The sequence below is a fragment of the Xyrauchen texanus genome, chromosome 17 (genome assembly GCF_025860055.1).
Source record: "Xyrauchen texanus isolate HMW12.3.18 chromosome 17, RBS_HiC_50CHRs, whole genome shotgun sequence".
NCBI lineage: Eukaryota > Metazoa > Chordata > Actinopteri > Cypriniformes > Catostomidae > Xyrauchen > Xyrauchen texanus.
The window spans coordinates 38,473,630-38,896,988 of record NC_068292.1 but is presented as its reverse complement, the minus strand read 5'-3'; the positions used below and the strand labels follow the sequence as shown (position 1 = coordinate 38,896,988).

Sequence of the window (423,359 nt, the reverse complement as noted above, 5' to 3'; positions counted from 1 at the left end):
CTCTCACCCACCTAGATAAAAAGGACTCATACTGTAAATTCGAATGCTGTTCATAGACTTCAGCTCAGCATTCAACACAATCATCCACAGCACCCGATTTGAAAGATGAACCTACTGGGCCTGGACACCTCACTCTGCAACTGGATCCTGGACTCCCTGACTGGGAGACCTCAGTCAGTCCGGATCAGGAACAGCATCTTCACCACCACCACACTGAGCACAGGGGCCCCCCAGGGCTGTATGCTCATTCCCCTAGTGTTCACTCTGCTGACTCACAACTGTACAGCATGCACAGCTCGAACCACATCATCAAGTTTGCTGATGACACGACCGTGGTGAGTCTCATCAGCAAGAACGATGAGTCAGCATACAGAGAGGAGGTGCAGCGGCTAACGAAACTGGTGTAGAGCCAACAACCTGTCTCTGAATGTGGACAAAACAAAAGAGATGGTTGTTGACTTTAGGAGAGCACTCACCGCTGAACATCGACGGCTCCTCTGTGGAGATCGTTAAGAGCACCAAATTCCTAGGTGTTTACCTGGCGGAGAACCTAACCTGGTCCCTCAACACCAGCTCTATTACCAAGAAAGCCCAGCAGTGTCTCTACTTTCTTCGAAGGCTGAAAAAAGCAAATCTCCCACACCCCATCCTCACTACATTCTATAGATGGACTATTGAGAGCATCCTGAGCAGCTGCATCACTGCCTGGTTTGGGACTTGCACCATTCTGGACCACAAAGCCCTGCAGAGGATAGATCATCGGGGTCTCTCTTCCCTCCATCAAAGACATTTACACAAAACGCTGCATCCGCAAAGCAACCAGCATTGTCGATGACACCACACACCCCTCACACAAACTCTTCACCCTGTTGCCATCTGGCAAGAGGTACTGAAGCATTTGGGCCCTCACAGCGAGACTGTGTAACAGCTTCTTCCCCCAAGCCATCAGACTCCTCAATACTCAGAGACTGGACTGACACACACACACACACACACACACACACACACACACCTGTAAACCATGTCCAACTTTTGCACATGTACAGAGTTGCACTTTAATTCATTGTAAATTATACCTTGCTGCTACCTCAATAACTGCTATGTCCATAGAACACTATTTCATAGTATGTTATGTTTACATTTGGCATTTTTAGAAAGTGTCATCTTTTTGTACTACAAATGTGTACTGGTTGGCACTGCACTTTCTCTTACTGTGCCTGTTGTCCTGTTCCTTTTAGTAATTTATTGTACTGTCCCGTACCTTTTTGCACACGTTTGCAGGTGCACTTTATGTAGAAATGTATTTAGTCTGTGTAGTCTCATGATTTATGTAGCACCATGGTCCTGGAGGAACGTTGTCTCATTTTGCTGTGTACTCTCCTAACTGTATATGGTTGAACGACAATAAAAAACACTTGACTTGACTTGAGGGGTGCATTAATGCATGGGCTGATACAGGCTGAAGCCCAGGGGTCTACGACTCCCATTGGGCCCAGCGGGAGGAGCGCATTTCAGGTACCTCTGTGTCCACTGAGCCCATGGGCCCAGAGGTACCTTAAAGCACCCCTGGTTGTCTGAACCAGTGTCAAAAGCAGAGCTGCAAAAGAGAGTGTGTGTGTATGATAGAGAGAAGGACCTGACAATTCAGCAAGCCGCGGCAGGTATACTTGTAGAGACTGAACGGCAGCAAGAAAAAAATTATAGTTTTGAGATTTTAAACTTCAGCAAATTAAATATCAGTATTCAATATGTTGTATATCTGTAGCCATAGTGTCTAATAATGCAATGTCAATGTACACTTATGTTTATCTTGCCAATAAAATTCTATATGAACTGAATCTGCCCATTTGAGCCTATTAAGTCCACTGTAAAATGCCATGTATACATAAACACGAATCAAAGATTAATATCTGTAAAATTGTGTCTAATTAACTGTATCCACACACACACACACACACACACACACACATACAAAAATGTAACATTTGAACAATTAAAATGATATAAAAATAATTCAAATAAATAATGTCCAAGTTCTTTGGAACAAAGTATAAAGTAAATTTATTATGATCATATTTTAAATATTTGTTGTACTGTATCATGTAATGTATCGTGATTAATTACAGAAAATATTGCAAATAATTAGTTTTTAAAAAATGTATCAATTCCCAGCACTTATATTTTGATATATCTGTAATTTAGAAAGTGTAATTTTTGAGGGCAACAGATGTAGGCTGTTTTTTATTTTGGTTTGATTGCTTAGTCTGAACCCGAGTTCAATTACTTACCCCACCATTCTCTTTTCTCGTGATACTTTTGGGTCTGAAGCACATAATGTTTGTGTTATCAATGTGAGAACAACCTGTAATGTTGGTCAATGAAGATAGGTAGCGACTCAGGGGAGAAGATGCCAGGTTTTTACTATGATTGTTTTCATACCATACAAACAGATTTGAGTGCACACCACTAGTGTGAAAGTGGCCTTAAATTTTGAACCGATCAGTAAACATTTGACCGTGATACAAAATAAATGGAAGCAATTCCACAGCAAAGATTGATCTGGCAAAGGCTACTCCTACAGCATCTTTACACTGCTAAGCTATGGCAGGTCTGTCATGACAATCAATGTGCACCTTGTTTTCTGTCATTGGCCCCTAATGCCAAAATGCATAATGAGGATTGCGGTGGTGCCCATTCTACAGTGTGTAACTGCATGAGCAATGTGTCTGCGTTTTGGCCAAGCTTTTGATTGGCACAGTTCAGTCTTGTGTGGTGATGCCATGTGTCCTCGTGTTGGGTGTGCCAAAGGGGCTCTGTTGCCCACTCCCACAGAATACCTTGAGCTCTTATTGGTTCTTTTCAGCCTCACAGAATGGATTCCTAGAGCTCCTCACCTCTTGTCTACTCCCTTTTTTCATCTTTATTTCCTCAATTTTTTTTAGCCTCAAAACAGTGCAACAGTCACTCTTTCTCTTTCCCAGGCTGTCTCAATGACAGCTCTTACTCTCTCTGCTTCCAAAACACTGCAAATGACCACAGAATGAGTGACTAAGAGCCATTAAAAGAATATTTCAGCCAAAAATGAAAATTTGCTGATAATTTACTCACCCTCAGGTCATCCAAGATGTATTTGAGTTTCTTTCTTCATCAAAACAGAAGTTAAAATTTTTAGGATTTCATTTCAGGCCTCTTCCTTCAAACAATACAAGTGAATATACTAAATTTTTGACGGTCCAAAATGCATCAAAATAATCCACACAACTCCAGTAGACAAATAGATTTCTTCTTAACCCGAACGATTTTAGAAACAAAACAATACTTATATACTTTTAACTACAAATGTTTGCTTCCGCACACCTCTGTTACACACACTCATGAGAGGGATGACGTAAACTCATTGGTAAGGTCACTCGTCACGTGGAGGAGGAAGCAGGAAGCGCTTCTTTGTTTACATGAAGGAGCGCTGCACAAAAGTTTAATTGCCCCTGATAATTTTAGACCATTGAAAAAAAACAAAGGGTCGCTCTCTGAATTCATCGGCTGTGTGAAAACTTGGTCATTGTCACACCCCCCTGGGCTCTGCAGCTCCCTTAGTGCTCCGTTCCTCATCACTCGATTTCGCCGGGGCAAGCTGTGCTGTAACGCCTCAGTCTGTTTATTTACTGCCAAGAACTGCTGGGCAAAGTCCTCGACATGTCGCCAAAAAGGCCAATCTGGGAGATGGGTGCATTCAGGAAGCGTGCCTTGTCAGCCTCCCTCATCTCGACCAGATTCAGCCATAGGTGCCGTTCCTGGACCACCAGGGTGGACATCGTCTGCCATGACAGGTTCCTGCAACACATCGGGATCAGAACTACCCTTGTGCAGTTCTTTCAGTGCCTTTGCCTGGTGGACTTGCAGGAGGGCCATAGCATGCAGGATGGAGGTGGCCTGTCCAGCGGCACTGAAGGCTTCCGCCGCCAGAGACGATGTAGTCCTACAGGCTTTGGACAGGATTGCTGGGCAACTCCACCAGGTGGTGGCGTTTTGTGGGCACAAGTGCACCGCAACCGCCTTAACCACCTGAGGAATCATGGCATATCCCTTGGCCTCCCCACCGTCGAGGGTAGTGACAGCGGACGAGCTGAGGGGTCTGGTTCGGACAGAAAAAGATGTCCCCCATGACTTCATCAGCTTGTTGTGCACCTCCGGGAAGAAAGGGACCGGGGGAGGCATGGTTGTGTGTGGTGGTCTGAACCCAGGAACCAATCACCAAGCCGTGAGTGCTCAGGGGCGGGTGGAGGGTTCCGCTCCAACCTGACACTCTCAGCGGCCCGAGCAAGCATGGCAGTCAGTTCCGCTTCGGCCTCAGACTGGGCAGGCACACTTGAGGGTGCTACCCCAGTTGAGTCCTTGGCATCCGACATCATCAAGGTGCTCTTCGATGCAGCAATCGAAAGCTCATCCATCTTGCAAGCTCCGAAAGAGACATAAGGCTGGCATTGAGGTGACCTGCCTGTCTCATCCCAGAACTGGACCAGAACGACAATGCTCAGAAAAACAGTGCTCAGTTGCACTCACACAAACACTAAACACCATCAGGTTAACACATGTGAAATTCAAATAATGCAGTTAACATTAACTAAATTATATTAAACATAAAACAGAACACCCCAATGTACGTATCTGATTTTAAAAATAAGAAGAAACATAACTATTCCCATAAAATATAATGAAATATGATGGGTCATGCAGGGAATTGTGGGCATGCCCAATTATTGTTTTTCACTGTAATTTTTACAATAATTTACTGTAAAAAACTTCTGTATTGTCTATTCTCTACAGGCAAAACAGAGTAATCTGAGAATCTGCATAATGAACTTTCGGTGTCAAATTTCCCATAGCAGATTTCCCATGGAGTTCAAGTTTGATGAAATTTGACAGACAAATTTGTGGTGTTGACCAACAGGAAGTTGCTTGGTTTGGTGGGTACCTCTGTTTGGGCAGTGCTTTCTACACAGCTACACTGAATAGACAAGAATAGAATTTAAGCACCAAGATTCTTTTTAACGTCATTCTCCCAGATTATGAAATGCAGCTTTAAAAAAAAAAGCTGCTTGGCAATTCCTTTTTTGCTGGTTTCACATGTGCTCAACATCCGCCCATGCCATCTTTGACAGTGGAATGCCCTCTTTTTCAGACCTGAAAAAGTATCCGGCCGGAACTTCAAAATTGGCTAAAAATGTCCAAGATTTGGCTTTATATTCATTTTGATTTGCTCTCTAAAGTTAGGACTATCATACATCATACATGCGCATCAGTTTTCACGTGTTTAGGTGTACTTATGTGATTATTCTGGCTGAGAGCAGCAGAGCACCCACTCTTCAAAGTACTTTTTAAGCCATTTTTTTACACACTCTTTCTTGCTCGCCCGTGCACTATACAGTATGTGTGTGCGGAAAAGCTAGCCATTGTGCTCTGCCGCTCTAAAGGCGGGTGCCCACTGTACGATTTATAATAGTCCTTTACGATTGTTGCTTGTCAGACTGTATGATATGAATGTATTGATATCGCCATGGCACACTGTGCGACATTATGTCAGACTGCACGATATGCATCGTAGTCCACTTTGGTCCCAATCGTTCCGATCAGTGAATGTGACTCACGTTACGGGAATGTTGTGGAACAGAAGCAAATTTTCCCATCATGGAGGAGCATTTTTTTCTCCCTGAATGTCAGGACATCAGCATTTCCATTGCTCCAATACCACTTCATCACGAGCATAGGCTAACATTTATAAGAAAGATGGATAAATTGTTAAATCTTTCTATTTTAGTTTATTTATTTATTAATACATAAAATTGGAGTGGTGTGAATCTTAACTAAAGAAGTTTACAGATGTTTAAAGTAAATGTATTAAAAGTAAAATAGTAATTATAATAACGTTGTAAAGAAAATGCATGAAGAAAAAAAAAGAAAATGCAATCATTTATTTATTTTCATTTTGTAGCCTAAGCTCTGTATTTAAGCTTTCATATTGCTGAAGTGTTACACTTTTCTCCAAGCATTCTCTGCTTATTTATTTATTATAACTTTTTTATAAAAAAAAAATGAAAAGAAAAAAAAACATTGAGAGAGTTTGTTTAGAGTGATAACTGGTCACAAATGTTGCTTTGGTGGTGCGGACACGGAGAAGGTTTTTTCCAAGTTAATTGGGGTGCGAGAGAGGAGCAGAATATCACATCTGGTCATCGTAATAGCAGTCACACTATACGACTAAGATGCTAAATTTCAGACACTGCCGGAACTTCGCCGGAGGCTGAAGATCATCGCAAAGGCTATTAATTGGCCGTCTGTGAACATGTCTCACTGATCGTTGTAAGATTGCTGATTTTGCCTTACGATGGCAGAAATCCTTTAGGATTCCCAAAATTTGTCTCAGAATGCAGAATTGTGGCCAAAATCATCAGTGTGCACCCACCTTAAGCCAGGAAAATCAATATCGTTAGTATGTTCCCTAACTGTGCTAATTATTAAATAGAATACCCGTTTTATCAAACTTACCCTTACAGTGCATCTTTATTTTCAACAAAAATTTTTGACTACCTGTATATTGAGACAAATACACTACATACCAGGTGCATTTTAACTAATATTTCGGATATTCTGATAAAAATAGACCATGATGGAAATTTCACAACTCGATCCGTCAGATAATTGTTGCACAACCTATGAATGTGACATGGAAAGCTTGCATTTGCGTGAGGTGCTGTAAATTATTTTGGGGAAATATCACTCATAAAATGTCCCTTGATGGATATCATGATAAATGCCTACAAAATTCCACCTGTGTCCCTAGACAGCACTATACTCTGTAAACAGTTATGCACACAGCCAGAACTTTTCTAGCATTGTAGCATTTTTCTAACATTAGATTTGCTGATGTGTCTTTTGAGGGTGGGGTTTTGTATAGAGTGCGTTTAAGCAAAATGGCAAAAAAGTTAGCAAAACAGCTAAAATAGCTTGCAGCACCTATTTGTCAGTACAGTGATTAAAATAACCTTTTCACTTATAATTCATTTGAATTAATCAAGACAAAATTGTCTTTTGATGTTTTGCAGTGTAAAGGAAATTCCATGTTCAAGATGACAAAGACATACGAAGACAACCAAAGTTTTTATGGAATTCTCCAAAACAAGGTCCAACAATAGCCAAGGCTTAATGCAATAATGTGAAATGAGGTAAACATGTTACCAGAGTGATGTTTTGGTGGTGCACAAAAGTACATTGGTAGAGCCATATTTCCTTTTGAAAGTGTGTTACATTAACAGTTTCTGACAAAGAATGTAATGTGTAGCATTATGTAGTGTAGCATTATCTGTTGACATTGACAAAGACTCTAAAACGGCTTTTTTTTTTACTGTTTACTGTGCACAAAAATTGGTCTTTGACCTTGAAATTTCACACAAATAAAAAAAATTGTGTTTGGGGTTTGGAAATTGCATATGAAGGAGGAAGGAGTGGGGTTGGGTGGAGTCATGCTGATTAAATGATTGGAACCATTGATTCACTGAAGCGTTATTCCTCAATCCTGCAGATAACATTGTCTCTGCGCTCTTTATTGCTCTTCTTGAACTTCTTTTAAACTTCCCTCCCACACTCTCTCTTCATTACACTCTGTCCTCTTCCTCTTCCGTCCACTTTCATTATGAGACTTATCTCATTCACACTTCCGCTGTCACTCCCGTCATTGTGTGGCACGGATTTTCTTCTTGAATCTGTCACATTAGATTGTGGCAATATAACTACATATATATTTTATACAACAGTTAGTTCTGGTCCTCTAATCTGATTGGACAAGTGGCATTCCAAGAGTGCTTATATTTAGTTTAACCAAATGGGGTCGCTGCGTTGCTTTGTTTCACTCTTCTGGTCTGTGTCCATAGTGTTGCAGTGTTCTCGTTCACTGTCATTGACTCACAAGTACATTTGTAAAGTGTGTGACTGCTTATGGGGCTCCTTACATGCAGTTCTGATGTAAAATGTCCACTGTGTGGTGCTAAAAGTGAGTTACATTTTCTCCCAAACAGAGAAAAAAAATGACACTTCAATGACACTTTCCATTCAAGTGTCGACTTGCATGTTCTGCTGGATTCATACTTCACACTACCTTACAATTTTATCGCACTTGAACAAACTTGAAATGTAGTTGGTTATTGTGACAGGGTTGAGGGCGGGGCCAGGTCATGATTCTACACACCCGGCCTCTTATCAGGCTAATCAAGCCTCTGAGAGGGATAAGGGCTGACTGCGGACAGTGGTGCGACAGAGAGAGAGCGTTTACGGGCAGCTTCCCCGTGTGTGCCTTTTATTTAATTAAATGTTGTTTATATCGTCAAGCAGGTTCTCGCCTCCTCCTTTCCCTTGTTCCCTTTACACTGGTGCCGATATCCGGGAAGGAGGAGGGATGCGCCGTAGTTCTCGACGCTACCATCAACCCCAAAGGAGCAGACGCGGCCATCCGCCGGAAGACGGAGGAGCACGGCCGCCTGGAAGCGGAGGAATGGCCACTGACCGCGAGGGGAGGAGGGGCTACCAACCAATCGCCTGGAGCAGTTACCGCTGCCAGGGGCGGGGGAGACCACTAACGTCCACCAAAAACATGGCGGGGCATTCCGTCTGCAAGGGGCCGGAGGACTGCCTCCGATCCACCCGGGGAGGCATGGCTGTCGTCCACTAGAGGGTGGAGGAGGGGCCAAGGACCAGACTACGGAATATCGGAGAACCGGCGAGTAAGTGTTTTATTTTATTTTTCTCTCTCCCACTGCCGCTCTGCGTTGGCCTTTTCCCTCTCTTTTAAATGTTACAGTTTTTTTTTTTATTATTAGTACTCCCCCTGTCCCCTCCCAGATTCAGGAAGGCGGGATGACCTGCCGGCAGACGGAGCATAAGGCACGCCCTCCCCCCAGGGAAAAAGGGGTGCAGATGTACGTAATGCCGGCCTGAGAGAATGAGGGAGAAAAGTGACAGGGTGGAGGCGGGGCCGGGTCGTCATTCTACACACCCGGTCACTTATCAGGCTAATCAAGCCTCTGAGAGGGATAAGGGCCGACTGCGGACAGTGGAGAGCGTTTACGGGCAGCTGCACCTTGTCTGCTTGTATGTGTCTTTTTATTTAATTAAATGTTGTTTATATCATCAAGCCGGTTCTCGCCTCCACCTTTCCCTTGTTCCCTTTACAGTTATGTAATGCAAATGTACGATGTATCACCTTATACTGTAAGTCATGTGCTATAGTAGGCCTAAAAGTGTTTAGATGTCATAATATAGAAACAAAGTGTTTATGAATTGCTAATCAGTGATTTTACTCAATATTTGTGTTAATGGGATAGTTTATTTAGAGTAAAAAAATTAATTAAATTTGATTTGTTTCTCACCCACACCTATTATATCATTTCTCGAGATATGGGTTTATCCCCTAGAGCATTTTTAGTTACTTCTATCTTTCCTTTATATGATTTTTGGAGCAACAAATGTCTGATCTCCATTCACTTGCATTGTATGGACCTGCAGAGCTGAGATATTCTTCTAAACATCTTTGGTTTCTTTCTGCTGAAGACATATACATATAGAATGGAATGAAGGTGAATAAATGATGAAAGTTTTAATTTTAGGGTGAACTTTCCCTTTAAATTGAATAAAAGAAATGCTTGTTTTAGCACCTCTAGTGTTCATTTCACAAGTAAACAGCAGCGATACGTATACAAGCCTCGTAAAATGTAGGTAAAGTTACCTGATTCTATGAGACCAGGCTAAAGAATGGTTTAACAAACCATTTACACACAAAGTTGTTCACTGCACGAATCTGAACAAGTCTTTTTGGTGAAACGATTCAAAAGATTTGAATGAACTGCATGAATCAAAATCCCTACTACTAAGTCAAATAAACTCTCACACACTAAAGCCTTTTTCATCTGATAATGTCCATCCTGTAGTCTCTGTTCATGATGTAATTTCATCATTCAGCACACAGGTTAAGAGTGGTAATAACATTTAACACATTCTTTTTTTAATGTGCACATTTTCGCACAAAGCACATCTCCCTGCTGTTTTAATAACTCATCTAAGACCTGCGATCTAATCGGCATGTACAGCAAGTAATTAAAGTTGAAATTAATTACTGTCTGTGCTGATATTCTAATCAAACAGCCTTGGAGTGTTTTCTAGCAGAAAGTTGATATTTTGTCATCCTCGTTTTATCTTGGACAGTGATTGTCAGTACTTACAGATTATTCATTTTGTAAGGAAAAGCTTAAGAAAATGGCTGATAAAGTGCAAAATTTCACATTTTCTTTTGTCCTAGCTTTCGATGTGACCTCTCGACACTTCTCATCCCTCGCTACCCTCCACCATCCCTCCCTGCTTCTTTTAAAATTCCTTTATCATGACAGTATTTGGAGAGATAGGGCAAAGGCCTCGTGACTACTTTTGATGGAAATTAGACAATCGTTCATTAGCGAGTTAGATAAAGTCTCTCCTCTACTCCCGCCCGGCTGACAGTCGTCTACTTGCAGCTCCTCGGGGAGCTCATTTCCCACCGCAAGCCTGCCGTGGTGCACACGTCGCAGTGGTGGAAGTGACTCCGGCTCGCTAGGGTCTCATATGAGTGTGTCTCCACAGACAATGCCGCTGGAAATGTCAGGAAGAGCCATGTCGAGTCCCTTACTCTAACAAGCTGAAGGGTTCTCCCCGCGGGGCCTGCTGTGTATGAAGATCCACTCTATTTCTCATTCTAGTCTCTAGTCAAGCTCATCAGGGAGCACGCGTGTTACCTCCAGAAGATTTTGTTTCTACCGTTGGGAGCTCTCCCATTCATTTAAATAGAAGTGGCCCACCTCTGCTAAATAGTCTCTGCTTAAATGTAAAAATGATGTGTGTTATTGTTTCAATGTAAAATAAATGTTTCATATCCCAGTTCAATTTGCAGAGAACTGTAAGTCAGCTTATTTGAAGGTTGATTCCCCGAAAAGCATCAACACCAGGGCTGGACTGGGAAGAGAAATCAGCCTGGGATTTTACATGGCAACTGGCCCAAAGGTTGTTGAGCGGGGGGTGGTTTGTTCGCTGTCCCTATCTGCATATCGTGCCTTTTTCTGGTCCATTCTGCATAACGCGGTGGCTCGTTTTTGCTTATCATGGCCCATTCGGCACATATCGCGGCCTACACACTGTCCCGCTCAGTTCACCTGCTGGCCAGTCCACCCTTGATCGGCCCCAAAGTGCGTCGGCCCACTGGGAAAATGCCCGGTATGTCAGATTGCCAGTCCAGCCCTGATCAACACTATGGCTCTGTGGCGATATCAAAACAATGTTCATTCAATCATTCAGGATCCTGGGCACTGCCATCTCACAGGAACAGAAGTGGGAGACCCACATTGACTCTATTGTGAAAAAGGCCCACCAGAGGTTGTACTTCCTGCGCCAGATGAGGAAGTTCAACCAGCCACAGGTGCTGCTAATACAGTTCTACTCAGCAGTCATTGAGTCTGTCCTCTGCACTTCAATAACTGTCCGGTTTGGTGCAGCAATGAAATCGGACATCAGAAGACTACAAAGAACAGTTTGGATTGCTGAGGACACTATTGGTTTCCCACTGCCCTCCCTTCAAGAACTGTACACTTCCAGAGTGAGGAAAACGGCTGGAAAAATCACTCTGGACCCAACTCACCCAGCTTTTTGGGGTGACATCATCAGCACTCAGACGCTTCACTCTATGTATCCCTCCGCGTGTTTGTGCCATTCTAAACTAAAGTGTAAGAGCAGTGCATAAACTGCTATTGAATTTAACAGAAATACAAGATGCACATCAAAAAAGTCATGTGACTGAATAATGCATTCATAACTGCACGAACATGCAGACCAATCATCACATCCAAATTGTTGCCTTGGTTATTCTGAAAAAGGCCTTTATCACGGTCTGCATGTCGTCACATCCAGCTCTGAATAGTAACCTAACAAAACATCCGCCCGTTAATCTGTCTATGGACAATCGTAGATAAATTATTAGCCAACTTTGATACACTTGGCAGTAAACATCAGATGTTTAATTGATTCTTTGGATTAACACAGCACTTTACCATATGTGTCATTTACCACTTTCGTGTGTAATGATATCTGAGCACAAAGTTTTCCCAGTTCTTGGGAAACATTGGAAACAGTTGTGCGTGCTGGTCAGCTTACTCTCAGAGGATTATTGTGCACAAAGTCCGAAGAGACAGCGTTTATGTGTTGTAATGAAGTTTATTTCACTATTGTAAATATAACACAGTTGTAGATAATGGGACATTTTCATCTTCATGTTTTATTTACATAGCATTCGGTCGCGACTCGTGAGTGGACGCTTCCCCAATCGTCGAACTTAAACTACGAGCATATAACTCCATGTATACAATGATTAAACCAGTTATTTTCTGTAATCGGACTCTGGGATGGAAATTTTTCTTTATTTAACATTTTTTAAATGGATCTTATGTCATATATGAAGATTACAGTAAGTAAGTAAATGAAAGCAATGTGATCATTATCATTGCAAATACTCTAGTCTAATATAATCTTTACTCTGAATATACTTTTTTTTTTGTGATTTACTGTATACCCCTGTCTTGTTCTAATGCTTTTTAATTTGTAAATGTACTCTTGTTTGTAAAAAAAATAAAAAAACAAATTATACTCTGCGATGTGTTCCCTTCTCTCATCCATTCTGTTAAAAATAATACATTTTAATACAATTACATTTATTCATTTGGCAGATGCTTTTATCCAAACCGACTTACAAAAGAGGAATAACACATAATATGTGATTCATCTTAAGGAGACAGTGGTACGAAAAGTGCTGCATTTCAAAGTTTCACTAGCATCATAATAGTAGTGTCCAAGACAGATTAGAGTGCAACAAGGATATATATAATTTAATAAAAAAACAAAAAACATTTATGAGTGAATGGTTAAGTGCTCATGGAAAAGATGTGTTTTTAGCCATATTTTGGAACGAGGCTTTATCCACACATTGTTTTTGCAGTATTCTGATTTTTCGCATAAATTATTTTCGCAAATTGGATGGAAACATAGCTATGGTTATACAGTATATCTAAAATATTTTCTTCTATAAATAGCTTCAATGTAGTTAAGAAGCTACTTTTTGTTGTAATAGCTTTTTGTATAACTACCTTTTTAAAAGAGCAGCTTGACTGTAGTACCTTAAGTTGTGAGTGGCTTGTAGCTTGGAAAGCTTCAGTTTCAAAGTAGCTTCCCCAACACTGCATTTGCTAAACCAATATCCTGAATTTGGAGCAGGACTACCGGTTTGTCAAACCAATGGCTGACGGGGGAAATTCTTGGGGAAGCTGTTAAATAGTCATTATCTTTGAAATTATTTTGGTGCTCTACTGGTACAGAAATGACACACTTCACCTTTGATTGTTATGTGTCAGTTTTTTTTTTTTTTTTAAGTATTAACATTTTCTCAAATGTTTCTCCTAAAATTCCTTTGGAAAAATTAAATGGACACAAATGACTCAATTGTTAACCTACAAAAAGAGTGTAGAGCTATAAAACTAATTTTGATGGTTTTAATTTGGATTTGAGAATTTTGGCCATTGCTTGGTTGGTTTGCAGTCAGCTCAGGGGTTTTGCATTTGAATCAGCTTGCATAAAATAAAACCATCTAATTTTCAGTTAGGTTTACTGATGTACTGCTGGCTAAATTTGCAAGCAAGACGTGTTGATTAATGCTTAATCAAATGTTCTCAAATCATGTACTATATTATGTATTAATTTTCCTAATGACAAAAAGAGGCAACTTTTTAATTATTAGCCAAAACCCAAGCTGAACGCAAACAGCTTTTGTGACGGGCAAATAGAAGTTAGAGTCTCACTCTGTAAAGTTTGGAAGTTTCTGACAAACAGCTTCTTTCCTTCATATCTTTCGATGTCTGCAAGGCAAAACCATTATGTGCCGAAGATCAACAGTCTGAGATACCGGCAGAAAGACAAGGAGACAAGCGTCTAGAATCTGGCCTGTACATCAGAGCCAGTTGAACACATATAATCACAGGCAACTCCAAGCAAAGCAGACATGCCCTTTCTGTCTCACTCCCTCGCTTTTTTCTCTTTTAGCCCTTTAGATATGTAGAACAGATCAGAGGCTTCCATTCAGGCCTGCAAATGTTTTCCTGCATTAAAACAGGTCTGACAAAAGTTTTCAGAGCTTTCTGATGGCATTCAGCATTTGCCACAGTGAAAATAACAGACTGGTTGCTCACTTTGTGACCCACTGGAGTGATTTAATAGACTGGAATAGTCCCCCTCCACTTTTTCAGTCTTTAAGTATTTTTCTGAAACATTTTCTCCATTGTGATTTCAAAACATTCTTCAATAAAGAATTCTAAGTTATGAACTGATCAAACAATCTCTGAGATAAATCACATTAAAACGTTTTTAAGCCAAATATTAGGAAAACATGTTTCCGTTTCATGGTTACAGCGACTTCTCTGATTAGCATATCTTACGTCAAGGTTTTTGGGTAGTGTATTTTTCACTTGGGTTAGGCTATTAAATAAGAAAAGATTTTTTACATTGAAAACACACTCGCTGTGTCCGAATATCCATACTTCTCTACTGTCATCATCACCATTTGGCAGCAAGCACGGGTTCGCAGGCGCACCATATTTTTTTCCACTTGTATCTTGTCGGTCGTAGGCAGTGTCTAATGATTTATCAACCGCCCGATGTACTTGCCATATGCTAGGTCTTCTCTTGCCATGGCTTTGCGCTGGCTTGTAGAGCACGTACTGATAGGCGAGTTCGGTTGATGGATTAATAATACTGTGGCTGACATACCTCAATTGCCGCTGCTGTACGGTGTTGGGTAGGGGCTCGATTTTCAATTTGGTGTAGATCTCAGTGTTCGATATGTTGTCTGAGTGTCTTATTCCAAGCATAATTCTGTAATAGCTTATGGTGTAGATATTCAGACTTGTTTGGTGATGATCCAGTCCTCGTAGCCATTTAGCAGAATTGAGAGACAAGCTGCCTGGAATATGTCGCGTTTCAGGTAGATTGAGATTGTGCGTGAGTGAAAAAAAGTCCTTCATTTTCCAGAAGGTGGCCCATGCTCGGCCCTTTTGTAATCTAATGTCAGAATTGCTCAAAGTACCATTGATTCTAGATACTTGAAATTGTTGACCCAGGCAATTTGTTCTCCATCTAGGTCAAGATACTCATGCTGGTCTATCGGTTTGTTCAGGCTAACATGTTGGTGTAGGCTTCAGTCTTCTTGATATTGATTATGAGTCTGACTTCTCTTGCCAGTTTCGACATGAGATTAAGTGCTACCTGGGCCCTTTCGAGAATGCCTTCTTGTAAGAGAGCTATGTCATCGGCAAAATCAAGGTTGAAAATAGACATGGCTGGATTCCTGGACGATTGTCTGGGTTTGATGATAGATGCCGCAGATGCCGTTCATCTTGTGCCATCCTTCAGCTCTTGAGAATGTAGTCCATCACAATGATAAATAGGAAGAGGGCAAGCACGTCACATTGTTGAACGGCAGTTGTTACGTCAAATTCCTCTGATTTCTTACCTTCAGCTAAGGCGCCGCTCCTCGAATTGTTGTAGAAGGTTTGTCTTGCTTTTAAAATCTTGCTAGGAATTCCATATAGTCGTAGTATCCCAAACATAACAGACCTCTTGATTGAGTCAAATGCTTTCTTGAAATCGTTTGCCGTTTGCCCCTTCGATTAGGTGTCATAATATGTGGACTTGATCTATGCAGTTGGGTCCTCTTCGAAAACTGGCTTGGTTCACTCTTAGATCCTTGTCGATCCTTGTTCCCTAATCCTATTTAAGAGGACTTTGTTGTACACTTTGACTGCCATAGATGTGATACTGTCTCACCTGTATAGTCTGCCAAAAACAGTATACCAATAAAGAGAAAATCTAATCCTCAGTATTCATGAAGCAGTAAGCCAGAAATACCCAGATGACCTACTATTTAAGGCAAGATTCTGAAGTGCGTATTGACTGGACAATTTATAGTCACATAACTCCTCGGGAGCTAAGGCGATGTCACATTTAAAACGTTGGATATAAAAGAATGTTGATGATCTGTGAGTCGGCGGTTGTTGTTCTTATGTCATGTATTCAGGACACAGATCATTGTCAACATGCCCTGATGAAGTATAACAGAGATGTATTGATACTACTCTTATGTATACCTAAAGACTGTACAGTTTTGCCACCCAATAAGTGCATCCTTCATCAAATACAGTACATATTGTGACAGTACATGCTTTCGGACGTAGGGACAGACTTGTGGCTTCTGTAGAAGCATATACCATCGCTTACAAATCTCAGAGCTTATGGTATGCCTGCCTTGAAAGATTTCTACGTTGTTGTTAAAAATCAAGAAACAAGAAAATCGTGAGAATATATGATTATTATTATTATTATTATTATTTACTTTTAGAGCCCTATTGTTGCACTCTTTGGATGACTTAACATGCAACACAAAAGGAGATGTTGGGCAGTATTTAGCCTTTGTCACCATTCACTCATTATATGGAAATACATTTTTTGGAACAACATGAAAGTGTGAGTAAATGTCAGAATTTTCATTTTTGTGAGCACTATCCCTTTAAGTCTCCATTGAAAACAACAATAAGCCCATTCGTTTTCCCTATTTTATTGTTTCTTAATTTTTAATAATAAATTAACCCTTAACGTTCACTAATCCTTTAACAGATGGTGGGAAAATATATTTAAAGCTAGTCGTGTATTTTATAATATTATTGTTTTAGACATCTAATAATTTCTTGATTTTGCTCTCCATAGGTTTGATGTTGAGAACATCACTTGCTCTTTACAGGTGGGTAGGAGGTGAGGGGTGGCTCCAATTGCACCAGCAGGGAAAGTTCCCCCCTTGCAGTGCCTGAACCTCGACTGAGTCGGGTTGCAGCCTCCCATTTGTTAAATGCTACATGAGGTGACTGGAGCTTCTCCGCCAGTTACAGAGAGGACAGATGGAGAGGCCACGAAATGTTCTGGAGAGCGATGGTAATTAGGAGCCAGTAGCAGAGCCGGTGGCTTCCGGAGGGACCAGGCCACAGTAGAAGCGCTCGAGTCGCTTGGGGTGTTGTTTGCCCTATGGCTGCTCAGCATGCTGTTGTTCTGTGTGGTGTTGGGACTGGCATTGCTGCACATTTATTCGTCTTTACATCAATGAAGCATGTGTGCGCATAGTGTGACATTGAGTTTGTGTCATGCAAAGCTCTGTCATAATTTATTCTCCCTCATGTCGTTCCAAACCTGTATGAGTTTCTTCATTAAGAGGAATGCAAATGGAGATGTTTTAGTCAATATACCTTTCTGCACTGGCAGATGATAGTGTCTCAGTTTAAAGCTTCAAAAAGGTCCCAAAAGTATAATAAAAATAGTCCATGCAACTTGTGAGTCATATTCCAAGTTTTAATGAGACATATGATAGTTATTGGTGAGAAACAAGCTTTCAATAGAAATTTAAAGGCAAAAAAAAAGATTTTGTCATTGTTTTATTACGCAAGAACCGGGATTTGGCATCAGTGTTGTCAAATGAGATTTCAGAGCTTCTGCATTATTTCATAAAAAGTTACAACTTTTATTTGTATGCAAAACTAATTTCACAGACTTAAAAGTTTGTTCGTCCCAAACCCATTTCACTTTCTTCCTGGAGCACAAAATGTAATTATAATGTGAGCCTCAGTCACCATTCACTTTCATTGTTTGGATAAAATATTCATTGAAAGTGAATGGTGACTGAGACTATAACAATCTGCCTAACATCTCCTTTTGTTTTCCTTGAAAGAAGTCATATGTGTCTGAACAACACGAGGGTCCCTGAATATTTTTTTATTTTTAAATCCCTTTTTAAAAATCTGTGATAAACACAAGCTAAGTATCTTGTTATTGTACAATAAAGCTGCATATTCCTAATGGCCCTTTTCAAGTGGACATGTTCAACATCTGAAATGCTTCACATCTTTAGGTGATTAATTACTTTGTCAGCCATCAGTCTCACAGCCTCATCAAAATGAGTGGTGAAGGAGAAAGAGAGAGAGAGAGAGAGCATAGCTTTCAGGATGCTGAAATGAAGAGCTGCAATCCCCACAGGGGCTCTTATTAATGAGGGTGTAGAGAAAGTTAACAACTCGCATTAAGCACTAATGCATTCTGTAATTAATTAAGCGATTATTTATAAATATCCAACACATCATGTACACGTTCAGTCAAACTTAACAATAACATATTAACAATTGCTGTTCCAGGCATAACATATTTAAATGTCACCGATACTCCAACGGCTAGAAAAACATACTCCTAAACTCTATTAGCAGCATTAGGTGATGTCTGGGGCAGCGCGAATTCCCATGCAATTCAGTCCAAGTTGTAATTACACATTAATTTCACATTTAATGTGTGAACATAGTCATGGTGAAATTTTAATTAGTTATTAAAATACATAGTTCAAAGTCAAAACTGAGCAATTTTGGTCTATTAAGTGTAATAATTTTGTAGTTTTTTTAAGACAGATTTGAACCTTTTTAAAAGCAGGTACTTAGACCTGGATAATGCATTTTAAGGTGCACTCCATCTTAATTAGCTAATTCATATGGCAATTGTTCCTCAATAAAACGTTTTATACGTGAATAATTAATAGTGCTTTTTAAAAAATGTATTTAAATTTTTTAATGTGTTGCAAAATATTGCAACTTTTTCCCATTCCTGAAGCAGATCGGAAACATTAGGTTGAATTTTCTTTAAGTAAAATCATTCAGGTGATTACAGAAATTTTAAACACTGCCCCCAGTGTCCAAATCGGTAAGTGTTGATCGCGTGTGATCACGTGTGAGCTCCATTTTTTGCTTAATGTCCATGGAGGGGCGCCAAAAGTGAGTTTTGAAGCCAGTTGTTTTCAGCTCTAAAGGCTGTAATACAATTTATAAACTGTACCCCCCCAAGCCAAACCACAAACATAAACCTAACCATCAGTGTGGCAAAAATGTAATGTTAGTGGGGAAAATGCAACCTCCAAATCACGCTCATCACTGATTCTGCAAACACGATTATTTGCTTAGTTTCAACGCTGGATCCAAACCTTGGTCTCCCACACTGCTGATGCATTATGCTTTTTGTAGCCCCACAAGGGAATTGAAACACACTGGAGCCGTTAAAAATATCTGATATGCCCTTGTCAGTGAATCAGCATAATGTGGCCGATCCTAAGATCCAAGACTACTGTTATAACGGCCAGCACAACCTTAAAAAATTATAAATAAATAAGTGCATCTTTAAGTAACCCATTTATAAGACCACGGAATTTGTGTTTTTAGCGAACTGAAATGGTGCTGCCACAGTGCATGTGGGCATCATGTGCCATCTTCAAGTCAGACAGAACTGCCAGTGTAAATGCAAGAACACACACACACACACACACACACACACAGCTGCTGCCATGGAGCATTTACTCACCCTTATGATATCCCAGATGTGTATGACGTTCTTTCATCTGCTGGACTCAAATGAAGATTTTTAGAAGAATTTCTCAGCTCTTTTGGTCCATACAATGCAAATTAATGGGTGCCAATGTTTGAAGCACCAAAAATCACATAAGTCAGCATAAAAGTAATTCATACGACTGCAGTGGTCAAATCAATATCTTCAGAAGCGATATGATAGATGTGGGTGAAAAACAGATCGCTTTCACAGTCTTCTTCTTGTGTTTTTGGTGATTCAAATTCAAAAAAAGGACTTAAATATTAATCTGTTTCTCACCTACACCTATCATATCACTTCTGAAAATATCGATTACTTTTATGGTGTCTTTATGTGCTTTTTGGAGCATAAAAATGTTGGCACCCATAAGTTTTATGAACCTACAGACCTGAAATATTCTTCTAAAAATCTTAATTTATGTTCTGCAGAAGAAAGAAAGTCATATGCATCTGGGATGGCATGAGGGTGGGTAAATGTTGAGAGGATTTTCATTTTTGGTGAACTATCCCATTAAGAAGAGTCTCGGAGTTACGTTAGCAAAGTACAAATGAAGAAGATATCAAACGGAGCCCACATAAAATATTCTGGGGTTTTAGGGGGAAATTGTTTACTAAAAACATCCTTGTTAATTTTAGATAAGGGCAAACTCTGTATTATGCCATTCCAGTTTTAGGCCAACGTGATGACTGAGAAGGATAACTTGATAAAGACTTTGTGTGCATCGTGTTTGAACATATAATGTCTTTGAAAATATTCCACTGGGTTAAATTCAAAAGAATCACTTAATGCTCATCCAAGCATGCTGTTTATCCTTAGTTTATTTATTTAAGAAATACAGGAATACACCTCTCACATAGCTATTTGTTAGTATTCACACATACTGTAGACAAAGAAACATACACGTAACCGGTCCTGTTCGACCCACAGCGATCGGGATTCGAACCGGTGTCTCCAGCATGGGAGGCGGGCTACAGCCTCTAGCGTCAGTCACTAGTGCGCTTCTTGAGGCCAGGGGAGTGAGGTTTACATACTGCAAAGCTACCTAGCAGCTGGCTCCCATTACATACACATAGCTAAATATTAATTGGCATGCATAGTCAGAATGTTGACAAGAAACAGAAAACAACCGTCAAGATGTCAACAATTCTGAAACTCAAAAATAAAAGCAACCTTGTTAATAGAATGCTTTGTACAAAATGCCTAACGAGCGTCTCTCCAAGTCGGTTTCACCATGTCTGAAATCAATCAGAATGTTTATGTCTTTGGAACCAGACAATCTGTCTAGCACAACACGGTGTGTTGCAGAGGAGAATTGCATGGAACTGCACCTCCTTTCTCCTAGAGCCCTGCAGGCTACTTACTCCTCAGTCTGCTGAACGTGTGTGTGTCTGTGTGTGTGTGTGTGTGTGTGTGCGTGTGCGTGTGCGTGTGCGTGCGTGCTGAACAAAGGCATAGATTGTTCACATCAGTGTAATTGGTCATGGATGGTTCTTCACCTGCTGGAAGAAAACCAACCAAAAAACTCTGAAGAAAAGAAATGGGCAAAAGTATATGAAAAGTATCACTCAGTTTGACTTGATTGATCATGTCATTTGGGAGGAAATAGATATTAAATTACTATTATTTTATATTATAATATAACACGTATCTTTATATTGTGGCTATGCTTTTCAAATATAGCATGTATTTTAATGTTTATGGACTGGCCCCATTCACTTCCATTGTAAGAGCCTTACTGTAACTGCAAATTGTCCACAAAATCCCCGCAATCTCAGATACACCTTTCCATGCAGTATTTTTCTTAAAAATGTCCTTGTACGTGGGAAGAGACATATCATAGAGCACTGGGAAATTTCTAACAGCAAGAATTAGCCTTTCATCCATCTTTCCGTTACTGCAGGAGCTGAGAGCGAGAGAGAGAGATGGATCACGTGAGCTCTCCCGTCTTCTCTCCTATTGGCTGTCGCTTCCGTAAGTCTCTCTTCATTTGAATAAAGTTGAACTTGTCTCAACTTTGTCGCGTCGCTGGACACGCCCACATCTAGTCGCCAAGTCGCTGTGCTCTCATTGAAAATGAATGGGATGGAGTCACTGTTGCGCGCGATGTCGCTGGCAGTGTGTACGCACCTTAAAGATTAAAAAATCTATATATATTTTTATTGAATATTGATGAAGCAACATGATTTGTGTGAAAATAAATAATATGATGTTTGAAAAAAAAAGGTGGTGAGGGAGCCTTTTACCCCATGTGAGAGCAAGATGATTTTTAGAGTTACAAATTAAGATGATGCTTACTCAAAATAACTACTTCAGAACAAGTCAACCATTTCCTGGTAAAATTCAAACAAATTTGCCATTTTATTACATCTCAAATATTCTATAAACAAACGAATCCCTATTATGATTGGATGAGTCAATGTGAGCCCACTTTGAAAATGTTTCAAAACAAATCTATTAACCCCTCTCAAGAAAAACAATGTGTTTAATATAGGGGCCTTTAGACCCTGCAACTATCCTTCACTTATTGGACAGTTATTGCATTTTTTAATTTTTATTTAATGGCCTTAAACAAAGCTGTAAATGATAAATAAGTATTTTGTCTAAAAAGAAATGTGTTAATTTTTGGCAAATCATTAGTTACATAAATTTGCAACATTTTAAATAAATTATAAAAAAAAATAGATCAAATTGCCTCAAAATAAACCTATATACCTATAAATATACCTATATATATATATATATATTTCAGCAGGGGAAGGTACTTTTGTCCTTTATCATTTCTTAAACTCATCCTCGTTTGATTATGATATATGTTTCCTTTTACTCTTACAATACAGAGAGGTGATGAAGAGCAGGTGGCCTCGTTTATGGAGAGCACTTCCTCAGTAGTAGCCGCCATTGGTGAAAGGTGCCATGCTTATCCTGGCAGACTACTCAGGCATACAGGCTCCATATGGTTAGTATTAGGGCGGGGTTAGGACACCTGCTGCCTCCCAGGAACAAACTGAGGCACCTTTTTACAACGGGCCAGAAGTGGAACCTTCACTGTATCCTCTTCCTGACCGTGACTGTCGAGCAGTAGAGGGCGATTGCACTCCCCTCCCGCTCCGCCTGTCCGCCTGTGGGACCTGCTCCGTGGGCTTTTCATCAGCTGCCATTTTCACCAGCATGCAGTAATTTCATGGCTCATTGCAAGCGCTGAAAACCTTTGAAACTGCAAATGTTAACTTTTGCCTGGCCCCGAGCCATTTAGAAAGCGATTAATTCGGCAAACAGACGTGAGCCACTTTCTCCTCCCAAGTTTTCGCATAATTTTACGACCCTTTCTATCAGGATTTGCTTTGCAGGGAACTCGCAGGACGAGGATAATAACAGTTTCTGTTAATTGTGGTTTGGTTAAGACACAAGGCCTGATGCTCTAGAGAGGTTGATCTACTCAGCTCTCTTCATTTTAGTCCTGAATGTGCGGCACCAACAGAAGTACAGAAGTACAACAGAAGTACAGTACATGGCTCTCTTCATTGCTCTCAGTGCAAGTGAATGATGGACAGAACTTTGAAGGTCCAAAAAGCACATAAAAGCAGCATAAAGTAATCCATATAGACTCCTGTTTTTAAACCCATGTCTTCAGAAGCAATATATTTTCTTTTTAAAGTTTCACATTCTTCATGCACATCAGCACCTACTAGGCATGGAGAAGAATTTTTAGTAAAAAAGGACTTAAATATGAATCTGTTTCTCAACCACACGTATCATATCGCTTCTGTATATATGGATTTAACCACTGAAGTCTTAAGGATTGCTTTTATACTGCCTATATGTGTGCTTTTTTGGACCTTAAAAGTTCTGGCCACCATTCAGTTGCATTGAATGGGCCAACAGAGCTGAGCTATTCTCCTAAAAAATTTATTCCTCTCTGCAAGGCGGGCAAAATGTATAATGTACCTAAATCTCAACATGGTGACATACTTTGATGAATTCATTTTTAATGCTACCTAAATGTAATGAATCATTTTAAATCAATGAAATAAACATTTCTTTCGTTTATTTATGAAATGTATAAGTATTTTAGAAATGAAGGCATTTTCTCTCAATGCACTAGCACTTTGGCTTTTTACTTACAGAACAACAGAGACACGCCAACGCAGAACTATAAATGCAAACCAGCACATAGGCCATGTGTAGCAGCTGCCCTGTAGGTTTGAGGCAGATGTATAAATCAGCCTTTAGGGCACACATGTGTTCCAAACTTTTCAAGATGAGGAAGAGTATCTTCCTCAAAAAGGGTTTGCTAGATAACATGTGTTTTATAGTTTCCACCACTAGTTCAAGTGCATTAGAATTACACAGAGAACTGAAACAATTATCAATGTTTCCAAACATCTGGAGTTACAAATTCACACTTTAATCTGTCAACACAATCAATCAGAGCACTTCATATGAATGTTGAACGTTGAAGGTACAGTATGTGTTCTTTTTTGCAGTAAGAGAGAGAGAGTGCTGTGCAGTAAAGCGTGAGAGACGCAGACGGCTGTGGATTGGCCAGCCGTCCCCCACAGCTGTCCATCTGCGCTCTGGCACCCACACACGCTTACAAAACCCAAAAACTAATTCTGCCGCCTGAACTCCATTAATTTCTCTTTGCTGGGACACTCACCACTTTGACAGTGTAACATATAGCTTGTTATCGATACGAAAAGATGGTCTTCCTTAAAATAGGTAGGCAACTAAAAAATAGGGAATATTGTATAAATATATTTTTATCCATGGGCTCTAAAGTATGAGACTTATAAACCCTCTGAAATCTTAAATGATAATTTTATTATGCTTTTTATAGGTGTATTATCACAAATAATAATAACAATCTTTTTTTTTACATTAGGACTCAAATAACATGTTTTTGTTCATAATATTGCTTTTATGTTACATTATAAAGACTGTATCAGTAACATTTGTTAACTACATTAGTTATACATGATTTAACAATTATCAATACATTTCCATTTCCGTTTTAGACACTTTTCATTGGCATAATATGGAAAAGTGTGGCCAGGATATTCTTTAATAAATAATCTTCTTTGTTCGCCAGAGGAAAGTAAATCATATGGTTTTAGAACAACATCAAGGGGGGGGGGTGGGTGGGGGGGGGGGTTATACTGAAGTGATCGGAAGTGATAATGTTCATTGCACTATAAACTTCGAGATAATGTTGTCTTTCCAGGCAATTTTGAGTCTCCCTTTCCACTACAAATATGTCAGCAAAATTATGCAGTCCCTATTAACCACAAGCAATAGATGGGCTTGGTATATGAATCCTTGTGAAGTTTGTAGGAGACCTTTTTTACTCATGCATTCAGATTTTAATGGGAGACAAACTTGCATCACAGCACTGTTGCACAGGAGTGTGAAAAATAAAAGAGGCCACCTGGGATTTGTTATGGCTGCCCAAATCTTTCTAATGAGAATGAATTCAGCTGTTGGGATACAGTCCTGACAAACACAGTATACTTTTTGCATGGATGTATTTCCTGTGCGTATTTCTCTATTTGGCTACAAAATTCCAATCTGCTTCATTAATCAGCAAATTTCATAATATGACCATTTATTTGGCATTCTTTCATGCAGACAACATAAGCAGATGCAGCAGTAGCAATAGAAGTAGCAATAAAATATGAAAAGAGGAAAAAATAAAATTCTGATTGATTGCAGTGTGAATTTGGTGACAGAAGGACAATAGTTTAGCAGCTGAAACCAGTCTGCACTTACCGAAGTTTGAACCACTTCCCCCAGTGGTTGAAACTGGAAGTATTGTTGAATGAATGGGGACATGTCAGCACCAGTTTCTGGGTGAAATATGCTCAGAGTAGCACCAAATGCAAGTTTTATTTTTTTAGTAGTAAATTATGCAATACAGTCAACAGAAATGTATATTTTATTAACCCTACTACCTAAACCAAATCCCAACTCTAAGCCTAACTGTCAGCTGAGTACATAAGTGATTTTCAATGGAAAATGAGACCTCCGAATACTCTCACCATTGTTTAAGTAACTTCCTGGTTTCCACCGGACCACAGTCTGTGGCTCTGAATTGTCATATACTAGGGAATAGTGATCACATTTGATTGATGCAAAAATGTCAGATGGGGGATGACGCTTATCAGGAACTAACAACCACTAATGATAAACCTTTATAATGGTGACATAGTTGTGATGAAATATGACAAAGTTTATTTTTAATTGTTTATATTGTAATTGTACATTGTAGATTATTGTAGTGCACATTTTATATCCCTTATTTGCTTGAATGAGCAGCTGGGAGCAGTGAAGCGCATACATTTCAAAATAATAGCATTTCAGCCTTTAAAGTTAAAATCAGCGCTATGAATCAAATCTTATTTATTTATTCTTGGTTATTGGTATTTTGGTTGCACCATAAACTGCATCTGGAATTTAATTCAATTTGGATTCTTGAAGCCTCTATCTGGCCCTCTCCATCACAGGAAGAAAAGACTTTGGACATTTAATACAGGCTACCAATTAAAAAAATATATATTGGCAGATTAATTGCCTTTCTTTCAACACATTATCATATCAGCACAATCCAATATCGGTAGATCTCTAATTTGTATTTATTTGTATAATGTTACATAAACCCATTTTAATGTGAAATATATGTGGTCTGTGATACATGATTTAATTTGAGATTTGTTTTGGTATGGGGATACAGTATTCATTTTATTTGTTCAGGTCTTAAAAAAGGTCTCAAAAAGTCTCAAATTAGATTTTAAAAACTCTGCAACAAACCTGACGTGTAATACAGCAATTTGGGTTTGCAAAAGTGTGGCAATAAACACGTAATTGTCCTGAGATCAGGCTGAATACTTTCATTTGATTTATTATTTAATTAGTTTAGTTGCTTTTGGTTGACTATTTTTTCTAAAACTTGGAAAATATTCTCAACAAATAATGAGCAGGTGTGTCCCAAACATGACTGGTACTGTCAAAGCGCCATGGTTGTACCATCTATACCGTTGTGATACCATCACAATACTTATTTGTTAGGAAATAGGCAACATGCTATTGAGGAATTGACAGTGAGAAACATATAAGTGCAGTATCTAATACCCTTGAGTCTGGTTGTTTAACACGGTGATCATGGTATTTAAGAAAAGGCTGCTTCTTTACCTGGCCGCCCAACAATCACATCTGCATCCTTCCTGAGTTAACGGTGCAGTCCAGCAATCTCCACGCCGTTAATTGCGCTGGAAGCCACTGAAGTCACCGTTACAGATACCGGCCAGTTTTATTTTACTGCTTATCATAAAGGTTCCACATGTCTCAGTTCCAACACCAAAATAAAAACAGATAATACTGTCTTAATTGCATCCCTTCAACAATGATGTCCGACAGCCAAACATATCAAATTATATTTTGTTTTTGTCTAGCGAAAGGCTAGTCAAGGTCTTTTATTTCCAATGCAGGTACATTGTCTGATAAACAGGGGGAACGAAAAGAGTAATTACTGGGAGGAAATTACATCAGAAATGAAGGAGTTCGTGAAAGGATTGGTGCTTAAACGGGTTTGAGCGGAGCGTTAAAAAGGCCATTAGCTTGTAACCACACAGGTGTTACTTACTCTGAACAAAACAAACAGGATGCAAGAGAAAGAAAAATAAACAGAAACATTTATCACGTAAAATAAGTTGTCATTTCAAATGTGCACTACTTTGGAATCAGTTTGCCAAACAAATGAAAATGGAAAAAGTCTCCTCACTAAGGACCAATTCATATAAAACTCAAATATTCAACGAGTGTAGCTACACAATTTCAGTCTGATGATTTTTGTTTTGCCCTTGTTGTGAAGAGCATTTGTTAATTTTTTTTTTTTTTTTGGCTAAAGATTGAGTGCAGTTGAGACAAACTTAGATTGATGCAGATTTCTTAACTCTTAAAACAGCATGCATTTATGAATGTAACCACATGGCCAAAACAATGATTGACATTGTTTTTGGTTTTAAACAAGTGATACAGTAGCTTTAATAGGAGGGTTCAGTCAAATGAGTTTTCTCTCATCTATTGAACACCTCTGAGTCATTTGAAATAACTTATTAAGGCTGATATGCAAATCATAACAAAAGTGCAAAATTAATTAAGCTCATTATTAAGGTAAGGGTAATTATAGGCCTTTGGTGCCTCTAGACTGACGGCTTTGAAGTCAGGGTTAAGTCTTGCATTTCTCTCACTGAAACTTTTTCTTTCTGACAGAGAACTTAGAAGATCTTTGTATCATTTCCTAGGATTCTGAAGCTGATTAGATGTTTCATTTAGAAAATGTATTAATCAATGTTGAAGACTGGAGTATTTGTGTCAAGAACATGTGAATGTGAGTGTATAAGTTTGGGATTTTAACCGAGACAAAATATATTTTTTTATTTAGTATCTCAGGAATATCGAAATGCTGTATTTTAGATTATTTTGATTCTACAGTGTCAACATTAATGTGGCTGAAATTAGTGGAGTAGCCAAGGGTGGGCCAGGGGGGCCTGGGCCCACTCAAATTAGACCCAGGCCCACCCAGAATATTCTAGATTTTTCATTGACTTAAAAATATATATTTATTAAATAGTTTTAAAAATGTATCAATTCTGATTTCGGAAATTATGAAAAAGTTGTTTGAATATGCCACTTCTCTGTTGTTAAGGAACATTTTCTTTAAAAAAAAAAAAAAATTGGTGAAAACTTGGCCCATCCATATTTATTGAGGCCCACCCAAAAGTAATATTCTGTCTACGCCCTTGGCTGAAATGAAATCCCTGCATTGCTAATTCTAGTTTCAGCCAGACTTTTGACTATTGGTGTAAACTCTGGTCCACTTTGCTGCTAATTCTGGCCAAGGACCGCCCCCTTTTTTGACTGACATGTAAAGCCACCAACCACAGTTTTTGTTGTTAGGCATGTTTAGGGGAAGGTTTATCTAAAGAAGTGTAAACCACTATTCAGAATAGGATATTGGTGTTGGCAGACTAGATCTGATATGCTGCTGCTGCAGTACAAGCACTGAGAGTTACTACTTCTAGAAAATACTAAGACATATTGAGTTAAGCATGTGGACATGCTACTGCTGCATAACATGTCCGAATGGAAGACATGCTACATCGAGCATGTAGGACATGCTGCTGCACAAATTCATTTACAAACAATCGCCATGTAGCAGATCTAGACAGGTAAAGCTGGGGAGGAAGTGAGTTTCTGAGAAAAACTCTTGCCGCATTCTGCAGTGAAACCAGCTTATCTGCAAAACTGATCAATTTAAATATTAGACAAAGAGAGAGACGCAGGTTGGTTGGCTACACGATTACATGTAAAATGCAATGCCTAAACACCATTCAAGCCGATTGACTTAACATGTCACATGTGAGTGAGCCAATTGGGTAACAGATAACAAATAAGAAGAACCTGTCGGCTAGGAGCCACATAGAGTTATATGGCTGCACTTGGGTCATTAATAGACCAACATGGAACAAACTCATTGAAATAAGTGCATGGAAGTTGCATAAAATCAATCAGATTAGAGCTTGTCAGATGGAGAAAGTCTCTCATATTCTTGAACTTTGCTCCTGTTGTCCACACTTTGAAAAATGTCTCACTTGAGACAAAACCTTGGTTCTCTGAGGAGAATGAGACGCTGCGTATGATCGCTATGGGACACCATCCGAGTGTCACGTGGTCTGAAGCTCTTAAATAATCTCCCCTAGGTTGCTATGTCACGGGCTACATAAAGGCACTCGCTTTCATGCCATCGAGTCAGATTGGAAAAGGAAAAAAGGGAGCAGCCTACGAGGCATAGTCATGCTTTGGCCTGCTAAGAAGCAGTCGTCCTAGATGAATTTATGATCCTCTGACTTCATTTCCTCCGGCCAGTCCAGGTGCAGCTTCTCCACTACATGTGTAATAACCTCCAGCAACTCCGTATAGTTACAGAGGTCCTGGAAATCTCTATCCCTAATGTCGGATAGGAGGCAAGGCATCAGCCTGGCTGCAGACTAAATAGTCGGAGTCCGACTATGTCCTCAGCATCAAAGGAAACCGCTGTGCGGGCCTCAGAATGAGCATGCGGTTTGACTGAATCCCTTCCAAAGTAGGCTAACCTTTCACGTAGCATCCTGACATTCATCAAGTAACACTGCAGGCAATCAGAACCTTCCGATGCAACCTCCGCATGGCAAAACCCCAGACAGGAAACACACATGTCATGGGAATCCTCACCGACGATAAACCGCATACACGGAGGTAAGTGTGAGTCACTAGTACAACATGGGCCAGATGAGATTGGGCACTGAAGAACAGAAAATATGACTCGATGTCGTGAAAGCGAGTGCCTTTATGGAGCCCGTGATGTAGCTCCCTAGGTGGCCAATAAATTGGTGTGATTGTATAAGGGCTTCAGACCACGTGACACTCGGACGGTGTCCCATAGTGACAACCATTTAGGTTCCAGTGTCTTTGCCATCTTACAACAGGTCGGCGCTCATGGTCTTTGAGACTTCAGTAACTTTAGTTTCTCCTGAGGTTTCCATGGAGTGTGAATGCAGGAGAGTTTAGTGTTTTAGTTACACGGCAGAATCACATAATTGTTCAGTGTTCACCCTTTCCACAGGTGTCTTCCAGTGATAAGATAAATACAGAGCAGAGAGTCAGAGCTCTCTAGATTACACCAGTACAGGCCTCCAGGGCTGATCAATTTATAGTGAGAGAAACACCAGGAAAAACTTGGAAATGACTTAATGGACCAAAACTCATGTGAGTTTTAAATGGATAGTTCACCAAAAATTATAATTCTCTCATCATTTACTCACCCTCATGATGTCTCAAACTTGAATTTGTGTTTTTACTTTCTCTCTTTTGCAGAACACAAATTAAGATATTTTGAAGAATCAATGTTTATTTCTAGTGTTTTTGTCCATACAATGCAAGTCAATGGTGTCCAAATGTTTCAAGTTCTGAAAAGGACATAAATGCATCCTAAAAGTAATCCATAAGCCTCGATTGGTTTAATCCATGTCTTCTGATGTGATATGAATTCTTTGGGTGAAAAACTGAAAAAAGAAAAAAATGGTTTATACATATTATATTGGTGCATTAATAATGAATGCAGCATAAGGTGAACGTAATAATGAATAGATCACAAAAAAGTTCACATTTCACCACAAATTCAAATTCTAAATAATAATAATAATAAATATATATTTATTTATAATTTTATCCATGAATTATCTATTTGTATAAAGAAAGTGGGTAGCCTGTTTTAAGATCGTTGATTAATTAATTAATTTATTTATTTATTTATGCATTGTGACATTATTTTCATGCCAATTAAGCATAAGCCTCATTACCTTATTGTGTCCAGATGTTTCGTTTTTTTATTAATTACTATTAATGTAATTTTAGTCTCATTAATGTAATACAGTGCTTTTTACTGTATCACTAAATTTTTTAAACCAGCAAAAATAAAAAATAAACTTTCATAATGTATAAATATGTCACAATTTTGTGTATTTTTTGCTTTATGTTAATGTGAATTTTGAGGGAAATGTGCTTGAAAGTATGAAAATGTCATGAACTTTTTCAACAACTTTTTACAAAGCTTTCTTATAATTTAATTTCACACAACATTTGTTGTTTCATCATTATTCAATTGTGGAGGTGGGGGCGTGGTGGAGCGCCCGCTTGTGAATGGAGAGCGAGATCAGGAGATGAGAACGATGTCGTTCATCATCATTGATTATCTCTAACAACTGTTTGTCATTGCAGCGGCCTGTTATTGTCCACCCTGATGCTGCCTATTTAACTGGATGGACATCTGAATTTTTTGGTAATTTAGTTTGACCAGTATGACTAATACAATCTTTAATATGTCCCTGTAATGATGAAACAAGTTCCAAAGCCGGAATGTCACTGAAATGTAGGAATGACCCATTTTAGATATGTACAGAGTTGCAGTTCCGTCGCTCTATACACAGATTACACAGTCTACAGTAACAGTAAAGTACAATCAGTGGTAACAGACACAAACATCAGTATGTTTGGACAGGGTGGAACTGTGTGATTGGCTGTTCAGTGGTTACAGGCGGGGCTAGAGAGACACCTGCGGCAATGACATCAGCATGACAGAGATCAGGGGCCACTTGGTCTCTCTTCTCCTCCATCTGTCACATGTCCTATTATCTGTGATCATGTATCACCTGCAGCTACCCGTCCAACTGGAGGAGACAGATTTCATCTGTCATCTGCGAGTGGATCTCAGTACCAGAATTGAGTCCGTCCAGGAGTCCATGTCCAGCGGCCGTCCTGCCACAGCTAATCTCATAGATGAAGCGGCTCCTTTTTCTGCTCAGTCATGTTGCTGTGTGGAAGGGGGAAAGGTGAGGAGGCACTACAATCAGTTTTGTCTGTTATTAGAACCTCCATCTGAGGTTAAACAGGCCAAAATGTCTTCTAATAGGGATAGTTCACACAAAAAAAAAAAATATGTGATAATTTTTCTCACCCTCATATTTTTCCAAGCCCTTATGACTTTCTTTCCACCATGGAACAGAACATTATATTTTTGGCAAAATGTTTCGGAATGACAGTCTCAGTCACCATTCACTTTCATTGTATGAAAAAAATATGCAATAAAAGAGAATGGTGAGTGATGCTAACATTCTGCCTAAAATCTCCTTTTGTGTTCCACAGAAGACATACAGTCATGTAGAATTGGAACTACAATTCTTTTGGGTTGAGTAAATGATGGCAGACTTTCCATTTTTGGGTTATCTAACCCTTTTAACGTAATGCTGCAGTTTGACACATTTCTTGCAAACACACACCCACATGAATGCATTTCCGTCTTGAGTTTACGTATCTGTGGCGTCAAGGGAGCGTGCTTTAATTAGAGAGACTAATCGCAGTTAACGTCTTCATATTGCTGACAGTAGAGTGACACGTCTAAGACTCAGTCTCGCTATGAACTCCTCTACAGTCATTGTGTTAGCGTGTTTCGATGCAGTTGCAGATGCCCACCCATATATCTGCTAATTGCAGGACTTTGCCCCTGAGCGTCCTCACAGTCACCGAGACAACAGGGAAATTTGGTCTGTTTTAGCTCTGCCACTTAGAATGAAAAAATGATGACACTTGATGAAACAAGGATGTCTCCACCACCCTCTGTTAGCTTTGCAGAAGTAATAATCTTTTTAGTGTGTGAATGGTTTAGGTGAAAAAAAAGTGTTGGGTGTATTCTAACGACTACTTAGTTACTGTAATCTGATAACAATTTTAGAAAAGTATTATGTAAATTGTAGTGGATTACTATTCTTAAGTAATTTAACACAGATTTTACTAATGCTATTGGAGCAAATATGAAGGCAAAAATAATATTTAATGTGTTCTCCCATTCACAGCTACAGGCTGTGGCTCAGTTGGTAGAGCGGATCGGCCACTAATCGTGGGATTGGTGGTTTGAATCCTGGCTCACATGACTCCACATGCTGAAGTGTCCTTGGGCAAGACACTGAACCCCAAGTTGCTTCCAATGGCAGGCTAGCACCTTGCAGAGTGTGTGAATGGGTGAATGTGTCACAGTGTAAAGTGCTTTGAATACTGTTAAGGTTAAAAAGGTGCTATATAAGTGCAGACCATTTACCATTTAGAGTTTTCCGCTATAACGTGTTGCTAAGCTAATGTTGCAATACTCTAATAAGCTTTGAAATACATCACGCTTACAAATATAGGTAAAAGTAGTCAAATATTAGTCAGTGTAAACTATTTTGTTATCACTATTTTTGTGGTATTTATTGGTTTTTAACATCTCGTTATGTCTGACATGCATTTGCTTCACTGAGTTAGTTGCAACGCATTCTGAAATTGCCTTGCTTGTGCAATAACTGCAATACTGCCTTAGTCTTTGACAGAAAGCAGTGTCTTTGAAGTACACTGCCTACCTTTAGGAACTGCCTTCATATTGGGAGCACATCTATAATGCCTTAAAACAATAGTTCTGAACCTTTTTGGTTCTTAGGCCCCTCATTGTGCAAGACATTTTTTTTAAACCAGTGCGAGGGTTAGAGGTTTTAAAAAAATGATTCCCTTACCATTAATATGATAGTCAATAGTCATAAAGATGCTTGTCTTATCAGGCACCATCAATAATGAGATGTTAATGGCAGTGTTTGCATAGCTTGTTAAGAGTTCTGAGTTCCTGGCTGCACACTACATTTAATCTGAGTGTTTTTTTACGGAGTCACTCTTCACCCTCTTAATAGAAATATGAAACTTTTCCATTCAAACGGAACCAACTAAATCTTTATTATTTTCTCATTTAATCGGACTCTGATTAATACTGTTACATTCCTAAAAGCCTTGTCCATCCTAAAGCCTATTGGCCATAGGTTCGAAACAATCATTTGTTTTTCAAGAGTTTCTTGAGCAGTGAAAGCTCTTCAGATAGTAGACGAGCAGAAAGCCATGAGCTGATGAGTGGAAATCCCTCTACTTTCTAATTAATAGAGGTACACAGGGCCAGAGGATGAGGCGGATCAGGGAAATGACATCAAGAGGGAGATAGCATCACTCATTTCTCCGGTCCATTGTCGCCCCACGGGATCGGCTGAAATGAATCGCTCAAGCATTCACAGATACATTTGAATGGTGGAGAAAAATTCATTGTCCGGTGGAGAGTTTTCGATAAGGATCTCATCCCCTCTCTCTCATTTTGCCCTCCACTTTACCTCTTTGTTAGAGAGCATCCGATCAAAAAATGAAATCATGGCATCGGCAACAGATGCGGTACGTCCCTCAAAGCTGCGAAAATCTTTCAAATGAACTGAGATTTCGTCTACACCGTTGTTTCTTTCATCCTATGATCTCTTTGAAAAGGGGCCGATGTTAGGTGTTTCAGGAAGTAATATTTAGGCAAATCTTTAGGATGCAGGACAATTCATCATAGTGTGTGCAATTTAAGTGTGTGTAGCTATTCAGCTCAAAGAGTCAACAATAAATATTTTCTATGTTAATCAGAGTTTTTGTCCTAACCAGCCATGACGAGCGACAGGACATTCTGTCAATCGCTTGGTTTCTATTTTCGCCATGGCACTGGGGTAACCCCTCCTGCTATGAACTGATACCGGTATAAAACCTTTTTCATAACAGTTTATTAAAGCCTGCATCTCACTAACGACTTGAATTTGGCCAATAATGTAGCACCTAATGAATGTTTTCTCTGAGGTATCCCTCTCTTCAGTCAGAGGTCTGTCACGAACGCTCACCACTGGTTAAGAAAGGAGAAGAGGTGACAGACATTCCCTCTGCTATCTCTCTCTGTTTGGTTGAATACTCTATTACAAACAAATGATACTGGGCATAGAAATGCATCTATTCTCCGACTACAACCTCATCAGACACATTTAATGTGTTCGGTTCTCTGGTTTGTGTGCAGCTGCGTTGTGTTCTGTTGTTTCTATCGCTGTGGTGGACCCGTTTTTAGATAAACAAGATGAGTTTTCACTCGAATGCCCCTTCTTGTGACATACTGCTTTTGTGCAATCTCATGAACACGTAGAGGAGTTTAATGGTCGGTCAACAGTTTCACTAATAAAACGTTAAAGGTTTTTGGTTTGTTTCCCACCAAACCTCATTGTATGCTTTCATAACAACCGTGAGTCTCATAGAAAAATGTATTAGACTTCTGAATTATACTGGTGTGTTCTTTTGAAGCTTGAAGAGGTAGTCACCATGAATTGCCATTGTATGACATCACTGAGTACAATAACTTCTCACAATTTCTCGCTTTGTGTTGAGAAAAAGTAAGAAAGCCATATTGGGTTATAACAACAAAGGGGGGAGTAAACAATGACTGAATTTTCATTTTGGGGTGAACTAATGCTTTAAATGAAAAGTTTGGAAGGATCTAGAGTAAGTCTGTGGAAATTCTTAAAGGAGATTTTTGTTTTGTTTTATTGTTTTTTTATTTTTTTTATTATGGATGGACATGTTCCTTTTAAAACCTGTCGGGGATTGCTGGCAAAAGGACAGTCACTTTTGGTGACAGAACTTCCATGATCCTTGCTTTTGTAGTCATAATATTCAAATGTTTTGGCTCAGACGGCAATTCTCACAGAGTGACAAACCTACATATAAATGTATCTTCAACAGAAAGAAAGAAACAGCAGAAATCAGGTTCTGTTTTGGATTAGCTGCACAACCTTGTTCCTGTTTCAAGAAACACCAAACATGTCACAAACAAAGAGCTTCGCTATGCTGTTAGTACTGCAAAATCCCAGTTTGTCTTAATGCAAAAACCAAAATGACCCATCATTCTGTATTATGAGCCGTATCTCTTTAGCAAAAATACTGCCAAATGTCTGTGTGCCCATATCAGACATGCTCTGTTGGGATTTGCATAGCCTATCCATTGACGTTCCCTTTCAAACTTCCTGACGAGAAGTGAAAACTTAATGCAGGAGAGCATATATTTACCTCCCTGTTCACATGGTGTAAATAAGTGCAGTCTTGAGCTTTTATAGCTTTGTTTTGCTTGGCTTTTAAATTATAATTTAAGTTTTCTTGCCTGTCTAAGTAGTTCTGTCCATCCCTAGAGTCCTTCATCCCTTTTTAAGAAATGTTTTATGCCACCACCTCGCTCTTACCCCTATGCTGATATTTAACACATAACCACTCATAGTCTGCATATGAGATATGAATATAATTGTATGTTAGTTTTTAATTACAGGAAGAATCTAACTTGTAAGACGATGAGCTGGAAGGTGCCACTGCATTGTTATATTTTTTCATCCTGCTTTTTCTGATTATGTGAGCTGGGCTCCTTTGCTAAGCGTTGATAAGCAGAATTTCCATGTTCCCTGCATAATTAATCCATCTCTGCCTGCCTTCCATGCCAACTGCTCCGTTATCGCTCACACATGCCTGAATTGCAAAATAATTCTCTCTTCAATTGGAACTTATTGATATTCTGCAAAACTGGAAATCCTTAAATTTTAAGCCACAGATTGGTAAATGGATTAATTTTGCGGCAATCTCAGGCATCTAACGCGGGGAGACAGGCACAGCGAATCCAAAGTGTCTCCCGTTTGTGAAGTTTTAGTCCCAAATGATAGGGTTTATTGGCATCTTTTTTCCCCTTTCTCCTCCTTAGTCAAAAATTACCATTTATTTGCATCGTATAAAATACTTTTATATGGTCTGAAATTCAGAGGAATGTCTTTCAATGCCTGTTGTTGGGCCTCCCGATAACAACTTCGGCCCCGCACATCTGGAGCCTTTTGATACTGGGTGAAAGGGATGACTGAATATTTAATATTTTTATCTGTTTTCATCGAAGGTTTCACCATTAAGGAAGGCAGTGCTATTTGCATGGAGGCTGGAAGATGTAGATTTGCTTCTTAGAGCTGTCTACAGCCTGCCTTTCTGTGAATATACTGGATACTGATGCATTTCATTCTTATTTTTCTTCTTTGCTTTGCTCTGCTGCCTATCTGACTGTAGTGACCAAAACCATCACACCATTGAGTGCTACATGCATAGTGCTGAATGAAATAGAGGCTGGTTGCCCCAAGGGCTGTACACTGTAGAAAGTGGTACCCTGCCAATCTTACCTTAAGTGGCCATTTTTACCTGATCTGACCCTTAAAATGTATATATTTTTTATGTAAACAAAAGCCAAAACTTACTTTGCGCAAGTACACAAATACAGACGCAAGTGCTTGGCCAATGCATGATCCCGTTGTACATACATTACGTACACTCTTGCATTGCTCTGGTGGTTACAAACCTCAGACCACAAGAAGGCAATCGATTTTTTAGGTGTGACCACGAAACCTGATGTGGTAGATGAATCGATAGTTGAGGAATGGGGAGACATGGAGAAAAAACAAGTTTGTTTGAATGGGGACAAAAAGTGGTATATATTTTTCAAAAAGATTAAACTCAAATTACTGCTCAAGTCCGCCATGACAGTTGTTGATTGAAACAGGAAAATCCACTCTAGCATCCCTTGTGGCAACGCTGAGAAATGTACTTGCGTTGTGTTATGAATTTGAACGCTGAAACATTTCACAACGCAATGATGCGTGAAATCGAGCTTGTGTTGCAAGGTGCATCTGTGTTCATGTACTAGTGTGCCACGAAAGATTGTCAGGTGTGCCGTGGAAAATTAGAAAATTCCACAAATTAAATAAATACATGAAAATAATAATAATAATTTCAGGGATCCAACCTCCTCACCTTTTGGAGACATTCTCCATTTTGAAACCATAATCAGTCACTTTTGTGATTGTGAGGAGCAATGATTAATGTGCAAATGTGACTGATATTTATACGTGTTAAGGGTCTTTCACATGACTCGCATCAGTGCTGCAAAATACATTCAAGTCTATGAAGTGACGTAAGACCAAAGTGTTTTTCACACACACGTTTTTGCTTCAACAATAATGTCTTTGAGAGTATTAAGCAACAAGAAATATTTAAAAACTGTCCAAATTTGTGAAGAGACATTGAATGTCTCATAATTTCTTTTAATTAAATATTACCTCGTCGTTTATGAATATCAGAGACCCCAGTTATTGAACTCATTTAAATTCACCAAGAAAACACTTAGACCTAAACATAAACGAGTCCTTTTATTACTTTCTGCTATCAAAGCAATTGCAAGCTTTGTTTCTCTCTTCCAAATACATGTTTTCAATGTTTATTGTACCCCTCTGTGACGCTTTCTGCAAATCTTGTCATGTGGAGGGCAATACGATGTTTGACGCTGGTGTTGAACGGAACGTTGACGCCTCAACTCAGCTCATGTGAAATGCACATGACGAAAGAACATTATTGAAACTCAAAATTATTATTATTTGTCTATTATTGTGGTCTTTTCTGATAAATGCTCAGCAGTTTAAATAGGCTACTGTGGCTGTCAGTAGATTTGAAGCCATGTAAGTTTTAATAAAGGAGAAGGTAAGGACATTATTGAAACTCACTATTATTAGACTATTATTGTTGTCTTTTTGGATGAAAAATAATGCTCAGACTGAAGGAAGACTATAGATCTGCTTTGTTCTTTTAATGCTTAAACACTATAAAGTCTCCTGGTAGATTTCCGTTATGACTCAAAATGACTCAATGATTCAATGACTCACTCATTGCGCATAAGACGCTCATTTGTCGCCACCTAGTGACATTTCCAGATGGGGTCACTGAACTAATCAGTTAATAAAATTTTACAAATTTGTGAAACAGAAGCAAGCCTCACCAAAATACTCTTTATTTTGCAGCTAATTCTGCACAATTGTTAACTTGAATAAAATTGAATCACTAAAATAGCTGGAATTGGTGCTTTTAGCATGTTCTTTAAAAAATAAATATCCCCAGAAAAAATGCATCCCTGTAATTTGTTGTGGCTTTCATTACCCACTTAACGCTCTTGCCACCTGTGATCTGTGACCTCACACAGCGTAGACTACCATTGTGACTTGTTTTTTTGTTGTTGTTTTTTTTGTTTTCCTAGCCGAATTTCAAACATTACAAGTAAACACGCTACTGGATGGACAGAAAACATAGACAAGTTCTTGAAAAGGAAAAATATTGACGATGGTTAGCTTATGTGGAATAGTGGTGTGCCATAGAATTTTTTTGTCGTAAAAAGTGTGCCATGGCAGAAACAGGTTTGGGTAACACTGACATAGAGTATATTTGGGCCTTAAAGATATTCAGGTTGATTCAGTGGTGTTAAATAATGTTTTTGACTTTAGTCAAACAAGTCAATTTAGATGTTACCACATGGAGCACATTTTTTCAGTGTTAAATGTATAAAGTGGCACCCTTCAGTTGTTACACTGAACAGCTGTTTTTACCTAACCAAATTTTATATATTTTTCATAAATATTAAAATGAAATCTTTCAGCATGTTTGTCAGTAACTGCTGTATAAGGTGAAGTCAAAAGTGTAATTGCACAAATGCGTGTTTTGTTGGTTTCAAACACCTTGTTCAAAACCTTTTAAAAAAACAGTATTTTTTATTATTCATATTGTATATTTGCTATAGCTATTAACTATAAACAAGCGAACTCAATAAACCCACTCTGACATACATTTACCCAATGGTCAATTATAAAATAAAAGTCGATTTTAGTAGAAAGAACTGTGTTCTAAGGACAAAGTAATTTGTCATACATGTCAGGTTGGGGAAAGTTGTCATATATGTCTTAAATGTTATAAATCTACACAATTTATTAATTGCAGTATTTAGCTATCAGAACAATGGTTTGATTTGTGTTATGTTTTAAAACAAATCTGTTTTGTGAATTGTTTCATACTAATTTTGCTGTTCAACTTTTGCTAAAATAGGTTATTTATAAGCAGATTCCATTGTGACAACTTGCCCCAACAGAAGATCATTGCATTTATTTAACTGTCTGTTTTCCTAGGCAATAATGGTGAAAATGATCAATTCTATTTATTATTTTTTTTTTTTTGTAGCTGAGACTTTGTTTGTGGCTGTACAGAATTTGTCTTTCAAAATAAACTAACCCTGAGCAATATTAACTGGATTAAAAAGTGTGACAACTAGCCCTCATCTCCCCTATATTCCCTTAATAAGCAATTAAAAATATACGTATAAATATAAACTAGATATAAAAATCCAAACACAAACATATGGCCAGATGTTTTAATCCAAAACAGAGATGAAAATGGCTTTCGTCAGAGAAATATATTCACCGGATATTTTACTGGAGATAGCAGCATTAGAATAAGTGCCTTTGATAAACTGGCAGCTCTGCTTAGATATATGATATTATACTGTTTTTGTTACATCTGTCATGGGCACGAGTGCTCACTGCAAGCATGTAATTAACCGCAACTGTTGTGGACTGTGCCCGACCATTTGTAATCTAATAATTATAGATTAATCAGCTCGATATTCTTTGGATTTTCCTCCCTTGGCAGCCTTTAATGAAGGTATTGCAGAATTGTGTGCAGCTTTATTTCAATACAATTATTCTGTCAAAGCAAAAAGCCCAGTCTATGTGCATTCAGCAGTCATATGCTGTTTGTGACTGATATCCACTGAATATTATCCGCACAAACCCAAACAGAAAGGAAGACTTCAAATAAATCAGCAGAGGAGGATATTATGCTATACCGGAGATAATAACGTTGCAATCAAAGGATATGGTGAAAAATAAAGATTGACTTAATTCACTGGATGTTGATAATTTGCTCTAGGATGAAATATATACTAGATGTGCAAAGCAAGAACAAATGGAGACATATGACAATGCAGTGGCATGGATTACAAATGTTCCAATGACCAAAAATATACTCAAAACAACCGTTTACAGTTTAAAAAGGGTCAGTTTCATAACTGTATAAAATCTGGTTCTCTATAAATGTGTCTAGTGCCTCTACATGCTGTTTCAAAAGTGGTTAAATGTTTAAACATTTTACAAGTAATGCAATTCATATAACTAATTCAAGTCAATTAATATACATATTTTAACAATTTATTTTTTATAATGGTGTTTTACATATAATAGTTTGTCTACATTGTCCGTTATAGCTATTTTGTAAATGCACTTTAATAACATTTATTTTTCAATTATGACAAGCAACTGGATATTCTTTAACTGCGGATACATTTAAAATTTGATATTTTTCTAGTTATGGTTAACACAGATTGAACATATAGATCATCACCAAAGATACCTTTTATTATTATTATGAATATACATATCTATTAGACCTACATAATCTTTCCCCCAATGAATCTGTTAATCAGTTGAATGCATATGTGACTAAAAACTGTAAAAAAAAAAAAAAAAGGTTTTAATTATTAATAAATCAGTTGAATGTTAAAGTAAAATAGTAAATGTATCACATAGTAAATGTATGACAAAATCACAATATGACAAAAATGTCACAAATCACAATAAATTGAAGGAATGACTACATTTTTTAGGTTTAAAAATGTTCGGAATATTTAGTGCTTTTGCTAATGTTATAAATATTTCTTATCAGAAAAGTGATTGAGAGAAATTGAAGCTCAAATAAATTAATAAATAATTATCATCATCTTTGTCATCTGTTTATATTTTCAACTCTTAAGGGGGGAGGGGGGCATGAACTGAAGAAGATCTTAAAAATGGAGAGATGTAAATCAGAAGAGAGGAGAGGATGAGTTTAGAGAAAACAAAGAAAGCTGAAAAAACGGAGAAGGAACGAAAAAGAGAGAAGGTGTGGAGCAGCAGAAGTGTGGAAGTGTGTTGCTGGGCAGAGGGCTGGCACTGAACGCTGAACGGGTTGGCAGGCAGGGTGGAGAAGTGGGCTAGCTCACAGACATCTGTTGGCGTGCTGCGGCTGCTGGGGGCACAGTGCCATGTCCAGCAGCAACATGGCACACTGATAAAGCTATAGCTATATGAAGTTTCATAATACATCTGTACAGAACGCCACATACGTGGCATACAAGCACTTAAGGTACAGTAAGAGACATCTACACAGAGACACCACACACATGTTGCTGATCAAACTATCATAATTGATAGCTTTCAGGTTCTCCTAAAGAGATAATAGATATGTCATCATTTACTCACCCTCATGTTTTTCCAAACCAGTATATGTTCAACACAACAGCAGAAAAAAAGACCAGCGACAGCATTCTTTGACAATTCTCCTTTTGTATTACACAGAAGCTAGAAAGTCATACGGGTTTCAAATGGCATTTTTTTTGTGAATTTTCCCTTTATTTTAGATGTTAATACAAGAAGCAGATTTTGTAAGTGACTTGACAAAACATTTTTTTTCAGTCTGTCATTTCCAAGTGAAATTATTCTCAGTGTCATTTGCCCTTTATTAATTTTATCATTATCAAACCTTGCGCCTTTTTTCAAGCAGATGGGCATGAATGCATGGCCTTGATGCTGCCCACTCCTCCAGCTGTCTATTAGTACACATACACACACATGCACACACTCATCACCTCCTCTGGATTGCATCCAGTCTCATAATACCAGTTGGTGTGGCATCATACGGCAGAAAATCAGTCTTGCGTCTTCAAGAGCAGCTGTTGATGCTGATGCTGAACTTCAGATGGCAGTAAATCATATTTAAATTTGCTGAAGGCAGACACAGATATGTTTAGCTGCACACACACCTTGGTTACAGTAATTCTGTACTGTAAAAGTGAAAATGTGCAGTTATGACTTTAAAGGAATTGTTTACCCATCAAGAAAATGTGACCCAAATTACTTATTTTCCCATAGAACACAAGAAGAGACATGTTGGAAAATGTTGACGCTGTTCTTCCATACAATAAAAGTGAATGGTGACTAAGGCTGTCAATCACTTACATTATACCTAACATATCCATGAAAGGAAGTCAAACAGTTTTGGAGCTGCATGTGGGTGAGTAAATGATGACAGAATTGTCTATAAACTATCCCTTTAAGAAGCTATTTCTGCTTGAATTGAAGAGGATGACTCATCATTGTAATGCCCTGAATATCGCAACAGTTACATAATGATTGAAAATTTTTTTTTAGATTTTGTGTCTGCTATTTTCAGTCTACTGCTGTTGTGCCAACATTTGTTTCTCATTTATTTCAACATTTACATTTTGCAGGATATACTGTGTGTCCTCAGGTGCATTTGTCATCAAAACAATAACTGTTCTAATGTGGCTGAACAAATATAACAACATTTATGTCTCTCTCTGACTTTATTTTCACCAATGATATATGAAGTATTATTAGTACGGCAAGTCTATGACAATGCATTGCAGTACAATCCCATATGCTTTACACAGTAAATCCCTTCATTTTATGTTACCATTAAACTCTTCACTGTGTATGCATTAAAGTAGCAGCGGCATGATCTCTGTGCCACTGATTTCCCCTGCGATGAGAACAGCATCATGTTAATTATTTCGACCATCTGCTGCAGCCTGTGATGAGGCGCCCTCCACCTCTTACAGATTTGTACCTGTCAGTCAAATTGTGTGCCCAACGTGGCACAGTAGTAGCCTGAATAAGTTCCAGCGCATGCAGGGGGTCCTGAGGGATCGAACTGTGGATTGAAATTAATCCAGACTTCACAATTTATCTGGACTCTCTAAATTTACACTCAAAGAAACCTCAATATCAGACCATTTTTGTATCCATAATGCAGAACTTTGGTATTGTGCGCTAATTTAGCTTGAATGGGAAAGTGCTTGACCCATCTTGGGTTGTATCGCCGATACTGATCTAGTGTGGTTGATGGCCGATATTTTGCAAATTAAAATATAACATTGATATAACATAAAACATGTATAGCAAATAAGATGTGCAAGCTCATTCCTGTCATGTAGTAACTGTTGAACTTTGTAACTTTTAAAAATGAATATTCTTGTGTTGTAATTTAAGTAAACATTTCATGGGAATAACAGACTTTTATAGGCCATTAAACTTTAAAAACTTGATTATTTACACAGTTATATAATATAATATAACATAGTATAATATAATATAATATAAAATAATGTAATGTAGTGTAATGTAATGTAATATAATATAATATTAACAAGATTAAACCTAACAGGATGGAAATAAAGAGGTAAAGGTGAATTGTTACAGTATATTTTTAATAATATTTTAAAATATTAATATAATTGGTAAGTTTTAATAATTTTATAAAAATGAACAGAATGTTATAAAGTGAGATAAATCAGTAAATAACAGGCATCATCACAGAATTCATCAAAACCATTGCTATAAACTGATGTTTTTTCTTTTGGTCTCCCACCAAAAATGATGTCATCTTTAAAATGTGTGAGCTTATAATATTCTATCTAATGTATTAAGTGGATAGGATGGTGACTGAACTGCTTAGTAAAAATGACCCTGCACAAAACTGCTGAATTTTAAATGAACATGTATTAAACAGTATTTACTCAAATAAAAAATACATTAAAAAAATTGAAAACAGAAAACACTTTCCATTAACACGGCCATCTGCAGATTTGCAATTGACATTGTTGTCAATCCAAAAATCCTCAATGACTCATTTTGGAACAGTTAACTAGCTCAAAGTCTAAATTTAACTGATAAATCAGCCTGGACGATTTATTGGTAGATCACTCAAAGGGAGCAATCATACAGCCAATGATGTTAAGCAATGCAATGTTGACAAATGCAGCTTTTTCTCATTTGAATTGCATGCAGCAGTGGGCGTTGCTTTTTCTCTTGTGTGTGGTGTGATTTTACAGAATATTCAATTTCTTAGAACCATATTTATTATCTGACCTGATGTGTCTGGATTTATTTAATCTGCCCTGAAACAAAATACAAGGTTAAATTAAGAGAGCAGCATTTCCTGATACCCCTGAGTGATACTGCGTCACAATTACACACAGAGGCCTTTCAATCTCCTGCAGCACAACACTTTGATTCAATTATTGATTGGTTAAAACTGCCTTTAGTTCCCTTCATATGTGCTCACAGCTTTTCAAAGAAAGGCAAATATGTTTTCCAGACATAATCTAACCTTGAATGATGTGAAAAGAGAGTATAGAAGGAACAGGGTGGCCCTGCACTTGCCCGGGGTCACTTAATTCATTTGGAGTAATTAATTACTAAAAACCACAAGCGCTAGCAGTGACCTGCCATGGGAGATCAATGGTGTGTTGAAAAAGTAATATTCAACCATTTGTAGAATTACCTGAATCAACAGAATGCAACACCTGTAACACCTGTAACACCTTCAAATTACATGTTAGTGAAAAACTTGTGAGCACACAATAGGTATGAACATACATAGACATCATAATAAACTTAATTTAAAGGGGTTGCTCAAGGGAACAGCTGCGAATAAGATTACAATATAATGTGCTTTGAACACTTGTAAAATAATGATAAGCATGTAACAAAATTGTCAGAACAACTTGGCCTGTATGTCCTGACTGAAAGCTTTGGAAGTTTGCAAGAAAAATAATTTCCTGCTGAGAGAATGTACATGACTATTTTGACACCTTCACCACTTCAAAATAAAATGTTCTTTGAAATGTGAAAGAATGCAGTGTTTTGAGAAATTATATACAGTATATGTAATGAAACCATACAAATCCCAAAGAAATCAGCTGAAACATTTATATTTCAAAAGGTAATATAAATGATAAATCATCTTTTAGAGGGCTCTTTCTAGACGACTAGATCTAGCCTGAACCACAAACCAGCCCAGAATCGCTCATGTTATTCCTCCATCATGGCATGAATTCACAGCCCACCAGCGCTGGAGTAGGGGAGGCTGGGAAGAGCACACTTCTTGCCAGATTGTAATGGCTGGAGAAAGCAGAAGCAAACTGCACAGAGGCAGATAAAGGCTTCCTCAAGGTGCAGCTCTGTTGACTAGTTAACCCCTTGAAATTATGCCGTAGTTTCAGACTCCGTTCCAAAGTCCTGGAATTGGGTTACAAGATAATTTCACAGACGACTTGCTTGTCTGTCTTGGCAGTTCAGCTGGCTAATTGAAGAAGGCGATTTTTGGGTCCCAAAACTGTTTAAGAAATGATACTTCAAATCATAGTAAGGGGATTTTCTGTGATGTGGAAGTTTCAGGATTTTAAAATAAATATGAGTGCATTTTTAATAAATGGATATTGAAAGTAGCACAGTGCTCTTCTTATTGAAAGTCTTGAGTTTGTTGAAAATCATATACATTTTGGGGTGAAATGTATGCTACAACTGTAATCTTTTGATTTAATACCAGTGTCCAGAAACTATTAAAGATTTGATTAGTGAAAGTGCTATAGCACATACAATTTTACTGCACAGAATTGAATCAATAGTACCTTTCTAATCCATTCACAAAATACTCAGTAGAAAAAAATAAATAAATGAAGACTCCCCCACTAGCTTCATAAAGATGTGTAAGCAAATAACAGAAATGAACACAACAACCTAACTCCTAAAACCTAAATTATGTATTTGAAATACAGAGACTTCAAGTAATGATTTAAAAAAAAAAATTTAATTGTATATATTTCTGTTGTATAAATGGTACATTGCTTTAATAAATTTCAATCGTTTTACTACCGCCATTTTGGTAACTTCGTGTACACGCCCTCTCTCAAAAACCCCGCCCTCTAAATACGTGTCAGCCAACCCTATGCCAGCAAACCCAAACGCACTCAGTGATTGACAGGCAGATAGGGTTTCTAATTGGCTAGTTTTCTAATTGGCTAAAAAGATGGGGCTCATCTGACCCTGTTTTAGCGCTTGTCACGGAGACAGGTGTGATTTCAGTAAGATATCTGTCAGGTAAAAGGGAAATTCTATTCCAAAATAATAACAATAATAATAATTATCACACACACACACACACACACAATCCAAGGTTGGGAAACCTTGACATTAAGAAAACATTTGAAGAGAAAAACACCATTGATGGGCATCCAAACTTATACGCATCAACTTTGGGTTTGCAAAACAGTATCTGTCATGAAAATCTGGCATGAGTTAATTGTTATCTTAGATTTAGGGCTATTGCAGTTTTATACAAGCAGACAAAGGGAATAAACAACACGTTTGACGCGAGTTTTGAGAACAGCAATCTAATAGAGGAATACATAAAGAAATGAAGTTTATCATTTACGTCTGTGAGGGAAATTGTGTACGTACGGCGCCTGCGGTGGATCAAACTTCATGTTCAAACAAAAGCGCGAAGCGCCTTCTCATCCGCCGTCAGTCCGAGCGGACCGCAGCTCCGCACACACACACTCATTCAAGCACACACACGTTTACACACACACACACTCGCTGAGCGAGGTGTACGCGTGTGTGAGAGCAAGAGCCTGTGAATAATCGGCATTCCTTCTGCGACCCGTTAGGATCTTGGATGATCCATTATTACCTTTCATAAGAATCTATAACACCAATAATTTATAATCAATCAGCGTCTGGATCACGCCAGCATGTCCCGCAGAAAGCAGAGCAACCCCCGGCAAATCAAACGTAAGTTACGGTGTTCATTACTGTTATTGCTTATTTCTAAGCCGAGCGGAGAAAAGTAAAGTTGTATGGAGAGAGAGAGAGAGAGAGAGAGAAATCGGAGATCAGTTTAATATGACAACTGAATTCAGCAGGTGCAATTATTCTTACAGTCTTGTTTTTGTTAAGTAGGCTAAAGCACGTTGAGATGTTCTCCCATGATACAGTAAATGTGAAAACTTGGATGTTTGAATTTCTTTATGTATTTCTTTATTCTTCGTGCTTAGACTTGATGTACTTTGGCTTGGCAGGCATTTTAAATGCACGTTTTCGTTGTCTGGAATTTTTAAGTGCATTTATTGGCTAATAGTGATGCAATGAACGCACCTATTTAAAGCTGAAAGTTTTGAAAATGCACGAGCCAATAGGCTACATTGTTGTTAGTGTAAAGTAGATTTTGTATGAAGATGTATGATTCTTCGAAAGGCTAGAGGGTCTCAGTGGTCTATTTAGACTTGGTCCATCTTTCAATATTTTTTGTTGGAGGCATGTCGAGATTTTACCTATGATGGTGCAGTGAATGTGACGTTTGGAAGATTTGTCATTTATTTATTCATTTTATGCTTATTTTCATTCTATGTGCTTGGCTTGCAGAATTAAAATCTATGCAATTTTGCGTTTTGTTCTGGATGTAAATGGCATTTATAATAGCAATGCATGTACTCATTTAATGCTGATAGTTTTATAGAGAGAGATTTGCACTGATTTACTGTTTTAGTTCAAAGTAGGTTTAGATTGGAACACGTCCAGCTTTCTCCTGTAAAATGAAGAAGGTCCCAAGAGTCTGTTTAGTGTCAGCTGTCTGTATCATTAAAAAAATATGCACAGAATCCCTCACACATGAGATGAGCATACAGAAATATTCTTGCTAATAAATTCATGATAATGCAGTTAGAGAAAAAGACTAATAAATAAATACTTGCAATTATACAAAAAAAATAAAATAAAATATATATATATATATATATATATATATATATATATATATATATTTGTATAAAGAAATTATAGGATTTAGTTTTACTTAGTTTTCAAATAGGGTCTGTTGTTATTTCTGTGGTCTGAAATTAATTTCATACTCAATAGTTATGACACAATTTAGCCTTGAATAATCTTCAAAACTTTGAGTTAAACAAGTAATGTGTTTTAGAAAATCCCATACATTTTCATTTTGTCAGGCCTATTTCAGGACACCTGATTTTTTGCAGCACTTCGTGAAGTTAAGTGATCAAATTCAAATTACAGTTCTGTCATTCAAACAATAATTAAATGTGCTGGCTAATATTGCATTCATCTGAACGAGACAATTGTCTGAAGTGAGATCGCTGGTGAGGGTCTTCAGCAACAGCCTGTGTGTGTGTGTGTGTGTGTGTGTGTGTGTGTGTGTGTGTGTGTGTGTGTGTGTGTGTGTGTGTGTGTGTGTGTGTGTGTGTGTGTGTGTGTGTGTGTGTGTGTGTGTGTGTGTGTGTGTGGAGCACAGGGAGGAAGAAGGAATCTTCTGTTGTGAAATGTTTTTAGGAAGAGGCATTGGGTCACCATAATGTCATTTTGATGGGAAGCAGCAAGATAAACTTGTTACACAATTCTGAAAGCTGTATTTCCTTTTATTGCAGCCCGATATTTATATGTGTGTCGTCATGTATGTTCCAGTGAATAAAAGTATTTATGTTTCTCTGTGTGTGTGTGCATGTAATATGTCTTTGTTATAATATTGAGCTGCAAGTAAAACTCTCATGCAATTTTGAAAATACATTTTTAACATGCATAATTTCTACAGCTGCAGTCACTTGATATATCAAAACATATTGCACTGAAGATGTTAAGCTAAAATATTTTGACAACATACAGTACATATAAATACAATGGAAGATTTGCTGCAGCTATCAGTCAGTGCAAAGCAATGTTTGCAAAAAATTTTAATGTGATACCTTTGGCCAGCTCTTTTGAAAAACATGACCGGTTTTGAGTACCAGACATGAGCTGTAGTTATTAGAGTGTTGACCAAGGTGTTTAAATCGATCAGTGGTTTCTTTCGAAATGCAAGATGTCCAGGAACGAGCCGAGGTTTAAGTTGTCTGATAGCTCTCACAGCACCATTACCAAAGCATTCAGAGATGCTAAAATCATGCTATTGTCTCTGGCTTTAAAAGGTCACATGGAGCGCATAGTTCCTCTCACAAGCACTTCAGGAAGAGGAAGAGACCATCTGATCCAGTCTACAGAGAGAGAGAGACTGAGAGTCATTCTAGAGGACAAAAAGGTTGTTGGGCACTGTCCAGACCCCCATCTCCGCCATACATTGTTTGGTTATCTAAAATTGTGATTTATGCAGTATTTTAATATTTTGCTTATTCACTCCCCTTGGGTGCTCTCTGAGCAACGATAAAAAGGCAGTGTTGAAAAAGCACCATTAATTTGCACTGATGCCTGTGAGATAGGGGCAGATAATGGGATAGATAAGGCAAGGAGATATACCATCAGAGCTCCGATTATTACCATTAAAATTCCAACCCAGCAATCTGCAGCAGGCTGATAATTCCCTCTCCGTTTCCACTACTTTGGATGATAAGGCAAAAAGTAGTCATCCACTGCTCCTTGATTAGGCTGCCTGGATATTCCGATAATACTGTGATAAATTATGTATTTCTCCTCCTTGTTTTTTTACCCTGAATTGTTACATTTGATTCCATATTTATTCATATTTATTTGGCGTTCAATTTCATCCCCGCCCCTACTGACAAAGCAGATACCTCTCTAGCACACCTCTCTTTCACTTCTTCTCTTCTAAATAGGAGTTTGATAGAGAGGTGATGGAGCGCATAATGTTTTGTATGGGAGCTCATATCAGCATTATCAGCTCATCTCCACAATCGCCTGCTGCTGCTGTTGTTTTTAACCCTTATCACCTCATGCCAATATGCCAATAAATTGGCCCGATTTGTTAGCTGAGCCAAATCGAGGCCAGCGGAAATTTATGACAGGAAGAGATGGAAAATATTGCTGATGTTGGATGGAGTGCGATTAGCTTTGCAGGAGAGTGTGATGTCTCTCTCTCTCTGTTCCAAAGCCTGAAATGTGAAGCTGCCTCTGTAGGCAGCATTTTATGCCATAATAAGGGTGCCAAATGGTAGAGACCATAATATAGCACAACAGTCTGGTTCTGAAATTAAAAACGTAATTATTTTGTTCCATAGGGGAATAGATATTTTTACGATAAATCATAAACCTTTAAAGACAGACCTAACGTGATATCTGACGTTGTTGATCAATGGTATATACTTATGTTAAGTCATTAGTCTCTGTTATTTCAACTTAATTTTTAAAAAATTGTTTAATAGTGTAATTCTTAGTGAAGAACTAAACTACCCATTATCCTTGGGGTGGAAATCCACCAATCAGAGAATTGCGGCAATCAAGCCATGACAAAAGAGCCCAGCATTGACCACCACTTCCATTATGCAATCGTGTCGGTATCCCTACACATGTATAACTGCATATATTGTTATATTGTTCAAACAACAAAGTTAAATCAATAGTTTTTTATTTGTTTACATCATTCGCAATGCTTCATGAGATTGTAGTTCATTCCCTCTGTAAAGACATTAAGTACACAGTGTTGTGGGGAACTTTGTCTTTTTGTCAGATTTTCAAATACTTTTTTGCTTCAAATTAAAGATTGTATTGCGGTTTACCTAGGAGCTGGTTCGTTTGGATCATGGCTAAGAACTCTTTTATGAAGTATGTTATAAAACCTCTATGGGAAATATACTTCTGGAACAAGACTGCTGAAAAAGTTGAGGGTCACTGTTGCACTCTATTATGCTGCCTGGTAAGATACCTCATACAGTATGTGTCCTTTACAGTGAAGGCAATCCTAAAAAAGTATTATGTTGTGATCATTGAAAAAATGAAAATCCAAGATGGCAGACAAAGTGAGACAAATATCGATTGTGAAAATAATTATGTTCCATTCATTACAGAAAATATAGGTAATAAAGTTAAATGTAATTTCAAATGTACTATTTTGCCCAATATTTATTGTGCTATGTATTTTTATGCTTATTTGAGTATCGTGTAATTAGCTTAGCAACATGCTAACATCAGACTCCATTGGGATCAATTGCGAGCCGAGTCTCCTGTGTGGAGTTGCTGCCTATGTACAGCATTTCAAATCAGTCATTTACAAGGTTTCATCTGGGTTAGGATGCTACCTAAGAAGGCAACTACCTGTATAGACAACAAACAGCAAAGGCAGCTCACAAGGATTCAGAACGTCCGCGATTGATTGGGTTTTCACTGAGCTTGAATGGGATTTTGTTCTCTAATGTACAAAGAACACATGCAATGCTTAGAATTTGGACAAAACAAGGTATCTTAGAAGGCAGCTTAATGTTGTTGCCTAGCAATTGGAATAGCCTTTGTGACTCTCTAGTTAGGCAGCTCACTAGGTTTTGGAACAGAACCTTTCTCTGGACCACAGTTCTAATTCTGATCGACAGGGGTTAAATAATAAGAACATATCAGGAGCAAATAGATCATGTTTCATCTTAATTTTGAGTTGAAAATTGACAAAGGAAATGCAATTTACAGATATGCAGCTACTTCTAAAATGTTTGTTTGAAATCCATTGCCAGTTCCTAGAGGATGTGACAGTGTTCTGTGCAGGAATCTTGGCTCCGCCCAGCAGATTATGATGTCATATGAGAGCTCCGTCAGGCCCATCAGGTGACACATCTATCTCTAGAAGGGGTTTATCACAGACGCAATTCATAATGGAGCAACGAGAGTGTTTGCTGACTTGACTGCCAACATGTCTGTGTGTGTGTGTTCATGGATATATTTATGTTAGAGATGAGAAGGATTGATGTGCACATAATTTATAGCTAGATTGGGGGCAAATTTGTCCCCAGAAATGAGCTAAATATGACATAACCTTTTAGGGAAAAGGTTTGGGGATGCCTTCAATTGGAAAAAAATACATAAATAAAAGATTAATAAATTAAATATATTTGAATTATGTTTTCAAAAAGTTTAAGATAAAGACTATAGTAACCATATTTGGCTTTATATAAAACAACTGATGTCTATGGTACAGTATCTTCCATTTTAGCTAAATTGTTTGGAATTCTCTCTCTCTCTCTCTCTCTCTCTCTCTGTGTGTGTGTGTGTGTGTGTGTGTGTAGACTTTGGTCTTTGTGGTTTCTTCTTACACTCTGATGCTGATGTGTTTCCTCATCATGGAAAATCTGTCCCTGGGAAACATGGAAAAAGTGGTGTTTTTGTGTGCGTATTGTGTGTATCTCAACAAAATCGTTGTCCAAACCAGCTCAAGCATGCAATGGTTTTGTAGGAAAAACATCATATTATGGTAATATCAGAAGTCCTTTGAGATGGCTCTCTCATACTTCAGTCCTTTTTTTTCCCCACTGATGAAATTGTGTCGTGCTGTGTTCCTCCATAGATTTATGTTTTATGATGAATAGCTGCTGGATGCCAACTTTCCTTTCGACATCTGTTGGCTGCCAATAACAGCTTGTTGTTTTGCTCCATGTATGCTGAAGGAGCTATTTGCATTCACGCACTTGCATAGAGTAGTTTTGCGGTTTTGCCTTGTTGTTAACATTTTCACTGGTTGTCTGAGACATAGTGCAACCGTCTGGTTTCAGAAGTACAAATCCCATAAATTTTTTCCACAGGGGAATTTATTTCTGACTATAACATAAAAATAACAGACAGACCTATCACGTGCTCACAGGTTGTTAATAGATGATATACTGTATGCTTCTGTTACATTTACATTTACATTTATGCATTTGGCAGACGCTTTTATCCAAAGCGACTTACAGTGCACTTATTACTTGGTGGTTCTGGGGCTTGAACCCCTGACCAAATTTCTGTTGAAGCCATTAATCTGTGTTATGTGAACTTCATTATTTTGTTTTATAAATTGTGGGATTCCTGGTGAAGAACTACACTACCGATGACCCTGAAGGGAAACAATTCACCAATCAGGCAAATAAGCCATGGCAAAAGCATCCTGCAGTGACTTCCCACTCCCATGATGCACTGTGAATGGCACTGTGAATGAGTCAATCTTCCTACACTCTCAAATGACTAATACGCATGCACACTAGTACTGTATATACATGTTTATATTGTTTCTATAATTTTAATAAACCACTTAAACAATTGTACAGTTTCAGAAGGTGGAGGTCACTTCCTGCCACAATGGATGATTCCAGACAGTTTGCCTTCCTTGCCTATGAGGAAACGGAAGAAAGAAAAGTTGTAAATGATATCATCAATCTGAAAAATGCTCATCAGTTTAAGGTTGTCACTTTGGATTTACATTAGTTTAAACTCTAAATTTATAATTCACATGAGCCTGTTAATTGTTAATCATTCAGTCATTTTCCTCTCAGTTAATGATAAAAAAAAGGAACCATTCACCCAAAATAAAAATTTGGCTATTGTTTACTCGCCTCCATGGCATTCCAAACCTCTATGACTTTCTTTCTTTCGTGGAACATAAAAGCAGATTTTTTTTAAGAATTTCATTTTTGAAACAATGAAAGCAGATGGTGATTTATACTGTCAAGCTCCAAAAAGGCACTATAAAAATAGTTCACATCACTCATGTGATATATTCCAAGTCTTCTGAAGACACATAGACCGATAGCATGTGTTCATCTCAATGTCTGTTGTGGTCACTACCCTGATGATGTGCCAGTTTGAATGTGGAAGTGCAAATGAGATTTGACAGTTATGACAGAGGGCAACATTTTCGATGAACAATGACATCAATTCCATCCTGTTCCTCACACAAAGCTATCACATGGTTTTTGAAGACTAGGAATATAGCGAATCATATGGACTACTTTTATGGTTCTTTTTAGGAGATATTTGGTACTTTTAGGAGCTTTACAGCCAGTGGTTATTATATGCTGTTGTTGTATAGAAAAGAGCTGCGTGAACATTCATATTTTTTAGGGTGAACTGTCCCTTTAAGTCAACTTTTCATTCCACTCTGTCTTGAAGGACCTAACAAGATCAAATCACAGAAATTGTACTTGAATAATCTGTGTCGTCTGTTGTTTAGTTTATTTAGCTGTGATATCAGTGATCAGTCTATTGAGCCCCAGGTAACAATTGACTTTCAGCCTTAGAGTTAATAGCCTTGTGTCTTGCTTGTACAGATCAATATTGGTATTAATTAATCAGCTCTATCAGCCGTGCGATCTGGTTCTTCTTGTTGTTACATCTGTGTAATATCAATAGGGAAAGTGTACTCCCTGATCGCCATGGCAACTTCATCACTCAGGTCAAAGAAAAATACACAAAGTTTATCTTATCTTGCTGCCGTGAGTGGCAAACTGCTTAGAAATCTAGTTTAGACTCTCAGATCATCGATTGGACTCTCTCTCTCTCTCTCTCTTTCTCTCTTTCTGTCTGTCTGTCGGTGTCTCTCTGTCTCTCTCTTTCTCCGCCTAGCCTGCATTCCGATCAAGATGGAATAAGAATATAATTTTTTAGAGTCTGGTGCCCTAAGAAAAAAAAAGAAACGTCTTAAACATCAAAATTTTTTCTCCAAGACACCAATGATTACATGGATTAAATGAGATTTTTTGGAATATTGGTTATCCCATACGTGTCTCCTGTAGAGTTCTTAACAAAGTCTCAGACTGTGCTCAGGTTTTCCAAGATTCTAAAATCGTCAATCAAAAATATGAGATCTCAATGTGAACTCTGAACGCTGCCCACATTCATGTTAGAGCACAAGCGTGATTGCCCACTTTTTTTTTTTTTTTGACATCTTGGTTCGGGAAGTATTTTTGCCTTTTTTCATGGGGATTTCATCAAATCCTTCATAAAGGAGTTTTAAGCCATGAACAAAACAAACATTACAAACTTTGAATAAAAAAAAAAAAAAAAGGTATTTGAAAATTGGACGAAAAGACAAAGGTGTGTATTTAAAGGAATATACCTGGTTCAAAACAAGTTAAGCTCAATCGACAGCATTTATGGCATAATGTTGATTACAACAAAAATTTTATTTGGACTACTCCATCCTTAAAAAAAAAAAAAACTATATCGAGGTTACAGTGAGGCACTTACAATGGAAGTGAATGAGGCCAATTTTTTGGGGGGTTTAAAGGCAGAAATGTGAATCTTATAATTTTATAAAAGCACATACATTTATTCTTCTGTTTAAACTCATGTATTATTTGAGCTGTTGTTTAGATTATAATTTGACAGTCATTTTAGGGTTTGTTGACATTACATCGTAATGACAACAAAGTTGTAAAATTGTCTATAAATTTATCCAAAAAAGGTTAGTAAGTGATTTTATTGCACTAAAATTGTTAACACGCATATTGTTTATGTCTCGTGGCTATACTTTTGAAACAGTGAGTATTTTAACGTTTATGGATTGGCCCCGTTCACTTCCATTGTCAATGCCTGTAAATGGGAGAGAGAGAGAGAGAGAGAGAGAGAGAGAGAGAGAGAGAGAGAGAGAGAGAGAGAGAGAGAGAGAGAGAGAGAGAGGAGGGAGGAATGGGTCTAAATTAGTTTGAACTTATCAATATTATGTCACAAATGCTGTCGATTGACCTTAACGTTTATTGAACTTGGAATATTCCTTCAATATCTTTATTGAACTACAATCCCATAAAGCATCGCAAATGATGTAATCGAATTAAAAACAATGGAAAAGTATAAAACTATTTGTTTAAAATAGTTGATTTAGTACAGAATGCATTCAGTATATTACAAAATATTCTGATATACAAATATATAAGTAGTTTGAGAGTGTAGGGGGACTGATTTCAGATTAGATCAAGTCTCACTTATTCTTAGTGTGTATCTCTGTTGATTTTCAAGAAGCACTGGAGTGTGTGTTTGTGTGCATTTGCTTGTCACACTCGCAGAGAAATCAAATCGCAGAGATTTAACTCAAGTCAATATCCATATTCATTACATGTCAAGATTTCCACTGATAAAAGTTTGGCGGGCAGATTGGCAGTCTAACCCGTGAAACGCACTTAATTGAGCGATATCTCCATGGCGGTGATGTTCGGAGCCAAGGTGAAGGAGATGTGGAAGTGAAATGAGTGAATTCATGATGTGGCCCCTTCACTCTCTCTCTCTGGCTGTTTCCCCTTTTGGCAAGGACCAAATAGAGAATGTTAAATGAAGCAATTGTGTCCCCTAGGCAGGAGGGTAAATAAATGTAAGCGTCTGTGTGTTGGGCTCCCCGGGGTCTATTCTGAGCCTGATGAGCTATGTAACCACGCTGGAACCAAACCGCAAACTGGGCAATAACTGGGACCTGTGGGCGAGAGAGTGAGTGAGAAAAGTTGTTGACACAATGCAAGCTTAAAGGGATAGTTCACCTAAAATTGAAAATTGTCATCATTTACTCCCTGCACCCTCATGTTGTTCCAAACCCGAAACACAAAAGGAGATATTGGGCAAAATGCAAAATTTTTTTTTTATTCACAGTATGCCGCTGGCCAAATTGATGCCCTACTCAGAGTTCCAAGTGGACGTGGGTGGGGAGGTGGTTCACGTGATATGAGTGCAAAGTGATCATCTGTGTTCCGCAACTGCTTTCGGGTCCTTGAATAACATATAACGTGTAAGTAAGGGTAGCCGGTGGACTTTCTGGTGCCCTCCTATGGTAAGATGGTGCCCCGCTAGGGAGTTTGTGCCCTACGCAGGCTGCATAGTCTGCTTATTAGGAGCTGCGGTACTGTATATTCATCAGGAAGGGGATGTGAATTATGTTAAATTGAGCTTTTATTTTGGCAGAAAATCTAATTAAGCTGTATAGTTTGTATGTTTTTGACGACAGCTTCCCACTTCCAGATAAGCTTTATGGCTTAATGTGCTTATTAAACCACAAAAGGCTGTGATTTAATTATATAAATGTATAGTCTGCATGTGCTGTGTGCTTCACAGTGAATAAGTGCTCTGCTCTTTGTCATCCACACACACACACACACACACACACACACACACACACGAGCGCACAATATTTTTGACATGGTAGCCAACTGCACACATTCCCTTTAAAGTGCATAGCACATGCAGACTGAATATTTATTTAATTGGTAGTTTAATCATCATACTAGGGCATATCACGATTCTACTTTGACTAATTTTGCATATCCCAAATATGTCAGATTCAGTGACATTCCGCCATTTATAGTTGGAGTAGTTCACCCAAAAATTAAAATTCTCTCATCATTTACTCACTTTCATGCCATCCCTGATGTGTGTGACTTACTTTCTTCTGCAAAGTGAAAGTGTGGATTATAATAAAAAAAAATGATTTAACTACTGGAGTTTTATGGATTACTTTTATGCTGCCTTTTTTTACCTTTGGAGCTTCAAAGATCTGGTCACCAATTCTCTTGCATTGTAAGGATGTAAAGAGCTGTGATATTCTTCAAAAAATATTGGTTTGTTTTCTGCAGAAGTTTTTTATTCAAAGTTTGTAATATTGTGATTTTTCTTGCAGCTGGTTTGTTTTGTTCATGGCTTAAAACTCCTTTATGAAGGATTTGATGAAATCCCTTTGAAAAAGGGAAAAATACTTCTACTCCTAACCAAGATGTCTAAAATACAATGGGATGGCTTGAGGGTGAATACAGGATTTTCAGTTTGTAGGTGAACTATCCCTTTAATTCTGTTTTTATGACTGGATTTTTGCAACCAGTTTAAATAATCTGTCCACCATTATCAAGCAAGCATACTGTTTCATTTATGTACTAAAATGTTTAAGCAAGCATGCAGAGTTGCATATATGTTATAAACAGATGTGGATTATTTGTCCTGTCTTTTTTTCATGGAACATAAAGGGGATATGAAAAACCATTACTTAAGTGATTACTTAAAGCAGATGTTCCCAATGAAAACAAGCCCAAATACAATGTGACAAAATGAGCAACTCTTGGGTCCCAATGATCACCAAGTGCAACCTCTGTCAGTCAATCAGTGTGACTTATATGTGTTTTTTTTTTCTCTCAACATTGCAAATTTGAACAGGTGCTTTTATATCCTGGTGCAACTTTATTTCTGGAAATTGCAGTACTTTGTTAGTAATTTGTAGCTTGGGAAGCCACGTAACCGTGGGCTTTGAACAAGCTAAATTATTTCAGACACTTTCACAGGTGAAAGTTCACCAAGCTTGAACTTTGGTACGCAGCGGAATGCATAATTTTGAATGTGAAGTGTAGATAGGTTTGAATGGAGCATGATTGTAGTGTGGCCACGGATTTAGGTTCCTTTTGGGGCGCAACCGAGTCCGCTTGAAAGGTTGGCCTGGGTTACAGTTTGTGTGGTTCGCTGCTGATATTAACGCAATCCTACCAAAACGTGGAAGTGAACCGCTATTTATGACGTATAATTTGCAGCTTTGCATGCACCCAATTGCAATTATTATGGTTTAATGTATTTCTTATATATTTATTCCAAATAAATCACCTTCAGAAAGCAGCTCACATCCTTCACATCTCTTGCAACAATCCCTGGGCTCACGCCAGACAAACGCTAATATTCTCCACATCATTGCACATTCAATGCATCTGTGGCAGACATACATAATTGTCATTTTGTGTAAAGTTTTGTTGGTAAATCCAAAGAGATGAATACTTTAACAACACAGCGAAGCTGATGGCTTCTTGGGTTGTTGCCTAGTTACAGTGGTAAACAGCTGCCAGTTGTACTCACTTTGATGACGTAATCGGACCACGGTTCGGACCCAAAAAAATATTTTGTGAACTGAGACCAGCGGGGGCAGGGGAGGGGGGAGAAACCTAACTCTGGTTCGGTCTAAGCAATCGAACCAAGTGTGAAAGAACACTTAGTGTCCCCAACACTGGTCCACACACTGCTATGGGGTTCAGTGCCAGCTGGCTAAACTGGGAAAAACTGACCTGAAAACCGAATATTAAAAATGTATTTTAATTGATCTATATATTTGTTGAGTTTCATTTATTTGTGAGTGTGTGTTTGTTTGGTTTGTGTTGGTATGTCCTCTGTGTTGAACTGACAGATGGGCACATTTCATTAAAAAAACATCAAGAGTTTAAATAACATCAGGCTCATCTTTTGCATGTCTCAGAGAACTCCAGTACTTCATCTCACTGCTCTCAAATGGCTTTTAACAGAGCCATCTTTCTGAAAAGATATGCTGTACAGTAGGTTCTGCTCCAAAACCAAGTGAACTGCCTATGTGGGCAGCATTTTATGGCATCATAAGACTCTTCCAAAAAGTAGGAATCATAATTATGCTGCCATCTAAGATACGTAATTTCTGCCCAATTCTAAAGCAGAACTGCATGCATACTTCATGAGAAATACAATCGCAGAATGCATAATATCACGCTCTCTAAAAATAGACACAAATGAGACAATTGTTGACAGATAGCAAGAGTATAGAAGTATAGATTCATGTAGATGGCATAGCTTGGATAGTATGGTCTTGGAAGGATTTGTTGGGAAATATTTGAGTTCATATTAAAATCTCTGACATTGATTGCAGACTTGTGGTGTTAGCAAATATGAGCTGAGATAGGACTGCACAATTAATATAAATAAAATCTAAATCGCTTAAATAAAAAGTCTGCTGGCACTGCTTGCTTCAAAGTTTATGCATGCTACTCTGTACTTATTTTGTTTTTAGAGTGATTCTGTGTTCAAAAACTAAGTTTCGTGCTCAAAGTAAATAACAGATGTTCTAAGTTCAGTTCCGTTTTCTTATGTTTGCGGAGTGCTTCATAATTAAAGCGCTCCAGATTCACAATGAAAAAAAATAATATCACAGTTCAAATCGCAATTGCAATATTTCTCAAAATAATCACAATATGAATTTTGTCCAAATCGTGCAGCCCTAGTTGGAGACGTTGTTGAGATCTATTCTGGAACCCAAGAGGAGGCACATGTGAGATTATTGGAGTTTTTTTTCTTTCATGAGAATCATCTGAGACTCTTATTGCTGCCTATATTAAAAACTATTATATATAAAAGATATTAAAGAGACCTCATCTAGGCCAGCGAGTATTGACGCTGACTGGAATCACGAGTTCGAATCCAGGGCATACTGAGTGACTCCAGCCAGGTCTCCTAAGCAACCAAATTGGCCCGGTTGCTTGGGAGGATGGTGGCACATGGGGTAACCTCTTTGTTGTCGCAATTAGTGGTTCTTGCACTCAATTTGGTGCGTGGTAAGTTGTGTGTGGATCACGTAGAATAGCATGAGGCACCACATGCTGTGAGTCTCTGCAGTGTCATGCACAACGAGCCACGTAATAAGTTGCATGGATTGGCTCTCTCAGAAGCGGCGTCAACCATGCATGTTTGCATGCAAAATCACTCGAGGTAGACCGATATATCGGTTTTGCCAATTAATCGGTGCAGATAGTTGCTTTTTAGAACTATTGTTTTTCACAAAAACATCAATGGTAGTAGTTGCTTTCATCATTCCATCTTTCAAAATAAAAGTCCCTTTGGAGTAGTTCGGACTTAAAATTAATTTTTTTCTGGTTATTTTTGGTATTTTGGTTGAACAATAAACTGCATATGGGAATAATTTAGGATTCTTTTCTTCTGTGGTCATCATATTAATGAAAAAACAATCCACTATCGGTCGACCTCTAAAAATCACAATGTTGTACACTTTCTCTTTCTCTCTCTCTCTCACACACACACACACACACACACACACACACACATGTTGTGTTTCCATGTTTTATGGGGACTTTCCATAGACATAATGGTTTTTATACTGTACAAACTTTATATTCTATCCCCTAAACCCAACCCTACCCCTAAACCTAAACCTCACTGAAAACTTTCTGCATTTTTACATTTTCAAAAAACATAATTTAGTATGATTTATAAGCTGTTTTCCTCATGGGGACCGACAAAATGTCCCCACAAGGTCAAAAATTTCGGGTTTTACTATCCTTATGGGGACATTTGGTCCCCACAAAGTGATAAATACACGCTCACACACACACACACACACACACACACACACACACACACACACACACACACACACACACATATATAAGCTGATTGCAGGAATAGTGACATTTTTTTTTTTTTTTGGCAGGAATTAGCCAAGCTAATGTGTATCTGATTGAGGGGTTAGGGTATGTCTTGGGAAACATCATTAAGGAATAGGTGTTGGAGAGGATTATATATCAGGCCTTTCACTTCAATTTGTAGATCAGCATTTCCTTGAGCCTGTAATGCAAATCGGACATCATGTTTCAGACTGGCTGGAAAATCACTGGAGACAAAGCTCTGGAAAGTAAACAGACCAACAATTTACGTCAGAAATGTATGAAACAGGAAAATAAACTTCCAGAACATGTTAAGGCTTTAAGATGGGTGTGTTTTCATGTGGAGGAGAGCAAAGCTATGCATTGATTTGACAGAACCGCATGTCTGAGGAATGTCATGATATGGAATTTCTTTAAAACCTTGTTTTATCCTCTGATTCATATACAGCTTTCATATGTAGAGTTATACAGTGAAAGTGAACAGTGATTGAGCTTTAAAGGGATAGTTCACCGAAAAATGAAAATTCTGTACTCATTTACCCTCATGCCATTCCAGACCTGTATGATTTTATTTCTTCTGTAGAACAAGAAGAATAATTTGAATAAAAATCGCACTGCTCTTTTCCATACAATGATATCATAAAGGACTATCAAACCCCAAAAAGGACAAGAAGCAGTCCTTATAAGTCCATATGAGTTTTTCACAATATTCTTAATCTTCTGAAGCCATCTGATAGCAATTTTAGTCATGTAATTAAAAATTTTTTTTTTATTCAATACTGATTTAAACAGATATTCATCAGTTTTCATTCCTTGGTGTGTGTTTGTCTATTAGTGTGTGTGTAGGTTTGTATGTGAGCTGGGATTTGCAGAAACAAACATTTGACCATCATCAACTTTCTTAAGCCAGAGAACCAGGATAACACATGGGTCAGATAATAAGAACGGCTCAAAAATCAGAAGCGCTGTTTGATTGATGTCTGACTCTGCATTTGACAGCGAGTTTCGGATCAGTGTGTTTGATACCCTCTCTCAGATTGAAGCTTGGCAAATATGAAGGACAAAAAGGTCACAGGGAATCGTCTTCTCCTTTCTGTCTGTCTCCACTGGCCTCGTGAATCTGTAGTTTTGGTGCAATGGTCTGGCTTGCACGTTGAACTGCATGTTCTGTTGCATAAGTGTGCATGATGCTCTTGTGAAAGACCTCATGGAAACATAATTGGAGTTTTGTGGGTTTTAGTATGTACAGTTGTCCTGACAATTGACAAAATAAACTTTTGCATGATAGACACGTTCAAATTCACATTCACTAATCAGCCTTAAACTCATGAGTTATCGGTTTGAATTGATTTTAATAACGACTCAAACAAACTTTTGAAAGATATGCACAGATCAAATGTACTGTCTCAATCCAATTTTTCAACAAATGACTCTCATAAGCAAGTTAATTTTAATGAATCGGTCAAACACTTTTAGAAGATATACGTATGTAAAATGTAGTCTCAATCCAATTTTCTATCTATTTAAATTATGAGTTATTGGTTTTAATTGATTCAATTAAATTTACAGACTCAAACAAACGTTTAAAAGACATACAGATAACATTTACTGTTTCAATCCTATTTTCGAACAAATTACTCATATAAGCAAGTTCTTCACACATTTTGTTAAAAATAAAAATGTTTGTTTTTGTTTAGTGTTCTTCTTTATTATAGTATAAAAATACAGAAAGCTTGCAAAAATTCCTCTCCATGGAAATCTTTAGTGAGATTGTTTGAAGGGGCTAAAATCAAGGACGTGTCCTGCCCAGCTTAGATAAGGTTTAATCATAATGATCTTTGTGTCCATTCATTTCTCAGGCTTTCCTGAAGAATAGGTCCTTGTAGTGGTCAGAAATGTACATTTGAAAGGACTTTTAATGAATGCGGTGAAATTACTTTCTCTGAATTATCTCCAAACAAAACGTTCTTTGTTAGATAGATAGCAGCGCTACTGGGAACCTTTAGACTGCACACGTCTATCTCTGTTTTAAAGGATTTTTTTCATCTGTATCATCATAACATTTTTCTCCCTCTCTCTCTTTTTCACTTACTTTCTTTGTGGCAATGCAAAGGATTTTTTTTACATGTATAATTTTTCAGAGGTTTAAAGACTATTTAAGATTATCTTTATCTAGATACAATGTGAAATTTTGTGTGTGTGTGTGTGTGTGTGTGTGCATGTGAAAGAAAAACAACAGAACTTGATTTGCTGATTTAAAGCTAAATAAGTCTTGAAGCATGCAAAATTACTTTGGACTGGCAACAGTATATGATGTCACCGCTTCTGCTTTGAATACATATTAAATAGGGCTGGGACGGGTATCGATGCAGATTTCCAGATTTGATTCTGATTAATTTGGGTATATTTCAGTAGTAATGTCCATTTTGCTGACACATGGAAGAAATCATCTCGCAGTTAATGCTGTAAATTAGACAGGAAACCTTCTAACTTGGAACATTATGAGAATATTCATTTAGAAAATTAACAGGGCCCAAAGCTATGCAGTTCAATTTATTTATTTAACAGATATAGTAATCAATACAATCTAAAACTGAAGTAAACCTTTAAGTAAAAGTATAAGTTAGATCTTGGGATTTTAAGAATTGATTGGGGTTATTCAAATAAAGATTGCGATTAATCGAAAAATCTATGTTTTTACCCAGCCCTATTAAATTATAAATAGAGTGGTTTACACATAATGTGTCCATGGACTTTTGGAGTTTTCACAATTTTTAATCAGCGGTTCTCATTTACTAGTACACATGTCATTTTTCATTTAGTATAAGATCATTAAAGAATCATAATAATGATAAAATTAATGTAAGTGCAGTGTAGTTCTAGCGGGAAGACTATCAGCTGTACATCATCGCACCATTAGCTTGGTAATTCCCAGTAAATCACATGTAAGCCATTGCTTTATAAGCCTGCTCACAATCGATCACATTGCTGTTTCTGTGTGCTAGCATGGCAACCTCCACCACCCCACCACCACCAGTTGAGACCTGTTCTGCACGGGGGTAGGCTCCTCGCCCCTGCCTCCTATCTCCGGCAGGATATGACGATTCCGAGTACCGCCAGAAGGGGTCTACGCCAAAGAGAGTCATTACTTTTCTTTTTTATATTCATCAAATAAATGTCATCTTAAATTTCACTGAAGTCTGCAAGTCTTCCTGATAGAAGTAGTAAACTGCTGTGTTAAAATAGCTTGAGATGCAGTACAGCAAAACACCAGTGTCAACTTTCCTGAAGTATGTCATGTACTATCCAATTACAAATAATAATAACTTCAGAATATAAAAATATCTACTCTACTTGCCTGCAGCATTGCAAACCATGCATCTATATATTCTTTCTATTGAGTCAAGAGGTGAATCTGTGATGTTTAGATTCTCTATTGGTTAAACGTATTTTCGCTATAGGAATTTGCAGGTCATGCTGTTGTTGACAAATGTATACTTAAGTATGCTATTGCTTGGAAGTGAGTGGAACACAACGTCTCGTGCTGCTTTAGTGTGGATGCATTCTGATCCGGATCTGAGGTGAGAATGTGTCAGTGGCCACATGGTCACACTGAATAGGGGACAGTGTTTGATTGTACCCTGTATGTGTCTCTGGTGTTCAGGTGTGTGTGTGGGTCTATGTGCTTCTCTCTGGACTCTTTGTTCAGCACCTATCGGCATATCAGCAGAGAGTCCTTCAGCCCGGGCCTCTAATGCACCATGTATGGCTTTGTAGAAGCAGCCAGGATTGTGGGCAGTGCTGGGCAGCAGGATCGCTGCAAGCCTTCTCTGCAGTCAGTGGATTAGAGGTGGCCTGCTTTTAAACACACACACACACACACACACACACACCGGTGTGAAATCGGGCTGTGCTCTTCTCTCCTCAAATGCTAAAGCCTCTTCCCGACCATCTGTAAAATCCTCCAACTCTGTGTCTAAGTTGAGTTCAGAGTCCAATCTCCACTGCCAAAGCCTGAGAGAGAGAGAGAGAGAGAGAGAGAAGAAAAATAAAAGAAACAGTAAAAAGAGTGAGCTGATTGACAGAGGGTAGTGAGGAATAAGAAAAGGAGGAAGAGACAGAGGTTATGTTCAGAATGGAATATTAGTGCATACCGACTACTGCACACGCACTCAGTATATATACAGTATTCTGCCTACTGTTTTTTTGTATTTTGTATTTTTTAAATAGTATATGGATTAGTCTGCAACATGCAATGATACATATTTTAATTGCTACATTGTTGGAATGAATGGGGAAAGTATGGTTATTGTGCATTTTTATAATCTAATTTTGTGTAAAATGTCAAAACATTTGTCAGTCTCAAGTATATTTAAAAATGTAGTCATGAAAGAGGTGTTACAAATTACGGCAGTAATTACTTCCAGTTCTATAATATTCAGTGCAGTGTACTGTATTCTGTTGTATACTTCATATTTATTTTGGAAAATGTTGTAAGCCATCTGGGTATTTTCAATGCATTCAGAAAATATGCATACTATGCACGGTATTCACACTACATACTGCAAAAAAAGTACAAGTAGTATAGCTAATCTGAACAAATAAAATGGCAGATTATCAATTAATAAATTAAATTCTTGCCCTGTTCCTCACTTAAAGCTATCTTATGACATCTAAACACTTTTACTGACATGTAAGGCGATACATTTTAATGTTTGCTTTACATAACCGACTACATTTACAAGCTTCTTCAAGCACGATTAAACTGCCTAGTAGTCCTGAAGTCCAGAAGTGCATGAGTCAACAGCAATTGTGTTTTTCATGACACATTTGCTTTTTCTGACTCTATTAGGTTTATGTTCGAGGTTTATGGAAAGGAGGTTGGTTTTGTTGACTTAAAACTCAATAGAGGATCAACCTCATCCGTTTGGTAGAAAATGTACAGAGCGGACAATTCACTTTGGATCTGCTGCAATTACGTAATGAAACACGTAATATTATTTTTGTGTTTTCATCAACAGGCTGATGAATTCGTAGGTCAGAGTTCACCAACTTTGTAAAGATGTAACTTTAATCAGAAAAATACTCCACAAAAGTTCGCAGACACGAGCGCTTGGCCAACTCATGGCCAACTCATGGTCCCGTTCAGGGCTGGACTGGGAAGGTAAATCGGCTCGGGCCCATTCGACACATTTCGCGGCTGACCCACTGGCCCACTCGGTTCTCCCGATGGCCAGTCCGTCCCTGATCGGCCCCAAAGTGCTTCGGCCCACCGGGAAAATGCCCGGTATGCCAGAATACTAGTCCAGCCCTGGTCCCGTTGTACATACATTACGTGCGCTCTTGCGTTGCACTGGCGGGTACAAACCTCAAACCACAAGAGGGCAATACATTTTTTTGGACATGGCCATGAAACCAGTTCTGCATCTGAAACCACGAAAATGCTGCCTTCGTAGGCTGCCTACGGCGGCAGGATGAAAATAAGGTGCTTTTCAAACTGTTCAAAGACCATTTTCCTTTAGAGTTCCATTCATTCTAAACAGCTGTCAGTTAAGCCATTAACTGATTAGACAGCAAGTCAGCTGCCTACGTTTTCAGATGCAACCCGGATGTGGTAGATGAGTCGATAGTTGAGTAGTGGGGAAGAGACACAGAGAAAAAAACTGTTAGTTTGAATGGACTGGGGACAAAAAGTCATGTATATATTTTTTTTAAAAGATTCAACTCAAATTTCTGCCCAAGACCGCCATGACAGTTGTTGATGTGGCAACGGTGAGGATGCAGCACATACTTGCATTGTGTTATGAATTGAGCGCTGACACATTTCACAACGTGTAAAATCGAGCCTGCATATCAAGGTGCATCTTTATTCACATACTTGAATAGAGTTTGTTTGGGCCTTTATTCAGGAGTCCTTACATTCAGCATGCATAATGTACAAGTGGGAGAGAAGAGAACACAAAGTCTAGAATTGCCGTACTATGAGACTTTGACTTTTGTTAATTTTCGAATCGCTCTCAAGAACATCAGTTATATCAAATCTGACAACGATCATTTAATTTGATTTGTTGAATTTAAAATGTCTCATATTCACAGTAATGTATTTCATTGATTTGTTTATAATGTTATCTGTAATTTTGTTGGCGTTTGCCTAATCGCCTAAAAATCTAGATTTGTGTTTCAAAGCACACTGAGACAAGTTGCTAAAACGAGTGTGATGTGTCTTAAGAACTCTCGCATCTGTTCACAGCACTTAGGCAGTAGGACTGATTCTGTGGTTAAGCTCTGAGCATTTTTTTTTCTCCATATTTTGACATTTGCAAGTCAATGTAACACTCCTCAACATCAGCTCTCTCCGCAGCTGTAACGGGAAGTGGAATAAAAGAGTCTATCATAATCACGATACAAATTATGTCCTTTTTTTTTTGTTCTGTAGCTGTGGAGTTGAGATGCATGCCTAATCTTTAGTGATGGTGTGGCATTTAGGGGGGTGCAGGGGGTTGGGAGGAATGTTGGCCTTCGTCTCAGCCAGCACTTCATCTTTCCATTCTCGATGTGAATCATGCTGTCAACGGACTCATCAGAGATGGAACGTTGATTGCTTTTTGACGCCCCTCCAAAATGGACCCAGTCCTGCATACATCATCTAATTTGAACCCACCCAAAGTTTTGTGTGTGTGTGTGTGTGTGTGTGTGTGTGTTAGCTCGCCCTTTTCTCCTTGGAAACACTGATTCCAAGTGCTTTCTTAGTGAGACCAGTGTGTGTGTAAGAGACAGCCTCATTATAGTGAGGTCAATATCATCATTATTATTGTTTTTGATTCTATCTATCTATCTATCTATCTATCTATCTATCTATCTATCTATCTGTCTATCTGTCTATCTGTCTGTCTGTCTGTCTGTCTGTCTGTCTGTCTGTCTGTCAACATGGAAGTTTGGAATTTATATGACACAAAACATTGTTTTATGAAAACCATTTTTTAATCTAATAATAAAAAGTAAAATTATGATATGCAAAGCACTATCTCATAAAAAGTGTTGATTTAAAATGTGGTTGACATCACATTTCAAACGGTTTTATTTGTAAAAGAAAAGTGATTTATTGCATTTAGCCTAATTGGCATAATTCGAAGCAAAAGGGGCTCAATGTTTGGAAGTCTGGGAATTATTTTGAATATTTATAAATGCATTGTTATTATTGTCCCTTCAGTATTTCTGCAGTAAATGCTGTGATATGTATACCGTGCATAGTAAATGTATAAGCACAGAGTACATTTGCCAAATGTGCATTATAAAATAAGAGCAAACTGCATCGAATACCATCTCTGACAATGCAATGCACTTGACATTCCATTTCCAGTGTGATGAATTAACAAGATGTAGTTTAGCTGCTTTTCACTGTAGTATACTACTGTTGGAAATGTTCATAATTGCATTAGTACTCTTTCCCAAGCTATTTAAAAAAATAGCAATTATGCACAGTAGTATAGAAGTATGCTGGTTTGCTAGTATTGCATTGTGAACATAGCTGAAGTTGCTAAAAGCATATATCTTGTCTGATTTTGACAAGATTTTAGGAGAGTAAATTTAGGAGAGAACTGAAATTGGGTTAACACCACAGGGCTTAACAACAAACATCTGCTTTATTTTAAGCGATGACCAACGGGACATTGAGCTTTGAATGAGTTTGAGAGCTTAATTTTAGTTTCCTCCTACCAATGTCCTCCGGGTGTGTAAATGAGCTCTTTGTAATTGGTGAGCATAACAAAAGGGGAGGAGAGTCGCTTAAATAGGCAGCACAAATTAGTGCATATTATGTTGTCTGCTTTAATGAAATTACTGCAGACTGACAGCATGCCAAGCAAAACATGACATGTCAACATAAATTTGTTAGGTTTTAAATTATAAAACAATAAATATACTGTGTACATATGCAATGTATTATACAGTATAATATACTGTATTTGGACACTTTCTGGTTGTCAAACCACATTGTTAATGTGCTGAACTAGACCTGTGGTTACTCTGCTAAGACGCATGTGTGAACTTGAGGGGAATTGACTTCATGCATTAAACATTGCACCACTTATTAATTTCAAAAATAGCTTAGAAAGTGAAGTTGGCTCTAAGAAAAGGTCTAGCATCATTTGTTTGGAGATGCCATGTTCATTGGTATTTTGTTATCTAATGCAATGACATTCAGATATTTTGAAGTGTGGCTTAAATGTCCAATTACTTTTTGAGGCCACTGTGCTCCGTGCAGTTCTGGGATCTCTTACTAAAAGCTTTTGCAGGTTGTATACGGAGCACAGGTGCAGTCTCTTCTTTTGCGCGATGTGTTAGAAAAGAGAGAAAAAAATAATAATAACACAAAGTGCAATATCGTCCTCAACACGAATCATAGTGCTGTTTCTCCTCGTAATCTGGACACTGATCTTAATTCCAATAAAATGTTTCCTTTTTTCGGGGCCAGGAGCACTCCAGTCGTGTTTCTGTGGTCATACTTTATTGAATATCATTTTAGATAAGAATATAATCCTTTCAGCTAGATGATGGATATTGACCAGCTTTTTTTATTTTTATCAATAATAGTGTACAAGGCTAGAGACCTTTAAAGTGGAGTGTGATTTTGTATTTGTGTGCAGACTGTAGTTTTATACTGTTGACTTCTGATCTATTGCAATAAACCCATATGATCTGTAACGGGGTTCTTGCATCACAGTAAAGGGGTTTATTTTGCAATAATGACAAGCTCACTGTTCATTATCCTGCTTATAACATGGCTACTTGTCAGATAAATAGATAGATGGACATAGACTATTGACTTGAATTTAAATTATTGTTTTATTTGTGAAGAAAGAAATCAGTATGAAATGGATTCCCTGGAAGAATGGTCAATTATACAGTTTAGCAGGCATTATTCAAAATATTTAAATGAAGAATACCACAATTGACATATTTAAAAAAAATAAAAAAAGAAATTATAATAAAGAACTATGTTTTTTTTTTTATGCTGTTCCTCGTGCCATAACAGAGGGAGCACCTTTTGTGCAATTGATGACTAGTCTCTTAAAATGGTTACTCTGTTTCAGTGGCCTCAATCACAATATGATACAGACTGGAGACTCATAATTATAAGCTGTAGATGACCATTTTGGTCCATACAGAACCCTAAAGAGAGAGCATAGTCTCTGAAGCCCAGACACTTATTATTTTGGTATTCGTTATTTATGTATTTCTTAATTTAGTTTATCAGAAAAAAGAAGGTTTCGCTCACCAAAATGCAAAGCTCTGCCCCCAGTGGCCGAAGCAGGAAGTGTTTTTGAATATAAGGGCATTGTGAACACCAGTTTGCAGATGAAACGCCCACAGTGCCAAAAGCAAGTTGTTTTTAGCTGTAAATTATGTAAAGCAGTGAAGAGGAATGCATATTTTATTTGACACTTGATAACGAATATGAGATGAAAAAGACACATCATGATGATAATTAAACAGTTTTATTAAAGCATACTGTTAACAAAACTGACGAGAAAAAATAATACAAGTTATAAACAGAAAAAGAAACCTCTGATAATAGAAGGATCTATTAGATATCGATTCGTCTAATCCAATAATCCAGTATGTGGGGGATTTCCCCGCTTTACTTTTGAGAGTTGAACATGCTAATCACCTGCAAAATGAACTGCTTCAAAACATGTTAATTACCTCACTCAAATGTGTCCTTATGATGTCATAATTTGTGTAACTTGTCTTGTGAATACACTGTTTCCATAAAATAAAAACATGTATGTATGTATGTACATATACGCTGTGCAATATCCTAAACTGGCTAAACATGGAAAATAAATTACTGCCTCTAAAGCATGAAGGATTCAGAATACTATAGGCTAATTTCTAATGAGTAGCTACTTCAATATATTCATTAAATTCTAGCCATGGGGTCAGCAACCTATGGCACGTGAAGAGGTAATCACTGCAATGCCAGCAATGCCGAGAGAGGAGCAGACTATTTTATTTCTATGAAATGTCGCTCCTGCATTCCAGTCTACATCTTGATGTAATCCTTCCTCATGATTACACAGCGTGTTTTTTATGAGCTGAATGGGAGGCTAAACAAAAAGTTAAAATGTGACGAGTCTGCAGTATATCCCACAGACTTGTGCAGCGCGTGCAAGCCATTCACGGCAGCGCTTCACTTTCAGTTACTCACACGAGTAAACGTGCCCGCTTTGCTTCGGTCAGTTTGCGCGGATGACAGCCTACATCCCATGTTTCATTTGTTTCTTTTTGTTTTCAGAACAACACGTGATGCAATAAGAAAAACACCGCTATAATCGTTGAGGTTTCCAACACTACATACAGGTACACCCTCCTTAAACCATAGTCACTTTTTCGAAATGACATTAAACGATTAAAAGAGAAAACATAAACCCACATTGTGGGGTTCAAAAATCTGAGTCTAATCAAAATATACATTCAATCTGGAACGTTTTAAAGATTTTGTGAGTGCGATTCACCGAAAAGTGCTAAATAGTTTGATCGGCTTGAGATGCGCAAATGCTTGCACGTGCAGCGTAAGTTTCGCCAAACTTTAAAAGTGTTTATCCTCCCATTCAACTCATGAAAACACACTGTGTGATCATGAGGAAGGATTACATCATGATGTAGATTGGAATGCAGGTGCGAAAAACCTCTTAGAAATAAAATAGATTTGTAATGATATATTGGCACAGCATTGACCAGGAAAATAAAAAATGGCACGTCATGTCAAAAAGGTTGCAGAGCCCTTTGCTAGCCTATTATTTCAGGAGCTCTGGTTTTCCCAGAAATGACTGTTGTACCTTATGCAGTGAAAAATGTGAGATCTCTGTATGAATGCAAACGCTTCTCATCAAATTCTTCCAAGATCATCTTCTCTGAACTGTGCTATCCATATTTATTTTATAGCTCTATAGTCTTACTGTACAGTATGTGTCTATTTAATTACACCTCAGAAACTTTAAGAGAAACATCTGAGATGGTTGATACTTGAATGAAAAGAATATGAAAGCTCCATTTAAGTCTCTTGAACCCTGAATGAGCAACCGCTGAGAAAAATAATTTTCCTCATCGTTCATCGGTTCTTGCTGTTGGCTTGGGATGGCTCCAGATTGGAGCAGGTCTTCTTGGCAGATGTCCTCGTATGAGTCCACACTGAGGTGACATCTCACCCCAAAACTTCACCCAGGAGGAGGTCAAAATGTGTGCATTTTAGATTTCCACCAAAACCAAATGCTTGTTTTATAAATCCTCAAAGATATCAGTGGGCTAACATTCTGTTTCTTTTTTGTATTGTTTTTTGTCTCCACCAAAATCTGTTCCCCAAACCTTCTGTATTACTCCAGAATACTGCTCTCTTCTGTATCTTTCCCACTCTGTATTCCACTTTTATCTGCCTCCGTTTGATCTGTGAGGCCTGTCTGGTATCATCCCAATTAAGTGATGCAACCTCAAATTTCCAGTGATGGCTTCCATGTGCATCTTTGCGGATTTCAGGCACCGAGAACTTTTTCAAATGCCGTTATCCGGTGGTTCAGAGCATTGCATTTCTGTACCCTCAGATGACTGAGGCACTAGATGAGCATTGACTTCATCCTTTCAGTGTATGTAGAAACTAATGAGAGCCAAAAAGCATGGTGTATTAATAATTGAACAGATTCTCAAAAATCCTTCCTTATGGAAAAAACATTCTTCCTCTTCTGAAGTCAAGCATGTCAGTGATTTCTGAAATATTTCTTTCTTCTTCTTTAATTTAGAGGGTTTTCTTCTACAACAAAAAAAATACAAATTCATAGACTCTATGGAAGGTTGAATGTATTGAACAATGTGTATCACTAAAATATCTCAAGCCCTGAATAATAATGAGGGGGAATATTTGGCTTCTGATGGGCCACTTTAAAGGTAATCCTTCAGAAAGACATTATTAAACATTTAGATTAAATATGTTTGCAGCATGTCTGTAATTGTTTTGTTTCAGATTATAAATGTTACATCAGTAAGACTTCATTTCTCAAACTAGATTTGCATTTCCTGAGCAAATACCAACTCTTACAATAGACAGTTGCCCAAAAATTGTTTACTCACCGTCTCTCTTCTGCTTGTGGAACTCAAAAGGAGTTATTAGTAGAGTTGGTGTACTCTAGTTCGGACTCGGAGTCACAAGTCCAATTTTAATGGACTTAAAGATGTCACCGATTCTGATGCATTTTTAATCGGACTTGACTCAGACTCGAGCCTTTCGGACTTGGGATTTATTTTAGAGTCCAGCTGAGTCCATGGCATTTGTGATACAATGAAAAAACAAACAAACAATCAAACAAAAAACATTACGTAACATAGGGTCTCTTATATACGTCCTCTTTTCCCCAGACATGTCCTCTTTTTCAGACGTGAAAAAAGCGCCTGGCCTGGATTTCAAAATTGGCCTCTAAATATCCGGGATTTGGATTTGTCTTCATATTGATGTGCTCTCTATAGTTAGTACTACCATATATCGGTGTATTTGATACTGCGCATCAGTTTTCACACGTATATTGTTCCACGTGTGACACATTGTTCCGTTCATAAGTTTGAGGTCACTTGCCTGAAATGTTTCTCATGATCTTAAAAATCTTTTGATCTGAAGGCGTATGTTTAAATGTTTGAAATTAGTTTTATACACAAAAATAGAATTGTGCCAACATGTTAATTTATATCATTATAAAACTAAAATAGCTAAAAAAAAAAAAGTTTCTGAAATGGATGACTTGGGCTGAATAATTAAGAAGTGCCCAGCATATAGATGGGAACTCTTTCAATACTGTTTTAAAAGCATAAAAGAAGTTGGTTGAGAAAATGTCAAGAGTACATTTCTGCAAAATCTAGGCCACTTTGAAAAGACTAAAATATAACATAGTTTTGATCTATTTTAGATTTTTTTAGTCACAACATAATTCCCATATTTCCTATTCTATTATTCCATAGTTGTGATGACTTTACTATTATTCTATAATTCTATAAAATGTGTAAAAAATTAAATAAAGAAAGATAGAAAGAAATCAATGATGTAAGTTCACTTTAAAAAGTACGTTCCCCAACTCTGCAATTTATTATATAGAACACATGTTTTATCAGACTCACACTATACAATGTCATTTCTAACTAAAAATGTTGACTATATCGAGACAAAATCAAATTTACTACATATCAGGGACATTTAAGCTAATATGACATATGAAATAGATAATGAGGGAAATTGTATAACTCAGTCCATCACATATTTGTAGCGCAACCTCTAAAAACACATAAAAAACAGTGTTCAAAACAGTGTCCATACCTTACCTCAATTCACTATGGTAAGTCTGCAAAAATGTATTTTGAGCTGTCGGTCGGATTTGGCATGAAATCCAGGCTTATGCTGTTCATCCTTACGCCATTACATAATGTCCGTAAACACAGAAAAGAAGCACCGGCTGTCACGTGTTCCGGCTGTGAAAACGATGCTGTTCAGTCAGTTAGTCATGGTCACGCAGTTCAGGACAGCAGCGCTGCAGTCTGGATGGATGTTTATCTGTTAACTGTTTGGTGAAGATCTTTACTTGCTATAAAAATGGATATGTTGTCTTGTAAGGGTTTTGAAGCTGATATTGCTTGTCATGCTCGTATTAATCGAATAATACTTGTGTGTGTTAACCGATTGCGATGTATCTACATTTTCCAGTGAAGTTAATGTAACGTATACTAATGTATTTTGTAACATTGCTGTAGTTTTCAGTTTTCCATTAGAATTTGTGCTGCTGTTTTCTCATTTATTTTGCCCCAGTCGCAGGAATTCACAAGCTACTGTATTACTTATTATCCCTCTGTTTGCATTATATAATCATTTCAAGTTGTTTAAAATGTACAGACTTCAATGGACAGTAATGTACATATTAATTTGTTTAGTGTGTAAACATTAGGGATGCACCGATACCACTTTTTCTTTTCTGATCCGATATCGGAAATCTCAGTATCGCCCAATACCGATCCGATACCAGTGTTGTTTTTTTGCAAAATCGGTTTAGAATATCTTTACATTATTGTGTGGAACTAATAGGGAGTACTCTTTAATATGTAAAGAAATGCAAACCTCTAACTACACATTACTTCTATATAAATGTATAGAAAAATTAACAGTAATCCCAGTATAAGTCATCAGTAGAAAAACATTTCAACTTGTATCTGGACTTTAAAGGATTTGAGACATTGCTCACTTTTCATTCACCCAGTTATTTTTTGGAACCCATTCAACTTAAATATTATTATCTTTATAAACAAATAATGATAATAATATAATAATAGTATTATAATAGTAATATATAGTAATATATCTCAATCATGCGCCTTTAACTTTTAAACCCTCACGCTTTTATTTTGACATTCTGAACTCTCCAGGAAGTCCTGGATGTGTCTGTTTGTAGGCAAGTTCACAGTAGATGAATTAGCTTCTTATTCAAGTTCTGTTAAAATAAAAAAAGCACCTCCAGTGCCGTTCTAAATGCATATTATAAGTGAACCAAACTTTTTCCGAGCAGCACCATTCACTGACACCCTGGAGCTGCGCATACATTTTATGTATTTACTTATTAAACACAGCCTTTTGTGATTCACAGAGCTATTGCATGTCTTCAGGTGGCTTTGTTTAAAACGCACGAGTCATGTTTTAATGGTTATTTTATGTCATTTTTTGAGCTTGACAGTAACAAACATGACTAACACACAGTATCGGATTTGGATCAGGCTTGTCGGACCGATACCCGATCAGTCTAAAAGCTTCAGTGTCAGCGCCGATACCGATCCAGGTATCGGATTGGTGCATCCCTAGTAACCATCTATCATTATAACTTTACTGATAAAGAAATTATTAATTAAACCTATTATTGTAATTTTCATATTGTTTAATAAAGTATTAAGTAATAAATAAGTAATAAAGTGGTTCATGTAGGGGGTTCGCTGTCCTTTTCTGCATATTGCGGCGCCGTTTTGTGCTCCATTCTGCATAACTTGGCGGCTCATTTTTGCCCATTCGGCACGTTTCGCGGCCGACCCACCGGCCCACTCGGTTCACCCGATGGGTGAAAAGTGCGCTGGCCCACCGGAAGAATGCCCGGTATGCCAGATTGCCAGTCCAGCCCTGCGTATAGGCTGTGTCCAGGTAAGCTCAAATCATGAGGATCATCTGTGCAGAAGAACAGTGCCAAATCACATCTCACTTCTGCAAATTACTTGCAATTTTAAGTTTCAAACACAGATGTCACTACAGAGCACAAAGTTCCGTAGTGCAGCTTTAAATATGAATAAATGACCTGAAGTATCACAATTTGTATGACAATTAATCGTAAAAGCCCTTAAACAGACAATCAATCATCATAATTGTGATTATTTATTTTTTTTAATTTGACAATTAATCGTCAGCCAAATTTGATAAATGTGACAGCCTTTGTTTTGGCAATCCGTCCACATTGAGATGGTGTTTTTGTCCAGTAAAAACTGAGCTTTTTAAAAACTCTCTACCAAGTTTATACTTTTGAAAATGCTGTCTTCTTGTTGTTGTGTGGACTGAAAAAACTACACTGACATTGGAAGACAGTGATGTATTGGTTGTCCAACCCAAAACATTCAAGATGGCGGCCCGTGTTGTAGCGGTGTTGTTGTTTGCCATCCACTTTGATGTGTGTAAAGATAAATGTTACCTTGAACAATCTAAGCATCCCTTACAAAAAAATTTGACTTCTGGCAAACTTGCCACAGATTTGCAGCAAATTTGACACTTATTATTTTCACATGCAAATGAGCTTGTGATTTACCGCAAATGTTTGCCAGAAGTTTGCAGCTCTTCACCGGTAGCGGTAAATCAGTTGCAAACCATTGGCAACAATGGACAACTTGCCACAAGTTTGCCGCAAAGCTCATTTGCATGTGAAAATGATCAGCGGCATGTTTGCGGCACACTTGCCATGAACTCTCGATTTTTGTAATGAATTGCATTCATTCATTAGAGACGGGAAGTTTACTCGGAATTGGTGTCCAGCGGCAATTGCTTTTCAGACCACACATGGAATGTTTATTTTTTTTTTTAATTATTATTATCCTTTTTTATACATTGTAAGGGGTTTTAAGCTTTTTAATACATTTCAGTATGGGCAGCAACATTTTAAAAACATTTGTAAAAGGCAGTGTAGACGGATAGCATTTTAGAAATTAAAACACCGTTTTCACATTAATCTGGATTAATGTAGACGTAGCCTTAGATTATTTTGTGAGGAGCTTTACTAAAGCACTTCATTTTATTAAATAAATACATGTTTTGTTAAAACATTTAATTGTTCTATTTTCATTTGATTAAAATTTGGATTTATTTTATTAGACAATTTTGATGAAAAAATAAATAAATTCAATTACTGTATACAGTGAGTAGTCATATCCTCTACATCCTATACATAAACTAAAGAAAATATAAATTATATATATATATATATATATATATATATATATATATATATATATATATATATATATACACACACAGGGTTGGGAGGGTTACTTTTGAAATGTATTTCACTGCAGAATACATGCTGTAAAATGTAAGTTGTAATGTATTCTGTTTAAATACTTTGGATTACTTCTTCAGCACCGGTAGATATTTTTACTTGTTTTGACTATAAAAACTCTGCCAGTACAGTAAGACAAAATACACATGTTAAAAATACATTCTCTGAAAAAACTAAATATCTTATGCAGTGTTGTTTCTAAAACAAGATTAATCAAATTGATATTGTTGTAATGATTTTTAGATATTTTTACAGGAAAACAATACAAAAAGTATTATCACGAATATGATTGTTGCCCTAATATCAAAGATCTTACTAGAAAAAAAGAAATTATGATCTAACGTGAATTTTTTTGATAAAAAAATGATGATCGTGTCTGGTAACATGTGCATGTAAAATGGCTAGAAATAGCATTTTAGTTTAGCGTAAAGCTGACAATTTACACAAGGTTTATTTCTATTTCTTCTGCTCCAAACTTACTTCAAACTTACTCCTCTGTCTGCTCATATGAATGTAACACATCATAAGAAAGTGTTTCACCGCTGTTCAAATGCACTTTGGATCACATCATTTATATGTATAAATATTTTCTATCTGAAAGCACTAAATATTAAATGAAACAAATGACAATAAAATGCAAAGTAATCTCTTCAGTAATCAAAATACTTTTTGAATGTAACTGTATTCTAATTACCAATTATTTAAATTGTAACTGTAGAGGATTACAGTTACTTATATTTTGTATTTTAAATACGTAATCCCATTACATTTATACCATTACTCCCCAACTCTGTGTGTTTGTGTGTGTGTGTGTGTGTGTATATATATATATATATATATATCAGATCATTTAGATAAAAAGACATGCTTAAAGTAAGCGTGTGTAACTTTTAACATGTGATCTGTACAGCCTTAATACTCATTGTGTTCAAACAGAGTTTTTACATGTGACGGCTCTCTCAGGATCAGCTGCTATTGTTGACATGATCTATGGAGTGTTCGCATGCGTATTGTTCTTATACGCTTCCGACAGCTTGAGGAAGCGAGGGAAGAATGGAGAGAAAGTGTGACATTATCCTCTCTGTCTTTGATGGCGACTCGTGTTTCAGCACTGGCTAATCTGCTGCTCTAATCTCTCTGGCAGATAGAAATAAACAAGCAGGTCTGTGAATGAGGTACCACGCATGGGTGAACCGCACAAGGATTATGGTAATTTTAGGGATAAGTAGAAGTATTTGAAACATGGCCGATCTAATAGAGAAGTTGCTTTTTAGTAGGTGAGAATTCCATTTAAAAACGATTTTCTTGGATTTTTGTTCAATATATTTGTGAATGGTATAGAAACTTGTCTGCGGTCCCAATAAGTATTTGGACACTTTTGAAAGTCCCTCTTAAAATATGATATACCTGTATTTTATTTCAGTATTTCAATAGACAGCTAAACATAATACCAAGTGGCTCATGCAAACAAATTGAGCTTGAGCTTTTATTAGTACATGTTCAACTAATGTTTTTGTCTTGATATCTATTGTTTTATCATTTTAAACCTTGCACACTTCTTTTAGTGATTTTTTTCATCTTTTTTTTGGCTTGAAAAGTGTGCTTGTACTATCTTTCTGTTGTCATATGATGCAAAAACATTCATACATTTTTGTGTGAACTAAGTGTCCAAGTCCTTTTTGGTGGCCCAGAATTCTCTTTCTGTTTCTTTTCTGTTGCTTTTTGGTTTCCTCTGGCCCTGTGATGCCAGTTGATATTGACGGAAGGAAAAAGAAAAAAACTTTCAGGCCTTCGCAATTCGGAAATTCTGAAATCAATTATGAGTTGCAGCTCAAATGAAAGGCAAGGAACCATACGACTTAAAAGTCAGGCTGGCTCGCCTTTAACCGGGTCCATTACAAAGGGAAAAGGAAATCACACTGCATACCTGATCTACCAAAAAAAAGCTCTTTTGAAATGGGCTGCTGGGTGGCTTCCAGCCTGGCAAACATAGCGGGCATTGATGGCACAGCCCCTGGGCTGCTTGGCCCAGACGCGGCGATCCTGGGCCCATATCAGTGGGCTCTGGCTCATCCGCTGGGAGCTCCTAAGCCATGCTGTCTGAAGGAGAATCGATGAGCTTGGCAGCACATGTGGGCATGTGGCGCCTGCCTGCGTGGGCACCCGATGTTATCGCCTTGAGCCACCAAATGCACCGCCTGCCTCTCTGAGCCTAGCCCAGCTGACCTCCATGACTGCGGCACACACAAATACCTCCATTAGAACTTTCCAAACAAGCTTTTGCTTTCGCATTTTGTATTTTTTTATTTTGTCATTTCTTTATTTATTTAGTATGCTTTTTTCTTTTGGTAAGTGAATAAACTCAAAATGCAAAACAGCCAAACGGCCTTCATAGATGCAAAACTAAGCGTGTCAAATGTCACTCTTGCTACGTGCTTTTATTTGCTTCAAAACGACCATGAATTTTGACTTTAAATGAAAATAAATAACCTCTACCGAGAAGCCAACTCATTTTTTGATCCTCACAAAAACCTGGATGGCGAGTGAGCTGATGAAAGCGCGGAGAAAGCAGTGGGTGGGTGAAACGGTGGCCCTGCACTTTAAAAAAAACTCTCACGGCCCTTCTCTAGAGGTGAGGGGCACGCTCTCTTCGCTCAGCTGTCTTTGCAAGACTGCTGCCAGGACATATCTTTTGTCTTCCGTTATCTTTATTTCCTTATTATATAAAATGGCCGGATTTTCCCCTCTCCTTTGCTCCAGCGGTCTTTTTTGATATCCATTTAGATTGGAGGTTCATTAAAAAAAGCTCAGACAATAGAGTGACTTCTAATTAAGAGCACCAGCATCTGGCCTCTGGCACTGTATCCCACTGTTCCATCTCTTTTGCTGAGGAGAATTCATTTGTTTCTTAATTAAGAAAAACACCAATAGTGTGAAAAATCTGCTTATGTTACCTGAATCCTAATTAGTTAAATAGTGAGTGCAAAAACACATTCCAATAGCCTTAGAAATGAACTCGGAGCTGATAAAAATGAACTAGCCTTGCATAAATCGAAAGTGTGCCGTCATTACGGCTAAGACGATATGCAAACTATCTTCAAAGAAATCAAATTGCCAGAATGTTTTCATTTGCATGCATTAACCATTAACATAATGAGGGGAAGTGACACTGGACCCGGATTGCACGTTTGCTTGGATTGATAACTCCTACATCTGCAAATAGTCTCTCTGTTTGAAAAAAGTGCAACCAGTCAAACCGTCTCTAAACTGTGGAGCAGTGGGCGTGTGTGTGTGTGTGTGTGTGTGTGTGTGTGAAATTGACTAAACCTGTCTCATTCCACTCCCTAGTTCCCTATGATGTGAATCTGTAATATTGTGAACACAAATTAGGTGCTAGCACCTTGATACACATGGACCCTATTCACAATTCTGGGTTTGTAATGCAGATGTAAACTTAAGCAGGGAAATGGAGCCATTGGTGCGTAGAGGTAAATGGAAAAACTTTGCAAATGTTTTTACAGAATTCCCTTTTAAAAGAGAGAAAGCACCAAATATACTGTCACTCAACAGCAACTGAATTTAAACCCCCTTCACAACCGTGTTTTTTATCTCAAAGTATATTGATCTAGATAGCTAGATGTATTCTGCTAACTTTCAAACAAATCATCTGTTGCCATCAAACAATGCATTTATGAATAACATTGCCATATATTGTAGAATGACTGGCATTCTTGTGGTATAATTTGATTTGTTTATTGTGTGCCTTTGTTGAAACTTGTAGCTTAGTTGTACTGTTATACAATATACTACATTGTAGGCCTGGGGGATAAAACAATATCTTTTATATCTTAAAAAAAAAATCTTTTTTGAAATCGATGTTAAACTTAATGATGATAACGATGATTGAGTCATTTTCGATATTTAGCTCATGTTCTACATCTAGACAATCGTATCAGGTTTGTGTCGCTAAAAATGCAAGCAGTTCCGCTGTTATACACACAACTAGCTAACTGAATCACAGTCATGAAATTAGCCCGTTAGGAAGTAGCAGGCTAGCGCTAGCCGGGCATCCGGCTAAAATGATTTCGTTGGGTACCAAACAAGACCGCTATCAACTGAACACAACAGAAACTTCGACATCAACACTTTTTCTGCTTATTTATGTACTATTTAGATCCAAAGAGCTGTCGCATGTAAGAAAGTGTTTCTTCTTCTTGCGATGTTAATGGCGGTTGGCAATCCAGCTTATGGCGTATTACCGCTACCTACTGAGCTGGAGTGTGGAGCGACACACCCTTACAAAAAATCTAGTTGTCGCTAACTTGCTGCAAATTCACCACTCATTATTTTAATTTGAAATGAGTTTAGGGCAAACTCTTCCTTTTCTAGGTATAGAATGCCCTACATATGGCTCACTTCCTAGACTGTACTTACCTCTTAAATAGGGAGCGAATGGAGACACACCCATTATCTCCTGTTAGAGAGACTACACAGAAACGAATGGAGGTCTGTGAAAGAGGGGACCATACTTTCAGGCCCCCAAACACATAAAAATAGCACTTATTTGTCCTTTGGCGAGCTCTGCTCTGTCATAACGCAGGCAGCCAGCCAAAAGCAACGCTGCATGCACAAAATTCAACTGTTTTAAAATCCAAAACCATTTTCCCTTTTTTGCTACATGCTATTGCAGGCGATCAGCCTCTCAGGTCAAATGATTCAATTAAGTGTCTGTTTATGACTGATACCAAAGCATGGTGTCGTCTTCACTTATCACCTTTTTTGCAGATCGGTGTTCTCCCAGAATGCCACAGGAGAGATTGCTGGGGCTGTAATTAAAATGGCACGGAGACAAATTTGATGTAGGGGCTAACAAGCGGTAGACAAATCTGTCAAAGAAGGAGGAGGAAGCTTTTCAAAACAACTTCTGCAACACCGTTAGCCAATTAAGAAATGGACAAGTTTGACGGTAGGAGAGTTTGATAGAGTCGGTGCAGATGAACGAGGGTCATCGCTTGGAGGTTTATTGGCTCTTCGGGATGTCATCGTGTCAATGATATCACTTGATTAATTGTTTTGGGTTAGTTTAAATAGTATAGTACTCATGAAAGGGATAATTCACCCTAAAATGAACATTCTGGCTTTGATTACTCTCACTCACGTTGTTCTAAACTCATTTGGCTGGTGTGGTTCACCATTCCAACACAGACAAGTCGCAATAATAATCCAAAATGGGGATTGCGTAAAAAATATAGTCTGAGTTGGCTTGTACAAAACATACAACTTTTACTCCCATAGAAGAAAATGAATGAATCAGTGAACCATGTTATTAAATTGTTTCCAAAGTTTAACCCTTAACACAAACCTAAACCTAACATTGATTTTAATAGGACAATTACTTTTATACCATTGAAGAAAGAAAACGTATGTGTTTGGAAGGTGATGAGGGAAGTGTATTACATGTTATTAGCATACATGAGTCATTTGTAATGAGTAGTCAAATTTGTTTCTTAAAATAAAATGTTGGATAGGAGGCTAGCTAATGCTTGTATTGTAATGTTTTGAAATTGTATTTATTGATTGGTTGGTTTAAAAGGCGAAAGAGACAATTCGTACAATATCTTACAATTTTTCATGAGACTATTGCAACATTCCTTTTCATTGTATGGAAAAACAATGCAATTAAAGTCAGTGGTGACTAAGGAAATGGGTTTGAAAGAACAACGTGTTTGAAACAACTTGACATTGAGTAAATGATGAATTTTCATTTTGGGGTGAACTAATCCTTTAAAATACCCAGTGAATACCACTTTGTAGGGCACTGTCGACAAATGGAATGCCCCCTTAGAATAGCTAAATGTAGACCAACAGCCCGGTCCTGATGGGATCCTGATGGGTTGTTGACATGGGGCCGTGTGTGGCCCTGTTTGGATGTTCCTGCCCAGAGTTGAGTCCCTACTGTGCCACATCTGATGCACGATTGGCAGGAAGTACTGTAGTCGCACATGTACCTTGCATGTCGTAGCAGCCGTACCTTTCAGCAATGGAGACATGTGACTCCTTTTGGAAGTCAGAAAAAAATCTAAAGCGCCAATAAGCGGCGGGAATGAGAGATGAAATAGGGAATAACAAGAAAGTGCTGAAAAAAAAAAAAAGACTTTGGATTTTCGGCTGAAATCTTCTGCAGGCTTTTGACAATTTGCATTGTTACCACCGATAAGGCTGATGTTTTGTACATTTTCGTGTGAAATATTTCAAGTGTAAACCGAGCGAGCGCTGCCTTAATGAGGACGGGATCCGGTCTCTTGCCGGTATGGAGTCTTAAGTAGCAGCTTGCTGCTTTGGATGTCTGATATCTGAATATTTAAAAGAGTTTCAAGCTCATCTGCAAATGTGATTTGCACATATCACACTTCTGCAGTCATAAAGCTGCCACATCGACGGGCTTCTGAGCAGAGACGAGAACACAGGGGGGGTGGGGGGTGGGGGGATGTTGCACATATGGGTTGCTATTGATGTATTCCAGTCCTGACCTAATTTAACTCGCTGCCAGCAAGCTCATATGGATACTGTACATTTGCTAAATTAGAGAGCACAAACCTCGGCTTTCTCTTCGAGACAGGTATAAACAGCATTGTTGTCATGATGCGGCCGCAGTAAATATGATAATTGTGTCACGATGCGACAGAGCACAAAATAATTTGGCCATCATATTGATGCCCGGGGGCCCAGGAGATCGCCCTCAGGAAGGAAGACAGCCCATTGACATGCGGCACACACAGCGATATAATTATGGCTGCCCATCTTTGTTTCTCGCTGGCGTCTTCACTCTGCACCAGTAATTTGCTTGTAATATGGAGGTATTTAGTAAAAATGGTTGTGGAATTTAGGTGGGAGAATTTTCAGTCTACCTCAAATTGACTACTCCAGAATGGACGAGATCTGTATTGCAGAGCTCAAAGCTGTTATTTAAGAATACTATATTACATGTAAAGGATGTTTCTGTTTTGTACAGCAATAGTATTTTTAATTATAGTTAAATTTTATAAACATTTAAATGAATATTAACCTTCATTATCATAATAATATGTTTTTTTTATTATTTAATTTTAAAATGCAACTATTTAAAATACAACTATTATATTTCTTTATTGATTCTATTAATGACAATTATTAACAATAACAAACTTGTTCAGGAAAGAGTTTAAAGATTAATGTTAACTAATATTAACAAATTTAACCTTATTGTAAAGTGTTACCAGACAAGATAAATTAATCACAATTATAGAATAGAATAGAATCTTGCATTGCCACACAGCAATTTAGTTGAAGGTACAGCTGTGTGACAGTGTGTGAAGATGCAAATGAATGCATATATTACACTATGCACAATGTAGGCTATAAAACAAAAAAAAATTCATTCAGGTGGTTCTAAAAATACCTGTCAAAATAAACAAATTATGTGTTGAATGTAGAAATGTAGCCTATATTAGGACCATTAAATGTTTTTTACATTGTGACATCATTTTCAGGATAAATATGCAAATTCTTCCCCCGCAATGCACACGAATAAAAGCTGAATATTGTAATATTCGCATTACCAAAAATGAAAAGTATTTATACATCATTGCAGTACTCCTTTGGTATTTCCTTTCTTTTTATGTATTTAATTTAGTTCTTGATTTATTGATTTTAATGAAAAGATCATTGTTCAACAGCATCTTTTCTATTGTAATACCGAAACAAAAATTCTGAGTTATGGTAATGAGAACAATGACAACAATTGCAATAGGAAATTGTTCGGCAGTAATGATATTTGGGGGTATAATGTGGTTACATGTCCCGGAAATTATGTCACAAATGCTAAATATAATTTATTTTTTATTTTGTCGTTTATTTATTTTTTGTGTTGATTTGAGATTAAATATGACCAGGACATCTTCTTGACAGTTTCGTCGGGAATTAATTTTAAGTATATTGAATATTATAGACAAGACAAAAACATTGCACACTAAACAATATACACTACATAATACAGTACAAAATACATCACAAAACACTGTTATATTGTACAGTGAACATTGATCATAAGAGCTATATCGTTACTCTAAGTGTGATATTGCAAACGTGCATCAGGCACCTCTCTTAGTTTCTGAAATGCTGTCTTATGTATCTGTTGAGTAGGTTGCATTATAGACTCTGTGTGTGCGTGTGTGTGTGTGTGTGTGTGTGTGTGTGTGTGTGTGTGTGTGTGTGCGCGTTTGTGTGTGTGTGTGTGTCCTGTCAGGAGGGCTGCTGTCATCTCTTAAGGAGTCTTTTGATGGAGGTCTCTCTCCCGAGCTTTAGTTAAAGGTCAATGTGCTGTCTTCTGTGTGTTACAGAGGGAACGTGTCTCTCTCCCTATGGAGGTGACATCTCCCTTCCCAACACAGAGCTGTTTGGAAGCGGTTCTTCTTGCAACTGTAAGGAAATGAATAATACCAAAGAGACTTTAGTGTATTCCGCACGCTTTTGTATTTTACCACTTAGAGTTCTTTACATTCAGATTAATATTCAATGATCAATTAATATTCAATGATAGATTTCACCTGTGTCGTTAATTATCCTCAAACATTTCTGAAACGCATGAAATCAACCGCATACTGTCCTTAATATTTACCTAGGTTCTTATTGTACGTAATTTATGAGTGGAAGATATAGGAAAAGAATCATTAAAAAAAATTGTTATCTTTCAACAAATATATAATAAATTTATCCTCCTCAAAACGACTTGTTTTATGCTGATGTGACCAAGGCCATGGGGTATGGAAACGAATATTAACCAATAATGTCATATGTCTTGATGTCTAAAATTAAGTCTTGCATTATTTATTTTTTTATTGCAAATTCTATTTCACTCTGGAGTAATATGTGTAATGATGAAAAACATAAAGCCCAGATATAAACACATAAAAGGTGATTATCTCTTTTACCTGTTAGGTGGGATTTTCTTTTCTACATCCTTTGACCATTGGGGGTTCCAATTTCTTCAATTCATTTTAATAGAAGTGGCCCGTCACTGCTAAATAGTCTGTGGTATTGCGCCTTAGCTTAGCAACATGCTAAAACCAAACTCTCTTGGAATCAACCATGAATCGAGTCTTCCTGTGCGTTTTGCGTGAGAATTACTATTTGTATGTGTTGTTGCCTATCTAAAGCATTCAACACAATCCAGTTATGATGCTGCCTAGGCAGTAGAGAGCACGGTAGTTTACTATGTTTTCGAACAGAGCGTATGTTTGTCTCTGATGACATTAAAGTCGGCATGAAATGAAAATTCACACATCTATTTTCTAAATGCATGTTATTGATCTTATTGTGAATGATTCATCCATGCATATTTTATTTATATATTTATTTTATTTTTACCTCAATCTTTAATACAAATTTCATAACTCGATCTACCGATGAAATTACAGACTTCTCTCTTGCGTGGGGTGGTGGTGGCGTAGTGGGCTAAAGCACATAACTGTTAATCAGAAGGTTGCTGGTTCGATCCCCACGGCCACCACCATTGTGTCCAATGGCATTGAGCAAGGCACTTAACTCCAGGTTGCTCCGGGGGGATTGTCCCTGTAATAAGTGCCCTATTAAGTCGCTTTGGATAAAAGTGTCTGCCAAATGCATAAATGTAAATGGAAATGCTTAAACCCCACCCCTTTCTTATAAATACCACAACCTTGCGTAGAGTTGAAAAAAGCATCAATTGCATGTTGGTGAAGCTGGCAAGGTGTATTTTAACTATCATTCCATGTGTTTTTTCCTGTATATTTAGTGTATTGTGATTCAAAACATTAAAATATAGTTGTTTTAATCACTGTTTTTTCAATGGATACAGCCTCTTTGTAAGCAAAGACCGTGATGTGCTCATGCATTTATGTTGTCATTTTGATCATAAATGTTTTGAGATCGCTGCTCAATTTCACAGACAACCGGCTCTGACTCAAGCAGCAAGGTCATAGTGGTTTGTGTGTCCTCTGCAAACTGGCATTCACATCTTCCTCCGTTCCTCTATGCAACGGCCATATTTTTACAATCCAATCAACAACCAATGGATAAACTCAAATCCTCACCCTACATTTTTTTTCTTGTTCGATAAGCTGTATCATTCAGAAATACATCACAATACGGAAGTAAAGTCGGTTGCAATTTCTGTTTCATGCCGACTTTAAACATGTTACAGACTTCTCTCCCTGGCTCTGTCAGGATCATTAAAAGTGACACTGCTGGTGCTCTATAAAAGTGGAGTGTAAATACCCTCTGGGGACGCTGTGGAGACAGTAGGTGAGGCCTCCAAGGGCCCCGGGCTCAGTTGTTTGAGAAACGGTAAACTGTGACACTGCAGGAGCATCTCCGAGTTCTGTGATACATGATGAAATCAACACGAAACCTTTATTTTTATTAGGCTTCAACTGTGAAAGTTGTAGTGAAAGGTTTCTAAAGGTGTATAGGCTATTGGCTTTTTCATAACAAACACTACCATTTTATTTTTAGAAAAGACTATCAACTTGAACCTAACCACAGTAATGCGAAGCCACCCATGGTCTTACCTATTGGCCTTGTCATTACATATGCCACTGTGAAACAATGGTAGAACAATGGTAAACTTTCATAGGCACGTACATTTTGAAGAGGTTTAAACTTCCATGAACTTTGGAAAAATCATTTACAAATGTTCCTCCTGTTCTATCCTACTTCTATTCTAACTGGCATTTTCCTTTGGATGTTTTATAGGTTACTTAAACCATTAAGTGTCCTAAGTTGGGGGGTTTTGGCGAGTGAAAATGCTGAGTGGCTTGTGACCTTGGATAACTACCAGCCACAGTGGCCGGTGAACCAAAAATTTAATTTCCAACCCTGCTCCCAAGGTATTGTATTTGAAACATAGAGACAAAAAGCTGATACATAACTCTATTAAATCTTCTGAGCTATAAAAGAGCAACCTCTGAGCAATACATTTGCACAGAAACAGAGTAGCCAAAATGAATGCAAGCTATCAAAGAAAAAGAAAGTATTTCACACTTGACCAAGAATTTAAACAGTCAGACCAACAGTGCAATCAAATAATGACCCAGGGAAACTCCACAGATACGGCCGCCCAGTAGGAGCCACTTTCCCCAGTGCAGCAGGTCTTTACGAGGGAAAGCATGGCCTTCTGCCTCGACCACTGTCTGAATTCTAATCTCTCTCTGTAGGCTTCACACAGCCACATCCAGTCTTAAGAACCAGCCAGAAACCCCCCCACCCTCTGTCTGTTTAAAAGGACAGCACTTTGAATGTCATTTGACAATTTCCTTTTAATTAGAGCTAATTTACAGAAAGATGCCCACCAGCTAATCTTTACAGGATAATTAGCTTCTATTTTCTTTACTTTTAATTAAAAAGTGGAAAAGATTTAGCTGATCCATAAATAATTGTTCTTTTGAAATGTTCATCAGACTTCTACACTTCGCTTTGGCATGAGTAATATTTAGATCTTATCGTGAGTTCTGTCTCCTTAGAGTTAGAGCAGCGGTATTTTTATTTTTTATTTTTTTATCTGGGGTATTAAGAAGTGGAACTATCAATAATAGAAATAGGAACCAGAGGCAAATTAGAATTTAATTAATGGGGAATTTATTGCTTTAAATAAAACACCTCTTTCTTGTTGGAATAAAATGTAAATCTCTGGCATATCCATTTCAGAAATTGTTCCTTGATGGAGAAACATTGTTTTATCTACATTGTTTAAGACTAACATCACTTTCCTATAAAAGCTCCTCATTTATTTCCTTGATATAAAATGGTCTTGATTTAAAACCGAAGCGCTGAGAGCTCTGGAGCATTCGTTCTTCCTCGGTCATTTACCTCAGCCTTTGGATGGTCAAAAAAATGATGTTACACCATGTCCTAACCAGGCACGACACCACAAGTTCCCATCTTGTAAGCAAGTTTTCAAACAATTTGTCCACACTGAAAGTGAAAATGCTGCATGATGTGACAAAATCAAAGCCAGTAAGAACATATATGATGTTTAGTGCTCAGGAGTGGGATTTTGGATGAATGAGATCTGACTTAGTGAAATTCGAATCACTTCATCCCCAGTAGCTGAAGGTGGAAGTGTTGTTGAATGTACAGATGGGCAGGTCTTTGGACGTATGGGCAGGTGTGAGGTCATGGATCAGGTGTGAGTATTTTTTGTTGTAAATGATGGAATACAGTCAATAGAAATGCACATTTTAATAATCATTTGTCCTAACCCAAACCCCAAAACCCAACCCTAGACCTAAACACGACCTTATTTTAGAAGTGAAAATGCAACCTTCGAATTGCGTGCACCATTGTTAATGTGAAAACGATTACTACCTGGTTTAAATGGAACAGAACCTGCGTCTCGGCAGTTCACTGCAATGCGAAATCAGTATCACTAGAGAAATGTGTTCATGCTTAAACTAAAGCAAAAATGCCTGATAGTAATTCAGCTGAATTGGGTTGATTTCAACTTTAACCTTAACTTTTGGAAGTAACATGTCGATTTCCCATGTGACAATGTTGCAGCTGGCTACAACATAAACATAGATTTACGTAGAAAAATGTGGCTTGTCACTATCACGTTGCACCCGGTTAGAACATAGTGTTATGCCGTGGTCACAAGACTTTGGCTCCATTTATTTTCATCAATACAAGCAGAAACACAAGCATACAGTAGAAGTTTAGTTTTATCGTAGCAAATCAAAGTTCAAGTTTGGGAAGGGAAATTGGAGTAGATAGCATATTTTAAAGTCAACGTGAAATGCCGTTCACAACGTTACATACCAGAATGGAGCCAGTAAGTTGGAGGGGAGGGGTTTAAAATAAGAGGAATTTGTGACATCAGCAAAAAAAAAAAATTATTATATCAGAGGCAGAACCATTTGTTTTTTCATTATTAATTAATTAAATAAAGATTTTGAAGCTAAACATATTTTTTTCTTTTCTTGGAATAACAAGTACCAGAGCGATGTAGCATTCAGCGAAATAACCCGCTCCATTTGTGTGTGCTCCGCTCAAACGCTCACGGCCTAACTGAACGCTCCACTAACATACCGCTCAAGCTCGCCGGTAAAAAAGGTTAGCTCAAATCTCGCTCCTACATTAAATTTCTCTGTAATTTACTTGTTTACAGTCATATACACAGGGAGGTAGCTACAATGGCCCGAGCAACAGCCCCTTTGCCCACACGACTGAGGTGTCCCTCTGTGTGAAACACATAGGTCGACATTTATTAAATGATCAAATGCTTTGTAACGTACACATCTGATATTATGTGATTTTTTTTTTTTTTGTTGTGTTTTAGTATATAAAATCTCGCTGTTTATTCTGTAATGGTTTATAAAGGCTTTTAGATAATCAGGTCTACCAGATCTTCGTTATCATTTGTAATCTGTCAAATAATTCTCTGTTAGAGCATTTCATTGAACATCTTCAAATTTTATTTAAGTTCTAAATTACCTTTATTTACCTTTAACAAGTCATCAAACATGCCTCTACAAGTGCTAAGTTGCCGCGGAATGCATATATGACCTGAGTGACACAACTGACCCAGAAAACCACAATATTTTCAACTTTAAAGTTTGTTCGAGTCGTTAATGGCAATAATGAAAACAAGGACTGGTACCAGGAAAAATATTACAGGTAAAAGTGAAATTCATAATTGTTCTTCAGTTGTCTCCATGGAATGATTATTAGTCTACTGTAGATTTGATACTTGAATAGGTTACTGATTTAATGCTATCAGATTTAGGTCTGTAAATTAAAATGAGCAATTTCTCATCAGTTTGGTTATAAAGGGTGTATTAAGTCATCCAGAAATGAGCAGTGAATGTGTTTCTCTTTTTCAGTATTGTTGCTTGATTAATATTCCATAAAAGTTTATATGATTTGAATGCAAAAGGACTGTGGTTAATTATATATTAATAATTATATTAGTAGATACCATGTTCCCCCTTTGGTTTTCCTTGATATTTTTAAAGCAGCATAAATTTAATCTGGACTTTATATGCATCAAACAATCATGTGTTGTTTATACAATCTTTATGTTTTCTGCAGGGTTTAACTATTCGTAATATTCGTCTTGAATAAAGTGAGATTTTGTCCATTATTTGTTTATATATATATATATATATATATATATATATATATATATATATATATATATATATATATATATATATATATATTAGATTAAATCATGTTTAAAGGAACAATATGTAACATTGACATCAAGCGTTTAAAATTGGTACTGCAGCGGGTTGCCAGGTTGTGGACACGCAACAGGAACGAGCAATGGCAAGTGACGAGCCTTACACTATAAGCTGATCAGCTAATGTATATGTTTGCAATGTTTTTATTGTTTGCAAAATATGAACCAGCTCATGTGGATTTTGTATAACTCTGTCAATGTTAGCTAGGCTTCCATGGCTGCAGTGCGCTGTTTGCTGTCAAATCTGGCAGACGGGGGTGTCTAAATACTATTGGGAAATGGGCATTGTGCGGGATCACACAGGCCAAAACACAAACAGAAATTCCGGCCCAGAACGGACATTTCAAAGTAGAATATACTGGCTGTAGCATTGTTTTTGGAGAAGCCAGTATTTCAACTTACCATGTTGCCTAAATCTCTGATAAAATATTGTGATAATTTTATTCTTTAGTACAGTAAATATATTACATATTGCACCATTTATGATCCCAAAATAAATAAAAATGACCTAATTCACAAATTACACTGCCTTCGTTTAAGATTTTTTTTTTCCTAATGTACAAATATTTATAGCTTGATTATCTGCGCATTAATGCATCAAGCGACGTCAGAATATGTTATCCACATTAACTAATCTAGAGTCAGTTTTTTATGTTTCACTTATCATTAAAGTTTGGATTTGGCTTTGGAAAACTGACCAATAGTTACTGTATGTGCCACTTTATCCCAAAGCAGAAATCGAAAGCAACAGGCAGTCGGTTAAGTGAGATAATTCTGCTAAGAAATTTTCTATATGAGAGCGGAAATCTTTACCAATCAAATGCTCATTTGTACAATGGAGTTTTGAAAGCAGAATACTGCGCCTGCAAATTAGGACACACTGATCTGCAAGATCATACAAGTTTATTAGTTTTGATGCAGGGATTTTTTGTGTGTTCGCTGGGATTTAAGGATATATGCTTTGCCAATATACAGAAGGCTATAATTAAACTCACATATTCAATTGAGGGTGCTCTAATGTTTGCAACCATGCAGAACCTGGCCTGCATCTAGCTGGCAGCTTCACTGAAATGTTTGCAAAACAACAAGATAACTTACTATCGTATCTATTCATTTATTATCGAATGGTAGTGGAGCCTACTATATCACCTTTTGCTGCCCTACCATGTTCACTTAGCACATCCTTGTGCTTTCTGGCTATGTGACGCGTACGATTCCAAAAGGAATATTTGCTAATTCTCACAGTCTCTCCACACTCCCTTTCAATTTCCTCATTCTTTACTTTGATTTATACTTTGCATTTATGTAGGCTATAAGGTTTGCAACTTCACTAAAACAGTGCTTGAACTCCATAACCTCTTGCTTAATTCGCAGGTCGTAAACCAGCATATCATTCTGGGTTGAGTAAGTGGAGTGGAATCTTCAAAAAGACGCTTTCCTCTCAGGTGGAATTACCACCACTCCACTCACGTGCTCTGACATGTACCTACACAGTAACTCTGTATCGCTCACAGTAAGACCTAGGGCTGGGTATCGTTCCAAAAATTTCGATATCTTGACTTCGATACCGGTTCCTAAACTATACTTTTTTTCGATACCAATTTTATTAAATCAATTTTAACAAGATTACAAACTTTACCTCAAAAAACATTTTTTTTTCAGTTTGTTGACATTTTTACTGACTCAAAGACTCCTCCTGAGCCGTCTGGTCTCCTTATGTCAGGGTCGGCAGGGGCAGAGGCTATAACATTAATGTGAAGAGGAAAAAAAAAAAAAGAAAGGTAAACTGTTAATTCAGCCAACCCTAAGGATAAGTACGGTTTAACAAGATAACTAGTTTAATGTACATTAAACTTGCTCATTTACTTTCAACCTTAAAGCATTTTTAGCATCGATAGCTATCTGTAGCCATACATCCAAACAATATCTAACGTTACGTAGGTCCCAGTTTATAGGACTATTTCACCGCGCACAGAAACGTTAATTTAACAAGTACACAAGCATGTACCACTACAAGTTAGCTGATTTTGTTTGTTGGTTTTTTGCTTAACGTTAACCTTACATGCCGGAGTCCCAGTCATAGTGCCGCTGCATTCATCAGTAGTTTTGGAGGAGGACTCGTGGTGGGAATGTTCAAGGAAGTTCTGTGGCAGGATGACTGCACCTGCTCGGTCTTCTTGCAGTCGAAGACGGAGCAACTTTCTGCTCTTAAGTTTATTCCGTGCACTGTCAAGGGCTTCATCAGATTTGTCGTGTCGCCGGTCTTGGCAGCAATGATCTTGTCGCAAATATTGCATTGCGCGCTGTTGGCATCGAGCCTGGTGAAATGTAACCACACTTTTGATCTTTTCTGCATCTTTTAGATCTATGGGGGTTGGGACGCATACACACTACAGCCTCACATGTGAGCCGCGTCTCTGGGCTTAACTGCCGTAAACTAGTGTTTTTCCATGATGCCTAAACGCAGCCAATCACCAGCACTTTTAGATTTGGACACATCTAGCATACTATATGCTTGTCACTGACGTTGACGAGATTAACCCCGTAGGTATTGAAATTTGGTACCGAACGACAAGACGTTTTTTGATACTCGATAGCCTAAAATGTATCGAACTCGATACCCAGCCCTAGTAAGACCCGTAATGTGCAGTAAGAAAGTAAATTAGGTAGAATTTGTTTTCATGTTTACTTTAGCATTTTGATTGTACAATTATTTGTTTGTTTATTTACTAATTAAAACATTAGCCCTAGAGCGTGATATCAAACCATGTTGCCTATATTGCTGGGTCTGAAATCGTTGCGATTCACAAAAATACTGTATGCAGAGGCGGACTGGCCATCGGGAGAACCGGGAAATGGTGCCACGATATGCCAAAGTGAGCCGGCGTATAATGGAGGCTGTGATATGCCGAAGGGGGCAACGATATGCAGAAGAGGACAGCGAAACGCGTTAACACAACCAACTGCCAGTTGGGTGCAAAGAGAGAGGCAGAGAGAAAGGAAAGGCTCTGGGATCCTGGCATCTGCTGAAGCCCAACAGCCCGCTCAGATATGCCTCCAGCATTTTAATGGCCTAGTCAAATGCCATTCCTGTTTTAATGCCACTTTAATTCCAGTCGACTAAATGCCGAACACAAGATCTTTCACTTTCATATGCACATGGGGAGTGTTCTCACTGGACAAATCAATGAGTTAAATCTAGTAAATCTTAAAGTAGCTCAGAGTTTCTCAGTGTGTTCACGTGTGGTTTTCCATGGTGATTACGAAAAGCTATGTTGAGTTCTTTATGGACATTAAGCTGCTATAGTAATTGAATCTTTTAATCACAGATCTGACTTTTTAAAAGCATTTAACTGCAACCCAGAAAACATGACCTAATTAAGAGACAACCGGGTGTTGTGCCCTCATTAAGTATAATGTTTAACACTGACAAATGCAATATTGTTATTTTATTAAATATTGTATTGCATTGGCTGGAAATTGCTTTTTGTGAGTACAATCTCTTTAAAATTATGTTTAAAACTTCCAATAATTATCAACTGAAAAAGTATTTGGTCAAAAGATATAGGAAACCTGATTCTTATTGTCTTAGTTTAAAAATGCACAATGGAGTTCTCATTTTCACCTTAAAAATTCAAAATAAAGTTGTAGATAAAATTCAAATAGACACGAGACAACTGTTAACATACAGTGCAGTGTAAAAATGAATGCGACTAGCATAGCTCAGATAATCTGGAGGAAAAATGTTTGAGTTCATATTGAGATTTCACTTCTGATTGCAGACTTCTGTATTTTGCTAATCTGAGCACTGACATTTTTGAGATCTCTTCTGAAAATCAGACTTCAGCTAAAGTCTCAATCTGAGACAAAATTCTGATATTTAAAGAGATCTCAGTTGTACTTTTTCTTATAGAATGGATTTCTGTATTTACAGTAGAGGAATTTTCTTAATTTCTTCTCAGTACTAATGCTCCATTAAAAACATTTCAGGGTTGTGCTGAGATTTGTGTCTATTGGGTTTGTGTGTGTGTGTGTGTGTGTGTGTGTGTGTGTGTGTGTGTGTGTGTGTGTGTGTGTGTGTGTGTGTATGTGTGTGTGTGTGTGTGTATTTATCACATTGTGGGGACCAAATGTCCCCATAAGGATAGTAAACCCCAAAAATGTTGACACTGTGGGGACATTTTGTCTGTCCCCAAGAGGAAAACAACTTATACATCATACTAAATTATGTTTCTTGAATTAAAAAATTCAGAAAATCCATTGTCTATGGAAAATCCCCATAGGACGTGTGTGTGTGTGGGTGGGGTGGGCATGTTTATGTGATTTACGAGGACAATTTTTATGTTACAAACTGGTAATTACAAGGGTATAATGCTATAATTGTGGTTTATGAGGACATTTCCAGTGTCCCCATTATTTAAATAGCTTAAAAAAACAACTATGTTTTATTGAAAATGTAAAAATGCAGAAAGTTTTCTGTGAGGGTTAGGTTAGGTTTAGGGGATAGAACATATAGTTTGTACAGTATAAAAATCATTATTTCTATGGAAAATCCTCATATTGGTAGGTAGACCAATGTGTATGTGTGTGTGTGTGTGTGTGTGCATGTGTGTTCTAACCTGAATCTCCTAGCACCACACTAAAATCTGTCTTTGGCCCACAAAAGGCCAGTTCCCGTCCAAGTCTGGCAGGGTCTAGATGTCCCTATAGGCCTTTACGTGGCATTATGTATTCGTGTTGGGTCTCAGATTCTTGCAGTGTGTTTTATACCCTGGCCAAGCTTGGTCCCGTTTTCAATGGCACAGCCAGATGAAAAAAACGGCTGCTGTAGGTGCTAGCAGAATGATTTCCACGCTTGTAGAGATCTGTGGCTTTGTTCTATGTGATTCAATTACCTCTACCCTAATTAGGAGCCATAGTGAAGACCCAGTCTGTGATGGGACTCCACACTGTGGCTTTTGCTGATAAAGTATGCTATCACCATCAGAGGCCCCAGACAGCCTCCAAACACACACACACAGAGACACATGCACAGCTACACCGGCAGCCAATCACAAACAATATTTTTTTACGTTTATAATTCAGTCTCCAAATAATAGTCTTCCCTTTGTTGAGACTCGTCCATATTCAATGTGAAATGCATTTCGCAACCAATATTACTACTACTTTGTCATATTTCAGAGTAAAAACATGGTATTTAGTGAGAAAAATGTAGGGCAGAACTTGATTTTATCCATTGGGATTTGATTGGGTTGTGAATAGTGGGTATTTCAGTATGCATACCAGAATAAATTCAGGTGTTTGGAGGGGAGGGATTGAAAAGTAAGAGGGCTTCGCAAAGTTAGCTTAAAAGGAAAGAGCAAGTTATTACATTTTGATGAAAGAAAACAGAAAAAAAACTTTGAATAACATTAAGTGATAAATCATTCACAATAACTAGGGACGTTAACACAAATGTATTATTTATCTACAACTTATGTAGATGTGTGGAACACAAGGAGAAATTCTGAAGAATGTTCTTTTTTCATCAGTGTAACAAACAATGCTGCGCCAAACACCAGTTCAAGTTTTAAAAAAGTATAATCAAATTGTCCAGGTGCATAGACCCAAAAATATGCAAGAGGGAAGAGCAAAAGATGTGCAAAAAGTGCATAAAAGTGCCAAGTGTAGCAGCAAAACTTTTTTGGGATCACCCCTTCATTGCTGCTAAATACCTGTAAGCAACACACTTGCAACTCTTTATAGTACAAGCATCATATTACACCTTCTAGTATTAGGTATACAACTAGATCAAATGTCAAAAAGATGTAGTTTTGCTTTGTCAGTTCAAACAACTCTGGCCATTCTTTGTTGACCTCGCTCATCAACAAAGCATTTCCGTCCACAGAACTGCCGCTCACTGGATGTTTTTGGTTTTTGGCACCATTCTAAGTAAATTCTAGAGACTATTGTGCATGAATATACCAGGAGATCAGCAGTTACAGAAATACTCAAACCAGCCCGTCTGGCACCAACAATCAAGCCACGGTCCAAATCACTGAGATCAAATTATTTCCCCATTGTGATGGTTGATGTGAACATTAACTGAAGCTGCTGACCTGTATATGCATGATTTATGCACTGCACTGCTGCCACACGATTTGCTGATTAGATAATCACATGGATTGTTGGTGCCAGATGGGCTGGTTTGGGTATTTCTGTAACTGCTGATCTCCTGGGATTTTCACACACAACAGTCTCTAGAATTTACTTAGAATGGTGCCAAAAACAAACAAACATCCAGTGAGTGGCAGTTCTGTGGACGAAAATGCCTTGGTAATGAGAGAGGTCAACAGAGAATGACCAGACTGGTTCGAATTGACAAAGTGTACGGTAACTCAGATAACCGCTCTGTAAAATAGTGGTGAGAATAACATAATCTCCGAATTTTTTTCTGAGATGCGGGTTAGCGCTGTTGTGGCGTCACAAGGGGGACCTACACAATATTAGGCAGTTGGTTATAATGTTGTGGCTGATCGGTGTATATACAGTATATATATTCAGATAATTAAAATGCATTATATGATTGTGGTAGAGTAGTTAAGCATCGATAAGTCAATACATAAAGCGGCTTTTGAATCCAATGTCTTGTGAGTTTGCATATTATTAAACATAAGACAATCATTGGCATACAGATCACAGCAATCCATTTCACAAGTGAATTTGTCAATCAGTAAGAGATTTATTATGTGGGCTAAGGACCCGTCAATGTACACCTGCATCAGACGGAGGCTTTTAGAGCAACTCACTTTGAATGAAAACTTTTATATGACTCGAAAGAACGAGTAGTCTCAGAGAGTGATTCATGAGCTGTGTCACGTTTCGAAGGCTAGGACATGTCCTTTGAAGGCTGCAGTATACAGAGCATCCTCTTTTAAACAAGCCTCATTTCAACGAGATGGCCTTCGTAGGACAAATGGAAACAGAACTCATCATGGTTGCTATGACAGCATGCCACTTTTTAACAAGCTTGAGTGCTTTGAGTGAGAAGGGAGTGTATTAGGTACATTTTAGGAGAGTCATAGTGATGAAGAGAGAAAATAAAATACATTTTACAGTTGTACTTTCAGTCTCTAATACTTTATTTTAATTATATATTATGCGTATACTCTGCACCCATCTACTGAGGTACTTCAGCTTGGGAATTAACATTACTTGTGTTTGGACATTGTATTTTCGGCGAACTGGCATAATTTTTTTTCAGACAAATGATGTTAATTTCCATAGAAGCAAAGAATTGTGGGTTGTGAGTGCACACGAAGGATACACCTCATGCATCCTCCGAACTCCTGTGAAAGAATGTCGCATTTGAAGGCTGCATTTGGAGTGTCCTACTCTCTTTTCTGAAACAAGACAGCCTCGATGACGTATGCGACCTACAAATGCAACCTCCAGAGGATTCAGCCTTTGAAACGAGACTGCTGTTCATTTTATCATGGCTGCTCATGCGCAAAATTCGTGCTTTCGTGTTTCGTTCATTTGACGCGGGACAGCCGCATAGGCTCTGTACGTGAAACGGAATGTATTATTTCCCTCCCGTGTCTTCGGGTATTAGTCTTTCATTCATCTGACACTTGACAGCATCATAGATACTCATAGGATCGGTACAAGAAACAGAAATTATTAGTTCACCTCACGAGTCAGTCTTTGGGTATGAGTCTTTCATAAATTTTTCACGTGAAAGCCGTATTGGATCTGTACAGGAATCAGAATTGATTAGTTAATCTCATGAGTCGGACGCTGTATTGGAAACCGAAATTAGTTCATACTCCCAACCAGGGCTGGACTGGGAAGAGATATCGGCCAGGGATTTTACATAGCAACTGGCCAAAAAGTTGAGCAGGGGGTGTTCGCTGTCCTTTTCTGCATATCGCGGCTCCGTTTTGTGGTCCGTTCTGCATAACGCGGCGGCTTGTTTTAGCTTATCGCGGCCCATTCAGCCCATTTTGCGTCCGACCCACCGGCCCACTCGGTTCTCCCGATGGCCAGTCCACCCCTGATCAGCCTCAAAGTGCGTCGGACCACTGGGAAAATGTCCAGTATACCAGATTACCAATCCAGCCCTGCTCCCAACCTACCTTAAAAGTGGCTAGTTTGATTGTATTTTTGCCTTTACAGTTTCACGGAGCACTTCTAGTCTCACATTTTAGCTTCTTTATTACTTGCAATGTATAATTTTGTGAATGTTTCTGTCATGATGGTTATTTTCCATAACACTGAATCTGGTAATAAAGTGTTAGTTGAAGCTTTAAACTTTCTGAATGATGGGAAAAAATTACATTTATAAAGCAAGATGCCTTAAATTGAAGCCCAGTCCTAAACTATGCAACATTCAATATTTGCAATATTTTCTTCATAAAATATCATATACTACAAAAGCTATTAGAAAACCCCATATTAATGTCTTGCTACTTAATTGATTTTGAATAAATTGTCATTTATTTTCCCCTTATATTGTATCCTCTTGAATTATTGATGTCCTTATTTTGAACTGTACACCCAAACCAAGTATGCCTTAAAGAATTTCCCTTTGAATTTACTGATAGTCATCAAAGACAATTTTACTTTAATATTTTGTAACCACTTCCTGCATTAAATACATGAATAGAATTCATCATGACAGTTCTTATGATTTTTAAATGTATTTTATTGCAACAAAAAATGCCATTTTTAATCCTTTTACTTAACGATTATTTTCAAGAAAGAAAGCTCTCGTATCCATAAGCAATACAAATACAATAGATGGGGATACAAGCTTGCAGGTAAGATTATAATTATTATTAATCACTCAAAACCTTTTTTATTCTCAATGAAGTTTATTTTCACAGCGTTTAATCATTAAACGTATGTGAAGCTTAAGATGTCAAAACATTTAAGAACCGATGAAGCGCTGTTATCACAGCCATGTTTGTTTTTCATGTTTCACAGTTGTAGCTCGTTATTTTACATTCAACTGAGCTTTTCATTCTCCACAAATGTTTGCCAGAAGATTGCAGCTTTTCGCCAGTAGTGGTGAACAACCACTGGAGTGGTGGTGGTGTAGTGGTCTAAGCACGTAACTGGTAATCTGGTAATCAGAAGGATGCTGGTTCGAGCCCCACAGCCACCACCATTATGTCCTTGAGCAAGGCACTTAACTCCAGGTTGCTCCGGGGGGATTGTTCCTGTTATAAGGGACTCTGTAAGTCACTTTGGATAAAAGCGTCTGCCAAATGCATAAATGTAAATGTAACCAGCAAACTTCGACAACAATGGACAATTTGCCTCAATTTTGCAGAAAAGATCATTTGCATGTGAAAGTTATTACTGCCAAATTTGCTGCAAGTTTGTGGCAAATTTGCCATGAACTCTCGATTTTTGTAAGGGACGCAGCATCAGATCAAAAGACTGAGAGTGCATCTCAATCAGCTCCCTTGTTCAGTAGTCAGGGCACTGACTGGTGTCAGCCAGTTTTAGGGCTGTCTCAATCACAAATAGTTCCAGTGCACTGAAATGTTTGCCCCCTAAAAAATCCCACAATTCAGAGTAAAAACAAGGGAGCATCGTTGCTCACAATGTTCCCTTAACGGGAACGTCATCATGTCTTCTAGAGTCTCTCGAGTCATTAGGTGATGAGCACAAGTATAAAAATATGAAGTCCAAGTCTTATTTTCTCTTCAAAAGAGATGTTGTTTGTAATGTCTTTCATTCATAAGTACCATGCAAGTGAAACAATCTTTTAAATATTTAAGTTGTAAAAATGCTTAAAATACACTCCTATATATTTTCATTTCTTTATTTATGCCATTTATCTGTAATAATAACACTGTACATTTGAATATCTTCAAGGAAAATGAAAGATAGGATCATTTACACAGTGATGGTGCTGATGAATATCAGCTGTGCTTGAATGTGCAAGCTCCTTATTGTGTCGCAGGTGATTGAGTCATAAGTGTCCCAATGTTCAGTGGATCAGTATCCTTAGTACCCAAATTCGTGTTCAAGATATACTGATTCATGACATAGGGATTTAGGGAGCTGCCTGAGACAAAGGGCAAATCGGGAGGTGAAAATCAATTCTGTTTCCTGTAGACTAATGAACGAAATGACTTGAATAAAGATTCATTCATTTTGCTGAATGAGATTCAAAGATCCAAGTCAGTAAAATGATCCAATCTTCCTCACTACTCTGTATATAAGCAGCATGTTGCCTATACAGCTGAAGTTTCGCTTAATACCCCCTGTAGAAAACAGGTGGTACTTCGAGCTTGTGCTGTTTCCAACATAGACGTTGTGAACAGTTTTATCTCCACATGAATGTGATAAAGATACAAATCTTTGTTTGCTTAACACAGATCAATTTCCTCTGCTAGCTGAAATACTGCAGTTTGTCAATAGACCTCAGAATGTGTTTTGTGTTAAATGGATCACAAAGCCTGTACAATGCACATGGCTTCTAACCAGATTCGCTCTTATCTGATACTAGATCTCATGTCTCATTGATGATCTTTCTTGTGTTTCTAGCAATTATCTGATGGTGTAAGAGGCGATAAGGGCGGTGTCCGTCACATTCGACCCCTCTCAGCATCTGCAAACCGCATCCTGCATTCAGTTGTCAAGTGATTGATCGTGACAGTCTTTTAAACAGTACACAACTAAATATAGCAGGGGACAGTACTATCAGAAAATGAGCTAGGAGTGCGGACCTAGTCGTTTAGAAAGTCATTATTCTTATCGTTTGCTGTCTCTGAATTTATTTCAGGTCTCTTCATGCAATGAATGCAGTATAATGAGCCAAACATGTCGAAAGGGTTTGAACTTTGGCAATCAGGTCAGGTGAAGTAGCATTTATTCATAGATGTATCTATGATGGAAAAAATGGCAACTCCTGGAAAAGTAAAGTGCTTTTACACATGCAAGACATGCGTTGCCAGTGTCACTTAATGGCGATATGTGTAGTTTTTCTGCTACTAGAATCACCAACGGGATTGCAAAAATAATAGCTGTCAGATATTCCTGCCAAAAACGCACGCCATTGGTTTAGCAAATGTTAATGTGTTGGGTTCCTGTAAAAAACAGTGCAACTGTTTGATAGCGCCACAGTGTTAGTTGTCTTTGCATAATATACAAAGGTAGGAGAAAGCATTTTAACATCGAAAGAATAACACACTTCAGCTTTAAAACCATTTAAAGCTGTAGGTGATGTTAATCAGGACACCTTACCCTCAATTTTGTTTGAAGAACTGTTTTTAGATGCGTATCAAGCTTAACGATTCAGAGCAGCTCATATATCTCTGTCCATCTTTTTTTAGCATATTGAGATGATCTGAGAGAGTGTGAGACGCTGCTCTCCTCTGCAAGCCCGTGAAAAGCCTGAACGCGATAAGATCGTAAAACTGTAGACTAATTTAAACGGCGTCTCGCCAGCACTTCACACCGTGTCTATTATAGATCTGTCCGCTAATTCTTTTCATGTAGCATGAGTCCTGCAGAGGTAGCACACTATAAAGGAGTCATTTAGCAGTCTTAATGAACAGAGAGGGCCATTTGGGAAGATCAGGCGCTGCTTGACGGTACTGTGCTCAGGAGGAAAGAGCTCTTCACTAAAATGATTGCTTTATTACAGAGAGTGACTAGCTCACATCTTACAAACGAACAAAATAGCATGTTAAGTGCTGCACGTGAGATGTCAACATAAAGAGGACATGTCTGTTCGTCAGTTTAAAACCTCCCTATGGCAAGTTTAAAGGGGTAGTTCACCAAAAATGAAAATTCTCTTCTCATTTACTTACCGCCATGCCAGATATCTATCTGTCTGTCTGTCTGTCTGTCTGTCTGTCTGTCTGTCTGTCTATCTATCTATCTGTCTATCTGTCTATCTGTCTATCTGTCTGTCTGTCCATTTTAAGTTATTTAACACACATCACCCATGTGATAAACTAACTGCCCCCTTAAACTTGAGAGCTGGTTGTGCCACCTTTAGCAGCAACAACTGCAAGCAAACACTTCCGATGACTGGAGATCAGTCTTAACAACGCTGTGGTAGAATTTTGTAGTTCTGCCATATTGGAGGGTTTTTGAGCATGAACTGTCCATTTAAGTTCTGGGTGTGTCTAGTCTAGCTGAACCCCTTTATGAATGCAATTTCCTAGATTTGGGGATTATACTATTTTACACAGGCCCAGTTGATATTGGATAACTTTTTTCTTAAATAAATAACATTATCATTTAAAAACTGTATTTTGTGTTTACTCAGATTGCCTTCGTTTTATGTTAGATTGTATTTAAATTTTTTAAACAATTTAGTATGAGATATACACAAAAACCAAAGAAATCAGGATGGGGGCAAATACATTTTCACAGCACTGTAAGTCCTTTTTTACTCTAAATCTCCTCTTAAACTTTCACTTTGTGATGTGAAAGTGAAACTAAAAAGGCACCACATGTGGCTTTCAGATATAAAAGTGAAAGTGGCGATTTAGAGTACACTTAAATATCTGTATCTCACCCACACCTATTATATCCCTTATGAAGATATGCATTTTACCACTTATGGTACAATTTTATGTTTCCTTTGTGATTTTTGGAGCTGCAAAGGTCTGATCACCATTTACTTGCATTGTGAGGAACAACAGAGTTGAGATATTCTTCAAAAAAATCTTTGTTAGTGTTCTGCTGTCATACACATCTGGGATGGCATGAGGGTGTGTAAATGATGAGTGAACTATCCATTTAATAATCACAGGGCCAAACTGGCTTATTTTGATGCTTTTTAATATGATAAAAACATAATAAAAATAAACTACATTTACATTTATGCATTTGGCAGACGCTTTTATCCAAAGCCACTTACAGAGCCCTTATTACAGGGACAATCCCCCCGGAGCAACCTGGAGTTAAGTGCCTTGCTCAAGGACACAATGGTGGTGGCTGTGGGGATCGAACCAGCGACCTTCTGATTAACAGTTATGCGCTTTAGCCCACTACGCCACCACCACTCAGCAAACTAGATTTCCTTAAGAAAATATTATACCACACTTAAACCCATTTTTGTTTGTGAACTACATTTTCAATTTCCTTATGTCATCATTTTACAAAGTAAAATGCAGTGTGGATAAAGGTCGTAAACATGGCAAAATGTATGAGTTTTTAAGTAGAAACGTGTTAGTGTGGAACTGTGGACCTGGCCTTAGTTAGATTGTTTGTCAAAACTCATCGTCATGAATCTAAGGTGTTGAGGGTGGTTGACAGGGTGTTGCTATGCGGTTGCTAAGGTGTTCTGAATGGTTGATACCGAGTTGCAATTAGGGGTGTAATGATCCAATGACCAATTATCCAATGTTATCAAAACAACGCATAAATATCGATATATAATTTTTTTTAGATGTACCTTTTATTTCCAGCAGGCGAAGAAGCAACCTTATTACATTCATTTGACTTTGAGTGCTAAATATGCTTTTCATGTGGGACACGGAAGTGCGTGGGGTCTTTGAAGCCAAATTGTGCTCTGCTATCCATGCGCCATGCAAATATGTCAACCGAAATGTGAGCTCCATTGACCGTATTCGTGCGAGCGAATTCGTGCGAGCGAATCAACTCTTTAAAATATGAGCTCTCGTGACAAACTCAGAAACACCTGCTCAGCTCCAGCATCAGTTATAAGACTTTAGACATCTACACATCAACACCCTTACTAACATTTATCCCAGTTAACTGTTAACAGAATTTTTCATTACAACTGTGGAAGCTGTAGCCAAGAAAACCCCGGATAGCACGGATACTTGGTAACAAGTCATGGGTATGTAAGTATTTTGAATTGGACTAAACTGAAAAAAAAAGACGAGTGATGATCACATGTGTGACATTATCTTTTATATTATTAATCTGTATAATTATGTTTTGGTTGCATTTGAGGACTGAATCGAATCCTATCACGGCAGACATTGAAGTATCTGCAAATATAGGATCGCAGGCCAAGAAAATCGATTCAAGATTGTATCATGATGAAACGTCTGATTCACACCCCTAGTTGCTATGAGGTTGCTGGGTAGTTACAAGGGTGTTGCTGAGTGGTTGCTATGGTGTTCTTTGTAATTGCTAGGTGGTTGCTTGCCCACCCACATGTCTCTAGTCTCTTGTTAATAGATATGGTTTGTGTCTCTCCTTCAATTTAGATGATAATTTCAGCATTTTATTTTATTGGGTAAAAATTGCAAGTCAGATAATTTAGAAAAAGTACTTACGCATACCTTCTTAAGAGTCACACGATTTAATGATGCACTGAGTAACCTCGGTCTTTGTCATCTTGGACTTACACTGGCACCTGGTGATTTGGATGCAGCATCATTTAAAATCAATAGTTTTCAGTTTTAGATGCCACTGAAGAAATGTAGTATTCACAGTCTGACATGATTACTTTAATAAATTACTGAATGTGTCGAATAACAGGATGGTTACTGAGATTAATTGAGAAGTATTCGGATGGTCGTGTGATTATAATATGGCAGCCCCCATGTGCGGACCCTCTCCATATAGAATTAAACAGCTTTTATAAGGTTATTAGGGTCTTCATTTTAATGAGAGTGGTCATGATAACCTACATATATTGCAAAACTACAATTCATTTCTTAAGGAGAACTTTTTAATGAGGAAAACATTACAGAGTGTACCTTTTAAGTTACCATTAATTTATATTTACATTTATGCATTTGGCAGACGCTTTTATCCAAAGCGACATACGGTGCACTTATTACAGGGACAATCCCCCCAGAGCAACCTGGAGTTAAGTGACTTGCTCAAGGACACAATGGTGGTGGCCGTGGGGCTCGAACCAGTGACCTTCTGATTAACAGATATGTGCTCATTGGGTAGCACCGTCACCGCACAGCAAGAAGGTCCCCGGTTCGAGTCTCTCCTTGTTCACGCTCTTTCTCTCTCTCTCTTTGAGGGGTAGCTCAGTGAGTATTGATGCTAACTACCACCCCTGGAGTCACAAGTTCGAATCCAGATTGTGCTGAGTGACTCCAGCCAGGTCTCCTAAGCAACCAAATTGGCCCGGTTGCTAGGGAGGGTAGAGTCCCATGGGCTAACCTCCTTTTGGTTGCAATTAGTGGTTCTCTCTCTCAATGGGGTATGTGGTAAGTTGTGCGTGTATTGCGGAGAGTAGCATGAGTCTCCGCAGTGTCATGCACAATGAGCCATGTGATAAGATGCGCGGATTGGCGGTCTCAGAAATGGAGGCAACTGGGACTTGTCCTCCACCACCCGGATTGAGGTGAGCAACCACACCACCACGTTAACCTACTAAGTAGTGGGAAATGGGCATTACAATTCTAAAATAATGTTATCAAATGGAACCTTATTGTAACGTGTGTTTTTTTTTATGTCATTGTTTTCCAAAGTATGTGGTAACAGAGCATTTTGGAAAGGCTCCATTTTCAGGTCAAGAATAAATGCTGTTTCAGTGTAGATGATGGGTGTAAATATAGCAAAATCAATGCGTTTTCAAACTAAAACTTTTTAGTGTGGATATGGCCTTAGTTATCCGAGAAAAATCATCGTTACAATTCCAGGGTGTTTAATTTCATTGCCAGGGCATTTCTAAGCAATTGCTGAGGTGTTCTGAACAGGTCCGGCTCCACAGGTTGGCCTGGTCCACCCAATTATGAGCTTGGCCCACCTTGACAATCATACCCACACCCAACTGTTCGGCCCACTCGGAGGGTACTATGGCCCACCTTACATCTTGTGCAAGAACTGGAGCCAGGCCTTGTTCTGAATTGTTGTTAGCACAGTAATATGAGGTTGCTAGGGTGTGCTTTGTAGTTTCTAGCTGCTTTTTATTACTGGCCCAAATCTATAAAGCCCACTCCCAAGTCTCTATGACATTTTAGTCTCTAGATATCATTTGTGTCCCTCCTTCAATGTAAGTATGTTAGATTGCTTAGAACATTAAACATACAGGTCTCCTCTACACACGGCATGATTTGAGGTATCATTCATAAAGCACAAACACTTTAGGATGAGTTACGCACCAAAGCATAATTCCATATTTTTGAAAAAACCCTCAGTATGAGCACTAATAGTGATGCTTGCCTTAGAAAACACCACTGTTAAGACTTTTCTGAAGTTTTTATACCATAATGTAATGATACAGTATTGCTAAACAAAATGCACTATTATTTGTATAGAGATGTATTCAATTTTTCTTTGGTGGAGTTGTAGAAAACACTTTTTCAAATGTGGTTTAACTGCTTTTTTTCTTTAGGTTTACATGTTAGGTAGAAGCAATTCCACCAGTGCCTTGATTGCAGCAAAATCGTAATATGCAAATACCAAAAAAATAAAAGACAGCTACAAGCTTAAGTCAAGAAATATTTTAGATAAAAGAAAGAAAAAAAAAATAGCATTGCAGAGAGCGGAGAAAAAAATTAATCATTGGGAACAAATGTCTCCTTTAAGATTGCACCGGTGTATTACCTGGAGGCATGAAATGTAAATGGAAAATCAACATTGTATCCTGTGATAAGGCAGACAAATTAATAAAGGCATTTTCTGTCCTTCGCTCCTGCTGATGCTGGTGTTAAAAGTCAGCAGGTCATGCGAGAGGAACTTTTCTCCAGATGAAGAGGGTTTATATGGTTTGACACAGGCAGCTCGAGACACGTGCATCAGCGGTCATAAGGCGACTCAGTCAAGTGGGCCAGGCACAAAAAAACGCTCTTTCCTGAGAAGATATTATTAACCATGTTGAGAAATGGAATCCTGCATTCTCAACATACATTTTTTTAAAACAGTACAGGTAGGCCTATGTTATAAAGTATGCAGTATGCAAAGATAAATGTGTTAAATAGTAGAGTTCTACATTGTTGCAAATGACCCCATGACTTACAATTTCAGATCAAACAAGTCAAAAAGGAGATGTCTGCTCACGGCATAGGCAGCTGCTTTCTAACTGTAATTGAACTTCTTAAGTGACTGATTTGAATAACTCTACATAGTTGTTAGTTTGGCAAGCGGTCCTTTTTAATTGGATTCAACTTTTCTTATATTGCTTTTTTCTGGAATGTAATTATTTCTATGTATGTTTACAATCTGGGACAGTCTTCTTTGTGAATGATTTCACAACGCTGCTTTCAAATTTGTACAAAATGAAAAATAATTAAAAACTTTGAAAAGGTATCTACAGCCTTCGCATGTTCATAATGATTTCTCTGATGGCAAGTGAATGTTCTGTGTTTAGGTCCACTGGACGGAGGTCTGGAGGAGGAAGAGGAGGAGTGTATCTCAGACGAGCTCGCAATGAAAGAGGAGTTTTCGGTGGAGGACAATTTTGCTGCTGACTTTGAGCCAGACAACCTCACCTGCGAGGACATGGAATACTTTTGTGGCAAAGGTCAGCCATAGCATGCCTCTCACAACCCTACTGAAAAAAAAAACCTGGCTGGTTTGCAGGCCTTAGATTGTCTCCTAGCTTTGTCAGGCTGGTCTGTTTTGCTGGTTTTAGTAATGTTTTGGGCATTTGTCAGCTGGTTGGGCTGGGAGACTGGCTTCAACTCGACCAATCAAACTAGCTTAAACCAGCTAAGACTGGCAAACCAGCGGCTCATTTAAGATGTTGTTAAAGTAGGGAAAACAGAGCCACAAGCAAGCCTTTCAATATTCATCAAAGTACATATCTTGGCGAACCAAAAGTAGCATAACATTTGTACGATCTTAAAAAATGTATGTAATGCTCAGAGATTGGAAATTAATTTCCATTTAAGGGCCTGAAATATACCTGAAAACCGGAGTTTGATCTAAGAAATTTCAACCAAATTAGGCCAGGATTTACCATGGGAATGTAAACGTAGTTGGGGCTTTTGTGAATATCCCTTAAAGGGTTAGTTCCCCCCAAAATAAACCATTCTGTCATTTAATCACCCTCATTATTTTCCAAACAGTTTGACTTTCCTTCTTCCGTGAAACACAAACTGAGATGGATAGTGGAATGTTGATGTGTCCTATGACTGTAAAGTTCTGAAAATGACAAAAATACTCCATATGTATGTTCCACAAAGTATTCCATATGTGACTTCTGCACTATTTATCTGAAGGCATACTTAAAACATCAATGATGCCAAACAGCATTGGCAGCTGAGCATTGAGTTTGAATTTGCACAAGCTTGAATGAGGTTCTGTAGCTAGTGTCAAGGGGAAGATTTTAAGCAAATAATTTACATTTTGGCCTGTTCTACATTGAAAGCTGTCATATGACTTCAGAATACTTGTAGTTGAATGACCTACTTTTATTATACTTAAATTAATTTAAATTCATCCAAAATTAATTTTTTGGTGTACTAGACTGAGGCCTCAAAGTTCATGCTTTGCATTCTCAGCTTTGCCGTGTTCTTGATAATGAAGAGTTTGCTTTGAATGTCCCTCTGCCTCAAGCAAATGTTTTTAAATAACATTTCTTTAAAAAACCTACAGTGCCCAAAGGGATTTCATTCAAGGACTGTCTTTGAGGAGCAGAATCTTTTTAAGTTCCACTCCGCTATGATTTTCCTTTTGTTCTTCAGGAAAAGGCATAACATGTCTGAACCTTAGAACTAATGGCAGTTCGGCACTATTTTATTTCACTATTTTTTTTATTTTACTATTTTAATTTTATATTTGTCTCATGCTGTTTGTCTAAATGTAATGGCCCTGCAGATAAATAAATATTTTGCTTTGCTTTGTTTATGAAGCTTTATTCAGAGGCAGATGGCTTGGGGATATAATACAGTATTTTTCCACTAACAATAAAGTGCCATTTAACAGCGTTTATTAGACATGGATTTGGTACCATAATTATACTGATGATAATACCATGATAATAATAATAATAATATATATATATATATATATATATATATATATATATATATATATATAAATGTGATTGCGTTTTTTTAACACGTTATTTTTTATAAACTTAATCACACAGAAATAATGCATTAAATCGGTTGTCGTTTAATGTGTTATTTCTGTGTGATTACGTTTATAAAAAAATAACGCGTTAAAAAAATGTACGCAATTAATCGCAATGCCCCCAGACCGTAATAAGGAAGATTCCTGAGAAATGCAAGCTTGTAGTACCACCTGTTTACTCCAGAGGGCAGTAAGTGAAACTTCAGCTGTATGGGCAATGCGCAGTTTGTACAGTGAACAAAACAACCATCCAGCAGACAGCACAACACAAACACGCGTTACGTTCTTGCCGTATCACCCTGCAGCTATTGCCTGGTTGCCCACTAAAGCTAAGCAGGGTTGAGCCTGGCCAGTACCTGGATGGGAGACCTCCTGGGGAAAACCAAGGTTGCTGCTGGAAGTGGTATTAGGGAGGCCAGCAGGGGGTGCTCACCCTACGTTCTGTGTGGGTCCTAATGCCCCAGTATAGCGACAGGGACACTATACTGTAAAAAAAAGCACCGTCTTTCGGATGGGATGTTAAACCGAGGTCCTGACTCTCTGTGGTCATTAAAAATCCCTAGGGCACTTCTCGTAAAAGAGTAGGGGTTTAACCCCGGTGTCCTAGCCAAATTCCCCCATTGGCCCCTATCTATCATGGCCTCCTAATAATCTCCATCCCTGAATTGGCTACATCACTCTACCATCTCCTCTCCACCAATAGCTGGTGTGTGGTGGGCGTTCTGGCACACTATGGCTGCCGTCGCATCATCCAGGTGGATGCTGCACACTGGTGGTGGTTGAGGAGATTCCCCCTATACTATGTAAAGCACTTTGAGTTTGAGAAAAGCGCTATATAAATGTAAGTTGTTGTTGTTGTTGTTGTTCTTGTGTTCAAAACACTTGATGGAGCGCAAATTCGAACTAAGGGATCTCAAGATGTGTTCTAAGTGTTAAACTATATTTATTTTGACACGGTGACCTAAAACATTTATGTTTATGACACAACGCACCCGAGATCAGCAAATATTTGTACATGCGATTAATTGTGATCAATTAATTGGGACACCATGTAATTAATTTGATTACAAATTATATATAATATATAATGATTAAACAGACATATACATTGTTTCTATCCAAATGGCTAATGTATATCAAGACATTCAATAAAAATTTATAATATTGTTTATATGATTCCATTTTAAATGTATACTTGTATACACTAAAAATGTACCAAAATATGGTTTTTGGACATGGTACCTTGGTACACCATGTAAATACCATGGTCATTCAGTACCATAGAAAACATCATCTGATTCCATCACTGTATCATGGTAAATGTCACAGTACTTTTTTTTCTCTAAGGGTTGGACCAAAACTCTCACATTCTGGAGTTAGTTACTTAGTATGTACTTGAGTCAAAGCCATTTGATGGCCCTTTTGTTGTGGGCAGCACCATGTATTAGCAAATCTCCTCTTAGATTCTGTACTTTTTGATGGCTTTGCTAAAACGAAGACCGATGGTGGTCCAAAGTTTAAACTTGTTTGCTTCCAGGATGCCCAAGTAATCTTTCCATTGTCATACGCAAGGAGTTTATGTCAGATTTTTCAACCGCCCCATCACAATCCTGCACTAAGTCTTCCATGTCCTCAAATTCTTTGGACAAGTTCCCATTCTCTTCCATTTAACAAGTAGTACAAGCTCATCAGGTGTAGTCATTCCCTCACGATCCTCTGCTCAATTAGATCTCTTTAAAGCGCATTTAGCAATGAGTGGCTTAAATTCACTCCACTTATGAGAAAGTGCTGTGAATTAATGCAAACTCAATCCTGGTGGCATTAAACGGTTTATGTGTGTTATTCCTCAGCTATAGAACAGTAGAGAGGGTTCTCTTGATTAAGTAAACCCTCTCAAACGAGATGGCGAGCTTTAATTATCCCAGAGCAGAGTTAAACGTTGGCTTTAAAAAGCAGTCACTCATCCCTGGGCCTTTATCTGTTCTGAAGAATAAGGTCTCCTGTGTGAAGTTCCTTGCTGGCAGGCAGTTGCTCCACTGGTCACTCAAAGTTCAGTGTTCGTGTATCTCTGTCGTCATTTGCCGAAAACTAGCTTGTCACGAGAACCTAAAACCTTCATTAAAAGTTTCAGCCCATAATAGGTATTAAAAAGCTGTCGGAACACAAAGAGAAATCGCACATTTTCATTAACTTACGAAGCCCTTATTAACTTAGATCGGACAACGGTGAAGTAGCAAAGCAGCTTAAATTCACAGAGTTCAGGCAGTTGGATGCCAACAAAGTCTCTGTCATTTTCTGAAGTCTTCAAGAAAGGATATCTGTTGTGCTTTGCAGTCAGAAGCTAGAGGCCCTCATAAACCTGGTTTGATTAGAGCTGGTTTGGCCTGGTTTGATGCTTTAAGAGGGATTTTGGGCACTTGTCTGAAAGTTGAAGACCAGTTTACCAGGTTAAACCAGCAAAGACCAACAAACCGCTTTAGATTGGTTTAAGATAAGTTGTTCAGTTGGGTAACCCAGTTTTGCCAAACTGAAAGGCCAGCAAGACCAGCATAAATTAGTGAAGACCAGTAAACCACTTGAGACTGGATTAAGATGTGTTTTTCAATAAGCCTAGACAGGAGACAAAACTAAGCCTAACTGAGAGACAAGCAAGGCCATCTTAAACCATCAAAGACCAACAAACTGTTTTAGACTAGTTTAAGATGTGTTTTTCAAAAGGGCAAGACAGCTTGTTCAGGCTGGGTTATCAGCAAGATAAGCTAAGACCAGCAAAGACCAAAAAACTGCTTTAGTCTAGTCTTTGAGTTTTTTAGTAGGGCAAAACAGTTTGTCCATGCTGGGAGACCAGCTTAAAACTGTGAAGACCAGTAAACCACTTTAGACTGGTTTAAGAAGTGTTTATTCAGTAAGGCAACCAGCTTAGCCAAGCAGAAAGACCAACAAGACCAGCTTAAAACAGAAAATACCAATAAACCACTTTAGACTTGTTTATGATCTATTGTTCAGTTGCGAAAACAACATTTGTCGCACCTTAGACTGGTTTAAGATGTGTTTTTCAATAGGTCGAAACGGCTTGGCTAGGCTGGGAGGTCAGAAAGACCAGCTTTAACCAGCAAAGACAAACAAGCCACTTTAGACTGGTTTTTGCTGGTTTTTGCTCAGCAAGGACATACAGTATGGATATGATGTTCTGGTGTCCACATATTTTTAGCTGTTTTGTGATTGTAGCTCAAGAACCATCATGCATTTTGATCATCAAATCTTTCTTTGAAATGGTGACTTTTGAGCGAAACACACATCTCTGCACGTCCCTCATTTCAATTCCAAACAGCCTTTGTTGAACCAAATACCCTGAAACAGTGAGGGGTCCCTCTCCGAGGCCATCCTAAACTGTTTGGAGAGGTTCTCGGCTTCAGTGGCATCATTGGACACTCATGTACCATGAAATGATTGAGATGCTTCCGTCAATGGCTTCATACAAATGGTTTCGAAACAGTGTGCGCAGTGTGAAATTAAGTCTCTGCCAATGAATGGGGTGAATCTAGCGCACAAACGTGAATAAACATGAAACCTGAGGCCTTACAGAGGAGATGGGCCCCCTTATTTGAAAGAGGAAAAGAAGAATATAAATAGAAAAAAGGCACTCCTGGTACTCCAGCGAGACAACCTTGTTGTCTCCTTGACAATTGATGTACCCCCAAAAAACATCCTTTCCATGCTTAATTTCACATTTATGGAGCTGTGCTTGTGAACAAGTTTCAAACTGAAATTTACAAGCTTCGGTCACACTCGCCACTGTAATTGTTAGAATGCTGGTGTCGAATTTCCCCAAGCACATTTTTCTTCTTTTACAGAAATTGTGAAATTTGACCTTGCTTACGCATTTGTCCAGTCTTGTAAAAGTTTTAGTTGACAGCAGATGAGTTGGACTTTCATGAGTGCAGTTGCATCAAAGTCACGTTAAGGCAGGTCAGGTCACTCGCCGGCCATATTCACAGCGCCTCTTGGCCTTTTGTAGGCATACAAGCACTGCTCCTGCAGTATCTACTTGAATGAGGAATGACCAAAATCGCCAAAACTGTTAATCAAGATTATGATCAAATAGCATATTATCAAAATCTAAAAACAAATAATGATATCATAAATTGAGCTTCTTTAGCTCAGATCATATTCTGAGCATATTCTCATAGCTCATATATATATATATATATATATATATATATATATATATATATATATATATATATTATCCCACAGTCTGTTTTCGCTACTTTCCTGCCTGATTTTATTTTTATCTATCAACATGATTGGCTTGGGAGAGTCTCGTGACTCCCATCCAATCAAATCACACTTAAAAAACTTGATTGGCAGCTGCAGATTTGGTGCCATCTGTGGAGAATGCCTCAAGCACAGTTTGTGGCTGAACGTATCCGGCCGCACATGGAAGGGCTTTTCGCAGTGAAAAATGCAAATTTCTTGATAGTGTCTTGTGATTTTAACTTGCTCAAGCCAGATATCAGCATTAATCCTGCCTCTAATTTGAAGAAACGTATCGAGGTAAATTTAATATTTCTGTTACTAGATTCTGTGTGTCTATAATGTAGCCAGTAATTGAACTATCTATAACTTTAGATTACTATATTATACTATACTATAACTACAGAGATGCTAAATTAGTTTATAATTATGCTTAGCCTTTATAAAGAACTAAATCAATCAAAGGACAATGTGTCCCATTATGCCCATATATATATATATATATATATATATATATATATATATATATATATATATACTGTATAACGTATCTATATACATGTCTATATATACATATATTAGATGTTACTAAGAAAGTCCAACAGTGTATGTACATGTATCCTAGGAGCTTGATGACATTTTTATTCCCCTAGAATGTTAGACATTCTTTCAACACTGTCATGTCATCCACATCTAAAATGCTGTAAATAAAAAAAAAAAGAAATAAAAAAAAGACTTCTTATTGTTGCTAAGGCTAATTTCATAGCTATCAGTTATGCATCCTAAATAAAGACAATTAAATATTATTTTCTTATTTTTTACATATTTTTCAAAATTACAACTTGATTGGAAATGATGCCCAATAACTATATTCTGCTCACAAATCATATTTACTCTAAATGTTATATTTTGTCTCCTCTTGTCTTATATTTCATCTCAGGCATGCTTTTCAATGAAACATTTGTCAACATGTTCAACAATTGCACAACTTTTATTAAAAAAGAAAAAAAAATTGGTTTGTTTGGTTTGTTTATTTCACCCATTTTTTATTATATTATTGTTTTAAACATAATAGTTTGTATTTTTGTTACAGATTTTATTGTTTGATATTGTAAGTCTAGGTTGGACAAGGTGCTTGATTATTGCCTCTGCTTATTATAGTGCATGTGCATTACAATACAACATTAGAACTATTGGCCACGGTAACATGCAGGCAGTCATCTTAAAAAAAACAACAAAAAACAACAACAACAACATAAGAAACCCACATTTACACGAGACTTGAAATCAGTTGATTATTCTCTGGTTTTCACGTCAAATCTTAAACTGTCATGTGCACAGCTTATTGAGCATAATTGGTGCAAAATTGTGCATGTAAACACACTTAGCTACACATTGGAAAAGGTAGCTTGTTAATGAAAAAACTACACTGTTTTGAAAATGATTGTTGAAAATGGTGCTAAATTAGCGGCACTGCTGATTTAAGTAAGCTATTGGCCAAAACTGGTTGTATGTGACATAGCATGCTGCATTGGTTTCCCTTCAAACAGAATTATAAATCGTGGCAGGTCAGACAGATTTGAGCCTTGATAATATAGTGAGCATTGCACAGTGGCCTTGGTAGCAACAAAGTCACTAATTCTCATGAAAGCAACAGCATAAACTTGTTCAATATGAATTAATTGATCTCAATGACAGTGATTCTATTCTTTTCAGATCTTGTCACAGCTGAGAAAGAATAATTATTAGTCATTTTAGCCCATAGCAAGGTGCCACTTATGAACAAATCCTTTAAAATCCAGGCGGCCTTGCGACTAAAGCCAATAAACAGAAAGCAAGAGAATTAATTACGCTCCTCTTTGTACGATTTCCTCGCTAATCGGGATCTTCGGCAACAGAAAGATCTTTTCAATATATTTTCCCATTGCTGTTGCTGTGCGCAAGAGAATATGGGGAACGCTCATTTGCCGAGCGATAAGATGAAAGACACATCCCTTTAGCCCCATTTGACTCTGCACAGGAAATGATTCATTAATGTTTGTTTTGTATGACAATCTAGCCAGGCCAGATCAACATACTCCAGACAGCATTGCGCGAAGAGATAACGCAGGCCGGCAGGAGCCAGAAAAGAGCCACAGCCAGTTCCTGTAATGACGTGGAATTTATAGGCCTTTAAAGAGATAGTGCTGAGGCCTTCTACTAATCACACACTGCGCTGGGGTGCTGGGTGGGATTTTGTGGGGTTATTTTCCTTTGTTTTTTTTTTTTTTTTTAACATTCTGGAGGCATTTATAAAAACTATTTTATTCAACCGCCAAATGTTGCATGCCAATGCAGATTTTTGGTCCGAAAACGAAACTATGGACTTTGAGCATTTGATTGGTGGAGTTCCATCTGTAGTGCAATTTTTATACAGATGTTTCTAGTTTATTTTACACAATCTCAATTACTACTGTTTTAAATGGAGGGTAAATATTAGTTTCCTAAGTGGCCACCCATTACCAAGCATAAACATATTAGCATGTTATCTTCAAAACACACAGGATACATAATCCAACAGGTCCCATTGTTAGAAAACAATCCAACAAGGCAATTTTGGTCTTGTAATTTGTCTCCTTTTACCTTGCAATGTAATAACGGCACAACTCACATGAAGCAAGTACTTCATATGACTTCGATTATTAAACATGAATACAAAGGATATAATACAAGTAAAACATTAACAACACAACTCTAGTTTTATTGGAAAATAATTCTGGTACTTTTAAATGTGAATTCTTGATATACAAACACCCATTGCCCTTATAAAAACGTACTGTGCAATACAGTGGTACTACGATGGTATCGGATGGTAGTACCATGATTCTTTGATATTTAATGCAGTTCAGAACTCATTTTACTTCTGTTATCTGAAGTATTACAGAGTGAAACAGGATATTTAATGGAAAAAATAAATATAGGGTGGAACTTGATTTTATCCAATGTAATTGATTGGATCGTGAAAAGTGGGTCTTACATAGGTTGGAGGAAAGGGATTGAAAATTGAGAGGGATTTGTGACATCAGCTGATAAAGAACATTGGAGCAATTTGTTTTTATTATTATAATTATTACAATAAGATTATGGAAATACATTTATTTTTTTATTTTTGTTTATTTTTGGATTAATGCACACCATTGAAACAGTGTTTGTTTGTATTAGCCATTAGAATCGAGACAATGTAATTGTCTGTTTGATCGTTGTGTCTCGCTTTCGGTTTGCTGGGATTAGAAAGCTCAGATCTCCTTAAAATCACCCTTGCCAGATTGATATTTTCAAGGGCTTCCTTGTACAACAGTGCTGTGAGGAAGCGAAAAGCCAATATGACTTTGTGTCTACCTTGCTGCAGGAGCTGTTTGTGTAAATCGCCTATAAGCTTATTGACCCGCATGCATGTCACTGCCATTAGACAGAACAGAGGAGCTGCCTTCTGATTGACTGATTGCACCAGCTCACTAACTCTATCCTAATGTCTGACATACAGTGCATTCAGAAAGTATTCAGACCCCTACATTTTTTCACATTTTGTTGTGTTGCAGCTTTATGCTTAAATGCTTAAAATTATATATATTTTCACATCAATCTACACTCCATGCCCCATAATGACAAAGCAAAAAAATTGTTTTTGATAACTTAGCAAATGTATGAAAAAAAAAAAAAAAAAACTGAAATATCACATTGGCATAAGTATTCAGACCCTTAACTCAGTACTTAGTTGAAGCACCTTTGGCAGCGATTACAGCCTCGGGTCTTTTTGGGTATGGTGCAACAAGCTTTGCACACCTGGATTTGGGGATTTTCTGCCATTCTTCTCTGCGGATCCTCTCAAGCTCTGTCAGGTCCGGGCTCTGGCTGGGCCACTCATGAACATTCACAGAGTTGTCCCTAAGCCACTCTTGCGTTGTCTTGGCTGTGTGCTTAGGGTCATTGTCCTGTTAGAAGGTGAACCTTCGGCCCAGTCTGAGGTCCTGAGCACTCTGGACCAGGTTTTCATTAAGGATATCTCTGTATTTTGCTGCATTCAGCTTTCCTTCAACCCTGACCAGCCCCCAAGTCCCTGCCACTGAAAAACACTCCCACCCATGATGATACCTCCACCATGCTTCACTGTTGGGATGGTATTGTGCAGGTGGTTTCCTCCAGACATGACGCTTGAGATTTAGGCTAAACAGATCTCTGGAGCGCAACCAGAGTAACCATCGGGTTCATGGTCACCTCTCTTACCAAATCCATTCTCCCCTAATTGCTCAGTTTGGCTGGACAGCCAGCTTTAGGATAAGTCCTGGTTGTTCCAAATTTCTTCCAGAAGAATTATGGAGGCCATTGTACTCATGGGAACCTTAAATGCAGCAATTTGTTGCCTTCCCTAGATCTGTGCCTCGACACAATCCTGTCTCTGAACTCTGCTGGCAGTTCCTTTGACCTCATGGCTTGGATTTTGCTCTGATATGCATTTTCAGCTGTGAGACTTATATGGTGTGTGCCTTTCCAAAAATCTGTTTTTTGCTTTGTCATTATGGAGTATGGAGTGTAGATTGATATAAAAAAATAATAATTTAAAACATTTTAGCATAAGGCTGCAACATAACAAAATGTGAAAAAAATTAAGGGGTCTAAATACTTTCTGAATGCACTGTATGCATGCATGGATGCACTCACACACACACAAACAACATCTACAAGGCTTCGAAACAAGTCAAGATGAAGAAAACTTACTAATAAAAGGAAACTTCTTTTAATGTGGGTATGATTTGGATTTTAAAAAAAATTCACCAAACTGAAAACTACATTCTATTACATTCCAGTCATATACATTTTATGTTGGTCAATGGTGCTCCTCTGTACCTGTTGGCACGATGTTTTCCTGGCGGATTTCAGCCATTTTCCTGAAAGAAATTTCAAGCCTCTGTGACATTTGTTCCCAGCGAGGTTGCCTTGGTGATTGTGTTTAAAATGCATTGCGAACAGTGTTAGATAGAAGGCAGAAAATCCTTAATCGCTGCTTAATTAATGAATCATCTTGTAGCTTCATTTCCTGAGCGGTAATTAAACAGTTCCAATGCATTTTGTTACAGGGCTTAACATGTTCGCCGGAGATCAAGGTAGAGTCTTTAATGTTATCTCGATGCTTTTCCAAACTCACTACACTAGAAAGGAACTGTTTATATTGGCTTTTGTTATCCTTATGGTAATGCTCAATGAGAATGCTAAGGAGCTTCTCGAGGCCTGACAATACAAAAAGTGAGGCAGTTTTAGTGAGAGAGAGCGAGGAGGACAGAGTGAATAAAAAAAGCTGATCCCTGGCATGCTGGAAAATAGGTCAGAGTGACCTCATGTGCCGTAAGTAGGGCAGTGTAGCCCTCTCTGCTCGCCCGGGTGTGCAGAGGCAAGCAAGAAGCTGCAATCCTTTTGGCCATGTTTACTTGCCTGCCTTTGAAGTGAACCACGTCTTAACGGGCTTAAACACAGCATGGCGAGAGAATTTGATCTTTAGATTAACCCATCGGGATGGAGCAGTGTGTGTTTGAGGATCATGGTGAAGGCCTTTCCGCTGCGCTACAGGGTCGGCTATAGAGTGGCTGTACCCAAAGTGTGACTGTTGTTGGATAAACTTATTAAAGAAGACCCACATTCAGTCATTCATTCACTGGCCTTACCTGAAGTGTTGTCCTCTATCTTTTAGGTGGATTCATAAGACCCTGTTTACAGATACAAGTAGACAGACAAGACACATCGACATTTGTATCTGGTTGTTGTATTTGTCTCTTTGACCACTTGTGGTCAGATTTCAACGACATTCATCAATCATTACGTCAGTGTGCAACAGCATGATAAAAAAAATGGTGCAGTGTTTCTCACAATTACACTTGCATTTAATCTTAGCACAACCATGATGTTTAGAGCACAATACTACCTGTATCTACCAGTACCAGTATTGACTGGGCTTTGGGTATTATCTACGCTTTGGGTGTGTGCACCTAACATCTGTGTTACAATATTGAGTTTAGGTATACTGAAAGAAAGTATTTGTCCATGTATATGTATGCACTTTTTAAAATTTTCAGATTGGACGACTATTTTCAGTAAAGCTACACATTCGGTAAAGCTACACAGTTTGAAACGCTTGTTTTAGCACAGTAGTTGATTGAAAGGTGAGTTTGCGGTTCTATTGCACCTGTTCAAACACATTCAAATTAATGAGCATTGACACTATGAGCCCAACGTGGTCATTTGTGTTTGTGACCACCTCCCACTTGCTTGAAGTGGACCACGTTTACACCTGTCTCTAGCGTTGTTCCATTTCAAACGGATCACCCAAATCGCATCTTAATACCAGGTGTAAATGGCCCATAAAAACACATCAAGGCATTATTTAGATGTCAGCATTTTAGATTGGATCGAATACATCATTGTCTCTTTGATACCATTGCTTCATATTTGCTGTAAGCTGTAAGTGTCCATTAAGAGCTGTACAGGAGATTTGTCATAGATTGTGTTTCAGTCATCCATCCATCCATCCATCCATCCATCCATCCATCCATCCACTCTTTATGGACTTTATATCATCCAACCGTCCATCCGAGTGTTTTTGTGTATTTACACCTTCACAATTATAAATGATATTTTTAAACCAATACACACTGACAATACAGTATGAATACATTGTCTATTAAAATCAATCAATTTATTGTTTGTTTGATTTTCAGGGGAAGAGAATCGCAACAGAGAATTGGGAGAGAAAGAGATGGAAACAGACACTGAGAAGGTCAGACACCCCCCTCTGGAGCCAGAGGAATGGGACGGCCCACGTAAGAACATTCTGTTCATATATACCTCACACGTGTGCTTGTGTGTGTCACAATAGTGACTTTATATCTCAGATTCTATTTTAAAAGAATTACAACTTTACAATCTCATAATTGCAACTTAATATTTTGCAAATGCACTCATCAAGTGACAGAAACAAATCAAACTGGTGTAAGTTTGCAGTATGTTGCTCTTATTTTGTCATCTATTGTGCACAAACTACTGTACCTCTTGTTGATATCTGCACAGACATATATTTAATTGTCAAACTTATTTTGATTTGTGGTCAAGCATAAATTCCCAGTCATTTGCTTTTAAATATTTAAAGCAAATCTGCATGGCTTGATTCATTCTGAACGTTGTGGCAATGCATTTCAAAGCCACAAATATGGATAAGAAGTTACAATTGTGTGATGTTAAGTTGCAACAGTGACAAAAAACAACAATAAAACAATTGGAAATTGGAAACTTAAAAAAATTAAGTATTGTTGAATAAAATCAACGTTCAAACAATGAGAAATTAAACTGCAAATATAAGAAATTGAGTTGTGAGATATGAAGTCAGAATTACGAGAAATAAACATGCAATGAAACGTGATCACCTACTGTATTCTTACTGTACTATAAAAATCTCCCTGAAATTACAATGTCAAAGAACAGATAGTCTGAGAACAAGAATATCACAATAGAGCAACAGTACGCAGTGATATGACACTCCGTCCTGAAGGTCTAATCCAAACCAGGATCATTCCTGGCTCTCCTTTAACCATTTAGCCCATTAGCTAGCGCCCAGTAATCACTTGTAAGCGGCTCATTATGACACGTTTTAAATGAATCCATCTGGGATCAGGGGATTTTCAGAGCGCTCAATAGCAGGACATCTAAAGATATCCTTGACAAGGCCACCCGACAGAGGTAAAACTCTCGGCTGCTCTTTAAGACTTGAGCTCTTGAATTCATTTGAATTCCAACTTTTATGTTGAATGGTCCTGATTTTGATCACAGTCTTGCTATTTTAACATGCAAAACATTATCAATGTAAAAACAAATGTTTGTTAAAAGATTGTAAATTGGTGCATTAGATATCCACTCTAGCATTCATGAAGTCTGCCATGATTACAGGTTCAAAATGCACTTCCTAATGTAGCATTTTACACTAAAAGTGTTCGTTTGATCTATTTGTCCTAGATTTGTTTGTTTTACTCATGTGGGTCAAGGAGTCATAAGTTTGGCTGATAAGTGACCTTATTTGGACATATGAACAAGTTTTGTAAAGAAACTTATTTTCCCTGCTTAATTCCTAAACAGTATGTAAGCCATCTTGAATCTTCAGTTGAATGGAGTAGATTAAAAAGCTTTGCTTCAAAAAGTTCATTCACAGTACATCTTTTGATGTTTTAAAAGTATGGTTCACCCAAAAGTGAAAATTCATGTTCACAACGCAATTGTGAATATGCAGAAGTGCAAATGAGATTTGAGAGTTGAGTCAGAACAATGAATTAAATGATTGTTTTGTTCTATTTTTTGAGTTTAACAGCACCTAGTCCCAAAATGATTAAATTGCATGAAATAAGAGCCATGTAAAGTCTCCTTTTGTTTTCCATGGAAGAAAAAAGGAAATCATGTAGGCTTAGAATGACCAAAGGGTCAGTAAATGATGACATAATTAAACATTTTGGGTAAACTATTCCTTTAAGATCCAATAGAGAGCACAGAACAGACATAAAAAACAGCTATATTTTCTTTTCCAAGAATCTCGTCTTACCATGGACATTTTCTCTTGCTGTCTCAGTAGAAAGAGAATGTTTTATCTGTCTTTTCGCACTTCTTAAAAGTCACTTAATCAAAGTGATGGATAATACATCAAACAAGATAGCAACACCAGCAATTACTGTTTAGCTGTGGTATCACATTGTAGAATACACAAAATATGATTCCCTGTTTAATGCATATGACCTCCAGAATTTATTGCAGGTACATACAGCACATTTAAAAGAAAGTGGATTTTGGCAAGTTGGCACCGGTGAGCCCCCACCCCCGGGATGTGTATTTTATACTGACAGCGAATCAGAGTTATCAGCACCAATCAGATAATGCATTTATCATTAAATTTCACATTTGCATTTCAATCTGGGAAGGAAATGAGCATTGGCAGGGTAAGATAAGAGAGGTAGCGACTGCGGTAATAAACGGTTCCTGTGATCAGGCAGGCAGTGGGGCTGAGGGGGTCACTCACACAACGACAGGGGCAAGCGCATAGAAAAAGAGGCATCATAGCCCAGTTAAGGCTTTCCGGGAAAAAAATGCTCAGCTTCAAACTGGTGCTTTAAAAAAGGAAGAGGAGGTGGGGGGTGGTGATAGGCCTAATGTTACTTTGATTATTCATCCTGTGAAGCTGAGAGAGAGGCAGTTATTTGGAATGCTCATTGCATGCGTAACTGGGAATAAACTTGCGATAGCTTCACATTTGTTGGTTTGTGGCACTGACTATCTACAACTGACTTTACTAGGTGTGTCAATCCATAAACTTTTATAATTAACTTGATTACATTAAATGACAATTAAATAATCAAATGAATGGCAATATATCGCATGTATCAATGTTAGCTGGACATAGCCCCCAAATCAAGATAATTCCAAGACTTTTATTTCTAAGATTATTGTGGCAGGGAAACTTTGCATTGAATAGACAAAAAGTCTGGAGTGGAGTTGTAGGGTACAATGGGACTAAAAGCCCCCAGGTTTAAAGGCACCATTGATTATTTTCTCCAAGAACACTTAAAAGCAACTAAAACTACAACAGCACTTTCCTAAAAAGATGTATGTCACTATGCACTGCAAATTATTCCTGCTATTTAATGCTGATGAGAATACTGGTCAATAAGTGAAAGGAAAGTATTTGGGACCCCGATAAATTAAATGTTTTTTTGGTACTTGTTTTTAGATTCTCCCCAATTTGGAATGCCCAATTCCCAATGCGCTCTAAGTCCTCGTGATGGTGTAGTGCCTCAATCCGTGCAATCGGGGCAGTGGTGGCTCAGTGGTTAAGGCTCTGGTTTACTGGCCAGAAGGTTGGGGGTTCAAGCCCCAACACTGCCAAGACACCACTGTTGGGCCCTTGAGCAAGGCCCTTGACCCTATCTGACCCTGCACTCTGTGACCCCAGCTTAGCTGAGATATGTCATATCATGTGGCATGTTAAGCGTGTTACCACGGAGACGGAGCGCATATGGAGGCCCACGCTATTCTCCGCGGCATCCACACACAACTCGCCACACACCCGAGAGCAAGAACCACGACCACGAGGAGCTTACCCCATGTGACTCTACCCTCCCTAGCAACCGGGCCAATTTGGTTGCTTAGGAGACCTGGCTGGAGTCTCTCAGCATGCCCTGGATTCTAACTCACGACTCCAGGGGTGGTAGTCAGCGTCTTTACAGGCCGAAAGTTCTTACCTTATGCCATGAGAAATATGAGAGTGAGTAGACAGCGTCAGAATTTTCATTTTCGCTGAACTCTCTCTTTAAATCAATTTCTCTAGATTCATCTCAATGCTGAACTGCATTTTTACCTCCCATCATGATTACTCGGATAGCTCTGATGGGTGCTAATGCTGCTGATAATCTTGTTACGTTACACAGATAAGATCTATTCTACATGCCCCATTTCCTCCTCACAAAAACATCTCTGTCAAAGTCCTGCAGGAATGTGGGTTTCTGAGAAAATAGTATGCAAATGAGAATTCCCTCAATGTGTCTCAACAGGAAACAACCTTCTCAGTGTACAGGATATGACATTGCTCACAGAGCGACATCACTGTTTCGCAGACAGGAGTACAGTGGACAGACATTAATCTGTGCACGTAATAACCACATTCGCTTTCATGTCATGACCGCTTTAGAAAGGCCATTTCTCCCTTTCCTTTTTCCCATTGTGTTGAAAAGTCAGATGGGCATGTTATAATTTGAATGAAGATGGAATCACATCATCATATATGAACACCTCAAATGACATGACTTCCTGTTCGCAGCGATTAAAAGCAAATATATTTAGTTTGAGATAGACTACCATGTTATCACTCTTTATTTAGTTGATTATTTTTGTATGTTTAACTCTGAGATCTTTTTGTTACCTTTGTTATTGTCTGGCTTCATTTAGAGGTTATGTGTTTCATTTTTCTCAATGTGAAAATACTTGTTCCTATCCCAGCTTAATATGCAGAGACAACTGCACTACAAAAAAAGAATTTGCTTAATATTTGCCTTATTTTTCTATTACAAATATTTAAACACCCTTGAAACCAGTTACATTTAGAAGCTAAACAAAATGGTGTAAAATGATAAGGCCTGTTTCCAAAGTCTATAGCTTGAATTATTACATTTTTTTATATACTTTCCTATTTTTTTGGCATCAAAAGCTTCAGATATATTAGCGTAAATTTAACTGAAATGTTTACATAAAAAAAATAATCAGCACAGCTGTGACTACCTGGAAATTATGGAATGGTATTCAGTTCAGCATTACTCTGGCTTATGTGATATTGCTTAATTGTAGTGCCTGTGTAAACCTGAATGGGATATTTGATGGTGAGCACTTCAAAAGAAGGACACTATCTACTGTAAATTAAGATACTCGTCCAGGTTCCACTTGCTGTGAGAAACCCTTTAAAACTGATTCTGAGTTTTGTCTTTGGCATATAAATGTCCATTGCCCTAATTTTACTTATCAGTTTGCATGCTTCGATGTTAAGCACTTGAGTTCAACAAGAGTTCTTCATGTTGGCTTAAAGCATCCGTTTAGTTCCTGTGATGAAAAGAACATCCACTCTGAGCTTTTAAAGCAAGCGGTCCATTATCTCTCTGTCTCCTTCATTCTCTCTCGTCATGGGCATTTGCAGTCTTCTGTATATTAGTGGTAATAGCCTGTATAGCTAATTATCATGGATATCTTTGATACATATCTTGACACACTCCCTTAGGCATAAAGGAAGTTTATTTGGAGGAACAGAATGGGAGGGAAGCATAATGCATTAATGAACTTCAGTCCTTATCACTCAAATAGAACACTTTCATTTTAACTTAAGGAGCCATATCATGGATTTTTCTTGCTCTTTTGAAAGATTTGAATGTATTCTGTAGGCATACTGTCACAGGGGTTTTCAAACTGGGGTCTCAAGACCCTCTGGGTGCCACAAGTGGGTACTAGCTTGGGTGTTTGTGGAAAATTTTCTAACTAAAAATTTATTAAATTTGACATTATTAATATTTCATTCTGATTTCTAAAGACTGTTTGGAGATCATGAGATTATATGCTTTCATTTTATTCTATTTACAGCCATAGTTTCTCCTTACTGCAATGTACAGTAAGATAATATTTCCTGTAAATCTGCTTTGGAACAAATATTTGGTGAAATGCACTATACAAATAGTTGAATGTTTCTTTGCAGGATTATACATTTTCTAAACGGCAAATTTAATTTGGGAAATATTGCTGTTTTGTGTCCTTATATGTAAATATACATCAGTATATACATACAAATAAATAGCTGCATTTATATTTTAGGAAGGTCCATTGCAAGGGGAGCATCATATTTTGGGGTCCTTGGCATAAAAAGCTCCCACAGTCAGGGCTGGACTGGGAAGAGAAATCAGCCCGGGATAGCATAGTGGGTTTGGGATGTTGGGTTCACTGGACTTTTCTGCATATCGCAGCGCTGTTTTGTGGTTCGTTCAGCATAACACGCTGGCATATTTTAGCTTATCGCAGCCCATCGCAGCAGACCCACCGGCCTGCTCAGTTCTCCTGATGGCCAGTCCGCCCCTGATCGGCCCCAAAGTGCATCGGCACATTGGGAAAATGCCAGATTACCAGTCCAGCCCTGACCACAGTCCTAAAAGTCCCCATTGGCAAATATTTTTTTCTGGTTTTAAGCAGAAATCCAACCAAAAACAATTGCTTGTGCTTTAAAAAAAAGCATTTTTTTGGACATTTTTCCAACAAAAATTAACAATTCAGGATATATCACAAAGACATATTTTGCAAAGTGATTTTTTTTAAGGATGGGCCATATAGGGGTGTTTCATTTCGCATGCGAAAAGGTTAGCCAATCATGACATGAGTCGTTTATATTGAAGTCCTACAAGTACTGAAACATATAAAAGTCTGTTTAATTCTTAAGATCAGAGAGACTGTGAAAAATAGAAAATAAACTAAATTTCAATCCATTTTGGTGCAAGAAAACTTGACTTGTATTATAAGTAGATGTTGGGGTTTAAAACCTAATTCCACAAAAGTGCAGGCTATGGCCCCTTTAAAATGGCAAAAAACCCAGAGTAAAGATAACATTTATCTTAGATCTTCAGGTAATTAATGGTTGAAATTGAATAAATTCTGAAAGGAAATGATGATTAACAGAGTATCTACATCAACCAAAGAGCATTCAATAACCCTCAGCAAGAGCCAGGGATTGCCACACCTCCACATGGGCGGTTCTCTGGGCTCATCAGTGCATGTCGGACACAGTCAGTTCCGTCTCTGTGTGCCAACTGGACCCGAGCCACGAGCAGAACATGGGCAGGTTCTACTAAAGAAGCCCTGGAGTCAGACATCCAGTTGGAGCTGTATCTAACCACCTCTTTCTCACTGTCAGAAATCATGTGGCTTAGATTGCATTTTCTTCTCAGCCCACCTGTACGTCTAGCCGACACCGACCGCCCTTGACTGGACCCCCTAATCTGCACCACACAATAGCCACTTCAGCGTTAATGCACATATGTCATGCTAAGTGAATTTGTGGAGCAGATGGGCGCAATAGCATGGCAGGTGCCTTGACAAATGTTTGCGTTTGCTGTGCTGCTATTTATAGCGCCACAAAACACAGTGGCACAAATATTTGCAAAAGGCCATTGGACATTTTTGCATTGTGCGTCACTGTGATTAACGTGGCTTTTTTGTTCTTCCCAGCTTAAATTAAACAGATGGTGGTTATGGGTTCAATGCAAACTGCCTTAAATTTTTGTACAGTACTAATATTAATACGCAGTGACCAAGCAAAGATGGATGAAGAAACTTAAAGGAATAGCTATGCACCACAGTTATGAAATCAGCTGAGAAACTGATCAAGACATTAACCATGTCTCCATCTTCAAGTCTTAATAATATGTTATTTAGGTATGCAGGTGAGTTGTATGAATTGATTTCGGACATACTTCATCCAGAAACATGGGTATTGACCTGTGACCCGACTATATGACTTAAGAACAACAACCGCGGAAATAATACACTCTGGTTTTGTAATACAAGCACCATTTAAGCAGAAGGAACAACTTTTTAGATGTGTGTGTATATATATATATATACATATCACTTACAATTGAAAAGAACCACCAACTCACTACCATGCTTTTAAATCCAGTGTTTTGAACGTGACGTCTCCTCAGCTTCTGAAGGATCATAAAATGTGACCATAAAGTGTCGAGTCGATCCACACTACAGAATCTCGCCGGAAATGCTAGGTCATTCGGGTATTTCTCGCCTCACTTATTGCTCCATAAATACTGAGGATCCAGACATACTAATCCCTTGGCATAGTGTTTTTAACTGACTTTATAGTAGAGAAGTATTGATATTCTGAAACATTTTTTAGACATAACAAATAACAAATAACAAACTTTTTTTAACACAATAACAAATGCCTCTGGAGGTTGCGTTCATTCAAATCAGTTTATATGTCTTTACCTCCAATGCCAGGGACAGTCAAGAACGCAAAATATTTAGCAATGACCTAGAATCCAGGGATTAAACGCCTAGTTGACTGCAATCATCATCCCATTGCAATTGTCTTTCATGTTCAGGCTTGTTGACAGCTTTTGAATGACATTCTTTAATACTGGGCCATCAGATGAACATCATACTCACACATGCACATAAACAAATTGTGGCTAAAACAAGCAGCTTCCAGATGGAAAAGTCCAGTGACTAGGATTGGTTTGAAACACCCAAACCGCTCCACTGCTATAATCAAAACGCAATTTTGGTAACAAATTCACCACCTTTGCCCATTGTTTTTCAAGACAATTTCTTTCAGACTTTGTCTACTGTGAGCAGTGATCCCACTATTATGCATATTCTGTAGGTCTCTTTTTTTGTGTTGCCTAGGATAGTTATGTACACTAAAAAGTTTGAGATGATTTAAATGTTTGTCAACGTCACCAGTCCTAATTGACTGCCCCGAGCGGGATTTGAACCGGCGATCCCCGGCGTGGGAGTCGGACACGCTAGCAAGACGAGCTAGAAAAGCCATGGCTCTAGCGCCGGTCGCTACAGCATCTCTTAAGGCCAGGAAAGTGATGTTTACACACTGCACAGCTATCATGTTCCAGCTGGCTACCGTTACACACATGCATACTTACTGTACTGTATGTAATTGCTCATTACGTGTGCAGCCAGTGTTGGGGAAGCTACTATTTTCTTTTTGAAAATCAGTCAAAAGTAGTTAGCTACACTAACTAGTGGTGGTGGCGTAGTGAGCTAAGGCACATAACTGTTAATCAGAAGGTTGCTGGTTCAAGCCCCACAGCCACCACCATTGTGTCCTTGAGCAAGGCACTTAACTCCAGGTTGCTCCGGGGGGGATTGTCCCTGTAATAAGTGCTCTGTAAGTCGCTTTGGATAAAAGTATCTGCCAAATGCATAAATTTAAATGTAAATAACAACATTTACATTTAACGTGTTTAATTATTATATATTAAATGTATTTAATGAATAGTAACGTTAATACAGAAATGGCCATAAAATACAACAGTATAAAATAAAAACAAAAAAGATCAGATGCCATTAAAAACTCTTTTTTTTTTATACTTCACACTTTTCAGTCCTGCTGTGGCCAGGTGTAGCCTAATTTCACATACTATTTAGTGTGGATAATATGTGAATAAAGACTCAGGGCTTGTTTCTCCCCTCACCTGGGTTCATGCTCATTGTATTTTCTGACTGTTTTGCCATTGACATGCAAGTGCCAGCTTTACAGGTCACATACAGAGGTTGGTCTACAAATATTTGTCGCTTTGTTCAGGTCCAAAAAAAGTGGACGGATGGTCATCCTAGATTGTTGCATAATAATACATGCAATAAATGATTTATTTTACCAATCATTTTATATATTTCACATGAAAATAATAGTTAATTAAATGCTAAGAAATGGAGAAATCAAATAGTTCTGCATGATAGTAATTTTTATAATAATAAATACTGTATATTTATAAATATTATAATAATAATTCACTCGCTGCTCCCAATAACGCACCGATGATGAGAAGTGAAATAAACATATTTAGAACAGAAACAAAATCCCACAAAATGCAATAATAACTTTTTTAATTATTTTATTTAAAATAGTTATGGTAAATATGATGTTGTGTGATCTATTAAGAACAAAGTGTCTGTATATTCATAGAAGAATATAATGGTGTTCGTTTTTCATTTTCAGATTTACCCACCCCTGTATGTCTTGTAAAGGTAAACAAACTGTGGTTGCTCGCTTTACATAACCATCAGACAATCTCTTCTTATCCAAGTGAGCTGTAATAAGGACTTGCTTTGAAAATTTGTGATTTGCACATCCCAAGACTGCCCTCATGACACCTGCTTATTCATGTCTAATGACTAAAGCAACACAGGCTGCAGAAGTTTCTCATCTTTCTTTACGTGTTTGTATCTTTTTCTCTAATAATTCACAGAAGTCTGTTAAGTCAAGTTGCCGTCCGAGGGGAGGGAAGGGGGGCCCAGATGCAGATTAGGCTCCTGAAGATGGGGGTCTAAAAGGGATTTAATGGTAGAATGGATTAGAGAAATCCTTGTAACAATGTTAAATAATTATGGTTCCAGCCGAGATCAAAGCAACACTGATTGAACCCCTCAAGCCTTTAACACGGAGAAAAGGAAACCAGAGAGAAGAGTGAGAGAGTCTTGGAAAGCAAAGATTGGTAAACTCCTACTTGGGCCGCAGTGGCTGCACATGTGGATTGGAGAGGGAAGCGTGTGGATAAAAGATGTATCCTTTAGGAGAGCTTTGTCTGGCTTTTGTCACCGAAGCCGAAGATCCATTTGAGACGTCTGATAACTGCGCAGCGAACTCGTGAGGGAAGGTTGTCAAAGGCGCTCACGCTGATACCTAAGCATTTTAAGACGACTTATAGACAGACCGAAATTTAATGTATGCAAAGCACCTAGTTTGAGCGGAGGCTTTCAGTCGGAGTTGTTTATTTCCCATGTAATCAAGAAATTTTGACATGCCTGACTGCCGCTCATTTTCAGAGCACGTCATTCGCAGAATGTGTCATACGGCGCTTTCACTCATCTTACTGCGGGTTTTCTCTGCTGGTCTTGCATAGATGAGTGGTATTGTGCAAAATCAGATTGCCGTGAAAATGTGGTACAGTGGTGTTTGGTAGTGAATGAGCAAGGGTTATGTAGACGAGGTTGGTCATAGAATCAACGTGTTTAAAACGACCGGTTTGTATTTAACTAAGATGCATAAATGTGTTTTCTTTTTTACATGAATGATGTATTGCACTGAAGTAATACATACAGAAGAAATTCTATTTAAAGCTTTAAAAAGGACCCACAGTATCATAATAGCAGTCCATGAGGATAGTGTGTCAGATGTTAAGTCTTTTGAAGGCATCCGTAAATGTAAATACATTGTTTGTGGAAATCTTGAAGTCTGTTGCACATTCATGAGAGAAGTCCATCAGTAACGGTGCACATATGTACACATTGTTTCACACTATAAAATCAATGCAAGTTCTCACCTTTCAGATGTAGATATTTTCAAGATTTCCATTACAGTGATTTTAACCACAAGTAATGGGTGGTGTTTGATGTAAAAATCAATGTTATGTATAACCTTGAGTTCATTATTGCTTTTAAAACAATGTAGTTCCTTAGCCTTAGGCTATTTACAATAACCAAGCATCATAATGGCGCATTGGTATAGAATTTAAAGGATGTGCGGTCACGAGTGTGTGTAGATTGGCTGTTTTAAGACAGCTTTGAACGCTCATCCAATTAAAATTCAGTCAGATATTAATGTTTTGTAAAATGCATACATTATTTAGTTACAAATGTGCACAAATGCACTCACTATCCAACAATATTAGTCAGAGTTTAATGATTGTGCTCATGAAATGAGAAAGTAGAGATTAGTTAGAACTCTCCGCTCATAGTCTCAAAGTGTCCTAATGCAAATTGCAATACTTATCCGAGATCTTAAGAGGTTTAAGAGCAATATCTTCATGCTTGTTAACATAGAATCAATCTGAATGTGAACTAATGCAGTCTCAAAGCCTTAAACACACTAGAATAATGCTGCTTTCTGTTAATATCAAACATAGATGCTTTTCTATTGAGATGTTTTTATTATTATTATTATTATTGTGAATCTCTCTCCTGTATTATCTTAAAGACATGTTTCTAGAAAATGATTATATGATTTTATTGTAATTGGTATTCTTGTATTTTAAATTAAATATATACATAATGTATATATATTTAAATAATGAAATATTTTACAACTAAAAGCTTGGAGATAATACTAAGTAAGCTAGCACTCATACATTTATTTTTATTCGTTAATTACACACTTTTCATTTATTATTTTTTTTATCATACATTCATTTAATATTCTGACTCTGAAATCAACTGTAACCATGAAAAAGACAGAAAAAGTGTTACTAAAAAACAAATGCATCTTTAAACTAAAGCAGATGTTCGTCAGATGTTCTAATAATTCAGAATGTTAATTTTGAATTCTAAAGACATACATTTTAAAAGATGATGTCTTATTGCATGATTTCTTATTGTTTGTTATGGTATCATATAGAATGCACACACATACACATACACACACACACACACATGCATTTTACAGTTTTAAAAAAAAGATTTTTAGGATGTTTTTAAGTGATTTGAATTATGGGGACACTAGAAATGTCCTCATAAACCACATTTATAGCATAATACCCTTGTAATTACCAATTTGTAACCTAAAAAAGTCCTCGTAATCCACTTAAACCTACACACACACACACACACACACACACACACACACACACACACACACACACACACATACAGTCAAAATGCTCTAGCCCAAAGCTTAGGAAACCTGTTGGCAGCATGTGGAAAATGGATGGAATTAAAGCAAGAGAGGGAGGGCGAACAAGTAGTGTTTTGAGAGAGGTATCCATTTCAAAGTAAACCCCCCTTATTTTGGGGAAGATCTGAATTTTTTCCTCGTCCATATTACCCCCAAACAGGATTGCATGAAACTCATACTTTCTGGTAAATTTGTGTGTGTGTGTGTGTGTGTGTGTGTGTGTGTGTGTGTGTGTGTGTGTGTGTGTGTGTGTGTGTGTGTGTGTTTTTTCAGTATTCAATTATACAATTTCTATTGGCAAATTAATCATCTTTTCAACAAACAAGTCAGCGTTAATTAAAGCAAAGTATGGACAAAGACGTGTGACTGGATCATCACTCTGTTTATCACCGTGCACAGAGCCAGAGTCAAATAAATTCAGCCTGTGAGAGGAATTTCAATGTCTGTCCTTCTTTTCCACATCATCTTAGTGAAATTGTGTGTATGAGACAGAGAGAGAAACTGATGTGTGTGTGTGTGTTGTCATGGTAGCTCTTTTTTTTTTTGTATGGTTCTTGACTAAAGATGAATTGAGTCGTTGTTAAAGAGTGGGGTCTGATGGTAAAATCTCCTGATTTTTTTTTTACTTATATTGCTTAGAGGATGGTCTTTATTTGCTCAGCAGACCTAATGGAGTTCATATTTGAGCATTAACTTTGGCTGTGGATGTTTCTCCAGATAATCTTCCTGAAAGGAGAAATAGAATTAGAAACCAGTAATACAATTGCTGGCATACGGTAGAGATCTGCTGTAAATGCAAAATGAATGTGTGTACCACAGCTCAGATAATTTAGTCTTCGAAGAATTTGATGAAATATTTTAGTTTTGATTTATTTGATGTCAACTTTAGGATTTTGGCAAATGTGAGCACAGTTGGAGACCATGTTGAGATCTCTCCTAAAAAATGAAATACTAAGAAATATTAGAATATTAGTTATTTTTACTCAAGAGAAAATAATGAGATGCAGGAGACTTGAGCACATTTTACTTCCCATTTAATATCATTTCTGTCTGGGGGAAAAACTATTGAGATATGACAGAGTGATCATTTTAATATTTGTATTTTTTATTTGTCTTTGCAATGAAAACCAATTACAATTGGAAAGGCCAATCGCAACTGGGTGTGCAAATTTTACATAGATGTCAATGGGAGAGTTTCAGACATTTAATCTTGAATTTGAAAAAGTATAGTTATTATATTTGCTAATTAAATCAGTGGTCATACTTAGGGTTTGGGTTTAGGACAAACCCTGGCCAGAATGTTTGAGGAGTTTCAATATTTACCAGCAATCGCTGTAAATATATATTCATATATGCATGATCAGACTGTAATTCACTGGCAGGGATGCTGTTCAGACAGACAGAGCTGTACGAGGCCTGTAACTCCAGTTGTGGCGGTTCAAGCGTGTGTGGTGCCGCCAGCTCTCTTCCTCTCTGACTTTATCAGCACACACACTTGTGGGCGAGACGAGGGCGAGTCTCACCCTCTATACCTTAAACACAAGATCTTTGTGGTTTGAAGCACTCGGCTGCTTCTCTGTCCTTCAGCGACGCTTCTCTGCCAATCTGAAAGGCAAACAGACCTACACTGGAGACGCTGAAATCACACATACACAAACCCGATGAGTTTCTGCTGTGTTAGCTTGAATCTAAATGCACTCGGAACAGAATGATGCACAGAAGCGAAACCTGTTCTCCATGAAGACAGTCAGACAGAGAGGGAGAGAGGGAGAAAATGAGAGAAAAAGATGGAAACCAGAGTAAAAAAAAATGCCACATTACAATGGCGGAGAAAAATCAGAACATTTTCCAGCGAAAGATGGGCCATTTCCAAATCCTTGTGCCCTATCAGACAAATTAAAGTAAATCAAGCATGAAATGAAGCAGGAGAGCCCGAAGATAAGACTCCTTTAAGTCCTTTCCAGATTAGGATAGAGTGAGAGAGAGGTGCATCTGCTCTCTGCCAGCCGAGGAGGCTAGCTGCTTCTTTCACAATAGCAGCCTGTGTATAAGATTACTCCTCTGTCATAGACACACACACACACAAACACACACACTCGCAGTTCAAACATGCCCTTAATGCGTCGTCTCAATAACTTGTTGTACACGTTTTTGACATGTTGGTGCGGCTGTCCTTATGAGGACTCTCCATAGCATAATGATTATTATACTCTACGAACTATAGATTCTATCACCTAACCATAACCCTAAACTTAACACACACACACACACACACACTTTGATTCTTTGACATCCCAGGCAACTTCTGAACTAGTCTTGACCCCACAGGAACAAAGGAACAAAGGTAAATATTATACCAATGTGTTTTGGGAACTTTCACATACTCACAAAAGTTTGAACAATGTTTACTAATATAATAATTGTGTGATAAATAGCACCGAAAATGTTGTGAATGGTTTATAATATAGTCAAAATAATCAATAAATAATATTAGTTTAGTTTCAAAGATCCTAAGAAGTACAAAACCCGTTCTAATTACTAGAAATCAAGTTAACAAAAAGACCTAATGCAATATCTAGTGAAAATACTCCATATTCATAAAGAGAGATTTAATGGGCCGGTCACAAATGTGACTTTCTTACTAAATAAAAGAGTTAAAATAAAAATTCTGGTTAAACATTAAAACAAAGTAGTGTGATAAACAGAACAGAAAATTGTATCTATGGTATTTAAAATAGTAAAAATATCCATAGCAAAATGCTTTTTTTAATGCAAAAATCGAGTTGCATTAGCTAAGGTCATTGAGGCCTTTTTTCACAAAATTCCAAAAAGAGATACAGAATCTGCTCTAGTAACTACAAATCAAGTAAAAAAAAAAAAATCTAATGCAATATTTTGTCACGATCCCCTGTTGTCTGCCCCGTGTTTCACTTGTCAATTGTCATGCACTACACTTCCCATGATTCCCGGCCCTCATCACTGCCAGCCCTGTGTCATTGTTCTCACCTGATTGTCGTTTGTCATGATCATGTCTCCTGTCTATTTAAACCCTGCTGTTTCTCCATTCCCCTGTCGATCGTTGATGAATGTAGATGTTTGGATGTTACCTTTACCCTCCGTGAATGTTTTACTCCTTGGATGTCTTTCGTGTTTTTGTTTTGATGTTTTATTTGTTCCAGTGTTGTTTGTCTAGTTATTTTGTCAATAAAACTGTAACACTCTCCAATCTTAAAGTTGAGTTTACACTATTTTGGGATCTTCCGTACCGTTTCTAATGATAGGTTGTGGAGTGGAGAAAATAAATATAACAACACCGATGAAAAATCAATAAACCCAAGTGTATTTACAAAACCAATAATATTTACAATAATAACAAACAAAGTGTATATACATGTAAAAGTGAAGTCCAGAGTGCACAGAGATATCAACAGTGTTCGGATCAGCCTCACCGGGTGTTTGTATTGTCCGTGAGCGTGATCAAGTGATGGAGTGATGAATTGATGAATGCCCAAAGTCCTCTGATAAAAGGTAATCCTGGCTACGAGCCAAACGAAATACCTCCAGGAGGTGGCGTGGTGGCTGGAGGTAACACCGATGATTGATTTTTCATCGGTGTTGTTATATTTATTTTCTCCACTCCACAACCTATCATTAGAAACGGTACGGAAGATCCCAAAATAGTGTAAACTCAACTTTAAGATTGGAGAGTGTTACAAAACTGCATTTAGATCCGCACCCCTCGTCTGCCTTCACCTGCCTTCGTTACATATTTAGTGATAATATATGGATTATGAGAGATTCATAAACCATATATATGGATCGTCATTTTGACCCGGCAACACAAGGAGCGGTAGCCAATGAGGAACATAGCACAAGGGTTAAGATACATTTTTTTCAGTAATGACAACATTAGGGTTCACAGTGTGAAATGGAACTTAAATATAAAATTACCATGACATCACACAGCAAGCAACAATGCTTCTGGGCTCTTTTGAGCAGCAATAGTGGATTTGAGCAACACTGCAATTTTAATAATCTTTTAAACATAACATAATGTAATAATGATTGTTCATATTATCATAAGTTATTAGAAAGGGATATCTAGAAATATATCACCAAACCAGTTTTAACTTGATTCAGTAGGACTTCATGATAATGTCAGACATGTAACATTTTACTGAAGACACTTCCTCACACATTTAACACACTTCTAAACTAAGAATGGATTACTTGGTTGTTTTTGCATATTAAGCTGGGATAGGAAAAAGTACTGTATTTTAACCTCGACACCTTTAAATCCATTCCACAGATTTCCACAGATTTTAGTGCACAAATCAGTCTTCAGATTCTGTCTGTGTCTGGGCCTGGTCATGATTCATGCCTCTAGCTTCCCTTTTGGTTTTTCCTTCATCAGAAGATTTTAGTTATTAAACGGCATGGCCGTGACCTTCTACGCTCCGTGTCAGGTTTAGGCGCTCTATCATCCTCTATCTCCAGCCATTTAAACACTCCTCCTCCTGAAAGTGAATGATTTACCCTGCTTTTACGCCGTTCATATCAAAACCGGATGAGAGAGAAGGGGAGAGTGGGGGGAAAAAAACCTTAATCCATCTTATCTGTTGACTGTCAAACTGCTGGAGCTAAGACCTCCTCACAAAAGACAACTGGGTCAGGCAGGCAGGAGCGGGCGGATTTGTGCTAGAGGAAAGTTTGAAATGTGGTAATTGACTGGAGGGGCAGCTGTGGAGTGAGCTAATGACCCGCTCGAGCCGCTGGAGAGAAACATCAGCTGTAAACGCACAGGAAAAAAAGTTGCAGGAAAACAAATGCAGAGGAGATATGTGAGCTATTGTGTGACCCGTGTGGTTATTAACACACCCGCTGATAAGTGCTCCGTTTATTTGAGTACATCTACTGGAAACAAAAGTTTCTCCTTCAGATCATTGGGAACGCTGCAAGCGGATAAAAGCAGCATTCTTATTTTTCAAACCACGTGTGAATGTGTCCAGTGAAAGCAGACACCATTAGTCAGTCCTTGTTGACAGGAGAGAGAACAATTATTTCCTACAGGAACACTTTAAATTTGTAGACCATCACATTTGTTAGCTATAAAAACTCCCCTCTAGATTTAGATGGTTCGTCTTCATCGAGTTATCATTTAGAGCTTTTTTTGTTTGTTATTGGTAATTGTTGTTGGAATGAGTTTGTTCGAGTTTTTATCAAAATTAGATCGAGGGAATTTGCCGATTGTGTAACATGAAGCTCGCTTTTAGTACTTTTTGTTTACTGAGTTTTGTAGATGTACAAAGTATATACTGTTCTATACCGTGACAAGTACTGCATTATTACTCCTGCTGCCTGATCTTGAAGTTGGTAAATGAATGTCGTTATCATTAATAACCATACCAAAGTACTATGTTATTACCACAATTGTACAAATAAAATGTATAATAAATATTTCAGAAACTCTTCCGGGAAGAGAAGAACACAAGAAAGGGTTAGTTAGTTAGTTAGTTAGTTAGTTAGTTAGTTAGTTAGTTAGTTAGTTAGTTAAGTTAAGAAAGAAAGAGAGAGGGACAGATAGAGCAAGGTAAAAGGGTCCTTGTGTGTTTTAAAACAAGTGTCTGCTGAGAAGATAATGGTAAAGCCATGGGATAAAAATGATGCATTTGCTTCTCTTCAGCTGATAAGGGGGGTTTGGGGGAGTTGGAGAAAAGTTCATCGTTCGCTTATCAAAGCGTTCTGACATTTCTCCTTCAGCTGTAAAATTTCAGATCACATATCTCCTTCAGAGCTCCTGCACCTTTTGTGGAGTGATACAGAGCTCTCCATTTCTCTCCATATGCCCCTCACAGTATGTTAATTTGCTTCATAAGCTGCTGGGGATCTTGATATGTGACTCCTTGATTGTCACACATTGCTGTCGGGCGTCTCAACCTTCAAACACTACAAATTCATATGACCCTCCTTTTTAAACATCTATCCTGATCTGAACATGATCATTTTTGAAGGGTAAATATTTCTGGATATCCAAAAGGATTTCAAGGGTTAAAGTAATAGTTCCATAGCAAATTCTCAATGTTTAATCACCCTGATGCAATCACAGATGTATATGACTTTCTTTCTTCTGCAGAACATAAATTAATATTTGTATTAATTAATTAAGTAAATTAAGTATATTTCAGCTCTGTATGTCCATACAGTGCAAGTGAATGGTCACCAGAACTTTGAAGCTCCAAAAAAACACATAAAGGCAGCATAAAATTAATCCATAATCCATACTCTGGACTCCAGAGGTTTAATCCGTCTTCAGACTATATGCATAAAGAATGGGGCAGTGGTGGCTCAGGGTTACTGACCAGAAGGTTGGGGGTTCAAGCCCCAGCACCACCACCACCAAGATGCCACTGTTGGGCCCTTGAGCAAGGCCCTTAACTCCAGGTTGCTCTGGGGGGATTGTCTCTGTAATAAGTGCACTGCAAGTCGCTTTGGATAAAAGCGTCTGCCAAATGCATAAATGTAAATGTAAATAAGTGCAAATCGCCAAAAAACAAAAGACAAATTTGGAAGTGCCCAGTAGGTTGTAGTAAAAACTGACTTTTGAAAGAATATTGATCTGTTCCTCACCCACTCCTATTATTAGAAGACATGAAACCACTGGAGTCGTATGGATTCAATGGTGCCTTATACGTGTATATATATATATATATATATATACACTGCACTACTGGTCAAACGTTTTGAAACGCACTCATCTTTATTATATAATTTTTTTCTTCACATTTTAGAATAATAGTAAAGTAATCAAAACTATGGAATAACATAAATGGAACTATGGGAATTATGTTGTGACAAGTGTTTAAAAACTTTTGACTGGTAGTGTACATATATATATATTATTTTTTTATTTAATTTTTTTAGCATCAAATTTCTGTTCACCATTCAGTTGCATTGTATGGACCTACAGAGCTAAGATAGTTTTTTTAAATTTTTTTATGAAATAAAGTCATGCACATATGGAATGGCATGAGGGTTAAAAATGGTGAGAGAATTCTTTTTTTTTGGGTGAACTTTTCCTTTAAATACAAATAAAGTTAATTTACAGTGGTTTAACTCTACCTGAATGTGATTAATTTAAATTTAAATGCAAAACTACATACATTATTTGACTCTATAAAATGGCTTGATGAGCGCAGTCCTCTTTTCTGTGTTAAATTTATATTTATTTATTTTTCAATAGCCATTTGGGGCTGTTTAGACCATACATGTTTAGAACACAATGCAGGTGACTCGAGACTAGTTTTTAAAAGTTTAAGTTCTATTCAACTTTAGACGGCATCTGAAAAATGTGATGCTCATGCATGAGATGCTGAAGAAACAGCGAGATGTGGCGCAATGATCAAAGTTATCCATCTACTTTGTGAAAACATGGATAAATAATTGAAAAAAGTGCAGACAGAGACAAAAACGTGTTCGTGTTTGATTTACTCATAATAATTAACTTATCCTAAACACCGTTGTCCCTGATTAGTTTTTGTCTGTACTTTAAAAGGTGGGAGATCTGACCCCCCCTTCCCCCACCTATCCGTCCCTCTGTCACAGGGGGAACAAACAGTTGCCCCATGCAGCATCTTTTCGGAACTATCAGAGAAAGATCTGTGGACACAAAAGGGACATTCATGGGACTGCCAGGCATCTGTGGTGAGGGGGAGCGGTGGACCCCGGAGAAGAGCGACAGATGATCTTATCAAGGGAGGAGTGGAGAGATGGGGGATGGAGTTCTTTGCACTCATATCAACAGCTCCTCTGTGCCAAGATGTTGGCATTTCAACACTGGTTGATGAGAAAGCTTTTGAGTGTTTCCAAACCCTAAGTTTTGTCTCTTGAATGAGCTTGCACTTTCTGTTATCTATCGCAGGAAATCTCAACTGGTGTGTTGCAACCCAAAAAAATGGGTTGCAGGTGTATTCTGATGTTCAGGGACAGAAGGGAGAAAATGCTATATATAGCTTTACAGTTTACAGGATTTTTTTTCAGTAGGGTAAAGATATAAACTAGATACAGTGCATTCAGAAAGTATTCAGACCCCTTCATTTTTTCACATTTTGTTATGTTGCAGCCTTATGCTAAAATGCTTAAATTATTTTATAATTTTTTTCACAACAATCGACACTCCATACCCCATAATGACAAAGCAAAAAATAAATTTTTCATAACTTTGCAAATTTATTAAAAAGAAAAAAATGAAATATCACATTGACATAAGTATTCAGACCATTTGCTACAAAGCTTGAAATTTAGCTCAGATGCATCCCATTTCTCTGGATCATCTTTGAGATGTTTCTACACTTGGATTGGTGTCCACCTGTTGCAAGTTCAATTGATTGGACATGATCTGGAAGGGCACACACCTGTCTATATAAGGTCTCACAGCTGAAAAGGCATATCAGAGCAAAAACTAAGCCATGAGGTCAAAGGAACTGCCTGCAGGGCTCAGAGACAGGTTTATATCAAGTCACTGGTCTGGGGAAGGCTACAAAAGATTTTGCCGTCATTAAAGGTTACCAAGAGCACATAATCCTTAAATGGAAGAAATTTGGAAAAACAAGGAATCTTCCTAGAGCTGGCCAAACTGAGCAATCGGTGGAGAAGGGCCTTGGTAAAAGAGGTGACCAAGAACCCGATGGTCACTCTGGTATAGCTCCAGAGATCATGTGTGGAGATGGGAGAAACTTGTGAAGGACAACCATCACTCCAACACTCCACCGATCTGGGCTTTGTGGCAAAGTGGCCAGACGGAAGCCTGTCCTCAGTGCAAGACACAAAAAAACACCTAAATAACTCTCAGACTGCAAGAAACAAGATTCTCTGGTCTGATGAAATGCAGATTGAACTGTTTGGCCACAATTCCAAGCATCATGTCTGGAGGAAACCAGGCACCGCTCATCACCTGCGCAATACCCTCCCAACGGTGAATAATGGTGGTGGTCAGGGTTGAAGGAAAGCTGAACACCGCAAAATACAGACATATCCTTACTGAAAACCTGGTCCAGAGCGCTCAGGACCTCAGACTGGGCCGAAGGTTCACCTTCCAACAGGAAAATGACCATAAGCACATAGCCAAGAGTGGCACATTGACATCAAGTCAAGTCAATTTTATTTGTATAGCAGCTTTCACAACACACATAATTTCAAAGCAGCTTTACAGAGATCAGGCATTAACAGACGATAAAACTCTAATGTCTATAATGTCAATGAATCATCATTGTGAAATTAGATAAAATACAATTGTAATTGTGTTTAAAAATAAGTAATTAAATTTGTATTAATAAACCCAGTGAGCAAGCTGAAGTTGACTGTGGCAAAGAACACAAAACTCCACAAGATGCCGACCAATGGAGAAAAATATCCTTGGGAGAAACCAGACTCACTGTGGTGGCCAGTTCCCCTCTGGCTAACATCATGAATATAATGTAAATATTACTTATGTATAGTTAAAGTCATGGTTTAAAATTATTAAACTAAGTAAGTGTTAAGGGTCAGTGTTTAAACATCGATTTTGTTTGAACCGTAAGATTAATGACCAATGTCTTTGAAGTCCATCCTGGATTAACTGCAGAAGTTCATATAGATGCAGTTGTCCTTGTTAATTGGCTGATGAAGGCTTTGTTGGCAATTGTTAGTCTATGCATTCCATTTCAAGATCGAAGTCCATCAATAGACTGAGGTGATGCAGGCAGAGATCAGGGATGTGAAACGCAGTTCAACCTGGCCGGTAATTTTGGTGTGGTCCATCCTTAATCCAAGGTTCAGACAATAGCATATGAAGTATCCCATGTCTTATGGTTGGAGTTGGCACCTGTTCATCCTCTGAAGTCCATCATAATAGACTGAAGTGATGTTTGGCTTGCACCGGCTGCATTTCAGTCATCATCATTCAGCGACACGTAGCAGTGGAGTCCAACATGAAGGAGGAATGTTGCTGGATCCAGCCGGTTCTGGTGACCTCAGGATAGGAGTTTACATTTACAAATTAATTGCAGAGCAAAGGCTTGAACAAAACAAAAAAGGCAATTATTTATGAGGTTGAGACAGGGAAACAAATAAAATATTATAAGCATAGATGCCATTCAATTTATTGCAGATATATAAATCATTATCAATGTTTCTGGTTCCGGCAGACTAAACTAAAGCAGCCTAATTGTGAGTTGAATGATGTGATGAGTCTTTAGACTTAAACTGAGGGAGTGTGTCTGCATCTCGAACAGTGTTAGGGAGGCTATTCCATAGTTTAGGCACCAAATATGAAAAGGATCTACCTCCTTTTGTGGATTTTGATATACTAGGAACTATTAACAGGCCAGAATTTTGTGACTATAATGAACGTGATGGAATATAACGTTGTAGAAGGTCACTTAAGTACTGCGGAGCTAGACCATTCAAAGCGCTGTATGTAGTTAACAGAATTTTTAAATTAATACGAAATTTAACAGGTAGCCAACGTAACGGTGATAAAATGGGGCTAATATGATCATATTTTTTGGTTCTCGTTAGCACTCTGGCTGCTGCATTTTGAACCAATTGAAGTTTATTTATTGAACTTAATGGACATCCTCCCAGTAATGCATTACAATAACCTAGTCTTGAGGTCATGAACGCATGAATTAGTTTTTCGGCATCAGCAACAGAGAGCATGTGCCTTTTAGTTCACATAAACTACAACACATAGAGACTGTATATCCTAGATATAATATAGAGACTGTGTTTGTTACCCGAACTACCAAACACAAAACTCTGACTAAATAATTTAGAAAAAGATTTATTATGGTAAAACGAAGAAAATAAATTAAGATAAACATCATATAAAGGTAGGGGTACTAAACATTAGATCTCTTTCTACCAAAGCACTAATTGTAAATTAAATTATTACAGATCATAGTTTGGATGCACTCTGACTGAAACCTGGCTTAAACCAGATTCATATATTAGTTTAAATAAATCTACTCCAGGTTATTATAAACATGATTCTTGTCTGAAAGGTCAAGTAGGATGTGTTGCTACAATTTAAAGTACATTTTTTGATGTTACTCAGAGGACAGGATATAAGTTTAAGTCTTTTGAACTAATAATGCTTAATCTGACGCCATCAGATATAAATAAAAAAAAATCTCTGTTGTCTTTTCCCTTGCTACGGTATTTATGGTGAATCATATGTAGTATATAGAGATTTAATTGTTGGTGACTTCAACATTCACATGGATAATTAAAATAACACATTGGAATTAGAATTTATCGATATTCTAAATTCTTTTAGAGTCAGACAAAATGTAACAAGACCAACTAATTGCCATAATTATATGCTAGATTTAATTCTGTCATGTGGAGTTGATGTTGATACTATAGAAATTGTACCACAGAGCGATAACATCTCGGATCATTACCTCGTCTCTTGTTTGTTGCGACTAGATAATGTCACTCAATCTACACCATGCTATCATTCAGGTAGAACTATTCTTTTCGACCACTAAAGATAGCTTCACTAGTAATCATCCAGAATTGTCTCACATACTCTGTGAGCCAAAAAGCCTAGAAGAACTTGATGTAATAATAGAAAGTATAAATACAGTCTTCTCTAGTACTCTTGATAGTGTCGCCCCCCTTCGATTAAAGAAAATTAAAGAAAAAAGCCTTGCACCATTGTACAATGATCACACTCATGCTCTCAAGAGAGAAGCTCGGAAAATGAAGCAAAAGCGGAAGAATACAAAATTAGAGGTATTTTGCAGTGCATGGGAGAATAGTGTCTGTACAGACAGGCACTAAAAACTGCCAGGTCAGCATATTTTAGCAAACTCCTAGAAAATAACCACAACAATCCTAGGTGTTTATTCAGTACTGTGGCTAAATTGGTTAGGAATAAAGTATCGACTGAATCAGATATTCTGTCGCAGCACAGTAGTAATGACTTCATGATTTTCTTTACTGAGAAAATTGACATAATCAGAAATAAAATTGGAACTATGCAATCAAATAGGTCATGAAAAAACTTATCAACTTTCATGACCTCAAGACTAGATTATTGTAATGCATTACTGGGAGCATGTCCAGCAAGTTCAATGAATACATTTCAATTGGTTCAAAATGCAGCTGCCACAGTGCTGACTGGAACCAAGAAATATGATCAGCCCCAATCTATCGTCGTTACATTGGCTACCTGTTCAATTTCATAATAATTGTACAATACTATTAACTACATTCAAAGCTTTAAATGGTCCACAGTACTTAAGTGACCTTCTGACACTCTATATTCCGTCATGTTCATTATGATCACAAAATTCTGGCTTTTTAATAATTCCAAGAATATCAAAATCCTTTTTTCATACTTGGATCCTGAACTATGGAATAGTCTCCCTAACACTGTTCGGGATACAGACACACTCTCATAGTTTAAGTCTAGACTAAAGACTCATCTCATCAGTCAACAAACAATTAGGTGTGCGCAATACAATTAAAAATGACTTGACTTGAACGTCCTTGAGTGGCCCAGCCAGAGCCCGGACTTGAACCCAATTGAATCTCTCTGACCTGAAAATGTCTATCCACTGACGGTCCCCATCCTACATGACAGAGCTTGAGAGGATCTGCAGAGAAGAATGGCAGAAAATCCCCAAATCTATGTGTGCAAAGCTTGTTGCATCATACACAAAAAGACTTGAGGCTGTAATTGGTGCCAAAGGTGCTTCAACTAAGTACTGATTTAACTGTTGTTTCAATGTGATATTTCAGGTTTTTCTTTTTAATAAATTTACAAAGTTTTAAAAAATCTGGTTTTAGCTTTGTCATTATAGGGTATGGAGTAGAGGTCGACCGATTGTGGGTTTTGCGGATACGACAACTAAGGTGGGAAAACAGACCGATAGCTGATTAATCAACCGATAGTTTTTCAAATGTATTATTTGTATTAAAACTTTACCCTCAATGTATAAAAGTGCCGAACTTTAGTATTATTTACTTGGCAATACTTTAATAAATTTCTCCCACTCTGGTACCTTCTTCAAAGCCTTTGCCATCTGAAATGAATGAAAATATTAATTAAAATATTACAGGTTAAATGTGTTTGTTGTTCAGTAGTAACATAAAACACTGCTTTATAAAGCCAAATAGCGACTATATGCTTCATCACTACTGACAAAATGTATTATTTGGAGTGGTGGTGGCATAGTGGGCTATAGCTCTAAACTGTTACACAGAGGGTTGTCTGTTCGAGCCCCACAGCCACCACCATTGTGTCCTTGAGCAAAGCACTTAACTCCAGGTTGCTCCGGGGGGATTGTCCCTGTAATAATGTAAGTCGCTTTGGATAAAAGCGTCTACCAAATGCATAAATGTAAATGTAAATTATTTTATTTTATTGTCATTTTAAATCTATAAATGATATGAACACATTTTATTATATAACAATGTGCCCTTTCATGAATATCAAATTTATTTCAAACAGATATATTTTATCATGCTCTTGAGTTTTTTGTACATTACTACATCATAAAATTTAGACTGATGTTCATTTTGTCAAAAATTTTAAAACTTTGAACAAACTTTATTGTCAAAATATTGTGAAACTGTTCCTATGGGCGTGCATTCACACAATAAACCGTGCCTTTTCTTCTGATGCAAACAAACAACTGAGTAAAAACAAAAACAAGCAGCTTATTCATAAAAGTTTGCCATTAATGATCGATTTATAACTGACAAGTAACTTATAAATTCACTTTCAAATCAGAAACCAAACCTCTTCATAGTGCTTATGTTTATAATCTGACTGGAACAAACTGGACACACCTCTATCCCAAAAAAAAAAATATTTCAATCAATGGATATGCACACATTCATTGGTGACTTTTGTATTCAAAACAGCGTATTAAGAGGAAATAAGAGGAAGTAAGCAGTTTCCATCCTTGACTTTGGAACATTGTTCTGACCATTTGAACAGCTAATGTCTACTGTTTTTGCCTGTCCTATCCACCTTGTCATCATTGCAATTCTCCAGTGCAGCAAACCAACTTTGGTTGTTTTAAAGGACTGATTTATTGTACAATGACAATCTGTTGATGTTTGGTCCATCTATATAAATAGCCTAGTCATGTTGCACAACAAACTCCATGTGCTGGCCATGGAGAAATTAAATCAAAAATAACTATCGGAGTTGTTTTTTTTCCCAATAGCCAATATAAACTACTCTATGATGAACTAATGAACTAACTAAATAATATAGTTAATAATGCATTAACTCATGTAAACATATACAGTTTATATGTAGAAATTAACATTAACCAATATTAATAAATGCTGTAAAAGTAATGTTTATTGTTAGTTTATATTAACTATTGTGTTAAATGCATTACTGAAATTGTATTTTTAAGTAGATTGCATGGCTGTTTGCTTGATCTTATGCACCTGTTTGTGATGGGTGTAGTTGAAGTAGCCAAACTCATTTATTAGAAGGTGGCATCCACTTACTTTTGGCCATGTAGTGCACATGCATATCTTTAATCCAGTGGCATGGCCAACATTCATTGGCATCCACACCAGATCAAAGCGGATAATCTCGGACTGTACATCTTGATCTTGTAATCTGTGACGAGTCAACATCTAAACACTGGTGGCAAACATGGCCGATGGTGGCAGGCTGGCACATTATGCACCCAGAGCCATATGCCGACGATCTGCCTCTTGGGCTTGTGTAGTAGCTGTAAGAGCTAGGACAAGCCAGCTGGGACACGATGTTTCAAGACAAGCCTTGGAACGGTCCTCGGATGACTGGCACGTTCTTACTCTCCAACGTTATGACTTCAGATATCCTCACGCAACATGCATGTCCACCTTCCTCATAGAATCGCAGTAAAAAAAAAAAAAACAGATTCATACTCAACAACAGTGTAAGATACATTGTCAAGCAAGGCTAAACAACCAATTGTGGCAAAAGACCATGAGGTCTTAATCAGAATGGACATCAAGAGAAGATGGGCATTGTTGCAAATTCTAGTGAGCTGCGTTGGCAGCATTTGAAGACATTGTTTGGCTGTTCCAAATGGTAGGCACCCTAATTATGCCATCTTCTTTTGGCCAAATTCTAAAGCATCAAGCGATATATCCTTCCTGAAGAAGGCAACCCCATAATACATCCCATAATACAGTGAGAAAATCCATCTAAGGTTGTGATAGCCTTATTGACACCCATACAGAAATCTGATGTATGGCAATAAATTATATGCAAAACACAAAACAATCATATAATATGCATATTCATGTATGGTTATAATCTAATATTTATGTCATGGGGGGTTTTCACTAATATAAAAGTCACATACTTGAACATAAATGCCACATATATTTAAAAGTACATCAAAAATATTTCCATATCGTTTTCATAGATGTAACATCGGCTATATATTCCCCAAATTATAGTTGAATATATACCTATATGCCATACTACAGTATATGAACTATACTTTTTCTTATATGGCCTTAAATCTTAAAATAGATCTGCTTATTAGGTACCTCACACAATACTCCAGCAACATGCTCTACTGACATAAATCGTTAGTCAATTAATTGTGCATTTCACAAATTAGTGCCATTTGTATAACGAAAGCGTTGCTGCCTATGTAGCACGTTACCAATTGTTCACTTCTGAGATTACGTTCAATTTGGATGCTTCCTATTTAGGCTAGGCGGGATATCCTCATGCTACCTACACATCCGCCCTCCTCATACACTTGCTAAGAAACCCACCCAAAAAATATATATATAAATTTGTACACTCCACCACAGTGAGGTATGCCTGGAAGACTTCGACGAAAGTGTCAGGTAGGGCTAAAGAGAAATTTGCACGATCATGGCGAAAGGCTACAAGGTCTTATCAGAATGGGACAGAACACATCAAGCGGTGGTGGGCTAGCATAGATTTAGCCTGCCTGTGATGTGGACCAGCTGCGCTCCAATGCTTAATTATTTTCCTTTAATGAGGTTCCCCACCATCCAACAGGCTGGCAGGAACGTGACAGGCTTCAGAGAGACCCCCCATCCCCCAAAATTCTCCCACTATCGCTGCTGAGCTCCATAACAAGGAGTGAAGGCATTAGTATGATCGCAGGTTGCAGAAAATAACGTAATCATTCTTTGAATCAGTGCATTTTTCTTTTTAACTTTTTGCACAAGCTGTTTCAGACCTCAACAGAAAAGTACTCTGGGGGTACCATACCATGGCACACTGATGATGTCAGATAATAATACCATGGCAGTTTGATATCTACCAAGGTACTGAATGATTACCATGGTATTGAATAGATGTGTAACTGTTCACAATTTAAACAGTTTGGTTAGAAATATTTATTATTTGTAGCTATTTGGGGTGCACCGATTCTATTAGTTTGAAGAAAATGCCAATAACCAATATATTTTAACACTCTGATTGGCCTAAACCAAAATTGTTTTGGAACAGTAATAACCATGGTATTACTATAACACTGGTCCAAAAAACAATGGTATTTCCTTAAAGGAATTTTCTCGGTTCAGTACAAGGTAAGTTCACTCAAGCATTTGTGGCGTAATGTAGTTTTCCGGACAAAATTATTTTGACACGTCCCTTCCCTTTATTTATATATATATATATATATATATATATATATATATATATATATATATATATATATATGTATATATATATATGTATATATATATATATATATATGTATATATATATATATGTATATATATATGTATATATGTATATGTATGTATGTATGTATGTATGTATGTATATACTCTACCCACTAGTACCAAAACTAGCATGAAGTTATCACGCACACCATTTTTATCGATAAAAGGCCATTTGAATGGAAACTTGAGATGGCAAATATTTTTTTTTTTTAAGATTTAAGCATTTTCACTTTGTCGGTAACAAAATAAATGGTAAATGGTCTGCACTTATATAGCGCCTTTTTAACCTTTACGGTATTCAAAGCGCTTTACACTGTGACTCATTCACTCATACATTCATACACCAATGGTGGCAGAGCTGCCATTCAAGGTGCTAGCCTGCCATTGGGAACAACTTGGGGTTCAGTGTCTTGTCCAAACGTGGGCTGGGATTCGAACCACCAACCCTGCGATTTATTGGCCGACCTGCTCTACCAACTGAGCCACAGCCGCCCCGGCACAAATAGCACGGGACAAAGTGACGGTGTGTGCATGTGATTTTACTGATAAAATTGCCCTCTAAACGTCTGCGTAACGTTCTATCCAATATTACAATTACGTTATCATGTTGGTGTAACAGCAGCCCTGTAATCTGGAAAATGCCGTAATGCTGGAAAATCCCTGATTTCAATCACACTAAAATCATGTTAACACACATGTTGTTTACGTCTTGTGGCTATACTTTTAAAAACAGCTTCTTTCTATGTTTATGGATTGGCCCCATTCACTTGCATTTTAAGTGCCTTAATAAAAGCAAAATGTTTGCTTTTTTGTGAACAAAAGAGGGACAAATCTAAATACGTTTTTGTGGAGATTAATATTATGCCACAAAATATTTTGATTCATCTTAACTTGTACTGAACCCGGAATATTTATTTAACACCTGTCCAAAAGCCCCTAGTACTGTGATACCATAACACCTGTTGAAAAAGCAATGAAAATACCATGGAAACTTTTTTTGAAAGTGGTACCTCTGTAGTTTTCACTTACTAAAGTCTCTTTGTTTTGATATTTAGCAAATGACTGGGATTAGAGATACAGCGTTGTTTATTCAGTTGCAGGGGAGTTCCCATACAAGCAGGCTAGCATGTTACAGATAAACAGCTGATATCTGCAGTGAAAAACACAGTCGAATAGGTCATTTTAAAGTTCAGTCTCTGCTGTAGTGCTTTCAGCCAACAAAGAGCATGCAGAAGATCATCTCAGAACCAGCTTTTATTTACCACAGATCACAAGACGTGTTGTGCTCCTTAAAGACCTTTATGTTTGAGTGGTGTTGTCTGACCATAGTCAAACCTGTAGAAAAGAAAAATCGCAAATTATATCTCTTTAATATCTCAATTATTTCTTCTAGACAGCAATGATAAAAGGAGAACAAATTGAGACTTTTGAAATTTCTAGCTTGAAGCGCCATCTGTGGAGTTTTAGAAGATATGTCAACGTGTCTCAAACTTTTCTCAAATTTGTCCAAGATAACAAAATCAACAATCAATTATTTCTGTTTTTTTTTTTTTTTACCACATAAACATGCGCTAGACAGACATCTTTGACCTTTGTGATGCATCTGACAGCTTCTTCAACATCTCACGACATGTGTGCCAAATTTTTAAGGTCACTTGTTATGTTAAAAGAAGCTTAACATTTAAAAACATGTCTCAAAATGTTTGTGTTCCATTCTGTTGGATCCTGTAAGGATCGTGAGAATCCAGGCCATATGTGGCAAGTATATCCAGGCAAGTAGACTGATCTCACTGTGAATTCAGCAATAGTAGGTCTAAAGTTCTGCTGCTGAAATTGGTCTGTGTGTACCAAAATTCACACCACTGCCCCAGTGTCCGAAGCTGAAAGTATTGCTGAACGTATGGGCTCTAGTTTGTGGTTAAAATGTCCACAGATAGGCTGCAAAAGAGAGTTGTATTTTCTTTTGGTAAATGAGAAATGCAAAAGGTTATTAATCATATGCCCCAAAACCAACCCTAAACATATCCATCAGTGGAGTAACATTTTTATTTTAGACAGAAAAGGAAACTGAATCACAGTCACATTGTTTATGTGAACGTGATTACTTCCTTGTTTCCATGGGACCAGAACCCGTATCTCTGAAGCTACTCGCACAGCACTCTTCAAGTCGTACAACAGGAAAAGGTAAATGCATTGAAATGATGAATAGATGTCTTATGGGAGATGCCTGCTTGTCAGTAATTTGGCAGATCGAGGACAATTTCAGGGTACCGAAACATACATTAGCAACATGTTGATTTCCCGTGTGATCATATTGCATCAAGGCAGCTCATAAAGTTTTAGACTGAGCCATGGATCGGTTCAGGATATAGAAATAAGTGTTGTGAGTACGTTCATACAGCATACAGATTCTCAGTCCCTGTCTCCCGATAAAAAGCCCTTGTGTTGGTATGAGTGCTATGACACATCCAAACAGGATGCTCATGGGAAGATAAAGCAGATAGCACTCAAGCTCTGAGGGATAAATCTTACTCAGTCACAGGTCAGCCCTAAAACCTCTCTGCATCACCATGAAATCCAGGCGGAAGTCTGCACTCAAGATCCTCATGTCAAGAGCCCCATGACCTTTCCGAGACGAGAGTCATAACCAAGCAGTCCATTATAATAACTGTTTGATTAATCACTACCCTAAAATAAGCACACAAAATCTTAACTGATTAGATAGCGGCGCTTGGGGAACTTGTGAGGCTGGCTGTGCTATCCCATGACGCGGTTAATTAACTCGGCCCCTTCCTGGAAAAACAGAAATAGAGCCCTGCATGCCACCTGTAACATCTCAGTGAGGTTTTATCACAGAGCAAAGGACATTCTTTCAAGAGGAGTTAGTATCACAGCAGATTGATGTGCACCATCTGACCTCCATCAACTACGAGAACAGGTGCTGGAGTCTGTATGAAATTCTACTGTCCCGTCCATCGGATGAGACGTTAAACCGAGGTCCTGACTGTGATCATTAAAAATCCCAGAACACTTCTCGAAAAGAGTTGGAGTATAACCCCTGTGTCCTTGCCAAATTCCCCCCATTGGCCCTTATCAATCATGGCTTCCTAATAATCCCCATTCATTAATTGGCTCTATCACTCCACTCTCTCCTCTCCACCAATAGCTGGTGTGTGGTGAGCATACTGGCACACTATGGCTGCCGTCGCATCATCCAGGTGGATCTTGCACACTGGTGGTGGTTAAGGAAAGTCCCCTGTTTACTGTGGTAAATGGTCTGCACTTATATAGTGCCTTTTTAACCTTTACGGTATTCAAAGCACTTTACACATTCATACACATTCACACATATGCAAGCCTGCCATTGAGCAACATAAAGTGTTGCTGGTAGCAACTTGGGGTTCAGTTTCTTGCCCGAGGACACTTCGGCATGTGGAGTCATGTGGATTGGAACCATCAACGCTGCGATTAGTGGGCGACCCGCTCTACCAACTGAGCCACAGCCATCTGTAATGTTCTGTTTCTGTGAAATCTGTTTGGAAAATATAAAAGAAAAAAGTAATAAAAGAAAAAGAGAGAGAGAAGGCTATACCTGCAGGCAGATCTCCAAAAGGGGTGGGAGCACCAAACCGCCAGCAAAATATAGCGATATAGAGAGAGAGACTTGGGCCTAACCCATTTCCCTGCTCTAACCATGTGTGGAGGAGTTGCCTCCTTTTGGATTTGGCCCAGCCCCCTTTTGTGGTAACCCCACCCACTTGTAGAGTGGAGTGATGGTGACGTAATGGGCTAAAGCACAGAACTGGTAAGCAGAAGGTTGCCGGTACGATACCCACAGCCACCACTATTGTGTCCTTGTGCAAGGTTGCAAGGGGTGGATTGTCCCTGTAATAAGTGCAATGTAAATCGCTTTGGATTAAAAGGTCTGCCAAATGCATAAATGTAAACGTAAATGTAGAGTAACTATGCCCCCTTTAGAAGAATCCATTTTAGATCTCTAGCTTGCAGCTGTACCTACCTGGAGAAAAAAGGAAACATTTACCAAATTTGACTTCATTACAGTTTCATTTGCCTGTCTAGAGTCTACAAATAGAATGTAGTCTCTAGACAGTTAAGCTAATGAACTACATTCCTTGGCATAAGAATTGTTAATGTAATTATGACTTTTATTCAATCTGATTATGTTTTGAACATATGTGTATTTATAATCATTTTACATCATTTATTGTGTGACAAGACTTACTGTCCTGTCCTATCTTATAGGTGAGCTGGACCTGTTCAACAAAGATGGAGAACGACGGATTCACAGCCGCCAGCAGCTTCCTGTCGGAACCACTTGGGGGCCTTTTGAGGGGAAAATTGAGCTGAACACAGATGGAAGTGCTCAGGTACTTTAACCCTAGTTTATTAATGCTGGTGTTTAAAGGAGAAGTCTGTTATTTCTGTGCTACTTAACGACAATGCACCAATTGAATCTGAAATCTGTTTGAGCAAAATGACTCGAACAATGGCGTGAATTTGGGGTGGGGTTACCTGTTTGGAAACTTGTCTGTGCAATTGTTTGATGCCGCTAGAGGTTCAGAAATTACAAACTTCACATTTAACAGAGTCTCAGTGTTTGTAAATCAGTCTGTGAACCTGTTCATTATTAATGGTGGGGTTTATTTTCCTTTTAAGTCCATCATTTGCACACTGATGTACTAGAAAGTTTACAGAATGCACACAGATGTTAAGTATGTTACATATCAACCTTAACCCAGTGCTCTTCAACAGTCCCAGAGTCAAATTGACCTCAAACACACAGCTTTGACATGCTTTAACCATTTAATTAGCATATTTTAACAGTAAAGACTTGACTGATATTCTATCTACTAGAGTTGGAACATCTAACTACAGCCCAAATGTTCGCTTCATCGTATATAGAAAGAGGCAAAAAGAAAAGAGTGTTGACCTAGCTACACAGGCAGATAGAGAAATCCTTTAGGATTTAACATTCCATTTTGAAAGTGGATTAATTAAGCAATACTTATTAAAAATTGTAATGAATCTCATATTTATCCTGTTAAGAAACGTAAGGGAAAGTCTTCAAGGAGTTTGGACTCTGAAGCCCTTTTCTAGGGGATTACTTTAATGCATAACTTATGAATTTATTAAAAATATATATTTCCTTTATGTTTTCAAACTGTTTTCCTCCCTCTGTACTGCCCCTAGAAAGTACACACAGAATAATGTGTGTGAAGCAATTTAGTTGTTGTCTGGAATGAATCAGGATGCTTTTGCATTTGAGATTAGATCATAAAACACTTTGGAACCCATTTACACCCCTGGTTGGACCCTTGTTTCCAGCAACAACAGCTTTGAGATCAGATCACCCGAGACGGATGTTAATGCCAGGTGTAAATGGAGCCAGAGAGTCTGAAAAGAAAGAAAGTGAGCAAGAGCCACATGACAGAAGATCTTGGCATCTGCAGGGCAGAGATAGCCACATGATGAGGTTTTATCAGTGCAGAGGGCACATCGCTCATCTGATGTACCGTTGAAGTCAGTGGATACCAAGGGCATCTGAGAGTTTACAATGCCATGCTCTGCTGTGTTTGTGTTTATTTGAGTGTTTAGGCATGAATCTCCCCAGCCTGGACTCTGTCCACTTCTGTTCCGTTCAAACGATTCACCCAAATGATTCTCAACTCAGTGAGTCATCTCATCATCATATGAGAGTTATTGATTTAACACACCACTGTTTGAAAAGTGAATCATCTATAGTTACGGTGGACTCTGTTATTTTGAAGACGGTGATATTATGGTTTGTATTTTGTACTCATGGTCAGAAATAGTTCCCTTCAAAGCTTGACAGAAGTGAGTTTAGACACTTAATATCTGGAACCAGCTAAGACCAGCAAACCAACAGGCTATTTTAAGCTGTATATATATATATATATATATATATATATATATATATATATATATATATATATATATATATATATATATGTATATATATATATTTTTTTTTTTTTTTTTTTTTTGCTGCAGGGCATCCAAAGGTTGTTAGCTGGTCTTTCAGCATGGCCAGTCTCATTAGGCTGGTGTGTTTTGCTGGTATTTTTTTTTCCTCCATCCCTGGTCAGCTGTGCAGGCTGGAAGAACAGTTAGACTAGCTGAAGACCAACAAATTAAGTTAAACAGTTTTAAACTGTTTAGGCTTGTCTGTTTATCTGGTTTTAAGAAAGGGGGATTTGGCACCTTGTCTGCTGGTCAGGTTGGGAGACCAGCTGGCCAGCCAGCTAAACCAGCTAAACTATAGCTTTTTCAAAGTCAAGTCCTTTTTCAACACTGCTGCTAAAACAAGCACAAGATTCTTTGCTGGTCTTAGCTAGTTTAAGCTGCCTTTTATTTCAGCAAGGTTGACCAGCTAAACATCAACTTGGCCAGGCTTGGGTACCAGCAAAACCAGCTTAAGCAAGCTAAGAACAACAAATCGAACTGGGCTGGTTTCAGCTGGTCTTTTGCAAGACAGCCTAAGGTGATTAGCTGGTCTCCCACCCTGGCCAACCTGGTTAGACAGGTCCGTTTTACCGGCTGAGGTCTTGTCAGTTTGGGAGAATAGCTACAGTACACCTAATTATTTTCAACCCAGCTGGAAAAAAATAAAAACATATAAATAAAAAAAACTGCTAAAAACAGACCAAGGTTGTTTGCTGGTCTTTTTGCATGTCAGCTTATTTAAGTTAGCTGGTCTCCCACCCTGGCCAAGTTGGTAATCTGGTATGTTTTGCTGGTTTTAGAAGGGTTTTGGGCCCTTGTCAGGTTGGGAGACCAGCTACACCTCATTTTTTTCAACTCATTTAAAAAACAAACAAACAAACAAACAAACAGCTTAGGGTGGTTTAAGATGAATGTGGCTTAATGTGGTTAGCTGGTCTCCCAAAGTGGTTAGGCTGGGTTTCTTTTTTTTTTTGCTGGTTTTGTTTGGACACTTGTCAGCTGGTCAGGCTGGGAGACCAACTAAACCAGATTAAACTGACTGAGACTAACAAACCAGCTTGGGCAGGTTTAAGATGGGTTCTTTTATTGCAGGTTAAATCCAGCAAATATCTTTAGGATTAAAACAAATTGGTTTTAAAATAATTGAAGCTAAATAAAATATGATAGCCAGTCCTTTCTGTTGGGTTCACTCGTTGTGTAGAGCTTTGGAATATCCGGACGTTTTCGAGACAAGCTGCTTTAACAGAGAACTTTGAAATGTGACCAAATGACTTGCAAATTTATTTAAGATACATTGTGGTGCCAGTGTCGGATGGATGTTTAAACTGCTGTGTCTACAGAGCACTTCCTCTCTGGAGTGGTAGTCAAGCGAACTGTTTTTGCTCTCTTGCGCTACTGCCGATCAATCAGGCTATTAGAGCCCAATTACCCAGCAGCCCCAGTGCAGGTGAGTGACGAGCCCATTCACCCCCACCAAATTAACACAAATTAATAATGACACTCAGACATAAATGTCTGCCATCTGTGGTCCGGGAGGCCAGTCTGGGTCGAAGCTATTGAGTAGCAGGTGTCTTCATCACGGTAATTACCGGGCCTGGACGCAACCCTGACTGCGGCCCGTGGCTCTCTGTCTCTCTCACTGCCTAGTGTCCAGTTGCTAATTTATTTGGAAACAAGCTAATAATGAACTACAGATTTAGGGGCCTCTTCCAAGATTGCAGTTTGTTAAGTATGGCTTTTTGTTCTGTGTTCTAATGAATGAACTTGACACTAATTAAAGAGCTTTGTTAATAGGCTGTGATAAACAAGTTCCCCTCTATGCCTGTGGCTTAAGCCACACAATTAAACTCTCTAACATAGATCATATGTGAGGACCACTCACATATGTATTATCTAATAATAGATAATTGCTCAGCAGCATTTTGTCTTCATAAAAGAGGATGCATGTCTCTTGATGATGCTCTAGCTTTCTTCAATGGAACACAAAAGGAGATGTTAAACAGAACTTTAGCCTCAGTCATCATTCACTTCTTTTGCATCTTTTTGCCATACAGTAAAAGAGAATGGTGACTAACGGTGGCTAGTGAATGGTGACTAACGGTGGCTAGTGAATGGTGACTAACGGTGGCTAGTGAATGGTGGCCAGTTCTCATCTGGGGAGGTTTCATGTGACAACACTGAGTGTGAACCATAAGTCAAACAATCTTTGGTGCAAACAGTATAGACAGTGCTGGTGGATGTTTCTTTGTGCTTCTTGCTTGGAGTTGACGTGGCTGCAGAAATGTCATGCTATAGAGCGCAACAGGCTGTTTCCAGAAGTAATAATCATATTAATTAGTTTTTCCATAGGGGAATTAATGGATAGCGATAACTTATAACCCTTTAAAGACAGACCTACCATTATCTCAGAGATTAAGCGATGGAATTTGCTTCTGTTGAAGCCATTAGTTCAGTTATTTAGCTTTATTTATGTGTGTAGTTTCAACCTCATGTTTAATAGGGAAATTCCTTGGAAAAGAACTACAATATCCATGATTCTGAAGAGAAAAGAGCTACCAAGTAGAGAATCCCGGCCAACAAACAGCACCAAAAGAGCTCTGCAATGACCGCACACTCCCATGGTGCACTGTGAAGGACAATCATATTTGTACTCTCAAGCTACTTATACAGTATATTTGCATATATATGAATATTTTGCAACATAATTGAAATATATATTGTTTCTATACTTAAAATCAACTACTTTAAATCAGTAGTTTTATATTTTTCCATTGTTTTTAATTTGATTATGTCATTCAAAATGCTCCATGGCTTTGTTGTTCATTCCCTCATTAAAGATGTTAAGTTCACAGTTTTGTACTTTTTAAATTTTTTCAGATTTTTGAATACTTTTTGGATGAAATTAAAGTGTGTAATCATGTGGTTCACCTCAGAGCTGGTTGGTTTGTTTCATGGCTTAGAACTCCTTTATGATTATTCTTTTGAAATCACTACAGGGGGAAAAAAAATGAATGGCAAAAATAGATTCAGAACCAAGAGAGCTACAAAAAAAAAAAAAAATGGTCCGGCCCTGTTGCAGTCTTGTCTTCATTTACAGTTGGTAGAGAGCATTTCTGTGACTGGTGGACTTCTCTAATGTTTTAATGCTGTAATTTAAAAGAAAACCAGTGTACCACAAGAGCACGAGGAATAACTTCAGCCATCATCCTGCTTTATCTTCTCCTCTTCTTTCTACTCGTCCTCTTTATCATTCTCGTCCTAAACTTGAACAAGTGTTAGTGGGATTTTTTTTGTCCAGACTGAAATTATATTTTTCTTCTTGTCATTACTTCATTAATCAAGAGCTGGGCCTTTTTGAAAAATGTTTTGTTTTGGGGTCTGCAATCTATTTTCTGGGAAGTGTGGGGACGTGTGTGTGTGTTTGGAAGAGAGAGAGTGAATGTGTATGTGTGTGTGTGTTGTTAATCTGTGCCCGTGGCAGGTTTCCCCTCCGAAACGCAGCACTAAGCAGCAGTATCGCATGCCTATTGTTGTAGCCTCTGTCATAGCAAGGAGAGCCTGATGCAGCCTGCGCTGCTCTGATAAGGAAAGAGGATTCAACATGGCTAGAAAGACGAATCTGTGGGACTTGAGAGTCGAGCACACACGCACACACACACACACACCCACACACACACACACACACACACACATACACAAACACACAGACAAACATCATTCTTACGCTGGCACATGCATAACCAATTATATACACTTACGTCTAATTATATATGCAAGCAAGGTTTATTTTCTCATAAGCAAGTCAAACTCACATCTGTATATTTGGCACATTGCATACATATTACTCACATCAAAGGCTATATTTATCAGAGAGAACATCTCCCCCTTTTGTAATGTTGCCTGGTAGTGAGCTTTAAAGGGATTTTAATTCCTTGTTGGACACAAAAAATGATTTTGGCACACAGAATGTGGCTTTATCTAATGAAATAATAGGCCCAAAGTTTAGGCGGGGAACCAATTTGTGATTGCATGCATCAATTACTTTGGCGCTAACCAGTCACAAAACCAGCATCGTGTCTGACTGCTAAAATGAAAACGGCTGGGTTTGTAGCATCTGAGGTGGAGTATAGACAGCGAAAAGTTCACAGAATCAACATATAACTAGAAGGCAAAGTGCGTGGTGCTTGTTTGTGTAGGGGTGGTTTCACATATAGTACTTTTGGTAACACTTTGAAAAAGGTTCCATTTGTTAACATTAGTTAATGCATTAAATATCATGAACAATATATGTTTTACAGCATTTGTTATTATTTGTTAATGTTAGTTAAATAAAATGAATGTTTTCATTGTTAGTACATTGTGGCAGGGCGGAGGGTTGGGCCGGGTCGTGATTCCGCACACCCAGCCCCTAATTAGGCTGATGAAGCCCTAGAGGGATAAAGGCAGTGCAAGAGAGAGAGAGAGAGTTACGACAGCTGTCCGACACCTGTGTGTGTGTTTGCCTTTTTGGTTAAGTTCATAATTAAACTATCAGTTATATTGTCAAGCCAGTTCTGTGTTACACTGGTGCCGATAACCCTTGAAAGAGGAGGGATGCGCCATAGTAGAGTCCTGGAACCTTATTGTAAAGTGTTACCGTACTTTATAAATTAACCAATCCCAGTTCAGTTAAAGTGAACCAGAAGAAAACCAGAAGCAAATGATCTTACTGTTTTTGGTGTTCACAATGTAAGTGGACTTAAAGCACCCAGTTTCTTTTTTTAGTCCTCTTAGCGTTGATGTGTTTTCAGACTCCCTGTTGTTCACACCACAACTCCTTATAAACTCCTTATAAAGTGTCAAACATTCACTGTAAATGATTTTTGTTGTTTTGACAGTATTATTGCTGTATTTCCAACTGTAACTTACTGTTGAAACTGTTTACAGTATTTTACTGTCAAACGGAGCTGTATTCTTCATGAAAAAATGAGTGTGAAAATAATGACAGTAATTCGCTGTTAAATTGCATGAGAACTGCCCAATCCCAAACCTGCACATACACAATTTAGAGGGGAAATGTGTGGGGTTATTCAGTGATCTATCATCAAAAAGACAAAACACTGGAGATGTCTTCTCTGCATTGGACTTACTCAAACAATCGCATAAATAGAAGAACTGTATGGGAATGCACCTGGCAACTTGAACATTGAGCCTGCACTCGACGACTCATCACTTCAGCCTTGAGAAGAGCAAAAGCCAAGCGATCTATTTTGGACTGAAACAGGCGAGCATCAAAAATCACACAAACCATCTTTTAGCAGTTTATAATATTTTTTTTCAAGCATTCATCATTTGACAATGAAGATCTGTACTTTTCGACAAGTAGTTTTGTAATGATAAAGTTTACGTTCTCAAACAGATATTAGCATTAGTTATAACGCCCATTCTGTTTAGTACTGAACTATGCAATTACAAGTTTTGAAGTACAACAAGTAACCAAATTACCTTGTTTGAACAAATGTTGCTTTTACACCAGTCGAGCGTGTTTAACACGCTGGACGCCCCATTTCATTTATTTTGATGTGCTGCGGAGTTATACCGGCCACTTTATTTGACCTCTCCATCTAAAATAAAGTTATGTTATGTACAAATGTAACATATGTAAATATTTTGCTCTGAATTTTATTCGATATGTACTGTATGTAGTAACTTGCATCTCAGTCCTTTCAGAATGATGCACAACCTTGGTTGTTGAGAGTGTATTCTCTCCCTTGTAGCTTAACTGCCATGTTGATATAAAAGCCAGACTGAAGTTTCATGATATTAATAGATTTGTTTTGTATTTTATTCTCTTGGTCTGGACAGGCAAAGAATTTGAGATTGATCTTTCAGTCATTTGGACATCAGGTGAACTTAATATTGAAGTTTTTGAATGGAATTTTATGTGTGTAGTCATAATTGGTCTTATTGAGTAATATTAATGTTATATTTGAGTTGTCATTGTGTATTAAATCTTCTGTTTGCAAAAAGGCCTCAATTGTTTCATTATTTGTAATAGATTAAAAAAAGTTGGACCTGGAGTTAAGTGCCTTGCTCAAGGACACAATGGTGGTGGCTGTGGTGCTCGAACCAGCATCTTTCTGATTACCAGATTACCAGTTATGTGCTTAGACCGCTACACCACCACCACCATACAACATACAGTCAATTACCATAATGAATTTTACAGTACAACACTTACTGTAAATCATTATACAGTATGCTGTAATATACTGTAGATAATTAACAGTAATTTTACTGTGGTATAGTATACAGCAGCTTGCTGGCTATTTGTTACTTTTATGTTTACTCATACTAAGGTGTATGCCTGATTAATAGATAGATACAGGTCAGGATATTTAGTTAAATTTCACATCAATTGTCAGAAATAGGAAAATATATGATCTCAGTGATTTCAGCCATGGCATGATTGTTGGTGCCAGACGGGCTGTTTTGAGTTTTTCTGTAATCGCAGATCTCCTGGGATTTTCACACACAACAGTCTCTAGAGTTTTCTCAGAATGGTGCCAAAAGCATAAAAAATCCAGTAAATGGCAGTTCTGTGGACAGAAACGCCTTGTTGATGAAAGAGGTCAACAGAGAATGGCTAAACTGGTTCGAGCTGGCAGAAAGGCTAAGGTAACTCCGATAAATCCTCTGTACAATTGTACTGAGCAGAATAGCATCTCAGAATGTAAAACACGTCGAACCTTGAGGCAGATGGGCTACAACAGCAGAAGACCACGTCAGGCTTTTTATTAGGAATGTAGTGTTCCTTATAAAGTGATTGGTGAATGTAGAGTAAGCGGCAGTCTCCTCCTGGGTGTCATTAACACTGCATGTATGAACCCGAAACGACCAAGAACATTTGCCATCATGCAAACGTTAAATTAAAGTGAAACGGAGCACTTTGCATTCACTATCAAAACCCTTGCTTGTATTTTTGCAGGAGTTTGGCACGAACATCTGTAGACGGCGCATGCATCACTGCACGCTTCAGAAGCTGCTCTGAGTGCAGCCAGTCCGTGGTTCCTTTGGAGTTCTCAGATAATGATCGTAATGACATGACCAGAAAATGAGAATGGTGTTCAGACTGCTTTTTCGCACCAAAAGAAAAAGCCCAGTCCAAAGTCTCTGTTATATTCTGATCTCTAAATACTTTAAGGTTTGGGTCCCACCCTCAGTGTGACATTATACTAGTGATAAGTAATGCTGCCGTTATGTCATCACAGGACATTCTTATTTACAGGTAGGAACTTCGCAAATCATAATTTTGTGACGTGCCTTCAAGTGATTTTGGTTCCATGTGTTTGCAATGCCAAGGTCATGGGTTCAATTCCCAGGAAATGCATTTCTATCGGGAAGACACGCATGCTTGAGTGAGGTTTAAGATGCCATTTATTTGATGAATGTAAAACAGAAAAGTTAAGTCTCTCTTTGGCGTAGGCCCCGTCTGGCAGTCCAAGGGAGTTGTACTCAGAACCATCATATCCTGTCGGAGATAGGAGGCAGGGGCGAGGATCCTACCCCCGTGCGGGACGGGGCTCAACTGGTGGTGGTGGGGTGGTGGAGGTTGCCGTGTTAGCACACTGAAACAGCAATGTGATAGATTGTGAGCAGGCTTATAAAGCAACGGCTTACATGCACTTGGCTAGGAGTCACCCAGCTAATGATGTGATGATGTGCAGCTGCTAGACTTCCCGCTAGAACTACGCTGCGCTTCCATAAAGTGATAAAAAGTATAACTTGAATGCACTGTAAGTCACTTTGGAACATCTGCCGAATGCATTACTATAAATGTAATGTAAATGATTTCAAGTCTATTTCTTGAGGCACTCTGAAATATTCATATAAAAATGTAAGTAATTTTTTAAAGCTTCCTTGGGTTTTTATACTCGAGTAAAGACACAAGACTCTATTATAGCTCCACTATTCATGTCATTTCTTCAGTAGATTTACCAATTACATGTTTAGCCACTTTGTTTCAAGGTATTCAAATCCAACATACAGTAAAGTAAATTATTGTATTCTAGTCACCATGTTAATAAAGACATATGAATAAAATGTCAAATACGGAGCCCAAGGTGATGTGTTCTTTGTGGCATCATTAATAGCTGTATGTGTTTCAAAATGATCAAGGACAAAGCTGAAAACCCAGTGAAAGAATAAACGTGTAAATGTGTTTTACATGGGCAAAAGAGATAGGAAACAGACAAAGGAATAATTCGTTTCTTTTGAAAGCATATCTAAATGCTATTGATTTGATATTAATCACCGCAGGAGGTTTCAGTGAGGTCCTGTATTGAGGGTGTTGGACTTTTCAGTGATAACCAAAGAAGGCTTGAGTCAGACTGAAACAAACCAAATTAGGGTGGTTATCTGAGGAATATTTACTTCACGAATTGCTAGAGTATATGCCATATACAGTATATTATCTAGTGATGATTAAATCTCCACTGTTTAGATGAAGTCGCCGAGTCTTTGCATTTGTCATATAGCTAGGAGTTCAGGATGAATTTGTATCGCTTTTTCAGGATTAAATCTTGCGATATATATTTTATAATAAACTTTTTTTGTTTAAAAATCTGTCGAAATGTGTGCAAATATCATTAGAATTCAAATAGTTGTATATAAATAGTCAAATAGTCATTCATAAAGTTCTACACATCCCACACCACTGGTCAATTGCTTTGTTTGAAAAAACAAATACACTGAAGTCTGCATGACCAAAGATTTCTGGACTCTTAAGGGGCCGTTCACACAGAACAAGATAGACACAGTTGCAGCAAATGGAACCGAATGTAGATGTCTCAAAATTCACTTGAAAAAACTTTTTTTTTTTTATCTAAAAATGCTGCACTCATGTGTGAGGCAAACAGCAAGACAAGACAAAGCGGTCAAAAACATCCATCTACTATGTTTACATAGAAAACAATTCCAAACTAATCTTTTCTGACCTGAATCCTTTCAATATCTTCAAAGTAATTTTCTTGACTGATCTCACCTCTTAAAGGAATAGTTCACCCACAAATTATGAAATTCTCTCTTAATTTTCTCACCATCGTGTCGTTCCAAACTACATTTATGACACTTTTGGATACCTTTTCTAGCTTTAAAGTGAGGCACAATTCACTGCCATTGTATTGTGTTGTTCATTAAACATCTCCTTTTGATTTCCACACAAGACAGAAAGTCATATGGGTTTGGAATGACCTAAGGGTGAGTAAATAATTGAAGTATTTTAATTTCTTGGTGAACTATCCCTTTAATTATATGATTGTAATTCATAGCCAGACCAGAGCTGTGTGGATGAATTCAAGGGACCTGAGGTCACGACCTCATGGTGGAGTGCCATTTGGGATTTATTCCATCTCTCTCTCTCTCTCTCTCTCTCTCTCTCTCTCTCTCTCTCTCTCTCTCTCTCTCTCTCTCTCTTCTCTCTCTCTCTCAATTCAATTCAATTCAATTCAATTCAATTCAATAGGCTTTATTGGCATGAAAGTTTCAAAAACAATGTTGCCAAAGCATCATATAGAATAAATAAAATAGAATAAAAGCAAAATAAATTTGGTCCAATAACTTGGACCGTATATAATATCATTATTAGTAATATATAAATAGCAGCAATATATACATTTTCTCTCTCTCTGTCTCTCTCTCTCTCTCTCTCTCTCTGAGGGATCCCCTCGCCCGTCTTCAGCTCTATGACAGAAAACAGGGTGTGTGTGTGTGTGTGTTCCCTCCTCACAGTTCCCGGGGCCACAGATGACTAGAACTGAGATAATACATGCTCGACTTGATCTACAAGTGAACCTGACATTTCCCCCTTCTTCTCTTCATCACAGCATGTCCCAAACAGGCAAACAGATAGTGAAGGCAAGCGATAAGCGGCCGCTGCATTGTGACTGAAGTAATGGCTACATAGTGTAGCACAATCAGGGCAAAGACACCGTTAAACACCGAGTCACAATTCATGGTGTCAGGTTTGTGAATGATACATCCACATAGATGCTTTGACAAGAGCCCTTTCAGTTGGTGTGTTACAAACTGACTGTTGTATTTTTATTGAACGCAAGCACCTTGGGTTGTATTAAGAGTATATTAGAGGTAGTATTAAAATAAAACAACAAGCCAAGAGAGGCTGTGTGTTGCAATGATTTTACTATGGGTAGGGTGTTTTTCTAGGGACAACGTGAAACGTAAGTGGCTTAAACCTCCTTAACTGTGGTAAAATCACTGTAACTTGCAGCCTTGAGTGGCTTATTGCTTCTTTATTGCAACAGCAATATGATAAAAGACACCAACGTTAATAATAATATTTGGAATGATCTATTCTTCTGTCAAGTAATGTAGTTTATTAGTTTAAATGTATGCTATATACAAAATATCAATTTTGCAAAGTCATATACTGTACAAAGTGCGCTCACAGGTGTGCATTTATTTATAGCTTCAAATTTGAGTTATCCAATCAGAGTTGGAACTATCTGCTTTATAATAAACAAATTCATTTAATTATTAATTATATTTTTAATAATATAGTTTAATAATTGGCATAATTATTATTAATAAATGTTCAAAAAGAATATTTATTTAAATATTAGAAATTATTCATTTTATTTATAAGTGTAATAAAGTGTATTAAATTTGAAAAATCATTATTATGAATCATATATGTAGCTATTTAATGAACATTGTTGTCGTTGTCATATTTTTGTTGCAGCCATTTTATTAAAGGAAATGTTCTGGGTTCAATACAAATTGAGCTCAATTAACAGCATTTGTGATGTAATGTTGATTACCACAAAAAAAAAAAAAAAAAATGGTAAGAACCTACAGTGTCTTCAGTGAGTCACTTACAATGGAAGTGAATGGGGTCAATCCGTAAACATTCAAATACTCACTGTTTAAAAAAAATGTGTGTTAACATGATTTTAGTGTGATAAAATCACTTGTTAACTTCTCGGTGTAGTTTAGAGGTTTGCTCAAGGACCCGTACCCGAGACCGTATTGCCCGACCCTACCCGCCCCGAATGAGACCATCAGATTTTAAGCCCAAACCCGAAATCGCTTAATATCTAAATTCTTCTCCTAGCAAGTACTGTTGCAATAGGCTGTATTTTATTCAAGCATATAGGCAACATTCATAACACTACTAAAACAGTAAACATACCAGTTTGAACAAGGCACAGCAGCCCCTCAATACACTAGAGCAGAAGGGGAAAAATGCATTGCCTTTATGTTTACTTGCTGAAACATCACTTGGTGCTGAACAGTCTGGAATAAAATGAAACAATGACACAGTCCTGTCCATGCAGCCTGAACTTGTTCAGAACGTTTCATCTTTGTGACAACTGCACTAAAAACAATCTAGGCACAGCGCAAAGAATGAAACAGAGCGCAGGTGTCCTAACATGCGTTTTTGAAAATTTGAAGTTCTCTTTAACTTGACATGGTGTTTAAAATGTGAGGAAAAAGAGAGACACAGTGCAGATATCAAAGACATTCGTCCAGCATGTGTTTACATAGGAAAACAATAGGAAAGCAGAACAGATGCACGCAAAAACATGTTAAGTGTCAACGGCCCTTTATACGTCCGTTTGTGCATGTCTATGAGTTAGAGTAAGCCTGTTTATTATTTCACTCATTACAAACCCGAAACCGAAGTCCTACTTGAAAAACTGACCCGAACCCAGCCCGAAACCCATCAGGTTCTCAGGTGTCATCGGGCCCGTGTCAGGTTGTAGTTATATCCAATTTTACAACTTAATTTCCATGATGACATAATGCCGTAAACTCCATATTTATGCCACAAATAATGCTGATTGAAGTTGAATTGAATGTGAAATATTCCTTTAAAGCAATGTAATGTCAAAGCAAAGTTCATGCCACCATTCTATGGCAACATCCCATGGAATTTGCAGGAAACAAATTCTCCCAGGCCTGGTTATTTTATAACGAGTCTTTATGCTCTTTAAAGTTGTTTCAAAACAATTACTAGTCAAACATTCAGTGTTAATAGACATAGTTTTGTCAGTGGTTTTGGATTAGGATGCATTGTTTTTTTTTTTCTGAAACAAAGTAAAAACGAACACCTGCCTGAGCGCCCTGAAGTTTGATATTTTGCATAACCCCAATCAAATCTGAATTAGCAAGAAACAACATAAGTTTGTCCACAGTGTTGTCTCCCTTGGTTTGCATCACTTCTTTGCCAAAGGTGTTGGACTACGCCACGGCAGAATCCATGGCGGGGGGGGGGGGGGAGCTAGCACGAGGGAGAGGAGTTTGAGCATTGCCAGCTGCTTTGCCATCTGTCACTATCATACTCCACTCGTGGGATACTGAAACAACTTCCTTGAAAAGTAGCAGAGATAATCCACAATAGTTTTCTCTTGCAATCTCGATTCCCCTGTTGGAATTCAACGTTCCACATATGCGAAGTGGAGATGGTTAATTGGTGGTGAAATCGAGGAGACGTTGGCTGTCCTTTCATGTACATGCACATATTTTAAAGTGTGCAATGAGCCAGTCTTGGCAACTAATTCTGCTATTGTCTTTCAAGTGAATAAACGTGTGATATATTGTCTAGTTTTGTGCTTCGAGCCAAGTTAGGCTGTAGTAAAGGTAGTGCATGAGCAGCTATTTTTTGTATGTAAAAACTTGTAACCCAGATTCTGGTTCTTCTTTGTTCTTTTATGATTGCTAGACCCTCTTTAGGAGGGTTTCAGCCCTTAAAAAATCTGTGATTATGTGATTTTTCTTCATATTTGTTGAAATAAGGGGCTATGGTAAGCCATCTGTGAGGTTATTTCACTGAGACTAACATTCTGCCGAACTTCTCCTTTTATTTTCCACAAACTAAAGAAAGGCACGTATGTTTGGAACAATATGAGGGTAAATTAAGGCAACATTTTTTTATTTTTGTGTACTTCCATTGGACTTTTGACTCCAGATCTCATTGTTACTGGGATATAGCTATTGTGACTATTTCCCCCTTGTGACAACTAGCCCCCGTTGCCACTATTCCTATTCCTCCACTATTTAGGAGGAGTAAAGCCCCCCTATGACTGAAATCCTAGAAACGCCCCTGTTTTCTGTCCTGAGAAATCTCAACCTTAGTCAGGCTCACTTCATCTAAGGCAAGAGGTCCTTACTGTGGGTCCACGTCTTTTCTGACATCCACAGATCTTCTCGCCTTCTATTTTGTCACAGATTTAAAACACAAACGCTCATCAAATCAGTCCAGATGGAGGAGCAGCACCAAATGAAAGTATTCAGTGTGAAAATCGCAGATTTTGTTGCCACGGTCATCTGGTGCGCTATTACAGAAGCCTTTTGTGAGATAGAAACGCTTGATAGAGTCTGGACAGCGTCTGGCCGTCTGGCCCGGTGGTCTAGCACATTAGGCAAGAGTTTTTGAGCTTGTCAAAACAGGAAAATTAGTCCAAGGGGTCGTCAGTAAACTAATTGGGTAACAAAGAGCAAATGCAGCCCTGCAAACCCTTCTTTAGCGGTTGGTGTGCAAAGACTCTGATAAGACAGTTCACAGCTAATGCATTTGGAGGGGATGAGTTCGCTCGTGTTTACTTACCTATGACTCTGTATCGCTGGGCTCTTGAATAGGTTTGGGAAGACCCTTTCTCTGAATCGCAAATCATGTTGCACTTTAATGCTGTTCCAGTAAGATTATGCACATTTTTGTCACCTCTGTAGGACAATGCTGAGCATTGACAAAATCAAAGTGAAACAGTTCGTAACCCATTTTACCTTCAGAATATGACATGTGTCTGAGTGAAATGGTATATTCAACAAGAGAAAGTGTAGGCCAGAACTGAATGCAAGTTAAATAGGTATACAAATACTGGAAAAAAAGTTATATCTGATTATGATTCTGATTATCATTCATTACCTGCACAAAATGCATCTAACAATGAGAAGAATCTACTCAATGCAGGAAGGCTGTCACTGGCGGTGCATATTTCCTTTTTTTTTTTTTTTCTCTCGTGTTGCCTGCCAAATTGAGATTGGTTGCCCGGCAGATGCCACCTGCCTCCCGTGCCTCCAGGTATGCAGATATCTGTACAGGTGTACAGGATGTACAGAGAACACCTTGTTATTTGCCCCATTTGCTGCTTCTTGCTGTAGGAGTCGACTGCAAGTTGCATGCAAAGATCAAAGAAGCCAACAATTGGATTCAAAGTGGAAATTGAAATTGAAATAGGCAGATCTATAAAGAAGGCACACCATTTAATGAGTAGAATCTGAGCACAAGAGCAGGGCTTGTTCCTCTGCCTTCTAGACATTATTACAGTGCAAAGCAAACATTATGAATTCAGCATTGCCATGTCCTCTTCCAATAATATGCATGTGAGTTATTCGCTATGTGCATTGCACTTCACACAAATCGGGGAATCTAACACTGTACCTTTGTTTGCTTTCAAGTCTGGTTGAATTTGTTCAGGTTATTTGTCTGTTTTCGTTCACAGTCATTTTAGTCTGATTTAGGCACGCGCTTGTTGCATCTACACAATGGCGGATGCTTTCTACCGATGTATATTAAGTTTGGGAATTATTTAATTAGTTGTTTACATGAACTTTGGTACTGAGTCGATACTTTAAATGTAAAAAATGTAAAAAGCTGAAGTATGTACATTTGTTCTGTTGTAGAATACATTCTTCTATCCGAGCTTGATATACAGAGACTAGAAGTAAACAATTTAGAGGTCTACTTTCCTGAAAACTGTAAATACTGTCTCTCTTTTTGTTTGTTTTGATTGACTTGTTTAGACCCCGCCCACCAACTTTATTCAACCAGTGTAGTCATTTGGGGGTGGGACTATATCTTTGTTTGACAAATGGCAGGCAGGGGGTGTATTCAGAAATCTGCTAGTTTATTTTTGCAATTCCATTCGATGGAGCTAGTGTCACAGAAATGGCATACTTCAGCTTTAACAATACCAGTAATTCTGTGACATTGGTATTAATGAGTAATGACTCAATTCACTACCCAAGTGCTGTCTGACTAAAGATGAGTGTATATGAATGCTCAACTATGTAATAATGAGAATACACATGTCAAAACTTGGTCCAAATGGCTGTTTTGGCTAGGTATTAATGTACACACAGTCAGTTTGTCTCAAGTGAATGCAAACAGGAGGGACAGAAACTGGTAATGTGTCAAAATATTGGATTTGTGCATTAGGTATTCTAAATAATGGAATCATAAGGAATTTAAGGATTCAAGTTCCACTACAGATTCCTCTTCATAATTCTGGTTCCTTAACATTTCCGTTTACTGTTCTTTTAGTTCTTTTGAGGAATACCCAAATAAATATTTGGAAATAAGAAATGCAATGATTGCGTACAGTGTGTAGGACCTAATGCCCTCAGCAGTCTGATACCAAATTTTGTGAGAACAGATCCTTGTAGAAGGTGTGTTTACAAATACTTTTTCTATGATATTTTATTTATAATGATTTTTAATAAAATATCAACAATTACAACAAAACTCAATGTGTATATTTAGAAGAATCCTTTATTTGGTCACACATTATACACACAGTTTTTTGCATATATACAGTGAAATGTATTAGTTTTTCACATTTCACTGTGCAGGGTCAGCCATGATACAGAGCCCCTGGAGCAGATAGGGTTAAGGGCCTTGCTCAAGGGCCCAACAGTGGCATCTTGGTGGTGCTGGGGCTTGAACCACCAACCTTCTGGTCAGTAACCCTGAGCCTCAACCACTGAGCCACCACTGCTCGTTTTACTATACATTGTAATGCCTAATCAGTAATCACTCCGATTTAAGTCTCACGACAAGCAAAATAAATGACTTGCAGGTCAGATGGTTTTTGATTCTCTTAAATGATCCAGTTAATAAAAATCATACATTTGGAAATAGCAGTGTTATACATTTATATATAACATTTGTTTTGCAGTGTATAGATTCAAAAGTTTGTAAATCATAAGTATCGTTCATTCGGAAATCTGTCTGAACGGCTTGAGCTCTATGTTTGAATATGCTCTGTATTCAAAATAACTGGCTCATATGAATCAGGCTAGACTGTTTGTGTGTTGTATGTTTCGAGTTGTGAATGGCATTGTGGAGCCGCTGAATAACAATGCAGGAAACATTGAGAGTTTTGTGTTTTATTGTTTACAGAATGTTCTATTTCATGTATTTTAATTTAAGGTGTATGTTCAATAGCATATTATTTTTCACTGTGGTATCGAAATTTGTTTTGAGATTCATGAAATGTATCTGGTGTTGGAATAGCAACTATTTTGTAAATTTGGGGATTGTGACAACCCAACATTAAATGGATAGTTCACCCAAAAATGAAATTTCTGTAATCACATACACACTTCATGCTGTTCCAAATCTGTGTGACTTTCTTTCTTCCATGGAACACAGAAGAGAGAGATATTAGGCAGTATGTTAGCCCCAGTCTCCATTCAATTTCAATGTGTGCAGGAAAAAAACTAAATTATGCAATAGAAGTAAATGGTGACTGAGGCTGTCATTCTGCTTAACATCTCCTTTTGTGTTCCACAGAAGACAGACAGATGTGGAACAACGGTAAAGTGAGTAAATGATGACATCATTTTTAAAGCATTTTAAAGATAGCCCATCGTAGTATATCGCAGAGTGCAAATGAAGTCCCCACCAGCCAGCTGACTGTAAGATTCAGCCCTAGAGGAGAAACAGAGAGACAGACAGGAAGAGCTTGTGTCCTGGAGGGTAAGAGCTCATTAAACCAGATGGCATTAGAGCAACCTTTCAGTGCTGATGCTTGAAAATATCTAGAGATGAAAATAAGTGAAATGTTAACATTACTCTTATTTTAAATCCATCCACTCTTTTGTTGGTCAGGGTTGAGATGGAGACAGAAAACCGATAATCGGATGAGATGGTCTGTAGTTAAGATCAGGAAATGGCCATTTAATTGTAGTGAACTGCGACAAGAAATGACAGCGGCACATTTCCACAAAACTTGTTCATTTGATAGGGAAATAGCATGTTACAGCAATGACATCACAGTACAACATGACAGTTGTTTGTAATCTCGATTAACATCCACTGTAATCTGTGTAGAGTCATTTTTATGTTTATTTTAGGCATTGTTTAGGGGTGTAAATAGGACATTTTCCTTCTCAGAAGAGATTGCGATTAAATCAGCATGAAGTAGAATGTTTTTGGTAAGGTGATTTTGAATAAATATGCATGGTTCCTATAGCAACGGTGAACACTGCGAAACGATAGGCCCGAGTGAACCTCAATGGGTGTTCCTTGGTAGAGCCGCAGTGATTCTCAATTTAATCGATTTCAAACGAAAAAGTCAATTTAACAAAGTTGAAAAGAGAAAGCCGCAGCAAGGAGAAGAGGGGATGGGGCAGGAGGGGGGGGCCGAAAGCATTCTTTTGCACTCAAGCAGTAAACTAACTATGGCACGCGGGCTGAGATTTCTTCCCCATTATCCCCCACCTCACATTTGCTCTTAGGCAAGCAGTTTAAAAGCCAAGCGATTGAGCCAGTGATCCAATTTGAAATGCAGAAATGATTAGAGCAGCTTGCCTCATTTCATATCGGAATTCTCTGATTTATGACAGGGCAGGCGCCAAGATCTATCTCCAAAGGGAATTAGCATGCAATTTCTCTTTTTGCATATTTCCGTTATTTAGCCTCCCAATAGCAGATGCTTGCATGAAAAAAAAAACAGCAAAGAAGAGGAAGGCACCAAGGAGGAGGTATCTTTTCATTTTAGGCGATGAAACACTGCCATTTTAAAAGAGGAGGCTTGAACGGATGACAGACATGGGAATGTATTTTCTGGGCAAGATAGTGATTTTGAAAAATTACAATTATAATATTGGCTTTATTTAGTTTGTCAAACAGCACATGAAAAGCAAAAGCATTAGGGTTTATTTTTAGAGAATGCATGTTTTGGATTTGGACATTTAGTGCATGTAAAAATGTCCACCAGCAACTTGCCCATCCACCAGCATGCCCAAGGAAATATTCATACAGAAAGATAACGAGGGCTGCCTTAATGAAATTTCCAGTTGACCACATGCAATTTGTTTCATCGTGGTGAGCAACTAATTGAAGTCGCCATATTGAGGCTGTGTTATGTTGTAAACTCTCGCACATGTCAGCCTGACACACAGCAGTCCTCGATTAAAAAAAACTAAACAAAACATTCAATCTAAACTTTTTTTCTTTCTTTTTTTTTCTTCAGTTTTGCAGTTTTTTTTGTCATTTATTGAAATGTAGTGCTATGAGGACATCCAGTACATCCAGTAAATAAATCTATTTATTTATTTGTTTTGGTGACCTCAGAATTCTTAGCTACTTATTAAATCTTAGTTACTTTTTTTTTTTTAACCTGGTTAAAGGGCAAAAGGTTAGTGACTAACAGGCTAAATCAAAGCAAAGTTGTTCTTTCCAACTAAAGACTAAAAAAATAATATCCAGTTCAATTTTCCATCTATTCAAATGTAGCTAATGAGGAACATAAATACAGCAATTATTATAAATAAAAAAAATTAAAAATAAAAATATTTATGACCCCTTGATGCATAGTTACTAATGTATATATAATTCTTAGAGTAATTAATTTATTTTTTTCCTGGTTAAAGGTTCCTAACTATCATTCTAAATCACAACAATGTGTTTCATTCCAAATAAAAACTAAAACAGAATGTAAAGATTTATGCACATGCAATTTACTCAAATGGAGAGAAAGACATAAATCTACTAACTATAAATCATAAAAAAGATTATTAAAAAAAAATCCACAAAGTATTATAAATTCCATGTGAAGTCATGTAAGTAAATGTATACAGTGTAACAAAATTTTGAGAATGTGTATTATATGAAATATAAATATAAATTAAATATTTTTACGTTAATTTTTTAATACATCTATTAACTTTCACAGTCTAATATAGAATAAAAACAGACCATAATATACAGTAATTATACAGTATTAAATAAAAGCTTCATTTATAATATTTTGAAGTATTAAAGTGTAAGGTGTCTGCGTAATGCATGTAAAAACAGAAAATTGAAATGGTCCCTTCCAGAGATAAGTTATGTATTCTCAAACTATTACGTAGTGTTAATTTTGAGTGTTTAGCATGGTAGTGCATGTCAGAAATCCCGATGTAACCATATATATATATATTTATTTTTTTTTTCTGACTGCAAGAATCTTGCACTTACCAAAAGTATTAAATGTGCTAAATCACTTAGTAGATTTAAGGCTTAAAATCAAAAGGTAAAACACACTTTTAATCTTCTCCTGTTCACTGTGATAGCACAAACGAAGAGTACATAATGTGGGCAGCTTCCCACAATCTCAAGGAATCATTTCTGCTGTCCCTGTGAGCTGTGTGTTCGAGCGTGCTGGGGACCGTGGCAGCGGTCAGCAGTGCTATTATCCGTTGTTTACACACAGGCCTGGAGTCAGGGTGGCTTGCAGTGTCACCAGCCACTTTCTTCTCTCCACCTCCTTCAGCTGATCAGAGGATCAGGGTATCAAGGCCGGATTAGCGGCGACTTGGGATTTGTGTGATTGGTTAATTTAGTGCGGCGATGGCGGGTCTTTCATCTATGGCAATATTTAATCAGCTGCCGCCACACAGGCTATTACAGGTTAGCTTCTTTCTGCGGGCCTCGGCACCACTGCCATCAGCTCCATCACAATTCCCCCTGAAATTTCCAAATTATCTGTAACAGGCTTTAGCGGCTCTGTAATAAAAATTAGAGCTGATTCCTGATAGAAGCTTTCGCTCGTACCGGGCCAATTATAAATAGTACAGCCGCAGCTCAGAAAAAGGTGGAAGAGAAGGGGGAAAAAAAGGAAAGAGAAAGGGGAAGGAGGGGAAAAATCCAACTCTGAGGGATGTTAGCCGGGAACTTATCGGCAGCCCCTGCTTCCCTGCTCTGATCCAAATCCGACCAGCTGAAAATTTATATTAGATTGTATCACACAGGACCAAAGTCGTGGAAAATCAATGAAGGTTATCTTTTATGTTGCTGCAACTTGTGGAAATATTGATTTTCATTTTATAGTGAATTTGGAGCATCAGTTTGTAATCACTCGCTCGCTGACTACACTGTTTTGGTCACTGTATCTGTTACACATGGAGAGAGAGAGAGAGAGAGAGAGAGGAAACCAATGGAGGGAGACTAGAGATCTGTTACTAACTCACAGCGCCTCAAGTGAAGGTCTTAAATCAAGCATTATCTGTCATTAAATTACAGACACTTTTGATTCACTTAAATATTTTTGTGACATACCAAAACATTAATTACTGTTTTATTATGCATGCATTCGTTTCTGTGATTTTATGTTACAAAACTGGCAGATTTAGTGTCAACCTTTGATTTTCAGATGTTTTAAAAACATCAACGATAAGATTGCAAAATAACGGATTACATGTTTTACATTTTACTTAACAATATTTACCTTGAGGTGTGTTTATTTAAACATATTTTGTGTCTGTCTTTGATTTATCAGACGTTTCAAAAACATTTAGGTGCGAAAAATAACAAATTGCACATTTCAAATTTTCTTTAACAATATTTATTTACCTATAGGAGAGTTTGTTTAAACATATTTAGGGTCGTTTGTCCAGTTCTGTCATTTTATGTTACAAAACTGGCAGATTTAGAGTCAACCTTTGATTTTCAGATGTTTTAAAAACATCTTTTAAAAACATATTTTCAGATGTTTTAAAAACATCAACGATAAGATTGCAAAATAACGGATTACATGTTTTACATTTTACTTAACAATATTTACCCTGAGGTGTGTTTATTTAAACATATTTCGTGTCCGTCGTGAATTTTTCAGATGTTTTAAAAGCAATTTGGTGCGAAAAAAATCATATTGCACCTTCACATTTTAATATTTACCATAAGGACATATTTAGAGTCTAGCTTCGATTTTTCAGATGGTAAAAATAACATATTGCACTTTTCACATTTTACTCATCAATATTTCCCATGAGGAGTGATTATTTAAACATATTTAGAGTCTGTCTTATTTTATTTTTGCTATATTTTATTTATTTATTTTCAGATGTTTTAAAAGCAATTTGGTACAAACAAATGTGACTACAGCTCATACGAAAACATACAACTTTTGTTCCCATTGAGACAAACCAATCAACAAACAGAATTTCAAATAAACAAAATTCAGGCATCATATTTTACATAGCTTTTCAATCAAGACTAATTTACGTAAGGAAACCTCAGTGAACAAATTGCGTTTGTTGGTTGGTTGATTTTTCTCATGGGCAATAGAAGTCGTATGTGTTTACACAAGACAAATCATACAAATTCTTATGATTACTGATTGACTCAAAATTCTAAATTAGACCATGTTGTTCAAACAATAGCAGATAACACCAAGTACTATATTTGTAATGAATTGTCAGTTTCTATAGATGCAATGTATTTCAAAGTGTTTATAAAAAATCAACTAAGTGCAGAATAGCATACCACCATGCTACTCTTACTATTATTGCAGTATGCAGTATGTATAACCTACTTTGATCAGTATTCAAATATTCTGTATGCATTACTAAATTTGCCAAAATGTGAAGTGTTCAAGACCACATAATGCATGGAATACTGTATCCTACAATGCAATGCTCTTGACATGACCTTCCATTTCTACAGTAGTGTGACGAATGAACAAAGTATTATCGATTGTATTTTTTTTTATTGTTATTTTTGGTTCAGTATTTGATGGGACTGCCAAAAATTTAATTCTTATTCAAAATTATATTAAACTACTAAATAATTTCCACCATGAAATCTGGAAGCCAATAACATGCAATGCAATGAGGTCATGTGACAACAATGTTGCATATTACTATTTAAAACATTTAGTGTTGTTTACTGTTTCACTTACTAGTTTTGAAGTAGGAGGCCGTATCCAATATATAGCAGTAAGCAGTATGCTAGTATTGCATTTTGAACAGAGCCTATATACAATATTTGTGAACAGTAGGATTTGATATGTTTGATACATATCTGCAGCATTTCATAAATTGAATGATATTCATTAGCTGCTATTGCTGGGAAATTTCTGGGCCTTAAAAAGGTTCCTCAGAGACACCGAGAGAGACAGACAGGGAGGACCTTTGCTTCTGAATAAGAGATGACTCCAGACGGTGGGGATCAGAGAAAGGGTTAATCCGATTCTCATTTTAGATAGTTGTCGTGGCAACAATCAGACGGTCTCTGGTGCTCTTTGACAGGTAAAATTCTCAGGTCAGTCTGGATATAAGACGTTATTGTATGGCTAATTTGAGATGTGAAACAGGAGCCGTCTTAAATGACCGAGGCTTCTCTGTTTTGCTGCCAGCATGAGGAAAGACACCCGGACATACTTATTATTCAGAAAGTAATATTCTGTCATCATTTACTCACCATCATGTTGTTCTAAGACTTTCTTTCTTCCATGGAACACAAAAGGAGATGTAAGGCAGAATGTTCAGTTTCACTCACCATTCATTTACTGTGCATTTTTCCCCCATACAATGGAAGTAAATGATGACTGAAGCTGTCAGTCAGCCTCACATCTTCTTTTTTGTGTTTTCACAGAAGAAAGAAAAGTTAGAATGGTTTGCAATAACATGAGGGTGAGTAAATAATGGTCAGCAAAGTTTAAAAGGAGAGCAAATGAAGAAATAAAATGTTCTGCGTCCTATAGGGATCATTTTCAGGAGTAGGCGGTACTAGAGGGCATTTTCGAAAGTCGCCATTTTCAGTGGAGGAAAATGCCATTTCAGTGTGGATGAGAGACATAAACATAGCAAAACTGATGCGTTTTTAATATTCAACTAAAAATGTTTTTAAAAAACTTTTGACATGGGCCAGTAAGCAGCCACATAGCAACCATGCAAAACTCCCTAGCAACCACTCAGAACACATTAGCAAACACATTGGAGAACAACCTAGCAACTGCTAGTAACCACACCTTAGCAACCACATACCACATAGCAACACCCTGGCAAACACCCACAACACACTAGCACCATGGTGGTGAGGTTTGAGTTGTTTACATTCACATGTAGGGTATGTGAGCGAATTACAACAGATCACCAAATGCAAAAATGCATAGGAGATGTGGACTCAGGAAAGGAAATGATGTCACGTGAGCAGAGCATGACTTCTGTCCATTTTCACTTAGCTCAACTATTTCTGCTGCACTCTAATGAAGGTGTGCCTGGGGTGTCCCGTCTAATGGCCCAGAAAGACAGACATTTTGCCTGCCAGTAATGGGCTACTGTAACAGCTGTCCAAGATCTCTACCAATCCTGCCTCGGAGTGAAGCGAAGAGGCTTTCATTGCCCTTTAAAAAAGCCATTTGAAAAATGAAATAGAATAAAAACTCGTATTGAGAGAACAGCCGGGCAGCAGCAGCCGGCCTTTCTTCACAAAAGGGTGTGAGTGCATTTTAGTAGATTTTTTTTTTCTATTTAACTGCTTTCAATCTTATAGATAGAACCTAAAGCACCACGTTTCGACCCCAACCAGAAAAGAAAAATTGCGTTACACATTCAGAATAATTTGCTGGAGCATTATGAAACGTAACCTCAATCGGCCTTTGAAATGGATACTGATTCTTTAAATTCTTCACAGCCCGTCGCAGGAAATAGTGAGATGGCAGCGATAGGAAGGTACAATGTGGCCAAAGTTCAGTACTGAGCACTCGCCTTCTCTCCGTCCACATTCTTTTTGCAATTCCCAGGCACCTGAGATCAGGCTGTAATCGGAGAGATCAGAAACTGTATCGTTGGAAAAAAATTAAGGCGGATAATTCCACACTATCTGGAGTTAAATTAGAGACGACGCAGGGCTGCGGGGGTCACTGCGGTTGAGGGGTTATTGATACTGAACACTGACAAGAAGCCATCAAACTCTAGAAACTGCATGTAAAGGTTTACTTTTTTATATTTATTTTGCAGGATTAAAGGTTTTGTTCATCCAAAAATGAAAATTCTGTCATCATATACTCATCCTAGTATCGTTCCAAACCTTTATGACTTTCTTTCTTCCATGGAACACAAAAGGAGATGTTAAGCAGAATGTTAGGGACTGACAGCCTCACCATTTTATGGAAAAAGTTGCAATGAACGTGAACGGAGAATGAGGCTGTCAGTGCCTAACAATGATGAGCAAATGATCACAGAAATGTTATTTAGTATAATGCATGCAAATGCATGTCTAAATTTGGTCCGTCAACAAAAATAAATATTTATATGTTAGGATAGGACTTGAACCCAGGCCTCCTTGCATGCTATTTGAAAATGATCCCACTAGACTAACACATCTACTTAGTTGTTAAAGGAACAGTTCACCCAAAAATGAAAACACTGTCATCATTTACTCATCCTCATGTTGTTCCAAACCCATATAACTTTCTTTCTTCCTCATCTTTCACTATCTTTATTTGAAAATAAATAAATGAAAAAATATGCAATGAACGGTGAGGCTAATATTCAGCCTAACATCACCTTTTGTGTTCCATGGAAGAAAGAACGTCATAGGGATTTGGAAAAAAAATGCCTCCAATTGCTAAACTGTCCCCAAATAAACTAATGATAAGTGTGTGTGTGTGTGTGTGTGTGTGTGTGTGTGTGTGTGTGTGTGTGTGTGTGTGTGTGTGTGTGTGTTATCTCCACCTCTGCAGAAGACGAAGTCACATGTCCCGTTGGTGTTGAACACAGGCCCCAGGTGGCTGCAGGATGTCACTTGGCAGGGAACAGATGACAACAAGAACAACTGTGTGGTTTACAGCAAAGGTAAGAGGACACTTTATCTGCCCCGTAACACACGAAACACAGCAGCTCCACACACTTCTACTCTCTGCATCTCTTTTAAAGACCCCATGAAATGGCCTAATGAGGGCAGTTTTCTGTCCTGTGTATGTCCTATTAAAACAGGAAGTTTGGGCAAGGCATATGGAAGGGACCATCCCTTTTAAAAAAGGTCAATAGACTTTAGTTACACACACACACATGAACCATAATTGAATACTTTTCATTAGCATTTAATTGGACAAAATCTGTGTAGTGCAAGATGAGTCATCAATACTTTTAGTCTACTTTTTTGTAAGTGAAAGACTGTAAGATTCATTTGGTCAACTTTTAGGAGTACATTAGCATATTGATAGCTTCAAGGCTAACAGACATAGACTAAAATCCACAAAACTCCTATTTTGATTGCATGGGGTGTTTCATTTCTGTGTGTGTGTGTGTGTGTGTGTGTGTGTGTGTGTGTGTGTGTGTGTGTGTGTGTGTGTGTGTGTGTGCAGCTCATGTTCAGAGAGCGACGTGTTTAGTGCGGATTCAACCCCCGTGTCTTTTACATCTATTAGCAGTGCAGGCTGTAATGTAAGGTCAATGGATCGCAGGTCATTGTGGCTTTGCTATGACAAATGTCATTCGTTGACATTTGCTTGTTGACATTATTTTCCATGTGTGCAAATGCATGTAAACAGCGGATGGTCCAAAGACAGATGTGACTGATAAACGCTTTCCTTAACATACACCACTAATAGCTGTAGTAACTATGTCATTTTATGTAATATATTTTACTATGTCATTTACCATGGTGTATTTTTGTAGGGGAAGCATGTAAACCCTTTAACTCTTTCCCTGCCAAACACAGAATTTTCCGTGTTTTATGAAAAAACGCTTCCCCGCCAAACACGGAATTTTCCGGGTTTCCGTGTTTTAGGTGTTATACGGTAAGGAAGACCCCTCCGCATGTTTTGAAAGAGTACGCAACTCTTTGATCAAAGAAACAGACTGCGATCGTCTCAAACATGAAGAAGTGGAGTATTGAGAAGCTCAAAATATCAGACATAAACATGCCTTTTTCTCAGCTTTTTGTCTGAAATGTTGTTTTTGACAAAACCGACCTCTGTTCAAGTCGCAATAAAAAGAACAAATGAAGATAAAATAAAATCGTTTTTTTTTTTCCCAAAAACCAAGGGCCAAATCTTTATTGTTATATATAGCATCTTCATATATTCATGGAAGAAAATATTCTGCGGGCCATTAAAATTTAGCGAAAATCGTCAAAAACCCTGGCGGTGGCTGGCAACTTTTTTTTAAAAACGCTGGCGGGGAAAGAGTTAATAAATACTGTAGGTTTTTAGTGGCCCAAACTTCTTTTCTACCCCCTGTACTGCGTCCATTTTTTGAAGTTATGCCCACACTTGTTTAGTCTTCCTAAACCATTCTCTCCTGAATAGTGTAACCAAAAAAAAAGGCAAAATTGCAAATAATATATATTTTTATAATTGCTTAAATACCAAAAGTTTATAGGGTCATTAAATACCTGAGATATGTAATAGTGTTGCTTTTAATTTGTGCATCCATAAAGCATCTTTTTTTATGATTAATATCTATTTCTACAGTTAATATCTGTTCACATCAACCAACAGTATGGGGAAAAAAGTGTGATCTCAGTGATTTCGACCGTGGCATGATTGTTGGTGCCAGATGGGCTGGTTTGAGTATTTCTGTAACTGCTGACCTCCTGGGATTTTCACACACAACAGTCTCTAGAGTTTTCTCAGAATGGTGCCAAAAACAAAAAGCATCCAGAGAGCAGTTATGTGGACAGAAACGCCTTGTTGATGAGAGTGGTCAACAGAAAATGGCCAGACTGGTTCGAGCTGACAGAATGGTTAACTCAGATAACCCCTCTGTGCAACTGTATTGAGCAGAATAGCATCTCAGAATGCACAACACGTCGAAACTTGAGGCGGATGGGGGTTGGGGTGGGGCGTGTAAAGCACAAGCATTACAAACTAGCAAGAGTTACATTTAGTGTCAGCCCAATTTATGGAAGAATGGAATGGAATAAGCCAGTGATGGGAAGTCCGATTCATTTCTGCGAACCTGTTCTTTCAGATGGTTCATTTAAATGAACCGGTTCAAACAAATGATTCAGCGGTTCTTTTACATAATGTAATGATGTCATTAATACGTAATTCTAACATCCTGGTGTCAAGGTATTCACACTTAAACATTCAAATGAAGCCATATGTAAATGCATATTGCTGATTATTAACTTTTATTAAATTAAGTCATATTAATAAGGGTGTTTATAGTCATCAGTGTTTCATTCTGTGATCCTGCATGCATAATAGCCTTCGACTGACAAATATTGATAACATCTTAAGTTAAGTTTTCTACATGAAAGTGTGCAGGCATTGCTGCATGAACGGGGATATGTTCTACATGTCTAAAGCATGTAAAGAGAATAAACTAGTCTTAATCAACTCACCAGAAACCATAAATCGGCTTACTGTATATAAACTTAATAATTATATATTAAAAAATATAATCTGCATGCACAATAAACAATAGTAAAATGTATTTACATCTGTCGTCTTAAAGTTTTTGAACGTTTTAATAAAAATGTTATTGAATAAAAACAGTCTTAAGCATATTTTCAGTAAGTTTTGTTTGTGAAACTTCCATTTCACCCCAGGCTTGTTCAAGTCCTCGGTACACAAATGCTCATAGTATCAGCAGCTCACTAATCAGACTCTTCGTTAATCCTCGGCTAGCTTCGGCAGTTATTTGGACCGGCTGATTTGATTCTTTTTGAGTCAGACTTGGACACGAACGAAAAGCTGACTTTCGATTGCGCCTGTAGGTTTGATTAGTTAATTTTCAAACAGGTTCTTTAGTTCAATAACCACAAAAACTCGGAAGTGCCACCTAGCCTAGCCTAGCCTAGCCTAGCTATGAGTCCAACTCGTTCACTTCAAACTCAGTCTCAGGTCTCAGGCTACTAGTCGTCTGCTTTTAGCGTTGTTTTTGAATGTTTTTGCTTATAAATAAGTTAATGAAATTCAGATTTCTTGAAAATGTCCATCACATACAAACACAACTAGAAAACGAATATATTATTAATAATATTAATTATTATGAGTAATTAATAATATGAGTTACTTCTGGGAATCGGCTTTAAAAAACAATTCGTTCAAGAATCAGACATCACTAGAAGCCGAACAAACTGCAATGTTATAGCTACGATCTCCTCATCATGCATGCACAATTGTAAACGGAAAAAAAAATGTCATGTCCAAACTAGACCCACGTTTTAGTTTTAGCCAATTATCAACGCTCTTTGAATAGCTTAGTTCTTCTAGGTCAAGAATTTCACAGATCACCAAACAAACACCTTAGCAGAACAAAAACGTCATTGCGTTTAGCAATACATTTCATTCAAACGAAAGTAAACCTGTTCGACCAATAAGAATGACTTAGCCCTAAGCCGTATGTTTTTGCGGATGATTACCCATGACTCTCCTCTGCGAAACTGTGAGTTTTCTTCCCCGCAAAGTGACCGCAAGGCTGATGTGGGATTTTTGGTTATCCCAGCTCTCATCTTCTCATAACTGCACTGCATTTGGGGACTGATCCTCTTTACCAGTGCTTCATTTGTGCTCTTTATCTACAAATCATTAAAGTTTTGATAAGCTGTTAAAGAAGATTATAGAGTTCTTTTAAAATCATCTAATCTCTTTTGCCAGGAGACTGAATATGGGAAACAAAATGGCTAATAAAAGGATTTCGGGAGTGTTCTGTTAAGTCTCTATAATTTCTTCGCCTCCTTCATATTTATTAGCGAGAGAGAACGTTTCCACTGCGAGGTCACTGATTCAGCTGTACTTGACTCTATTTTTTCAAATTTGTGATTTGTGGCATCCCGTTCTAGGATTCCATGTTCTGTTATTGCAATATATTTTCTGTTATTGATTACATGTATAGGACTATGTAAGGGATAATGTACAGTCAGTCGGTTGTTATCGCAAAATAAACATAGACATGGTGAGCAGGTCCCCTACGTGAAGCGGAGGAGTCTTTTATCAGCCTGAAGGGATTTATTTTACGATAACAACCTACTGACTGTACCTCATTCCAACTATTATACGGCTCATGCCAAATAAATAAATACATGGGAATAAAATATTGAATTGCGTTGAAATGTTTTAATTCTGTGGCAAGAGTCCACCTCCGGTTTGCATTCTGATGGGGTTTATTTTGTAATAAATGAATGTCTGAATGCTGATTGTCTGAAGATTAATAATGTTTCCAAATAAATAAATAAAAGCACATGATTTGAGTTGAAATTATGTTATTAGCTTACATGTAGAGATCGCACAGTGATCCAAGAAGCAGGAAAGATGGCTCACAAATACATGGATGAGTGGTCGGATACATGGAGGTTACAGAGAAATATCAGTCCGCTAGATGGTGCCATGGACCAATCAGAATTCAGTATTTCAAAGAGCCATGTAATCATTCTTTTAAAAATCATGCCTTTACCCCTTCCCTGGTCTTGCAAAACTTTCAGACCCATTTAAATGACCCACAAGACCACAGATGGGTTTAATCACTGCTGGGATACAGGCATGATGCGCTAACAACTGCCTTTATTCACTATATACATGTATACAGCTATATATCATGATAAAATCATCAAAGTATCATGATATTGTCATTTGATACCATGGTATAACTACAGTACCAGGGAGGAAAAATTAAATGAGTACATTAAAAAAAATAAAAAAGACTCTGAGGAAGTCAATGATTGATTGTTTCCGTAATGCCTAGAATTATATCCTTATTTAGGTTACAGTGGGGATTTACTGACATGTCTCTGAAGCCCAATATGTTCACAGTCCATTCCCTGCACACAACATCATCCTTACCACGCGTAAACTGTTTCTAAAAATATGACATGGTGAAAATGGGAATTGTGTGGTTGCCCTAGTAATACATGTATTCCACAATCCTGTACAGTTTAATCTATTATATTCAGGCCTGTTGGGCATGTGTGATTCCCTGCGGGCAGCTTTGGGCAACCGATGGAGGACTCGCACTGAAATTAGAATGGTGAGAATTATCAGGGAAACTAGGGACACAAAAACACTGTCGTTATTTTCCTCCATCTTCTCCAGCCTCGTCTAGTTCAGTTAATTTTAAATGGTTTTTTTTTCACTAATGTTGAAACGTAAACAAAATCTAAGTCTGTAGTGTCATGGGATATGAGCAGGATGAAGAACTATGTTGACAATGTTTTCAAATATTATGATATTTTGAATCAAAACAAACTACTAGATTTGATTGTGATGTCAGCGGAATCAAATATTCGAAAATTACTGAGAGTTTTGTTTGAGTTACTAAGTAACTAGTGAGCAAAACTGTAAACATACTCTATTTTCTGAGTTATGTCTGAGTTACACACATTTTTGCTAATTCTTTTGGTGTTTTTTATGTGCAGCCAGTAATTATTTGAATTTTTTCGACCTCACCATAATTATGACCCATTTCACAGTCTGTGATGACGCATTTCCGCATTTTCCGCATTAGTGTAAATCTGTCAAACTTTTTTATATTTGCAATTTTTTAATTATCTAGTGTAAATTTACAACTTTATACTTTGTATTATATTACCTTGGAATTAGTAAAAAAAAAAAAAACTTAACACTATGCAATGAGGTTTCTAAAACAGCTATTGAGGGAGTGACAGTAAATTTGCCATCTCTCTTCTGACAGTCGTAATCCACCACTGTCTATTTTTTATTTATTTGGAAACTTGTTGTAACGTGCATATTTCTTTTGATGTTGGAGCGAATGGATTAGCAAAAATAATATTTGCCACGGTCTCCCATTCACTCCCATTCACCGCTATTAAAGTTTTCACTGCAATCATTTTCTTCCATGTTCCAAAACCTGGTAGTATAAAAAGGGTCAATTGCAGATAAACCCCATCCCTAAACGGCAAGCAAAAACAAACTGTGTTTTGTTGCTTGCTTTGCATGGCAAGCAGATGGTTTCTTCCCATTTGAGCGGGCAGTTCTTGGCCAGACTGCACCTGACTTTATGCCGATTGTCAAAAGTGTGGCTTTTTGAAGCTATTTCTATGGCTTCAAATCATTACGAATCTGGCAGTTATGTAGCCATAAAGCCAATATATATAACTTGAATATGTTGGTTCTTCGTGGAACTCAGTTGGATTATGTTTTACCAGTTCTTAATGTGCCTGTCAGACACTAAAATGACAAATTCTCACTCAGCAAAATCACATTTATTCTGTTCAAACATGGCCATCAGGCAGCTGAGCTCTCGTGCGTTTGGACAGTAGATATTCAGCTCTAGTGTGTCTGATTAGTTAAAGGTCACCAAATTTTTTCCTCTAAGCCTCTTAGAAGCAGGAACAGTCAGATAGAGTGTGTCAGAGGAGTTGAGGGGGAAATTTGGCCATTGTGCGTGTGGAAATTGACCAGTGTAACGAGAGTGTTTTACATAAGCTCATAGAGCGCACGACTCTACTATTTCACTGTCTTTGTGCTGGTCATATTCTGTAATTCCTCTCCATCTGATTCTGTGAAACACATCTCTATATTGTATTTCCTGAGACAGTAAGACTAAAGACATGTTACCTTGACCTCCATCACTGCCTTGACCTTGAATATTTTTCTCATCTGCTCTCTGTTTATATTGACACTAGGTATGGAAGTAAGGAATTTAGCGTTTCTGATTCTAATATTGCTTCAACATAATAATTCCGGTTCCAGTGGCACCAAATGGAATTGCAATCTGTTTGAGCAGCCGGATTAGACTGGACATAACAACATTTGCTGAACCAGTGGCATTGGTTTGGAGCTGTGCTTCCTGTTTGCTCTACGGGGCAGAGTGGAAGTGCCAGTCAAAGTATTTGGGAAGCCTGTTTGGAAACCAGCAGTATTCTTTGCAATTTTTGGTGCCGTGAGTGGTGCAGAAATTATAAAATTAATGCTGCCATTTAGAATTCTTTAAAACTTTTACGGAAGACCCTCCACTCCCGTAATCATTTTGTCCAGACCATATACCAAACACAAATCATTTGCCCAATCCCTTACAATAATTGAGATTTAATGGCAGATTTCCCACAAAGTTGGCACAAATTCGCCACTTATTATTTTCACATGCAAATGAGCTTTGCAGCTAACTTGTCCATTGTTGCCAAAGGTTAGCTGCAGGTTCACAGCTACTGGTGATGAGCTGCAAACTTCTGGCAAACATTTGTGGCATATTACAAGCTCCTTTTCATGTGAAAATAATAAGTAGCAAACTTGTGGCAAGATTGCAGATAGTTTGTCCAAACTGAATTAATTTAAACTGACAAAACATGTTCAAAACTTTTTGACTGATTCACTAAAAATAATGTCTCATAAGGGTCATTCAATTGTGAATCAAACTACACTGGTTGCACTCCTATAATGGTAGCTAGAGGTCATGGCCTTTAAAGCCTCCTTGCTAGTGCATCCGGCACCCATGCCAGGGAACACCGGTTTGAATCCTGTTCAAGGCGGGTTGAGTAGGGCCTGTTACACTGGTGCCATGAACCGGATTGGAGTGAGGTTTACGGGGGTGAGTGTATTGTTGCATTGGTTGCACTGGTTGCACTCCTATAATGGTAGCCAGCTGGTACGTGATAGCTGTGCAGTGTGTAAACTTCACTCTCCTTGCCTTAAAAGACGCACTAGCGACCGAGGCTAGAGGCCATGGCTTTTAGAGCGTTTTTGCTGGCGCGTCCTGTTCCCATGCCAGGGATCACCGATTCGAATCCCATTGAGGACGGGTTGAGTATTGCCAGTGACACTGGTGCAATGATCCAAATAGGAGTGAGGTTTAGGGGGATGAGTTTAACGGTAGCCTGCTGGTACTTGATAGCTGTGCAGTGTGTAAAACTTCACTGTCCTTGCCTTAAGAGACGCACTAGCGACCGAGGCTAGAGGCCATGGCTTTTATAGTCTCCTTGCTAGCACGTCCAGCTCCAATGCCGGGGATCACCCACTCGGGCAGGTCGAGTAGAGCCGGTGACACCTGCATGCCTGTTGTTGCGTTAAACCAGCAAGGATAACATAGAGGAAAAAAATATAATTGTCTGTTTTCTCTCCGCTCCCGTAATAATTAGCATGAAACCAGTGAGGATGATTTTTTTCTGTGGTGCTGTAGATACGGTAGTGATACAGTTAAACTTTCAGAGGATGTTAGTGTTGAAGAACCATTAATGAAACCAAACTTTTGGAAAATCAATTGTTTCATATAAAAACAAAAAACAAAAATGGAACCAATCCTTGATTCCCAACCCTAATATGCACTAAACTATTTCATCACTGTACAAACTGAACCTTCAAACTTATATTTATCTTCATTTCGGTGTGTCTTTGTGTAAGCGCAGTGTTGAGTGAGGGGTTTCATGCTGACAGTAAAGCGTTAGGAGACAGACACTTGCCAGCTGAGTTTGGAACAACACACAAGACAAATGCTGTCATGTTTTAAATAGTTAAGGCCATTAAATTGTTTTCGTTTCATCTTCCCCTTTGAAAGGCATGAAGGCAAAGCACACGGAGGTGCCAGGTTTATTATCTCTTATCTTTGAACAGCGGAAAATACTGCAACGCATAATAACCAAACAACTGCACACAATGTAAAATTTCATTATCAGGGTGTTAAAACTGGATTTTACCCTGAAGGGGCCCCACCACAGCTCTGAACGCCAGCATAATTATGTTTAATTAAAATACAACAGAGATCAACAGAATCATTTTCATTTGGAAATTATTAATGATTCTACCGTAACAATAATTGATTGCAGTGAGCCGGGCTGCAAGAACAGACGGTCAAAGAGAGAGAGTGCACACACACACACACACACACACACACACACAGAAAGAATTGCATAATTGTAAGTTAAATAGATGGTTTAATGCACACACACACACACATACCCTGCTTTCCAAAGGCATCAATTATGCCTTCAGAGGGCACTTCGAAGGGAAAGCAATGATGATGGCCATGCTGTAAGGCAATTCCAAACCAAATTTCCAATAAAAATTACTCACATATCATGGTACTTTGATATTTAAAATACTAGTGAATGATTACCTTACTGATGATGTTTCACCATGGTACATGTCTAAAATGTTTGGTATTACCATGCCAAATACAATCTATATATATAAAACTTTATTGTCATGGTGTATGTTAAATAAACATATTATTAATATGGTACAGTAGGCTACATGTATGAAAACCATTGTATTATCATGATATTCCTTAGCACTTGACCAAAAAAGAAAAAGAAATACATGGTATACACTGATCAGCCACAACATTAAAACCACCTGCCTAATATTGTGTAGGTCCCCCTCGTGCCGCTAAAACAGCTCTGACTCGTCGAGGCATGGACTCCACAAGACCTCTGAAGGTGTCCTGTGCTCTCTGGCACCAAGACATTAACTGTTTGTTATGTTCGTCAAACCATTCCATGAACTATTTTTACAGTGTGGCAGGGTGCATTATATAGCTGAAAGAGGCCACTACCATCAGGGAACACCTTTGCCATAAAGGGGTGTACATGGTCTGCAACAATCTTTAGGTAGGTGGTACATGTCAAATTAACATCCACATAAATGCCAGGACCCAAGATTTCCCAGCAGAACAGTGCCCAGAGTATTACACTGCCTCTGCTGGTCTGCCTTCTGCCCATGGTGCATCCTGCTGCCATCTCTTCTCCAGGTAAATAACGCAAGGACACCTGGCCGTCCATGTGATCTAAAAGAAACATGATTCATCAGACCAGGCCACCTTCTTCCATTTCTCCATGGTCCAATTCTGATGCCCATTGTAGGCGCTTTCAGTGGTGGACAGGGGTCAGCATGGGCACTCTGACCGGTATGTGGCTACATAGCCCCATCCGCAGCAAGCTGCAATTCACTGTGTGTTCTGACATCACAATTTGGCCCTTGTCAAAGTCGCTCAGATCCTTACACTTGCCCATTTTTCCTGCTTCCAACACATGAAATTCAAGAACTGACTGTTCACTTTCTGCCTAATATATCCCACCCCTTGACAGGTGCTATTGTAATGAGATAATAAATGTTATTCACTTCACCTGTCAGTGGTTTTAATGTTATGGCTGAAATATTATTATGGCAAATGCCCACAAAATATGGTATTCCCATGGTACACATCCATAAAATATGGTATTAACATGGGTATATGTTCATAAAAATTGTATTTGCAAGATATTATCATGACACATGTCCAAAAACATGTTATTACCATGTTATATCTTCAAAAACATACTGTAGTATTAAAATGACATTATCATAATCCATGTCCAAAAACATGTTATTACTAGGGAATATGTAAAAACAAAATGTGGTATTAAAAAGATATTATCATGATACATGTCCAGAAACCTGTTATTACCATGTTATATCTTTTATCAGTATGTAAAGCGTGTGTGTGTGTGTGTGTGTGTGTGTGTGTGTGTGTGTGGGTGTGTGGGCAGGTTTGGGTGGTTTACGAGGACTTTTTTTTTTAGGTTACAAACTGGTAATTACAAGGGTATTATGCTAAACATGCAAGAAACTTTTTGTGAGGGTTAGGTTTAGGGGTAGGGTTAGGGAATAGAATTGATAGTTTGTACAGTATAAATATAATTATGTCTCTGGAGAGTCCTCATAAGTATAGCCGCACCAACGTGTGTGTGTGTGAGCGAGAGAGAGAGAGAGAGAGAGAGAGAGAGAGAGAGAGAGAGAGAGAGAGAGAGAGAGCTGCCTCCAGCTGCTACTATTAATTATGATTCAATTGTGTAGAGCTGAAGCTGCTAAGAGTGATGTTCAACTCCCCTGTGGCATTTCTAATCAGCTCATGAAGTACCTGCACCTGGTGTGTGTGTGTGTGTGTGTGTGTGTGTGTGTGTGTGTGTGTGTGTGTGTGTGTGTGTGTGTGTGTGCGTGTGCGTGCGTGCGTGCGCGAACCTCCTCTCTTATAGAATGTGTGGACTCGATGATTTAACCTGAATAATTTTATAATCGATGCCGAGAAATGCCTGTGCATCAATTTCCAGTGGGCAGACAGATCTGTGTCAATGAGAGAACTGTGCTTTACAACACTGTATGGAGCTGAGCTTTCAATGGAGAGTGAGAGAGAACGAGAAGAGAGAGAGTAAATATCGAATTCCTGTATCTCGCAAAACATCATCAAATTCTGAAAACCTTCTGTTACGTCTGTGCTCTTGAACACTTAACATTGTTATTTACAGAATTTTGGCTTGAAAGGGGTAGCAAGCGTGACCTGGTCAGAATTCAGAAACAAATAGGTAACTATATTATTCAGTAAGAAAATGAAACATGTTTTTAGGATGATTAGGGTTTTTAATTTTTTTTGACAATTTAGCACATTTGCCCCCCCACATATCCCTTCGGCAGAAGACTTTCTGTCTTTTGCTGAACACAAACATAGATTCTTAGAAGAATATTTCAGCTTCTGTTTCAGACAGTGTTGTGGTACTCGAGTCCGATTCAAGTTGCAATATTGATGATTCGTGACTCGTCTCGGACTTGGACACTAATGACTCGGACTTGGACTTGGACTCGAGCATTGGGTGCATTCTGACTGGGAGGAGAGGGCTCGTTACAACCATTTACTTTTGTATTCTGCCCTTTTATGGCTTGAGATCACATGCATGTCATGCCATGTACCGGTTGTGCAAGCGGTTTTCCTTTGCTTTCATTGGACACGCACTCTCAAATCTCTCTTCTCTCGTTCAGAGCACGTGTGCCTCTCAAAGCATGTCATGTGTACTCGCAAATCTATTATAACGCAAAATAACTCTGCGTCTGTTTATTCATATAAATATTCTGTTTCTCTAGACGTGGTATAGCGAGGGAGAATACTGAAGTCACCATTTGGTTGGTGGTGCATAATACATGGTTAAAGTCATTATTACGAATAGTAATTATAACAGGAACATACGATCATGTTGACATGTGTTCATGCGTTTATAGCAGGTGCAGGTTTACATAGAGACAGAGACTGGCTCGTGTGATGCGAGTTTATCACAAATGTAGGCTAAAAGAGTTAAGTAATCCCATTGTTAAAAGGACAAACATCCATCCATGAAAAATCTGTGAATTGCTGCAATGCCTGTATTATAATTAATTTTGATAATATGACACTAGAGAACAATACCTGAAAAAATAAATAAATAAACTTCAAATAAATGCCAAGAAGTAGTGGAAAGTTCTTTTTCTGACATCTTATTTTTTATTTCCTTGATTATTGGATAGGCCTGTATATAACAATTTGATGATAGATGGATGGATGGATGGATGGATGGATAGTTTAACACTTGGGACATTCACCCTTGCGGCCACTAGAGGTCGCTAGAAATATTTAGACTTTTAGTTTGAAGTTCTGTGTTTTCGTTGTGTCTCTGTTCTCTGTGTTCCCTTGATTTATCCCAGATATGTCTTGTTAACCTTGTTAGTTGTTGTGCATATATTGCCCTCGTGTTCTCTGTATTTGTCAGCTATTTAACCATTCATTGATGTAACTGTTTTTTTCGGTTGTTGTGTTTTGAGTTCTTTTATGTTTTTTCTCTGAGTTTTAATCATAAAGTCTGCACATAGATCATCCTTCTCAAGTCTGCAAACATTACAGAACAACTGACCATACAATGGATCTAGCGGCTTTTCAACTGTTTGATCTCAAACAAGGAGAGGGGTCCATCGAGCAATATACAGAGCAGTTCAGTCTTGCCCAGGATTTCAGTTGTGGAGATATTTATCTCAAGGACTGCTGTCGTTTCGGACTGAATAAGCCTGTGAAATCATGATATCCAGGAGGCAGATGTGAACTTTCCCTCGAGTTCACTGACTATGCTTTGAGGCTCACATTCTCCTATTACGCTGTGGGGTATAGCAGTAATCCCGTGCCGATGTCAGCGCCCACGCCTGCCACGGTCAAAGAGCCAGTTCCTGAAGCCTCGTCCGTCCCAAAGCACAGCCAGCGCCAGCAGCCTGGACTCACGGCCACGGAGGCCATACCCCTGTCGCAGTCTGCACTCATGGCCACTGTGGCGTTTCCCTGTCACAGCCAGTGCTCATGGCCATGGAGGCCATTTCCCTGCCGCTCCCTGAGCTCACAGTCACAGAGGTCATTCCCCAGTCACTGCCAGTGTTCATGCCACAGAGGCCGTTCCCCTGTCGCTGCCTGTGCTCATGACCATGGAGGTCATTACCTTGTCACTGCCAGTGTTCACAGCCATGGAGGCCTTTCCTTTATCAGTGCCTGCGCTCATGACCACGGAGGTTGTTCCCCTGTCACTGCCAGTGCCCACTGCCATGGAGGATTGTTTCACAGTCACTGCTAGCGCTCCAGTTCCCCGAGGTTGTCGACGAGCCTGTCCGGTTCCCCGAGGTTGTCGACGAGCCTGTCTGGTTCCACGAGCCTGTCCGGTTCCCCGAGGCTGTTCATGAGCCTGCCCGGTTCCCTGAGGCAGTCAATGAATCTGTCCAGCTTCCAGTGACTTTTGAGCCTGTTTGGTCCGCTGTGACCGTCAATGACCCCTGTCCAGCGATCGTCATCCAGTCTGCTGATCCCTGTCCTGTGACTCTGCCTCCAGAGCCTCCACCTCATGTGGCTCTGTTCCCTGAGACTCCTTTGGCTCCAACCCCTGGGCAGTCGGCTTCTGCATCTCCGCCCCCTGAGTCTCCGCCTCCTGCAACTCAGCGCTCTTGAGTCTCCGCCTCCCTGGCTGCCAGACCTTGCTCTCTTCCTGGAGCCACTTTCCTGGCCACCGGGTCCTCCCTGGTCCCCTGGTCCACACCTGCCTCCGGGCCCTACACCGGCTCCGCCATTAACTATAGGGGGGTCTGTAACACTTGGGACATTCTCCCTAGTGGCCACTAGATGTCGCTAGAAGGATTAAAACTTTTATTTTGAAGTTCTGTGTTTTCCTTATGTCTCTATTTTCTGTGTTCCTCTCGATTTATCCCAGCTGTGTCTTGTTAACCTTGTTAGTTCTTGTGTATATATTGCCCTCGTGTTCTATCAGTCTTTATCAGTTGTTTAACCTTTCATTGATGTAACGGTTTGTTTCTGTTGTTGTGTTTTGAGATCTTTTGTTTATTTCTCTTTTTAATTAAAAGCCTGCACATAGATCTTCCTTCTCACGCCTCATTCCTGCAAACATTACAGATAGATAGATAGATAGATAGATAGATAGATAGATAGATAGATAGATAGATAGATAGATAGATAGATAGATAGATAGATAGATAGATAGATAGATACAATTTTATTAAGTTCACAAGTCGTTATTCAAGACAAAGAAACAGTTAATACTAAAATAAGAACAAAGAAACAAATGAAGAAAACTGCTAAACATTCAAGTAACATTTTTGAAAAAAAAAACAGAGATGGTATTGTTATTGTGTGTATTGTTTCTTCTACAATATATAATGAAAGACTGAATGAGTGTGTGTGTGTGTGTGTGTGTGTGTGTGTGTGTGTCAATAAACTTAAAATGGCAACAAAATTTAGATTTTTTTGCTTATTTTATGACATATACAAGGACTTGTAACTGACTGTATGCGGTTATTGGTGAGGACTTGGACTTGACTCGGACACAATATTGGTGACTCGGACTTGAGCAGTGAGGACTCGGACTCAAGATCTAGTGACTTAACTACAACACTGGTTTCAGGTCCTCTACAAGTGAATTGTGACCAGATCTCAGAAGTTCCAAAAAGTACATAAAGGCAGCATAAAAGTAATCCATATGACTCCAGTGGTTAAATCCATGACTTCAGAAGTATAATAGGTGTGGGTGAGAAACAGATCAATATTTAAGTCATGTTTGTCTATCAATCTGCATCTTAGAATAGCCCCAACGAGTTGGTGTCTGAATGTCAAAGTGAAAGTGTAGATTTACAGTAAAAAATGGCTTAAATAGCTGTTTCTCACCTTCACCTATCATATCACTTCAGATGATATGGATTTAACCATTGGAGTTTTATGGATTTCTTTTTTGTTTTCTTTGTGATTTTTTTTTGGACCTACTAAGTTCTGGTCACCATTCACTTGAATTGTGAGGACCAACAGAGCTGAATTATTCTTTTAAAAAATCCTTGTTTGTGTTTTGCAGAAGAAAGAAAGTTATACACATCTGGGATGGCATTAGGGTGAGTAAATGATGAGAGAATGTTCAGGTGAAGAATCTGTTGAGAATCACCATTGAGAATACAATGAGAAATAAATATACATTTTTAAATGTATTTAAACTCCATCAAATGATGGTCCTAAAAACTGAACAGGCTTCATGTTTTATTTTTATGCGATATTTTATAATTATAATTGTTTTGTATATATATATATATATATATATATACTCTACCGGTCAAAAGTTTCTAAACACTTTATAAAAAAAATTTTTTTTTTCATATTTTAGAATAATAGTAAAGTCAGTCACTATGGGAATTATATTGTGACTAAACAAAATCCAAAATAAATCAAAACTGTGTTATATTTTAGCATCTTCATCATAGTCACCCTTTGTGCTCTTAGGGGGCTTTCACACTTGGTTCGATTGCCTGTTCCGAACCCGAGTTTGATTGCTCCCCCCTCCCCCCTGCCCCCGATGGACTGTGTTCACATTATATATTTGTATCCGAACCGCGGTACGCTTGCATCATCAAGCTGCAGCTGGTGCGTAATCGTGTTGCTTGATAACCGCGAAATGAAAAGGCGTCAAAATTCAATGAATAGACTTGCTCGGTTCACATTTGTTCTTCTTTTTTTTAACCTTTGGTTTTGTTTTCAACATCAAGATACAGAAACACACTTGCGTCTGTCTGCCGCAAAAATACTGAAATCGTTCAAAAGACAGCGGGCTGTCCGCCGAAGACAATTTTTGCGAAGGCAAGCAGAAATCATCTCTCTTCTTGCAGTGCGTGTGCGTCAATCCCGCTTTTCGTCAAGGTAAGTGTATACACACGCACGCGCGAAAGTAAACCCTTTCCGCTCATTTTGAAAGTGTCAGGTGTGAGACTGACGACCACATTATACGTCATCATTAGCGGTTCACTTCCGCGGTTTGGTTCGATTGCGTTCATATCAGCAGCGAACCGTACTGGAGTTCACATGAACCGTACCCCAGACCACCTTTTTAAGCGGACCCGAGTACGGTTCGCGGGTGCGCACCCGAGTTCGGAAGACAGCGTTCACATCATCCAAACGAACCGAACTGACGTCATTCGAACCGGGGTGTGCACCAAAAGTGCTAGTGTGAAAGCCCCCTTAATGTAACACTTAATGTACTCTTAACAACTTCTTGAGGTTTCACCCTGGGGGTCTTTTTAAACAGTATTGAATGTTATGTTGGGCACTTATTGGCTGCTTTTCTTTATTATTTGTTCCAAGTCATCAATTACAAAAAAAAATTTTTTATTACATTTTAATTTAAAATGAAATAAATTAATATGGTGGTACAATTATATTTTGTCTACAAAACTAATTTCAAACATTTAAGCATATACCTTCAAAAAAAAAAAAAAAAAAAGTAAGATCATGAGAAATATTTCAGCCAAGTGTTTCAAAGGTTTTGACCGGTAGTGTACAGTATATACTGTATATTTAAGGCATGTAGCGACACAAATGTCATGATACAATAGGATGCATTGCCTCACGATATGATATGACACGATACAATAAGATACGAGCACCCACAAATGTTTCGCTCAAACTAATTCAAGGATTCAACATAAATATCTTTTAAATCATTAATGCCACAAAAGTGTCTGAAATTGGCAACAAAAAGCAGAACACTAAGAAACTTAAACAACAGCACAGCACTTTTTTTTGTTTGACTGTTGAGAAAACTAATATGAACTCACAATTTTCATGTTTTTGTTGAGAAAATAAGTGTTTGTCTACACTCGTGTTTTTCATTTATATTTGTATAGCCCTTTTCTCAATATACATAGTTTCAAGGCAGCTTCATAGAAAATCATGCCTTGTTATCTGAAAGCCCCCTGTGAACAAGCTGAAGTGACCATAGCAAGGAAAAAACTCCTTTCAATGTTATTTATTGGTGAAAAAAAAAAAACTTGAAAGGAACCTGACCTCTGGTTTTACGATGTATGTACATAATCCAAAATTATTTTGCGGCTTGAGGAAAACCCGATCGGCACACAAAATACTTTTTGCCCTGTATATTAGTGAATTTATCTGTTTACATTAGATATTTATTTACATTATTGCACTATGGGGAGTCCTGAAGGCAGTTTAATTGTTCCTGTTGTAAATGGCCTGAGGGTAAAAAGTGTTCTTGTGCTGGTTGTCCTGCTGCTGTGTGCTCTGTAGCGCTGGCCAGAGGGCAACAGTTCAAATTGATGATCAAAGAATGATACCTGCATGTTTCCTCACTCTAGGTCTTGTAGGGTGGGCATGGGGGCACCAATAATCCTCTTAGCTGTCCTGACTGTCCATTTGTAGTTTCCTTTTGTCTGATTTGGTGGCTGAACCAAACCAAACAGTTATAGATGTACACAGGACAGACTCAATGATGGCTGAATAGAACTGATTCAGCAGCTCCAGTGGCAGGTTGAACTTCCTCAGCTGGTAAAGGAAGTACAAACTCTGTTAAGCCTTCTTCACATATTTTATTTTATTTTTGGGTCAAATATGGCCTGGACATGTTCTTGACAGGTTTCATGAGATTCACCCAGTCACAAACTTAGAAATAGCCATTGTTCGGAAACCACAGTATTTACATTCTTCAGGACATCAATCTAAAATTCAATCAAATTCAAGGCTCTGCTGCTGGCATACAGAACAGTCACTGTTCCAGCATATCTTAAATCATTTCTGCAGAGCTACATTCCCATCAGAAGCATGCTGTTTTTTTAGCCCTTTTTCTCCCCAATTTGGCATGCCTAATTCCCACTACTTACTACGTCCTTGTGGTTACTCGCCTCAATCCTGGTGGTGGAGGACAAGTCTCAGTTGCCTCCACTTCTGAGACAGTCAACCCGTGCATCTTATCATGTGGCTCGCTGTGCACGACACTGCGGAGACTCACAGCATGTGGAGGCTCATGCTACTCTCCGCGCTCCACACACACAACTTACCACATGCCCCATTGAGAGCAAGAACCACTAATCGCGACCACAAGGAGGTTACCCAATGTGACTCTAACCTCCCAAGCAACCGGGCCAATTTGGTTGCATAGAAGACCTGGTTGGAGTCACTCAGCACATCCTGGATTTGAACTCGCTACTTCAGTGGTGGTAAAAAAAAAAATGTAACCTGACTAAAGTCACATGGGTTTGGAAGAGCATGAGCGTGAGTTTGATGAGCGAAAGTTCATGAATTTTCATTTTTGTCAAACTATCCCTTTAATTCTAATGGTCAGAGCAAAAAATGGCCTTGAAAATTGTAATTATTGCTGTTGTGGTGCAAGAAACTTTGATTAACATTATATGTGGACTTCAGGAGGACACAGTACCTGATGGTGATCAGGAAGGGATCTGATCTTGGTCTGTTGAGGTTGTTTATCTTAATGTCAGAGCCACTGATGGTGGTACATAAGGGAAGTGTGTAAATGTGTGTCTGTAACGTGTATCTGGCATTAGTGACCTCTTGGAGGAGGTATACATGCTGGCTGACAGTAATTTTATGCTGCAGAAAGAGTGCTGTGGCCGCAAGTAATGCTGAAGAGACAATCTGACCTCCATCCGTCCACATGCAGTGGGCGGTAAGTGACCTGCATGATGGTTTTATATCCATTTGCTCTCTCTTTCCACTCCCAAACCGGCTCACAAGATCACTTTACCCAAGATGAGTTGTGTTTCGTCACGGACGCTGCACTCAAATCAAATACGTCTTTCTTCAGAACAAAACTGTCTTTATGGGTTTATCGCACGAGCCGTTAACTCAAGACTTTACAGTGTTTTGACAATTTTACGTATATGTTTTAATATTTTTGTATTTGCTTCAAACGGGTGTGTATTTGCTTTATAAAAGTGATTTGATTTGTCAATCCGAGGAAGCATCATTTCAACATTTCCGCAGCCATTGTGAAATTCAAAGAGAAATAAATCTAGTTTAAAATAATGAAGGCATGTTTTTCTTGGTTAATGCAAATTTCAACATAAACTAATATTTTCTTTTTATTATTATTAAAAGTTGTATATGTCAGCATTAGCTAATGCATAATGAACTAACATGAACTGACAATGATCAAGTATTTTGATAAATTAACATTAAACAAGATTAGTAAAGTGTAAAGTGTGTATTGTTCATTGTTAGTTCATGATACCTAATGCGCAGTGTTGGGAATTGCAGTCGGGTAATGATTACAAATTACATTACAAAAATTGCAATCAGTAGTGTAATCTTGCAGATTACATTTTTGGAGAGATCTAATCTGATTACTTTTGGATTACATTTTTGACGTCACTTACATTTCCTTTGGAATTTTCTAGAAATATGTTCCATTTCCTGTGGCACGTTACACAAATGCGGTGATGCAATTTCACCATCCTTGTGTGGTAAGAGATTGGACCAGTTATATTTTGGAGTCAACGTCACTAAAACAGCTCAAAGTTATCGCTAAAGCAAAAGTAAATTTTAAAAGCCAAGTACAATAACAATTCATGAAACAAAAACTATTTTTACGCTGTTAATGCAATTGCATTACATTGTGAATGTGAAATTACGTGTAGTTGGGCATTTTGATGCGTTTGATGGACAAAACCCTTCTAAACGCATAGTGACACATGGTTAAATTACACAGAGCGTTTTAATTCAAATAAAACTTAAAATATGTTTGTCAGGAGTTAAGAAAACATGCAAACATATCTTCAAATGCTTTAAATTTGACGTTGCATTATTTGCTGTTGAAAGGATGTTAATCTTTGGAAGGCAGAGTTTACATTGCACAGTGATGTTTTCTTCCCAGTGTCGTCTTAAATGTTAAATTATGTCTGTACATCCAGTGATCAAATGCTGATTTAGACCGCTCCATCTTCACCTAGCTAATGACGAGTATCAGATCTGTGTGCAATTTGACAACCCTCCCCCTCTTCATCTCTTCCGAAAACACTCGGAAGGTGTGGCGGTGGTGTAGTGGTCTAAAGCACAAAACTGGTAATCTGTTAATCAGAAGGTCGCTGGTTCGATCCCCACAGCCACCACCATTGTGTCCTTGAGCAAGGCACTTAACTCCAGGTTGCTCCGGGGGGATTGTCCCTGTAATAAGTGCACTGTAAGTCACTTTGGATAAAAGTGTCTGCCAAATGCATAAATGTAAACACTCGAAGAGTTACTGAACATAGATCAAACTTAGGCTGAGTGAAAAATGTAAAAGATTTTAAAAAGAGAAATGATCAGTTTACTGCTGTTGCCTAATTAACATGCAATCATGTAATCCATAAGAAAGTAACTGTAGTCCAGTTATGAGTATTTTAAAATGTATGTAATCAAATTACAAGTACTTATTTTTTGTAATCTGATTACATAATGTAATCATTTAATACCCAGCACTGCTAATGCATTAACTAATTCAAATAAAGAGAACTTTATTTTAAAGTGTTAGCAAAAATAAAATAAAAAAATGCAATGAAAGTGTGGCTCATTTTCTCCCTAACATATCACAGAAGGAAGAAAGTCATACGGGTTTTGAATGACATGAGGGTGAGTAAGTAGAGAGTGAGTGAAAAGTGAGAGAAAGATGGGTGACGAGGTAATAGGTAGCACCATCTGTCCAGTCTCTGTGTCATAAAGAGCATAATGTTGTAATAATCCTTGCATGGCAGAGGTCATTAGCGTTTATAGAGACACATGAAACTTTATGGTAGGTGAACTTATGCTGCTATGAAGTGGAAAGCAATGAAACAGGGTCTGAACAAAAGACACTAAATAAATGATCACGACACCACCACATTCTGTATATTAAATCAGTAAAATACGTTTTGTGGGAGATAAAGTAGTGGGAATATTCTGCAAATGGGTGTTTCGAAACAATCGATTTCATGTGTTTTTGGAGTCATGATATAATTTATTTATTTGTTTGTTTTCCCCTCGTTGATTGTGATATTTATGAACTTTGCTTGGAAAGTATAAAACATAGTTCAGACACGCTTTAAAGCTAATTTCCAGGCCTGCAAAAGTCATGGACATTAATAAAATCATATTAAAAATCATGGGAAAGTATGTAGTGAATATACTGTATATTTCTTCTAGTTTTTAATAAAAAAAAATAAAACAATTTTTTTGCTATTTTTGAAGCATATGCATAATATCATGAGCACTCAAATGAGATGAAGACTCCAGGCATAGTAGAAACCTTATAAAAGCTGTTTAATTTGACATGGTAAAAAAAAGGTTAAATCTAGCTCTGCTACTTTCAAAACATTGCTCTCTTTGTTTGAGCAGTCTGACATGTCAACTTCTGGCTCAGCCAATGGCATGAGTATCTCCACATGTTGTCCCAAACAATGGAAGACAGGGGTGGGGTAAAATGGTCAGTAGGAGTGCTTGGGAAGCCTGTTTGGAAAAATAGTCATTATTTTTGCAATTCCATTTAGCTACTGTAGTGACGTATAAATTAACCCTTTAAATAATTGTTTCTCTCAATGAGCAGCAATTTAGAATAGAGCAATGCTCAGCAACTTGTATGTTCCTCATCCTGCTGTAACACCGGCTCACACCACTGCTGCGCTCATATTGAAGATTACTGGCAGGTTTTGATTCACTCTCCGTGTGCGTTTGTAAGTGTGGGTGATTTCTGGGTTTCGGAAGCTGTGAGGTTGCCAGCTTTTACTCGAGTCAGGTTCCGGGTTGATTTAAAGGCCGTTAGGAATGGCAGTGTGAGAGAGAAGACAAAAAAAATGGTCAACAAATCATCTCGCTGCAAGGCCTCTCAAGGTTTCAGCTAAAACCTATTCAGCAGGAGAACAGAGAAAAATATATGTACACTTTATCCTGTCATGGGCTTTTGGCTTATCTTGAGTGACTGTCAAGGCTTGGAATATCAGGAAACAGACAGAAACATATAAAATTAATAAGCTCCTGGATGTTGTCGGAAGTTATGATGCTTCCATAAATCCTGGTTTGATCAGAGAGGACAAGGCTTAAATCCAGAGCTGCCTAACGCACACGGTGAGAGTTTTTTTGGGCCTGGCTTCTCATTCTGTTGGCGAGATAGAAGCTCTTAGCTGAAGAAATAAGATTTATCTTCCAGCCTCCTCCCTTCTCTTTCAAGACTGACAAATCTGAGAAAGCCGAAGGCGACTTGGCAGCCATTATTACCTTTAATAAAGGGCACGGGCTCAGCAAGGTGAAACTTGGGCCAAAGGCAAAAAAAAATTGCAGCAGGAAGAGAACAAATGGTGCTTACTTATCAGTTATATGTCCTGTGTTGGGTGAAAGGTCAGAGAGCTTTTTGTTTGTTTGTTTCTTGAACAGAAAGGATGGATGCTATCTGTCCCAGCATCCAACCGGCAGGCTTTCTGGAGTTGTGCAGGTAATATTTCATGTCAGGAATTAGGCAAGTGAACCTCTGCGTATTTCTTTTTTCTCCAGTGGGTGGCAAAGAAAAACATTGATCATCGTCTTAGCAGTGAATACAGATACTGTGGCTTTTTACAGAGGATGTTCTGCACTGCTAGTACATTCATTGCGGTGTAATTAAATGCTGAGGTCACGTGTGTGTGTGTGTGTGTGTGTGTGTGTGTGTGTGTGTGTGTGTGTGTGTGTGTGTGTGTGTGTGTGTGTGTGTGTGTGTGTGTGTGTGTGTGTGTCACTTTGTGGGGACCAAATGTCCCCATAAGGATAGTAAAACCCAACATTTTTGACCTCATGGGGACAATTTGTATATAAAACAGCTTATAAATCATACTAAATTATGTTTTTTGAAAATGTAAAAATGCAGAAAGTTTTCTGTGAAGGGTAGGGGTAGGGTTAGGGGATATAATATAAAGTTTGTAAAGTATAAAAACCATTATGTCCATGGAAAGTCCCCATAAAACATGGAAACACAACATGAGTTTGTGTGTGTGTGTGTGTGTGTGTGTGTGTGTGTGTGTGTGAGAGAGAGAGAGAGAGAGAGAGAGAGAGAGAGAGAGACTGTGTTTACTTGGCTTAGAGAGAGCTGCCTCCACACACTACCTCCACAAATTCTCAAACCTCATGCCACAGTTTTCCAGTTCAGCAGAAACAGATCAGATGCTGGTGTTACTGGGGGAGGACCATCATGCATCAGTTGCAGCAAAATTCATTTTTGAGCTGCACCTCCTAGAAACCAATTACTGCCTTAATGTACTTCATTCACAGTACTTTTATTCCCTTATGCTCATAATGTCATGTTAAATGCTTATTTTATTTAATTTTGTATAGTGTATATTGTTATTATAGTTTTTATTTTATTTGATTCATTACCTGGCACCTTATTTTAATTCTATCTTTATTGCTATTTGTTACCATTTTATTATTATTATTTGTCTTGTCATTATCTGTTTTGTGTATTAATGCTTTGGCAATATTGTATGTAAACACAATCATGCCGAGAGAGAGAGAGAGAGAGAGAGAGAGAGAGAGAGTTTTTTACTTTGTAATTGTTTTTTTTTTATTATTATTATTATTATTATTATCATTATTATTCATTTATTGTATATACATGTTGTTGTTATTATGTTTGTAATGTGTTTATTACTCAATGCTTTGGCAACATTGTACACTGTATACAGTCATGCCAATAAAGCTAATTATTATTTAATTTGAGAGAGAGAGACAGACAGACAGACAGACAGACAGACAGACAGAGACTGTGTTTACTTAGCTGTACATTCATAACAAAACTGTCACCTGAACTGAGCTAAATCTGACTAAATTGTTTGGGGTCATCCTGGTAAATGTTTTGTGTTGTGCTTTTTATTTTGTTTTGTTTCATGTTGTGTTACATGTTTTGTTTTTGTGTTTTGTTTTCATATTGTTTTATTTTGTGTTTAGTGTTTTGTTTCTAAAAAAGTTAAACAAGTTGTCTTGTAGTAGTGTTGGTGGCTAGTATATAGTAATTATAGTAATAGAAATGTATAGTATGTTCCCATTTATATAGTGAAATAAATGTGTTTGTGTATATAGTGAAATAAATAAACTATTTGACTATAGTTTCACAAAAAAGCTGTACTCCTCAAAACCAATATGAGTCTGACAAAACCTCCATCTGGGGTCAGAGATGTCCTCATTTGAAATATCATTTAAAATTGGATATTAATAATCAAGCCAACACTTTTGTTTTGTTTGTTTTTTATTCTAAAAATGCTAAATGTTTTCTTTGATGGTTAAGGGTAGTCTTTAGTAAATATACTAAGCTTTGAATTAAAACAATAGAAGTCTACAGCATGTCCTCAGTCAAATAGCTAATTAAATGTGCATTTGTGTGTGTGTGTGTGTGTGTGTGTGTGTGTGTGCGTGCGTGCGTGCGTGCGTGCGTGCGTGCGTGCGTGCGTGCGTGTGTGCATGTGCGTGTTTCATACACACCCCTTAGCAGTCTTGAGCATGTAAGAGGCTGTGATTGTCACCAGCGGAAAATGACAACAATAACACTTTAATAATGTTTGCTGGACCAAATCAGAGAAACTGTCATTTCAATTTGAAAGTTTGCATTGAGAATAGGCCATGCCTTCTGAGCATGACTGTCAATAATGGCACACAAATACAATGTTTTTGACTGCAGTGAAGAAATAAATACATGTATTTCATTCAAAACATCAATAATTGCCTCCGATATCACAAACACATGAGATTAAAAGAAACAGTTCACTCAAAAATGAAAGTTCTGTCATTATTTATTCTCCCTCATGTAATTTCAATCCTGTATGCTGTTATTTATTCTGTAGTGCACGAAAGGAACATTTGGAATAATCTCCATGCAGCTGTTTTTCCATACAATGACCATGTCAAACTCCAAAGACGACCTAAAAGCACCATAAAAGTAGTCCATGTGACTTGTGCGCTATATTCCAATTCTTCTGACACCATACGATGACTTTGCTTGAGGTAGAGGCTAAAATCATGATGTCAGACTTGTGTAGAGTGTGAAACCTCTCCTTTTGTGTTCCACAGGAAAAAATGGCATTTAGGATTGGAACCCATCTTTTGAGTTGACTGAAGGTCTTATAAATGTATTCTATGAATGAGTGTTTTCTAGGAAATAATTGAATTGAGTTTTGACATCTGTGCTCTGGGTGCTTTACTGCTGCTCTGCTTCAGAGCTAAAGTCTCTCAGATTATCCTGTGAATTGCTCAACCTGTGAAGTCTCTACCTCGCCGATGGCTCTTCTGCATGAATTATTCAGATAGGAGAAGTCCTCACAAAATGCATGTGAAGGCAGTGAAATCTGCTCACTGGTAAACAGATTTTTTGCGATTTTCTGCTCCGAATCCCTTCTGCGTTGGGTTGTGCCTCAGTGCCAATGCCAGATAATTACAACACATCTTTTCTCTTCAAACCCCTTCAAAGTTTCCCCTGAACCCACTGCAACTCCCACAGATTGGCCAGCACCCAAAATCATCATCACTTAGCCTGAGAACATTAGAAATTCTAAATGAAAATCCTTACATATAAAGGGATAGGTTATGGTGCTTTTTCATAAAAACATTTCAGCCAATGGCGAATGTATGCTTTTGTTTCTGCAAAATATCTCCTTTTGGGTTCTATGGAAGATAGGTGTCAGCATAGTGTCCAAGACCACTGTCATATCAGCCAGTGTATCTACTGTGTGTGTTTTTGGCTGGGCTGGGCTGGGCTGCGGTGTGACCTTCACTCAGGCAGTATTTGGTAGGGCACATCTGAAGCAGCTAACCCGTGCTGGGCAGCACTAGAGAGGCAACAGCAGACATGAAGGTGTGGAGTTTGGCTGGAGCCCAGCCGGGGGAGAACACACGACCCGACTCACAGCTTGGGCATGAGTGTGTGTATGTGTATGTGTGTTTCAGATATTATGGACAGCATCATGAAACGCCTACTGCTGCTGGACAGAAAGTTCAAAGCAGCTTCAGCATTCCAGGGCAGATGGGGAGGAAGCACACACAGACACACTGTTTTTGATAAGAACGACAGGCAGGAGTCAACAGCCCCACTGGAGCACACTAAAGGCCTGGATGTCATGTGGTTGTCTCACTTATTTACATGTTATCCTAAAGGAGAATTGTATTGCTCAGAGGTTGCTCTTTTGTAGCTTAAGACACTTAATGGAGATCACAGTTATGTTTTATTTAAGCTTAGACTTTCTCACTGATGTTTGTCCCAAAATTCCTTAGGAGGATTAAAAAAGACTCAAACGAGACCATTGTTGATATACAGTATGAGTAAAGGGCAACAGAATGAATGTGGCTAACCATCAGCAAGGAAATCATAACATTTGGCAAAATATCCAAGGAAAGGAGACTCCTGATATGAAGAATGGTAGCTTGGAAGGTGATACATCTTGGCTGCTTAGAAGATCTGGTCATGACGGCTGTCACCTGGAACATAAAGCCACAAACAGAAGAGTACACAGAAACTTGGCCGGCTAAAGCTATGCTTAAACAATGGAGACTAATACATACGGAAGGTAGCTGGAAAGGAGGTGGGTTGTTGTCAGGTGCTTGGCTAGGCTGGGAAGAATGCTGTGTTGAATATAAATATATATAGGCCGTCCTTGATTGATAGACTTCTGTGATTGGAGGAAGTAGGTCAGCTGGGTGTCAGCTGATGCTGAGCTTGCCTATCGTGGCCTGACTGAGCTAATGCTTGCGCTCGATGATATTGCTTCTGAAGTCATGGATTAAACCACTGGAGTAGTATGGATTACTTTTATGCTGCCTTTAGCTCACATCTGGGCATGCTCAGGGCTGCCAGATAAGAGATGCAACACCCCCAATTTGAGATTTATACTTAAATAGCCCAAGTTGGAAATATTCTGCCTAATGTTGTACTTATTTTGTGAAATCTGGCAACCATGCACACGAGTGCACTTTTTCTAGCTCTCGCATTCCCCTTTTAACAAAACCATTTGTCGCCCACTTTGCGACAAACATTAAAAGTTCTAAAATTTTCAAATGTTTTTATTAAAACAGACCCATGATGTAGAGAGTGTTAAATTGAATAATAAATGAACAGGGAAGTAGAGATGGTAAAATAAATAATTTACAATAAGCTCAGCCTTTATTCAGTTTTTTAATGCCTGATAGAAAAGTATCTACCTTTCTAGAGCAATATAATATTTTAGGCAATTGCAGAATAGACCCATTAGTCACAGATACACTTCAGAAAATTGAGTACACAACTATTTCTGGGCTTAAAAGATACAAAAACGTCAATGCGGATCATTGAATCTCAAAAGGAATACAATGTGTCCCCCTATGCACTACTTCAAGCCCAATCTGCCCCCTTTACTAAAATAGATGCCCACCCCTGCTTTAGATGCTTTTTGGAGCTTCAAAGTTTTGATCAACATTCACTTGCATCCACAACTGAGCAGAAATATTCTTTTAAAAATCTTTGTTTGTGTTCTGCAGAAATTTTTTTTTTTAATTTTTATTTATTTATTTTTTTGTGACTTTTCTACCCTATGGATCAGAATATGAAGTCAAATATGTATTTGAGTTGATTATATTTTTTATTTTGATCTCCATTTAGTCTAATTTCTTGTCTATGAGAAACAATTGACTCATTAAAGAGCTCTCAATTGTGATTTGTTTTTTTTCTCTGGGTCAGGATAAAGTCAAATATGAATTTTAGTTACATAATATTTTTCTTTTGATCTCCATTTAGTGATCAGGATATTTTATGATAACTATTGTATACAGTAAGGTGCAGAGAAAACCATGAATTATTTATTTTAATCTCACCATGCTCATCCAAAAATGTAATTGATTTGACAAACAAAATGTTCCTATAATTAATAAACAATTTGCAATTTTATCTCAAAATATATATTCAGCAGGTTTAACTTTTTTGGTTTCATTGGTTTGTTTGTTTATTCATTATTCAGAATTGTTAACATTTCAAAGCAATCTTATTAAACCCCGTTTGTGCAGTAATTGAAAAGATTTTGACTGGAATCAAGGCCACAGATGGGTATCATTTTTCTCTCCCGCCAGTTGAAAGCTAAAACAAACATTACCCACATGTCCAACTCCGAGCATTTGATTATATTTGCTTAAAATCGTCAAAGGACTCGCTACTCCTTTTAGTGAACATTAGCCGGTTAAAGCTGTTTACACACAGCGATCAAGGGCGGTGACTGCCTTTTACCACTTCACAGATAAATAAAGCCCAAAGTTTGTTTTCCTACTTTGTCTTTGAGCCTCTTTTAGAATGAAGAAGAGGCCAAAACCCCAAAGATGGTGACAGGGAAATGCTCCCATATGCCGGCTTCGTCATCACGCTTGAAGAATTTCTGTTTAATGTACTGTAATGTGGAATTCAGCAGGGACCAATTTAATTGAGTTTTACACAAACCAGTTGGGAGCGGTGCTGGAAGCAAGGTGATGTTGAGGTTCTTAATCTATCTCTCCATAGAGGTTTGTTGACGTAGTGGTTCTTTCTCTTTGTACCGGGAAAAAAGAGGAAGCCAAGGAAATGATACATCCGTGGATAAAACCAATTGGCAACCCTCAAAGGGAGTGAGGTTGATAAGACAAATCCAGCACTTGTAGAGAAATAAAAGAATCCCACTGTTCATTAAACACGGAAACAAAACAGGCGATTGAGAAGGCAGGCCGGCCGGTCGGAAGACAAGAGAGAAAAGGCAAACAGAGATGGCTGCTATCTTAGGGAAGGATTGAAAAAATAATCAAGGATTTGTCAGCTGAATTAATAAGACAAATACTGATGTTTTTTTCTCCCGCCTTCTCTAAATTAGGAAGGGTGAACCACAATTATCTAACGCTGGAGAATAGTGTTTAACTGTACCCCCTTCTAATTATGAAAGATAGCTCAAATATGTTTTTTTTTTTAGTTCACTCAGGGAGTTGAATTTGGTGTCAAGAGTTAAATGCTATGTACCCAATGGAAATAAAAATTACAAATAGTCTTCAAAGCTGAAGTGTGTAATATTTTGTAGCCTATAATGCTTAGACATCTATGAATAAGCAATGCATTATAAATATACAGTATTGGTACCAAAGTCTTTTGAGATTTCTATATGAACTTCTCATCAAATTCTTCCAAGATATGGCTATTAATATTATTTTTAAAGCTCTATACTCTTAGGATGCTTTCACAGTTTTTTGGCAATTTAGTGCACACCATGGTACCGAACCAGAGACTACCTGTATGAGATGGTCTGAGGTCGGTTGCAATGGAACTATAGCACGATTCGCATGTATATGAAAGCAACTTGTACTCGGGTGTGCACTCGTTCAGGAAGTAACCTGAACATGCATTTTTGCCGATGACGACATCATTCAAGGATCCACACATTCCTGAAAGTCCCAAAAACTAATGACATCACATTGACATACAAGTACAATCAACACTATAAATACTGTCTGTCTGTCTGTCTGTCTGTCTGTCTGTCTGTCTGTCTATCTATCTATCTGTCTATCTGTCTGTCTATCTGTCTATATGTCCACCATATAAATACTATATATAAATACTATTATAGGTTATAAATATAGGGTATAATAGGAGATGAAAGTGGCTATAACTTCACTTTGGACACGAGCGTAAGCGTGCAGTGTAAACAAAATGTAAATGAATTCCTTGCAATCAGTTGTCTCCTCAAAAAATGCAGTTTACGAGCAGCAACAAGCCGCCTTCCCCTGGACATCTGATGAGATACGCCATGAAGCGCACATATACGCAGTTGTCATTCACACTGCTTTTTTTTTTTTTTTTAAGTATGAGTCACATTGTCTTCACCATGTGTGTTTGTGATTATGTAAGATGAATGCAAATGGACCGGGGTTCGATAGAATCAAGTGAGTGAGAAAACAGACCAATACTGCGGGGGGCACCGGGAACAATCGCACTCGGAATCGGACCACAGCAAACCACAGTGTGAAAGCCTCTTCACTCTATATCAACAAATTTCATTTGTGTCTGTTTTTTTAGGAGAAACTTTCGAGATAAAGTTCAATAAGAACATTATGTATCTTGAACTAACCTCTGAGCAATACTGTTTTCTTCTGGTTATTAGCGCAAAGTCATATAATGTTGCTTTTGACACATGTGTATCCAGAAATGATTTCCAGGGCATTTGGAGTGTGCATTAGAACTAACACAATGTAATTAAGCGAACGAGGGTGTGTGACCGCAGTACTTTATCAACTGACCGTAGCTGTGTAATGAGAGTGCTTCCAACTGACTGTGGTATAAACAAACACACACACATAAACATACAGTAATCAGCAATTGTGTGATCTGCACGCTTTGACATTCCATGGCTGTTTCGTGTGAAATAAAGCCATTCATCAACACATCAATAAAAATATAGAGCAGATTATTATTGTGTCGGCTGCCCCATACAGCTTCAGTCGTAAATAATGGCCTTCCCGCTGCTGCTTTTATTAATTAGAGGTAGAATGCAGATAATGTGAAGGTTCTTTTATTGCAGCGAGCTGAATCAATTTTACAGTGTTATTCAGACTCATGCAAGGTCAAGCAAAGTTGTCGAGACGAGACGCGTCCCTTGTAAAACAGCATTTCTGTGATCAGCCACTGCGACCTGTGATGAGTGCAGATGCAAAGATAGAGTGCAAATCATGACGAGCTCAACACTAAGTCTGGCACTGACAGTTTGATGGGCATCGTGCATGCATGCTTTCATGTTTCTGTGTATAAGCACAGTGATTCTCAACTGGTGCGTTGTAACCCAAAAATGTGATGCATGTCTGTTCTGATAGGGTCACGGACTGCAGGGATAAAACAATTCTAAATGCAAATATTATATAACCATGCATTTAAAGGGATAGTTCGCTAAAAAATGAAAATTCTCTCATCATTTACTCACCCTCATGCCATCCCAGATGTGTATAACTTTCTTTCTTCGGCAGAACACAAATTATGATTTTTTTTTTATATATATCAGCTCTGTATGTCCATTCAATTCAAGTGAATGGGTGCCAAAAGGTTTATGCTCCAAAAAGCACATAAAGGCAGCATAAACGTAATCCATAAGACTCCAGTTTTTAATCCATATATTCAGAAATTATTTGATAGGTGTAGGTGAGAAACAATTTCTCTGCTCTTTTGGTCCACACAATGCAAGTGAATGGGTGCCAAAATTCTGGGGGTAATTCACATTCTTCATGCACATCGCCCCCTACTAGGCTGGGAGGAGAATTTCTAGCAAAAAAGGATTTAAATATTTATCCGTTTCTTACCCATGCTTTACAAGACATTGATTTAACTATTGGAGTCTTGTTGATTACTTTTATGCTGATTTATGTGATTTTTGGAGCTTCAGAATTTTGGCACCCATTCACTTGCATTGTATGGACCAAAAGAGCAGAGAAATTCTTCTAAAAAATCTTAATTTGAGTTCAGAAGAAAGAATCTCAAACATCTGTGAAGGAATAAGAGTAAATAATTAGAGAATTTTTTTTGTCATTTTTGGGTGAACTATTCCTTTAAGAGAGCGAAATAGGCTTATTAATTTTTAAAAGGAAGGAGGACGTTCAAGGTTGTGCAATCAAACTCGTATTTTGATACAGTTTTATTTTTCACTTGGTTGAAGGTAGTTTAATTAGGCAATTTATAATAATTTTTTTGTTTGTTAAAATACACAGTCACGGTATAATGTAATTTTTTTTTTAAATATTATAACTAATAAAAACAGGTAGATAGTGATAACGCAACATCGTTAAACAACGTATTGAAATTATTTCAGATGCTTCAACTTCAGCCTAAATTTACTAAAGCAAAAATTGAAGGGATAGTTCACCCAAAAATAAAAATTATGCTATTATTCACTCACCCTCATGTCATTCCAAACCTGTATGACTTTTGTTTGATGTGTTCAATCAAAATCTTGACATCTGTTGCATGTTTATGGGCACTATGCGAGAAGCTTGTTTACTCAAGTTCTTTTCATGAGCGCTAAATGCAAGTTTGCGTGTGAAAAAGTGAGCCATTGTGAAGAAGCTTCTGTCAGCGCTCATGAAGATGCAACAAACGTCAAACATTTTTCTGAAAAATAACTTGAATTTCAGGTTATTTCTGACCTAAACTTATCATATTCCTATCAGAAGACTTGAAATATGATGCATGAGTCGCATATACTAATTTAATGATACATTTGTGTCCTTTTAAGCTTTAAAGCGAGTCATATCCACTGCAATTTTATTTAAAAGATTGGGCCCCATATTCATTCAAATATCTCCTTTTGTGTTCCACATAAGAAAGTAAGTCATACGGGTTGGGAACGGCATGACAGTTATGTCAATTTTAATTTTTGGATGAACTATTCCTATGGGTGAAACAACAAATGTACTGAAAAACTAAAGCTAAAACTAAATAGTAACAGTCATATAGTGAACACTATCAAATCTATAAAAACTAAATATATAATTTGAAGCTATATTAACTGCAGTGTTGACTTGGAGGTGAACCACAGGGGTGAATGTTTTACTCTATTGAAGGACACCTACACATCCAACTTGTTCTCTGCATTAATTAGGGAGAAATTGTTGCAGTCTCTGCTGGTGAATATCAGACTGCCACACTGTTTTCTGAAAATGTCTGTATCTCTCTCTCTCTCTCTCTCCTGTATGCTTATCCAAGCGCTGACTCCTGTTAAATCTTGATTATGGATGACTTCGTAAATGACTGGAGGATCGGGTGGGATGGCAGAATCCGTCAGTAGAGTCCATCTCAGGCAGAGAGGCTTCATTTTCACTCTGCTGCCCCTGTTATGCATGCAAAGCATACTTGGTGATAGATAATCGTGTAAGGTTTTTTTGCAGACAGCTTTTCAAAGGATTGAAGAAAAATGATGTACAGTACTGTATATTACATTTCTGTCATTATTTTTACACCATCATGTTGTTTCAAACCTGTATGCTGTTTTTTTTTAAAGAATCTTCATACTTCACTTCTTTTCCGTAAAAGGATAGTTCATAGAGACTATGGCTGTCAAGCACCATAAAGGAACTAACTGAAATTTAAGTTGTTGTTCATTGAAAAACTTCCCTTCCGCTTAAGCTCTCAAATCACCTTCTCCATTCCACATATTCTGATGTATCACGTTCAGTAATGGCCAGGTGCGACACATCAGCCCAACAATTTTTGAATCTGTACCCCAACAGATCTGTAACTGAAAACTATTGATTTTGAAAGTTGCTGCATCCACACCACTAGGTGTCACTGTAAATCCAAGAGGACAAGAGCAAAAAGTTACTGAGTGGACCTTTAAGTATTTATATGAATCGGGTCAAATTGACCCATGACAAATTTGTTACTTTTTTTCTAGTGTTGTTTATAAATACAAGAAATAAATAATTTTGCATTATCAGATTCAAATCACCTCCATGGAGGATGTCATGGAGTTTCAGGCTGAAAAGTTTAAGTTAAGTTGATGTAAATTACTGTAAAATTTTTCAAACTGGTCAATTTGACCCGTAATTGCATTTAAGGGTTAAACGTAAACCTGAACAATATTGTCATAAAAAGCAAATGCGAGCAAATTGTATACAGCAAGCCACATACAGTCATTGTTGATGTAGAACCTCTAGTGTTTTCTACAGTAGGAAATTTAAGCCTAATAAATATAAAATATGTACAAGGAGCCATGTAAAAATCTTTTGGCAAAAATGTAGATATAGTAACAGGGTTCAATGAGAACAGGTTGGAGATTTCAGAGCTTCAGCAGTGGACATTTTCATTGAATAACAACTTAAATTTCAGTCTGTTCCTCGCACAAAGCTATCGTGTGGCTTCAGAAGACTTAGAATATATAACGCACAAGTCAAATGGAATACATTTTTAGTGTTGTATTGTCCTTTTGGAAGCTCGATAGTCATTTTGAGCTGTTGTTTTATTGAAAAGCTGCATGAAGATTCTTCAAACGGTCTCTTAATTTGTTCCTCGCATATAGGTTTGGAATGTCATGATGGTGAGTAAATAATTACCTTTTTGCTTTCATTTTTTTGAGTGAGCTCTCCTTTTAATATGGCGACAAACTGTTTCAAGCAAGAGGAAAGACAGCCATCTTATTCTGTCTTCCACCTTCTCCCTCTCTCTCCGCTTTCAGAAGTGCCTCTAGCAATCGCGCTCCCAGAGGGCCTGAACTTGCTTGAATATTCTTGAAGATTCTTCCCAATTCTCTCTCTCTCTCTCTCTCTCTCTCTCTCTCTCTCTCTCTCTCTCTCTCTCTCTCGCTCTCTCTCCCTATCTGCCTTAAAAAAGTTTGCAGCACCTGTCACCTGTCAAGTTTCCGGTTATTTTTCATTGGTTTTCAGCTGCTCTTTCATATTATGGCTCATTAAAGCGCAGCGCAGTCCGCGGCTGTATTTACGTAAGGCTGGCTGGAGAGTTTTCATTTGTGCCGATACTGAGCATGACCGTAACTGAGGAGTGCGACGCCACAAAATGACTTTCCTCACTTGACATCCCCCTCAGAAAACACCGAGCTGAGCTTAATTGCTTGAACAGGGCCACAAAAGATGGAGACGGAGCCCCTCGCCAAGGGACCAGGGGGCCGAGGCTGCTGCTGGGGCTGCCCGGCTCCTCATTGGTGCTGGGCGTTCTAGTGAGATATTATTTTACATGATGTGACCATCCCATTAACCCTCTCAAACTGCCTCAATGTCTCTTTCACTACTATTTTTTTCTATTGCACTCATGCTTTTCTGATCCAGCGATTTTTCAGTACTTTGCGTTTCTTTGTTAGATGTAAAATTATTAATATAATGTTTTAATATTAATAATGTTTAGTGTCCTGGACAGGGTATTAAAGAAAGATTTCATTGTTTAGAGTCTTGCTCTTTCACAACTCGGGAGACACAAGTAGATTTAAGTATCAACTTTGTTCGATTTTTCTCCAATATTCCTTAGAAGAAATTAAAACAGACACAATTGAAACAACTGTTGAAATACATTAAGAGTAAAGAGCTTTTAAAATAATGTGGATAGCATTGCTCAGATCATTTGGTCTTGGAAGTACTTGATTAGAAATATTTGAGTTAATATTAAGATACTATTTATTGCAGACTTTGGGATCTTGGCGAATCTGAGCACAGTCTGAGACTGTAAAGGGGTTCAATGAAAAGGAGGGGTGAGAACCGACTTGACGATATAAATAATAGTGTAATAAAGAACTAAATCAAAAGACACAACCACACATAGACCGGTTGGCTGCCCATAAACGACCTCTCTCGTCGCACCACCTTCCGCAGTCGGCCTTTATCCCTCTCGGAGGCTTAATTAGCCTGATATGGGACCAGGTTTGCTGAATCACCATCCAGCCCCGCTCTCCGCCCTGTCACAGAGACATTATTAAGACCTCTTCTGAAACTCTAGAGGAGGCACGTGAGATTTTTGGGGTCTTTTTCTCTGGAGAAAAATCAAAGCAAGAGACTCGTCATTTGTTCCCCATTCAGTCTCATTGCTGTCTAGAAGGAACGTTTGAGATATTCCAGAGATCTTGTTTGTGATTTGTCTTATGCATATGCAACATATGGTGGCCAACATATGAATGAAAATCTCACATGTTGCTCTTTTTTTGCTCTGGAGTCATAATTGAGTTCTTATTTACTTTAATTACTTTAAATGTGATTTACTTTGCTTTCTCTCTGTTTTTCTTTCTCTTTGTCCTTCTTTATCCTATGCTCACTGTTACAGTCTCTAGATCAGCTATTGAGCCAAAATATCGCTGATGTGCTTGTTTGCAACAGACACACACACATGCACACAGACTTTTTAAATCAATCACCAGCAATGGGGTTTGGCTTTGTTCTCGCTCATAAGCCACATACACACAAAACAATTCCACCATCAGCACCAGCACTGGCGTGCTCGGAATGCGCTGCGTTTTTTTTAGAAAGCATATTGTATCCTTTCACCAGCTGTCCTGGTAGTGGATATGGCTGGGCCTGTTCACCGTCAGCTGCTTTCAGGTGACGCAGATACAGCATGTTCTTTCTGGACCGGATCAGCATGGAATGAATCGCAACAGAGCCTAGAGGGGTCGCCGTTGAGCACAAATATCAGTGCAGGTGGAATAGGTGTCTTCACAGATAAATATTTAGCATTGAGTCCAGATGTATTTTATCATTCAAAACCAACATGCAATCATGATTGACTCTATCGATGGTCAATTTTCACAATGCAATCAATTCTCGAAGGTTACATTCAAATCCCATCCACCATTTATTCGCGTTTAATATTTAGCCAGATTATTTATTTATTTTTTTTCATTTTTGCAAAATGACATTACGTGGTTCATAGCAGGTATTGTGGCAGTTCTGAGGTGAAATTTCCACTGAGTGGAATGTTAAATGTTCTCTCAAACACATTGAGTTTTAAATCAACAAATCCTACCTCCCTACCCTAAACCTAACCGAAAGTGTCATAAAAAGCAAATGTGAAGTGAAAAACGTGATTGTTGAAGCAATCACATCATTTTGAAGTGCTTCTATGACCCTTTCAGCTCAGCTGTAGCCATACCCCAGTCCTTTGCATCAAATGTGCAACATTCTTTCAGTTGAGCTACCGAGCAATTTGATCGCACTCAAATAAGCTTGTAAATGTTGATATTTGTGTAATACAAACGTTCATTGTGTGAAGGACAGGCAAATGTAAGTGTTTATGAATGGATAATATGCCGCTTTACTCATGGTTTGTGTGATGGGGAATAAAAGTCGTTGTTGTAGCACTACAAGCCACTTAGAAATCAGTTAGAAAAATATAGGTATAGTAACTAAGCTTGGGATCTATGTCTTTTTCACGCATCGATAATCAGATAAATGTCCCGATGATTATCCATCTAGATCAGCATTTTTTCAGATATAAATGGGGCTAATCTTTGCACAGACTCTTTGTCTTTTCATACATACAGTGATTCTCAATACAACTTTGGTAAAGTGTGACAGCAAGGTAACTAAAAGGGGGTCGGACACCAGATGGCATGGCATGTTCTAAGATTCAAAACATTTATTTTCTTTGAAGGTACAAACACTACCGCAGTGTCCAGCTATGTCTCCGGAGATTGCAAATTTCTGCATCACCTCAGAACTTTTCCATTTTCCATTAAATTCGACCCAAATCTTTATCAAAGGACATCGATTTTTACTCTAGCCATCATTGGATAATATATTGTGGAATGTATCTTTAATTTAGCCTACACAATGTATTTTCCATTACAAGTATGTATTTTTGTGGTTTGTCAGCTTCTATGAAACATATTCAAGGCTACATACAGAGAAATTGCGTAATAAACTTTGCCATTTCTAATCGTTGAGTTTGTGCAGTTACATCAGTTTTATAAACTAACCTGCAAATTCATCAATGTAATTTTGTTCATTTTTGAAGAAGTACAAAATCCTTTATAACTTTTGTGTGTATGGTGACTAGATTCACAAATTTGGATTGCCACCTGCACCACATCGACAAACGGTAAATGCTATATCTCCCCCTTGTGGTCTCCCAATGCAACTACGCCAACTACATTAAACTGAAGGCCAACTGACAGTGAATTGGAAAGCACAAAAATGTGATTTCTAATATAAATGTTGGCTAATGTTATTATATCGATGCCTCAAAAGCATATCAAGAAAATAACATGCTGATCAATGATCGATGTAACTATATTTTATGACATTCCTAATAGTAACTTGATTCTGTGAAACCAGGTTGACCACTGTACTGAATGATTCGCATATCCATATAACATAGTATTTAGATGGTTCTGTAGCTGCTGGCTGCTGCGGGTTTGACTGATCATTGGCTGATGGAATAATACAGAGCAGATTGGTGGAGATCTGCAGGCCTTGCTGTTTGATCTTTCCTCTTTGTGCCACGTTTGCTGGCACTCACCGTTTCAGCCTCACCGCATGGCGCGAGCAGCACTGGTGTGGCCTCAACCTGCCTGCCAACTTTCTTCTCTCATGCCAAACTTATTCCCCCACGGCTGTTCCTTACACATTCTGCACCCCATTTTACAAGAGCTAAACTCATGCAATCACAGGACGAATAGTTAATTATACATATAAATGGCCCATACGTTCATTTTCTGATGGACATAAAAGACATCTAGTAGCGGTATAATTCAATTCAGCTGCTCAAGGCCAAACCAGACCTCACACATTCAACTCAATGTACAAAAATTATTTTTTTAATTGTACGAGTGCTCCAAGAAATTGTCCTTTAACTGGCTTTTTTTCTCTCTCTTTTTTGTCACGATGGGCGGGAAAACCTGAGGCTAATTTGATAATAATAGCGTTGCACGATTTGTAAGCCCAATTTGCACACTTTCTTTGCCATTTCCCCATTCTGCTGCGCTATCTTGCCACATCTGTGTCTTATCTCCACAGTGTGAAGCTCTTCATTTGAGGCTAATGGCATATGCCTGATCTTAATCAGTCCCATTCATTCCACTGCTGTGAGATGGAGATCTCCATTGGTAGTATGTTGGAAAAAAAGACCTTGTTAATGAGCCGTGCCGACTTCCTTTACGTCTTCTGTGCTTTTGAGGGTCAAAGGCAGGCAATATGGAGTAAAGGTAGACACAGATATGACAGTTCTGTGAGAGGATATGGAAATCTTCTTTGAAGGAGATATTTGATAATCAAATCCCTGAATTATGGAATTATGGGAGGGGGAAGGGGTGAAGGTTAGATTAGTTCTTCAGAGGAGGTGGAGAGATCATTGTACATGCGTATTGTTGATTAACATTTTTCTGTTTGGAGCCTGTAGCCGTGGTGTAGCAGTTAGCACACATTCTTAGTCGCATTGAGCTATGGTGTTTGTTCATATGGGGAGTTTGAATCTGGCTCACTACATTTCCCGATACTATTTCTTCTCTTTCTCATTATGAGTTCCTGTCATCTCTCTACATTCCTATGAATAAAGTGGAAAAGATGCCAATAATGTCGCGCTCCCGACGCAAAGGCTGATCCAAAAGCTAGGTGTCTTAATTATGCTGCCTCTTTAGATATCTAGTATTGGCCAAATTCTAAGGTATCATTGTATTCATCCACTTGTAGGCAATCCCAGAATGCATCGTGATGAGCTCGGTGGAAAAATAAATCCAAGATGGCAGAGGAAGTCAAATACATTTTGATTATAATTATATTTATAATTCATTCTATACATTTTTACCCAAAATGTGTGTGTGCTGTGCATATGTATTCTCATTATGCGATCACGTTGTGTTTCTCGTGTCACATGTTTTGAAATCATTGTGAGTCGAGTGGCCCGCATAGCTGCCACCTATGTTGAGCCTTCCAAATCGCTCTCTTATGAGGCATCATTTCAGTAAGGATGCTGCCATAGCAGACAGCTGCCTATGTAGGCAGGAGACAGCGAGGTAGCTCACTAAGTTTTGGAACAGACCTGATGTGTGTTAACATGATTTTAGTGTGATAAAATCACTTCCTAACCTTTTCTGTGTAAAGATATGTACGTATTTATATCTTGTAAAGTTGCCATGACATAGCACCTAAAACCGACAATAGAAATAACTTTACAGCTCAAATAATACTCAAGTTTTAACAGAAGAATTTATGTACAGAAAGTGCTTTTAAGATAATTATAACATTTCACATTTCAGCCTTTAAACCCTCCGAAAATTGGCCCCATTCTCTTCCATTGTATGTGCCTCACTGTAACCTCGATTTTTTTATTCTGGTAATGGTAATCAATATTATGCCATAAATGCTGCCGATTGAGCTGAACTTGAATTGAATCCGGAATATTCTTTTAACATACATTGATAAATGTGTGTGCATGTTGGTGTATTCTTGCATTTTACATGTAAATACAAGTTGGAGAAAAGAATACAATAAAACTCTGAATACAAGTTTGCACAGGCCTTTCAACACTTAACAACCACATAGAATGTTGCAGCAAATGCCTGAAGACATGTACATGAAGTTGCACTCAACTGGTACAATTCTTGTTGCTCCATCACCTTCTTTTACTGTTCATCTTAGCACAGAGGAACAGAGCTAAAGAGAGAGAGGCGCAGTGGTGCTCTCTGAAACATTGGCTTAGTCTCTCACCCTCCTGGGCAACATATGGTGGCCTCCAAGTTGCTGCTTTACCTCTCTGTTGCTGCAGTACAGAGTGGCGCTCTAACTGTGGCCCTTGAGATCTCATTAGAGGTCTGATTCAGCAGCGTGGCTCTGGGAAGTTGCCGTGGGCTGTGCAGCCCTCCACCAAGACAGGATCTGTACCGCCTGCCGGATCATAAACAACATTTGCATAGAATGTCAGTGTTTGCAATATCCTTCAAGTGAAGGAACTATCTACCCTTTCACAATTCCTCAAGAAAAAAAAACTAAACAAAAAAAACTCCAAGCTGAAAGGTAAATGGCGACTTTTAGCATTCAGGTGAACCTCAGCAGCAATGCGAAGATATTTACTTTGTTTATATGATATTTAGTGCAGGAAGGCTGAGCGAAAGTGGCTTAAAGATAAACTACAAGTGTCCTATGACATTTTGAGAGACTGTTTGACTAAATTTCAAAGAGCAGTTAAATTAGCCAGATCAAGCTATTTTTCTAATATCATTTCAAAGAACTGTCATAATGCTAAAGTTCTCTTTTCTACTATTACATCATTTCTTCATCCAGTTGCCCTTACTCCCATCTCCCCTTCGGTGGACACATGTGAGCAGTTTTTAACATTTTTTACTGTTAAAATTTCTGGTATACGCTGACAGATCTTACCTACTAGTAATGATCCTGTTACCTATCCTGTTCCGCAAAATCTATTGACCTGTTTTGTACCTGTGTCCCTGTCTCAACTCAAACATATAATTGCACATATGAAGCCTACTGGTTCTATGTGTGATGTTATTCCATCCACTTTGTTTAAAGAGGTGGTGGAATCAATTGGTCCAAGTGTGTTATCGATTATTAACAGTAGCCTGACCACTGGTATTGTTCCCAACTGCTTTAAGCATGCTGTTATTCAGCCTCTTCTTAAGAAAGCAAACCTTGATTCATCTGATATGAACAGCTTTAGACCTATATAAAAATTGTCCTTTATGTCAAAAATATTAGAGAAGACGGTGCTTGCACAATTAAATGATTTTTTAGCCATCAATAATTTGCTCGATCAATTTCAGTCAGGCTTCAGAGCTGGTCATAGCACAGAGTCAGCTCTGTTGAGAGTTTTAAATGATATTTTATTAGGTGTGGATTCTGGTAGTCCTGTTGGTCTTCTGCTGCTGGATCTTAGTGCCGCTTCGATCACGGTTGATCATGACATACTTATCAATCGCCTAAGAGACCAGGTTGGTATTCAGGGGTTAGCCTTGGATTGGGTCTCTTCATATCTCAAGGGTAGAACGATTTCAGTCTGTTTAGAGAACTGTTATTCATCAGTTGTTCCTTTAACATGTGGGGTCCTCAGGGCTCCATTTTGGGACCCGTTTTATTCTCCCTCTACATGCTTCCGTTAGGAAAGATCTTTGAGAGGCATGGTATACACTATCATCTGTATGCTGATGACTCTCAAATTTACTTTCCTATTAAACATGGGAATCACCACTCTTTTGAGTCTCTGCATAAATGCATGGCCGATGTGAAGTGTTGGCTGGCAAACAACTTTCTTCAATTAAATGAGGATAAGTCAGAGTTTATTGTTTTTGGTCAAAGGGGATGTTACTTAAATTAAGAAATTTGTCACTGCTTCCAGGGAAAAAACTTCCCTATGTAAAAAAACCTGGGTGTTATATTCGACTCTGAGCTCAGGTTTGATCGCCAAATAAATGCTGTGGTTAAAAATAGTTTTTTCCATCTTAGAACTATGGCAAGGTTGAAGCCCATCCTTTCTTTTGATGATTTGGAGAAGGTTGTGCATGCCTTTGTGTCCTCTCGATTGGACTATTGTAATGCTTTGTATCTGGGTGTGAGTCAGGCCTCTCTCTCAGCCTGCAGCTGGTCCAAAATTCAGCTGCTAGGCTTTTAACTGGAACCAGGAAAAGAGACCATATCACCCCAGTTTTGATTTCACTACATTGGTTACCGATCCAATACAGAATCAAGTACAAAGTGTTGATGTATGTGTTTAAGGCTCTTCATGGTCTTGCACCTGAGTACATCTCTGCCTTAATAAGTTTGAATCAACCTTCAAGGTCTCTCCGCTCTAGTGATCAGCTGTGTCTGTCAGTTCCTCGATCTAGCCTAAAAACTAAAGGTGATAGAGCTTTTGCGGTGGCAGCCCCTAGACTTTGGAATGAGCTTCCATTGGTCATAAAATCATCTCCGTCTCTATTCTCTTTCCAGGGTGCCTTAAAAACGTATTTATTTTCCCTAGCTTTTAATTAATTGCATTATAATTTGTACTAGGTAGATTTTATCTTATTCTTGTTTTATAGGTTTTAAATGTTTTTTTGCATTCTTAAGCTGTATTAATGTGATTTTATTTATTTTTTATTACTCCATGTACAGCACTTTGGTACCCAGTGTGGTTTTTGAAAGTGCTTTATAAATAAAATTGAGTTGAGTTGAGTTGAGTTTATCTTAAGCAATTGTTTTTCCTTTTCTTCCTCATCAGTGAAATTATTTCTTATAATAGGATGGGTTTGGGGCAGGGCTACTGTACTTGTTTGTCCAATAAAAATTTATAATGTTTACATTTACATTTGTTGGCACTAGTGATTTCAGGAATTTTTGCAACGTTTACTACTTTCTTCTTTACAATTGATTTGCAGGTTTAACACTACAGTAAGTAAGTCATTCATAAGTTAATTTCCCCAAAGAGTTAGGTTCTCTGGCACTATCAAAACCTTATTTAAGGGTTAGTTCACCCAAAAATGAAAATTCTCTCATGATTTACTCACCCTCCTGGCATCTAATATGTGTATGACTTTCTTTCTTCAGCAGAACACTAATTAAGATTTTTATAGGAATATTTCAGCTCTGTTGGTCCATACAATGCAAGTGAATGGGTGCCAACATTTTGAAATTCCAAAATCCACATAAAGGGAGCATAAAAGTAGTCCATATGACTCCAGTATAAATCCATGTGTTCATACATGAAATGATAGGTGTGGGTGAGAAACCGATCAATATTTAAGTTATTTTTTTTTTCATCCTAAATTCTCTTTCCTGCCCAGTAGGGGCCGATATGCACAAATAATTTAAATCACCAAAAACAGAAGATGGAGAAAGTGAAAGTGAATGAAAAGGGACTTAAATTTTCTATCTGTTTCTCACCCACACCTATCATATCACTTCAGAAGATATGGATTTAACCACCAGAGTCGTCTGGAGTCCTTTTATGTTGCCTGAATTATGGAGCTTCAAATTGTTGGCACCCATTCACTTCCATTGTATGAACCTACAGAGCTGAGATATTCCTTTGTTCAGCAGATGAAAGAAAGTCATACACATCTGGGATGGCATGAGGGTGAGTAAATTTTCATTTTTTGGTGAACTAACCCTTTAAATATCCCGACCAGCCAAACATAGCAACATTGGCTTAACCAGTGGCCTGTGTGTGTGGGGCAGGACTATCTGTTTGCTCGACCAATGGCATATGGGGGAGTGTTTGGTGAAAACAGAATGCCAAACGTCACTCTAAAATAATTGTTTTTAGTTAGAGCTGTCGTCTTGTAGTTAGTACATATTCTTTGAGCTTTACACATTATTTACGCATTCACAATTTACCTCCTGTCCCAGTTTCCGAAAAAATATTTTATGTTTTTGCGTTGTTTTTCTTGAGGAACTGTTGAAGGGTAGATAGTCCCTTCACTTGAAGGACATTTCCAAACTTTGACTTATATGAGAAAGTATTTAATGATGGTTCTTCCCCACTGCCCTGTTAGAAGATCTCCTTCGCATTTGCGTTCAAGTAAAACATGGCATGTCAAAACGAGTTGCATCAGGTTTCACATCAATGATGAAACAAACAAAAACCTGAGATATTTGACATCACGATGTCGAGCTGTTGAGATGCGTCTTGGTGTACCATATCCGAATTGACGCAAACGTGAATGAGATTTGAGAACATGGCGTCGCATAAAAAAATATCTTTCAAGTGAAGGCACTATCTTCCCTTTCATCTCTACTCTTTAAATGCATATTTGGGGTGGGACTATCAATTTGGCCAAGTCTCTAGGAAAACAGTCATTATTTTTGTAATGATGTTTGGGTACAGGTTTTTAAAGCAATATTATATAACGGTATTTGCGAAAAATCCTCTGAAAATGTTTTTGTTCCAATATGCTGTGTCAAACAAGTAGCATCAGGTTTGACGTCAATAATGAGACACACAAGAACCAGTGACGTTTTCATTTATCAGTGATGGGCGGTAGCAAAATAGCGAGGCTATTAGCTTTACATTTCTGCATAGCGAGGTGGTAGCTTCAGCTAGTTTTTAAAATCAAGTAGCTTCTCAGTAGCAAAGTTATATTTTTTATTATGTAGCTGCTACATCATATATCACACTGGTGTGTACTATTGCCAGTTTTGAATCAGAACTTAAGATGTCAGACACCCAAATGAATGACTCATCTGAGTCGGTTCTTTACAATGAATTGGTCACACATGATAGCAAAGCGGTCTGAATCGGTTTGTGATTCAATCTGAATTAGCACTGCTGAATCATTTGGTGCATGCTCTCATTTAACAAAATGCTGATGGAATATTTTAAAATATGGAAAATAAGAAAACGCTGGTTGCAGTAGATCTACAATCAATGGAAATGAAACCTGCAAATGCGTCCTATCGTTTTTCCAGTGATGAAGATGTTTTTTGGACATACACTTACCTAAAGGATTATTAGGAACACCTGTTCAATTTCTCATTAATGCAATTATCTAATCAACCAATCACATGGCAGTTGCTTCAATGCATTTAGGGGTGTGGTCCTGCTCAAGACAATCTCCTGAACTCCAAACTGAATGTCAGAATGGGAAAGAAAGGTGATTTAAGCAATTTTGAGCGTGGCATGGTTGTTGGTGCCAGGCGGGCGGTCTGAGTATTTCACAATCTGCTCAGTTACTGGGATTTTCACGCACAACCATTTCTAGGGTTTACAAAGAATGGTGTGAAAAGGAAAAACATCCAGTGTGCGGCAGTCCTGTGGGCTGAAAATGCCTTGTTGATGCTAGAGGTCAGAGGAGAATGGGCCGACTGATTCAAGCTGATAGAAGAGCAACTTTGCCTGAAATAACCATTCGTTACAACCGAGGTATGCAGCAAAGCATTTGTGAAGCCACAACACGCACAACCTTGAGGCGGATGGGCTACAACAGCAGAAGACCCCACGGGTACCACTCATCTCCACTACAAATAGGAAAAAGAGGCTACAATTTGCAAGAGCTCACCAAAATTGGACAGTTGAAGACTGGAAAAATGTTGCCTGGTCTGATGAGTCTCGATTTCTGTTGAGACATTCAGATGGTAGAGTCAGAATTTGGCGTAAACAGAATGAGAACATGGATCCATCATGCCTTGTTACCACTGTGCAGGCTGGTGGTGGTGGTGTAATGGTGTGGGGATGTTTTCTTGGCACACTTTAGGCCCCTTAGTGCCAATTGGGCATCGTTTAAATGCCACAGCCTACCTGAGCATTGTTTCTGACCATGTCCATCCCTTTATGGCCACCGTGTACCCATCCTCTGATGGCTACTTCCAGCAGGATAATGCACCATGTCACAAAGCTCAAATCATTTCAAATTGGTTTCTTGAACATGACAATGAGTTCACTGTACTAAAATGGCCCCCACAGTCACCAGATCTCAACCCAATAGAGCATCTTTGGGATGTGGTGGAACAGGAGCTTCGTGCCCTGGATGTGCATCCCACAAATCTCCATCAACTGCAAGCTGCTATCCTATCAATATGGGCCAACATTTCTAAAGAATGCTTTCAGCACCTTGTTGAATCAATGCCACGTAGAATTAAGGCAGTTCTGAAGGCGAAAGGGGGTCAAACACAGTATTAGTATGGTGTTCCTAATAATCCTTTAGGTGAGTGTATACCTTAACTGGGGGCACCATATTAAGACAATGGTATATGAATAAGTTAATCATATAGTAATGTACCATAGTAGAACCATGGTATTCTTTGAATGACCTTGAAGCACTGTTAAAATTCAATTTTGCAGTATATGAATATGGTAATCATATATAAAATTACCATGATAGCACCATGGTACTCTTTGAAATACTTTGAAGCAACATGTAAATACAGAATAGTACATAAATATGGTCATTGTATCTCAAAGTACCATGGTATTTCCATCTGATACCTTCAGATATCACATTGTTATTGCCCAGATGTGTTCATCTAGAACATACAGAAATACAACATCTAGACACAGAATGACAGGATAAGTTGAATAGGATATGTTTGAGTTTTTATACAGGAATGTGCAAAGGAAATTATGTTCAAATGGACATGGGTTTGTAGAGGTAGTAGAACAAATATGAATTTACATGCACATACATTTCATATTGCATACTGTATTGCACTATACTGTACAATGGCTTGGATAAACATCATGTGATTAGGTGCTTTGTCTATGACAGTTAGCTATGTTCTGTCCATCTGGTTGACAAAAATAAATAAAGTAGCTTATGAAGCAAGCTACTTTTGGTGTGTACCTTGTAGTGTACTTGCTACTTTCTCTGAGGTGTAGCTTTTGGCTTAGCTTAATTAGTAGTTGGTAGGTTAGCTAGCAAAATGTTTTGAGTAGCTTGCCCAACACTGGCATTTATGATATAGAACCTGGTGCACAACTAGATGCACCATATATGAATTGACGTAAACACAAATGAGGTTTGAGAACATTTGTGTTGAAGTCAACATTTGGCAATACCTTTCAAGTAAAGCCAGTTTCTACACTTTCACAGTTCCTCAAGTAAAACGAGTGGTGGTGGCATAGTGGACTAAAGCACATAACTGGTAATCAGAAGGTCACTGGTTCGAGCCACCACCATTGTGTCCTTGAGCAAGACACTTAACTCCAGGTTGCTCCGGGGGGATTGTCCCTGTAATATGTGCACTGTAAGTCGCTTTGGATAAAAGCGTCTGCCAAATGCATAAATGTAATGTAAAATGTAAAAACAATGCAAAGCTAAAAGGTAAACAAAGGCGTTAAGTGTTAGTATTCTGGTGATCTTCAACAGCAATGCAAAGATATCTGGCTGGTTTATATCAAGCAATTGTTTCTCCATTTTTTTTCTCATATAAAAAGAAAAAAAAAGAAAAGTAAATCTCTTACTCAGTTAATTATCGTGCTCACCCTTGGGTGACTCAAAGTCCCCCGATTCCTTTCCAGATACCTCAGTTGCTTTAGAGGCATCACTGTTGCAAAGCACACCGCATTTTAGTGGCGGAGTAATTAGGTGGCTTTAGGTATTGTTCACACCTATCCAACTGTATTAGCGTGGTGTTACAGTGGCAAGCTTTGCGTTAATGAGAGTTTCTAAGCCATTGCGCCATCGAGGGCCATCGGTGTCACCCTCTCGGCTGTATTTGTCATGCGGCGTGGTCTCACACAATCAGCCCTCAGTTCATCTATAATTGCGGCATGGAGCTCCACACAATAGGAGCCGAGAGAAAACAGTCGCCTTGACAGATGTTGTAGGTCTTTGGTAATAAATAAAGGAAAAACAGGCGTAACCTTTTTAGCTTGAACTGTAAATCACTTTTGTGCTTTTTTCCTGTCCTCTCGCTCTCTCTACCCCTCCTTCTCACTCTCTGTTATAGGTGGAAAATAAATAATGTGTGAAGGTGCGATGATTTGGGTGATTTAGGGTGAGCTTTGAGAAGCGTATTACCAGGGTCTGACAGGCGAGGGGAGATAGGCAGGCAGTGTTAAGAGGGTGGGATAAGAGGCTATGACATTATGTCTGCGGGGTTAAGGTGTCGCGAGTCAAAGCATCAGCTGCTATTACTGGATCAATACCTCTCAGTTTGGCACTTATCTCTGGGCTGATGGTGAGCAGCTTTGCTGGATGTTCTCTTCTGAGACTCTCTCTCCTTCTCTCTCTCTCTTTCATTAGATAATGCCGGTGAGACCTTGAAAAATTAGTATCAGTGAAGAGAGTTCAGAGTGAAGCATTTATTTTCTATGTGTGCACTTTAAAAATGAAGTGTTTATTGTATTTATTTATTTAATATTTTGTGCTATCCCAGCTTAAAGCTGCACTACGGAAGATTTCGGGGTTAAAAATTAACAAAATATTATTTATTGAGTACATAAAATCCAGTGTTCAAAACGGTGTCCTTACCTTACCCCAATTCAATACGGTAAACCTGTCGTAATTATTTGTATTTTGAGCTTTGGGGTTGGATTTGGCAAGAAATCCAGGCTTATGCTGTACATCCTTACATCATTACATAATGTCTGTAAGCACAGAAATGAAGCACCGGCTGTCACGTGTTCCGGCTGGGGAAATTACTGTGTTCGGTTTAGTCAGTCCCACGGTTCAGGACAGCAGCTCTGCTGTCTGGGTGGATGTTTATATGTCAACTGTTTGGCGAAGTTCTTTACTTGCTATAATGCTTGGATATGTTGTCTGGTAGGTTCTGGTGAAGCTTATATTGCTTGTCATGCTCGTTTGAACCAAACATTTCTCATGTGTTAATCGATCATGATAGATCTGCATTGTCCTGTGAAGTTAAAGTAACATGTTTGCCAATATTCATGACTTCTGAGTATTTTATTATATTGCTGTAGTTTTCAGTTACCTAAGAGTTTGTGTGCCGCTGTTTTCTCATTTATTTTGCCCTAGTCGTAGAAATGCACAAGCTATCACATATTGTCCTTTTTGCAGATAGTCTGTCTGTTTACAATGTATAATCATCTCAAGTTGTTTAAAATGATCATATTAAAATATGCTGATGGTGGTTTGTTATCAGTGTAAAAGCGCTATAACTGTAAAATCCATTAATTTATTCAAAATATGTAAATACGAGTGTTGTTTATCTTTATCAAAGCAAGTAATATTTCAAATAGAATGACATAATATACACATGAAAATAGAACATTATGACTCCGGCTCTGAATATCTCCAGGTCACACACAGGTGATGTCCAGGTAAGCTCAAATCATGAGATTCATCTGAGCAGAAGAGCAGTGCAGAAACACACCTCACGTGAAGTGTTCTTCCGCAAAATGCTTGTAATTTTACGTTTCAACCACAGATGCCGCTACAGAGCACAACGTTCTGTAGTGCAGCTTTAACATGCAGATACAACTACAAGAAAATAATGTTGGTTGATTGCCCTGAAAAGTGTAACAATGCATTCCTCTGTTTGCTTGAGCATGTTTACCAGCCTAACAGAGCAACATTGACCAATGGGAGGCTGGGGGTTGAGAAAATTCCAAACAACCAGTTTTTGCAGGTCAAAAATGACCCAGTAGAGTACAATGTATACTCAGCACATCACAGCACAAATACAAACAAAATTTTATGCATTTATTTCACTTAATCATTTATTCATTGTTGTGGAATATCTAAAGGCAATTTCAACAAATACGAGATTAAGATGACATTTTCACTGTTTTAACCATTAAAGGAATATTCTGGGTTCAATACCAGTTAAGCTCAATCAACAGCATTTGTGGCATAATATTGATATATTCATAAATTATTTTGACTCATCTTCTTTTCTTTAAATAAAGCAAAAGTTGAGGTTACAGTGAGGCACTTACAGTGGAAGTGAATGACGGGTCAAAAATGACCGGAACTGAACTGGGGTTAAAACCATTATAATTCTGAAAAAAATTGTTAAAAGGGTTTTATGTTTGTTTGTTTTCCTTCTGCTCTAGGTTCTGTACTACTCTAGATACAGTTGGAGCTTGGCAGTTGCATAATTCATATATTGTTGTCTTTTGTACAACAAAGTGCTTGTTGTGTTAATTTTACAATTGTCGCTTTGGAAAAACATCATTGAAATTCCATTCTTCATCTCTAATTAGAAAATTAATTACTTATTTTAAAAAGTTCCTCTGGTGTTCCTTATGGTGTAAATTCAAAACGTTCTGTGTAACTTCTAAAAAAGTAATCTGATTACATGATATGTTACTTCCAACATCAATACGTGAATGTCATGAAATGCAATGTTAGCAATGGTTTCTTTTAGTTACAAGTCATGAATATCCGGCGAAGTGTCCTCTTGAAGTGTCCTAATTCAGCAGCACAGGAGAGAGTGACTTATTATATTAGCATGAGGCCACAGAGTGAGTGTTCCGGTCATGGCTGTCTTTTGATTTTATGGAGAAAATGTTGTCAGGAGTGGAAAAAAGAGCCAAAAAGGCAAGAGTTCCCCAATGGGGCAATTGCCTACTTTTAAGTCTTTCATTAAACTTCAGAAGCCTGAGTTAATCCTTGCCACAGCATACAACAAAAACACTGCATTCAGCAATTGAAAAGAAGAAAATATAAGGGGGGGAGGGAAGAAATGAACAGACCTGATCACTCCATATTCATATTCCTATGCAGCTCTTATCACTTAAAAGGCTTTCTAATTACAACAACAAGACAAAAACTCCTTGGATTCATTCCAGACCCACTAAATGATAAAATAAGCTTGCACTCTCTCCGCAGCTTAATCTCCGTAAAGCACCTTGGAGCGTCATCTCCCAAATACATGCCACTGAATGTTTAAATGCCATTTGGAGATGCAGGTGTGACATTTGATAAGAAACTTCTGGATTAAATATGTTCAACTAATGAGGAACCTAGCTACCATCAGGGCAAACTATTGGTGGGATTGTGTGCAGGCTGATAACTTTCCACAACTTGATTATTAATAAACAGCCCCAGTCTCACGTTCTCTCTCTCAAGAGAGAGAGAGAGAGAGAAGAAGGAGCTGTTTTGGATGAGGTTGTGGGTTTTGAAAGTGCATATTTATGATGCACTGAAACTAAAAGTTGAAAGTTGAATTGGAGAGGAGTTCAGAGCGGGACTGAGAGAATGTTACTTCTAAATTTGGGTCTTCTATTTCTAAAATGTATTTGGACACTTATGCCACACTTAAACAATATATATACATATGTTTACCATTGTATAACAAAATATTAAACCAACTATCTTTAAAGAAAGATAGCGCAAACACAGTTATCAAGCAAAATGTACAAAAAAAACATAGATAACCAAGATATACTGTTCAAAATTAAGACAAAATTTCACTTTCTGCTTGTGAAACTTTGTGGAAAATCTGTCAACTGGAGGGGAACCAAGGCCACTGTATGTAATATTAATGTGTGTGTGTGTGTGTGTGTGTGTGTGTGTGTGTGTGTGTGTGTGTGTGTGTGTGTGTGTGTGTGTGTGTGTGTGTGTGCGCTTATCCTACATTGTGGGGACCAAATGTCCTTCCGAAATAGCAATAACTGTACATTATTCCAAACTTTTTGCCGCCAGTGTATATATAAGGTTGGGGAGTAACAAAACACATGTAATGGGATTACGTATTTAAAATACAAAATATAAGTAACCGTAGTCCACTACAGATACAATTTAAATAATTGGTAATTAGAATAGTCACATTCAAAAAGTATTTTGATTACTGAAGAGATTACTTTGCATTTTATTGTCATTTGTTTCATTTAATATTTAGTCCTTTCAGATTTAGAGTAAAAAGGACTTCAATATTGTTTTGTTTCTCACCAACACCTATTATATTACTTTTGAAGATATGAATTTAACAACTGGAGTCATGGATTATTTCTATGTTTCCTCTATGTGATTTTTGGAGCTACAAGCAACTGGTTTGAAAACAGCTGAACTAATGTCACACTACTGAAAAATGTAGCCAAGTTAGCATCACTACTTTTAGCTAGTTACTGCCCAACACTGATACATACAGCATGTTAGCAGTGATTTTCATACAGATAGTGATGTGACCGTAACAGTGAGGTAATGGCCATGATCAAATTGAGTTGTATATTACAATAAGAATATATAATTATTCATCAAAAATGTACCTTTTTTGCCACTTTCACAATATGATTTACTCCAGTTGAATTCATATTCATTTATTTAGTTCAAATTTAGAAAATTTTGCACTAAATGTTTTTTGTCTGCACTGGAATAAGTTCAGATATCTGCTCTTGGATAAACCAGTGCTTGGAGAGTTTTCCCTGTGCTGATGATGGTGCGGTTTCAGGGCAGGCGTGTTGTCCGCTAAGCATGTGGTGCAGTCAGCCAGAATTCCCCAGCCCAAGCTTGACATTTAGAGTGATTTGGAGCAGATTAAGGGCACATTAGTGCCATGGCCTGTCAAAGGGCTGTTAATGAGGGGGGTACAGACTCAAGCTATGGTCCCAGATTCAAGCTTGATGCACTGATGCTCTGTGGTTGGTGAAACTGATCAATAAATATACCCCACATGCATCGTATCCGGTCCAGACCTGCTCTGTTTGCGGTTCAGAGTTTTCTCTGAGGATAACTGGACTGCTGCAGCATTCTTGCCAAAGTCTTCGGCTCGTTTCATTGGACAGTGTCGTTCTAAACCTGCTTAGCTCAACCAGCCAGAGAAAGACTCGGCGATTGACAGCAGTGTGTTACCCGGGCCAGTGGCTGTCCTCAAATATCCATATTCAAATTAAAATTAGAAAAACCAAGTGTATTCTGAGCGCTGGATTTGGCAGGAGTCTTAATAGGCATTTTATGCGAGACAGAGGTTGGTCGTCCTGTGCATATTTAAAGACTCAAAGTTTATTGTTTTCTGTCGTGTTGTTGCCGCTATGGTGCGCAAATGGTGTTATGTTGTGGTGTAAAGTTCCAATAGTATCCAATATTTAGACTGCGTTACCCTGTAATTGCAGTGGTGGATATAACTTTACACCAAAAGGTTAGTAAGTGATTTAATCACACTAAAATTTTAACATGTTTACATCTTTTAGCATGCATAAGAATTAGCATGGATAATTAGCAGATGGAGTAGGCCTATAGGATGTCACAATACAGGCCAGAGCTACCCATATACTAAAAACAATATGACAAAAACATGGGTCTGGTGCTTAAAAATTAATATTCCACATTAAATGCATACATTAGCCGCAAAATAAAAACACTGGACATTTTGTATTGTCTTAGCATGTGCAAATGAAGGTCGCAGGTATCACGCTGTCACTGAAGAAATGCTTTATGATGATAATGAGAAGTTGGGTTAATTTTCAGTCTCTGCCATCAACCGTGAGAAGTCCACAGACCTGCTGTTCAGTGGTGACCAAATGGGGCCACCGTGCTGATAACGAACAGGTGACAGTGTCACGTGCTTGTGCTGGCGGTCAATTATAGAGACAATTGAAAGCGTGAGCCAAATGATTAATTCAGACAGCATATCAAACGCAACCACCACAAACTGGCATGTTGAGTTTGTGTGTGTGTGTGTGTGTTCATTTAAAAGATAAACAAAGAAGCAATCTACAATGCCCTGTCATTAAAGAGCAAGAAAGGTTTATGTATTTGACCCTTGTCATATTTAAATGCCAGCATAAATACAGTTCTGTTGGATTGTGGTTGCATAATGGCAGCATATCTGCAGATCTACATTATTCACACAAGTGTTGGAGAAGTTACTTTGAAACTGGAGCTAGTCGAGGTAGAAGTCACACATGATGTAGAGGGATAGTTGAAAAATGTGATTTCTGTCATCATTAATTATCTCTCTTGTTGTTCCAAACCTGTGTGACTTACTTTGTTCTATGGAACGCAAAAGAAGATATTTGACCAAATTTATAAGACCGAAAGCCTCAGTCGCCATTCACTTTCATTGCATGTTTTTTGTTTTGTTTTGTTTGTTTGCCATACAAAGTGAATGATGACTTAGGCCGTATATAATCTTTATATAGTGTAATAGTATACTATATAGTATATGGTACTGTATACATTCATATAGCAATTGAAAACGATTTACTGAAATGGATCAAATGGGCAATATATTTATATTTAAAAAGGATCTCTCTATATTTGGATGACATGAACAGAAAATACCATCAATAAAATGAACATAACCAATCATTTAACATCCAGTAACATTTCTATTTGTAAAACAGTGATAAACAGCAGTATTTGATTAAATATTGTATTATTTTGAACAATTATTAAAGATGACACAAGACATCACACAAGGACTCAAATGAATCAGATAATTGTTGTTGTTGTTGTTGTTGTTTGTAGTTTAAATGAATCATACGAAAATGAAACAATCTTTTGTGAGAAAGATCATTCTAGGATGCATCTGTGTGTTCTGTTTTAAAAGGGATAGTTCACCCAAAAATAAAAATTCTCATCATTTACTCACCCTCATGCCATCCCAGATGTGTATGACTTTCTTTCTTCAGCTAAACACAAATTAAGAGTTTTAGAATGATATTTCAGCTCTGTAGATCCATACAGTGCAAGTGAATGGTGATCAGACCTTTGTAGCTCCAAAAATCACATAAATGAAAGAGAAATAATCCATAAAACTATAGTGGTTAAATCCATCTCTTCTGAAGTGAGATAATAGGTGTGGATGAGAAAAAGATAAAAATGTAAATGTAATCCTTTTTTAACGCTTTAAATTTTCCCTTTCACTTTTACATCTGAAAGTGAAAGTGAAGATTTAGAGAAAAAAGGACTTCAATATTGTTTTGTTTCTCACCAACACCTATTATATTACTTTTGAAGATATGAATTTAACAACTGGAGTCTTATGGATTATTTCTATGTTTCCTCTATGTGATTTTTTGGAGCTACAAGCAACTGGTTTGAAAACATCTGAACTAATGTCACACTACTGAAAAATGTAGCCAAGTTAGCATCACTACTTTTAGCTAGTTACTGCCCAACACTGATACATACAGCGTGTTAGCAGTGATTTTCATACAGACAGAGATGTGACCGTAACAGTGAGGTAATGGTCATGATAAAATTGAGTTGTATAAGATGTGTAGCAACATTTCATCGTTTTTTTCCCTCGTTCTCTCTCCTCCTTTATATGGAGGGAAGAAAAGCCAACGGAAGAGACTTTCATCTCCGTTAGGCCCGTGCGACAGCTAATCTCGCCCTCCTCTGAAACAACATTTCCACTCCAGTTCCCCTCCACTCCAGATGTATTTGCTCTCCGCACCTGCTAGTGTCCCGTTAAGATTTAAACGGCAAACACAGAATGCCAAAGATAACCTGCACGCAGGGGCTTTTCGAGACACTTCACTCCCTCGACATTATTTTAAAAGAGCAGATCTGAGTGCTCCACTGCAGATCGAGAGACACGCGCTTATCTGTCGTGATCCGTCTGTAACGCACCACAGCCATTCATCTCACACACACGCTCACACACACACACACACACGCACGCTCACACACACACACATGCATGCATGCATGCAGAAGCAGACTTGATGTGAATTTAAGGGCTTTGGCAGGTCTAACAAGCATATGCACTCTTACTCTTTCACTCTCATTGTGTTGAGGCTGCTCTGATGAATTGCTCTCTGCCGTATGGAATCACTGCAATAAGATTGTTTTTGTTTTATAGTCAAAAGCATTGCTGTGTATCACTGCACCCTTTTTAGGCCACACATGCATGTCTGCTTTTTTTCTGAAGGGATCAATGGAAAGGAGGAGGCGAGAACCGGCTTGACGATATAAATAATATTTTAATGAGAAACTTAAAACAAGGACACGGACATACACATGACGGACATGTCCGTAAACTATCTCTCTCTCGTCGCACCACCGTCTGCCATTAGCCTTTATCCCTCTCCAAGGCTTAATTAGCCTGATAAGGGACCGGGTGTGTATGATCACGACCCGGCCCCGCCCTCTGCCCTGCCACATTGGCATTATTTTTTCAGTTCTGTTTGGTGTTGCTAATAGATGCTTCTACAAAAATTCCTTAGGAGAAAAAAGCAGACACAAACAAGACAATTGTTGGCATATAGTATGAGTGTAAAGAGCTATAAAAAATTATGTGGATAGCATAGCCCAGATACCTTGATTTTGGGACAGTTTAATGAGAAATGTTTGAGTTTTTATTGAGATCACTTCGGCTATGTTCAGACTGCAGGCAAATCAGATTTTTTCTCAAGTCAGATCTTTTCAGGCAGACTGTCCGCACTATTAATGGCAAGTGATCAAATCAGATTTGCGCAGTCAGACATAACCAACCTATCCGCAGGGGTTGCTTTGGTAACGACGTAGGCGTACCCGTGTGACGATGCTTTCAAAACCGATGCGGGAAAAATGGAGGTTCTCAACCTGTCCTGTTGCAGTGCAGAACTCCTCCGTCGCACAAGAAAAACTCGGCAGTCATCTTTGTGTGTCGCATTAAGAGTGACGCAAAAGACCATTTTAAATCCAAATTAAGCAGCCAGAGGGTCCGGACTGAGGCGCATCTGAAGAAATCAGATTTCAATCGCATTTGAAACCACCTCCCGATGTGGTTTGAATCAGATTCTGAAAAATCTGATTTCATGTGTTTTTTGCTATCTAGACTATCAAAAACTCATCTGGATACAATCTGGATATGCAAAAAATTAGATTTTTAGTGGCAGTCTGAACAAGGTCTTACATCTGATTGCAGACTTTGGTGACTTTGGCAAATCTGAGTACAGTTTTGCAGTACAAAAATGAAGAAAAATCTATAAAAATCTGAAGATTTGAACAAAATTCTCAATTTAATCTCCATTTAATCTCATTGCTGAATTAAGATACTAAAGAATTTGATGAGATATGTTTGAGTTTATATTAAGTTGCATATCTCAAAATTGTGATTGTAGATATTGGTGTCTTGGCAAATCTGAGCACAGTTTGAGACATTGTTGAGATCTCTTCTGAAAATCACACGTGAGACTATTATTTATTTAAATGTATTTATAAAAAAAATTCTGGAGACTTCTCTATTTTATTTCCATTTAATCTCATTGCTGTCTAGGTGAAAGAATTAAGATTTGTGATTTTTCTTTCCTATATGGGAACCTTAAACTAATAACCCTAAATTGTCCACTCTCGGACCAGTAAAACTGGGCCCACAGGACGGGGCCGACTCCTTGTGCGGGCTGCATCAAATATGATATATATTATTCTTACACAGAAACTGTTTGCATTCCGCCTGTCAGGATTCCATTATGCAGCATGCTGGCGTTCCTTGTTTTGATACAGTAGTAATTTAAAGACCGGTCTTAATTGACTTGATTTGTTCCTGCATGCACAGCAGTGAGTCTTGTTGCTTTATTGGGCCACACACAATGCACCAAGTTCAATTTTACCATTCATAATGAATGCAGTCGTGCCATTCAAATGCAGCCATAAGCACACAGCAGATAAGAATTTAATTAAATGTAGATTAAAACCAAACAGGAAAACACACTCGCTGATAATTTTTTATCACGTCCCCTGGTCATATTTTTTTTTTCTCCTCCTTCGTACTTTCAACTTGTTCTTCCTTGGGCTACAGGACTCTCTCTCTTTATCTCTCACTCTCTCTTTACGATGCTGCAAAAGTGGAAGCACCTTGGCATCTGACTCTGGTGCCCTGAGATTGAATGGAAATGTGAGACGGCAAGCGTTTGCAGGTTTAATCAGTGGCGGGAAGGAGAAATGAGGGGCAAGAAGAGGTTGGGTGAATCACAAACTTAAAGGGATAGTAGACCCAAAAATGACAATTCTGTCATCATTTACTCATCCTCATGTTGTAGCAAACCTCCATGACATTCTTCCGTGGAACACAAATTGAGATGGTAGGCACTATAACAGCTTCAGTCAGCATTAACTGTCATTGCATTTAATTAGTGACCCTTAAAGGAATACTCTGATTTCAAATTAAGCTCAATCGATTGACAGCTTTTATGGCATAATGTTGATTGCCCATCATGTTTTGACTAGTCCCTCCTTTTCTTTAAAAAAAAAAAAAAAAAGCAAAAATATTACAGGTTTAAGGTACAAGTTAGTGAATGGGGACAAATTTTGGAGGGTTTAAAGGCGGAAATGTGAAGCTTATAATTTTATAAAAACATTTTAATTAATTGGTCTGTTAAAATGTTTGTATTATTTGCGCTGTAATTTAGTTTATTTATTATTACGCTCATTTTAGGGTTTTAGGAGTGATGGCGGTACAGCGCCATGACAACAAAGTTTTAATTGGATATAACTTTACACAGAAAATGTTAGTCAGTGATTTTATCACACTAATGTTAACAGGTATATTGTTTACGTCTTATTATACTTTTTGAACTTTTGAATATTTTAATGTTTACGTATTGGCCCCATTCACTTCTAACCAAACAAATGAGGGACTAGTTTAACATTTTTTGGTAATCAACATTAAGACTCAAATTTAATAAAATTTTTAATTGAGATTAACTTGTATTGAACTCATTCAGGGCTGGACTGGTAATCTGGCATACCGGGGATTTTCCCAGTGGGCCGACGCACTTTGGGGCCGATCAGGGGAGGACTGGCCATCGGGAGAACCGAGGGGTCCGGTGGGTCGAATGGGCCACGAAACCCCCCATTATCTCTGTGTATAATTCAATTAAATAGATGAAATCTGTATAAATATTGTGAAATGTTGAGTCCTTTGCAGAAGTGGTTCACTGGTCTAGTTCGAGAAGTTTAGCAGATGTTTTGTGCTCATTAAAATGTTCCTGTATTCAGCATATCTTGAGCTACAGAGTCTGTGTGTCTGGAAAAAACATTTCTCCATCTGGTGCATTTTTCTCTGGAAATATTTTGAGCATATATTTGGGTTTGTTTCTGACACTTTTCTCATACTCTTTGCCATTTAAAAAGGTGCCATTTTGTTTTAATGCACTGCAAAGTGAAGCCTTTCAACAGATACTGAGCGAAGGATTAATGATGTTCTGTAGACATCAGGTGGAAGGATTTTCATTTCAAAATGTGAAATCTCTCTTTCCTCGTGGAACATTTAAAGGGGTCATGACATGAGAAACCAAATTTGCCTTGATCTTTTGGTATATAAGAGGTCTTTGTATCATTAAAACGTCCTGCAAGTTTAATATTTTAAGACGTCCTCCCCATTATAAACGAATCATTTATTTAATCAAGCTCAAAATACAGCTCGTTCTGGATTCATGGTTAGAAGTGACGTGTCGGTTAGAAGTGACGTAACAGCGTTTGCATATGACCGCCTCCAGCACAAGATAACTACGCTTTAAGCGCAAGACTACGCTCATTTCGTATCGCCGTGCGCCTCACAAGTGTTCAGTCGATGGACAGCGAGCTCTGACAGAGACTACTTGTGCACAGGAAAATTACGATGCCACACAGATGTCATGTTCCTGGCTGTGGTCAAACAAAACCTCTGAATAAGCTGCCGAAAGATCCAGACGTCAGGGAAAAATGGATGCAGTTTATTTTTTGCGGACGTTCCAGTCACGGCAGTGTTAACTTAAGTGTTTGTTCTGTACATTTTAAGGATGACTGTTTTGAGAACAAATCTCAATATGATGCTTTCTTTGCCAGAAAACTGTTGCTCAAAGATAAGTCCGTGCCGACTATTCTGGGAACAACGACGACGCAAACTGTAAGTAGGCCTAATCTATTTTAAACTTTAAACTACTTTTTAAAGCGCAATTTCATTCATTATGAATAATCACAGTGTTTTTACTTAGTTTACTTGCATATTGTTCTGGCTGGGAGCGTCAATAATTGATACATAGGCACTGACGTTAGCCAATCATAACAGTGGGCGTTAACACTGAAGTCTTAAATGGAAAACGCCCCCAAAACAGACTGTTTGAATCAGAGGATGAGAAACAGGGTGGGAAAAGGTCATAAATCACTAGATTTTAAAAGTTTTTCTTAAAAAAAAATATATTAATACTATAATTGCACCTAAGGGAACATAATAATACAATAAAAAAAACCATGTCATGACCCCTTTAAGACCTCATGAGACTTAATTATCAGGTGTCTCAGATGTTTTTTCTTCTTTTTATTTATTTATGTATTTATTTGAATAAAAGAAAGAAATGGACATAAATGATACAGTTGTTTACATACAGTTAAAGAGATGGTTCACCAAAAAATTTAAGTTCTATCGGGAAGACACGCAGGGTTGAGTGAAGTTTGAGATGCCATTTATTTGATAGATGTAAAATGGGAGGTAATGTCTCTCTCTTCGGCGTAGGCCCCGTCCGGCAGTCCAAGGGAGTTGTACCCGGAACCGTCATGTCCTGCCAGAGATAGGAGGCAAGGGCGAGGAGCCTACCCCCCCGCGGAACATGGCTCAACTGGTGGTGGTGGGGTGGTGGAGGTTGCAGTGTTAGCACACCGAAACAGCAATGTGATAGATTGTGAGCAGACTTACCTGTAATGGCTATGTCTAGACAGATGGGAGAAGCAAATACAGATATGTTTAACTATGCAAAAAGCAATGGCTTACGTGCGATTGGCTAGGAATTACCCAACTAATGATGAGATGATGTACACCTGCTGGTCTTCCCGCTAGAACTACGCTCCACTTCCATTTCTCTCATCATTTACTCACCCTCGTGCCATCCCAGATGTGTAAGACTTTATCATCTGCTGAACACAAGCTAGGATTTTTAGAAGAATATGTCAGCAACATAAAAGGACTCCAGATGATTCTGGTGGTTAAATCCATATCTTCTGAAGCTAAATTATAGGTGTGGGTGAGAAACAGATCAAGTCACTTTTCCTTTATTTCCTTTTTCTTCTGTTTTTGGTGATTCATATTCTTCTTGCATTTCGCCCCCTACTGGGTAGGACGGAGAATTTATGATAGAAATTACTTAAATATTGATCAGCTTCTCACCATTTATGCTCCCTTTATATTGATTTTAGAGCTTCAAAATCACTTTGGCACCCATTCACTTGCATTGTATGAACCTACAGATCTGAAATATTCTTCTAATATTTTTCTTCTGCAGAAGAAAGAAGGTCATACACATCTGGGATGCCAGGAGGGTGAGTAAATCATGAGAGAATTAAAATTTTTGGGTGAACTTTCCCTTTAAAGTATGGAGCTATACAAACTATGTGAATGGCATAGCTTAGATAATTCAATCTTGGATGAGTTTAAAGAGAAATGCCTCAGAGTTTGTATTTGTATCTCTAAATTTTGACTGCAGATTTAGGAACTTGGCAAATCTGAGTACAACATCAGACATTGATTAGATCTCTTTTGAAAATCCAGAGGAGACACGTGTGAGATTACTGGTTCTTTTTCTCACGAGAAATACACACACCCCAGCTGAGGTGGGCACACCCTGGCACGGCTTTCCACCAGTGGCCGTTCCACATGTGCTGTGGAGCCAGGGCTGGTGTGTGCAGTGGCGAGCCCCAGCAAATCTGTTCCACTCTATTACCCCTATGCCTGCTGCCCACCTTTACTGTGGGGAAAAGAGCAATTTCCTGTCTCAGTCTGTTTGATCAAGTACTAAACCCTTATGATCAATAGAGAGACAGATGTCAGCTCCAGATGGCCGTATGGCAGTACCTTTGGGCAGTGAACGGGCCTTGCCAGGATGACAGCATGGCATTGTGGAATGGCACCAGTGTCCTCCCTCAACAACAACTGAGAAACGCATTTAGATCCTTTGACTGTTTATTTCAGCTGCTTGAAGCAATGGAGGGCATAATTAGCTCACGGTTTATGCAATGTGTGTAATTTCAAAAAGGTTATGGTGCAAATGTTTCAGGATGTTTCAGCATACGTCTCGGATCGCATATATTGCATAAATGCTAAAGGGAATAGTTTACCCTTTCACACATATTTTTCCGTTTATACTTAGGCCGATAGTGAGCAATAGTGAGACCTAATTGAGTAGACATCTTTGTCAGCTTTCCTCCAGCAATTCGTTCATGTCGCAGCTATCCGTCATCTTCCAAAATGCTTGATGGGTCCATCAATCTGGCTCAATCTTCCACGAAAACGCCAATGCCAGACGGCCCGATTCGACGCTTCCAAACAGGAGATGTAGCCATTTTTCTATGCCATGCATTTGCATAAGGGCAAGCGTCCATGGGCCCATGTGGCACGAGATGAAGCCATGTTGGAGGAGAGCGGTCCCACTGGAGCCCGGCCGTTCACCTGCTCCCCGCATGCTGGGAAGGGGATGTGGGCCACCGACCACAGCTGGGGGTCTGTCGCACAGTTCAACACTACCACTCGCTGTTGCCACGAAGGCGTAATGTCCCATTAACGCTGATGGTCAAGACGGGTGGCATGTCTGTGTCCCTCCCAGCAGGGGCCACAGTAAACACATGTCGACTAACTGCAACCAACGCAAAGAACGTACACAATGACCTGCTGTCTGTGTGCATAGAGTGTTTGCTTTATATAACTGAAGAGGCATTGCATTATCTGACAAAGCAGGAGGTGTTAAAAGAGGTGTTTACTTGCTGTTAAATTTATTCAAAGTGCAGAAATGGAGTCGCACAAAATAGAGAGATCAGGATACTTCAACATTTTGAAGAGTGAGCAAATTTCTATAAAAATGTGATCACATTCTACTCTAACTGAACGTATTTGCAATTTCTTTCCTAGTACTAATAAGTGCTCATAATTCCTAGCCAAAGATATTTATTTCATTCATATTTATCATTCAGTATTATAAACACATTTCTTTAGCACTTTATGCCAAAAAATATATAAAGAAAAAATACCATCTGCTCGATATTCCCATATATGTGTAAGAATTATTTCCATGCTTTAGAAACTACTGTAAAACAATCACTATAAGATATAAAATGCTTTCAAAATGAGTAAACAATCTTTTCATGGAATCCAGGAAGGGACGACAAGTAGCTGTTTATTGTATTGCTCTGAATTTCTTGTGTGGTTCTGGTATGTGCAAAGAGCGTTTTGATAGGACAGACCTCAGAGGGTCAGATCTGTATTGCAGTATGAGAAGAGTGCCCCCTTATGACCATACACAGTATAACAGTAGTGATAGTTGACATTAAGACATGAAGACTCTGAAAAGAGTCTTTTTTTTTTCTTTTTTAGATTTTCTGTATTGATCCATATGTTTTTGATTATGTAAGGAATTACAAATTTGGTTCAGACTGTTGATGTTCATTTATGAGTGTTAAAAAGCCATTTTTAGTATATCTCTAATAACTTCAGTCTTAGGCAGGAAAGATCTATTTTAAGTCCAAAATAAATTTGCAACCTATTTTAATTCTGTAATGTGGAATTTCGGAGTGAAACAGGACATTCAACAAGAGAAAAGGTGTGATGGGACTTGATTTTAATGGGAATTGATTGTACTGAGAAAACTGGGTGTTACATACCAGAATGGAGCCGGTTGAAGGGGAGGGGTTGAAAATTCAGTGGGCTTTGTGATGTCATCTGGATAAAGGCGTTTCAAAGGCACATTTGGTCATAATTCATTTTAGAGTGTTCATGTTACTGTGTATTTACATAGGTAATTGCTAAGTAACTTAGCTACATGCAGTTATTGTGTAATTATTTTATAAAGCTGTTTGTACTTATGTATTTTTATTGTTATTACTATAGTAATAAAAAAATGACATGTAATATGACTAGCACGGACATTGTAAAATAAAGTGTTGATAAAAGAAAACAAAATAATAATGAGACCAGAGATTGAAAGTTGACTATGAGCCACTTATTTTTGAGTCACTTTGGAATCTCTTTTTCATTCTCAGATTTTAATTTAGGATATCGGTATCTCAGTGATAACAAAACAAATTGAGAAAGGATGCAGTCACTTACTGTTGGTGTTAGATGATTTTGACATCAGTTATTCTACATTTAAATTTTTTTCATTTGTAGTATATCATATTGCATTCAAGCCATTCATTTTATCACAATTCATATTGTAATGCAAGCCATTCACAAAGTTCCTTGCATTTTTGTTTATTAAATACTTTGGCTAGTATGATTATGCTGTTGGCTACCATTAAGAGTAGACCTGGGCAACTTGAGGCCCGCGGGCCGGATCCGGCCCTCCACATGGTTTAATGTGTCCCTCGGCTCATTTATTCTTAAAGTATATATTTTTTTCATTGGACATTTCAGTTATCTTGCATTGGGGGACCTAACGCGCCTTCACTAGCGTTTAACATGCTCAGGGTTGCCAGATAAGAGACAGCACACCCAATTTGAGATTTATCCTTACACAAATTGGAAATATTCAGCTTAATGTTATACTTATTTTGTGCAGTCTGGCTTCCATTTATGCGAGTGCGCTCTTTCTAGCTCTCGCTTTCCCTTTGAACAACTTTCTAAAAAACGTTCTAGTGCGATATTCTGCTCAAGGTAAAGTGTTATACGCCCACTCTGTGTCCATTCTTGAGGCTTCTTGAGATGTTTGGTGCTACTAAGTGTGCAGGTAAACCTTCTCAGTGATGAAATTAAATATAAAAGTAGGCATCATTGACACGCTCAGCATTTACTCAGTTTCATAATGCCTGATAGACAAGTATCTACCTTTCTAGAGCAATATAATATTTTAGGCAATTGCAGAATAGTCCCATTAGTCACAGATACACTTCAGAAAATTGAGTACACAACTATTTCTGGGCTTAAAAGATACAAAAACATCTATGTGGAACATTGAATCTCAAAAGGAATACAATGTGTCCCCCTATGCACTACTTAAAGCCTGATGTGGCCCCTTTACCAAAATAGTTGCAGACCCAACTGTGTTTTCTTAGTTCTGTTAACCAGCTCTTTTTATTTATCATTTGTTAAATATGCACTAAGAATTCCTCTGTTTTGCTGGTTACAGCTAGTTATTCTGTTCTACATGTATTTATTAGCCTGTATCTCATAATAAAAGACAGAGGACTAGAAAGTCATACTCGTGTGTAAAGTGATCAATGGAAAGGAGGAGGCGAGAACCGGCTTTTCAATATAAATAATAGTTTTAATGATAAACTCAAAAGAAGACACAAACACACACATGACGGACATGTCCGTAAACGATCTCTCTCTCCCTCACGATCCTCTGCAGTCGACCTTTAACCCTCACGGAGGCATAATTAGCCTAATACGGGACCGGGTGTGTAGGATCATGACCCGGCCCCGCCCTCCGCCCTGCCACATCGTGTAACATGTTCATCTTGTACAGATGCAACTGGAGGGAGCAGCGACTAGAGTGGGTAGAGCGGGTTGTCCACTACTAACAGGCTTGGCAGTTCAATTCCCGGCCCACATGAGTCCACTTGCCGAAATGTCCTTGGGCAAGACACTGAACCCCAAATTGTTCCCAATGGCAGGCTAGCATCTTGCATGGCAGCTCTACCGTCACTGGTGTGTGAATGTGTGTGAATGGGTGCATGAGCAATGTAAAGCGCTTTGAATACTGCTTTGTAAATGTGCAGACCATTTACCAATGTAAAGGGTGCATTTGCTTTTCTTTGCACCACATTCTTTTTTGGCTGCAGGGTTAGTGCTCTATGCTGCTGCAACAGCCTCTAGCACAGCAATTTGTCTAGACAGATGGGAGAAGCAAACACGGATATGTTTAACTATGCATTTTACTGCAAACTATTAAAGTCTTTCAGTGTTTACCCATACAAACATTTGAGTAGCTGTCCTTGGGCCAGTTCATTACCAAACCCCTTCTGTCAGCTTTTCCCACAAAAGAGAAAAACAGAGAAGTAGAAAGGGGGTTGTTTTGTGGTTTTACAATGTGCCGATTTTTCACTGATCTTTTAAAATGATCATTCAAAGCCGAGAAGCGCCCAAATGCCCAATGTTAGCCGCTTTAGAAAGCTCAGGGCTTGAAGGGACCCCGTGGCAAGGCTCATCCTGGTATGTTTGATTAGAAAGGAAGTAGACTTACACATGTAATTGCATGACGCTGTAATTCCTTTATGTGAACATCTTTAAGTAAGTGTTTAAAAGCATCATTAGTGCGAATAAAAGGGGGAGTTTGGGCCATGCGGACGAGCCTGTATGTGCTAGTGGTTTTTATACGGCGAGATTGCTTGAAAAGAACCCTTTTTACAAGTTATCTGGACTATGTACAGGATACAGGGTTTTGATTGTTTTAATGAAGCAGCTGGCGTATTGTGTGTCCTTAATTCCTCCATTGTTTTTGGAATATGTCAGTTCTTTATTCTTTTATCTGGTGCACTGCAGGAGGAAGCACACAATAGCCTTCATTGCGACTCTATTGGCCGCAGCACAAAGGCCTTGTGCAGCCGACAGCTCGCAGGCGAAACCCAGCAATGCACTGGCTACACATTGTGCCTGCACTCTCACGCCACAGCTGTGAACTCATAATGGCACACAGAGGAAGCCTCCATATGACCGAAGTGTGGACGTTCTTTTAAGTTTGACATTTTGACCCTGGAAACACCTTGTTTTGAGTGGTTTGGAAATGTTTCTTAACCAATGTAAAGGGCTTCATTCAGTTCGGTGTAAAAGCTGATTTGACTATAGATGCCTGGAAAGGGTGAGTTTAAACTATCAAAAACCAGTCATTTTGGAATAGCATGCTACCATACTACTCCTACTGTTGCTGCGGTATATAGTGTGTATACTGTGCATATTATGCATTTTCTTAGTATGCATACAATACCCAGATGATCTACTACAAAATGTGCAGTATATACAAAATGTTGAGGAATCAGACTACTCTGGTTGTGCTGTATGTTTCACACTGTAGATTCAAAAGAACTGCCTTATAAGAGTCATTTGTTCAGGAATAGGACTACACTGGTTGCATGCTGTAGATTCAAATCAACCAGCTCATTAGAGTCATTCCTGCAGGAATCTACAAAACTACAAAAGTCATGCTTTGAGATTTGCGCTGTAGATTCATAAGGGGCCGCCCTGCTGCTGAATAGCGCAGTAGGAAATGCTGTCATAGTATTTAAGAATGCCGTTCCATCCTCATCAATGCAAAAATGTAAGTTCAGGAACCATATAAGTACAGTATGTAACCAGTTCTGAATAAGAAACGGTTTTCAGTTTCCAACCCTAGGTGTAAACCATTAAAGCCTCATATGGCAGCAACACTAATATCCTTCTAATTGAAATGACACCTTATTGCTGGATGTTTTTTCAGTGATGTTTTGAGGCTGTTGCTGCAGCTCACTGGCCATCCTACAACACAGCAACAGTTTTGGTCCCCAGCATACTTCAGTACAGTACATCACAGTTCTGCCTCATTTTCTTGTGTAAGTAATGAGTTCTTCATGAAACTTGCAACAGAACCCTGTGCAAGCAGAGGTGGCCTGCACCCTCCTGCTGTTGCAGGTGACAGTTGTGATCTCCGCTGGCAGTTTTGTTATTTTAATTATGAGATAAGGAATGAGAGAGCTCTCCAGGCAGTGTGTGGTGTGTGACAGGATCTCGCTGATGAAGAGGGCCCATCTGAGGAGTGTCTCCTCACAAAGATTTGCACAATGATAAGGGGCTCTTTCAGGCAGCAGTCGTGAATTTCTAACACACACGGAAGCTCGCACAGTTAGTGCTTGTATTATCAAGCTATTTTGCTTATTTACATTATACCTGATCTGATCATATCAAATCTATAAAGCCCTTAAATCCATATTTAAAGTGAATGAGCAATTGCATATGGTGAGATTTCAAAGATTATACATTGGGAAAAGAAAAATTATCTCAACATTTGCTCCAACATTCTAATGTTGTTCCAAACTTGTAAGACTTTTTTTCTTCTGTTGAAGCAGCCTGATCTCATTAATAAATGTAGCTATTTGTATGTTAATATTTGTAACTTTTTAAAGTACATTTGGATAGACACTAAAACGTACAATATGGACATTATTAAGCATCTTAAATGTAAAAAAATTTACATATTTACAGATTTAGACATTTAAAATATTGACGAATACATTACAAATACACTGGTGGCCAAAATTTGGGAATAATGTATAGATTTTGCTCTTATGGAAAGAAATTGGTACTTTTATTCACCAAAGTGGTATTCAACTGATCACAAATATAGTCAGGACATTAATAACATGAAAATGTACTATTACAATTTGAAAAGAATGTTCAGAACTTCTTAAACTACTTTAAAGAGTTCTCATCAAAAAATCCTCCAGGAGCAACAATGACAGCTTTGCAGATCCTTGGCATTCTAGCTGATTGTTCAAATACTCATGTGATATTTCACCTCCACACTTCCTGTAGCACTTGCCATAGATGTGGCTGTCTTGTCGGGCACTTCTCAAACACCTTACAGTCTAACTGATCCCACAAAAGCTCAATGGGTTTAAGATCCATAACACTCTTTTCCAATTATCTCTTGTCCAATGTCTGTGTTTCTTTGCCCACTCTAACCTTTTCTTTTTGTTTTTCTGTTTCAAAAGTGGCTTTTTCTTTGCAATTCTTCCCATAAGGGCTGCACCCTGAGTCTTCTCTTTACTGTTGTAAATGAAACTGGTGTTGAGCAGGTAGAATTCAATGAAGCTGTCAGCTGAGGACATGTGAGGCATCTATTTCTCAAACTAGAGACTCTGATGTACTTATCCTCTTGTTTAGTTGTACATCTGGCCTTCCACATCTCTTTCTGTCCTTGTTAGAGCCAGTTGTGCTTTGTCTTTGAAGACTGTAGTGTACACCTTTGTATGAAATCTTCATGATGATTTTCTAGAGAAAGTGGTTTCTTTTTTGCCATTTTTGTCCTAATATTGACATTAAGACATGCCAGTCTATTGTATACTGTGGCAACTCAAAAACAAACACAAAGACAATGTTAAGCTTAATTTAATGAACCAAATAGATTTCATCTGTGTTTGATATAATGGCAAGTGATTTTCTAGTACAAATTAGCAATTTAGCATGATTACTCAAGGATAAGGTGTTGGAGTGATGGCTGCTGGAAATGGGGCCTGTCTAGATTCAAATAGTAATGATGCTGTTTTTTACATCAGTAATGTCCTGAATATACTTTGTGATCAGTTGAATTCCACTTTGGTGATTTAAAGTACCAATTTCCTTCCGAAACAGCAAAATATGTTCATTATTCCAAACTTTTGGCTGCCAGTGTATATTTGAATACATGAATCGATTATAAATATATTTGTACATTTTTACTGTTTTATAGATATATGATATCCCTTATCCCTACCCCAACCTCTAAACATAACCACATTTCAACAATATAACACTTTTAACAAGTAGATGAAGGCAATAATTTTTTATACAATATCTTAATGTATATATATTTTACAGCTGCTAATCCCACATCTACTCCTGAACCTAACCATAACCATGTATTAAGCATATAAAACATTTAACAGGCAGATAATTGTAATCACACAATTTTATTCAGAAAAACTGCAAAATTCTCTACAAAAGAAGTCCAAAGCATTGTGCGATGTAGAGAGTGGAATTTAAATTCTTAATCACTGTAAATCTTCTCCTGATGCACTCCGTAACAGCACTGTTATATCTCATTCAAACACACACACCGCAGAATACGACACGTCACAAATGGTCAGGAGACACTTGACAGCCAATGAGCATTCGACATCACTGCCGTAAAACCGCTGATGTTTTTTGATGCGGCAATATTTTTAAGTTGAAAACAAAAACAACCAACGTAGTTTAACAGTTAGGATGGAGCGAAGGTTGTATGGCAGATGGAGATGGACATTATTTCATAAAAGGCATGAATTTGTGTCTGTTCTTCACAGAAAGCAGTCTGAAGATTTGGATAATAGCTAACAAATTTATGCATGAATTTTATTATTTTTTATTGTGCTTTTTGTGGTTTAATTTCTATTCTAAAAAACTCCTTTTGTATCTCATTGCAAACAAAAATAAAAATGGTATTAAATGCTTGTTAGATGATTAAACGATTACGTAGTTTTTATTGATTTTAACATTTTAAAGTTTAGTCTTGGTTAAAGTGATATAATCCTTTAAAACATTGTATAGGGCAGCAGAAATCACAGACCTGAATGAAACTGTTGAAATGTTATAATATGGGGTCTGGGTAGCTCAGTGAGGAAAGAAGCTGACTACCACCCCTGGAGTCACGAGTTTGAATCCAGGGTGTCCAGCCAGGTCTCCTAAGTAACCAAATTAGCCAGGTTTAGGGAGGGTAGAGTCACATGGGGTAACCTCCTCGTGGTCCCTATAATGTGTGGTTTTCGTTCTGAGGGGGCACTTGGTGAGTTGTGCGTGGATGCCGTGGAGAATAGCGTGAAGCCCCTGTGTCTCCGTGGTAACGTGCTCAACAAGCCATGTGATAAGATACTTGAATTAGCGGTCTCGGATGCGGAGGCAACTGAGATTCGTCCTCCGCCACCCGGATTGAAGCGAGTCACACCACGAGGACTTCGAGCACATTGGGAATTGAGCATTCCAAATTAGGGAGAAAAGAACAATGTCATAATATAATGTTAACTGAGTGAAATAAACGTGATGGCATTTAACTAATCTGACTGATTATAAATGAAATGTAATTATATATTTGGGCCCTTTTTAAATTGAGTCGCTATCAACTGCCATTATAGAAAAGACAGCCCGCAGTATTCAGTAAAACATTTTCTTTTGTGTTCTGCATAAGACAGAACGTTTTAGGTTTTGTACGTCATGAGGGTGAGTAAATTAATTTCTATAGAATTTCCATTTTTGGGTAAATTATTCCTTTAGCATTCCCTTTTGTCTCTCTTCCTACCTCTCATCAACACCCTTTCCTTCCTGGAAAACAGCTGGTCTGGAAGTACAGCTCGTCTTGTTCTCTGAAGCACCATCGGTGTGTTTGCACATCTCTGAGAGCTAACAGAGAGCTTTAATTAATTGTCCAGCTTCCCTTCTGAAACAATGTCCCAATTCTGCCACTTAGCACCAGCATATCATCGTCTGTTGTTATCTCGGAAGCCAGATTTTTTGTAAATAGTCATATTAAAAACTTTAATCACTTGAATGGGAAATTAAGTGCGGTTGAAATCCTGCCGTGCATGAAGATAAATGCTATTGGAGCATAAACCCTGCCTCTGACTTCCCTCCCTCCTTTATTCCACCACTGTATTTTCTGTTTTCCAAAAAGAGTTTATTGAAAATTTCCATGTGAACAGTTTATCTAAATTCCAACTTTTAGATGTGCAGTAGACCTTATAGCTATAGAGTCCATTTAAGAGCAACACAATTTACTGTATTATTAAATAAAAATGTATAATACTCTTAACTCATATTTATTATAAACATTTTGCACTGTTATGGTTTCTGAAGTTAAACCAAAAGTCATCAAATTTAAGCATAAATACTGTAGGGTTTGATTGGACACACAGCCTTTGACAAAAAAAACTAAGATATGGGAAGCGTTTTACCCCACAACTATTCACTTTATGATTTGCATTAAGCATTGTTTTTTTCCCTGCTGTTCACTGCCCTATCAGAACATACTACAATATATTTTTGCAATTTTTTAACCCACCAGTGGAAAAATAAAAGGCTAAATGCTGCAATAATAACATGTTTTTGTTTTTTCTCTCTCGCACAGGTGGCCAACTGTGGTGTACCACCACCAAGAACATAATGGAAGGCGAGGAGCTGGTGCCGTTCGCAGTGGACTTTGACTCTCGGTTGCAGGCAGTCAATCACATGTCTCTCGGTGAGGGCATGTATCCAGCAAGGCTTCTGGACACCATCCAACTTCTGCCCCAGCAAGCTGCAATGGCCTCCATATTACCCACAGCTATAGTCAACAGTAAGCCCCATTTGCACTTAAACACAATACTTGTCCAAAGGTATCAAAGCCATGTATGCAGCATATTAAGAATAATAACTGTCAACATACTTTCACAATGTAGCCGTACAGTCCAGTTTTAGGAATGAGTAGTCACTGGCGCATCTCTACTCATTCCTACGAAATTTAACTTGTAGTTGTGCACCTGCATTTTTCTAGATGTGCGTATACAACTATGTACAGTCCAGTCTTCCCATAAATCTTGGCTGCAATGTTGCTGCATATGGGCTCTCACCTGTTCCTGTGGCTCTACTGTTGAGCACTCCAACCAATAGTCTGAGCCAATTCAGAAATATTGCACATACACCTACGATACCAAAAACAGAATATACAGTACATGCTACTAATAGATTAATCTCTGCTGGAGGGATACGATGAGCTGCCCTTTAGATTAGAAGTACAGTAAACATGCCTGGACTCTGACCAGCCTTGTAATTGCAAAATTCAAGCCATTTGCAAATACTTTTTTGACTTGATAAGCGCAGTCTAGAGTTCAGCTTGACAGAGGATGCTGCTAGCAGATGGTGCAATGTTTTCATTTGCCCTTGAGGAAAGGGCATAAACCAACTGGAATCATCTCTGTTGCCATGCAACATCAGAACAATCACCAGAATTGGTAAAGTGATAGTTTACACAAAAATGACAATTTTGACATCATTTTTTAATCCTCAAGGTGTTACGAGCCTGTATGACCTTCTTTCCACCGTGGAACACAAAACGAGATGTTGGGCACAATGTTAAATTCAGATACCATTCACTTTCATTGCATCTTTTTTTTTTTTACAATGCAAGTCAATGGTGACCGAGGCCAAATATTCTGCCTAAAAACTCCTTTTGTAGTCCACGAAAAAGGGAAAATCTTACAGTTCAATTCAAATCATTGTTTAAAGATCTAGAGAGTGATGTTGTGAAATTGCCTTGCAGCAGTGTTTACATTCTTTAGGAAGTCAACCTACAAATGGCATGAATAAAACTACAATAAAACGAGGGGTATGAGTACAACCTGATTAATAGTTAATAATGTCTTTAGGTTCTAGGTAGTCTAACTTTCATAAACCAAGTTTTTAACAAAAAAAGTTTATGGTATTTCTTGGGGGAAATATTTTGGTTGAATAATTTGGCACCACAAATCTAATTGAATATGGCTTCTAACCTCACTAAGGTATTCTCTGCCTATCAAAATGGGATAGGAGAATGTATTCAAGCATCCACTTGCTTGCCTTTGTCTTTCAGAGGACATCTTCCCCTGTAAAGCATGTGGGATATGGTACAGAAGTGAGAGAAACCTTCAGGCCCACCTGATGTATTACTGCAGTGGGCGGCAGAGGGAACCCGATAAGGTCCATGAAGAGACTGACGCCAATGCTTACCAAACTCCCAGTATCTGCCCTTTCCCACAATGCAACAAGAGCTTTAGCAACCCTCGTGCTCTGGAAATGCACCTGAGTTCACACAGCAGTGAGTATAGACAGTGCTGGTATCGTTCATTTTGACAATAATAAAAAAAAAAATCATAATAATAAAACTCAAACAATGTACATTAAACATTTAATCGAAATAATTCACTATTTAAAAGGGATAGTTCCCCCAAAAATGAAAATTCTGTCATAATTTACTCACCCTTGTGTCCCTCTAAACCCATATAACTTTCTTCTGTGTAACACTTAAAGAGAATACATTTAAGTGTATAAGGACCAGGGGCTGTCAAGCTCCAGATATGACAAACAAAAACACAAGTTTACCACAAGACTCACACCTTGTCCTAACCAGGCGTGACGAGACGCAATAAGATTCCAGCGACACGCAATCTGTCTGTCCACACCAGATATTAACACACTAAATTAGGATAATTGACAATAAAATATAGAAAACAGAGCTATCACAGGCAGAACAGAATGTTTATTGAACGCAACTCATTTTATCACTGAAGCTCCATATGTGCATACACTTTCTATGGCAAACCCAGAGAAAATAAATACACAGTCACACACATACACAGTGCAAATTACTTCATGAATCACATCCTTATTCGGTCTGTTACGAATATGTTCACACGGTACTCCTACTGTTATTTCGGCGATCTCCACCTGACAGGGAAGCGGAAAGTCAGAATGAGCCGGTTTGTCTCCCTACTGCCATTCTGAGCCCGTCTGTGTGTGTGTGTGTGTGTGTGTGTGTGTGTGTGTGTGTGACAGAGCCCCAGCTGAAGAGAGCGAGACCCCAAGCACAACATTCGGTAGGTGTGTGACACCCTGGGCCAAAATCAAGTTGTTCTGAACCCATTTGTTGACTGCGCTGGCTGGCACGACATCGCAGAAATATAAATAATTTCAAAAATAGAAAGCCGTCACATGTGGTTATGAAAAAACTCTGTTTAACGTGGAAAAAATACCTTTTATCGTGTATTGTGGCATCACGTCACATCTGGTTAGGACACCATCAAACAAATGATAGCTTTGTGTGAGGAACAGAAATTGTATTTGTTACTAAAATCTTGCTTGACAGCCATGGTCACCATTCACTGTCATTGTATGGAAAAGAGCAGCTTATACATTTTGCTATTCATAACTGCTATTGTGTTCTACAGAAGAAATAAAGTAATATAGGTTTGGAATGAGGGTAAGTGATGACAAAAGTTTACTGAACCTTGAATGTGATGATCTAGGTCACTTGTCACCAGGTTTACCATTGTGTTCTTGAAATGTACACATCTAGTAATCCAGTTTACTGTGTATTGTGTTAATGCAGCATCGGTGGAAAAGAAATACACACACAGATACACACGCAGCTAGACACAACAAGATTCAGCAATGATTGTTGTTAACATTAGAAGTGCACGATTAACAAAACTGCCTTTTATCTTTCTCACAGGTGTAAAAATGGAGGAGTCTCTTCCCCCTGGCACCAGCTTAAAATGCACAATCTGTAACTTCACAGCAGATTCACTCCTTACATTCCAGCACCACATCCTCTCACACCTGTCACAGGCAGCCTTCAGATGCAATCACTGCCACATCAGCTTCCAGAACCACAGGGAGCTGCTGCAGCATCAAGACTTACACAGCCACTCTGGGAAAATTCACAAGGAGAGCGACAGTGAGAACTCCCCAAGAGCAGGAGAGGAAGCTCTGCAGGCAGCACGAGCAGAATTATCAGCTAGAAAAGATGTGGTCATGCAAAGTCCCAAGAGCACTCCCAACAAGGCCAACAGTCCTGATGGAGAACTTGAACGACCCGAGAAAAAACCTGCTCTTGGTCTGCAGAAGGGGGAAATTCACCCAGGCAGCAAAGCTAGTTTCTCATACACAAGAATCAAATCAGAACCCTCGAGTCCACGTCTAGCCTCCTCTCCTGTCCAGCACAATATGGGCCCATCCTTTCCCATGGGTCCATTCTTATCGCAGTTTGCATTCTCTCAGGATATTTCGGTGGTACCGCAAGCATCTGAGATCTTAGCAAAAATGTCAGAGCTGGTGCATCGTAGGCTACGCCATGGAGGAAACAGCTACCCACCTGTTATCTACAGTCCTCTAATGCCCAAAGGGGCAACTTGTTTTGAATGCAACATCACCTTCAATAATCTGGATAACTACTTGGTTCACAAGAAGCACTATTGTACCAGTCGCTGGCAGCATATGGCAAAGTCCCCAGATTTCTCGAGTGGCCCAGACAAGGTTTCTGATGCCTTAAGTCCAAACAATGGCCATAGTTTAGTCGGAATGCTCCCAGGATGCCTCCCATCTGAGACTGACAGTCCTCTCGTGACAACAGCATGCTTGAATTCATCTGTTTTGGATATTATGAGCGCAGGTGGGAAAGTGCCAGAAAAAGACATTACTGGGCAGGTAAAAAAGGTTACTACACCAACAGGTGTTGAGGAAAGACTCGGAGGAAAACAGCCAGAGGTGAAGAGTCCCAGCACGGCTTTGGTGGACGGTGAAAATGACCCGAACAAGACTACCTGTGAGGCATGCAACATCACCTTTAGCCGCCATGAAACGTACATGGTGCACAAGCAGTACTACTGCGCTACTCGCCATGATCCACCCATGAAACGCATGTCTGCTAAGGTACCTGCCATGCAGCGGACGATGAGAACACGCAAGCGGAGGAAGATGTATGAGATGTGTCTTCCTGACCAAGATCAAAGACAGGCCATAGGTCCACAACCCGGATTCTTGGGTATGCCTACTCTAGGAAACCCTTGTACGTCCCAGGAGACTGTGGAAAATTTGGCCGACCGCTTCCACCCTCGATGTGACATCTTTTCAGGCCTTGTCCCGAAACATTTAGATGTTTCACTTGCTGTCTCAAAACCCATCCTTGCCCCCAAAAGTAATACCATTGCAGACCCACAAGAACTAGATGTACCAATAGACCTCAGCAAAAAGTGCTCACCTCACCAGGACAAGTCGTGCAACTCCCCCAAAAGACTCTTGGACTATCATGAATGTACCGTGTGCAAGATAAGTTTTAACAAAGTGGAGAACTACCTAGCCCACAAACAGAACTTTTGCCCTATCACAGCTGCTCAGCACAGTGAGATTGGCACTCTGGAGCAGCCGATGTTCCCGACCATGAAGAGTGAAGGCAATAATTCTGACGACATCTTTGACAAGAGTTCTGTGAAATGTGAGAAAAATGGTGGCAACAAGCTGATGCAAAATGGAGGACTGTTTCCACCACACCTTGGTCCAGCGGTGCCAGATCTGAAAGCTTTCAATGAATCACAGCTCATGACCTCAAAAGATGAGAACAAGAACATGTTTTTGCCGCAATGTCTCTATCCGGGAGCAATAAAGAAGGTTAAAGGTACAGAGCAAATATCACCATATTTCGGGATCAAGAGCGGTGACTACATGTCAGGGAGTCTCGTTATGCAGGGTGACACAGCTGAGCAGGAACAAAGCAGCAATTGCGCAGGTGAGCCAGGCACAGCACAACCTGCAACTAATGGCTGTCCCCATCCTGGCAAGGAGCTACTGCCCCTGCTACCCAAAAACAGGGGCATGGTGATTGTTAATGGCGGACTTAATGAGGAGCACCAGACAACAGCGACGCCCCAGCAAGAAAATCAACCTCACATCACATCACCAGATGAGCAAACTTCCCCAACATGGGGCACAGAGAACCCTCCCGACTCTAATGAGAATGTATCGCCTACTTCTAAATCACCCATGGAAGAATCAACACCTGTCAGCAAAGGCATAAACGGGTCGGCGCAGCCTGCTGGCACTGGCAAGTACTGCCGCCTTTGTGACATCCAGTTCAATAACTTGTCAAACTTTATCACGCACAAGAAGTTTTACTGCTCGTCACATGCCGCAGAGCACGTGAAATGAAATGACATTAGTCTCCTCTCGTTCCTTTCCTCTCTTTTTGGGGGTAAACGGTCATGTCTGAAATAGTGCATCATGCAGATTTATATGCTGCTTGTGGACAATCAAGAGAAGCTACTTTTTTCGTTATTTGACTAAGACTTAATACAAAATGAAGAAAAAAATATTCAAGTGTAATATTGGTGCCACTTCCACATTTTATTTATTTTACAATCAGTATTAATAGGAGTAGTGCTCTTAATTTAAATTCAAAGAAAGTTTATATCAGAGTTGTTTGTAATGTTAATGTATAGTCATTCTTGTGTAGCAGACATACTGTTTACATTGTATGTTAGGTTCAAGGAGACAATAGGCACAAAACTGAAATGCGTTTTAGACCCAACAATAGCTTCTAGAGCACTTGTGTATTCTTATTTGCCGGTACAGTTTTTTTTGTATATGCCGAAATGTCACTTGTAGTTTGATACTCTTGACTTCAGCCTTAAAACTGTTCGAAAGGATAACCAGGCACAACACTGCAGCTCATATTTTGGCATATACACATGGCTTTGCATATATATATGTTGCTGTTTGTCTCAGTGTCTTTTCTTCGACACAGAATTGGGTGTTTAAATGAGGATGGCAGCATTCTTGTATAGTACTTGTGTTTATGTTTTCTGATACACCTTGTTCTCTCTTTTTAAAAATTTGCTCTCAGCGCAATACTTTGTATAAAAAATAAAATATGGAAAAAAAGGGGAGTAGGAACGTTACAGAAAACAGTATTATAAAAGGGGGAAGACAGCAGCTTTTTCTTACCCATAGAATGAAAAAAATTGTACAAAAGGCAGGTTTATTGGTGGCGATTATTATTGTGTGGGATGGGACGAGGGAATACTGTAAAAAAAAAAAAATCATTCCAATGTCCTTATGTAAGAAAACTTTCTTAAAAATGTTGTTGCTATGCATGTATATGGATGGAATAAAATTCCAGATCTGTTGGACATTTTTATTTTGATGTTGTGTCAATTAAACTTCAATCCTCAGGATAAATAAATTATTGTTATTGTCGTCTTTCTCGTGAATTGCAAATTCAAGGTCACATTTCACCCTATAAATCAGAAAAAAACTGTGTATATATGTGTGTGTGTGTATATATATAGATATATATATATATATATATATATATATATATATATACATACACACACACACACATATATACACACACACACACACATATATATATATATATATACACACACACACACACACACACACACACACATACATACAGTACTGTGCAAAAGTCTTAGGCACATAAGATGCTTCGCAAAAACATTTCTCTTAAGATGGTCATTTATATTTTCAGCTTTCGTGTGTCAATAGGACATATTTTAGACTCCCAAACATTTATTTTGCAAATAGAAGAACAGGGAGCGCTGCAACAAATGACATGGTCCCCACAGAGCCCCTCCACTGAATATTGAGTCAGTCTGAGATTACAAGAAGAGACAGAAGCAATTGAGACAGCGGCAAATTCTCCAAGAACCTTGGAACATCCTATCTGCCAACAACCAAGGAAAACTGTGTTCAGGTGTAACTAGGAGAATTGGTGCGGTTTTGAAGGCAAAGGTGGGCACAACAAATACTGATTTAGTTTTTTATGTATATTGGACTTTGTATGACATTAACTGATAAATGAAAACAATTTATAGCATTATTTTTGAAGACATCCTCACTATGCAACATTTTTCCCCAAGTGCCTAAACCTTTTGCACAGTACTAATATATATATATAGTTGAAGTCAGAAGTTTACATACACTTAGCTTGTTGAAGTCATTAAAAAAATTGTTTTATCAATCCACAGATTTCATGTTAGCAAACTATAGTTTTGGCAAGTCATTAAAGACATCTACTTTGTGCATGACACAAGTAATTTTTCCCAAAATTGTTTACAGACAGATTGTTTCACTTTGAATTGACTATTAATCACTAAGATAAACAATGTTCACCATTATGATGGTTGATGTGAACATAAACTGAAGCTCCTGACCCGTATCTGCATGATTTGATCTAGTCGTTTGGAGCGTGGCATGATTGTTGGTGCCAGATGGGCTGGTTTGAGTATTGAGTAATGCTATTCTGAGATGCGAGTTGGCGCTTATTTGGTGGCACGAGGGGGACCTACACAATATTAGGCAGGTGGTTTTAATGTTGTGGCTGATCAGTAATCAAACAAAATTAACCAAATGTACTGTGTAAACCCACAAACAAACTCCTGATATTTCTGTGTTTCCTCAGTAATCAGGGACATATTATTGACTTCTTGCATCATAAAAGAAAATACATTACAGCTGTAAAAACATGACTTTTATTGAATTCAATTGTCCTGCAGTATTCTTGAAGCACCTTACTGTCTCTGTTGGTTGGACTGCTTTTGTGACACAATCTTGAGCAGATGTTTTATAACTGAAGATGGATTTTTATAGATCATATGACGATCCGCCCCACGAATTTTAATGTGATTGGCAAGGGGATAAGTCCGCTCCAAAAAATTACTCTGAAGTTCAGCAATTACCTATTGATAAGAGAAGTTAATTAGATGTTCAGAAAAAAAAAAATCACTAAAACATTCAAACTAATTAAGCTTAGAAGTAAGAATTTGAAATCCACTCACATGGTTCAGATCAGCTGGAAGTTGTTCATCATATGATTCTCCAGTAATCACATGCACTGATGTCTTGCTAGAGAGAGGCTTATATCTCGAGATCTCCCTGAAAAGTCAAGGACATTCAAACAGAGACACCATAACCCCCTGCATATGATGTACAGTGGGCCTAAAAAGTATTTGGGCACTTAAGGCATAGTACAATAAGATGTCTGAATGTCATTGCATTAGATAAAAAAATATCAAAGCAAGTCTGCAAACCAATAATGCAAGACATTTTAATCAGTATCAACTTTGACATTGTAGTTAAGGCCATTTTTAGTGGATGTATGAAGTTCACACAGGGGCTCTAGCAGGTGCAGTTAATCACATTAGTACATATCCCACTAATGTTTGACAACCAAAATAATATCTAATGTTTTATCATTTCAAATGTAAAAATAAAAAAATCTTTTAATGAAATGTTTTGTTTGCAAGTGTGCTTGTGCTACCTTTCTCTTAGAAAAATGCCACTTGCTTTGATCTTTTGCTAATTAAATTACATTCATAAATTTTTTTTATGTCTTAAAAATTATTTCTATAGCACCTTTTAAAACAAATGTGCTTACGAAGTGCTTTACAGAAGACACATTTATACTCTATAACACAGTAACACACTATATACTTATACATTATATAAATAAAGATTCACATACATACATATTAAAGGATATCTAAGAAAATAAAATAAGGCAGAGTAAGAAAAAATTATAGAAAACATACACTTTGTTTCTAAAAATAAAAATAAAACTCTTATTTATCATCTTATTTCTTATCTGTGTTTCTAAATACATTTTGATAAAAATAGCCACTTATCAAAGTGTTGTTATCACAAAAAAAAAAAAATCACGTTTTACCTGACTTGAGATGCGCTCTCGTTAAGAAAGAAATGTTCGTCGACTGCAGCACTCTGGTGAGCAGGATTACATAACAGATATTTCTGAAAGAAGAGAAATTCGGAACAGATATTGATTTCTAATAACATTCACATTACAAGACAACAAGTTAGCCTGTCTTGTTGTACAGTACAAATACATAAAACAACATAAATTGACTTGAAAAGCAAGATGACATAAGATATTAAGACTTGTCCATAATCAAATGTCCTAAGATTAATGCTTAAAACAAGAAAAAATTATTTGCCAATTAACTTGTATTCCCTTTGAATCAAGCTTATTTTTATAACCCCACTGGCAAATGTTACACTGAGAAAAAAAAAATGCTTTACAATTAGGGCTGTCGATTTAACGCATCAATTCAGTGCAATTAATTGTATTAAAAATAACGCGTTATAAAAATTAATATATATATATATATATAATTTTTAAATATTTAAAGAATACTATGTATAATTATTTCATCATTATTTATTGAATTATTGTTATATAAGGGGCTTTCTCAGCAAATATTTGTATATGTGATTAAATGCGATTAATTGCGTTTAATTAATTGGGATACCATGTAATGAATCAGATTTAAAAATGTTATCGATTGACAGCCCTATTTACAATGTCTTATCATGAATCAATCCTAAAGCAGAAAGTCTTGTCATACTTCACTGATTCTTGAGATAAGGGACAAAACATGTGCTACAAATAAAAGTCCTCTATGTTAAAATCAAGAAATTGATAATAAAAATATTGAAAAAGTTAAATCTAAAAGGAAACGTATATACTCAGCATTTATTAATTATATTTGTAAACAATTTCTTTGATTTCTATATTATTTAGATTAATTTATTTATTTTTTTTTTAATGCATGCTCTATACTGGGAAGCACATGTGACTTAACCTGTACTCAGCAAGAGGTCACAATGTTAAACAAAGTGTTTAAAAATGCAACAATCTCTAATATAGTATATAGCAAGCATGAAGACTCCCTGTGAAAGGCTTTTGTTCTTCTTGTGCTACATGAATAATCATTTGTTTGTTGTAAAGTAAAAAATGTGAAATGTTCTAAAAATAAAAACAAAAAGTGTAAAATTAAAGTAACTTCTACATCAAATTTGTAAGTAAAAGTTATTATATTAATTGATGTGTTTAAGTTAAATTTACTCACACGATCAATATTTTGTTTAAGTTAAGTAGATTTTATTTAATTGTATATCATTAAATATTACTAGATATTTTTTTCCCAGTGTAGTGACTTTTGCTTATTACATCAATGTCTCTGTTTTAAGGATGATATATTTGAGATATTTTTATGAAAATATTTTTTTCACAGATACATATCATTGCTCTGACAGTAGTAAGGATAGCACAAAGATCACGAGTTGTATAAAATATATTCATTTTTATTTTTTTACTACTTTGATATTTTACGTTTGACATTTTGACAAAAACTGTGTCTGATTAGCACATAAACATTCCACATCAGTTCTACAATATATCTACTGCCTTGGTTTTCAAATATTTGTAGACAATTTTAAGTAAATAAATACTGTGTAAATTGAGTAATTTACATACAATATAATTCAACAATTTAGCTTATTTGATATCCTTTAATTGTATAGTATATATATAGCATCCCCAGAAATTATTTGGGCAACTCATAAAAATGTATTAATTTCATTGCACTAGATAGCAAAATATCCTTTAAATTGCTGGAGGAAACTGCTAATAAATTATGCAAGGCCTATTCTAAGAACTAACATAACTTTTCTCACATTTGTAAAATGACTTTTAACCAAATGGTTTTAATGTGAATTTATTTATGAGATTTAGTGGATTTATGAAGTCAGTTCCCCTCAGGTGTTTTACGGCCACTATATATCAGCATTATTGTGGCCACCCTGCTCTCTAGATATCGCTGTCGACAATTAAAACCCCATATCTGTCTACCATTAGTCGTTGCAACAGACATTCAGATGTAAATCTCATTTTGTGACTTTTGAAAAGCTCCAAGGCCAAGTGGAGCAGCCCCTCTCACAGAGAACAATCCTCTGCTTCAAAGACATAGAGTAGTCAAATTAAATGTCGAGAGGGACACAATTATTCCCTCTTAAACATAAAAGCTCCAAGTAGCCTACAATTACTATTTGATTGCCTGCTTTCTTGTGAAAAGAAGACTGATGTGAATTCAGTGTAAGCACTGACAGCACCTTCTTTATTCCATTAAACATGCATTATTTGCCGAGTTAACACGAGCATAACTTGATACTGCATTTACGCCAACCACACACGCAAAGTTGTTTTTGTCTCTAGCGAACACGCAGATATTTTAAAGACTTAGCCCAATTATTTTGTTTTGTTTTGTCTAAATCTACTGTTACAAAAAACATATTGCTTCCGTTTTATGCTTCTAATCTTTCCCAAACAAATGAGACAGGGGTCTTAAAAACAGTGTCTGTTTTTATGCAGATAGGATGGGCATTTACTATATGAACTAAAGAAAGGAATTGCACCTGTGCACAGTCCCTCATCACTAACTTCCTCTTGTGCATTAATTATTTCAACCTTCTTATGAAGGCAAAATATTCCTCAATCAACTCTTCCATTCCTGCAGACAACCTTCGATTCATGTTGTAAATGGGAATCTGTCGGTTTTTGAGGGGAAGAAGGGCCATTCAAAATTCAAAAAAATGTTTTGCATATTCGTGGCCGCATGTTAACTTGCATGAAATTGGGTGGAACTGGAGCGCAGAGAGTGCACTCGTACCTTGACTGTGAGTGACTGTTTTGCATCATTACGCGTTTAAAAAAAATGGATCCGCTGCAGTTTCTGTCACATCCGTCAAGGACAGTTGTTCATTTTAGAAAACTGATCATTAAACTGTTTCTGTTGTTTTCTAGACATCCATGTCAACTGGTTCATAGAAACAGCTGTAATTTATGCAACAGCACCACCAAGTGGTCATGTTGTAGAACACTGGAATCAGGCAGTGACATCATCATATTTCAAACATTCCAAAATTAAACAGAAATCTTGCTAAGGGGGGAATTAACTGACCAAGGGAATGTTTTTCATGCACTTTTGGAAAACTACACTGCGTATGGTCAATGTCTGTAAACATCATACAATACACTACTTCTACACAGAAGTTGGCTTTCAGAGATTTGAGTCAGGGGCAGTGGTACACTGACCTGCCGCTGTAGCAGTTCCTCCGAGATGTCGTCTCCCTGAATGACAGGTTGCAAAACGCCCAGAATAATGAGCAGGCGACTCAAACCTGCCGCCGCAGAGAACTGCATCATCTGCAGGGAGGGGACGAGGTGAGAGTACCTGCAAACATACACAAGTGCAAGATGTATAAGGGGTCATATTATTAGTACTCAGATTTTCATTGATCTTAAAGTGCCACGAATACATGCATGTCTTTCAGAACTCAAAACTTCACCCCAGTCCAAAAAGACTATTTATTGGAAATACGCTGCAATAACGGCTTGTTCAAAAATGTTAATATATCCGTACCCTGGAGTCGTGAGTTATAATCCAGGGCGTTCTGAGTGACTCCAGCCAGGTCTCCTAAGCAACCAAATTGGCCCGGTTGCTGGGGAGGGTATAGTCACATGGGGTAACCTCCTCATGGTCCCTATAATGTGGTTCTCGCTCTCGGTGGGGCATGTGGCGAGTTGTGCATGGATGCTACAGAGAATAACGTGGGCCTCCACACGTGCTATGTTTCCGCGGTAACGCTCTCAACAAGCCACGTGATAAGATGCATGGATTGACGTCTGAGATATGGAGGCAACTGAGATTTCGTCCTCCGGCACCCGGATTGAGGCGAGTCACTACACCATCACAAGGACTTGGGAGTGCATTGGGAATTGGGCATTAAAATTGGGGAGAAAAATTAAAATATATTCGTAAAGAGGGATATATTAAAAGTGAAGTGTACCATTTCTGCACCACCAGTGTAAACAAAGATAATAAAAAAAAAAAAAACAACGACACTCCCACATCTTCCATTGGCTGAGCAAACAGATAGTCCCGCCCCAAACTCACACCTTTGGTTGAGCCAGTGATGCTGTGTCGGGCTGGTCGGGATGCTAAAACAAATAGAGCAATGTTTAAATAACGCAACAGAGCCCAAGTGTTACAAGTTTTGGTAGGGATACACTGCTACAAAATTTGTGTGCCATTAGTTTCAAATCACTAATCATTTTTTTTTTTTTTTAAACGTCAGTACCATTAATACACTAGTAACATAAGTTATGTTGTATGTGCGGTAGTCGTCTAAATATTATTTTATCTAAAACCTTCATTTGAATCATACCCATGTCTGCAATAACATTTCAAATGTAGTCTTTTCAAGTGGCATCCACTTCACACAGTGTCCTTTAAGAATGCAAAACACTGTGTAGATTTTGCTCCTTATATGGTATTGTTTATTTTTCAATGAGTGGTTTTCCCATGCTTCAAACACACACGTCTGAATCCCAGCGTTGTGTCTCCTAATGGATAATATGGATTTATATAAAACATTGGACAGTGAGAAGATTTTTAAAAACACGATTCACATAACGAGATTTGGAATTAGTTTGGAGTTTGCCTGATGATACTGGGAAAACCGGGAATGCCTACAAAGATTTCAAGCCAAAGGGGGAAACACCAGCAACCTTATTAAACACCTTCGGACACATCCCACTGCTTTTGCAGAATTAACACCATTTAGTGCCACTTAATTTAACCTAAACGCTTTCTCTTAACATTTAGAGATTTATCGATTCTCTGAAAAATCATTTTGCACTAGTTTTTTTTCTAATGCATGGTGGCGTTAACTTCACACTTATGATCACTGCTGTGTTTTTATTCTCCATTCTTTTCTGTAGTGCTCGTAAAACGATTATGTGAATTGTAACTTGCCTATGCATATTTCGTTCTACATTGTTCTTAATCCTAAACATCATCAAATCAGTTTGTTCACCATTTCTAATGATTGATGATGATAATGACATTAAAATATTTTATTAATATACCTTAAATGTAATTATATACTAATTCAGTGTAAATAAAAACATTATTAAATGTTTTGTTTTTACATTAGTTACAATAAAAATGTTCGTAAGATAAATTCCTAAACCCCACCCACCCCCCACCCGTGTCCCCTGTGATGAACTACATTAATTGAGCAGTCATTACCAGCGCATGAAGGACTAAATGAGCTCTCTGTACAGCCCAATGCTTCACAATGACAGCTCATTTATGAGGACTAAAGAAATGACACAGAAATTAATATATATTAGACATGAAGAATGTTAAGGCATGTGTCTGATCTCTTTCACGTCAACATATGCATAACAGTACGCACTACCTTAAACCACTTTATAAGCATGTGGCAAAACTTAATTGATACACTAGATAAAACCGGTGCATTTGCACAATAAAAGCTAGGAAGGGTGTAAAATGAAGGGAAATAGAAGTACAATGACAGCTCCTTTCCATCCAGTTTATTATTATTTCCTCATCCATTGTAAATATTCTGCCAAACCAAGCAATTTCCTATTGGTCAATGTTTTGATGTGCAAAGGTAAATGTAACCAAGCCTTTAAAGGATCAATCATACATTTTTATTAATAAACAATATAATTAAAATGACTTATTATGAATGATTGTAAATAGTGCATTTCATGGAAAATTTTATAAAAAATAAATAAATAAATAAATAAATAAATAGTATTTCAGAAAATTTTTAAAGGGATTAAATTATAGATTTTTATTAATAACATTTTTACTAAAAATAGTATTTTAGAAAGAGTTTAAAAGAGGTCGTATCATATATTTTTAATAATAAAATGTAAACAAAAATAGTATTTCAGAAGTACTGCATTTTAAAGAGGTTATATTACAAACGTAATTAAAAATAGTATTTAAGGGGGCCTGGGTAGGTGGTGGGGTTTAGGAATTTATCTTACGAAAATTTTTATTGTAACTAATGTAAAAACAAAACGAGTATTGAAGCCGACTACCACCCCTGGAGTTGCGAGTTCGAATCCAGGGTGTGCTGAGTGACTCCAGCCTAAGCAACCAAATTGGCCCGGTTAAAAGAGAGAGTAGAGTCACATGGGGTACCCTCCTCGTGATCGCGATTAGTGGTTCTCGCTCTCAATGGGGTGCGTGTTAAGAGGAGAGTAGCATGAGCCTCCACATGCTGCAAATCTCCGCAGTGTCATGACCAATTAGCCACGTGATAAATGCATGGGTTGATTGTCCCAGAAGTGGAGGCAACAGAGAATTGTCCTCTGCCACCCGGATTGAGGTAACTGTGCCACCATGATGACCTAGTAGTGGGAACTGGGCATTCCAAATTGGGGAGAAAGGGGGGATCAAATTTAAAAATAGTATTTAGGAAAGATTTTACAGGGGTTATGTTATACTTTTTTTTTCATATAAAATATAATTAAAAACAGTATTTCAGAAATGTTTTAAAGGGGTTATATCTAGTGGTCGACCGATATATCGCAGAGGCCAATAAATCAGCCGATATTCAGACTTTTTTTAATTATCGGCATTGGCCAATACATTTTCCTGTTTGGAAGATTTTTTTCTTGAGGGTCACCTGCTTGCATGTGAAGCAACTGAGACATGTAAACGACCAGTTTACATGCCACCGAGTTACTACAATAGTAGACCGGTGTGCGACACAGTGTCATTTAAACGGTCCGCATATCAGAACACATTTAATTTTTAAGTAGTCGCCCGTTTCATTCTCCCTCTCTCTCCTCAACAGTTCCCTGTAACATTTATCAATAAAACTGATATCATAAATACTGTCTCCTAATATGCACATATCTTGTTTAAACAGATGTAAAAAACCAACCTCACACAACTTCAGCAGATCTAGCATTATGTTGAGCGCTCATTTATTTACCTCTAAAGCACGTATTTTAACAGTCTCTCCTCAGCCATTCCCAGTCACATTTAACTTTCTTTTCTAATGATAAAATGCAAATATTAACAAAACTTCTATTATATACCATTTGCAAATATCTTGTTTAAACAGATATTCACGATTACTAAATCTCACAAAAATCCAGCGTTTTCTTCCCGTCAATCGCTCATCTAATATCTTCCTCTGAAGTGCGTATTCTATCAACCAGAATCAAAGCTTCATAATCAGGATCAAAAGTTCCTCTGATTTACAAATCATGATGGTCAATCAAGGCTGTTTTAACTGTCAGGATATTGCTGCTGCTTGCTGGATCCGCACAAGCGCATGAGTGCAACCAAAGTCTTTCTAGCAAGTCAGTCCACTGTTGGCCATGTTTGGAATGCTCTCGGGAGGTTATTTCCAGTCATGACATTGCAGCTCTTATATACCTGAATGTGGAAAGACCGAAATCTCCAAAAAGGTTGGTCAAGATTACGATCAAAGAACATATTTCAAATCAGCAGGAAAATCTGACAACAATGGGATCATAAATTGTGATTCTTTACATCAGATTACGCTGAAATAACGCAATTTTCTCAGCTTCTATAGCTAATGCACATGTGCATTCTCAAGTACATTGACAGGCCATGTCTGTATCTAAAAGGCGATTGACTCTTTTACCTTTAAGGCGGAACTTCCTATCACATCCATTGACCATTGGCTGCAGTTGAGCATTCTAATTTATCCCATTAATTTTGATAGAAGTGGCCCATCTCTGCTAAATAGTCTCTGGTGTAATTTCAAGGTAAAAGCACTTAATGTGTGCTCTAAGTAAATGTCTTCTTCACTAGTCTGTATTTTTTTAGTAAATGCAATTGCTAATGTGGACATGCCATCCATGGTTGCTGGACTACTGTGTGTATTGTTATTTCCTTCTCCCTAATATATTATCAATTTCTTCATGTGCAAATTACAAAAATGTGATGACTAAACAGAAATCAGGAGAAACTGCCAACAACTATTTAAAATAAAATATTATTTTTTAGATTCTTTTTACAAAGGTTTGTGTGAAATTGAGAAAATATAGTACCAAATAAGGCCATTAAAAAAATACCATATCGGTCGATCAGTAGTAATACATTTTTGTTAAAATTTTTTTATTAAAAATAGTGTTTCAGAAAGATTTAAGAGGTCAAATCGGTGAAATCTGAGACATTTATCAGTAAATGACTTGCATTTCAATCTTCCTCACTCAAAGTGATCATATGGCTTCAAAAGACTTGGAATATAGAGTAAAAGTCATTTGAACTACTTTTATGATAATTGAATGGTCCTTATTGGAGCTTGACAGGTGTGGTAACTATAAACTATCCATGAATGAAACAGAGCTGTATGAAGATTCTTCAAAATGACTCTGATTTTACACACCTGGCCCCCTATCAGGCTAATCAACCCTCCGAGAGGGATAAAGGCTGACTGCGGATGGCGGTGCGACAGAGAGAGAGCGTATTTACGGGCAGCTCCTGTGTGTGTGTGTGTCTTTTTATTTAATTTGTATTTGTTTATATTGTCAAGTTGGTTCTCTCCTCCTCCTTTCCATTGTACTGCTTTACAGACTAGTTTTTGTGTTTCATGGAAAAAAACCTAGCACATTACAGGTTTTAAACAAGAGGAAAAGTAAAAAACTAAAATGTTCTGTGGAGCGGAGGGGGGCGGGGCCGGTCGGAATATCGCGCGCCCGGTCCCCAATCAGCCTGATGAGGCGCGCAAGGGATAAAGGCGGCCGGTGACGATTGTTGGGGAGAGAGAGAGAATTACGGACATGTCCGTCATGTGTGTTTGTTTGTGTTTTTGAGTTTCTCATTAAAATATAATTTATGTTGACAAGCCGGCTCTCCTTCGCCTCCCTTGCCCATCCTTCAACTGTGTTACATTGGTGCTGAAACCCGGGAAGGAGGAGGATGCCCGTCGCAGAGTCCTCGACACTGCCGTCCACCCAGGGAGCGCCGCTGCCATCTGCCGGGGGACGGAGTAGCTCGACCGCCCGGATGCGAGGTACGGCCGTCGTCCGCGGGGCAAGTGGGGACTGGATACCCCGACCGCCTGGAGCGAGGAGCCGCTGCCGGGGCGGAGGAGTGCCCTGCCGTCCCCAGAGACGCGGAGGGGTCGAGGGAAGACCGCCGTCCGCGAGGGGAGGAGGGAAGAAACTCTCCGACCGCCCGGGCGGTAGAGCCGCTGCCAGGGGCGGAGGAGTGTCCCCATTTGCCGCCAGAAAAGCGGAGGCGCGTTCTACCCGCTGGGGTCGGCGGTTTCACTCCGGTTCGCCCGGTGTTGGAGCGGCTGTCGTCCGCCTGAGTGTGGAGGAGTGTTCGAGGACCACGCGACGGTACATCAGAGAACCGGTGAGTGAGCTTTTTCTCTCTCTCTCTCTCTCTCCCTGTCGCACCGTGCTGGCCTTTTCCTTTCCTCGCCTATTTTGTTTTTTTTTTGTTGTTGTTGTCTTCCCTCCTGTCTCCTCCCAGGGCGAGGAAGGCGGGGATGACCACGCTGGGACGCAAGATACACCCCGCCCCAGGGATGGGGGGTGTACGTCATGCCGGTGGCACCTCGGCCTGAGATAACGCCGGGAGGAGTGTGGAGCGGAGGGCGGGGCCGGTCGGCATATCGCGCGCCCGGTCCCCAATCAGCCTGATGAGTGCGCGAGGGATAAAGGCGGCCGGTGACGATTGTTGGGGAGAGAGAGAGAATTACGGACATGTCCGTCATGTGTGTTTGTTTGTGTTTTTGAGTTTCTCATTAAAATATAATTTATGTTGACAAGCCGGTTCTCGCCTCCTCCTTGCCCATCCTTCAACTGTGTTACATGTTCTTAAAAGGAAAAGGCATAATTTAAAAGACAAGTAAGAATGTCAAAGAGATCAACTGCTCATCAACTCAGTACACAAGTTAGTCTGAACTGGAACACTTGCAGTCCAAATCAATAAGCATCAATGCAAACAACTCTTTACATTCCTTCAAAAGTTTAGCTTCACAAGTTTGAGTTTGAAGTGATCATTTCAAACACCCTTTTGAGTCTTTCCCAAAGTCATTCCCCCCCTTTTACTTCAAACCTTTCTTCCCTCACACATTTGCATCTGTCAGCATTTCCCCCAAAACACGGCCCTTATCTAGTCAATTTGATTCACAGTCAAATCAGTCCGTTTGCTCTGACATTTTTATTTCTACCCGTCCCATTCTCTCCATTCCTTCCAGTGCTAATTCTGCCCGGCAGGACTGGATTATGCACAGGAAGGCATGCGTGTCAGTGGAAAATTTGGCGAGGGTAAAGACAGCCCAGATAGGCGGATGAATTAAACCGATAACGACAGACAGACGAGAGTCGCGAAGTTGTGTCAAGAAAAAAGGCCTCGCCAATGTTGGTCATTTTCCGTTCCGTTCTCTCTCTCTCTACTAACCTTCTTCTTAAGCATGACAGAAAACTATCTAAATGAATAAAAAAAAAGTGATGAAATGACTTTTGTGCCATGGACTTTCTGGTCTTTGACTTCCCATCTGGATTAGTGCAGGCTGAATGGAGTCTGTTTCTTTTATAAGAACCAACACATCACTGTCTGAATGTTTCTCTCTCTATTACACACTCACATCCTGTGCGTTGATAGGAGTTCATCTGAATTTGCATGATGTCCTGACTAATAATTTGTTCTACAGCCCTAAGAGCTGACTGGTCAACACAAAGGTTTTGACAAACAGAACTACCTATTTGTCTGTCTGAGATTTAAAGGGATAGTTCACCCAAAAATGTATGCAAAAGCACCCATTTAGTTTTTTGTTTTATAAAATTATACTTTCTTTAATTTTTTTTTTTATCCCATTCAATAAAAGTGAATGTAGGTTGTATCTAAGGCTACGTCTACATTAATCCGGATACAATTTAAAATGGCGTTTTCGTTTCAAAATGCTCTCTGTCCTCCACACTAGCGTTTTCAAAAAAGTTACTCGCTTAAATCATGTTACTCATACTGCGCATGCAGAACATTTCAGTTAAATAGTATTTTTTTTATTTTTTTTTTTTTTAAACTGACTAGTACATTAAATTAATCTATTAACAATGTCCCACCCTCAACTGTCATTTTAAAAAGTCCACGACTACAACAATCATTTATTCTGTGGTGGAAATAACATTTTCAAATAAAAAGCAAGCTAGCAAACTTACTGTTCCAATAGATTAATAAAGAACCATGTGCTTAACCTTTTGACCAACACAAGTTCTGAAGACTCTTGTGTGGGTCAAACCATGTCAAAACAACTACATAGTTATTAATAATAAAACAAATTATAATATTCTGTAGTAGGGAAGTGTGCTAGCTTTTTTTTCTGATTTGAGATTTATTTATTTTATTGACTCCGCACCTCACGAACATTACTCTGGTGTGCGTGTGTTTTCAAAAACTTTGTGGAAATTACGTTTACATTTTTTTTGGATTGAAATGTTTTTAATGTGACTCAAATTTATACATTAAAAAAATAAGTAAATTCCTGGCATATAACCAAAAGACAGCCCGGGACATATTGTGACCCGTCTAAAAAAAAGGGCATTTATAAGAAAATTAAACACTTTTAAACAGCATGCAAAACATGCCTTATTTTTTTAAATCTATTTTTACTATTTTAATTAGTATTATCATAACTCATTTTAATAATATATTTAAACATTGGGTTAAAAAAAAAAAAAAAAAACACCCTTTTCACAGCAATAACATAAATATCAAAATATACTGTATATTAAATATCGTCGAAAGGCTGAAAATTCAGATTTTTTTTTTTCTCTTTTTTTTGTTAGTTAAATGGACCTGCTTTAAGCTTTAGCATGTATAATAAAGCCATAAACTTACAGTGAGAATCTAACAGAGGTTGAAGTCAGTTCTGAGTGTGGCCAAGAGGTGGCAGTCGTGTGTCACTGTAAAACACTAGGAGTTCATTCTAACATTTAGACATCTGTAAGTGCAGCAGAGCTCATGTGGCCTTACTTCATTAGTGATGAGTGACAGAAATAGCTCCAGTGCTTATTACTGTTAATTGTCATTACAGGAGTGAGGTGCATGCAATCTCCTGTTTCAGAGGGAAAACTCTCCCAATCACAGGGACATAAGCAACTCTACACACCAAGCAGGGGATATCTGTAGAAGTGCACTTCACTTGACAAAATGTGTTCATTTGGAATGCAATGTCATGGGTGTATGATGACATTCTACAATAATAAATTATTATAATAAAGTCATATTAAATATGTTTAATATAACATTTATATTTAAAAACTATTTTTAATATTTAGTATTAAAATCAAATAATTATCATCATGTTTATTTATAGAAATGTAAAATATAACATCCAAATGTATTTTTATTAAGTATTTATTATTATACATTTAAATTGAGAATGAGATTTTTTTTAACAATATATACTGTATTTGTCTTTTTAACTGTTACATAAAATCTAATCTGATGTGCTTCAAACTCACACACAACTCCCTAGTAACAACTCCTGAAGTGAATTATACTGAATATCCACTATGTTAGTCAAACTTCATGTGGTACGGAGGAGATGCACAATGACTGATTGACTGATGACAAATTTCCCTTTTGACGAACACTTGTCCCCTATGTCATTTCTATAGCAGTTGAATTTGTAACCCAGACCGGTTACAACCTTCTCAGCTCTGCAGTGTCACATACAGCTTTTGCCCCTCTAAAGGTGCGTTCATGTCTAATTGCTTAGGTTCAGCAGATTGCTATACTGCTGGATGCCATTAGGCCTTCCCGCTGGACTACAGAGTCCAACACTGTATACAGGAGATGAATCACATGAGCTCCACTATTAAACTCCTCTTAAAGGGATAGTTCCCCCAAAATCTAAATTGTGTCATCATTTACAAACCCTTGTGTCGTTTCTAACCTGTGTGACTGAGAATAAGCAAGTAGTATTCAGCTGGTCATGTGATCCTAACATGCCAGCCCCCATGAGGGGACCCCCTCCACATAGAATAAAACAGCTTTTTTTAAGGTTACTGATAAGACTGGAGTCTTCATCTCATGTGAGTACACATGAATTTAAAATTACACAAATTTCTTTAGGAGTAAAATCTTTTAAATGAGGAAAAAAATGACAGAATGAACCTTTAATTGTCCAATTACATTATGGCGCCACTGTTCTGAGGATGGGAACCAATATATTCTGCTCAAACTGTGTAGCAAAAGCCACAGTTTTTTCTCGAGCGATGGGGAGTGACTCATTTTGTAGGATATAACAGAGCTCATTTCAGAGTGAGCCATCGGTAATGAGACACTCTTTGATGTGTAAATCCTGCTGGCATGTGGAAGGTGTTGATACGGTCTAATGTCATCTTTAAGTACAGACACTCTCCCTATTGGACGAATACAGTTTATCTAGAAGTCACCTTATTTGCCAAACGGGACGTTTTGGAAGGGAGTGACAGCAATTGTCAACCTGTGACCCAATAAAAAAATCATTCAAAAGAATATTGAAGCCACTCCAGTTAAGAAAACATAATCTGGAAGCAAATTTAAAGGATTAAATGAAAGCGTAATAGAATCCATAATAAATCAAATAAAAATCCGATATACAACCCCAATTTCGAGTGGTTTTGTAAATTGTATTCACCTTTGCTATATTGAAAGCACTACAACTATTCACCTTTGCTATATTGAAAGCCGCCATTCAGCTAGACGGGCTCGCCTCGTTTCGTGCCGACAGAAATTCAGCTCTCTGCGGTAAGACTCGCGGTGGTGGCTTGTGTGTTTACATCAACACGGAATGGTGCAAGAACTCTATGTTAGTCTCTAGTTACTGTTCATCGCTGTTGGAGCTTGTGACTGTTAGATGCAGACCTTTTTATCTACCACGGGAATTCACCACTGTTTGCATAACCGGGTTTACATTCCCCAGCGCTAACGCTAAGGAAGCTCTGTGAACTGTATGGGGCTATGAGCTGAACTGCAGAACGCTCACCCCGACGGACTGTTTATTGTCGCCGGAGATTTCAACCATGCAAATCTCAAGACAGTGCTCCCTAAATTCCATCAGTATGTGGACTTTGCAACGAGAGGGGCTAACGCTTGATCTTGTTTACACAAACATCCCAGGCGCTGCACGGGCGGAGCCCGCCCCCACCTCGGCTACTCAGACCACATCTCTGTTATGTTAATTCCAGCATACAGACCGCTCGTCAGACGCACAAAACCACTTCAGAAGCAGGTGAAAACCTGGCCAGCAGGAGCCATCTCTGCTCTTCAGGACTGTTTTGAGTGTACTGACTGGCACATGTTCAGGGAGGCTGCAACATATGGCGATTCTACCAACTTGGAGGAATACACAGCATCAGTGACCAGCTACATCAGCAAGTGCATTGATGATGTCACTTTCTCAAGACCATCACCACACGCTCCAACCAGAAGCCGTGGATGACTGCAGAGGTGCGCACGCTGCTGAGGTCCGAGACTCCGCCTTCAGAGCAGGCGATAAGGCAGCCCTAAGAACAGCTAGGGCCAAACTGTCACGGGCAATCAGAGAGGCAAAGCGCGCACACGCCCAGAGAATCCACAGTCACTTCCAGGACAGCGGTGACACGCGGCGCATGTGGCAGGGCATCCAGGCCATCACCAACTACAGGACAACATCAGTTGCCTGTGACAAAGATGCCTCCCTTCCAGATGCGCTGAACGACTTCTACGCTCGGTTGGAAGTGCAGAACGACGTGATGGCGAGGAAGTCCACCCCTCCTCCCATCACGTCGTTTGAAGTGCAGAACGACGTGATGGCGAGGAAGTCCACCCCTCCTCCCAACGACCAGGTGCTCTGTCTTACCACGGCAGATGTGAGGAAAACTCTACGTAGAGTCAACCCACGGAAGGCTGCTGGACCAGACAACATTCCTGGCAGAGTGCTCAGAGGATGTGCAGACCAGCTAGCAGATGTTCTTACCGACATCTTCAACATCTCTCTGAGCAGCGCCGTTGTTCCAACGTGCTTCAAGGCCACCACCATCATCCCCATGCCAAAGAAGTCTTCAGTGTCCTGCCTCAACGACTACCGTCCCGTCGCGACTTACACCCATCATCATGAAGTGCTTCGAGAGGCTCGTCATGAGGCAGATTAAGACCCAGCTGCCCCCTCACTAGACCCACTGCAGTTTGCGTGATCGTTCAAACCGCTCAACGGACGATGCCATCACCACAACCCTCCATCTGGCCCTCACCCACCTAGACAATAAGGACTCATACGTTCGAATGCTGTTCATAGATTTCAGCTCAGCATTCAACACAATCGTTCCCCAGCACCTGATTGGAAAGCTGAACCTGCTGGGCCTGGACACCTCCCTCTGCAACTGGATCCTGGACTTCCTGACTGGGAGACCTCAGTCAGTCCGGATCGGGAACAGCATCTCCACCACCACCACACTGAGCACTGGGGCCCCCAGGGCTGTGTGCTCAGTCCACTGCTGTTCACTCTGCTGACTCACGACTGTGCAGCAATGCACAGCTCGAATCACATCATCAAGTTCGCCGATGACACGACCGTGGTGGGTCTCATCAGCAAGAACAACGAGTCAGCATACAGAGAGGAGGTGCAGCGGCTGACGAACTGGTGTAGAGCCAACAACCTGTCCCTGAATGTCGATAAAACAAAAGAGATGGTTGTTGACTTTAGGAGAGCACAAGGTGAACACACTCAGCTGAACATCGACGGCTCCTCTGTGGAGATCGTCAAGAGCACCAAATTTCTTGGTGTTCACCTGGCGGAGAACCTCACCTGGTCCCTCAACACCAGCTCTATCACCAAGAAAGCCCAGCAGCGTCTCTACTTTCTTCGAAGGCTGAGGAAAGCACATCTCCCAACCCCCATCCTCACTACATTCTATAGAGGGACTATTGAGAGCATCCTGAGCAGCTGCATCACTGCCTGGTTTGGGACTTGCACCGTTTCGGACCGCAAAGCCCTGCAGAGGATAGTGAGGACAGCTGAGAAGATCATTGGGGTCTCTCTTCCCTCCATCAAAGACATTTACAAAAAACACTGTATCCGCAAAGCAACCAGCATTGTGGACGACCCCACACACCCCTCACACAAACTCTTTACCCTCCTCCCATCTGGCAAGAGGTACCGAAGCATTCGGGCCCTCACGGCCAGACTGTGTAACAGCTTCTTCCCCCAAGCCATCAGACTCCTCAATACTCAGAGACTGGTTTGACACACACGTGTCCTGAGTTGCACTTTAATAACTGTCACTTTATAACAGTCTGCTACCTCAATAACTGCTATGTGCATAGAACATTATCTCATAGTATGTTATGTTTACATTTTTAGAAACTGTCATCTTTTTGCACTACTGAGTACTGGTCGGCGCTGCACTGTCTATTGTCCTGTTCATTGTCAGTAATTTGTTGTACTGTCCCGTACTTTTTGCACATGTTTGCACGTGCACTTTATATAGGTAGTTTATATAGGTATTTTATTTCGTTGTGTAGTCTCATGTGGTCCTATGTTGGTCCTTTGTTGTTTTTATGTAGCACCATGGTCCTGGAGGAACGTTGTCTCGTTTTGCTGTGTACTGTACTAACTGTATATGGTTGAAACGACAATAAAAACCACTTGACTTGACTTGACTTGAACTAAACATTATATGATGTTTACCTTGTGAATTTCATTGTTTATTTTTTTTATGTACAGTAATTTCAAATCAGATGATTGCAAAACATGGGGGTAACTTAAGACTAATAACAAGGCCATGTGAAGCAGGGGATGCTAAACAGGTGAGGCAATCGTGTCATAGTATCTAAGGAGCCTTCAAAAACAGCCTAGTTCTTTAAGAGCAAGGATTATTCGAAATTTGGCAATTTGCCAACAGATGCTTTGGTAAATAAACAAGCACTTTGAGAACAATGTTTCACAAAGACATATTGGAAGGATTTTGGGCATTTCACCCTCTACATTGCACAATATAGTTAAAGGATTCGAGCAATCTGTTCAAATCATGGTGCGTAAAGGGCAAGATGAAAACCACTTCTGAATGCACGTGATCCCTCAGACATCACGGTCTTAAAAACATCATCTGTAATGGATTTCATGAACATGGTCTTGGGATAACTTTATTAAACCTTTGTTAGTCAACACCACTCGCTGCTGCAGATGCAAGTTAAGACTTTACTCTGCAAAGCAGAAGCCATACATCAACACTGTACAGAAGCACTGCCAACTTCTCTCGGCTCGGTCTCATCTTAGATGGGAAATAGAACAGTGGAAGCAAGTTTTGAAGAGTCCACATTACAAATAGTTTTTGAAACCACAGCTGTTGTGTTCTACAGGCCAAAGAGGAAAAGGACCATCCAAGCTGTTATCAGCATCAGGTCCAAAAGCCAGTGTCTGTATGGGCCAGGGGTGCGTCAGTGCCCATGGCATGGGTAACTCGCACATCTGTGAGGGCACCATTAATGCAGACAAATATGTACACATTTTGGAGCAGCATATATTGCCATCTAGCACTGTCTTTTCCAGGGATGTCCATGAGTTTTCAGCAGGACAACTTCAAACCACATACTGGATGAATAAGTAGAGAGTGTGGGTGCTAGATTAGCCTGGACCATCTCCAATTGAGAATGTGTGGTCCATTACAAAGTGCACAATACAGCAATGAAGACCTGCATAATGGATGCATGGGGGAAAATTCCACTTTTTAAAATTAAACTTGTGTCTTCAGTGCCTAAATGCTTAAGTGTTATTAGAAGAAATGGTGATGTTTCACAGTGGTAACTTAAAATAAGTTTTTCTTTAAATTCAACGGGATGTCCAAAAGGAGCATTTTATTCTATTTGGAGCAATGTGGTTTGGTTACAAAATATGACAGAAATTCTAAATGGCATGTTTGTCTAGTTTACACTCTTTTACATCAATAACTGCCGACAAGAAAAGGAGATTTTAGAAGATTCAATAAATTATCTCAGCCCACAAAGCTTTTCTAAAATGAAACAACAATATTTCCCTAACGGCTCCATGGTATCTCATAATCGTAAGAGTTTAATGTCTGCTCAATATCTTTAATTTAAACCTCTGTTTTTTTATGATTCAAGTAAGATCAGTAATAAAACTCTTGTGATGCGGATATTAACTTAAGCCCTTGAGTTAATATCCAAAACATTTATTTCACTGTGTCCCAAGTAATTGGATTGCATGCACACCATCTTTATACTGGATCGAGCGGCTATTAATCAAAGCGTAATTGCGCATATTTCCCAGATAAATGGCACTGCTTCACGTCCACTCATGTACGAATGAGTCAATCCGGGCATATTCATTTCTTATCTGACTGAACTCATTCCAGTCGCATAATGTCAATAAATAATAGAGGTAGGAGTTTATGAAAACTCAGAGAAGGAATGAGAACAGTTTAAAGCAGCGCAGGAGAGACCTCTGAGGAACTGCGATCTTGTCCCAGCTGATTCCAATAGCGGGTTGAGTGAGGCCAGGGAATGCGACTCGATTTGCTGCGTGTACCGCCGCTGAAATTTAGTATCCATGGCATGCTTAACCAAGCACATAAACTGCAAATAGCCTGCATAGGAGCATAGGAGGAAATAGGAGCTGCATATTGCTGTATAAATATGTAATGATCTCTTATGTGAGCTGTATATTAGTGCTTTGTCTATGAACAGCTCAGTTTTTGAGTACTACAAAGAGAAAGTGTTTTCGGACCGGCTCGTAAAGGTAAAAAGTAGGGGTGGAAATATTTGACATTCAACACAGGCTGAAGTCAAAAAAGCAAAGAATATGTAACTTAATCTCATTTTGAAGTCCCTGGTGTAGCACCTACTTCTCTGCATATCCATCTAAAAGATCCCAAAATGAGAAACAAAGTTTAATTTATCAAAAAATGTTGTACTTCTGCACGAGATGTAGAAAAAAAAAAAGACAAAAAAGTGTGTCTAGTGCATGAATGCCTATAAAAACAGCGCAGACAAATGCTAAAGCTCTTTGGTATAAATGGCCGCTTAATCATTTGACATGTGAAGAGGAAATTCTTAAAGGAATAGTTCACCCAAGAATGAAATGAGAGGGATGTCGTAAGCTCATTGGCAAGGTCACGTGGAGGAGGAGGCAGCAAGCGCGTTATTGTATACAAGAGCAGTAGTGCTGTACTAAATTTTATTGACTTTGCTGTAGCTTTGTATTTGTATAAGTGTATTTTCAAAATGATCATTTGGCGTGTGTATCCTGGATGCTTCAACCTTCAGAAACCCCAAAGAAAATGCACACCGGGAAAAATATAAACTACTCATCGATTACTTATACATGACCATGAGCGTTTGAAGCTCTGGCTTATCGTGCTGGAGCTGGAGATCAGTCCACCCTACATTCTCTTAAATATTGGAGGGTGTGAGTGAACATTTTACCTCTGAGGGTATTTCAGACCATCGAAAGAAATAAAGGGTCGATATCTGAATACATCGGCTGTGCCTGTGCTGTTTTTCCAGCGAACTCCATTATCTCGAACTTCAAATTCACCACACCTGCACTCAATTCAATTGCTCATCACTGCCTGCATAAATAGCTCACCTTCACGCCACTTCACTGTCATGTCTCACAAAGGACTCACAGTGTTTATTTACCCGTCTGTAGGAGTGGTGGTGGTGTAGTGGGCTAAAGCTCTAAACTATTAAACAGAAGGTTGTTGGTTTGATCCCCACAGCCACCACCATTGTGTCCTTGAGCAAGGCACTTAACTCCAGGTTGCTCTATGGAGATTGTCCCTGTAATAAGGGCTCTGTAAGTCCTTTTGGATAAAAGCATCTGCCAAATGCATAAATGTAAATGTCTGTATTTGCTCTTGATCTTCGTTGATATCTGTTTAGTGTTCCCGTTACCTCTTCAGTTTCTGAAGCTTCTCTTCTGTGTGATATCACATGTACCATTGATCTCACTGTGTATACCCTGCAAAGTTTGTGAATCTCAGTAAACGCTCTCGCACTTGGTTTCACTAACTACAACTTGTGTGGCTTGAATTCCTGACAATCATATAGACTATATATTTCTGCATTAAGAAAATGCACAAGTAGATAACGCAAAGGCACTGCAACGAAATAAATGATGGATATTTTCTGCAGTAATGTTTTTTTTAGTATTATTTGGAAATTCTTTTTTTATATTGTTTTGAAATTGTTTTGGTTTGTGAACGGCACTTAGTCTGTGGTCCGTGCAATTTTCTCTAGTAAACAATGACGCGCTTCCTACCTTCTCCTCCATGTGACGCGTGACCTTACCAACGAGCTTAAATGATCCCTCTCATGAGTGCGTGTCACAGAAATGTACGGAAGCGAACATTTGTAATTAAAAAGTATACAAGTAATGTTTTGTTTCTAAAAATAATAATTATTTGTCGACTGGAGCTGTGTGGATTATTTTGATGCACCCTAATTATGCAGTACATTCACTTGCATTGTTTAAAGGAGGAGGCCTGAAATGCAATCCTAAAAATCCTAAATTCTGTTTTGATGAAGAAAGAATTAAAGTAAATTATCAGAAAATTTTCATTTTTGGGTGAACTATTCTTTTAAAAGGCACGGCAGCCAATAAAACAGCCTGTTTAATTCTAAGGGTCAAAAAGAGGGTGAAAAATGGGCATACAGAGTAAATTTTGACTGTTTTTGGCACAAAACACTTTACTAATATGTAAAGTGACTCTCCCTCGTGATGACTCACCAGTACTGCTGCCACTTCTCCTCTTCAAAGACCTCCTCTGGAATCGGATCGATCAACACCAGGTCAGACACTTGCCTGAAGAGACAGAGACAGTAAACACACCACAGAGAGGATGTTTCAAGAGCTCAAATGAGCCACACACACACACACACACACACACACACACACACACACAAGTAACGAGGGCCATATGAACAGCACCTCTGTGTGTCTATCATGTGAGATGAATAGGGTCGGGGTCAGAGCCACAGCAGTGATAATATCTTTTGGTCATGGCAGGTATAAATGTCTAAAAGGAAAACCCTGTTGGCCAGAAACAATGTTTAAGTGAAAAAGCTTTGGCCAGTGGCGCAACTACAGGCAGTGCAGGGTGTGCAGACACACAAGGGACCGAGGTGAAAACGGCCCCGGCCAAATGGGATCGTTGAAAGTGGCAGGTGGCCCAATGGGTGATACAAAGGAACGTTGCTTGTTGCTGCCAGTATCCAAACTGATACGTTTACTCTTTGCCTTTTAACCCTTTAAATTGAAGCTGCTAGCTTATTAATTAAAAGCTCAGAGATGCTCTGGCACAAGCAAATAAACTTTAAAGAAATTATCTGGGAAATATCTGCGATAATTCCACTATCAGTGCAATAATAGTATTTTTCTTTTCCCAGTTATCGGCTAATAAAATATCAGCAGATATATACACTCACCTAAAGGATTATTAGGAACACCTGTTCAATTTCTCATTAATGCAATTATCTAATCAACCAATCACATGGCAGTTGCTTCAATGCATTTAGGGGTGTGGTCCTGGTCAAGACAATCTCCTGAACTCCAAACTGAATGTCAGAATGGGAAAGAAAGGTGATTTAAGCAATTTTGAGCGTGGCATGGTTGTTGGTGCCAGACGGGCCGGTCTGAGTATTTCACAATCTGCTCAGTTACTAGGATTTTCACACACAACCATTTCTAGGGTTTACAAAGAATGGTGCGAAAAGGAAAAACATCCAGTATCGCGGCAGTCCTGTGGGCTGAAAATGCCTTGTTGATGCTAGAGGTCAGAGGAGAATGGGCTGACTGATTCAAGCTGATAGAAGAGCAACTTTGCCTGAAATAACCACTCGTTACAACCGAGGTATGCAGCAAAGCATTTGTGAAGCCACAACACGCACAACCTTGAGGCGGATGGGCTACAACAGCAGAAGACCCCACCGGGTACCACTCATCTCCACTACAAATAGGAAAAAGAGGCTACAATTTGCAAGAGCTCACCAAAATTTGACAGTTGAAGACTGGAAAAATGTTGCCTGGTCTGATGAGTCTCGATTTCTGTTGAGACATTCAGATGGTAGAGTCAGAATTTGGCGTAAACAGAATGAGAACATGGATCCATCATGCCTTGTTACCACTGTGCAGGCTGGTGGTGGTGGTGTAATGGTGTGGGGGATGTTTTCTTGGCACACTTTAGGCCCCTTAGTGCCAATTGGGCATCGTTTAAATGCCACGGCCTACCTGAGCATTGTTTCTGACCATGTCCATCCCTTTATGGCCACCATGTACCCATCCTCTGATGGCTACTTCCAGCAGGATAATGCACCATGTCACAAAGCTCGAATCATTTCAAATTGGTTTCTTGAACATGACAATGAGTTCACTATACTAAAATGGCCCCCACAGTCACCAGATCTCAACCCAATAGAGCATCTTTGGGATGTGGTGGAACGGGAGCTTCGTGCCCTGGATGTGCATCCCACAAATCTCCATCAACTGCAAGATGCTATCCTATCAATATGTGCCAACATTTCTAAAGAATGCTTTCAGCACCTTGTTGAATCAATGCCACGTAGAATTAAGGCAGTTCTGAAGGTGAAAGGGGTTCAAACACAGTATTAGTATGGTGTTCCTAATAATCCTTTAGGTGAGTGTAATGTAACCAATTTATCATCATATGTTTGCCATCATTAGTTCGTTTTAAATGGTCTTGCAGTCTGACAAATATTCCATGTAGTCTTTCATTAATATGGTCAGAAAACCTGCATGAGTAATAGTTCGAATTATAAATGAAAAGCGGTTTAAAAAGGTTTTAGATGGGAGTATAGCATGTCAAACTGTATTAACTGTCAAGTTCACAGTAGCATGTTAACTACCCAAATAATTAACATGAATTCTTCCATTATAAACTGGATAGTCAGACTGACTTTTATGCTTTGAAACAGATTGTTGAGACTTACGTGTCATGGATGTGGCTGTAGAACCTGCTGTTGAGCGTGCCCAGTTCAGAGCCAATCAGGATAAAGGGAGTAGCTATATCAACAGCCATAACCAATCGATGAAGGTCATCCACCATTCTGAGGAGAGATACTGGTCAGGAATGACAGGGAGCACAGGTTTGCATGAGCGAATTCTAGACATGACTTGGAATCTGACAGATCATTCATCACTAGGACACATTATGACTTCTGTCCCCTCTCCTCCAGACGGGATGCCCACCGCCCCAGGCACCTACTTGGATATTAGCAGGGTGGTCAGCCATATCCATGTCTGTTATACGGAGGACGAACTGACCCCAAATAAGAGGCTGACACACAACACTAATGGGCACCACAGGACACTCATTTCACAGAATTACCATCTTATTTCTGAAATCCCCATTATCAAAACGGTAATGAGGATTCAGTGGCACAAAAAACAAAGGTTTTTCCTTTAATATCAAATGAAAACCAGGTCTAAATGAAAACATGTTCAACAGAGCCCCTAAAAGGACAATCATCAAAACATTGCCGCTCCTGGCTTACTGAGTTCAAAGAAAATGTATATCTTGCCTTGAAGCTTTTCCGCCTGCCCTTCAAAAGTACTAGACAAAAGAGAAAAGAGGATGCATGATAACCAACTGCCCTGTCCCCTCTCTAAACATCACTTTAATGCATGAAAATATGTTACCATGATAACCGCAACTAGATAAGAGTGACTCCACGTGTAGGATAAATAGCAAGCTAGAGGGCAGGACATCATGTTCCTAGAGGACAAGGACATCTCTCTCCTGCAGTGTGATCAAACTGGGAACGCAGCAATGATTGAAGACTAGAGAAGGTTACTGTCAAGGACAGCAGACCAACAAACAACCACTTGTGTATTAAAAGGGACAGTTCACCCAAAAATAAAAATTCTCTCATCATTTACTCACCCTCATGCCATCTCAGATGTGTAAGACTTTCTTTCTTCTCCACAACACAAACAAAGATTTTTAGAAGAATATCTCAGCTCTGTTGGTCCTCACAATATAAGTGAATGGTGACCAGACCTTTGCAGCTCCAAAATCACATAAAGGACACATAGAAGAAATCCACAAGACTGTTGAGGTTAAATCCATGTCTTCTGAAGCAATATAATAGGTGTGCGTGAGAAACAGATTCAAATTGAAGTCCTTTTTTACCCTAAATCTCCACTTTTAAATCTGAAAGTCACATGTGGTGCCTGTTTAGTTTCACTTTTACATCTGAAAATAAAAGTGGAAATTTAGAGTAGAAAAGGATTTTAAGACATGGATTTAAAAACGGGAGTCATATGTATTACATTTATGCTGACTTTGTGCATTATGGAGCTTCAAAAATTGTGCCTCTCATTTACTTGCGTTGTATGGACCTACAAAGCTGACATACGTAAAAAAAAAATCTTTGTGTTCTGAAGACGAAAGAACATCTGGGATGGCATGAGGGTGAGTAAATGATGAGAGAATTTTCATTTTTGGTTGATCCCCTGCTGATTTTGTACGTTTGTCCACTGACAAAGAAATGATCAGTCTATAATTTTAATGGTAGGTTCATTTGAACAGTGAGAGACAGAATAACAACAAAAGAAAATCCAGAAAAACGTCAAAAATGTTATAAATTGAATTGCATTTTAATGAGGGAAATAAGTATTCGACCCCCTCTCAATCAGAGATTTTTGGCTAACAGGTGTCTTTTATACAGGTAACAAGGTGAGATTAGGAGCACTCCCTTTAAGAGTGTGCTCCTAATCTCAGCTCATTACCTGTATAAAAGACACCTGTTCACAGAAGCAATCAATCAATCAGATTCCAAACTCTCCATCATGGCCAAGACCAAAGAGCTGTCCAAGGATGTCAGGGACAAGATTGTAGATCTACACAAGGCTGGAATGGGCTACAAGACCATCGCCAAGCAGCTTGGTGAGAAGGTGACAACAGTTGGTGCGATTACTTGCAAATGGAAGAAACACAAAAGAACTGTCAATCTCCTTTGGTATGGGGCTCCATGCAAGACATCACCACGTGGAGTTGCAATGATCATGAGAATGGTGAGGAATCAGCCCAGAACTACACGGGAGTATCTTGTCAATGATCTCACGGCAGCTGGGACCATAGTCACCAAGAAAACAATTGGTAACACACTACGCCTTGAAGGACTGAAATCCTGCAGCGTTCGCAAGGTCCCCCTGCTCAAGAAAGCACATGTACAGGCCCGTCTGAAGTTTGCCAATGAACATCTGAATGATTCAGAGGAGAACTGGTTGAAAGTGTTGTGGTCAGATGAGACCAAAATCGAGCTCTTTGGCATCAACTCAGAGGAGGAGGAATGCTGCCTATGACCCAGTTTCCCCACCATTAAACATGGAGGTGGAAACATTATGCATTGGGGGTGTTTTTCTGCTAAGGGGACAGGACAACTTCACTGCATCAAAGGGACGATGGACGGGGCCATGTACCGTCAAATCTTGGGTGAGAACCTCCTTCCCTCAGCCAAGGCATTGAAAATGGGTCTGTTCAGGACATTTGTGCTGCAACCCACTGGGCTACGTAGAGATGGATCATTAAAAATTCTGTCCGTCATTTTGACAGAAAAAATAAAGTACGGTGAATTTAGTTTCTAAGTGGTTGTAATTTGATTTGGTCATTAGGGTGTGATGCAAGTAGGCATTTAAATGTGATAAGGCAGTGACAACTTCAAATCACCAAACACGTTTCTGCCTCCATCTGCACCATTTTCAGTTGTTTCTCTATGTAAACATGCACTTGACAGATGTCTTTGTCTGCTGCGCCACATCTTGCTGTTTTTCAGTGTCTCTCGCAGAAGCGTCATACCATGTCATGTTAAAAGAATGTTCCAGGCTCAGTACAAATTGAGCTCAGTCAACAGCATGTGTGCCATTATGTTGATAACTAATTTAGACATGTCCCTAGTTTGTTTTTTAAAAAGCAATAAATTGTGGTTAAATGTTTCTTTAAAAGTAAAAAATAAATACAAGTAAAAAATAAATCAATAAAAAAATAAAAAGTGGAAGTGAATGGGGCAAGTCCCCAATAAATGTCAAAACACAAGTTTCAAAAGTATAGCCAAAAAACATAAATATTATACATTTTAACATGATTTTATTGCCATAATATGTAAAATCAAGGATTTACCAGAAGGGTTTAACTGCATTATGCAGTATTACAAGTTGCAATACTGGAAATAACTTTACACAGAAAAGGTTTGTAAGCAATTTTATCACAATAAAATCATGTTAACATCTATAATGTTTATTGTGTATTTTAATGTTAACGGTTACTTGCTTTTTTATATAAATGAGGGATAAATCCAAATAATAATTTTGTGATAATCAACATTGTCATTCCATTTCAGGAATATTCCTGGTTTAATACAACTTTAGCTCAATAGCAATCATTGTGGCATAATATATAGACTTGTCCGTCCAAAAAAAAAAAAAAAAAACACGTTGTGCCATAATATTGATTACCATAAAAATGTATTTTGACAAAAAAAGAAAAAGCAAAAATCGACGTTACAGTGAGGCACTTACAATGGAAGTGAATGGGGCCAATTTTTGGAGTGTTTAAAAGAATTGTGAAGCTTGTAATTTTATAAAAGCAATTAAATAAATTATTCTGTTAAAACTCATGTATTATTTGAGCTGTAAAGTTAAAAAAAATTGTAATTTAGTTGTTTTAGGGTTTGATGACATTTGTTTCCATCATCATGGCAATAAAGTGGCAAAATTGTCTATAACCTCACACTGAAAAGGTTAGTAAGTGATTTTATCACACTAATATCAGGTTATAACAGATACTGTTTATGTCTTGTGGCTATACTTTTCAAACATTTTGTATTTTAACGTTCAAAAATTGGCCCCCAATTCACTTCCATTGTAAGTGCCTCACTGTAACCCAGATTTTTGCTTTTTCTTTTTTTGTCAAAATACATTTTTATGGTAATCAATATTATGGCACAAATGCTGCCAATTGTGGTAAACTTGTACTGAACCTGGAATATTCCTTTTAGAATTTTTTTTATATATATATATATATTTTTTTTAAAGAACTTCATTCTGTTCCGTTCCTTGCGCTGCATGTAGCGCAAGAGCTCATTCCGTCTAAAGGGCCCCTAAGGCATTTCCTATAGCGAGATACTGAGGGAATGTTAAAAGAGAACTTCAGTTTTGCTTCACATTACAAGACACTTTCATACCTTCCAGTGGTTGATATTCCCCAGACCTTCTCCATGCCTGTGGTTTCATTCTGCAGGGTTCTTCGGCTGAAACCCAGACCCACTCTGTCATAGGTGCACACCTGATAAACAACAGAGCACAGCTCATGAAGGACTGAGGTAAGTTCTGATTGGCACGAGGGACAGTTAACAATGAGAACATTTTAGATGAACTCTCCCTTTAATGTTGAAAAGAATATGCATTTGATGCATTTTTAACCACTCAAACAAAAAAAAAAAATCAACAGAACACCTAACAAAAAGTACCACGGACACATGGATATGTACCATGGTAATACATTTTGTTACCATGGTATTCTTAGAAGTAATGTAATCATTCAGCACAATGGTACATATCAAAGTCTTATAGTAATACCAGCAATACATCAATCTATTAATGTACCACCACTTTATGTGCTATAAGTGCTATTCTGTAAGGATTTCAGACACAGCTGATATAGACAGGAGAAGTTCAGTGTTTTTGAAGCAAACGCCCAAGATCAGACAATGAGCGTCCAGCTGAGTTCATGAAAAGCAGCCTCCATCTGCTGCAGGGGGTCTGCAGTCTGTCTCCATTAGCAATCTTGCAGTAACATTTAGAAAGTTAGATTCAAGCTGCGAAAATAGACCTGCAAGACAGTGTGTCCTGGAAGATATTGCTGATCTCAATGGCTCACCTGCAAGTCTGATAATGAAAAGCCAGACTTCCTTTGTAAGTGCGATACTGGAAACATTTCTCCTGCAAAATGTTCTTTTATTTCTACAAATCGAGGGGGAAGTAATCTGCAGCATGCCAGGCTGCATCTGTAGGCTGTGGACATCTGAAATCTCGAGACTCCACAGTCACAGATTTTTACCTTGATTCTTTATTTGTAGCTTACTAGAACTACTTACAATGAACCACTTGTTTGTCAAATTTGTATTGTTAATAAATTCCATTGAATTTGGCATCAATAAATTGTATTTGGTGTATATCTACATTACATTGACCACCCATATATCCTTTTGGCATTGGCCACAGCGGCCGACGACTTCTGTAAAACTTTGAGTTGAACCCCACCATTTTTTACTGATGAACACGGACCATGTTCCTGGATTTGAATCCAGAGAGGGTCAGCAATTCAGTAGTGTTCCTGCAGTGCTTCTCTCTGAAAGTAATTCCTTTTAAACTTACTATAGTCATACAGCGGCACTTGCTTTAAAAGCTGAAGTCATTAACCTTGCTGGAGTAGAAGAAAAATCAATAATGTCTTTATAAGTAATGACTCACATACTGGGCGCCTATTCATCGTCTAAACAATAACTGTGGCTCTGCTTTGTTTATTTAATGTTGCATGGTACCAGTGAAACACTTATCTTCTCCTAAATGAAAGAGCCTTCCTTAACATTAGTGCAAACACGCTGTTGCTAGGACGACCAAACACTTAAGACTTCTCACAGGGTTGCTGCAGAGTTTTTCAAATCAATTTTAAGACTCAAGACCCTTTTCAAGACCTGAATAAATAAATTAATACCATATCCCCATACTAAAACAAACCCACACAATCTCAACATAAATCATGCATCACAGACTCTTACATAAACAGACAGCGGCACACAATATGACCTTAAAATTTCTTAACAGTAAAACTCGGTAGGATATATGCAAGTTATAAAACTCAAGACATGTTTTCCACATATACATCACATTAAAATGGTTTATGTACCATTATATAAATAGATACAAATGAGAGGTCAACCGATATAGGATTTGCCTGATACGATAATGTGTTGAAAGCCAGTTAGTCTCCCAATAGTTTTTTTTTAATTGGTATCTTATATTAAATTATCTTAGTCTTTTCTTCTTGTGATGGGGAGGGCCAGACAGAGGCTACAAGAATCAAAATTGAATTAATTTCCAGATGTACTTTATGAATTCCATTTGATTAATAGCGTGGAACTTTTAACTTTAAAGGCACTTTAACTTTGAAATACACAGGGGACTCTTATTTTGAAACATGTTTGCACTTCACTGCTTCCAACTGCTCATTCAAACAAATAAGGGATTTCAAATGTGTATTCCTACAATAATCTACAATATAAATATTACAATATAAACAATTAAAAGTAAATAGTCATATTTCATCTACACTATATCATTAACAGTTGATCTTTAGTGATAGTTTCTCATATATTTCCGATATGACATAATGACTGGAAAACAAAGTGCAGCGTGTTCACTTTGAAGGATGCAGCACATGCATTTATTTAATTCAATCGTATTCTTTTAAAGTTTGATAAACACATTAGGTCATATAACAATTTCTGTCTTTTCGCCCCCAAATTTAAGACCTCTTAAAATACAAATTAAGACTTTTGTTGTATCATTTAATATATCTAAGACTTTTTATGACCTTACATTTTGGAAAACTGAATTTAAGACATTTTAAGGATCTGCTAGAACCCAGTCTCATAATGACTAATTTTAAAGGTGCAGCAAGTGATTATTTCGAATAGGGCACATAAAATGTCCCAACTACCTGACAGATATCCCTGAAATAGGTGTCCGAAGAAATAAAACCAGTCTCTGTGACAGACCTAGGCTATATAAACAAAAAGAAACGTGTCAGGGCCCATCCTTTTTTCAGCCAATCAGAAAACTAGCCAATCAGGTTGGCTCAGTGCCATTGGCTATATATGGATATGGAAAAGAATAATGCAAAAGTCCTGCAGAGCAGCAGGAGTTTTAAAGCTGTGGTCTGGAGATCCCCAGGGGCTGCAAAGGGGTTCTAGGGAGTCAGCAAAACATTTCAGAGAAAGAAAAAAAAAGTTTAAAAATATTGCCATTATTTGACATTATTACATCTCATTCTGAAAACCATAAAATTAATTGTGAGTATTTTATTATATTGACGGTCATAGTTTTAAACAGAAAGAAATAAAAACAAATCTGAATATAATTTCACATAAAAATCTTATTTGAAAGGAATAAAGTTTGTTCTTTACTATGCTCTTTAAAAATGCTTTGAAACAAAATTTATTTGTGAAAAGCATTTTCAATGTTTCTCATTGGGTTTAAACATTTTAGATCACTGTAATAGAGAAAGACTCTTTCAACCTAATAATTGTTTTTATTTAAGTTTGCTTTGGTAAAATTGCACTTTAAAGCCAATTATTTAATTTTGCAAACAAACATATTTTATATCATACAATTTGTACTATCTTTTATAACACCGATGGTCCCTAGCAAGGGGATCAACATATTTGGGGGTTCTTGGCATCAAAAAGTTTGAAAAACCCTGCTCTAGGGAACACTTACCATTGTCTACCATTGCATCTTCATCAAAAATGCTTTCGTAAAAAATGCACGATTGGTTATCGATACATCTCTCACTCTTACATCGATGGTAGACGTTCAGATTGCTTTCCAAACCTCCAGTACCCAAAGCGGCAGTTTGTATTTACTGACCTTTGTTGTTAATGCCAGACTCTCCTGCACATGATACCAAACGTCTGAAGACATCCCTGCTGGAGCATCAAGAACCACTGAAACAAAAATGAAACATTGATTCTGATTCACTGATTGTCTCTTCAGTTTTTAATCATGTTACTGAATAATTCTACAATTTCTTTAAAGAAAAATGTCAGATAAAAATGCATTGCGATATCACTCTTCGTTCCAGCCTGCATAAGAGTAATCCTTTTAAGATTTTCCCACTTTATGAACAAATTGTACTGAAAAACACAGTTTTTGGAAATCTCTCATTCAGTCCAGTGGGACGTTCTGTAAAGCTTGTCTTAGTAAAGGGTTGATTGAATTAACCAAAATTCAAAACATGCAGTTAACCTACCAACTGGTTGTCCATGTCCTTTGCACAACAGATGGATCTGTTGGCCCAGACCAATATCGATCAACTGAGCACCTAGAAATAGAAAGAAATATTAAAACAAATATATTTGGGGGGGAATAAAAATCAGTATACCCAAATTCACATGATTCTGAAGTTTTTCTGCAGAAGAATTGATGTTTCACCTGTGGGTGAAAGCAATTGTCCCTCTCTCTGCAGTGAGGTGTAGTTCAGGAAAGCTGGAGTGAAGATTATGAAGAGCAAAACCTTCATCCAGAAAAACACAACAGACCAGCAGCTCCTCTGAGCGACACTCACACTAGCAGCACCAGACTCCACTGCTATCTGCGGGGAGGCAGTTCAAATGACATTTCAAGCAGTGTCCTACAGAGTGACATGCTATAGTCCATCTAAAATTTAAATCTGGTATAACTATTCTACTTGTAGTTTTTGTTCATGATAGACTGATATATCACCCAGGCTAAATAGTTTTCCATTACTTTGCCATCTTGAGATTATTGACCTCACCTGATAAGCCTTACATAAGTTCAGCAGAGGGACAGTATGGCTGATATGGGAAAGGTTCTGAGGAGAAATCCTCATGACCCACAGAATCCATAGACACCAACTTTGATTTTTGGACATATGGGTCAAAAGTTACAGACAAAAATATATATATTTATTTAATTCACATTTGGACCCATTGGTTGCACCGTTTCCAAAATATGCATGTATCCACAGATCATGAGCCTGATGAAGCATACAAAGTTCCATTTCAATATGACAAACTGTTGCCGAGATACAGCCTCACATACATTTTTACATCGACCTAGTTACATTTCTGTTAACGTTACTTTTCAATAAAGTTGAAAATCGAAATTCTGTCAGACAGCACAACTGCGTCGGTGCCCGTTTCTCACTGGCTTTGGTATGATACCAGCCCTGGTACCTCGGTATCGATACTAACTTGATACTTAGGCAACAAATAAAAAAAAAACTTTTATGCAAAGAGAATAACAGAGCTTTACAGTATTAATGAAAAGAATCTGATTACCTGAGGCAAAAGGCTGCTATGGCTGAATCACAACATGCTGATATTCAGTACACTTGCTTATGTGATATTGCTTACAGAAAAAAAATCTAATAATATAACCATTTAATATTATATTATTGTTACTATAAGTATTATTGTGTCTGCTTTGAATATTAAACTTTTATACAGTAGTAATATTTTTCTATCGTAATGTCTTCAATTTCATGCATCCAGTTAAATAAAGCTCTCATTTCAGCTGGACTTTTATTTTGAAATATCTTTAAATTTCTTCCTGTTTGTGAAGAGTTCGTTATCTCAAGCTTCCCACGACTTGCGAGCTGAGATCTCAGATATGCAATGGAGACTTTGGAGAACAGCATTTCCGTTGTGTTGAGGCACAGTTTTTCTCTTTTTAATTGTATTTACAGCTTTTATGTGCTTTGCTAATTTTGTTGTGTTGTGCACCGCTGGGCCACCGTAGATATTGCTATGAACTGTAAAAAACTCATAATATTCTACCATTAGCTTCTATGACCTCATATTAGGCTAACTTATGAAATATATATGTTAGGGCTGTCGATTTAACGCGTTAATTCAGTGCGATTAATTTGACAAAAAATAACGCGTTAAAAACATTTACGCAATTAATCGCACCATAATAAGGAATTGAGAAATGCAAGCTTGTAATACCACCTGTTTACTCCAGATGGCAGTAAGTGAAATTTCAGCTGTATGAGCAACGCACAGATTATACAGTGAAGAAAACAACGCACAACACAGACATGTGTTACGTTCTTACGTTCAAAACACTTGAAGGAGCGCAAATGCGAACTAAGGGATCTCAAGATGGGTTTAAAGGTTGAGTTTTAAACTATATTTAACTTGACACAGTGAACTAAACATTTTATGTTTATGATGCAATGCACCCGAGATGCTACACAAGCATGTCTGACGCAGGTGTAGATTGACGAGTCCTTAAACAAGCCCTCATAAAAAAACTGATTGACAAATTCACTTGTGAAATGGATTGCTGTGAACTGTATTCCAATGATTGAGTAATGATCAATAATATGGTAGTAAACAATACATTGTATTCTAAAGCCGCTTTTTGTATTGTCTTATCAATGATTAACTCTTCTGCTACAAGAATGTAATGCATTTTAATTACCTGAATATATTATATATATGTATATATATTTATTTTATATTTAAAATAACTATGTATAATTATATATTGAATTATTGTTATATGAGAGGCTTTTTCAACTAATATTTGTATATGCGATTAATCGGGACACCATATCATTCATTTGATAAAAAGTTTTAATCGAATGACAGCCCTAATATATATATATATATATATATATATATATAAATGAAATATATTTAACCAAAGTAAATTTGGTTTCCACACTACTGGACTATTTAAGTGAACAGCAAAAAAAAAAATATATATATATATATATATATATATATATATATATATATATATATATATATATATATATATATATATATTTTATTTAAAAAAAAGACATTTAATTAAATAATTGCATCACATAAAATACAGCTACACGTTCCCTTGCATTCATCTAAATTTTAACCTAAATATTATTTGCCAACTACCGGGGTACAATGAATCAACACATTAAACTTCTACAGACTTACCACCTGGCAAAGCAAAACATGTTTTAATTCTTAATTTAATATTCTTTGAAAAATACTCATTAATATAATGAATAATAATAATAATATTAATTTTAAAATGTATTTAGAACAAATTAAAAAGGGTAGTTAAATCTAGCAAGCTATTTTACTCGTAAAAAGTAGTGTGGCATTACTAGTGCCATGGTTATGGTTCAGTGATGAAGGTCCTATACCTTGGTACTTATCAATGACCATATTGAAATGACATAGTTTTTCCATGTTTTGTTTTTCTTAGCACTTCAGAGAATACAATGGCAATACCATGTTCCATGTCCTAAAAACATAGCATTGCCATGTTAACGTGTACATAAACCATTACATTACCATAGTAATTGTTTGTTTGTGTAAACACGCAGACCATGTGTTAAGAGCTTTATTTATCACCTTCTTTTTGTCCGTTTTGGCACTGTCCGCATCGTCTCGTCCGTTGGTCCTCCTGCGCTGCATCTTCTGAGTTGATATCACATTCAGCAGAGATTAAACATCATATGTGTATGGAAGTATGAGAGTAAATTCAGCATGGAGCCACTTCCGCATTGACGGTGGACCGTGAGGGACTGAACGCGTTTGGTAAAAGCGTATAAATAACGCACGCGGTTCACCTGCCCCATCCATCCGTCTTATATATATATAGGGTGACCAGATCAGAATTGGTAAAATTCGGGACGGACGAAAACGGAGGGGGTTGGGGGTTAATGAATTTAAAAAATCTGGGCAAAATTATTTATTGAGGAATTCTGAATGAAATGACTGTCTGTCATGTAAACACGGAAATACAAATAAAAAAAACCATTGAACTCAAGTGTCATCATGAAACAAATAAAACAAACACTGCGCTTTAACATCAGCAACATCCAATCAAATCACTCCTTGTGACTTTTTTGAGCATGAAATTCGCGCCTTGCCGCCTACGTAGTCTACGTAGCCTACTGCAGCTCTCTACGTTCTTTTACTGTCTATGGTTGCAATGAGCAGCCGACAGGAGCTGGCTGCAGGACGGCAATGAGCCATTTTTAATATTCTATCACACTATAACTACTCGAGAGTCTGCTCTTGAGACTTTGTTCTAATTTTCGGGACAATTAGGGCAGGATTCGGGATTCGGGACAACTGCTTGGATTTCGGGACTGTCCCGAATTTTTCGGGACGTCTGGTCACCCTAGGCTATATATATATATATATATATATATATATATATATATATATATATATATATATATATATATATATTTAAGATAGATGGTATATAATACGGTATATTTTGAGTCATATCAGTATAAATTTATATATACATATATTTTTTTAATTGTGTGTCCTGTGTCATTATTTGCAGCCCACCACCGGCTACATATATAAATTAGATTATATACAGAGCATTTATTTTTTCACATTTTGTTATGTATATACGCCTTGTGTTAAAATTCTTTAAATAACTATTATAATTTTTTTTTCTCACATCAATCTACACTCCATAACCCATAATGACAAAGCAAAAACTGTATTTTTGCTATCTTTGCAAATGTATTAAAAAGAAAAAACTGAAATCACACATTGGCAGAATTCATCATTTGGAAGATGGAAGATGGCGCTGCAGATGGCAGCCATGGTGTGCAACGCTCCAATTCTTTTGTTGTTTTTATTTGTTTGTCCACGTGTTTAGCCATCTTTTTCCAATCAGTTTTACCAGGGACGAACTGCTGAACATTCGGCAGCACACACCAGACAATCTTTCCCGGTTTTTGACTATTTGGACGCTTTGCTGGATATTTTTGTCGGAGACGCAGCTGTGTTGTTTAAGAGACGGAGCCGGAGGTGAGGGAAACAAGCTGGCGCAATGGTCAGGCTCTGTCAGTGTGGCTTTAGAACACCACTGCTGAGTATTCATCTAGCGAATCTCCGCTCTCTTCCTAACAAAACGAACAAACTACATCAACTTACCCATACAAACAAGGACTTTTTAAAATCTGCTGCCTTGTGCTTCACAGAAACCTGGCTGAGTGAAGCCATTCCGGACAGCGCGTTACATCTGCTGGGCTTTCAGCTGTTCAGAGTGGATCGCATCATGGATTTAACGGGGAAAACATGCTTTTACATGAATTCAATTTAGTGTACAGATGTAACAATGTTAAAGAAGATGTGCTGTCCTAATTCAGAAGTTCTCTTTATTAACTGTAAGACTTTATACTCGCCACAGGAGATTTCCTTATTTATTCTGGTGAGTGTTTATATCCCACGCAGCACTGGAACAGCTGGCTGATCAAATCACAGACATGGAACAAAAATAACCCGACTCAGTTATTATTAACAAAGCAAACCTCACACTTGAACTGTACAAACAGCAAAATTACATGCCCAAGTAGAGACAGAAATATACTGGATCATTGCTACACAACAATAAAGGATGCATATCGCTCTGTCCCTAGAGCAGCTTTAGGAATCTCTGATCACTGTCTGGTTCATCTTCTTCCAACCTACAGGCAGAAACTAAAATCAGCTAAACCTGTAGTAAAGACTGTAAAGAAATGGTCCAATGAAGCAGAGCTGGAACTACAAGCCTGCATTGACTGCACTAATTGGAGTGTTTCTGAGGCTGCAGGCACCAATATGGATGAGCTCACAGATATTGTAACATCATATATGAGTTTCTTTCAGGATATGTGCATTCCTACTAGGACTTATTTAACATAAAACAACAACAAACCGTGGCTTACAGTAGATCTCAGGCAGCTTTGTCAGGCCAAAGAGGATGCTTACAGAGGTGGGGATAAAGTATTGTTCAATCAGGCCATGAACACACTGAATAAGGATATTAGTGGCTAAAAGAAGCTATTCTGATAAGCTGAAAAACACGTTTTCAGCTAACGATCCTGCATCAGTGTGGAGTGGCCTGGAAGACATACTAACTTCAAGAGACCTTTCCCCAATACTGTAGGGAACCAACCACTTGCTAATAACTTTAATGTGTTCTACTGTAGATTTGAAAGGCCCAATCTCACACCCCACACCTGCTCTGACCTTCACTTCACACAAACATCAACACTTCCTGCAACCCCCCCTCCCCCTCCTGCTACTCATCCTGCACTTAAGATCTGTGAAGAACAGTTGTGTCGTGTCTTCCGAAAACAAAATTCAAGGAAAGCTTAGGGTCCAGATGGTGTTTCAACTGCTTGTCTAAAATCCTGTGCTAACCAGCTGGCCCCCATATTCACACTGTTCTTCAATAGACCACTGGAGCAGTGTGTAGTCCCATGCTGCTTCAAATGCTCAATCATCATTCCTGTCCCAAAGAAACCCAAAATCACAGGACTTAATGACTGACATCTGTGGTCATGAAATCATCTGAGAGACTTGTGTTGGCCTACCTGAAGGTTATAGATCCCCTTCAATTACCTTTTCGAGCAAATAGGTCTGTGGATGATGCAGTCAACATGGGATTTCATCATATCCTGCAACATCTGGACAGACCAGGGACATATGTAAGGATTCTTTTTGTGGACTTCAGTTCGGCATTCAACACCATCATTCCAGCTATACTTCAGACTAAATTACACCAACTCTCTGTTCCCACGTCTATCTATCAGTGGATTACCAGCTTTCTGATGGACAGGCAGCAGCTAGTGAAACAGGGGAAATTCACTTCCAGCAACTGTACGATCATCACTGGTGCCCTCCAGGGATGTTTGTTCTCCAAACTACTCTTCTTAGTGAAAAAAGTCCCAGCAGAGGTTGAACTTTCTTCGCAAGTTGAGGAAGTCCAACCTACCACATGTGCTGCTCATACAGTTCTACTCAGCAGTAATTGAGTCTGTACTCTGAACTTCAGAATCTGTCTGGTTTAGTGCAGCTATGAAATCAGATATTAGAAGATTACAAAGGACAGTTTGGACTGCTGAGAGGATTATTGATTCCCCCCTGTCCTCCCTTTAAGAACTTTAACTTCCAGAGTGAGGGAAAACCAGAACCATCAGGCACAGGAAACATTTTTTCCCTCAGGCTATCCTTCTCATGAATATTTAAAATTCCACATTGAGCAATAATTAATGTGCAATACACAACTTAGTCTATTTATATTTATACAACATACCATACATTCACTTGCTTCTGTATATAACAGATTGTATTTGTATATTGTACTTATGTATGTACAATATACAACTACAATCTATATATAATTTAATTTATTTTCTATTCACTTCAATTCAACTTATTTTTATTCTATATTTGTATTATTATCTCTGTCTTGTTGCTGAATTGTTTGTGCACTGGAAGCTCCTGTGCCAAATTCCTTGTATGTGTAAGCATACTTGGAAATAAAGCTGATTCTGATTCTTACATAAGTTCAGACCCTTAACTCAATACTTAGTTGAAGCACCTTTGGCAGTGATTACAGCCTCAAGTCTTTCGGGGTATGATGCGACAAGCTTTTCTTCCATTCTTCTCTGTAGATCCTCTCAAGATCTGTCAGGTTGGATGGGGACTGACGGTGGACAGCCATTTTCGGGTCTCTCCAGAGATGTTCAATTGGGTTCAAGTCCGGGCTCTGGCTAGGCCACTCAAGGACATTCACAGAGTTGTCCCTAAGCCACTCTTGCGTTGTCTTGGCTGTGTGCTTAGGGTCATTGTCCTGTTGGAAGGTCTCTCTGTATCTCTGTATTTTGCTGTGCTCAGCTTTCCTTCAACCCTGACCAGTCCCCCAGTCCCTGTCACTGAACAACACCACCACAGCATGATGCTCCCTCCACCATGCTTCACCGTTAGGATGGTATTGCGCTGGTGATGAGCAGTGCCTGGTTTCCTCCAGACATGACACTTGAAGTGAGGCCAAACAGTTACATTTTCATTTCATCATACCAGCTAATCTTGTTTCTCGTAGTCTGAGAGTCTTTTAGGTGCTTTTTTGCAAATTTCAAGCAGGCTTTAATGTGTCTTGAACTGAGGAGAGGCTTCTGTCTGGCCACACTGCCATAAAGCACAGATCGGTGCTTTATGACTCTCCCATCTACATTAAAACTCCACCTTTGGTTTTCTTTTGCCCTAACCTCTGTTCTTTTTCAACCTCTTGCCTTTCCAATGCTGACTCCACCTCTCTTCCCACACAAAATATATTTTCCACCCTTGATGTAAACACTGCCACTGACACACTAAGCTCTAGTTTAACAGCCTGTCTAGACAGCATCTTTCCTCTCTCCTCTAGGCCAGCACGTTCTATACCACTCAGCCCCTGTCTCTCTGACGATCTTCGTGAACATCGGACTGACCTTAGGGCAGCTGAGAGGAGACGGCGAAAATCTAAAGATCCAGATGATCTAGGTAAGTATCAGTCTCTGCTTGCAACTTTTTCAGATAATGTTAAATCTGCAAAAACGTCCTATTACCAGAACAAGATCAATAGCACCACAGACACTTGCACCTTGTTTAGAACATTCAACACACTTCTCTGCCCTCCCTCTCCACTGCCTGACACATCACTGACAGCAGATCTCTTCACCACATTTTTTACTAATAAGGTTACAACCATCAGTAATACATTCACAGCACCACACCATGTCAAACACCTGTCTCCTGTATGCAACTCTTCTGTCTCTATGTTCTCTTCTCTGACTGACACTGAGGTTTCTAAACTCCTCCTCTCCAACCAACCCACCACCTGTTCTCTTGACACCATTCCTTCTCACCTTCTTCAGGCCATCTCTCCATGCATGCTACCTGCACTCACACACATAATTAACACACCTCTACATACAGGCACTTTTCCCACTACATTTAAGCAGGCTAATTCTTATCTCTCAGATAGGTCCTTCAAGGTAGCCTGGACAGGTGAGTTGTCCAAGCCACATCAGCTACTTGCTGGGGTACCTCAGGGATCAGTGTTGGGCCACTTCTCTTCTCTATATACATAACATCTGCATAACATTACCACTGCTACGCTGATGACATGCAAATCTACTTGTCTTTCCAGCCCAACAACACCACAGTGACTGCTCAAATCTCTGCCTGCCTGGCAGATATCTTGGCCTGAATGAAGGAACACCACCTGCAACTTAACCCAGCCAAGACCAAACTCCTTGTCTTTCCAGCCAACCCTGCTGTTGAACACAACATCACAGTGCAGCAGGGTGCAACAACAATAACGCCTTCCAAAACGTTCAGAAATCTAGGGGTAACTATCGATAACAAACTATATTTCATAGACAACATCTCAAAGACCGCAAGATCATGTAGATTTACACTCTACAATGTCAGGAAGATAAGACCCTTCCTCTCTGAATATGCCACACAACTTCTTGTTCAGTCATTTGTCATAACTAGACTGGACTACTATAATGCTCTCATTTTAGGCCTCCCTGCATGTGCAATTAGACTCCTGCAAATGATCTGGAATGCAGCAGCACTGGTCTGGTCTTCAACTCAACTCAACTCAATTTTATCTATAGAGCACTTTCAAAAACTGCACTGGGTACCAAAGTACTGTACATGGAGTTACAAAAAATAAAATCACATACAGCTTAAAAATGCAACAAGCATTTAAAACCAACAAAGACAGGATAAGATAAATTTATAGTACAATTTATAATGCAATTAAATAAAAGCTAGGGAAAATAAATACATTTTTAAGGCCCCCTGGAAAGACACTAGAGACAGAGATGATTTCATGGCCAATGGAAGCTCATTCCAAAGTCTAGGGGCTACCACCGCAAAAGCTCTATCACCTTGAGTTTGATCACCAGAGCGGAGAGACTTTGAAGGTTGATGCAAACTTATTAAATCAGAGATGTTCTCTGGTGCTAGACCATGGAGAGCCTTAAATACATATAGTAACACTTTGTACTGGATTCTGTATTCGATCGGTAACCAATGGAGGGAAATCAGTATGAACCAAAGAGAGAGCATGTTACACCACTCCTTGTCTCTCTTCACTGGCTGTTGGTTGATGCACATATCAAATTCAAGGCTCAGATCCTAGCATACAGAACAGTCACTGGGTCTGCTACAGCATACCTAAAATCATTTCTGCAGAGCTACGCGCCCACTAGAAGCCTTCGGTCGGCTAAGGAACTTCCCAACTCCATTCGTGAAGCTGACTCACTTTTTGTCTTCAAAAAACAGCTAAAAACACATCTTTTCCATGAGCACTGAACCAGTCACTAACAATTCTTGTTACACTTTAATCTTTTTTGAATGCTACTATTCTAATGCTAGTGAAATTTGTAATATGGCACTTTTCGTACCACTGTCTCCTTAAGATGATTCGCTCAGGTTTTCCTCTTTTGTAAGTCACTTTGGATAAAATCATCTGCCAAATGAATAAATGTAAATTAAATTGGTACTTTAATTCACCAAAGTGGCATTCAGCTGATCACAAAGTATAGTCAGGACATTACTGATGTAAAAAAATAGCACCATCACTATTTAAAAAAAGTCATTTTTGATCAAATCTAGACAGGCCCCATTTCCAGCAGCCATCACTCCAACACCTTATCCTTTATATTGGACAAGAGATAATTGGAAAAGAGTGTTATGGATGAATGAAAATGAGCTTTTGTGAGATCAGCTAGACTGTGCGTGAGAAATGCCTGACAAGACCTCCTATGGCAAGTGCTACAGGAAGTGTGGGGTGAAATTTCACCTGAGTATCTGGACAAACTGACAGCTAGAATGCCAAGGAACTCTTTGAAGTAGTTTAATTTTTTTTTTTAAACTGTAATAGTAATTTTTCATGTAATTAATGTCCTGACTACTGTATACATTGTGATCAGTTGAATGCCACTTTGATGAATAAAAGTAACAATTTCTTTCCATAAGTGCAAAATCTGTACATTATTCCAAACTTTTGGCTGCCAGTGTACATCATATCACACAATTGCGAAAAATAAACTAGCAATTGTGGGTTTATATCCTGCAGTTGAGACTTTATATCTCTCCCATTGCAACTTTATTCTACAGAATCGCAACTTTATATCTCACATTTGCGAGAAATAAAGTCACAGTTGTGAGATTAAAAGTCTGAATAATCCTTTTTATTTATTTTTAATTCTGAGACAGGATCTGGCTTCTACGGAAGAGGATTAGGGCCAAGCAATAATAAAAAAAAAATAAAGCCATCTCGAGATTAAAGTCATTATAATGCGAGATTAAACTCGTTAAATTTCGAGAAAAAACTCGAAATACAATCTTGAGAATAAACTCATTAAATATCGAGATTAAAGTCATTATAATGCGAGATTAAACTCGTTAAATTTCAAGAAAAAAGTCGAAATACAATCTTGAGAATAATCTCATTAAATATCGAGAATAAAGTCGTTGTGTTTCGAGAAAAAACTCGTTAAATTTAATCTCGCATTATAATGACTTTATTCTCGATATTTAATGAGTTTATTCTCAAGATTGTATTTCGACTTTTTCTCGAAATTTAACGAGTTTAATCTCGCATTATAATGACTTTAATCTCGATATTTAATGAGTTTATTCTCAAGATTGTATTTCGACTTTTTCTCGAAATTTAACGAGTTTAATCTCGCATTATAATGACTTTAATCTCGATATTTAATGAGTTTATTCTCAAGATTGTATTTCGACTTTTTTCTCGAAATTTAACGAGTTTAATCTCGATATTTAATGAGTTTATTCTCAAGATTGTATTTCGACTTTTTTCTCGAAATTTAACGAGTTTAATCTCGCATTATAATGACTTTATTCTCGAGATGGTTTTATTTTTTTATTATTGCTTGGCCCTAATCCTCTTCCGTAGGCTTCCACATTTCACAAAGTCAAAGTTTTTATTTTTATAAAAATGTTCACAATACACATCGTTTCAAAGAAGCTTCACAGATTTTTTTTAAAATCATACTGTATTGTCTTAAATGCCTTAAAGTCCCCGGTGAAGAGCTTCATTGAAAAACTGTCAGACACCCTGTCCAAGACACCTGTCAATCATCAGAGCTCACATCTTATTCGGTCTCCTCTGCATTCACTGGCTCTGTGCTCTTTGAGAAAGATGATGCATTTTTAATAAACCATTTAAAAGGCATGAACAGACTAGACAGACAACATGTGGGTTTGAAGAGCCAGTGTGCAAATCACTGACACGACTATAATATTTCTATTCCATATTTGCACTACTCATAAATAAAGCATTTTAAGTGTATGCTGGTCTTGGCTCATGTTCAGAAGGTTGCAAGTAAATGTACTTTTTTTTACAACCCTAACATTGATTTATTCCTACACCTACCAACTTCCTTTCTATTTACACGATAACCAATAACCCCACAGCATTGCACGGCACACTTTGACAGAAAAAGCATGGTCCTGCACTATTTTTCCTCTGTTATCAGGGTGAATACTGATAAAAGACTTTAGTCTGTATTTTGTCTGTATTCTGTGCAACTACTTTTGTGTATTCAACTCTGAACTGATCAAGTCTGGATGAAGATGGGAATAGGAGATAAACTTGGGCTCACTCAGTTTTTCTAATGCTAAACTGCATATCGAGGCTATTTGGAATGTCCTTGGTGGCTGGTTCCCATTTCTGTCAAGTGTTGCCCGAGTGGGGATCAGAAATGGACGCACTGCAGACTGTGGATATGACTTTGAGAAATTGGCCAGAGTGCCAAATCCCACATGCTTTCAGGGGCAGGCAAGACTGATCCCTCAGATACAGATAGTGCATTCAATGAATGTTATTGCTTTCCCCCACTGATTGTGTAATAATACATATCCTTTTCACCACACTATCTGGTTATGTGTCACTGAAGCAGGACACAAATACATGCACGAAAGGGGTAGTTCACCCTGAATTGAAAATTCTGTCATCAGTTACTCATCCTCTTGTCATTCCAAAACCTGAATGGCTTTCTTTCTTCCAAGGTACATCAGACACAATTTATTCTTAGTGAATTTTCCCTCTAAATTACTTTACACCTGTTTTTCACCCTTTTTCTGCCTCATTATAAGGGAATAGTTCAACCCAAAATTATCTCATCGTTTACTCACCTTCATGCCATCCCAGATGTGTATGACTTTCTTCTGCTAAACACAAAACAAAGATTTTTAGAAGAATATCTCAACTCTGTTTGTTCATTCAATACAAGTTAATGGTTGCCAGAACTTTGAAGTTCCAAAAAGCACATGAAGGCAGCATAAAAGTAATCCATATTATTCCAGTGGTTGAATCTATATCTTCAGAAGTGACATGATAGGTGCGGGTGAGAAAAAGATAAATCTTTAAGTATTTGTTTTTACAATAAATTCTCCTCCCTGCCCTGTAGGTGCAATATGCAAGAAGAATGTGAATCACCAAAAACAAAAGAAGAAGAATGTGGATGGAAAATTGTACATTTATACAGTAACTAAAGGGCTTAAATATTGATCCCATTCTCATCCACAGCTTTTCACTTCTGGTTTTAACCACTGGATTGATATGGATTACGTTTAGGCTGCCTTGATGTGCTTTTTTAAGCTTCAAAGTTCTGTCCACCATTCGCTTACATTGAATGGATTAACAGACCTGAGATATTCTTTTAAAAATCTTTGTTTGTCTTCAGCAGAAGAAAGGAAGTCATACACATCTGGGAGAATTTTCATTTTTAGGTTAACTATCCCTTTAATAATGGAATAATTTGTTGCAAATAGGAAGTTCATATGTATTTTTTCCCCCATTTCTATAGTGTTTGTAATAAAAAGCATATTTATCTTCCTTTGGGAATGGAGCTTATTTTTGCAGAGATTTCAAAGAACGCTATCCACAAATCTGTGTCATTTTCATAATGATGCCTGTTTCATGTCTGTGACCTTTGACTGCTGACAGTAGAATAGACTGGCTTCTATTCTGATAAACTTCAGCAATGCGGCATTTTCTTGACATCTTCCTTGACATTTCAACTGTGTCTTCAGCCGTCATCCATTCTTCCTGTGATGTATCCCCCCTACTGTTCCCAGAGACACACTGTTTCTCCCAGCAGGAATCAGCTTTCTGTGAAAAAGAGATTTTGAACATCATGATGCCCTCTACAATGTGATCTGTCTAACCTAAGTGTGTAAATAACTGCACATGTATGACAATACATTCAAGGAATATTTCAGCCAAAAACTAATTTTCATGTAATTCCAAAACTGTATAGCTTTAAAAAATAAAAATAAAAATGTAAACACTTAAAAAGGTTCAATTTGTTAACATTAGTTAACAATATTAGATAACATGAACTAACAGTAAACAATAATTTTACAGCATTTATTAATGTTGGTTAATGTTAATTTCCACATATAATAATATATTTTTTAAATCTAAAGTTGTATTTGTTAACATTAGTTAATGCACTATGAACTAACATGAATTAACAATGAACAATAGCATTTTTATTAACTGACATCAACAAAGATTAATAAATGCTGTAAAAAATATGTTGGTCATTATTTTTTCATGATACCTAATGCATATAATGTTAACAAATGGAACCTTATAGTAAATTTTTTAGAAAAAAGAAAAAACAGTCCTTTGTATTGCAAGTGCAATGCTTTAACAGTTGAGCTACTGTGCAATTTGGTCAAACCCGAATATACTTGTAATGGTGACTACACACTACACGACTTTCAAAGACATCGGATCGTGATACTGCTCATATTACACAACTGTCTGTCTCGTCACTGAAATCGTAGCATTTTCAAATGACACGACGAATCCGTGACAGGTGTGAACACATTATAAGATATTTTACTATTGACGAATCCCAGATGACTCTGCCTGGACTCCAAATTACGTTTCACAACAGAGAACACGCGAGAAGATATGATACGAGATATGAAAACAAATGCATGATCATATGTTATGCATTTCAGAATATGATGTGTATGTATATATATTTATTGTTTTATTGTTTACAATATGAAAAAGTACCTCCTACTGTAAAAATCGAACTATTTGCTTACCTGATTGTCCAAGAAAATTGCCAATTTCTCTCCAACTCTTCTCTTTCTCTACCTGGTTGTGGTACAGTTCAGAGGAAACATCAATATATATATATATATGGCATTGCTCTCTTACTTTGTATAATTAATTTGTGTGTTTTTTCAATAATAAAAAAAATTATGTGTACCTGACTTTACAAGTCATTTCATAATTACACATCTAATATGACATCATATGGATAGGATAGGCTACATGGAATTTGTACATTAAAAAAAAGTTCAAATGTGGTTGAATCATGGAACAAACTCCTAATAAAATATATATTTTCACAAACTATATAGCCTATACAGTTAAGTGCAGAGGTTTGCATAAACCTCTTGTTTTTATAAGTTTCCACACCCCTTTCAGAATGTATACAAATGGCCTATAAGATATATATATATTTTTTTTAATGTGGTACTGCCCTTCAAAAGCTACATAAAACAAAATGTACTCTTATTTACACAAATCATCCTGTTCAAACTTCTTATGTTGCCTTCTTGAGCATCAATAATTGTTTGCACCTTTTGTAATAGTTGTATATTAGTCCCTCAATTGTCATAGCCTCATATATAGCCACTGTTGGGAAGAACTCAAATGTGAAGAAGATGCTGAGAAACCAAATAATTTTACTGTAATTGGGTGGACATCTTCACTGCTCAGGACAAAGCAGGGATTCATGATCAATTATTACACAAACAGTCATTGATCATCGAGAAAGCAACACACCATATTAGAAACCAAGGGAATGTAAACTTCTTAACAGAATCATGTGTGTAAATTCAGTTACTATTTTGTCATGTAGAATACATGTGAGGATGTGTTATGTCAAATAGCTTCTTCGGGGCAGCACTAAATAAAAACAAAATGCAGAAACACATGGATTCCTTACATTTTCTTTAGTTAATTCATTTTTTTTATTATTTAGCTTCATAAAACCTGCAGAAACACTGTACAGTGTCTGACATTGTTTTTTCAGGCCAAACTGGATCATGTAACCTTAAAGTCCAGGGACCCCTGGGCAGTCAAGGGCCCCTGGGCACATGCCCCATTGGCCCGGTCGGTAATCCATCCCTGATTAAGGTATGTCTCTCTAGTAACAAGTTTCTTATTTAAGTCATTATTTGGTTAGTTGTGTTTATATTTTTGTTGTGTGTTTCCTGTATGTAAATTTAGGTGTGTTTAGAGATGCAATTATGTACATTGTGGTGGGCTGATGGATCGGCTGTATTGCTTCTTATTTACCGTTTGGGTTGCTACCGAGCTGCACTTCATTGTTTGCTCGGCCGGGAGCGTCCTATCATTGGATCGGCTTAATACTTGGCCGGGCCACCGGGCTGTTAATTTGGAACATCGTGTGACATGAACCCAATTGAACATCTCTGGAGGGATCTGAAAATGGCTGTGCACTGACGCTCCCCATTCAACCTGATGGAGCTTGAGAGGTCCTACAAAGAAGAATGGGAGAAACTGCCCAAAAATAGATATGCCAAGCTTGTAGCATCATACACAAAAATACTTGAGGCTGTAATTGGTGCCAAAGGTGTTTCAACAAAGTCTTGAGTAAAGGCTGTAAATACTTATGTACATGTGATTTTTTTTCATTGTTTATTTTTAATAAATTTTCAAAGATTTCAAACAAACTTATTTTACATACCATTATGGGGTATTGTTTGTAGAATTTAGATGAAAATAATTAATTTAATCAATTTTGGAATAAGCTGTAACATAACAAAATGTGGAAAAAGTGAAGCACCGTGAATACTTTCCAGATGCACTGTAAGTTATTATTTGGTTTGTTGTGTTTATATGGCTGTATTGCTCCTTATTTACCATTTGGGTTGCCATCGGGCTGCACTTCATTGTTTGCTTGGACGGGCACGTCCTATCATTGGATCAGCTTAAAACTTGGTCGGGCGACCGGGCTTTTAATTTGTTTCATCGTGTGGCTGCTACTGATCTATCTGTTTCTATTCTCTTGAACTGCTCCAGAACAGTATTAATGTTTTTGTTGGTTTGTTCGGATATCTGCTTTGCAGTCGCCATCGTGTTTTGCTTTGTGTTTCTTTTTGATTGGTTTGTATTATCGCTTTTGTGTAATGTCACCAATATATTGTGTAATTATAAATGTACTTTCTTTTGTTTTTTTTTTCAGCCTAAAGGTGTGCTGGTTTTGTTATTGTTTCTGAGGTTCCTGGTAATGCGCTTTGCTGTGATTTGTTTAAGAGGAACATCTCGAAAGTGTGTGGAGTGTTTCTATGGATGTTTGTGTATTAGTGTTTTATTTTTAACAGTTTGTATTTTCTAGAATTATGGGGGGGCGGAAGGCAAGAGGACTAGCATCTCTTTCTCCTCACTTTATGGTGGTGGTGCTCTTCACTGACTGCTGTGCTCCATATCAAGGTGCAGTGTGCCTGATGTGGTGGGAGTGCACGTGTGGTTGCTGAGTATTTTTTCTTTTTTCTTTTTTTGGTTAGGAGAGTACCATGATCCTTCCTGTGGGAGATTGAATGCGCCGACCCCAAATTAGTGTGTAATTGTTGTCTGTTTGTGTATTAATTGGGTGATGTATATTTATTTTCTTTTTTTGTCTTTAGTAATTTCTTTTTAATTGTGGAAGAGTTCCCCATCTGATGTGGACTGTTTTTATCCTGATTGGTTGTACAAAATAAACTGCTTTTATTATTTGTGCTCCACCCATATCTCATGCCTGACTCCAACCGGATCGAATCTGTGAGCCTTGAGATTCTCGGATTGAGGGTGATTCCCTAGTTGTAGGCCCCTGGGGTGGCGTAGTTGGTTTACTTAAGTGTGTGTCTAATATGAATCTCTTTTTGTGTCCATCCCCCTCAGGTTGCCACACTAGCATCACTTACACTTAGGTCATCTTTCTTTATGCTTCCTTTCTAAGTGCCAATAAAAGATTGATGAGGTTCCAGCCATCTTGGTAAGCATTGCAGAATTTACATACTGTGCTGCTGTGTGTTTTCTTTCGGATACTTTTTTTTTCAGATGAACTCTTTGTGGTTTCGGTCAATGTTTCCATTGCCATGGCACACTTTTTACGATCCCATGGCACACCACTATCCCACATAACCATCGTCAATAATTTTCCTTTTCAAGAACTTGTCCATGTTTTCTGTCAACTCATGGGTACGCTGTATAATGAGGTCACAGATGCCAAGAGCACTAATTGCATAATGAAAAACCCAAAAATGTGTCTTTTCCAATTTGTAGATTTATTCTTGTAAATTCTGCACAGAAAATACATTATGTATTTATTTACTGTATTTTCTGGAAATAAAGTTGCACCTGACTATATATTGCACACAAATCGCATTGTTGATAGAGAGAGAAAAGCACATAAGTAGGACCCATGAGCAGCCACCCTTCCTCCATTAACCGGTTCAGATGTCAAATGCTCTACGTGAATTACAGTACCTCAGAATCTACACATGGAATCAGTGTTTTTGGACTTTTTTTAAACCGGAGAATTTGCTTATAGTAATCATGTGTAACAGTTTCACATATTCTTTTATGTTTCACGAGAGAAACGCGACAAGTAAGCCACATCTGTTCATAAAATCTGCAACTCTATGCTGTGCACAAATACACAGTAAAACAATGTACCTATTATATTATATTCATTCAGTCGGCTCACTGGCTGAATGTTTTTACTATAAGTGTGTGATGATTGGGCATGTGAGGAGTTGCCTTTGACAGAGGACTAGAGTTTGTTACAACAATAATGTTATGATGGACAAAATATTTAAACAGGTTGCATCCGGAACCAAAGTGTGTGTGTTGCTCGGTGTACTACCTGCATCCAAGACTGGTCTTGAGACCAAGGCCGATCTTGAGTACTACAACACTGGCATTTAACAATGGTGGCTGGAGTCTCTATTTCAACGTTCCTTACAATAGAATCACAAATTATTAAGGCTCTTTCAACACGATTCACAGTGGGTGCATCAATGAGTGGGAAGAATCGATTGGAAACCCTAACAGGAACGGGAGAGTGGTGTCACTTTGCTGAGCTAATATGCCACCAAGACGTAACCCAAACACCCTGCTGCGAGGGCTCTACATCCGGAACCAAAGTGTGTGTGTTGCTTGGCTACCTGCATCCAAAACAGTATCTACCAGCTTCACTTTCTCACTGACTTTAACTAGCGTTTGGATGCATAACTATAGCATAGTAACCAAGTTGCCCTCAATAGTGCTTCCCACCAGCATGCAAGCATTTCCTTTCACTAGCAGATCACTAAAAGAGTTCCACTTCAGATATTTTATGATGTTACATTTTGTTGGGCATTGTGTCGATATTCTGTGAGACTAGGTTGCTCAAAAATGGCAATGATTCTTGCATGTACAGTAGAAACCCAAAGTGCAACTTTTAATTAATGCAAGTTAAATGCAAGCTTTATGTAAGGGCAAGATTATTAGTATTCCTGGTAAAAATTTCTAACATGCTTCGGTGTCATTGAAAACTGAAAACTTTTGCGCAATGATGCAACCACGCTGATAATATAAGGTATAAATATAAGGTTCAAGACCACTGTCATATTGGTCATCAGGCCATAAACAAAAAGCACTTTCACAGTGGAACACGTAAATGCAAATGGTTGTGTACCAAACAATTTGGACTTACACAAGTGTGAGAGTTTTCCAACTTTTTACTTCATTCCCCCCTGAAAAGGTTACAATTTTGCACTGCACATATCCTTATTCATTTATTGGCCTGAAGAAAGACATACCGAAAAGGAAGATATTGAATTCTCAGTACAGCATCATATGAAGCCAGAGCTCTGCATTTCAGCACATGTTCTCCAGCGGCCGTGTGAGATGTTGCTGTAATTGAGATAACATAAGCACTCATGGAAACCCATTTCCCATTTGCACTATCTGTTCATCAGATATGCCGGGTTCACAGGAAACCTTATAGTATGTGGGAGTCTTAACGATGATGGACATCACTGGACTTTGCTGGGCGCTCAAAGCAAATGGCAGATGTCCATATCTCCCCACCTGATTTCCTGTCAATATTACTTCTACCTTCAACATGTCCATGCACTGACTTGGCTGCTCAATATGGGCTCAGCCATCTAAAAGATTCTGTGCAGTTTTTCAAATGTAATAAAAAAATCTTAAAAGCCCTCCATCATTTCCAATTTATATCAGTTATTAGATTTTGTTTGATTCGTTTTATGCTTAAATTTCACACATAAAACAAAGTTTTCCAAAGGTGCAGGATTTATTTGTGAAAACTCTTCTTGAGCTATTGTTGAACGTGATGTTTTCCAGCTTAATCTGGTTAAAATGGTGATTGTATTGTCCTTTTATAGTTTTGCACTGATCATAGTGATTTTTATTAAACACTGATAGGGTAATTACTTTTTTAAATTCTACTGGTTTTCCACCAGTACAACAAGAAACACAGGGTGAATTCACATAGAATAAATTGCAGTCACTGATAGTATTTTTTACTTGCATGGGCTGTTTGTGTTTTTTTTTGAACGTGTTACCGTACGTTCACACCAGAGGCGGCGAGAGCGTCAAAACGACCGGAAGTCATTCATTTTCAATGACAGCCAGCGTCTCTTGGCGGCGAAGCGGCGCTGGCGAGTCTTGGCGGCGTGGGCGTCAGATGGAAGTTCAAGTGCAGTCAACATTATGGTAATGAGCTGTGACGCGGTTCGGCGGCAACCTATTGGAATATAGAAGTGCTCCGCTCTAGCGAAGTCTAGAGAACATAACGTGTAAACTTTGGTTCCCACCAAACATTCGTTCGAAGATAAAATGGAGAAACGAATTATTGCCGTGACGGGTTTCCCTGTAATATATGACCAAGACCACAGTTATTATTACAAATGTATTGTATTTTGATAACAAACAACTGTAATTTTAATTACTTTCTGCCATCGATCGATTTCTTATTTTCACATTTTAAAGAGTTCATGAGTATATACGCTACTTGTGATCGGTCGGCAAAAGTAAATGGTCGACATGTCTGGATGTTTAAATTGCGTCCCCTTTAAATATAGTTCACAAAGCGAAGCATTCTGAACAAGCGTTGCCACCTATTTCAACTACGTCAGAGCGTCCACGAGCGTCCTTGAGCGTCGAAGGCAGGGCAGCCAGAGCGAATTTGGGCGCTCGCCGCTTCTGGTGTGAACGTACAGTTACCGTGCGTTCACACCAGAAGCGGCGAGAGCGTCAAAATCGCTCTGGCTGCCCTGCCTTCAACGCCGAGGATGCTCGTGGACGCTCTGACGAGTTGAAATACGCTGCAACGCTTGTTCAGAATGCTTTGTTTTGTGAACTATATTTAAAGGGGCCGCAATTTAAACATCCAGACATGTCGACCATTTACTTTTTGCCAACCTATCACAAGTAGCGTATATCCTCATGAACTCTTTAAAATGTGAAAATAAGAAATCGATCGATGGCAGAAACTAATAAAAAATGATAGTTGTTTGTTATCAAAATAAAATACATTTGTAATAATAACTGTGGTCTTGGTTGTTTTATATCCCTGTAAGCAAACAGGGACAGATCATATATTACTGGGAAACCCGCCATGGCAATAATTAGTTTCTTCGGAACTAATGTTTGGTGGGAACCAAAGTTTACACTGTTGTGTTCTCTAGACTTTGCTAGAGCGGAGCACTTATATATTCCAATAGGTTGCTGCCGAACCAATAATACAATAATGTTGACTGTACTTGAACTTTCATCTGACGCCCACACCGCCCAAGATTCGCCGCGGTGTGGGCATCAGGACTAGTTTTAATATTTTTTGTGGTAATCAAATTGCTGTTGATTGAGCTTAACTTGTGTTGAACTTCGATCATTCCTTTAAATATGAATGGCCACATGGTGGTTTTTGAATGAGACGCAGGTTTTGTAATGAAATCCTACTAATGTAAGTGGCACTACTTTTTAGTGATTTTCTTTCAAAGTCACACAAAATACAAATATTAAACAAAATCATCAGTTTCCTCTTGTAACACATTTAGGTGTGAATATCTCATCAAAATTCACCTCACAGGGAGTAAAGTGTGGTAACTGCATTTTGCACCAGAGAACACAGTTAACAGTCTGAAAAATGCAACATTCTCCCATGTGTTTATGACTATTAGCTGACACTAGGGAAGGCACATTCTCTCTTAGTAAGCCTTTATCACATTCATAACCATTCTGACATTTGTGAATATGTTGCCCTTTCATATGCAAATAATGCCTTTTATGTGCTTCTTTCCTAATATGTGGATAGTAATATATGACAGACATGTAAAAGAGGGAAACTGTAATATGTTAAATGATTGTGCTGAAGGTCATCAGTTCCTGTAGTTACCATCTGAACCCTTCTGTTCTGCTGTTAGTATTTCTGACAGATAATGATGCCTCTGACTTATCAGTGCATGTAGAAGAGAGTTAATAGCTAGAGCTGTGATCCAAAACCTAGTCAGCTCCCAACCTATGCTTCCGACTTGAAGCCTGTTACAAAAGGTATAATTATTCTGCCTTCTGATGGCCAAATTCTAAGGCAGCGTTGCATTTATCTTTTACAGGTAAAACTATTGCAAAACACATTGCGACAAGCTCAGTAAAATTATTCATCCAAGATGGCGGAAAAAGCAAGAAAAATGTCGATTAGGTATATAAATAAATATAAATGTGCAGATTTTCCCAGAAGTGATCATTTTGTTCTCTTGAACACATGAAAAGGAAACACTGATTTATTTGCAAATATATGTTTGCGATTATTCAGATTTTTTTGTACAAATAACATTTGTTACTTGGATGTTAACATGACAACTGTCCACCACCTTGGAAGATTTTTTTTCCTGAGCTTATCACAATATATTCTGGGAATGTCTTATTAATTAAGGATACTGCACATGCGATGCTGCCTAATAAGTTTGCATAAACTGTATACTGCCTTTTTAACATCCTTCATATCGGGGGCATATGATGCCTTAATATTCAGTCTAAGTAGGCAACCCACTAGGTTGTGAACAGAACTACATTGACTGTACCAGCATGTATAAATATCATGGAGGTTGCAAGCAAAAGTAATAGCTGGGTAAAGCTTGTCTCTGTCTCCCCACTGACTGTCTGACTTATTTATGAGAGCCCACCAGGGTGTTCATGGGAAGGCATCAGAGGCATCCTTCACAGGTCTCTTGGTCTCCATGCAGCGCCCATCGATTTTCACCTCTTGCGGTGGACACTCGCCGTTAATCAATATGGTAACAAGTCTTCATTTCTGCTGGGAATCCCGGAGTCCTGACTTTTACAGCTGGTGAGAACAGAGAAAGATCCCTGTGTGTGTAAGCTATTTAAAAATGAGCCCAGCCAACTTCTGTTTAATCAAACCCATATTGCAGTTATTGTATAATACCATGGTCATAATGATTTGTGATGATTGTTTAATGACAGCAATAAAATTTGTATTTGATGTTGCTTACATTAAAAACAAATGGTCTATGACCATTTTGCTCATGTTAAACTGATGCTCAAGCTAAATTAATGCTTTTTAAAGCATTTTAAAATGCTTAAACTAAATATCAGTACAGTACGAAGCAATTTTTGCAAAATAGGGACTGTCAGAGCACACAATAAATGTACTTACAGTACGAAGAGAAGAGTGGGTGAAAGTCAATATGTGCAAATAAGACATAAAACAAATTATGAAAACAACAGAGAAGCCAATTTAGGTGTTCTCGGCAAATGGTGTGCACAGACCTCAGCAGGGACAGGGGCGAAATGATATTTTTTTTTAAAGAGTAGTAGCACTTTATTCTTTGCTTTTTGAGCATTTAAGCATTAATCTTGTATTATAAACATATTTCCTTTTTGACAAATAATAGCCTATTCTGTTATATTCCTAACTAAAAGCACCATATTTTCCAGACATTGTCTGTGATGATCCAATTATTTTTGACATGTGTCGTAGTAAAACCATGTTTTTTTTTAAGAATCTTGGAGTTCTATGACAGTATCATAAAACATGAATATAATACGAATATAATGGTACTACACTGGTAATGGCACAGTGTCTTTTATTTATAAATTTTTTTTGTTATATTGTACTAATCTTTTTCTTGTCTCATCACTCTTTTCACTTCTCTCATCTCTGCACCCTCACTTTATCATTTTATCTCTGCTGCTTCCATGCTGACTTCATCGCCATTGAAATTCACAAACACATTCATACACCAATTGTGGCAGAGCTGCCATGCAAGGTGCTAGCCTGCCATTGGGAGCAACTTGGGGTTCAGTGTCTTGCCCAAGGACACTTCGGCATGTGGGCCGGGATTCGAACTACCAACCCTGCGATTAGTGGCTGACCCACTCTACCAACTGAGCCACAGCCGCCCCAGATTACAGGCAATCCTGCACCAGACGCTGCTTACCATTGAAAAATGGTTTGGACGGATGCAAAAACATGTTCAGTGTCCCCTACTAAACTTAAATTGAGAAACACTTTAATACAATGACCAGGAAGAAGAGATAAATGGAGAAGAAAAGGCTTTGGATGAATGGCAGAATTCAAGTGATAATGCACCAATTACAACAAAGAATCGCCAGTTTCACAAAAAAGCATCCAATACAGTTGAAGGGGGGAAAACTACAGTAGATTATGGACTTATGAAGCAGAAAAACATGTGGGTATACCGAGGGTATTGATCCTAAAGCCCCATTCACACCGCATGTCGCTAAACTTTACAATCTGTGTCGCTGGTAGGCGTTCCTTCAACTGCCGCTGCTTTAACGTTATTGGTGGACTGCACAACAGGCCATAGTAGCGTTTGAAATGCAGTTTACAGATGATACTGCTGATAAAACAAAACATACTAATTTGACCAGGAATCGGTTCTTTTGCCTCCAAAAATGCACATTCTGCAGGGGAGAGCGTTTTATATAACCTGCAGCAGTGTTTAATGCATTATATGATTAAATAAGACGAACGTTATATCAATATATGAATCAAATTCACTCAGAATGCCCACATGGTTTTCCACGCATCATTTTATTAGGCCATAACTATGTCAGTCAGGGGAGGAGTGGCTTAAACAACCGTTATGTTTCATTATCTTCGAAATAGTCGTGTAGCATCTGTGTATGCATGGTATGTAGTTGCATATGGGTCTGGGGAGGTTATTACTTTGAGGTTGTTTACCCCCCTGGGCCCATATGCAACTGCATACCCTGCATACACAGATGTCATCAGCAAGACATTTTCCATCGTGCACAGCTTGGAAAAAGCAACTGCACCACCTGATTGCTACAACTGAGGCCACCTCGCTCTCGTGGGACATTTTTTACTTGCAGCGTCATGACATCACATCAAGTCGGACAGATTTCTAACTGCCGGTGATCACCGGTGATCAGTTCTGCACAGAACTTGTTCATCTCAAACAAGCCTTTTGAAAATGAACGGGATGGTGTCACGCCTCGCACGATGTCACTGGTGGTGTGAACAGGGCTTATGGCCCCGACTACACCACTGGTAAAGAGTGTACCTTGAGCTGAGGTTGAGAACAGGTATGTGGCACATGCTTTTATATTTGAAGAATTGCTGTGCTAAAAATAGCATAGCTACCAAGCTGTAGTGCTTCCCACTAACATGTACTGTAGTTCACATTTCATACATTATTATTAGCCAGTATATAAAGAAATTAAATAAATTAATTTGAGATACTTTGATATGTTGATATTTTTTGGGTGCTATACAATGTTGAAATGGGAGTGTACTGTAGATGCAGAGACTACAGGTCATTTTCTCCAAAACATCTTTGGTTTGTTATAACATTTTGTAATTACAAAATTGCTTTGCACAAAATAAATAAATAATCAAATTGTTTCACTATTGTCAGCTTTACAGAATCAACACTTTCATGCTTTAATTAATCTATTTGTGTTGGGACTACATGAATATTTTTGGGCAGGGGATTTAAGTAAATGGAACATGTCTTATTTAGTTGGCTTTAGTCATTTCATTCAGGTTTCCTCTATTTGAAGTATTTAAATTAAGACTACATGGTCATTTTAATTTAAGAAGGCTCATTTCAAACACGTGGATCCATTATCTATGATTGAATAAAGTTCGGTCAAAGGGTTGAATTTAAAGTAAAGTGCAATCAAAACGTATGAGTTATCTTACTCAATATTTCAAGTTAAGAGCAATTAACAAGCATGTCTGCTACAAAATGAAAATCAGAAAGTTCTACTAACTTAAACTTAGAGTTTATTAACTTAAAAAAATATATATATATACTGTATATATATACATATAACTGATTACCTCAACATTTTTGAGTTCTGCTAACTTATTAGGGTTAGGGTCCACCAGTAGGTCAAGCAAGGCCATAGCATATTATGTTAATGCCTTACACAACATGTGAAACACCCATACTCATGTCAGGAAAGCATAAAGGTTCCTGTAGCTCAACTGGTTGTGCATGGTGCAAGCAATGCCAAGATCATGTGACTCGATTCGCAGGGAAAACACAGATTGATAAAAATGTATACCTTGAATGCACTGTAAGTCACTTTGGATAAAATAGGCTGCAAAATGCATAAATATAAATATAAATGTGACAAACCTTGTGAGCAATCATGTTGATTACTGGCCCCATTCATCTAAATGAAAGCTGTTTAAAGGGGCTGTACAGATTCAATGATTTAATGCAGTGCTGGAATGGACCACCTTTAAACATGGGCTTTAAGAAAATATCAATGTAATTTAATTACTGAAATCCTTACATATAGGCTTATACTGTACTTGGATGACAAGACCTAGAAAAAACCATACAGTATGGTCTAAACAAGACAGAAAACAGGATTAGAATCCTACGGTATGTGTGTTAATAATGTTTGTAATTCTCAGAGTGTTTGCAGTGCATGAGTAGCCTTCTTTGAATTAATTGTGGACTGTAATAAATTATTTTTACTCCATTACTGTACCAAAGAAAACTTTCAAGCATCTATGCTTTATAAAAGTGTTTTCATTTTATTAACGATAAAACAAGCATTAGATCTGTCTTATTCCACATTTACAAGTCATTTCAAAGTGAAGAAATTCATAACAGCAGGGGCATTGCTATCATTGGATAAGGTAAGGGCCCCTTATGTTTTTTGTATTATTATTTTCTTCTTCAACCTACTTTTAAATATTTGAAATTTATGTTAGTTTAAATTCTATGTACAGTTAAGATGACATGCAGGGAGAGCATCATGAAGTGTATGTAACATATATAAACGATTTGGTATGGTCCATTCCTCCTCCTCTCAGTGGAATGGTTCAGTCTGTATTCAGAAGGTCAGATTAGTGTGTGTGTATCTTATCCTTTGCATAGATGTGTGTTATAGTGACTGGCTGCATAAACTCATCACACACACATCCGTGCTCGAAAGACCCAGGACATGGAGAGAGCTGCATTCTAATGGTGAGTTGCATCACTTCTCGGTTGTCTGCCTCATTCACATTTATAAAATGAAGCTACATGTTGTTAAATGTGCTGATGTGTCTTTATACACCTGGACAAGTGTTGATGCATGATGATATTCATATATATAGTGATGAAACTGATGTATTTATAGTGGGTTGTGTGTTGTCGGTTTTGCATGATGGTTATAATCACTGTCTATATTGTTTAGGGTTGTACTCCATAAACAGTCAATTCAAAATTTAATGATGTTGCAACTAAAACTTGCATTCTGTCAGACAAAATATAAGCAGACATTACATTTACACAGAGGTTTGAATCTAATATATTAACAATGATGATAGCATTTTCTTTTTGTATATTAGCAATTATTGTATAAAAATATTGTATATTTCACAATTAATAATTCCTCAGTTAATTTGGCAATATTATTATTATTATTATTATTGATTTGAATGTTTTAGTTATTTCGTTTTTTTAGTTTTTAATTGATTGCTTTCTTTTATTATTATTATTATTATTATTATTATTACTGTTGTATAACTTTTATTAAATATTAATAAAATGCAGATAATCTGCAACAATAATATTTTTTATATACCTTGTCCTGTTGTGCTGCTTTTCTGTGCTGCTTTGGATTTAGTTTTTAATGAATAGCCAAGGGAGTTTTAATACAATGAAATATAAATTGAAGAAAACTAACAAGATAAATGATGATGACTCTGAAAGTAGTGCCTCTTCTGTTTTAGAACCATGAGCTGTAGATTTGACACGATTTTTTTTAATGCATATTTTTCTTTTCCTCACTTGCATGGCATGAAGACCCTTCTCATAGTCTTTACTTTAAGTAATCTTATGGACTTCAAATACGACTAAAATTCAAATTCTGAATCTCAGTATTTTTTCTTCCTCAACTGAGTAAATAAAAGAACAGCATTCCCCCAAGCGTCTCTTTAGCTGAAAGCAGATATGAGAACCGAGGACTGAGTGTTTAGAGGGAAACTGCACTTGCTTTCTTTCTTAAAAAATCTTTTTTTTTTTTAAATGACTCAAAATACCAACATAATACACACATCACTTCTAAATGCCTAATATTTGTATTATGCCATTGTATTAACTCTTGTGTGACCTTCGGGACATTTTTGTTTTTTTTATTTTAGTTTTTTCGATAATTGTGTTAATGCCAACTGCATACTTTTTTCCAAAGGTGTGTATTTTTGGAAGAATTTGATATTTCAACCTCAGTTCCTATAATACATCTATAATACTCTGTGTACACAAAATAGTAACACTCAGGACCTTAAGGACAAAAATGTCCCCATTGAAACCCATTAAAACTGCAATATTTGATCCCAGTGCCATTAAAGCATAAAATCGTGAATTCTATGATATTATTTACATGTATTCATTTGGCAGAAGCTTTTATCCAAAGTGACTTACAAAAGTGGAAAACATAAGCGAATCATCTTATGCTTTCATTCTGGCACACTAGCTTCAAATGTGTACAAATTTCCACCAGATGGCACCATTTTTCTCATGTTTAGCCTGTGGAGCAAATACATGCTTTTTACCTATTTTCTGTTTGCTGTTTTCTAGAGCACTGCAGGCCAATTGAATAAATGATGCAGCTAAAAGTGTGTGTGTGTGTGTGTGTGTGTGTGTGTGTGTGTGTGTGTGTGTGTGTGTGTGTGTGTGTGTGTGTGTGTGTGTGTGTGAGCGTGTATTTATCACTTTGTGGGGACCAAATGTCCCCATAAGGATAGTAAAACCCGAAATTTTTGACCTTGTGGGGACATTTTGTTGGTCCCCATGAGGAAAACAGCTTATAAATCATACTAAATTATGTTTTTTGAAAATGTAAAAATGCAGAATGTTTTCTGTGAGGGTTAGGTTTAGGGGTAGGGTTAGGTTTAGGGGATAGAATATAAAGTTTGTACAATATAAAAACCATTATGTCTATGGAAAGTCCCCATAAAACATGGAAACACAACATGTGTGTGTGTGTGTGTGTGTGTGTGTGTGTGTGTGTGTGTTCGTAGCGCTGCGCTACGAACCTGGCGACCCGAGTTTGATTCCCGCTCATGGCCAACACCAGTGACGATTATCTGAACCAGTCCCGGGCCTCCCCTAGGTCGACCTAAAATGAGTACCTGGTGTGTAAAACATCGCTACTGGGGAGACAAAGGCGGTCGGGCGTGGTGCTGGCCACCCACCCCCTCATATACTGTTCTGGCCTTCATAGGTGCTCGCTAACAGCACTTGCCCCTAGATTCTGTTAAGGCTAAATGGGGGATCTTTGTCTTTGTTGTGTGTGTGTGTGTGTGTGTGTGTGTGTGTGTGTGTGTGTGTGTGTGTGTGTGTGTGTGTGTGTGTGTGTAAAAACAACAGCGGCATTATATAAACAAACTGGCATTTAAAGGGTTAAATCCTGAGAATGAATGAATATTTGGTAGTTATGATCAGGATTGATGTTGGTTAAAAAAATGTACTAATTGAAAGAGGAAAATAATATTAATGTTATAATTTTATTATGCCATTTTTGACGCTGACATTTTTATCCTCTAAGGACCTCTGAGTAACTTCTTTATTGACACATAAGGGTTAAGAAAGATCATTTTCCTTCTTAATATTAATAAAGGACGTGGAGTTTGTATAGTTCAACTGATACACTAGGGGGAGCTCTACATCATGTATGTGCTTCCAGTAAACCTGCATTTCACTGTAGGGGTTTCAGTGAGAATCAAAAGGCAGCTTGAGACCTTGCTTGTGTCATAGACTAATGATTAGGATAAATGTTGAAGTAGTTGTCTGGCGAATTTAGGTAGATCTACCTATGAGCCCTGAGAAACTCTCACTGAAACGCTCCCATTGAAAATATATTTTCATGAATTTCAGACTGTAAACATAAAAGTGGACATTAACATTTTAATTAGACCTGTTTCATGGATTTTATGAATTAATGCAGTTCTTCTGCAGATCTAGATATAGGATGTTAAATAAAAAAAAGATTTTAGATCTGTAGTTGAATAATCTTTATAAAAAGGGATAGATTTTATTTCATTTTAAGTTTCAGGCTTTGTGTCATGTCTAAAACACCCCTTATCCATGATAAAATCACTGTAACCCATAGCCCCTCATGGTGTATTGATTTATTAGCATCAGCTTTAAAGCCTTCTTGCTCATCATTATACACTTTGACATTAAAAGTAAGCACATTTTCCTTAAAGGGTTTAAAGTTTTCCTAGATCTTTTCACATGTTAGAGGTCATTGTACTATGAAAGCATACCGTAAGTTTCGGAACTCAAAACTTCCTCCTCACTGCAAAAAGAGATTTTCTTTTTTTTAAACCAAGCTGCCAAAACGACAGGTTCTCTGCTTCCTCTACATTGTAACATCACATTGTGTTTGACATTTTCATCTGAACGTCAATAGCAGAGAGACAGTAATAATAGTGGCTGTTTACTGTTTCGTCTTAAAGGAAAAGCCACACCAAAACCTGGCATTTTCTGACAGAGGGTCAGAATGAGGGTGGAAAATGATCATGATTTAAATATATTGTTTTTGTAAAAGATAATAGTAAAATATTAAATAATATTAAAAATTAAAAAAGGCATGTCAAGCCCCCTTTAAGAAGGACCTTTAGCCCCATCGTTCCCAGTTTGTTCTTATAACAGTGCTAACCAACAAATCTACACATTTACAAATCTCTACATTTATTTGGCATCAGCTTGAAATTCATATAAGATAAATATCTTGTCATATACTCATGCTTCATTTATTTTTATATTTCTCTAATTGCATGAGGGACCTTTTCTCATCTCTCAGTAAAATTAACATTCAGCTCTGTTCACTCTGTAAGCCACAGTCATGAAAGACTGAACATTATGACGTTGTTTTTCCATTTCTCAGATTCTTACAAAATTAAGAACATTTGTGGTTATTCTGGTTTGAGGTTAGTGTTGACAGTTCACACATTTACAGCACATAAAATATCATGTCCAGTTATAACTACAGTATGGCTCTGTACCAAATCCTAACTGAAATGCAACCCCATAAAGTGAACAATTTGGAAAGCTTCATTGGCACGTCAAACACACTTCACCCACAACTGGTTTCAATAGAGTTTGCAATCTGCCTGTAGCTAAGCATAGGATGTTAAAACAACAACCACAAAAATGGGAAGAAATAGTCAATTTTTATTAGATTAAAATATTTTTTGACAGTATTGACTGAATTATAAGTACAGTACATTTGGAATTGTCATTTCCCATTTTTATAATAGTAATGCTGGCTTGGAATTTGTCCACAACAAGGTTTTGGAACAGCCTTCGTGATGGTAGTGCACCTATGATGCCTTAAAATGCTGCCTACAGAGGCAGCTCAGCAGGTTTTCGAACAGAACCAAAGTGTTTGTGTTGTTTTTGTTCTGAATGCTGCAGTAAACTGGCCTTGTTCAGTCTCTCTGAGTCTCTGGCTTTATCCTCAGCTCATGGTCTTACATAACAGTGTAATTCCTAAATCCATTGAAGATGGTCAGAGTTGGAGATGGTTGAAGAGCTTTACTGGTTCAGGCTTCAGTGATACTGTATATTATTAAGCCACACTTTATTTATTAATTAATAGTGAGCTTATGCAAACTAGTCAAAGATTCATGGGCAGAGAGAGCTGATAAATCAAGACTTTAAAAAATGAAGAGGTCTGCTGTGTGGAATTGCATAAAAATTAATTTAGTGGGTTTCTTTTTCATGAAGAGAGAGTGTCCAAGTTTGTGTGTGTGTGTGTGTGTGTGTGTGTGTGTGTGTGTGTGTGTGTGTGTGTGTGTGTGTGTGTGTGTGTGTGTGTGTGTGTGTGCGTGTGCTTGCGTGTATGGAACGCCAGGCAGTTCAAATATACACGACTTGTTAAAAACTGCCTGGCGTTCCATATGCGTGCGTGTGCGTGTGCGTGTCGCGTGTGTGTGTGCGTGTGTGTGTGTGTGTGTGTGTGTGTGTGTGTGTGGCTTAGAGATGTTTTAATGTTTCATATTACTACTGTTTTGCCCCCGATTTTCCCCTTAGCAAAAATGAAAGTCTTTATTTGTAACACTTTAATAGATAAATAATTCAGTAAGCCACTTAAGGCCATTAATTACAGTGATTTTATACAGTTCAATTAGTCTGTAAATCTTTGCTTTTATAAATGGAGGCAACTATATATTAGATTAGGCATGAACATTAAAGACATGAAGGCTTGTTAATACAGACATTCAAGATTTTTAAAAAGCATTAAAATCCAATAATTTGTTCTACTGTAAATACATATTAAATGTAATACATTCAAACAAACAAAAAATGTGCTAACATATTTCATTAATTATATTTTTTAAGTAAGCTTCCACTGATTTCAACAAATCAGGCATCTTTAACTACACAGTAACTGCCTGATTTAAGTGTCAGTAGCCTTAAACATTTCATGACATGGTAACAGTTCTTGGTTAATTTCAGAACTAAGACCGAAATCAGATTAATTTAAAAGAACCGTTTATAAAAGTACTTTGTCTGAGAATTGGACTACACTAGTTGCCCTGTGTGTTTTGTGCTGTAGATTTAAAAAACAAACAGCTCATCAGACTACACTGTTTGTGCTATGTGTTTCGCCATATAGATTCAAAGAACCAGCTAATAGGAGCTATTAGTGCAGGAATCACATACAGTAGTTGTGTTGTGTGTTCCAAGAAATGGCTCATAAGAGTTATTCATTCAGAAATCTGACTACTAAAAAAAACAGATGTATATGGACTGCCACTATATCCATCTTTTTCCTACGCCCCATGATGCTTTGCGCACAATATTGCTGTTACTTCCATTAAGAAGCAAATATAGTTGTCAATGCGGTCTAAACACATTATTTTATACATCTAGATGTGTTGGGATTACGAGGGCAGGGTCTCTGATTTAATGACAACATACATCAATCACTATATCTGTGTGTTACTGCACGATAAACAGCAAAAAAGCCATATAAGACAAATAAATCACGAAAAAATGGCACACTTTCTCTCAGGTGCAGTTGAAGATTAATCTAAGCATAAACGCAACATTTAGTACAGATTTTTAGTGGAGTACCTGGGTATCTGTGCTTGTTATCTGTGGTCCCAGCATGCTAAGACACTAAAAAAGATCCTATTTTCTTTTACAGCCTTACATAACAGTCAAAGTTTAAACTCATGTTTTAGTCCAGTGTTAGATTTACAGGTAGGGGTGGTGCTTTGCTGCTGTCAGGGATGCATCAAAAGGGTGTTTACAACTTAAATGTGATGTGGTGGCATTAATGGGATGTTCAGTAACAGGTCCATTTAACAGCTTCGAACGCAGGTCATTCATCATCTGTTTTATAATTGTATTGTAAAACGTTGTATCATTATCATTTTAATTGTATGCTGGAATGGCCTTGAAAACTATAGCAAGCACAACAGCTCTTTGCTCACATACTTAATGGCCATTGATTCATGGGCAACTTCCGATTTAATAATATTTATTAGTTCTGATAATTAGTTAATGGTGCCAAAGGCCGTAACACCAAACTTTAAGCAGCATCACAGTCTCCAAATATGGGTGGGATTTACTCTAAGCCCCAGTAACGCAGCTACTGACCCTTGAGCCCTTGCAGCCTGATCTGTCATGTGTTACTTGCATGTGTTTACATGTAGAACAGCCCATGTTTCCCATGATATGTTTCCTATAATATGACAAATAACTGGCATGTTACACACACACACGACAGATACAAAAAAAGGAATGAAATGCCCTTATAAGCTATGAATCTGCGTTCTGTTCAGCGTTCTACTGAAATGCATCCATCATTCTCAAGATTGAATTTACCTAGGAACAAAGTTATTTAAGGGCACTGCCTCCACAGGCATTTGTCTCTGTCAACATAATATCATTTTCTGAAATGACTCAGCAGAATATGTCCAAAGCTGAACTGACAGAGACCCACCTTGCCAGAAGCTCAGACAATCACATCTGTGTCTATGTTACAGTAGTTGTAGCTATATTGACTCATATTCCTGCTAGGTAAAATTTCGGTTTAACGTCTATTTTATGGATTTGATAATATATAAGAGCTGATATTAGGAATCAGCTCTTAAAAGTGCTTTTAAGTAATAGTTCACCCAAAAATTACAATTCTGTCATTATTAATCCACCCTCATGTCATCCAAACCCATTTGACTTTATCTTATTCAGCAGAACACATCTACTGGGACATGAATCAAGGGTCTTGACTGATATCATAAGGATGATATCTGTTTGTAGAATCAGTGTTTCTGAAGATGTCTATTTGTTAATCTGCATGAACAAATCATCATCTTGTGCTTTGATTAATTGATTTGCTATCACACAGCACTGATGATAACAGAACCTCTTGAATGAATACAAATATAAAGCATTCAAAATCAACAGCAGGGCTGTTTACATGTCTGCCGCAATTGTGGTAGATTTTCCATAATCAAACCACGTTTTCCCCAGGCTTCATTTGATCCCTGTTAGTCCCCATAGACATTGTTAGTTTTACAGAGTTACAATAAATGATTGCAGAACACACACAATGAGAGAGAACACAACTCAGCTGACAGTGGAGAATGAGTCACTTCACTGCAGAGAGACACAGTGATTAACTGCTAAAAACGCACACTGATGATTTGCTTGTTTCTGTCTGTGTGAATGTGGAAGGGAAAAGGATGCCTTTCATTATAGGACATGGCATGGGCAGGGAAGACATTAATCAAACTCCTCTGGTCATATAATCTCAACATGGCGGCACACGACCAACAAAAAAGTTTTGTGTTTTTCTACAGAGAGAAGAGATGTCTTCTCATGTGAAAGTACATCTTTTAAAATATGTAGGAGTGGCCCTTACAAAATTCAAGAGTTCTGGCAAACTTGCTGCACCTTTCCCCAAATTTGCCGCAAATTCGGCACTCCAAGTCAAGTCAAGGGTTTTTATTGTCGTGCAACCATATACATTAGTACAGTACACAGCGAAACGAGACAACGTTCCTCCAGGACCATGGTGCTACATAAAACAACATAGGACAAACACAGAACCATATGAGACTACACAGAGTAAATAACATTTCTACATAAAGTGCACGTGCAAATGTGTGCAAAAAGTATGGGACAGTACAATAAATTACTAAAAGGAACAGGACAATAGACACAGTTAGAGACAGTACAGCACCGACCAGTACACATTTTTAATCAAGTAGTGCAAAAAGATGACATTTTCTAAAATGCTAAATATAAACATAACATACTATGAAATAGTGTTCTATGGACATAGCAGTTATCGAGGTAGCAGCCAGGTATAAGTGACAATGAATTAAAGTGCAACTCTGGTCATGTGCAAAAGTTGGATGGTGTACAGGTGTGTGTGTGTGTGTGTGTGTGTGTGTGTGTGTGTGTGTGTGTGTGTGTGTGTGTGTGTGTGTGTGTGTCAGTCCAGTCCTGAGTATTGAGGAGTCTGATGGCTTGGGGGAAGAAGCTGTTACACAGTCTGGCCGTGAGGGCCTAAATGCTTCAGTACCTCTTGCCAGACGGCAGGAGGGTGAAGAGTTTGTGGTTGCTTTGCGGATGCAGCGTTTTATGTAAATGTATTTGATGGAGGGAAGAGAGACCCCGACGATCTTCTCAGCTGTTCTCACTATATCCTCTGCAGGGCTTTGCTGTCCGAAACGGTGCAAGTCCCAAACCAGGCAGTGATGCAGCTGCTCAGGATGCTCTCAATAGTCCCTCTATAGAATGTAATGAGGATGGGGGGTGGGAGATGTGCTTTCCTCAGCCTTCGAAGAAAGTAGAAATGCTGCTGGGCTTTCTTGATAATAGAACTGGTGTTGAGGGACCAGGTGACGTTCTCCGCCAGGTAAACACCAAGGAATTTGGTGCTCTTAACGATCTCCACTGAGGAGCCGTCGATGTTCAGCAATGAGTGGTCACTCTGTGCTCTCCTGAAGTCAACAACCATCTCTTTTGTTTTGTCCACATTCAGAGACAGGTCATTGGCTCTACACCAGTCCGTTAGCCACTGCACCTCCTCTCTGTATGCTGACTGTCGTTCTTGCTGATGAGACCCACCACGGTCGTGTCATCGGCGAACTTTATGATGCGGTTCGAGCTGTGCATTGCTGCACAGTCGTGAGTCAGCAGAGTGAACAGCAGTGGACTGAGCACACAGCCCTGGGGGGCCCCAGTGCTCAGTGTGGTGGTGGTGGAGATGCTGTTACCGATCCGGACTGACTGAGGTCTCCCAGTCAGGAAGTCCAGGATCCAGTTGAAGAGGGAGGTGTCCAGGCCCAGCAGGTTCAGCTTTCCAATCAGGTGCTGAGGAATGATTGTGTTGAATGCTGAGCTGAAGTTTTTTCCCTTCGGGGTAGTTTATGTTTATTTTTTAAATCAACAGCATTTAGTTTTCCTGTTGAAGCCTGCCACTACTCTCTGAAACCACACACATTCAATGCCACTTTACTTTGGAGCAATGAAAAGGCTTTTGATGAAATCGCTCTAAATCTGTGGAATGCTTCAACTAGAGGGATGACTCACAACAGAGAAGAGGAAATAAAATGAAATAACCTTCGGAACATGCCCTGTTCTCCTCAGAGCAAACCTCTGCTAGCTCTGCCATTGTGTGCTTTGGGTATATGAGCTAAAATGCTGAATAAAGAACTGATATTTTCCTCTGCATGTGCCACAGTATTTGTGACTACATTTATTGTCTTTTTTCAACATGTCTTTTTTCCCCTCTTGTCTCCTTCTACATGTGTCTCAGATGTGTCAGGTTAAAAATAGACTACATTAAACCACAAGTGAAAATCAGATTGTGAAAGTCAGAGTGAACAGCGGCACTGGATAAAGTCCTGTGATTTAGTGCTGCTCATCAGTGACAGCTTGGTATATTCCCAGAACTCCACAACACACATAGCTCAGAAAAATAGACAAATGTTTTGTGTGACTGTGGACTTGCACGTCAAAAAGGAATGAAACAGCAAAGGACGATATGCAACAATTGACACACATATATATATATATATATATATATATATATATATAAATACTGTATTTTCACACACAAACACAGACTAAACTTCTGTGTTAATTAGGCACTGCTGCTGTGTTCAATGCTTCCCTACTACTGTAAATAGTAAGCCCACATATATGACTTAGGTTGTCCAAATCCTCAAAATTCATAAAATATTAGACGAGAAATACCCAGATGACCTACTATTTCCTGCAATATTCTGAGTATGTGATTTCGGACACAACCTGTGTCTACTATGCATTCACAGAGTTCTCATATACTTTGAGAGAACCATCTGTTGGTATTTCCATTGATCTCAATGGCAGCTGCTTGGCTGCTGTATGCAGCACGCAAAGGACACAACCTGGACACTGCTATCTTAGCTTCATGGGTATTCAGTTCCAGAGAATAGTTCTTTATTATTTTTTTTACCATAAATTACCATGGTACAACCCCCCCAGAGTGAATTACCATGGTTTGTCATGTTGGACTAGAACAATCGTTTCCTCACATTATGACACATTAAGGGTTGCAGTGGCTCTAAAGGTCCTTTGCATTAATGAATGCAACCTTTCCTGCTAACCTTGCTTTAAAGAGTACCTATAGACTGCAGGCTGCATTACTATTCAGGATGCATCTTTGTGCATGTATCATCCATTCAGGTGTGCAGATTAAAAGATATTCTGCTCTCTTGTTGTCTTGGAATGTACAAGACACTTTCAGTAAAAGAAATCTGTATGAAGCCCTCTTCAAATTATAGTTTGTGAACTAGGGAATGTGTGTTATTTGGGGAACATGGAAGGCACATTTTTCATTCTTGTTGGCTGATGATTAAAAGAATAGTTCACCCAACTCTGTCCCAAACCTTCATGACTTTCTATTTCATTTTCTTCCATGGAACAGAGAAGTAACTTGTAAGGTAACTGTTTGAATCTTTTATGTATAGCGTTTGCTTTGATTTTATGGGAGATGTTTTGGAATATTTTCTATTCATCTTGACATTTCTGCTCTTAATCATTCTGTGTTTCTGGTTGCTTTCTCAGGTTTGTACCTGAGGGAAACTTCTAAGTCACAGAAGAGCGCCCTGCCAACATGTTCAGCACCAAAAGGTCAGAGCCACGCTGCAGTTCGTTGTTTTTGTAATCTTTTATGTAAGAAAGTCTATACTGTCCTTCTTAAGTGGCTTTAGTTACATAATTACGTTTTGGGCTCTAAAGGATTATTAAACCCCCAAAACACTTAGGTTATTGGATAGTTATTTTCTTAACTTTTTAACTTTTGAATGCAGTTATGTAATTTACACTTACACTTTCAGAATTTGTTTTGAAAATTGTACCTTTTATGGTTAAAACAGCTTGTCATATCTCTGGTCTAATTGAAATCACACCAGTCCGATTTTTGCTGTCTGGCTAACAGACCTTGATGATGCGATTGTAGCTGGACTTCATCAAGCATGTATTCACGTTAATCTTCACGTCAACCCACTGTACCTTCTTTGGGACAGATAAGGTACAACTACATTCCAATTGACATGTAAAGGGTACAGTAGGTGTACCTTAGAGGGTACTGTACTAGTAACAAACTATTGTACCCCTAAAGGTAGGGAACAAGAGGTAAGAGGTTACTTTAACATTCAAGAAATCAATTTATTTTTATTGAATATTGATGGAGCAACACAGTTTAAAATAAATATCAACAGAAGGTTGTTTTAAATACAATTTTTGGTGATGGAGCATTTTCACCAGGGGTAAAAGGCTCTCTTGCTTGGGGTAAAAGGTCCCCAGGGGGTTTATAGCAATTTAGTGTAGATTCTGGGGCAATAGTTAAATGGCACAATTTGTCAACTTATACAAATAAGACAGCAAGATGCTTTTTTTAGTTGCAAATTAAGATAATGCTCATTCAAAATAACCAGAAAAGGGTGCATAATTTATTGTTCATTTTAATCACATTTGACATTTCATTACATCTTAAGTTTTCTAAAAATATGTGATTGGATCAGACATTGTGAGCCCACTTTTATTATTTTTTATTATACACAATATTCTTCATAACAATAGTTCTATCATTACAATGATCTCATGGAAGAGGAAAAATCTGAAGTTCATTGTGTCAAACATGTGTTTAGGAAGGTCCTGTGGTAATTTGTGATGCTATTTTGTGTTTTGGGAGGAAATAAAATAAAGGAGCCTTTTACTCCGGATAGCCATTAGCCCCGTTGTACCCTACAATATTTTCCCTTTGGTTTTACAGCGCACCCAAACATTTACCTTTTTAGTCCTTTTAAAAGGGTCATATTTTCAGAAATCTAATTTTCTTTGATCTTTTGAAATAAAAAAAGTTAATTGTATTTGCTGAAATATACTTTCAGATCTAAAAGCTTGCTTGCCATTCCAAAAATAATATAATTCTTATGGAGGATGAAATCTGCAAAAATAATAAATAAATACACAAATACATGAATAAATAACAATAATAAAAAACAACATATTTGTGCAGAAATACATATATAAATCATTACTTTTATATGGAGATGTACAAATAAATAAATAAACAAACGCACCCATCAATGCAAAAATAATACAATGTAAAACATAAATGGTTGGGGACATGCAAATATAATAAAGGAAATGTAATAGTGTAGTATTGAATTACTTTAACCATTGGTTTCTATCTGTATGTAGTTCTGTATTTATTGTTCCTTTGTGCAATATGCTAAGAGGATGTCAATCAAACATCAGTAGACAGAATTTATGACTGATCATTGTAAAGTTCTGCGCTTGACTATGTTTTCCATCACCTGCACATTAAGATCCTAAAATGTAAAGAAAGAAAATATGAGTCAAGAGTCAGACTAGCAATAGCCAGAGACCTGCAAAGGCTTGCCGACACATTTAAAAATAGAACTATGTTATCTGCTGATTATATAAACTCTTCAATGTTGATGCATGCATAGATGATAATGGGCAGTTAGTAGGTACATTTTAAAATGTTTGTCTGTGATACTTGGCTGTCGACATCCTCCCATAAGCATGTTGTGTGAAGGAAAAATAAATAGAGAACTACATACAGAAATAAAAGAAGGATTAAAGAAATATAGAATTCAATTCAACTCTCAATTTTGCATTTCCTTTAACATTTTTGAATTTACTAAACCATTTATTTGTTTTACATTGTATTATTTTGATTCGTTTATTTATTAAATTGTTTGAATATCTCCTTGCACTTTTAATTAATTTTATATTTATTATTTATTAAAAAATTTATTTGCAAGTATGTACTCCATACATTCTAAGGGTCAGAGTGAAAAAAGGTGGACATCTGGGGGTAAGTAATGTTCAAATACTGTATGTATGTATGATAAATATTGAAAAGCTTAAAAGCTCTTTTTGGAGCAGACATGTACATTAATCTATTTGCACTCAAAACCTATGTAGTATAGTCCATATTTGCACTCCAAACATGTATGTTACTATCAAAGTTTATATACACACACACACACACACACACAAACACACACAAAACTATCTCAAAATTGTTGTAGTTATTGAAAGAAATACATTCAGATCATATGTTGACAACATTTTGATGAATATTATACTTCACACAATGATTCATCACAACTTCACAATACTGACACTGTTCATACACTGTGAATGCACAGATTTTTTTTCAAAATTAATATTTTCCCATGGGCATTGTATGATATATGGTACATTTCATACTCAGATTGGACTATTCTGATTTATTTTATTCAGCCCATGCAGAATATTTTTTCTGAAATGCTTTTTCGGTGCGGCCGCAGTGAACTGACAGTCAAATTTGGCTTTTGACAGTCAGTTCACTGTGGCTGTGCCAAAAAAGCATTTCAGATAAAATATTCTGCATGATGCAAAAATATGAGTATGCTACATGCGGGCCATTGCACGAGCAGACGCTGAGTTTGACAGTAAAAACAGATGTAATTGGTAGCTCACAGAAGTAAAGAAACCATTTGGGACACATAAAAATGATAAAAGCTGCACTGAGAGCCTGTGACTTGAGGAAATCGCATTGCTGTTCTGCGCTATACTCACTGCATACTTGACATGGAGTGTCACAGTAGCAGTATGCTCTAGAAAATGGAGCACAGGCAATTTTAGACTAATGTCATTCTTGGGGATGGTCCTTTTTGGCATTCTAGATGTTATTTTCCTGCATTGATAACACAATCAGACCAAACATACTCCAATACAAATATTTCTTAGAAAATAATTTTTATATGAATCTGTCAATTCAAACGTTTAAAAAGTTCATAAGCAAATTTTGCTATTCAAGTTATACACAATTAAATAGTTTGAAGCGTTTTATTATACTGTATACATTTTGCATAGTTTATCTGTTCTATCAGAACAGACCTGTGCCTCTTTTTGGGCTGTGACCCATCAGTTTAGAACCACTGTTATAGAGTGCTTTTATTGTTTGGGTATTTGCGCTCTCATCAGTGGTTTAATGGTGTATGTTTACACATGCTAGTTAAACTGCAGCGGGAACACTGTTAAATTAAATCCTTCATCAGTGGGATTGTTTATTAAATGCCTTACAGTTTGAGCAGCTCATTAAAAATGTTGCCCTGCCACATCAGTCTTCTCATGAAAAACAAGCATTGGCTCTCATTTAGGTTGCAGTTATGTGTATGCGTATGTGCTCTGTGTGGAAGATAAGGCTTCCACTAATTAGACTTGCAATGTTTATATTCCCAAATGGACTCAGGCAGTACAAACGAAAACCTTCCACCAATGCCCCAGGCACAACACTTATTAAGCAAACTTCCTCTTGCAGTCCATAATGTCATCTTGAGTGCCAATATCCATGTCACTTAAAGGGACAGTGTAAAGGGATTAATGGGAAAGGAGGAGGTGAGAACCGGCTTGAGAATATAAATAATATTTTAAATACGAAACTTAAACAAAAAGACAAACGTAGCTTGATTAGCCTAATTAGGGGCCGGGTGTGTGGAATCACAACCTGGCCCCACCCGCTGCCCTGCCATAGACAGTTCTCCCAAAAATGAAAATTCTGTCTTCATTTACTCACCCTGATGTTGTTCCAAACCATGATGACTTTCTATCTTCTATTTAAAACAGGCAGGCATATTATGTATTAACAACCTCAGTCACCATTCACTTTTATTGGATGAAAAAAGAAGCAATGGGCCTCATTCAAGAAAATGTAATAAATATACAAAAGAATTGGGAGTAATTTCCATATAAAATGGAGATTCCTGAAAACTTTACAACTTGTGTGATGATCGTGAATTCCAAACGTTCATAAATAGAGTGTGCATGCAGGTTCATTCACAATTATCATAATCCATGCCCATGAAAACTTCATATAAGGGAGGTTTCAGACTCGCTAGTAAATGAGAAAATAAAGCTTTTAACATATATGCGTACAGCAGTGGCGGGCCGTACATTTAAAGTCTAGTCCTTCAGTGTGATTCGTGTCATTAATAAAACAAAGTTTCACAATGAATAAGACACACTATGACTAATGTAATTACTCTCTTTTTGTGTTCCACTGAAGACAGAAAATCGAATGGGTTAAGAACAACATGAGGGTGATTAAATGATGATATCATTTTCATTTTTGGGTGAACTATCCCTTTAAAATCCAGCAAACAAGTGTTCTTTAAACACACACACACACACACACACACACATAATAGTTTGGATACTTTAATCTGTAATTTCTTACCAAAATTCGAAGCACTGCCCAAAGTGGCCAAAGCTGGAAGTATTGTTGAATGGACGATGTGTGAGCCCCCGTGTCCAGAATGCATTTTTTATTGTGAAAATATGCCCCAAACCAAATCCCAACCCTAAACCTCACCTGACTGCTGGTGGCCACTGTTGTCAAAAGAAAAACTGATAAAAGATAAATCGTTGACACTAGCAATCAACACCACGCTGTTTGTCCTTGTAATGTGGACACAAATCATGTGTAACCCCTTAACCCTGCCAAAGAGCTCACTGGATATTGATATTTGTTGACACTGGCAGCGCTTGCAGGTTCACCACCTGATCTTTAAAGGGGGTAGTGGGAACCTTGGGCACATAGCCCGGCTGGGGTCTCAGGATCATGTGAGAGTACGCCAGGCCGAACTCTAGGCACGTATCGCTGACAGAGACTGCTTGCAGGTCCCCAACCCTCTTGATGGAGGTGAGCGCAGTCAGGAGAGCTGTCTTCAAAGAGAGGGCTTTCAGCTTAACTTACTCTAAAGGCTCGAAAGGGGCCAATCTCCGAAGGCCCAGCAGGACCACAGAGAGGTCCCATGAGGGAACGAGGTGCAGCCTAGGAGGATTCAACCTCCTGGCGCCTCTAAAGAACATGATGATCAGGTCATGCTTCCCTATATATTTACCGTCCACTGCAGAGAGAAACGGGGCAGGGAGCAGCCGGAGTGGCTTTCCCTCTGAGGAAGGAAAGCCGTGATCGCAACGTGGCCATGGTCATGCTCTCACAGTACGAGCCTGAACCATCCTCGAATGCTGTCTCAGCATGTCTCAAGCCCAGACATGTAAACTAGCAATCATGACCGTCAGGAGCAGAGAGATAATGACCGCAACAAGGAACTGCACATATCCGGAAATGCATCTTTAAAAAGACGCTTTCCATCAGTGCCCACTTTTTTAGGGAATATATACTCTTTTAGCGCTCAGTGTGCACTGTTGAATCGCCCAGGAGTGTTACACACTTATCTGTGTGAGCGGGGGAGAAACCACTATGATGCACAGTGAAATCCAACAGCCGCGGAGGTCGCTTGCTTTCTACAGAGGCGAATAGATTGGTAGTAGAATACATCAACACCGCTCGGCTCCGAAGAAAAATCTGAATGAGTGGTTGCACACCAGCTCCTTTTATACCTGTATGCCCGGGGGAGTGGCATGCAAATTCCACTTGCCAATTTTCATTGGCCTTTTCTCAAGAGGTGTTTGGGGCTCCCAAGGCCGACCCCTAGTGTCACTACATCGACATAACGTCAAGTGAGTGACAGATAGGGAACATCCTTCCTTTGGAGAACATAACCCATAAAGATCAACTGTCTTCAAAGGCACAAAGATCTAATCAAGGCTGATGACCTACAGATCAGATATCCTGATAGACCTTGACAATGGGAATGCTCTGGAATTCCGAGATGAAAACGTGGTGTCTCTTTTTAATCACATTCAGATAGGAAGTGCTTGACAGTTTTTGTTTCACTCCCCCACATCCTGGGGCTGATTTTGATTGGTGATATGAAAGGGGGATTCATTAGCATAAAGGGGAGGGATCTATGAGTGGGGTTGTTCAGATGCAGTTATAATGAGTGTGTTTTTCAAATTACAGGTTGTGTGCACAATAAAATGAGTACAAATGAGTATAAATTAACAAATTGACTGCCCAATCAAATCCAAACTAATCTAAGCAGGTTTTAGTGGATTTTGGTGAGTAAATGTGGAAATATTAACCTTTAAGGATTTCAATGAAAAATCAAATGTGGAATATAAAGTTAGCACACATTAATTCTGGGCGATATAGAATATTCATGATAAAGGCTGTAATTTTGCTAGCAATATAAAATTAAGCAAAATTGTGAATATTGCAGTTATTTTAATGCACTTATTTATTTTGGACATTAAGTTACCTAAAATCCTATCTAGCGGTTTGCAATTATGAAATCATTAAGAAGGAGATATTTTAATAGCACCGCTGATTTAAATTTCAGTAGCAAAAATAGCATTAGAGTGGGTTAGTTCAATTCATTTCTATGAATCACTTCAATCTGTCCCTCACAAATGTTCACCGAAGTCCCTGCGTGGCATTTTCAGTGTATTAAAATGTTTTAGTTAAAATATATGTATGTTTTTGCAGTTGTAATAAATGCTGTTTATTAGGACCTATTATGCATTATGTTAACAAATTAAGACAAATGCACATTTAATTATTCGATTATTTTGAATGCTGATCATGCATGAAGATATCTTATAAATTCATAACATATGAGTGCATGGACGAATGCAAGACCTGTATAGAATGCAGAATTTACACTTTTTTTCCTGTCGATACACTTTTGTAATAGCTCATGAAAAACAAGCGAATGTTGTCTTCTGGGTGCATTTGATTTGATTGACAGCAGCAGCTTTACATTCATACTAATTGTGCCTAATATGAACAGAATCACACAGCTCTTAAGAAAAGATGTGATGGACAATGATGGATGTTTTTGTGGCTTTTGTCTTCTAATGTGAGCGTACAGGCTTCAGTCGCTGATCTGTATGATTGATGACACTGCTGGAAGCTGAAATTATTTGTTTAAATTGTTTGTGTTTACTTCTGCTTTGTCTGTTTAGTGTCTTGTCAACATTTAAGGGTCCTTGCGGATGCAAGTTAAATTGTCAATTTTCTAGTTTTAGTTTTCTTTGAAGATGAAGAAAAATTAAGATACATGAACATGCTTTGAAATGTTTGTAACTTTTGCTGTGGTTGTGATCGAGAATCAGTTCTAATTTACAATGGAAGCAAATTATTTTCATGACATTCAGCTCCATTAACAGTTCTTGGATCAGTGGAAGAAATAGTTAACTGCCAAGTGCAAAATTTACATATTATGGGCAGAGTAATGGATTTTTAAACACTTTAAATTGAACGCAACACAGGCTGCAATTCCCTGACCTATATTAAAATCTCCAAGACCAAAGTACATTTATTTAAAGCTCAGGAGATGTAAAAGAGGGAGGGAGAGTTGGAATAATTTTCTGTTGCAAACAGAATGTGAAAAATGTAGTTGTAAGGGACTGGGCAAATACTGGGTCATTTTTTATTGAAAATGTAGGGTACTTATCAAAATGGCTTGATATTTTTCAGGGTTAAGTAAAGTCAAAGGGTTACACTTTTTTATCATTATTATTGGAACCGGTTATAATAAATATGATTAAAGATACGAATGATCAATACATACATCTGTTTATAATAACAAGCCTATTCTTATGCCGAGTAATATAGTGCATTAGTTTAAAGGTGCACAGTAACGATTTCCTCATTCAAAAGTTTTACTCTGAAAGAAATGAATTGTAATATTCAAATATTACTCAAGTATTCTCAGTAACCGCCTTGTTATTGGACATTCTCACTCATGGATTAAGTTATGAATTGCTAACCGTGAACAATAGTGAATGTCTACAACGGCACCATGTACTATTAAAAATAAATTGTGTGCACAGTTTCTCGTGTTAAGCATTTGTAGAGGGGCATTTTTTAGAAGCCACGTCAGGTATAAAACAAAAACTTTAAAAGTGCATTTTGAGACACCTGCGTTCTGTTATTTGCTTTGTCCTCCATCTAACTTTTTATTGCAAGAATGTGTTTGAATTCTGCTTAGAAGGCAACAGCTTATGTAGGCAAGTCAAGTAAGGCAGCTCTCTAGGTTTGGAACAGACCTATTGACAGTGAAGTTCTTTATATTGTGTGTGGACTTTATTTGGTTTCATATGTTTGCATTCATTTTATCTTAACCATCTTAACCATATTATTTACAGCCGAGATGGTTAAGATGCAATTCTGTTCGCTTTTTATTGAGGACACAAACTTTCTTCTGTTGCTTGATACAGCATTTTGTCTCTACAGCAGATTTAATGCCCCAGTATACTAAGCTCAATTTTTATGCAATTATTATGTTAGGCCAAGCCTTTAACTTCAAAGACACTCCGATAATTGCTTGAGGTTATTCCAAAACAGACTTCTTACCATTGGAATGCTTCAATATGAAAGGGAACATTTAAAAATGTTCTCTTTTTGACTACTTTATCACTGTTCCGCCTCTCTTTGTTAAATGTTTGGGTATTTTAATGCAATATGTGCACTGTTTTATAAAGCCAAAGTCTGTCATTTCTATACCACTAGTATCACCAAATTGAGCTACAAAAATAATGACTGTTTTCAAGCAGGATTTACAAACACTCCTAACCTCAAACTCATGTTGTTGGTTGAGCCAGTGATGTTGGTTGACACGCATCGTTTCAAAGCGGCTTTACAGAAAATAATGCTTTAACAGATAACGGAACTGTAATGTCTAGAAAGTCTTAGTCATCATTGTGTAGTCTGATTAAATATGATTGAATATTGTGTAGAATGTATAATTAAATAATAATTGTATTTAGAACCCCAGTGAGCAAGCCGAAGGCGACTGTGGCAAGGAACGCAAAACTCCATAATATGTTGGTTAATGGTGAAAAATAACCTTGGGAGAAACTCACTGTGGGGGCCAGTTCCCCTGTGACTAAACAGCATGAATATAATGCCAATATTAGTTATTTGTGTGCAGTGCAAGTCATGGTTTAGAATTTTAAAGTAAGAAAGTGTTAAGGGTCAGTGTTTAAACAAAGATTTTGTATGAACTGTAAGAATAATGACTAATGTCTTTGAAGTCCATCCTGGATTAACTGCAGAAGTTCACATAGATGCAATGTCCTTGGCTGATGAAGGCTTTTGTTGGCAATTAATTGATAGTCTATGTGTTCCATTTCAAGAGTGTAGTTCATCAATAGACAAAGGTGATGCGGTGAGGTGCATTGTAGTTCAACCGGCAGGTCATTTCGGTGAGGTTCGGTGGGGTCAATCTTAAATCCAAGTTTCAGGCAGTAGCATATGAAGTAACCAATGTCTTTCAGTTGGAGTTAGCATCAGTTCATCCTTTGAAGTCCATCGTAAAGGACTGAAGTGTTGTCTGGCTAGCACCGGCTGTTGTTTGTCGTCATCACTCAGTGACACGCAGCAGTTGAGTCCGACACCAAGCAGGAACGGAGCTGGATCTGGCCGGCTCTGTTAACCTTGGGAAATTAATCCAGTTTTGAGACAGGGAAACAAATAGAATAATATGAGTGTAGATGCCATTCAATTGATTGCAGAGTTATAGATTATGAGAAATGTTTTTGAGAAATGTTTCTGGTTCTGGCAGACCTAACTAAAGGAGCCTAATTGTGAGTTGATAGATAAATTTGGTGTATATCTGGCTAAATAGATGGGTCTTTAGTTTAGACTTAAACTCGGTGAGTGTGTCTGCATCCCGAACAGTGTTAGGGAGACTATTCCATAGTTTAGGAGCCAAATAGGATAAGGATCTACCTACTTTTGTGGATTTTGATATTCTAGGAACTATTAACAGGCCAGATTTTGTGATAAACATGAAGGAATAGAGCATGTCAGAAGGTCACTTAACTACTGTGGAGCTAGACCATTCAAAGCTTTGTATGTAGTTAACAGAATTTTAAAATTAAAGTAGCCAATGTAATGACGATAGAATGGGGCTTATATGATCATATTTCTTGGTTCTAGTCAGCAGTCTGGCAGCTGCATTTTGAACCAATTTAAGTTTTTTTTATTGAACTTGCAGTACATCTCGGTTTTGCATTACAATAATCTAGTTTTCTCTCTGCTAATTTGGAGAATTGTGTAATTTTGTTGGGTTTAGAAGAAATATAAAGTTGTGTATCATTGGCATAACAGTGGAAACTTATTCCACGATTCCTGATCTCCCAAAGGAAGCATATATAAGGAGAAAAGCAGATGCCCTAAAATACTTAAGAGAGCACTCCATACTTAACTTTTATTTGATTTTACAATTCCTCGTTTACATATACAAAGTGGCAGCGGTCTGATAAATAGGACCTAAACCATGCTAATGCACGTCTGCTAATCCCAACATAATTCTCTAGCCTATTCAAGAAAATGTTGTGATCTGTCTTGTCGAATGCAGCATTAAGATCTAAAAGCACTAGAAGAAAAATGCAGCCATGAGCAAATAATTTGTAACTCTGATAAGTGCAGTCTCTGTACTGTGGGGCCTTAAAGGGATGTGCCAGAGTGGTCAACTAATCGACTAGTCGTCCAACAACTGACTAGTCAATTTGGGGGGTTGACTACTAACATTAATATTTTTAGTGGTTTTGGTTTTAAAGGGAGTTGAAATGTTCAAATGAATTGAGAAATCCCACTTCTTAGAGAGCATTTTTTTATCATGATAGCTTACTGTGCTTAATAGTGAATAACAGATAGCAGTAAAACGCTCTGCAAGAAGTTTCATCTCTCGAATGCTTTAGGTTAAGCCTTTTTAATGCACTGCTGTTTTAGGCACCAAATTTCTACATCAACAATAATGTAAAGAAAATCACTGTTGGACGTTAAACCCTCCGCTGTGAGTTATGTTCCCCTATTTGTTCCCCTTAAGGACACCGGTTACATTGATGAGGATGTTTATAATGTATTAATCAGGTTTATAAGTATGGAGCCTTTCGTATTTCTTACTTTTCATACTTTGATAGTTTTTACAAAAAGATGTAATACTTATTTAGCCTATTTATTTGTTAAATATCTATTAGTTACCATGTTGAAGTGCTGCACTTATCGTTCTCTGAAATGTGTCTGATCAGGGTCATGTGAACATAACAGAACCAAATGGCACATTATTATCCTTAACACCGACTAGACGACTAGTCGTTTAAACAACCAACCGACCAGTCAGTTGTGAAAATGTGTATATTTGCACATCCCCAGCTATGTCAGGATTGGTTGCTCAAACAGAGCAATGTTTTGAAAGTGCCCGTGTTTACACTTTTCTGTGGAATTAACCTACAATTGGTTTATTTATAGTATATATTAAACAGCATCGAAGAAAGATTTTTTTCTCATTTTCTCTGTTGCAGCTCTTTTACTTTTTATAAAGTATTATGTCTTCTGTTTAGCTTTTTTACTTATGTTTTGCATCAACAGAATGTTGCCTGATCAACTGTAGTGTTTTAATCCTGGCATCTGATATGACAGTATGGCAGCAGGCAATATGCCTGGCAGTGCCACTGAGCTGCCACGTTCATGCACCGAGTTTGTAATGGGCTGCCAAGAAACCCAGCATCCTCACATTAACACTTCATATGAGGCAATTTACTGTCTCATTTCATTTCCAACTTGAAACAGCAGTTGCTTTCAAGGTTGTTTAGTGGTTAAAGGAATAAATAACCCCCTAAAAATAAAGTTCAGTCATGAAAACTCTCAGAAAGATTTAGCATTTTAATGTATGACATATTAATAGGATGCTGGTCTTGGCAGACTAGATCTGCTACGTTGCTGCTGATGCTGCTGCAGAGTAAAAACAGAGACTTGCTACTGCTAGAAAATACACAGACATACTGAATTAAGCATGTGGACATGCTGCTGCTGCACAATTAGACAAAATGCCATACATCCTTCATCAAGCATGTATGAACAAGCTTCTGCACAAAGAGACATCCCCAGATAGTAGATCAAGACAAGTGGAGCTGGGGTGGAGGTGGTGTGCACATCCATTGTTGACGTTTTTACTTTTGTCTTCTGTTGTTTACTGGCGTTTACATCTTCATCTAATGCTTTTTCGTGATAACAATGGCTCAAATGTGAGTGTTGCCACCTTTTGGACCCACTAATTAGAGTAAATAATTCCATGCTCATGCGCATGCTGCGTTCAAAGATGCACATTCAGTGCTCGAGCACTCTGCTGATGATGAGAATTGTGTCACTCGTCTGACTGAAGTATACTTTGGGCTTACTGAACAATTGAAATGTTAGACAAACAGAGAGACACAAATTGATAGGCTACCCAATTACATGTCTAAGGTCCAGTCAGCTTGCATCATGCGAGCCGATTGGCTTAACATGTCACATGTGAGCGAGCCAATTGGCTTACAGATAGCAAAGTTCAAAGAACCTGTTAGCTTTCAACACATTTGTCATTTTTTATTATGTACTCACCCTCATGTCTTTCCAAACCAGTATGATGTTATTTTTTTTATTTTTGTGGAATAAAACGATAATTAACAAAACGTCGCAAATAAATTCCTGATCTTGTTTTGCAATTTGTTGTAGTTTTCTGGATTTTTCTTTTTTCTTTTTATTTTGTGGACTACAAAAGAGATTTTCTAATAATGTATTTTTCCATACATATTACTGAAGTCTGTATTGACCAAGGCTGTAAAGCTCCAGAGAGGACAAAAAGGCACCATCAAAATATGACTTCTAATTTATGCTTTTCTATGCTAAATTTAGAGTCTTCTGAAGTCGGACGATATTTTTGTGTGAGGACTGAGATGCAAAAAAGAATGAAACAAGTAATTTTTCAATAATAATTATTTAGAACATACATTGTAAAATGTACAGAAACATCTCAGCAATATTATAAACTGTGCATTGAGAAGATATTTTTCTTAGAAATAGAATTCATGTTGAATTATGGTCTGAACTTGTTAAGTTACTAAGCAGAATACATCATTTTTGTCAATATTTGTCAGGCACAGCTGTTTTAAAATATGGCTTTTCAGAACTTGCATCAGCAGTTTTTTTTGTATTATTATACTGTACCTCAAGCATCAAATCATGGCAGATTTAACACTTGACACTTGATAAGTGGTCTTTAAATGACCTCTGGCGTATCAACCCATCCACAGATCTGAACATTCCTGGCACACAACATTCGCTGACGAGGAAAAAATACGATGATGGAATATTCTGCCACTGTCGCCCCATGTCTGAATAATACAGCATTTCTCCACTCTGCATTTATTTGAATAAATGAGGGAGCATTGTGTTTCGCAGTTCTCTGATTCAGAGGTTTGTCTGAGGAAAGGACAAAAAAAAAAAATCAAATCACTTCTGAAATACCAAAACACTGAGCATGGCTCTGTTCTAAAACATATTGAGGCACTTGCTGTCTGCCACGTACATCGGCAGCTTCCTTCTAAGGCAGCACCCTTACTGAAAAGGAACTTCATAAGTGACAAATAGTGCTACTAATGTGAAGGGAGATTCCCAACTGATTTTGATAGAGTCTGGAATTAAGATGTCGCTAATCCTGCACAAAAATAAATAAAAATAATAATAATAATAAAATAAAGGCTTAAACAAACCACTTAAAAAATGATTGGTATCACTTTAAAATAAGGTTCCATTTGTAAACATTAGCTTACAACATTATTGTTAACATGAACTAACAATGAACAATACTTTTACAGCATGTGTTAATCACATGCTTGTGTTAAAGTTGAACATATACTAATCAATTTCAAAATCAAAAGTTGTATATGTTAACATTCGTTAATGCACTATGAACTAGCATGAACCAATAATCAATTGCATTTTAATTGTCTAACATTAACAAACATTAATAAATGCTGTAAATATATGTATGTATATATATATATATATTGTTCATTGTTTGTTCATGATAAATAATGCATTTACTACTGTGAACAAATGGAACCTTATTGATTCATATCACTTTAAGCTTTTTAATTTTAATTTGAACCCTCTATATACAGTATCATTTTATTTTTATTCAATATTCAGAAAATAAAACTAATTTTGCATTGTAGTAAAACCTCAGTCTTTCAAGAAACAAAATCACATTTGACACCAATTATATTATTTAGTGTTTCAAGTTATAAAATTGTATGTTTCATGTGTATAGTAGAAATTAAATTATTTTCTATAGAAAGCACAAGACACATTACAATAAGCTTTTAATATTTAACAATATAAATATGTAAAAACCTAAATATTTTTTATTAATGAATTCAATTTGATAGAATTTTGTTATGATTCTGAAATGCATACAGCAATGTAACAAAACAAAAAAATAGGATTACATTTTTATTTTAGGTTGGTTTACTGGTCTGAGCTGAGATGATCCCTCAGGCTGGACTGGTTTGCTGTGTCTTGAGGGGTTTTGGGCACTTGTCAGTTGTTCAGGTTAGGACACAAGGAGGCTGGCAAGCTAAACCTGATGAATGCCTTCTGGGCCAGGCTGGGAGACCAGCTTAAAAAAGTTTAGACAAACTATCTAAGGCTGGATAAATCTGTTGTAGACTTTTTTTTTCTTTTATTTTGTTTTCCAGAGAAGCTAATGCTGCAGTATACTAATAATCTTGGGGTAACCATCGATAACAAGCTAAATTATACAGACCACATCACACAGACTGCAAGATCATGTAGATTTACACTCTACAATATCAGGAAGATAAGACCCTTCCTCTCTGAACATGCCACACAACTGCTCGTTCAGTCACTTGTCATAACTAGACTGGACTACTGTAATGTTCTCATTGCAGGCCTCCCTGCATGTGCAAAAAGACCCCTACAAATGATCCAGAATGCAGCAGCACGTCTGGTCTTTAATGAAACAAAGAGAGCACATGTTATACCACTCTTTGTCTCTCTCCACTGGCTGCCTGTTGATGCATGTATTAAAATCAAGGTTCTGGTGCTGGCATACAAAACAGTTACTGGGTCTGCTCCAGCATACCTAAAATAATTTCCGCAGAACTACACGCCCACCAGAAGCCTGCGGTCGGCTAAGGAACGTCGTCTTGTCATACCAACATAAAGAGGCACCAAAACACTTTCCTGGACTTTCAGTTTCATCATACCACTTTGGTGGAATGACCTTCCCTACCCCATCCGTGAAGCTGATTCACTCTCTGTATTTCACTCTCTGTGAAACTTTGTAGTATCAGTACGGCACTTTTAGTACAAATGTCTCCTTAAGATGATTTGCTTATGTTTTCCTCTTTTGTAAGTCGCTTTGGATAAAAGCGTCTGCCAAATGAATAATGTAAATGTAAGCATAGTAATACATTTCACACACGATTTTGGGGATAAAAAAAAGATAATTTCTAATTAGACTGAACTAGTTTTATCTGTATCTTTCAGTATTGAAAAGATATCTTAGAAGCCAGCATCATCTCGCTATACTGCTTTTGGAAAAGAGCATGCCTATGATGCATTAAAATACCATCTAGAGAAGGAGCTCACTTGGATTTAGAACAGATCCTGTGACTCTGATGCAAGGGACAGGGGATGTGGAGGTCAGACTTTGATTTGAGATGTTCCATTTAACAGATGCTTCTCTATAGCAGCTTACAGTGTATTAATTGAGTCTCAGAGAAAACTCCCATTTCACTCCCATTTGCTCAGACTGCTGAAGGTCACATTAGTCTTGTAATGCATTGCTAAAATTTTGGACCAGAGTTTCCACTATTTTAGACATTTAATGCACTTAATAAATTAGTGGACATTTATGATGTGACCGCTTTTTTTTTTTTTTTTGCTTGGAAATGGATGTTTTTGTCTATTTTCTCAACTTTTAGGAGAATACTAGCATATAGATGACATCATGGACTAAAAGACACAAAACTCAAATTCTGATGTCACAGAATAAAATATGACCATGGCAATTTTGAAGCAGCATAGTGTTTATTTGACCACACCAGCTGTGGATAGAGGCTTGTGAATATCAGTCATACAATCTGTACTGTACAGAGCAAGGGTGTGTGGGTGAGCCGCACAGTTGGCAGGGTGTTTCCTGTAACCCCCAGAGCCTCCACATGAGACCGGCACGTCTGGTTCATTTTCCTATTAGCACCGCTATTTGCATGAACACACGCCTCCGGTTCTGAAAACACATTGTTTTCATTGCTTCTAATAAGCCGAGGCAAAGTCACACTCAGTGCATTCAAATTAGTTTGGTACACATGGTTTACATTATCTTTTGCAAATAATTGTGAGCAGAAAAAAGTGGTGTATTTGGAGTTAAAATTGATTATACAATAAATTGTTTAAATATGTGTAACTTCTTTACCAAAAAAAACCACTTGTCTTTAAAACTCCTATGTAAACACTTTCTTATGTGAAATTAGTTTTGTCATGCTCCTTCATTGGATGCAGGTTTAACTTTTACTGCCCCATCAAGCTAGGAATTGTAAGGAAGATTCCAGTTCTGATTCCTCTTAATGATAGCAATTCCTTAACGGTTAAATAATCCGTTCTTTTGAGGAATACATTTTTGATAATAAGAAATGTAATTCGAAGTAGATTTTACTGCACTCATTAGTCTATTGACAATTGATGAGATGATTTTATATTTTAATAGAACAGATTCTTGCAAATGTGTTTACAAAGACTTTTTAGTTAAGATATTTTATTAATTCATTAATATTAACAACCATCCAGTAATTATTCAGACATGTTAAATTGAATGACTTGCGGTACAGTTATATTACAGGCTAATAAAAGTAACTCTTTCTATAGAAAGCATGTTTTGCAGTGTAGATTCGTAAGAACCGGCTCGAAAGAGTCATTCATTCGAGATTCAGACTACACTTGTGTCTCTCTCTCTCTCTCTCTCTCTCTCTCTCTCTCTCTCTCTCTCTAAATATATAATATTTAGTGCTGTTGATGTAATGTGTTAATTCAGTGCGATTCATTTATAAAAACTAACACAATTAATTATGTCCCTGATGACTTGCACCTTAATAAGGAATATTACTTCCATATAGGAAATTCAAGCATGGAGAACCGGCTGTTTTCTCCAGGGGGCAGTAAGCGAAACTCACTGTATAGGCAACACATACAGACAGAGAACAAACCACACCTTTTGCAGCAGACAACACAAGATGAGAACACATTCTTGCATTCAAACACAGCTTGATGGAGTGCAAATCCTAAGGCAGGGATCTCACGGCGTGTTTTTCTAAGTTTCTAACTTTGTTTAACTTGACACTGCGACCTAAAAAACGGTATGTTTATGACGCAATGCAACCGAGACGCTCCAAAAGCGTCCGTCTGACGCAGGTGTGCACTGACACGTCCTTAGACAAGAACTTAGAACAAATCTCGGACTGATTGGTGAATTTAATTGCAAAATGGATTGCTGACATCTTATTGTATGCTTAATAATTTGAAAATATACAATGTATTGCATTCTAAAGCCACTTTTTGTATTGTGTTTTAATGCTTTACATGTGTGCCTAAATAATGTAATGTATTATATATATATATATATATATATATATATATATATATATATAATTATTTAAATATTACTAATTATAATTATTTAATTATTATATATTTAATTATTGTTATTTGAAGGCTTTCTCAGCAAATATTTATGTATGCGATTAATTGCGATTAATTTGATAAATTAAACGGCATACCATGAAATTAATTCAATTACAAATTTTAAACGATTTACAGCCCTAATTATATTAGATTTAAAAATGCTAATGTTCCTTAAAGGAATAGTTCACCCAAAATGAAAATCCTCTCATCATTTACTCACACTCATGACATCCCAGATGTGCATGACTTTCTGTCTTCTGCAGAAAACAAACAACGTTTTTTTTAGAAGAATATCTCAAAAGAACCGGCTTTTATATGCTTTCAAAATACTGGCCACCATTCACTTCCATTGTATGGACCTATAAAGCTGAGATATTCTTCTACAAATCTTTCTTTATTGTTCTGCAGATGAAAGAATGTCATACACATCTGGGATGTCTTGAGGGTGAGTAAATGATGAGAGAATTTTCCTTTTTGAGTGAACTATTCCTTTAAGGTGTGCCTTTAGCCCTGTTGTACCCTATGACTTTTTAATATCATAGATCATGTCACTTGTTTTCTTTTCCATACTTTTTGAATGTCCTTATGTCAGACTGAGAAGCTTCACGTGTCCACAGCACATGTAGATGACACGTCACAAACAAACTGTCCTTATGAACTTGCAGTGTCCTCCGGCTGAACTGAGGCAATTCTAAATAATTTCTGACAGAGCTGCCCACTGCTCTCACAATAAAACATTTATATTTGTTGTCATCTCTCTGGACACATTTCCCCTGGTTACACACACACACACACACACACACACACACGCACATGTTGGTGTGACTATCCTTATGAGGACTCTCCATAGACATAATGATTTTTATACTATACGAACTATAAAAACATTCTGCATTTTTACATTTTCAAAAAACATTGTTTAGTATGTGTTTTAAGTGATTTGAATTATGGGGACACTAGAAATCTCCTCATAAACCACATTCATAGCATAATACCCTTGTAATTGAAAGTTTGTAACCTAAATAAAATGTCTTCGTAAACCACCCAAACCCACCCGCCACACACACACACACACACACACACACACACACACACACACACACACACACACACAAACACAGCTTTACTGCAGTGAGAGCAGTTGATATATGCAGAATTAACAACCTGAGGAACAGCCTGACAGTGAGTTTGAGGAATCCAATTTGTACTTTAAAGGGATAGTCCACCCAAAAGGACAATTCTGTCATCATTTTTTCACCCCCATGTTGTTCCAAACCAGTATGACTTTCTTCCTTATGTAGACCACAAAATCAGACTTAGAATGTTAGCCTCAGTCACCATTCACTTCCATTGCATCTTTTTTACCGTCCAATGAAAGTGAATGATGAATGAGAATTACATTCTGCCTAACATCTTTTGAGATCTACAAACACTGAGGAACGAAAAGAAGACATACAAGGTTAAAATGACATGTGGGTGTGTAAATAATGACAGAGATTACATTTCTGTCACTTTAATGTAGCTGAGCAAATGAGCTAAACTCTTTATTCTGAAAATATTTTACAAATCACCATGCACAAACAGACCAGTATGTACATGAAACACACATGATCAATTTACGCTCAGGCTAAGAAGAGATCATTTTTTCTGTAATCACAAATAGTCAATTATAGATAGCAGTTATCACCTGCACTGAATGCTTATGATGCCCTTTGAATGAGCTCTAATGAGTTAAATTCATCTTTCAAAGATAATATTGATCAAAACCAGTGGAAGTTTAATAATGGACCACATACATCCATCTACTGCCTGCTTCTGCTGTACACTTGTGTTTATAAAGCAAGGTCAGAGCTGTCTGCTTTACACTGATGAGAAAATTACTCATAGATTATGGAAAAAATGAAATACCAGGAGATGATTTGGAAATCGAATGACTTAATTTCTAAGCTGCAGTACGTCTTCAGGGATGCGGCTGGTAGTTAATTGTCTCTCATGTAATACATTGGGCATCATATTTGCTGGCATTTAAATGTGAGAATAAGCAGTGAAATACTTAATGCATGCAACAAATTTGATTTTGAGTGGTCATACCATGAGAGATCAAATTTACCTGAAACTTTTCATTAAAACAAACTATGTACCATGAAGATATACCGTAGCTATCAGAACTCAAAGCATCCTCCCCCAGTCCCAAAACACCATGTAATGAAACAAAGCTGCAAAAATGGCTCATTCTGAATTTATAACTTTCTGATTTCGATCAAGTATTTAGAAACTTGACAGTGAGGAAAAAGGAGAAAGCAGGATATATACTACATTTCTTAAAGGGGTAGTTCCCCCCAAATTTACATTATGTCAAGATGTACTCACTCTCATGTTAAACCTGTATGATGTTCTTTCTACCGTAGAACACAAAAGGAAATGTTAGACCTACGTTGCCATTCACTTTCATTGCATCATTTTTCCTCAGTGTTGGGTAATTTACTCAAAGTAATCCACTACAAATTACTTCTCTAAAATTGTTAATCAGATTTACTGATTTTACTAATTATATCAACAAATGACTGTGTTCCTGCTTATGGTTCTAATACCATAATCAAGTTCACGGATGACACTACAGTGGATGGTCTTATCAGCATTGATGATGAAATGGCCTACTGTGATGAGGTCCTGCACCTGGAGGAGTGGTGTGCCAATAACAATCTGGCCCTCAATACCCAAAACACCAAAGAAATGATTGTAGATTTCAGACGGACCAAGAAGAGTCATGCACACACCACTATTCAAATAAATGGAAAGGAGGTGGAACTCATGACTAGTTTTACATTTTTGCAAGTTCATATCTCTGATGATCTGACCTGGAGCATTAACTCCACTGCCCTGATCAAGAAGGCACAACAGCGCCTTTTTCCATAGGAGGCTGAGGAAAGATACTGGTGAACTTTTATCGCAGTACCATTGAGAGCATTCTGACAAACTGCATCAAACAAAAAGGCTCTCCAGCGAATGGTGAAAACTGCTCAACATATCATCATGCCCAGCTCCCAACAATTACAGAAATCTACAATAAACACTTCCTGCGGAGGGTAAGTGGCATCCTCAAGGATCCCTCTCAACCCAATCATGGACTGTTACAGGAGCCTGTACTGTCGCACCAGTCAGCCAACACATTGTTACATTTACATTTATACATTTGGCAGACGCTTTTATCCAAATCAATTTACAGTCAAGGACACAATGGTGGTGGTCGTGGGGATCGAACCAGCAACCTTCTGATTAATAGTTTTGTGCTTTAGCACACTACACCACCACCACTCCATTGTTCACACACCTTCATCCATACTTACAATGCACACACTCAGTGGTCATTCCGGGACCCTCGTGGACATTTACAATGCAAACTCATAGTGGGCCATTCAGGCCCATTAATCTACATTTGCACAGGACTATTGCTACCATTGCACATCCGCAGTGTATTTTACAGTAGCATGCACAGCTTTTGTATAGCTAACTGTTACTGTTTATAATTAATACTGCTGTCCATATTCTGGCACTTTACTTCTACAGTTAATACTTTATTTAATTACTTGTCATATTTATTGCTATTTTCACTTTTGGTCAGAAGCTAACTGCATTTCATTGTCTCATGCATACACTGCATAATGACAATAAATTTGAATCTGAATCTGAAAAAGTTACTAATTACTTGTAAGTTTCTTTCTAAAACACTTTTCACAGAAAAGTTTGTTTTCCACTCAACATATTCAAAATAATGAAAAAAATAAAATAGATACATAAATGAAATCACTGCGTAATGCACACATAAATTATAATGACAACAAATGTTTAATTGCATCTTATTGCCATGTACAGTACTGTACTCTACTGGTATTATACATCTGTTCACATTTTTTGTTTTCCCTGGAAGAAAGAAATTCATACGGATTTGGAACAACATGAGAATGATGACAGAATGTTCCTTTTTGGGAGAACTATGAAGGTAAAATTCCATAAAAATATTTATGCTATTTATCAATTACAAAGGCCATCATCTCATGCTGGGGAACAACATCCAAACACTACAAATCAGACTTACAATACAGTAACCTTAGCACTGCTTGCAGAAGTGTTATGTAAGATTGATTGATGCAGAAAAGCATTTGAGATGAGAAGTCGAGTGTTTTGCACATATTGATGTGATTACATTGATTATTCCGCAGTCTCTGCTACTGTATGTAGACGTTTGAGAAAGGCAGAAGCTTGATAAATGCTGTTCTGCTTCACCTTCAGCTCAGACAATCCGTGTGGGCATTGAGGAATGAACCCGGATCAAGCAATTGATGGCATAGCTGTTTTGACTTCCTGGTGGTTCACTGGAGATCTCAGTGGATGCTGTGGTGAATGGAAAGTGGCGTGAGACATCCATAGGCACGGCTGGGCCAGGCTGATGTGACAGAGCTCATTATGGGCCTTCACGGACACTCGGCCGCTGGCTGTGACATCTATTTTTAGCCTAGAAGTCCAAGAAAGCCACTGTCTGCCTCAGTAAATGGGCACTATTACGCAATACATTTTTCTCAGACAGTTTTAAAAGTTGTACGGTGTCATTTCAGCATCACCGAACAGAATTATAAAAATAATTATTGGTTTTCAACATGTTTAACAAACCTAAAGTCCCGTCTTCCAATGTTCGAAAAACAGGTAGACCTGCCCCAAACTCATGCTATTGGTTGAGCCAGCAATTTACATGTCAGGGTGGTCAAATAAACAAAGCAATGTTTTTTTAATCTGCCACAGAGCCTCAGTGTAGACAACCTTACAGGAAGTCAACCAACGAATGGCTTACTTATAGATGTCTTTGACAATTAAATTAGGATAAAACAAATTATTTCAGGGTTATTGACCAGTGGTTCTCAAATGTATTTGGTCATGCCAACCTTTGAAACAACAAAAACTTTTCCAGTACACTTACAGTAATAATAAATGACTGTGATTGCCCATCCTGGCCAGTGCTGAGTGAAGTTACAGGCAGGGGTGTGTATACTATGTCTGAGGCCCCAAGCAACTGACCAGCCAATTTCGAAAGATTTTTGCTTAAACAATTACATAAAATTGAATTAAAATAATAATTTAAAATTCATCTGTCAGCCATTGTATATTCAAAATGTTTAATGAAATACAAATCTAGTTAAAGATAATTAATAAATGTTTTCCAGTTTTTCCACAATACAATGATAAAAAAAGCAATACACATTTTTACAAAACACTTTTTATTTTTTTTTTAATGAACAGAGTGTGCAAAACCTACTACTTCAGTCACTAACATTTTGGAATTCAGTTGTCATTTATTATAAGATCCCAACAATTATTTATTGTTGTCCAGTTAGTAATTATAATATAATACAGTATTATTTGTATAACTTTGAGGATTTGTTTTATACAATAGTCTTATTAACTTTTTCACCTGGAGGCTGCAGTGTATTGCTACAAGTTGCAAAAGGTTGTATTTTATGTTAGCATTGTAGGCAACATTCACAATAGTATTGTAACAGTGAACATACAAGACACGGCGGCCCCTCAGCACACTAAAGTAGAAGTGGGAAAAAAACATTGCTGTTTATCAAGCGCTGAAACTTTGCTTGGTGCAGAACAATCTGGAATAATGCTAAACATTGTAACAGTCACCTCTTTGCAACCTGAACTTGTTCAGAACATTAAACCTTTGTGACACCTGCGCTAAAAACAATCAAGATGCATCACAAAGAATGAAACAGAACGCAGGTGTCTCGACATGCATTTTTGAGACCTGAAGTTATTTAGTCTAAAAATGTACTAGTGTGCTGAAAATATATGTTACTCACCAGGATGTGCTACCAATACCAATTCTTCTGAAGCCATTCGATAGTGTTATGGAAAGGACTGACCGAAATATTAGTGTTAATTCATCGTTTCCCCCATTTGAAACTGGTGCACACGACGTCTTTGTTTACATAAGCACAGCTAAGAGCGCACCTGACACTGCTACATGAGCCTACCCCCGTGCAGTACGGGACACAACTGGTGGTGGTGGGGTGGTGGAGGTTGCCGTGTTAGCACACTGAAACAACAATGTGATAGATTGTGAGCAGACTTCTAAAGCAATGGCTTACATGTGATTGGCTAGGAATTACCCAGCTAGTGGTGTGATGATGTACAGCTGCTAGTCTCCCCACTAGAACAACGCAGCGCTTACATTTCTGTGGGAATGAACCCTAAGCAAGCTTGATCCTATTTGTGATCAGATTTTCAAAGCTTACAACCAGCTTTGCAGCTCACCAATAATGCTAGGGCATCGAGGAACAAAGGAACGTACACTACGATCAACAATGCACCCACTCTGCATCCTCCGGCGCCCCTTTACAGAATTGAAAAAAAGCAGTCTGATTTCCATAAAGCTGTTTATATAAATCACACAGCCAGAGCAAACTGCTCACTCTGGTCAGAAGACATGTCTGGTGTTTGAAATTAAAGTTGTGCTGTTGCGATCGCTGGGTTATGTAATGTATTATGGCTATTTTTAGTTTCAGAGGCCTAAGGACAGCTGTAATTAATATGAAAGGTCATTAAGTGCTGCAGAACATACATTTCCACCACAGATCAAATTTGCCAAACAGAGCTCGAAGGAAAGATGAGTTAAGGGCATTCACACACTAACTACGGTTTTATTGCTTGAGGTTAACACATCGCTGGCAATGTTTGAAAAGGAATACTAGCTAACTTCTTACTGAACACTGCCTACACACTGTATACGGCCTAATATATATATATATATATATATATATATATATATATATATATATATATATATATATATATATATATATATATATAAAATAATAGTATGGGGATGGGTATTATTCTACCAGGACAAATATTTAAAACAGTTACATTACAAAAATACACACACAGAAAAGGGTGTTGTATTATTATTTATTTACCCTCATATTGTTCCAAACCCTGGTTCCACCAGTGAAACAAACAACCACTGGTCTCTTCCAGCTATTAATTATCTGTTAACAGCTGAGTGGTTCAAGCTCATTAAAATCAGCGGCTTTGTCTCCGTTCTGCCGCAGTCAGGAATTGTGTGAAATCACTGCATCATGTGACAAACTTCAAAGCCTGAGAAAGTGAGAGGAAATCCATAAGTGCAATTTCTTCATGGTTGTGGTCAGGGCCGTAACCACTATATACTTTGAGGGGGACAAGTCCCCCCAATAATCAGATATGGACAGATTACCCCCCCAATAATTGAAATCCTTGTTGCTGTTCTGCTGCAGTTCATTATGCAATGCTTTCTAATTGTCATTAAGTTGTTGCAGGAATAACATAATGGTTTAAAAAAGTTGAATTTTTTGCATGCTCAGTAGTCTAACACTGCTCGTCAATGTCAAATTGAAGGTGGGATCACGTTTAAGACGCTAATACCCCCTACACACTTCAAGATTTTCAAAGACGTCGGATTGTGGTACCGTTCATATTACACAACTGTCTGTCTTGTCATGGAAGTCAGCAACAGGGGTGAACACATTACAAAACATTTCACTATTGACAAATGCATGATCATGATCATATGTTATGCATTTCACTACATGATGTGTATGTTTTTAATCGCCAAAAGGCATCATATATTTTATTGGTTACAATATGAAAAAGTACCTATATGCTTACCTGACTGTCCAAAAGAATTAGCAATTTCTCTCCAACTCTTCTCTTTCTCCACCCAGTTGTGGTACAACACACATTTTTCCTCCATTTCTTCGGTCCAAGTAGACTTTCTTGATACCACAGCCATGTCAATTGATGTTCTGCTGCAGGTACATCAGGACTCCTCACACTGACACGCTTGCTCTCTCATTGGCTGTAGGTCAGCGCTGCAGATGTATTCAGTCAAAACATATTTCACATTGCATGATTTGGAATCACAGACAGATCCAGATATTTAACATGCTAGATATCTCGCTGACATCGACGCTTCTCTCAAATCGTGTCTTTGTTAGTTCACACATTGCGTTCGTCGTTTATGGGAGCAAGCTCCGATTTCGCGCTTTTGTCAGCGATCTCTACCAAATTGTGACAGATTATTCCAGGTTCAGGTTACATTTACATTTATGAATTTGCAGGGACTTATTACAGGGACAATCCCCCTGGAGCAACCTGGAGTTTAGTGCCTTGCTCAAGGACACAATGGTGGTGGCTGTGGGGATCGAACCAGCAACCTTCTGATTACCAGTTATGTGCTTAGACCACTACACCACCACCATTCCAGGTTAAGAGTGTTTATGTCATGTAAGATGTTAGTATCTAATTAAACATGCAATATTTGACCACTGTTTTATGATTGAAATGTTGTACCAACCGACAGTATTTTCCAAGGGTGCAAACTATTCACCATTTGGCGAAATTAGCCGTTTTGAAGTAGAGCGTTTTCACCCAGATCAGAACTGGAACATGTTAAGACCTGTGACATTTGACTTCTATTGTGCTTTTAGGTCTCATATATTCTTAATGCAAATATTATTAGGTAATAATTTAAAATCAATGTAAGATTTCCTAAATTTCTTTATGTCTTTAATTAATTCAGAATTTTGTACAGCATCTCCTAAGAGTCTTCTTTTAAAAGAGATGAAGATGAAGATGAGGCATCAGTTAAAGGAGTAGTTCACCTAAAAATGGAAAATGTACTTTTACTAACTCATTTACTCACCTTATGTTGTTCAAAACCCATATGCTGTTTTTTCCTTGGAGCATAAAAATGTATATTTTAAGCAGCTCTATTCCATAGAATAACAGTTTATAGTGAGCAGGAGCTGTCGAGCTTCATAAAGGGCAAATTTAAATACTATAAAGCACTAGTATAGGTTCAGTATAAAGACATCATAACAGTAGTCCATATGTCAAGAGCACTATATTCCAAGCTTTCTGGGGCCATACAACAGCTATGTGTTGTATGGACTACTTTTATGGTATTTTTATAATAATTTTTTTTTTTCTCTTTGAGCCTTGACAGTAGTGATCAATATTTACCTTTTTTTTGTTTTTGATTTTATGGAAAAGAGCAGTGTATGAATTCTTGAAGAAAATATTGTGTTAAGATTCTACTAGGAGGAAAAAACTATGAGAGACAACTTGAGGGCAGAAAATAATTTTGTGTATATTATTTTTGCTAGCCAGCTGACACAGTCAATTAATTGATGCATCTGTAATTTTACAGATGCATCAATGATGAAAAGAAATTCTAATTATATTAATCTTTCATTTGAGACAGCACAAAAAAGAAAAGATGACTGAAACAGACAAATTGCTAGCAATACAAGTGTTAGTCTTGTACTGTGTGAACTTTAAAAATATATGTATATTTTAAAACCAAAAATTATACAACTTTGGGCCTTAATTGCATTTCAAGCCTTTATTCAGAAAATTATTGCATTCAGTGCCTTTACTATATTAAAGGACCAAACAGGACCATTATATTTGTGACCTCAACTCCCATAAACCCCCAACAATGGTTTGGTCCCCCCCAGTGTTCAAGACATGGTTATGGCCTTGCTTGTGATGTAAACCAGAGAGCATCATGGGAGTCTGCTGCATGCCTCTGCTGTCATAGATATTAGGTTGAATCTCAATCTTGAATTTTTAAGTCACATTGCACACTAAAACCAAAAAAGTCAAACAATTAAGAAATCACATACAGTATTACATCAATAATACATGGTCTACTATTTGAACATATCAATACTTTTTGCATTGTGACTATTTTGGGGTCAATTAAGTACATTTTACCCCCAAATTCTTATTTCTGTTTTGCTTGATATTCTCTTTTTCATAATGTTTTAAGCATTATTCTCATTCTTATTAGGGTAATACAGTTGTTCATGTATTGCAGTAATAAAAATTATGTTTTGAAACATTTTATTGTTATATCAGGGCTTGAAGTGGGCAGGTACTCACCAGTATGCACGTCTCTAATTTTTTTAACAAAGTATTGGCAGTTTTTCTTGCGTACCACCACTCCTCAGAGTCTCCTGATACAATGTAATTTCTTTATTTAATGTAATACAGCAGATGATTTTATGGGGCCCGGCAATTTATCTGATCCTACGCTGTTCCAGCTGCGGGTGGCATAATTTTAAGTGAACCCTCTGTATGTCTAACTGACTTGATCCTAATGATCTGAGAGGTCAGTTAGGTTTATATTCAACAAGCATTTCTGAAATGTATTTAGGTCCTAGGCTTTTGAGAGATTTATAAATGATTTTGCTGTTTGGGAAGGAAATTGGTATTTTAATTTAACAAAGTGGAATTCAACTGATCACAAAGTATAGTCAGGATTTTACTGATGTAAAAAACAGCACCATTACTATTTGAATCAAATCTTATCAGGCCCGATTTCCAGCAGCCATCACTCCAACACCTTATCCTTGAGTAATCATGCTATATTGCTAATTTTGTACTAGAAAATCACTTGCCATTATATCAAACACAGTTTAAAGCTATTTGGTTCCCCCCATTGACCCTTCTCAATCATGGCTTCCTAATAATCCCCATCCACTAATTGGCTCTATGACTCTACTCTCTCCTCTCCACCAATAACTGGTGTGTGGTGAGCATACTAGCACACTATGGTTCACTTGTCCTCAGCTGACAGCTTCATTGAATTCTACCCGCTCAACACCAGATTCATGTACAACAGTAAAGAGAGGACTCAGGGGTGTAGGTCTTATGAGAAAGAATATTAAAAAAAAAGCCACTTTTGAAACAGAAAAACAAAAAGAAAAGGTTAGAGTGGGCAAAGAAGCAGACATTGGACAACAGATAATTGGAAAAGAGTGTTATGGATCTTAACCCCATTGAGCTTTTGTGGGATCAGCTAGACTGTAAGGTGTGTGAGAAGTGCCCGACAAGACAACCACATCTTTGACAAGTGCTACAGGAAGTGTGGGGTGAAATGTCACCTGATTATCTGGACAAACTGACAGCTAGAATGCCAAGGATCGGTAAAGCTGTCATTGTTGCACATGGAGGATTGTTTTGATGAGAACTCTTTGAAGTAGTTTAAGAAGTTCTGAACTTTTCTCTTTTTTTTTATTGTAATAGTAATTTTTCATGTTATTAATGTCCTGTGATACCTTGTGATCAGTTGAATGCCACTTTGGTGAATAAAATCTTTTGGCCGCCAGTGTTGATTGCTCAATTCAGTTTGATGGCAATGTGTCAATTTGAAATGTGTTTTTTTTTTCTTCTTCTTCTTACAATTTTTGGGGTAAGTATGACTTGGACACCTCTGTGAGATTAACTCATATACGGAGGCACTTTTTCCATAGATGTCATGGAGATGTGAACCGTGTCCTGCATATTGCTACTGGGCATAAGCTGTCTTTAATGTCAGCTGTCTAATGCCAAATTCTTGCTGAGCTGTATTTATAGCAAGCTGTTGTTTTTTTTAGAAAAAGCGAGAGACGTTAAAATGATGAAGAGAGAGATATCAGTCCTTTTACTCTAGCTTATTGTTTTCCCTCAAGGCTAAAACCTTCCATACCCTTCATCTGGGTCACTTGCAGTGGCCGAGATGGTTTTTGATGTATGAGAAATAATTTAGCACCTGCAGTGCACGTATTTGTCTCAAGCCCTCATGTATGAATCATTCAAATATACATGACAAAAATAGTGTGATAATCTCGTTTCTTTTCTCTCGACTGCCAGTTGCTAATAATGCAAATCATAAGTCTGCTGTCTGATGAAACCGCCCTCATACCTGGATCATAAAAAATTGCAATCCAGAGGACCTACAGTACATTTACATTTATTTATTTGTTAAACTCTTTTATCGAGCAACTTCAAGCCACAAACACTTGGCTCCAAAGAAAAAGTCTGAATGAGTGGATGCGTTCCAGCTCTTTTTACTGTATATCCGTATGTCCGGGGGAGTGGCATGCAAATTCCACTTGCCAATTCTTATTGGCCTTTACCCAAAAATCTGAGGTGTTTGGGGCTCCCAAGAGTGACCCCTAGTATCACTCTATTGACAAAACTTAGAGTGAGTGACAGAAGGGGAACTGTAGGTAATTTGCCCTGTAATTGTAACTAAGGTTGAGCAACAAAACACAGAATTCTGTGAAACATAAATTTACTTCCTCAGGTAAAACTACACTAACAAAAATGTATCATGGTACTACCATGTTTTGGACATTCAGTACAGGAACAGAAAGTACCTTATATAATGAATATTATGTAAATAACATGGTACATGATTTTCTGTTTCATGGTATATATCATGGTACCATAGTATTACCATCTGATACTATCACTGTACTGTAATACCACTATAATATATTTTTATGGTAATTATTTCCTGTGGTAGTCCAAATATGGCCTTTATATGGGTTTTGGAGCACCTTTTCTGACGATGTTCTTGCTTTATTTTATTTATTTTTTTCCCTGTACCTCAGCCTGTTTTTCATCCTCCTGCTGTTAGGTTGGTTCTTTAATGAAAAGACCTGAGCAGTTCTAGGTGCAGTCGATACTTTACTGAGATGCAGGACAGCAGACAGACGCCTCTGACAGCAGCACCAAGCTATCAGCTGCCTGGCGAGGGCAAGAAAAGGCCAAATTTCAATTTATCGCTTGTGAAAATGTAATCTACTCATGCTGGGATCTTGAAAGAATGGGAGTGCTGGGGGTTTTGCTGCCAGGGGGTGATGACGGTTACTTTGTCATGACAACACATAACCAGAGAAGAAAAGCAGGCCCATACATGTGAGACGGTCTATATTGGATGAAAAAAAAAAATTATGTGTATATTTACATTTATGCATTTGGCAGACGCTTTTATCCAAAGCAACTTACAGTGCACTTATTACAGGGACAATCCCCCCAGAGCAACCTGGAGTTAAGTGCCTTGCTCAAGGACACAATGGTGGTGGCTGTGGGGCTTGAACCAACGTCCTTCTGATTACCAGATTACCAGTTATGTGCTTAGACCATTACACCACCACCACTCCATATATAGCCACATGGTATATATAGCCAGATGGGCTGGTTTGAGTGATTGAGTATTTCTATAACTGCTGATCTCCTGGGATTTTCATGCACAACATTCTTCAGAATATAAAGAGAATTGTACAAAAAACATCCAACGAGCGGCAGTTCTGTTGGCGAAAACGGCTCATTAATGACAGAGGTCAGAGGAGAATAGCCAAACTGGTCCAAGCTGATAGGAAGGTGAACCAAAATAAACATGCATTAAAACAGTGCTTTGCAGAAAAGCATTTCTGAACATATATCACAGCGAACACTGAGGCGGATGGGCTACAGCAGCAGATGACCCCTCCGGGTACCACTTCTGTCAGCTAAGAACAGGTAACTGAGGCTGCAGTGGTAACGGGCTTACCAAAAGTGGACCGTAGACTTCGCCTGGTCTGACAAATCTGGATTTCTGCTGAGGTTCACGAATGGTAGACCCAATGCAGCCTCAGTTTTTTTGTTTTTGGATGACAGAAGTGAAACACCAATGTGGTCTTCTGCTGTTATAGCCCATCCGCCTCAATTTTCGACATGTTGTGCATTCTGAGATGCTATTCTGCTCACGACAATTGTACAGAGTGGTTATCTGAGTTACTGTAGCCTTTCTGTCAGCTTGAACCAGTCTGGCTATTCTCTGTTGATCAACAAGGTGTTTTCGTCCACAGAACTGCTGCTCATTGGTTGTTTTTAGTTTTTCACACCATTCTCTATACACTTTAGAGAGAGTTGCACGTTAAAATCCCAAGATATCCGCAGTTACAGAAGTACTCAAACCAGCCCATCACCAACATGGTCGAAATCACTGAAAACAACAAAAAAGGTTCCCCATTCTGATGGTTGATGTAAACATTAACTAAAGCTCCTGACCATATCTGTATGATTTTATGCATTAAACTGCAGCCACATGATTGGCTGATTAGATAATCGCATGAATAAGTAGATGTAAAACTGAAATCAGAGACGCCATTAAAACATCTTTGTCTTGAATAAATGCTTTTGGTACAATAAAAATTAAGCTAAATTGACAGCATTTGTGTAATAATGTAGATTACCACAAACGTTCTTTTGACTTGTTCCTCGTTTATTTTCATACATTTTTCAAAAGCAGAACAGATTACTGTTACAGTAAGACACTTAAAATGGAAGTGAATGAGGCCAGTCCATAAACATAAAAATACAAACTGTTTCAAAAGTATAGCTACAGGACATAGCCTTACTAACCTCATCTGTGTAAAGTTATATCCAATATTACTACTTTGTTGTCATCATGACATAATCCCTGTAATCAGGTCAATTCAGTAACACCAGTAAATCCTGGATTTTATTACACTAAAATCATATTAACATTTAGGCTATAATGTTTACATATTGTTGGTATTTTTAGCCATATCAATCTATTACTTGGATTCATCTTTGTTGTGTAACTTCTGTACAAGCAAGCACCACTCACATTTTCTTCAGCACATGTAAAAATCTAGTTCTTTCTTGGCCCTCATTGTCTTGACACTATTAATTGCTAGTCCAGTGTGAATTGTGTTATGGGAGCTTTCATTAGTAGTCTGGTGCCGTTTATTTTTGGCTCCGTTCCACAGACAGCATCCTGCCATAAATATAAGCCAGCTTTATTTGTATTCTGCACCACGGTCAGTAAGCCATCTCCAAGAGTAGGTCTATTTTTCAATTTCAGCCTAGAAATATCATCCCGCAACACCCACCGCAAGCAGAACAGAATACAGATGTGCCTGAACAGCACCTATTTATTATTAAAAGATATACTGTATCTACAGGACTGTCTTCTTCATATACAGTTGAAGTCAGATGTTTACCTACACCTTAGCCAAAAGTATTTAAACTCAGTTTTTCACAATTCTTGACATTTAATCATGGAAAAATTCCCTGTCTTAGGTCAGTTAGGATCACAACTTTATTTTAAGAATGTGAAATGTCAGAATAATAGTAGAGAGAATTATTTATTTCACCTTTTATTTCTTTCATCAAATTCCCAGTGGGTCAGACGTTTACAGACACTTTGTTAATTTTTGGTAGCATTGCCTTTATATTGTTTAACTTGGGTTAAACAAGGCTTGTAGGCCTCCTTGCTCACCGGACTGTCATACTGAGGTCAGGGCTTTGTGATGGACACTCCAGTACCTTGCCTTTGCTGTCCTTAAGCCATTTTGCCACAACTTTGAGGGTATGCTTGGGGTCATTGTCCAATAGGAAGACCCATTTGAGCTTTAACTTCAAGTCTTGAGATGTTGCTTCAATATATCCACATAATTTTCCTTCCTCATGATGCCATCTATTTTGTGAAGTGCACCAGTCCCACCTGCAGCAAAGCACCCGCACAACATGATGCTGCCACCCCCATGCTTCACGGTTGGAATGGTGTTCTTAGGCTTGCAAGCCTCGCCCTTTTTCCTCCAAAAATAAGATGGTCATTATGACCAAACAGTTACATTTTTGTTTCATCAGACCAGAGGGCATTTCTCAAAAGTAAGATCTTTGTCCCCATGTGCACTTGCAAACTGTAGTTTGGCTTTTTTATGGTGGTTTTGGAGCAGTGGCTTCTTCCTTGCTGAGCAGCCTTTCCGGTTATGTCGATTTAGGACTCGTTTTATTGTGGATATAGATACTTGTTGACCTGTTTCCTCCAACATCTTCACAAGGTTCTTTACTGTTGTTCTGGGATTGATTTACACTTGTCACACAATAAGTTCATCTCTAGGAGACAAAATGCATCACCCATGATAGCTGGCTTCGTGGTCCCATGGTGTTTATATTTGCATACTATTGTTTGTACAGATGAATGTGTTACCTTCAGGTGTTTGTAAATTGCTCCCAAGGATGAACTAGACTTGTGGAGGTCTTTTTTTGGAGGTCTTGGCTGATTTCTTTAGATTTTCCCATCATTTTAAGCAAAGAGGTACTGAGTTTGAAAGTAGGCCTTAAAATACATCCACAGGTGCACCTCCAAATCACTACACCTGCAATCAGAAGCTAATTGGCTAATTGCCTAAAGGGTTGACATAGTTTTTTGGGAATTTTCAAAGCTGCTTAAAGGCAGAGTTAACATAGTGTATGTAATCTTCTGACCCACTGGAATTGTGATATAGTCAGTTAAAAGAGAAACAATCTGTCTGTAAACAATTGTTGGAAAAATTACTTGAGTCATGCACAAAGTAGATGTGCTAAACGACTTGCCAAAACTATAATTTGCTAATATGAAATCTGTGGAGTGGTAAATGTTTTTTTTTTTTTAATGACTTCTGACTTCAACTGTAGACAAATAGTTCCACAGAAAGGGATGACGTTCAACAGCGATAGACTGTATGGAATAATGCATCTCCACCACGACTCTGAGTTTGCCTTTCCCTTTCAAATTATTTAAATTTCTCGTGCAAGAGAACAACCTGGTTAACTTGTTTTGTCTTGTGCAAGATATTTTATAATGTATGGTCCCTTAAAAATGTCTCAAGAAAAAACTGTCTGTCCATCCGTCTGTCCATCTTTAAATATCCCCACTCTCACTGTTTGTTAAGCCTTGGCTTTACAGTACACAACAAGCTTTTTTCAAATCCTCTTTTGTGGCTCAAGCTTTTCTCTGGCACTTGCTTCTTCTGCATCATCAGTCAATAGGATATTCATTAAATACATTAGCCCAGTGGCCCACTCTCTTTAAGACTGATCACGTGATCTGGGTTTTGCCTTAGCTTAATCTCAGCAGCGTGTCAGTCCACAGATCAACACTGAAAGCACAACATCAATGGAGCCTGTACTGCAGCCGGCACGGTACGTACACAAACTGATGTTTTCATGTGTAGGTGTACTTGGGCTTGTTGGAAAAGTCATACGATATTAAAAGCCTAACATAATTTTTATAATCTTTATTTTTGTCTTTTTTCCTAGTAATAATATCTAAATATCCTTGAAGCAAGATACATTTTCTTGAGTATGTGTTAGATGTTAAGACTTGATTTCAGAGAATATATCATGACGCAAGCTTTTTTTCTTTCTTGCCTCAATGGTAAATAGTTTTTCTTGTTTTAAAGGAATATTCTGTGTCAATGGATGTTTAGCTCAATCAACAGCATTTGTGTTACAATGTTGATTACCACAAATTATTTTGACTTCTCCATTCTTTATAATAAAAAAAAAAGCAGTGACAGTAAGTCTCTTACTGTGGCAGTGAAAGGGGCCAGTCCATACAAGTTTAAATACACATAGTTTGAAAAATATAACCACAAGACGTTAGCAAAAAAAACATAATTTTAGTGTGATAAAATTGCTTGCTAACTTCATCTGTGAAAAGGTATAGCCCACAGGGATTACAGGGTTTGTCGTCATGGCAATAGAGTTATGATATTGGCTATAACTTTACACAGCAAAGTTGGTAAGAGATTTTTTTTTTGTGTGTTTCTGGACCGGCCTCATTCACTGCCATAGTAATTACCACAATTCTTTATTTAACATTTTAATAAAGGAGTAGAAAAGGAAAAAAAAGATTAAGAAATCAAAAGCAGATTTTTTTACCTGAATTTCACACTGCAGTCCAATATTTAAAACAACTTCTTGCATGAATGTTTCAAAAGCAGTTACCATGAGGTGGCTTTATTGAGTCAAATGAATGTGGGATTCATGTCATTAAAGCAGCGTATGTTTGAGACTAGTGTTTTCCCTGAATCTTTAAGTCAACAACAATTAGTTAGCCATTTTTGATTGTAGCTTTTATCTTTCTCTTCTTTTCTTTGGAAATCCTCTTTAAATGGTGAATTTGCTCTGAGACACATTCAATCAATAGCAGGAAAATAACAGCTCTTTGACTAAAAGGCAGATTTGTTTGAAGATGGAAAAGCGGCCACGGTGTGGTACAATGATCTGAAAGGATTGAGAAATCTCTATTTAGAGGCACATAAAAGAAAGCAATTATGTCTGATAAGGACTTACCTGCTTGTTCTTGAAAACACAGAGTTGGATTGGAGAATTTCTGCATGCTCACAATGTTTGGTTTTAAATATTTGCATTAAATTAGCAGGAAAGTGAGAGAAGTGGCAAGTATTTAGTTGTATTGTCTAATCTCTGATTCTTGTTCTCTTTAATCGGTTATTTCTAGTGTATCAGTGGAATGGTGTTTTTCTGTGTTAACATGTGCTAGATGGATGTCTTTGACCATGCACCACGTCGTACTGTTTTTTAAGAGTCTCGGGAAGGATTGCCACATTTTTAAATGCTGTGTCAGGTTAAAAAAAGAATGTCAACTTTAAAAAATTCATCTTGAGACAACTGCGTTTTGTAATATGTATTGTACAGCATTTAGCTTTTTTAGCACAAGTGTGTGTTTGGTATGAATGACCCCTAACTTATCTGTTCGTAACAGTGGCGATTTCAGATACGATTCTTAATTTAAGTCTACGTCCACATTTATATGATTTCTTTTATGTTCAAACAGCATTGTTTTTCAAATAAATGGCACTTGAGGGTGTTTTTGAAAGTCTTAATTTTCGGTGGAGGCAGTGTGGTTAATAACGTATTGGTGTGGTCATAGCCTTAGACATAGATAGAGGACATTTCTGAATATTGACCCAAAATATTATAGAGACTTAGAGGTGGGCTGCTTTGACATTGAGCCAGTAATCAAGGCCCTAGCAACCTCTTTGAAACCCTAGCAACTGCATAGCAACACACTGGCATGTTGACACACTAGCAAATGTTTTAAGGGCAAATTAAATTGGGGCATTGCATTAAAGAGCAAAGCGATTTGTTGCTGATGTTTGCAAGCTGAATGCTCTTATTGGGTGTGTTGCAGGCTCTGTGTGTCCATGTTTGTTTGAAGTGAAGTGAGCACTCCAGGACACACTTTAAGCCGTACGTTTGCCACGATAATCCCACTTGATCAGAAAAAGTGGATTTGTCTGTTACAGAGTTTTAGCCGCAGTGTCCCAGTTACCCTGTCTGATGAAAGCTTACCCCCTGTCCCCCTTCACCTTTTATCTATCAATTCATCAATTCATCCATCCGTGTGTCGTTTCCTCTTAGTGCGTGTCAAGCTCATCAGAACTATTTAGCCTCTGGCTTTGGCGAATTGCAATAATACATTTGGTTTCAATACACAAACTGTTACATAATGGAATTCAAAGCATGCTCTCTCTCTATGATATACGGTTATATTTCATGCAGGAATATTATGGATATTACGAATCATTATGATTTGTCATTAGAGTTGTCAATATATTGTTTGATTTGCACACAACTGGCAAACATTAAAAATGAAGGCAGCAATCTCACACATTGTTATTGCAGAAAAATGCACACATGTTGGGAAATAATTAATTACATTTTACTTTTAAATTTATTTTTTACCATTTTACATTTAAATTGCCCTTTTTCAACAGGCAAATGTTTCATTCACAGGTGACAATCCTTAGGGCATGCACACCATGCAAAACGTGGATCAGATTGAATATTACAAGTAAAATGCATTTTCTCAAGTGGACTGTGCATTTTTTTGTAGTGCAATAATAGTGTGCAGGCACAGTGTTTATTTTATTTTTGGATCATTCTGGCTTTCACACATTAACCCCTTGTTTGGCATAGTGAGTTTCCCTAAAACCTCTTATTGTTTGTCTGTGCATTTGCTTGTTTGTGATTATCACTGCAGGCAAGGTGGAAAGTGTAACAGTTGCTGCCGGTCTAGTCGAATATCTACCAGTGTGCTGAAATGCAGCATACAAAAACAATAAAGAAAATAATAAATTGTTTCCTTTTAAGTCAATATGAAATGCTGTTTTTTGCTCATAATCTGACATTCCAAATGCATGGCATTTGGGTTTTAATGAAGAGGTTGCTTTTTCTCTACACTATGTTAACCTCTCATCAAATATTCAGCTTCTTTTTTAACCTTTCTCACACTTGCACATGCATTAACATGGTGATGTGGGATCCGTTTTTAAGTGGGAACCGTGAACAGAAGAACCAAAGATCCCTCTCAGCATTCAGACCGTCTCTATTCATGGATTTTATATATTGAAAATGCCTATAATAAATGTCATTTTTACTCATAGTAGTTGAAAAACAAAACATAATGTCTTAAGAAATCTTGTTATTGGCTCCAGCTTTCTATCTTTCATTCATGTGACTCAAACTGACCTTTGAAATGAAACAAACGCAGATTCTGCTTTGCATCAACTAGTATGAAAGGAATTAGTAATTAAGACATTGGAGGAGCTCTGAGGTTGGTGAGGCTGTGGTTGTGAGGCTTAGGGATATGTCAGTTGCCGAGTTGCCTGATTGTAGAGATTAAAATTAATTTGGGCAGAAATATGTAAAAAAAAAAAAAAAAAATGAAATGATATGCTGCCAGTAATCAAGATTTCTTTCTGTTCTTCCTCAGTTCAATATGTCTTCCTTTACACATAGTTGACAGAGTTAATAAGATTGACTTTATCAGTAGGGCTGGGTATCGATACAGATTTACCTATTCAGCTCCGGTCCACGTGCTTTTGATTCCGATTTCAATTTAATTTGTTTGGATAACGATTAGTTTGGATATATTTTAGCTATAATGTCCATTTTGTTTACATGTAAAGCCATCTGATGATTCTCAATATCAGTTTCAATACCTACAATCTATTAACTAACTTGAGTAAACCTTGTTCCCAATCTGTCACTCACTTGACGTTTTGTCGATGTAGTGACACTAGGGGTCGCCCTTGGCAGCCCCAAACACCTCTGATCTTTGAGAAAATGCCAATGGGAATTGGTGAGTGGAATTCACATGCCACTCCCCCAGACATACTGGTATAAAAGGAGCTGGCTTGCAACCACTCATTCAGATTTTGTCTTCGGAGCCGAGCGGGTGCGTTTCAGCGAGTTGAGTTCCTCCACCAATCCATTCACCTCTACAAAATCTGTTGGATTTGCAGAGCATTACAGCAGCTTCTCCCCCTCTTGCACCGGTTGAGTGCAGAGAACACCCTTGGGTGTTTCAGCAGCCTAAAAGAGTATATTCTTCCTCTAAAGTATATATATTTCCCTTCTAAAAGAGTAGCACTCACGGAGAGCATCTTTTTAAAGATGCCTTTCCGTCTCTGTATATTTCCTGATCGCGTCTCCTCTAAGGAAGGATGTGATAGAGCCTGTCCCTTCAGCCGAGATAAAGAAGGGGTTTTACAGCCCCTACTTCATTGTACTGAAAAAAGTCTGTGGGTTCTTGGACCTGCGAGTTCTGAACCGGGCCTTGCACAGGCTGCCGTTCAAGATGCTGATGCAAAAACACATTTTAGCGAGCGTCCGGCATCAAGATTGGTTTGCGGTGGTACACCTGAAGGACGCGTACTTCCACGTCTCGGTTCTACCTCGACACAGGCCCTTCCTATGGTTTGCTTTTGAGGGCCGGCGTACCAGTACAAGGTCCTCCCCTTCAGTCTGTCCCTGTCACCTCATGCCTTCACAAAGGTCGCAGAGGCAGTCCTTTGGGCATTCGCATCCTCAATTATATTGACGACTGGCTGCTACAGAGACCTGGTGCTCAGGCACCTCAGCCGGCTGGGGCTTCGGGTCTACTGGGAAAAGAGCAAGCTATCCCCAGTTCAGAGCATCTCTTTTCTCTGGAACGAGTTAGACTCGGTCTGTATATTGGCACACCTCTCGAGCGAGTGTGCGCAGTTGGTGCTGGACTGCCTGAAGTGTTCAGGCGGAGAAGGGCGCACCCACTGAAATAGTTTCAGAGGCTCCTGGGGCATATGACATCCTCGGCGGCGGTTATACCGCTTGGGTTAATGCATATTAGACTGCTTCAGCACTGGCCTCAGACTTGAGTCCCGAGATGGGCATGGCGCCGCGGGGCACATCGCAAGCTCGTCACACCGATCTGTCTCTGCCTTTTCAGCCCTTGGACAGACCCGGCTCCCTGCGGAGGCTTCTGCCATTGATCCAGGACAAGCATGTGTTGGTCCGGACAGACAACATGGCGACAGTAGCGTACATCAACTGCCAAGGTGACATCCCGAGCGACCTTAACAGCGTAGAGGACACGCTATCGAGGCAGGTCATGCTCAGGGGAGAGTGGAGAGTAGCTTGCTCTAAAAAAGGATACGTCGCCGGATGGCGTAGCTTGCAGGATGGCTGAAGGTGGCGGAGACGGCCGGCTTCTTCGAGCGCTGTCCAAGCTTGCTAGATGCCCCTCGAACGGCGACGCGGCTTCCAGTTCAGAGATGCGAAGAGCTTCGCTGAAGAGATGTAAAATCAGGGTTCCAGCCTACGAACTACGCTTATATGCACTCTAGCCACGCCCATTTTGGCGGGCTTTGATGCAGTAAGCGCGGACGCCTCTCATTGGACGCGAGTTCGCCCAAGTTCGTCTATAGGCTGCAGCAGTTGCCGCAGAGCAACCAATGAGCTCGCTAGCTAGCCCGCTCAAGGTCTGCAGTTGATGCACTGCGTTGACAAATGATACAAAATTAAGGATAATTTTTTGGCTTCAATATCTCAGAAAAGATTCATCTTTCCCGTAGCGTAAGCTAGCTTACGCAATACGAGAGAACCTCTCGTAAGAGAACTACTTAAATTATTATCCTCAATGCTTTTTGTCCATGGCGGCTGTGGCACAGGTGCTAGAGCGGGTTGTCCACTAATAGCAAGAATGTTACATGACTTTCACCCCTGATGAAAGGAAGCTTAGAGTAGCAGATTCACAGTTGCTGCTCTCTGGAATATTCCACTGTCTGACTGTGTCCATGCTTTTCTTGCATATCTTTTGGTATTATGCAACAACAGCAATTGACCGTGTTGCAGATGTTAGAGGAAGAAGCTCTTAGGTTTCTTACTGACATATTCATTTTTGTTTGGGTTGAGAAGTGAAATGGGGATAGCGTGGACAGGGGGTGGTGTCAGGGCTTTGGACTATGTCTTAGATAGTGCAACTGAGAAGATGGACACAAGATAATAGTCCCATTTCATGTTCTGACACCAACTGCTCTGTCCAGATGGAGGTAGACAGTTAGGACAGTGCTGGTGAAAGAGTGAAGGCTTATTTAGAACTCTGCAGGATGGGTGGATGGATGGATGGATGGAGAGATGAGAAAACTTGAAAGCCAAAAGAACAGTTAAGAAGTGTGAACATTTGGCCTACCCGACACCAAGTTAATGACATCTCTGTCTGTGCACATAGTATTTGAGTTGGTCAGAATGCATGCACGAGGCTTGAAATTAAAGTATGATTTTTCAGTCTCTTCATTTATTCCACCTGAGTGCCTCTCACTCGCTCTGTTCTGTGGTCTGTTATTTCTGATAAACATACGCTTTTAAAGCAGAACAATGTTCTTTACTCAGTCTCTCACTGCAGCAGTACATGATTGCATCTGTCATACGTTACGTGTTCAAATAAGATAAATTTAAAGGTGCAGATAATTGAAAGTCCAGAACATTCCCTTTATCACTAACATCTTTCCATCAACTACATCAGATAAAACTCGTGCAGTTCCTTTGTCTCCTTATTAGAATAAGCACTCATCAGAGGTGTCATTTACAGGTGTGACATATCTCTGCCACTTTTTACCTTTGCCAATTTTTTATACACCACTTTTTGAAATAGCTTTAGTCAGGTAAGTGTCTGATGCAGAAGAAGCATTTCCAGTTGATGAGCGCTAGTTGGGCTGTTATCAGTGGCTTTGAGTAAGAGCGGGTGGCAATCTTATCTCAAGCACAATCCAAACAACTGTTTCCCCACTTATGATATACATTCACTAACGAACAGATTAAAAATTTACTAATTAAAATAAAACAATTGTATTAGGGCAGATTAGGACTCAGATATCCTTGAACTAGTGGGAAAAGCTATACCACAAAAGCAATTGATCCATGTACAGTCCACCAATCAGAACACCAGTACTGACAGTGTTGCATGTATGGATCAAGTTATCAAATTAATTGTGTGAAATATTTGTTAGAGCGTTTGAAATGGTCATTAAGAATTACTATTTATCAAAACAGTAAAAGATTATTTGACATTATCTACACTTAACCAAAATAATATTCATGAGTCTCGCCACTTCTTGAGCTCACAAACTGCTCCCACCATTTTTTTAAAATCAATCAAAGTGATGCCCATGGCACTCGTATCTGATGACTGTTCTTTGAAAGTGTCATAAACATGAACGCAATTATTCTAAGAATGGAGAGCGCTATAATATTACGCTTAGGATTGGAATGGAGCTTTGGATCATCAGAATGGGAGGACGGCTAGTCAACATAGAGCTCCAAGGTGGCTGTGGCTCAGGTGGTAGAGCAAGTTGGCCACTAATCGCAGGGTTAGCGGTTCAATTCCCGGCCCACATGATTCCACATGCTAAAGTGTCCTTGGGCAAGACACTGAACCCCAAGTTGCTCCCAATGTCAGGCTACCACCTTGCATGGCAGCTCTGCCGTCATTTGTGTGTGACTTACCAGTCCAGCCCTGCTTTAACTCTACTCAAACTACATTTTTATGAAGTAACAGAACTTTTACTTGAGTATTATTTTTCAGTACTCTTTCCAACCCTGTTTTTTTTTCTTTTAATTTTCATTAACAATAATTACAAAGCATAAGAGTAAGTAAATGATTACAGAATTTTCATTTTTGGTTGAACTGTTTCTTTAATTATATCGGTATCCAGATTTATAACCACTCCATATGTGTGCTCAGCCCAGATTGTGCACAGTCATGCCAACATGATGCTCGCTGACTCTATGCGGCAGCTGAAGAGATGGAAGGGTGACGTTATCATGCCAGCTGCCCAGTGCCAGCACAGACCGACTGGTGGAGGGTAGGTGTTGAGTTGAACATGTGAAAATCCACGGGTCAGTCCACTGAAATGCAGCATGAGCCTAGACCGCCATCTGAAGAAACAGACCGGCCAAATGAGCCAATTAAAAGCCATGAATCCTTTCAGATCTCTTCATGAGGCTACTGATGTCTCTCGCTCCAAGCTCAGAGCTTTTAAGCAGCAAATGTTTCATAAACACATCCTCCTCTGTGAGCTCTTTCCCCAGTGCAAGAGATCTGAGCCTGCACAGATGTGCCCTGTTTCCATCACTGGTCCCTGCCAGACGAAGCAGATGTCTTGCGAGGGTAGAACTGGCTTCAGCTCAGAGAGATCACAACTATGAGTAGTATACTGGCACCAAATATATGCTGCTTGTCTCTGTGTTGGGCAGTTGCTTGAATTCAGTGTGCTGAGACAAACTATTTTCCCCAGTCCCAATGTGTTGCCTGAGTCATTGGCGCAAGTAACAAAGAGGCCATCTGACGCTGCATATATATCACAAAAAGGTATATTTCTATGTGTTTAAAGGGATAGTTCACCCAAAAATGGTTTACTCGCCCTCATGTCTTTCCAAACCTGTTTGTTGTAAGCGAAATTTGGGCTGTGTCCCTGAGCTCATTACAGTATGCATTAAAACAAATGAGCCTGACCTGATTATTTTGTGGCCCGACCCCATCTTGCATCAAACCTGCTCCCACTAAATCACAACAGGCAGAGAGATTGAGATATAGTCGCATTGTACTGGAATGCCAAAAACATGGGGAAATAATGTTTTATCCACCTAAGATGGTTAAAACCATCTGTGCAAGAGGTGTATTTTATAGTCATTTCTTGTTAAGTATTGTGATGTTAAATTAAGTTAGAGATCAGTTGTAGTGTTGACATGCTTCAGGAATTCTTTCTTCTCCTCTGTCCTGCAGCGACTGAAGTTGCATGCTGAAATCATCAGTGTTCTCCTCCAATCATATTTGTTCTCACTCTCTGTCTCCACCAATGAGAGGGAGAGAGAGCAAAAGTGTGGCTAGCAGCTGTAGAGTTATTGAAAGACTGCAGTAAACTGTGTGTGTGTGTGTGTGTGTGTGTGTGTGTGTGTGTGTGTGTGTGTGTGTGTGTGTGTGTGTGTGTGTGTGTGTGTGTGTGTGTGTGCGCGTGTGGATTTGTAACTAACACAAAATTTGACAGCTGCATAGTGGTTCAGCGAGGGAGAAATTTGCCCCAGAGTCACATTGAGCGGGGTAATGACATTGGCAGATTTCTTTCAAGCTCTTCATAACTCCTCTGTTATCAGCTCTTGTCTGCGGGCCGTGATTCAGAGATATTAATATATTTAGGAAAAGGAATAGCAGCACCTCTGCTTGTTGTTGATTTACGGAGGCACCCTGACAAACACTAAACTGTCCTGCGTTGCTGGTACATGTTGGTAAACGGGGAATGAATTATTCAATTCCAGCTGGAATCCTAACAATGTGTTTGTGTCTGCAGTGTGGAATGTATTATTTTTTCAGTGTTTTATGGTTGATTCAGTTAGAAGCACAAAAGCAGTATCAAGAGAGATTCAGCCATAATATGTCATATAGTAATATTTTATGCTTAGTAAAGCGAATACTACTTAGTTTGCCACATTTGCCACATGCTGTATCCAGTATTCTCAGATATATAAGGGCTATAGAATACTAGCATACTGCAGAGCATATTGCGCAATATACACAGCATACGGCCAGGGTTGGGAGGGTTAGTTTTGAAATGTATTCCACTACAGATTACAGAATATATGCTGTAAAATGTCATTTGAAACAGATTATGTTAGATTACTCAAGGTAAGTAATGTATTCTAAATACTTTGGATTACTTTTTCAGCATTGGTAGATTTTTTTTACTTGTTTTGACTATAAAAATTCTGCCATTACAGTAAGACAAAATGCACATGTTAAAAATACATTCTCTGAAAAACCTAAATATCTTATGCAGTGTTGTTTCTAAAACAAGATTAATCAAACTGATCTTGTTTAAAGTGTTTTTAGATATTTTTACAAGAAAAAAATACAAAAATTATTGTCAAGAATATGATTTTGTCTTACTAGAAAAAGGAAATTATTATCCAACGTGAATTTTCTTGATAAAAAAAACTAGCGTGCCTGGTAGCATGTGCGTGTAAAATGGCTAGAAATAGCATTTTAACTTAGTGTAATGCTGACAATTTGCACAAGGTTTATTTCTATTTCTTCTGCTCCAAACTTAATTCAAACTCTTTCTGCTCATATGAATGTAACGCATCGTAAGAAAGTGTTTCGCCGCTGTTCAAATGCACTTTGGATCACATCATTTATATGTATAAATGTTTTCTATCCGAAAGCACTAAAAATTAAATGAAACAAATGACAATAAAATGCAAAGTAATCTCTTCAGTAATCAAAATACTTTTTGAATGTAACTGAATTCTAATTACCAATAATTTAAATTTTAACTGTAGTGGAATACAGTTACTTATATTTTGTATTTTAAATACATAATCCCGTTACATGTATTCCGTTACTCCCCAACCCTGCATAATGCCTTCTACATACAGTACTGTGCAAAAGTCTTAATAAGATGCTTTGCAAAAACATTTGTCTTAAGATGGTTATTTATATTTTCAGCTTTAGTGTGTCAAAAGGAAATGTACATTTTAGACTCCCAAACATTTCTTTTGCAAATAGAATAGGATAGAAGAACAGGGCAACAGATGATATGTTCCCCACAGAGCCCCTCACTGAATATTGAGTCAGTCTGAGATTACAAGAAGAGACAGAAGCAATTGAGACAGCCGAAATAGATAGAATAACTGTGTCAAATTCTCCAAGAAGCTTGGAACATCCTATCTGCCAACAACCAAGGAAAACTGTGTCCAGGTGTACCTAGGAGAATTGGTGCTGTTTTGAAGGCAAAGGTGGTCACACCAAATATTGATTTAGCTTTTTTTTATATTTTCTCGGCTTTTTATAACGTTAATTGATAAATAAAAACCATTAATGGCATTATTTTTGAAGATATGCTGACTATGCAACAATTTTACCAAGTGCCTACAATACATTTTATAACAGTATTATACTGCTGTTACTTCTTTAACTCAGTGAGTGATGTCCAATTGTCATCCCAGAGATGCATACGGTTATTTTGGATTTTCATCCAGTTGTGTGTATAAATGTCTTGACTCGTAGTAGTCCGGTCAAATAATGATTTAATAAAGTGATGTTAAAAACTGCAAATGATAATACCTACTGTTCATTTTTCACACTGAGAAAAATAAAGTTGAGCGCATTGCAGTATGCATTGTGCTCTGATTGTTTTCTGTATACCTTGTCAAATGTACTGCTGTAGCTTATCCAGGTAGTTCATTCACATGCTGTGCAAAGTTATAGTACACAATGAATATTCGCATATACATACAGCACGATACAGGGTCATGAACAGCCCATGTCCCAAACCATGAAAACGGGCACCCCCACCCCTCCCTTCATAATTGATGGGTAATATTAAACAAATAACAATACTTCTCTTCACTGGATAACTAAAATAGCTCTAAGCCTGTACACAAAATCAGGGTTAGAAAAAAAAAAAAAAAAGTAAGGTTAATTTTGATAAACATATTTAATTTCCGTCAAAGTCTGTTAGCATCAAATAAGCAGGCTATTAATGTATCATCTCATTCAGTGGAGGCAATTGGAGAACAATTGTGAACACAAAAAGAGAACGTTAGCCTCAGTCACCATTCACTTTCTTTGGATCTTTTTTCCATACAATGAAAGTGAATGGCTACTGAAGCTTTTATTTTGCCTAACATTCATTTTGTATTTTGTTTTGTTTTGGTTGAACTATCCCTTTAACTCCATCTCTGTGTCTCAAATATGTAAACTTTATCTCAAAAAACACACAAATCTCTCTTTTTTCAACTAATACCATCAGCAACAGCTAATGCTTAGACAACAGAGAGAGAGAGAAATAAAAATGAAAACCTCAGTTCACCAATATGCAATTAATTGTTCAATAACACAATTGCAGATGGAATAAAAGATCTATTAAAAGCATTCTTAGTGGCTCTGTGCGCTCTTCATAGCGTCTTCCTGATGGCAATTTTTCAAATTCATTAAACAGAGGATGTGACGGATCATTCACTATCCGTGCTGCTTTCCTTCTAGCCTGTTTTATATATTTCTGTCTCTGATGTCTTCCAGTGATTTACTTGCTATATTCACTATTCTAGTTTATTTATTCTTGTTACTGACCCCTAGATTTCCATGCCAACATGTAATGTTGTGCTTCAGGATACTCTCTACAAGACTTATATAGACCATTTCAAGAACATCTTTGCTTACATAAAAACTACTCAGCTTCCTTAGAATGTTCAGTCTTTGCATTGCCTTCTTATATATAGGGTCTGTATTTGTAGAGAAATTCAAATTGTTATCTGTTTCAACTGATACCGGATGCCCTTCAGGACCCTCCCCCTTAGGCCATCAGGACCTGAGGCCTTGTTTGGCCTAATTTTAACAAAACTGGCTCCAATGTACATATATAATCATCTGCCACTGATTCAATTCATTGGCAAAAGTGATGTTATACAAAGGAATGCTTTGCCGTTACTTTACATCTCTGGCCATCATGACATTGAGATTATTCCAAGCTTTTTATCATTGCCTGAATTGAACTGCTTTTCCATCTTTGCTCTATAACCTAGATCTTTTAATAAATGCCCTCAAGTCATGTCTTTTCACTCTAAATAAAACCATATGACCTTGAGTAAATGCATTCCCTTTTTCCCTTAGACATCTCTTCATATCTTTTGTAGCCCATACTTTGTGTATATCTTAATGTTTCTTGTGCTTTTAGCATTACCTGTGTTATGTGTTATACATTTGCATTCACACAATTATCAAAGAAAATATCCCAGTATTTAAGTCCTTTTTTACTATAAATTTTCCTCCCTGCTCAGTCAATCACCACTTTAACGTTCATATTCTTTTGGTGATTCAAGAAAAAAGAAGTTTATTTACAAATAAAAAATTCAAAGCCAACAATAAATGTAACATATGCAAAAACTTAAACAAGGATAGTGAGCTGACTGAATTAAACTGTAATGTAACTAGAGTTAAGAAACCTTCCTAACTCCTGAAAAACAAAACAAACATGGAACTTTCTTACCTACTCTTACTATGTAAGCTACTATAAATAAACAAAGGGTAAACTCACCATCCTTTTAAAGAAAAAAAAAGACATATAAATACCATCAAACAAACACAGGAGCAGGTTTCATGGTGCAGCAGTCACCCACGCAGTGCAGCCAACACTCTTAAACAGTCAGAGTTCAGGTGTTGCCAGATCCCAGACTCCGCCCTCATCCAATTGGCAGCCTCACACAAAGGGAAAACAAAAAAGAGAGCAGGGGCATGTAACATCAGCCACACTCACATCACTTCTGAAGATATGGATTAAAACACTGGAGTCACATGGATTACTTTTATGCTGCTTTTGTGCTTTTTGGAGCATCAAAATTTGGCGCCAATTCACTTGCAAAATATGGACCTACAGAGCTGAAATATTCTTCTACAAATCATAATTTGTGTTCTGCAGAACAAAGAAAGTCAAACACAACTGGGGTGGCATGAGGGTTAGAAAATTATGAGAGAATTTTTCATTTTTGGGTGAACTATCCCTTTAACGTGAATTTCAGAATGACTTTGGTATGTTTCCCTTTGGCTTTAATGAAAGCAGCTGACATTAACAAGCAGCTGTCAACTGTTAATTAGTGCAGAAGTTTTTAGTGTATATTTCTTAGTCATTTTAAGTCATAAGTCATGTTTCAAATGCTTAAACTTTGTTTATTTTTTTATTTTTATTTTTTTTTTTGTTAACACTTTTTATTGATTCTTGTATAAAAATAAATGAATAAACAAATATATACTGTATATATATACGGAATCAACTTTAACCCCCATTATGTCCCCCTCCCCAACACCACTCTGCCCCTCAACAAACATCCCTGTGGTCAAAACCTAAATTACACAATGCACACATACTGTATAAACAAACAATTTGTTTTTTTTGGGAGAAAATCAAAATGATAAAAATCAACAAACAGAGAGAAAAGAAAGAATTCCACAAAGAACAGAATCCACAATTACTACCACAATTTTGTCTTTCTCCACAAAGGAGAAAATACCCGTCCCATTTCTTACCATACGTGTCCAATCTGCCAAGCTGCTTATATGACATCTTTTCAAATGCTGCCACCCTGCCCAATTCAGTGAACTATTCTTGAAATGAGGATGCATCAATTGACTTCCTCTATGAATGATATATCTGCCAATCATTACTAGTTTTACTCCACTAGTTTGGACTGAGCTTTTTGTATATTTGTCACCTACTTTAAAAACCGCCCCATCAGCCAATATACACTGTCTGGGGCAGAATGTCATTTGAGTATCTAAAACCTCACTGATAAACTTCTGTACTCTTACTCAGAAATCTTGACTCTTAGTACAAAATCACAGAGCATGGGCTATGTCTTCATCCTCCAACTGACATCACCAGCTGGTAGGTGTGCTTTTAACACTAGCCTAAACAATCTAGAGGGAGTCCAGAAGAAACTATGCAAAATCTTAAACTGAATAAGGCGTACCCTTGCATTGATAGACATAGTTTTATAACTTTTTGTATACTTTCCCAATCTGTATCCTCCAATACCAAGTTAAAATTTCTTTCCCATTACCTCTTAAGCGCTGTTAAGGCCCCGTCACCAAGACTCTGAATCAATGATGAATAATACACTGATGCTTCATGCCCCTTTTCAAAGGCCGTGAGCACCATACAGAGGGTGTCTGCAGCTTTAGGGGCTGTGTACTATGCCTTTCATGAAGGTTACCAATTGTAGCAACACCCCTCTCCATACATTCTTTCCAACAAATGGGGGACATGTTAATACACAATTTGGGGTTCAGCTATATGCTTGAGGAAACATTTAGATGACTATCAAAATTGAACATATGGGAAACCGTACTAAATGTAAGTGTGAAATAATTGGATGCATTTTTACTTCTCTAGGCAGATTGATAGAAAGATTTTGCAATGGTGAGATTAGGGGAAAAGGCTGCTTGTTCAATGTAGTACCAAGGAGGGGCTCTCTCAGGTGGAATAGACCAATGAGCCTGGTGTCTGAGACTAAAAGCATAGTAATAAAATGTAATTTTTGGGTGGCCAAGCCTCTTTTGACAGTTGGTCTATATAACTTACAGAAATAAAAGAATTAGATATTCTATCAAATTGTTTAATATAAGAAAAGGAGACTTATAGATGGAGAGACTGTAGTAGATAATTGAATTCGGGGATACAATTCATTTTTATAACATTGACCTTCCCTGCCATAGACAAATGTAAAGAAGCCCACCTATCCACATCACATGAGAACATTTTCATTAATGGGTCAAAATTAACTCGCAATCAACTCTCGCATAGTGTCACTTGACTCCTGATTATTTTTTTTTTAAGCTCAAATTCAATTTTGGATCCTAGTTCTGTGGTTTATATTGGTCTCCACAGTATATATAAAACCCATACTATGCTTGAAATGACAGTAACATTTTGCTTAAGGTTAGGCTTTTGATGTGCAGACAGATCTCACAGTGTAACAGTAGGTTGAATTTCTTAAAGGGATTGTTCACCCAAAAGGAAAATTCTCTCATCATTTACACCCTCATGCCATCCCTGATGTGTATGACTTTCTTTCTTCAGCAGAACACAAACCAAAGATTTTTACAAGAATATCTTTGTTCTGTAGGTCCATACAAAGGACGTGAATTGTGATCAGACCTTTGATCATTGTATACAATAATCACTGTAAGACATTATACATATTACAGTTTCATTTATTCATTTTTTATTTGTTAATGTATGATTTCCTGTAAAGCTGCTTTGAAACGATGTGTGTTGTGAAAAGCACTATCCAAATAAAAATGACTTGACTTGACCTTTGAAGGAAACATTAAAGTAATCCATATGACTCCAGTGGTAAAATCCATGTCTTCAGAAGGGTAATATATAGTATATAGGTGTGGGTGAGAAACAGAACAATATTTAAGGTTTTTTTTACTCTAAATCTCCACTTAAGATGTGAAAGTGAATGTGTGAGCTCCATTTTCCATGTAAAATGTCCACAGAAGGGCGCCAAAAGTGAGTTGTGAAGCGAGTTGTTTTCAGCTATAAAGACTACATTCAAACCTAAACCTAACCATCAATGGAATAAAAAATGTACGTTAGAGGGACAAATGCAACCTCTGAATCGTACTCATTACTGATTATGTGAAAGTAATTACTTCCTGGTTTCAACATGGTGTCTGATCCCAGGTCTCCCATGCTACTGACGCAACGCACATCTGGTCACACCACAAAGGAAGGTAAACATGAACATTTCTGATTGGAGCTGGCGCTTGTCATCGAGTCGGCATAATATGTCCAATCCTAGGGTACTGGAATTCTCTGAAACAACATGTCAACTTCCTGTGTGATCATGTTGGGGGTGTGAGTCATTGCCTTCGTGTTTTGTCCCTTAGTGACCTTAAAAACAACAGGAAGTCACATTAGGGCCCTGCCTGTCTTATGATGCTGTTTAAAACAACAGGAAATATTTGTCAGTTTCCTGAGGTTGAACAAAGTGACTCTTATAAATCTAATAAAACAGAAACTAGAAAAATGTCTCTAGCCTCTGGATTTACACCTCAATGCTGTGAATTTTAATGTGGCTCTGACCAAACGTTTGTTCAAGCCTGGAGCTGTTTACTCCAGTGCAGATGGTGTTTATTTCACATCACTATGGAAAGTTATTTGTTTATTACTTTACCTGTTTTATGCAAAACCATTTCATTTCAATGCAGTTGTGGTTTAACATGATGTTGTTTCAAAATGTTCATCAGAGATTCCTGGGTCGTGAATGCACAATAACTATTCTCAAGAAACATTTCTGAAGTGGCTACACCATGTCATTTTATTCACATCCCTGTGTTCAATCAACATTGATCTCCACTCTTTGTCACACTTTTAGAGTGTGTAAAAAGTGTTTTGGCTTTCCATTAGGCTCATAACTAAATAAAACAATCTGTGTGACTGAGGGAAGAAACTCCCAAACTGGAAAACTCCAATACAAGTAAACAGTTACAAACTGAAATCAATTATGGTTCAAACACAGTTTGGATCTTTCAGTCTGATCTCTTTGAGCAGCTCATCGTTGATGGTTTTTTTCATGAAGAGTAAATCTGATTTAAATCTGATGAACCACTGTTTCACATTCATGCTGTTAGGCCGTCTCAGGCAGTATTATAACCCTCTCCTCCATTGACTCGATTAAGATGTCAGGCATTTGAAAACCCAAGGACTATCAAGGCCAATGTCCCATAACTCTCTTATAAGAGTCATGTCGTAAACTGCCACAAGGACCCAATGGAGCCACATGTCGTCTTTCTCATCTCATTTAGTTTCAGTGCTTGGAGTCTGGTCATGCTAATAGCACCCGAGAGTATCTGTCATATTTGCCTTTGAGGAACGTTGCATCAAATGTGCCGTCAAACTTTTCACACCAAGATGTTTGGTTTCCTGTGCACAATTTCGCTGGGCTCAAATCCATAATTCTGTGTGAGATAAGATTGCTTTGGTTTTGCCCAAATTCCCTGTATGCCGCTTAATCTCCGCATGTCTGTCAAAGCGGCTCTATCTGTATGGAACAAGAGGAGGAGGAGGAGGAAATTGCAGATCTTCCTCTGTACAAATTATGCCGGGTTCACACATCCTCTGTGAGCGGGGCGTGAAAGGCGTATTTTAGTTTCGGTGCCCATATTAACAGATTACACTGTTTACACTGCAATTGTGAGTCGTGAGGTGATGCATCCCAGGAGAGTCACAGTCATGGCAGTGAGCGGATAGTTTAGGTGTTGAGCCTATTTTTGACGCACGGCTCACGCTGAGCTGTGTGCAAATCAACACTAAAATAATTATTATATATAATATAATATAATTAATATATTATTGAAAATACACAAAAGCAAATCAAAAATATTTAAACCGAACCTATAGTACACTACAATTTATATGTCTACATGCAAGTAAACGCAATAAATTAACTTAATAAAGGAAAGCGTTAATAAACTGCCGGGCCTTTTGCCATTCTGTGTATATAGGTGTACTCAACATTAACCAATCACAACCAAGTGTGCTGATAAAGATGAAGTGCATGTAACTGCCCGCTGTTGTCCTTGAAGCAGCAATAACCTCAGCATATTATGACCTTATTAATGGAAATAAATTGTCGTATAACTTTATTTTCTACACAGAGTGTCTGCTGTTTCTCATGGAAGAGACGTGGCCATGTTATCGGAGGATGTGTGAACCCACCGTTTGCTCAAATATACAGTACGGATACACACACACACACGTACACACACCTCCTTCAGCTCCCACCCACTGTGTCCCAGTCGTACTCTGTTGGCCACGATAAAGAGGAGCCACGCTCAGCATCAACCGCCTGCCAAAGCGGTTAATCTTTCTGCAATTTCCCACCACCCTGGTTTCCTGCCGATTTGCCCTACTTCCCGTGAGTGAGGATATTCAATGTGGTTCTTTGGGTTGACAGATAAAGAGAGAGAGGTGTTTGTGGTGAACCTCATAAAGCCTGTCAGAAATATAACCAGATAATGCTGTACCCTAAAATCAGAAGAAGAAAATAATATTACATTACATTTATGCATTTGGCAGAAAATTTTAACCAAAGTGACAGTGCATCCAAGATATTCAATAGATGATTCCAGGATGACGTGACATTTTTCAGATCTATTGAATTATTAAAAAATATATTACAAAGTTGCTTTAATATAACTCTTCAATGTAGAGCATGTTTTCAATTACTTTTTTCAAAGTCATGTTGATATTTGTTCTGGGGCTTAAAGTAAAAAAAAATGTCCCGAGACAAAATAAAAAAAAATAAAAATAGCATCAAAGTCTAACTAAAAGATTAAGAAGAAGAAGAAAAAAATAAATGTTGGCATTAGTAGTGCAGAAAAGTATTGTATTATTATTTCTTTAAAATTAAAAAAAGCAGTGAAACAATTTTGTTTTCAGAAACACTTTTCTCTCCATCACAGTCATGTGGCGCAAATATCACTTGTGAGTATTTCTATTGGTCATAATTTCTCATCAAGCAGTAATTTTGCCAAATTATGCTAAAGGCGTGAAGAAATTGTTTAATTATGACACAAAATGTTAGCAATGAAATTATCCTTAGCAAGTCAAAAGGAGGCAGATATATATATATAATTTATATATATAAAAAAAAAAAATAATAATACATTTAAAATATACGTTTTTTTAAAAATTAGCATACTTGTTTAAAAAATCAACAAAATTGTCAGTAAAGAATATGCTTGAGATAAAATATGAGACATGTCATGTTTCAAGAAAGCAAGGAAAATTCAAGGTAAATATCAGTTGTGAGCAAAGTATTTCTATTGGGCATAATTTCTGATCAAGCAGTAATTTTTGCCAAATTATGCAAAAGGTGTGAAAATATAATTTAATTGAGACACAAAATTTAAAATAAGAGTGTTGAAAATGTTTTGAATAAATGTTTTGAAAAAATGATGCATTAAAGTGAAGAGAATCACCATTCCGGAAAAATTTAAATGGGAGTAAAAAAACCTTTGTATTATGCATTATTGATGAGAATTTGAGAGGAAAATGTGATTAATTATCATGAAAATTATGCAATAAAAATTGTAATAGTCTCCTTTTGTTTGTGTGTGTGTGTGTGTGTGTGTGTGTGTGTGTGTGTGTGTGTGTGTGTGTGTGTGTGTGTGTGTGTGTGTGTGTGAAACAATACATAAGTATTACTGACATGTTGTTGTGAGATTGTACATGTCTCCAGTCACCTCTTACATGTCAAGTCAAATTTATTTGTATAGCACTTTTCACAATAGGCTTTGTTTCAAAGCAGCTGTACATGAAATTATGCTATAACAGAAAATGAATGAATATAATGCCATTATTAGTTATTTGTTTAGAACTATTAGTGGTTAAAAATAGTAAACTAAGTAAGTTTTGTGGGTCAATGGTTAACCAAAATGATTTTTTATGAACTATAATATTTAGTGTTAAAGTCTTTGAAGTCATCCCAAATTAACTGAGGAATACACGTAGATACATTGTCTTCTGATTTTTGGCTGATGAAGGCTTTTGCTAATGGTTAATTGTAGTTGTCCCTCCTTTGACCAAGTTGATATAGGTATCATTCAGTGAGGAGTATCACAGTCCGGCTGGAAGCTTATGGCAGGTCATTTTGGTAAACTCCACCCTGAGCCAATGCTTCAGACAGTGGCTCATGAAGAATCCTACGTCTTTGAGTTTGCATCAATTCATCCTCTGTGTAGTCCATCTTAGTAGACTGAAGTGAAGTCTGGCTGGCATATGTTGCAGTTGGTCATCATCACTCAGTGACACAGTGGGAGTTGGACATCAGGCAGGACCACAGATGGATCTGGCAGACTCTAGTAACCTCGGGATATAAGGGAAAGATATAGAATAAAATGAGCATAGATGCCATTCACATTAAAGTAGGGCTAAAGAAAAAGATAAGCGTTTTCAGTTCGACCAAACTAAAGCAGCATAACTGTGAAATGAAGGATAAATTAAGTGCATGTCTGGCTGAATAGCTAAGAATTTAGTTTAGGCTTAAACTGAGAGTGTTCTGAACACTGATAGGAAGACCCTTCCAGAGTTTAGGAGCCAAATATGAAACACCTTGGTGTGTTTGTCTTTTTGTTTCAATTTTATATTAAAATATTATTGATATTGTCAAGCCTGTTCTCGCCTCCTCCTTTCCCATTAATCCCTTTACACATATATATAGGAAGAAAATCATAGGCCCTAAAACTGATCACTGTGGGAATCCATACTTAACTTTAATTTGATTAGACAGTTCCTCTTTTACACAGACAAAGTGATAGTGGTCAGAGAGATAGCACTTATACCAAGCTAATGCCTGTCCACAAATGCCAACATAATTCTCAAGCCCATCCAAGAGAATGTCATGATCTATGGTGTCAAAGGCAGCATTAAAATCAAAGAGAACTAGAAGAGAAATGCAGCCGCAATCAGATGATAAGAGCAAGTCATTTGTAACTCTGATAAGTGTAGTCTCTGTACTATGGTCGGGCCTATATCCTGACTGAAATTCTTCTTATATACTATTTCTCTGTAAAATTTAACATAGTTGGGAGGGCACTACCTTTTCTAGTATTTTCAACATAAATGGGAGATTTGAAATTGGTCTATAATTAGCCAATTCTCCTGGATCAAGCTGTGGTTTCTTGATAAGCGATTTGATAACTTCCAGTTTAAAGTTTTTTGGGACATGCCCTAAGGATAATGAGTTAGGAGCTGGAGTAAGGAGTTAATAATATTAAGATTATGTTCTGTGATTACAGGAAACACCACTTTAGGTGTTTATTCTGTATTAGATCTAGTATACGTGTTGTTGATTTTGATGTTTTGATCATTTTGTTAGCTCTTCCTGACCTACAACAGCAAAGGATTGAAGTTGCTCATTGGGAATAATTTTTGTCTTCTGGGGTGCTGTGGCAGATGCATGCATATTTCCAATTTTGTATTCTTCCACTCACGCTCCATTTTCCGAGTTGCTCTCTTGAGAGCATGTGTGTGATTATTGTACCATGGTGAGGAGGTTTTCTTGTTAATTTTCTTTACTAGAAGGGGGCAACACTATCTAGAGTGCTAGAGAAGAATGTATCCATATTTTCTGTCAACACCAAGTTCTTCTGAACATTTTGGAGTACTGAGTATTTGAGATAAATCTAGAAGATTATTAGTGAAGCTATCTTTAGTATTTGAAAGAATAGTTCTACCTGAACAATACAATTTTATTGATTGAGTGACCTTTGCTAAGCACAGCATACAAGTGACAAGATAATGATCTGAGATATAATCACTCTATTTTATCCACATCAATTCCATTTGACAAAATTAGATCTAGTGTATGATTTTGGTGATAGGTTGGACCTATCACATTTTGTCTAACCCCAACAGAGTTGAGAATATCGATAAATTCTAATTTTTGTTATATATGTCAATGTTGAAGTTACCAATGATTAAAGCTCCATCCACTGCAACTACTAGATCTGACAAAAAGCAAACTCTCGAAGGAATTCAGAATATGGATGGTGGTCTATAAACTGTCACAAGAACAAAAGAAGAATTATTTATATCTGATAGTGTCAATATTAAGTATTATCAGTCCAAAAGAATTAATCTTATATCCAGACCTTTGAGTAACACTAAAAATATCACTGTAAATTGTAGCAACACCTCCTCCTCAAACCTTCAGATGAGGCTCCTGTTTACAACAATGACCTGAGGGAGTAGACTCATTTAAAATAATATATTCATCTGTTTTAATCCATGCTTCAGTCAAACACAGTGAATCAAACTATGATCTGTAATAATTAAATTTACAATTAGTAATTTAGTCAAGTCAAGTCAAGTGGTTTTTATTGTCGTTTCAACCATATACAGTTAGTACAGTACACAGCAAAACGAGACAACGTTCCTCCAGGACCATGGTGCTACATAAAAACAACAAAGGACCAACACAGGACCACATGAGACAACACAACGAAATAAAATACCTATATTAAAAAACCTACATATACCTATATAAAGTGCATGTGCAAACATGTGCAAAAAGTACAGGACAGTACAACAAATTTCTGACAATGAACAGGACAATAGACAGTGCAGCGCCGACCAGTACTCAGTAGTGCAAAAAGATGACAGTTTCTAAAAATGTAAACGTAACATACTATGAGATAATGTTCTATGCACATAGCAGTTATTGAGGTAGCAGACAGTTATAAAGTGACAGTAATTACAGTGCAACTCAGGACACGTGTATCAAACCAGTCTCTGAGTATTGAGGAGTCTGATGGCTTGGGGGAAGAAGCTGAATTATTTAGATGAAAGCAATCAAATGTTTAGGAGCCCTACCTTTATATGATGTTCATCTTCTTTTTTTTTTTTTTTTTTGTTGCTGTTATTTTCAAGTTTGATATCAGTCAAATGTTTTCTAAATGGTCTGCACTTATATAGCGCTTTTTTTTTTTTTAACCTTAGAGGTTACCAAAGCGCTTTAAACTGTGTCCCATTCACCCAAACATTCACACTCACACTCATACACCAATGGCAGCAGAGCTAGCCTGCCATTGGGAGCAACTTGGGATTCAGTGTCTTGTCCAAGGACACTTCTGCATGTGGAGTCGTGTGGGCCAGGAATCGAACCGCCAACTCTGCGATTGGCAGCCGACCCGCTCTACCACCTGAGCTACACCCGCCCTGGCTATAAATGATTAGGGTTTTGTATTTGGAAGTTCAGGGAACAGACACAGTCTCTATATTACATATAGGTGATTTATGTGTTGTAGTTTGTGTGACCTGTGAGATGTCTCAAGGCAGCTTGCAGATGGATGTTTAAGCCATTCTGTCTGGTCCTGACCTGGGCCCCAGTTAGTCTAATACTATTCTGACTTAGTAAACTGATTTTCTAATTATGGCTACAGAAGTAAGCAGTGTTTTACGGCAGATATTCTGTAACAATTCAGTGAAATCTCTGCACCTTTGAATCATGGAATCTCCCCTATAAATGTTGTTTACACAAACATTTGAGCAGCTACGGCCAGTGCTGATGGATAAAATACAGGTTATGTGTGAATATGTTCTCCTAATCAGATCCAAAGTCATGTGGTGTTTTGTTTACATCTGGTGTTATGGTTGCTGGAAGCTGGCCATGGTTGTTACTATTCAATGATATTTCAATAATTCAATACGTTTTTGCTGTTCAGCAACAAGTAATTATTCTGTCCACACTGAGAGCTACAGCATGTGATGGAACACAAGCACAATAAGACAATCAGAACACATTTCATGTTTGATGTGGAGTTTTGTGGAGTGTGATTTTACCTTTACATTTGCATTTATTAATTTAGCAGATGCTTTTATCCAGAGCGAATTAGGAACACAAAATAAATAGTTAATCCTAAGGAGGCAGTAATAAGAAGTGCTATTATACAAAGTTGCAAATTGCTCAGAGAAGCACAAGTTGAGCAAGTGGTGAAAGTAGTATCAGTATTTAAAAAAAAAGGTATTTTTTTAAACAGACTTCACATTGGGAGCATGTCTATGAAGCCTTAGAATGCCCCCTTCATAGGTAGCTCACAAGGTTTTAGAACAGACCTAGTATCTGTTTGAGGATTTTTGAGGATGGGGGATTTAACCCTGCTGAAAAGACCAGCTTAACCAGCCAGCATGCAATTACCGTGCTAGTCTATTCTGGTTTATGCTGGTTTGTGCTGGTTTGGTGCTGGTACAGCTGGTGGACCAGCATCGTCATGCTTTTCACTAGCAAAACCTAGCTAATGAAGCTTGTTGACCAGCGTGGTCTTTGTGATTAAGCTGGTTAAGCTAGTTTAAAAGCACACCAGCATTCCATGCTGGGGAACCAGCACCCAAACACAACATAAGCTGAGGATCAGAAATGCCAGTCTTTTCAGAAGATAAGTTTTTTTTTGCTGGTTGAGGTGAACCCTCTGGCTCTGGAATTCTGGTTGACTTGCCACTCTATGTTGTCTATCTAGTTCATGTTTTTGTTGGGCTTCCTTAACCATGTAATCTTGTCAACCAGTGTTTGTCTTCTGGCTGATTGAATGTATTATGTATTGCTGAGCTGGTTTGAGGCAGAGACAGAGAGAGAGGAAAGTGAGGACTGCACCTGGGGTCTGGCTTCAACATGTTGTCAAAACTGCACCAGGCTTTTTTCTGATGTGTTTATTTATACAGGTGTGTAAATGACATGCCCACACGATGCACATCTTTGTTGGGTGTCACAAAGACAGAATAATTTTATGTTGTCTTTCCAAGAGATTATTAAGCAGTTCAAAATGCACGACAGAAAGACCGACTGACTGATTGATTGATTGATTGATTGATTGATTGATTGATTGATTGATTGATTGATTGATTGATTGATTGATTGATTGAATGAATCTCAAATGGCACTTCGGAATATTGCAGGAGTTTGACAATTGTAGCTCAATTTGTAAATGTGTCAGTGTGACCTGATGCAAACTATCAATAAACAGCATGATAGACTCTAAAGCTCTGTTTTCTGTTCTGCTTCGAACAGGCTGAAGAAAAAGTCTCAGTCAGTGGACATCGGCTCTACAGGATTTTCTGCTCGTCTCATTCCGAGTCTGTCCTTAAACAGATCTTCTCCACCTGTTTCCAAGACAGCAACATGTGAGGTGCAGGAAAACAACACAACCAATTCCCAGCACCGTACTCCACGGTGCAGCGATCTGAAACGAGGATACACAATAGGTAAATGAGCATTCAATTGTATTCTGTACTGCAGGCTAAATGTTCGTGTGTGTGTGTGTGTGTGTGTGTGTGTGTGTGTGTGTGTGTGTGTGTGTGTGTGCGTGTGTGTGTGTGTGTGTGTGTTTTCTCTGTTTCCACTCTTTCTCCCCTTTTCTCCTCTCATTCTTTTCTTGTTCTCCAATGTTTCTCCTCCCTTTCAACTCTGTTTCATCTCTGTTTCCTTCCTTTTTACTCTTTTTCTTCTCCTCTCATCTCCCCTCTTTCTCCTCTGTTTCACCAGTCTAATCTCTATGTTCTCCTCTTGTCTCCTCTTTCTAAAGTTTCACCTGTCTCCTCTCTTTCTCCTCTTCTACTCTTCTCTGTCTCCTCTTTTTCTCCTTGCATCTCCTCTTGTCTCATCTCTTTCACCTCTGTCTCCCTAATGTCTTATCTTTTTTTTCTCCTCTCAACTATTCTTTCTCTTCTGTCTCATCTCTGTCTCCTCTCTTTATCCTCTTTTTCTCGTTAAATCTGTTTCCCCTCTGTCTCTTCTCTGTATCCTTTCTATTTTTTCCTCTCCTCTTCACTCATTCTTCTTTATTTCACTACTATTATCTTGGTCTCTTCTTATACTCTTTTTCCTCTTGTCCTCCATGCATCTCCTGTGTTTCACCTCTGTCTCCTCTCTGTCTACTCTGTTTTTCTCCTTGTGTCCCCTTTCTTTCTTCTCTTCTTTTCTCCTCTCATCACCTCACTTTCTCCTCTGTTTTACCTTTATCTTTTCATCTCCAGTCTGCTCTCACATCTCCTTTCTTAATATTATTTTTTCTCCTCTTGTCTTCACTTTTTCTTGTTTCACCTCTCTCATTTTCTTTACTCCTTTTTCTCACTCTGTCTCCTCTTTCTCCTTGCATCTCCTCTGTCTAAATTTTATTTTTCTCTATTTTCTCTATTGTCTATTTTCTCTCTTTCTACTCTTTTTTTTCTCCTCTCATCTCCTCTCTTTCTCCTATGTTTTACCTCTTTCTTCTTAGTTTATATTCTGTTTTTCACTGGAGATAGCTCTCCTTTCATCTCTTGCCGTTTGACTGTTGTTTTGATTTAGTTTAAGTTTAAGGGCCGACAGACAGAGCCATTGCCTCTAATCAGGAGTTCTTGAGTTCCAGCCACAGAACATGAGTTGACAAACAGACCTGCTTTTTGTTCACTTCATTTACAAGTGTTACTAAAAAAAGATAATAAAGTGTATGTTTTCCTTTTTAATCAGCACATGCAAAACAATAACTAATACTTCCTAAGGCACCACTTTTACTATTACTCAAACTCAGTATTAAGGATTTTAATAAACCCTTAAACCCTAAGTTTATAAAATGTCCCACACTGTTTGTGCTATAAATGTGACTGATACCTCAAATTGTGTGGCTTATTAACGGAGAGGCGTGATGTTACTTTTCTACGCATTCCACATTTTTTACCTGGCGAATGTTAAAACAGATTAATAAAATCCTGTAGACTTCAATTATAAGACGGATCCGAGCCATATATGGATTAGAGTATCATCAAGACTTGATGCTGGCTGTGCTCTTTTGACTTGGGACCTAGAAATATATAAGCCATGAGCACTCACCCACAAAACCCTAGCAACCTCAGGCATCATGCAAAAAATTACTCAGAACCCCTTAGCAACCCTGGCAACCACCTAAAACACCCAAGAATTGTGATGACCACTTTTTAAATAGAAAAATGAAATGTTAAGTTGAGTTGAAATAATTGTATCATGCTGAGATACATAAGATATTAAACTAGCACAGCTATCTTGGAAATTGGTTGTCTGGGATAATGGTCATTATACAGATTTGCGGACATTGTACAAAATATGTGAGTACAGAAAATTGTAATTTACCAATCAGAATGAAGTATTTTAAAGAGCAGTGTAAAAATGAGAGATAATTATTCCAGAAAACTCCCCCCTTCTTCTATTGGTTGTACAAACAGATAGTCCCACCCCAAGCTCACATTCATTGGTTGAGACAATGCTACAGTGTCAGATTTGACAGGCTGCTTAAACAAACAGAAAGATGTTTTGATATAATGCCACAGAGCTATTGTTACACTTTTAGGTGAAATTAGCCTACAAATGCTTATAGTTGAATCTGCGTATTAAACGTTAACATAGAATAAATTAAACACATCAGCTTTAATTTTGTTGGTCATTGTGCAGTTTGAAAAATCTCTTTCCTATTGTTTGACTTTCTTTTGCCTTTTGAAGGCCACGGTCTCAGGCAATCACTGCAAATCACAGCACAGTTTGTCTCCTCGGAGGGCCTCTAATTGGTGGAAAGGACTGCAGGAGAAAGACGTTTTTATTGATGGCCGCACACTGGGCATCTTTTCATCCTGAGTCAGAGTTGCCATTAAAACCACACCACACATCCAGCTTGAGTTTAATAGCGTGCCCTCATGTATCCCACCAAATTATTCTGTCATTTTTAGCTTGATGTAAGAAATGGTTAGAGTGCTTTAATGTTTTTATATGAAAATTACCCTGACCATTCAGTCTCCTTAAATTAGAGCCATTTTATAGCAAGGGAGCATACATGCTGGAATAAGTGCATTTGGCATTCTCCAAATAGGTCAGGAATAACAAGGTATAAATTTGTTCATGTGGAGATAAGCCTGCAATGGGCAAACTGCTGGGTATTATTGTCTGCCTATTACCTCCGCCGTTGCCTTTAGTTGTCCAGCTATTGGGTCATCAGCTGGGAGCCACCTATCACGGATGTTTCGATCAAAGAACACCTGGTGGTGGGGCAGCGGTCAGGGACATCTCCCTGCCATTCCCCGCAACTGAACACTGGATCCTCTCCCATCAAGACATTCCTCCTTTCCTGTCAAGACATATGACTTTATGCTTTATGGCACCATAGTTTATTCCCTCATGAAAGACGTTACCCTTGTCTTTTTATCAAATTTTCAACTACATTTTTGCTTTATAATAAAATTTGTAATGTTGTGATTCATCTTGGAGCTTGTTGGATTAGTTCATGGCTTAGAACTCTTTTAATTTAGTTATGAAATCCTTATGGAAAAAATGTATGGGGTAAAATACCTCCTGAACCAGAATGTCTAAAAGGTGGACAGGTACTGTTGAGCTCCATTGGGGGGCATTCTCATTCTAGAGAGCATTTGATTGGACAAAAATATGTGTAGTGCAAGATTAGTCATCAAAATGTGTGGTCCGTTTTACCAGAAGAGAAAGAATATATATTTTAAATGTGTATGTCTACTAAAGATTTTCTTTGTCAACTTTTAGGAATATGCGATAACATGTAGAAGTCTTTAAAGAAACTCTAATTTTGGTTTCATGGGTTCATGAAACTGGCTTTAAAAAGCATAGAAGGTCTAGTCTGTTTTTTTAAATCAGGGATGGTAGTATTTACATAAACCAGTCAAGCAGGTTTAAACTTCTACTTAAAGTTCTACCTTCTGCAATGTGAAGTTAAAACCATATAGATTTTAGAAACATTCCTCTCCTTCAGATAGACTTCCTTCTCTTCTGTCAGTGTTTCATGTCAACCTCCACCTGTTAAACATAACCGTCTTCTTCCATATGCGAGCCAACGAGCAGCCACACTTCATACCTCTGTATTTCTGTTCTCATTATACAGCTGAGGATGATTTGCAGACAGTGTGTTGGGGTGAACTGTCAGACCACACTAGACTGATAACAATGTTAATGGTTCCGGAAAGGTAGAATGTTGCCTTCTTGTTATGCTGAAATATATTCTGAAGGGGTCAGGAGTGACACTGTGTGGGATCGAGATGTGTTCCAGACAATATTTTACATGAAAAACAACAAAGGAAGGTGGTGCAGCATGCTAACAAGCTAAAGTCATACTGCTCAAGAATGGTCAGACCGGTTGAACCTAGAACAGGGCTTCTAATTACTGGTGCAGATACAGGAATACTTGTTGTCTTCTGCCCTTAGAGAGGTCTTACATCTATCTGCTGGGGAATGAATGCATGCATTCACATGCAACTTGGAAACAATCCTATTCTTAAGTAGTCTTTGTCTTGTTCCTTAAAGGTGAGTTGTGTTATATTTTTATGTTAAAATATATGGAGTTCATGGCTTTCTAATCATTGGAGACAATGATTAAGTAAGCCATATCTCCAAAAAATGTTTTATTTCATTTTTTGTCCAATTTGGATTAATACATTCTTTAAAAACACTTCTATCAGGAATACTTGAAGACTTGAGTGAGATTTAAGATTACATTAATCTGATGAATATAAAACAGAAAAGTAATGTCTCTCTTTGGCGTAGGCCCCGTCTGGTGGTCCGAAGAAGTTGTAATCGGAACCGTCGTATCCTGCCGGAGATAGGAGGCAGGGGCGAGGAGCCTACCCCCGTGCACTCAACTGGTGGTGGTGGGGTGGTGGAGGTTGCCGTGTTAGCACACTGAAACAGCAATGTGATAGATTGTGGGCAGACTTATAAAGCAACGGCTTACATGTGATTGGCTGGGAATTACCCAGCTAATGGTGCGATGATGTACAGCTGCTAGTCTTCCCGCTAGAACTACACTGCGCTTACATATATAGCACTTTTGACCAATGAGATTGATTTATTAATTTGATGACTTTTAAAATATAATTTAGTGTAATCATTAAGTAAAAGGTATTACATACTTTCCTTGCACCATGAAAACATGAATTTACTTAATCACATCAAGTTTTCAAATGTAATTTTCAACATAAAAAATATTCTCTACAAATATATTATACATTTTTGAGTCAAGAATATATGGTCTGAACAATATACTGTATGTCTTTTCATGCAAATGTAAAAATATATTTAAAATGTAAAAGTTCAAAAAAAGGCAAAAAGTTCCTCTTTTTTGTGTTACATGACAAAAAGAAATGGTACAGCACGAAACACCACATGTCTGATTTGGTGGGAAAAAGTTTTCAAACACTAATAATATTTCAAACAAAATTGTTTCACTGCTTATTTTTTTTTTTAAATAATACAATATTGTAATATAATTGTATTATATATTAAAAAAATATTATTGTTCTGCCAAAATGTGTTTATATGAATCAGCTTTTGAGACTGATTCTTATTCTTATTTTATTTAATTTATTTTTTAACTGTTTCCAGTTACTCCACATGATTTATTTATTTTTTACTTTAAGCCCTGGAAAAAAAATTCAACTCAGTAACTGAAACTTAAGTAATTGTTTAGTTTGAGTTGCATTTTTGTATGTATTTTTTATATTATAATTGACATGGAAAAACTAAAGAAAAAAATTTGCATCATGTCATGCACCCATAAGTGTAGGTTTTCATGTTCCATTTATATATATATATATATATATATATATATATATATATATATATATATATATTATTATTATTATTATGATTTTTTTTTTTTTTAGCTATTTTTGCAGTGAACATTGTACTTTTTGTTATTTCATTTCCCATTCAAAACATCTGTGCCTATACTCATGTTATTGTGTCTCTGTCAGTATTTCCTGTGTAAATGCATTTGTAAAGTATAAAAATCAAAGAACACAATTCCAGGACTTAATTTGTGCCCAAACAAACCATATCTGGCATGTTTTGGTACAAATGAAGCATGTCTGGATCCAGCTACTATTCTAGTGGAACCCTGACCACATATTCCTGAGAAATTACCTCATCGTTTATAAATGAAGCACTTCCCACATGTCATGTTTGGTTGCATATAGCAGTGTCCTGCTATTGCCCCTGTTACTTAAACACTGAATTTATGCACTTTGCCGTCGGGGAGATTGATGGTGGTGCAGAGATGGTTACTGTAACCAGCCTGCGGCCTCCACCTGCACGCTTCATCAGCGCCCGATCCGCTGACTCCAATTCAATTAGCAGCAGTTCAATAGATTGAGCAAGTGTCGAGCTCGAGCATAGCTGCTGCAGGCTCTCGGGCTGAAGAAAAGAGCTGCATATTTTATCCAGTAGAAAACACCAGTGACATTTACTCTCCTGTGCTATAAAATGCAGAAGGCCATATGGCAAGTGTATTTACAGTTTATGGCTGTTTTGTTACAGCTAGAGCAGAACTTGGCTGTTTCTAGCACTCTGTTTTGTTTAGTGGTAATGTTTATTTGCTTAGATTGATGCAGTCCCACATGTATCTGATCTCCAGCAGTGCCCATGCATCCTTCTGTTTACAGAGCCAAGGCAAATGAAGACACCCCTTTCATGCTGAAAATTAGCCCCATGTCTTTAGGAAACAGGATCGACAGACACCCCTGAAGGCATTTACATAGGTGACACGCATTATCGACAAGCCTGTTACCTTTAAACTGCGAAATTACGCAACCGTGTCCCGTTCGGATCAATTACGTCCTTTTCAGATTAGCTATAGCTGTGTGATGGATGCACCTAATGTTTTCATTTTAAATCTGCCCTAGTTCGAATGTGAGACTGTTTTCCCCGTATTACAATAATTTTCCGGGTTATTTACTACTTAATATCTGTGGACACTGCAAAAACAAAAACAAAAATATAATAATAATAATATAAAAAAAATTATAATGTTTTTGTCTTAATTTCCAGTAAAATATCTAAACAACCTTAAAAAGATACATTTACTTGTGAAGCATATTGACACAATGTATAACTGCAAGTCAAGTTCTCTGGAAAAAAAAAAATCGGTTTATGCTTAAAATAAGATGGGTTTTTCCTTACAAGATTGGCATTTTTATTTTTCCAGAACAAAAATACAGAGTGTTACTGTAATGTATTGACTGACTATTGTAAGAGTGAGGTTCCTTTAAGAGACGAAAAGCCTGGTGAGGGCGGGGCTGTTCGGGGAAGAAGTTTGGGTGTGCAGTTTAGAGTTTGCCCTGGTGTTGAACAAACCAGATGTTGTTCTGTTATATGCTACTTTGAGTTCAGTAAAGGTTTACAAAGTTACGAACGTCTTCTCATGTTTTTCAAAGATATTACACTGGCGACGAGCGGACTCGAACCGACTGTGTACAGATAAGTCCATATGATACGACTGTGCAGGTGTGTGAAAATAATCTGCGTCTGGAAGCGAACATGACTACACTCGGCCGTATCGAAGACTTTGACGAATGTTCGAGTAACTCTTTTGAGGAATACACAGAAAGACTGGAATGTCTTTTTCATGCGAATGATATTGAGGATGATGCAAAAAAACGTTCCTGTTCTGAAACAGCATTGTTAAATGCTCGCCTACTTCGTCAGCATCAAAACGAATCACGGCTGGAAGACGATGTTCATTATGCAACCCATGCGCAGGCATCAGTTCATAAGACAGCAACTTCAAATGAAAATCCTAATCGTGACAAGCCATGCTTCAGATGTGGTGGTCAGCACACCCCACAAGCCTGTAGATTTTCCACTGCTTTATGCCATTACTGTAAAAAAAGAGGACACATTGCTCGTGTGAGTTTAACAAAGACTAAACATGGTACTGACAAGGATGCAGCCAGCACCACAGCAGAACGGTACACAAACATTATAACTCGCAAAAAGCAAAATGATTATTCCATTTACAGCACCACTAATAAATCAGGAGGAGGGGGGCAGAGGCCATATCTGGCCACTGTTATACTAAACAAACAAACACACACAATGGAAGTGGATTCAGGAGCGGCCTGATCTTTGATTAGTGAGCACACCTATCACTCATTGTGGCCCTCTCAACCCCCTGAAATACATGCCAACAATGGAATACTTAAGCAATGGTCACAGGCAACCTTGGAAGTGAAAGGAAAAATATTTGTGGAAGTAATATACAAAGGAACAAGAAACACACTGCCTTTGTTTGTCATCCAGGGCCAGGGAACTAGTCTGTTGGGACGGGACTGGTTTGATGCCCTGGAAATATCAGTGGAAGGTGTACACAAGGTACAGCTGCAGTCTATGGAGAGAATACTGGCTGAATACTCAGAGGTTTTTCAGGACATTGGGGTTTGCCGGACCCCCCCCGATCTCTACTGACATTGATTCCACAGTAACTCCACGTTTCTTCAAAGCCCGCCCAGTTCCTTTTGCTTTACGGCCCCAGCTTGATGAGGAGTTGGACAAATTGGTGGCTCAAGGAATTTTTGAACCTGTTCGCCATGCAAAGTGGGCCACACCTATAGTGGCTGTAGCAAAAAAAGATGGGGGCCTGAGGATTTGCGGTGATTACCGCTGTACTGTCAATACAGCTGTTAAACCCGATGTGTACCCTATACCCACAGTATCTGAACTGTTCTTGAAGCTAGCTGGAGGAGTAGTTTTCACTAAACTTGACCTGAAACAGGCTTATCAGCAGCTTCCAGTGGATAATGACGCAGCCGACTTACTGACTATTAACACTCACCGTGGGCTTTTCCGGGCTCAACGGTTGCAATTTGGGGTGTCAACGGCCGTTTCAATATTTCAAAGATTTATGGACACTTTGCTCGCAGGAATTCCAGGAGTCCAACCATACCTGGATGACATCCTGATTTCGGGCAAAACCATGGAAGAACACAATGAACGGCTACGGGCCGTACTGAAGTGCTTTGCAGAAGCTGGGTTGCGACTAAAAAAAGAGAAAAGCATTTTTGCTGCCACTCAAGTGGAGTTTTTGGGGTTTAGAGTGGATAAAGATGGCATCAAACCAACCCTTGAAAAAGTGGATGCGATCCGGAAAGCTCCGTCCCCACAGAACAAAACAGAACTTCAGGCATTCTTGGGGCTGCTTAACTTTTACAGCTGCTTTCTTCCCAATAAGGCCACCGTCCTGGAACCCCTGCATCGCCTTCTAGACCAGTCTGCTACTTGGCAGTGGGGTGCGAAGCACAAGATGGCATATGCTCAGGCGAAAGAGTTGCTGCAAACGGATAAAGTGCTGGTCCACTATGATGAAAAGAAACCCCTGGCAGTGGTTTGCGACGCCTCACCCTATGGGCTTGGGGCTTTATTGTTCCACATGGAATGTGATGGCCAGGAGAGGCCCATCTGCTTTGCTTTCAGAACAATGTCCATCACTGAGCGGAATTATGCCCAAATTGATAAGGAAGCATTGGCGGTTGCTTTTGCAGTCAGAAAGTTTCACCAGTATCTCGCAGGCCACCATTTCGCGATCTTTACAGATCGCAAACCCCTGCTGGGACTCCTGAACCATTCCAAGCCTATGCCTGCCATCCTTTCACCACGTATGCTGCGTTGGAGTTTGATCATGGGAGCTTACGTCTATGAGCTGTGCTACAGACCGGGCAAACAAATGGGCAATGCTGACGCCCTGAGTCGCTTACCCTTGCCGGCATCTGATACCGTTACACCACCACCATTGGAAGTGTTACTGCTTGAAATGGTGCCAGATGCACCTATGCATGCTGAGCGAATCGCTAACCTTACACGCAAAGACGCTGTCCTTGCACGAGTAATGCGCTGGGCCCTGCATCGGTGGCCGGCTGATGTAATGGATATCCGGTTCAAACCATTCCTTTCACGCCGCCATGAACTCTCTGCACACAAGAACTGTTTGCTATGGGGAAGCCGTGTGGTTGTTCCTTGCTTGGCAAGAAGAGAAGTTCTAGCTATGTTGCATGACGCACACCCGGGCATGGTACGCATAGTTATGTGTGGTGGCCGGGCATGGACCGAGACATTGAGGAGACTGTCAAGGCATGTGAAACCTGTCAGATGTCACGTCATGCACCTCCTAAGGCGAGAGTGCACCCTTGGGAGTGGACGACAAAAAGATGGTCCCGGCTGCATATTGACTTTGCAGGCCCTTTTCAGGGGCAAAATATTTCTCATAGTGGTTGATGCACATAGCAAGTGGCTGGAGGTGTCTTTGATGAGTTCCATGTCATCGTCAGCCGTCATCAACACACTGAGAATACTTTTTGCAACACATGGTTTGCCTGACGTCATAGTCTCAGACAATGGTGCTTCGTTCACTTCTGCAGAATTCCAAGAGTTTGCAGAGCGCAACGGCATTCGACATGTCACTACATCACCATATCACCCAAGCTCAAATGGTCAAGCTGAACGCATGGTGCAGACCACCAAGGAGGCCCTGTCTCGCATCACCAAGGGCGAGTGGCAGACCAGGCTCGCTCGTTTCTTGTTGTCACAGCACGTCACACCCAATTCATCAACTGGAAAAAGTCCTGCTGAGATGCTCATGAATCGGCGACTCACCACTGCCCTGGATCGTCTGCACCCTGATCATGATGTTGATATGCTTCGCAGACAGGAGCTTAATGCTGAAAATGGCCCTGGCACAGTCAGAGAGTTTAGACCTAAGGACATGGTATACATGAGGAGCTACACCAGAGATTCTAAGTGGGTGCCTGGAATCATTGTAGATGTCACAGGGCCCCTATCATACAAGGTCAGAGCTAGTGATGGACAAATGCACAGGCGACATGTTGACCAGTTGCTGGACCGGACGGCACCCTTGTCCGACCAGTCAAGGCCTGAACCAGGTGGCTACACTGTTCATCCGCCTGAGTCTCCAGGGGCTGAGATGCTTGCGTTACAACCACCTGCATTAGGTGTGGGAAACCCTGATGTTGACCTTACGGGAGCTGAGGGCATGTCTGAGTCCCCTCATTCTCGGAGATACCCTGTAAGAGAGCATCGGCCTCCAAGAAGGTTTTCAGACTTTGTGGACTGGGGAAAAGGGGTGTAATGTATTGACTGACTATTGTAAGAGTGAGGTTCCTTTAAAGGGTAACTAAACACCTGCTCAGAGTCTGACTCCACCCACTAGAAATATTTGAAAATGCTGGAAAAGTGGGCAGACACCGGCGGGCATAGAGGGAACGAACCGAGTGCGGGGCTGAGCCGGGGGGGTTGGGCACCTGAGACTCGTAGTGACGGATTAATTGACAGCTGCTGTCAGACTCTATGTTATTATTATTCCTCACATGGTCGCAAGACGACATGTACATGAATCTGGCGTGGTGAGCTGGAACCTGCTTACGTCAGCTGTCACCGCTTATGTCACGAAGTACCGCAACAGCCAATAGGAAAATTCAACTGCAGTAGCCACCGTTCAACCTGAAGAGGGCAGCACTCAGACGGTTTTACACCATATATTGTAGAATTAAAACACTTTATACACAAATGTCAAAAAAATTACTTGAATCAATGTCCAGTACTAATAAAGCCCCATGCTTACAGATCATTAACTAAAAAAAGTTGGTTTATGGTTTAGTTACCCTTTAAGAGACGAAAAGCCTGGTGAGGGCGGGGCTGCTCGGGGAAGAAGTTTGGGTGTGCAGTTTAGAGTTTGCCCTGGTGTTGAACAAACCAGATGTTGTTCTGTTATATGCTACTTTGAGTTCAGTAAAGGTTTACAAAGTTACGAACGTCTTCTCATGTTTTTCAAAGATATTACAGTTACGTTAGCAGGAGGAGGCAGACGAGGAGTGTGGATCTAAGTGTGGGTTTTATTGATCAAGGTGAAAACAAGACAGACAGGAACAAAGGAAACGTCCACGATGGGAAAAATGAAACTTCAAAGGGTACATGATTCTCAATATCAATTTAAATTACACAAAAATAAATATTGCTATTGAACAATACTGAATATGCTACTGAACACTTATTTAAAAAGTTACATATCAATCGAAATATCATAATTAAATTATAAATATGGAATGTTGCCTTCAAGTGTTTCTCAATTAAGTTAGTACTGCATTATGTTTTTAAATTATTTAGGTACATAGGCATAATAATAATAATAATAAAAAAAGAATAAAATGGAAAATTAATAGAGAAAACAAATAAATAAAAGTGTGTGTGTGTGTGCGTGTGTGGATTTGAGTGGTTTACGAGGAAGTAAATTATGCTATATTACAGGTATAATGCTATAAATGTGGTTTATGAGGACATTTCTAGAGTCCCCATAACAGACATATGGAGTCGGCTTGGGCCTACTTCGACCTTTGCTTGTTACAGTCTTTAGACATCTGTTGGCTTATTCATTAAATAATGAATAATTGTGTGTCTGATTGGTCCAGATGCTACAAGCCTGACATGTGGTCGATTGATGTGGTCAATAGCTGACACAGACTGGGCAGAATTATACAGTGATGTCCCTTCAATGTTGTCTTTGGAGGACGACATGTGGTTCTTCATAGTTTAAGAGGTGTAAAAAAAGGTTAAGTCAAGCATTGATGAAAATAGGTGAGACAGATTGTAAATCAACATCATGAGCACTTCTAATAGCCCTGACAAGCTTTAAGTATGTTAATGGGAAATTACAATGCCATGTGCTGTAATGGTCAAATTACGCCTGCACATGTGACGATGGCCCTAGCATGCTAATTCAGCCCAGACATTGGCTATTCTGAGTAAAAAAACAGTCTGGTTAGGCTGGTGTGTTTTGATGGTTTTACTATAAAGAGATATTGGGCACTTATTAGCCAGTCAGACTGGGAGAACAGCTGGCTGACCTGCTAAATACCTGCTAAAATCAACAAAAACCAGCAAGGCATCTTGGGCTTTTTACAATTATAAGGCTGTTACAAAGTGCAATAGCGATTTGACCAATGCTCACAGTTTCATAGAGTCTCATTTCAATAGAGTCTGACGTTTGTATGTTGATAGCGTTGCTGCAAAGTTGTCGTAAATTCGCCACTCATTGTTTTCACATGCCATTGAGCTTTGCAGCAAGCATTTCTTTGTCACCAAAGGTTTCTGACAATCAAAACTTCTGGCAAACATTCGGGGCAAATAGCAAGCTCATTTACATATGAAAATGAGTGGGCAATTTATTGAGGGCAGAAATTGAAAATAAAACTGCATTAATTGCGTAAAAAACGTTTGACATTTAATGGCAGAAATAATGTGTTAAATTTCCCAGCCCTAATGTTTACAGCTTATATAATGAAACAAATTAATTTTGAGTTAGTTACACCCCGAATACTGCTCTCTACGTTTTTCTAGATTGGTAGATAGTCAAGTCAAGTCAAGTCATTTTTATTTATATAGCGCCTTTCACAACACACATCGTTTCAAAGCAGCTTTACAGAAGATCAGGCATTAACAGAAGATAAAACAGTAATGTCTATAATGTCTTAGAGTCATCATTGTGTAGTTTGATGAAATACGATTGTGAATTGTGTTTAAAAATAAGTAATTAAATAATCATTGTATTTTTAACCCCAGTGTGCAAGCTGAAGGCGACTGTGGCAAGGAACACAAAACTCCATAAGATGTTGGTTAATGGGAGAAAAATAACCTTGGGAGAAACCAGACTCACTGTGCGGGCCAGTTCCCCTCTGGCTAACATCATGAATATAATTGTGTATAGTGCAAATCATGGTTTAAAATTATTAAACTAAGTAAGTGTTAAGGGTAATTGTTTAATCAAAGATTTTGTATGCACTGTAAGATTAATGACCAATGTATTTGAAGTCCATCCTGGAATAACTGCAGAAGTTCACATAGATGCAATTGTTCTTGTTAGTTGGCCGATGAAGGTTTATGTTGGCAATTAATTGATAGTCTATGTATTCCATTTCAAGAGTGTAGTCCATAATTAGACTGAGGTGATGCAGGCAGAGATCAGTAAGGTGCTTCACAGCTCATCCTGGCTGGAAATTTCGGTGAGGTCTATCCTAATCCAAGACACAGAATCTCTTCAGACGAAGGCACAGAGATTCATGGATTAGGCCGTGGGTTTGAATGAAAGCAGTTTGCTTTCCTGGAGGTGGCTCTGCATTCAATGCTGAATTTACTGCCGCATTCCCCTCGGAAGGATTGGTGACACTGGATTTATATCTTGCGCTGTATAATTATGCCACACTCTCTCTCTCTGTCTCTTTCTCCTCTCTTGATATGAGAAATGTATCTAGGGTGAGGACTCCCTCTGTTTCTCCTCTGAGCTCAGCTCTGGCCACGTCTGTGTGTAGTGTTTGAGCAAGGAATTGATTCTTATTGATTATCATTGATTAAGGGGATTTTAAACTTCCATTATATGGTGACTTTCCAGTAGTTCTTCTGCTCATCATGCCAAACAGCTCTTCAGATTTTTCTCTGCTATCAGTGTTTGTAGAGTACCAATCACACTGGCACAATTTACACAGTGATTGTGCCCTCATTGTGTTGATTACCCTCTGCCAACCTGAGCCTCTCACAGCCAAAATCCGCCTCCATTCTTTTCACGAGCACTTGTCAATTCTCCTTTCTCTTAATCAGTGTAGAAATGAAAGGAGACAGGCGTTAGGCCATTATAATTCATGCACCAGTGCTTAACATAATGATGAAAAATATGACCATGTCCTTCTGAAAGGGAAAGCAATTAATTCCCCCTGCAGAGTTGAGGAGAAGATATTGACACAGCGGTTAACATAAGATTGAATGTGTTTTGTTTATATCACCCTGATCTCTATGTTTCTCCCTCATCACCTGCTGTGTTAATACTTGATCAGCCTTTAGAGCAAGACTTCGGCTTTGTTGCTTTAAAGTGTTTAAAATGTCAGTATGGCTTACAGTGACACATAGTGGCCCGGCTGCTGCATGACTCAAACACAGTAGTTTTCAGTTACAAATGCAATTGTAGACATTCACAATGCACAGTGAACCAGGATTAATTTAATCCATGAATGAAAGTGTCCAATAACAGGGCATTTAAAGAGATTAAGCGAGTAGTATTCAGCTGGTCATGTGATGCTAACATGGCTACCCCCATGAGGCGCCCCTGCTCCATGTAAAATAAAAGTTGCCGATATTACTGAACTCTTCATCTGACATGAGTCATCATGACTTTATAAATATGTTTCAAAATGACTATGAATTCATTTAGAAGTAAAACGTTTTAAATGAGGAAAAAATTACTAAGGGTACCTTTAGCTAAGCTGATGGATGCGTCTCTTTTCTGCTCTGATTTTGTGCTCCTGGACCACATCCACACAGAAGAAAAGGAAGTCATTTTTATTTTTCTATAATGGTAGGGACTTGTCTTTGACTTCTATAGTTTTTGTACTGAGCTAATTATATTTTATATCACCTACCCCTAAACCTAACCCTCACAAAACAGCCTGATCTCACAGTGAAATCAGAAACAGAATGTCAAATTTTCTTTAGCTAAAATCGGTCTGTGCTTATCGAAATGTGAAACACTTCCCCCATAGGCCAAAGCATTAAATACTGTTGCGCTTATGGGCAAGTGTGAGCTGCATTCCTGATTGTAATGTTCTCTGTGTTGTATAACGAGCTGTTTTCAGCTGTACAGGATGTAATACAGTCAAGAGGAATGCCTATTTTATAATCTGAACCCACCAAACCCAAAGCAAATCTCCTTCCTGGTTTCAACAAGGGATCTTAACCTGTGTCTCCCATGTTGCTGACACAACGTGCTACTGGTCATGCCACAGGGGAAGGTAAACATGCTGGAGCCAGTGCAAAAATGCTAGCAGTTGTCTGTGAATCGGTATAATGTAGTTGATCTTAGGGTACCGGAACTCTTGGAAACAACATGCCAACTTCTCATGTGATCATGTTGCGCAGAAACCTTTGTGCATTTATATACTTTCATCAAAACATTATTTAGTATGTATATGAAGCTGTTTTCCTTGTGCTGACCATTAGCTTTACAAAATTAGGGTGATTTAACTTTACCGTTAATGTTGAAAATATTGTTTTGTCTCCTTTGAAGTTGTATCTGTCTGTTTTTCTTTTGGTTTCTTTGCTAAATTTAGAGCAGTAGCAGGTCATCTACATCAATTGCCTTGTCTGTGAACATAATTGCAGTGCGTGCTTAGAATATACAGAACGTTATCATCTGTTGGTGTAGACGCTAATATAGTTATCTTTATAGTTATCATTCTTGGTGTGAACGGGCCTTAACCATGGTTACAGTTGATCAGCTTATCAGAGCGAATGTCACTTTCAACAACAAGACTCGCCCAATCCTCAAAAAAATAAAAAGAAAGAAAGATATCTGAAAAGATTTCTTAATAGCAGGTAAGTAGCACATTATCCGCTGTTGTTTTGACTTGTTGAAAACAATTGTTTTAAAACAAATAGTATTACAAAATTTAGGCAGCGATTACATTAGTCATAACGATTGCTAGTCATATCAGATGACGTCGAACAATGGAAATAGTGCAAATGGTGGAAATTATCATTTAGCTGGCAGGTAATTAGACTAAGGTAGTAACTGGTTTAAAGATTGCCAATGTTACCAGCATAAAGTAATTTTGTTTCCATTGCCCTTACTTGAAAATTAAATTGAATCCATAATAAAATGTCCCATTTGAGTGGCTAATGCTATTTAAGGAACTACCATGCTAAGATATGTTCAATACAATGGTCCAGACCTGTCCCTTAATTTTCTCGGTCCAATAAAATACCTGTCGAGTGAGAAAAACTCCATCTTTGGGTCAGATTTAAATCCTTTCTCGGAGCTGTCGCCACCTCTGAAAAAGCCAAGCCGAAGTTGTTTCATGTTTTATTGCAGGCTCTGTCAATTTCCCTTTTTGCTTGCAGACTCTTCTCGGTTCAAGGTTTCTTTATTTTGAAAATTGGTGATTTCACCAGAGGGTTGCCTTTTTGAAAAATCCAGAGTCAGTGTTGCTCATGTGATGTCCTACCACCACACCTTTCACCGCACATATACGTGTGTTGTAGTAGCTAGCTAGACCTTCTTTTCTTTATTTTACGGATGTGACATAAACATGCATGGATGACTGATAGAAGTATGCATTTTCCCAGGAAATCCATCCCAACAGCTCTAAAATATCAATCATTATTATAGGCTTAACATAGTGAATCGGGGTAAGGCAAATACGTGGTTTGGAAGACAGACTATTGGTGTACATGCTCATTAATAAATATTGTTTATTTCTAACAAAAGAATCTTACATAGTGTAGCTTTATCTGTGTAGCATTTTGGGACAATTTTGACAAAACCTGACCCCCACTAATACACATAATTTTATCTGACATTAGTTATGAACACTACTAACTAACTCTAACCATATAAAAAGTAGCATTATTGATCATTTATTAATTTCCCAAAAATTGTGGACATCTCAAGTCAAATTTATAGTAGCTAACTTAGAGGGTAAAATTTGTCTCAAAAGTAAAGCTTAGTCAGAGAGAGTCTTTTAGTCTTTCAAGCCCTCTTCGATTCTTAATCGTGAGTGTGACGGACCTCCAACAGGAAAACAGGGAAATCGCAAGATATCGTATGGCTTAGCTTGTACAAAAAGAATGATTTTTTCAAGAAACAGAATTTAAAATCGATACAATAAAGATATCACAATTAGCTAGCCTCCTATCAACACCTTATTTTAAGAAAGGAAACATATGTGAACAAATTTGGTTACTCATTCCGTGTTTATTTATACAATGCAAGTGACTGATGCATGTCAATAACCTGTAGTATGCTTCCCTCCTCTTGTTCCAAACCCTGATTTGATACACAAAACTGCTTTTCCTATTAAAATCATGCCGTGGTTTGGTTAAGGTGTTAAACTTCATGGTTTGGTTTAGGTTTGGGGTTTGAGTTAGGTGTTAAACTAAAACATTGCAAGAATGTTTGTTCAAAACCCAATATTTCTCTTTCTTCCATGGTACACAACATTTAATTTTCCTATTAAAATCATAGTCAGTTTTATGGTTTGGAGTTAAACTTAGGAACAATTATAACAACATTGTTTGTTGGTTAGATTATTTTTCTCTGTGGGAATGAAAGTTACACATTGGCAAAAACAGTCAGTAGGTGTGACATCCCTTATCAAAATCAAATTGGGTAGTGGGACTTTGCCTTAATCAAAACAGACTTGGTTAGCAAATTCCCAGGTCTTCCTAACCTTTAAAGTGTACAGTACGTCTACAGAGGCTGTAGTACTCTAGAAGTGGCACATTAAAGAGTACCACATGCAGTGACCAGTACTTTATGATCTAGAAGTTAGATCAGAGCAGCACTACAGACAACAGTGGTTTGGTTGAAGCTAGTAGCCTCTTTTTTGCTATATATCTTCATCAGAAACACCAGTCGACAGATAGTCATTAAGGACCCTCCCCCTCTTAGTGAGAAACGGTTGGCCAGGATGGAGGCATATTTCCTGTCCCCCAGGCTGATCCATCATCCATCGCCCCCTTTTTTCTGCACTGCTGTCATCTATACACTGATGTCCAGCACCAGACTTTTCTAAACAATCTAGTGTGGAGGAGAGGCATAAATGCAGCTAAATTAAAGCATTTTCAAACGAAAAAATATTAGCGTTTAGGTTTTTTCAGTGTTTCTCAAATGGTGCGTTGTGCCCACGGGTCACAGGTCTGTTCGGATAGGGTCACGGACAGAACAATGTATAATTTAAATGAATTACAACTCTGGTCTTTGGATTCAGATCTATCCATTTTATACAGTAAGAGAACATCTTATTTAGATGCATTAAACCTGACCAGTTAGAGACAAAGTTTGAGCCCCTGCCCAATTTTAAATCCCTGTTTCATACTAATTACAATTCTAACCACTTACTCTATTTCTGCAAAATATCAGATTGATGAGCCAAGAAGCAAACTTTTTAGAATCTCAGTGCTCTCTCTCCCAGCAGGTGGCTTTTTGTTCAGGTGTGTCCCACTCTTCTAAACCATTCTACAGATTTCTGTGTAGAGTCTACCCTTTCTGTAGACTCTGAAATCAGAACAGATGTGACATAATACCAACTACAGAAAAAAAATTCCTGATGCTAAAATGAACACAATTCAGCATGACGAGAGGCTTATCTGCTAAAAATAGCTCTGTCTCTCTGATGCGATTTTCTTTCTTTGTACAGGGATTTTTCCTCCACAAATGCCATCAAGAAATGCCTGGCATTAAAGCTGCCTTCCACACCATGTATGGAACTGTAAGAGCCTAGCGAATGATTGGTTGCCATGATGAGAATCTAATGAAAAATGTATTGCTGTCAATGGTCACAGAATGAGCATGGCGAGTAAAGCACTTTGGTGTGAATGAGTAAAATGGCAGTCAACGTTGTTGGATGGTAGGCCACGCAACAATATCACAAAGATCTACCTCCGATTCTATTGAATGCTTGGTTAACTTAGTCATGTGACACAATCAACACAATAAACAAATAGAATACTCTCTCGAATTAGACTAAATAGGAATTACGTAAAGTGTTTATTTCTGCATATTTTTTATGATAAGGGGGATGTTTATTTTGTTGGGAATATGTTTTTCTTTTTTTTGAATAAGAGTTACTGTCAAAGGTTTTCAATTGAGGCATAAGAGTTTTAAAATGTAATTTTGAAACACGTCTCTGTTTACTTTAGTCAGTTTATGGGCACTATAAATTATGGTGGCTCACAATGTCTTACAAATCCTGTTTTTTAAAACGGTTTCTGTGGCCCATGGTCGCTGTGAGAAGAGTCTAGTGAATGACTGGCTGCCATGACAAGAGTCAAGCAAATGATTGGTCATCATAATGAGAGTCTAGCAGACGATTAGTCACCAGGACAAAAGTCTAGCAAGTTATTGGTTACCGAGATGAGAGCCTAGCAAGTGATTGGTCGCTGTGACGAAAGTCTAGCAGATGATTGGTCACCAGGACAAGTCTTGGATGATTGATCGCTGTGACAAGAGTCTAGTGGATGATTAATTGAGATGATGGCAGTCAGACCTGTGAGTGATGAAAGCTTTGTGTAACTTCAGGCTCTGGTTCTCACAGCAATGACTGAACAACCACTAAGGTCAACTGAGCAGAGGAAATAAAATAGCATACCATTAAAAAACACTCTGGTAGGCTCCCACAGGACTCCGATGAGAAGATATGACTCAGGCCTCTCATGACTGCAAAGATTTGAGCTAATAGACCTTCTGAGCTAAGATTAGAGTGGGGAGGTGGTTTTGGGTTGAGGTTTGATGCTTATACAGTGTCACAGGACCATTACACACTCATGCATCTAGTGAAATGATTCAGACTCTTCTAAGATGCTGTTCTAGGCTGAATCATTTGCCTTATGCCTTGTGAATATGCATGCGTTTCTTTGCAGTTTGGACAACATAATCATCTGTTAGATGGTGATGTCAGTGTGCAAAGAGAAAAAGCAGTACTTTTGTCTGAGGCAATCACATCTTGTCTTCCACGTGACTGCTATGTTGCCCTGATAACAACACATTATACACCTGCATGAAGCCGTTCCACCTGAGTGTTGTGCCTCAAAAGGAGAACTGTGTAATTTTTATCTGCTGTGAACTGCACACACACACACACACACACACAAAACTGCACTAATCTGTTGGGCAGGAGGATGGTATAGTGCTCTATATGCAGGTAACTGTAGGTAGGCGTGTGTGTGTGTGTGTGTGTGTGTGTGTGTGTGTGTGTGTGTGTGTGTGTGTGTGTGTGTGTGTGTGTGTGTGTGTGTGTGTGTGTGTGAGCGTGTATTTATCACTTTGTGGGAACAAATGTCCCCATAAGGATAGTAAACCGACATTTTTGACCTTGTGGGGACATTTTGTCGGTCCCCATGAGGAAAACAGCTTATAAATCATACTAAATTATGTTTTTGAAAATGTAAAATGCAGAAAGTTTTCTGTGAAGGTTAGGTTTAGGGTAGGTTTAGGGATAGAATATAAAGTTTGTACAGTATAAAACCATTATGTCTATGGAAAGTCCCCATAAATATGGAAACACTACGTGTGTGTGTGTGTGTGTGTGTGTGTGTGTGTGTGTGTGTGTGTGTGTGTGTGTGTGTGTGTGTGTGTCTTAGATTTTTGATTTAAAATGACATTATTGTGAAATATATTTAAACAATTAATGTTAAATATGTAAAACAATCAAAATAGTTTAAAATATGAATAGCATGTCCAGTGTTTCACTAAATGAAAAGAATGATATTTAATAATTTGCATTAATATGCACAAATATAACAACACAGTATTAAATTGTTAAACTAACCCTAACTTTGAGCAGTGGTGGCTCAGCGGTTAAGGCTCTGGGTTACTGATCAGAAGGTCGTGGGTTCAAGCCCCAACACCACCAAGACACCACTGTTGGGCCCTTGAGCAAGGCCCTTGAACCTATCTGCTCCAGGAGCCAGTATCATGGCTGACCCTGCACTCTGACCCCAGCTTAGCTGGGATATGTGAAAAATAAATAATTTCACCATGTATATGCAGAAATGTATGTATAATGTGTGACAATTGGTCAAATTAAATTAAATTAATTAAATTAAATTAAATTAAATTAAATTGTGATATTTACCTACATATACAATGTTTTTGCAAAAACATTTTAAATCATATGAAATGACACACAGGGACTTCAGTGATCATTTTTTAATTGTTGGTGCAAGCATTGAAAAAATGAACTCTATTGGAAAAAAAACTCTATTGACATTTATGCTAGTCAGGTTTAAGCCAAGATCCAATTAAACTATCTCTGTTTCTGTGCTCTCATTAGTTGTAAACAGTGTTTACACTTTGGAAGTCAACCCACAAATGGCTTGCTTATTGTCTCTGCAGGTTCAATTGGGATTCAAAAATAAACACACATCACCTTTACAGGACTTAAAGGTTTAATGGTGGTTTTTCGTGTCACTGTCACCACCTAGTCAAGACTCAAAAGGATGCAAACGTATATTTCAGAAGTCTAATAAATTATTCCATGAAACTCATGATTGTTATGAAAGCATATGATGAGCTTTGGTGATAAACAAACCAAAATCTGATGTAATGCGCGTTCATGAGACTGCACAAGATAAATCATTAACGCAGCCCCCTCGCGACATGTGGCGTTCAAGAGAAAATAGTTTTGTTTATATAAAAACAGGTCCACCACAGCGATAGAAACATAACACAACTCAGCTGCACACAGATCAAAGAACCAAACTTACTAAATATGTCTGATGAGAATGTAGTCAGAAAATAGATGCTATATAGGTTACTTTGCATAGCCTCGTTTGTTTGAAACAGAGTATTCAACCAAACAGAGAGATAGATGACGCTGGAATGTTTCATCTCCATTTTGAACAGGTGTGCATTTGTGATAGAGCTCCGACTGAAGAAGAGATCGATACCTCAGCAAAAACATTTGGTTGGTGTTATATTGTTATATTGAGTAGTTTTTAACTGGCTATTGAGATGCAAGCTTAATTAAACTGTTATGAGAAAGTTTTTGGATTGGTCCCAGTTCTTAGCGGGCAGGATTTCCCGGCGCGATGCTGAAAATGTAAACCAAGCGATCTACAGTCACTCGTCACGGCTGGTTTGGACCAAAATTTTGATTAACATAGAAAATAAACCTTTTGTCATGTGTTAATTGCCATCAAGTTAGGGCACGGTGTGACTGTGGCTCCCTGCAGCCTCCTGTCTATCTCTCTCAGTTTGACTGAGACTTTGTTTCAAACAAATCAACCTAGGCAATGAAATGCATCTATTCTCCGACCACAAACTCTTCAGACATCTTTAGTAAGTTTGTGTGCAGCTGTGTTGTGTTCTGTTGTTTCTGTCTCTGTTGTGTCCTGTTTTTATATAAACAAAAAGTTTTTTCTCTTGAACGCCCTATTCGTGTAGTCGCATTAATGCGAAGAGGAGAGTAACGGTCGGTTAACAGTTTCACTAAATAATACATTAGATTTCGGTTTGTTTCTCACCAAAGTTCATCGTATGCTTTCATAACAATCATGAGTCTCATGGAATAATTTTTTAGACTTCTGAATTATGCTTTCGTATTCTTTTGACGCTTAAAGAGGTGGTCACCATGCATTGCAATGAAAATTTACATTTACATTTATGCATTTGCCAGACGCTTTTATCCTAAGTGACTTACAGTGCACTTATTACAGGGACAATCCCCCCCAGAGCAACCTGGAGTTAAGTGCTTTGCTCAAGGACACAATGGTGGTGGCTGTGGGGCTTGAACCACCAACCTTCTGATTACCAGTTTACCAGTTATTTGCATTAGACCACTACACCACCATCACTCCACCTACACCACCATCACTTCACAATATCTCCCTTTGTGTTTAGAAAAAGACAGAAGGGGGTCTGAATAGCTCAGCGAGTAAAGATGCTGACTACCACACCTGGAGTTGTGAGTTAAAATCCAGTTGCTAGGGAGGGTATTCACATGGGGTAACCTTCTCATAGTCCCTACAATGTGTGGCTCTTGTTCTCAATGGGATTGTGTGGTGAGTTGTGCGTGGATGCCACGGAGAATAATGTGAAGCCTCCACACACACTATACTATAGCTGTAACACACTCAACAAGCCACGTGATAAAATGAGCAGATTGACGTCTCAGACGCGGAGGCAACTGAGATTCATCCTCCGCCACCCGGCTTGAGGCGAGTCACTACGCCACCATGAGAATTTAGATTGCATTGGGAATTGGGCACTCCAAATTAGGGAGAAAAGTCAAATGGGGTTATAACAACACTGGGGTGATTAAACAATGACTGAATTTTCATTTTGGGGTGAACTATCTTATTAAGGATTGCACATCATGTGCTGGAGAGTCTCCAGATCCATAATCCTTCCTCTGCACCACATTTTGTGGCATAAATACCATTTTACCTTATTGTCTAGCATAAATACAGCTGTGAGAGATGGTGTGTCTGGCATAATCAGATTGTATTTAGTGCCCGTTCATTACAGCAGTAGAGCTTCACTGCACTTCCCTATTAGGCGCATCTGCCCAGCCGCATTCAGTTTGTGCTCCATTTGTGTCTGTCTAATTGGGCCTGTAAACTGTGAAAGGCTTAGGGTAAGTGCAGATGTTCATCCTTGTGTTGTTGTGGCACGCATGTGTGTGTATGTGTGTGGACACATTCACTGTGGAAATGGGAGTTCTTGTGGTGGTTAAGTAATGAGATCCGTCTCTACTGAGGGAGATGTCAGTCATGTGGGATGGAAACAGAGTATACCTCCAGCATTTTATTTACTTAAAGGTGAAGTGTGTGTTCAAATATTTCTTCTTTCATGTCTTAGTATGCAGAGAAAATTATAAGTGAGCCATTTGCCTTCAGGAAACTCAAGTAGGTACAGCTGCAGGCTGGAGATCTCCAAATGGGAGCGGATCTCCAAAAGAGGGCAGGGTAACTCCAGAAGGGGTGTGGTTACTCTAAAAGGGGGTAGGGCTAGCTCCAAAGGTGGGCAACTCTTCCACATACGGTTAGGGTTTGGAAAAGGGTTTGGTTAGGGGCTTTGTAAATCTTTGCTGGAGTTTTGGAGCTCAGCCTGCAGCCTCAGGAAACTGAGGTGAAATATGGTGCATGGCACGTAAAAGTTGCAAAATTTTTGTTATAGATGAAGTTACTGTTTGCAAACAAACGCCCAGAAAAACTGCTGTCTATGGGCGCTTCACCAAAATTGAGCTGAAATTGAGGTTGAAGACCCTGTTTCCCACAGATTATTGCAAATTAGGGCTTCTTTAAATTTCCACCAGATTGTTGCATCAGGAAAAACTCATAAATTGACATACAAGCAGTTGTTGGTGAATTGTAACTTTGAAATCACGCAAACTCTGATCGCAAATGGCTGTTATTAATTTCTGCTGTCGCTGTGACAGATATGAGGTCAAATATGATCTAACAATGATCTTATATCATCCAAGACCACCATATAAGATATAACGGGAGAAACAGAACCCGTCTCTACCACTGCAGCACTTGGACAACTGTTTGTGAAAGGATAAGCGAATAAAAATAATGCCATACTGTGAAAATGATGTCTTTGCATTTATTTAGAATGCAGTAAATAATATTGTTCAATCAAAATGGCTGTGATTAAGTTTAAATATGGAATATGATCATATTAAAGTAAAATATTATTTATTGTATGTGGGTAGTTTACATTTCTAAGTATCCAAATTATTCATACGCTTTAGAAGTGTGTTAAACATGTGGAGGATGTTTATTTATCAACCTGTTACAAGTCTGACATCAGAGCTGCCGCAGGCCAAATTGATGCCCTATGTAGATTTCCAAGGGTTCCCTAAACTAGGTAGGGGTTCGCGTGATATGAGCGTGAAGCGATCGTCTGTGTTCCGCAACTGCTTTTGTGTCCTTGTATAATGTATAACCTGTGAGTAAGGGCAGCCGGTGGACTTTCTGATGCCCTCCAAGGGTAAGATGGTCCCCCCCTAGATAGTTTGTGCCCTATGCAGACTGCATAGTATAACAAAATCATACAGGCTCATTGAACCAAGTTTAAACTTGTTTTGCCGATATTTCAGAAAAGATCCCACATACTTTCTTCACTGTAAACCATATATATATTACTTTATAATAACTTTTATTAACATTAAAATACATGTTTACATGCTATAAAGTTTAAAAGATTATTAAAACTGCAGCACTGCCAATTTCCACCATTGAAATCTACGTCAGAGTTATTTAATCTATACTAGCATTCATTCTATGCGACTAGGCTAGTAAATCTGTTTGAAAGCAATATTTATTTTTGCTAATCCATTTGGTGGCACTAGTGCAACAGAAATTACACTTTTTAGCTTTAAGGCAAGACACTACAGGAAAAATTATGTTTTGTCTTTCCAGTTTGTTGAAAAAGTACATATAGGAACATGTTCAAAATAAATGTATTATTAAAAGCAGCAGGAAATAACATAGGTTTGGAATGACATGAGGATGATGTCAAATTTTTAATTTTTGGGTGGACTTTTTGCTTAAGGGACCCATCATTCATTTGACTTATAAGATGTTATATGGTTCCTATGATGTTGTATATGTCTGGAAAAAAGCCACTCCATTCTTTTTTGGATCATTTGATGAATCAATATACGTTTCTAATGCCAAACAGCTGAACTAATTCAGTGTGCCTCATGTTATTTCCCCTGATACTCTTCCATTGTTGAAATTAAAATACAACGAATGCAATGTGAGGAGAGAGAATGTTGGTAGGGAGGGAAGCCCAGCTTTAATCTCCCCCACTTATAAATCTCCCCCCAGCTCTCACTGTGGTTCTTTGGAGTCCCAGAGCCTTTTAAATAGCTTTGTAACCTTCCCAGACTGATGTTTTTCAATCACCTTTTTACTCATCATTTCTGAAATTTCTTTTGAATTTGACAACGTGTACTACATAGGTCAGACCTTTAGCCAACTCCATGCTGCTGAAAATGTTCTATTTATGTGTTGATTTGATTGAACACGGCTGGCAGTAATCAAGCTGGGTGTGTCTAGTCCAGCTCAACCCCATTATGAATGCAGTTGATTTGGGGATTTATTAATATGTGAGGCAAAAACTTTTTCACACAGGCCCAGTTGGTATTGGATAAAGTTTTTCTTCAATAAATAGCATTATCATTTAAAAACTGTATTTTGTGTTTCCTCAAATTGCATTTGTTTTTTGTTCATTTGTACTTGCATTTTTGAAACTATTTAGTATGAAATATACACACACACACACACACACACACACACACACACAAAAAGAAGAAATCAGGATGGGGCAAATACTTTTCCACAGCACTGTATTTTATTTCTTGTCTGTGAAATGAGCACGATGGATCTTTCATAGGGCCAATCAAATTAAACTGCGCTTTAATTACATCAGGGCTTGTGGAGAACTTTGAATGAATTGTATTTCTCAGTGTCTCCGTTGCGCCTGTGATTGCTAGTATAATTGTTCACACATCTACCACTGAAGCCCATTACTCAAAGGTTCGGTACCCCTTTAACTTCACAATCTTTATCTGCATTATATATAAAATATTGTAGCACAACACAGGCTGCGTCTTCGCTTCCGTGTGCCCTTAAAGGTAAAGTCCATCCAAAAATGACAATTCTGTCACTGTTTACTTACCTATTGTTACGATTCCCCGTTGTCTGCTCAGTGTTTCATTTGTTAACGGTCTTAAAACTACACTTCCATAGTTCCCTGCCCTCATCACTGCCAGCAATCACTCATTGTTCTCACCTGTGTCCTGTTTGATCATCACTCTCCCTGCATATTTAAACCCTGTTTGTTCCCCAGTCATTGTTGATCGTTGTTTGTGGATGTCTGAAGTAGATGCTTTGCCCTGTTCACCCTGTTAGTGTTCCCTTGATGTTTTCATGTTTTGGTTTCGTTTTTCCCCTCGTGGATGTTTCCTTTGTTCCTGTCTTGTTTATTTTCATTTTGTTCAATAAAGAACCCGCGTTTAGATCCCCACTCCTCGTCTGCCTCTCTTACTTACGTAACACCTATATACATAATACAAATATATACTGTTATTTTTTGTAATTTCATAGTTTAAAATGACCACAACTGGAAAGTTCCAAAAAGACCAATAAATACTTTTGTAACCTTTTGTAATAAGTACTGTTGTAACGTCCGTTCCCTGATGGAGGGAACAAGACGTGTCGAGTGAAGCGGCATTAGGGGACTATCTTGAAGGCCTAGGTTACCACTGAACTTGAGAAAAGGCCAATGAGATTTTGGCAGACAGAATTTGCATGTCTCTCCCCCGGATAGACTGGTATAAAGGGAGGGAATCTTGCATCTGTTCATTCAGGTTTTGCACTGAGGAGCCGAGAATAAGGTTCAGCCATTGCAGTGGCTCGGATCAGCGTCGTGGCTAGAGGGACACAACGTCTCATTTCCTCTATCAGGGAACGGAGGTTACAAAAGTAACCTAGACATTCCCCGTCGTTTTTGTGTCACTTCACTCGACACAACGTTGAAGAAAGCAACAGACGTGGAACCATACATGTACTTCATAAGACTTGTGTGCTAAATTACAAGTCTTCTGAAGACGTACGATAGATTTGTTTGAAGAATAGAGTGAAAGTTAGGTCACTATTCATGGGAAATCTTCCCATCTGCTGCACCTCTCAAATCTCCTTCCCCATCCTACAAATTTAAATGGGACATGTGAGTTTGGAACAACATAAGGGAGAGTAAATATTCCCTGAAATGTCATTTTGGGTTGAATTATTTTTTTTAAACGCAGTTCCTGCACAAGAATGACCAGAAGGAGGAAAGATGGAATGCAAGGTCAGGATGAGTTGGAGGAAGCTTATTTAAATCCCCATGACAAACAGCGACTGTTTCATCCATCAGATGTAATCTCACTGTGCTCAGTGTTTCTCTAATGGCTGGACTTCTAAAGTTTCTGGCTTCTGTTCTACTCAGTTAATAACTTTCAGATGTTGAACCACAATAATAGGCTGGTTGGGGATTTTTTTTAAAGTCTTTTGTCAGCACTTGTTTTTAGGTATGCTATCTTTGTTTTGTTTCCAAATCAAAAGGGCTGAATATGCATTTAGTGTGTGATACTATTACCAACCAGCAGAGGGAGGTTCACTCGAGGACATATTTGGGGTTTTGGGATCTGTGTAAATTTGGCCTGTGAGGTACATTTCATTTGTAACCCTTTGGGATGTAATTATAAAAAGACATTGAACAATCTTTGCAATTAGCATTTGCACTCATATAATCAGATGAGCAGTACAGATGCCATTAGGGAGGAGGGGATCTACTGATCGGTGTCTCTGCAAGCTGTTATCAAGTTAAAATATAATTGTGTCTCTCTGTATAATTACAGCAAGTTTACCTGTGAATTCAAAGTTTATTTTAATTTTGCCATGCTAGCATAGACCAGCATGTGATAGCAGGGCATAACCAAAGGTCAAGCCATGTCTGAAGCATGTTACTATGGTAAAATCAAATAACATGCCATGAACATCTGTAAAAAAAGAGATATTTCTTGTGATGTTTACTGCTCCAGATAAAAATGAAGAGCATGATATGAAGTTCTCCATCCATTACTCACATTGTATATTGTTATTTACCTTTACATTTTGAGAAGCATCTCTTACAAAAAAGCACCATGGTTTTACCACCATATAGTACCTTTTGTCAGGGTTGTTTGAAAATACAAAGTCTTCTTTTCACATTTGTTATGTGCTTTCAGTGAAATCATAAAAACACCAACATTTTTGTCTTATTCAGTATTTTCTTCTGATAAATACATTTTTCTGAAGCTCACAGTTTAATGCTGCTCACCTGACATTACCCTGCCCTCCCTGTTCTTCTCTACTGATTTTTTTAATTGCATTTTTCTACCATCACACTGCTGCGGTGGACTCAATAACACCAATCATTGTATCACTTTGAAATGAAATGAAATACATTTTATTGTCCCCGAAGGGAAATTTGTCTTGAACTCATGGTGCATACACATGTACAATGACTTGCAATTTAAATCCAATCATAAAGAAGACACACTAAATAACTGAACAATAATATGACCTAAACCATCTCACAATATACAGTGAGGAAAATAAGTATTTGAACACCCTGCTATTTTGCAAGTTCTCCCACTTAGAAATCATGGAGGGGTCTGAAATTGTCATCGTAGGTGCATGTCCACTGTGAGAGACATAATCTAAAAAAAAAAATCCAGAAATCACAATGTATGATTTTTAAACTATTTATTTGTATGATACAGCTGCAAATAAGTATTTGAACACCTGTCTATCAGCTAGAATTCTGACCCTCAAAGACCTGTTAGTCTGCCTTTAAAATGTCCACCTCCACTCCATTTATTATCCTAAATTAGATGCACCCGCTTGAGTTCGTTAGCTGCATAAAGACACCTGTCCACCCCATACAATCAGTAAGAATCCAACTACTAACATGACCAAGACCAAAGAGCTGTCCAAAGACACTAGAGACAAAATTGTACACCTCCACAAGGCTGGAAAGGGCTACGGGAAATTGCCAAGCAGCTTGGTGAAAAAAGGTCCACTGTTGGAGCAATCATTAGAAAATGGAAGAAGCTAAACATGACTGTCAATCTCCCTCGGACTGGGGCTCCATGCAAGATCTCACCTCGTGGGGTCTCAATGATCCTAAGAAAGGTGAGAAATCAGCCCAGAACTACACGGGAGGAGCTGGTCAATGACCTGAAAAGAGCTGGGACCACCGCTTCCAAGGTTACTGTTGGTAATACACTAAGACGTCATGGTTTGAAATCATGCATGGCACGGAAGGTTCCCCTGCTTAAACCAGCACATGTCAAGGCCCGTCTTAAGTTTGCCAGTGACCATTTGGATGATCCAGAGGAGTCATGGGAGAAAGTCATGTGGTCAGATGAGACCAAAATAGAACTTTTTGGTCATAATTCCACTCACCGTGTTTGGAGGTAGAAGAATGATGAGTACCATCCCAAGAACACCATCCCTACTGTGAAGCATGGGGGTGGTAGCATCATGGTTTGGGGGTGTTTTTCTGCACATGGGACAGGGTGACTGCACTGTATTAAGGAGAGGATGACCGGGGCCATGTATTGCGAGATTTTGGGGAACAACCTCCTTCCCTCAGTTAGAGCATTGAAGATGGGTCGAGGCTGGGTCTTCCAACATGACAATGACCCGAAGCACACAGCCAGGATAACCAAGGAGTGGCTCTGTAAGAAGCATATCAAGGTTCTGGTGTGGCCTAGCCAGTCTCCAGACCTAAACCCAATAGAGAATCTTTGGAGGGAGCTCAAACTCCGTGTTTCTCAGCGACAGCCCAGAAACCTGACTGATCTAGAGAAGATCTGTGTGGAGGAGTGGGCCAAAATCCCTCCTGCAGTGTGTGCAAACCTGGTGAAAAACTACAGGAAACGTTTGACCTCTGTAATTGCAAACAAAGGCTACTGTACCAAATATTAACATTGATTTTCTCAGGTGTTCAAATACTTATTTGCAGCTGTATCATACAAATAAATAGTTAAAAAATCATACATTGTGATTTCTGGATTTTGTTTTTAGATTATGTCTCTCACAGTGGACATGCACCTACGATGACAATTTCAGACC

General features: G+C 38.1%; 3 protein-coding genes across 6 annotated transcripts in view; 2 read left to right on the top strand and 1 right to left on the bottom strand.

Annotated features, from left to right (window-relative positions):
* The first annotated feature begins 47,348 nt into the window (after positions 1-47,348).
* On the top strand, positions 47,349-260,663 carry zfpm2a (zinc finger protein, FOG family member 2a). The gene is made up of 8 exons (XM_052146270.1): positions 47,349-47,597; positions 109,836-109,988; positions 122,548-122,649; positions 155,787-155,911; positions 182,240-182,351; positions 253,978-254,184; positions 255,457-255,681; positions 257,095-260,663. Exons 1-8 carry the CDS (start codon positions 47,558-47,560, stop codon positions 259,563-259,565), a joined length of 3,435 nt encoding a protein of 1,144 aa, XP_052002230.1. The 5' UTR covers positions 47,349-47,557; the 3' UTR covers positions 259,566-260,663.
* A 1,152-nt stretch (positions 260,664-261,815) lies between these two features.
* On the bottom strand, positions 261,816-297,422 carry si:dkey-122a22.2 (uncharacterized). The gene is made up of 11 exons (XM_052146298.1): positions 297,272-297,422; positions 294,333-294,492; positions 294,151-294,222; positions 293,769-293,845; positions 290,303-290,403; positions 286,049-286,165; positions 283,830-283,904; positions 266,335-266,473; positions 263,110-263,192; positions 262,223-262,319; positions 261,816-262,123 (listed from the first exon to the last, which is right to left on the bottom strand). The coding sequence occupies exons 1-11, from the start codon at positions 297,332-297,334 to the stop codon at positions 261,956-261,958; spliced, it is 1,152 nt and encodes a 383-aa protein (XP_052002258.1). The 5' UTR covers positions 297,335-297,422; the 3' UTR covers positions 261,816-261,955.
* Positions 297,423-321,195: 23,773 nt separating this feature from the next.
* Positions 321,196-423,359, top strand: part of oxr1a (oxidation resistance 1a) — a 188,405-nt gene continuing 86,241 nt past the window's right edge. For 3 of the 4 annotated variants that reach the window (XM_052146835.1, XM_052146836.1, XM_052146832.1), the window contains exons 1-2: positions 367,089-367,130; positions 392,403-392,596. In XM_052146835.1, the coding sequence (XP_052002795.1) occupies positions 367,105-367,130; positions 392,403-392,596 (220 nt within the window). In that variant the 5' untranslated portion in view covers positions 367,089-367,104. Of the gene's footprint in view, positions 321,287-332,383; positions 332,450-367,088; positions 367,131-392,402; positions 392,597-423,359 lie in introns of those variants that run through there. The other variant, XM_052146833.1, reaches the window with a different exon arrangement.

Bases quoted from the DNA above. Each gene is read 5' to 3' on its own strand.
- zfpm2a (XM_052146270.1), top strand. From the start codon at position 47,558: ATGTCCCGCAGAAAGCAGAGCAACCCCCGGCAAATCAAAC. The intron at 155,912-182,239 runs GTACTTTAACCC...CCACCTCTGCAG, and splicing joins ACACAGATGGAAGTGCTCAG to AAGACGAAGTCACATGTCCC. The intron at 254,185-255,456 runs GTAAGCCCCATT...TTTGTCTTTCAG, and splicing joins ACCCACAGCTATAGTCAACA to AGGACATCTTCCCCTGTAAA.
- si:dkey-122a22.2 (XM_052146298.1), bottom strand. From the start codon at position 297,334: ATGCAGCGCAGGAGGACCAACGGACGAGACGATGCGGACAGTGCCAAA. The intron at 283,905-286,048 runs GTAAGTCTCAAC...CTGTCTCTTCAG, and splicing joins TACAGCCACATCCATGACAC to GCAAGTGTCTGACCTGGTGT. The intron at 262,320-263,109 runs GTAAAACGTGAT...TTGACTTTTCAG, and splicing joins GAGAGCGCATCTCAAGTCAG to GGAGATCTCGAGATATAAGC.